Raw genomic sequence first — 434,352 nt, 5'->3', positions numbered from 1 at the left:
AATTTTTTTCACCAGACAAATATATAAACACACACACATGCATACACAGTATATGTTTTAAATGAACAATTTAATGCTGTACACAGCAATGATGATTGTGAAGCTTGGGTGAGGTGGTGGAGTCAGAGGGTGGGATATTTCCCAGGGAATGCTTTGCTGCTAAATGATGAACTAGCACTCCACTGAGACCTCAAGAGTTAACCCATTGTTGTTAATGTAGCCTCACGCTCTACAAGGCAGCACGAATGGAGAGAGACACACACACAGTGTGTGTGTGTGTGTGTGTGAGTGAGAGAGAGAGAGAGACAGATACACACCATGTATGTGAGAGAGAGACACATGCATTGCCCCTTTAAGTAAGTTGACCCCTCTCTAAGTACACTGCCTTTTTAGATAGATCAGCACATTGAAACAGCAGCTACTGCCAGCAAGCTCCCTCCATCCTGAACCCTATCCTGTTCCCTCCCCCAGCTCTGTGGAGATGAGATAAAGGAGTGGTGGGGAGGCATAAGAGGGGTATACCCTGACATTAACACCCTCCCCCCTGCACAGCAAGCAGGAGGCTTGTGGGAGCAGCTCCAAGGCAGAGGGCAGGAGCAGCACAGGACAGTGGGAGGAGGGACAGCTGAACTGCTGGGCAATTGATAGCCTGCTGGGTGGCTGCTGCACAGGGAACTCATGGGAGTGGGGAGCTGATGGGGGGCTGCCAGTTCACCCTGGTAGCAAGCCTCCTCCAGCTAGCTCCAATGGGCTGCTCTTCCTGCAAGCAGTGGACAAAGCAGGTAGCTGCCAGACAACATTGTGCAATGCCCCCTTATAACTTTAAATGAGCATTTTCTTTAATTGATCAGCAATGTAACAATGTTAACTGGGACAAGTGAGGAGTTACTGTATCATAAAATCCTCTGTGAGATCATAGAGTGCACTTGTACAATTGCTGTTATTTGGTTACAGGTGCAGCTGGGTTAAAGATTCACAATGCCTGAGACCCTGCAGAGGAATTAATGAGTGACTCGAGTACTGAGGGTTCAGACATTGGCTTGAATTCAAGGAAAAACCCCTACATTTCATCATAGCCATCAATCCCCCACACCACCTGGAAATCAGTCTCACCTGAGATCACTAGCTTGTGAGCTTCAGCCATTCCTTTTCAAGTGCTGTCTAACCTCCCCACCCCTGGCACACTGACAGGATTTGGTGAGGAGGGGTGAGCAGCCCAGCAGCATTGCCAACTCTTGCAATTTTATCTCACAACACTTGGTGTTTTCCTTAAAGCCCCAGCTCCTGGAGTTACAGGATTAGGTGAGAATCTCAGCTTGCACTGAAGTAAATAAGTAAGTTTTTAGCCCTTCTGGTTGTGGAGAGAAGCTTGACAAGGTAACCCCAGTGTGCCATAAGGGCTCAGACATCAGAAGGCAAAGAAACCCAACATTTATTATTATTCAATCTCCTGATTTGAGGGGCCTGACTTGTGATTTATGAATATGTGGGATTGGCATGACTGGGCCTGACTATACACCAGCAGCCACCCTTTTTCAAGAGCACTTTGAACAGGAAGGTCATTGCATTTGCTGAGGTTTCCAGAGAGCTCTACTCCCTGTTAGGTGCTAACAAGAGGCTAGATTTTCAAAAATACCCAGTGCCCTCCAGCTCCAAGTATGGCACTGAGGGGCAGATTTTCCAAACAGGTCAAAACCCCCAGGCTGGACTCATTTTCAATCTGACCCCAGTTGTGGGTCAAGAACCATTTAAATTCTGGCCTGGGCTGTTACATTCTGGCCAGCCTGCTTTTTGCTCTGTTTATCTTGGGCAATCCTGACACCTAGTGGCCAGACAGGTAAACTATGTATCACAACCCAGCTTTAACCCTTTATCTGTGCTGCTGGGTGAAGCCCCTCCCATTGAGTAGCCTTTCCTCCCTGATGCTGGGAGGCTCCAGGACTGGGGGATGGCTGTAGCATTAATAACATCCACTATAGCCCAAGTGGTCAAATTGTCTCCATTATACTCCCCTGCCTTTAATCACTCCTGACTTTTCAATATCCTCCACCAAGTGTATTAATGAAGCTCCAGCTCTGCCAGACTCCCTACATGACCAGGGCAGGACACTTCAGCTCAATTCCCCACAGGGGCAGAACTTTCAGCAGCAGCTAGCACAGAGTGTGAGTGGCTGGCCAAGCAAAGGGTGTGGGTCAGCAAGCACAGAACTCAGTGAGCCAACCCAATGGGAAGCCCTAGCTGCAGTGAGGGAGACAGTTGCCATCTTGGTCCCCCTCATGGAATCAGTGGCAGCTACATCAACACCTAAGCAATGGACTGTGACCCTCATTGCAGCATTCTCCTCCATGCTGAGCAAAAAGTAGAGCTGGAGATGTTGCCACTTCCAGCATCAGACTCTCCAGCCAACCTCCTGGCCTGATGCTAGTGCAGCCACCTGCCTTCAATCCTCAGTGTTCCCAAGGAGCTATACACATCTCAGCAGCTCCTGTCCTGAGCTGGCCTCTAGAGGTCAGTGCACACAGGTAAATGCACCCAGAGCAACTCCTGCATGCTGTGCTGGTTGCCATTTTCTCTGGATGCCACCAGGTGGCACCAGGACAGAAATCCTGACAAGGTCTGCCTTGCTCTGAATGGGTTAGCCCTTGAAGAAATCTTGTATAGTTAGTGGGGTGAGGTTCATTGTTACATCATAAATCAGCCCCCTGTAACCAAGATCATGAGTTATTTCTGAAATCATGATTTTTAAGCCATATACATTGGGGGCTCTGTTTATTTGCCTTCAGAATCATGTTTTCAAGCTTTCCTCTGCAACCACAAAGGCTAGAAACGTACTTTAAAAAGGAAAGTTGGGATGCTCAGACAATCAGTTCTTTTAGGGAAAACACCACCCTCAAGAGTTATCAGGGGCTGAAAATCTTATTCTATCCTTGAGCCTCTGGGCACAATCATTTCTTGAGTCAGGGTTGCTGCCAGCCAACTGCAGTGATAACATACAAACATGTATTTAAGCATTACACTGGATACAATCTGCACAAATGTCACTCTTTTAAAACAGGTTCTTTTAAGTTGAATTATTCAAGGGCTCTGGTTTTATTTTTAGACTAATAGGTCTGGGCTAGTAACTTCAGATCCAGATTACTGAAACATCTTCAATGCAAAGGACCTGTGATAAACAAGCATGGGTGCACCCCAGGAGTGTGGGGGGGGGAAGAGCTAGGGAGCAAGACTGCCCCAGCCTGCCAAAATTCCTTTTAATTAACCTTAAAGAATGGAGTTGTTTGTTGCCTAGAAAACATGTTTCACAATGTAGTTATTAAATGAGTGTGAAACACTCCACTAGAGAAGTAGATCATGTCATGGAATGGGCCACCCAACTACCCCAAGATAACCCGTTTCAACACTGAAATAAACCCCCCAATGACCACACATCCCTACTTCTCAGCTACCACTCCTCTCTGGAACCCATACCAGGTATCAAACAACTACAACCCATACTCGATGGGGACCCCATCCTGAAAGAAATCTTTCCTGAACCCCTTCTTCTGGTCACCAAACAGCCTCCCCCAACCTCGCCAAGATCATCATCAGAAGCAAGCTTCCTATAGGCCAGGACACACCAACTCACAGCAGCACCAGAACCTGCCAGAACAACAGATGCAAACCTGTAGCTGTATCTCCCTTGCTACAGTGTTCAATAACCCCCATGACATACCTTTTAAGATCCATGGGTCCTACACATGCCTATCGCAACATGTGGATACCTCATCCAGTGCACTAAATGCCCCAACAACAACTATGTGGGTGAAACCAGACAATCACAACACTCTTGAATGAACTCATAAGGAAAATGATAAAAGACACAAGCACCCCATCACCTGTGGGTGGACACTTCTCACAAAGTGATCACTCTAGGTCAGTGGTAGATCAACGGCAACACTCTTCCAAGATCTCAATTTTGTAGCTTGTATTGCTTTAAATAAGCCTCTTATACGACAAGGCTCCTATGTTTCATCAAGGAGTATCAGATGTGAAACAGCATGAAAGTAGTTAAGAAGCCAACTCAAAGAGTTCTTCCTACACAAGCATTCAGGTCTTCAGCAGTCCAGGCAAACAACGCACGTTACAACAAAGCTTAAACTTGTTCTTCATAATAATTTTTATAACAATGCTAGATGCCTATTTTAATTTTAAAAACAAGAAAAAATATCCACCTCCCTTTCCATTTATTGTAAGGATTCTTGAAGTTTAAATCTCCTCAGTGTGATAGATATCCTTGCTTTGATCTGCTTAGCTGGCAGTCCAGGGGCTCCAGGCTGCTGGCCCCATGCTGCCTGGGATCTCAAGCAACAGCTCTGTCCGCCGTTAGGGAATTTTTCCCCTGAGAACCCCCTGTAACATTTCGTGAACACCCAGGGGTTCACGAACCCCAGTTTGGGAACCACTGCTCTAGATCTGACCTCTCAGTCCTCATCCTCAAAGGAAACCTGCGCAACACTGTCAAAAGAAAAGCCTGGGAGCTTCAATTCATAATTCTGCTAGACTCTAAAACTCATGGACTGAACAGAGACATTAAATTTATGGCTTATTACAACAATCTGTAGCCTACTAACCCTCTTTTTGTCCTATGACTACGGGGCGTTAACAGGCCACTTCACCTTGAATGCTCCATTAGAATATATGACAATTACTTATGCTAAATTATCTGTTTGATCTTATATTTAGCTGTGACACTCTGGGTACCTTTCCCAGACTAGATGAAGAGTTCTATATAGCTCGAAAGCTTGTCTCTCTCACCAACAGAAGTTGGTCCAGTAAAAGATATCACCTCCCTCATCTTGTCTCTCTGATGTCCTGGGACCGACATGGCTACAACAACACTGCATATTGCTCTCTCTCTAAGGAAGACTGAAGGTTGTGGGATGCTGGTACATTTATCAGCATCCCTGAAAACCTTGTCCACTACCTGTAGAATAGATCATGGTGCCTACTCCTGAAAATCTAGAAGCCAGATGTTTCCAGATCTCTGTTCAGAGCTATTTGGCTTGCTGCAAAGACATGCTATCTGTGTTGTTGGGCACTGGTTCTGCCACAGGGTGAGGACTCGAACATTGTGGAATAAATTTACCTCCGTGTCCTTTCTATGAACTCTTCACAGCTGTCACCTTAATGCAATGGCTCTTCCAGACAGAGGATGAATTCAAAGACACCCTTACAAGTGCTCCAGACTGGTTACTGTGTATAGGTGCATTCTAGTAGGGTCTGCTAATGCAATCAGCAGCCAGCCAGTCACTGCATAGCACCAGGGGCACTTTCTAAAATGCCTCCAGTTACTGTTTGTAGAATAAGAAGCAGGAAAAATGGTTGCCAGGCAGATTTACACAACTCGCTCATGGCCTCATCCAGCCCTCAGTCCATATATACAATGCTCAATCTGCACACATCTTCCACTTGCAATAGCAGATGCTAACCTAAATCCCAGGGAGCACTCAGCTCCCAGCTCCCCTCTATGGCAGCCTGCAGCCAAAGCTGGCAAAAGTGGCCTCTGATTCTTGTGTGCATGGGTACTGGAGGCGCCCACCTCCAGCTAGTTTGAGGTGTGCTTTTCAGAAATTGACCTGGAACTAGGAGGCAAGGTCCCATGGAAAGAGCAACTAGAAAGAAAAGGAGTTGAGGGGGACTGGCAGTTCCTAGAGGCTCAACATCAAGCTATTCCAACACAGAGGAAGATAAGAAGAGGCCAAGTTTCTGCACAACAAGCTTTTTAGTGACCTAAAAACCAAAAGGGATACATATATAAAATGTAAGGAGGGGCATGTGACCAAGGAAGTATACATGGGAATAGCACAAATGTGTAGGAACAGAATCAGGAAAGCCAAGGCAAAGAATGAGTTACAGCTGGCAAGGAATGTTAGAGACACAAGAAGTGGTTCTTCAAATATGTCAGACAAAAAAGAAAGATCAAGGTTGGTGTGGGTGCGCCACTCACTGGAGAACGTGAGGTGGTAACAGAAGATGATAGGAAGGCAGAGCTGCTCAATGCCTACTTTGCTTCAGTTTTCTCACAAAAAATAACACACGACAGGATGACTAGCAAAGTTACCATAGACAATAAAGGGGAAGGGATGCAGATCAGGATAAGTAAAGAACACGTCAGAGATCTTCTGACCAATTTGAATGAATTCAGCTCAGTGGGGCTTGGTGCTATTCACCCCAGGGTGCTGAAAGAATTAGCTGAAGAAATCTCAGAGCCACTGGCAATAATATTTGCAAACTCATGGATGACAGGAGAGGTCCCAGAAGACTAGAGAAGAGCTCACATAGTGCCCATCTTTAAAAGTGCGGAAAGGAGGGGTTAGGGAGCTATGACCAATCAGTCTGACTTTGGTACCTGGGAAGCTACCAGAGAAGTGTATAAAACATTCAATTTGCGAATGCTTGAAGGATGAGGGGGTAAGCACTAGCAGCCAGCATGGATTTACCAAGAACAAATCATGCCAAACCACCTTGATCTCCTTCTTTGACGGGGTAACTGGTTTGGTAGGTAGGGGGACTGTGGTGGATATAATATATCTGGACTTCAGCAAGGCTTTTGAGACAGTCCCATATGATATTCTGATAAGTGAGCTGGAGAAATGCAGGCTCAGCAGGATTACCATTAAGTGGATACATAAATGGTTAAACAACTGCAAACAAAAAGTAGCTATTAATGGAATGATATCAGATTGGAGGGAGGTCTCAAGTAGGGTTCCACAGGGATCTGTTCTCGGTCCGGTGTTGTTTGACTTGGATGTAGGAATAGGGAGCATACTGATCAAGTTTGCAAATGATACAAAGCTAGGCAGGGTTGCCAATACTTTGGAGGATAGAGCTAAAATTCAGAGGGCTCTTGATAAACTGGAACACTGAACTATAGACATCTAAATTAAATTCCACAAAGACAAATGTAAGGTGCTACACTTAGGGATGAAAAACCAAATGCACAAACAGAATGGGGGCTAACTGGCATGGAAGCAGCACTGCTGAGAAGGGATTGGGAGTTGTGGTGGATCCCAACCTCAATATGACTCAGCAATGCGATGCTGTTGCAAAAAATAATAATGAAATTTTGTGTTACAGTAACAGAGGCATAACATGCAAGTTACAGGAGGTGATAGTACTGCTCTACTCAGCACTGCTTAGGCCTTAGCTGGAGTACTGTGTCCATTGTTGGTCACTGATGCATAGAAAGGAGGTAGAGAAACTAGAAAGGATCCAGAGGCAAGTGACAAACATAATCAAAGGGATGGAATGCAAACACGGGTGAAAATAACTACAGATACTTACTGGTACAGGGCTGAGGCCGGTTCCAGCCCCTGGAAGGGGCAGGGCCTCAGGTGGAAGGGGCAGGACAGGGGTCAGCATCCCCCCAGCCATACCTTCCAGGTCACCTTGCCCGCGCCACCCAGGGCTCCAGTGGCGATTTAAAGGGCCTGGGGCTCTGGGCATGGTAGCGCCGTCCAGAGCCCCGGGCCCTTTCAAATCGCCGGCCCCAGGGCAGCTGCTCCCTTTGCTCCCTTCATGCCCATCGGCAGTCAAGGTGGGGCAAAAGGGGCAGAGATGTTAAAGCACTGCCATGGCAAAGGACTAGTGCTTTAACATCCCTGCCTCTTCTGCTTCCCGTGTCGGTGGCCCTGCCAGTATGGACCCTACCAGCAGGGCCGCCAACGGGAGAGGCAAAAGGGGCAGAGACATTGAAGTGCTGCTGCAGCAGCACTTTAATGTGGGCTGCGTACGGGCCAGTGCGGGTTCTTACTGGTATGCTGTACCAGCCCGTACTCAGGGCCATCCTTAGGCATAGGCAACATAGGCAGCTGCGTAGGGCACCTGACAATTTGGGGCACCACTGGGTCTTAGTGTCCACCCTCTTGTTTTCCTATCCCTGTTCTGACCCTTCCTGCAGGCTCCCACAGATGGCTGCTCTAGCCTGGTGAGTCTTCCTTGGGAGGGAATCTAGTAGTTAAAAGTGAAAAAACCTCCAGCCTGCCAGACCTATTAGCACAACATTGAAACTGTTAAAGAGACATTCAGGGGGTAATAAAGCCATTTAACAGGCATTTGCCAACCCCAAGGTATATACTGACAGGTTTCAGAGTGGTAGTCCTGTTAGTCTGTATCAGCAAAAACAAGGACGAGTCCTTGTGTCACCTCAAAGACTAACAAATTATTTGGGCATAAGCTTTTGTGGACTAGAACCCATTTCATCAGATGTCCACGAAAGCTTATGCCCAAATAAATTTGTATACTGTCAGTTTCTGACTTTACTGACAAAAACAGTTGTGCATTAATGTAATATTTACACAGAACATGTCAGTCTACAGGACCTTAGTTTAAAATTTGCTTTAAAAATATTTCATTAGTGAGCTGGTGAAGATTATAAAATCACATTTCTAAAAAATGCTTGCATAGAGTTTTAGATGCACAATCATCTTTAGCCTTAAATGTGTGGATCTTCACACATAGTTTTTTAATAAATCCTTCAAAAGACCTCCCTTATCTAAAATACACATTTTAATTACTATAGTTAAAAAAAAAAGTGCTTCCAAGTCTTCCTGTCCTTTCTGTCCATCCCTTCACCATGTCTCCCCCCACTCCCCACTGAAGAGAGCCCTTAAAGGGACAACAGTCCTTCCCTTCCAGATAGCTGGACAAAGAGTTCCCTTTCTTTACTTCTGACTATCCGACAAACTAGTTTTAAAAGAACCCTCCAGCAAAATCAGTACCTTAGTAAGACAAAATCCTTGTTATACCTAAAATCTTTGGAAACATATTTTTTTAAAGTTGGTGAAATTTCATAACCATGTCTCTTGTTATGGAGATCACACAAAGTAAATTACTGTTCCCTTTTTCTAAAAGCAATGAACATTGTTATGAACACACTAAATCTCTCTGATTAATTTAAAAGAATGTCTTTGTTTCAGTGAGTTAAATATGTAGTAATCTGGAATGCTGGCTTAAGATTTGAGTACATTTAAAATATAAATTCAACTTAGAAATACTGATGAAGAAAATGTAAAACAGAAAAGAGCTGCATCATGTATTCCATTATATGTAATGTTGTATTCAGCAGGACAGCTGACTCACCCTTACTATGAAGTTTTTGCAAATAAATCTCTGACAAACTTCAGGGCATATCAAAAAACCTGTGACTGACATTTTTTATTCCCAAATTTTAGTGCTTTTAATTAGGTACTTTCTTCATGTCCATTCTGCATGAGGGAGAGTGCATGGAAGTCTCTGCGGGGAACTGTGACTCTCCGCCACCATGAGGCAGGCTGGGCATCTCATTATCCTTTGCTGTCAAGTCCCTCCTCCCCCTCCCCCACCAGGCTGTGAGCTTGGGCTGCCATCCGGCACAGGGGCACCAGTTTAATAATACTGCCTAGGGCCCCATAAATCCTAAGGACGGGCCTGCCCGTACCCGCTCACTTTCACCCCTGAATGCATGGCATATGAGCAGAGGCTGAAGGAACTGGGTATGTTTAGTCTGGAAAAGAGGAGATTAAGGTGAGATATGACAGGGGGCTTCAAACACTTGAAAGGCTGCCATAAAAAAAGATGGAGAAAAGTTATTCTCTTTTGCCACAGAGGGCAGGACAAGAGGCAGTGGGTTCAAACTACAGCATAGCAGATATGTATTAACTCTCAGGAAAAGCTTCCTAACTGTAAGAACAGTAGGACAATGGAATCGACTGCCTAGGGAGGCTGCGGAAGGTCCTTCACTGAAGGTTTTCTTGATGATGAGAGTCTGCTATAGGGAGGTTTGCCTGGCATTCTGGGATGAGGGTCTGAGATGGATGACGAGCTTCCTCTGCCACAGCCACATATGTAACCCATTGTTCTGTGCCTCAGCCACAACTCCAGCCCAGCCAACAGGAACTGCAGGGACATAGCATCTGGGTCTCTCCAACCGGATGCCCAATTCAGAAGCCACTTTTACCTCCGGAGCCATCACAACTCCCACTGCCCATGTGCAGCTCATGCAGATACCAATGGGTAGCTCAGGCATGGTCCTTTAAATACATCATGTGGGATTTTGGCAGTATCTCATGTTGTTTCCCAATCTGTAAATTCCACCTGCTGTAACATGGGCTCCCAGAGCTGCCCTCCCCAAGAGTTAGTGGCAGAGGTTTTTTTATGATGCAATAATTGCTATTTTTAGCATGTGACTCAGGAGTCACTAGGTTCTCGCCACAGGCAACCTGTAAACACAAGTGACCCCTACAAGAGGTTGCGTTTACAACGACAACCCTGTAAATACAGAGCTGTGTAACCCAGGCAGATCTGCTCCACAGACTAAGGATTGAGGGGGAAATCCTCAGTCCAATCCCTAGAACTGGGCACCTTTCAAGGAGCTGTCGCACTGAAGCTATTGATCACCAGAATTCCAAGACCATTTGTCCTACGTCTGATCAGAAATTTTCCAGACAAAGAGCGTGTTCATAAAAAAGGCCTCTCCCTCAAAATGAATTTTTTCTCCAAAAAGTTGACGTTATCCCCCCAGAATGGCAAAAATACCTTGTGACATAGTGAATTATGGTTTGGCTCAAACTTTCAATGACACGTTAACCAACTTTTGTGCATACTGAATGCCTACCCTGCTCTCATCTAGTGCTTTTCAGCAGTAGCTCTCAAAGCATTTTATGAAGGAGGTCAGTAGGTTTATCCCCATTTCACAGATGGGGAAACTGAGGCACAGGGTGGGTCAATGACTTGCAGCAGGCCAGTGGCCAGGCCAGGAACAGAACCGAAGTCTCCTGAGTCCCAGTCCAGTGCTGTAGGGATTTTGTTAAAGGAAAAATCTTGGTAATTTCACTGCTAAAAATGTTGATAAATCTTTTTTAAAAGAGTAAAAAATGGAACAGTTTGAAATGAAACCAGCTTTGCAATCATTGGCTCAATTTATTTGCCAGCCAGCTTTCATTTCCCACCCCCAGTTTCACTCTGAATCAGTCAGATCTGCCCAAATGACTGTATGTTTACTTGAGACAGCAGGATGGTAGCTGCTTCAGAGATCTCCAGCCCCGGCCCACGCTCTCTGAATTGTGCAGATGCTTTGGCTATTGCTGCTAGAAGAAAACAAATTCCATTCCAGGGATGCTGCTTTTCAGTTTTAAACCACACACTTTTGTGGCTGCTCTCTGAAATGAGTCCCATTTCATCCAGGCTCCTGGCTGACGCATCCAGGATAACTGACTGTCCAGATTAATGCTAGAACTGCTGCTTTCTGTGGTGGTAGATTCCTGAGACATTGCAGAGGCTGACTAAGGAATACATTGCTGTCATTATTCTCATCAAGTTGGCAGGGCAGTGAATGAATTAAAGTCACTGATCTATGTTTTCATGTCTCAGACTCTCCATCAGCTCGATTTCTGCTAGATGAGCTGCTCCCCTAGCCTGAGCTGGACTGAACTATCTCACTTGATTGCTGCTCTTTGGAGATTACTCATGTCCTCCTTCAAATCGGAGCTGCCCACTTGGGTTAACACAATGATACCTGTCTAGATGAGGAGTAATAGCAACTGCAGGAGGTCTGTCACACCCAGAGACTACCAAGCTTTGCAAAAATGCCAAACACTGTCCCCAATTCTTATGGGCAACCACCAAATTCTCCCTCATCCTCCCAGAATCTGGACTGATGAAATCCTAAGGTATCTTCCACTCAATGTAGCCTAGACCCTCCTCAACCTCGGTAAGGTCACTGCTACTGCTCTACAAACCAGTGCTGCCAGTGCTTACCCAAGGATGAGCTTCTACAAAGCATTTTGTAGCTTACAGTTCATCACAAGGAATCAGTTACATTACAGATTTGTCACAGGGTTATCCCTGGACTAGAACTTATTTGTACAGTGTATGTTTTGCAAAGAGAGGCTTGTGCAGAGGAACACTCTGGAGACTTACGACCTTTTAGTTATCTCCAAAACAGGTCTAGAGCAACCGTGCAGCTTTCTTCACCCTGCAACAGCAGCTGGTGTGACCCAGGGGACAATTGGCGAGGGGGAACGCTCACCACGGTCCATCTGTTCCTTGGTCCCTCTGCTGAGGTGACCAACAAGAGGACTGGCTAGAGTCAGTCATAAAGTGGCTTGAACCCAGCCAGCCCATTTCACGCAGACCGCCCGCCACCCTGCACTCTCACGAAGGCGATGGCTCCTCCAGGAAACAAGCCAATGATTACTTCACCCTAAACCACAAATCATGCAACACTTGTCCAAGAGGCCTTAACACAGAAGCAGCTTTTGGTTGTTAGTTACCTGATCTGAATGTGACTCTTTGACCTGGAGACTCAAATCCCAGAAACCCATTACAAGTCCCTCAAGCCTTTCATACCACAACATTGGTCCAGTCTTCTCCAGCAAGGAAAGACCTACAGTTCCCACGGCCATGGTTACGCTAGCCCTGTAGAGGCCCTTGTGAAAGATGGTGCTGTTGCCACTGCTCTGCTGGCTACCTCCAAGGGTCTTGCTGATTCTTTGGACCAGTAGGGGGTTCACCATGAAACCCAGCCCAGGAAGGCCTAACACCTCACCCATAGTATGTTCAGGCCCTTCAAGCTCTCTCGGTCTTATAGGAATTATCCAACCCCTTCCCAGCTGGGTCTGATAGTCAAACAGGACCTGGCCCCCTGGCTCCTAGAGGGACAGACTAGCTGGTTACAATCAAGAACAGCAGGTTCTGCTATAAAAATTGGATGAGCATTTCAATCCCCTCAGAGTGAGCAGATCCTGGGCTTTGGCCCAGCTCGGTCTCTGTTGCTGAGTAAGACTGTATAAATCACCTGTTTACAACATGTCCTTGGCCAGCACGTGGAAGCAGATGCTGAGGAGGAGGAAGACATCCTCTGCGGTTATTGGCTGGCAGCAGCATTTTGTGTGTGCAGCCTGGGGAAGGTTAGCTCCGCTCAGCCTTCGAAACAGGGATTCAGCAACAATGCTGGCCCACACACTCTCCTTTCCAAAGCGCCCGAGACGTTCTGTAGCCTAGAGCCACCAGAACTGGCGCCAGCTGCTGACTCATGTGTTTGGCGAGTGTTTCAGCTGCAAGATCCTGTAACAATCAACATCCTCTGCATTGCTATAGCATCCCCTGTCCCAGGCTCACAAAGCACTTTACCTAGGTGGCTGGGGAAGGGGAAAGGGCTGGCTAGTGAGCATGCCAAGTCAGTGGCCTCAGGATTAGAACCCTTGTCTTCCAACTTTACTCCTGTGCTGTAACCACTAGTCAACACAATCTTCCTTGGTTATGTCTGTTCTGCTAAGAGTTATGACTACCTGCTATAAATAGTACACTACCTAAGTGTCAAAGGCCATGACTTTCCTCTGCCATAAATTGGTGGTTAATAGACATGTAGGTTCAAATCCTCAGAGGTATATAGTCACCTTACAGCCATTGAAATCAATACCTTTGAAGATCAAGGCCTTAACATTTGCAGGGGAGGCAGTGAGGAGAGCATCCTCTCTAGCTGTTGTGTAGTTCATGAGGGGGCGGGGGGGAATCTTGTGGCTGTCCTTCCGTCCATCTGGGAGGGAGGCCACGCCCCCTCAGTACAGTAATAAGTACTAAATAAGCACACTGTGTGTGCCGTAGTGTCAGCTCCTGTCCTGCAGGACTGACTGAGTGGGTCTCCTCTGTCTGGACATTGCCACCACCAGGGTCACAGCATTGCTCAGGTTTGTCTCGTAACAAGGCAAAAAGCCAGATCAAGTTCGTGTAAGTGTGTCATAAACAGATAGCTAAGGGTTAATGTCTCTTTCACCTGAAGCACCTGACCAGAGGACCAATCAGGAAACCGGATTTTTTCAACTTTGGGTGGAGGGAACTGAGTGTTTTTGTCTTTGTTTTCTGGCTGCCTGCCTTCTCTGAGCTTTGGAGAAGTAGCTCTACTTTCTAGTCTTCTGTTTCTAAGTGTAAGGACAAAGAGATCAGATAGTAAGTTCTATGGTTTTCTTTTCTTTGGTATTTGCATGAATATAAGTGCTGGAGTGCTTTAATTTGTATTCTTTTTGAATAAGGCTGTTTATTCAATATTCTTTTAAGCAATTGCCCTGTATTGTGTCATCTTAATACAGAGAGACTATTTGTATTTTTTCTTTCTTTTTTTATATAAAGCTTTCTTTTAAGACCTGTTGGAGTTTTTCTTTACTGCAGGGAAATTGAGTCTGTACTCACCAGGGAATTGGTGGGAGGAAGAAATCAGGGGAGATCTGTGTGTGTTGAAGTGGCTAGCCTGATTTTGCATTCCCTCTGGGTGAAGAGGAAAGTACTTTTTGTTTCCAGGATTGGGAACAGAGAGGGAGATTCACTCTGTTTGGATTCACAGAGCTTGTGTCTGTGTATCTCTCCAGGAGCACCTGGAGGGGGGAAGGGAAAAAGGATTATTTCCCTTTGTTGTGAGACTCAAGGGATTTGGGTCTTGGGGTCCCCAGGGAAGGTTTTTCAGGGGGACCAGAGTGCCCCAAAACACTCTAATTTTTTGGGTGGTGGCAGCAGGTACCAGGTCCAAGCTGGTAACTAAGCTTGGAGGTTTTCATGCTAACCCCCATATTTTGGACGCTAAGGTCCAAATCTGGGACTAAGGTTATTACATGGTGGCAGCGGTGGGATATAGACAGAATCCAGAAGCCAGTAGAAATATTATATTTTTCGTTTCTCTGCTAAGGGCTTTTTAGCAGAGAGAAACAGTTTGGTTTTAAAAGGGAACCAGAGAGAAATTTTTTTTTCTGCTCTCTCTGGCAGTTTGTGGCTTGCATGTTAAGCAGAAGTCGTTAAGGACTATTAACAGTCTTTTGTCACACAATAGCCCTCCCATTAGGAGTCAAGTACCAGCACTTATAGGCATGCAAATAAAGTGGTTTTTCTGGTTTCCCTTCATTGAACATTAGCTAGAAAGAAAGAAAGGGAAAAAAGCACTGTTGCTAGGCAGACTTCAGGAGGCAACAGAGAACCTGCAGTTCAGAAGATAAACACCGGAGGGCACCCCAACACAAGAAAACAGGAACCATGACTTCTAAGGCAAAAATTGAGGCCGAAGAACAAATCAAAGAAGCTGAACACAGGCGAGAGATGGAAAAACACAAACAGCAACTGGAAATAAAACAAAAAGAGATGGAGATGAAAGAAAGAGAAGAACAGATCAAAGAGGCAGCCTACCAAAGAGAACAGGCAGCCTACCAAAGAGAACAGGCAGCCAAAGAGGCAGCCAAGGAGGCAGCACACAGAAGAAAACTAGAAGAAGAAGAGGTGGCCCACCGCCGAGAAATGGAAAACCACCACCGAGAAATGGAAAAACAACAAAAAGAGAATGAAGAGAAGGAAAAACAGAGAAAACATGAACTGGAGTTGGCAAAAGCTGGGCTGCCTGTGCCAGCCAACCCTAACAACCCGGCGCCAAATATTGCTCCACAGCACAGGAAATTTCCCACCTACAAGGCAGGTGATGACACCGAGGCCTTCTTGGAAAATTTTGAAAGAGCCTGTCTTGGGTACAGCATTCCCGAAGACCAGTACATGGTAGAATTGAGGTCACAGCTCAGTGGACCTTTAGCAGAGGTGGCAGCTGAAATGCCTAAGCACCAAATGAATGACTATAAACTTTTCCTAACCAAGGCCAGATACAGGATGGGGATAACCCCAGATCATGCCCGTCGGCGCTTCAGAACCCAAAAGTGGAAACCCGAGGTGTCATTTCCCAAACACGCCTACTGCATTGCAAAAAACTATGAGGCCTGGCTAACAGGAAACAACATTCAAACCTTGGAAGAACTGAACCTCCTCATACAAATGGAGCAGTTCTTGGATGGTGTTCCTGAAGACATCACACGGTACATACAAGATGGAAACCCCAAGAATATCGCTGAGGCGGGGAAGATTGGAGCCAAATGGATGGAACTGGCAGAAAGCAAGAAAGCTACTGTCAAGGGGAACGATTACCCCAGGGGGCACACAGACCATAAACCCTACAACCGAGGACAGCCAAAGACCCCACATACCACCCAAGTAAAGCCACAGATACCCTACCCTTCAACCTCACCAGTCTCCAGTAACTCACCTCGGCCCAGTGACCCATCAGATGGAAGATGCTTTAAGTGTAATGAACTGGGACATATCAAGGCCAAGTGTCCCAAGAACACCATGCGAGTGCAATTCATTACACCACCATCACACCAAAGATCCCCAGGCCCGGATGCCTCTCAAATACCCTTGGAGCGAAGGGAAAATTTGAGAGTGGGCGGAAAGAAGGTTACTGCGTGGAGAGACACGGGGGCACAAGTGTCAGCTATCCACCAATCCTTCGTTGACCCCAAATTCATCAACCCAAAGGCCAAAGTTACAATTTACCCCTTCATGTCACAAGCTGTAGACTTGCCTACAGCTCAACTGCCTGTCCAGTACAAAGGCTGGTCAGGAATGTGGACTTTTGCAGTCTATGACAATTATCCTATCCCCATGCTACTGGGGGAAGACTTGGCCAACCAGGTGAGGCGGGCCAAGAGAGTGGGAATGGTTACACGTAGCCAAACCAGGCAAGCTTCCAGACCCATTCCTGTTCCTGAACCGTCCACAGAGGCCCCGTCTGTGTTACCAGAGACCCAGACAGAGGTAGTGGACCCGGATTCCATGCCTACCACTGAAACAGCCACAGCATCTCCAGTCCCAGGCCCGGAACTGGAACAGCAACCAGCACCAGCAAGTGCAACTACATCTTCAAACTCAACGCCAGAGGGCGCCAGCGAGCCAAAACTGGCAGAAGCACAAGACAGCCATACCCAAAAGGCTCAGCCAGAGCCTGAAATACCCTCAGGTGCACCAGCGGAGAGCGGTACACCAGCAACGGAAACAACCCCATCACCTACATCGCTTCCAGAGGGACCAAGCCCAAGTCCACAGTCTGAGGAAGAACTGGTGACCCCAGCCTCAAGGGAACAGTTCCAGGCTGAGCAGGAAGCGGATGACAGCCTTCAGAAAGCTTGGGCGGCGGCACGGAGCACCCCACCGCCTCTCAGCTCTTCTAATCGATCCCGGTTTGTTATAGACCAAGGACTTTTATACAAGGAAATTCTTTCTGGTGGACACCGGGAAGAATGGCAGCCGCAAAAACAGTTGGTGGTTCCAACTAAGTACCGGGGGAAGCTCTTAAGCTTAGCCCATGATCATCCCAGTGGCCATGCTGGGGTGAACAGAACCAAGGACCGGTTGGGGAAGTCCTTCCACTGGGAGGGGATGGGCAAGGACGTTGCCAAGTATGTCCGGTCTTGTGAGGTATGCCAAAGAGTGGGAAAGCCTCAAGACCAGGTCAAGGCCCCTCTCCAGCCACTCCCCATAATTGAGGTCCCATTTCAGCAAGTAGCTGTGGATATTCTGGGCCCTTTCCCAAAAAAGACGCCCAGAGGAAAGCAGTACGTACTGACTTTAGTGGACTTTGCTACCCGATGGCCAGAAGCAGTAGCTCTAGGCAACACCAGGGCTAACACTGTGTGCCTGGCCCTAACAGACATCTTTGCCAGGGTAGGTTGGCCCTCTGACATCCTTACAGATTCAGGGTCTAACTTCCTGGCAGGGACCATGGAAAAACTGTGGGAAACTCATGGGGTAAATCACTTGGTTGCCACCCCATACCACCATCAAACCAATGGCCTGGTGGAAAGGTTCAATGGAACTTTGGGGGCCATGATACGAAAATTCATCAACGAATTCTCCAATAATTGGGACCTAGTGTTGCAGCAGTTGCTGTTTGCCTACAGGGCTGTACCACATCCCAGTTTAGGGTTTTCACCATTTGAACTTGTGTATGGTCACGAGGTTAAGGGGCCATTACAGTTGGTGAAGCAGCAATGGGAGGGGTTTACGCCTTCTCCAGGAACTAACATTCTGGACTTTGTAAGCAACCTACAAAGCACCCTCCGACACTCTTTAGCCCTTGCTAAAGAGAACCTAAAGGATGCTCAAGAAGAGCAAAAGGCCTGGTATGACAGACATGCCAGAGAACGTTCCTTCAAGGTAGGAGACCAGGTTATGGTCTTAAAGGCGCAACAGGCCCATAAGATGGAAGCATCATGGGAAGGGCCCTTCACGGTCCAAGAGCGCCTGGGAGCTGTAAACTACCTCATAGCATTTCCCAATTCCTCACTAAAGCCTAAAGTGTACCATGTTAATTCTCTCAAGCCTTTCTATTCCAGAGACTTACAGGTTTGTCAGTTTACAGTCCAGGGAGAGGATGCTGAGTGGCCTGACGGTGTCTACTACGACGGGAAAAAAGACGGTGGCGTGGAAGAGGTGAACCTCTCAACCACCCTGGAACGTCTGCAGCGGCAACAAATCAAGGAGCTGTGCACTAGCTTCGCCCCATTGTTCTCAGCCACCCCAGGACGGACTGAACGGGCATACCACTCCATTGATACAGGTAATGCTCACCCAATCAGAACCCCACCCTACCGAGTGTCTCCTCATGCCCAAGCTGCTATAGAACGGGAGATCCAAAACATGCTACAAATGGGTATAATCCGCCCATCTTCCAGTGCATGGGCATCTCCAGTGGTTCTGGTACCCAAACCAGATGGGGAAATACGCTTTTGCGTGGACTACCGTAAGCTAAATGCTGTAACTCGTCCGGACAACTATCCAATGCCACGTACCGATGAGCTATTGGAAAAGTTGGGACGTGCCCAGTTCATCTCTACAATAGACTTAACCAAGGGGTACTGGCAAGTACCGCTAGATGAACCTGCCAAGGAGAGGTCAGCATTCGTCACCCATGCGGGGGTGTATAAATTCAATGTCCTTCCTTTCGGCCTTCGAAATGCACCCGCCACCTTCCAGAGGCTGGTAGATGGTCTACTAGCTGGACTGGCAGAATTTGCAGTTGCCTACCTCGATGATGTGGCCATTTTTTCAGACTCCTGGCCCGAACACCTACTACACCTGGAAAAGGTCTTTGAGCGCATCAGGCAGGCAGGACTAACTGTTAAGGCCAAAAAGTGTCAAATAGGCCAAAACAGAGTGACTTACCTGGGGCACCAGGTGGGTCGAGGAACCATAAACCCCCTACAGGCCAAGGTGGATGCTATCCAAAAGTGGCCTGTCCCACGGTCCAAGAAGCAGGTCCAATCCTTCTTAGGCTTGGCCGGATACTACAGGCGATTTGTACCCCACTACAGCCAAATCGCTGCCCCATTAACCGACCTGACCAAAAAGACCCAGCCAAATGCCGTTAAGTGGACTGATGAGTGTCAAAAGGCCTTTACCCAACTTAAGGCAACGCTCATGTCTGACCCTGTGCTCAGGGCCCCGGACTTTGACAAGCCATTCCTAGTAACCACGGATGCATCTGAGCGTGGTATAGGAGCAGTGCTCATGCAGGAAGCAACAGATCACAACTTCCATCCTGTCGTGTTTCTCAGCAAGAAACTGTCTGAGAGGGAAAGTCACTGGTCAGTCAGTGAAAAGGAATGCTATGCCATTGTGTACGCCCTGGAAAAGCTACGCCCATATGTTTGGGGACGGCGGTTCCAACTACAAACTGACCATGCTGCACTAAAGTGGCTTCATACTGCCAAGGGGAACAACAAGAAACTTCTTCGTTGGAGTTTAGCTCTCCAAGATTTTGATTTTGAAATTCAACACATCACAGGAGCTTCTAACAAAGTAGCTGATGCACTCTCCCGTGAGAGTTTCCCAGAATTCAGTAGTTAAAAAGTGTTCTTAAAATGTAGAAGTCTGTTAGTTATATACTTAGGATATGTAAAGGTGTATGTGTTGTATTAATCTGTTTATTTTCAAGTTCTAGAAGGAAATCGCCGCCAGTGAGCTTCCCCACTGTCTGCAATTTGGGGGGCGTGTCATAAACAGATAGCTAAGGGTTAATGTCTCTTTCACCTGAAGCACCTGACCAGAGGACCAATCAGGAAACCGGATTTTTTCAACTTTGGGTGGAGGGAACTGAGTGTTTTTGTCTTTGTTTTCTGGCTGCCTGCCTTCTCTGAGCTTTGGAGAAGTAGCTCTACTTTCTAGTCTTCTGTTTCTAAGTGTAAGGACAAAGAGATCATATAGTAAGTTCTATGGTTTTCTTTTCTTTGGTATTTGCATGAATATAAGTGCTGAAGTGCTTTAATTTGTATTCTTTTTGAATAAGGCTGTTTATTCAATATTCTTTTAAGCAATTGCCCTGTATTGTGTCATCTTAATACAGAGAGACTATTTGTATTTTTTCTTTCTTTTTTTATATAAAGCTTTCTTTTAAGACCTGTTGGAGTTTTTCTTTACTGCAGGGAAATTGAGTCTGTACTCACCAGGGAATTGGTGGGAGGAAGAAATCAGGGGAGATCTGTGTGTGTTGAAGTGGCTAGCCTGATTTTGCATTCCCTCTGGGTGAAGAGGAAAGTACTTTTTGTTTCCAGGATTGGGAACAGAGAGGGAGATTCACTCTGTTTGGATTCACAGAGCTTGTGTCTGTGTATCTCTCCAGAAGCACCTGGAGGGGAGAAGGGAAAAAGGATTATTTCCCTTTGTTGTGAGACTCAAGGGATTTGGGTCTTGGGGTCCCCAGGGAAGGTTTTTCAGGGGGACCAGAGTGCCCCAAAACACTCTAATTTTTTGGGTGGTGGCAGCAGGTACCAGGTCCAAGCTGGTAACTAAGCTTGGAGGTTTTCATGCTAACCCCCATATTTTGGACGCTAAGGTCCAAATCTGGGACTAAGGTTATTACAAAGTGGCACTGCAATCTGATGCAAAATTGGCCCCACCAGGCCCCCCATCATCCAGACAGAGGGGCGGCTGGGCCAGACATGAGTGGCACTGTGATCCCATGCACCAGGACACAGCACCCGGAGCAGGGAGACAAGCCCAGCCAGTGTTCTAGGAACAGAACTGTCATTGTGGGGTGAATTGCAGGGTAGGATCGGCAACCCCGTGCCTTCCACAGAACCCTTTGATACATGCAGATGACCCAATTTTGGGTTGTGACCCACTGGTTGAGAAACCTGAAGCAAGAGGGCTCTGTAGGGAAGCCTGTGATCACAGTCAGTCAGCAGCCAACAGCCGGGGGGTGAGCTTTGTCTCGCAGTTTCAGGGAGCAGCCTCCTTTGTCTCTGTTTTCTGGAGTTGCCATTCTAAGGTCTCTGAAATAAAGCAGTGTTACTTTGCAATCCTCCAGCAAGAGTATTTATGTGTTTATCTAATTTCTCTTGTGTACACTGTAGTTCCCAAGAAGCTGGTGCAGGTGCTGGTACTGGCAGTTGAAGCTGTTATAACGGCTTCTTTACGCTCCTCTTGCTGAAACGGGTGCCCTTAAAAAAATAATTGCATCCGGGCCATAGCAAAGAGTGCCTGGATTGGACCCCAGCTCACTGTTACTACTTTCCTTCCCTTAAATTGTGCACACTCCAGCCTGGTCTCCTCTACGCTCTAGTGTGCACTCAGTGATATGATCACTTTGAACATGGAAGCCCAGCCAAATAAGAAGTGCTGCCAAGAAAGCAGGCTAAACACAAAGCATCTCATTCCCTAGAAGGACCTTTCTTAGCAACTGATTCCTTCAAACTCTCCTCATTGCAGGACTCCCTCTTTATAAGACCTTTTTTCCCAGCATGCCTTTCTGAGGGTTGGCCCTTTAAATTGGGCAGAGAAAAGCAGCTGTAATCCAAAAGTGGTCATTTTGTAGCTAGTAGATGTTGGCTGACAGCATCCCTCTTTCTCTTCCAGCTGGCAAGGGCTTGTTCCAGCCCTCACCTATGTTTCCCTTTCTAGTTGCAGAGGAGACGGTTGTGTTCTCACATTAAGTGGCCTGGAGGTGTCCCTTGTTGTGTTTTATTTCCCACGCCTCTGTACTTCCTGCTTTCAGGCAGAAGCTGATGGGCTTAAAAGACACCAGAAAGGCAGATCTCGCACTGTCCAGCCTGACTGGAAGAAATGCTAAGAAAGGAACAGACTTTCAAGAGATTTCCGGTGCTGCGGACTTTGGGCTGGTCTACACTGCGGGGGGGGGATCGATCTAAGATATGCAACTTCAACTATATGAATAGCACAGCTGAAGTCGAAGTATCTTAGATCGATTTACCTCGGGTCCTCACGGCACGGGATCGACGTCCGCAGCTCCCTGCATCGACTCCGCTACCACTGCTCGCTCTGGTGGAGTTCCAGAGTCAACGGGAGCACGTTCGGGGATTAATATTTCAAGTCTAGATGAGACGCGATATATTGATGCCCAAAAAATCTATTGCTACCCGCCAATACGGCAGGTAGTCTGGACGTACCACTAGTTGCTGTGTGAGTCAGGGCAGCAAAGCCAAGCTTGCCTGAACTGTGATCCTTCTGAAGACTGTCCATCCCTTGTAGTCCACTTAGGGTCAGAGCATTTGCTACAAGGGTTGGTCAATGAAAACACAAGTTTTGGTACTTTATACAGAGCCTAGTGCTGACTCATACTTGTACATGCAAAATTCTCAGGGACACCAAACAAGCGATTGTACTGAATTGCCCATTTGGCCTATCCACAGTAATCCCCAGACTTCCAATCCCGTTGGGTTAAATTCTGTCCTCAGTTACACCTGTGTAAGTCCAAGATAGCTCCCTTCCACTCAATATTGCAGATTTACACCAGGCCTCCAGCTTCTAGCCCTAAGTGCTTGCAGGTGGCCTGATCCAGCACAGTACCAGAGAGATACAGAGCAATGCCAACTCTCATTGCAGCCAGGGAGTTGAAGAGATGCTCAGCACCACTCAAGAGGGTTTCCTGTAGGATTGGGCCCAAGCTGAGTAAATCTGTGCACTTGGGGCCAAATTCGTAAAGGTACTTGGGCATTGCTCTACTGCACTCAGCATTGCAACACCTCACTCCCGGGGGAATTCTGAGTGCCAGATTAGGTGCCCAGCCTCCTCACACAATGCATGGGGAGAGTTAGTGCTGAAGAAAGGAATTCTCAAGAGCCAGTAAGCTGAATGGGGAGCTGCGCCTAAATCCCATTGACCTGGGCCTGAGGCACCTGGCCAACAGTCCCGTGACAGGCACTTCTCTCTGATGGGGATTCTCAGCCACAAACCCTTTCCTGGAGTTAGATGCCATGGCCAGCTAAGCCCTTGCCAGTGATAAACCAGGGAACAAGACCCTGCAGTAGACGACAGCCTAGTGAGTAGGGCTCTCCCCTGAGATATAGGAGACTCAGGCTCACATCACAGCTCTGTCTGATTTGTAGCAATGGCTGGAATCCTGGTCTGCCACATCCCAGGGGAGTGCCCTAAGTGCAGGATCATGCGGTATCCTGGGTTGGGTCTCTCTAGCTCCCTTGTTGGAGCTGATCCACTTTGTAGAAATAATTAAATCTCCAGCCCAGCAGGCAGGGTGTCCACCTGGCATGTGGCAAACCTGGGTTCAAGTCTTTACTCCAGAGCAGGGATTCAAGCCAGAGTCTCTTACATCCCAGATGAGTGCCTGAGCCATGCCTCTGACTGTCTTTTTGGACAGGTTCTTTGTTGCTCTGTCACTTCTCCATGGCCCACTGCTGGCCCTCCTGCTGGGGTGTCTGACAGGTATGAAGTCCGAGGTGTGTTCAGAGCACAACCTGGGCTCTGCTGAGGCTCCCCCATTTAGCTTGAAAATCTCACCTTGGGGCAGCTGGGTTTTGGCTTGTGCTAGGGCTCTGAAAAGCTCATTAGCTATGGGGAGGTGCCAAGAGGGCATGCACAGCATTCAGGATCCAAGATATTACTGTCGCCCAGAGAAAGAGGATGTTTCACACAGTGCTTTTAGCACATAAATTTACTCTTCATAAGTGCTACTTAGCAGTGCAGAGCACTACAGGGTGGATGTGCACCTTGCCAGCAAAATAGCTACATCCCTTTCCCTGCGGCAGAGAGACCTTCTACACTGGGGGCCTGCAGGGAGAGGGAAAGGGGGAGGCAGGACTATGCTAATAGCAGCAGCGTGAAGGATGCATCTCAGTTAGCAGGACAGATTAGATCCCCTCCAATTAACGGTTTTTCACTGTTACATCATCTCTTTGTCCTTCCCCTGTAATTGCTGATTCCCAGCTTTTCCCTTTTCAGCAGGAGGGGAGGTAGCTTTAAAAAATGACCGTGTGCCCCTGAGCTAAGAGGGAATGATGGCATTCCACAGCGTCCAACCTGCAAATCTACCAATGCAGGAAGAGGGATTTTTTTCTTCCCCTCAATAATTGCCTTGCTTCCAGCAAAGCCGGTTTGTGTCTCACTCTGAAATACAAACCCAGCTCTGATTCAGCCTGTGTGCTTTCTGAATGCATTACTCAGTAAGCAACCCAGCATGCCACTTCCCTGTGGACCAGTGCACTTATTATTTCTCCTAACGTGCAACCTTATCAGAGCTGCGAGCTATACACGGCCATGGTCTTTGTGCCCTTTTCTCTGTGACTCGAGCAGGTTCAACTCTTGATCTGATTCTTGTCAAATCAAAGCTTCTGTTCAGCGCAGCCAGAGAAAAATACAGCAAGGGACTCTGCTTGGACTCCCTAGTAGGGATGTATTAATAACACTGATGCATGGCCAATTAGGAGAAGGAGCCAGGTCCAGCCCTTGTGTCTCTGGCTCTAGTGATTTATCGACAGTAATTACTGAGGCACTTAATGGCTAGTTTGGATGGGAATTAATTCTGGGCTGGATAAATAATGCATTAAGGTTTATTTAGCCAAATGCAAAGCATCGCTCCTGAGCCCGTACTGGGAGTGCAGGGAAGTGGATCTTCAGCGCAGAGCAGGCTGGGGAGAGGCTGCTACCGGCAGGACAGGCTGTGCCGTGATGAGCTGCAACAGGGTGAGGAGGCTGGGAAGGAGGATGACAGCATGCTGAAGGCTGCGAGAAAGGTGACTCTGGAACCAGGAATATGTTGAGTCCCAAGATAAGGCAGGCCAGGAGAGGTGAGTACAGAATCTCTTCTATATCTTGGGATTTGCTCCCTGGAAAATACATCCAGGTGTGTGTGTGTGTGGGCGGGGCGGGGGGCAGTGTTCCTAATCAGCACAAGAAGGAAACTTTTCATTACTCTTCATGGTGACACATCAACTGACTCTTTGAATTTTGCCCTGTAAGATGGCTCATATTCTGAACGCTGTTGCACTTTAATTACTGTAGCATCCTCAATAAAGTGCATCATTTTTTCAAGATACTCTGCAAAGCAAGGCTGAAGCTAGACAAATTCAAACTGGAAACAAAATGTAAATTTTTAACAGTGAGAGTAATTAACCCTTGGAACAATTTACTAAGGGTGATGGTGGACTCTCCATCACTGGCAATTTCAAAATCAAGATTGGATGTTTTTCTAAAAACTCTGCTCTAGGAATTATTGTGGGGAAGTTCTCCGGCCTGTGTTATACAGGGGGCCAGACTAGATTATCACAAATGGTCCCTTCTGGCACTGGAATCCGTGAATCTTTGAAAGCAATGTCAGCTGAGTTGCTGAGTGTGCTATCCCACAATTATGCTCTATTGCCAAATTAAACTACATTAAACTAGCAGAATAAGTTAGTTATTCTTGCAGCTGCACTTAGTCAGATGAGTTATTTCTTTTCTGCCTGCGACTTATGAGCAGGGGAGTTAGTCTTTTAATCACTAGTGTTGTGTGCCGTTTCAGCTCAGAAGTAGAGCTGCATCACTTGTACATAACTTCTAATCTGTCCGGAGTCTAAGAAAGGGTACGTGTAGTTAGGTGTGCATATTTCATTACACTGTTTCTCTGGAACCTTTCTAGTGCAGAATATGCCACGGAATCTTTACACTTAATAAGATCAGATGGACAATTGTGGTACAGTAGTCTCGCCTAAAGCATCCTGAAGAAGTAGTTGTTAGCAAGTATCTTAGCACTTTATCCTTCCAGCTCAGCAGGCAGAAAGGGGAAAGTCACTCAGTGATTGCTGCTGAAGACGACAAAGGAGGGAAAACCTGTCCTGTTTCTGAAACAGTTCAGATTTGCAAACTACATGAGCACAGGCAGCATGTTACAGAACTATTGTCCTTTGGCCATAGCTTGTGTCTACACTCCTTCTCCTATGACGGATATCTTCTAGCAGAGGGGAGGCATTATGTGATCTTGTGCTGCAGTAGCAGCTCTGAGCTTGACATCACATTTGCAGACTGTGCTGAGCATCCTTGTCATTCACAGCCTCATGGCAATCTCAGAGGCATTGGAAACAGAGATTAGAGCAGTATCATTTGGACTTGAAGCAGTGTGCAGTCAGGAAGTGTGGAAGAAAGCCTAAGGTTTGGAGGCTCTGTCTGCACTTCAAATGCTACAGTGGCACAGCTGTAGTGCTTCAGTGTAAACATTCACTACAGTGATAGGCTGGGGGGAGTCTATCCCTTTGCTATAATTAATCCACCTCCCCAGGATGGAAGACTTCTTCCGTTAATCTAGCGCTGTCTACACTGGGGGACAGGTCTGCATAGCTACATCTCACAGGGATGCAGACATAAGTTTTCAGGGTAGACCAGGACAGAGCTTTCTTCAGGCACACCGGCTTTGTAAAATAGGAAATTGCCAGCTGTGTACAAAGAAAAGATAACATTGTAATGGTTTAATAGTTACCTGCAGTAATTCAGAGAGGAGTGCTTCTAGGTGAATGTTACTGTGGCTCATACAGTAAGATACATGTAGCACAGTACAGTATACATACAGTCCTTAAAACACCCAAAGTCCATTGACTAACACAGAGTTTCTTAAAATAAAGAGCCTGTTTGCAATCTGGAGCTTTGGGAATACACATGTACCATCCCTGGCACAGTAAATACATATGCATTTGATTTTTTTCTTAGACATTTTTTTTTGTATGCATTGGGAGACATTTGCATTCCAGTCAGTGCTGCCTATCTATCAGGGTACATGGTCCCCATTACTGTAGTATCTGAGCACCTCACATTTCTTATTGTATTTATCCTCTTACCACTCCTCTACTCTTGTGAGACAGGGCACTGCTATGATCCCTCCTTTACTGCTAGGGAGGCTAAGTGACATTCCCAAGGTCATACAGGAAGTCTGTGGCAAAGGAAGGAAGGGCGTGCCCCCACACCTATGCCCCAGTTCGAAGCTAGCACGTAACCTTTCTTTCAGCTCATCTTGAAGATAAGTTATATTAGCACTCAACTAACAGGGGTGTAGTTAGGGGTGAGTTTGCACATAATCCCCACATGTGATAGGTACACAGACTATACTGTAGTTCTATGGCTTGGGTGCCCTGGAATTGGTGAACTGTAAGCTACCTTGGCTCTGTTACTATGAAAAACAAATACTAAGAGCTATGCTCTGATAGAATTCTTTTAAGTCAACTGCAGACTTCTGAAAGGGGCTGGCTTGCTGGCCCTGGAAATGAAGGGTCCTCTGTCTATCCACAGAGCTGGGACAGTGCATGCAGGCAGGAGGGCATTCTTCCCAAACCCACAGTTCCTCCTCAGTGTACTGCTAGCCTGAGCCAAGTGGCCTGCTTGCAGAAGGGCCCAGTCTTGCAAGGTGCCAGAGTGCCCCTGTTCCTTCTGACCTACCCAGGAGTTGAAAAAGCTGAGCACCTCCCAAGAGGTGATGAACCCCTTGTAGCATTGAGCTGAGAGGGAAAAGGTAAGTCAGTCCCCTTGGCCTCTCTGGAGATTGCTAAAAAGGATCCACGCGGTACTGGTGGTGTAACAGGCATAGAATATCAGGGTTGGAAGGGACCTCAGGAGGTCATCTAGTCCAACCCCCTGCTCAAAGCAGGACCAATTCCCAACTAAATCATCTCAGCCAGGGATTTGTCAAGCCTGACCTTAAAACCTGTAAGGAAGGAGATTTCACCACATCCCTAGGTAACCCATTCCAGTGCTTCACCACCCTCCTAGTGAAAAAGTTTTTCCTAATATCCAACCTAAACCTCCCACACTGCAACTTGAGACCATTACTCCTTGTTCTGTCATCTGCTACCACTGAGAACAGTCTAGATCCATCCTCTTTGGAACCCCCTTTCACGTAGTTGAAAGCAGCTATCAAATCCTCCCTCATTCTTCTCTTCTTCAGACTTAAATAATCCCAGTTCCCTCAGCCTCTCCTCATAAGTCATGTGCTCCAGCCCCCAATCATTTTTGTTGCTCTCCTCTGGACTCATTCCAATTTTTCCACATCTTTCTTGTAGCGTGGTGCCCAAAACTGGACACAGTACTCCAGATGAGGCCTCACCAATGCCGAATAGAGGGGAATGATCACATCCCTCGATCTGCTGGCAATGCCCCTACTTTTACAGCCCAAAATGCCGTTAGCCTTCTTAGCAACAAGGGCACACTGTTGACTCATATCCAGCTTCTCTTCCACTGTAACCCCTAGGTCCTTTTCTGCAGAACTGCTTCCTAGCCATTTGGTCCCTAGTCTGTAACAGTGAATGGGATTCTTCAGTCTTAAATGCAGGACTCTGTATTTGTCCTTGTTGAAACTCATCAGGTTTCTTTTGGCCCAATCCTCTAATTTGTCTAGGTTCCTCTGTATCCTATCCCTACCCTCCAGCATATCTACCACTCCTCCCAGTTTAGTGTCACCTGCAAACTTGCTGAGAGTGCAGTCCATGCCATCCTCCAGATCATTAATGAAGATATTGAACAAAATCGGCCCCAGGACCGACCCTTGGGGCACTCTGCTTGAAACTGGCTGTCAACTAGACATGGAGCCGTTGATCCCGACAATCTAGCTAGCTTTCTATCCACCTTATAGTCCATTCATCCAGCCCATACTTCTTTAACTTGCTGACAAGAATACTGTGGGAGACTGTATCAAAAGCTTTGCTAAAGTCAAGGAATAGCACATCCACTGCTTTCCCCTCATCCACAGACCCAGTTATCTCCTCATAGAAGGCAATTAGGTTAGTCAGGCATGACTTGCCCTTGGTGAATCCATGCTGACTGTTCCTGATCACTTTCCGCTCCTCTACGTGCCTCAGAATTGATTTCTTGAGGACCTGCTCCATGATTTTTCCAGAGACTGAGGTGAGGCTGACTGGCCTGTAGTTCCCCGGATCCTCCTTCTTCCCTTTTTTAAAGATGGGCACTACATTAGCCTTTTTCCAGTCATCCAGGACCTCCCCCGATCGCCATGAGTTTTCAAAGATAATGGCCAATTGTCATAAACAGATAGCTAAGGGTTAATGTCTCTTACACCTGGAAAGAAGTACCTGAAACACCTGACCAGAGGACCAATCAGGAAACCAGACTTTTTCAGATCTGGGTGGAGGGAAGTTTGTGTGTGAGTCTTTTGTTCTGGGGTCTTCTGTCTGTCTCTCTCTCGGCTATGAGAGGATTTCTGTTTCCTGCTTTTTAATCTTCTGTTTCCAAGTTGTAAGTACAAATATAGTAAGGCAGTAAGGTTTCTATTGTTTTCTTTTGTATTTATCTGGGTATAGTTGCTGAAATGTTTTGAATTGTATTCTTTTTGAATAAGGCTGTTTATTCATATTTCTTTTAAGCAAATGACCCTGTATTTGTCACCTTGATACAGAGAGACCATTTTTATGTATTTTTCTTTCTTTTTATATAAAGCTTTCTTTTTAAAACCTGTTGGAGTTTTTCTTGACTGGGGAATTCCAGGGAATTGAGTCTGTGCTCACCAGGGAATTGGTGGGAGGAAGAAGTCGGGGGAAATCTGTGTGTGTTAGATTTACTAGCCTGACTTTGCATTCCCTCTGGGTGAGGGGGAAAGAGAGATTAGCTCTCGGTACTTCTGTTTTCCAAGGCTGGAAACGGGGAGGGTGGAATCCCTCTGTTTAGATTCACGGAGCTTGCTTCTGTGTCTCTCTCCAGGAACACCTGGAGGGGGAAAGGGAAAAGGTTTATTTCCCTTTGTTGTGAGACTCAAGGGATTTGGGTCTTGGGGTCCCCAGGGAAGGTTTGGGGGGACCAGAGTGCCCCAAAACACTCTAATTTTTTGGGTGGTGGCAGCTTTACCAGGTCCAAGCTGGTAACTAAGCTTGGAGGTTTTCATGCTAACCCCCATATTTTGGACACTAAGGTCCAAATCTGGGACTAGGTTATGATACCAATGGCTCTGCAATTACATCTGCCAACTCCTTTAGCACCCTCAGATGCAGTGCATCCGGCCCCATGGACTTGTGCTCATCCAGTTTTTCTAAATAGTCCTGAACCGCTTCTTTCTCCACAGAGGGCTGGTCACCTTCGCCCCATACTGTGCTGCCCAGTGCAGCAGTCTGACAGCTGACCTTGTTTGTGAAGACAGAATCAGCAAAAAAAAAAAAAAAAAATCATTGAGTACATTAGCTTTTTCCACATCCTTTGTCACTAGGCTGCCCCTCTCATTCAGTAAGGGGACCACACTTTCCTTGACTTTCTTCTTGTTGCTAACATACTTGAAGAAACCCTTCTTGTTACTCAAGGTCTATCATCCAGCAAAGGGCTGCCAGGATCTCCTACTAGCAAGATAAGACAACAGGAGTTAGAACCCTGCAGCCAGCTGCTGAGTAAGCTCTGCTGACTCTCAGTGGCAGGTGCACTGTTAGCTTCACCAGGACCTAGGAAGAATGATGGGTATAATGTCTGGCTAGAAAAAACTAGAAGAGACAGGGCAGGCTTGCAGGAAGCGCTGGGAACAGCCTAGCCTAAGGACAAAGCATAGATGGAGCTTATATTCCATTGCCACTGGAGTCAGTAATAAAGCCAAACCCTGGGAAGACGGTTACATTTGACTTTAATGCAGCAAGTGTAGGAGTTATTGGGAATGGCACCTGTTCACAGGTGGATTTTGTCTCATGGACCCCTGTTGACTAGACATGGGCTAGCCTGTACCTAACCTATTTCATAGCTCACCCAGGAACCAGCAGGCAGACCCTAAATCTAACATGGTTCAATGCTGTATAACACTTTCCCAAGAAGGCTGCCATTGATTTGCCCAGCAGATTTTTAACGTGCTTTGGGTATTATATGGCCACAGACTGTATCAATACACATTAAAGGGGAGGTCTGGATCTGCTTAAAACAAAAGGCCTATTGATGTTGGACCCAATCCTGACATATACTTAGCTGGGGAGACCGCCTGCTGAAATCTGCTTCCTTCTCTTGGCTTCCCCTCCTGACCTCTCGTATCAACACCAAGGGGACTGTGCAAGAGCCTTCTCTGTATCTCCTTGCTGTCCGAATCAGCCTTCTTGTACCTCTCAGCTTCAGCAGCTCTCCACATGTTTTCAAATCTCCTTTGAAAGCCGATTCCACACACACACACACGTCCCGCTTATGTCTGGGTCTCCCACTGCTAGGGTTGTTAAGATTTAACTTAACTCTATAATCTTATTACTTAGTCTAGAATATTTCGAGATACAGTTTGAGTTCAGGATGGTCCCAAACCAAGTTGGGGGTGGTGTGTGTGGCAGGGGGGAGAGAGGGGTTCCAAATTTGGACTTGGATCTGGCATCTTGAGCCAGTTCTTGTTTTCTGTGAAAGATGGTACAGGCAACAAAAGCTACATTGTATTGCTAGAATGTATTGTCAAAGTTATGTGGTCATTGTGAAGCTGTCTAGAGTGGCTCACCACTGTGAGTGCCAACTTCAGGGCAGACTGTCGCAAACCAAGGCACAAACCCCAAACTGGTTTATAACTAGATTTCAAGTGTTAACTCCTAAAGCACTATAACAGCCTTACCATGGAGTCTGACAGTCTCCATGGGCACTTCATCTATCTTGCCAGTCAGGCGAGCCTGCCTTTGTGGTGGATGGTCCCTTACACCGAAAAACAAAACAAAACCACACACTATTCAGATTATTCCCAGCCCCAAAGGACCAGTCACTTACCCCAGGTCAAGTGCACCCTATCTCTCTTACCAAAGACAACACTTGTAGCCAGTACTGTAATAAACTAACTAAAGATTTATTAACTAAGAAAAAGAAGGGAGTTATTTACAAGGTTAAAGCAGGTGAACATACACACACAAATGAGTTAGTCTTAAGTTCCAAAAGTTTATAGCAGCTGCACTATATGCAATTTCTATATGTCCCTTAGGGACAACCCAAGCCGAGCAGCTTGGGGATCTCTTGCTTATGCTTAGAAAATTTTACCCTTTCCAAATTCTAAGCAGCAATGTGATAAAGTATCTTCTCAGGCAATTTATTCTCTTCCCTCAGAGTTCAAGCAGATTGAACAAGCATGGCATCCATCTCCTCTTCAGGGGCATGTGTGTGGGGGATCAACAAAGTCTTTGTTCTTTGATTTTTCACAATGGCTCATTTGGTTTCAGTGGCCTTTCTTGTCTGCAGGACCAGTAGTTTACATGTAATTAATGCCTCTATCTTGTTTGGTGAGTTACTCAGTGACAGAGACTTACAATGCCATACCCTCAATATAACTTTATACCATGGGCTACAGATGTGATCAGTGAGATCAATGCAAGCAGCATCCTAGAAAACATTTAATCAAGTCTAAATACATTCTTATCAACTTAACATCTGTTTTAACAATGCTAGCACACAGGTTAGCCAGACTGGTTTCCAGTTCTCCTTTTGTCAGCATTCAGTGAGGCCTAGGGGCCTTGGCATGAGCTAGCACCTGGTCTGCCAGCATCACAGTCATTACCATTACACCCACTAAATCAAGTCCATACAGCACAGAAACATGCAGTTGGATGCAGGTTATCTTTTCATAAGACCCAGTATGGCCTTATGCGAGGAGTAAAACCTTATAGATTGAAAACCATAACAGGCATAAAGGAAAATCCTTCATATTGGCTAGGCTTGAGTGGGTTTTGCATTATTTTTCCCATCTGCTGTGTTTTACTACAGTAATTGGAGAGTCTTGGGTTCTAAAATAAGAGGCTTTGGGGGAAAAATGCCTCCTATGTCCACATTCTCTCTCTTTCCTTGCAGCGCTGGGGTATGGGAAGTACGGCCTTCCAGCTTGGAGACAGGGCTTTTTCAATACAGGAGATAATGATGGCAGATCTCAGGCAAAATCCTTCTGTGCTAAGAAAGATACCTGGCCCTGCTCATCACTGGGTCACTCTTTAAGATGTGAAAAAACCCAGCAGCATGTTTGCTCACTGGTCAGAACAGTTGTAAGCAGGTTACCTCTTTAAATGGGGGGAGAACAGACCTTCCTGGTGGAGAAAGGAGGCAGGTAGAAGACTCCCAGTGTGGACAATACTTCTCCCATCAAATGTGGGTGCTGGAGCCCTGTGAACTCCCTGTCAGAACCAGGCTGAGGGCACAGGAAACTGGAGCCAAGGGTCTGAGCCAGAGTCAGAAACCAGACCTGGGAGTCACAGCTGGAATCAGGACCAGGAGCAGGGCTGAGGCGGGACCAGCACAAGGTCATGCTAGAACAATCACAGCTGCAAGCAGAAGCACTGAGCAGCCAATGATCTGCTACAGCTGCCAAATTTGAAAGCAGGTCTGTGGCTTCCCTCAGCCATCAGGCAGACTGGCCAATCCTACTGCAACTCAGCTGAGCTCTTTGATCTACCTGGAGGGCTAGCCCTCAAGCCCAGATAAAGGGCCCAATCCTGACATTCCTCAGCCAGGCACTACCACCTCCTGCAGCTCCCTCTCAGTGCAGTGTCCTGCCTGAGGAGCTCTTGTTTATCCCACCAGCCAGCAAAGAGGAGAGCCAGGCTCCTGATACTGTTAGCAGGGGGGGCATTCTTCCTCTCATCACTGCTGGCCATCCATAACCAACCTGCTAGGCTGATGGCCAGTCACAGGTCTGTGTGAGCTCACAGTTGCATCTCCAGTTTGTGGGTTGTTGTCAGAGCTCAGGCCTGTGTGAAGTTGTTGACTCAGCTTACTGGGTGGATATAAAGGGCTAGTGGCTAGGGTGCTACTGGGCCACATTGCCCAGCCTGGGGAGACAGCACTGGAGTCCTCAGGCCCTTCCTACCAGGTCCCAAAGTAAGTGGGTCAGTCAGCGCTTCCTTCAGCCTCATTTGAGTGAGAAGGAAGCCACAAGACTGCTTCTCCAGCCTGGTCCACAGAGGAGCCCAGCAAGCACAGTTTTCTTCAGAATGGTTCAAACAGAACCCAGGGAGAGCCAGAGGCAGCTCAGGCACCAGTGCACCACGCGCATGCTTGAGGTGGCAAGCGGGGGCAGGGGGGAGTGGCGTGCCGGTCACGGCGAGGGCAGCAGTCAGGGAGCATTCCGCGGCATTTCTGCGGGAGGTTCGCCGGTCCCATGGCTTCGGCGGTAATTCAGTGGTGGGCACGATGAAGCCGCATGACCAACAGACCTCCCGCAGAAACGCCACCAAAAGCACCCTGACTGCTGTGCTTGAGGCAGCAAAAAACACAGAGCTGCCCCTGGGGAGAGTGCAGTGTCTAACACCCATCCTCTACCAACACAGCAGCCCTGGGGAACAGCAAGGTAAGTGCCATTGCTCCTCTTCAGCGTCTCCGCTCTGCTCCCTCTTCCAGGAAACCTCTAACTCTGCTCCCTCCGCACCCCCGAGGGAGGAGAGGTTGTTTATTCTCCAGTTGGGGCTTCTTCCTTCCCTTCTCCTCCAGGGCTTATGGCTTCTCTGTTCAGTAGCTCCCCCAACCATTGGCCAAATGAACCACAGCAGCTAGCGCTGCCCTTAGAGTGACCACCTTTGTTGGATGGAAATAAGGGAAAGCCACATGAAAAGTAAGGGACAAAGCTTTGGTTTAAGGGGCATTTTAGGGAAATGCCATTTCCTGTAGCACAGCAGGCATTTTTCTCATGTCTGTACATTTCTGCTGCTCTCAAGCATACAGTGCAGTCATCATAAGCTTCAATGTCACCTTAAGGAATGGGCCAGTAAAACATGGGACAGGTGGTCACCCTAATGACCCTCTGTGCCTGACACTTGCTCAGTCATTACAGGGGAAGGACCCCATGGGACAGGATGGACTAGGTCTGCAGGCCCCTTGCTGGAGACCTTGTTGCCCTGCCACACCCTGCCCCAGAAAAGGGCAGTAGCGAGGTCTAAGATCAGTTCTTCCCTAGAACTGGAGGAGAGTGTTTGAGGGCACAACAGAACCTTAGAGCAGTGCTGGCAAAGGCCAAGGGGAACTTGAAGGCACCCCAGGACAAGGCTCTGAGGTGAGGGCGAAGAATGTCCTGGAGCACTGGGAAGTGGCCTAGCGAATTGGAACCACAGTGTGGCTTATGTAAAGGGACACAGTACAGCTGCTGTCTATAGGGTCCCTGGGCTGGGTCCCCCCAGTAGAGACACCCCAGTAGGGGAACTGAACTGTAGTGGCCTCGCTGAATAGCTGGGGCAAGAAAGACCCTGAGAGGGCAAAGGCATTGCCTCCGGAGAGGGAGCTCTGGGGCACTGCTCTGTACTGAAACAGGGACAACTCAAGAGATGTGACAGAGGGCCCTGAGAGAGGCCCCTGTTGGGCTTTTGTCCCGGAAGGGGTTTGCCTTGTTTTTATTTCACATACAGACTGTGTGTGACTCAGCTGGAGGGCTGAGTCACCAAGGACCCACCACAGGGAGAGAGCAGGCACACACACAGAGACAGGGGGTGCTCATGAGAGGTGAGTGCATCTCATTACACCCCAGTAAGGGGATTTAACCTCTTCCTGGCTCAACCCAGGACAGAGGGCATTGGCTCAGCATCTCTGACTTACTGAGATGATGCCAAGGCACAGGCTGGATAGCTGGGGGGGTGAGTGAGCAGGGAATAAACACAGCAGCAGGCCCCAAGGTCTGGATAACAGGAGAAGCTCCCCGTACAAACTAAAATGGGGGCATAAGTAAAGGAGCCCAGCCCCACCCTGAAAGGTGGGCTAGGAACACTGTTTCCCCCAGGAACCCATCCCTTTCTGTGACTCCAGCCACCCTTCTCTATGTGCTCAGGGAAGGGAAGCTGGGTTTAATCCCATCTGTCCTGGGGCCCAGCTAGTGCTCCTATAGCCAAGCCTTCGTGAGGTGACTGACTCGGCATCTTTGGTTCGGGCAGGTCAGCGAGAAGTGGAACGCCTTGACTGTCTGGGGCCTGGCTGTTAATGGCATGGAGGAAGTCACATTGCAGCCCCTTGGTTGAGGGGAGATGGCACAGTGTGGTGAATGTGGGGAGAAGGGAAGGGCAGTATCCAAGAGGTGTCCCTGCCCCTTAGCTGGCCCAGTGAGGGCTTCCTAACCCTGCGAGGTGGGGGGCGTGAACTCCTTTTAGCAGGGAAATGGTAGCCAGACCCCGCAGGGATCTATGGGCTGCAGGAGGCAGTGATGTTTTATCCTTCTCCTACTCCACAGTATTGGCAGGCTGCCTTTCCTCAACCGTTCATGGGTCCTTCAGTGACTCTCAACCCACTTCCTAGTGGAAAGCCAAATTGGGCACTATCCAGTGGTCCCAACCTGTGTTCTTCATAGAGGAAGTGAGTCAAAAGGGACTGTGGGACCACAGACTGCCACTCCAAGGGGAGCTGGGCTTCTGGGCATAGAACAGAGAGCTGGGAAGGACTAAAAGAATAACTGATAGCTGGTAACGGTAGTAGGTCCTTAACTTCTAGGCCAAGCAGCCCCTAGAGGTGAATGTGATACACTTAGCCAAGGCATTATGAGTGCATTGCAGGCACTAATGCTGCTAACACCTGCCTAGAGGGGTTCAGCTGGAGCTTATCCCTCTCCGGGGCTGCAGGGAACCACACCACCTAGCTACGTCCGTCTGGTTTTTTCGGGGGACTAGTCAAAACAATGGTTACTCACGGTTGGCAGGTAGTAGAGAGTCCTACTCTTTGATCTTTGTACAGGGACAGAGCAAACCATCTAGCAATAAGCCCAGGCTCTGCGTTAAGGCAGGCAGCAAAGAGTCTGTGGCTCAGGCCCACAGGCAGGGCTGAGGAAACAAGTAAGTTCAGGGAAGCGCAGGCCCTGGATCAGGGCAGGGCAATACAAAGTTTGGGGCTCAGGCCCTTAGGCAGGGACTGAGCAAACAGAGAAACACTAGGCCAGGGCCTGATTCCAGAGGGCCTAGGAGATGGGGAAATTGCCACCCACACATTGGGTGGCAGGGGGGACGCAGGCCCACCCTTTCCACTGTGTTCCAGCCCGGGGCCCTAGCAGCAGCAGGCGGCCTGCTGTGGTGTCAGTGAGGATCCTGGCTGCAACACTGACATCGGCTCTGGGTGTGCTGCAGCCAGACTAGGGTCGGCTGCCCCCAGGCTACTTCCTACCTCCCCCTCTAGAGGTACCTGCATCTGGATGGTGTCTTCCAAGGAGTCAAGCAGCATGGGCTCCTCAGGGTACTCAGCGAGTGGTAGGCTTGGCAGCTCCTCAGGGTAACTTGCCACGGGCAGGCTTAATAGCTTCTCTGGGGCCTGGCTGGCATCAGGCCTTGGCTGGTCTGGCCAGTCTTCAGTCCACAAACTGCAGGAGTCTCCCAACCAGGAGCTAGGCCACAGACATCTGGCTTCTCCGGCAGCCAGGCCTCTAGTGAGCTCTGGGGTTGGGCTTTTGTACTTCCTGTCCTGCAACTTGACCTCTGGGGGGCAGGCACAAGCTCCGCTGGCTCCGTGCACTTTGGCATCCGGAGGGACTCGTCCCTCTCCAGGGCACCAGGGAATCACACCACCTTGCTACAAGCTGGTATTGCAAGGATCATGGAGAGGAGATTCTGGATGCCAGGATTCTTTTCCCCACAGATTTCTCCTCCCCTCAGTGGTCACTGGCTAGCAACCCTTGCCTGCTGTCACAGCAGTATAAGCACCATCATTTTCACTGCTGTTAAGAACATAAGAATGGTCATACTGGGTCAGACCAAAGGTCCATCCAGCCCTGTATCCTGTCTTCCAACAATGACCAATGCCAGATGCCCCAGAGGGAATGAACTAGGTAATCAAGTGATCCATTCCCTTCCACTCATTCCCAGCTTCTGGCAAACTGAGGCTAATCACACCATCCCTGCCCATCCTGGCTAATAACCATCGACGGACCTTCACAACATGCTCTAGCAAAGAGTTCCACAGGTTGATTGCATGTTGTGTGAAGAAATACTGCCTTTTGTTTGTTTTAAACCTGCTACTTATTAATTTCATTTGGTGACCCCCTAGTTCTTGCGTTATGAGAAGGAATAAATAACACTTTATTTACTTTCTCCACACCAGTCATGATTTTATAGACCTCAATCATATCCATTAGTCATCTCTCTTCCAAGCTGAAAAGTCCCAGTCTTTTTAAATCTCTCCTCATGTGGAAGCCATTCCATACCCCTAATCATTTTTGTTGTCCTTTTCTGAACTTTTTCCAATTCTAATATTTTGAGATGGAGCGACCAGATCTGCATGCAGTATTCAGGATGTGGGTGTACCATGGATTTATATAGAGGCAATATGATATTTTCTGTCTTCTTATCTATCCCTTTCTTAATTATTCCCAGGATTCTGTTAGCTTTTTTGACTGCCACTGCACATTGAGTGGATGTTTTCAGACAACTATCCACAATGACTCCAAGATCTTTCTTGAGCGGTAACAGCTGACTTACACCTCTCATGCCTCCCTGCCATGTGGGCTCAGAATTAACCTGCTGAGAGTATAAACAAAAGATGCAGTTGATGCCAGTTGTGCTGGTGGCTTTGGGCCATGAAGATGGACTCAGACCCTTTACGCATAGGCCACTGACCGGTTCAGTCTGTTGCAGGATGAAGATTTAGCTAGTTGCTATTTTGTGCTTCTGCAGAGCATCGAGCTAGTCAAATCTGCTGGACTTTAAATAACATGTGTTAGTCCTCTGCTTCCATATAAACATCTGCTTAATAATCCCTTTTAGGAAGAGATCTTTAGTGCTTTGTTGGTGGGTTCTGGGAAAGTAACTGATAACATCCTGCTTCCTAAATGCATGTGGTAAGAATTATTTATGCTTCAGTGAGACAAGGCTGCTTTTAAATTTGATTCCCAGAACGGTACCTACATTTGCACACTCTGCAAGGGGCTAAGTGAACAGAGGAGGAGTTTGCAAGGCAGAACCGATGTTAAATTAGAATCACTCACCCCTTAGGGGAGAGGTTTGTGTTATGATGTGTCACTGACTGGAGTCTTGAACAGAGCTGACTGACTGGTGTCATTTGATGAAAAATAATGATTTATCAGAACTGAAACTTTCATGGAAATAGGTAAATTCTGACAAAGTTCCTGACACAAAGAAAGGGTAACTTTTTTGGGGGAGGGGGGACTGTATTGGAACACCTCCCTCTGACATTTTTTAAGAAGTTTTGGGATTTTGGTTCAAAATGATTTTTTTTATCTCAAAATTCAACTTAATTTATTCTAACAGTTAAAAAAAGAAAAGATCAAAATCAAATGCAATGTTTCAAAATTATCTAAACAAAATATTTTGATTAACCCAAACCATTTTTCCCCTTCTTTCTCCCTAAACCCTTTCCCCCCCCCCCCCAGTTTGTTGGCCTACAAAAGTTTGAGATTTTGGCTTTGTCCCAGTTCGGGGTGGAAAAAGTGTTCCAAATCTCAAAATTTCTCACAGGATGTGAAAAGTGATTCCTGCTTGGTTCTAGTCTTGACTGTGGCCTGTCAGCATGGGGCACTGAAAATCTTGCATCAATGCTGAGCTCCTTACTTGGGCAAAACTCCCACTGAAGCCAATGTAGTCCTTTGGCTCCTGGGATTGGGAGTAAGGACTCCTGGATTTGTCTTCCTGGCTCTGCCATCCATTTGCTCTCTAGCTCTAGGCATCAGTACCACCACCCCACAACCTGCACACATGTACAATAAGGATGATAACACACTAAAAGTTGGTCTATAGACTCTCAGACTCCAGGACTGGAAGGGACCTCGAGAGGTCATCGAGTCCAGTCCCCTGCCCTCATGGCAGGACCAAATATTATCTAGACCATCCCTAATAGCCATCTATCTAACCTACTCTTAAATATCTCCAGAGATGGAGATTCCACAACTTCCCTAGGCAATCTATTCCAGTGTTTAACTACCATGACAGTTAGGAACTTTTTCCTAATGTCCAACCTAAATCTCCCTTGCTGCAGTTTAAGCCCATTGCTTCTTGTTCTATCATTGGAGGCTAAGGTGAACAAGTTTTTTTCCCTCCTCCTGATGACACTCTTTTAGATACCTGAAAACTGCTATCATGTCCCCTCTCAGTCTTCTCTTTTCCAAACTAAACAAACCCAGTTCCTTCAGCCTTCCTTCATAGGTCATGTTCTCAAGACCTTTAATCATTCTTGTTGCTCTTCTCTGGACCCTCTCCAATTTTTCCACATCTTTCTTGAAATGCGGTGCCCAGAACTGGACACAATTCTCCAGGTGAGGCCTGACCAGTGCAGAGTAAAGCGGAAGAATGACTTCTCGTGTCTTATTTACAACACACCTGTTAATGCATCCCAGAATCATGTTTGCTTTTTTTGCAACAGTATCACACTGTTGACTCATATTAAGCTTGTGGTCTACTATGACCCCTAGATCTCTTTCTGCCATACTCCTTCCTAGACAGTCTCTTCCCATTCTGTATGTGTGAAACTGATTGTTCCTTCCTAAGTGGAGCACTTTGCATTTATCTTTATTGAACTTCATCCTGTTTACCTCAGACCATTTCTCCAATTTGTCCAGATCATTTTGAATTTTGACCCTGTCCTCCAAAGCAGTTGCAATCCCTCCCAGTTTGGTATCGTCCGCAAACTTAATAAGCGTACTTTCTATGCCAACATCTAAATTGTTGATGAAGATATTGAACAGAACCGGTCCCAAAACAGACCTCTGCGGAACCCCACTTGTTATACCTTTCCAGCAGGATTGGGAGCCATTAACAACTACTCTCTGAGTACGGTTATCCAGCCAGTTATGCACCCACCTTATAGTAGCCCCATCTAAATTGTACTTTCCTAGTTTATCTATAAGAATATCATGCGAGACCGTATCAAATGCCTTAGTAAAGTCTAGGTATATCACATCCACCGCTTCTCCCTTATCCACAAGGCTCGTTATCCTATCAAAGAACGCTATCAGATTAGTTTGACACGATTTGTTCTTTACAAATCCATGCTGGCTATTCCCTATCACCTTACCACCTTCCAAGTGTTTGCAGATGATTTCTTTAATTACCTGCTCCATTATCTTCCCTGGCACAGAAGTTGAACTAACTGGTCTGTAGTTTCCTGGGTTGTTTTTATTTCCCTTTTTATAGATGGGCACTATATTTGCCCCCTTCCAGTCTTCTGGAATCTCCCCCGTCTCCCATGATTTCCCAAAGATAATAGCTAGAGGCTCAGATACCTCTTCTATTAACTCCTTGAGTATTCTAGGATGCATTTCATCAGGCCCTGGTGACTTGCAGGCATCTAACTTTTCTAAGTGATTTTTTACTTGCTCTTTTTTTATTTTATCTTCTAAACCTACCCTCTTCCCGTAAGCATTCACTATATTAGACATTCCTTCAGACTTCTCAGTGAAGACCGAAACAAAGAAGTCATTAAGCATCTCTGCCATTTCCAAGTCTCCCGTTACTGTTTCCCCTTCCTTACTGAGCAGTGGGCCTAACCTGTCCTTGGTCTTCCTCTTGCTTCTAATGTATTGATAAAAAGTCTTCTTATTTCCCTTTATTCCCATAGCTAGTTTGAGTTCATTTTGTGCCTTTGCCTTTCTAATCTTGCCTCTGCATTCCTGTGTTATTTGCCTATATTCATCCTTTGTAATCTGACCTAGTTTCCATTTTTTATACGATGCCTTTTTATTTTGTAGGTTATGCAAGATCTCAAGGGTAAGCCAAGGTGGTCTTTTGCCACATTTTCTATCTTTCCTACCCATCAGAATAGCTTGCTTTTGGGCCCTTAATAGCGTCTCTTTGAAAAACTGCCAACTCTCCTCAGTTGTTTTTCCCCTCAGTCTTGATTCCCATGGGACCTTACCTATCAGCTCTCTGAGCTTACCAAAATCCGCCTTTCTGAAATCCATTGTCTCTATTTTGCTGTACTCTCTTCTACCCTTCCTTAGAATTGCAAACTCTATGATTTCATGATCACTTTCACCCAAGCTTCCTTCTACTTTTAAATTCTCAACAAGTTCCTCCCTATTTGTTAAAATCAGGTCTAGAACAGCTTCCCCCCAGTAGCTTTTTCAACCTTCTGAAATAAAAAGTTGTCTGCAATGCAGTCCAGGAACTTATTGGATAGTCGGTGCCCTGCGGTGTTATTTTCCCAACATATATCTGGATAGTTGAAGTCCCCCATCACCACCAAATCTTGGGCTTTGGATGTCTACACTAGGGGGGTTATCGATCTAAGATACGCAACTTCAGCTACGTGAATAGTGTAGCTGAAGTCGAAGTATCTTGGATCAATTCGCCTCGGGTCCTCACGGTGCAGGATCAACGTCTGCGGCTCCCCATGTCAACTCCACTACCACCGCTCGTTCCGGTGGAGGTCTGGAGTCGACGGGAGCGCGTTTGGGGATCGATTTATCATCACTTCTAGATGAGACGCAATATATCGATCCCCGAAAAATCAATCGCTACCCGCCGATACGGCGGGTAGTCTGGACGTACCCTTAGTGTCACAGGCTGTGCTGAGAAGGAAAGAATGTTTGTAAAGTGCTTCGATGAAAGGAGCTAGAAAAGGGCAAAAGGTAAGTGATCCCAAGGCAGGGTGGCACTGTCTGCTGTGGCATCATTAGCACTGACCCCCCACTTGGTAAGGCAACTCCCATCTTTTCATGTGCTGTAATATATATACTGCTTACTGTATTTTCCACTCCATGCATCTGATGAAGTGGGTTTTAGCCCACAAAAGCTTATGCCCACATAAATCTGTTAGTTTCTAAGGTGCACAAGGACTCCTCATTGTTTTTTACTGTGTGCTATGACACACCAGTCCCTTTGTGATATCTATCTGGCATGCTGTCTGTATTGCAGGCAGGTGCTGTAGGCCTAGAAGATTATGGTTGGAAGAGACCTCAGGAGGTCATCCAGTCCAACCCCCTGCTCAAAGCAGGTCCAACTAAATCATCCCAGCCAGGGGTGTGTCAGGCTGGGCCTTAAAAACCTCTAAGGCTGGAGATTCCACCACCTCCCCAGGTAACCCATTTCAGTGTTTTACCACCCTCCTAGTGAAATAGTTTTTCCTAATATCCAACTTAGACATCCCCCACCGCTCCTTGTTCTGTCATCTGCCACCACTGAGAACATCCTAGCTTCATCCTCTTTGGAACCCTCCTTCAGGTAGTTGAAGGCAGCTATCAACTCCCCCCTCACTCTTCTCTTCTGCAGACTAAATAACCCCAGTTCCCTCAGCCTCTTCTCATAAATCATGTGCCCCAGCTCCCTAATTATTTTCGTTGCCCTCCATTGGACTCTCTCCAATTTGTCCACATCCTTTCTGTAGTTGTGGGGGAGAGGGGAAACTGGATGTAATACTCCAGATGTGGCCTCAGTGTCTAATAGAGGGGAATAATCACTTCCCTTGATCTCCTGGCAGTGCTCCTACTAATGCAGCCCAATATGCTGTTAGCCTTCTTGGCAACAAGGGCACACTGCTGACTCATATCCAGCTTCTCATCCACTGTAATCCTCAGGTCCCTTTCTGCGGAACTGCTGCTTATCCAGTCGGTCCCCAGCCTGTAGTGGTACATGGGATTCTTCCATCCTAAGTGCAGGACTCCGCACTTGTCCTCGCTGAACCTCATCAGATTTCTTTTGGCCCAAGCCTCCCATTTGTCTAGGTCACTCTGAATCCTAACCCTACCCTCCAGTGTATCTACCTCTTCTCCCAGTTTAGCATCATCCTCAAATTTGATAAGGGTGCAATCCATCATCCAGATCATAATGAAGATGTTGAACAAAACTGGTACCAGGACTGACCCCTGGGGCACTCCGCTTGATACTGGCTGCCAACTAGACAGAGCCACTGATCACTACCCGTTGTGCCTGACAATCTAGCCGACTTTCTATCCGCCTTATAGTCCATTCATCTAATCCATACTTTTTTCATGTGCTGTTAAGAATATGTGGGAGACCATATCAAAAGCATGCCAAGCAATGGGCTTTGGAGGCTCCAGTACTTGGAGTCCCACTAAAGACACTCATCTCCCCCAGAAATGTGTGCATATACACAAACAAACATCAGCCTTAGATATTACCCTAGAAAAGTGGTTCTCAGCCTGTTCACCATTGTGGGCCACATATGCAGCTCTGTGTTATGTGGCTCGTATCCACACAATATGTACTACCTGTATGGCCCTGAGGATGTCATATGGAATGCAGCTGTGTGCTGATTGGGCTGCAAGTGGTCCATGTGTTGAGAATCACTGCCCTAGAATTTCCAAAGTTTGTTGCTAATAGAGAGCCCAAAAGATGGAGACAGGGCTGCCGCTTCAGACTCCTTCGGCTAGTCGATCCTTTCTCCAGCATCTCAGCTGTGAGACAGTTGGATCCATCATCTGGGAATTCTTGATTCGTCTGTTCCCATCTCATGCCTGGATGTCTTCCCCATTGCTGAGATTCTTACATCTCCGGACTATTGCTGCTTGCTTCTCTCCCTTGTACTACTGCTTGGCTCTTCTGCCTCCAACATGTTGTTCTGGCAGTTCTGTCCCTCATTTTGTGGAGGGCCCCTTCGATGTAGATCGCATCTGAAGTGGTCAACTTTTGCCACACATTCATTGTCTTGCACTGATATCCCACCAGCCCCTGCAATATTTGCAGCCCCTGCAGAGTCTGTGCATTGCTTTGACCTTGACTTCTCTAGTGTAACACTGTAGTTTAAAAACAAAAAACACTACCAAAACAAGGCATTCCACTGCACAGGATTCACCCCTGAGGAGAGACTGAGAGGCCAAACAGCAGGTGAGTGAGGAAGGTGCTCAGATGAGTGATGATTGCGGGATAAGAACTTCTATAAAATACAGTAGGGTGATCATGTACTTAACCTCACAAGGGCATGCTGGGAATGAATGATTGTTTACAAAGTGCCTGTATAAAAAGATGTATAGGAGTGCTAGGTACTGATGTCAGTGCCCCTCTTCACTGAGAGCTGTAATGCACCAGATGTAGTCACCTTGCCTTCCACCATAGCCCACTCTATTATTTGTATTGCTGTATCGCCTCAAAGCTCTCATGAATGAAGACCCCAGTGCACTAGGCACTGTACAGAAATAGAACAGAAAGACAGTCTCTGCCCCCAAAAACTGAGGGTTTAACAGCAAAGACAGTATTTCTTTGGGCTATTTTTCTTCATCAGCTGTTGTGCAAGCATATTATTGCCTGTAAGTCATTGTTGTCTGGCTTAGGGAAGGTGGTTGACATTGCATGAGCTAGGTGTAACCTTGTTATGGGTTGAATTAAAATCCTATTGAGATTGATAGGTATGAACTCACATAACTGAAGTATCAGAGGGGTAGCCGTGTTAGTCTGGATCTGTAAAAGCAGCAAAGAGTCCTGTGGCACTTATAGACTAACAGATGTTTTGGAGCATGAGCTTTCGTGAGTGAATACCCACTTCGTCGGATGCATCCGACGAAGTGGGTATTCACCCATGAAAGCTCATGCTCCAAGATGTCTGTTAGTCTATAAGGTGCCACAGAACTCACATAACTGAAATCATAAGCCCCCACCTAAGACAAAAGATGTCAACAGGGCAAGGGCTTTGGGTGGAGTATTGTTTGGGGTAGGTGGGAGGGGAAGAGAGATCACAAAAGAAGACCAGCGGGAAAAGCAACAAATCCAAGCAGGGACCTGTAAGAATAGGGGGGAAGAGACAGCTTTTGGGTCTAGTGTTAGTGAAAGAGGCTTGGAAGCTGGAAGAAACTACTCCTTCCGTTCTTGATTCCTTCTGCATTTGGAGACACAGGACTTTGTACAATCCTTATAATGTAACAAGACTTCAAAGAAATACAAAACTCCATCTACTTCTCCTTCCAGCTGGAGTGTCCCCAGGGCTCCCAACTTTGACTAGCCACTCATAAAATATGGGCAACACTATTTTAAAATATGTGCACTTGATATTTCTAGAGCCTTCTTCCACAGGAACCTCCAAGCATTGCATAAACACTAGTGACATAAGCCTTGCAAAACTCTTCCCAGACAGGTAATTATAACTATCCTGCTATTACAAACAGAGAAACTCGGGCACCAAAAGTTCAGTGAGTTCCTGCAAAGGTCACACAATAGGCAAAAGGCTGAACTGTAAAGGGAACCTTGTGGCTGTCTCCTGCTGTAACCATTAGACAACACTCCTTTTCACTCTCAGGGTGTGTCTACATTGCAGTCCTGGGGTGTGATGTCAGCTCGTGAAGACATACCCCTCCTAGCTTTAATCTAGCTAGCTCAAGTCCAGAGCAGTGAAGCTGTGGCAGCATGGGCTTCAGCATGGGCTGTCCAAGGCTGCCCAGAACACTGGATAACTATTTGTTATCCATAAAGCTGCCACAGCTTCACTGTTCTGACACTCGCGATACCTATCTTAGGTGAGTGTACTTGAGCTGCAATACAGGGGCTTGTGGTGACACTTAATTCATAGTTTCTTTTGTAGTACTAAAGGCTGAATGTGGAGCCGGCTAGCTACTGAACAATCCGCAGTGGGCCCATTAGGGAATCCTTCTCCAAAGATGGTGCTGGCAGGAAAGGATCAGCTCCCCTCTTCCCTCCCCCACACCCTGCCAGTCTGACAGCTGGCTCTGAACATGAACTCCCTCGTCAGTATTGCAGAGGCCTTGGTATTCACGATCTTGCAATAACCAAGGACAAAGCTGATGGAAGCTGGGCCCTGACCCATGGTATGTTGAATTCACTCATGATCAGCACCAAAAAAAGAAAAGATGGAAAAATATTCTCAGTTATTGATTTTTTTTCTTGTTTAAAAAAACAATGTATCAAACCTCTGTCATCTGAAGGTGAACCCAATAGAACCTGCTGTCTATTGGAATAGATCATCATAAATAATCCATCGTGACATAACCCAGTAGCTAGTGTCCCCCTTCCTGTAGTTGCTTAACAAATAGTATTTCCTTGCTTTTAGTGTTTGATACCTGGCAGGAGCTTGCAGCGCTGCCACCGTGGCGGGAATAGGGGATTACTTCACCACACACAGCCAAGGGTATCTGCATGGGTTAAAGGTGGCTAGACTGAATGGCGTTTGTTCAAACTAGAGCTAGCAGCAGTAGCTTTTGCAAAACCAGATTAGTAGTTTCCCTGCGGGAGGGAGAAAAAGTCAGTTCCTGGTGAAAGAAGGAGGTCAGAATGGAGGGCAGACAGATCCTAAGGGCTGGATTATTATTATGGGGTACTGGGGTAGCTCCTGAGAGCCCCAGTTATGGAGCAGCATGCATGGTGTTAGGTGCTGTACAACCACTAACCAAAAAGATGCTCCCTGCCCCAAAGAGCTTGTTATCTAGAACAAGAGCCAACAGATGAATAGAGACAGAGGGGGGAGTGCAAGGGAACAGTGGACAAGGGATGGGACTGCTCTGATTCTGATCTGTCCCAGAGAAGCTGTCTGTTTCTGTTAAATGATCAGTGTCAAAATGGCTAATATTGCCTTAAATTGTCATAATTAGGTTTGAGTTAAACCCATTACCATGAATGGGGCAGTTCACACCTCTTCAAGCTATTGCCTGGCTGAGCTGAAACACACAACCTGTACATTTCTAGTAGCAGCATCAGTTGAGGAAGGATGGTCTAGTGGTTAGAGCACTAGCCTGGGACTCAGGGAAACCTGGGTTCAGTTCCTTGTGCTGTCCCAGACTGTGTGTAATCTTGAACAGTCACTTAGCCTCTCAGTGCCTCAGCTCCCCATCTGTACATAGTAATAGCCCCTCCCTACCGAAGGGTTGTCTTCACAGCAGAGTGGAACCCCTAACTCTCCTTCCTGTCCACACACAAAACCCTCTGATCTGAGTATAGGGGTGAGGGGGGGGGAGCTTTTGGCCTCACTGGGGCTATTGGTTAAAGCTCAGGTGCTGCTTCCACTCTGGCTGGTAACCCGCAAACTTTGCGGTGGTGATGCAGGCTATATCATTCAGTGCTAGTAGTCCTCCAATGCTTTTCCACAATTCTCGCTGGTGCCCACAGGGACAGACAAGTTCTCCCACACATCACTGGGAAAGAATCAGAGTGGCTCAGCTCACAGCAGGGCTAAGATCCTTGGGATGTGTCCCCAGATGTCCTAGCGCCACACAGGGCAGTGAGGATGCAGTCACTTGGACTTTGCAGAGTGGCTGCTTGCCCCCAGGTGCTGATCACCCCAAGTTAACTCTGCAAAATAAAAAAGTCTGGGGGATTTCAAAGGAACCTAAATGAGGTGCCAAAATCTCATTGAAATTCAAGGGGAATTGGGTACATTACTTGCTTAGGTGCCTTTGAAAATCTCATCCCAAACTCTTATTTATAAGACTTGACTGGAACCAGTGCAGCTTTAGCCTCCTGTAACTGAGAGATGAATCAGGCTCTGTAAATTTCTTTTACTGGGGAAGTAAGCAGTGGGGTCCCCAGAGCACATGTGAGATGGTAACAGAGAAACTAACATGCTGCTTCAGTAGTGACTCAGCAAATTCTTCCCTTGCTCTGGCATTCCAGGTGCCATGAATTCCTGAACTTGATTTAAGGAGCCTCCGGATAAATATTCATTCTGTCCTGACTGTTCCATCCTACTAGAGAGAGCAGAGCACATCACTTGAGCAGGTGGGTTTTAGTTTCCATCTCTATCACATTGGCTGTAGAGCGAAGGTCCTCCAGGAAAGAGCATCTGCTGGATGATTTTACTTCTTGTTGGGTCTGGATTCTCAGTGGCAATTAGGGTAATACATTTGAAGGCTTGTACCTAAATATGCAGCTAAGATGGAAGCCCCTCTCTGCATTCTGGTGTGTGCTAAAGGTGGAGTTTTGCCTCCCTGGGAACCAGTGTGCCTGACGTCCCCCACTGGCTTGTACCTTGTGCACTCTCACTTATATCTGTGCTAAATGACACACTGTCAAACCAGCATTTGCACATCTGTTTCCCGCTCTTTACCTGCCTTCAGTAGCATTTGTATAATGTCACTATCCAGGCATCTGTGTGTCTATTTCAGATCCTTTCTCTCTTTCATTAAACTAGAAGCATTCTCTGTTTTCATTAGTGGCTTTTCTCACATTCTTACAGGCTCCCTCTTGTGTTCCAATCCTCTGGGCAAAGAGCAAATAGGTCCTTTAGATCCTTTTGTTTTTGGTGAAGATACAAAACAACGTGGAAAGGGTAAAATTTCTAGGAGAGAGCACAGTGTGTGTCTTCTTGGATCTGCCATCTGTGCTGAGTGAAAAATTGCTACTAATCTCTACAAACTATACTCAGTTATATAACTAGTCTGACTAGTTGAATAACTTTTGTATACCTCAATGATCTTTGCTCACTACAGACTGGGTCCATATTTAAACATATGACCCTGATGTACCCTATTTCCATTCACTTCAGGCATCCAGGCCCCTTTTAGTAATTTCTTTGTGTTTGTGGTCTTCCGAAATGGTAAATTCTCTTAAATTTGGGGAAGTGTATCTGGGCTTCCACACTGAGTGGAGATGAAAACAGATGTTCGCAACATCTCAGCGATCAAATCCTAACACAAATACAGATGTGTAGATTGGAATTTCCAGCCTCCTGAAATCTAATCTGAAGGAAATGCAATAGTTTATATAAAGGTTTAAGAGTTTTCTATAATGTTCCTGGCTTATATTGTGTGAATTCTTTTCTTTAAGACTTTCAAACGTAGTGTGATAAACTCAGGACAGACAGCTGCAAGGGAGGAGTAGGAATCAGTCCCAGAGGGTTAAAAGGCCCTCCTCATCAACTGAGAGGCAACTACAGGTCAATCAGATTCAGCTGAGAAAGGGTTACCAAGGTAGCAATTAGAATCAGCTGAGGGGGAGCTACCTGAGGTTAATTAGGATCAACTGATTCCAACTTAGGGCTGCCTGAGACCTTTTTAAACCCTTCACTGGGAGGAAGGACTGGGGAGAGCAGAGAGAGAAGGAGTCCTGCTGCCAGGAGTGTAGGAGCAGCAAGACAGCGAGCCTCACCAGGAGGAGAGGCAGTACTCCCTCCCACAAGGGAGTAAAAATACTCTAAACAGGACTGGTGGAGCAGATTTCCCCTGTGTCCCAAGGGGGACCACATTACCCAAGCCTGTCTCACTAGGACTAAAAGCAGCAGAGGCTGGGGAAACTGAGAAGGTGCCTTGCCACAGTAGGCTACAACCAAACAGTTGAAAATATTGCTTGTTCATTGAATCATCTCCGCTTATGGCTGTCAGCTTAAACAAAGACCACCTTACAAATAATGCACTAAACCAAATACTCCAGTAATACTAGTCCAGAGTACCTGTATTGAAGGCCAGGAGAACTTAATGAAAATCAATTGTAATGAGTTTATTGATTCAAGCTAACTGCCTATGAAATTGCAGAAGATGACACTTTCAATTGACATTACATAGCATTGATTTGATTGATTCCAATGTCCCCAATTTAAATAGGTTTCCATCAATTGCATAGAACCTATATGGAGCAGGTGAGTGCTCTGTGATGAACAAAGCCAGGGAGATGGTGCCTTCTAGTGAAGGGGCTACATCGTGCCAGTTGTGGAGGGGGTGTGTGTGGGGTATGCACACCTGGCCACTGCAGTGGGTATTAGGCCCAATCAGGTGTGCTGGAATGGGGGCAGGGGTCCAGGGACTATGGCCCCCTCACTTTTTACTGGCTGTAAAGGCAAGCAATGTGGAGGAAGGCCAGAGAGGAGTGAACAGGGGCCAAGGTCTTGGGGGGAGGGGTGCCCCTCCACAGTTTTAGGGACTTTCCATCTCCCCTGGGTCCAACAACACACATGTGCCACAGGCCATCACACAGCTGACTGAGTGGCAGCCTTCAGTCACACCTCACTCTCAGCTAGGGTGACCAGACAGCAAGTGTGAAAAATCAGGACAGGAGTGGTGGGGGTAATAGGACCCTATATAAGAAAGAGGCCCAGGAATTGGAACTGTCCCTATAAAATTGGGACATCTGGTCACCCTACTCTGGGTCTTGCTGGCTCCACTGAAGGCCCAGATGCAAAAGCCTCCATATGCCAGTGCCACTTCCAGCCCAGGAGCCTTGTCAGGCTTTGTAGCTTTAAAGGTCCCTCCTTCAGTGCTGTCACTAAGCTAATATGCTGGATCAGCTCTGGTACAGTGTAAACTTGTGCTGTTGGGGTTCACCCCTCTCTGGGGTAGCTGGGAGCCCAGCCACCTCACTACCTGGGGCAACAAACAACTGTTCAGGGCTCAGACCCTCAGGCAGGGCTGAGCAAACAGTTCAGTAAGGTAAGTTCCTGGGCCAGAGCATCAGGGTAAGGGGGAGACTGCCACCTGTGAGTGGGGTGGCAGGGGGGACACAGGCCACCACACACTGACATTGGCTCTGGGTGTGCTGCAGCCAGACTAGGGTCAGCTGCCCTCAGGCTACTTCTGACCTCTCCCTCTACCAGTACCTCTGTCTCAGCCTCATCTTCCACAGCATCCCACACCATGGGCTCCTCAGGACACAGAGCAAGGAGTAAACTGGGCAGCTCCTCAGAGTCTCTTAGTACCGGCCAGCCTAGGGGCTCTTCCAGCACCTGGTCAGCATCCAGGCTCTGCAGGTACAGCCAGTCCTTGCATCAGTCACAGGCACTAAGGTTCCAGTAGCCAGGCAACTTGTGAGCCCTGGGGCTGGGCTTTTATACTTCCTGCCCTGCACCTTGACCTCTGGGGGGCGGGCACAGGCTCCTGTGGCTCCGCCCACTTTGGCATCTGTAAGGGCTCATCCCTCTCTGGGGCGGCTGGGAGCTAGGCTGCCTCACTGCATACGGCTATGGGGCACATCTGCTTGGGTCCATGGCCCATTGCAGGCTCTGCAGATCATGCAGTCACTGTGACTGCAGCTTGCTGCAGAGAGCATTGGATTTGCATTTCAGCAACCCCTGCATCTTGCAATTGAATTCTGATCTGTTTCCTGGAGAAGCTTAAATTCTCTCTCTCGCTTATTGCTCAGATTTTTTTTGCATGTGGCCAGTTTAATTACATCGTTAATGAAAACGTGAAGAGCACAACCTAATTAATTGGGACTACTTAAGGAACTTACTGTATTCAGAACTTCAGAGCATGTTAAAGTATTAGCTGAGTCAGCCTGAGGACACAGTCTCACTACTTCAGTTACCTTCTCTCTTATGCTCTGGTCATGACTCCTCTAGACAGGCAAACACAACACCATTAAGAACACTATTGGATTGATTGACGACATATTGGATTGATCATCCCGTCAGAGATTTTAAATACTGCTGCTCCAAAGAAAAGTGACAACTCCCCCTAATCAATTGTGCAGTGATGTCCACGCAGGAAAGTTTTCCTTGCTAACATATATGGCAATCACTTTATTCTCTAAAGCATGAGATGTTATTCCCACTACTTTAGATGTGGAGCCCCAGTACATTGTTAGTGCATTTTAAAATTCTCCCCCAAACAGATTTGCTAACTTACAGATGAGGCTGCTAACCACATGAACCATTGCACACATTGCTAGTACCCCCTCAAACATCAGACACCGAAGGCTGCATTTAAAATTCCCCTTGTGTAGACAGAACTAGATTGACAGAAGCATTCTTCTATCAACCTAGCTACTACTGTTCAGGAAGGTGGTGCTTCTATACTTCTACACCTCTTCTGTCCCTGGAGGTGCATCTACATTACGAGCTTATGCCAGCATAGGTACAGCACCATAGCTATGCCCGTAGCGTCCCTATAGTGTAGATAGGGTCTAAGGAAATTGAAAACAAAGGTAATATGAACAGTTGACACATCCAAGTCACATGCAAATGATGGTTAACAGATCAGTCCTCCCAAGTGCCCAAACACCCTTAACTCTGCTCTGCAGCAAGTCAGTTATTGAACTAATAACAAAAGAGGAGGGTAAAAAAGGGAAGATCAGAGCACTCAGCACAAAATTGAGATGCTGAGAACAAAATTAGTCAAGTAGCCAAAGGACATGAGGAGAAAAAATTCTTGAATTGCCTCTACATCAATGCTAGGAGCCTGCATAACGAACATGAGAAATTTGAATTGCTCATGTATGAGCTTAAATTTGATCCAGTTGGTATTAGTGAAACCTGGTAGGATGATTCCCATGACTGGAATGTTAAAGTTAATGGTTAAAAACCTATTTAGGAAGGATCAAGTGGGCAAAGGGGAAGTTCTAGAAGACTGGCCCAATACCAACTTTCTTCTAATATTTAAAAAGGGTTAAAGCCCTATTAGTCTGACATCAATCCTGGGCAAGATAATGGAGTGGCTGATATGGGACTCAATTAATAAAGAGTTCAAGGAAGATAATATAATTAATGCCAACTAATCAACATGGGTCTATGGATGAGATTACAGGGTTGGTTGATAAAGAGACTAGTGTTGATATAATAGACTTGTGTAAGGCATTTGATTTGGTACAGCATGATATTTTGATTAAAAAACTAGAACAATATAAAAGTAACATGGCATACTTTAAAAGCTGACCTATTGCTAGGTCTCAGCATGTGATTGTAAATGGGGAATCCTCATGGAATGAGTGTGTTTCTAGTGGGGTCCCACAGGGATCGGTTCTTGATGTTACATTATTTAAAGAATGTTAGCCATATTTACACAATGCGGGATTCTATCCTGGGAAACAGAGACGCATGAGTCATGGTGGATGATCAGCTGAACATGAGCTCCCAGTGTGATGATGTGGCCAAAGGAGCTAATGTGCTCCTGGGACATAAACAGTGGAATCTCAAGTAGGAGGAGAGCGGTTATTTTACCTCTGAATTTGGCAACGATGTGACTGCTGCGGGAATGCTGTGTGCAGTTTGGTGTCGATAAATTGGAGAGAGGTCAGAGAAAAGCCACGAGAATGATTAAAGGACTAGAAAACTTTGCCTAATAGTGATAGACTCAAAAAGCTCAATCTATTAACTTAACAAAGAGAAGGTGAAGGGGTGACTTGATCCCAGTCTATATGTATCTTCATGGGGAACAAATATTTAATAATGGGCTCTTCAGCCTACCAGAGAGGTGTAACATGACTCAATGACTGGAAGTTCAAGCTAGACAAATTCAGACTGAAAATAAGGTGTACATTTATAACAGTGTGAGTAACTAACCATTGGAACAACTTACCAAATGTTGTGGTTCTCCATCACTGATCATTTTAAAATCAAGATTGGAAGTTTTTGTAAAAGCTCTGCTCTAGGAATTTTGGGAGAAGTTCTCTGGCCTGTGTTAAACAGGAGATCAGACTAGATGATCACACTGGTTCCTTCTGGCCTTGGAATCTATGAAACACAATGAAGGCAACTCATGGTCCAGTGAAAGTCCCCTTGATGCTGTCATAGCTGGCACAAAGAGGACAAAAAGCAGCTGTCAGAAAAAGCTGCTGAGCATTTAGCGCTTCTGAAAACCAGGGCATTTATTTGGGTACCTAAATATGGATTTAGGAGATTTTTAGGCTAATTATCCTAGGCTTATTGTTTAGGCTAATTGTCCCAGGAAGTACAAAACCTTGGCCTCTTGCTGTTTTTGAAAGCAGCTTTTAATTCTGGGGTGGAAGTGGGGTCTAAGATCAAATAGTTCCCCTGGAGTTTTAAACTGCAAATGTCAGTTTTGTCCTTGACGAAATGTGTCTTCCTGGTAAAGCCAAAGGGTTTAGTTCAACCAGCCGAATTCTTCAGAGACCTTTTGCAAAGTCAACATAATTCAATGTGAACTAACTCTTGCCAATCGTACACATGTGTGGAGTGATCTGGTGCATCCATTTCAGAAACGTTAAAAAAAATGGGAAAAATTTAGTATTTCTTTTGTAACTTATCTTTTGTAAATATCCAGCAGAGGGAGGTAGAGGGCACTATGATGGCCAGCAGGGCATGGTAAGAGGATGGGGTAGTTAATGTATACAGAGGAACTAGTGGTGGTTAAGGATTCCTCGAAAGGTTACATTACATGTTCACCTCCCATCCTTTATGAAGCCCAGAAATGAATATAAATCTGGTGAGATGGACAGCCCATCCTCCTCCAGCTACGTCTGAGGCTGGGATTTTGTGGCTATTTGAAGTGGATTCTGTCTGAAAGGAGCTTTTATCCTTTCTGGATATATGAAAAGAATAAAAATCAGTGAGGATAGTGGAGCTCACCTTGCAAATCGTTCTGGAAACAATCTCCCATGGTGTTTTCCTGGAAGGCTTTTGCTATGTACTAGACACTTCAAGGGATAATGAGACCACAGGGTCTTCCTCTTGCAAAACTGGGGACTGAGCAGAATGCAAAATGGCCACCTGCTGGGCCACTGTACAAGAGATGGGCAGGTTCCTGAGCTAGTGGAAAAGCTCCCCATTGCTACATGAGTGGGGGATGCTGTCAATCACAGAGCTTTCCCGTAAATGATAATGAGGAAACCCCTCAGCTAATGACCCTGTAGGGCGGAGACCCAACAGCAGTTCTGCCATGAAAGCCTGCTAAAAGTGCTGTTGTTCTATACTTCTAATGATAAGCTACAGGCAGTGGGCCGGCTACTGGGTGGAGGCGGTGACAGGCTTTACCATGGAGAACATTTTCATTAACAGTGCATTACACGGAGGAACTGCAAGAAAAATATAGAGAAGTCCAGGACCTGCTGGGGTGAAGTTCAGAGCCCTTCCTGCCCAATCGCCCACTAGCCACACAGAAGAAGGTGCTGTGCAGCTTGCAGGGCCATGTACAAAGTGGCCAACAAAATTTTGGCCACTTCCATTTCCTCTTTTCTCTGGAGGTGGCATCCAGACAGTCCAACACCATGTGGCATCATGGTAGAGGCAGCAGCAAGCAGCCCAGAGAGCCACATGTGGTTACAGCAGAGGCAGATGCTCTATTATGAACAATTGAGACATGGCAAGAGTAGCCAGCATTGATTCTATATCACTGTATCACTTAAGCATTGATACAGTCTCAATGCTAAGTGCCTCCCCACTCCAGAGTGACCGTGATCTTCTGAGATCCAGTGCGGTACATCAGTCAAATAAGGCAGAGGGGACGTCAGAAGTCACCTCATGGCATCTTTGCTCTGTTCTCACAGCCCAGGACACAGTCTGTGGCTGATTAACTGCCACGTTCAGTAGCCAGTAAGATCACACACAGATTTCTCTGCTGAAATTGCCTCTAGTGGTTTCCTGTCAGAGCACCTATGCATCTGGGAACTTGAAGAACGCACAGCTGTCTAGCAGAATGCTTCCTCTCCCGACTGGCCGGCCACCATCTTGTGTGCAGCCAGGCCACCTCTGGAAATTTGTGTGACAGCATAGCTCACTCTCTAGAGGACAAAATTTGTTGGGTACATGGTAACTGAACAGGGAACACCTAAAACTGCATAGCCTCTGGTATTTGCAGTCTTGTAGCTGTGTCAGTCCCAGGATATCAGAGAGTCTAGGTGGGTGAGGTAGTATCTTTTATCGGACCAGCTTCTGTTGGTGAGACAAGCTTTTGAGCCACCATGAGCGGTGCATGACTTTTGCCTTTGAGGCTTCTGGGTGCGAGCACCAGAAGCTCCCTAGAATTGGGGGACCACACCTCCTGCTCCACTCTGAGGCCTGCCCTTGCTCGGCCTCTTTCCCTGGAGGCCCCACCCATGCTCCCCCCTTGGTGCCACCCCCGACACCTGCGCCCACTTAGTCTTCTCCTCTGAGGCTCCACCCCCTCCTGCAAGGCACCCTCCACTCACCACTTGTGTCTCTTCGATAGAGTCCTGAGCAGATACAAAATTTATATCCACAGAGCTGCAGGGCACTACTGGGAACCACAGCAGCAAAAGCAGCAGCATGTCGGGCCGACTGTCCCAGAAGCCAGCACCTTGTGCCAGCAGCTCCTTGGCCATGGCTATACTGCCACCAGCCCTGCCCACTGAGACAGGCACCAGCATCCCTGGAAGCTGTCTCTGGTCACGCTAGTGTGTGCAAGCTCCCAGGTAGGAGTCCCTTCCACAAGTGGTCTGCCTCTCCTGTCCAGAAGTGTGCGAGCCACTTGCACACAATAGTGTGGCCCGGATAGTTGCTGGTGAGCCTAGTGCATGCCTCAGTGGGCAGGGCTGGGGGTGGTACAGCACCACTAGAGGAGCTGCCAGCGTGGGGCACTGGCTCAGGGAGCAGCGGCCAAATATTTTGCTTTTGCCGCTGCAGTTCCTGGTAGAGCCTGGCAGCGCTGCAGATATCTGCATCCGCAGATAGAAATTTTGTATCTGCACAGGACTCTACTCTTCACCCCCTCCCCAGAGGCTCTTACCATGCCCACCGGGGTGGAGAGATGCAAGCGGCAGGTGTGGGAGGCCTGGGGGGTAGGGAAGGAGTGGGGACAGGAAGAGGGTCACAGCGCTCTTTCAGCAGCAGCATGTCAAAGGTGGCAGGACAGCCTGTGGAGGTGTGCTGCATCCTGTTTGGTATATCTGCCACCCCTGCAAGCCACACAGAGTTCTTCATGTAAGCTTGCCTCTCTCACCAACAGAAGTAGTGGGCCTGATAAAAGATATTACCTCACCCCCCCTGGCTGCTGGCAGACTGGAATAGGTTATATACACTGTACGCAGTCTCAATCCTCCATTCAGAAAAAGGCTGCTGCTGAGAAACACAACTGGCTTCTATAGCTGGAAGAGCACCTTGTGGAAATGGGAAGGAATGGACTCAGGTTAGTACTAAGACAGGAAAATGATCTGGGTAGTGAATAATAATTGCTATTGCTCTGCTCTTCATAAAAACCAGAGACAGCAGAAATGGAGAAGACCCCTGGGCACCAGATTGCGCTGTGCAGTATATTATGGTATCTGGCAGTCCAGTCTGGCTTTAAACGGCCTGAACTATGAGACTCCTACCAGTTCCTGTGGGGGACTGTTCCATTCTGATAGGTCTCCCTATCAGGAAGCTTTTCCTGAGATCCAGCCTAGATTTCTCTTAATTCCACCTTGTTCTAATTTTGTTACCCCTCTGCTTTAAACCCCTCAAAGCACTTTATACACCTTCAGTGACTGAGCCTCCCAACCCCACAGGAGGGGAGCCAGGGCCATCACTCCCCTTTCACTGAGAAGGAAAGTGACCTGCTTCAGTAAAAAATAAAATGAGCAGTGGCGCCGATGTAGGAGTGTTAGCTAGTGCCTGGATGGTTCCTAGCATGTGCAATAACACTAGGGTAGTAGGGATGTGTCTGAATAGTATCAACTCAGGGATAGCCTCCTGAAAAGCAGGTGTTCCCTCAAGGCAAAGAGAGCTGGTGGGGACAAGCAACCTTGCTAGGAGGGTGGAGCATGGAGGGGAACATAGAGGGGACAGGGCATCAAGGAGGCATCCCTGCCCAGGAAGCCAGGCCCAAGCAGTTGGACAAATGGGCTGAATTTAGAATGTTCTCTTCATACTCAAAATGGCGTCTCCTCCTGTGTTTGGCACTTCAGTTTCATGCAGCATGTGCTTGTGTTTCAGCCCGGTCGAAGAGCTTGGTGATGGGCGAGCAGACCGGGCTGCCTTCCAGGCCATCGTCCCCTAGCCTGCAGGATCGAGTGTTGAAGTCTGGCTGGTTGAAGAAGCAGAGGAGCATCATGAAGAACTGGCAGCAACGGTGGTTTGTGCTGCGTGGAGACCAGCTCTTCTACTATAAAGATGAGGAGGAAACCAAGCCACAGGTAAGGCCACTCTGTGATACGGTGCTTTGGCCCTGGCCTCAGAGCTATGAGTGTGACCAGTCTTCCATTTTGAGACCTCTCTATGAGCCATTTTTGGTTACTCCTAGTGCTGGAAAGACTCAACAGTAAGAGAGCTAGCATAGCTAGGAGGCACTACTGGGGTTTCCGGGGGTGGTGACCATGGATCCAGAGCTCCCAGGGAATTCTGGGCAATTCCTCACTAACATTGCCAGAGTGTCGCTGTCCGCATGGGGCAGAACGGGAGGGAAGGCTAGTAAGAAGTGGCTCTGAGGGAAAAACAGATTGGAGTTCCAGCTGGAGAGACTACCCCCACACACACACGCACACATGAAGAGATGAGGCCAGGAGGAAAGGAACTAAGCCACAGCAATAGGAGGTAGGAGGACGTACATCCACAGAGGGGGCTGCAGTTGTAAATGGGATGGATGCTGGGGTGGGAGCCAATGGAGGAAACAGGCATAATGGATCTGATCTGGAACATAGGAATGGCCAGAGACAATCAGACCTGAGGCCCTTCTAGTCCAGTAGATAATCTGCCCCCCCCCCCACCAAATGGATGAGGTTTAATATCTCTTCCAAAATTCTTACGTGTAATGATTATAATGATGGATATTCTGGGTATCCATATATATGTCCAATCGCTTTCTGAGTTTCGCTAAATTCTTGGCCTAAGAACTTCCTGTGGCAGTGATTCTCACAGGCTAATTCCCTGTTGCATGAAAAAGTATTTCCTTTTACTCCTCCAAACTTGGGGCTGTTAGAAATCCAGATCTAAACTGTGCCCCTTAAGCCCCCCTCATATGTAGAGGCAGTACCACCTTCAGGATGAAGCTCTGGGATGGGATTCCGGAAAACATAGCAGCACCCTCTGCGTGGCTCACCAGCACTGCAAAGAGATGTGGGGGTGAGAGGACTGCTGCAGGTCAGAACAGATCTAGTCTAGCACCCTTGGCTTTCTTGCCTTGCCCACTAACTGTTCCAAGATTTTTCAGTATTGCCTGGATATGGAGCAGCCCTCCTACTGTATCACTAAGGTTTTTAAATTTCCCAGGTGAATCTTTAGTTTTCTACCCTGCAGCTTTCCTGACGAGGAAGTCCAATTACATGGAATAGTGTGTTATTATTTATTATGGACTAATCTGAGCCATCTGGTTTCAATAAAAATATGCATTGATCACAGTTCAGAAACCACAGTAAATATCTGTCATCTGAATTGTCTTTAATGAAAGGACGCCCAGCACAAGCTGTAATTGTCAAGGGGTTCCTCTGTTAAACATCTGGATCTGATGGGGCTGTTAAACAGCTGCTGATGTCCCATGAAAGTCTTGATTTAGAGATAATTTACTTACTATTGTCCATATAGTCTGTATTTTTTTTTGCCCTTATTTTTCATTGTTATCAATCCCTACCTCTCTCTCTCTAGATTCTTATATGGTGCCTAGCCTCATAGTATCTGAGTAATCTTCCAAGATTAAAAAGTGAATACGAAGACAGACATTCTCTCTCTTCCCATAAGTCAGCCTGGGCTGCATTTGTCCACTTTGTTCACTTCTTGCAGGAACATAGGTCAAAGAAGCGGGGTTTGTGCTGTGCTCTGAAATGGCTAATGTTCATCTCTCTAGGTTGTGTAGGTACTTATCAGGCCCTGGTACTACATAATTGCAGTGTGTCATACGCAATAATATTTTTATCCTCACTCTGTGAGGCAGGGGTATTAGCCCCATTATACAGCTGGGGAACTGAGGCCCAGAGAAATTAAGTGACTTGACTACAGTCACACAGGGAGTCTGTAGCAGAGCAGGAAATTGAGCCTAGGTCTCCAAGTCCCAGACTAGTGCACACACCACTGCACCACCCTTCCTGTTGACACTCAGCTTCCTCTCTTCTGGGAGTGAGTTCCAGATTCCGGAGCTGGTCACTAAGAAAGCTTTGTGTCCTTTGCTCTTGGGGCTGACAGTTCTAAAGGATTGCAGCTTTCCTGGGCAGCTGCAATCATGCAGAGTGAGACTGTCTCCCCTTTAGGTAACCTAGCCCAGACCCATGGAGAACTTTGAAGGTGAGGCACGAAACCTGGACTATGTCCCAGCAGTAATATTTTGCGTGAGAACAGGCTCTCTAGCAGTTCACTGGTTCCTGTTGTTTATTCCATGCCTGGAATTCTAGAGCCATGGAAGTTGGGCTCTAAGGAACAATATCTATAGCAGGAAATCTCTCTCCTACTGGGGCAGGCCCCTTTGGGGTCACCATCCCTCCCACAGACACAAAACAGACTAGTGCCTTTCACCCCATGAGACTCTCACACTCAACACTCTAGTGTCTATCAGCTGTTGTCTGAAGACTGGCTGATGAAAAGCCATGATAGATGAAGGTCATGCTGTCAAAGGGCCTTAAGCCCACACAAATATGCCGTCGTGTAAAGAGCTATGAACAACCCATTTATGCTTCAGTTCTTTATGCCTCAATCATGCTGTTCCCTGCAAAACACAGGCCAGAATCATTTACTCTGTCACAGATTTGTGTGTGTGAATCCTTGTATTTGTTACTTGGAGGTCTCCATCCTAGTACTGACCAAGTATGACTAGGCTTAGTTTGTGGTCACAGTTCAAGATGGCTTTTGACTTCTCCCAGTCCAGCTCTTCATTGTTGAGAGCTCAGAGTTTCAGGTTCTTGCTAACAGTGATATGATCTTAACTAGTTGAGGCATGGCTCAGTTGGTGTCCATGGACAGAGAGCACACCACGGGCAGCAATAACCTTGCAATAATTGTTCTGGCTTGACTCCATGTATCTGGGATGGATTATACAGATTCCAGATACCTTAAGGGGACAAAATGTGCTGGGACTCTACACTGCGTTGTCTTAAAAAGTGCTTCTTGTTTCTGGTTTTGGGTGCCACTTGAGTTCTTCTGGAAGGCAATGTGTCTTGTGATTAAAGAAGGGTGCTTGTAGTCATGACTCCTGGGTTCCTGGCTCTGGTGCTGCATCACTGTATGATCACAGTCAAGTCACTTAGGCCCAGATTTGTAAAGATATTTAGGCATTGCTAGACTCAGTATTGCAACCCCTCACTAAGTTCGTTGTTTAAATACTTCTACAAACCTAGCCCTGGGGCTCCTATGTCATCTTAGGAGTTGCAAAAATACCTTTCAAATCTAGACCTTACCCTTTCTGTGCATCAGCTATCCCTATTTTACAGATGAGGGAATTAATAATTGTCCACCTCGGAGACAGCAATAACACACTTTAGAGTAAAAACAACGAGGAGTCCTTGTGGCATCTTAGAGATTAACAAATTTATTTGAGCATAAGCTTTCGTGGGATATGCCCAAATAAATTTGTTAGTCTCTAAGGTGCTACAGAGACTCTTCATTGTTTTTGCTGATACAGACTAACATGGCTACTCCATTGAAACATTTTACAGTATTTTGCAATCCTTGATGACTGAGGCCACGTCTACGCTAGTGAGCTTACAGTGCTGTAAAATCGCTCATGTAGCCTCTCTAAGCTGACGGGAGAGAGCTCTCCCATCGACATAATAAAATCATCTCCACAAGTGGCGGTAGCTATGTCAGCGGCAGAAGGACTCGCACCGACATTGTGCTTCTGTTGATATAACTTTTGTCGCTCGTGTGTTATGTCGCAGCTGGGGCCTGGAGTGGGAGCTGAGAGTACGGGCCAGAAGCCAAGACCAGGGGCTGAGGCCTGCAGCAGGGCTGTGACTGGGGGCAGTGTCAGAGCAGTACTGGGAGCAAAGCGGGAATGGGTGGCGCTCCCTTCCTGCCCCATTGTGGGGGCTGGCCTGGGCTCTGCCACACCGGCCCATGCCCTACTGTGCCCCCCTGGACATCCCTCTGTGCCCCCCTACGGGGGCGCACATTGCAGTTTGCAGACCACTGTCCTAGGGGATTGGGAGACTTCATTTGTTTAGAAAGCACTTTGAGATCATGGTGTGAAAGGTGCTAGAGAAGTTCCAAGTCCTGCTAAGGACAGTTCTGGCACCCAAGTAAGATTTAGGAGCATCAGCATCTCAGACTGATTTCTTTCTGTAGTGTCGGTGCTAGCCAAGTGGTGTGTCAGTAAATGATGTGTTTTTCCTTCTCTGCAAGCATCCATTGCTCCTACAAAGTAAAGGCATAAAGCAAGCTTGCAGTGCTAGTGATTAACAGAGAAGGGAGCCTTGCCAAACAATCCAAGTTAATTGGGGAGTTCTCCTAAAAGGAATGTTGGGGGAGTGAAAGGGAGTCCTGAGGTGGCTCATGGGAGTGTGCATGTGTGAGGGGAGATGGCCAGAGGCAAGGAAGAAAGAACATCAGGGGAGAGGATGATGAGAGAAGAATGTTAAGGAACTTAAGCAGAAGAGAACCAGCTGGTGGTTATTTGGGGGGAGTGAGGAAGAATGACTTAATAAAGCTAACTGAAGCTGATCTACTTAGTTAATCAGGAAAGTGAAGATCAGATAGTTGAGTTCCTTTGTTGGACAACAGATGTGTGCCAGAGACAGCTTTCCAAAATACTCTCGTACTACAAACTAGTGCTTAGGAAGTTCTAATTTGATATTTGCTGAACAGCTCTCGGGCTAGACTTGCCAGGGATACATAGTAGTAGATAATTAGTCACTGTGCAGATTTCCAAAAGACATATTGGGAACATGCTCAACTTCAAAATTGCATCCTGCTGGAAAACTGTGGTGACTATTTATGTGGTGGACAATATGTACTCAGAATAGTTTTCTTTTCAAATCTCTCTTGTTGTTACAATATCTGTGCTGCTATGTGTTGCTGGCTAAGCACCTTTTACTGATTGTGATAGTGTGTACCAGGCTCTTTCAGGCCCCCTGCTGGAGGCCTTCTGGTCCTGCCACACCCTGCCCTGGGAAAAGAACCAGTGAAGGTGGGTGCTCCAGGCCTGCCTACAAAGGGAAGCAGCCTATCAGAGCGCAGCAGGTTCCCTCTAAAGGCACTGTAGGGCCTGAGTAGGTCAATTGCTGGCTGGGACCAGATGAGTGAGGAAGGACTGAAGGGCTATGAGACTCTCCAGGCGAGGAGGCCTAGGAGAGACTCTGCTTAAGCAGGGAGCAGACACAGAACCCTGCAGGATGGGTGAAGAGGAAGGGGCTAGGTGGGAAGCAGCCCAGGGAATAACAGCAGCAATGGAGTTAAAGGAAGCAGCAGGGGCGTGCTATTTGTAGGATTTCTGGGTTGGGACCCAGAGCTGAAGGCAGGCCTGGGTCTCCCCACCAGCCACTAGGGAAGTGGCTTAAGCCCCAAGGAGGGGATAAGACACTACCTTAAAAACCCAAGAAGGGGCTTGGAGTTTAAACAATTGATTACCCTGGAGGGGATTTGTTCGTTCACATGTTGACTGTGTGTGACTTGGCCAGAGGGCTGAGCCACTGAAGAGCTGTCTGATAAGGGCAACAGCCAACAGGGGGCACCAGCAGAGCAAAGAGTTCAGGTTCATAGCTGGCCAACAGGAAGTGCTCACGTGAGGGGAGTGCACCCTGTCACACTGATGCTTCCTGGCAGGAAGTCTAGTCTGACATAATCTGAGACACAGGAAATGCAGCTCCACTCACATCTAGGTCAGAGGTCCCCAAACTGTGGGACATGCCCCCCTGGGGTGTGTGTGGAGGAACATGTAGGGGCTGGTCCAGGCCCTGCTCCCAAAAGGGATGGGGTGGGAGTGCCATCCAGCCCCGCTCTGCCATCAGATCCACTCTCGGCCCTAGCTGTGGTTCCATTCCTGGTCTCAGCCTCATGCCTCCCCCCTACCCCACTCCTGGGTGCCATGGCCCCGCTCCCGGCCCTGGTTCCCCAGGGTAGGGGGTATGGACAGGAGTAAAGTGGAGCACAGCCATGAAAAGTTTGGGGAACACTATTCTAGATCATTGGTGCAGGTCCACCCTTGATGACAAGCTTTGTAGAGAGCCATTTCACTATCAACATTATTTAGTGACCATTATTGAAAGATTTGAGTGGTTTTCAACCCAATTTCCAGGGAACAAGTATCCACATCAAAGTCAACAGTTGCTGCAGGCACTAAGGCCTGAATGCACAAAAGGAGTTAGGTGGTGTGACAGTGAGTGTCTAGTAAATCCTTGTGAATTGCTCTCGGGGTTAGGCAGGAGATAGGAATTGGGTTGCCTAGAGGGAGGCAGCAATGCGCAGGCCCAGAGGCAGAAATATAGACACCTGGAAAACTTTTACTGCAAAAACTTAGCTACTAAGTGAGTTTAGCTGCCTACAGGGTTTTATGCATTGCAGTGTTTAGGGGCTTAGGCACCAAAAACAGGGACTTTGGTGCCCAACTCCTTCTGTGCACTCAGGACTAACGGGCAGTCTGCAAAGTTGACATGGAGACCAAGCTATCTTCTCAGCCCTAGCTGGGATCCTTCCAGAAGAGTGTTGTGACATGTTGTTATGGGGCAGGGTGGAATAGCTTCTGGATGTGAATGAATGCAGACCTTCAGTCCCAGCAATTGTCAGGCTGGACTCTCCACTACATTTACCGATTTTGTTTAATGTACTACTGCTAATTGATCTCTTCCATTTGTTTGATTCTGAATGGATAGAGAAGGCTGTGTAGTTCTATTTTACAGGCTGGTGTGAAGCCTACAACTGTGACATAATTTCATGTTTAAATTCTCTGATAAATTATTGGACAAGTGTACCTATCTCGATAATGGCACTTGGGCTAAATGCTTCCTTGGCTGCTGTGATGTATCACGCAGCATATTTCACATTTTCTATACATTATCCAGATGCCATAAAACTAAAGTCACTGAATAGAAGGCAGAAGATAATTGAACAAGTCAGCCATTATGTTCCTGAACTGCTGGGTGGGGGGTATGGACAGGAGTAAAGGGGGGGGCACGACCATGATAAGTTTGTGATGTGCTTGCAAGTAGCCTGTATTGCTGAGGAGAGACACTGCAGTGTTCTGTACTAGAGTTCACAATGTCAAATGAGACTTGCATTCAGTTCAGAGAACAAGGTTCTTGATCATCATCATAGCTTGTTGCTCCAACACTGCAGCCAAGGCCTTGTGTTATCAGGTATCTCAAATAGTTCCTTGAGGGTACAGGATATTGACAGTGGGTACTGCATGAGGAGGTGTTTGCCTTGGCTGTCTACATTCACATTTGGGATTATTTCTCATCTTCCTCCTGATCATATTGTCCCCAGTCTTTGCCACTCCAGCTCTCACTCGTTTAGCGTATACCAGTAGTTTTGTTTAAGGTTCATGCCCGGGGACAGTTGTTCTGAAGGAGCCAAGTTCTCTAGAATCACTGGCATTTCTTGCCATTTTGTTACTCTTGCTTTTCACAGTTGTATGTTGGGGTAAGGGATTTTCAGAGGCAAAGCTCTTTCTGGACTTCAGCTGACTCGGTGGTGGAATGTGTCAATGCAGTGGGTGTCTTAGATCATACACCTGCATAATAATGACTGTACTGGGTCAGACCAATGGTCCAGCTAGCACAGTAACCTGTCTTCCGACAGTGGCCAATGCCAGGTGCTTCAGAGGGAATTAACAGATCAGGCAATCAGAGTTATCCATCCCATTATCCGCTCCCAGCTTCTGCCAGTCAGAGGCTAGCAGGACAGAGAGTACGGGGTTGCATCCATGACCACATTGGCTAACAGTTGTTAATGGACCTATCCTCCATGAACTAATCTAATTCTTTTTCGAACCTCATTATAGTTTTGGCCTTCATAACATCCCCTGGCAATGAGTTCCATAGGTTGACTATGCATTGTATGAAGAAGTAGTTCCTTTTGTTTTAAACCTGCTGCCTTTAATTTCACTGTTTCTTGTGTTATATGAAAGAGTAAATAATACTTCTTTCTTCACTTTCTCCATGCCATTCATGATTTTATAGGCATCTATCATAATCCCTCTCTTAGTCATTTCTTTTTCAGACTGAAAAGTGTCAGTCTTCTTAATCACTCCTCATATGGAAGTTGTTCCATACCCTTAGTCATTTTTTTGCCCTTCGCTGTACCTTTTCCAATTCAAATATCTTTTTTTGAGCTAGAGCGACCAGAACTGCATGCAGCATTCAAGGTGGGAGCATATCATGGATTTATATAGAGGCATCATGGTATTTTTCTCTCTTATTATCTAGCCCTTTCCTAATAGTTCCTAACATTCTGTTAGAGTTTTTTTGTTTTTTGACTGCTGCTGAACACTGAGCAGATGTTTTCAGGAACTATCCACAATGACTCCAAGATCTTTTCCTGAGTGGTAACAGCTGATTTAGACCCCACCATTTTGTATGTATAGTTGGCATTATGTTTTCCAATGTGCCTTACTTCGCATTTATCAACATTGAATTTCATCTACTATTTTGTTGCCCGGTCACCCTTTGTCTCTCATTTCTGCTGAAAGCATGTGGCCTTGCTGATAGTGATGCGATCCTTGCCAGGCAGTATAGCGACAGTGTGAAGGGCAGTTTCAAGGTCCCTGTGATGATCCTACGGGATTGAGTGAATTCAGAATCAATTTTGTGTGCATGGCTTGAGTGTGACCATACTGAGACACAGTACTCTGCAGTTGAGTAGCACAAGACAACACTGGTTGCTTGAAGTGCTTTGGGGTCAGCTTCTGGTTTTGTATTGCCCAGTTACTGGAGTACACAGTACCTGGAGTACACTTTTTTTTTTCCAGCCTCTTGATATGCTCTTTGTATGTCATTGTTCAGTCGTTGTACTCAAGGATTGTACCATCTCATGATGGCCTGATGTTTCAGGTGGAATGCACACACTTGTGTTTTGCTGGGATTGGCATTCAGGGATCATGTGCGATAGTATTCTCTAAGTACGTGCTAAGCTAGTTAGGATGAGCTCAAGGTCCTCAGAACTTTCCAGCTGGATGGCGATACAAAGATCATCTGCATAAATGAATCTTCACAGTAATTCTGGTTGGTCATTTGTGTAGACATTAAATAGCAAAGGTACTAGCATTGAGCTTTTAGGCAATCCATTCTGCTGAGTTCACCATCACTTATTCTGACCATTCACCTCAACCAAAAAAGTCAGTTCTTGAGCAGCGAGGAGATGACCTGGATTATTTTACTGTTACTCAAAATTCTTGCCAATTTCAGGAAAAGTGTATGATGGTTTCCAGTGTCATAAGCAGCCAACAGATCAACAAACACATCCCTTTTGTAGCATGGCGATGACTCACCGGCATGGTGCCTCCTGATGGTTGTCCTGGGAATTAGTTCTCCAGCTCTAGAGCACCCTCTGTTGGCTGATGTCCCACGTGTGTCCCTCTCAGACTCCGATGCCCCTTTACCTTGCATGCTGCCCCATGGCAGTACCCCCACTCTCTGGATCTTCCCACCCAGGGGAACCCCCTACCCTCTATCCCAACCAGGGCCGGCTCTAGCAATTTCGCCGCCCCAAGCACGGTGGCAAGCTGCTGGGGGCACTCTGCTGCTCACCGGTTCCGCAGCTCCGGTGGACCTCCAGCAGGCATTTCTGCGGACGGTCAGCTGGTCCCGCGGCTCCAGTGGAGCTGCCGCAGGCGTGTCTGTGGGAGGTCCACCAGAGCCGCGGGACCAGTGGACCGTCCGCTGCCACGCCTGCGGCAGGTCCACCGGAGCCACCTGCCGCCCTCCCAGCAACCGGCAGAGCGCCTCCCGCGGCGTGCCGCCCCAAGCACGCGCTTGGCGCGCTGTGGCCTGGAGACAGCCCTGATCCCAACCTTGCCTCAGTGGCTACTGCCAGTCACCATCTAGCCCCCGTTCACTGGGGCAGACTGCAGTCTATCAACCACTCATCATTGGCATGGGGGGTTTGGACCTGCTGCTTTTGCCTACACTGGGCTGCACCTCTGCAACCCCAGTACTCTTCCCGGCCTTTACCAAGGCCTACAGCCTGAGGTTTTTCCAGCCTGGAGCTCCCCAGCTTCTCTGGCCTTTCCCCAGCCCTGCTCCACTCTAGGTACCCTGCTGAGCTCTCAAGCAGCCAGGCCCATCTCTCTCCACAACTAGAGAGAGACTGCCTGAGCTGCTAGCTCACAGCCTGTTATAGGGCCAGCAGTGGCCTGATTGAGGCGTGGCCCCAGCTATGGCTGTTTCCCCAATCAGCCTCGTATTCTGGCTCTAGGGTGACCAGATGTCCCGATTTTGGGGTCTTTTTCTTATATAGGCTCCTATTGCTCTCCCTCCACCCCCATCCTGATTTTTCACACTTGCTGTCTGGTCACCCTATCTGGATCCCTGGGGCAGCCCTTTCCCAGAGCTGTTTTAACCCCTTCAGGGCTGGAGCGGATGACCACCTTGCTACACCTTGTAATTTTTACAGGTTTCAAAACCATCTTCAATGTATTGAATTAGGTTTGCAACTTGGCCACAGCCTGAACATCATGGGAGGGACCAGCTTGGTCATCTGTCAGGTGCCCTTCTCATACAGCTTGTGGATTGAGCCTCCTGCTATTGGCTGAGAGTTTCACAGAGAGCAGAGCAGCGCTATGATGTGTTCACAACAGCTTACATTGCTTGGTAGATGCTCTCTTGGATTTTGTACAGTGTAGAGCCCTCTGTCACTGCTGAACAAATACTCCTGTTTTCAGTAGGCTGTGATGTCCATTACCATTCACCCACTGACACACCGGCATTAATTAGACCATGTGTGGGCTTGCATGGAGGTAGCACGATCAGGTCCATGACTACTGCAGTATAAGTAATTATAATACAGCAGCGTGCACAGTTTGGCCTTTAGCTTGCTGCATTACGGTGGGTTGCAGCATGCAGGCAGCTCCCAGTGGCACAGATACTCTGCGGGCTGGGCTGGCTGAATTATCCATTATCCCAGGCTGGGCCCATCCTACTCTGGCCCTTATTAGCCAAAACAAATGTGTGGCAGGCTCCAGGGGACTGGGCAAGGGAGCATGCAGCTGTTCTCTCTTTTCTGGCAGTCTGCACACAGCACCCAGACTCATAATATCGCTGCTGTTGGCTGGCTGGGTGTGGGCAGAGCCAGAGTCTGCTGGGGAATGTTGCCATTAACCTGCTCTCCTCTCCCCTTAGCATGCTGCAGGCTTCATGCTGTGCTGCAGTCCCCATGGCAGGCTGAAGCTGTCTCTGGTGGCACCAACCTGTGGATCCACAGTGCTGTGCTCGGGGCCCAGTGCTGCAAAACCTGCCTTAATCTACCTCAGGTCTGCCAGGCAGGATCAGACCAATAATTCATTTCATCCAGACTCTAAAAATTGCCAATGCCAGCTGCTTGAGAGGCAAGTGTAAAAATCCCCAGATGGAAAGATTTCTGAGTAACCTGCCCTCAGGGGCAATTTCTTCCTAGCCCCCATCAGCAAGTGGCTGGCTAATGAAGCATGAGGCTTTATTGCCTCTGTACAATTTTATTTTCACTGGTGTCATATTCTTGTTGTTCCTATAAATGTATAATATGGGCTGCATCAGGAAAGAACTTGAACTTCACACTGCGAAAGCATTGTCAGTATTCGGGCATTTCCTCAAGCACCCTGATGCAGAGAGATGAAGCTGAGGATATATAATGCTTCAGTTGTCAATATCCTGACCTATGGGTCTTCAACATGGCCCTCAAAACTGACAAGAAGTTGGACATCATCCAGATGAAGCATCTGTGAATGATCAGAAACATCAAATGGGTTGAATTCAAATTGAATGAAGAGACCTCTCTTCTAACTAATAGGTCCTGCTCTCTCAAACGGTCGCCCAAAGCTTTCTAAGGTAGTATGGTCTTTCACTCTGAATGGCTACCAACTGCCCTGCAAGAATCCTCTTCAGCTTTCCTCTAGTGAAAGGTGGATGGAAATGACCTCCTTGGAAGACCTAATGCTTTGGCTGGATGGCATCAACAGACATCTGTCCTTCACAGACATCTTACCTTGTAACATGCCAGATATGGTGCAGGACAGAACATCAAACAGGTGCAGAACGCTTTTGGTGGCCTCTGAGAATTTGCTAGCTCTGAGAATTACCCAGCTAACTTTTTTTTTTAAATCTGGCTATGCTCATGGCTTATTCATGGATTCCAAGGCCAGAAGCGACCATTGTGATCATCTAGTCTGAACTGTATAGCACAGGCCGCAGAACGTGCCCCCCAAAAATTTCTTGAGCAGATCTTTTAGAAACGGATTCAGTCTTGATTTAAAAATTTGTCAGTGATGGAGAATCCACCATAATCCTTGGTAAATTGTTCCAGTGTTTAATTACCCTCATTATCAAACATGCATGCTTTATTTTCAGTCTGAATTTGTCTAGCTTCAAATTCCAGCCATTAAATCATGTTAGACCTTTCTCTGCTAGGTTGACAAGCCCTTCATTAAATGTGTTCCCCATATACTTAACTTGATTACATTTTATCTCTCTTCATATTCTCTTTGTTAAGCTAAATAGACTGAGGTTTTCAAGTCTATCACTATGAAGTGGGTTTTTTAATCCTTTAATCATGCTCATGGCTCTTTGCTGACCTCTCTCCAATTTATCAACATCCTTCTTGAATTGTGGGCACCAGAACTGGACACAGTGTTCCAACATGGTTGCACCATGTCAAATAGAGAGATAAAATTACCTTTCTACTCCTACTTGAGATTCATTCCCCTGTTGAGGCATCCCAGGATCACATTAGCCTTGCTAGCCACAGCATCACACTGGGAGCTCATCTTCAGCTGATTATCTACCGTGACCCCCAAATCTTTTTCTTCAGTTGTAACTTGTGGCAGTGAGCGCCACAGCTGTATTGACAAAATTAACTGAAAGTTAATTGTAAAGCTGTTTCCTTTCAATATTGAATGCATTGCCTAGTCATTGGAAGGACCCCATGTCCTATGAGAAAGTAAGTCAAGTCAGAGTGCCTGACTGGATATTTCTTTACCATTTTACATCATAGGAAAAGACGGTTACTCACCTTTGTAACTGTTGTTCTTCGAGATGTGTTGCTCACATCCATTCCAGTTAGGTGTGCGCGCCGCGCGTGCACGTTCGTCGGAAACTTTTTACCCTAGCAACTCCAGTGGGCCGGCAGGTCGCCCCCTGGAGTGGCGCCGCCATGGCGCCCAATATATATCCCTGCCGGCCCACCCGCTCCTCAGTTCCTTCTTGCCGGCGACTCCGACAGTGGGGAAGGAGGGCGGGTGTGGAATGGATGTGAGCAACACATCTCGAAGAACAACAGTTACAAAGGTGAGTAACCGTCTTTTCTTCTTCGAGTGATTGCTCACATCCATTCCAGTTAGGTGAATCCCAAGCCATACCTAGGCGGTGGGGTCGGAGCGAGAAGTCGCGGCATGGAGCACTGCAGATCCGAAGGCCGCATCCTCTCTAGACTGCTGGACCAGGGCGTAGTGGGAAGCAAAGGTGTGGACCGATGACCAGGTCGCTGCCCGACAGATTTCCTGGATGGGCACACGGGCGAGGAAAGCCAGCGACGACGCCTGCGCCCTGGTAGAATGCGCAGTCACACGGCCCGTAGGGACGTGGGCCAAGTCATAGCAGGTCCTGATGCAGGACGTTACCCAAGAGGATAACCTCTGGGAGGAGATAGGAAGCCCTTTCATGCGGTCCGCTACTGCCACGAAAAGCTGGGGGGATTTGCGGAAGGGCTTGGTCCTCTCCACGTAGAACGCGAGAGCCCTACGGACATCAAGCGAGTGGAGCTGCTGCTCCCTGCCTGAGGAGTGAGGTTTCGGGAAAAAAACCGGGAGGAATATCTCTTGGTTGACGTGGAAGGCTGAGACCACCTTGGGGAGAAAAGCAGGGTGTGGTCTCAGCTGCACCTTGTCCTTGTGGAAGACCGTGTATGGGGGGTCTACCACAAGAGCCCGGAGTTCCGACACCCGTCTAGCTGAGGTGATAGCTACTAGAAAGGCCGTCTTCCAAGAGAGGTAAAGCAGGGAGCAAGTAGCTAACGGCTCAAAGGGGGGCCCCATGAGTCGGGACAACACCAGGTTAAGATCCCAGGTTGGAGCAGGGGGACGGACGTTAGGGTATAAACGTTCCAGCCCCTTAAGGAATCTAGACACCGTCGGGTGGGAAAAAACAGAGTTACCATCCGCACCCGGGTGAAAGGTGGAGATAGCCGCTAGGTGGACTCGTAACGACGATATGGCCAGACCTTGCCCTTTGAGGGACCAAATGTAGTCTAAGATGTTGGCTACTGAAACTTCCATAGGGCGGAGATTTCTCTCCACGCACCAATAGGAGAATCGCTTCCATTTGGCCAAATATGTCGCTCTTGTGGACGGCTTTCTGCTGCCCAAGAGCACTTCCCTCACCGGCGTGGAACAGCGCAGCTCAGAGCCAGTCAGCCACGCAGGAGCCACGCCGCTAGGTGCAGCGACTGCAGGTCCGGGTGACAGAGGGTCCCGTGCTCCTGGGTAATCAGGTCCGGATGAAGGGGCAGGGGAACTGGGTCGGCTATGGCCAGGTCCAGCAGCATGGGGTACCAGTGCTGTCTGGGCCACGCCGGGGCTACCATGATCACATGAGCCCTGTCCCTGCGCACCTTCAGAAGGACCCTGTGGACCAACGGGAATGGGGGAAATGCATAGTACAGGTGGGTCGACCACTGGATGAGGAAGGCATCCGCTATCGACCCGGGTTCCCTGCCCTGAAAGGAGCAGAACGCTTGGCACTTCCTGTTCCCCTTGGCCGCGAAGAGGTCCACCCGGGGATAACCCCACCTCCGGAAGATGGAGAGGGCGACGTCCGGGCGAAGGGACCACTCGTGTGACAGGAAGGATCTGCTCAATCGATCCGCCAGCGTGTTCCGTACTCCGGGGAGGAAGGAAGCCATGAGGTGAATGGAGTGGGCTACACAAAAGTCCCAGAGTCGTATCGCCTCGTGGCACAGGGAGGAGGATCTGGTGCCGCCCTGCTTGTTGATATAATACATGGTCGTCGTGTTGTCGGTGAACACCGCGACACAACGACCCTGGAGCTGATGACAGAACGTTTGACAAGCAAGACGGACCGCTCTCAACTCCCGCATGTTGATGTGTAGCCGCACCTCCTCCTGGGACCACAGGCCCTGCGTCCTCAGGGTCCCTGCGTGGGCCCCCCAGCCGAGATCTGAGGCATCTGTTGTTAGGGACACCGAGGGCTGAGATGGGTGGAAGGGGAGACCCGCACACAACACTGACTGGTCCAGCCACCAGCCGAGAGAATCTAAGACCCTCTGGGGGATCGTGATTAACATATCTAGTGGCTGTCTTGTCGGCCTGTAATGACTGATGAGCCACAACTGGAGTGGCCTCATGCGGAGCCGAGCGTAATTGGTCACGAAAGTACAGGCCGCCATGTGGCCTAACAGGGTTAGACACGTCCTCACTGACGTCAGGGGGGCTGTCTGTAGTCGTTGCACGATTGCCGACAAGGCCTGGAACCGCTGCAATGGCAGCAAGGCCCTGCCCACAGTGGCGTCCAGGACGGCCCCGATGAATTCCACCCTTTGTGTGGGGGCCAGGGTGGACTTGTCTGTGTTCACCAAGAGGCCCAGAGTGGCGAACATGTCGGTGATCACACGGACATGGCTGCAGATTTGTTGTTCCGACGTGCCCCGAATCAACCAATCGTCCAGATACGGGAACACGTGGATACGACTGCGCCGAAGCTGCGCCACAACAACTGCCATGCATTTCGTAAACACTCTCGGGGCCGTGGACAAGCCAAATGGGAGGACTGCAAATTGGTAATGCAGAGACCCCACAACGAAGCGAAGGAAACGTCTGTGGGGTGGCCAGATAGCAATGTGGAAATACGCGTCCTGCATGTCGAGGGCGGCGTACCAGTCTCCCGGATCCAGGGATGGGATAATGGTCCCCAAGGAAACCATGCGGAACTTCAACTTCACCAGGTACTTGTTGAGCTCTCGCAGGTCGAGGATGGGCCTGAGGCCTCCCTTGGCCTTGGGGATCAGAAAGTAGCGGGAATAAAACCCCTTGCCTTTCTCGTTCTCCGGCACCGCCTCTATAGCTCCTTTGCGGAGGAGCGTCTGCACCTCCTGCCGAAGGAATTGCTCGTGAGAGGGGTCCCTGAAGAGGGACGAGGAAGGGGGGCGGGGAGGAGGAAATGAAACAAACTGCAGGCGGTATCCCGACTGCACCGTGCGTAAGACCCAGCGGTCTGATGTTATTAGGGACCACGCCGGGAGGAAAAAAGAAAGGCGGTTGGAAAACGGGGGGAAAGGATCCAATGGGGAAACTGTTACTGCGCCCTCGGGCGCACCTTCAAAATGAAGGCTTGGGACCAGGCGGGGGCTTAGAGGAGCCTTGGTTTTGGCCCCCTTGGTTCCCCGAGTGCCTGCGCCTTCCGTTCCTGCCGCGGCGCCTGTTAAGGTCCTGCCGCTGGCGGAACTGGAGATACGGCCTGCGCTGTTGTTGCTGTTGCTGCGGCCGGAAGGGTCTGCGCTGCGTCACTGGAGTGTGCATCCCCAGTGACCTCATGATGACGCGGTTGTCTTTTAGATTCTTTAGTCTAGGGTCTGTCTTATCCGAAAACAGCCCTTGGCCTTCAAAAGGAAGGTCCTGTATTGTGTGCTGGAGCTCCGGCGGAAGGCCGGAAACCTGCAGCCAGGAGAGGCGACGCATTGTTACACCCGACGCGAGGGTACGGGCAGCCGAATCCGCAGCGTCCAGAGAGGCTTGCAAGGACGTGCGTGCGACCTTCTTGCCTTCCTCTAAGATGGCCGCAAACTCCTGACGAGCGTCTTGTGGCAACAGCTCCTTGAATTTGTCTGCTGCCACCCAGGAGTTAAAGGCGTATCTACTTAACAGGGCCTGTTGGTTGGAGACCCTGAGTTGCAGCGCCCCCGCCGAGTACACCTTACGGCCGAGGAGGTCCATCCGCCTAGCCTCCCTGGATTTGGGGGCTGGAGCCTCCTGACCATGACGCTCCTTATCATTGACGGATTGGACCACCAGGGAACACGGAGTCGGGTGTACGTGGAGGTACTCGTAGCCCTTAGAAGGAGCCATGTACTTCCTCTCGACGCCCTTCGCAGTGGGAGGAATGGAGGCCGGGGACTGCCAGATGGTGGTGGCGTTGGCCTGGATGGTCCGTATGAACGGCAGGGCGACCCTGGTGGGAGCGTCTGCGGAGAGGATGGTGACAATAGGGTCCTCTACCTCCGAGACCTCCTCGGCTTGTAGACTCAGGTTTTGGGCTACTCGCCGGAGGAGGTCCTGGTGCGCCCTGAGGTCCAGCGGGGGGGGCTGTTGGAGGAGGTCCCAGCCACCGCTTCATCAGGGGAAGAAGATGAGGAGACCCCCGGCAAGAAGGTGTCTAAAGGGGGGTCTCCCTCGGCCCTCGCCTCTGCCTCAGGAGCCAAAGTGGAGTCCTGTCGCTTGGATCCTTCCTCCCCATCCGGGGAGGGAGGGGGGCGAGACAACGAGGCCTCAGGTGCCCTGCGCTCTGCAGTCGCCGGCCTAGCAGGGAGCTGTTGGGGGCCCTGGGCCTGATGATACGCCCAGGGTGTCCAGAAACCCCATTGCTGTGGGGCTGCGTCCTGCTGTGGAGGCTCGCTGAACAGCGCCGCCTGCCGGTCGGTGCCCAGCGCGTACCCACTGTCCGCCAGCGAAGACACGGACGGCTGCCTCGAGGGCCATTGCGGAGCGGACCCTGGATGGTAATGGTCCGCGCGGGCCGGCACGGGCGATCTTCTCGGTGCCGGGGACCGGTGCCGGGAGTCGTAACGGTGCCGGGAGCGGGACCGAGTTCTGCCACGGTGCCGGGATCTGGATCGGTACCGGGCGCCGCTTCGGTGCCGGGATCGGGACCTGCCACCGGTTCGGTACCGGGAGGTCGACCGGGACCGGGACCTGCCACCAGCTCGGCGCCGGGAGGTCGACCGGTGCGGCGAACGTCTGGATCGGCTCCTGGACTCGCGGTGCCGGTAACGACGGCTGGACTCTGACCGCGACCGTCTCGGTGTCGACCGGCGCCGCGAGTGCGACCGGTACCGCTGAGGGGAGCGGTGCCGGGACTGCGAGCGGCGGCGGGATCTGGAGCGACCTTGACGTCGGGACCTGGAGCGAGAACGAGAGTCCCGGGACGGTGCCGACATCATAGGCTTGCCTCTGGACACAACCCGCACCGGAGGTACCGGGGGTGGTAGCTGAGTGGGCTCGGTCATGGCTATGAGGTCCCGTGCCGAGGCGAAGGTCTCTGGTGTAGATGGCACCACTATCTCGACCCCAGATGTCATGGGGGAGCTTGGCGGCACCGGACTCGACGGACCCGCCGGGCCCGGAGTCGACGGTGCCGGCGGCGCCGCGGCCGATGCTGAGGCCGGGCGCTCCACTCGGGTGTGCCTGGCCGGAGTAGTGGACTTCGACGGCCTAGGCTCTGTCCCCGGTGCCGGAGAAGGTCGGTGCCGGGGAGTCTTCTCGGTGCCGGTGCGATCCGGTGCCGGCGCCGACATCACGGCCTGCGAAGCCGCCGGGTCAAGTGCCGCCTCCAGGAGGAGAGTCCGGAGCCTTTGATCCCTCTCCTTCTTAGTCCTTGGCTTAAAAGCCTTGCAGATGCGGCACTTGTCGGATCTATGCGATTCCCCCAGGCACTTCAGGCACGCGTCGTGGGGGTCGCTCGTGGGCATAGGCTTCTTGCAGGCCGCACACTGCTTGAAGCCCGGCGAACCAGGCATGAGCCCGGTGCCGGGTGCCGGGAAGGGCTAAGCCCCCGGCGAAAAACTATTTACAACTACTTAACACTTAACTACTACTATCTAACTAACAGTCTAATTAACAACTACAATAGAGATAACGATAGAAAAACAAGGAGAGCTAGGGACGTGGAGGACAGCTATGCCGCGCTCCACAGTTCCAACGACCGACACGGCGGTAAGAAGGAACTGAGGAGCGGGTGGGCCGGCAGGGATATATATTGGGCGCCATGGCGGCGCCACTCCAGGGGGCGACCTGCCGGCCCACTGGAGTTGCTAGGGTAAAAAGTTTCCGACGAACGTGCACGCGCGGCGCGCACACCTAACTGGAATGGATGTGAGCAATCACTCGAAGAAGAACTGCATCTGCTGAATTTTATCACTGGAAGTGTGTGAATTCTCAGAGCCCTGTGGACAATTGTGGATTGGGACTTTAAAGGGGCATGGGTGGGAAATGATCCATGAAAACTTAGTTCTCTGTTTGCAGGTCAGCTGTGTTCTTGGGAGACCTTCCTTGTTGAAGGCCTCATGGTGCTAGGTCAATTTTTTTTAATCCCTAATTATCTTCAGCTCTTAGGTTACGCTTGCTGTTTTTTAAAAATCTGCGTTTCTGCCAATGTCAGTATTCAGCATGATCTGCAAATACTGGGGGGAGGGAGGGGAAGCTTAGCTTAACAGAACTTTCCACCATCCCATTTGATCTTTCCTGCAGGTTATTTATCTGACCTCCCATGGAGGCTCAGGTGTTGATTGCTTATCTACCGAAGCCTACTAAGATTTGTCAGAGGCTGCCATAATACTACAAGGGATAATGAACCTTGAACGATGCCATTTATAACTTAGTTTATGGATTCTGCATTGTTTGCTTAAAGGAAATCTTATGACTCCAGCTCTCCACAGAGAATTCTGTAAATATGCTCCTCTTAGAGGAATGACAGTATGAGAAACACAGGGCTCTGGTGTTAGCAGTAGAGAAGGAATATATGTGTAGAGCAAGGGTCCAACAAAGGGACTCCGTGCTCCCCACCTCACACCAACACTTTGAGAGCCATTATTGAGCCTGTGGGAAGCTATACATGCTAGAACCAAGAGCCCAGAGTTAAATGTGAGGAGTCAGTTTCAGAAGGTTTAGTTCTTATACACACACACACACGCATACGTTTGCATGTTCTTCCAAACTACCCCGCTGTCCTGAGTCTGGTAAACCTTGGCAGGAAAAACTCAGGAGAACTGTGCTCCTCAAGAGAATACCTCCTGCAACCAGCTCCGAGACCATTTTAAATGTGCCTAGGGGATTTGGATACCTAATTCACATTAATGTTAACAGAGATTCTGCATCCAAATCCCTTAAGTGGTGGGTCTTGAAAATCTCAGCCATGAGATTTCATCATTTCTGATGCATGTGAAGGAAAAAACCAGTGGGTGGCAGGGAAGAGTAATTAGCCCAACATTTAGTTTGATTCTAGATATGTGCAGTTTCAGGGGAGAACAGAGTAGTTCTTACAGTTTCTGGGCCATCTCTAACTGATGCACTAATAATTAAGGTAAAGCATATGGTTGAAACTGTTATGGGTTTGTCTGTGTACAGAAATGTTGACATTTTCTAAGAGTTTTGTCTATTGGAGACAACAGCCTTCGTGTGTTCAGTTCAGAAACTGCAAGTCACAGAGCGCGCGCACACACACACACACACACACACAGAGCCGTGCTCTCTCATGGAGATTTAACTCTTGGTTGGTTGCCCTCTTGATCTACAGGAATTCATTCAGGCTGAAAGCATCTCTTTGCTTCTTGTGTAGGGAAACATAAAACAACAGATTTTAGTAAATCCAGCCAGCTTTGGCAACAGATTTCCTGGACATGACAGAACACTCCCCGGAACTAGCCTTTCCCAGCATGCATTGTTTCCTTAGAAGACATGTGCTAGAGTAGTTGGGCACTGTATTGAGGCTGATCCAAGGCCGTTGTAAGAATTATAGACAGGTCTTTCCAGAAGAATGGCAAAGTTTTGATTTTTAAATCGAACAAACAAAACTCCCCAGTCTAAGTCACAGAGTTAACTTTTACAGGTACTGCCCTTCTTGAACATTGCTATTCAGGTAGCAGGTGCTTTCTTGTGTTAAAAGGGATTTTCACCTGAAAGGTTTCTTGATGATCCAGAGAAAGGGGTGAGTGAGTGTGTATTTTAAAGAAGCTGTGCCTCTGGCAGCCAGTAGCACAACTCCGTTTGATTCAAGGGGAACAGGAGCAGGTGTCTAGCTAATTTGTTCTCTTTTTGTATTGAACATTTTATACTGAAAATGATTTAAGGATCTCGAGCACCCAAAATGTGCCAGGATTCTGGCTCTGTCTATTGTACATGGGCGGAGATGGCTTCAGTTTGATTTTTCTTGTGTGTTTCCATTCTCTTCCTTGGAATTGTTTTTGGCTCTGATTATCCTTTGCTTCCTCATTTTGTATCTTACAGATGCTTTCAGTGTGTCTTCTAGCTTAAGTGAATCTCATTCACAGTGTGCTTATGGCTTTGTGGGTGTGGGGTGTTTTTTATTCTGATCCCTTGGATTTTTTTTAACTGATTCTCATTCCTTTTTCAAAAAACAAACAACTTTCAGGTTGGATTTTGATGGAGTTCTGTCTTCTCCCTAGATTCCATCCCCAGGTGTGTGTGGTTTTTGGACAGATAACCTAGCTCTGCACTGTCATCACAATTATTTATATTGCAGTATTGCCTGAAAGCCCATTTGGGGATCAAGGCCCATTGTGGTAGGTGCTGTACGCACACGTAACAAAATGGTGCCTGCCCAAAAGGGTTTGCAATCTGAAATGAGACACAACATGTGGATATAGCAATGAGCAGACAGGAGCACAGAGGAACAGTAGGGCCATTATAATGAGTATAATAAGCAATGATCAAAGCACATTGTCAAGTATTTGCAAAATGTTTTTATTGACTTGTTTAGGATTGGAATTCTAGATTCCTCTGGAGCTATCTCACTGAGATAATGGGGATTAGTAAACTGCTGGATGACCCTGGTAATAATCGGACATTTCAGCCCAGCCCCTAAGGAGCTGACACACTTCTCTGCCTGGCTCCTTGTGCTCTGAGACCTGAAGAGTGTTTGCATACTTCCATTTTCCAGCCCCTGTGTTGGCAGGAGCATCTATACAAGGCAGTCCCACTGGCCCTAACAGACCGCATGGCACTTAGCAGCGGCGTGGCAGCAGTTTCAAAGTAGGCAAAATCATATATTATGTAGAGCATGGTGGAGATTTATCCTGCCACAAACCACTGTGGGGAGAGCCAGCCACTTCTGGGAATCTTCTCTTCTTGTCTCTGTTTCCGCAAACAGCAGGGAACCCTCTAAAAATAACCAGAACGCATCCATGCAATTTACTGATTGAGCAGATTGGACACTCTATCAATGGCATACTGCTCCTAGTGTTGAAGCTCTTGTAATCCACTGGGCAGCATGTCTTACGGGTTGCCTGCTGGGCTTCATTAGCAGAGGATGTGAATTTTGTACACCCGAGTTAAAGAGCCTTGGCTCTTTGAGCTGCTACAGCTTAAACGATATGTTTGGCTCTGGAGGTCCCTGGTTTGCTGCTGTCTCAGATTAAAATATGGCCACCCACAAATTTGTACTGTCATGCAAACATTGCCCCCTTCCAAAAAAAAAAAAGTTAGTGAGAAACATAGGACTCTGACCCACTTTCCTTACTTCTTCCCAAAAGACACTCCAGCTGATTGCCTGAGATTCACCACAAATGGCTGTCCATCTTTCCTGGGTCAGAGCAGAACAGGAGGTGTGGTGACCAGATTTGTCTCTGTAATGGTGTGTCTGCTTCCAAGCCACTGGAAGAAGTTTGGACTCTAGGAGTGAGTTGTTTCCTGGTTGGGAGAGAAATGAGTAGTTGCAGGTACAGGATATTTTCCCCTAGGCTGCATTGCTTTCACAATAAGTGTTCCTCTGAGCACAGAAATATATCAAACAGCCAAAGCAGCAGCAATGGAAGTCTCTGGCCTGTGTAATGCTGGAGGTCAGACTAGATAATCACAGTGGTCCCTTCTGGCCTTAGAATCTACACATGAAAGCTTCACGCTCATACAGCTACAGAAAGTGGCTGTGTTCCAGGCCTTCACCCAGCATGTCTCTTGCAGTTTGACTCTATGAGCATGAGGAGTATTGCAAAAAAATCCTACCAGCACTAAGAGGAGGCTAACAAAGTAAAATGTCTGGCCACAGGAGACTTGTCTATATTGGGGCCCATGCTGGTACAGCTGAACCAGCAGTTGCACTAGTGGGAAATGTTTTGTAACATTCCCTGATGTAGATAGGGTTGCCAGGTGTCCAGTTTTCAACCAGAATGCCTGGTCGAAAAGGGATCCTGGCAGCTCTGGTCGGCACTGCTGACTGGGCCATTAAAAGTCCGGTTGGCAGTACAGCCTGGGTAAGGCTGTACGTGGCTCCCAGAAGCATCTGGCATTTCCCTCTGCCTCCTAGGCCAAGGTGCGGCCACGGGTGCTCTGTGCACTTCTCCCTCCCTGAGTGCCAGCTCCACAGCTCCCATTGGCTAGGAACTGTGGCAAATGAGAGCTGCAAGGGTACTCTGACCTTCCTCCTACACCCCAACCACTACTCCAGCCCATAGCTGCCTCCTGCATCCAAACTCCCTCCCAGAGCCTGCACCCTGCATCCTGTCTTGCACTCTGAACTCCATTCCCCCAATATGCCAGATAAGAAAGCTTTTACTGTATTTGGCCTCTCTGACACAATCCAAATGGGGGTGTCATGGTATAATTCCCCACTCTGAACCTTAACGTCTGTCCAAAAGATGGGGTATCAGCATGAATTCCTCTAAGTTCAATTACCAGCTTAGTACTTGTAGTGCTGCCACCAACCAGGAATTCCAGTTCCTGGTACACTCTGGTCCCCCCAAAACCTTGCCCCAGGGACCCCCAAGACCCAGTCCCTCTGGATCTTAACACAAGGAAAGTAAACCCTTTCCCTCACCGTTGCCTCTCCCAGGCTTCCCCTCCCTGGGTTACCCTGGAAGATCACTGTGATTCAAACTCCATAAATCTCAAAACAGAGAGGAAAATTCACCTTCCCCCCTCCTTCTCTCTCCCCCTCCCAGATTCTCCCTGAGAGAGACAGTAATCCTAACACAGAGAGAAATTAGCCCTTCCCTCCACCAATTCCCTGGTGGATCCAGACCCAGTCCGCTGGGGTCTCACCATAATAAAAAAAACAATCAGGTTCTTAAACAAGAAACTTTTAATTAAAGAGAGAAAAACAGTAAAAATTATCTTTGCAAATTTAAAATGGAATAGGTACAGGGTCTTTCAGCTATAGACACTGGGAATATCCTCCCAGCCTAAGTATTCAAGTACAAATTAAAATCCTTTCAGCAAAATATAAATTTGAACTCCTTCCAGCCAAATACACATTTGAACTTCTTCCAACCAAATACACATTTTCAAATAAAGAAAACAACCATAAGCCTAACTCGCTTTATCTACCTAGTACTCACTATTCTGAACTTATAAGAGCCTATATCGGAGAGATTGGAGAGAAACCTGGTTGCACGTCTGGTTCCCCTGAGCCCCCAGAGTGAACAACAACCAAAAACTAACAGCACACACAAAAACTTCCCTCCTTCCAGATTTGAAAGTATCCTGCCCTCTGATTGGTCCTCTGGTCAGGTGACAGCCAGGCTCACTGGACTTGTTAACCCTTTACAGGCAAAAGAGACATGAAGTACTCCTGTTCTATTAACCCTTACTTATCTGTTTATGACAGGGGGCTTCTGTGATGTGTAGATTTGTCCTCAGAACTCATTTCATAGAGGCACACTAAACAGCTGTGAGACAGGGGTAACTTCAGCTAGTATTGACATAGGTTGGATTTGAACCCCTGACCCAGCAGGGTTCTATGGCTAACTGCCTACCCTCAGAGAATGCTCAGGAAGGTATGTTTAGTTAGGATTTGGTGTGTTTTTGTTTCTGGACCTGCTGGAGTTTAGTCTGCTTTGGTATACAGAAGTTGGACCCTGTGATATTGAACTGATTTAAACAATTGTTAATTTAGCTCCTGAGCAAGGTTGCTAATGCAGCCAGATTGACTGGTGGAGAAGTCACATCAATCTGTTTAAATTCAGTAATGTTTCACTACCAGTGAGAGCTGCTGATGGAATCAATATGCCCTGCCTGCTTATATAGATTCTTCATATCATTCCTACTTTCTATTAGTTTATTTACAGGGTGTTTTACGAAATGCCAGAAAGACTGGATGGTAGTGAGCTAGACTCTATTATCCACCAGAGAAGTCTCTTATCACCTGATGGGAGCAGTTGTGAGAGAGCAACTCCACCCAGTGCAGTCGGACAATATGCAGGTAGGGAAAACCATGCTGGAGGCTGCTGTGACAATCTATCCCTTCACCATGCACCCATGACCTAAAAAGTACTTTCCAGAGAGAGGCCTGAATGACAAACTGCAGCTCTTGATCCAACCTCTACCTACATTCAAGGGTGTCCAAAATCTGAATTTAGATTTCAAGCTTGTGTCTTGTATCTTTTATGGGCTGGGGGATGAACTGAAGACTTGTCACCCTTGATCCACTGCCGATCTCCCGCTGATATCAGTTGGAAGTTGGGACAAAGATCAAGGGTAAAATATGGTCTGTCATTAATACGTGGCCTTCTAGTTATTCATTACCTCATAGTCCTATTCAACATCACTCTGTTGCCATGTTTTCTCACTACCCTGTATTTCTTTTCCTTTTCCACCCTCCCTTTCTCTGTCTTTCCTTCTCCTCCTTGTCTTTGTTTCTCTCCACTGTTCTTCCCTCTGCAGTGGAGCTGGTTGAAAAATGGGCTTTTTGCCACAGAAAATGTTAAAGACCATGCGAGGAAACTCATTTTAATCAAAAAGTTTCACTGAAATGTTGGAATTTTCAGTGAAAAAATGAAAACAAAAACATCTTGATTTGGAGATGTGGTTCAGGTGCCTCAAGGCCCCATTGTCCCCTATAGGATAGGCTCCCTGGTCAGACTGCATCTCCCATGATGCACTAGTCTCTCTGGTTATGGTGCATTATGGGAGATTTAACCTGGCTGTTAAGCCCAACCCGTAGCTGAGAACGGGGAGGAGAAAACCACTCTACAACTCCCATGATGTGCCACAGCAAACTATATCCACATTTTGTCTGAAATATTCCAGTTTTCAGGCATTTGGGTTGTCGATGAAAAAATCTAAATTTTCTGCAGAAAGACACTTTTTATGAAAAACGTTGTTTAGACACACCCAATTTTCCCTCAAAAATCAATGCTGATGGAAAATGTTTGACCCACCCTGCTCTAGTTATCCAGTTCTTCCCTCTCCCCCATTCCATTCTCTAAAATGATCAGCAGTTAAACAGCTAATGCTGAAACGTCAGTGTCATATGGACTTTGCCTGGAATAGATCTGATTTGGCCGTATTGATTTCCAAACTGCCTGAAAAAAGCCAGGCTGGGCAAAAGAGACCCTCATTGATTCCCCACCAAAATGTCTCTGTAGACAACCCTCTCACCTTCAGAGTACGTTCAGGCGTGGGGTTGCGGACACTTTTCCAGTTTAGTGCCCCTTTTACCCATTCCGGTTCCACAGTGATCTGTCATTTTCTATGGCCTCGTCCTCCAGCCAGATCACTGCTCTTTGTTTATCCTGGAAGGGGAATGCACTAAGTCCCAAAATAGGAAACTCTAATGATCTTTATTCTGAACTTTAAGCATGTGCTGAAGTCCCATTGAAATCAGTGGGAGTTAAGCATTGTTTAAATGCTTTGCTGAGTCGGGAGAGGGTCTGGAAAGCAATTCTGAAACACCCATTGGCTAATACTTCCTTTCCCTTGCTTTTTTGCTTCCCTCTGTAATATCCTTATCCTTTTCCCCATCATTGCCAGCAGCTTTGGAAGTCCATGTGCCTTATGGCAGGCAAGAATTGGATGTAATGTGAGAGTCATAGATATTATGTTAGAACGAACAAAAAATAAAATAGAACGTCAGGCCAAAATCTGAGATTACCTGGACCAGAACACACCTGAGCTTTGGGAAAATGTGGAATCTCGGTCCAAACTTTGAGGCTTGTGCCCATCTCTAACTAAAAATAACTAAATGATGAACTCCTAACGGGTCTATATTATATTGTATCTGCCCACTCAATGGCTGATGAGCATGTGGCCTTCAACTGTATGAAAAAGTTTGTCGAGTCAGTTCTATGCTTTCTTGATAATTTTCCCCCCTTAAAGGCCCTTTCCTGCACACTCATCTCTGCAATAGAGAGTTGAATTGTGTTTTCCCAGCATGTTTACATTAATGACATTTTAGTGCTCATTGACATATTCCTGATCTGCGTCCTGCTGACAAATGCAGAGTTCAAGAGGAAGAAGCCAGTTGTTGTAGCTGTGGCATTTAGTCTCATTAATGATGTGGAGTGCTGGATCCAACAGTCCCCTGGCTAATGGAAGCTCAGCTAGTTAAATTGCCATGCTGTGCTTATGCAGTTTAGGTGAAGATCTTGGTAGCAGTATATTCATTATCTTAATTTCATCCAAATAATTTCCTCCTGGGCTAAACCTGTCATACTGTAAATAATGTGCAAATCCTAGAAGAGAATGGGTTCTCTGTCTAGGACAGCCAAAATACTGGGCCAAATTCAGTAGACCTGTCTGGGAAATTATTTCATTTACATGTGAAAAATTTCAAGTTTTTGATGATAAATCAAAAGCTCAGACAAATTTGAGTTTAAAACAAAAAATCTTTGGGTTTTCAGCAAAACCACAAATCTTAATCAAAAACCATTTTTTCCCTTTTTTCATGAAAAAACCTTTTGTGTAAGATATTTTTGGCTAGCTTAAAATCCAATCCTGGTGTAAGCAGGTGAAACTCAACTGAAATCAAGGGAGTTGTTGTAACCCATCTGTATTTGTCTTGTTTTATCTAACTAGCTCCCTTGATGCAAGTCAAAAACAAGAGGCCAAAGAAAGAATGGGCCATGGAAACTGAACTGTCTTCTCACCCTTAATCATGGTCCCTCTAGCTCAGCAATGAGGCTCTTTGACAGGGCAGCACTAGGAAGATTGGCATTTCCACTAGATGTGGATAAATAGAGGACCTCAGTCTTCAGGACCATCAGCCTGATATCATGTTCCACATTGGTGTGAGACTTCCTCATCAACCCCCTCCAGTCCAGGAGGAGGAAGCTTCACAGGAAGGCTCTCTGTGACTGAGGGGTCTTGCCTCATTTATTGGCTATATTGATTATTTTAAATCCCTAATTAGCAAACTGATTAGACCTCTGAGGTTTGATAAGTTCTAGCACCAGTAAAATTAGAATTACTGACTGATTGGGAACCCCAACATGCATGATGGCATCACTCACCCTTAAAGAAACGCTGAGTTTTCAATATTTTAACACAAAGGTTTAGCAAAAACACAAAGGTTCCAATTTAAACAAGAATATAGCAGTAGTGCAATATTTATTTGACATCCTTTTGTCATATCATACTCACCTAGAGATAGAAGACAGGTGGTGGCTTACAGGGGTTCTCTCCTGTCTCTGTCATGCCATGTGAGTCTAGTGGACAAGGTCTTGTTTCCCTAGATTGTGATCGGGCCTATTACCAGGTCTGAAGATTGCCATAATTTTTCATAAGCGTGTTCTGCATCCTTTGCCCATAACTAACGTTCTCACCCTACTAATGTTGGGCTGTTCTTGTCCTACAGCTTGGTATAGTAATTATCCCAGACTTATTAGCATATACGTTGGTTACTGTTGCAATCTTGCAATTATGCACCTGCTGATGTTCCTATCCCAAAATACCCCAAAACTAGTATCAACTGACTTCTTGCAGTTGCATATCAGCGTTTTATGCAAGATCTCAACAAAACTGCATATTGCAAAATGAACAAAATATCTTATGCCATCTTGTGACTTGTGTAAATTTCCCAGCAGTGACTATATGCTACGGCTTATAGTCTTTACTGCTTACACTAATAACTTAAAGGTTCAGGCCTATAGGTTCCTTGCATTCCAGCTAGATGTGACATCTTAGCTGAAGCTAACTTAAAAACCTGCAAGCTCCAGGGACCTATTTTCGTTTCCTAGTTGTCTGCTTTCAGGCAGAGTTCCTCTGGGTAGAGTCATCAGACACCTTTGTGAAGCAATGGGTGTTGCCTGGGGTTCTCTGCTCAGTATCCCCATTCGGTTCCCAGGTTTTAACCCTCACTCCTGCTCCTGTTTTCTTCTTGTTCCATGCAGTCAGTTGATTCCTATCCTGTGGCCCCCCACTTGCCTGCGGGGGTGGGGGTGGGCCTTTAGTTTCTGGTGAGCTCTGCCCACCTTTCCAGTGTTTCAGATGGGCTACTCCCATGTACTCCAAAGTCTTCATCAGCTGCCTCCTGACTGCTGTTCTGCCACAGGAGCCATGGGTGGGCCATCCAGCAGTAGATGGTCCAAGTCCCTCCTGTAGCTTGGCCAGCTCTCTTAGCACTCCGATTTCAAGCACTGTGTGCCAGCTGTTGACTTTGTGACTCAACTCCATCCTTCCTTTCTCTTTCAAATGCAAATTTTTCAGAGCCACATCAAATTTACCATAAAGAATTGAACAATTTTTAAAAAAAAACAGGCATACTCATCTGTTGTAATTATATTAAGTATGGGGGGAAATTCTTTGAAAATCCAGGGAAATTAAATTGAGAAGATGACATGAATGCATTAAGACTGCACAGTTTAAATAACAAAAAGGCAGGCGTTGCAAAAGTGAAAGTCCCAGCAGGAACCCTTACCAGGCTGGGTAATATTATTTCGCTTCCTCTTCTTCTGGTACAGTATTCCTCTTACTCTCTGCAAACAAACAGCAATACTGTGTTTCATTAAATATACAACACAGATGAGGCAGTGTTGCCTAGTGGATAGACGACTGGAACTCAGAAGACTTGGGTTCTTTGCTCTGCCACTGACCTTCTGGGTGACGTTGGGCAAGTCACTTTGTCTCAGTTTCCCCATTTGTAAAATGGGGATAATGATACTCTGCTGTAAAGTACTTTGAGATGTATGAATGAAAAAGTGCTACATAAGAGCTAGGTATTATGTGCAGTGTAACCAAGGTAATTTTGCTGTTGAAACTAACTTCTGCATTTCCCAACTTTTTGTGATTGTTAACCTTAATGATGCAGCAACATAGGGTTGGTGGGTTTTTTAGAATTTGTTATTGTCTCTTCCTTAGTTGAGGAGTCTCACAAACTCTGGAGTAGGTTATTAGTTCACTGGACTGTAGCCTTATAAACTCTAGAGTGATTGTAACATGTAATTCACTGGAATGGAGTATCAAACTCTGGAGTGGGTCTTTCCTGAGTGATCTGAGTGTCACCATTTTCAATTGACATTAATCCCCCTCATTAAGAGGAGCTGAATAAAGCTCCCTCCAGAGTCCATGGATGCCACTACAAGAGTTGGCCAGACAACTCCACTCTGATAAGGGGGCTGCCTCCCCCACAACTTTGTTAGGAGTGGACCCGACTCTCCATTACCTACCAGGTTTTAGTGAGATGCCTGTTTGCCCCCTCAGAGGGGTAGCTCTAGGCATTTTGCCATCCAAGCAGGCATGCCTGTGGGAGGTTCTCCGAAGCCACGGGACCAGTGGACCTTCCGCAGGCGAGCTGCCGAGGGCAGCCTGCCTACCGATCTCACGACGCCGGCACAGGCAGGGTTGTAATACACCCCTTCCTGGCCAAAGACCCAATGTGTCTACCAGAGGGCACAGAGAACTGGGAAAATGCAATAGACGCTAAACAAGTCAAATTGAGTGAACGAAGCCTGTCCACCATAGATTTGCTGTTAACCTTGTGTCTTTTGCTAATTCACCTATGGGATAAAACAAAAGAATTCATACTGGTGGTAAACCCCTTAAAGATGTGGGACATACCAGACTTGTGGAAGAAGCTGTTGTACATGCTAGAGATGCTGACGAGACAGCCCCACCAGCATGTTACTTTTCAGCCCATACCTGTAAAAAGAAGCAAAAGCATAACAGGCCCATGCTGCTGTGTAGAAGGGGGAACTGAGGCACACCACCTCATGGCATTGGTGGCTAAATGCCAAGACATCTCCACTTTAACAGATATTGCTGCCTGCATTCTGTTAGCAATACTATACCCCAACCTGTTTTCCAGCATCCGGGGACCAGGAACCCCAAAATAGGCTAGAACCCCTAGGAATGACATCACATGGTTTCAAGGTACTGGAAAGGAGTGTGACCAAAGACAAACAGGAATTTTACAGGTACTGCCTCCATCATGGACAGTGTCCAAGTCTCTGGCAGTAACTTCAGGGGGAAAGTGTGACAGTGTACCCCATAAGGCTTTATGGGGTGGGGGTGCTTATAAATGTATATATGATATAACTGGAATAGAGTTTTGCTACATATGCCATGTAACATATCTATGTAAAGGTTATGTTCATCCTAGCTGCATGCAGGCACCATTTGTGTGTTCAAAGTTATGAACATTGGCTGTATAATTGCTTGATTTTTAAGTAGCCTTACTTGGAACATTTGATCACTTCTTGGGAAAGGAATGTGCTCAGTCAATAAGCATGTAACAGACAAAAGAGCTTGGAAGACTCCAATCCACATAAGAAGTCTACCTGAGGACATTCAAGGTAGCATGTGGGTAATGACTGCTGCCAGCAAGTCCCGAGCCATGCATGGGCATGTGACTTGCCCATGTGATTCCAAATCTCCATTTTGTGACTGGATTCTACACAGGGTGAGGAGGGGGTCTCCACCCACAAGACTGAGTCTATTTAAACCCCTGGGAGACCCCTCCATTTTGTCTTCAGCTGGCTAAAGAAGGTTCCTGAGTAACCAGATCACACATCCCTTCAAAGCTTGTAATGCCTTTCCCCCGCACCCATTTATCTACCAAATCTCTCATTTCATTGGCATAAGCCACATTACTTAATCCAGATCCTCTCTTAAGACTTCTGAATTTAACCCTGTAGGTTTCAGGTGTAACCTGAAACTGTTTCAAAACCAGTTCCTTAAATTTACCATAGTTTGAAGCATCATCAATAGGCATCTTATTGAATATGTCCAGAGCTCTGCCAGTCAATTTTGCTATCAATGTGGTCATCTTCTGATCTTCAGGGATGGCATGGAGGGTGCACAGTCTCTCAAAGGTGATGAAATACTCGGCGATATCGCTGGACTCGTTATATTGTGGACATAGTCGCTCCCATTTATGGATTTTGGGGAAGTGGAGTCAGCAGGTGGAGGGTTTTGTGTCCTCAGCTCCATAACAGCCAGTTCACGTTTCTGGGCTTCCCTCTGGGCCTCCATCACCCTCTTGTGGACAGCTTCTTCCCTTGCATTTTCTGCCTCCAAAACACTAATATCTAATTGTCTTAGTCCTAGCCATCTCTTATGTTCGTTTTCTTTCTCTTTTGCTTCCAGTTTGGTCAGCTTTAGTTTATTAGCAATGTCACTAGTACTCATTTTCCTGCTTTCTTGTGCTGGGTCACACCCCTCTGGAGTTTACTGAAACTGAGATGCATTCAGCTCAGGGGATGCTTAGTTAACAGAGACTTTCACAGTGCCCAGTGTTCAGCCTTTCTGGATAATTTGCAACCAGTGCAGTTTTAGCTTCTTCTGACCTTCAATCTTATTTATTTTGCTTCCTTTTCTGTCCCCACTTCCCTTTCCCGAAATAAGCAAACAGAAAATAACAAACCAGCAACCACTTTGTCTGTTCTCCAGCCACCACACCTAAAACTCACCTAAAATCACTACTAGTCCCTCAAAGCAATCAGCCATGCACAGACCCTGCTCGACTATGCCACTGTGACGGGTTGGATCACAGAACCCCCCCGGAAGCTGCCAACAGATGTGCCAAGACTACTTCTATCCCTGTTTTCCCTGCCAGCTCAGGACTTCAGCACCCTGTCTTGCCGAGCCAGACACTCTTGTCTACTTCAACAAAGACCCAGAGGCTGAATTACCTGCCCCAAAGCTGCAGGTTTACCTGAAAACAGCTCACAGAAGTCTGCTTGTCTTTAGCACCCAGATGCCCAACTCCCAGTGGGGTCTAAACCCAAATAAATCGGTTTTACCCTGCATAAAGCTTATGCAAGATAAACTCATAAATTGTTTGCCCCCTATAACACTGATAGAGAGATATGCACAGTTGTTTTCTCTCCCAGGTATTAATACATACTCTGAGTTAATTAAACAGTGATTTTATTAAATACAGAAAGTAGGATTTAAATGGTTCCAAGTAGTAACAGACAGAACAAAGTAAGTTACCAAGCAAAATAAAATAAAATGCGCAAATCTATGTCTAATCAAACTAAATACAGAGAGGATCCTCACCAGTTCCAGAATGCTCCCTTTTACAGGCTAATCTCCTTTTAGCCTGGATCCAGCAATCGCTCACACTCTTTGTAGTTGCTGACCTTTGTTCCAGTTTCCCTTATGTATCCTGGGGGAATGGAGAGACTCCTTCTTTAGCCAGCTGAAGACAAAATGGAGGGGTCTCCCAGGGGTTTAAATAGACTCAGTCTTGTGGGTGGAGACCTCCTCCTCACCCTGTGTAGAATCCAGTCACAAAATGGAGATTTGGAATCACATGGGCAAGTCACATGCCCATGCATGACTCGGGACTTGCTGGCAGCAGTCATTACCCACATGCTACCTTGAATGTCCTCAGGTAGACTTCTTATGTGGATTGGAGTCTTCCAAGCTCTTTTGTCTGTTACATGCTTATTGACTGAGCACATTCCTTTCCCAAGAAGTGATCAAATGTTCCAAGTAAGGCTACTTAAAAATCAAGCAATTATACAGCCAATGTTCATAACTTTGAACACACAAATGGTGCCTGCATGCAGCTAGGATGAACATAACCTTTACATAGATATGATACGTGGCATATGTAGCAAAACTCTATTCCAGTTATATCATACATACATTTATAAGCACCCCCACCCCATAAAGCCTTATGGGGTATGCTGTCACAGCCCCCTCAGAGGGGTAGCTGTAGGCATTTTGCTGCCCCAAGCAGGCACGCCTGCGGGAGTTTCTCTGAAGCTGCGGGACCAGCGGACTCTTCGCAGGCACGCCTGCGGGAGGTCCGCCGAACCCGCGGGACCAGCGGACCCTCCGCAGGCAAGCCGCCGAGGGCAGCCTGCCTACCGTCCTTGCGGCGCCGGCAGAGTGCCCCCCGCGGCTTGCCACCCCAAGCATGCGGTTGGTGTGCTGGGGCCTGGAGCCGCCCCTGCCCCCTCTATAGCGACAGGCTGATCCATCCATTCAGAGCAGCAGGTAATTTTAATGACATGGGCTGTATCAAAGTGAGTCCCAATTCATTGCATCATGAGGCTTGATGAATTCGAGCTTATTTACCAGCCGACAATATTTTCCATCTCAAGAATTGCTGCTTCGGTAATTTATGTCGGTAATTTCAGCATTATACACTCGAAGAAAAGAGTAAAAGCTTAATTCATTTACATTTAATACCAGCTGGCTCCTTAGTTTATTACAGTAATTTCTCCAAAGAAAGCAACTGTACAAAAGACATTATTCCAAAAGGCAACGCTAGAGAAAAAATTATGCAATAACATAAATGAAAAAATTAATTTACTGTCTTCCCAGCTACCCAAGGAAGAATGCAAAGGTCACATAGCAGGTTTTATTCCCTTAATCAAAATTCTGGGTTCTCTCATCCCCATCAAATACCAGAATTGTGTTACTTGAATAACACAAACTTGGAAGCAGATGGAGAATCTAATTGGGATTGATTTTGATTACCAGCATTGTATATTATACATGCTCCATTGTCTCTCGGGTTTGTCTATTGTTGAAATGATTTGAAAGCCGATAATTGTGTGCATGAATATAAATTATGACTGCAGGTGGGCTCATTGGGGACAGGACATCCATATGGCCCATCTGCCCCTCACTCCATTTCTTGTCTGCCAGCCCCTCTGGCCCCTTATTCCCCTCTTCACTTCATATAGATTCCTAAGAACCTGAACTGGGAACTTTTTAGCCAGCTCCCTCTGGTGTCCCATAGCAGGACTTCAAAGGGAAGTACTGCTTCCTCTCCCGGCCCATAATAAGGGGAGAGACTTTCCTCTCCAGGGTAATGGGAGGCCAAGTTGTGCACCACTGGGAGATGGTGGATGACTGTGACATCACTCTAAGGGCCTTTCTGGCAAATCCAAATATAGCATTGGACCATCAGTGCCCCCAGCTGCAGACAGCCATAAACTCTGGGGGCATTTGGACATGGAAGCAAATGGAGTAGCTCAGCCCTTTCTCGAGACACAGCCTGGGATTTTTGAAACTAGAGAGAGGAGTTTGGACCAGGATTCAAATTCCTCAACAGTCCAAGGGAGTTTGGATCAGCTGATCTGCTTCAAATGCCTCCCTCTGCAGAGTGGAAGCCAGTGAGAGCTATTGGGTGTGCAGCACCTCTGAAAATCAAGCCACTTATTGGGTACCTAAATATGAATGTTGGTGCGTAACCTTAGCCACCTGTGAATGAGAAGTTTGGCTTTCAGACCGCAATCAGAGTGAGAGAAATTAAGGAGAACAGATGTTTTCAGACTAGACTAATAAGAGATGGCATCAGCAGACAGGGAGGCTGTTCCCAACGGCAGAGGTAGTGCTGATGTCAGAAATAGAGGTCCTTGGAGTGGCAAGTGTCTCCTTCTCTGATTGTAGAGCACTGAACATGCTGGGGCTCAGTAAGAAATATCAGTTGAGGGAGAGGAGAAGACTCTCTTGCATCAACAGTGGTCAGATTGTGGGAAAGGACAGAGGAGGCAAGTGTTAGACAGGCAGACCCAGAGAAAGAGGGAGAAACGAGAAAGAAAAGGGTGGGGTGGAAAAGAGAGGGGTCTAAATCTGCAAAAGCATGTTCTGTGTTCTCATCCCTTCCCTGCTTTCCTTAAGGCCTTTCCCTCTTCACTGGTATTTCTGTGTCCATTACAGGGTTTCATTCCACTGCAAGGCAATCAGGTGAGCGAGCTGACCCCTCAGCCTGAGGAACCAGGGAAACACCTCTTTGAAATTGCCCCAGGTAGGCCAGCATTTCCTTTTCCTTCATACCTGATGTGGTCCTGCTCACAACCACCATTTAACACAGTAACTGGCCAGCCAGGCACATTTCTGTTCTGAGAGGTCTGATGCTATGTGCACAGTATCCAACCATCTGGCTCTGTTGTAGAGCAGGTAAGACCTAGTCTTATCTATGACGTAATCACTTACCATAGAACTGATTTGATAGCTCTAGATATATTTAGGGACACCTTCTGCTCTGTCACAGATTTACCAGGCTGTTGGAAGGAAGATCTTGGCTTTTCAAAGTTTGCACTGATCCCATGAAAATAAATAATTTACCAAAGTTTTTATCTGATTCCAGTACACAGTATTTTTTAACTTGTAGGTGAATTTTGGAAGAAGGACCCATAAGTAGTTCATAGTCATTTAGACTGGGATGTTCAAAGGGACAATTTGAAAATCATAGACTTAAGACTCTGGGTTAAGGGTTATTGTCAGTCATTCTGTTATCCAGGTCGAGTCCTTGTAAAGTCCTCTCACAGGTGTCTCCAGGGGCAGTATGTGACTGAGATTTGTCCCCTGTTCCCTGTATGCTACCTGCAGCTGGAAATCCAGTGCATTTTTGTATCTTCTAGATGAAAGAATCTTCCCTTTTACAGATTTATTTTGTCTCACATCTATTATATGGCCTCTATCCCAAAAGGCTTTCCAGAGCTCAGCAATGCAGTTACAGAGATGGATGCAAGGAAGAAGGGAGAGCAATTTAGAGACACAGGCAAGGGAGAGCAAGGATGCCTTCTGCTGTAATTTGAAATTCATTTGAGAATAATCAGGGATGCTGTTGCTGATGGCAGGAGCTGCAGAGGAGCAAGCTCTTGCACCAATAGCAGTGAAACTGAGGTCACTGCAAGAGGAGAGAGAAGGGAGATAGATGAGCCCTTAAGGTTGGCTGGAGCTAGTACGTGGAAGGATTTATGAATGAGCTCCTGAAAGGAATGATATCTGAGGTTGTTGGTGCACTCTCTAGCAGTGGTTCACGTGTGCTGGTGGGTTGCTTGCTTTGCCATTCACATTGTCCATCTCCCCAGCATGGATTAGCTGTCTCTTTCCTTGGTGTTCTGTTTCCCCGCGGTGCTGCTGGTGCTATCATATCTCAACAAACTCCAGCCTAATACAATTACATCTAAATGGACTGTCTCTCCGAAGGCAGAGTACATTTATCCAAGCAGTTGTGCATTAGCACTGGAGGCAGATGTGCTTTTAATAGTGTGTCGGGGGCCTTGCTCCTGCTATCTAACCCAACAAGACTTTCATGGCCCATGTTCTATCTAAACTCCTCTTGTCACGGTATCAGGCAGAGTATGGGAGACAGATGATGCTGAAAAGCTTTCAGTTACTGTGGCAGCCAGGCCATCGGAATACGCCACTGTAACAGCATTCTAGTTGACTCTCACTGGAAGTTTCCTGGAAGAGTAGGACACTTTCTGCTCCCTCACCACTGTCTATCATAAATACTCATGTGAGTGACACATCAGGCAGCCTGTACTGCACTGCACCAGCTGTATTCCCATACCCCAAATGTGGTTGGGAGCTGGGTTGTTATTTGCATGGGAGCTGGGAGACCTCCAGGAAGTGAGATAGCGATTAGTACCTGGCATTCCTTCCTCTAAGCCAGTTCCCCAGCGTGGTGCTATCATAGACTCAGAGAACATAGGGCTGGAAAGACCCTCACAAGGTCATCTAACCCTGCCCTGCTGCACAAAGGCAGAACCAAGTAAACCTAGAGCAGGGTCTCCCTGACAGGGTTGTCTAATCTGTTCTTAACCTCCAGTGATTGAAATTTCACAACCTCCCTTGGAAGCCTATTCCAATGCTTACCTTTCCTCATAGTTAGAAAGTTTTTTTCTAATATCTACCCTAATTCTCCCTCACTGCAGATTATGCTTATTACTTCTTGTCCTATCTTCAGTGGGCATGGAGAACCATTGATCACTGTCCTCTTTACAACAGCCCTTAGCATATTTGAAGACTGTTCTCAGGTCCCCCTTCAGTCATCTTTTCTCAAGGCTAAACATGCCCAGTCTTTTTAACTTTTCTTCTCAGAACAGATTTTTCTAAACCTTTTATCCTTGTACTACCTGAGACGTGCCTTTCACATGAGCCATAAAAGCAAAGCTTCGTTATTAAAGATCTCATCGCATCTTTATCAGAGTAGCAATCAGTATTAACCCTGTTGTCTTGGCTGAATTTCAGCTTTTGGCAGTTCTCCATTTGTCCTGCAAATTCAACTGGAGTAAGAGGTTATTTTTTCACTTCCTGCCTTGAACTGTTAGATGGTGTTACTGGGCCCTATTAAAGAGCTGTCACGTTTCAGCCTAAAAGTGGCTGCATTTCATGTGGCAATCCGTGTGGCTAGCTTGCAAAGTGATTTGGGATCTTTTGGGAGAAAGACTGCTGTTGGGCGGGAAGCTTGTTACCCTGCGCACAGGCAAAGAGTGGCCTTGTGTTTAAGGCACTAGGCTGGGACCTGCTGTTACTAAAGACATGTTGGGTGGATCGCTTAACTTTTCTGTACCTCCGCTCAGCTTGTGGAAAATTTGTATAAAGCTTCCCTACCTAGTGGGGTGCTGTGAGACTATGGCCATTAATATTTGTGAGCTGCTCAGACAGCACGGTGATGAGGCTATTGAAAAGTCGATATTTAGCTAATGCACATCTGCAGAATGTCACTTGGCACTTACATCGTTGGTGGATGTGGCCTGGAGCTGTCCATATCGTACTTCCACCACACCTGCCCCAGGCTATGTTTGGCCCGAGATGTCATTGTTTTGTGTGTGCTATTTGAAATGGCTTCGGTTGTGGGCAGTTATCTGCCGACCATGCACTGCTCTTTAATGAATGCTGTATAGGAGAGGAAGGATGGATGATCGTATGGCTAAGGTCTAGGTGTTAGTGTCAGGGCACCTGGGTTCAATCCCCAGCTCTGACCCAGTTAAACTGTGTGACTGAGGGAACGTCACCCTGTGACTCAGTTTCCCTATTGTAAGATGGGGGTTATACACTTGCAAGGATAACAATACTCACTCTTCATAGTGGAGTTTGGAATCTTGGGATAACAAAGGCAATCTGTGTGTGTTAATGGTTTTTATTGTGCATGTGACTGGAGGGGAGAATTTTTTAAAGAAAGAAATCCAAGAGCAAAGTATGTTATCGTTAATGATAATATTGCTGTCACCAGGCATCTGCAGAAACCCAGTGTCTGGTACAGCGGAAGGGTGGAAGCTTTGTCTTACCTGACCCACAGGGAAACGCTAAGGCTTCATAAAGTCTTTCTGGCACAGGCCACCTGCAAAGAACTGTGTGATTAATAGCCAGGGCTGCGGTCGCCTGATTCCCAGAACTGCTGCTCAGCCTTTATCAGCTTTTCTATGTCACAGGCTGCTGTAGCGGTGTCCTTAAAACACAGGGCTGGTAGTAACAGCATGTCCCGTTTTGTAACAGAGCCTGGATTGATTTTCTGCTGAGTAACAAGAGCTAATGATGGGCACTTGGTATTATTCATGTTTCATCGAGTCCCTCTCCAAGCTGTATAATGTGGCTGGGAGGAGGGTTAACTAGGGACATGAGAGAGACTGTGAAGCTACTCTCCAGCCAAAGGAGAGTTAGAGAGCTGGGAGTGTGGCTTCGTGACCCACTCCCTGACAGGCAGAAGTCTGGCTGCATGAGGAGTCCCTAAACTAGAGCCTGATTAAGTTACTTGCAGTGGGTGAGTCATTCCTGTGCTAGGCTCAGTCAATCCACAAGCCAGGAGCTGGTCTGGTGACTGGAGGGCAGGCGTATAAGCCTCATAGGAGCCATAGTCTGCCCTTGGGACTCTCCCCTGTCTGATAGTGGTGACAGACTCCACCAGCCTCAGCCTGCTCCAGCCCAGCTCCCAGTCCTATGCTTGCCTTGTTTAGACTCTGCTCTTGACTCTTGATTCTGGATCTGACCGCTAGCTCCATTTCCTGGGCTGACTGCCACCACGCTGACTACTAGGCCCAACTGCCACTGCTCCAACCACTGGTGCACATAACAAAATTCATGTGGTGAGGGTGGGCCTGAGGGGCTCGGAGTGTGGGAGGGGGCTGAGGACTGGGGCAGAGGGTTGGGGGGGTGAGGGCTCCAGCTGGGGATGTGGACTCTGGGGTGGGGCCAGGGGTGAGGGGTTTGGGGTGAAGGCTGCCCCGGGGCTACAGTAGGGAGAGAGGACTCACCCCAGCTCTCTCTTCCCACAGCAGCACTTGGGTTGGGAGGGAAATGTGCCTCTCCCTGCCTCGGCAGCTCTGGGGCTGAGGCTGTGGGATAGGGGCTGTGGCCCCTCCCCCTGCCATGGCAGGTCTGGTCTGGGGCTGAGTTGGGACTAGGGGAGGGGCGCCTCTCCCCCGGCCCTGGCTGGTCCCAGCCAGGAGAGTTCCCTGAACACCTGTGCAACACTTAATAGGTTACTGCACGGCCATGCAGCTTACAGGGAACTTAGGACTGAACCCAGGATCTCTGGATCTAAAAGAGTAAACTACTACTGCTGGAGGTGAAGGACCAGCTCTGTTAGTATGGAGGCAGTAACAGACTTAAACCGTGGAGGCAGTAGCTGCCTTAAATCTAGGCAGTGATGGGAGATAAAGCCACAGTGTTAGCCTGGGTTACAAGAGCACACAAGGATGTAAGCAATGCTGAAAGCATCTAATAGAGGAGCGGTCGGCAACCTTTCGGATGTGGTGTGCTGAGTCTTCATTTATTCACTCTAATTTAAGGTTTTGCATGCCAGTAATACATTTTAACATTTTTAGAATGTCTCTTTCTATAAGTCTATAATATATAACTAAACTATTGTTGTATGTGAAGTAAATAAAGTTTTTAAAATGTTTAAAAAGCTTCACTTAAAATTAAATTAAAATGCAGAGTCTCCCCCAGACCGGTGATCAGGACCCAGGTAGTGTGAGTGCCACTGAAAATCAGCTCGTATGCCACCTTTGGCATGCGTGCCATAGGTTGTCTGCCCTGTAATAGAGTAATACACTTAGAAATGTAAGGCCTGGTCTCTCCAGAGATCAGGGGCAGCTTAGCTAGAATAATGACTGCTCCCAGCCTCTGATCTGGCAGGAAATGATACTTTAATGCCCTGTGGCAAGCTGGCTCTAAGCTCAGCTGCCAGGCCTCCTGGTTTCTGCAGCAGTCTGACACAGGCTGGAAGTTCCTCTGCAGAATCAGGCACAGTCAGCACTAACAATGGAATCTGAATGATAGTGTCTCCCCAGTGTCCCTTACGATATTGATTTCCCTGGTAAGTTCAACTGATTTTAAGCTGTCCCCAAATGTTCCATTTTCAGTGGGGCAGAGATCTCTGTGTTGGCAATGCTTACCTTAGAGTTTATCATAGGGTGGAGGGTAAGGAACTGTTGGGACCAAAGAAGGCATATAAGAATGGGGCTGAGGAAGCAGCTGAGGTGCTTGGCTGTGGGGAAGTGAGGCAAAAGTACCTCAGGCCTCTGAACAGCCCCTGATGGTAACCAACCGCTATGCTGCCTCCCATCCCAATATCCCCCGCTGCATCCAACCATGATGAATCAATACACTGGCCAGGCCTTTCTGTTAATGTGATAGTTAATAACATTGCTATTTACATTGAAACTCAATGGCAACAGAGTTAACAGCCCTTTGAGGTGAATGGAGCAGTTCATACCTGTCCTTTACAGCTGTTGTTTCAGGCTGCCTGCAGACTCAGACAGACATCAGTGCATCAGTTATACTTGCCACATGTTTGGAAGGTTATCTTCAAAACCACAAGGACTTTGGCAACCCCTTTAAAAAGAAAATGTAATCATGGAATTACTGTGATTTGCTCAAATTAAATTCCATGTTTTGTGGCATGATTTTCACAGCAGATATATAAGATTATTCTTATTAGAAGCCATTACTCAAGTGAGTAGCTCTACTGAAGTCACTTTATTTGAGGGCCAGGTTCTGGCCAAATCTTGTGCAGTGAGCAGGGTGGAACCCGATTTGGGTCCTATCCAGACCTTGCACAGAGCCACAAGAGACCCTGTTCCCGCATGCACTGTATGCCCACAAACGGAGGGAACAGGGTGTACAGGCCAGGCAGAGCAGCAAGGATGCTGCCCCCTCTCTATGCATGGTGTTGCAAATGCTGCCCAGGAGGGCTTCCATCTGTGTCTGCCGCATTGCCTCCAGGAGTTCAGCTTGCAGTGCAGCAGCATGGACAGACTTTTGTGCCTTCAGTGAGTGAGGGCTGGTGCGTATGACTAAAGGCGATCAGGCCATAGGTTGGAAGACATTCGCTCTTCTTTTGTCACGGCACGATGAACATTACCAACAAACCTGAAATCACAGAGCCATGCGTGGCCCAGCAGAACAAGACACACGAAGTCATCTCATCCTTTCTTCCCCAGTCCCTGCCTCATCAGGCTTTAATTAAAATAATTAGAGGGAAAAATTATTTCATGCCTCCATTCAAAAATAATTCAATGTTCTAATTATAGCAGGAAATCAGAATTGTGGCCTGCAGTTCAATTAACTCCAGAAGCCCAGTGTTGACAACTGTCTCTGCTTTTCTGGGCATGAGTTTGTGTGACACTGGGCTTTTTTTATGGTTCCAAACAGGAAGCAGTAAAACTAGGGGATGCATAATCAGCCTTACTCTAAATTGTCAGTCTGATCTCTCACACACTCATACAAGGTCTCTATGTATGTCACTGGCCACACTGGCTTCAATGGAGATATCCCAATAAGGATTACTTCTGAGCACTGGTGTTTGCAGGATCAGTCCCGCAATGCCCTCCCTGTGGTTGGCAGGTCAGAAGAATATTTTAGTGCTGAAAGCCCTGTGCTCTGCTCAGCCTGATTTATGGCAGTTCCAGTTATTATCAGTTCCTCTTGAGGGCCTGATACCCATTTCTGCTCACCCACCCTCCCCCATGGCTGGTTTGCACAGCCTATATACACGAAGTGTAGACGTGCCATGGCTTTAATGTGCTTCTCCAGGCAGGGTATTCTGTTCTGCACTCGGTGCTTGGGATTGATTCCTCCAGGCAGTGTAAGGGGCTCCCAGTGGAGCAGGGTGAAGCAGGGAAGTTCGAGGGGTTGTATGTATGTGGGGGGAGGGATAGCTCAGTGGTTTGAGCATTGGCCTGCTAAACCCAGGGTTGTGAGCTCAATCATTGAGGGGGCCATTTAAAGAGCTGGGGCAAAAATCTGCTTGGGGCTTGGTCCTGCTTTGAGCAGTAGGTTGGACTAGATGACCTCCTGAGGTCCCTTCCAACCCTGATATTCTGTGATTCTATGCATGGCCCTCTGGGAACATATTTATCACCCTGTGCTGGAAGGAACCCCCAGACTAAAGCTCAGCAATACTGGCCAGTGTTCTCACTTAGTATGTCATGATCTTGACCTTTTGATCTGCATGAAATGAGACTGGAGACAGCAGTGTGACCAGCAGAGTGAGTGCACCCCAGATCAGATCAAAGAGGAAGGAACACCCCCCTGGGGCACCAAGTCCAAATGTCTTCCCAAAAGCAGAGACACTTCCCCTGCTGCCCCCTGGCTGGAGCAGCTTTCATAAACCCCTGACAACAATTGATGTCATCAGACTCTGCCTTCTTCAGTTTGCAGGACATGTGCCATCTGCTAATTGGCTGTTTGCTCTGCCCTTCACACCCTACCTCTCTGTCACTCCATGGCCAGCCCCCATCCTCTGCCTCCCACCCTTCCCTCCATTCTCTTCATCTCTCCAAATGTCCCTCTTTTCCACTATCTTGGGTGATAGACTGGGGGGTGCTTGTGTTAAATTGCAAACTCCATTTTGATGGTAACCTTCTGTTTTACACTGTAACCTCCATGCTCAATTAAACCATCCAGAGTGTGTTGGAAAAAAACAGCTTCATTCTGACAAGTTCTGTGTCCACTGGACAGTGAGTGCTCTGAAGAATGGGGGACACCTCAAAGAAGATCTTCAGTGAAAGCCATAAAGGGGGTTCAACTCTGATTGTGTCTCAGCTACTGGCCCATCCCCAAGAACCATGAGCTTCCTACACAAAAAGCTCCAGTCCCCCTGCAACAGCACGTGGGCAGAAATGGGACAGACAGATCTACGCCAGGGGCTTTTCTACTGCCACATGTAAGCAGGAGTTGCTGGAGGGAGTGAAAGCAGAAGAGACTCTGACTGGCCTAAGGACGCTGACTTACAGAAAGACTGAGATCAGGCTGAGAGGTTGCCATCAGGACTTTATTTTCAAAAGATCTGTAATTCCCTAATGCTTTTACAGAAAAGTGGCTGTGGTTAAGAAATTCCTTTGTTGAGCCTGGATTCCTTGCTTGCCTGCCATATTGTTCCTGAAAAGGTTAAATGAGAAACCAGAGCTTCCACAGCCAGGTAGACTCTGAGGAACATGTGTAAGTGACTGGTGGTTCTAGACAGCTGTGGCATTGGTTCCTAAGGTGGCCAGACTGTAGGCTCCCATTGCATAAGAACAGGGGCAAACATGGAGTGAGCATGGGAGAAGACCTGAGAGAACCAGAACTAGGAGCAGTGACCACTGGACCCAAGGGGCTTGGAAATATGTGGGATCCACGATTTGGGCCCATTTACCACAGACTCGTATCCATCCAGAAAGGGGCCAAGGGCAGGTTAACACTCTTGTTCATGTTAACTCAGCCCTTCCTGTCTTCCTAACCAATCACAGTGTGGAAGCAAAAGGCTGCTTGCCACCCATTTCTCACTCTCACTCTTCCTGTACATTTCATCCCTTCCTTCCACCCTTTGTCATCTTCTATATTAAGACCATAAGCTCTTTAGGACAGAGACCAGCTTTCCTGTGTGTCTTTAGAGAGCCCAGCACTACAGGGGTCTGATCTCAGCATGGCTCTCTGTCCTATGGCAGTGCAGATAATAATTCTGAGGTTGTGACCCTTAGGGAATTTCTTAAAATCCACTTGTAGCTTGCACTCTTGTTTCAGCTGTATGGTGCCCAGAGGTAAGGTGCCCCCCCCCCCCAGCAATCTGTGTGTGACCAGGCAGAACTGCAGGGGATGCCAATAAGTAACAGCAAGAGTATGTCACAATGGGAATTGCTCCCTGGATTCTCAGCTATGTTGGGGCATAAGGAGTTTGGGGTGGGGCAGCCTCCTTCACCCTATGAACCAATAAACCAAGGTGGGAGGCTGATCCCATGCTCCAGCAGGAACTGAGAGCCAGCAGGTGCCTTCTTTCCTTGCTTCCATGTCCTGGTGCTGTGCATTCACATTTTGGGGATGGAGAGTGGGAGAGTTGCCAGTAGCTTCGAATGCTGCTGTGCCTGCAGTGGGGTCATGGCATGTTACAGGACCTTTTTTGAGCTTTGGTTTTGGCCCCTGCCCAAGCCTCCAATGGTTCAGAGCATGTGCTGATATATAGCAGCCCTTCTGTATCATTAGGAACAGCTTTGTCTTGGGGGAAGCTGGATAGACTTTTCTCCTCATAGCAAGCGAAAGTCTAATGTGTCTCCTGTGACCCATCGCCCTGATGTGTGTGCAGGAAAAGAGGATTGCAGTAGCTTTAAAGATGTTCTGCTAGGAGTCTCACACACACTGAGCCTGGGAACACATGCTTTAGAACAGCCTTACAGCTTGGACTGCTGTTCCTTTTAAGATAATGTCTTGGCCTGGGAATAATGTCTGAGATCTGCTTAGCTTTTGTCAATTGCAGGTCCTTTTATGTGCAAGCTAAACACAACTTGAGCCTGCCTGTGTTCCTGTGCTGAATTGCCACTTTCCAAGTTGTAGTCTGCAAGAAATCGTCTCCATTGGCCCACACTACAGTATCTATCAGCACCTTTACTCAAGCAGGTTCCAATCCCATCCTGAGCACTAGATGGTGCTGCTTCTTGCTGCCAGGCCTGTAGGTCTCACTTTCAGTTATATTTTATTAAGTGCCCATAAAATAATGAAAAATTATTAACCACAGTCATTGTCTGATGTCTGATCAAAAGCAAATCAATACACTACAGTTCTTCAGTAGCGCTGTCCCACACACACTGAGCTACCACACACTTAGGACTGTGAACAAAGTCTGGCATTTCATGTTTTCTTTCTTTGTATTTGCTTTTCACTGAAATGAATTTAAGTGATTTTGATCCAGCATCAATAATAAGAGTGACTCAGTACAGACAAGATGAGCTCCCTTCCCGGGGTATCTTTGTCTGTAAAAATCCATGGAATGTATTTATAGATCTGAGTACCTGTTGTTCCCTGGATTTTAGTAACAGAACCCAGGAGTCCTGAGCAATGTTCCCTCTAATTTTTTCTATCCATGTGCAGAATGAATTTTGTTGTGTAACACCAATATTAAGGTAATGTGTGGATGTGTGCCACGAGCAATAACAAAAAAACCCAGGGCTGGGGGAGAGGCATTCTCCCTGCCACAGCCCTAGGCCTGGGGACAGGCTCCATCAATTTCTTCTTCCAGTTGGAACATCCCCAGGGCCCTAAATGTTGACAAGCTGTTTTGAGGGGAACTAGGAGGCAGCCATAGTTTGTCAATCATGGGTTCCTTTCCTAGGGTATGGAGGGCCCATGGGCTGCATCTGCATTGGGCATCTAGGGGATAGTGACCCCAGGAACCCTTTTATTCCAGATTATAAATTGATTTTGCCTTTATTCAATTATATTGCAAGCTTGATCCATCCCAAGTTATGCTGGCTCCAGCTGGCATGACCCTGGGCTCAGGGGTAGTGTAAAATCCCCCAGGAAAGGGGGCTGAGACAGTGCAAGGCTCTTGCAAGCCTGGGACCCACAGCTCCAGTATGTGCTGACAGCAGGGCTTGTGAAACCCAGGCATCAAGTTAAAGCTTCCCTCTAGGGTTGCCAGCTTTCCGACTGCAGAAAACCAAATACCCTTGCCCCGCCCCTGCCCCTAGGGCCAGGCCATGTCCTGCCCCTAGGACCAGGCCATGTCCTGCCCCTTCTCTGAGGCCCCACTCTCTGTTCACTCCATACCCCCTCCCCCATCACTCGCTCTCCCCCACCCTCACTCACTTGCTCATTTTCACCGGACTGGGACAGGGGGTAGTGGTGCGGGAGGGGGTGCGGACTCCAGCTGGGGGGGTGCGGGCTCTGAGATGGAGCCATGGATGAGGGTTTGGCGTGTGGGAGGGGGTTATGGGCTGGGGCAGGGGGTTGAAGTGTGTGGGGGGGGCAGGTGAGAGCTCCGGCTGGGGATGAGGGTTCTGGTGTGGAGCCAGGGATGATGGGTTTGGGGTGCAGGAGGGAGCTCCGAGCTGGGGCCAAAGGATTTGGAGTGTGGGAGGGGCTGCGGCCTCTGAGAGGAAGCTTGGGTGCAGGAGAGGCTCAGGGCTGTAGGGGGTTGGAGGGAGTGAGGGATGCAGGCTCTAATTATCTCAGGTGGCTCCTGGAAGCAGCGGCATGTCCCCCTCTCTGGCTCCTAGGCGGTGGGGTGGCCAGAGGGCTATACACACTGCCCCTGCCTGCAGGCACCCCTCCCACAGTTCCCATTGGCCACAGTTCCCAGCCAATGGGAGCTACGGAGCCAGCATTTGAGGTGAGGGCAGCGCACGGAGCTCCCTGGCCACCCTTGTGTCTAGGAGCTGGAGGGAGGATATTCCACTGCTTCCAGTATCCAAAAGGAGCCAGAGCAAGCAGGGAGCCTACCTTAGCCCCACTGCGCTGCCGACTGGACTTGTAGCAGCTCGGTCAGTAGTGCTGACCAGAGCCAGTAGGGTCACTTTTCAACCGGGCGTTCTGGTCAAAAACCGGACGCCTGGCAACCCTACTGCCCTCCCTCTGGAAGCATCAGCAACCTGACTCCCATTGGGAGGAAATGCCATGTAGCTTCCGGTTGCATTCAGCCCCAGCTCCATGGCTAACAGTGTCTCGTGCCGGTAGGTTTACTCTTCAGATAGCTACACCCCTTTTCCTGGCTGACTTTCAGCGCATGCACCGGCTTTCAGGAGGAAGGGCTGTTTTAACAACTTCAAACAAATCAACACATGGCCCATTGGGAGAGGAGCATTAAGCCTAAATAGCTTCATAAATAATTTCCTGCTACTGGAGTGTTGTTAAACCGTATTCGCCAGCTGTTCCAGGGTGATTTTCCTTAACACTTTATATTCCTCAAGCCCAGAGTCTACCAACTGGAAATATGTACAGCCCATAGACAGTGTATTGTAACATGCACCCAGCTGCTTGGCTGATGCAGAACAATGAGCCAGGCTAGCTGTACATTGATGGTGTGAGTCTCACCTATAAGGATTAGATTAGGGAGAGCCACTTAAAACTGGAGCTAGCTTCACATTATCAACCCAATTTTCATAGATGGAGACCCCCCAGCTTCTTCCCACTGAGCCAGTGCTCCAGCCAGGTGTTAGGGCATGCTCTGCTGTTGAGGGCACTGCCTTCAAGATGAAATGAAAGGCCAAAGCCTCTTGTGACCACTGAAGACCCTCTAGCATTCTTTGCAAGGGCAACTGTACTGGGTACTGGTGCCCTGGCCAAATTACAGTTTGTAACAATTGTACAGATATTCTGCCTTTGTAAAGTTTCCTGCCAATTTCAGTCAGACGCAGTATTGTTCTTCACTTCCTGGCCTGCTACTGCATGTTGTGTGGTGGGATTACACTGTGTTTCACCCCAGAAGTAGCTGCATTTAATTGCTGGGTGAATGATCTGATCGATGCAGTTTGGTATGTCAGTTTTATACATTGCTTTGGGATTCTTCAGGATCATCAGTGTTATAGAAATGGGCTTAATGGACAGAGCTCTGAAGTGGATCCAGGGAGACTTGACTTCTGTATGCTCTGCCACTAACCAACTGGGTGACTTTGGGCAAGTCACTTTGCCTCTCTGTGAATCAGTTTCCCCACGTAGGGATAATAAAACAGTCTTTTGTAAAGTGTTTTGAGATCTAAAGAGGAAAAGAGCTAGGTATTCTTATACAAAATAGTGCAATCAAATGGACTACATGCAGCAGTTTAAACTAATAGCTCACACTATACTGTAGGTGATAGTAAAAGGGAATTTCAGGGTTGGCATTTACTAAGTGGGTAGAAAGAAAAGAAAATCCCTGAATGAGCTATGTGTGGGTTTATTGCTTAGGCCCTGATCCCATACATGCTCCGATGAGAAGTCTCACTGAAGACAGCCGGACTCCCCCTGTATGCAAGTGTTTGCAGAATCAGGGCCTGTTTGTGTAATTGATATGTGGCCTCGTAGCCCTACATGGGTTAAACACAAGGGTGATTTCTGGTTTGGCATAACTTGTATTACGGCTATAATGAAGTTTGGGCTCACTGGCCAGGGCCTACCAGCATTATTGAGGTGGGATGGCAGGTAGGTTCACTTGCAATATCTCCATCAGTGTTCTCAGTAACATCTTCCCTCTTGATCTCATGCATTTGAGTTGTCCTGGGGTCAGACTACCTGCTGAGGCTGCATGTTTTCTTTGACAATGGGAGAAGTAAATCAATGTGTCTCCAGGGGGCAGATGTTTCAGGTGCAGTATATTAATGCTTATGTTTGTCTTGCCATTTGTTCTTTTAATACTCAATTTATGAGATGCTGCAGCAGAAAGCTGCTCATGCAGTTCACTCACACAGCTTCTCTTATGCTGGATATTTTCTTAAAGCCACATCCAGCTGTCTTAGATTATGAGGCCAGAAAGGATCATTATGATAATCTAGTCTGACCTCCTACATAACATAGGCCAGAGGATTTCCGTCAGTGATTCCTGCACTGAGCCCCAAAGCACATGGAACAGTACTGCCTAAATAGGGATCTGAACTCCCACCAACTCCAGTGGTGCAGCAGGGAGCCTTACTGTCTGACAGGGAAGTTGTGAAGTAGATCAGGCCTGAAATTTTGGCTTTGGGGGGGTGGGGGTGGGGAATTAATGCTTTTACCAAACCTCTGATGGAAAGAAAGGTGGGCTCCACGTGCAGCCACAGGCTCTGTGTGCTGTTGCCATTAATTCTAAAGCAGCTGATGTTGGGGACGTGCCTGCAACATGTTTTTGACCCTCCTCCACTTCACATTTCGGGTGAGCACTGATTTCTTAGGAGTCTGTAGTCTGGTGTTGCTGTCCCGCCCTTGTGTGTGTCTTGTCCTCTCTGCTCTGGCCAGCGAGGTTCCCTCCTATTTCCTGACAGGATGGTCTCCACCCACTGTAGGCCAGATACCCTGCTCTGCATGGAAATCCCAGCTCCTCGCTCTAGGAGAGACAAATAGACTGGTTAAATGTATGCTCGGTTTGCATATCTTCAAGCAATTACAAGGGGCACTCGTGAAAGGATTCGTTTTTTGAAGCCAGCTGCCCCCCATGCTCTTAGGAGCTGGGTCCTGCCCTCTTGGTAAGTCAGTGAATGACAGTTGGCCCTGCCCTGTGATGCATCCTTCCGATTCCCACTTAGGAGTACTCCTCCACAGTGGTCTAACTGCTCCTACTGGTAAAGTTCTCACAGCTTTCAACTGGAGCAGCATTAGGCCAACTCTAAGTGCATTTGGACCTCCCACCCAGGAGGGGAGGATGGTCCAGTGGTTAGGGCACTAGCCAAGGAGTTGGGAAACGTAGGTACAAACTCCGACTTCACTGCAGACTTCCTGTAGGACCTTGGGTAAATCTCTTAAGCCCAGATTTTAATAGGTATTTAGGCCTTGCTGTTCTCAGTGTTGCAAAGCCTTACCAATTTAGGAGCCTGAATTATTTTCAGAAGGGATTTAGGCCTTGAAGAGCCTAAGTTCCTTTTGGAAATGAGAGGTAAGCTCCTAAATCAGGGAGTTGTTGCAATGCTGAGTGCAACAATGCCTGCATACTTTTAAAAGTCTAGATTTGGGCTTGTCTTCTGGCATCACTATACTGATGTAACTCCCCAGGCATACACTTATTCTGGAATTATACAGCTGTAGTCAGGTCGGTCAATTTCCCCATGCAGACAAGCCCATAGGCTCCGTGCCTCAGTTGCCTAGCTCTATAATGGGGATAATGCTCTACCTCACAGGCGTGCTGTGAGAGTAAACACATTAAAGATTGAGGCTCTCAGATATCATGGTAATGGGGGCCATAGACACACCATGAGTTTCTGTGGCATACTTTCCCTCCAGTATCTTGTTCAGTTTCAGCTGAGCTCAGATGAATTACTTTTAAACTCAGTAGTTTTCATAGGTGACCTCCAGACTGCTGTTACAGTAACTCTTCAGCCATTACTCTAGGTCCTGGAGGATGTTCAGAAGGGAGAACTGAGCTGCTTTCTCTGGGTGGAACAAACATTTGGTTTCTGCCAGAGACGTAGTCCACCCAATAGACTTCCTAGTGCATCAGTGGAAACAGTCTGTCTAGTGGCTAACAACAGGCATTAATTACCCACTGCCATTTGTTTTCAAAATAAAAACTATTTAACATAAGTTCAGTATTTTTAGTCATCAGACTGCAAGCCCTTTGGGGCACAGACCATCTGTTCGTACTGTCCATTACTAGAGATACTAATCCAAAATGATTCCCAAATGCTATTTGCTACAGTGTCTGCAAAACAATGATTAAGCTGTTTCCCATACTCCCCTGTTTTATACTGAAATTGTCAAATCTTTGGGCAGGGACTGTGTTTGTACAACACCTAGCACAATGGGGTCCTGGTCTGCGATTGATTCTTCTAGGCGGACTCGCAATACAAATAAGGTCCATGTCACCTGACCTAGAACCTTCTGCAGGAGCAAGTCTACGCCAGGGCTGAGTGAATCATTGATTATTTTAGATTGGGGACCTGCCCACAAAATCTGACAAAAATTGGTTTGGTTTGAACCAAAACTAATTTTTTTTGGGGTGGGGGGGTACCAAAATGGAAGAAAAAAACCTCAAATTTTATTTTGAGTCAAATGAAACATTTGTTTCAGGTCAAACAAAACATTCATTTGGGGTCAAAACAAGTTTTGAGAGGCATTTTCATTTCAGATTCTTTTGGAGTGTTCACTTTATTTTTAATAGCTAAATTTCAAAGTGAAACACATTTCAAAACAAAAAGTCCAAAGGTTCCCTTTTGAAATGGCCATTTCAACTTTTCTAATTTGTTTTTCCTTTTTTTTTTCTCATCTTAAAAATTATTGGCTGCATTTGGCCTGAATTCACTAGTTTCAATGACCCCTCCCCCCCGATGGTTTTTTTTTGGGGGTGGGGGGAGCAAATGTATTATTTACCATGAAAATACAGTTCTATTCTGTCCCACTACTGGCTGTCTGCTGAAAAAAGCATAGGAAATAGGGCCCAGATTTTAATGGGCATCTTTGTGGATGTGGACCTAGGTTCTTTTCCCCTGAGCCAGGGATTCCCGCAGGAGCCTTCTATTATCTACAGCTCTTATGCCCCGCTGAACTACTTACTGGCTTTTATGAGGACCTGGTGATCTTCAAGCTGTCACCTGATCCTTGGCCTCACCACCACAGCTTGTAGGCTGCTCATTAGTCAGATGGGGCTGGCCCAGTTTCCCTTAAAAGGACAACCTACCTGGGGTGGTTTAGGAAAATTAATCTGAATTAACTAAAGGTGTGGGTTAGTTGAACTGCATTAAACTCCTCTCATTCAGGGGACAGTCTCATTCAGATTTAAAGTGGCCTTAATTCAGTTTAGTTTAATTCACTTTGGAAGTTTTCAAAGGTAAGTAGCCTAATAGGGCATCCAAATGCTACATCTGGTCCACAGGTTGGTGCCATATAAAGGGTCACTTCCATGCTTACAGTGCTGGAGAGTCAGAATGTCTCATGGCCCATGGGTAATGAGTGCCTGGTTTGGGTTATGTTTTAACAGGAGCTCAGGGTATGTCTTCACTACCTGCCAGATCTGCAGGTTGCGATCCATCCAGCGGGGATTGATTTATTGTGTCTAGTCTAGACACAATAAATCGACCCCCGAGCGCTCTCCCATCAACTCCTATACTCAAGCGCCATGAGAAGCGTGAGTCGACGGGGGAGCGGCAGCAGCAGACTCACCGCAATGAAGACACCACGGTAAGTTGATCTAAGTAAGTCAATTTCAGCTACGTTATTCATGTAGCTGAAGTTGTGTAACTTAGATCAACCTCCCCCTCCCCCAGTGTAGACCAGGCCTAAGTGTAATTCAGTGAATATCACCTTGAAGGGCAGAAAACCACCAAGTACTGGTACAGGCACCCAAATGCTGGAGTTAGGTGTAGTAATCCTTGTTAGAGTACAGGCCACCTTAGAAACCTTGTTGACGTGCTGCTCTCAGCGCATGGATTAGTACAAGGGTGGTCCCATGCAGGCTAGCTCGCTGGTGCAACAGCCTGTTTGGTGTAGGACTTTTAAAGCATTTGTAGTGAGCCATGTGGAGAGCAGTCGAAGGACATCTCGGCCAACAAACAGCAGAGCCCAGCAAGAGACCCCTGGCACATGGGGGAAACCAAGAGTCAAGCAAGAAGCTGTTCTGTCCCAAGGCCACTCAGGGCTGCCCTTGCCCCCACCAGTGCCATCGACTCCAGTGGGAGTGGGAGTAGGCCCTCAGGCTTGTGAGCACTCATTGATCCTAGATCAGAGACAGCACAGACATTTACCTAAATCTCGGACCTGGTTTAATCCTGCCTCCGCCGGCTGCTCATGACAGTCCACTTGAGCTGTTTGCTTTATTCTCCTGTGTATTGTCTCCTTCCACTCCCCATCTGAGGCCTCCTTTGATGTCTCACCCTTTGTGCTTGGGACAGCCTCCCTCTCCTCCTTCAAATCTCTTCTGTCCCTTGGCCTGCTCTGCAGCCCTCCCCCTGCCCCTTTGTTATACCACTTCATGCCTTACAGCACAAGATCTTCAAGGGAGGGGATGGATGCAGAAGGTATCTTAGATGGCTGGTGTCCACCACCACGCTGCTCTGCATAACACAGAGCTGTTGTAACATTTGTGTTTACTTGCACAAGGGGCAATGGCTAGTGGAATCTACTGAGCCACAAATTCACAGAGCCTTGTGCATTGGGGCAGAGTGGGTCTCATAGATCTGGCATGCAGCAGATGTAGGATTGCTTCCTTTCTAATTGCTGGTAACTGGATCCCCAAGGCCCTACCCCTTCTGTGCCTCTATCCCAAAGCCCTGTCCCTGTTCCGCCTCTTCCCCCCAAGGTCCCGCCCCATTGCTCACATCTCTCCAGTCCCAGCCCCCTCACTCGCTGGATCCTCTACACCTCCAGACCCCTCGCTTGCTGGATCATGTCCACCTCCCTCTGGGCTCCCTCTACTCCAGGGCTGGGACAGGAGCTACTGCAGCCTGACAAAGAGCCTGCCAGTAGGTAGGAGGTGGCCCTGGCTGAGCAGAGGCTGGTGCAGGTTAATGATCTGACACTTGCCCCTGCCTAGTGCTAACTAGACTTTGTACTGACTGACCACTGCCAGGTCCCCTTTTCAACAGAACTTTCCGTTCAAAAACCAGTCACCTGGCAACCCTAAATGGCATCCGGACACAGAAGCCAAACCGGACTGTTCGGGTAAAACCTGGACAGGTGGCAACCCTACGTAGCTGCAGGTTGTGTGAATGGCTGTATCTACACATACAGCAGCGCGTAGACTACATACACTGCACACCCCTTTAGCACCCGTATAAATAGCAGTGTGGATGGTGAGGCACTGCTTAGGCTAGTAAAGACACGCTAGGGCCTTAGGGTATGTGCCCTGTATGGCTCGCAACACACCCACGCAGTGTCTCCCATGACTACATGGCTATTTACACTGACTCCTTGCTGCTGGAGCCCTTCCTCACTGCCTCCTCCATGGCAAAGCTACACACCACAGTGTGAATGCAGCCTGCTCTTCGCACTACTGTAAACAAGGCTTATGTGTGTCTCAGCCAAATCCTGCACCAGTCTGACCACAGCCTCAGTAATGGAGAGGTGGGAGCGGGAGGGAGGGAAGGTTGGTCTGTGCTTTACGGCATGCAGATCAAACACAGACCAAGTGGTTTGCTCCTCATAATGCCAGTGAAGGAAACGCTGTCCCAACAAGTTAAATGTTTCAAGGTACTTATTTAAGGGGGTCAGAGGGGAATCCAGAAAGCTACAGCGATGTTTCTGGTGCAGTTGGAGTGCCTGTTAGTGCTGGAAGCTTAACCGCTCAGTAAAATATAGTGACTTGAAAATATCAGCTGGGAGTTGTTCTTTGGCATGAAAGTAGGAGAAAGAAAGTACCTTTCCTTTGCACACGGCCCACAGAAAGGTTGAGGTGGGGAGAGAGGCAGAGCTGATAATGCGCCACTCTGACATCTAGAAGGAATTCTAATTGGTAAACTACTATCTGGCATATTTATGAACCCATTTCTTTCTGAACGATCTACTAAAGCCAGTTTGAAGTGGCAGCTGGCCCGCTGTCAAACAGCTGCAGGGATCTCCCACGCAAAGCCCTTCTTGTGTTTACATCTGAAATTCTCCAGAAATGCTACTGTGCTATCAGTGGGCACCAGCTTGCACCGGGCTTTCTAAACAAGACAGGGGAGAGATTGACAAGGACGTGGCATGCAGCCTTGGGCAGAACATTTCAGATTTGTATTTTTCTTTTAAGTGTTTACGCCATGAAATAGAACTGTTGTTTTGGAAACAGAATTTTAAAAGCTTTCATTAACTTCTGCCATGTGTTTCTAAAGTGCCTGTTAGCTAGGGCTGATGTTTTCAAAACTGCTGATAGGTCGTGGCTGCTCAATTTCCATTCATTTTAGTGGTAGTTAAGGGTCTCATCCAGCAGATGTGCTTAACTTTATCCTCCTGCATGGTCCCGGTGATGTAAGTGTAATTCATGTTTTATAACCTGCTAATTTAAGTGTTGAAATAGAGTATGCACTAGCTCAGCCACAAAATCTTGGCTTGAGGGAGGAATCACTGGGTGACATTCTCTGGCCTGTGTTCCACAGCAGATGATCATAACAGTCCCGTCTAGGCTTAAAAATCTATGAATAAAGTTAAGCACATCCATTCGTTTATGCAGGATCCAAGCCTCCGCTTGTTTACCTGCAGTATTTCAAAAGAGCTCAGCATGCAGCAGCTTCTGTGGAGAACGACAGGTGTAAACGTCAGTGGAGTTGCACAAGACTTGCTGAGGTAAGCTTTTGGCGGAAGGGCTTATGGGTTACAGCTGGTCTGTTCAGCTCTGAGCACAACAGGACCCCAACCTGCTTGCGATCACTCAGTGTGCTATTGTAATACAAATAAACAGTAATAAAATAACTGATCAGATTCAAGTCCTGTTTCTGTAGCGTGTTTGTAAGAAGTGCAGCCTTCTTTATTTCCTTTGAGAGCCTTTAGAGGTGACATGAACTAGTTTTTTCCGTAAAGAAACTAGAGTTCAGGTTGTGCTAATTGTAACTTACATTTTTAACCAGCTCTAAACATTTACTTTCCCCAAAGCTTCCTTCCTCCATCCTCATTTTCTTGGCAGGTGCAGAACCCGCCGGCACGCACATTCTTTCAACGGCTGACTTGAATGTCAGCCAACGTAGACAGATTGCTTTGTAAATGTAGGATTATACTGTGCTTGACATCCATAAACCAGAGCTGATCTAATTGCAATCCACTTAAGATGTTGATAACTGCACCCCCACCTAGTACCAGGGAGGCTCTATATCATGCTGAACTCAAGCCCTTTTCGTAAGCTCTGTTTTTGCTTTTAAAGCACCAGGTGTCTGATGCTAAATGAGTCTGGGGAAAAAATGTAAGTGGGGGCTAATGAAGATAAGAGCTTTGAAAGTGGGAGAGTCCCACATTACAGGGGAAGGTCTGGGAAGCTAGGCTAATAGGGTTGGTTAAAAGAGAGTCTGCCTTCCTTGCAGTGATGGACAATCTTGCAACCCTTGTTGGCCTCTCCAGGATCTGAGCCGTGCTTTTAACATGGCCAACCTGTGGCTGCTGCGAAACTGCTAGATTGTTAAGGGCCTGTCTGCAATAGGGACCCTGCACCAATGTAACTACACTGATGCAAAGTTCCTGTGAATATACAGGCCCCCTGTACTATTGCAGTGATGTATGTTTGACACCAAAGCAGGACATTTATATGAGGTTGCAACAGTCTAGTTACATTGGTGTAGTTATATCTACCAGTCAAGTTACATCAGTGCAAAAATTTCTCAAGTAGACAGGTGCTAATGGTGGAAAATTTTGGTTTGCATAACCGTGTCTGTGTCATTTGGACCTAGGGTGACCAGATGTCCAAATTTTATAGGGAAATCCCATATTCTGGGCTTTGTCTTATATAGACACCTATTCCCCTCCCCCCAATCCTCTGTCCTGATTTTTCACACTTGCTATCTGGTCACCCTGTTTGAACCTGTAAAGCCAAGCAGAAAATCTCATGAGAACTTTCTCATGAAAACTCTGTTGATTCTTATTTCTGGTGAACAAACCCAGAGTTTAATGGGTTTTGTACAGCTCTTGTTTCGGTCTCTGTGGTTTCAGAGGTCTTTATTGCTCATCAGTTTTTGCTGATGGCCACACCCAGTGCAGCAACAGAAACACCCACACCTTATTGACAGCACTGTGACCCAAACATGTAACAGCTGTAAAGATGGTGCCATGTTCAAGATATTTCTTTGGCATAAGCAATTCTCTCTCCTGAACATTATTAATATGAGCCTGTTTGAGAGCCAGGAAGGTATCGCAGGTGGAATGAGGGAGTAACTGGCAACACAGGAGTTGCAAGCTGAGTGGTGGTGGGGATTAGGAGGGGATCGAGGAGATCAAGGGATCAGGAGCTGACATGAATTAATTTTATTTTCCCTGTGTGCCTTGTAGGCGCAGGGGGCGGGTGAATTTTCTCAGGCCTGTACAGCACTTGAGAGACCCTCAGATAGGCAGTGCTCTAGGAGCAAAGGGCCTTTGGGATAGGGATAGCAGTCATGTGCCTGCCCCTCCCACCCCCGGTTGTTAGATCTGTTACCTCTGGACCCAGGAACCTGCCAGTTAAGACATAAGACTGGCTGTACTGGGTCAGACCAATGGTCCAACTAGCCCAGTATCCTGTCTTCCAACAGTGGCCAGTACCAGATGCTTCATAGGGAAGAACAGAACAGGACAATTATCCAGAGATCCATCCCCTGTCATCCAGTCCCAGCTTCTAGCAGTCGGAGCTTTGGGACACCCAGAGCATGATCATCTTGGCTAATAACCAAGACATGGACAGAGAGCTAAGTAACTTGCTTGTTTTATTCAGCTACTGCATTGCTTCTTGCTCTGACACTCTCTCTATTGCTCCATTACTAGGGCTCTTGATATCTACAGATGCCCTCTGGTGATCAGGCATAAAACACACACAATTACAGTCCGTCCTTATTGAGTTGCTACCCCCGCCCCCAACATGTCTAACCTAACATTATAAATTGCTAGTGTAACTAAGGAGGTCAGAATAGCGCATCTGAGTACTCCAGACAGAATGAGAGGATTATTCTGCCTCTGTATCACCCGTCAGCCTTAACTATCAACTATTTCAATTCCAAATTGAGTCACTCTGGTGGTTTCCTTTGCTGCACAGGGTAACATCTCTCAGATTCTGGAGTAGACCCTTGAGCAGATGCTTCAGATGACAATTCATGTTCTGGTTCCTCCATGCTAGGAATCATTGGAACTACAGTGTCCTGAAATTCAGAATTCAGATCAGCCAGAGTAGATACACACGGTGTCTTTGTTTTGGAGGTAAATCCCAAATCTGCTTGATGTTGTGATGCCATATCACATCAGGTGTACCTTCCCACATACTCCATTGACCACAGTCTGGGAACTGCCACTCTAGCCACTCTAGCCAAAAGCACCTTGTTACTGACCCTCCAAATTTTCCATCTCATTAGGTCCTGCTGGAAATTCATGCACAGGCCACTTTTGATAATTAAGCAAAGTTATCAGTGATTATTGTTTTAGAGGCACCAGTCTCCATTATTAATAAATAAATAAAAACCGCAAAACAAATGAACAAACCCCTTCCTCTCTCAAACAAAGCTGTAGGCCAGGATTCTCAGAAGTAGGAGCCTAAAGTTATGGCTCAAATAAAAGGTAGCTCATACCAATGCAACCACAACAGTGTAAACACACATAATCAGTGCATAAGATACATCCACATATGTTACACTGGTGGATCTTTCTAGTGTAGACAGACCCTTAGGCTCCTAAATATGTCAGCTGGTTTTTCAAAAATACTGTGCACCCAGCAGCACCAGCTGCCTTAATGGGAGCTGCTAAGTGCTTGGCTCTTTTGAAAACAAGATCACTTACTCAAGAGTTGGAATCAGCTTTTGAAAATCTTGGCCTAAAGTCCAAGTTGGTAAGTGCAGTTCAGGAGAAAGATATACAATTAATATACCTTTAAAAGGCCAAAACATTAAACACTATGGCAATCCAAAGCCAGTTTGAGTGATTCCCACTAATATTATGCAGAATAATGGTCATCTTTAATTGACCATTATGATAATATTACTTAGCTCTTCTATAGCACTTTCCATCCTTACATCTCCAAGTGCTTTATGATGGATGTCAGTACCATTATTCCCATTTCACTTATGGGAAAACTGATGCACATGGATGAAGAGTCTCATCAAACAACTTCATTACCACAGAGCATTTGATTTCTGTTGCTGGAAAGGTATACCTATCTCTAGATATCCCACAATACAAATTGACCTGTGCTTACCTGGAATTTTACTTTCTTTGAGTAAAAAATCCTTTCAGGAATTACATTATTGATATCCCTGCCTCAGGAACTGAATCTTGTCTTTCTTTTGCTGTACATCTTGTTTGCTGAGGCTTTGCAGCTGGCTAATAAAGTATTCATTAGCTCATCAGAGCAACTCTCCTGCTGTCTTTTCTTGGAAGTCACAGCTTCCATTTTTTCTGACTCCTGTTGCAAGATCAGACCTTGCAAGAGGAGATCCCTCCTGAGGGGAAGTAAAGTGAGAGACTGACTTCCTGATAGGTTAGATCCAACAACCATGGCCTCCTCCTTGGCCAGCAACAAGTAATGACTATCACTTCACGCTCGTCCTCCTGGATCTGTTGGATTGTCCCAGACATCAAGCCACTGACATGAAGGCACACAGTAGAGTTCTTGTCCATCTTTGGGAGAAAGAGTCTGTGATGAGAGCTTTGGAGTCTGTCTTGGAGTAGAATCTGGACACCTTTTTCTTAACTGCAGTGTGAATAGGTTAATGGATGTAAAGATGACTCTGAGAACATCATCCATGAACACATCTAGGTGGAAACTCCACTCTCCCTGCTGTATTCATTGGCTGCTGAGCCAATCCACTTTGACACTGCGTGTTTATGTGTAAGGCCCAAAGACATGTTAAATGAGCTTTTCATCCAATACAGAAGAACCTTGTGTCATAAACAGATAGTAGGAGTTAATAGAACAGAAGTACTTTGTATCTCTTTTGCTTATAAAGGGTTAACAAAATCAGTGAGCCTGGCTGTCACCTGACCAGAGGACCAATCAGGGGACAGGATACTTTCAAATCTGGAGGGAGGGAAGTTTTGTGTGTGCTGTTAGTTTTTGGTTGTTGTTCACTCTGGGGGCTCAGAGGGACCAGACGTGCAACCAGGTTTCTCTCCAATCTCTCCAATACAGGCTCTTATAAGTTCAGAATAGTGAGTACTAGGTAGATAAAGCGAGTTAGGCTTATGTTTGTTTTCTTTATTTGCAAATGTGTATTTGGTTGGAAGGAGTTCAAATGTGTATTTGGCTGGAAGGAGTTCAAATTTGTATTTTGCTGAAAGGATTTTAATTTGTACTTGTATACTTAGGCTGGAAGGGTATTCCCAGTGTCTATAGCTGAAAGACCCTGTAACATATTCCATTTTAAATTTACAAAGATAATTTTTACTGTTTTTCTCTCTTTAATTAAAAGCTTTTCTTGTTTAAGAACCTGATTGTTTTTTTATCCTGGTGAGACCCCAGGGGACTGGGTCTGGATCCACCAGGGAATTGGTGGGGAGAAAGGTTAATTTTCTCTCTGTGTTAGGATTACTTTCTCTCTCAGGGAGAATCTGGGAAGGGAAGAGAGAAGGAGGGAGGAAGGTGGATTTTCCTCTCTGTTTTAAGCTTCAAGGAGTTTGAATCACAGTGATCTTCCAGGGTAACCCAGGGAGGGGAAGCCTGGGAGAGGCAACGGTGAGGGAAAGGGTTTACTTTCATTGTGTTAAGATCCAGAGGGTCTGGGTCTTGGGGGTCCCCGGGCAAGCTTTTGGAGGGAGCAGAGTGTACCAGGCACTGGAATTCCTGGTTGGTGGCAGCGCTACAAGTACTAAGCTGGTAATTGAGCTTAGAGGAATTCATGCTGGTACCCCATCTTTTGGACGCTAAGGTTCAGAGTGGGGAATTATACCATGACACCTTGGCTTCCCTCTGGAGTGTTGGAGACCTGGCTTCTGCATTTATGGAGGTGTTGTCCATAAATGTTCTTGCTTCTCAGTGAAGTAGTCAGCTCTCTGCAGGTGTTTCTTACTGCCCTGAGCCCCACCCCATATTACATCGCTAGATAATATCTGGTTGTCAAATGGGTTTAACAAGAAATATACTTGTTAGCAAAAGTTTTAGGTGGCAAAATTGTGATCTCTAAAATATCAGATGACAATTGGTCAATGACGTACACAATGTATACAGAATACATGCAGAGTACACACTCTGCTGTATGTAGGATATACTAGTGTATATGGGGTTTTCAGGTTCTGTAGATAGTAGCAGGGCATATAGAGGGTCCTATGGGTACATAGTGCGTATTGGGTATACAGAGTCTTAGGTTATTAGGGAGAGACATGATTTGTCTGTAGTTTGCTATTTTCAACCTCCCTCTAACCTCTTCTCTCTCAAACCACAGATATTTTACTGAAATGTCACAGCTAAACTGGATGTAATTTCCCTCCCCCACCCCATCTATTTGGTAGGAATAAATAACTTTGCAGCTATAATTATGTGAAATGTTCCTAATCCTTTGCTCTTTGAGCATTTTCCTAACCATCACCACCACCTCTTCCTTCTCATCCTGTTTGCCGACCAATATCTGATAAACACACGCCCACACTTCAAAAATCGCTTACAGTAAAGAGCTTTATTTACAAAAAGACTTTTTTAGAGTGAGGAGTTTGCTTCTGTGATTTGGAGGATCTCGAGACTTGGTTTTGTGTGAATATGGGAGTCTGAATAAGCCATGGGCATATAAATTATGGGTGAGATTTCAAAAGCACTCTGCACTGGCTTAATTCTGCTCCCATTAGAAAAAAAAACCCTTCCTAACCATAATGATAGTTCAGCCCTGGAGCTGATTACCTAGGGAGGTTGTGGGATCTCTCTCATTGTGGATTTTTAAGATTAGGTTAGACAATCATGTATCTTGAGGTTCCTTCCAGCCCTGTGTTTCTATGATTCTATGATTGGTAAAATTTCCATTGTCTTCAGTGAGAACAGAGTGAGACCAGTGCTGAGCATGCTTGAAAATCCCTGCCTATGTGCATAGAATTGATACTCATTCTAAAACTCCTGCAATGTAAAATGCATTCAAATGCCACATGGTCAACACATCAGAAGCTTCCCCCTCGCCATTTCCTTTGTCATTGTGTTTATTTAGACTGTATTTTGAAAAGGTTTCTATTCTAAATGCATCACAGTGTCACTGTATGTGAAATCCAATTACGACAACTTTGTCTGCGTTCCCCATGGACCATTTAGTTTAATGCGCACAAAGAAACAGAGAAAAGCTTCTTGTTGGCTTCCCAAGGTTCCTTGGGACACTTTAGTGTTCTTAGAATTTAAATGTGAAGAAGTGACACCTGGTAAACGTAAAAATTCATAACATATTCTAAGTCATGTGCATTTCTCAATAAGCGACACTGATATTTGGATTGTTTAAAAGCAAAATGTGTTTAACTAAACAGCGGCCTCTATTGGTCAACATGAGATCACAGAATCATAGAAATGTCAGGCTGGAAGGGACCTTGAGAAGTGATCAAGTCCAGCCCCCTGCACTGAGGCAGGACCAGGGCCGGCTTTAGGGAGATTCCCCTGATTCCCGGAAATCGGGCCCTGCGCCTAAGAGGGCCCCCCAGCGTCTGGAAGAGGGGCCCGCACTTTCCGCTGAAGTGCTGCCGGAAACAGCGGCAAGCGATTGAGCTGCCGCCGAATTACCGCCGCTATCTTTGGCAGCAGCTCAATCGCTGCCGCTGTCTTCAGTGACATTTAGGCAGCAGCTCTTTCGAATCGGGCCCCGCAGGTCCTAAAACCGGCCTTGGGCAGGACCAAGGAAACCTAGACCAGCCCTGACAGGTGTTTGTCCAACGTGTTCTTAAAAACCTCCTGTGATGGGGAGTCCACAACCTCCCTTGGAGATTATGTGAGACTTTAAAATGCATAAAGACTGAGGGGGGAGGGATAGCTCAGTGTTTTGCACATTGGCCTCCTTGAGGGGGCCACCTAGGCATCTGGGGCAAAATCAGTACTTGGTCCTGCTAGTGAAGGCAGGGGGCTGGACTCAATGACCTTTCAGGATCCCTTCCAGTTCTATGAGATAGGTATATCTCAAATTATTATTATTATTATAACAGCTAGATAGAGGCTAGGAACTGCTTTAAGTTATACTCACTTGTAATTGCTTCCAAGGGCCCATCTGCTAGACAGGGTTTGCTGATGCACAGTGTGCTCTGCCCATAACACCTCCCCACTCCTCTCTGACCTGGCAGTCAGGGGGACCTAGTGAAAATGTGTTATACAGATAGCCCAGCAAGTGGAAAGCTTCCTCTTTCCTGTGGACTGTTTGGAGTTTTGTTTTGTGCTGAACTCAGAATTTTGCCAGCATAATACAAAGGCATTGTGGACAGGTGGTTTGTGTGTGCACCCTCCCACTCCTTGGCTGGAGTGCAAGATCAGAAAATGAATCTTACTTCAGAGAAGAGAGCTGGTTCTTGCTTTGTTAGTGTTCTTTGCACAGACTTTTGTTTTCTCCTTGTGAAAGGTTTCAGAGATGCTGATGGCTAAAAATCATTTCTGAACAGGATTTCCTTACCCGTCGTAGTTCATTTCAGAATAGCTTGCAGTTGTTTCTCCGAGTAAGAGGAGACAGACAGAATAACTGATTCTCTTACAGCAGTTGGTTTGGAAAAGCTGGACTTGCATCTCCTACCACCTGGTGCTCTGTCAGTACAGAATGCTGGCATTTCGGGATGGCTCTAACTAACAATAGCAAGTGCGTGCCCAGCAGGGACCTCTTCCCTCTGAATCACTTAGAAGAAGAACCTTGACTAGTTGGAGAGCAAGTAAACTTCCACCCTTTAATTCATTCTGGCTGCTTTGGGATAATCTCTTCTGCTTTGGGAACCCAATCTAGAGACCTGCTAGCCACCTGAGACTCTTATTGAAATCAATAGGAGATACAGGTCCTGTATGCCTCTCGGGATCAGGCCCATCCTGAATAGATTTAATTGTTTTTCAAGATGGGGTTCCTTGTTTTTAAAATCCTCCATAATCTTGCCCAGCTAGTCTCTCTCCGTCTCTTTGATCCCCTGCGTGTCTTCATTGCTGTTGTTGAAAGGCCCTCCAGTTCTGCAGCTTGGCCTCCTGCCCCTGGAACTGTTCTCCTGTATCTCTTTCTTGTCCAATCTTTTGCTTGTGCCTCCTAATTTCTCTCCCTCTGCTGTCCCTTATTATTGAGCTCTGCAACCCTAACTCTTTACAGGGGCCCAGGTGTATCAGAGGCGGGAAGCAAAACAAAGCTGGGTTATTGCACTGTCAAATGTACAGCAAGGATTCACTCCTATGAGGCAGCAGGTCTTCAAGAAACAGTGACACTGCCTGTTTTAAAACTGAGAACTGAACAGCCTGGAAAACAAACCTGCAATGATCAGAGTTAGTAAACCTCAGCATGATTAATAACCTTTTCCCTTTGACCTGAAACACACATCAGAATGTGACAGCCTCATCTGTGTGGCTGGTGCTTTGCTGGGTTAATTCAATTAAAAGTGAGTGTTTAAGTAACCCCATGGAATATTGCTACAGTGGCACTGACCTTTAAGAGAAAGCAAGGTCTCCACAGGCCTCAGTGCTTCCCAGTATCTACAGAGAGTCTCAGAGATATACTGTTAAGGCTTTAATCTGGGGAAAGGCAGGGGAATGAGACGTCTCTTTCTTCTGCTGACATCGTTTTGCATGAGGTTAAATGGCCTTTCTGGTGTCTTTTTCTGCACACTTAGGGTTTACATTCAGAGTCTGTCTGCTGCCCTCCGGCTATCAGAGAACAGGCATCTGCTGCTCACATAAAGCCCCCTCTCGTGGCCTTTCACTCCTTCAGAGAGGGGCACATATAATTAATAAGCGGTGGAAGTTTAATAGGCAAAGGAGCCAGTGAAATGCGCCAGGGCCAGCCAGAAATATAGGAGATAAAGGAGGGGAGACCCGAGGCAAATCTGCTAGTTCTCAAATTGATTAGCAGGGTCTGTTTGTGTTTGGGATGTTTGCAGGACTTGGCAGGGAATGAGCTTGGGCTGCACATCTTAGAGGGTTGGTGCAAGTTGGGAAACAAGCAGGGAAAACTGTCCAGCCAGCAGTGTTACAAATGTGCCGGGGGATCAGAGAGAACAGCATGTCTGAGCATTGGCCGACAGCCCGGGAGGACTCGATTTGAGGCCAGTGATGTAGCTCTGGCCCTTTGCATCCTCCTGTGGTACCTGCTGCCTAGGATGCTGCTGGGGGTACCTACGTGATGGGGAGCAGTCTCGTGGGAATAATGATGCCCTGTTGGCTGTGAGGCTTGGAGAGACGCAGCAGCTGAGATGGGGTTGTGCTGCTGCAAAGATTGGAAAGGCCGCTCTCGGGAGCCCAAAGGTAACTTTGCCTTTCGAAACCTCCCTGTAGGCTTCAGAGAAAAGTCTCCTTCCTCATCCCCCACCTTTGCCTCTCACATGGGTTGTTATTTTGCAGGATATAATTGCTTCTGGAATGGCACTACCTTGTGGCCTCATTAAGCCACATTGGCATTGAAAAGGATCCTATCTGTGAAGTTCAGTTTTAATGTCCTGATGTCTGATTCGGTCAGAATGAGAGTCATTCTTTTTGTTCCACCCTTTTACCATAGTGCTGAGCTATGTGAGTAATGCTATTCAGCGGCAGTGGTGCAAGGGCAGCCCCTTGCTACATGCCAGCCAAAAGCAAGCAGTTATATTAGGAGATGCTGGATGAAGGGACAGTGGGGGTAGGGGGCAGCAGCTGCTCTCAATTTATTTCACTTTGATTTCAGTCAATCGGTGATCAATGCACAATATGTACATTTCACGGACTCTGAGTGCTGCATGCGATCTGTGTTCAGTAAAATCATTAATGGGTCGAAACTGGGTCTTGCCCCCCCCCCCCCAATTTATTACTAGTCCAGTCCTACCTAGCCTAGCATAAGTTGGATATGACTTGGGTTTTAACAGCATAAAGTGGAATGGAGAATTGGGTCATTTCCCCCTATTTTCTGAAAACATGAAATCCTTTGAAAGGTGTGATCACTTCTAAAATGGTTAACAAACAGCCACAATGGTAAATCGCTGTGGGTGTGAATTATATTGAAAATACAGTTCAATCTTTTTTCTTTTTCCCAAATATGAAGTGAAACTTGACAAATAAACTACAAAGGTTGCCCTGGGGGAGTCACATCTGATGCACTGTGTTTCTCATCTGTTCCCATTTATTTCCTGTGAAACTTAGATCTTTTCTGAAGAACAAGACCTTTGGGGAATTAGGAATAGTTTCAGGGTGCAGGTAAGCCGGAGGAGTTTGGACTCTCTGTCTCTCTCTCTCCAAGCAGGAGTCCTGACTGGTCATATAGTTGTATTCAAATTAAACAACAACACATATTGGACAGAACAATGTGATTTGGCAACTAAACAGTTAGTACAGTTGGTCAAACATTTTTAATCTCAAAATTTTGGGGGATAAAAACTGCTTTTTTTTTTTTTTAAACAGAACAGAAACCTTTGTAAGAAAATTACACATTTCACTGAATTTTTTTGGTGGGTTCATTGAAAAAAATTAATAATTTGTGAAGGGGTTGTCACAAAACCAAAACTTTTCCATTTTAGACAACCAAAAAATAAAATGTCTTTTGACAATCAAAAACCAACCTTTTTCAAGTATTTGATAAAAACCCTAAACCTTCTAGGAAATCTTTGACATAATCAAATAATTTCCATTTTCTTTGAAACTTTTCCTGGAAAGTGAAAATACACGCTTTGACAAACTCTAGCCTTCAGGGTCACAGTTTTAGTTGTAAGGTGTTAAACAGATTATGTTTGATTTTGATCTTTAAAAAAAAAATACAAAATGTTTAGTGTAGCCTTAATGCAACTTGTAGCTTCTGTACGTCCATCACTCCATACAACTTTATTATTCCAGTGAGTCATAAGTCAGGATATATTAGCTACATTCAAACAAATAAAAGTTGATACCAAAAAGAAATCTAAATGAAGAACACATAATGAGGTGATAGCTATCCAATCAGCTATATTTGAAAGGGGTAGATGCTGAAAAGGAGTTAATCCAAACCAGATGAGGCGTAATTTGTCCCCCTGAGCCCTCTCTTGGATGGGAGCTCAGAAGTGGCGAGGGTCAAATCAAGATGATTAATTTAACTCAGAGACAATGGACACTTGGTTAACATGACTCCAAAGCTGATTATTCCTTGTGCTGAGGCTCACAAATGAGGACCCAGGATGAGATGCATCATGCTTCTTGTTATAGGTGGGCCAAACGAACCCCCCAGATTAAAGCAATGCTGAGGTTTGGCTCTGGGGTTCTACTAATTTCATTCTTGGATTGAATGAGGCTTGATCCCAGGGGCCAAACTCTTTGATCCCAGTTATATTGGTATCAATCCAGAGTCACTCCATTGACTTTGCCTAAATTATTCCAGTTTACGCTGGTATAAGTAAAATCAGAATCTGGCTCTATGTCTTCTAAAGGGGAAGATTAGTATACTAATCCATATTGCCCCCTCAACAGCATTCCTTGCCCAAGGGGAAACCCTTTCTAAAGAGAGAGCATTTTAGTCATAACACTTCATTTAGGCTCAGAAGTGTCAAGTGTTTGTGTGTCAGAGCTGTACCATCAACTAAGCCTGAAAAGCTTGGCAACATCACAGACTTTTATCCCAACTGAGATGAAAGTCCAGCATTAGTCAGGCTGTTCTTTATCTACAGAGCCACCTGGTCAGGCAGAGGGGCCAGAAAATACAGTGTACGAGTACCTCATACTAACAGACATCGCAGGGCTTTCTTTCCAGCTTAGCCCATTAAAGTGCCTGCCACGGGTTATTTTATGTGAAAGTATATGTGATGCCACTTTTAGTATGGCATAAATGTTTCCCACTGTAACAACTCTCTCTTTCAGGCTGTTTAGAAAGAAAAAGTCCCAATCAAATTTCTTCCCTAATATTGGTTGTGGACAAACAAGCTTTTATAAAACTGGAGACTGGTGCAAGCTTTGTAATGTATCAACCTGATCTATGGGCAGCTAGAGAGGCTGGGTATTTTCCACCTCAATCTATATTAGAGATGGGTCTCAGCTGCAGAACTGGGGCCTGGATTTGGGATCTCAGCTAAATGTGGTGCCACTGAAGTCAGATTGCCTTTGTGTGTGTGGTTCTGATCCCCATGCTGTTCCCACACCAGCTTCCGTGGAGGTTCTCTTTGGGTCTGTTGCTGGGGCAGCACAGGGCTGCCGGCAGACTTTGTGCTGTTGGCAGGTTGTCAGAGCATGGCTGCTTTTGCTCTGGCCTTTTGCCCATGCGCTTTAACTGGCACTGTTTGTTGGTGAGCTCTGGCAATCCTGGTGGTGGATGCAGGAGGGATGGCATGGCTTGTGACCAAGTATAACAGGTTGGACTCACCATCGCAATGCCTCCTCCTGTTTTTTCCAGGAACTAGCTCTGTCCAGCTCTGGAGCACCCTTTGCAGGTGGTGTTTCCCCTGTTGTTTGCTCTGCTGTTTCCTTTGTCTGTAGGGGCCAGCATTGCTCCTGGACTGCGGCGTCCTCTTCAGGGCACGGCCCTTCTGCTCTGCCCCACCTCTGTTGTCTTCCCCCGTTCCAGGGGAGCCAGGAGTCCTTCACCAGGCTTCTTGCCACAGTGGCAAACTAGAGCCCGTAGTCTAGCCCCTAACTCAGGGCAAGCTGCAGTCCTTTGGCTTGAGTCAGCACTCAGGTGAGGCTGCAGACGGTTAACGAGCCCAGAGCTGGGCAGTAAGCAAAGTTACTCAGTTCCAACCTGCACTCAGGTAGGGCTGCTTGCAATTAAAAAGCCCAAGGTTCAGAGCTGGGTGGGAAACAAAGTCTCCCAGTTTGGGCCTGTACCCAAAGTCAGTTACCTCAGGCTTTCCTTCAGCTAATCTGAGGTAGAGGGAGACTGCCAACCACCTCTTGGGTGGCAGGGGAGACGCAGACCCTCCCACTCCACTGCAGCCCAGCTCAGGGCCCGAAGGGTGGTGGAGGGGTCTGCCACCATGTCAGTGCGGATCCAGCCACAACACGCTGACAAACCCTCTGCAAGCATTGCAGCCTAACAGGGGTCTACTACCCCAGGGCCACGTCCACACCCCCACTCCACAGGTACCTGCTGGTCCGGTGAGGTAAGGTGTTCTGCGTGGGCCTTAATTGCCAGCAGAAGCTCTGCTGGGGTTGGGCCAGCCGGTGGTCTGGTCTGGGCTGGCCGTCTGTCTCCTGCGAGGTCGGGTCATCCTGGGGTTCAGGTGGTCTGGGCCAGTTGTCTGCTTCCCCTGGGGTCAGGTCAGTCCGGGCCAATCGTCTGTACTCTGTGGGCCTGCTACCATCTCCCAGCGTGAGAGCTCAGGGGAAGCATCTGTCCCCTCCAGTGGCTAGGCCCCCACTGAGCCTCCCGGTCCCGCCTCTATACTTCCAGCCTTGCCCCTGGCCTCTGGGGGCTGAGCCAGGAGGCAGGACTCCGCCCATGAGTGTCTGGGGAGGGCCAGTCCACCTCACCACACCAAGGCATTGACGGTTGCACACCTTGGGCTGTTGCACTGATCCTGCCAGCTTCAACCTTGTAAAAAGAACAGCTTAGTTTGTCCCTGGCACCTCAGAGCCACTGGCAGGCGAGTGGATTTTGATCTGGAGGGAGACCAAATCACAGATCTCCCTGTCTATGACTGATCACCTAGGGTGTGATGTGCCAGGTCAGGAACCCAGGCCAGTGAGTGCCCAGACAGCCACCACATCCTGGCCTCCACCCCACATCTGCCTAAACCTGCTGGGCGAAGAAGCTCATAGTACTAGAGCCTCAGCCAAGGCCCCACTCACAGGAGTGCTGATTGAAGGATCACCTGGCTTCACTGATTGGTCCTAACAGGCTTTTTAATCCAAAAGGAGTCACGGGAACTGTCTGAGCAGCAAGGTGGTTTTCTGTTGAGGCTGCACTGGTTCCTGCTTGTGCCTGCTTTCTGCACCCCTGTTCCTGATTCCTGACTCACCCATGCTTTTGCTTCTGCTCCCACCATACTCCTGCACCATCCCTGATCCTTGCCTTTGCTCCAGTTCCTGCTTTTACACCTTGCTTCCATCAGTTACCAGTTCTGGCTCTAATTTGAGCCTTGGCTCTGGCATTTTGTACCTGACCTTGGCTTTGACCCTCAGCTTTCATGCCTCGCTCTGACTTTGGCTTGATTCCTGGCTCTGATGATCAGCAGTTGACCCTGGTGCTAACCCTTGGCTTTGTTTCTCAACCTGGACACCTGCTCTGCCCCCTAGACCTGACTCTTGCTCTGACCACTAGGCCAGACCACCTACATCCCGGGCCATAACATAAGGCCCCACGTTATTGGCTTTAGGAGAGATTAGTGCAGAAAGAATTTTGAGCCCATGCAAACAGATGTGGTGGTGTGCTTGTCTTGTCCATCAGCAGGAGAGAGGCCTAAGTAACCAAGAAGTCCACTTAATCTGAAATGGTAATGCTTGAGTAGCAACATCTTCATCAGAACGGTTAAGAGGTAAAAATAAGTGACAAAGAAAGGCCAAAAGCATTTTCAGCAATGGTTACATGATTGGGTTTGCCATGCTGGTGAAAGGGGCTAGATTCACTGGCAGTGGCAGTGCATCTATGCAGTATGCTCACTGAGACCGTGTGCTTGACATGGAGTCATCAGTCCAGTGCTTAGGCATCTTGGCTGTGATTGTCAGTAAAGGTGATGAGACTTTTGGGAGATGAGGGACAGTGACTGCTAGGAATTTGGAACGAAACTATAGAGAAAGGCCACCCTCCAGCCGCTTGCAGTCGCTGCTAGCCTGTGCTAGCTTCTGACATGCAGCTTGTAGGTGAAAGTGACCATACCCCTTGCCAAGTCCCCTGAGCCAGGCTTATTCATTTTAATTTAATTATATTCCTTCCTTTTTTTCCTTGATTTTTTTTTTTGACATCAGTTGTTGGTCCCTTAGAACAGCTATAGAAAAACGCTTCTGTTACTCGTTTGCAGATATTTTCCTGTAAGTGACTTTCCAGTGGGGCACTATAACTGTGAAGATTAACAAATATTCCCTTTGCCACCATTAACTTGGCCATCAATTTGCTGTTTGAGTTAACTCTGCGAAGAAATCTATTGTGCAATCAGTGCCCTAAAAATCAAACCCCAGTGAACTGGTTACTATGAACTCCAAACTCAGACAAACATAAGCCCAGACCTTACAAGTTCGCAGCCAGCTGCCGTTTGCCTGTTAGATTTTATCTGGCGTCAGAGTGGCTGCTGATTGCCATTGAGTGTTTTGTGGTTGGATCCTGTGCTTGAAGGTCTGAAGTCCAGTGAGCACAGTGAGAGGTTTTATTAACAGTGAGGGGTTTTATTTGAAATATTACAGCTAGCTGGGGTTCCAGCTGTGATCTGATGTGGAGAGTTGAGCGGAGAAAGCCATTAAAAGAATTGATTGGCCCATCCAAAGAATAGGGGAGCTTCTGTTGTGACGGAGTAGACAAGAAAACCTGGGAAGATGGTATTTAGCAAATACATTTATTGATAATAAATATTTTAAGCTTAATTTAACCTAGCCTAGCCAAGAATCTCAAAGCACTTTACAAACATTGAGTTGGGTCTGATAATACTACCTCTGTGAGTTAAAGAATGGAGTGTTCCTAAGAATCACAAGCTGGGAGAAGTCTCTGTCTTGCTCACTCTTTTCTTTTCACTTTTTTCCCATTATTTTCCAGATTTTTTTTCCAGTTTGCATAGTTCTTATTTAAAAAAAAAAAAGTCTTGCCCCCAAAAAATATGTCTGGCAAACGGGACTGTGGCATGGTTACTGACGGTGATTTCACTCTTTGGCTCGCCCATGGACAGGTTGTGCAGAGCTGTAGGGTGAATGATAGCACACTTCTAGCCATTTGGGTTCAGGCAATGGGCTGTGTGTGGGTAGGTATGCGTCTCTATCACGCTGCAATCTCACTTCTTTCATAGGAGGCATTAGGTTTTCCTTTGATGTTTAATAGGACCGAAGCACTTTTGTACAGCCAAGTACCTTTCCTAAAGCAGGCATGCACGTCCTGTGCTGGTATGTAATGTGATTACCTTCATCTCAGCAGCTAATCAATATACAATGGCAGGCGTGGGGCTCTGGATGGCTTATGGGAACGGACCAATGTGTTTGTTTTACCTGTACAAGTTCTGAGGCAGCCATTATCTTCTCATCCGGCTGCTTCAGATCAAACTAGTACACAATTAATCATTTCCTGTTAAGACGCTCTCACTGAGAAGTAAAAGCTGTATCATAGCTAGGAAGCACCTCCTTCCTGCCAGGCCGGTGCTTAGCCAAAGAGCTGAATTGGCAATGGGGTTCGGAGCCATTCATCTCTAGGTTCCAGGTCAGCCACGAGCAGATTATTACCATTAGAGAGCCTGGGTTCAGTGGCTTAGGGCCAAATGAGCTGGTGGATGTTGGCCCAGTTCCTCATCCTCGTCATAATAACAGTTACCACAGTTTGGCGGTAGATTTTAAGGCTAGAAGGGATACTATGATCATCTATTATTATTATTTATTATTTGTATTGCCATCATATCTAGGGGTTCCAGTCATGGACCAGGTGCTGTACAAGCATAGAACCAGATGGTCCCTAGTTTGACCTCCTGTATAATATAGGACGTGGAATTTATTCCTAGATTGAGCCTGAATTGAGAAGGCCATTGATTAGAAAGAGGATCACTCTAAAGCAGCCGAGATGAGACTGTACAGTCCTTAACGTGGCTTGGTGGCTAGCCCTGCACCCTTTGATTATTTTTTGCCATGTAGTTAATAATAGAACTGGTCAAAAAGGGATGAAATTCCAGGATTTTTTTGTGAAAAATTCATTTCCACCCCCTTTTTTAATTGAAATAAAAAATTTAACTAAAAATTTGGAAACACTTGAGCAGCTCTGCTTAATAATGAATCCAGACTACAGTTGGTGCAGTTTTAACTGTAGTCTGGAAATCTCATCTGTGATTTTGTTTGTTTCCACAAAAGCAAACGCTGTCCTTTTGTCCTGAGGCAAGTGAAGCTGTTCCAGCACCAATAGGATACAGAAGAACCATTAACCTTCATGGGCTCTATCCCTTATGCACCAAAGAGGAAGGAAATTAACCAATATCATTTCAAAGGCAGTGCATGGTTGCTCATGTGTTCAGGCTTTTGCTCAGTCCCTGTGTGCATTCTAAGATTGAGTATCGGTGCTTGCTGAGGAAAGCTGGTCAGAGATTTTTCTTTGACACTTTTTTTTTTTTGAATGAAAAATGGGTTTCTGATTAAAAACATCTTTTTTTCAGTTTTTCATTGTTGAAAACAGAAAACTCATTTTTGTTTTTCTGAGAGAAACCACCTGCAAAATTTTTTCTTTTGTTCTTTTTAGGAGTTTGGATTTTTTTCACAGAAAATAAAACACATTTTTTAGAGGCTCGAGTGCTGGGTACTATCAACTATCACTGATATCGGTGGTAGTGAAGGTCACTGGTCATCTTGTAGGATTGCGCCCAAAATGTGCATCTCTGGGTATGCTTCATGGGTACAACTGAACTTAACACCTGAAGACTTCATAACTTCCACCAAATCCATGACCTCTGGCTTGTTTAAGTGGTTACAACTCATGGACTTTACTTAGTATCTGATCTGATTTCAGGCTCTCCCTAGAGAGTGGCTCATGTGTGCTCTTGGAGGCACCTGCAGTGGCATTTCTTCTTTATTCTACTACCATATCTTTTCTTTGCTGCAGGAAAGTTACCTAAATGGAGGTAAGATGAGAGGTGCATCCGTACTGATATCTTGGCCTTTCTGGATGTGTTATTTCTGATAAAAAGTTTTTTAAAAGAGTGAAGTTTCTGTTCTCTCATCTCTTTCTATCATTTTCTGTAGTTTTGATATAGTGTCTATTTACCCAAATCTTCTAAATTGTGTCCTGATTTTAAAGGCATCCTGGTATAAGCCAAACCTTGTATTCTCTACAGTCAGAACTCACACCTGGGTGCACACTAATATAAATGCATCAATCAGTTAAATGTGCCATGCAAAGACTTTCTGAAACAAAGATCTTTTCTCCCCTTTGAAAATAGGATTATTCTGTAGACCTGTTCACATCAAATGAAATCACTTTACAGGTCTGTATATGGCAAACCCCCCTGCTAGTCCTGAAAACCCCTTGTTCCCATAGCTGAATGAGGTGCTAGAGAATCTAGGGAGCCAGAAGATGTAAAATGACACTGTTACTCTAAACATAATAATACCTAGCTCTTATGTGTCCCTTTTCATCAGTAGATCGCCGAGTGCTTTACAAGGGCGGTCAGTATCATTATCCCCATTTTACAGATGGGAAACTGAGGCATAGAGAGGGGAAATGTAGAGCCCAGGTCTCTAGAGTCCTCTTGCACTGCTCTGTTCACTTGAGTGCACTGCTCTTAGAGACCATGTAGTTGCAAGGGTACTCATGTTAATCTTTGTTATTGGCCAAAAAACTATTTAATTTTCAGATTTAAACACAGTTCAATATTATGGGATTTGAAGTTCCAGAGTTAATGCATCTCTGCCTACTATTAATTTGTCTCTAGGCCACAGATATAAAAAGTTGTGCTACATGAAAGAAGGCTTGATAGAAATGAATCCCCCACCCCACCCCTAATTCCTGCTTTAGTTTGCACTCTAGCATCAACCTAGCCTAGATAACTCCCTTTTTATACTTTGGGGACAGTCAGTCCGATAAGGGCTTGACACAGCAATGGAAGGAAGGACTCTCAGAAGCTAAGCTATATTGCAATATTAGTCCCTTCACAGCCCCATTCATCCAGAAGACCCCTTTAATAAGATGTCTCTTTGAATCCAAGCATTTGCCTACAGGGATGGGCAAAACTCATAAGAGTCATGCTGAGTGTGGGGTGAAGGTTTGTTATGGCCAAATGTGTCTAGTGTGTCTTTAAATGTCATTGGCTTGACTGGACTTGCTGAGAAGGACTGAATAACTGCCCAGGGCAGGGACTGTCTGGATACAGGGCCGTCCTTAGGCATAGGCAGCCACGTAGGGCCTCACTCTGCCTGGGAGCACCACTCTGCAGGCAGCCCAGACAGTGTAGAAGCAGGGCTGCTGGGTCCTAGAGAGAGCCCAATGCAGCACAGTCTGAGGAATGGGATTGGCTGCTGGGGTCTCTGGGAAGGGGCGGGGGTAGGGGTTGGGGAAGGAGCTCACCTGTGAGTGTGACTCTTTCCCCCCGGCTGAGGTCAGGTGAGGCAGGCTCTGTGGCTCTGGAACCAGTATCCTTTGTTGTGCCCCATAACATCCATTCTTCTCCCCCCCGTCCCACGGAGCACCCCCTCCTTTCTCCCTCCTCCCCAGGAGCACCCCTCTCTCTCTCCTCCCTCCCCTCCGTCAGGGCTGGGTTGGGTGAGGTGCTGGGAGATAGGTGGGGGGAAGGGGAGGCTGGCTGGCTGAGGAATGAAAGTGAAAGTAACTCACTTCCTCTGCAGGCAGCCAGGATTGGAATGTCACACAGGGCTTGGCTGGGGTTAGCCAGATGTGTGAAAAATCAGGATAGGGGATTGGGGTACAGTGATCAGATATCCCTATTTTATAGGGACAGTCCCAATTTTGGGGTCTTTTTCTTATATAGGCTCCTTTTACCTCCCCCCCCCCATCCCTGTCCTGATTTTTCACACTTTCTGTCTGGTCACTCTAGGTGGGGGTAATTGGTGCCTATATAAGACAAAGCCCCAAATATCGGGACTGGCCCTATAAAATCAGGACATCTGGATCTGGCCACCATAGCTGGGGAGCACCTCTCCCCCAGGCTGGCAGCTGCCAGCGATCCATCTCATCCGGGAGGAGCTGCACAGGGCAGGATGAGCTGCTGTGGCTCCATGGGTGACCCGTCCCTGAGATCAGATGCTGTGCTAACTTCATCATGGTCCATAAGGCTGGTGGTGGTGCCCATTGGCGTGTGATTGGACCTGAGGGTTTGCTGCTGCTGTTGCCACTCTGCACCCCAAGAGGTGGATTTTGGGGTCCTGCAGTTTTCCACCTATCTCCTCCTCTACTGCAGCTGTTGGACCAGCAGGCTGGGGGGTGAGCCAAGCATGAAAGCAGTACTGTGTTGCCATTTAGATTGTCATTTAACAACTTTGTTTGCCAAAAATTCTTGCTAACAATCCTGAATCCAATTTCAATATTTTTTTTTAAAATAATCAATATCTTAGCCAAAAACAGAAAATTAAGTTGTTGACAGTTATTAGTGACAGGTTTGGTTTGAGGCAGGGAGTGGACCAGTTTTCATCAGAGAAACAAAAAATGTTGACTGACTTTCCTATAGCCTGTTACTCCTGATAAGAGCCCTCCAACAACTGTAATATGCTCATCTCCTTACTAGTGTATAAAGCAGGGGTCGGCAACCTATGGCACACGTGTCAAAGATGGCAGGTGAGCTGATTTTTGATGGTATGCAGCAGCAGGCTGAGCGGCTCAGCCCATCACTGCTCTGGGGTTCTGGCTGCTGCCCTATTGCCAGCTGGGATACCAGCCATCGGCCCCACTCAGCGCCTGCTGCTGGCCTGGGGACCCCAAAGGAAGCCCAAGCTGGCAGTGGGCTGAGCAGGCCAGCTGAACCACTCAACCTGCTGTCAGCCTGGGGTTCCATTCACTCAGCCTGCAGCGGGCTGAGTGGGCTGGTGGCAGGCTGAGCAGGGCCGGTGGGAGGTTGAGTGGCTCAGTCTGCTGCCAGTCGGGGGTGCCAGCAGCACTCAGCCTACTGCTACTCCGGGGATCCGGCTGCCAGCCCTTTGCCAGTCAGGAGCTCAGCTGCCAGCCCCACTCTGCCTCCTGCCAGCCTGGGTGAGCAGAATCCCAGGCTGGTAGCGGGCTGAGAGGGGGGTTGGTGGCCAGGATCCTGGCTGGCAGGAGTTGGTGGTCAGAACCCCAGACCAGCAGAGGGCTGAACAGAGCCTGGGATCCTTGTCTAGGGTTCCAGCCACCAGCCCGCTGCCGGTTTGGGGTTTCATTTACTCAGCTGGCAGTGGCCTGAGCAGGACCGGTGGCCAAGACCTCAGATAATAACGATAGTTTATTTATATAATATAGACATAGAGAGAAACCTTCTATAAACATTAAAATGTATTACTGGCACGAGAAACCTTAAATTACAGCGAACTTGGCACACCACTTCTGAAAGGTTGCTGACCCCTGGTATAGAGTGACCATATGTTGTACTAAGATTCTCCTGCTTTTTTTTTCCCTTTGAGTCAGTATAACTTTTGCCAGCCCAGAAGTTGGGCAGCCAATGTTTTACGTTTTCACAATGTTTTCTCCAACTTTCATAATGTAAATACATAGTTAATGAGTTTAAAAGGCCAGGGACACTTCTTTGTGAAGAAGCTGTACAGCAGATCATGCCCATAGACGATCCAAAAAAGAAATTTGAGGTTGAATTTTTTTAATGTTGTAATGGATAAAGCAGTATCTGCTGTTGATGAAAGGTTTAATACCTTGCAAGTACACCATGAACAGTTTGGATTTTTGTATGACATAACTAAATTCAACGAAATAGGAAAACAAGAGCAACTAATGACAAAGTGCAAGAACCTAGAGAGCCTCGTGAAGCACGGTGATAGTTTTGATTTAAATGGACTTGAACTGTACGAAGAATTGAGTACACTGTCATCAATGTTGCCACATGCAAAATCGGTGATGGACATTGTACAGTTTATTCATACCCGCAAACTTGTTGACATATATCCTAATGTGTATATTGCCACTCGTATTCTACTGACAATTCCTGTAACAGTAGCATCAGGAGAACGGAGTTTCTCAAAACTAAAGCTCATTAAAAACTATCTCTGCTCTACAATGAGTCAGGAACGCTTAACTGGTCTTGCTATTCTTGCAATCGAACAAGATACGACTTTGTCTTTGTCATACGATGACATTATTACTGATTTTGCAGCCAAAAAAGCCAGAAAGATTGCTTTTAATTAAAAACAAATCTTTGTTTCAATACCTCTTCATATAAATTTCCAATAAAATTTTGATAAATTAAAAAAAAATATTATTTGCATCATTCTGTCATATCAGAATTTTTTCTATAGTGCTGCTTCTTTAGTGCTAGTCCATCAGCATTACAGTGTGCTTAATTAAGTTAAACTGGTTTTAATAATGTGAATGTGGCAAGTTTTCCAATACTGTAAGCTTATGTTTGTGTTGCTAAGAGCAGATCAGGCACAGGGGCACCAGTTTAATAATCTCGCCTAGGGCACCATAAATCCTAAGGCTGGCCCTGTCTGGATAGCTGTATCTTGTGCTGTGTTGATTACATTATTGCTTATTATTTGTATTACAGTAGCTTCCTAGAGGCCCCAGCAGAAATCAGAGCCCCACTGTGCCAGGCACTGCATGGACACATAGTAAGAAACAGACCTGCCCTGAAGATTTTACTGTCTGAGTAGACAAGACAGACAAAGGATGAGAGAAAGGAAGTGCTATTGTCCCCATTTTATACTGGGAGTATGCAAGGCTCAGGAAACACTCAGGGCTTGTCTACAAGGGGAGTAAATCTAGACTAGCTGTTCTTGATTAACCCCATATATGGTGTCACAGTGAATGGCAACTGCCCCTGTATTCCCCCTCTGTGGTTTACCACGGTCACCCACTGTAGGCTGATGGCTTCTCAGCCATCGCTTCTCTCGAGTAGAGACCACATCCCTCTCCCTCCTGACTTGAGTTTTGTCCAGGCTGCACAGTTCCCTGCCTACACTGTGAATTCCCCCACAAGCCAGGCTGCCTACAAGGCCAGTGCCTGTGCTTTGCTTTCTCCAGAGGCTATGGCCAGGTTAACTGTCAGTACTTATAAGTTACCCCACAGCTCTTTCTAAGCAAGCACATTTATTCTTAAGGTGAAAGCAGGACAGAGAAAACATATCAGAAACAATAGAAGAACCTACAAGCATGCTAATAAGCTCACTGGTAATCACCCCTTTCCAACCTCAGGTGCTGTCAGCTGTCAGTCCTTCCAACCCTTCCCTAAGGCTCCTGGACAGAAGGTCCTGTCTGTGTGCTGAATCAGAAAGCGGAGCCTGAGTCAGTTTAAACTCACGCTGTTTATCCCAAAGTCCTTTCTTTGTCTGCTGGTCTCTGAAGAACCTAGTATATGCGAGCCTTTCCAGGTAGTGTGATACCTGTCTGATGGGTTACAATCTGGCTGATTTGCCTCAATTACCCTCCCCCACCTACCACCACCACCACACACACACACATACGCACGCACGCATGCTGCTTTCAGTTCCTGAAGGAGCGGTGGTAGCCCTGCCTCCTGGAGTAGGACACAGTCATACATAAATCATTCATTTAAAACAATATATCTCAAAGATACTTAAATTTAATTCAATGTCTCCCAAGGATTTGCAGCAAATTGCCATCTCTGTCACACATGGACAGCCTCATTCCAGAGTAAGAGTGTCTTTTTCTGCTTTAAGTTAATTTGAAATAAAGCACTCTGACTCTAGAATAAGAGCATCCACACGTGGAGTTAATCAGCAATAGTTAATCCACGTTAAATTCACACCCTGCTTTATGCTGGATTGACTTTCAGGTATAGGCAAACTTTAAGTGACTTGGTTAATGTGACCCTGGTAGTCTGTGGCAGAGCTAGGAATGAACCCAGGTCTCCAACTAATGCCTTAGCCACAAGGCAGGGGTTATTCCTCAAGTTTAAGGCCAAGATTATGCCACCTTTTCTGTCTGGAAGTCTCCTAGCCCTGGTGAGCCCTATCATAAATAAATACAGATTTGGTGACCAAGATGGATTTAAAGAACTAAATAGTCCTCAACCAAATCACAAACAAACTGAATTACACCCCTGGTACATTTATCTTGCCACAGTGATAATTAAAGTGGGGGAGACTAACTCTATATAGCTGTGTGAAGAGTGTGAAAGCTATGGAGCTAAAGGAGTTGCTTTAGGGTGATATGATGGACTAGAATGAGTCCTAATGGGATGTAATTGATAAAGGACTATGTTGGCTGAATATCGTAAAGAAATTCCTGGTGGTGAGATTTGTTAGACTGGAGAAGTCCTTTGGAAGCTCCATTGCTTGGCACACTTACAACAGGACTGGAGAAGCATTGCAGGGAAGGATCCTGTACTTACCCATTCAGAGGGGCTGGTGGGGGGATTGCACAAGATGGTTTATGAGGTAAGTTCCACCCCTATAGTCTCTGATTCAGTGGCTCTCTTCTTGGAACCTGTACTGGGACATGTTCTCTGACTTGGAGGGATTAACGCTCCTCTGTGGCATATGTTGACAACATCTGTATTGTTGTTATCAACTGGTTTCACCATAATTAATATTTTATCCTTGTTTCAGACTTTAACGTTGGATTGCTTGCATCTGCTGTAGGTGACCACATTGCTGTTAACAGCTGCCATAAGCAAAAGGGCTTTTCAGATCAGTTATGTTGACTGAGTTCAGTGGCAGGACTAATTCCTTTTTGTTTAAACTGCTTGTTGAACATTTTATTTATTGCTGGGATAATAAACTGTCTTACACCATTGTCTGACTGTAATTTTGTCTCACAAAGCATAAAGGTTAATCCGGCAAGAAAAGTCACATGTTTTAAAAACTATCTACAGTATCTGTGCCTCTCTCTTAGGTAGTTGTAAGGTGTGATCACGTGGTATCTAAGAACCTTAAAATAATGAATAGAAATGTTATGAAGAGAGATGAGTTTATGAGTCAGACGTTTTCCATAGTTTGGATGAGATGAGATTTGGGGTGTTGGTTTGGCCTGTTATTGAGAATTCAGTTAACCAAGAAGTTTGGACCAGATGCAAATCCAAATCTTCCCTAAATTCGCAGTTGCGGTTTATTTTTTGGTGTTCATGGTAATTTGTAGGAGCCACAGGTATGGACCAGTACCCCATTGTGCTAGGTGCTGTCCAAACGCAGGGTCCCTGCTGCCATGACCTGACAATCCAAATATAAGACAAGAGACAGCAGCTGGACACAGAGAGACTGATGCGGGAGTACAAGGAAACAATACTAGTCAATATGACAGGCAGTGGCTTCAGTGCGTCAGCGGGTTAACAATTAGCAAGTTTTTTTAATAGCCATCATGGCACATGAGAGTTTAGGAATGTTTAGGTTTTAGTCCTCTCCCTAGTAATCAAAGGTATTTTAGATGATTCAGTCTGAAAGGCTACTACAAATCCAGTGGACTTTTCACCACCTCTGTGGTCTGTTTAATTTCTGCCCCTCGCTCAGCCCAGGTAGTGAAACAGACACTGTAACAACCCAACAGCCAGAAAGTCAAACTTCATAACTCAGGTGGTTTCAGGATGTGTGATTTCACCTCTCTGCCATTCCTTTATAGTCAGAAAAATAGGAGTTTATTTGAGGGCAAGAAACAACTCAAACAGCATTTTAACCAAGAGGGTTGCAGTATGCAAATAAACTGAGTCAGCTCTCTACTGCTTGGCTGAACTGCCCCTGATGTCAAAATCCTGACACTGATCAGAAAGCTAGAAAACCCAAGGCTGGGGCATGGGCAGTCAGGCCTAGTGGGTATGGCCGGGCCCAAGGGTCAGAGCTGAGGTCAGCCACCATGTACCAAAGCTGAGGGTCAGAGCCCAAGTCAGAAGTCAGGAACCAGGGCCAGGCAGAGGAGCAGGGTCTATGACAGCAGCCAGATGAGGATCCACCTAGCTGCACAAACAACTTCCAGACTTCAGGAGAGTGCCTAGGCCACTCAGGGACCCTGGGAACATGCCAGTGAGTCATGCTGTCTGTGGGCAGCACATCTGGTGGTACTTGGTCCCAAAAAGCTCACAGCCCATGACTGCTGCTCTGCCAGGTGTGTTGGGTGGTGGTGTGAATGGGGCAACTGCTCAGGTTGCGGCAGACCCACATTCTAGGCCTGTGGATCCTCACAGCCAGATCCCTGAGGGGGAAAAGGACCAGAAAAGTTTGTCTTAACTCAGTTCCATAGACTAGGCAGCCGTGACATCTTGCTTCTAATTGAATCTCACGCATAAGGAGCTTATATGGGTGCGGGAGGGGTTCGACATCTTAACCAGCAATTAAGGCAGAGCTGAGCAAGAGGAGAGGGTTCTTGAGTGTCGGGGGATTTTGTCAGTAGTCATAGGCGATCCTGCCCATTGTGATCTCTTCCTCCATGCTGTGCAGATTCACTCATGGGCTCTGCTGTGGTGATCATGTGTGCCAACCGGGTCAGACTCACCAGCCTCTAGGAGTGGGAATGAATAGTCCAGTTGTGCTGTGTTTGAGGGGCAGATTGGCTGTGCAAGTGAAACTGGCCCAGAGCTTAGAAACAAATGAGACCAGCCATGTGTCTCCTTGTGAATTAATTCTGTTCTAACAAACCTATAGAAAGAGGGCTGTAGTTCTGTTGGGAGATTATTAATGCTTTGTGACACTGAGCTCACTGTTGAAGTCTATGGAAAGAGAATTTTTCCTTCTAGCTGTATAAGGGACAACCTTCACCTCCTTGTAATGGAGGAGGAGCTCATGCCTGGCCCAATGTTTGCTCAGAATGCCCTAGACTGACTGATACCATCTGATCTCCAACAGCTTTATAAACAATGTGAAAGAAACCCAAAGGGACAGCATCTTGGGTGCTGCTGCCTGAGTTAGGGGGCTGGGAGAGAACGTGCCTATGTTATAGAATCCACCCCTTAAACCTGTTTAGTGTTCTCTGTTTCCTGGAAGAACCCCTGGGTGGCAGAAGTCAAGTTTTTCCAGATCCACGCAATTGGCTAGCCTCATCATCAGCATATTCTCCCTGCCAAAGGGGCTCAGCAGAACATAAAAAATGCAGTCAGTGAGGGAAGGCATTTAACTACCCTCACAGTCACTGCTACCTTTTCAGTGGACAGGCCTATTTTAATAGGTTATTCGCATAGAGATAGTGGCCCCTTAGCAAAGTGCTGCCTCTTCAAGAAATGTCAGAGACAATACACTATCAGTTCCTGCATCCCCAAATTATTGCCACTCAGATACCGTGCAGGGTGGTCAGAGTGTTTCAGATGCCATGAAACATTTCAACAGAGGAAGAATAGTCCAGTGCTTAGGACGCTAGCTTAGGACTTAAGGGAGAAACAGCACCAATTCTTTGCTCTGCCACAGACTTCCTGTGTGACCTTGGGAAAGTCGCTCTGTTTCATTTTTCCCATTGGTAGAATGGGGATAATAGCACAACCCTACCTCCCAGGCATGTTGTAAATGGATGAATACATTAAAGACTATGAGGCACTCAGGTACTACGATAATGAGGACCATAGACATACGTAATATATATGGATGTCTGCCTGTGAGGTCCTGTGCAATATGGCTAGATAAGGTATAATATGTAGGATATAAGGCTATTTGGCATTACTATCAGATAGTGTTTTAGGAAATGTACAGCATATCAGAGAGATTTATCATATTTAGATACAATAGAGAATGGCATATCATGCAGTGTTTGTAAGTAATTTGCAATATAGCCTAAAGTAATGTAGTAAGCATATACAATGAAGTATTAGAGTGGCCATGACAGCTATAGCTAAGGCTGCATAACAGTTTCCATTCTAACTCCCTGTTTTCAGCTATTTCTAACTTTCTGAATTGCTCACCTTCTGAACAAATATTTTCTAGGCATGGTCTCTGCCCAGAGGCAAACTCGTGGGCTGGTTTCTGGAAGTCTGAGCAAAATCACTCTCTCCTTTTGAGAACATGAAGAGACTGACAATTAAAATACTTTTCCTGTTATTACAAACATTCTTATGACTGTGTTTTGAATGGCTCCGGCGCAGGAATGAGTGGGAGTGGAAAGCTGAGGTCTGGAAGGGAATCAGCCTTCGTTTGAGAGAAATTCATCTAATTTTCCTGGTGTAAACTGGATTCGATGTGAGAGTTGTGACCTGTTGAAAAAATCATGTAATGCACTGCATTTTACACAGGGGCTATTAATTAGCTCATAAAGTGACTGTCTGGGGCCTGGGGCCCATTTAAATCAATGAGAACCTTTCCACTGAATCCCATGAGTTGCACTGGGCCCCTAAGGAAGACATTGCTGCTCATGTGTGTGATTAGCTAATTTAGCTGTGTAGTGAAAAATGGTACAAAAAGGCATTGGGGCCAACTCGAAGGGTCCATAGCAGGAGTGGGCAACCTGAGCCTGAAAAGGAGCCAGAATTTACCAATGTACATTGTGAAAGAGCCACAGTAATACGTCAGCAGCCCCCAATCAGTTTCCCCCCTGCTCCCAGCACCTCCCAATCAGTGCCTCCCTTCCCCTCCCCCACCCCGCACCTCCCAATCAGCTGTTTAGTGGCATGCAGGAGGCTATGGGAGGGAGGGGGAAGGAGCGAGGGCATGGCAGGCTTAGGGGAGGGGACGGGAAGAGGTGGAGTGGGGTCAGTGCCTGTGGCAGAGCCAGGGGTTGAGCAGTGAGCACTCCCTGGCACATTAGAAAGTTGGTGCTTGTAGCTCCAGCCCTGGAGTCAGTGCCTATACAAGGAGCCGCATATTAACTTCTGAAGAGCTGCATGTGGCTCTGGAGCCACAGGTTGGCCACCCCTGGTCCACAGGAACTTAAAGATGTGAGGTTTTCTGTGCATTGGGTAAGGTAAGGAGCTGAATAGAGTGCTTGGTTGAGACTATGTGGAGCATTTAAGGTGCTTAGGGGTTAAATCATGCTGTGTGTTTAGTTCTTCCAACATGCCAGCATAACAAACATTTCAGTGGTGTATCTTTCTGCCTGTGGGAAAAAAATGCCCTCTTATCTGTACAGTACATGGGTGCGGAGGAAATCATTGCAACACAGATCCTAGAAAGCAGAGAACCAACCATATCAAATGTCTAAGGACCAAATTCTGAGAGGAGCTGAGCATCTGAAAATGCTACTAAAGCAAACAAGAGTGGCTTGTGGCCAGTAGCTCCAAGGGTCTGGCCCTAAGCCAGTAGCAATGTTCTTGGATCAATAGGACAATGAAATTAGTGTAAATGCAGAGGAATGGGGAAAAAATTATAAGAGCTACAAGTGTGCATCTGAGGCTGTAGAAAAAAGGGCATGATATTGTATTAGAGAAACAGTGTGTGATCACATCCTAGAAAGCTATTGTAAACTAGAGTTGCCTTTTGGCCCAAATAGCTAGCCAAAATTTGGGGCCTTGCACGGTTGTTTCTATTAGGGTGAAAAATTGATGAAAGGAGCTGGGTCTGTTCTTAGCGTAATGTGATTTGTTAAAAAAATATGCACAAAGTTCTGTTTCTTCTTCGAGTGATTGCTCATGTGTATTCCACAGTAGGGGTGCGCTCTCGCCATGTGCACCAGTGCCAGAAGTTTTTCCTCTAGCAGTACCCATAGGGGAGCGCCCCAGCGACCCCTGTGGTGGCACCTGCATGGAGCGGTACAAGGGGCGCTGTGTGCTTCCCCCACCCTCAGTTCCTTCTTGCTGCCAGTGAAGGTGCTTCGGAACGGCTCTGCTCCAGCTTTGCTGAAGCTTGTCCATGAAACTGCTTGTTCATTCAGTGTATAGTACCTGTAGCTAGTTAGTTGTTTAGTTAGTTTAGTTTAACTAGAGAGGCCAGGCCAGGGCATGCCCCGTGCCCTGGGTTTTAAGTCGTGTGATACTTGTAGATGATCTATGCCACTGGGAGATCTGCACGTGGACTGTCTACACTGTTTGGAGGAAACCCATCTCAGCGGTCACTGCAAGATTTACAATTCATATAAGCCTCTGACCAAAAGAGAAAGGGACATTAGGGTCTGGGGTATTCTGATGGAGTCGCCGCTGACCCTGGCTTCAGCGCATTGCTCTGAGTCGTCACTGGGCACCGTGGTGTTGGTGCACGGCAACGCTCCGGTGCCATCGACTAGTTGGCACCGCTCCCTGTCTACGGGGCAAGCCAAGAAAGCTAAGAAGAGGCCTTCTTCACTGCGGCACCGGAGTAAACCCAGAACAGAGGCTAGATCCATGTTGGGCAGTCCTTGATACCCACCGGCCTCTAGGCCTCCGACTCAAGTCGAGTGGAGTAGCCCGGCCCATACAGAGCAGGCCTCCCTGGATGTCCAGATGCCCTCCACACCAGAGGCCCTGCAGGCAGCCCGGGATGTTATGTCCATGCTGGTACCAGGAGCACTGCTGATGTCGGCCCCATGCTCCAGAGGCAAGCCACCACTGGGATCTCCACAGTCACCCCCAACTCGGTACCGGGCTTGGTCGAGGGAATGTTTGCCACCCAGTGACCATTCAGGGCAAAGGCCACGTGGATCACCCTCAATGCCCACCAGGCTGTCTGGTTGGGTTCCGTCTGACCGAGACTCTCAGCACTGCTCCACCTTGAGGAGCGAACACCAACAGGACCGAGGCAGACGGCACCAAAGGTCCTCGTCTAGGAGGAGCTATCACAGCCGGTCACAGCACGAACGTCAACATCGTTCCCGTTCATCATCCCGCTCCAGGACCCTGCCACGGCACCGCGTCCGCGGCCCTGGCCGTAGAACACCGGCATCTCACCATCACGGGTCCGCCTGCCAGAACCAATCGCAGAGCAACTGTTACTGACAGTACCAGTTCTCCACATCAGAATCGCAGTCCTGTGATTGGCATTGCTCCCGGCACAGCTGCTCCTCCCAGTCCAGGGACAGCAGCTGGTAATATCTCAGCCCGGCCTTCCTTCGTAGTCATCCATCAGTGGGTCAGGCCAGCCAGGCTGAACACCCAGCTCCACTGGTGCCACAGCAGGTGCAGTGGCACCAAGCCCTATGGCCAGCCCAATGGTACCAGTGGGCACTGTGCCCCTGACACAGCCCCCGGTGGGGGCTCGTTCGATGGACGGAGCCTCAGAAGGACTATTGGCCTCCCTCTCCAGACCTCCGAGGAAGGAGTCAGTGAGACTGGTACATCCTCAGCACCATTCCCAGAGACCGACCAGGTGGTGAACCCTCCAGTGCTGGTGGACACCCAAAGTACCGCACTGGCCTCCTCACCCTCCCTAGATGAGGTGGTTACAGCCCCTCCTCCCTCCGTCCCACAGGAGGACTTTAGGGCCCACAAAGAACTCTTAAAAAGGATGGCATCAAGCCTCCAAGCAGAGGAGATGGAGGAGCCCACAGACTCCCTGTTTAACATGCTTTTCTCCCTCGGCACCGAGCATGGTGGCCTTGCCTGTTCATGAAGAGGTGGTGAAAACTTCAAGTGCCCTGTGGCAAACCCTGGCCTCATTGGCCCCCCATCTCTAAGAGAGTGGAATGCAAGTATTTTGTACCCACCAAGAGGCATAAATACTTATACACCCACACTGCTCCTAACTCCCTAGTGGTCGAGTCGGTCAACCACAGGGAACGGCAGGGCCAGCCAGCCCCTACCCCAAAAAATAAAGATTCAAGGAGGCTGGATTCTTTTCGAAGGAAAATTTTATTCTTTCTTGAGCTTCCAGTTATGAGTGGCGAGCCACCAGGCCCTCCTGGGCCAGTATGAGTTCAGTCTGTGGGGCTCCCTGCCCAAGTTCCAGGACTCCCTCCAGGAGCGTGACAGGAAGGAGTTCAAAGCGCTGGTGGAGGAGGGTACAGCGGTTGTCAGGGCAACCCTCCAGGCAGCTTCAGATGCAGCAGACACAGCCACGCGGACCATGGCCTTAGCGGTGTCCATGAGAAGGGCGTTGTGGCTCTTGCTCTCTGGGCTGTCCAGTGAGACATAGACCTGCCTGCAGGACCTCCCGTTTGACGGCAAAGCTCTGTTTGCAGAACAAACAGATACAAAGCTGCATGGCCTGAAAGACTCCTGCACTACTCTTCAGACTCTGGGTCTCTATGTTCCGGCTCCAGCTAAACCTAAGTTCAAGCCGCAGCAGACTCCCGCTCAGGCCACCCTCCCAAAATACGAGACCACTTATAAGAAGTTGTGGGACTATAAGAGGTGCCCCCAGAGGCAGTCTCGGCCTGCCCCCCAGCCTGGATCCTCCAAGGGCAAGCAAGCGGGGAAAAGGCAGTTTTGATCGGATGCCCGGGGGCACCCTGCGTAGGAGTGGTGGAAGCAGTACCCGGGGATTCAAGGGCTATTTTCTTATTCCAAAGGCCAAAGGAAGACTCAGGCCCATCTTGGACCTGTGAGGTCTGAACCAATACATGGTGAAGCTCAAGTTCCACATGGTCTCCCTGGCCTCCATCATCCCCTCTCTGGATCCTGGGGACTAGTACACCGCCCTCGATCTGCAGGACACATACTTCCACCTTCATATATTCGAGGGGCACAGATGTTTCCTCCATTTCACGGTGGGGCAGGAACACGACCAATTTACGGTCCTCCCATTTGGCCTGTCCACTGCCTCCAGGGTATTCACGAAATGTATGTCAGTGGTAGCGACCTATCTCAGGTGTCGGGGGTCCAGATCTTCCCCTATCTGGATGACTGGTTGGTGAAGGGCAGCTCCCAGTTGCAGGTGCGGGATCACGTGGCACTCCTTCTGTCCACATGCGCCACTTTGGGCCTGTTGATAAATAACACCAAGTCCACGTTAGTCCAGGTACACCGCATAGATTTTATTGGGGTGGTCCTGGATGCCTCGTCGGCCAAAGCCTCCCTCCCACCGGACAGGTTCGAGACCCTGAAGGGGCTCATCGACGCGGTCACAAGATTTCCAGTGACAACAGCCAGAGTGTGCCTCCAGCTCTTGGGTCACATGTTGGCATGCATGTATGTGGTCTGTCACGCCAGACTCAAGATGAGGCCGCTCCAGCTCTGGTTGGCCTCGGAGTTCTCCCAGGCCAGGGACAGGATAGACAAAGTCCTCACAGTGCCTGAGCCAGTGATCACCTCCCTACAGTGGTGGTCCTCCCCACGAAACATGCTCCATGGGATCCTGTTCTGGGGCAGAGCTCTGTTGCTGGGAGCCGGTGTCCAACGTGTTGGACCTGGGATGGGGGGCCCATGTGGGGAACATTCAGACCCAAGGTCTGTGGTCTGCTCAGGATCTGACCCTCCACATAAACATCGAGGAGCTCAGGACAGTACGGCTGGCATGCATGGCCTTCCACTCGCACCTGGAGGGCTGGGTGGTCAGGGGCCTCATGGACAACACAGCCTTGATGTTCTACATCAACAGGCAAGGTGGGGCCCGATCCTCTGCTCTCTGCCATGAAGCCCTCAGGCTATGGGATTTTTCTACAGCCCACAACATCTGCCTACAGGCCTTCCATTTGCTGGGCCCCCGGAACGTGCAGGTGGATTGCTTGAGCAGGGACTTCTCCTCTCAGCAGGAGTGGCCTCTCCACCCAGAGGTGGTGCACAGACTTTTCGAAGTGTGGGGAACACCCCAGGTGGACCTGTTCATGACTCAGCAGAACTGTCACTGCCCGCGGTTCTGCTCCGGGGGGGCTGGAACAGGGTGCTATCTCCGATGCCTTCCTTCTGTCCAGGTCAGGCCAGTTTCTCTATGCCTTTCCCCCGTTCCCGCTGATTGGCAAGGTCCTGGAAAAAGTAAAGACGGAGAAGGCCCAGGTCCTTCTGATTGCCCCGGCATGGCCCAGGCAGCATTGGTACGGGACCCTCATGGGCCTGGTGGTCGCCCTGCCGTTGCTATTGCTGTCCCGCCCGGACCTGCTCTCCCAGGACCAGGGCCGCCTCCTTCACCCCAACCTAGCAGCACTCCACCTGACGGCGGGGCTGCTCAATGGTTAGATCGAGAGGAAAGGATGTGCTTGAAAGGGGTTCAGAGCATCCTCCTAGAAAGCAGATGGCCCTCCACGTGCCGAGCCTACTTGGCAAAGTGGTCTTGGTTTTCCTGATGGGTGGACAAGTGGGGTGCTTCCCTGGTGGCCACCCCGATCCAGCTTATTCTGGACTACCTCCTTTACCTTAGAGCCCGGGGCCTGGCACCCTCGTCAGTCAAGGTGTACGTGGCGGCCATATCGCTCTTCCATCGGCTGGTGCAGGGCCGCGTGGTATTCTCCCATGCTATGACTGGCCAATTCCTTAAGGGGTTAGATCGCCTCTTCCCGTATGTTAGGGCCCCTGTCCTGCAGTGGGACCTAAACCTGGTGTTGGCCTGGCTCATGGGGCCCCTGTTTGAGCTACTAGCCACGTGGAAGGTGGCCTTCCTGGTTGCAATCACCTGCCATAAGCTAGGCAGATCTCAGAGCTCAGGGCCCTGACCTCTGAGCCTCCATACACGGTGTTTCATAAAGATATGGTCCGGCTCTGCCCACACCCTTCATTCCTCCTAAAGGTGGTCAGGACATTTTTCTGCTGGTCCTCTGCCCCAAGCCCCATGCGTCCAGTGAGGAGCGCTGGATGTGAGACAGGCTCTGGCTTTCTACCTGGAGCGGACTAAGCCGTTTAGAAAGTCCTCGCAACTGTTCATCACCTCGGCTGAGCGCATGAAAGGTCGGCCAATTTCCACTGAATGGCTCTTCAACTGGGTCACCTCGTGCATCCGTACCTGTTATGACCTGGTGGGAATCCCTCCGCCACCAATTGTGAAGGCTCAGTCGACTCAGGTGTAGGCCTCGTTGGCTGCCTTTTTGGCCCATGTCCCCATTCAGGCCATTTGTAGGGCTGCCACGTGGTCTTCAGTTCACATGTTCACCTCGCACTATGCGATCGTCTCCCAGACCAGGGATGACGCCGGGTTCGGCAGAGCTGTGCTCTGTCCCGAGAATTTGTGAACTCCTGCCCACCTCCAACAGATATAGCTTGGAATCACCTATTGTGGAATGCACATGAGCAATCACTCGAAGAAGAAAAGAAGTTACTGTTTCCATAACTGGTGTTCTTTGAGATGTGTTGCTCATGTCTATTCCACATCCTGCCCTCTTTCCCCTGTGTCAGAGTTGTCTGGCAAGAAGGAACTGAGGGTGGAGGGAGCGTGCAGTGCCCCTTATACCGTGCCATGGAGGCATCACTCCAGGAGTCACTGGGGTGCTCCCCCACGGGTACTGCTAGGGGAAAAACTTCCATGCACACTTATTGTGGAATAGGCATGAGCAACACATCTTGAAGAACACCAGTTACGGAAAAGATAACTATCTTTTCTCTAAACACAGCGGGAGCAAACAGCAGGTAGTTTCCATGTTAAGAAATTTCCAACCCTGCCACTGCAGGCCCTGTGCGTCTTCTCAGGGTCGCACTCATAACTCCTCCAGCTGACTTTAACTGACACAAACCCACACAGGCTGCAACTGATACTAGCTACTGTGTTTGCACCCAGGGAAATCCCTCAGTCTGCACAGCATGGCTGGCCATGCAGCTTCATGCCTTTTTCCTGCAGCCCCCACCTGTTTTTACTACATAATTGCTCCTTCTCTTGAGCCTGAAAGTGTGCTTGGCACCCCTTGGCTTGAGTTAGGGCTAGGAGTGTCTTTGGTTCCAACATACCCCACTGCTTCCACCATGAGTATCTTGCAACATAACACTGCCGACACGGTGACAGGCAGGGTTCAGGTTGACTGTGCAGCTTACCTTTGGCATTGCCTGTGCAGCCTTCACATTCTCCCCATAGGGTTCCAGGGAAGACAGGGATCCCTTTAAAGCTACCACGTTGGGGGCTGGCCAGTGCACAAGCACCCCATGCAGCAGTGCTGAAAGCTGACATTGTGGCCAAACACATGGGGTGGATTTGTACTCTTGTATAGATTGTCATGGGATTGGTAATGCCGAACAAACAGACCTTTGGTGAGTCTGAAAGCCCCCAGCAGAGAGCCTAGAACACTGTGTCTATTCTGGGGGAGAAGGACCCACTTAACTCTGCTGGGATCTGAACCTGTGGTTCTGTCGATGCTTGGACCAAGCCAAAGAATAGACAACTACCATACCAGGGCAGAGTCCTGTCTCTGCAAGTGGCCAGCACCCAGAGGGTCAAAGGAGGGTGCAAGAAACCTGATAATACTAGATAGGAAAGAGTATGCCCAAAGTTCTGCCTGGCCCCCGTCATTCGACGGCCATCCCATTCCACCCTGTGACCCAAAGCGATTGGTTTCAGTGTAATGAGAGGGGTTCTGTGATGGATTAAGAAATTGGTGCCTCCCTGTTGACTAAACCTCATACGTGGGGAAGTCTTCTTGTGTCTCTGTGGCTTCCTGCTCTGGGTGCCCCTGTCCAGCTATTGTGGGCACATGCCTTGCTGATTAGCCCCCAAGGTCAAATGCTCCTGAGGAGAAAGAGTAACACAGGGAGAGTGAGCACTATTGGGCAGAGCTGCCCGGGGGCGGGGCAAGTGAGGCAATTTGCCCCAGGCCCTGAGCCCCGCAGGGGCCCCCAGGAGAATATAGTATTCTATAGTATTACAACTTTTTTTATGGAAGGGGCCCCCGAAATTGCTTTGCCCCGGGCCCCTGAATCCTCTGGGCAGACCTGCCTTTGGCCATTTTTGTCTGCCACTCGCAGGAATGCTGAGAAGCCATATGTGGCATTGTTCCCGGCAGCCTCGTCTCTTGCGCTTTGTCCAGCCTGGCCTTAAGTGATTCAAGTGATGGGGCTTCCAATGTTTCCCTTGGGAAGCTAAAAATGTAGCAACATATTCATTGTGAGGAAGAGAATGAGAGTCTAGGGGAATGCTGGGAATGCAGAAACAGATGATAGCAATGGGATATGGGAGGGGGCTCTTAGCTAACTGGTCGTAGCTGGTTTAGTCTGAGCCATAGACACACCAGGGCTAGATTTGCTCCTGGTATTAACAGTTTGTGCGCTTGTTGGATGGGTTGCTTTTTCTCATTTGGGATCTCTGACACTCCTGTGAATTAACCTGCATTCTACAGAGGAGGAGGCGTTTAGATGAGTGTGGGGAAAGAGGTAGGATGTGGGGGATGGAATGTGAAGTCTCCTTTACAAAGAGGCTTAATTGGCTGGGTATGCTGCCCCCAGAGTTGCTCTGGCTGTTGGATTGTGTCACGGAGCACAGAGCTGGAGAGCTGGTGTATAGATTACTGCTTTTTAGCACGTCTCATTGTGTGCAGCCTCTGAGATCCCCACTCAGTGCCATTTTATACTTTCTCTGCGCTGTGCAGCCCAGCCACCCATGTAAGTTCATGGCACTTTCTTCAGCAATTTGCATCTCACATCTCTGGGCTAGATCTAACCCTGTTGCAAGGGTGGTATACAACTGTGACAGTCCAGCAGCAGCGCTCTGTTAGTTGCACCAGCCTAGTACCAGGGGCTTTCAGTTCTTTCCCTGGCTCCTTCGTAGCTTCAGTGGGGGAATCATTTACTACAGCGCTTTCTATGTCCTCTTTGGCACAATCTCAGCTCTGCTAACAGCCAACTTCTCCTGCCCCCCTTTGTTCCCATCCCATCGGCTTGCTTGGAGTGGGGGAGTAAGGGCCTCGTGGAACCTGTTTGCCCCAAAACTCCTGAACTCCAGATGCAGGATGGCCACACTGGCAGATGTGGGGGACCTTTCAGTCCCTTGTGCCCCTGTGTGGCTATGTAGAGCTCAATAAGAATCGCTCCCTCTGTGTGGTGTCATCACCCACATTTTACAGTAGGGAGACTGAGGCACAGGGTGGGCAAGTGACTCACAGTTGCACAATGATTCAGGGCAGGAGTCCTGTCTCCCAGGTCCATACTTTAACCATATCCCCCTCTTGGAAGAAAAACCCATGTATGAATTCTCAAGAACCTCAGTTCTGTACACGGTGCCTGGCTGAAGTGGTGAGATGACCTGCCTGCAGTGTGATGTCTTTGTGAGAATCTGTGGCTCTAAGACAAGGCAATTCTATGCAGAGAAAAAACACAGCTTATAAATCCAGATACCATCCATTCTACCATACCCTAGGACAGAGGAGTGGAAACTCCCTGTGAGTGGGGGTGAAGGAATAGGAAGGGGAGTGAGGAGAGGTACTGAAACTGGGGGGACAACCAGTTGGGGGACAGTCAACTCCAGGCAGGGGAAGGAGAATCCCTACTCCTGGGCTCATTCTAGCCCCGCTTCCCCAACCCCCTCCCAGCCTGTGAGTTTATGTGGGGGCAGGGCCCCCACAATATTTCCATTGCAAGAGTGCTTGCTCCCTCTACCCGCTGGGTCTGCCACCCTTGGCCTAGTGCATATTTGCCAGCAAGTTTCCCAGAGAAAGGTTTAATAAGCTGGCAGCATGGTAGCTCAGCTCTTTAGAAGGGCACATTGTACATTCTGCTCCGGCTGTACGTGACCTAATAAAGTTCAGGTTCAGTTCCCAGCAGGACCTGTTGTACTGAGAATTCCAACCAGAGTAATTACTGGACAATTTACTAGTGAACTTCATGGCACATGCAACTAGAACAATAGCTGGTATTCCCAGAACTGCACTGCTGAGGAAACCTCACACAGCAACTGTAAACCTTCGACTATGGCCAAGGGTTTCATAGACTCAGAACAAGGCAGTGATGGGAAATAAATATATTGCTGCACCCATCTACCTTGCTTTTCACCTACTTCCAGCAGGCTTTAGATGGTGTGCAAGTCTCATTCATTCCCACTTTACAGATAGAGAAACTGAGGCACAGAGCAGTTAAGAGTCTGACTTTCAGAAGCCTTGAGCACCCTGCTCCTCCAGCTGAAGTTAGTGAGAGTGATGGGTGCTTGACATCTTTACAATCAAGGCATATGTGACGTGTCCAAAGTCGTGCAGCAAGTCAACAGCAGAGCTGGGAAGGGAACCCAGGAATCCTGCCTCCCAGTCCATCCATGTTCAGCAAAGCACATGCTTAACCTCGCTGCTGAATTGGAGCCCTGGTGCATAGTCCTCTTGGCCAGGTGATAGTGTAGCTTTGTTCTATACTGTGCAGCTAGAGAAGGGGTAAAGACCCATAGGAAGAAAGAAGATACAGTGGGGAATTAAGCAGTAACTCCCTTCTTGTGCCCTATAGATTCAGAAGTTGTGCAGAGAGATCATTCACATGGCAAATGTGTGGAGGGGGAACATGTTTTGATTAAAATGAACCACCAGGGGCAATTCCATATTATATCCCCAGGGGCCTTGGTTTCCTTTTACCTTGTAATGTTGTGAATGTTTTAAACTGCAGAGGAAATCTCCCCTCGAACAATCACTTCTGTGGCTTTTAATTTCCTTCATACTGTGCATCCAATCCTTTTAGGGTAAAGGTGTAACATGGCTCCAAATAGTAGTGATTTAATGTAACCGAGATAGATGGAATCCCCGAGAAGGAAAGGTCACTTGGGGTTCTGGATAATGTCTTTAAGGACAATTGAAAGAGCAGATCCAGGAGCTCAGAGCATGACAATCCCCCTCCTCCCCCCGACCCTTTTAGTTATTTTTGTACCAGCTGTAAAGTCACCATGTAGTATTAGAAGGGTGCAGATTTGGTCCGTAGGGCAGTAAAATGACCCGGGCATTGGTTAAACACCCATTCTTTGCTGCAGCTTGGCAAAACCTGTTGTGCTGTGCCTGTAAGCCTTCCACTTAAGCCACTGGAATGTGAGGATATTACATTCAACAGCAGAGGAGGTGCAATTTACCAGGCCGTACCTGGAACATTCAGTGATTTACCTGCACTCACAGTTGGAAACCATTGTTAAATCAACAGCTGCCAATGGTGGGAGGGGAGTGGAAGGAGACACAGTGCTAATTTCAGATCCCACCATGTCAGTCAAGGCTGACGTCTTAAGAAAGCCACGCATGACGGGAATATTCAACAGCACGACTGGTGAATTCTGCCAGGGCACACACATAGGGCTCTGTAATGACTCCATGGTTGCATGAGTATAGACTGCATGGCTGTCAGCTAAGCCACAGAGCTGTGTGCAGGGAGAATAAAAACCAAAATCACATGGAACCTCCCTTAGAGCAGCAGTATTAAGTCTTAGATTCTCCTTTGCAGGCCTCTCCTAGTGAAAGTTGCAATAGACTCCATTAGAATTCTCCATCTCCTTGCTTGCACTTTGATCAGTACCAGTAAGCTCGTCGCAGTTAGAGCAGTCTGGTAGACCTGTTGTTCTGTTCCAAAACCTAGATGCCAGTTGGAACCAGTGGGAACTAGCTGGAAACTTTCAGCTGGGGCTTCCATGAGAGACCTCAGCCATTGGGAGGTCTCATAACTAAAACCATTCACATGGGCTTGATATTCTGGACAAAGTACTCCAGATGAGGCCTCACCAATGTCAAATAGAGAGGAATGATCACGCCCCTCGATCTGCTGGCAGTGCCCCTACTTATACAGCCTAAAATGCCATTAGCCTTCTTGGCAACAAGGGCACACTGTTGTCTCATATCCAGCTTCTTGTCTGCTGTAACCCCAGGTCCTTTTCTGCAGAACAACTGCCTACCCACTCGGTCCCTAGTCTGTAGCAGTGCATGGGATTCTTCCATCCTAAGTGCAGGACTCTGCACCTGTCCTTGTTGAACCTCATCAGATTTCTTTTGGCCCAATCCTCTAACTTGTCTAGCTCCCTCTGTACTCTATCCCTACCCTCCAGAGTATCTACTACTCCTCCCAGTTTACTGTCATCTGCAAACTTGCTGAGGGTGAAGTCCACACCATCCTCCAGATCATTAATGAAGATACTGAACAAAACCAGCCCCAGGACCGACCCTTGGGAAACTCCACTTGATACCGGCTGCCAACTAGACATGGAGCCATTGATCACTATCCATTGAGCCTGATGATCTAGCCAGCTTTCTATCCACCTTCAAGTCCATTCATCCTGCCCATACTTCTTTAACTTGCTGGCAAGAATACTGTCGGAGCTATCAAAAGCTTTGCTAAAGTCAAGGAATAACATATCCACTGCTTTCCCCTCACCCATAGTTATCTCATCATAGAAGGCAGTTAGGTTCGTCAGGCATGACTTGCCCTTGGTGAATCCATGCTGACTGTTCCTGATCACTTTCCTCTCCTCTAAGTGCATCAGAATTGATTCCTTGAGGACCGGCTCCATGATTTTTCCAGGGACTAAGGTGAGGCTGACTGGCCTGTAGTTCCCCGGATCCTCCTCCTTCCCTTTTTTAAAGATGGGCAGTACATTAGCCTTTTTCCAGTCATCCGGGACCTCCCCGATCGCCATGAGTTTTCAAAGATAATGGCTAATGGCTCTGCAATCACATCAGCTAACTCCTTTAGCACCCTCGGATGCAACGTATCCGGCCCCATGGACTTCTGCTTGTCCAGGTTTTCTCAATAACCCTGAACCACTTCTTTCTCCACAGAGGGCTGGTCTCCTCCCCATGCTGTGCTGCCCAGTGCAGCAGTCTGGGAGCTGACCTTGTTTGTGAAGACAGAGGCAAAAAAATCACTGAGTACATTAGCTTTTTCCACATCCTCTGTCACTAGGTTGCCTCCCTCATTCAGTAAGGGGTCCACACTTTCCTTGACTTTCTTCTTGTTGCTAACATACCTGAAGAAACCCTTCTTGTTACTCTTCACATCCCTTGTTAGCTGCAACTCCAAGTGTGATTTGGCCTTCCTGATTTCACTCCTGCATGCCTGAGCAATATTTTTATACTTCTCCCTGGTCATTTGTCCAATCTTCCACTTCTTGTAAGCTTCTTTTTTGTGTTTTAAGATCAGCAAGGATTTCACTGTTAAGCCAAGCTGGTCGCCTGCCATATTTACTATTCTTTCTACACTTTGGGATGGTTTGTTCCTGCAACCTCAATAAGGATTCTTTAAAATACAGCCAGCTCTCCTGGACTCCGTTCCTCCTCATGTTATTCTCCCAGGGGATCCTGCCCATCAGTTCCCTGAGGGAGTCAAAGTTTGCTTTTCTGAAGTCCAGGGTCTGTGTTTTGCTGCTCTCCTTTCTTCCTTGTATCAGGATCCTGAACTCGACCATCTCATGGTCACTGCTTCACAGGTGCCCATCCACTTTTGTTTCCCCTACTAATTCTTCCCTGTTTGTGAGCAGCAGGTCAAGAAGAGCTCTGCCCCTAGTTGGTTCCTCCAGCACTTGCACCAGGAAATTGTCCCCTACACTTTCCAAAAGCTTCCTGGATTGTCTGTGCACTGCTCTATTGCTCTCCCAGCAGATATCAGGGTGACTGAAGTCATGAACTGATGTGGAGTTTGTGAAATCAGCCATGGTGGCAGCACATCTGAGCAAAACTAGAACAAGACAAGAGAGATACAACAATTTTGTGTCTGGATTGGTGCCTATGTCATAACCCCATTTTACACTGCTCATGTTAGGGGAAGGAAAGGCAGGTGTGAACGGTGTATGTCATCATTTCTCCTCCCCAACCCTAACCACGTCCCTCAGCTGTATGTGAGATACATATAAATATCTAGTGTAGAGAACGAATACAGATGCTACCTCACATCAGCAGCAGTTTCAGGTTATCCATAGGATATTCCCAATTGTTTAGTGAAGCGTGTTGAACTTTGCATGGACCAGGTTTATATCCTAAATGAACCATGCAAATGGATTTCCCTTTTGCCAGTACTAGTCTTCCTCCCCCTTCCTTAATGCAGTCATCGCAGGGCTTTGCTTTGCTGTCATTTGACACATGCTGACGTTTATGGCAGCTACAGTCTGTTTTTACAAGGTGCTAACATATTTATATGATTTATGTTGAAGGATTACAGTCTTCCTCTTTCTGATCCTACCCCAAGAAAAAAGGGAAAAGACTCTCCATGTAACACATTCAGTACAAGTCCCCAAAAAAATGGTAGCTGGAAATTTGTGTGAATTAATAGCTATGAACGTCCATGTGGATTTAAAAGGAAAAGGAAAAACTCTACTGAAATCAGATGGATAAATGACATTTTATAGAGATCCCACTTTATGCTACAGCATTTTGTATTTAAAGTGAAATGCTAGTGAATGACAAGCTATTATTATAATTATTATATTATATATATTATATATTATATATATTATATATATTATATTATATTATTATTATTATATTATTCCACTAGCATTTAGAAACCCAACTAAGATGAAGCCTCATTGTGCTAGGTGTTGTACAGACACATAGTAAGAGACAGTCCCTGCCCCAAAGACCTTACAATCCATTTAACAAGTCAGAGAAAGGGGATATTAATATCCCCATTTGACTGATTGGGAACTGAGGACCAGAGAGGGGAAGTGATGAGTGTAGAATCCCACAGGAAGTCTGCAGCAGAGTGAGGACCTGAACTCACATCTTCTAAGCACAGTTGGATGAAATTTTTGAGCTAATTTTTTTTTCAGTGAAAAATGCAGATTCGATGACATCAGAATGTTTCTATTTGAACCAACTTAGTATTTAGAAATTTCCTTAAAAATAAAGTACAAAACCAGCTCAAATCTGAAACAAAACATTTCATTTTGGGTTGAACAAAACGCTTTATTTGACCCATTGCCGTTTTATTTTTGATTGGCTGAACGTTTAAAAAAAAAAAGGGTTTGAGGTAAACCCACAATGATTTTTTTTTTTACTTTTTGGAATTCCCAGCAACCCCAAAAATTTCTTAGCTGAACTCCCAAGTCCCATTCCAATCCATGACCAGCAAGAAGCTCCTTCCTCAAGGAAGCAGAGATATGCAGTTCAGGGAGCTTTCAGATATTTGGATGTTTCTTTGAACCTGCTTCTGAAAAAAAAAATGGGTTGGCTGCTTGGGAATAGCCACTTGGAGGGAGAATCGTCATGCAAACATCCTGCTTCCCAGGACATTCAGGATCATGGCCAGAGTTAGCAAAGGAAAGATGCAGCTCTAAAAACACTCCAAGCCTGGCTTGTTGCTTCAGCCACATCACCCTCCTCTTTACATCCTTCCTCCAGATCCTCTTCTCCAGCACATCAAACAAAAACGGCTTGTCTTTGCTTCCAAGGCCCTTCGCAGCCTATCCCCACAACACTTATCTGATATGCTATTGAGTCCCTGACACCCACCTTTGCTTTGTTAATGCTGACAGTCTTGATTGTCCATGGATCAAATTTTCCAACATTTCTGCATTTCCTCCCGTGCATAGGAAGAGCATCCTGTAAAAATTCCACTTCGCCATCCTCCTTAAAGCTCTCCTCTTCTGTGATGCCTAGAAAACATTTGTCAGTGGCTAGCATACTGAGCCCCTCTCACTGTTCTCTTGCGCTCTTCTGCTGTGTGTTGTATCCATCTGTTGTTCTCATATCTAAGCTGTTTGGTGCAGGACCCCTCACTTTTTGCTGGGTTTGTACAGCACTTAGCACAACGGGGCTGGGAGGCACTATCTTAGTGCAAATAACTGAGGATAATGGAATTTTTTTCAACCCCCTACAAAGGGCTTTGGGAAGTGTTTGTGTAATGCCGACAGACCCCAGTTGTCATCAGGCAGGATCGAACCTGGGATCTTTGGCGCTTAGTACAGGAACCTCTACCGCATAAACTAAAAGCCAACTGTTTGTTAGCCAAGGCTGTAGAGCAGATTCATTTTATCTCTCTCTTTAAGTGGTCTCAATGCCACTAGCTGGGACAGAACACCACCCTCAGAAGTTGTGTGGATTACATTTGGAATAGTCCTCACTACTTCTGAATTGGCTTTTGCTGTCCTCAGGGCGAACTCCTCTGCCCTGGGACTCTGCTTATATTTAGAAGAGGTTTGCTCCAGTCATTTGCCAGCAAGGAGCCCAGTTGTTTTGCTTTGACTAAGGCCAGTTTGTTTGTTTTTCTCCTTCTCATGGCTCCTTGCCAGGGAAGCAAGCAAAGATTAGTACAGCAGGAAGCGTCTGGCTGGTGCACAGCACTTGATGCCTTCCTAACTGCTGCCCATCAGGATGATGGATTGCTTGGGAGCCCGGGAACCAATTCAGTTCATTCCAGTACACGATGCAATCTGCTGGGGCAGGACTAATTGAAAGAGAGTCTCAGTGCAGGACAGCAGCAGCCATCTCCAACTGCAAGCACGTAAAGCCAGATGGAGAGCTTCAGAAGGGGCTTTCCTGGCAGGGCAGTGTTGTGTTGCGTTATCCGAAGTCAGCTTGTTCTGTGCAATATAGGGGTGGTCATCACCACACAGTGATATAGGAGGATTCTGCTCTTCTCCCCTTTGGGAAGCAGTGGTTTCCACAGTCCTGCTGTTAAATGCTAATCCATTTTGCATTAGCAGCTGGGTTGTAAAAATAAAGGAAGACTGATTCGCAGCTCACAACATCAGGCCATTTAAAATGTACAGACCATGCTGACTTTACAGTCTCTCCAACATCCTAAACAGGTACAGCACCTTGGAAATATGAAGCATGTATAAGTGCTCAGTATTGGTACAGGGGTGTTATTGTAATGGCCTGGTGAGAGAGGGAGAGCATGCATTCATGGGCTGCCCATTTTAGTGGACGGAACCAGAATTGTGTCATAGATGCTAGGCTGCTAACACCTAGTGAAGATTTTCCTTTAGCTCACATGGTAGGGAACTGTGCTTTTGGAGCAGGAGGACTCAAGTTCTATCCTCGCTATATGAAATGGCTATGGTGCGCAATATTATAATATGGATAGATTCAGCAGCAGGCAAAGGTTTTTTTATTAAATTGCCTGCACTATGAGCAAGAGCTGTGGCCATCCCAGAAGGCTGATTTTCCTAGCAATACTGATTGGGGTTTGCCAGAGCCATTCTGATCATGGGCCAGATCCTGGTTCATGCAAAGGCATCTTGGGCATCTCTTGTCAGAGACAGGGATGTGTATGGCCATGCCTAGTGGTTGGAGCAGGAGTCGGTAGCCAGGAATGGGAACCCAAGCTCAGAGGTCAGAGCCAAGGATGATCAGAAGTCGGCAATCGGAGCCAAGGGTCAGAACCAGGTTACCTGGAGAAAGGCAAGGAGAAACCCAGCTGGGTCCAAGGCTGGAGCAGGAGCTATCACAGCCATGGGCAAATGCTATAAACTGCCACCAAACTGCTGCTGCTGGGCTTAGGAGCTGGTCTGATGTCTCTTCCTGCCGGGCAGGCAGCCTGCTACAGGCCAGATGCACTCCTTAGGTTGCCTGGAGACTGGCTCTGCTGCAGGTCCTGATTCCTGACACCTCTGCTGTCTCCCTGTTACTGAGTAATGCTGCTGCATGGCTGCTGATAGGATCTGAGATAGACAGGATCACAGCCATGTGCATTATTTGCAGCAGAACCCAGTGCAAGGCTCCTCACTTGTCTTTGGGGCTTGATGTGAACCAGGATCAGCTCTAGGCCCCAACAAACCAAGCATGTGCTTGGGGCGGCACAATTTCAGGGGCGGCATTCCAGGTGCTCTCTGAGGTTTTTTTTTTTTTTTTTTTTTTTTTGTGAACTCAGGACATCCGCACCTAAAAGTGCTGCTTGTCCCTTGCTTGCAGGTCTGGTTCATGGTTTCTTGTAATAATCAGATTTCTTGTCTCAATTAAGAACAGCTGCAAATTAAGCAGTTTTGGGAGAGCTTTATTCTAAAGCTCGGGGATTCATTCCAAACCAAAATTCAGAGTGATTGTGAGACTTGGATTAGAAACACAGGACTGGAAGGGACTTTCTAGGTCATTGAGTCCTGTGCACTGTTGTCACAGGCACCCCCTGTGGCAACGATCCCACTCATAAATTTATCAAGTTCCATCTTGAAACTGGACATGAAATTGGCTGGAAACCCTGCTAAGCCAGCTGGTTTAGAGTCCCTTATTTAGAACCTTGGTTTCATCTCCCATCTGAAGGACAGTGCCTATCACACACAGCACCCCTTACCATAACATAGGGGTATCGCCAGGGCCAGCGCTTCCATTGAGGCAAACTAGGCTATCGCCTAGGGCACCAGGATTTTCGGGGGGCGGCATTTTGCTGGGGGGGCGGCAGGCGGCTCCAGTGGACCTGCCGCAGTTGTGCCTGCGGACGGTCCGCTGGTCCCACGCGGCTCCGGTGGACCTCCCGCAGGCATGGCTGCGGCAGCTCCACCGGAGCCGCGGACCAACGGACCCTCGGCAGAAATGGCTGCGGCAGCTCCACTGGAGCCGTGGGAGCGGCGCGCGGGGCGGCGAAATGGCTGTGCACCTAGGGCACGAAAAACTCTAGCGCCGGTCCTGGGTATCGCCTACTTACTTGAGTGATCAACCTCACTTTCCAGGGAACCTAGGTCTCCCATGGAGGTTCCCCATCCTGGCATGGACCTGATATAGAACAGTGAAAGGGGCTGGGCCTGCAGATCTCGTAAGCAGCTTAGCTAATCCTATTGCTCTCATACAAAGTGCACGCGGGGCTTGCAGAGTGCATAAGCTCTGCCATCCTATTAGTATTCCACTCTGAAGGAAGAAGTCTAGATCAACTGCTTTATTAAATGTTTAGGCACTAAATAATGTAGCTGAGGAGAAATACGCAGGGTAGTTGTCTGTGCTATTTGTTACCTCTGTTCATTTGAGTATTAAACATCGACAGGCCAGGAAAGAATTAGAGTGAAAACCCCATATCAAGGTAATAGACCTCATACACATCCTATTATTGAGATTCATGTTGTCAGAAGCGCCTCTTAAGGAATCAGATGTTCTAATAAACCACGTTTTATAGAAAACGGGCTCCCCTGGCATGAAGCCTATAAATTGCTAGATAGTGGGCAGTAAAACCAATTGCTCTGCATAGACATAACAGTCTGTGACATTGTTCTCAAGCATCTCAGTGTGATGCACTCAGAATGCTATGGTAATCTGAAACTGAAGTGCAGTCGTTCCTTCCATATCAGTCTCTTGGCCCATCTGTAAAACGACAGCAGAGCCAGCTCCAGTGAAAAACCAACACAGCAGGGACAGCCTGGCCAATGTTTCCAGATTTGGGTAACTAGCATTAGGCATCTAAGTCCAGGTGGCACCTAAATAAGAGGCCTAATTTTCAGATCCACTGAAAATCGAGGCAGTTATTTGGTTGCTTAAATGTGAATTTAGATGCGTACTTCTAAGTGCCCAGGTTTGAAGATGTCAGCCATATTGTTTGGCCCATTACCCTCCCTTCTGGTGTCATCTTGTTGGGCTTTTTTTAGATCATAAAAGAAGCATGACAAGAAATTAGCTCTCTGGGTGCTGTGGACATTGCCAAGCATGTCTATGGAACTGCATAAATACTAATAACAATAATGATTGTGACATAATCACGGACGATCTCCTATCAGTGTTTAAATGGAATTCTCTCCCATATCCCTTAGGCATCAAAGAAGCGCATGGAATCATAAAGCAGCAAAGGTTTCCATATGCATGAGAGTTACTGTGCATACTCATATGCAAGTGAGCCATAGATGCTTTAGGATGGAGAATGAAACTCTCAGAAATAAGGTTAAGCTGGTTGCTGACCTCTGAGATTGCCCCCAGCCCCAGATGCAAGGAAACTGGGTTTAACCACTAGAGCAGAAGTCATTTGTCAGGATGGGTCTGGGGTATTCCGCAAGCAATTGATTTTTGTTCTGGTTTTTTGCCATCCAACTAATTGGCCTTATGGGGTACCTGTATCTCTCTCTTCCTACCCATCTCACACACCAAATGGTTTGTCAGATTTACTATAAAGGGAATTTCAGTACCACACAGGGCACTCCCAGAAATTTTTCATATGATATGCACCATCAATCCATGTGGTGTCATCTCCGTCACATCCATTGGTTCCAGCACCTTGCCAGCTTAATCCATACTCAGCCACTGCCTTCCAGCCCAGTCCACCCAGATGCATTGTCACTCCCCATTCTGGAGAGGGAACATGGGCTGCTGGAAGTGAGGCAAGGCTGGGTAAGCTCCTGTGGGGGAGCCCTGGTGCAGGAGCCAGCTCCACTGCAGTGCTGGCTTCCCACTGCTTACTTGTGTTGGGCCCTGACACCCCTCCATCACAATGGGGGGACGGTGGGGCCAAAATGGAACATGATGTGTACAGCTGCAGGTGCCACTGGTGCCAAGTTCTGCTGCTCCATTTGAAACATCCCCAGAGTGTCTGCTCAGACAACAAACATAATTCCAGTGCCCACTATCCAAACACTCCAGCTAGTCTAGTACCTGCCCCTTTGCTTGAATCCATTAGGAGACTGCCCTAAACATAGATGCCCCATACCACTTCAAAGGTCCAGGTTAAACCCGGAGAAATATTCCCTCTAACTTTGTACACATTTCCATGCCGAAATGCCACTGCTGCTGTCCCAGGGAATGAAAATCTCATAGAAATATAGATTGAGGTGTTAGAGATGGGAGGGACTAAATCAGTCAGATCTAAACCACCCATTGCTGGAGACCAGTGCACGATTGTCCCCAGTGGTATATTTTCCTGAGCTTTGTCCTGTTGTTGTTTAATCATCTTGAGCCATTTTCCTTGGGAGCTTATTCCCCAGCCTGTGAGAGCCCACTGTCCGAAGGCTTTCCTATTATTCAGCCTACACTTCCTTTTTGGAGTTTCATTTGATAGTTTCCTAGTTTCCATAGTACTTATCCTTAGTTCTACCCCAGTACTCCTAGTAGCATCCTCCCTTGTGCCATCCCCTTTCTCCTTGAGGTTTACATCCTTCAGAGAGAGTAGCTTTTAAGGCCAGAAGGGTCCATTTTGATCACCTAGTCTGGCCTCCGCACACTACAGGCCAGAGAACCTCACCAGTGATTCCTCCATCCATTCGTGGTGGACCTAGACCAGTTTTTAGAAAGGCATCCAATGTTGATGCCAAGACTCCAAGTGACACAGAACCCACCATGTCCCATGATAAGCTGCTGCAATGTTTAATCACCTGCTGTGCTACAGACCTGGGCCTTATTTTCAGCTCAAATTTCATGCGCCTCCTTCACTGCAGCTATACCTTGTAGTATTATGTATTTTCTGTATTGCAGTAGCAGCTAGGAGCCTTGCTCCTGGCCCTGGACTCCATTGTGTTAGGTGCTGTAGAGACATAGAACAAAGAGGCAGTCCTTGTCCCAAGGAGCTGACAGTCTAAATTTAGTTCTTTTGGACTTTCCCTATCAGGCAGGTCTGTGCAGTCCCTCAGCCATTTTTGTTGCTCTTTTCCAGATTCCTTCCAGTATTTTTCTATCTTGTTGGTATTGGTGATGCTTTGGGCTGAACCTATTGTTCTATGTATATAAATAGAATGTGCAGCTCCCTTGCAAACACTTATCTCGTTACTATTTACAGTAAGCAATTTGGGGGAGAGATTGTGTTAATCTAGCTCCTAGCCCAAGTTAGTGCTGCTAAGGTGCCACACCATTTTATGCATTTGTATCTAAAATAGAGACTACATTTGAATTCCATATGCTGCCTACTTAGCCCTTTAAACAATGGGACATTGCTGTTTCAAGGTGCCAGGTCGACAGCTCTGGAATACAGAAGTCCTCTATTTAGCTGCAGAGCAGGTACAGCACAGCCTGTATTAACCCAGCAATGTGCCTCAACTTGTGCCAGGAGACGTTTACCTGCAGAGAAGATAGCATCATTTAGAGTACAATAGTAGACCAATTTTTTTAGGAATGAAGCAAATAGATTTTCTTGCCACAAGGGGGAGCACCGCAGCAAGGCTTCACAGAGACTTCATGCTGGAGAGAACCTCATTGTTTGGATTTTTGAGAGGGTTCTCCATACCGGAGTGCCCAGCAAGGGGAATGGTGCACCTCCAGTTATTCTGCCCACACTTATTGTGAAGCATAGTCAATGAAGAAGAGAAAGCCCTGCAGGGTGACACCTAGCCTACCATCACCCCCTCCTGGGTTTTTCCTGATGTCTTAAAGGACGCAGTTGATGGGTTCTCCATCAGGGATAAGGATTTATGAAACCAATATCACAAGGCTGCTTATTCAGTGAGACAGCCCAGCCACTCGTGTGCTGGGGAAGCCCAGGGAAGACATAATTGTATTGATGAGATTTCAGTATTGTTTAGGCCTGCTCTACATTCTATCCGTTTAACTAAATCATTATAAAAACCTATTTTGTTAATTCTACACCAAATCAAGCCACACCTATATAAATGCTTTAATCTCGCTATAACTGCGGCCTCACTAAGGGGCCAGCACCATTTTAACTGGATTCCTTTTCAGGTTGATTTAGTTAAATCAATGCAAAAAACTGAGTGTCGACAAGGCCTCCATGCTAAGTGATGAGATTGTGCACTGAGAGCAGGATTGCCTCTAAATTTAACAGCTTTCCTGTTGCTTGACTCTTCAGTTTAGCATTAACAACGAGGAGTCCTTGTGGCACCTTAGAGACTAACAAATTTATTTGGGCATAAGCTTTTGTGGGCTATAATCCACTTCTTGAGATGCATAGAGTGAAAAATACAGTAAGCAGGTAAAAATCTACAGCACGTGAAAAGGTGGGAGTTGCCTTACCAAGTGGGGGGTCAGTGCTAACCAGGCCAATTCAGTTAGGGTGGATGTGGGCCATTCCTAAAGTTGACAAGAAGGTATGAGTATCAACAGAGGGAAAATTATTTTTGCAATGACCCAGCCACTGCTAGTCTTTATTCAGGCCTAAGCTGATGGTGTCAAGTTTGCAAATTAATTGCAGTTCTGCAGTTTCTCATTGAAGTCTGTTTTTGAAGTTTTTTTTCTTGAAGAATGGCCACTTTTAAGTCTGTTATTGAATGTCCAGGAAGATTGAAGTGCTCTCCTACTTGTTTTTGAATGTTACAACTCTTGATGTCTGATTTGTGTCCATGTATTCTTTTGCATAGAGACTGTCTGGTATGGCCAATGTACATGGCAGAGGGGAATTGCTGGCACATGATGGCATATAGCACGTTGGTAGATGTGCAGGTGAACAAGCCCTTGATGGTGTGGCTGATGTGGTTAGGTCCTATGATGGTGTCCCTTGAATAGATGTGTGGACAGAGATGCCAACAGGGTTTGTTGCAGGGATTGGTTCCTGGGTTAGTGTTTCTGCTGTGTGGTGTGTAGTTGCTGGTGAGTATTTGCTTCAGGTTGGGGGGCTGTCTGTAAGCGAGGATTGGCCTATCTGCCAAGGTCTGTGAGAGTGAAGGATCATCCTTCAGGAGATGTTGTAGATCCTTGATGATGCACTGGAGAGGTTTTACTTGGAGGCTGTAGGTGACAGCTAGTGGCATTTTGTTACTTTCTTTGTTGGGCCTGTCCTGTAGTAGTTGACTTCTGGGTACCCTTCTGGCTCTGCCACAAGGACTCCTCATTGTTTTTGCTGATACAGACTAACATGGCTACCCCTCTGAAACTTGTTACCATGCAGGCACTGAGTTTATCCATATGAAATGAAAATCCATCAACCTCATGAAAAAACTCGTGCAGGTACAGACAGACATCATCTTCTTTTCCAAGTGCAAACAGATAGACATCATACCAAAAGGACTAAAGGTAAAAAATCCATTACAATCGACATACCACATGGTGAGAGATTATGCCACACACTCTGAAAGAAACTGTGTAACTACCTGATCAACATCCTGTACAGCAAACAGAAGATCAAGAATGAGCTCTCAAAACTGGAGACTCATAAAAAACCAACCTTCCACACCAACTTCCTCGTGGCTGGACTTTACAAAAACTAGACAAGCCATTTACAAGACACACTTTTCTTCTCTACAGAGGAAAAAGGACACTAACCTATCTAAACTACTACATGCCACAAGAGGCCACAACATTGGTACCCTTAACTCACCCAACAATATTGTTAATCTATCCAGCTATACTCTTAGCCTGTCCTATCTTGGGGCCTCTCCTTCTGCCCCCTCATGAACATGATACAGTTCTGCAATGACCTGGAATCCTACTTTCACTGTCTCCAACTCAAGGAATATTTCCACCAGGCCACTGAACAGCACGCTAACCCACAGAAACCTTCCTATCAGTGCTACAAGGAGAAGGATTCTGCATGGACTCCTCCTAACGGTTGAAACAACAGACTGGACTTCTACACAGAATGCTTCCGCCGACGTGCACGGGCTGAAATTGTGGAAAAGCAGCATCACTTGCCCCATAACCTCAGCTGTGCAGAACACAGGGCCATCCACAGCCTCAGAAACAACTCTGACATTATAATAAGAAAGGCTGACAAAGGAGGTGCTGTAGTCATCATGAATAGGTCAGAGTATGAACGAGAGGCTGCCCGGCAACTCTCTGACACCATTTTCTACAGAACATCACCCTCTGATCCCACTGAGGGTTACCAAAAGAAACTGCTTCATCTTCTCAAGAAACTCCCCAAAGCAGCACAGGTACAAATCTACACAGACACACCCTTAGAGCCCCGACCATGGGTATTCTATCTGCTGCCCAAGATCTATAAACCTGGGAATCCTGGATGCCCTATCATTTCAGGCATTGGCACCGTTACAGCAGGATTGTCTGGCTACATGGACTCTCTCCTCAGGCCTTATGCTACCATCTCTCCCAGCTATCTTTGAGACACCACTGACTTCCTGAGGAAACCACAGTCCATTGATGATCTTCCGGAAAAGACCATCCTACCCACTATGGAATTAGAAGCTCTCTACACCAACATTTCACACAAAGATGGACTACAAGCTGTCAGGAACAGTATTCCTGATAATGTTACGGCAAACCTGGTGGCTGAGCTTTGTGACTTTGTCCTCACCCACGACTATTTCAGATTTAGGGACGATTTATACCTTCAAGTCAGCGGCACTGCTATGAGTACCCGCATGGCCCCACAGTATGCCAACATTTTTATGGCTGACTTAGAACAACGCTTCATCAGCTCTTGTCCCCTAGTGCCCCTCCTCTACTTGTGCTACATTGATGACATCTTCATCATCTGGACCCATGGAAAAGAAGCGCTTGAGGAATTCCACCAGGATTTCAACATTTTCCACCCCACCATCAATCTCAGCCTGGACCAGTCCACACAAGAGATCGACTTCCTGTACACTACAATGCAAATAAGCAATGGCCACATAAACTCCACCTTATACAGGAAACCTACTGACCGCTGTACTTATCTAAATGCCTCCAGCTTTCATCCAGACCACATCACATGATCCATTGTCTACAGCCAAGCCCTAAGATACAATCTTTTTTGCTCCGATCCCTCAGACAGAGACAAACACCTACAGGATCTCTATCGCGCGTTCTTAAAAGTACAGTACCCACCTGGTGAAGTGAAGAAACAAATTGACAGAGCCAGAAGAGTACCCAGAAGTCACCTACTACTGGACAGGTCCAACAAAGAAAGTAACAAAATTCCACTAGCCATCACCTACAGCCCCCAACTAAAACCTCTCCAGTGCATCATCAATGGTCTACAACCTATCCTGAAGGATGATGCCTCACTCTCAAAGACCTTGGGAGACAGGCCAGTCCTCACTTACAGACAGCCCCCCAACCTGAAGCAAATACTCACCAGCAACTACACACCACGCAGCAGAAACACTACCCAGGAACCAATCCCTGTTGCCAACTCTGTCCGCATATCTATTCAAGGGACACCATCATAGGACCTAACCACATCAGCAGCTTGTTCACCTGCATGTCTACAGATGTGATATATGCCATCATGTATAATATATAAAGATATACCTATCTCACAGAGCTGGAAGGGACTTTGAAAAGTAATTGAGTCCAGTCTCTGCCTTCACTAGCAGGACCAAGTACTGTCCCTGACAGTGTTGGTGTGTGTGTTTTTTTTTTTACACCCCAAATTCCCTAAATGGTCCCCTCAAGGATTGAACTTAGACCCCTGAGTTTAGTAGGCCAGTGCTCAAACCACAGAGCTATACCTTAACCAGGGACACCCCTCTGCCATGTGCATTGGCCAAACCGGACAGTCTCTATGCAAAAGAATACATGGACACAAATCAGACATCAAGAACTGTAACATTCAAAAACCAGAAAGAGAGCACTTCAATCTCCCTGGACATTCAATAACAGACTTAAATGTGGCAATTCTTCAACCAAAAAAACTTCAAAAACAGACTTCAATGAGAAACCGCAGAACTGCAATTAATTTGCAAACATGACACCATCAACTTAGGCCTGAATAAAGACTGAGAGTGGCTGGGTCATTGCAAAAAGAATTTTCCCTCTGTTGATACTCACACCTTCTTGTCAACTTTAGGAATGGCCCACATCCACCCTAACTGAATTGGCCTGGTTAGCACTGACCCCCCACTTGGTAAGGCAACTCCCACCTTTTCATGTGCTGTAGATTTTTACCTGCTTACTGTATTTTCCACTCCATGCATCTGATGAATGGACTGTAGCCCACAAAAGCTTATGCTCAAATAAATTTGTTAGTCTCTAAGGTGCCACAAGGACTCGTTGTTTTTGCTGATGCAGACTAACATGGCTACCCCTCTGAAACCTGTCACCAGTTTAACATTGCAGCTACCAGTTCTGTGTGTAATGAGGCAACAAGTAACCTCCTCTTTGTTCAATGATAGTTGAAACAATTGAAATCCATGGCCCAAGGACTAGACAGCATTGAAACCAAGGCAGTGTCTTGCCGTGCAGCCAGAGGGGTACCCCACAGGTCTGATAATAAACACGAGCATGGGATTGATCTGAGTGCAGCTGTGTGTGTGAGTGAGTGAGAGAGCAGAGACAGTATGGAACCACAGAGGGTGACCCTGAGAAAAAGGGAAGAGAGAGAAGATTTGGGCAGAGTGCCAGCTGAATGAGGCTTGGCGCGGTCAGCAAAGAAACTGTGTCCTGTTTGATTCCTACCGTATTCAGGAAAACAGGAGTTTGATGCAATCCTATTTACAAAGAAATAGTGGATTCATCTATTTCTCTTCTTCAGACAAACAGCTCTCAAGACCGTGAAATTGGCTAACTGCACAGGCCAAAAATGGTAACTCTATGAAGGTATCCAGTTTTGTTTTTTGACAACCTGTGTTGTAGTCCAAAAGCGTCATCACTTATTATTAGTGTATAACAGGCAAACTCACAGAAATGAGCAGCACACAGTACTTAAGACAATCTAATGCGTGTGAGGTGTAGAAGCATGGAGGAATTCCACTGACATATGTAGGGGGTCACAGTGGAACTGTACCCTTCACTAAAGAGGTAATAGGTCTGGTGGGTAGGGCACTGGACTGGGACTCAGATGATATTGGTTTTAGTCCCAGCTCTCCCACTGGCTGGGGTGAGTCACTCCCTCTTTCTGAGCTTGTTCCCCCTCACAAAGTTAGTCTGTGTAGATAAGTAGGGCTAGTCAGGATTTTTTTGACAAACCATTTTTTCAGCAAAAAATACTGATTGGTCAATATGATGGGATGTCTTCCCCACACTGGTGGAGAAAGGGTTAAAAGCAGCCCTGGGGAGGCTGCGCAGTGGACAGACCATCAGTCAGGGGCTGCAAGGAGCAGCCAATCAGGGTAGAACAGGCCCATATTTAAAGAGAGCTGCAGGGCAGAGGAGTCAGTTCCCTTTTGGGAGTCCAGGGAGAAAGGATTGGGTCTCTGAAGGGCTGAGGGAACTGCCAACACCTTGGATGGGGCAGTACTGGGCTGGATCAGGGGAGCGAAAGGGAACTTCAGCCTGACTGGCTGAAAAACTGAAGCCTGGATACCGGGGCAGAGAAGGCGCTAGGGCTATGGGGAATTGGCCCAGGAAAATGTACAGTGGGGATTGAAGGAGATGCAGCACGTGGCTGCTGCCTAAAGGGTCCCTGGGTTAGGACCTAGCGTGGTGGGCAGGCCTGTTTTCTCCCACTTGTCACCAAGGGGAGTTCAGTTTGCTGGAACCTTGGGCTGCAGTTGGCCACAGAGGCAAGTGGCTGGACAGTGGACTGCTGCTCCCCAGAAAGAAGCGGGAGAACAGAATGTGGCATGACCAAGGGGGCTGTGTACTGAAGAGAAAGCCACGATCCTTGAGGCAATGCGGGTCCGGAGCAGAAGTGACAGCAGGCAAAACACCACCAGAAGAGGGTGCCCTGTGAAAAGACTGAGCTAATTCCCAGAAAGACCAGCAGGAGTCACCATGGTGGTGAGGCAGAACCATTACAGTCAAACCAGAACTGTTCATGAAATAGGAGCCATTTTGATGTAACTCCCAACTTGAAAAATGTTTGGAATAAAAAGTTCTGAAGTTGTCAAAATGCCCTGTGTTGTTGTAGCTGTGTTGGTTCCAGGATATTAGAGAGACAAAGTGAGTTACCTTCAAAGCTCTGTGTAAGCTCAAAAGCTTGTCTGTCACCAACAGAAGCTGGTCCAGTAACAGGTATTACCTCCTGCACCTTGTCTCTCTAACATCTAAACAAAACGTTTCCAAATATATGAAGTATGTTGACCTGAATTGAAAACTTTTTTGGCGTGTGTAAATTTTTGAGATTTTCATTTGTTGTCTCGATTTGGGGGAAAAAATGATATCTTAAAAATGTTCACGGGAGGAGAAACAGATTCCTGCCCAGCTCTAACTGGAAGCTCGTCAGGGCAGGGGCTGGCTCTTATTCTGGGCTAAGAACTGTTCACACATATTTTTAACAGTGAGAGTAATTAAGCATTGGAACAATTTGCCAAGGATCATAGTGGATTCTCCATCACTGACCATTTTAAAATCCAGATTGGATGTTTTCTCACAATTCTGCTCTAGGAATTATTGAATGGAAGTTCCATGGCCTATGCTATACAGCAGGTCAGACTTGATCATCACACTGGCCTTGAAATCAATGAATCTGTGTTTTATGTGGGGGGGGAAGGGAACTCCATCCTGGCATGTTTGTTACACCTTGTCCTCTACTACCATGGCTGTGCGTTTGTCTCAACCGCTTGTTACATCTGTGGGCTCTGTGAGCCAGGGGCTGTCAGTTATATGCTTGTAGAGCACAGTGAGGTCCTATTTCCAACTGAGGTCTCTATGGTACCACTGTAAAATAAATATTAACTCTTTCCTTGGCTCTATTATGCTCAGCAGTGGCTTATTAATACATCTTCCTGGGAATTCACAGTGCTTCCATAACCCTTGGCACCTGGAAACACCCAGACATTTTTTGGGTCAGCTTATGGGAAAATTCACTTTTTCAATCATTTGTGCTTTGCCCAGTAAGAAACCTATGGGAAAGTTTCAAATCACTGCCCACATTTACAAGGCTGCAGAGCCGGGCAGTGAAAGGGTTGTAGCATGGGCTGCCCTGAGATCCCATCAGCAACTCCAGCTGTGTGTGTGTCTGGGTCTGTCTGAGACCCCTAAAGCCCCAGACACCAGCTTCTCTTGTCCATCATTGTTTTCCCAGCTGTGGGAATGCTTAAAAATATGGCAAACCAAGGAAAAAAATTTTTAAAAGGATCTCCAGCTTTTAAATCCTCCTTGGCTGGAGTCCCGAGCCTTTGCTGTGGGCAGTAACTCAGGGCTGTACACGGCACAGGAAATATATACATTGAAAAGAACAGAATTTATTTTTAAAGAGTGTTTAATTCTGGGAGTTTCTTTCTCACAGCTCCACACTCCCTTTGGCATACCAAAGCCAGCACTGCCCTTTCTCCCTAGCCTGTCCCAGGATGCGCCTGGCTCATTCATTCCCCTGGGCTGTTTGTTATTAATAGAGATCTTTCCCTTTGTTTATTGTCATTTTTTTTCCTCTCGGCCTTCACCAATCTGCTTTCAGTGTTCAGGGAGCTCCAGGCAGAGGAGAGGGAGTCTCGTGGCTGGAGCGCAGGCCTGGGAATAGACATCCCTCCTCTCCCAAGTGCTAATCCCACTGCTAACGCCATCTTGCTCAGGGGCTATTTGCTACATCCCAATGTTTGCAAAAGTAACTAATAATTTTGGGAGCCCAGGGTGAGCCCCATTGGTTCTGTTTTTCAAAGATGCTGAGCCCCCACAGCTGCCATTGACTTCAGTGGCTGCAGAGCACTAGGGCCCCCTGCCCACCCCACCTGTGCATGTGCCCCCTCAGAACAGGCATTCCCCAGAGAGATGCCTGCTGCATAGGCTGCCTTCCATGTGCCTCCATGGTCCCCCACGTCCTGCTGCCTGGCCACCCCTCCTTTTACCTCTTTCTCCCTTCTCTTTCTGTTCCTCAGCCAAGAGGAGGGTGGGTAGGGAAAGGAAGAGAAGGAGGGAACAGTGCAGAGTAAGTAGCAAGGTATGTGAAAGAGGGAATGAAAGAGGGAAGGGATAGAGTCAGAGGAGGCAGGAAGGGAAGGGGAAAACCCAAGAGAGTGCTTTATTCAGCTTCAGCTTCATCCCTCTGGAAAAGCAGGTCCAAAGCCACTGACCACATTTAGAAATTTTGGCTACCCCCTCCCTCTGCCCTGTTTTTCCCATCGGCGTGTGAAGCGCATCTAGTGCAGTGGGACCTGAGCCGTGACTGGGGCCCAGAGGTACTACTGCCATACACATGATATAATTCTGTAACAGGGGAGCTCACTACGTCTGAGGGCTGAAGCTCCTGATTGCAGAATTAGTCCCAGCTGGCAGAGATCAGGGTAATTCCCTAGAAAGGGCAGTGGGTGGCTGCAGCGAAGGGGAAAGTGCTGGGAACTGCAGGAAGTAAAAAAAGGCTCCTGTAGGGGAGACTCTGATACTGGAAGCTGGAAATCCAAGCCTTCATCCAGGTAGGTCCTGGCTGTGGTTGCTGAAGCAGGAAAGGGCCTGGTGGGGAGGCCTGGGAATAGGATGAATTGAAGACTGTTGGGGATGAGCAGGCTCCAGCAGAAATGCCTGGGATGTGGGTTTACTCTTCAGAGGCTATGGATGGACAGGAAAAGCATTTAGGGTAAAGCTAATGACCTGGGGCTTGGGACTTTTGAGTTTGATTTATGAGAATAAACCTGGACCCTGGAGAAGGGCTGGGGTTTGGGCAGGAAAATCAGTGTTGTGTTTGTTGAAGATGGCTTTGAGGAAGAAATGGTTAGCAGGGCAGTGTGGAGACTGCTCTGCTCATGAGGGGGCTTGCAGGAGGCAGCTGCCCACCTCCAGTGACAATAAGTGCCTGTTTCTCAAGGAAGGCCACCAGTTGCTGTGTGAGTGAGGTGCATGGGAGACAGTAGCAGTTCAGTATCAGAGGGGTAGCCGTGTTAGTCTGGATCTGTAAAAGCAGCAAAGAATCCTGTGGCACCTTATAGACTAACAGACGTTTTGGAGCATGAGCTTTCGTGGGTGAATACCTACTTCATCAGATGCATGACATGCATCTGACGAAGTGGGTATTCACCCACGAAAGCTCATGCTCCAAAACGTCTGTTAGTCTATAAGGTGCCACAGGATTCTTTGCTGCCTGCACTAGCAGTTCACGAACTCCAGTGCCTGCTCCTGTACCTAAATGTGGAGTGACATTGGCAGTATGTTCCCCTGTGGATCTGATGGAAATACCTTATGTTTTATCTGCAGGGGCCAGATCCTCAGTGGGTATAAATCGGCATAGTTCCCTTATGCCAGTGTTTCCCAAACTGGGGTTTGTGAACCCCTGGGGGTTCAGGAAATGTTACAGGGGGTTCTCGGGGGGGGTGGGGGGGATTCCCTAATGGCGGACAGAGCTGTCCTTAGGGACTCCAGGCAGCATGGGACCAGCAGCCTGGAGTCCCTAGACTTCCAAGAGCTAAGCAGATCAAAGCAAGCAGATCTATCACACTGAGGAGACTTAACCTTCAAGATTTCTTGTAAGAAATGGAAAAGGAGGTGGATATTTTTTGTTGTTTTTAAAATTAAATAGGCAGCTAGTATTGTTCTAAAAATTATTATGAAGAACAAGTTTTAAGCTTTGTTGTAATGTGTGTGGTTTGCCTGGACTGCTCAAGACCTGAATGTTTGTATAGGAGGAATTCTTTGAGTTGGCTTCTTAAATACCTTCATGCTATTTCACATCTGATACTCTTTGAAACATAGGAGCCTTGTCTTGTAACAGGTTTATGCAAAGTGATACAAGCTATTAAAGTGAGATCTTTGAAAAGTGTTGCTGTTTTCATAATGCAATAAAAATACTGTAATGATAATACATAGTGTGTAATAAGCATGTCACAAAAACAAATTTTATATTTCCAAGATGACTGCTTTTATAACTTATACTCAGGTAAAGGAGAAAATCCCTGGAAATATTCATTTTTAAGAGGGGGTTCAGAAGACTTGACATTTTAGTGAAAGGGGTTGACAGGTTGTTAAAGTTTGGAACCACTGCCTTATGCTGATGGATGCCAGCTGTGGTGCTGTCTTTCTGGATCATTCAAATAGCTTGGCATTAACCCTTAGTCTAGGCTGGGCCATTCCTGTGTGTTCTGCCTGCCAGATCAGGTTCTTCCTGTGTGTCTTCAGTAAATAAATGGTTAACCAGCAGCTCATCTCTGGGTTGCAGGTGGCTGTAGCTGTGATGCTCAGAGCTGAAAATGAAGTCCAGGCTTAATATAGCACTGTGGTGCCATGCTACCTCTGGGCACGGGCTGCCCTGCTAGCCCCTGTCTGTCTACCTTGGTTGCACTAGGCACTGGTGCCAGTGCAGCTCTACTCCATGGAGGCAGTCCCAGAGCAGCCCTGGCAGCTGCAGTTCTCCCTGTCCTGAGGTCTAGATGTGCCCTAAGTGTGCTGTGATGACAGAAGCCCACTGGCAGGGCTGTACTGGGACTCCTGTTGTCACTGGCAGTGAGGCAGCTGCACTAGAAGTGCAGCTGTGAGATTGCCCAGGCAGGGGGGAAACACAGCCTAATGGATAGGGCATGGAGCTGGGACTTAGGAAACCTGGGTTTAAACCCTAGCTCGGCCCCAGACTGCCTTTGGGTATGTCTAGCTTGGCCACAGCTGGACCCAAGCTAGTTTTACTGTAGCTTAGCACAGCGGAAAACAGCAGAGAAGATGCAGTAGTATGGGCTTGGGGTGGGGGGACTATTTCAGTGCCCAGGGTTCTGGGCAGGCTTGATCAGGCTCCTAACCCCTACCAGGGTCCCATGTCACTGCATTTGTGTGGCTATTTTAGCCATACTAGTTAGAATAAAGGCAGTGCAGGTTTGCTGACCCAAGCTGCAATCACCCCTCCGATTGCAGTGTAGACGTCATTTAATCTAACCTTTGCCTCAGGTCCCCATCTGCATTGTCCAACCTCACAGGGATGTTGTGGGGAGAGAGGGAATGTAGGTGTTAAAATCCACTACTGTATACGCTACATCATCCAGAAGGGCCACATAAATATCTAAACTGAAAACAAGACTCGTGCAGACACAGCCCAAGGCCTGAATTAGAAGACCAAGAGCTTGAGCTGAATGGTGTCTCAGTGGAGAAGCTCTCTGGTATTGGGAAAGTTAGTTTTGTTCATTGAGCCGTGTTGATTTGTTCAAAGTGCTGGAGCGTTGCTATAATGAGATGGTGGGTGGCTATCATAGAGGTGTGAGTGGGGAATGTGCATTGTGATGGACTAGTTTAATGAAGTTAGTCAAAAGGCGCGCTCGCCCTGGCACTAATCACCCCTAATCCAGCCAGAGAAGCCATGGAGATGAAGAACTGTCATTGCAGCGTCCAGTCCAGGTTACCTACAGGTGGGGAGTGAATAAGAGAGATGGGGGAGGGGTGAGAGCCAGCCCGACAGGGAAAGGGCTGGGTGCCAATGGGGGGCACAGGGGAGGTGTAGGGGAAATGGAGTGAGAGACACACCCTGGCTCTGCATCTGCCTCCATACCATTTTAGTGACTCCCTGGGTTATATGGGCTGTTCACCCAAAGTGTAACCCCTCCGGCTGCTGGTTGGACTGAGGCTACTGGAGTAAAAGATCCACCAGCTGTTCAGTAAAACTAGGGAGCTTCCTCCAGAAGGTGTTAGTGGCCCCACTGAACTGGCCATCTGACCCTGCCTGTAGCCGGTCTCGTGACAGTAAGCACAGTCATCAAAACGTAGCTTAATTACAACTTAGGCTACACTTGAAGAAACTTATGTGTAAGATGTTGATTTTTAACTATATGGAAAGTTTTTGAAGCATCTGTGTTGTGCTGTTAGCAAAAGCTTTCAGAGCAACGAGAAGACTGGCACAGATGGTGTTTCTTTAAGGGTCCAATTTTTAATTAATTTAAATGTATAAACTAGTAAACAAATTTGCTTGTAAATTCTCAGAGAATTAATTCTGTGCCCAATGAGTCAGTGCTGTACAGCGTGTCCTCCCCAGATGTGTCTTCCATGCGTAACAAAGAAGTTGACTCCCTGCTTTTAGTGCAACACAGCACTTGCCTTTAATTATGGCCTCACAACCGCACCTCGATAGTAATCTGTGTTCCTCCTTCTGAAATCAAGCACTCCATCACTCAGCTCGATGGTGTTTCTCTGTTGGTCTGTAATGTGATCATTCTTGAAAACTGCTTCAGATCCATTACAGAACTCTAGGGAGTGTTCTAGGGACCAGTGGGCAGAGCTCTACCTCACGGTTCAGATGCGAGGCAGTGATCTCACAGGGATCCATGGCAGTGGAGCAGAGTGACTTTGGAAACAGGGGAGAGGCACTGACCTCAGAGTTAGGATTAGTAGCCTCTCATCTAACTCTGGCCAGACCTTTCCTCTATTCTGGTCAATTAGATACCAGACCTTCCAGTTTTCACCAAAATTGCTGAGGTTCTGATCAGGCAAAGGCCCGGCTGGGTGTACAGCTCAGCCACGGAAGCTATGAAGTATGTGCCTCTCTACTTGCAAGATGGTGTCCAAGACTCAATGTAACATTCCAGTGACATTTAGAACAGGAATGTTGTCTCCATGATTTGATGCCTTAGCCACTGCCATTTGGGCTGCTTATGCATTGCTGCTCTATCCGATCACATCGCACATTCATACCCAAATTGTTGTCTGCCATCATCTCTCAGTGCTGACAGGATTTCCATTGCAGACAAGTGGGTGACACAGGTTCCAAGGCTGGTCACTACTGTGTTAGCAACTCTTTTTAGGCCTGATGCATTTGCTACACCTAACACACTATTGTCATGATATCTACTCAAAAGGTGGCATGTACTATATCACTGGACAACTAATAACTCACTGATCATTAATATTCTTGTGTGGTATATGTAGAGGGTGTGTACCGAGAGTTATGGACAAGTGTTTGAACTATGTTTTTGAAATGTGTTTGGCAAGCAGTAAATAACCCAGTCTAGCCTAGATGAAGGAATGTTTATTTGCTTCTCTGCCTGATGAGCAGGTTGGTCAGAGACAGTGAAGGTAAACTAAGCCATCAACACAGCGAGTGGGGTGATAGGGGGTCTGAACCTCAAATGATAAGCGATTGAATCAACCGATTGTATACAGTATTGCTGTATTAAGTAGGGTCTCTTATGAAAGCCTGTGAGACACTGCTGGTGATATCATTGTGTGTGCATAATAGTGTGCATTATCCATAATTCCGCATATGGTGCTACTCACTGACGTGCTTTAAAGTCTTCAGCTAAAAGGTATTTAAACAAGGCATGTCAGGAGGAGTTGACGTGCTGGAAAGGGGCCAGAAGAGATCATTCTCATTGTAAAAATCCCTTGCGGGGGGAAGACAGCATGGTGTCCACATCCCACAGAGATAAAGAACTTTTTATGCAGGCTTACTCTTCAAAGAATCCATTTCAAAGGTTTACTGACTATAAAAGAAAGGGGATCTCTCCCCTTTAGGTATCCAGCTCTCAGGGCCCATGGGGCCCTAGCTCTTGAAATCACAGAATGTTGGGTCCTGCCGCCAAGGCAGTTCTCACCTCTGAGAACTGAATATAGGTGAGAAACCTGCTTTTAGGCAAAGACTGTAACTTGCTGAAATGAAGTGTTAGTCTTGGAAGTGTATTTTTCCTTTTGTTTGTTTGTAACCCTTTCTATCGTTACTACTTAAACGTATGACTCTTTGGCTATGTCTGTGCTACACAGCTTTTAGCGACACAGCCATGCTGCTAAAAGCACGCAGTGTAGCAGCTGCTTTGTCGGCAGGAAAGAGCTAGCTCTCCTGCCGACAAACTTCCACCTCGAACGAGCAGCGGTAGCGTTGTCAGCAGGAGTGTCTAAAAACCCCAGCCAGGAGCTAGGTCCCGTGGTGCTAGGTGCTGTACATATATGAGACAGTCCCTGGCCTGAAGAATTTGCAACCTCAACAGATAAGTCAGATGGTGGAGGAGGTGGTGGTAGTAGTGATAGTACCCCTATTTTTACCTGTGGGAAACTGAGGCAGGGAGCGACAGTAAATCCAGTTCAATGTGTTAGTCAGAAGACCATCCTTCCTCTCTAGCCCTTGTGCATTAGCTCATTGGAGGTGGATATCATTAGCTCTTTTTTTAACAGTCGTTCTGATAGTTTTGAATCCCTGCGACCGTGTTAATATCCCAGGTGATTTGAGTTAATTTCGTGGAGTTCAGGAGACACTGAATCTGGTGCTTTACTGAACTCCAAGCACAGTGCCTCTGCGGCATTTCCTTCCTTTGCTCAGTCCATAATCTCATTTTAAATAAAACAACAATCCTGTTTGTCTGGGATGATTAGTTCTTTACAAACCTGTGGTGTCTCTGTTGTTCATCATGGTTTGTCATCTTGTTGCTTAGTGAGTGCCCTGGCCTGCCTAATATTTCTTATTTGGCTGGGGAGGAGTCAGACTTGGGGCAGTAGCTCCAGGGTCATTCTTCTTTCCTTTTGTACTACACCTACCTATAAAGTAAGGATAATACTAACCTACAGCTTCATTTTTATCACTGTGCATGATGAAACATGGCAGTGATTGGGGGAAGGGGAGATGCTATATGGACCCTACTGGTGAAAGGCAGGCCTCTACAACATAAGATAAAGGAGAATCTTTATTTTGGAATTGGCCATGTAGGGTCTATGGCACACAGGTGAACTTTGTTGATTCCATCCTTTGGGGTGGGGGGTGTACACAGACAGAAGCCAGTTCATTACAGTGTAATTTGGCAGTCTAACTAGCAGCATTATTCATATTGAGGTAGCTCCTATAGTCCCAATCAGCCATCAGCAACTCCATTGTGCCAAGTGCAGTACATGCAAGTAACAAAAGGACAGTCCCTGCCCTAACGTGCTGACGTGCAAGTATAAGAAGAGACAAGCGGTGGGGAGACAGATGGCAGGAGCACTAGGTAACAGTGAGACAATTATGAGTACCACAATAAGAGAATAATGGGGAATCCCCAAGGAGAGGATCCTGACGCTAACATTTTATTTCTGTACAAAACCATGCCCTAACCTGCTGGTCTAGTTCAAGGTCAGGTGCCGTTCTGATGTCACTATGCCAGTGATGTCCATGTTGGGGATGTCCACAGTTTTCTCTCTCAGCTTTTCTAGCTAGCACAGCAACCCCTACTGTCCTGCTAGAGCAGGGCTTCCGAGAGAAGAGCTGCCTACTGGACGGCCAGGCACCAGAGTAATGTCAAGGCTGTTCAGCACACTGTGCGGCCACTGGGTATAGTGACAGTAACTGGAGGCTAGTCACCTCCCATGAATGACTGTTGTAGAAGCAGGTTCTCATTATTCCCACCTGATCAGCTCTGAACCAAACAGCTTCACAGCCAGTCCTGAGTCACCCTTGCAAGTTGCAGAGAAGGTCCATTTCAACACCACTAGCATCCTGTTCCATCAGCAGATTGTTACCCATTGGTGTTTAGGGCTCCAACATTTCTGCTGGTCTTCACTGTGTCTGTGACCCATGCAGGATGCGGAGGGACAGAGTAATAGTTCAGCCATGAATGTGGCGTAGATATCAGTGCTCTGGATTCTAAACAATCTCCATACTGCAGGTCTTGCTCAAGGAATTTCACTGACTGTTAGCCTTCACACTCCAGTGTCCTGGGAGAGGGAAATCTGCCCATCCCTCCTTTTCACTCGTCTCTGCTCCCTGCCCCTTGTCTCCCTCATCCTCATTTGTTCTTGGGAAAGTGAGATGAAATTTAGTGGTATCGCTTTAAATAGGTTGTGAGCCCTCTAGTGGCATTCACCCTGTTCTCTATTTAGAAACTTGCTGGCAAGTGAGCTATATATTTAGCCTACCCTTGCCGGTTTATAGTTAGTAAACACCATTATTTAGACCCCACTGTGTCCATGTGGTTCCTCATGTTGTGTCTTTTGTGTAAAGAGCAATGGAAAGTGACCTCTAAGCCCCTGGGGTGATAGTACCTATTTTAGATCTGTTGTGAATAGTATAGTATAATCTATACTGCCCACTTCCACGCAGAGAGTGATGGGAGATTGAATAATGATTCAAGGTCACTAGCTGTGAGCCCTCTCTCGCAGACGCTGTGGAGTCTTTACTGTCATGCTGACACTCCAGGAATGGGTACCTTTGGCAGCTATCTGGACTCTTCATGTTTGTGTCATTGACAAACAGGGGATGTGCTCATTGAAATGAAAACATCTGGTGACAAGTGACCACTCGGAATCCTTAGTGTGTACCCCTGTATTACAGGCTAGTGCCTAGAGCACCAGCTGCAATCAGGGCACCAGTGTGCTGGCAGGAGGCAATCCCTGCCCCAAAGAGCTTACAATCTATATAGAGAAGGGGAGAGAGGAAGGATTACTATTCCTCTTTTACAGATTTGGAAACTGAGGTGCAGTGTGGCTTTCCTAAGGATCCACAGGAAGTCTGTGGCAGAGCCAAAAATCAAACCCAGGTCTCCTGAGTCCAAATCCAGTGCCTCAGCCCCAAGAACAACCTTTCCTTGGGCTGACCATGACAAATGATGCCCAAAGGAGATGGTTTGGGAATTCTGCATTGCCTAGTACTAATTGTTGTCAAATGGTCTCTTTAGGGATCCAGCCTGTATTAATATCAGCATAAGTGCCAACTCTGTGGCCCTGGAGTACCCATGGGGAAAAATATGGTGGGTGCCCAGCACCCACTGGCAGCCTCCTTGATCAGTGTCTCCCCCTTTCCCTCAGTGCCTCCTGTGTGCCGGTGATCAGCTGTTCAGTGGCATGGAGGAGGTAGCTTGGCAGTAAGGGGGAGGAGTGAGGGTGGGGTGTGCTCAGGGGAGGGAAGGGATGGAGCTTTGTGGAAATGGTGAAGTGGGGGTAAGGATGGGGCCTGGGGCAGAGCCAGAGGGGAGCACAGCACATTAGAAAGTCAGCACCTCTGAATGTCGGTTGCCGAAATGAGCATTTAACCATATCACCCTTGTGTTATGAAATGCATCCTTGATTTTAGGTAGTTTTTAATATAAATGTAGAGTACTTGCTGTAATATGACCCCCCGGGCCACAGGATCCCAGAGGCATTACGAACAGGGTGCTTTATGATCTGTTATATGCACACACACCGTATTAAAAGAACACTAAGGTTGCCAAATGAAGTACTCAGAAGTTAGGAAATGCCAGAATTAATTCAGCCCCCTGCAACATTAATTCAGCCCCCTCGTATGCATACATTACGATGTAATCTTTAATGACATGATCAAATGCTATTTTTCCCCCCACAGGATCCCTGTCTCATTCAGTGCACAGAAAAGATGATGAACCAGTGTTGTGCAGTGAAGGAGACTGTTGTCTGTAGGACCCCTGCCTCATTCATTGCAGAAGTTGAAGTGTGCAGTGACTAAAGCTGAGGATTGCAGAGAGAGAAAGGAGGATCTCAAACTTAAGGCAGTTGAGTGCTTGGGAACAGAAGTCTATCCCTGCCTCTGCCACAGAGTTCCTGTATAATGCTGGGAAAGTGACTTAAACCAAACTGTTCACATGTGGTCACAAACAGTGTGTTCCTCATTTCTGGGTGCCCAGATGAGACCCTGCAATCTGATTTGGAGAAGTGCTGAGCATTCTCAGCTGCAGATGATGTCATTCAGCGCACAGCTCCCATTGACAAGTGCTATATAACAAGTATTTGGAAAGTCAGATTCTAGGTGTGTCTCCCTTAGGGGCTCTCTGTCCAAATCTCCATCTCTCTCCTCCCACTTCCAGTCCCAGTCTTCTTGCCCAGCCAGTCTGAGTTCCTCTCCCCCTAGCTCCTCATCCAATCTGTCTCTTCCTCCGACAATGGTTCTTCAACTACTCTTCCACTCACACACCCTCCAGTTCCTCACAGCTCCCAGTCTCCTTGCCCAGTGCCTGTGTCTCTCTCCCACCACTCAGTTCTAGTGCCCAGCCTAAGCTTGGCCCAGAGCTGGGCTGGAGTAGCTGTGTGTCAGTAGCTGTGCGGGGATGGCTCATGCACAGTCTGGTGAGCGCTAGGAGCTATGGGGGGAATGGCACATGCTCAGCAACGATGGAATATCTTCTTTTTTTTTTTTTTTTTTTTTTTTCTTTACTGAGCATATGTAAGCTTTGATTTTTCTCACTCTTCTCCCCCCCCCCCCATACACACACTCAAGCTTATAATTTGGCCAGATTTAGGCAGACTTTCACAGGGATACCACATCCCTGATGCAAAGGCCCACCCTCCTGCCATCTTTCAAGCCCATGCTCCAAAGCATGGAGGCCACTAGAGCTTTTCAGAGAAAAGATCACCAGAATTATTTTAATATGGCAAAACGTGTTTTTTCACTTATTCTCAGAAATGGCTGAACAGTTTGGGCTGAAACTTTTCAGAACAGTTCAGCCTGAGGCAGACACCTAACATGGAAAATTCCAGTCTGAAGGGTTAAAGAAGACATAATATATGGAGATATACCTATCTCAAAGAACTGGAAGGGACCCCGAAAGGTCATCTAGTCCAGCCCCCTGCCTTCACTAGCAGGACCAAGTACTGATTTTTACCCCAGATCCCTAAGTGGCCCCCGCCCCCACAAGGACTGAACTCACAACCCTGGGTTTAGCAGGCCAGTGCTCACTCCACTGAGCTATCCCTGCCATATTATTTTAATATGGCAAAGTTATGAGCGTCTAAAAACAAGGCCTTATAATAGGAGTGTGATGTTGCAGTCTATATATGATTTTATAAAAATATGCTAATAAGTGAATATCATGTAACGAATATACTTCATGCAAAAGGTCTCTTGTAAGGTATCATTACAAAGCTTATTATCTACTGAGTGTCATCATCCTATTTGTTTATATTTTAAATTTCCACTACATGCATCCAACGAAGTGGGTATTCACCCACGAAAGCTCATGCTCCAATACGTCCCTTAGTCTATAAGGTGCCACAGGACTCTTTGCTGCTATTTGTATAAATGTACCACTCTTGTATCTGAAATTAGAAATATTAAATATAACTCTGAGGGCCCATTGTAATTATGCAAAGTGTGGGCCATTAATGGTGGTTTGGAATCTTGATGACTCCCATTAACCAGGACAATTGACTGCAGATGGGTGTTTTACCTGTAAGTCTTCCTGTATACGTGTGTACTGGCAAGAGGGCAATGAAGTCTTGCAGTGACATGTGATCATGTCACCTGAACTGGAATCCATCTTTAACCTGGTGTCTTTCCATTGAGAAGGAGGGGGTGGGAACCCAGAGAGGGACAAAGAATTCACACCTTGTGCAAAAGATATATAAAGGGGTGGAAGAGAACAAAGCAAGAGGAGCCATCATGAAGAATCCTCTAGTGCCCACCTAAGCTGGAACAAGAGCTGTACCAGGGGAAAGAATTGTGCCCAGGCCTGGAAGGGGTCTAGTCTGAGGAAAAACCTTACTGAAGCATCTCTGAGGGTGAGATTATCTGTAGTCAGTTTGACTAGACATAGAGCTGTGCATTTTATTTTGCTTGGTGACTTACTTTGTTCTGTCTGTTACTACTTGGAACCACTTAAATCCTACTTTCTGTATTTAATAAAATCACTTTTTACTTATTCATTAACTCAGTATGTATTAATACCTGGGGAGGCAAACAGCTGTGCAATCTCTCTATCAGTGTTATAGAGGGCAAACAATTTTTGAGTTTACCCTGCATTAAGCTTTATACAGAGTAAAACAGATCTATTTGGGGTTTAGACCCCATTGGGAGTTGGGCATCTGAGAGTTAAAGACAAGCACGCTTCTGTTAGCTGCTTTCAGGTAAGCCTGAAGCTTTGGGGCAAGTAATTCAGATCCTGGGTCTTTGTTGGAGCAGACGGGTGTGTCTGGCTCAGCAAGACACAGTGCTGGGGCCCTGAGCTAGCAGGGGTAGAATTAGTCTTGGCACATCAGGTGGCAGCTCCCAAGAGGGGGTTTTGTGATCCAACCTGTCACAGAAGTGTCAGGCAACTTTAAGAACAGGTTGTGCTACCATCTGCACCTATTAATACAAAACATTTAAGACTACACAGTTCAGCACTGAAAACTCTGGCAATGCCAGTCTTATTTCAGCCCCTTGGTTCTCTTTTATAGTGAAAATAGAGGTCCCACTCTTGAGCCGGATGCTGGCTGCTTAGCCTTGCTGCACCAAAGGCCCTGTTCCTGACATGCCCTACCCAGCAGGGATCCTTACATAGCCTAAAACTGCTGTAGGCTGGCACAATAAGTGGAACTGGGTGGAAAGTGTTGTGACAAGTCCTCTCTGGCAATCCACAGCTTCTGCAATAGCCCCTTTGAGTCAATTGGCAGCAGGGGCCAGTAGGAACAGCCCAGCAGCTGCAGATCTGGTCTACACAGTTACATCGCCAATAATATTGTATGTGGATCACCAGTTCAGCAGCCAAGGGCTGAAGCAACCTGGGTTAAGTTCCTCCTTCCCATAACTGTAGTTAGCATCTCCAGGAGGACCTAAGGAAGTGGCTTCAGGAAGCATTCTTGCATTGCCTGCCTGCATAGGCAAGTTCAGCGATACCCTAAAATAGCCAACCGTGGCTCCCAGTCGTGAATTGCACAACAAAATACAGACTTCTCTGAAACTGTGCACAGCTTCCAAATGGAAAGCCTCTACTGGAGCGGGGCTAGGAAACAGCAAAACAAGGAATTTAGACAATGAGGAAACATCTTGGCCTGATCAGTACCAAAAGATGCTGATCTATTGGAGAAGGCCATCAGATATCATTAGGGAGGTAGTGGGTCTGAAATATTGGAGTAGGCTATTAATATTTTGGCCCCCTCTCTCTGTTCCCCCTGTGGTCTGCCCAGGATGTAGATGGCGATTATCCCTGAAATAGTGATATTGAGACACCATAGGTTTATTTTCTATCGTTGGTATATGAGTGACTCTTTCAATTCCTTCCTGACCCACCTACTGGCTAGTCCTATAGGCAATGATGGAAAACCAGAGGGGAAACTATGGCATCCTACTACTAGGGACAACGTTAAAGAAATAAGAATAACGCATCAGAAACTGAGATGCTGCCCTCTGTATTCTTAAAGGGCTTGGTACTCAGCTGGGTAAATTGGTGTAGCTCCATTGACTTCAATGGAGCTACATTCTCCTGGTGGCAATCTGACCCTAAATCAAGGGTGGGCAGCCTTTTTGGCCAGAGGGCCACATCTGGGTATGGAAATTGTATGGTGGGCCATGAATGCTCAGAAAATTGGGGGTTGTGATGCAGGAGGAGGTGAAGGCTCTGGGATTGTGCCAGAAATGAGGAGTTCAAGGTGTGGGAAGGGGCTCTTAGCTGGGGCAGGAGGTATGTAGGTGGGGTGAGGGCTCCAGCTGGGGGTGCAGGCTCCGGGGTGGGGTTGGGGGTGCAAGAGGGTACTTCAGGCTGGAACCTAGGGATTCAGAGGGCAGGAGGGGGATCAGGGCTGGGGAAAGAGGTTGGGGCATGGGAGAGGGAGCTCACACCCTGCAAGTGGCACTTTCCTCAAACAGCTCTTGGAAGCACTGACATGTACCCCCTCTGGCTCTTATGCAGAGGCACGGCCAGGTGGCTGTATGTGCTGTTCCATCTTCAGTTGCTGCCCTGCAGCTCCCATTGGCTGTAGTTCCTGGCCAATAGGAGCTGCAGGGATGGTGCTTGGCGGCAGCATGTGGAACCTCCCCTCCCCCGCCCCCCCCCCCGGTTGCCTCTACACATAGGAGCCAGAGGGGAGACATGCTACTGCTTCCAGGAGCTGTGTGAAGCCATGGCATGAACAGAGCGGGGCAAGCCCCAGACCCCACTTCCTGATGGGAGCTTGAGGGCCTGATTAAAACATCTGAAGGGCCGGATGTGGCCCACGCGCTGTACTTTGCCCATCCCTGCCCTAAATCTAGCCACAGTTGCCATCTTTTGGGTTACAGGTAAGACTAGATGATTGTAATAGTCCCTTCTGGCTTTAAGATCTAGGACTGTGGTGGCAGAACTTAGCTACAAGTAAGACCCTGTGTACCGTGTTGCAGGCCTAACCTAAATTGCACAGCAGTGGGCCTAGTGTCTGACACAGCTGTGCAACTAGTGGGAGACTGGGGCAGCTTCACCCATAGTATTCTTGCCAGCAAGTTAAAGTAAGGGCTGGATGAATGAACTATAAGGTGGATAGAAAACTGGCTAGATCGTTGGGCTCAACAGGTAGTGGTCAGTGGCTTCATGTCTAGCTGGCAGCTGGTATCAAGTGGAGTGCCCCAAGGGTCGGTCCTGTGGTCGGTTTTTTCAATATCTTCATTAATGATCTGGAGGAGGGCGTGGACTGCACCCTCAGCAAGTTTGCCAATGATGCTAAACTGGGAGGAGTTGTAGATAAGCTTGAGGGTAGGGATAGCATACAGAGGGACCTAGACAAATTAGAGGATTGGGCCAAAAGAAAGCTGATGAGGGTCAACAAGGACAAGTGTAGAGTTCTGCACTTAGGATGGAAGAATCCCATGGACTGCTACAGATTAGGGACCAAACTGCTAGGCAGTAGTTCTGCAGAAAAGGACCTAGAGGTTACAGTGGAGAAGAAGCTGGATATGAGTCGACAGTGTGCCCTTGTTGCCAAGAAGGCTAACAGCATATTAAGCTGTGTAAATAGGGGCATTGCCAGCAGATTGAGAGATGTGATCGTTCCCCTCTTTTGACATTGAGGCCTCATCTGGAGTACTGTGTCCAGTTTTGGGCCCTACAGCACAAGAAGGATATGGAAAAATTGGAAAGAGTCCAGCAGAGGGCAACAAAAATGATTTATGAGGAGAGGCTGAGGGAACTGGGATTGTTTAGTCTGCAGAAGAGAAGAATGAAGGAGGATTTGATAGCTGCTTTCGACTACCTGAAAGGGGGTTCCAAAGAGGATGGATCTAGACTGTTCTCAGTGGTAGCAGATGACAGAACAAGGAGTAATAGTCTCAAGTTGCAGTAGGGGAGGTTTAAGTTGGATATTAAGGAAAAACTTCTTCACAAGAAGGGTGATGAAGCACTGGATTGGGTAACCTAGGAAGGTGGTGGAATCTTCTTCCTTAAAGGTTTTTAAGGTCAGGCTTGACAAAACCCTGGTTGAGATGACTTAGTTGGGGACTGGTCCTGCTTTGAGCAGGGGGTTGGACTAGATGACCTCCTGAGGTCCCTTCCAACCCTAATCTTCTATGATACAGCTTAAAAGCAGAGGATTTTGAGTTCCCTGTAAAAGTAAATATGTCCTGGGTTCTGAGGCTGTGTTCTGTGTCTAGTTCTGTTTGTACGGCACCTCGTACAATGGGGTCAATCTCTTGACTCAGGCTTCTGAGTGCTAAGGTAATATCCGTAATAAATATTAAATTCTCAATGTGCCCTAGCTAGAACTACCAGCTCCTAAATGCAATGTAGAGAGGCTACAGTCCACTTCCCCACAATGGCATGAGCATGTCACTGTATTCTACATCTTGGTAGCCCCGCAGTCTAAACCCAGACTAGCAGTAGCCACACCTGGTGGCCTGTCTACGTTAGGTAAATGACCATGATGTAGACAACTGCCATCAGCAATGAGTCTCCCTTGCTAGTGTAGATAAGGCAAAACAGCTTCCAACACCAGCACAGGGAGCGTGACAGACTTCCAGCTCTCCGTCACTGCCACTGCAATGCTGCTGGGGAAGGCTTTGTCCCATCCCATCCACCCTAGCATTGTAAGCAATGGGACCTTTCATAGCACAGCTGTCCTGTATGGCCCGATCCAAAGCCCACTGAAAACAATAGAAGTCTTATCCATCAGACCCTTAAGGTTTGTCTATACAGCAGATTTAGTTCTACTGGTATAGTTATACCACTATAACTTCCCATGTTAGGCTAGAATAAGTGTCTGCACAAGGAGTTGTACTGATACAGCTATAGTGCTTTCATTTCACATCCTACTTCATACCAGTATAACTTCACCATGTAGACAGGCCCTTAGATGCTAATCTAGTAACAGATACTACTGAATTCAGTTAGCATGCATGAAACTTTCCATAGTAATTATGCTGAGTATCTTTTTTTTTTTTAACAGACCCTGATCCTCAGTTTGAGTGAATAGATGTATCTGCACTGATTTTGACAGAGATACATCAATTTACACCAGCTGAGAACGTGGCTCAGTAACACTATTTTCTGCATTCTGGTTCCTTTGCAGCACCTTAAAATAAAGACAGCTTTTGTTTGATGGAATCTGGTTTGCAACTGCCTGTTTCTAGCCAGGACAGTCCTGACTGTTATTGTCCCTGAGGAGAGCACTGTTTACCTGCTGTCAGTTCTGGAAGAAGGGGGTGGAGGGAGGATCAGCCACAAAGAAGGGGTCCCACCTCAGACTAAACTGAGGACTGACTAGGTCAGAAACAGATCAAGAGCAGAATAGCAATTTAACCCTTGACAAACATCAAGAAAGCTGCTTGGTTTGGAAGTCTCCCAAGAACATGCTTTGTCAGCCTCCTGGTTTTTCATGAGACTCAAATACTGCACAATCTCTTTGTCTCCACCCCAGCTGGAACCAGTGGAGGGATGTGAAAATGTAAATGCATTAACAAAATGATCCAGCAGGGCTCTGATATTTTAGTGCAATCCCATCTGCTAATTCAGCAACCATTGGAGACAAAGGAACTGCCCCTGAAGAAGTTAGATAGGTGTGTGACAGTGAGCCTAACAATGTGATCTGAACTCTGTTCATCAGTATGGCTTGGAGCATTGCCTGTGGCATCTACAGAAACCAGAAGAGACCAGAATTAAGAGGAGCTTTGAAATTCAGTGTGTGGCTGATTTGCATCTTGCTATTCTTCGTGTTGGTGGTTTTTTTTTTCTTTTTTAAGCACTTTCCCTTTATTATTCCCATGAAGGCCTCTGGGGCTTTGCATGGCAAGGCAGCCAAGAAACAGGCAGGTATTGCTGGATTGCACTATGTATGCACAAGGGATGGGGGTAGCATGCAAGAGAGAGATTCAGCACTTGTGCTGCCCAACGTAAAAATGTTCTGTGCTTAAGCAGAGGACTTCAGAGCCCACTGTGCAGTCCCTTTCCCCAGGATTTAAAAAACAAGCAAGCAAGTGCCTGTGCAGTGCTAGGTCAGCCTAATGTCATAGCAGCAGCATGGGGGGAGCATATGTATTGCCAGACAGAGTCCTAAAGAGCTCCTGTCCCGTGTTTGAAACCACCTTCATTTGGAGGGTAACTCTAAGGCTGTGACTTCACTGCAGCGTTAGCCTAGGATCTTAGTTGGATGTTGTCCTGAAGTCCCTTCAGATCCACACACACACTCTCTGAGGGGAGTATGATGATGGTTTTTAACTCTGGCTAGATGGCCTGGCTGGGGGTATAGTCTAATGCCTGGACTAGTAACCTGCCCACTTTGCAGTGAGGATGCAGGCTAAACCACTCAGTGCTGATAGCCCTCCAGTGCCTGCCCATATTCTTCCCCCTCTCCCCCAGCTGCCCAGAAGGACAGACAAGTTCTCCCACAATTCACTGGGAAAGTATCATAGAGCAGCTTGGTTCAGTGCAGCACAAAGAACCCTGGCATATGCCCCCAAATGTCCTAGGGGGACCAGGGCCGGTGCAACCATTTATGTGGACTAGGTGGTTGCCTAGGGTGCTGAGATTTGAGGGCACCAAAAAGCGCCCCCCAATTTTTTTAAATGGTTGAGCAGCCGCTGCTGCTGGGAGAGAGAGGGAGTCTGAGCTGCCGGCGGCAGCCGGCAGCCCAGGGGTGGGTGTCCCCCGGGTCAGGGCGCCGCCCCGGCAGCCGGCAGCCCAGGGGTGGGTGTCCCCCGGGTCAGGGCGCCGCCCCGGCAGCCGGCAGCCCAGGGGCGGGTGTCCCCCGGGTCAGGGAAACCCCGGGCTGCCGGCTGCCGCTGCGGCAGCCAGCAGTCCAAGGTGTCCAGAGGGGGCGGCAGGCAGCTCCCGTGGAGCTGCCGCAGTCATGCCTGTGGACGGTTGGCTGCTCGCGCGGCTCCGGTGGACTTCCCGCAGACACGACTGCGGCAGCTCCACCGGAGCCACGGGACCAGCGCGCGGGGCGGCAAAATTGCCGTCCGCCTAGGGCGCTCAAAACTCTAGTGCCGGTCATAAGGGGGACAGAAGTGCAGCACTAGTGAGAACACAATACACGAATGGGAAGGTGGTCGGGGCAGCCAGCTTCCTTAGTATGTCATTCTGGTATGAGTGGGTCTGAGCCAAACCTCCTGATATGAACCACTCAAACAGAATCCAGATTTATGCTTTCTGGTGGGGCCTCTCTTGATGAATGGGCAGCTGCCTAGGTAGCACCCTGTCCAGACCTAGGAAAAGTGCAGATCTGGATTGAGACCTAAAAGTTGCAGCTTAGGCAGAACTCTGCTTTTAATACATATTCCGCAAGAGCTGAATCCACAGAAATTGCAAGGGGGTGGTCAGAAGACAGCAAGAAGGCAACTTAGAAACAACATGGCCAATTCTTTTTTCTTTCTTAAATCCCTAGCTCCTGGAGTCATGTTATTAAACTACAAATACCTTTTTTTGGAGAGTGGGGTTTTTAGTTTTCCTGGTTCCAGAGAAAAGCTTGAAAACATGACCCCAAAATGGCCCAGAAACTATCAGGGAAATAAAAACACACTCATGATTTTTGGGGCCTGACTCAAGATTTTGGAATGTCTGGGGTTAGCCATAGTGCAGAAGCCAGATTCTGCAGGAGGAGAACAGACTCTAGCTTGTCACTGTTCATTTAGAAACACACCATTTAAATATAGATCAAGATAAAAATTCTGGCTGAAAATTTTAAATGCACTTCACACTCTGTCTTAATCTTCGGTATCAAAGGGGTTTTCAACACACCGTCGTCTTCATCTTAGGGAGCCTTAGGCAGTGAAAGAAAGTAAAGGGGGGCGGGGGAGGCTGTCCTGGGGAGTGTCTTACATTGCTTTTCTTCTTTAAATCTTTAAGAAAATATGGGCCAAATTCTTCTGTTCTTATCCAGGGAAAACTTCCAGGAATGTCAGTGAGATGCTAATAAGGAGGACAGGAGTTAGTCCAAAATTTTAATTCCAGTTTTCAGATGGATAGCTTTGCAAAGATGGTTAAGGGAGTTAGGAATCCCCATGGAATTCATTGGGATTTGGCCACCTAACTCCCATAAATCTCAGCCCCAGTGTCCTGCAAATGTCCTCTAGATCATCACCCAGGACTTTGCAACAGCCAGCAAAAATTGTCTATAGCTTTGGTTTTACTCTGTGCCCATGAGGATGCAGCTTTGGGAGTTTGGTCATGAATCCACATGCATTCAGATAGGAACAGTGCAGACCTTAGATCCCAGGCTTGCTACTGGAGCCACACAGGTGCCAGGGTTCCAACTGTGTGGATCTGTTTGCAGGATCAAAGACACAATTATGTCACTCACTGTTGAGTCGCAGTGCATTGCTGTAAGGAAGCCCTAGTAAATTATAACTGTTACACACCAATAAGGCAGCCTTTCTAAATTGCTATGAATTTTTGTAAGTCCAGACATCTCAACCACAGTGGCTGGAATCAATGATGCTAAAAACATATATTATTTTTACTTGCCTTTCATAAACTGTTACTTGCCCTAGGCAAATAATTGAGCAGGAGTTTGCAAGGCAATGGTAAGGACATATAGATCCAGGCTTCCCAGAAGTATATTGTAGTCACAGTAGTTGAACTGAGTCTGAGATTCTTTTGTTCTATCAATACTATTTATACATAACTACAGAGTAAAACTATCCTGATTTTGAAATGTAATGTGTACACACATTATTGCACAGGTTATAAAAACACCTCTAAGTACAATCAGAAGACACTTGTAAATTATTAGAATGAGTGAGGTAATATATTTTATTGGACCAACTTCTGTTGGTAAAAGAGACAAGCTTTCCAGCTACGCAGAGCTCTTCTTTGGGTCTCTAATATCCTGGGACCAATGCAGCTACAACAACCCTGCAGATTGCTAATTATTTGGCAGTTTCGGACAATGAGAAATCTTTGCAAATGATTCTCCTCCCTCATTTCCCCCCCATCACCCCCACCCAGTGCATACATTTATTCCATTCAATAACATATGCCTCTAGGGGAGGGCTGCTGAATGACAGGCCAGGGAGAGCCTTGCTGCAATCATCTTCCTCTATGGCTGTCTCAGAGCTCACTTAGCTCTTTCACACAGCATGTACCCTCTCAATCAGGCTGCTCCTTTACCAGGCATCCTGCTTCAAAGACTCTGTACCTCCCTCTACAGTCATCCTATAAGCTAGAGTGACCAGGTGTCTGGTTTTCAACCGGAACGCTGGTCGAAAAGGGACCTTGGTGGCTCCACTCAGCATTGCTGACCAGGCCATTAAACGTCCTGTCAGCAGTGCTGCGGGGCTAAGGCAAACTAGTCCCTACCTGACCTGGCACTGCACTGCACCGCACCCCGGAAGCGGCCAGCAAGTCCAACTCCTAGACAGGGGGGCCACTCCTGCCCCGAGCACCATCTCTGCACTCCCAATGGCCAGGAACCCCAAACCTCTCATCCCCAGCACCACCCCAGAGCCAGCACCCAGAACCCTCACCCCAACCCACAGCCCCCTCCCACACTCTGAATCCTTGGCCCCACCCCCAGTCTGGCGCCCCTTCTGCAACCCAAACCCCTTGCCCTTAGCCCCACCACAGAGCCCACACCTCCGAGCCCGTACCCCCCTCCCTCACCCCAATCCCCTGTCTCATCCTGAAGCCCCCTCCCGCATTCCGAATCCCTCAGCCTCACCCCCCAGCCTGGAGCCCCTTCCTGCACCCTGACCCCCTCAGACCCACCCCAGAGCCCACACCCCCAGCCGGAGCCCTCATGCACTGCAACCCCCTACCCCAGCCCAGTGAAAGTGAGTGAGGGTGGGGGACAGCGAGCCATCAAGGGAGGGGGAATGTAGTGAGTAGGGTCAGGGCCTCAGGGAAGGGCTGGGGCTAGGATGTTCACTTTTGTGTGATTTAGAAAGTTGGGAACCTTACTACAAGCCCTTGTTGCTGAGGGACAGAGGGCACTTGTCCCGTCCCCCCCCCCCCACCCACACACACTCATCTTCACTCTTCTCCCTTCCTCTTCAGTTGATTTGCATCCTGCTGTGGTAATGGTTGGAAGATGAGTCAGCGAGAAGCACATGGACACGTTGCCTAGCTATGGAGCTTCTCAGATGTAAAAAATCCCAGGCCTTATTCTCCAGTGCCTGGTACCTAGATGTTCACACTCACTTTGCACAGTGGGAAATAACAACAGAAAGTCCCCCACTGCTGGGTTTCAGTGAAAAATTCCCATGTCTGGGTGCAACCATGTGGCTATAATGGATGGGGATAATTCTCATGCCTGTACCACTATCTCAATCAGCCACTTCTCTCTTCCTCTCAAGCAGTGAAGTAGTCTTGTGTAGTGGTTACAGCGTGGAGTCTGGGAATCGAGACCACCACCCCCAGTTATGTTCCTTGCTCACTAGTAACTCACCACATAACCGTAGGCAAATAATGTCAGCTCTGTGTGCAGCAGGATCTCCCTCTGTGAAATGGGGGGTAATTGTGCTTAACCCCCTCAGCAGAGCTAGCGGAGCTGGATTCATCACAAATGGTGCTTTGAAATCTCTGGAGTGATGGGGCCACGTGATCCCATTACGTAGCACAGGGATATTCAGATCCCAAGGGACTTCTGTTACATGGAGCCCTTTCTAAAAACACCTGTGGCATCTGTTAAGTGAATCAGTGATCAGCAAGGGGAGCCCATACAGGGTGGGGTAAACTTCAGAGTTCAAATCTTTCCCTGAAACCTGCAGATTTCAGCAGAATAGTGTTTCTGACGTGATTGCTGGCATGTCAGATGGCTGGAAGTACACAGCTGCGCCAGCGCAAACAAAATAGACACAAAGTGTAACTCCCACTCCCCAGGGCATAGGCCCCCATGGCCCTTAAAGTGGTATATACGGACAGTGTATGTATATTACTGTCCTGATTTAAATGTATGTGATGGCTGACTGTTCTTGTTTGATGGAGACTGTCATGGTATAATTCCCCACTCTGAACCTTGGTGTCCAAAAGATGGGGTACCAGCATGAATTCCTCAAGGTCAATTACCAGCTTAGTTCTTGTAGCACTGCCACCAACCAGGAATTCCAGTGCCTGGTACACTCTGGTCCCCCCAAAACCTTTCCCGGGGACCCCCAAGACTCAGTCCCTCTGGATCTTAACACAAGGAAAGTAACCCTTTCCCTCACTGTTGCCTCTCCCAGGCTTCGCCTCCCTGGGTTACCCTGGAAGATTACTGTGATTCAAACTCCTTGAAGCTTAAAACAGAGAGGGAAAATTCACCTTCTCCTCTCCTTTTCCCTCGCCCTCCCAGACTCTCCCTGAGAGAGAAAGTAATCCTAACACAGAGAGAAATTAACCTCTCTCTCCCCATTCCCTCCTTTCTCCCCACCAATTCCCTGGTGGATCCAGACCCAGTCTCCTGGGGTCTCACCAGAATGAAAAAAACAATCAGGTTCTTAAACAAGAAAAGCTTTTAATTTTTACTGTTTTCTTTCTTTAATTATCTTTGTAAATTTTAGATGGAATATGTTACAGGGTCTTTCAGCTATAGACACTGGAATACCCTCCCAGCCTAAGTATACAAGTACAAATTAAAATCCTTTCAGCAAAATACAAATTTGAACTCCTTCCAGCCAAATACACGTTTGCAAATAAAGAAAACAAACATAAGCCTAACTCGCCTGATCTACCTAGTACTTACTATTCTGGACATATAAGAGACTGTATCAGAGAGATTGGAGAGAAACCTGGTTGCACGTCTGGTCCCTCTGAGAACCCAGAGAGAACACCAATCAAAATCTAACAGCACACACACAAACTTCCCTCCCTCAAGATTTGAAAGTATCCTGTCCCCTGATTGGTACTCTGGTCAGGTGACAGCCAGGCTCCCTGATCTTGTTAATCCTTTACAGGCAAAAGAGATATGAAGTACTTCTGTTCTATTAACTCTTACTTATCTGTTTATGACAGAGACAAACCAAGTTCTCTCTGGAAATCTCAGGGTGGTGCCCCATTCTGGGAAGCAAGCAGTGCAGCAGTAATGGGGGGTATGGAGGTAACTCCAGGAATTCAGCTTCTGCCCGCTAGATCCAGCGTCAGCTGCAGGTGGGGATATGGGGTAGGCCCTCTGGCTGGCAAGTGTAGGGGGCATGTGGTAATAGATCCTTGGAAAGGCAGGTCCCTAGAACCTAAAATAGGTCTAAATTTGGCCCTGACCAAAGTGCAGAGTGAGAAATTCCCTTCTGGTTGCTGTGGTTTCAGCTGAACTTTTTTTGCCAGGAGTAAAATGTAGATGGCTTTCTCCAGCAAAAGTCCCATTTGCTGCATCGCTGTGTGGGAGGATAATAGGTAGCGATGGGATGACGAAGAAGCCAAAGGATAAAGGGGAAGTTATAGTTGTACTTTTGTTCTCTGAATCTCCCCGTCTGCTGTGCTGTGCTGTGACAGCTGGGAGGAGGAGGAGGAGATGTGGGGATCGGGAGTGAAGTTTGCAGAGAAATGGTCTAATTAGTTCTTTAAAATAGCCTGATTCTGAGATAAACACATTGGTTGTTTGGGGTGGGGGGAGGTGTTGCAAATCCCAAAAATGTTTCCAGCCATCTGTAGGAAGAGGCATCTGCACTGGATGGTGTCTGCCATGGGGGAGGTTTGGATTTAATTCTCATTTTAGAGGAAAGAAATCTCTCTCCATTAAACCTAAAAAAGGAGGATGGCGGGGGGAAAGTAAAGGGAGAGCTACTAATCATGGCCTGGCAGGGCTGTAGGCAGGGAGGAGTGAGAGAAAAGGCAGCACCTGTCTGGAGGAAGGAGGGTGCAGTGGTTAGATGCTAACCTGGGACTCAGGAGACCTCAGCTGAGTTCCCTGCTCTGTAGACACTTCCTGGGTGACCTTGGATAAGTCACTTAGGTCAGGTCTACTCCAAACAGTTAGGGTGATACAACTATGTTGTCACTCAGGAGTGTGAAAAATCCACACCCATGAGTGATACAATTAAGGCAACCTAGTCTCTGGTTTAGACATTGTTAGGTATATGGAATTCTTCCGTCCATCTAGCTACCACCTTTTGAAAGTGGATTAACTACAGCAACAGGAGGGGTTTTATGCTGAATAGTGAGTGTCTACACTGCAGTGTTTCTAGGGGAAACATAGCCTTAATCTCTGTTTGCTGCAATTCCCATTGTGTAAAATGGGGAGAGTAGTACCCCATAGAGAGGTGTTGTGAGGATAAATACATGTGAAAAGATTGTGAGGGGCTCAAGTACTACAGTAATAAGTACCATACATAGACTGTGTGTATTGGGCTTTATGAAACTGGTGCTCTTTGGTGCGTGCTGTACCTTTACATTTTCTAGGTATTCTGTGTGCACAGTTCAGCAGGCTTCCTATTCTCAGAGCCCAGTGCAGAGTGCCAGAGGAAACCACACACTGTGCTCTCTTGTGCAAGGAGACCACTTTTGTTCTTTCTTGTTTTGTTGTTCTCGTAATTTAAAATAGAGATCATTGTGTCTGAAAGCACCATTTTGCCCTTTGTATGTGAGGGAACATAATGGACCAGGGCATAGCTCCTGGTTTGAAATGAGGACAGACAGAGACTCATGGAATAATGGACAACACTTCATGCCTCCCCATCCCAATATCCCCATCATCACCTGTCATAAGGTGGCTTGCCCAGTAAGGGGAGTTGGATCCAGATTCGCTGGTGATGGATCAGCTGCCTCCAGGCTGAGACTGATCAGCTAGAGATTAGGTGATTAAAAGAGCCAGCAAGGGGCTCAGTTAAGGAGAGAGCTGTCAGCAGCAAGGAGGCTCTGGCAGGAAGCTCCTGGGCCAGGGGAGAAAGGAAGCAGGTTGGCTCCCATGGCAGACCCTGAAGCAGGGTATGACTCTTAGGCATGTGGCCTATAGAGTGGAAACCTGCAGGGAATAGATAGTCCCCTGCAAAAGATCCTTGTTAGAGGAAAGGGATGATTGATGTGCTGTGCTAGCTTTTATGTGGAAGAAATAAAGCTGGAGCCCTGGGAAAAGAGCCTGGCCAGATTCTGGGCATGGTCCTTCCTGGCCTGGGGATAGATGGCTACCACTGCACATGGTCTGACTTTGAGTGCAACAGGTGCAGTTAGAGGTGGTTACTGATTAAAAAACTAGATTTTCCAGCTTGAGAAGCCCGAAGTATCAGCAGCTCCCAGGAGCAGCAGCTAGCAAGGCTGATGCTCTGTTCTGGTACAGTGAATCCAACAGATCCCTATTCACCATATCATTGAACTACCTGGGTTCCTCCTAGATGCGGAAGCTGCTAAACAGCGGGAAGATCTTCTAATAAAGGGCAGAGCACCTCTAATTATCTGGGTTTTCTTAGGACCTTGGAGCTTGAATTTATGAAGCTCTAGGGTACACAGTGACCCCGCCAGGAACAGAATCCAAATCTCCCAACCCAATCCTGTGTTCTGTTCACGGGGTAACATTGCTGCTCCTTGCATCTGAACTGCGTTCTGTGATGTAAGTAGGCAGCTGAACTCCAAAGAGAGGCAGTGAAGTCCAATGAATGAAAAGCACATGGGTGGAGTACTTTCCTTGCCACAGTGTGTGCTGTCTCTCTTGACTGGAAATGGAAGACTTTAGGTTCTGGGGTGCCAAACTAGGTCTGGACTCCATGAAGTTCTCTAGGGAAGTAGAGGAGACGGTGATGATAATCTCTTAGGGCTTGCCTACCTGGCCATTTCATGCTCAGCAAGCCAGGGTGCGAATATGTCATGGTATAATTCCCTACTCTGAACCTTAGGCCATGGCTACACTGGCGCTTTACAGCGCTGCAACTTTCTCGCTCAGGGGTGTGAAAAAACACCCCCCTGAGCGCTGCAAGATACAGCGCTGTAAAGCCTCAGTGTAATCAGTGCCGCAGCGCTGGGAGCACGGCTCCCAGCGCTGCAAGCTACACCCGTAAGGGATGTGGTTTACGTGCAGCGCTGGGAGAGCTCTCTCCCAGCGCTGGCGCTCCGACCACACTCACACTTCAAAGCGCTGTCGCGGCAGCGCTTTGAAATGTCAAGTGTAATCATACCCTTAGCATCCAAAAAATGGGGTACCAGCATGAATTCCTCTAAGATCAATTACCAGCTTAGTTCTTGTAGCGCTGCCACCAACCAGGAATTCCAGTGCCTGGTACACTCTGGTCTCCCCAAAACCTTGCCCGAGGACCCCCAAGACCCAGTCCCTCTGGATCTTAACACAAGGAAAGTAAACCCTTTCCCTCACCGTTGCCTCTCCCAGGCTTCCCCTCCCTGGGTTACCCTGGAAGATTACTGTGATTCAAACTCCTTGAAGCTTAAAACACAGAGGAAAATCCACCTTCCCCTCCTCCTTCTCTCTCCCCCTCCCAGACTCTCCCTGAGAGAGAAAGTAACCCTAACACAGAGAGAAATTAACCTTTCTCTCCCCCTTCCCTCCTTTCTCCCTACCAATTCCCTGGTGGATCCAGACCCAGTCCCCTGGGGTCTCACCAGAATAAAAAAAAATCAGGTTCTTAAACAAGAAAAGCTTTTAATTAAAGAAAGAAAAAAACAGTAAAAAATTATCTTTGTAAACTTAAGATAGAATATGTTACAGGGTCTTTCAGCTATAGACACTGGGAATACCCTCCCAGCCTAAGTATACAAGTAGAAATTAAAATCCTTTCAGCAAAATACAAATTTGAACTCCTTCCAGCCAAATACATATTTGCAAATAAAGAAAACAAACATAAGCCTAACTCGCCTTATCTATCTAGTACTCACTATTCTGAACTTATAAGAGCCTGTATCGGAGAGATTGGAGAGAAACCCGGTTGCACATCTGGTCCCTCTGAGCCCCCAGAGTGAACAACCACCAAACACTAACAGCACACACAAAAACTTCCCTCCCTCAAGTTTTCAAAGTATCCTGTCCCCTGATTGGTCCTCTGGTCAGGTAACAGCCAGGCTCACAGATCTTGTTAACCATTTACAGGCAAAAGAGACATGAAGTACTTCTGTTCTATTAACTCTTAACTATCCGTTTATGACAGAATGTATTGTGCACTAACCTGTCACTCACGCACTCGCCCAGTGGACACTGCTACCGCATGCTAAAAAGTCATATTGTGTGCTTTGAAACAGGAATACGTCAAAGCTCTAGGGAACTCTAATGCGTAGTAACAGAGACCACATGGCCAGTGAACACATGGCAGGCTAGTGTGTGGTCCATTCACACCCCGGCTTGCCGCATACTAACTGATCACATAGATGAGTCCTAGACAAAGTTAGGGGATGTAGGTGAGTAAGAAAAAAGATACACTACATGGCATTTTATTCTAAATGTTAGCAGTAAAAACAGACATGCTGATGGAGCGCAAACACCATGGATCTATTATTGATCACGATTTGTACCTTTATATTGTGTTCCACCCAAGATTCTCAAAGCCCTTTATGAACTTTAATGAACTAAGCAGTACAGTATTCACATGAGTCAGGGTGGTGGTATTACTGTGAATTTAAAGGAGTGAGAAACTGAGGCAGAAAGAGGTGAATTGACTTGTCCCAGATCACAGAGCAAATCTGTAGCAGAGCCAGGAATCAATTGGCTGACTCTCAGCTCTTGACAATGCTTCCTTTTTCGAGAGGTTTCTAAGAACAAACAAGACGATATTCCAGTATGCTAGTATGAAGGTGTGTGGCAGCACATTTTCCACTGGGGACAAGACCTGGTTAATAGGCTCAGTTTTTACTCTTCCCAGACTTGATGGATTTTTTTCCTCCTCCTTTCTTTCCTTCTCAACATACTGCTGGTTGCTGTGGCAGCTGAGTAATGCAGAAGTTCTGCCTGAAAAAATGCTTCCTCCTTATATGATACTGTACATATTGTCATGGAAATTGTCCTCATTTCCCCTGAGCGCACTTTAAATAACTCGAACAGCAGTGCTAATGAGCAGAAAGATATCTGCAATCCCCACTGTGCAACTTGACATACTTTACCCCACTCTGAATTCCCTATGCTCATCATTGAGCATTTTAAAGATCTGGTATAATAATTGGCTCTCTCTCTTTGGTCCAGTCATTTTGGTCTTAGCACTTGGTAATAAAAGGTCAGCTTTGGCTGAAACCTTGCTACTGCAGCTATGCCATTTTTCACTGCCAAATATCTTAAGAAAAGCAAGTGTCTCCGAAAGGGTAAGTCATGATATTTTTGGTGTGTTCAGTGTTGTGCGTTTTACTTTAAATCACAGGAAAGGATTTATCTTGTATTAACATGCAGAGGGAATGGAGCTATGCATGCAGCAGTTCGGTTAGCAAAGGGGGCTTTATTCTGCTCTGTGCATTTTTGATCTGAGATATGGTATGTGTTGTTGTTTATGCTTTCTATATTCAGTAAAGCAGACTAATCAGAAGAATGTTTAACCCTGTAAACACTGCATGCATTTTCTGCCACATGGACTGATTTTCTATTTCAGAACAAAAAACCTATATGGTGTGTGTTCTGTTTTTGTCTTTTTCGTGTAAGTTAGCTATGCATCTGGACAGGGATAACACTCTCTAGCATTTTCATTTGTGTTAACAAAAAGGAGTTGCATGTTTCTCTGGATTGAGATGATAACCTCCAACACCACAAAACGGAAAAATCGCATTTCCTCTAAGCACCTTCACTATATTTGGGAGACATGAGTGCATGGTTGTACGTAGATTTTTGGGTGGCTGTGTTGATGTTTGCATTCAGAATGGCTGTCTGTGTCTTCCCCAGCAATGTAATTGTTCTGCATTCAGGTAGATGTATAACTGTTTGAGAGCCACTTGCTTCTAGCATTGTAAAAATTAATAAGGCTATAGCCTTCACCATGAGAAATCACATTAAAAATGGATTTGACTCATTCTGCTGCTTGTCTCTGTATTGTGACAGTGGTTATCTAGCTGTCAGTCTGGATGTGAGTTCTGCAATAAGGAGAACAGCAATGATTTCTCATAGTAGGGAATCAACCATCAGTTCCCAGATATTTGTCTTAGGTACCTAACTAAGCGTTTATACCACACTCATCCCCATGCGATCCCGTGGGATCCTCTCTTGAATGGACATTGGCTCTAGGGCGAAACTCAGAGGCAGAATTGTGGATTTTAAACGGTGATTTTAAAGTTGGGCAAAGGATTTTGAACATGAATATTGTCTTGTCCTCAAGCTGCCTTTCCTCTCAGGCTGGTGTGGAATAGGTGACCATGCAGTCAGAACTAGTGGAGTCAAGGAATGAGAATTAACCAGTCTGTACCAAGCAAACTTACTGCCACTGGCTGACTTTTTAGGGATGACGTTAAATTTTTTAGGGATCCAATTTTGTTCAATGTATATTTCTTGGAATTCAGGAAGCTTTTAAGGTGTTCTGTTCAGAGAAGGGGAGAGCGCGTGTGTTTTGTTAAGGCTTTCTATCTGCACTGTTATCTGGAGCTATCACTTGACTTTTATCTATAATGACCAGGCAGCAAGTGTGAAAAATCGAGACTGGGATGGAGGAGGGGGGGTAATAGGAGCCTATATAAGAAAAAGACCCCAAATTGGGACTGTCCATATAAAATCAGAACATCTGGTCACTCTACTCTTATCTGTATCTTAACTCCCGTTCTCTCACACACGTTTCTAGCTTGAGTTAAGTATTGGTTTAAATCCGAGCTATCTGGCCCATCAAGGGGGTAGGATGAAATCTGAGTGCTGCTGACACTGGAGCTAGTGATGCAGTGAGGATGCATCAGCTGGAATTACAGTCTGAGAGTGGGTGGGGTGGGAAGGGGCAGTGTGGCTGCTCTCCCTGGAGCTAGGTTAGCTGGAGTGGAGTGACTGCAGTGTAGTCACTCAAGTTGACTGTTGCAGTGAGCACAAGCCACGGGGGGTGGGGAGGGGGGAATTACTTCAGTCACATTCTGACCTGAATTGTAATAAGTGTTTTGACCCAGGTTCTTGCTGTATCAGTGTGTGAGTGTGAATGCCCAGAAGAGGGTCCTGGGAACAACCCGCACCCCTCTGCTGTAGGATAGTTTATCCCAGCCTGCTTCACCAAAATAGGAGCCAAGGTTCAGGGAGGTTACAATGAGCATTCCCAGACATGGAGGTAGGATTGCCAGGCATCCAGTTTTCAACCGGAACACTCAGTCAAAAAGGGACCCTGGCAGCTCCGGTCAGTACTGCTGACCAGGCCGCTGAAAGTCCAGTCATTGGCGCAGCAGGGCTAAGGCAGGCTCCCTGCCTGCCCTGGTTCCACATGGCTCCTGGTTCCTTCCCAAGAATCTAGGGAGCAGTGGACATGATTTTATTGGCCCCATAACCCAGCCCTGGGAGGCTGTAAGATGCTGTGACTAACCTGGCATCGTTGGGAAGAGCCAGTGGCAGGCAATGGGCTTGCAGCATTGAATACCTTGCTGAGGCTCATTGCAAGGAAACACTCAGTGTTGAACTGGAAGGTGAGATTAGCTGTTACATTCCTGGTCCCTTGCGTGTGGCAGGGCTGGCTGTGACCTCAGGCTTTCTGGGACTGCCATGGCTGGCTCAGCCAACAATGCAGGACTCTTGTACCCAGTGAGTCAGTAATGCTGTGCAAATCCTCAGGAAGCAGCACCCCAAACGCCTTTTCCTGGGCATGCAAGCGCTCTGATTCTTCCTGGGCCAACCACTGATTCCTCTCTCTGCATTGAGTGCACAAACTCATCAGTCTCTGTCTCAGAATAGCCCCTGCTTACAGATGTGGCTCAGGAAGAATCAGAACCGCCCATCCTTCACCCATCGCTGGGCCTAAACCCAAATTAGCTCCATTTGCTCATTCATCCCCTTCTCATCCTGCTCTGCCTCCGTCTGCTCCAGTTCCTGGAGAGGAGCCACCAAAACACCATGTGAGAGTCCATTGCTTCCCTACTCACAGCTAGTTAGGTGTCCCTCTGCCCCATCACGAGGGGTATCAGAGGGAAACTGGATTCCTGCCAGTGTTGAGGAGCTCCATCCAGTTCCTGTGTGCTTCCCAGCTGTGCTCCCTCCAGAACTCATTTTGATAGCAAAGGGCTTTTACTGCCGTCTGAGGCAGGAGGTTGTCAGTCGTTGCAGTACGTAAATGTAGCTGTTAAAAGGCATTAAACTATTCTAAAGTGTCCTGGGCTTTGTGTCAAAAGTGTGGTTGCATTAAAGCTAGTGTCACCACAGGCTCCATTGGGTCTGTCCTCGCTCACTGCTCTCAAACCTCTGGGCAGAAACATCTGTAGTGAGAAGTGGCAGCTACCATCCCACACGCCTAGGAATGGCCAGAGAGCAAGGAATGGTTTTTGGGCAAGAAGCCAACCTAGTCAGTACCCGGTGGGGGAGGGGAGATGCCTTGTGCGTTGGAAAGGTCAGTCCTCTCTGGAGCCAGAGGGAGGACCCCTGGATCCTGATCCTGCTGTGATGGGATCTTGCCCAGGGTCACACAGGGATTAAATCCAGCTCTCCTGTGTCCTGTTCCAGTGCCTCAGCCAGAAGGCCAGCCAACCTCATCTGGCCCATTCCTGGGGAGCAGGGCAGAGTTGAGATCCCAAGGCCAAAAGAGACCATTGTGATGATTTAGTCTGACTTTCAGTATAACACAGCCCAGAGAACCGCCCCCAAATAATTCCTACAGAAGCTCTTGTAGAAACACATCCAATCCTGATTTATCAAATGTCAGAAATGGAGAATCCACCATGACCCTTGGTAAATTGTTCCAATGGTTAAGTACCCTCACTGTTTAAAAATGTACTCCTTGTTTCCAGTTTGAATTTGTCTAGCTTCAATTTACAGCAATTGGATGGTGTTAGACCTTCCTCTGCTAGACGGAAGAGCCCATTATTAAATATTTGCTCCCCATGTAGGTACTTCCAGACTTAACCTTCTCTTTGTTAGTCTAACGAGATAGAACTCTTTGAGTCTATCACTATAAGGCAAGTTTTCTAATCCTTTAATCATTGTCGTGGCTATTCTGTGAACCCTCTCCAATTTATCATCATCCTTTTTGAATTGTGGGCACCAGAACTGGACACAGGATCCTAGCAGCAGTTGCACCAATGCCAAATTCAGAAGTAAAATAATCTTTCTATTCTTACTTGAGATTCCCCTATTTATGCATCCCAGGATTGTATTGGCTCTTCTGGCCACAGCATCCCACTGTAAGATCACATTCAGCTGATTATCCACTATGACACCCAAATCTTTTTCAGAATCCCTGCTTCCCAGGATAGAGTCCCCCCGTCCTATAAATATGGCTTACTCTCTTTGTTCCTAGATAGCTACATTGACATTTAGCCATATTGTTTGCTTGCACCCAATTTACCAAGCGATCCCAATCACTCTATCTGTGACCTGTTCTCTTCATTATTTACCACTCCCCCAATTTTTGTGTCGTCTGCAAACTTCATCAGTGACTATTTTATCTTTTCTTGCAGGTCATTGCTAAAAATGTGGAATAGCATAGGCTGAGAACCAGTCCCTGTGGGACCCTACTGGAAACACATCAACTCGACAATTTGTTACATTTACATCGTTTTCAGACCTATCAGATAGCCAGTTGTCCCCTGTAGCATGTATTTCCAGGGCTTTGTGAGTGAAGTTCTAAACTGTACTTAAGTGTGTACATGTCCCATGGTGAACTTTGCTCTCATCTCATCCTACATCACCCTTGCTCCCTTAGGCAATTCCACATCCCCCCTCTCCTTGGGACTGATCCCAGCTGTGACAGGAGCCAGGGCTGCTATGTACCTCTTGCGATCAGGCCCTTTGTCTTTGTCCTGCTCTCGGCTTTGTGCCTCTGCTGCCACTTGGACTCAGCTGCCATTTCTCATGGGTAGAGCATCCATCCTTCCCTCCTTAAAGGGGAACCGCAACCCAAAAGCACAGGGCCCTTTCTTGCTGCCTTCTCTCCCACAAACAGTCATGGGTGGTGAATAAAGAAAGGGGTCATTGCTTCCCACAGATTCCACCCAAAAGTGTGTTTTTAGGCCTCTGTAGCATGCACCTATAAACCCGCCAGCATTAGAGAGTCTGGAAACACACAGTTCAGGGGTCCAGTTACTTCACCCTGGCTTGGTGGAAAGTGACACTTCACTGGCATCTCAACCAGTCTCAACTCCTGTCAGCCTCTGCCAGCTACACACAAACACCCCACTATAGGTGCTGTCAAGGCCAAGAGCAACAACGTTTTCCTCTTTGCAATTTGCCATTAAAACCCACTTCTTTTTCCAACCTTTCAGAGCTCCAGCCTCAGCAATAATATCTCTGCCTTCTCTTGCCTGAGCAGTTTAATGAATTGTACAGTATTTGCTGGCTTTTGGGGGCAAGATCCCTCTGTCTCTATGTATCTTGTGCAGCCCTGTGTACACTTGCAATGCTGTAACATGGGCCACATCCTGAGCGATGCTGGGCACCTGCAATCCCCACTGGAGTTGGTAGGAGTGGTGAAATTTCAGGGTGGGGTCCTGCAACAGTCAAATCATGAAAATCTTCATTGATTTTCTCCTGTCTGTTGATTCCAAAGGGAGCAGTCATTTCATCTTCTCCAAAGATATTGTTTCCTTGTCCTCCTCAATTCAGAAAATTAATAATGCATCTTCTGTTGCCAAGTGATTCCAACTCTGCTGCAGCTGTAGATTTGTAGGACTTAAAAGTCGGATGATTAAGACACAGCTTCAGTTCCTAGCCAGACAAGCAAAACAATCACTTCTCTAAAAGGAGGGGACGCATTCACTTGTGCTCTTTCATGTTGTGGGCACACTCATTGTGTTCAGCAAATGGGTCTGACAGAGAGATGCTGTGTGTGTTAGACAAGTGATGGGACTGCTGATGATGATAGAAGCTCTGGCTGCTAGTTGGGAGGAGTGGTGGGCCAGGGCCTCAGAAGTTCTAGTGATTCCCACTGCAAATCAGTGCTGATGCTGGATGCTCCCAGTGTCCCCACCATGTGGACAAGAGATTGGAGGCACTGAGTGTTCATCTCTAAGGACACAGGGGCATCCTGGCTCCTAGGTCTGTGCTCCACCCTCTCAACTGCACCTTTCTCTCTCCCTCACTGATATGGCCTGGTTGTTCCCTTCCCCTTGTGTTTGCAGAGGCGTGTTTATGTGCAAGGAAGTGGGTGTGGGGGGATTTCACTAAGGCAAGCGTTGGTTCTGCTGCTCAGCCAGCAGAAGCCCAGTACTTTGGGAGCTCTGGTGTGTGAAAGGGTGGGTGGCCAGGACTGGAGCTCAAGAGAATCGAGAAGCAACTGCTGTTCTCATCATGATCTCTTGGGAAGGGGGCCTAAAGACTACGGCTATTGCGATTCAACATGAGTACCAGTCTAGCCAACAGCACAAGAGCAATCCATTGTCATGGGTAGCTGGGCTGGGGGTTGAATGGCAACCGAATGCCAACGCGAGCTCTGCTGCTACGAAGGCCCAGGTGGCACTCATGGGGTTGGGGCATTATTTTCCAGGCTGGATCGCTCGGGTCCCTTCTACCTCACTGTTTTCCCCATGCACCTGGGGGATGAAGCAGAGCAGGACCCTTACTGTTAATGGTGAGTGGGGGATGATTGTACCTCCGTTATGTAAATGTGCCTTCAGGCCCAGACTAAGATCAGAAGGTTTGGGTAAAGCTTGCCTTGCTGCTGCTCCCTGAGTCATCCCTGTTCTGTGGATGCAGGGAATAACTTTCTAGGATTCTTAGGCTGGCCCTTCTCACTCAAAACAAATGTAAAAACTCCAGCCTGACAGGAACCCTTAGGTGAAACGTAATACTGGGAGACCCTTGACTCCTTCCAAATCCTGACTGCTGGATTCTGCATGATTGGCCGCTGCAATGCTGAGGGAGGCCAGGAGGCAGGGCTCAGCGCTCCTGGCCCCCAGGGATTCTGAAAGGAGTTGGCGGGGCGCCTTTGAGCAGCTCAGGCAGTCAGGTGGCTCCAGCATGAGTCCCCACCGTGAGGGCTGTTAAAATGTTAGCAGTTTCTTTCTCCAGGCAGCAGTGAGCAGCCGACCATGTGGGATTCAGGCCACTCTCTCAGCGGGGCCCTGCGACTCAGCTGCTAGCGAGCCCAGCACTGCCAAGAAGCACAGCACTGGGGAAGTGGTGTTGGTAATACATTCCTATGCCACTCAGTGAACCGTGCATGTGCTGCTGAGAGAACAGTGACTCTGGCTCATGAGTTAAAGCTCTCCAAGCAGGGGAGGAGCCAGCTTTTAAGAAAGTGATGGGCTCCCTTGACTATTTATTTATTTATTTATTTATTTATTTATTTAAAGGACTTCACCATTGTCCAGAGCACTCCTTTGGTTAGCAAGCTGCCTGCTTCCCATCCCGTGCTGTGGGTGCTTCCCTGATATCCCCAGGCCTTGCTTGTCTTGCCTGTTGCTCTGCCCCATGTCATGCCCTCCCACACTGGCATTGTGCATTTACAGCATGTGTCACTGGGCATGGCCCAGGGCAAGATCAAAGCTCCCGCAGCATTATTCCTATCCTGCCAGGAAGTGGCATTTGGTTAAAGGAAGGCAGTAGGACTTGGCAGAGCTGGGGTCCATTCCTGGTCCTGCCACCGATTGCTAGGTGACCTTGGGCAAGTCACTTAAGGCCAGATTTTTAAAGATGTGTAAGTGCCCAAAGAGGCAGATGGGCTCCTAGGTGCGCCTCATATTTTAAAACCACCAATCAGCCATGTTTAATCCTTCTGTGCCTCAGTTCCCTTTCTGTAAAATTAGGATGATGATAATTAGAACTAAGTGAATAATCCATAGCACATAATAGACTCCCTCAGTGTAGCCTTGTTTTCCAACTTTCATTGTGCATGACCAGTCTTGGATTCCTCAGAGGTATTTGTTGTTCTAAACTATTACCCAGCTCATTTCTGTTAATGGAGCTTGGTCTTTAGGTTGTCTGTGATCAGTGTGGTGTTGCTATTCACTCTCCGAAGTGTGCCATTTGAGCTGTGTTTGTTATCTACCCATCCAATCAAAAATATCCAAGTATTGTTCATATTTTCTGATTGGATAAGTCTGACTCTTAGGGTGGGCCTATGCTTAAGTTAGGTTGACAGAGCTATGTCAGGCAGGGGCAAGAAAAAACCACAGCCCTGAGCGATACAGCTATGCAGGCTAACCCCCAGTGTGGACTCAGCTGTGTCGACAGAAGAATGCTTTCATTGATGTAGCTACTGTTGTCAGGGGAGGGGGTGTTTCTACATTGATGGGAAAAATCCCTTCCCTCAGTGTGCTCTGCGTCTACCCTACGCAGGCATAGCTATAGTGCCCTAGTAATGCCAGTACAGTCTCCAGAGTGTAAACTAGAGCCCTGCAGAGGGACTGGGATCCCGCAGGCCCTGCTGCCATAATAGTGGGAGTGGGTAAAATGTACTTTGTTGCGGGTGGGATTGGGTGGGCAAAAAAACAGACTTCAGTAATTCGTGGGAAAACACTAAATCTCTCGTCAGTTTGTCATAAATAGAATTTCAGTGATGTAAAGCATAAATAACGGTTTTATTACTTACATTTAAATGAGGGATAGAAAGAGATTTGACGTCTATTATAACAGGAATTAAAGGGTTTTCTTACATGATTTAAGCAAGATTTGTTTTTTTCTTTCAGTGGTAAAAATTGTGTCTGAATTCCATTTATATATAATCAACTTTTTTTTTAATCATGAAGGAATTTTTTTTTTAATTGAAGATATACGTATCTCCTAGAACTGGAAGGGACTTTGAAAGGTCATTGAGTCCAGCCCCCTGCCTTCACTAGCAGGACCAAGTACTGATTTTTGCCCCAGATCCCTAAGTGGTCCCTTCAAGGATTGAACTCTCAACCCTGGGTTTAGCAGGCCAATGCTCAAACCACTGAGCAATCCCTCCCCCCCTTCTTGAGGGATCTAAGGTTTTTGCAGGTGGGAGTGGGATAAAAATGCAAGAAACAATACAGGATGGGTGGGAGTGGGTATTTGTGGGGTGGGTTGGGATGGGAGCGGGATTTAACAAATAGTCCCGCGCAGGGCTCTAATGTAGACCAGCCCTTAGAATCGAGCTGGCGTGAAGAGCTGTTTTTACTGTGTGCCTGCTTCTGAGTAGGGTTTTATTCAGTCCCAAGCTTTAACACAGACTTTTCAGCATCTGGGGAGCTATTGAACGGAATGGTCTGTAGACAAAGCCTGCTGACAATGTATTATGAATATTTATTCTTAAATAATAATCATTATTGGTAACTACTGTTTTAATGCATAGCTATCCAAAGCCAAAACCCTCTGAGTATAAGAAACAAAGGCAGGATGACTGTGAAATCCACTGAGCCTGGCTGGAGTGTGGAGTCAGGGGCCCTGCTGTGTAACAACGTGGGGTGTAGCTTCAGTCTGGGGCTGAAGGCCATTCTTCACTTTGGGCGGCTGGGCTGGGGATTTGCAGGGAAGAGCAGATTGTGGCTGGCTGCAGCTGACAGCCTGCTCTCGCTGCTGTGAATCTTTAAATAAAAATACTCGTTAAATAGAAGCTCTCAGTTTCTTTAACGAGAGCCCAACGCAAGTGACTGTCTGTGGCCCTGTCATTTTTACTTTAAAGTCACATGCTTCCTTAGCAACTCACACCAGCCTGATTTCCATCTATAGATACAAGATTGGGAGGGCACAATTAAAAGGCTTCTTATGGCCCCCCACCTTTGCGGGTCAGACAAATCACAAAGCTGGCAGTAGTTCTCTCTCCAGCAGCACCAGCAGTTATTGCATCTCCTTGCTCCCTGTGTCCCAGTGCTTGGACTGCAGATGTATAATTCATTTTTCGGAAAGCCACTTTTTTAATGTATTATTAAAGAGGCAGTGCCCAGCAGGTATCCTCGAGGTAGAGAAGGCAGCGCACGGAAAGCAGAGGCTGCTGTCTTAAGATTGCTCAAGAGCTCTTTGTTTTGAAACAGAACTCGGAAGGTTTTTTGATATACCATGTCATTGGCTGTGCAGATCTGGTCTCCCTGTTGTCATCCTGCCGTTAAATGTGGAGACACAAATCCTATAAAAAGCGCCATCCCTTGGGCAAAATATTATTAAATTCTCTCTGCTCAGCCTGAGCCTTTTCAAGGCAGAGAAAGCCCTCTCCAAAGATTTTCTTTGTTTCTTGCTCGCAATGTATTCAGTGCACCAACTAGGCCAGATTCCTCTCTGGTGCAACTCCAGTGAGTTTGCTCCAGGCACCGGTGCTCCAGGCGGGAGGAGGCCTGCTGGTCCCTGCGAGGGCGGCAGTCTGGCAGCCTTTGGCGGCTTGCCTGTGGGAGGTCCGCTGGTCCCGAAGATTCAGCGGCAATTCGGTGGCAGGTACGCCGAAGCCATGGGACCGGCGGACCTCCCGCAGGCAAGCCGCCAAAGGCTGCCTGACTGCTGTGCTTGGGGCTGCAAAAAAGCTAGAACCGTCCCTGCACCAGAAGTTGATCGTTCAGCTGTGTATAGAAAGACATGAGTCTCTCATATGTACAGTGGCTTTCTCGGTTGGCAATCTGGAGGATGCTTTCCCAATTTCTCTCAAGTGCTGGATCTGTCTGATCTAATCGGTGTAGCTAATCTTTTATACATTTTGTCATGCGGATGAAAGGTGCCCGACTGTCAGCCGTGGAGTTTTCTTCTGTAGAACTAGCGCAGCACAGGCTGCAAAGATCCAGCTGATGACAATGACCTGTTCCAGTTGTTGGCCTTAATGCAACTTTCGTTTTGGCAACAGGAGCCCAATACTGGGTGCAAGATGCTGTGGAGGTCACTTCAGCAGCAACTTGTCACCATAAGAAGGTGGTTGCATGCCCTGCTGGGGAGATCGCACAGGCTGCATGCACTGGAGACAGCTGATGCAGTTTTTAATAGCTGACTGGAGGTTCTGGAATAGGGCCGCAAGCACAGAGTGGGGGAATCACAGTGTTGCACAGCCTTGAGCAGCAGTGGCTCCAAAACATCTGTATAAGGAAGGCCACTTTCCTGGAGCTGTATAAGGAGCTTGCCCGAGTGTTGGAGTGCCAGGACATGCAAATGAGGGTGGCTGCACCAGTCCAGAAGCAGGTTGCTATAACCCACTGGAAGCTGGCTATTCTAAACTGCTGGGAGTTTGTGGCTAATCAGCTTGGTGTTGGTGAGTCACTTGCCGGTGCTGTGGTGATGGAGGTTTGGGCCACCCACAGGCAATGAAGATTCCTAATGTCCCTGAAATAATAGTGGGCTTTGAACGAATGGGGTACCCAAATTGTGCTGGGGCCATTGATGACACCTGTGTCCATTGTCTGCCCTCTACCCTCACCCAAGGTACATGTGAACCTGTCAACCAAAAAGGATCATCACGCAGGCCTTAGAGGTCGGCCATAGAGGGAGATTCATGAACATCAATGTGGGATGCATTGCTGGTGTCCAACCCGATGGTGGCGGTAAAATGCTGTGGCCGTTTCTCTAGGGAAGCCGGGCTGCTTGTGGCAGCATTAAATCCCAGTGTGACTTCCAGTGGGAAATCTGAGGTGCAAGGAGAACATGCTGTGGAGAAAAGCTACTCTACAGCTGTGTCTCTTCCTGAATTTCTGTGGGATTCAGGCCACAAGGGGAATCCAGCTGAAGAGCTGTTGCAGGGCATGAGGGAGCAGGGAGCATACAACATAACTGGCACCCTCCCCTCACCCAGTCTGGACTCCTCACACCCTGTGGGCTCCCATCTGTTCCTGGATGGGCATAGGAGAATATTTTTCTACATAGGGACTGCAGGATTTTCATCATGCAGATTGGGGATGGGGCAGCCCTGGAAGTGTGTGAAGTTCCTCAAACCACTTGGATGCCTGTCTTTGCTTGGTGGGGAGGGGGTGGTTTGCAAAAATTCTCTTGAGTTTAATGAGCCATTTTTCCTTTTATTCTACCCTGTGGATTTTCATTGGAAGTTTAATGTAAAAAACAGATTCTTGTATCAAGTCTCCTGATCATGGATGCCTTGACCACACAAAATTCCCACTGGTTCAGCTGGGAGTTTTGAGTATGCAAGTCTTTTTTGGACAGAAACCATATAAAACATGGCCCAGCAAAGGCCTGGAGCAACCCAGAAAATACTGCAGCAGAGACAACCAGAACCCAAATCTCAGTAGTTTGGAGAGCTCATCTAAATATAAACCCACGATTTGAATGGGCTTTACATTTGGCAGAATGAGACTCCCAATGGCTAGCAGAGATATAAGGGTATTACCGGCAGGCATTGTTATGTTTAGGAAAGGTAGCATCGGTTTCAGAGAGAACAGAGGACTATGGAGGAGATGAGTGTGATGCAACCTACCCGTGGGAATGGAAGGGCTTCCCAGGAGGCACCTTGACAAGTTAAATAGTTAAGTACACCAGTCCTTCAGGCTATTCTGGCCTATGCCATCAGACAGAACTGAATCCTTCTAGTGATGACCTCAGGAGTGGCTAGAGAGGGGGCTGATGTGTTTGAGGCTGTATTGACATGTCTTTGGGTGGGTGTTGATACATGCACATCTGGACGGGTCTTTGTGTATGGATGAGTGTAGGTTTCTTAGTTCCATGGTAAAGCAGGAAGGGAACATTAGATCATCCAGACTGACCTGCACAGCACAGGCCATTAAATTTTGAAACCTTTTTTTTTTCCTTTCAAATATTTTCAGAATGGAAAATTCATCAAAGCAGACCCTTTCCTGTAAATAATTTTGGGTTTTGACCAGTCAGATTTTTCCAACACCTTTTGTTGTCGATTTTCTGATGGCTTTATTTTATACTGCAAGTATATGGTTGCTTTCTGCTTATAGGTGATAAAACGCACAACCAACAGGCCAAATTCTCAGCTGGTTAAAGTGGTGTAGTGCCATAGACTTCAATAGAACTATGCCAATATTAATTCAACAGTCTAAACCTACCAAACCTCAGAATTGGCAATATTTAGCAGACTTGCTTATTAGATCTGGAGTACCGGTAAGTCCTTGCTAAAAATTCTAGGCACACTCTGTTTCTGGTCATGCTGGAAACCAAAATTCTGCAGGAAGAGACTTTCTTATTTAAACCCCTTTTGTTCCTCTTCTGGTCATAATGAGGAAGCCCAGAAGTGTGCAGGAATAATCTCAGTGCAGAAAAAGGAATTCAAAGCTGTGCTTACTTCATTATCAAGACATCATCATCAGGTCTGCGGCTTTGGTGCAGGCCCATCTTTGATATGCAGTCCCTTCTGTGGTGGAGAGGAGTGGCCTTCTGTAGCATTGTCTCTTTCAGCACAGTTTGTAGGAAGGCCTTTTCCGCCTAGAATTGTGAGGGGATTTACCCGAGTTTGGAATTTGGCCAAGGTACCAAAGCTAATACTTTTTACCTGTGGTGTGTATGTCAGCCATAAAAAGGTTAATCATCTCTCAGTAGTTGCTAGCCAGCAGTGGTCTCAGTTCAGGATTCACCAATGAGAGACAATGTTCTGATGTAATGTTTACTTATGTGCTGTGATGCTGAATCATTGATGGATACTACAGTTAATGTCACTCATTCCTTTGTTGGGGAGGGGTGGCTTTCATGAATCTGGGAGGAGACTCCATATTGGGTGCATGTTGTGTCACTTATATTTAATAGAAGTTAGTCTCTTTTAATAAACCCAGTTGTTGTTGTTTTTAGTTCATTGTTTCATAGAGTTTAAGGCCAGAAGGGACCATTATGATCGAGTCTGACCTCCTGTATATCACAGGCCAGCAGATCTCACTCAATAACTTCTGCATCAAGCCTATAACTTCTGTTTGAACTAGAGAAGGACATCCAGTCTTGATTTAAGACTTCATGTGATAGAGAGTTCATCATATCCCTTTGTAAGTTGTTCTTGTGGTGAATTATGCTCACTGTTAAAAATCTGTGCCTTATTTCTAGTCTGAATTGTCTAGCTTCAGCTTCCAGCCACTTGATCTTGTTATGCCATTTTCTGAAAGATTAAAGAGTTGTCTGCTGTCAGAAGTCTTCCCCTTGTAGATCATGAACGAGTCACCACTTAACCTTCCCGTTGGTAAACTAAGTAGCTTGAGCTTCTTTGGTCCCTCATTATAAGGCATATTTTTCCAGACCTCAAATCATTCTTGTAGCTAGTTTCTGACCTCTTTCCAATTTTTCAACATCCTTTTTGAAATACAGACACCAGAACTGGACAAAGTATCCAGTGATGGTCTCTCTAATCCCATATATAGCGGTAACACCACTAGGGTGACCAGACAGCAAATATGAAAAATCGGGACAGGGGATGGGAAGTAATAGGAGCTTATATAAGAAAAAGATCCAAAAATCGGGACTGTCTGTATAAAATTGAGACATCTGGTCACCCTAAACACCACTTGCCTCCACTTACATGATAGTCCCCTGCTTATATGTCCAAGGATCACATTTGCCCTCTTAGCTACAGCAGCATACTGGGAGCTCATGTTCAGCTGGTTATCTACCATGATCCCTAGTTGACCTCTGGACTGTTAAATATGTTTTCTCTCTCACTCTTGCAAAGAGTGCCATAAGGTCTGTAATGATCACAAACAGTAAGGAGGAACCTCAGGAAAGCCCAGCACTATGGGGTAGCACTGATTTAGAATTGACTTCCAACTACTGCACCCTGCCCATCTCTCTACACAAGGACTGACTAGGTCCAGCCCTGCTTAAGATTAAATCTCAAGGGGCACTTTGCTTCCTCTGTGATGCCTGGATAATAGAGTGTGCGATGCTTTAATTGATTCTGCTGGTTTGGGATTTATATCCAGGATCCATTAGTCTTCTTTAAATATTTTGCTCCAGGGGCACTGTACTTCTGTTTTGAGAGGTATATGCATATTCCTTTGTTATGCCTTGTCTCTCTCTGGTCTGTGGCTGGTTGGTTCTTGTTCACGTGCTCAGAGTTTAGCTGATCACCATATGTGAGGTCGGGAAGGAATTTCCCTCCAGGTCAGATTGACAGCGAGCTTGGGGAGTTTTCGCCTTTCTCTCCAGTGTGGGGGTGTGGGTCATTTGCCTAGATTACCTGCATATCTCTCACTTAATCATTTCCCTGCCATTCTGGGGTCCTCGGGCATTGGTGCACCTCAGTCTCTCCTATTCTCTGCCTGGGATTCGCAATTTCTTTCTTTCTGAGCCCTCCCCACCTGTGCCACAACAATTAGTTTTCTTCATATAAAAGCCAGGGTCAGCAAACAGGGAAATTGCCTGGGGCCTCATGCTGGGGGCGGAGGCACTAAGGTACATTGTTCAGGATTCAGCTGCAGCCCCAGGGGTTTCAGCCCATGTGGTGGGGCTTTGGCTTTCTGCTCTGGGCCCCAGCAGGTCTAACGCTGGCCATGCTTGGCAGCCCCCCTGAAACCTACTTGTGGCCCACTAGGGGGTCCCGGACCGTTGGTTGAGAGCCACCACTCTGGGCTGTAATACTTAGGTCTCACTTTGGTTGCTGGGTTTAGTATGCCAGTGCTGTGTGGTGTTGGTGGCCTCTGATCTACAGATGAACTGGTGGCTGCTTCTGGCCTTAAACACTCTGACTCTATAAGAACTTCACAATGTCACCAGCACTCATGATTTTTTATTTATATATTTATTTGCGAGTCATATGAGATCTGATATCCATCTTAAAGTGCCAGTTCCTGGAGTCATGTGATCATGAGACTCCCTTTTTTTGAAGAATTAAAACTGAGAGTTTCTGTTCCTCGTGATTGCTGAGAAAATCTGGAAAATGTAATAATCTCTAAAGGTCAAAAAAATCCCTAAACTTCTGAGTTTTTTAATTTGCCTTCTCTTTTGTCATTAAAAATCATGATTTTTTTTTTAGCTGTTCTCATGATTGCAGAGAGGCAGAGGGCTGACTCATGATATTTGAATGCTTAGTAATGGGAATTTTGTGCACAGCACAACAGGGTGTTATGGACCCAATCTACAATTGTTACTGTATTGGGGCACCATATTAAAACACAATAGATTGTGTCATAACACAGTTTGGTCTTGTCTCTGTGGCCTGGTTCTCCTTTCATTTGCGATGGCTTTAACATTAGCGACCTCAGTGGAGTTATTCCTGATTTATATTGGCACAAGTAGGGTTGCCAGGTGTCCGGTTTTCGACTGAAATGCCTGGTCAAAAAGGGACCCTGGCGGCTTCGGTCAGCACTGCTGACCGGGCTGTGAAAAATCCGGTCAGAGACGCAGTGGGGCTAAGGAAGGCTCCCTGTCTGCTGTGGTTCCACATGGCTCACAGAAGCAGGGGCATGTCCCCCCTCTGGGGGGCTCCATGTGCTGCCCCTGCCCCAAGTGCAAGCCCTGCAGCTTCCATTGGCTAGGAACCACAGCCAATGAGAGCTGCGGGGGTGGTGCCTGCGGATAGGGCAACATGCAGAGCTGCCTGGCCATCCCTCCCCTTAGGAGTTGGAGAGGGACATGCCGCTGCTTCCAGGAGCTGCATGAGGTAAGCACTGCCCAGAGCCTGCACCCCTGACCCCCTCCTGAGCTCCGACCCCCTGCCCCAGCCCTCATCCCCTTCTGAACCCCTCAATCCCAGCCCAGAGTACCCTTCTGCTCTGCAAATCTCTTATCCCCGGCCCCATCCCAGAGCCCACACCCCCAGACAGAGCCCTCACTACCACCCCTGTGCCCCACCACCCTGCCCCAGCCCTGATCCCACGCCTGCCTTCCAAGCCCCTCAGCCCCAGATTGGAACTCCCTCCTGCACCCCAAATCCCCACACCAGAGCCTGCACCCCCAGCTGGAGTCCTCAGCCCCCCCTGCATCCCAACCCCTCATTTCTGGCCCCACCCTGGAACCCACACCCCCAGCCAGACCCCAGACCCTCTCCCACACCCATCCCTCAGCCCAGAACCCTCTCCCATACTCCGAATCCCTCTACTTCATGTCCCCCATCCAGAGCCCTCACCCCCTCCTGCAACCTAACCCCCTGAGCCAGCCCAGTGAAAATGAGCGAATGAGTGAGGGTGGGGAGAGTAAGTGACAGATATGGGGGGGATGAAGTAAGCGGGAGCGGGGCCTCTGAGGAGGGGTGGGGCAAGGGTGCTCAGTTTTGTGTGAGTAGAAAGTTGGCAACCCTAGGCACAAGTGAGAACAGGATCTGGCCCCAAGGTCTTCGTATGCTTCCAGAATAGGGCTATAACAGATTAGCACTGCCCACAAAGGCAAGTCCGAACTGTGGTACAAGATGATCAGGGCACCGCTGTGTTAAACTAGCCTGCGCCAACACAGTAACATTTATATTGCAGACAGGGCCTTAATTTGGTACATGGAGACTATTAACATAAGAACAGCCATGCTGGATCAGACCAAAGGTCCATCTAGCCCAATGCCCTGTCTTCCCACAGTGGCCAGTGCCAGCTGCCCCAGAGGGAATGAACAGAACAGGTAATCATCAAGTGATCCATCTCCTATTTCCCATTTCCAGCTCCTGGCAAACAAAGGCTAGGGCAGGGGTTGGCAAACTATGGCATGGGAGCTGCATCCAGCCCTTCAGATGTCCTCAGGCTCCCACTAGGGAGGGGAGTCCATGGCTTGCCCCACTCCATGCATGCCATGGCTCCGCGCAGCTCCTGGAAGCAGCAGCATGTCCCCCTTCTGGCTCCTACATGTAAGGGCAGCCAGGGGGCTCTGCACGCTGCATCCTCCCAAAGCGCCGCCCCTGCGGCTCCTATTGGCCAGGAACCACTACCAATGGGAGCTGCGTGGGTGGCCCCTGTGGACAGGGCAGCAAGTAAAGCCCCCTGGTCATGCTTCTGCATAGGAGTTAGAGGGGGAACATGCTGCTGCTTCCAGGAGCTGCTTGAGATAAGCGCCACCCGGAGCCCGCACCCCATACTGTACCCCAACCCCCAATTTTGTTAGTGTTCATGGCCTGCCATATAATTTCCATGCCCAGATGTGTCCCATGGGCCAAAACATTTGCCCACCCCTGGGCTAGGGACACCATCCCTGCCCATCCTGGCTATAGTCTTGGCCTTCACAACATCCTTTGGCAAAGAGTTCCAGAGACTGACTGTGTGTTGTGTGAAAAAATACTTCCTTTTGTTTGTTTTAAACCTGCTGCCTATTAATTTCATTTGGTGACCCCTAGTTCTTGTGTTATGAGGAGTAAATAACACTTCCTTATTTACTTTCTCCACCCCAGTCATGATTTTATAGACCTCTATCATATCCCCCCTTAGTCGACTTTTCCAAGCTGAAAAGTCCCAATCTTATTAATCTCTCCTGATACAGAAGTTGTTCTATCCTCTAATAGTTTTTGTTGCCCTTTCCTGAACCTTTTCGAATCCCAATATATATATTTTTGAGATGGGATAACCACATCTGCATGCAGTATTCAAGATGTGGGTATACCATGGATTTATATATAGGCAATATGATATTTTCTATCTAAGGCTTCGTCTACACTACATACCTTTTAGAAAAAACATGGCCATGTTGACAGGAGAGTTTTCTCTCTGCCTTTATTGCTCCAACTAGAGGTAAATCTTGAGACTGGTTGTTCCCTGGGAGCTGTTCATAGGTGTTGGGCTGAGAAGATTCTTGAGAGAGAGGATTGCCTGCATGTTGTTTATGACTGCCTCTGTTCCAGGGCTGGTGTATGTTTAAATAAAACAAGTTACATTAAGAATATACCAAGATTCAATGTCATTGATCTCTCCTCCAATGGGAAGCCAACTTATCATACAATATCAGGGTTGGAAGGGACCTCAGGAGGTCATCTAGTCCAGCCCCTGCTCAAAGCAGGACCAATCCTCAGACAGATTTCTGCCCCAGATCCCTATATGGCCCCCTCAAGGATTGAACTCAAAACCCTGGGTTTAGCAGGCCAATGCTGAAACCACTGAGCTATCCTCCTCTTGGAAGGCTGTGGATATGTGTTGGCGTTCAGCAGGGAGACAACACTGGTGTTAGCAGTGACCTACTAATGCTGGAAGAGGGGCAACAATATCTTCTAGTCTATTCCTTATGCAGATGCCTCTTTAAAAGGTTGCCACAGTGCCCAGTTTATAGTGAAATCTGTAGCTAAGAAGCTAGCACATCATGCTGCCAATTCCATTAATGAACACATTTGCACTGTGTTAGCAGTTCCCTATCAGGAAACCTATTATTCCAGTTTTCAGCCACAAGAGTTTAATTGACTTGAGTGAGCCATCACTTATTTGATGATCCAAGCCCTGAAGCATCCTCATTGGAGATAATTGGAATGTAAGCGCTAGTGTTCATGCTCAGGATGAAGCACTCAAGTCAAGGCAGGGAAAGAATAGTGTCATGCAGTTACCAGTAAATGCTGCATTAATCAATTTAGCACTTGCTCCTAGTGCTAATTAGCATTGTTTAGTTTATATTTGGAGTAGGTCAGGGTTTCTCAAACAGAGGTCGTCGCTGCAGCTCCCATTGGCCTGGAGCAGCGATCTGCAGCCAGTGGGAGCCACGATCGGCTGGACCTGCGGACAGGGCAGGTAAACGAACCGGCCCAGCCCTCCAGTGGCTTTCCCTACAGAAGCGGTGACCCCCAGTTTGAGAAACCCTGGAATAGGTGCTGTCTGGCTTCCTGAGTTAGCTATCACTGTGTTTGTGGGGCTTTCATCTCTTGCAGCTAGTTAACTGTACTTGATACGGTCAAAGCCCAGAGCAGTACAAATGAAGGTCTTTGTTTAACTGGGAACTACTGACAGCACTGGCAGTAGATATTTTCCTGCCGTGGGCACCCTAGTTCCTGAAACCTCTCTGGGGAAGGGGCCAACTGGGTCTGTGCTGATGCTGGTGAAAGGGCAATGCCCTTTAAGTAGAGTTGCCAGGTGTCCAGTTTTTGACCCGAACACATGGTCACTGACTGGGCCATTAAAAGTCCAGTTGGCAGCACAGCGAGGCTGAGACCCTAGTCCTGCTTATCAGCGAATTCAGCTCTAGTATTCACTGACCAGAAACAAGGATCTCCATGAAGTCCCATCACCACTGTCTTTATATACTGGAGAGGGCCAAGTGGCATCTACAAGTGACATCTAGGACTCTTTAGAAACACCTTCCCCCCCACACCCTTTTCATCTTCAGGAGAATTTGGCATCTCTACTCCCTGCTTAGCAAGTGAGGTTCAGTTTAAGGTGACTCCCTCAATCAGGACAGACTAAGCACAGTCCTGCTTCCCTTTATTCGTACGCTAAGGGTAACAATATTTCATTACCCCTGCCTAAAGTGAACTGTAACCCCAGAACAGCCAAAATAGATCACTTTGGCAAAGCAGCTCCATCTGCTGAGCAGGTAGGCAGTGTAAGTTTCTATATGCAAATATAGTCTGTTCCTGAAGTCTTTTCCCTCGGTGCATCACTAGATGTCAGGGGAGAGCTCATTCAAACCCTGCTTGTATTTGGTTAACTGGATATATCAATTTATCTTAATTCAGTGTAAAAAAAAAAAAAGAGATTAAGCTAAAGCAATATTAGCCACTCTTACACTCAAAGAAAGAGTGTCTGTCTAAACAGGGTTTTGTACCAGATTAACAGTTTAAAAAAGGATTTAAATTGAACTGGTACAACTTTCATGGTAAGTCAAGGCCTAAGCATAGGCTGCAAGTTATATGGGCTCATGATGCCCGGGCTTCAGCAATATTCAGATCCTGGAAGCCCAGCCTGCCCTTCCCCCTCAGACCCTTTCATTTTCCAATGGGACACTCCCACCCCAGCAGTCACCAGTCCTGCCCCATGCTGGACAAGGGGCAGCCACACCCCCAGTGAGGCTACAGTGAGGGGCAACAGCAGGGGAGGAGGCGCACATGTGATAGCAGCCCCTCGGAACCCACCGCAGGGGAGACATGGGTTTCATGTTCCACTTGTAATCACTTCCTGTATCTTATGTGCTAGTACAATTCTAGTGAGGCTGAGTTTCTGTTCGTGTTAGGTTTTGTCCAACTCTTTGTCAATCAGACCACAGTTCTGTGGCCTAAGCATGTTGTTGATGCTTCTCTAAAGCAGTTCTAGGGAATTTGAAATTCCCAGAAATATTGCTCTGAAAGCACCAGACAGAAAAGTTAGCTCCTGCAGACTGGTGAGTTTATGGAGAGAGCACTACGGAGTGTGTGTGTTTTGCACTCTGTCCTCTGGCACTTGGGGCTGGGACTTGTGCTCCTAAATCACTTGGGTGTTTTTGGAAATACCACCCAAAGGGCTTCCAGTGGGAACCTGGCCATCACCCATTTGTGGAGATCAGCGTTAAGGCTGTGGTTGCCAAAAGAGCCCACGAGAGCTAGGGCCCACATTCCATGGAAAGTTAGTGGGAGTTGAGTATCCAGGCTTTTTTTGAATACCCCAGCGGATGTAAATGTGAACCATGTCAGTTTGTGACCAGGCAGACTCTCAGCTGGAGTTAGTGAACGCTCCCACACAACAACAGGGGTTTGATTTTGCAACATATTTTTCCCCAGTTTTGACACACAACAGAAAAGGTCTCATGGAGAAACCCGTTAAACCCATCCCAAGCCCCAGGCATAGAGAGTCCCTGATTATGTGACATGTCCTGAGGTAGCTTTTCAGCAAATCCCCCTAAGTGGCTATATAAATAACTTGCGTATTTCTTTAGAAAAGGCTGCTGCTATGTTACCCACCAGAACTGAGACAGATAATACCATTAGGCTCCTGTAGCTCATCTGTTTCACTCGACCCTTTCGGTGTATTTGAAAAATCCCAAAGCTCGTATCTTGGTTTCATAAGTTTTGCGAAGTGTGATCGAGAGCAAAACAGCAAGCCAACCAACTTCCAGAAACCCACTCCAGCAGCTCCCAGATCAGCTCTGCCTCCAAATGGATTGAGTCAAAACAAGTGTAGGATGGGACATTTACTGCAACAGCAAGTCACCTCCTACTGTCTATTCTTTGGTCAGGTCTCCACTGCAAAGTTCTGCCAGCATAGCAATCAGCCACAGGTGTGAAAAATTCTCACTCCTCAGTGACATAGTTCTGCCAGCAGAACCCCGGGATAGATGTGGCTCTGCTGACAGAAACTGGGGAGATGGTGTTACTGTGTCTGCAGACAAGCTGCTTCTGTCAAAACAGACAGCATCTACAGGATGGGGCTGTGCGGCCATAGCTATGGCGACATGTGCTCTGTACTGTAGACATAGCCTTAGCTCTTCACAGAGCTCTTCCAATCCACATACCCGCTGCTTGTTCCCCTGTCCCTGCCGCTCCCTTAGGGCCTTCCTGCTCCTCGTACTTTTTTCAGATGATTTCAGCCTGCCCTAATGGAACTTTCCAAGATCAGCTTCCTATTGACCTCTCACCCCACGGATGCTTCTGTTTCCAGCTTCCTTCTGTCAAAGGGCTAACATACAGAATAAGCAGCAGTGGAGAGGAAAAGTCACCCACTCCATGATCATCCCATTATGGTTAGAGATGGGCCAAAATCCCACATCCCACTCCTCTAGCTGTGGGTTATCTGGATCTGGGAACTGCAGCCTGAGTCCATCTTTAGCCATAATGGTGTTTGGTGGGGGATCAATGCCAGCCATAATCCAAGGCAGTGAATGGCAGGATTGAAATAGTTGCTCATGTGACCATTCCAAACGCTGTGACTGACCCGCTCCATTGCAACCATGCATCTCTTGCTCGCACTGGAGACACCTAATAGTTCATCTGTCCTTTTCTGAAATCCAAGATCAAGGCTGGTTTTGTGCCACTGCAGAAACAGATTCCCCAATCTAGTCAGCTAACCTTGGAGAATTTGTTCACCTCATTATTCATCCTCTCTTCTTAGCAATGCGATCTTCAAGCCCTGAATGTGTTAGTCGCCTTGCTGGCACAAAGAGCAGGCCCGGGATGAGGAAACCGTGCAACCCATCTTTCTAGCTATGGACACTAGTTTTGCCCATTTGTCAAGATCATCACTGCTGCTTGCCTGCAATCAAAGGCAGCCTGTGCAGCTTCCCCAGCCTACACAGCAAACAAGTCATCAAGATGTGACCATTTTCTTCCTTCCTTCCCCCCCCCCCCCCAAGCCAACACTTTGATATGCAGCCTGTGGCTTCCATTCACTTCCTACCAGGTTGCAATAGTACGTGTGTTTGCAGGTACGCGAATGCGCGCGCGCGCACACACACACACACACACACACACACACACACACAAAACTAGCCCCCTGCAATCCACCTACGAACCAGTGCGCACAGCCATCCATGTGTAATGCAGAAATACACACACACGCACACATATACATGCATATACAAATGCTCAAAACCTCTGATACACAAACATACATGTAAACATAGCAGAGCTTTGTGAGTAATGGGGGTGTGGCGAAATCAGTTGGAAAATTTATTCTGAAAATATAGTGGAACCCTTTAAATACATTCAAATATTACTCTGTTTGCTCAAATATCGGCATTAAAGTGCATGCAGTCTCAGGCATGCACACACACGCAGACCTAGGTGTGCACACACACAGGTGTGCAAATACACACAGACACATTCTAGGTTGGGACAGGCAAAGCTTAGTGGATATAAAAGGAATGTAGCTGCCTTTTCATCTCAACCTTGAACTCTACCTGACCCTGAAGCTGTACTGAGCAGTAGAAGTGTTCTACTAACTCCCCTTTATTTTCCATTTCCACGTACAATGGGCCCAATCCTGTTCCCACTGCTGGCTCGCAAGAGAACTTCTTGGAAGAGCCAAGTTCGTCGTGGGTGCATGGCAGGTGAAGTCATGCTGTGGTGGTTGGAAAGTGGATGAGGAATGACTCCAGCTGTGTGAATCTATTCTTATGATTATCCCTTGTGGGAAATAGCTCTGTGAAGAGAGACACCCAGTGGAGTTCCTGCTGTAGCTAGCTTGGAACAGGAGCACAGAGCAGGGCAGTTCTGATAGGGGGTGATGGCAGACTTGTGCTTTGTTCTGTAGTTCCTAGTGAATTTACAGCTGGTTTCACAGCTCTGGAGATATAAAGAGGAACAATGGTCCAGTGAGAAGAAAGAAGGATGGTCCAGTGGTTAGCTTGCTGGCCTGTGGCTCAGGGTTCATGACCCTGGTTCTGCCACTTACTCTCTGTGTGACCTTGGGTAACTCACTTTGTCTTTCTGTGCCTCGGTTCCCATCTGTGTAATGGGATGATAGCCCTGCCCCACCACACAGGGGAATGTGATGATACATACAGTAAAGACTGAGATGCCTAGCTACTGTGGTAATGAGGGCTGTATATATACCATAGATAGATCTACTGAACAGTGCAGCACTGGCAATGTTAGAGAAAGCTTCCCCTCCATGCAGACCATGAAGGGACCATCTCTAGGAATCTGATCTCCTTGCTGTTCTGGCAAGGGCTTCTGTACTGAAATGGCAATAAGGGCGCCAGTTGACTCCAGCTGCTGGCGTGGCTTTGTGATGTGTTGTGGCTATCCACTTGCTGACAAAAGCTTTGAGGTCACCAGCCAGCAGCTGAGAACACTGCTAACTAGGATGACTCTGTTACCTAGAGATGAAAGGCTCCATATCCCATTACTAGTGCTCCTAGGGCATCCAGTCCCTTAAGGTAATGTCAATCTAACTAAGGGAGTGGGTGTTGTGCATGAATTGTGCATTTATGGCTGTTTACACAGTGACTGCTGATGTTTACCAGAGTACACAGAAGCAATGAGTCTGTAGACTCCCCAGGCAGGGCTGGGAACGCGTTCATGTCTGGTGACATCTGCAGATCAAGCCAATGTATCCTGTTGTGGACTCAAGCATGCTGGTGGAAAGCTTCTATCTAAGGTACATCTGTAGCCCCCATTAGTGCAGTACCTAGAGCACCTCATGCTTGATAATGGATTTGTCTTCACAAAACCCCTGCGAGATAAGGCAGGGCTATCATCCCCATTGTAGGCACAGAGCAACCAAGGATGGTGTCCAAGGTCACACAGGAAATTGAACCCAGGTCTTCCAAATCCTAGGCTAGTGCCCTAACTACTGGACAGTGCTTCCTTTCCTTCCCCTCTGTAAGTGCAGGCAAGACTGCCCTGTCACCCACCCCCATTGAGCTGCCCATGCTCCCAGACTGTGTTTGTAACAAGGTTCTTTATAAATCTAGCAGTGAAAATGACTCTTAGCCAAAGCGCTGGGAATGTCTGCTGTGGTGAACCCTGGCCCAGCTAAGGAGAGATGGCTGTGTGTGCACAAGGACCGGTCGTATTTGGACAGGAAATTGATTAAGGATGCTGTGACAAGTTCTGTTCAGGTGGGGATGGGAGTTGGTGTCTGCATTTACCTGTGTCTAACAGGGTATTTCTTCCCTCTACATGAGGCAATGCAGTCAGCACCCTGTTCATTCCACACAGTAAGAAGTAATGGCTGTACACAGTTACCTTAAAGCAGGGATTTTGAATCTGAGGGTTGGGACCCCTCAGGGGGTCAAGAGGTTATTACATGTCAGCCTCCACTCCAAACCCTGCTTTGCCTCCAGCATTTATAATGGTGTTAAATATATAAAAAATGTGTTTTTAATTTATAAGGGAGGTTGCACTCAGAAGCTTGCTATGTGAAAGGAGTCACCGGTATAAAAATTTGAGATCCACTGCCTTAAAGTCTCCACTGAGGGGAGTGGACAGCTCAGGGCAAGACTATTCTAACTTCTATGGGCTTGAATGTGTGCCCTGAGCATTGCAGCTGAACATTAGTTTATATTAGCAATGGACCTTTTCCACAAAGTGCAGGTTCCAGTCTAGAGCTGAATGAGGACTTTTTGATAAGTGTTTTCAGTTCAGCCTGTTACAGAGAGAGATGAGGCTTGAGCTCAATATCTGGATCCAAACTTCATATATCTATAATGAGCAGAACTGAAACAACTAACTCCGAACATCGCCAGACAAAGAAGTTTGAATGCCAGATCCTAATCAGAGTTTTCCCAAAGACCCCGGAGTGTTTGGATTTGTACCATTATAAATATAGCTTGGAGCTACAAACTGTGATCTGAAACCCCAGAACCAGATCCATTTTTGGCTTGGGGCCAGGAAAAGGAGCAGTTGTGAATTTCCGGCTAGGATGTGGACTCCAAAAGTTTGTGGGGTTCTAGCTCTGTGGGTTTGAAACTTGCTACCATCTCTAGTTCTTGTGAATCCCAAGCCTCCCAAAAGCTGATGCATATTACAACAAAATAAAAACACATGTCTGACTCCTGCCCTTGTCTGGACAAGTAGTGAGGTATAATTGTCAGAGACTCTGGGGAACCGTCTAACCCAGGGTAGGCAACCTATGGCACGCATGCCAAAGGTGACACGCGAGTTGATTTTTCAGTGGCACTCACAGTGCCCAGGTCCTGGCGGCTCTGTATTTTAATTTAATTTTATATGAAGCTTCTTAAACATTTTAAAAACCTTATTAACTAAACTATTGTTGTATGTAAAGTAATATATTATAGATTTACAGAAAGAGACCTCCTAAAAGCGTTAAAATGTATTACTGGCACGTGAAACTTTAAATTAGAGTGAATAAATGAAGACTTGGCACAACACTTCTGAAAGGTTGCCGACCCCCGCTCTAACCTGTCCTGCTTGCTGCACGTAGGCTGCAGTGAGAAGAGCCAGCAGTGAGTGGGAAGAAAAGGAACATGTCCAAAATGTCATGACAGAAAAGTCCCCTGTAGATAGGGAAGCAGGCACTCCACTGCCGTGCATGAGCCTTAAACTAACATGTCCTCTTCTAACAACCGTTTCTGAAGCACAGTCTATTTTTTTTCTGCCTTGTGTGCAGCTATAATTACTCTGCCCAACCCCAAGTGACTAGTGATGATGGGTTTTCCCACAAACAGCCGTAGGTTCACAACCGTGCTCCTATTTAAATACCCCTAGGAATTTTCACTCACTTTTCACAATTGAGCTCCCAATTAGAGTAAATTTGTAGGCCTAGTTATCACAACAGGAGATTGTAGCCTGATCCTCCTAGCTCCAAGGACAGGCTCTATGACAGTTGCCCAAGCAAGCCAAGACCCTTGAAAATGAAGCTCCCTTTCTAAAAATGTCTACTCTGTTGGGGGAAGCTGGGTTACACTGCCAGCAAATAGCCCTTGCTGGAAGCCCAGGCCATTTAAAAGCCACCTCCTTTCTGATGGCTGGGGTGAGAAGTCCAGCCCTGAACCTCTGCTTTTATGTGCACTGTGGGCTATAAGAGGCCACCTAATAGTAATCTGCACTCCAGCAGGGAATCTGGCCAACGTAACCCATTGATCCCCCAGCAGAGGGCCTAGAAATGTAGCCCTGGTGCTAATGGAGGAGTCGGGCTACATAAGGAATTCCTCATCCTTCGTTTTTCTGCTCTGGCGGGTGTGTGTATATGGGAGAGGGTATCCTTGAGGCCCCCCTGCATCCAAGCACAGTGATGTAGAGCCTCCTCTTTGAGAGCCAATTCCCACTAATGCAGGGGTGGGCAAACTTTTTGGCTCAAGGGCCACATTGGGGTTGCAAAACTATATCGAGGGCTGGGTAGGGAAGACTGTGCCTCCCCAAACAGCCTGGCCCCTGCCCCTTATCCGACCCCTGACTGCCCCCCTCAGCAGGGGCGGCTCTAGCTTTTTTGCCGCCCTAAGCATGGCAGGCAGGCTGCCTTCTGCAGCTTGCCTGCGGGAGGTCCCTGGTCCCGCAGATTCAGCGGCATGCCTGCGGGAGGTCCGCTGGTCTCACGGCTTCGGTGTACCCACCGCCGAATTACCACCAAATCCGCAGAACTGGTGCCTGGAGCCGCCGCTGCCCCTCAGAATCTCCGACCCATACAACCCCCTCCAACCCATAACTTCCCCCTCCCAGGACCCCATGCCCTAAACACCCCCTGGGACCTCACCCCCTATCCAACCCCCTGCTCCCAGTCCCCTGACTGCCCCAACCCCTATTCACACCCCTGCCCCCGACAGACCCGGGACTCCATGCCTATCCAACCCCCACTGTTCCCCGTCCCCTGACCCCTATCCACTCCCCTGCCCCCTGAGACTCTCTCACTTATCCAACTCCACACACACATTCCCTGTCCCAACTGCCCCTCAGAACCTCTGCCACATCCAACCGCCCCCTGCTCCCTGTCCCCTGTCTGCCCCCTGAGATCGCCTGCCCCTTATCTAACCCCCCGGCCCCACCCCTAGCCCCCTTACCATGCTGCTCAGAGCAGCATGTCTGGCAGCCGTGCCGTGCCGCCCAGCTGGAGCCAGACATGCTGCCGCACCACTCGGCAGGAACGCGTAACCCTGTCACCCAGAGCGCTACCTGCGTGGTGGTGTGGCTGCAGGGGAGAGGGCACAGCGGGGGAGCTCAAGGGCCGGGCAGGATGGTCCCGCGGGCCGGATGTGACTTGTGAGCCATAGTTTGCCCAACTCTGCGTTAATGCCTACCTCCTGCGCTCTATCCCAACCGCCAAAGCTGCAGGCAGCAGCAACTTTGGCTTCTGTTCCTGAACTCTTGCCTGCCTTTGTAACCTGCGAGACTCCCAGTTACCACGGTGATGGGTATGAGGGTCAGTGCTTCAAGTAACAGTCAGGCATGAACACTAAGGAAGGGACCTGGGCTCCCCGAAGATCAGCAGGAAAAGGACAGGTAGGTTGTCTAGTCCAGCGGTCGGCAGCCTTTCAGAAGTGTTGTGCCGAGTCTTCATTTATTCACTTTAGAAGGTCCCTTTCTATAAATCTAATATATAATTAAACTATTCTTGTATGTAAAGTAAATAAGGTTACTCAAAAGTTTAAGAAGCTTCAATTAAAATTAAATTAAAATGCAGAACCCCCCCAAACCAGTGGCCAGGACCCAGGCAGTGTGAGTGCCACTGAAAATCAGCTCGTGTGCCGCCTTTGGCACACATGCCATAGGTTGCCTGCCCCTGGTCTAGCCTGTTGTCCGTGGCGGGAGGGGGCAGGGCAGGTTACTCAGAAAGGAAGCGACTGAAGGGAAATAAGAAGTGGCTTGTGGCAGGGCGAGCTGGCTTTTTACGAGGGTTGGGGCTCAGCTGCACCTTTGCTATGGCTAACTTGTCTCCCCAGGTGGAGGGGGTGAGTGTTCAGGTCATCTGACTATACCAGGCCAGGTTGGGGGTTGGGATTGAGAGGAGAACAGAGTGGGAATCCCTGTCCTGACCTTTATAAAGAGTGGGAGGACAGGTGGGGGGTTGGGAAGAAGCAAAGCAGGTAGAGACTGTGGCATCAGATAGAGCAGTTCTGACCATCGGAAGACGACAAGAAGGGGGCATAAAAACCAGAGCTGTATCTGGGCTTGGTGCCTGATTCTCCCCTCTAAGAGGAATCCTAGTTCATAGATTGCACAGGACATAAATCATCTGAAAAATCCGCACTGTGAAGCTTGCTAAAATGCTGGTGTGAGAAGGGTCAGAACTAGGTTGCATGTGGGGAGGGGAACCCAGGCTTTAATTTCGCTTGCAGTATCTACGCTGCCATGCTGCCTTATTCTATTCACTAAGATTCCATTGGCTTCTTGGTTCAAATTAATTCCTTTTTAGAAAACAACGAAACCCTAGGAGTTTGGATTCATGCAGCCCCTTTCGTTTTGCAAATCAGTGCCTGGCCTGTGAGTTTGTTTAAGCTAAGCAACAATTAATAGCAAGAACAAGCATTTCCTTGGCTTACAGGCAGCTTGTAGCCCTTCCAACACACTCCCTTCCCCAGATTAACTAGGATTTAGTAGGGTTAAATTCTGTTTATATTAAGGTAGTTCCATAGAAACCAGCGCATACCATTGTCCCTATTCTTATCTGTGAATTCCATGAACAAGCCATCTCGGCAGCTCAGCTCAGGGCAACAGTTCCTGCTTTTCCAATAGACCTAATATTCCAGAGACAAGTGAGTATGGAGGTGGCAGTGACGAAACAATGAAGACACTGTCCATAGAACAAAGTCAAAGGCAGTCTCTGTGGAAGGGGGAAACTCCAAGCCATTAATGACAGCTGATGGGTTGGCCAGTCTCTTCAGCCTCTAGATAGAAGTTGCTCCAATACACCTATTATGTGTCCTCACGTGGGCCCTCACTGAAGTGTATCCAAGTCTAGGGCACAAGGTGGGCGGAGGGGAAGATTCTCACTGACTGCAGTGGGCATTGCGTTGGGCCTTGTGTACTGCAGCAGAGATGAAAATTGGAATAGGAGAATGGGCATAGATGGTGGTAGTTTGAGCATCCCTGGGTGAACAGCATACAGGGAAGGCTGTGTGTATTTGACGTCCTGGCCAATAACTTTTCTGGGGTGTCACCCATCAATCGTGTATGAAATAGAAGTAGGCTTGGATCTGAATTCCAAATTGGACCCCATCCGCTGAATTTCTGACAGGAGAGTCAGGTTCAAATAATAAGCTCCCTAAAATGCTGGTTCTGGGGTGGATCCAAAATCAGAAGGAGTGGGAATGTGGGGGCACACTCTTCCAGCTCCAGATTCAGAAGTGGCTCCAGATGTTGGAAATCTCATGAGAACAGCTGGTCGTGTGAGATTTCTGCTGCTCAAGTTGTTAAAATCTCATAATCTCTCAGTCTCCAGGCTCCTTGATGACAGCTCCAGAGGTTCCAATGGCCATCCAGCCTTAAACTGAGCTGTAGATCTGGTTCAGATCAAAGCTGGAGTCTAGATTTGATCTGGATCCTCCTGGACATGGCAGATTTCAAATTCTGCCGGTACTCTCATCATGCATAATGTCTAGCTTTCTGATTTGCTCCAGTGATGATCTTGATTGTTAAATCTATCACTGGGGTAATCATAGCCAGATGCTCACACCTTGATTCCTCTCTCATGCAGCATGTGAAGCCTACAACTAGATTGTCCAGCACTGTCTTCCCTCTGGCACCTCAAGGGCACTGAATCACCCTAAAGAGGGTGGAGCCAACCCTCTCCGTATGTCAGCACAGACATGAATAGCTGGCCTCTGGCAGGAAGGCTGGGCTGCACTGTCCTTAGGATAATGCAGTTTACACCTATCCCCATGTATGTTGGTGAGCCTAGTGGAACGTTCTGCCAGCAGCACCCACTGGGACAGTGGCTTCACGTCAGGCCACGGACCTGCACCCTACATGATCCTGTACATCAGTGCAAAGTGGGCATCAAGCGAACCCAGCGAGGCTGGATTGAGTGATGCCAGTCATGGTCTTAGAGACAAGGGTTCACTGCTGGGCTAGATGTTAACCGAGATGTGTGTTTTGTCTTTTCAGGTAGTGCGGGAGACCGAGAAAAGATGCCTGTCAATCATGAAGCCTTCTTGCTCATGGCTAATTCCCAGAATGAGATGGAAGATTGGGTGAAAGCCATCCGGCGGGTCATATGGGCTCCCTTTGGTGGAGGTATTGCACATAGCTCACATGCACGTAAATTAAAACTGTTGCCTCAAGGTAAAACATATTCTTGTGATACTAGGATACACGGAAAGCACAATTTGGGGGTGGGGGTGAACCCACATTTCTCCCCCTCTGCAGTATGTAAAACTGCCCCCACCAAAGAAGCTGATTGGTGAAAGAAATAACATTGTATTATTTATTATTATTTTTATTATTTTAACTCTCGTGGTTTACAGCTATTTTATTCCCTTGTCTCTGACTCCGTCTCCTTTTTCCTTTTTTGCTGAGCAGGAGAGTGTCCAGTCACCTCCATTCTCCACCACTGGGCCAGATGCCCATTTCCAAACTCTCAGAACATCTGAAAGGCAGCGTCACCTTCCACTTGACAAAGATAGGGCCCAACTCTGCAGCCTGTGTGCAAGTGAAGCTCCCATTGACTTCAGTGGGTATCTTTGTCTGTGTAAGGACTGCACGGTCAGACCCAGGACGCACCTGAGAGGGTAATAAGTGTTGCCAACTTGTGTGATTTTTTTTTTTTTATCTTCAGTCTCATGATTTTGAGTACTGTGATTACACAAGACTTTTTAATGCTGAGATTAAGTTTCTGTCCCTTCTGGCTGTGGGGAAAAGCTTGAGAATGTGACCCTTGTCTATCCAGAAGCCTCTGCCATCACAAGGCCAACAAAAAACCCAACTTTTTTCTAATCTCATGATTTTATGCCAATCTGCTGATTTTTGGTGGGAACTGACTCATGTTTTGGAATGCCCAGGTTCGGCTGTATTAGGAATGTCGGGAGCCAGTGGTTGTCTCACTGGTAATGTCTCCCTTTCTCTGAGGCCCTGCCTACCCTAGGCAGAAGCATCCAGATTCTCAAGGGTATTTTGGTGCCTAACTTACATCAACATCAATGGGACTTGGGCAGCTAAATCCCTCTGACAAGCTAGGTCAGAGGCCTTGCTGCCTATCTGACTGTAGTCTATGCTTGCTGTATCTGTATAGTGCCCTGGAACAGATGATGTACCACGGGCACAAGTGTCCATTGCAACATCTAGGACAAGGCCTCTGCCCCAGTTCAGTTGGATGTAATCTTATGTGGTGCGGGGTCCCCACAAGCAGCAGGATGCACTGATTCAGCTGCTCCTCCTAAGCCCAGCCCACAGTGCCATGCCCACATTTTCAGTTTACCTCAAAGACGCCTCCTCCAAGGGTGTCAGGAATCCCAGAATGCACCAGTGCAACCACAGCTAGAGACTGTGCTTTTAGTAGAGCCTGTGTAGGTCTGTTAGAGGCAACTTTAGCTGGGCCACACAGCAAACACTGCAAGAAAAACTGAGACAAGCAGCAATTCAATGAAGGAGATGTGTCTGTGACAGTCTCCTCCTCCAGGGCAGATGGCATCAGTGCTCCTGCTGTCGTGTGTTTGGGTATTTTTATTGTCAAAGTGACCAAGGACTTACCAGTCTCTTGAAATAATACCAGGCTGACATCTACACTTAGGCCATGGCTACACTGGCGCTTTACAGCGCTGCAACTTTCGCACTCAGGGGCCCCCCTGAGCGCTGCAAGATACAGCACTGTAAAGCCTCAGTGTAAACAGCGCTGCAAGCTACACCTATAGAGGATGTGGAGTACGTGCAGCGCTGGGAGAGCTCTCTCCCAGTGCTGGCGCTTGCGACCACACTTGAAACTTCAAAGCGCTGCCGTGGCAGCGCTTTGAAGTGCAAGTGTAGCCATACCCTTAGGGGTAAATCCACTGGCTCTGGACTCAGCATTGCCAACCCTAAAGGAATCCAAAGATCTGCATTTAGGCCTCAAAAGCTCAAGATTGATTTCAAAATCAAGAAGTTTTTTTAATACATTTTGGAGTTTTTTTGCTTGGCCTTCTGGTTTTGAGCCTCTGAGGTGCACACAAGCTTCCAGGTTTTCCTCTACAACCACGAGGGCTAGAAACTTATGGGGATTTTTAAAGAATGGAAATCTGATGTTCTCCCATAATCCCATGACTCCAGGAGTTGGAGCTTTAAGAAAAAACACCAACTATCATCAGACTGAGAATAAATCATGAGAGGTGGCGACACTGTAGACTAGGAGCTGGATAATAAAGAAGGAAAGGCAGCTTCCCAGCTACTAGGGATGTCAATGAGAGCTGGATCAGGCCCTGTAATAATATTAATATCTAGCTCTCATCATCAGTAGATCTCAAAGCACTTTACAAAGGAGGTCAGTATCACCATCTCCATTGTATAGATGAGGAAACTGAGGCACAGAGCAGGGAAATGACTTGCCCAAGGTTACCCAATAGGCCAACGGCAGAGCCAAGACTAGAACCAGGACTCCTGAGCCCCATTGCACTACCCTATTTGCTAGGTCAGAGAGCCATAACAATTTAATTGCAAGTAGTTGAATTTTTTTTTTTTTTTTTTTTTTTGAAATTCTGGTCATTTCACTTCAGCTCATTGACCAGTATTAATTTTAAATAATGCCTAACCCCATTCTGGCTATCATGCCTGCCTGTTTTATCTCTGTCTCTCTTCCTTTCTCTCAAATTTATATCATGCCAGTCTCCAGGAGATCTAGTCGCTACATTCGTTTCTGAAGTATTTCATCAGGCTTTGAGGAAATGACCAAATTCACCCATACCCCTTCCCTGGAATCAGAGCAGGGCTCTTTGCACGTGGTATTTCAGCCTAGCTCACTATATGGGAAGGCTGTAAACAAAGCTGTCTCTTTGTGTTTTAAGTTAACCAAATAATTTTAACTCCGCTTCACTGCCACCGCTCCTAATTTAAGAGACAAGTCTTATCAGTCGACACGTTTTAATATTTGAAACTGGGGAGGAAAAAAATCAGGCTTTATTATTAATATGTAAATATCCAGCCCTGGAGAAGGTTGATAGGATGTGAAAATGAATTATGCCAAGATAAAAGGGGTGGCTTAGCCACACACTTTCATCTTTGCTGATGTATTGAAGAAAGTCCTAAATCAAAGAGGATGGGGGACATGTTGGTGCGGGCACACGAACCGGCACAGCCTTTCAAAAAAGAATCCGAAAACTCCCCAAAGCTGCTGAGGATCCCAAGTCATTAACTGGAGACAGGTGCAGACTTAAAAGCCACACAGAGTTATGCTTTGAAACAACTTTTAAATTTGGCCTTAAAATAAAATCCATGGGTTCCTGAGCCTGTTGGAGAAGGCTGGCTTGCTTAGTGCCAATGTGGTTTCTAAGATTCCCCTGGCTTTCAGGGCCTGGGATCAGTGCGTCTAGTCAGTTGCAGCCAGAAGAGAGGTTTTGTGGAGCTCAGCTTTGGAAAGGAGTTGTGTGCATTGAGTTTGTTTGTGGCTGGTTTTTATTTTAAAGAGCAGACATTTAAAATGAATGGATACAGCTGCGCTGTGAAGTGTTAGCCAGGCTTGATTAAAACTCCAGCTGACCCTGCCTCACTCTCTCAGAAACAAATCTCTTGTTTGCACCACTGCTGTTCATGGAGTTACTTTGCATTTACTCCCCATAGCCAAGAGCAGAATCTGCCTGCTGTCGGGCACCTGTGTGTCACTCCATGACAGACATGCAAGTCAGACCCACAAATGCTGCTGCATGCCTCCTCTCCTTGCCACTAGGGGTGCCCTTCTCTTTCAATGGAGAGTTGCCTCCAGTCCCCAAAGTCCTGGTGTTTTCTTCCTACTGTCCCTTACAGTGTGTTTGCTGCAGCACTGCAGAATGGTGCAGTGTGGTCTAATGGTTGCAGCACAGGCCTGCAGGGTACCACGGACTTGCTGTGCAATGCTGGGTTTAGCTGCACCTCCCAGCATCCACCAAAGCCAGCTGTGTGATGCTGCTTTGGCAGAGGGGAAGAGTGAGGTTATCACTTCAGTGGGCATGGCAATACTTGCTCATTTCAGCAAAAGCCAGCGAGTATTGGCTGCTTTAAGCAGGGCTTGGCTGGTTGTTCACTTCCCCTGGGGTTCTTGTTCCTTCATTGTCTCACCTAATGAAGTCCCACTCAGGTTGGCTGAGGGATTGAAGCTAGGGCCTGTGCTTCTGAAAGCATGAGCCTCTATTGCCTGAGCTGAAAACTCGGGCATGGGAGCTGTGAGGCTACAGCTAATGTGTAGACCTCTCTGCTGGATCAGTGCTAGCTTGGCAGAGAGCCAGACTTTGCTAGGCTGGGCTGCATGGCTATTTATTTCCTTTTCTCACTGGACATGAGTGGCTCCCTGCTCCCCTTGCTCTCTCCCCTCAGCTCAGCCGACAGGGGCTCCAGATCCTCTAATATGGAATCTGTCCAGGGAAATGCAGGAATTCCCAGAAACGGTGGAGCAGCTGAGTGACCTCCCTGGACCAACTGGGTCTCTGTGTCTGTGCCCTCACTGCTGACATGGGGATTGCCCCACCCAGGCTGAATCAATGACTCTGTCTTGCATGGAAGTTGTTGTATGAAGGCAAAACACAGTTATTCTGGAGTGCGAAATATTCCCATCAGATTCACATGCCCACTGGGAAGCTGGGCAGTTTAGTGGCTCGGACACTGTGATGGGATTTGTTGGAGGGTTCAGCTCCTGGATTAGCCCTAGACTCAGTGTGATCTGGGGTAAATTATTTAAACTGTCTTGTGCCTCTTCTTTTCCTTGTGTACAATGGGGATTTTCCGGTGGGACCGTTCTGAGCACAGAGTCCATTCATGATTGTGGGTGCACACGGTACTGCAGCGATACTGGCCAGGTAGATGACTCCTCTTATCTTCACAATGCCAAGTGGCATTACACAGCTGAGATGCTGCCCCGGAAGTGGAGGTCAGCCTCCTCTAGCCTTGTTCCGTCCATGTCTCTGTCGTGCAGGCACCGCCTATGCCAGGTTTTCCTTCCTTCACACAGGGCAGGGAAGGGCACGCTGGGAGGCGGGCTAAAACCTGGTTTGCTCCCTGAACAGCTGCTGGGTGTTTGCCTTGCCTCCCGTGTGTGCTGTTATCTCTGCACAGAGATACAAGTGGCGCCCGGCTAGTTTTATCAGTGTTTGTTCTTCCAACCCAGAGTCAGTGTTGTCTGGTGGTGGGAGACAGACTCAGGCAATGGAAGAGGAACAGAGGAGGGGTCTATCTTAAGGGAATGGATGAATTCAGAAAGATCCACCTGGGACAAGAAGGACAAAATATCTGTGAGGAGGTTATGATCAGCTTAACCCCAGTCAGTATTTGTAGCAGCAGAAGTCAGGATCTCCTCTTTTCAGATAGGGAAACTGAGGCACGGGACTAAGAGAAGACTGAGTCAGGTATGGGGCCTAGCTATCTGCACCTTGCCCCCCAAACACAGCAGTCTGCTCAGCATCATCTTTGTCTCTCACATCTGCCCCTGGGATATGACGAGACCTGACTTACCTAATGTCTAAGGTACCCCTATGGGCTCATTGTCATAGTGTCTGGGCACCTCACCATGTATTTATCCTCACAACACTCCTGTGAGGCAGGGAGGGCTGTTATCCTCATTGTACAGATGGGGAAACTGAGGCACAGAGCGGCCAAGTGACTTGCCTGACATCACACAGGCCGTCTGTGATGGAGCAGGCCTAGATCTCTGGCTAGCACCCTCACCATGGGGCTGTCCTTCCCTTTGGCTACTCTCTCTGATCTGTACTAGAGAAGAGACAAAGATGGACCCATTAATCAGACCCTGCATAGACTTCAAACGTGCAGAAAACATGAGCCCTGGATCTGATCATGCTCTGGTACACTGCAGAGGTGGTTACAGCTACTGGAACAGGGCATATAGACTCTTACAAGGCTAAGACCATGCTTGGGGTGAACATCAATGGGACTTGTGTTCCTAAGTGACCCTAGGGGGCTTTGACAGCCATGATCCCTAGAGCAGGGGTTCTCAAACTGGGGGTTGTGACCCCTCAGGGGGTTGCAAGGTGGTTACATGGGGGTCGTGGGCTTTCAGCTCTGTGGGGCTGACAACCCTGAGCCCCCATTAAATTAAATTACCCCCAGTTTTAATTTATATAGGGGGAGGGATAACAGTCAGAGGCTTGCTTTGTGAAAAGGGTCATCAACACAAAACGTTTGAAAACCACTGCCCTAGAGCTTACTGTCTGGAGATGAACCAGAGCCGTTACATTTCTCAGGGCTTCGTGAGACACTCCTAGGTTTCTGCCCTGTGAGGTTCACTCCCTCCACACGTATGACTTGTAAGATACTAGAAAACAATTAACCAAGAGCCAGGGTGGATCTCCATCACTGGCCATTTTAAAATCAAGATGGGATGTTTTTCTGAAACATCTGCGCTAGGAATTAATTCAGGGAAGTTCTCTGACTTGTGCTACCCAGGAGCTCAGACTTGGTGGTCACAGTGGACCCTTCTGGCTTTAGAGCTATGACTTTGCAACTCAGCTCAAACATCCAAGCTTTGCCTGGCTCCAGACTGAGATGAGTGACATCTCAGGACTATGGAAGGTCCAGAGCAGCGCCCAGCAGTGTGTGGCACCATGTGAAGTGTGTTAGCACCACTCTATCCAGGGAAGGACATGCACCCCCAGAACCTTGGAGCTGAAGGCTGCCGGTGAGGCTAGTGTTAGTGCTGCTGCAAAGGGTGGAAACAATGAGCCAGATCCCTCAGGTGCTGTAAATTGGACTCGCTCTATGGCTTCCACCAGCTGGCGTTTTGGCTCGTTGTCTCTTAGCTCATGAGGTCATGGGCACCAGGGGCCAAGAATGGTATCTGCTGGGCAATATAGTAGCTTCTTTATATATAGTGGCAAGTATCGCCACAGTGCTGCATGTAAGCCCTTAGGGCCCATGAAAGGACAAGGGCTTGTACTGTTAGAGGGCGTGCTGGACTCGCCCACAAACCAGAAGCTCCCTCTATTGGCTAGAAGTAGAAGTACATTGTTTCTGTGCCACGTGGCCTCTTCTGCACTACTACAGTGCTAATAAATTATTAATATGACAGTAGCTCCTGATATAGGAGTGTTCAAACAAGATGTCTGAATGCATATATGTAAATAAGGTGCCAACAGATGGCACTCAAGAATGTGTAGCATAGTGCCTGGATTTTGTGGGACCAATAACATTTCTTGTGCCCTGCAAAGAGGCTCCTCTTTACATGGAGCTTTTAGCAGCAGCCAAAGGCCTCAGGCCCTATTGTGCTGGGTGAACACAGAAATTACAATCCCTTCCCTGAAGATAGTGTGACTATAAGCATATTTGTTCCCAAAAGAGCCCCTATTGCGTTACAAACTCTCATCAACAGGCTTGTATGTATATTTGCACCTCAACCCTCTACTGGAGACAATTAGAACTGCTCATCTCTGTTTCATATGCCCTTTACTGCTGATGGTGATTCTCCTCTAGATCAAGTATGAAGGAGCCAGTGTTCATCAGCAGACTGATCTGAATTCCATTCCTGTTGGCCATAGTGTGCCACCGCCAAGTGATAACGGTGAAATCTTAGATGGCCACAGATTTGTTACATTGGACTGTTTAATGTCTCCCTCCAGCCCTGATGGGGGCAGTGCCTGGGGGGGCTGACTTAGAAGAGGAAGTGCCCCCCGACTGAGTCACCCACATCACTTCCTGCCACACTCTTGGTTTCCCGCACAGGCCTCCTCTGTGAGCTATGGCCATGTTTGTGCTAGGTTTATGAAAGCTGACAGACTCAAAGCCCCCCTGGCTTTCAGAGCAGGCCATGGCAGTGGGTGATTAATAGGTCAAATATGTACCTGTGGTGTTTCTCAGCTTGCAGGCAAGTTTTTTAATATCTCTGTGTTGTTTCTTTGATGAATATTGCGAGAATCTGTGTTAAAGGAGAAAGGCAGCTAGCTGCCTGCAGGCGGCAGATTTAACCCTTTGAGAGACCCTCCAATCTCTTCAGCTCCTCTAGGACGCTCATTAAGTGCTGGAAGTTCCTCCTTCCCTCCCCCCCGTAGTAGACCTTCAGCTTTACAGTCCTCACCCACCTGCTATCTTTTGGGCTGCAGGTTTGTCTGCCGTGGCCGACTCCGTCCTGGGTCGCTGCTGAGATGGCTCAGAAAAGTTTTGTTAACTTATTTAAACAGAATTCCTCATGTTCTGGTTCAGGAATGCCTGAATGCCACAAGAAAGGGCAGCTTCCCCACTCTTTCCATCCCCACGATGTTTGACTAAACCTCTGAACCTTCCAGTGCTTTTCCAGCTCCTCTGAGGGGCTTCCTTGCTTGCTGCTAAGGGCTCTGGCCGGAATCCAGCTGTTGCCCTCGGGGTGAAAGCCACTGTGTATCTCTGTGCTGTAACATTCCTGACCCATCCAGGCTCAGTGGCCACTTGAGTTTAAGCTCCAGGAAGTTGTCCTCCTTTTTCCTGATTCCCAGGTTAATTCTGGATCACCTGGCCTAGTGGAGGAGGTACAGGAACTGCAGCAAGCAGCTCACCTGTGTACAGGAGTTTCGGGGGGAGCAGCAATGGGCCTGTTACTGATCTGATTCTGATCTAACTTTACAGATTCTAGATGAATTGAGCATGTCAGTCCTGAGACATATTTGTTCCTGCCTCAGTAGTAAATGCCACCTGAATAAGAACGTGTGCCGCTTTGTTGTTGTTAAAATAGCAAGCAGAGGCCCTGTTGGGCTGTGTATACCCCAAGTGAGAGCTCACACTCAAAATAGACCAGACAGATAATAGGTAGGAAGAAGACCTAAGCCACAGAGAGTGACTTCCCTAAAGTCATATAGGGTGACCCGATGTCCTGATTTTATAGGGACAGTCCCGATATTTGGGGCTTTTTTTTTAATATGGGCTCCTATTACTCCCCATTCCCATCCCAATTTTTCACACTTGCTATCTGGTCACCCTAAAGTCATACAGCAGGTCTGTGATTAGAACCCAGGTCTGACTCCCAGGCCAGTACTTTAGCCAGTAGACCAGCCTTTCTCCTGATTCCCAGACTCCTCCGCTGGCCGTTTATGCCCCAGACTGCAGCACGGGGCAGGGGGCACAGTGCTAACTCTGTGTGTTCTCTTCTCCACTACCACATCCACCCTGTGGGGGATTCGACAAGGACACTATCTGAGCCAAGGGTCAGTCCTCATTTTCAGCATCAAGCTGGACACTGCTGCTCAGTCAGGACATGTGGTTTCTCAGTGCAGGTTGGTAGCTTCACCATGAGCAGTGAGTGACTCGACTTCGCTTGTCCCAGTCTCAGAGAATAGGATTTTTCCTAGCTGGACAGACAGAGATGCAGTGGAGTTAGTTGCCCACAAATATCTTTAGCAGAAGGCAAGCTATGAACACCTTTCATCAGAGGATCTTAGTTTGGATGGAGAGCACCACTGGTAAATCAGCTTCCCTACCCTCCGGTGAGCTAGAGAAGTATTAGTAGGCACAGAGCAGTCACACAGGGGAAGTCACTGGAAGAATTGGAAATGAGTCTCCACTGATACCCAGTTTTGTGCTTCCTTCTAAAGGGAAGGGAAGGCCAGCAGTTCAGAATCAGTTCACACATGGGAGGAGTTCGGGACTCCTTTGTAAATGCAGATCTCAGAGGAATCATCAATATCTATTGCAATCTTTTTGCAATTCAAAGTGCCAAATGGCAGCCATTCCAGGCTCCCAAGCACAAACCGCTCCATAGCTGGGAAGAGTAGGTTACTGCATTGCATGTCATGGTTATACTAGATTTTGTTTGTTTGTTTGTTTGTTTTTTACCCTATACTCACCCTTCACATGTAAGGATGGAGGTTTTGGTTGTTCAGTTATGCTTTGTGTTCGTTGCAACTTAAATTTAGATGTAAAAGATAAGACCATGCATGAGAATTAGCAAATGGATTGGATTCTCTTGCTGAGCCTGAATTATGTAGCAAAGTGAAACGATGAATGTGAAATTGACTCAGCAATGAGAGGTTTATGGAGGCGTGCTACCAGCAGAGCTGGACACTCCTGAGGTTTGGTTTGGAGAAGCACTCCAATGATCACTCCATTCATTTCCCAGGTACCTAAGCTGCTGAGGTCTGGGGTTCTGGCAAGGCTTGGGGGCACTGGTTTTGACTGGTACTTTATGTGAACTGATCTACATATCACTGGTCTGAATAAATATTCCCTAGCTCTTACCTATTGCCTTTCATCCCCAGATCACAAAGCAAGTTACAAAGGAAGTCAGTATGATTATCCCCAGTTTGAATATGTCCAACTTCAACTTCCAGCCATTGGGTCGTGTTAAACCTTTGCCTGCTAGACTGAAGAGCCATTTACCAAATGTATGTTTCCCCATGTTGTTATAGCATTGTGTGGAGAATCAAGTTTTCCAAGGGATATTTGCTCAGATCAGATCAGATCACTGCCTGTTAATGTGAAAGGTATTTTTATGTTGCTCTCGACATTTCATTCTCCAAATATTTCTTCTTGTCGTTGTTTAGAGAGAAGCAGACTAATAAGTGGCTAGTTTTGGCGCGGCACTCTGGATGTTGTGGCTAAGCAATGCTCAGGGCTGTTTATCATCTTTTTGTTTTCTCCGTGCAAACAGTTATAAGCTCAGTTCAGAGAATAAGCCGTGCAGAGTCCGCTGCAGTGTCATTTACTGCGCTGTTTAATGAGGCTCCTTCCCGTCATACTTCAGAGAGATGGAAAAACTGTTTAGACAGGATTAGTTGAGTCCCCCCTACTGCTAAGGGAAGATGAGCAGTGATGTTTAATAATCTTTCAATGCTTGCGCCATGTCTCATGTTGTCCTAAATTCAGGTCCGGTTGACACAGCTGAAAATCAGTGTGATCTGGTTATTTCAGTCAGCATGCAGAGGACTCTTTACTTTGAGGCTTTGATTTTCATTCAGACTACAGTAAATGGCTCCCTGGTCCAGAATACTAGACCAAGGCGGGGTGGAGTTTTGTTAAGAGGATCTGTCCCAAACATCTGGGAGAGCAGGGAATAGAAGGGAATTGTTCTGTGCCCAGGGAAGGAGGATTGCTAGATGATTTTCTGCTGAGTTTAGCAGTATGACTGATTGTCCTTAATTATTTGAGTGCCAGCTTTCTTTCGGCATAAGGAAGTGACCCATCCACTTGAGTTTGGCTGGATAAGAAATGGGCCTGAAGTGAAAATTCTGGATCTGAATGTGCCCAAACTTTGAGTGAGGTCAGATCTGGATTAAAACTTTAAGACTAGGCCCTACCTCTAAAACAGGGGCAAGCAAACTTTTTGGCCTGAGGCCGCATCGGGTTTCGTAAATTGTATGGAGGGCTGGTTAGAGGAGAGGGTCATGGCCCAGCCCCCACCTCCTATCTGCTCCCCCCCCCCAGGACTCCTGCCCCCATCCAACCCGGCCCCCTCTGGTTCCCTGATGGGCCCTTTAGGATCTTGCCCCATCCACGCACCCCTACTCCCTGACCCCTCCTCGGACGTCCACCGCCCCATCCACGCACCCCTACTCCCTGACCCCTCCTCGGACGTCCACCGCCCCATCCAAACCCTCCTATCATTCCTGACAGCGCCCCCCCACCCCTGGGGACCCTTGTCCCATCCAACCACCCCTTCTCCCTGTCCCCTGAGTGCCCCCCGAACCCCTGCCCCTGGCTGCTCCCTGCCGCCTCATCCAACCCCCTCTTCTTTCTGACTGTCCCCCTCGGGACCTCTGCCCCCTTTGGACCCCTGTTCCCCCTCGCCCCCGGACCACCACCCTGCACTCCCCTGCCTTCTATTCAACGCCCTGGGTGTGGCCCACGGGCCGTAGTTTGCCCACCTCTGCTCTAAAAAGAAGCAAACCAAACCCCAGGATCTTACATCCCTGAATATAGCTGCTTGGGCCCAGAATCAGTTTACTTGCTTCCCCCTGGGGAGCTGTGTGAAGGCAGGCAGGTTCCATTCCCACAGTGGGTTGGACTGGTACCTTACAGCAGTTCCTGGGGGCTCACCGTCCCTGAGTTCTGCTGTCGGTTTCAGGGTTGAATTTGGCCTGTGACAGATGCCAAGCTAGAAACCTACCCAGGTTTTCAGGGGGGGTTATGAGCCTGAGTGAGCTTCCCAGCAAGCCTGGGTTGAGTCTGAAGGCTTGTAAAGACATGTGCAGCCAGGTCTCTTTCCCACAGCTCTAGCCCCTACGGTCTAACTGCTCATGAGCGCATACCGGGAGACTCCACCCCCAGCCACACATAGCCCTGGAGATCAAGACTCTAGCAACAGAACAAAAGCAGCCCGGTAGCGGCAGCATACACATCCCCCCTCCCCCCCCAGCAACCCCATTCCCTTGAGGAGAGAGGTGGTCAGTCTCCATTGGAGCCCCCCCACCCAGCAACCCCATTCCCTTGGGGAGAGAGGTGGTCAGTCTCCATTGGAGCACCTAGTGACAGTTGTGATGGTAATTTGTATGCAGTGATGCCAGCAGAGAGATGCTGCTGTTAGCAGCTAGAAATGAGCCCTTTGGAAGACAGTACCCAGGTCAGTGAAAACACAAAGGGCTCTGGCTGTAGTTAGAGCAGGAGGGACTTGGTTAGTTTGAGCTTGGAAGGGAACACTTGCACCAGTAGGGAGCCTGATGAGCTAATGAGGTAACTGGATAGCTCTGAGAAGAAAGCAAGCAGTATGAAAGGCTGAGCCAGGGGTCAGGAAGGGGACTCCATACAGCTGCTGCTATGTTATGATGTACCTGGAGCATAAGCAGTAATAAAGAGTTGGTATCCTGGTGGACTGCGTGTGTCTGCTCAATTCCCAAAGAAGTCCTGCCAGCCAAGAATTCCAGGAGCTGAACGGAGAACCCATTCATACCAACTCTCAAATCCTTCTTATGAGTCTAGCAATATTGGGTGTCCTTCATCAATCCACAGCTCCTGGGACTGGGACTGGAGCTTTCATTTTGATTTAAAAGTGTTTCTTGCCCTTGTGGTGGCCCAGAAAAGCTTGGAAGTGTGATCCACATCCAGCCTAGTGTCTCAAAACCCAGAAGGCAAATTAAAAGAAAAATCTCATGATTTTGAAGCCAATCTCATGGCAGTTTGGCCTTTGATTCACGATTTCTGAGTGCTTTGGATTAGGAATGCTGTATTCAACATGCGCCCCATCCTTATGATTTAGACTGAGACCTACTTCTCGTGGGCCACCCAATGGAGATCAGATGGTAACTGTGGCAGAGGTAACTGCAATATGACATTGTCCTGCTGTTCCCATGCCCCTGTACTGTACCTTGAAGTGTAGGGTGGTCTCCTGCAGGCAACAGCTGGAACTATTAGACTCCTCAGTTCAGGTAACATAAGCTGTATGAATGACTGTATATGCGGTATTTTGACCTCAGATATCCAGAAGCAAATAGGCAGCTGCATCCATGGGAGTTCTTGGGGTGGGAGGATAGCTAGCCAAACTTCGGCACGTCTCACAAGTTTGGGGTGATGGTGCCGGTGCGTTATGGGTCACTGATCTGCAGTCCTATGATCCATTTTTTAAATGGAGTGAAGTAAAGCTATTGTATTGTGCCCAAGATCTGTGGGACCCACTGGTCAGTGTGTTACACATTCTCCTGCTGTGCTTGATCTAGAAGGTGGGTGGATCTCTGGGCTCAAGCTGCAGTGACTTCTGCCTCTAGCCCTGGAGGCTGCTGGTTCAATACCTGGTGTTTGCCTTCATATTTGCAAACCCCTCCCTTCCCCATGTGGCTGGGCCCCTTAGTTGGTTCTGTCCTGTTGACTATCCTGCTCAGTTCTTCGCAGTAACATTGGGTAGCTTCTGTGGGGATGGCTAAAGCAAATAAGGCTATGGCTGGGCCTGCTGCTCAGACTCTACCATGTGAGAAGCTACAAATTAACCTGGAGCTGAGCGGATGTCCCGTGACTGATTCAGGTGGGGAGGGATGCATGTCTGAGGTCTAGCACTTGGGATTCAATCAAAATGTCAGGTGGGGGCAACGGACTGTCTGTGCGGCAGCTAATAGCATGAAGGGACCAAGAGCATGGCATGCAGACAGCAACTGTTGCTGAGTTCCCCTGACTATCAGGCATAGATCTGACAAGCAATTAGAGCATGAATATATTACACAGCCTATAGGGGATGCCTTTGTTAAAACTTGCGACCCATACTTAGCTGTTTACACAGGCTGCAGCATGGAGGGTGAGCAAGATCCTACCTGCCTGTCTGTCTCTCTTTCCACTTGCTGAGGTTGCTGGCTAGCTCAGCATCTCATTGGATATTTCAAATGCTTTCTGCACAAGTCATAATTAATGCCGAGTCGTGGAGCTGAGACCAGATGTGCTGCTGAGATTATCTCCCAGGGCAGACCGGCTGCTCTGTGCTCTCCAGCGTTGGGTGCATGGAAGACTGCCAGTGCTGGGACTCAGAATGTGTCTGATGCCTGAAGTCAGGACTTTCTTTCTCTGCCGCTCCTGCTGTCTGACGCTGCCTGGCTTCTGCTTGAAGCTGAGTGCCTGCCATGTAGCTGAGTGCTGCACAAGAACCAGAGGTACGCAACAGTTTTCCAGAGCTTCCTGTTGTTATGGTTTCCTTTTGCTAGAGGAAATGCAGATCTTTGCATTAATACTTGGGTAAGCTCAGACACAGGCTAAATATACCTTCAGTCTTTACAGCAGTAAAACAGTGAGGAGGGTATGGTCTAGGGCCAGAAATGCTGTCTTCAACCCCCAGACACAAAGCTAACTGCTAAGTAGGTTTTCAGGGGAGTTTTTTGCAGCTGAATTTGTGTGTGTACGTATGTACATATGTACGTACGTATGTATATGCATGAGTGAACATGTCTTAACATGTCTGAAGGATGGTCTTTTGTTGAAGGGACTAGAACTAAGGAGATCAGAGTTCAGTTCCCAGCTCCACCAGGGATTCCCAGTTTGACCTTGGGCATGTCTGATAATCTCTCTGTTCCTTCAGTCCTGATAGTCGTGTCCCTTTCTCCCACTCTGTCTGCCTTGTCTAGTTAGAGCATAAGCTCTTAGGAGCAGGAACTTCCTCTGTTTGTGCATGTGCATCCTTGCACAATTGGGCCTGTAGCTGCTACTGAAATACTAATGATGTGCACTGGAGGGTGTGTGTTGATGTACACAAGTGAGGAAAACTAGTCTGTGCATGATGGTGAATATGTGTTCATGTGTCCACATGCGTGGAGGTGAGCATGCATGATGGTGTGTGGAAATGAGAGGTGTGTGTGTGGCTGACCCTGTGCCCATCCATGATTTTGTGTATGTGAGAGTGACAGATCGGGTGGGGGAGGAGTGTATGAGATAGATAGAGCAGATGTCCATATGTTGGTTAGCATATATGTAACCCTGTGCAAGCTCTTGGGTCTCCATGGGTTTGTGGTAATGTATGTCTGAGGCTGACAGCTGTGTGAGAGTATGCATGTCCGTGGTGAGAATGTACGTGCATGCAAGGGTGAGCGTGTGTGCCTGAATCTGTCTCCCTGTGTGTGTAACAACACATACGTGTGTTAGTTACACATATCTGCTTTGATCTTTCCACTCTTAAGCGTTGTGTTCTCCTGGAGCAGCGATCTGAGCTAAAGGGAACCAAGATCTGCCTTTCTTGTTTCTCTCTGTAGTTTAGTTGGGATGGAGAAGAATGAAACCAGGAGAAGGATGTATTTCCTGCCCACTGCATGTCTGAACAGCATGTTTGAATGCATAGGCACTGTGTGCCTGGAGCTGGTGGGGGAGCTCTTTAGACAGGGACAGAAAGCCAGTCTGTGAGTCAGTGAATCCTTGCTGGCTTGGTTTTCTGCAGAGATCCACCTAACTCTTTAAAGAACAGAGGCAGCGTGTTGGAACTCCCCACCCCCCCAATTGTTCTAACCCATTTGTCTGGTATCTATTGGATCTTCCAGAGAGTAAAGATGTGGTCCCAGGCATGTTCTTTTACTGCTTTGAAACCAAACAAAACGCCTGACACTAGATAAGGATAGGACAAGAGGAGTTAACTGTTTGGGTGCCAATAGCTTTGGGCCTGATTTCTAGTCTAACCTTGGCCGGTGGGTCTTTAGGCTGAGTGGCATTGGCTCCCACATCTGCTGGGATGGGAAGAGAGAGCAGCGCAGGGCAGTAATGTCTTCCAACCGGATGATCAAAGACTGAGAGCAAAGCTCTGCCAAATTCAGTGGGAGCTGCAGGCACCGGTGATTAAAAACAGGCCTGAGCCTCCAGGAGCCAACAGATTGAGCTGTGTGGAATTGGCTCCTAGTTTGCTTTTTGTTTCAAAGTTAGGACAAAGCCAATCCAGCCTTGGGGTGGGGGAGGCAACGGGACCATGTGGCTGCCTCCTTTTCACAAGCCCTTGTTGGGCAGGGCTGGATGAGTTAGGAGATGCAGAAGGGAGACCAATTCAAAGACAGTGCGGTAGCACCTCGCTCTGTACCCTCCGCGTCTGTACCCATGCTCAGGCGCTGGATCTGAAAGCTCCAGCCAACACTGCCTGGGGGTGTTAACTGGAGGTCAGTAGCAGACCCCTGAACTGCTGTATGGTCTAGCCATTAGGGGCAGCGCATAGTGCAACATCGTGTATATGTGTGTGGGGTGGGGGAGAGGCCTCGAGTCTGTTCTGGAGCAGCAATAAAGTAGCTTTAATCCCATCCGCTCTGCCCAAGAGGTGGCCGAATCCTCACCTCCTACCCAGCAGTGTCCATATTGCCTCTTTTCTTCCTCCCAACCCCATGCATGTAACCAGAAAGAGAAAAGGCCCTGAAAATCACTGGCAAGTTATGTGGGGGGAAGGGGATGTGTAGGCATGGGGGTGGGAAGGGGAGAGATTTGGGAAGACAGGGCTGGTGGTAGAAGACAATCTGATTTCTGATAGAGGCTGGAGCTCCCTGGCAGGAACACTGCCGTCCTGTGACACTGCCTCCGAAGTCTCCCATAGCTTGAGCATCCTGTGAACATGGGTCCTTTCCCGGAAGAAAGCAATTGTCACACAAGATCCTCAGTTCCAAGAGGAAGAGGTGTGCTTGTGGGAGATAATGGGAGATGGAGCCTTTCATCTCTCAGCTGCTGCCTGGAACCTGGCAAAAGCCAGAAATGATTAAGGAAGAGGGGGAATGGTCTGGGGTGATTTTGCACCCACTCAGCTGGGATCAAAAGTTCAACTCAAAACCAGGTCGTACTAGGAAAGGAAGCCTGGAAACTGGCTCAGAGAGGAGGCAGAGTGGAAAATAAACAGAGGCTGTGAAGGGAGCTGCAATGACCTACTGGGAACAGAGTCTAGCAGAGTAAATGTCTCTGCTCCTCTGTTCATAGCTAATGAGCAGCCTTATTATTGGGGAGCTCCAGTAACTGGAGATTCCCCTTCTGTGTCCATTTGTGTGTAGACAAAACCTACCTTCCTGAGAGAGGCCAAATGCATCCTGCTTGTTGGCAGCCTCAGCAGGGAAGTCAAGACTGTATGGGGCTATGCAGACATGCCCTTTCACCTGGAGAGTGGGAGTTGAGCTGTGGCTATAGGATAGTGTAGGGAAGCATGTTTTGCTGCTGCCCATGCTAAAAGTGTCAGGTGCTGTGGGGACTCTGGACACCAGAGCTGTCAGTCCGTCACAAAATTCACTTAAAAACATTGTTTTTGGTTTTCGAAAGAAGACCTCTTCTAGAACCACATACAGTGCTGCGTGTCATAGAATAGGCACTTCTGTTTACCCTGAGCTATAACACAAGAACAAGGGGACAGGCTGCTCAATTAGTTTAAAAAGCAACAGCTAAAAAAAAAAAGAGAGAGAGAGAGATTAGTTTTTACAGAATGTATTGTTAACCTTTGGAACTCCCTGCCCTGGGATATTATTGAGACATATAGCTCAGCTAAGCTTCACAAGTTGATTAGACACTGATACAAATAAGAATTTAAATTAGCATGGACACTGGCTAGGATTAGATTGACAAAGGTGATCGATCCCCATTCTTCAGTAAACTGATCACTAGTTGGTGTCAGCAGGGGAGTTCCTTCCTGCACACCAACCATGATACAGTAATGCACAATTAGGTATATTACTGAGGGAGGTTAACCCTTATTCTGAAACCTCAACTACTGATCATGAGCCGAGACAGCATCCTGGACTAGAGGGCCCAATCATGCACACTATTCAGGCATATCTTCCTTGAAGTCAGTGGGAAGAATCTCAGCAAGGAATGTACAGGATTGGGCCAAATATGGCTCATATATCTGATCTAGTATGGCTGCTCCATTGAAAGACAGTGAATGGTGGTTGGGAAAACTTCCTGCTAGGAGTTCTGTACCTACCATGAAAGCATTAGTAAAATAAACAAAGAACATGAAGTCCTGTGGTTAATATTGGGATAGTAAGTGAGATGTTAAAAACAACAAAACATCTCATAATCTAACAATGCTGACTATCTGGCATAGTATGCTCTTATGCACAGAACATACCTGACATTATTCCTAGGAAATTGGCTCTGAGTACAGTATGAACCCGGTTCTGTATGCTTTTGTATCTTCAGAGCCATAAGATTAATTATGGGTACAATGGAAAGTCTATTGACATTAGTGGGCTTGGGATCAGGCTGCATATGTGCCATGGTCTGGCTGCATCTGAAATTGAATAGATTTGGGGATTATACCTTTATCTGAAATCGCTGTTCTGAGCAGGGTCAATTGCTTGAATGCTGCTTCTCCTACGCTCCCACGGCCACATCTTGAGCAGCAGAACTAAGGGTTCACAATCCATATGTTAGGCCACGCAGCTGGATGGGGCCCTAGCAGTGGGGATTGATCCTGGGATCTTTGAATCTAAAAGCATGAGGCTGTAGTATCTGAGCTAAGGAATCATGCTTTGCTAGCTCAGGCTATAGCAGGCCCAGCCACCACTAGAGGGAGACAGAGTTCCACATGGTGTGAGTTACATACATGGTGCAGGTGTGGCTTACATTTACACATGACCATACAGGAGCATACTGTATGTACGGCGCATTAGGGTGCATTCAATGTGTGGTAAGTAAAGGTGCTCATGATTGAATAGCGTGGGTAGCTGTTTCTTCTAGAAAGGCAGCTTAATTGGGTTTCTGATGGAGTGTTTCTGTTAATTTTCAGTGTGTGTGCAGTGGAACAGGTCCATGGAGAGGCAGCATTTCTCCATGGCATTCAGTGCTTTCATGGCCTGCACCCCCAGAGCCCCCTTCCATATTCTTTGGGTTGGAGGATTTGATCTGCACAGATATTACACTAGGGATTTTCTCTTGAGAAAACATGACTCCATTTATAGAGCACGTGCATTAATTACTGTACAGCACAGTGCAGGACTGTCACTTGCTATATGTTTGTACAGTACTTAGCACCCTGGGGCCCAAGTGGGTGGTAGCCTGAGGTGCTACTGCAAATACATGGTAAATAATCCCCGTGAAGGCCGCAAAGGAGACTGATTAGTTAGCTGAAATGGTTGAAAATGAAATGTAAAAGTAAAGGCCTTGGTCAGGAAGGATCTTTCACAGCAGCGTTACCACTAATTCCTGGGTCTGTGGCTAGGTCCAGCGTGGGTTATTACATCCTGCCTGCTTACCGCTCCCCTGGCAGTGTCAGTGGGGGACATTAGTCTTCGCTTCCTGTCCCAAGCTTCATTTCTTTTCCTAGCCATTAGGCTGAGTTGCTGTGAGCTGTTAAATAGCAGCTGTGTCCCTTTCCAGAGGTGGGTGTGCTCCAGTGGTAGATTCTGATGTGCCAAGTCAGTGCATCCATTTTAAAATGGGGCTTTATTATCCTTTGGATCAAAGGCACTGTGTCAACACAATCACCCGGTCTACCATAAAGATGGAGAACAGCTGCAAGTCATCAAAACCAATGTTGAATTCTTTTATACCTTTCTTGGGAGGAAAATTTTTGCCCTTAGTTGGGCACCTGCCAGTGACCTCAGTGGAAGCTCTGGTTGAATATGTCAGGGCAGAATTTGGCCTATAGTATTTTTCATTCTAAGTAGAAGAAAATTATGAGTTTGTAATTTTTCCTGGTTGATTTTTTGCTGATTCTGGTAATAAGTGGATTCATGTTCCAGTTTTGCTCCCTTCATGTTAAATATAACTCCCACCCTGACCCCATCCCATCCACTGGCTTGTGGCGAATAAAAACTAATGCCAGGGTGCGTCTCTCATTGGCAGGGATCTTTGGGCAGCGATTGGAAGACACGGTGCAGTACGAGCGGAAGTATGGCCTGCGTCTGGCCCCACTGCTGGTGGAGCAATGTGTGGATTTTATCCGGGAGCGAGGCCTCACCGAAGAAGGGCTTTTTCGCATGCCTGGTCAAGCCAACCTTGTCAAGGACCTGCAGGATTCATTTGATTGTGGAGAGAAGCCCCTCTTTGACAGGTGAGTTGGTATCTTAGTTGCTCAAGGCGAGCGCCAAACTCTTGATCGTTAACACATGTTTCTGTAACATCCCTGGCTTCTGATAACGTCCCAGATGTGGCAGTCTTGGGAGATGCTCATTTCCGACTGTGGTTCCGTTTATTTAACATGCTGTCTATAGGCTAGTCCTGCAAGGTCCACTGGGCTCTGGTCCAAGGTGCTTAAGCATGACCTGAAATTTGAGCATGTGCCTAGTTGATGAGACTGCTCATGTGTTTAAAGTTAGGCACACACTGAAGTGCTTTTCTGGGCCAGAGTGCTCAGCAGCTTACGGGAGGATCAAGACATGGAACAGATATCACATGTATGACACTCTGTCTGGGCAGGGTGTCTGACCACCTGTTCCCATAGGGTCCTCTCAACATGCGCTAGATCTCCAGCAAGACCTAGGCTGGTTTTTTCTTCCCCTTTGACTGGTCTGAAGTCTCGGTCAGAAGCACCAAAGGGATGTCCCCTGGCCATTACACTTGAAGTATGGAGAGCTGGTTAACAATTTTCCACCAAAACAATTTTTTTTTCAACAAAAATGGCTTCTCGATAAAAATGGAAATGTTTGCCTTGAAATTCCAGCAACTAGAACAGTTTTGGGTTGAAAACTGAAAAATGGTTGCTTTTGGTTGAGAGAAAATTGAAACATTTCTCCATGTACAATCGTCCCCCACACCCCCAAAAATAAAAAGTCGGAGAATTTTGACAAAAATATTGATGATTTCCAGTTTTCTTGAAAATTGTCACAGGGGGAAAACTAATTTCCTGTCCAGGAACAAGGAGTACACGCTGTGCTGGGGGTGGGTGAGGGTGGGGGAAGCAGGCCCACCCAGACATGCCAAGTAACTTTTATAGTATCATCAAATTTAAGACCAGATCCTCTAGCCTGACCTCCTTTATATCACAGGCCACCAGCCCCTGCACACTAAACCCAGGACCAAAATGAGACCAAATATTACAACCTGCAGGAGACTAGATTATTATGTGTCACAGGCAGAGACTAGGAGGGACCGAGGTGCAGCAGGCCTGAGGCCCCGTAATGGCTGGGAAATAATTGACATAATCCTGACAAGTGACCCGCACCCCACACTGCAAGGGAAGGTGAACCCCTCCTCCCCACCCCCCTCCAAGCTCGTTGCCAATCTGACCTGGGGGGAAATTCCATCCAATCCCACCTATGGCGATGGGTTAGACGCTGCCCATGTGAGCAGGAACTAGTCAGCCATGCACCTGAGAGAGAATGCTCAGTGCCCCCTCAGAGCCCTGTCCCATCCTGTCCAATTTCCCATCCCCAGCCGTGGCCACCCCTGATGCTTCAGAGGAAAGAGATTTTAAAGACCCTCCCAGAATACGGGCGAGGGGGGAAACATCTAGCCAAATATGCCCAACATTGCAGCCCTGAGCCTCTCCTGAAGATATGTGCAGTTTGCCAAACTGCACAGTGCTTTTAGAAATGGGCCCCCCAGCAGTAACTCTGCGCAGCTGAACTCCAGGAAGATTTGATCCAAGTCCAGATGCTGTGGGAGTTTGGATCCTAATATCAGGACCGTGACCTGTTGCCAGTGATTTTGCTGGGTGAGATAATTTTCACTGGTGATCTAAGCAGCACTTGAACCCAGGTCTTGTGGCCAGACCTCTAAGCAATGATGCCACCATCTCCTTGCCCCTGCAAGCCAGCTTACACTTTGTCTGTCTGTGCCCCTCATGCTCACTGCTGCAGGAAGAGGTAGCATGGGCCTGAGTGGGAGACGCAGGGTTGCTCATTTCCAGCCTGGGAGGAATGTCTTTAAGAATTTACTGAAGACATTCTTCCAATTCTTCCCTCCCCATCTCCACTTCCGGGCCACCCATCCTTCTTCTTTGATTCTTAACTACAGTCAATATTTGCTCGCTCAATGGCACTATCCAAGTGGAGTCCACCCCCTCCTCCACATGGCTGGATGACTCCTTACATTGTGGTTCAGCTTCCTGCTGCGAAGGGGGAATGGGGTGGGGGAAAGGCACGTGGCTCCCATCCTCCAGCTCAGCAGATGGGAAAAATCAACTTGCCACTGTTCTGGGTGCCCACGATAGTGCTGCTGGGAATGAAACCCCATGAAATCATCTCTGCACTTTGCTTTGGGGAAGCTTCGATTGAGTGCATGCCATCCTCTTGCGTCTCCTAGGGCTTGTCTGTACGGGGATACTCATGAACGTGAAGATGAATTAGCTAAAGGCGTAAAGTTAATTTAATTTGCTTTAGCTTCAGCCTCCTTCAAAGGGAATTCAGCTGCAATGAACTGAGGTCATTTTACTTCTGAATGAGAGTGTCCACACAGGACATTAATGCATTTTAACTTCACACCTTTAGTTAATTCAGCTTGTCCCCTGGTACACGAGCCCTAAGATAGCTGTAGCTCCAGGAAGGTGCAGCCCTGGCAGTGTTAGGGCAAGCTTCCCCAGCACCCTGATACTGCTCCCACTGAATTCAATCCTACTTGCAGGTGCCTATCAGAGGGCAGAAGTTGGCTCTTCATGTAGGGAGAAGTGACTCTGTTTGCTTGTGCAGAAGAGACTTGGGTCTTGTACTTTCCAAGGGGAAGGGAGAAGGGGTGGGGGAGGCAGAGGCTGTGATAACACAGCTTGTGAGCTCAGTTGGTTCTAGGAGTTTTTTCTGCCTTCTTGGGCCTGGTGAGAATTTGCTGCCGGCATATCTGAACCTAAAGCCAGATTTGGAATTGAGCCCAAACTGTGAACCCCAATTTCAGCCTACTTTGACTCTGACCACCCATTTGCTGGCCCACCTGTGCTGCATAGATACTGTTGTCCTGAGTCAGACCTTTCTTTACATGTGCTCAAGAAGCAGAGGCCTAGCTATGGTGGAGACTGTCATTGTCCAAACCAGTGCAAGCTTGGGAGTAAACTGGTGTAAACTCCTGTTTTGATGCCCTTATCTTAGGGCTTGTCTTCACTGTGGGGGTAAGTGGACCCAAGTTTTGCTACTCCAGCTAGCGGTGTCTTCACTGCGCTGCGTTGATGGGAGACACTCTCTGGTCGAATTCCCTTACTCTTCTCAGAGAGCTGGAGTACCGGGGTCGATCAGAGAGTGCTTGCCGTCGATTTAGCGGATCCCTGCTGCATCGATTGCAGCAACGTCGATCTCTGAGTGAAGACCAGCCCTTAGTTTTGAATAGCTTACTTCAGTTTAGCATGAACCTCTTCCTAGTCAACTCAAGTTACACTAAAAAAAAAAAAAAAAAAGAAGGCGGCCACAGTTAACCAAAATAAGTGTCTAGACAGGGGTTTGCACGGGTTTAGCTAAACTGGTTTAAAATCACACCTTTAGCTAAATTGACGTAACTCTCCATATCAGTCCTCTTAATACTGAACATCCTGCCTTTGGCCAATTAAAGTCTGAAACACATCCATTAGCATTGTTTTTTCATAGAATTAGATCAGCTAACATGCCCAGTGTAGCTAAGGCTCAGGTAGCGCACCGGTAATGAGAGTGTACAGTATAGCTAAGGCTGGTGGGAGCAGACAGGCAATGAAAGACCACATTGTATAGCTAAAGCTGAAGGAAGAGGATGGGGAACAGGCTGACCAGCTCCTTACACATCTAACTATAATATGTAGGCAAAAAAGGTGCATGATCCTCAAGGACTTCAGTTTGTGTGATATATGCTGGCAGTCTCATGCCGCGAGTACTAAAACATCCCTGGAATTTCTAAATATTGTAGGAAATTGTCCTCTAACTCAAAAAGTGTTAATCCGGGGGAACTCTATATTAGACCTTGTTGTAACAGATAAAAAGGAACTGATCACAGAACTAAAAATTAATGGTAGCGTAGGTACAAGTAATCATGACTTGATCACATTTATAATGTGTAAACAGAATAAAGTCCAGTCCAATGATTATATATACACACACACACACACACACACACACAGTGCTTTACAAAGGCCAATTTTACAAAGCAGGAAACAATTTTGAGTCAGATCTGCTGACAGGAATAATTTAATCATAAATTGTTTTAAGAACATTGTACTTAGACGCCCAAAAAGCCAGCGTTGAGGAATATAATTATAGCTGCTTTCACTGCCCCTTTAAACCATGTCATTTTTTAAACTAATATAGCCTTCTTCCTCACCGTTGGCTTTTTGGACATCTAAGTAAAATGTTCTTATAACAATTCCCAACTACCACTCCCATTTTTCTGATTAAATTATTCCTGTCAGCAGATCTGACTCAAAATTGTTTCCTGCTTTGTAAAATTGGCCTTTTTAAAGCACCACGTGTGTGTGTGTGTGTGTATATAATATAAAATCACTGGACTGGACTTTATTCTGTTTGCACATTATAAATGTGATCAAGTCATGATTACTTATGTACATTGTGTGTATGTATGTATGTATAAAACAAATAGAAGAAAGGGGAAAGTTGATAGTAAGGAATATAAATCAGAAGCTAAGAATTGTAGAAAATTGATAAGGGAAGCAAAGCTATGGCCAGCAGAGTAAAGGACTCCAAGGCATTATACACGTATATTAGGAACAAAAAAATTCCTGACAATAGTACTGGCCTATAACTAGATGGAAATGGTAGAATTATCAATAATAAAACAGAAAAGGCGGAAGTGTTGAATAAATATTTTTGTTCTGTATGTGGATAAAAACCAGATGATGTAGTCTCATCATGTGATGATAACACCTTTACCATTAGTATCTCAGGAAAATGTTACACGGCAGCTACTAAAGTTACCAATTTTAAAAATTTTAAATTGGTAGATCCAGATAACTTTCTTCCAGGAGTTTTAAAAGAATTGCCTGAGGGGCTTGCTTAACATTTGTTGTTGATTAGAATACTGGGGAAGTTCCAGAAGATTAGAAGAGAGCCCATTTTGTGCCAGTATTTAAAACATGTAAATAAGATGACCCAGGTATTTATACTCATGTCAGTCTAACACTGATCCAGGGCAAGATAATGGAGGGGCTGCAATGGGATACAATGAATAAAGAATTAAAGGGAGTTAATATAATTAATGCCCATTAACAGGGGCTAATGGAAAATAGATCCTTTCAAACAAATCTGATTTTTTTATTACAAGTTTGGTTGATAATGGTAATAGTGTACTGTTGTATGCTTAGACTTCTGTAAGGCATTTGACCTGGTACTGCACAGCATTTTGATTAAAAAAAATTAGGATGATATAAAATTAACATGGCACGCATTAAAAGGATTAAAACTGGCTAACTGATTGGTCTCAAAATGTAATTGTAAATGGGAAATCATCATTGAGCAGTTGTGTTGGTTGTGGGGCCCAGCAGGGATTGTTTTTTGGCCCTATGTTGTTTAACATTTTTATTACTAACCTGGAAGAAAACATAAACCCATCTCTGCAGGAAAGCTGTAGAGAGTGGGAATCCTCAGGGATCTTAGACTGTTAGGAGTGAGCAGGGTGTAGCAGAGTCTTGGGAGTCAGGACTGGGACTCCAGCCAGGGAGGGGCTAGAAGAGGCCTGCCAATGCAGGGAGAGAGAGAAATGTTTGTTTTGTGGGCTTTGTTCTAGGATTTTGGTTTGGAGTTTATTTTATATTTGTAAGTGGAGTCAGAATGAGCTCTACCCTGACATCTGGTGGTGAGCTGTGGAAAAGGACTTCAGGGGCTGATCTTGTTTGCATGGACACCCACCCTGCCTAGCATGATAGGACTGCTTGCCCAAATGGTCACTTTGGCTGCTGAGGGATCCCCAGTCTCTTTGTTGTTGGGACAGGAGTAAATAAAGTGTAGTTATCCTGGTTATGTGAATTGCATTTTATGATGGAGGGACAAGCCCTCAACTTTGTAGCACTTGCTAGGCAAGAGACATGGGTTCCAAAGCCCAGAGAACTGAGAGAGGGCGGGGACAGGGGTGGATGCTTGATAGGATGGCTTCTTTCTGGGGGCACTTTGACCTCTCCAGTGTGATAGCAGAGCTAATTTTGACTCCATAAGGAGTCTTGTTACATGCTGCAGAGCTGAAATCACTGATACCTACTTTAGAATAGTAGTTCTGAGTGCACCAGCACTAAGGCTCCCCTACTAACAGCTAAAGAACAAGAGTATTGTGGCACCTTAGAGACTAACAGCTGAAATCGCTTAAGAGCTAGAATACTGTGTGCCATTCTAGTTTCCCATGTTTAAGAAGGATGAATTCAAACTGGAACAGGTGCAGAGAAGGGTCTCTGCCAATCTTCCCTGGAGGAAAATTCCTTCCCGACCCCAAATATGGCGATCAGCTAAACTCTGAGCATGTGGGCAAGACTCATCAGCCAGCACCCAGGAAAGAATTCCCTGTAGTAACTCAGATCCCATCCCATCTAACATCCCATCATAGACCACTGGGCATACTTACCTGATAATAATCAAAGATCAATTAAATGCCAAAATTAGCTATCCCATCATACCATCCCCCCCATAATCTTATCAAGCTTAGTCTTGAAGCCAGATATGTCTTTTGCCCCCACTACTCCCCTTGGAAGGCTGTTCAGAACTTCACTCCTCTAATAGTTAGAAACCTTCGTCTAATTTCAAGTCTAAACTTTCTAGTGTCCAGTTTATATCCATTTGTTCTTGTGTCCACATTGGCAGAGACCCTGGCGGGGAGTTGCCTTCCTCTGCAGCATGGGACACTGGTTACTTGCAGATTTAAACTAGTGTAAATGACGGATTCTCTGCAACTTGAAGTCTTCAAACCATGCATGATTTGCGGCCTTCCATAACTCAGCCAGAGGTTAGGGCTCAATTGCAGGCGTGAGTGGGCAAGGTTCTGTGCAATGCGCAGGCTGTCAGACTGGATCATCATGATGGTCCCTTCTGGTCTTAAAATCTATGAGCCTGAGCTTTGGTGGAGGTGTGCATATGGGCCAGGGGAGTGCCCAGCATTGCTAAGGGGGAGGGGAGCGGACAGTGTGACGAAGACGGGGGTAGTGCACAGTAAAGCTAAGGCAGAGAGGAGCACATGGGCAAGAGGAGGGCACCATGTATAGCGAAGGCTGTGGGCCGTGCACGGGCAAGAGCATCGCACAGTAGAGCTAAGGCTGGGCTTCAGCTTCCATTCCTCCCGGCCTTTTCTGTCCTTGTCTGAGAGCGTCCTGGCATGATCTCGCCCAGAGGTGAATGTTTTTCTGCAGCTGTGAGTGAGATTCAGTCACTTGCTTTTGGGGTTGCATAGAGGTGAAAGAAATCCCCTTTATGTCACTCCCAAACCTTGCTAAGAGGCCTTGTTTGCACACAGCACCCTCAAACTGTTACATGTGGCGTGGGGAGGAGCAGAGGAGCTGTGCCTCCTCACAGAAGGGGACGGGAGGAGAGAGAGCAGAAGGAGCCTGACAACTCATGATGGCTCTGGGCCCTCTTCTGCCCTCCCCTCCTAGGAGCAAGGATGCCCCCCTGCTCCTGCCCCAATCTCCCTGTAACTCCTGGCCTGGGAAGGAGAAGGGGTATGAAGAACACCTGGAGCTCCCCTCTGTCTGGAAGGAGGAGGGGGCCCTGCTGCAGCCTGGAGGGATTTGAAGAACCCCTATGCGAGCAGAAGAGGAATTATGAGGGGGGCACAGCTGATGGTGGGTTGGGCAGATAGCGGGGTGGGAGATAGAGGCAGAACTGATGGAAACTGGGGGATGAATTGATTGGGACTGGGCAGATGCACTTCTATTTGTTTTCCCTCTGTTTACCCTCATCCCATGTCTTTAATTTAGAAACATGACATTTACATTTAAACGCATTGGTGCTAGATTGGGTTGGTGCATTTTGACTTCCAGTGGTGCACTTTTAATCAGGCACTTGTGTATATACTCGTTCATTAGCCTGTTCGTTTATAAGCCAACCCCCAAGGTGGTTACATAAAAATAGCAAAAACTGTATGTCCCTTTCATAAGCTGACCCTATATTTCAGGGGCTGGCAAACTTTGGCTCCTGGCCCGTTAGGGTAAGCCGCTAGTGGGACTGGACATTTTGTTTACCTGGAGCGTTCACAGGCATGGAGCCCCTCAGCTCCCATTGGCTGGGAATGGCGAACCGCAGCCACGAGGAGCTGAGGGGCTCCATGCCTGCAGATGCTCCAGGTAAACAAAACAACAATGTATTAGATGTTCAATTCAGTGATTCCATAGAGTTTAAAATCATCAAATGTTGGTTTATCAGCTGACCCCGCTCTTTGATGCGTCACTTTTTTACCAAAAATATCCGGCTTATGAACAAGTATATACAGATATACTTGTGCAACACAAAGTGATCCGTAACTGACATGCTTTCTTTAGATAACTTGATTGTATGCTGCTCAGTACTTTTGCAAAAAAGGGACTATATGAATGAGTGTCAACATTTCGCTCAATAAGAAAGGGAAATTAGATGTCAGTTTATTTCTTGTGAGTTTAACTTCTAATTTTAATTAGTTTTAATAGAATTAATAGCATGTTGTTTGAATCTTATTGCAGTGTATTTGTATATTTGTTTGCAAGATTTCACTGGAATATTGTATGCTGGCACAATTAACCTTTTATTTTGAGATTAATAAATACCATCCGGGACACAACTCTTGAAACGTTAACGATCCCTGGCTGATGGCAGGCTCATTAGAGAGCAAACACCTGAAGAGCCATTTGGCCTGCTAAGATTTGGACCTTGCTTTATCCAGCCCACCAGAAAATGTTTTTGAATACCACTGCTGTAGGTAATTAGTTAATTAATGCTATGGCATTACTATATTTATTACTACCAGTTATGTGTTGAAATTAAAATGGTTTTGTTTGCTTTGGCTTTCGTGCAGTTTTACAATTGGTCTATCACATTTTAAACCTGGAACTGAAATGCCAAGGTACTTTAACAATAGAGTGTTTGGCATCAGGCAGGGTGGGGGTAAAACAGTAAAGGGAAGGAACTGAATATGCACCAAGGGGAACCCAAAAGGATAACATCTGCAGACTCGCATCTAATTTAATCCAGCCCTGCATATGATAAGCTATGGTACCTCCCAGGATAGTTATTAGAAGGGCTGGAAATGCAACCAAACAAAAGAGAACGGGGCGTTATCGCAGAGACAAGGATTTGAGGTGCTCGGCACCACCCCTCTAGTTCTCCATTGTCACCAGATGTACCTTTCTTAGAAGTCTTTGAACATGTCAGAGTAGGGGAGCCAGAAAAGGAGAGCCACTTGCTGTAATGTATTTAGACTTCCAAAAGGCCTCATGCAAGGGGCCTCTGTAGTACCACTAGAGTAGTCGGGGTGAGAGGCAACGTGTTGCCATGGATCAAACCCTGGCTTGGAGTCAGAAGGAAAAGATAGGCGTAGTGGCCAATTTTCAAAATGGTAAAAGGTTAACTCCTGAGGGCACTATGGTTCCAGACTAGGGTCTGTGTTCTTTACTTGATTTATTTCAGCTAATTGATTACTTACAAATGATCTGGAAAGGGGAGTGAGCAGCAGGGTAGGAAAATTTGCAGAGGAAACAGTTATTTAGTAGGCAGGACCAGAGAGCATTGGTAAGAAACAGTCAGAGCAACCTCAACAAGCTAGGGGAATGGGCAACACAATGGCAAATAAAATTCAATGTTGATATAGGCAAAGTAAGGCACATGGGGGGGAATAATAGAAATTGCTCAAACCTTACAGGGTTTTAATTAGCTCTCTTCACTCAAGAAAGGGACCTGGGTGTCATTGTTGATAGCTCAATGAAGACCTCTGCTTAATGTGCAGCTACAGCCAAAAAAGGAAACAGGATATTAGGATGCACAAGGAAGGGGATCAAGAGTAATACAAAAACATTATAAAACCATAGAAATGTAGATCTGGGAGGTCCCTCAAGAGGTCATCAAATCCAGTCCCTTACAGTGAGGTGAGACCAAATCTAGACCATCCCTGACAGGTGTCTCCAGTGATGGGGGGTGAGATTCCACAATCTCCCTTGGAAGCCTATTCCAGCGCTTAACTATCCTTTATAGTTAGAAAGTTTTTCCCAATATCCAGCCTAAATCTCCCTTGTGCAGATTTAGCCCATTACTACTACTAGTGCTGTCAGTGGACATGGAGAACAATTGAGCATGGCTAAGGCTGCGAGTTTGTCATGGAAATAACAGTTTTTGTGACTTTCTGTGATCTCTGTGACTTCTGCAGTGACCAGTGCGCCTGGTTCAGGGGCAGCTCGAGCAGCTCCTGCGCCAGTCACACTGGCCGCTGCTTGGGCAGTCTCAGGCCACTGCCAGCAGAGTTGGGTGTAGGAGGTGGCAGGGGATTGGGGCACAGGCTGGGGTGAGGTGGGCTCTGGGCAGCACTTACCTGGGGGGGCTCTCTGGAAGCAGTGAAATCCCCCTCGCTCAGCTCCTAGGCAGAGGCTGTGGCCAGGCACCTCTATGCACTGCCTCAGCCTGCAGGCACCACTCCTGCAGCTCCCATTGGCGGTGGCTCCCAGCCAATGGGAGCTGCAAAGCCAGTGCTCTGGTTGGAGGCAGCTCGCAGAACAGCCTGGCCATGCCTCCTCCTAGGAGCTGAGCAAAAGGTGGGAGTATTAAACACTTCCACCTTGTTGATGATCTCAGTTATTAGCTCTCTTTCCCTGCTAAATAGAGGGCCTACGTTTTTCATCTTCCTCTTACTCCTAATGTATTTAAAAACCTCTTCTCGTTGCCTTTCAAGTCACTTGCTAGGTATAACTCATTTCTTGCCTTAGCCTTTCTGATTTTGTCCCTACATGCTTGTGCTATTCTTTTATTCTCCTTTAGCAATTTGTCCCCAGCATGGTCAGCTTGTCTGGATGACCCAGAAAGCAGAAACCTGAGCAGAGCAGTACGAGCTGTGTGAGTGGAGCAGAGACACACTGGGCTAGTGCTCTGGTATAGAGTATGAAACAGCAAGTGCCAAATGACATGGCTTGGGAGGCAGAGGGCCTCAAAGCCAAAGGGGCAAACCCAGGCAGGAGTGTCACCGGCTGTACAGCACGCAGGGCAGACGCAGCTCAGAATGGCTGTATTCTGCTCCGACAGTCACAGCGTTGGGCACTGGCTGGGGAGAGTGACAACTATCAGAAGCAGCAAAGGTTACACTGTTGTGCCAAACGCTGGATCAGTTTGGTTTTTAGAAGGTACAAAGCTTTATTTTCAGCACAGCAGTCACAACAGCACGCTTATCTGGAGAGCACCCTTTTCTGCTCTCCTCACTTCACAAGAGTGTCCACCCACCATCATCCTGCTTCCCCTGCTCACCTGGCTCCACCCTCTCTCCTTGACAGATCTGGAGATTTTCCCCATCACCAATAGGTCATGCCTGTAAGCAGCTGAGCAATGAAGGCACTTTCCTCTCTGATCTAGTGCTTTGTCTCTGTCACACTGTGTGGTGAGGAGTGAGGGCATGAATTCTGGGGCAGGCCATAGTGAAAGTATGTGTGGGCTCCCTACCTGAGGGTTTTGTGACTCCCTCAGGTAGACTAGCCCATGTTAGTTGGACATGTGGCTGGAGTGCCCTCCTCCTTCGCTCCTCGGGGCCTGCCCTTTCATACATCATAAGAAGGGCCTGTTAGAAGCCTCCCTGCGCCCTTCCCAGAAAAGGTGCATAGGGCTTATGGGGCAGTCAGCATTCATGTTTCTAAAATTCACCCCTCTTTCCTCCTGTTGCAGCAACACGGATGTTCACACCGTGGCGTCCCTCCTGAAGCTTTATCTCCGAGAGCTGCCAGAGCCCGTCATCCCCTTTGCCAAATATGAAGACTTCCTGTCATGTGGACAGCTGCTCTCCAAGGACAAGGGAGAGGTTAGTGCTCCTTCTGTCCTTCCTCGTTTTACCCGCAGTGCCATTCCTGGAGCCTCGCGACTCAATGAACAACAGCCTTTCCATTTTCTCCTTCAGGGCCTGAGCCAAAGCCCATTAACGACCATGGGAACCTTCCCAGTGACTCTGACGGGCTTTGAATCAGGCCTTAACATTGTAAGCTCCAGCTTGGAGCCGACGTCTTTCGCAGGTTAGTCTTGAAATCCTGTGGTTCTGTGTCCATCGTACACGTTTTTACGTACTCTTGGGCTATGGCTGTTTCTTCCTTAGCAGGCCTGTCCTCTAGGCATTGCAGTAACAACTGTGAGTCAGGAGAGCTGGGTTTTATTTCTGGCTCTGCTCCTGTGATTTAGGACAAGTCCCTTTGCCTCAGTGTCTCATCTCTTCCTTGGGGATAATAATTCCTACCTCACAGGGGTATGGGGAGGTTTTTCGAACGGATGTTTGTAAATGGCTTTGAGTTTTTCAGAGGAAAGGAGCCAGAAAAGGGCAAATTATATTCTCCCATGTGGGTATGATGGGACATTACACTTAGCACCTCTACAGCACCTTTCATTTTAGGGTCTTTTTTTCAGCTTCTCCCTATCTTATTCCAAGCAGTGGAAGGGACTGAAGGAGCCCTCCAGCTCTCTGGCTGTGGTAGAGATTCGGGAGGGTCGTTTCTCTCATGGACTTGTTAGGAGGGGCAGGATGTTTGACAAAGGGATAGATCTGATCCAAGAGTCCTGCTCCTGTCACTGTGATATCTGAGCTCTCTAATGGATGGCATGTCAGAGCTGCTGTCAACTGTGTGACTATCACTTTCTAAGTGCGGATTTTATAAGCCTGATTCTAGTGTCAGCCAAAGAACAGATGCCTGTGGAGTCAACAGTCTTGGGTTCGATCACCACTGCCGTGTATGTGTTTCAGAGTAGCAGCCGTGTTAGTCTGTATCAGCAAAAAGAACAGGTGCCACAAGTACTCCTGTTCTTTTCATGTATGTGTGGTCCCTAGTACAGGCCCGTATCTCCCTCTGTTGGCTGCTCCTAGTGGCCTATAATACAAACCTGCTACTTACAGCAAGTTACACAGTTAGTTACGCTCTAGCTCAAGTGGCAAAGGTCTGTGTAGAGATGCTGATGGTCCCGGATTCAATCCCTGCTGAGGATGTACAAGTGTGGCCACCATTTGCAAAGCATGTGGTGCGGCCTCCAGGCCTGGATTCTGTATTCAGCACACAGATTTCTTACGTTATGACACAAGCACAGCCGCTCTGCTGCCTATAAAAAGCAGCAGCACTTTAGCTGATTTAGTTTGGTGGTAATGTGGACTGGGTTTAACCTGCACAGACTGGGGAGAGAGATTTGGATTTCTGAAGCCTGTTACACAAGAGCAGACTCAATACCAAGTTTGGCAAACATCATTTTATGTCCTCATTTAGTTTATAACTGACACAGTTGGCCTGTATTTGTCTGTCCTGGCTGCAATTGTCTGGGAAGCAGCATCTGAGTTGCTTTTGTGTGAATGATGCTAGACAGAATTGTACGTATTATTCTGTCTAGCATAGAGCATTGCCCATGCCTTGGTGGTGTCTCTTTAAGCCACTACTGAAAATGCACTTGCCACAGCTTCTGAGTTGTCAAGAAGATTTGGAGTCTCAGCGTGGGTCGTTTCCTTGAAGGAACGGGAACACATGCAGCACAGACAGGGATTTTCCCCAGTCTTTCTGTGCCCAGTGGAGCGGGAAGCACAGTTAACATGGAACACTGCACTGGCTCATCGAGCTGGCTGAACTTTGTGTGGAAGATTCTCTTGCTGAAAAATGCAGTTTCGTTGAAACTGAAGTGTTTCCTGGGGAAAATGTTGGTTCTGATGAAAAATGTCAGGTTTCCCCTGAGGAATTTTGAAACCAAAGTTAGTTTTGAATCAACACTCTCAAAAACAAATGTTCAATTTGACTTTAGCCATCAGTTTTTCAATTTTTCTGAATGAAATGAAAATCTTTGTTTTGAATTGGATGTTTTGACTTAAAAAGTCAAAATGTATTTTCATTTAATTTGTTTGAAACTGAAAAAAAAGACATTTTAAGTCAAAAGGTCAATTCAAAACAGAACTAACAAATTTTTGCTTGAAAAACCTATTATATTGAAATGAAAACTTTTTGTTTTGTTTCAAAAAGTCGGGTTTGAAGCAGTTTGAAATTTCCCGTGGGAACTGAAATTTTTTGGCCTAAAACTTTTGATTGAAGTTTTCTTCATTTAAAATTTACCCCACTAAAAATGTCTCTATTGACTCTTTGGGCTGTTCTGTTTTGAACAGAGTTGGGTATTGTTGTATAAAACATTTAGTACTGCTCAATGCATCTGCCCTCGCCAACTGCAGCAAACCAGCCTCAGGAGCTGTCCTAAACTTTGTGTTTGTTATCCAAATGCCCAGAGCTCCCCAGGTCAGTCTCTTTCGCCACAGGCTTTCTGTGTAACAGCTTCTCTTCCAACAGTGATCCAGGCCCCTCAGCTCTGGTACAACCCAATGTGGCTGCTATAATGCAGACAGGTTTTTAATAGTGTCCTTGAAAATGGTAAAACCTCCAAGTGCCTGGCGTGGCTGTAGCGCTGTAAATGGGATGATTTACAGCCTTTCTGATTTACAGGGTATTTTGGCACTTTGGTTTTGGTCTCAGCCAGTGCAGGGCAGTGCCCAGGTGCATGAGAATGAAAAATTGGAGGAACACTTTGAAACCTTTTAAAAAATTATGTGATTCAGGCTGAGCTCTCCTGGTAGTATTTTTGGCCTCTCCACTTCCACATGGAACCCAGCACTCATGGAATTAATAAGCTAGTTCTAAACATATAAAAAGGGGATTCAGTTTAGTGCTTGGGGCAAAGATTTGAGTGACTTTGCTGAACTCTGGTTCTCCTAGCCCAAGCTGGAGGCTCCCGTGTTAGCCTTAGTCTGTTTTGCACCATGGAGATTCCTGAAACCAGTCCTTGTGAAGCAGTCGCTTGTCGGATCGGTGCAAAACACTGTAGTTTACGTTAGTGTCACTCCAGAGGGTTGAGCCATTAATAAAACACACTGCACTGGTAATTGAAAGAGTACCAGAGCTAGCTGGCCCTCATGGGCGATCCCAGCCATCACTCATGCCCAGTGCTATTGGACTATTTCTGCCTAGCGCTCCTAGCATTCAGGAAAGTGCTTTCACACTTTCTTGTGGTGGTGGCGTTTTCAGCAGCAGTTGGTCTCTGTGTCAGTGGATGCCAGCTTGTGACAGAATGACGAGTGCTTCTGCAAAGTCTGCAGCAATAAAGAGAGAAGTTTTATCTGGCAAATATCTGCACCGTGATCAGTCCGTGGACTCTATCTTTCTAACCCCATTTTCTCTGTCTACCGGCTTTGGGTCCTGTATCAAACTAACCCTCTAACTGATGAGAGAAGGATCAGGTGCAGCTCCCATGGCAAAGCCCTCTGCTCAGTCCTGTGGGGCCGTGGCATGGAGCAATTTATCAACACACACAGCCAGATTCTGCCCTGACTGATACCCTTGAAGTGAATAGGGTTACACAGAGTGAAAGCCAGGGAAGAATTTGCCCTGTTAGTTCAATTTCTTGTAGATCAGGCCCGTCTCTAAAAATATGGTAAAATAACTTGTTTAGAGTCCCTTAAAAACTGAGCTGAACTTTCATCCCAAACTGTAACTGTACCTGAATCGAACCTTTTCGGAGGTTCAAACATCTATGGCTGGCGTTTTCACAGCTGGCTAGTGATTTGGGCTGCCACCTTTCTTGACACCATTAAACAGGCCTGGTTTTCAGGAAGTGCTAAGCACCCGCTTTCTCTGACCCTTTTAAGATGTCTCAAGTTGGATTTCCAGATATTAAAGCATCCAACTAGTCACTTTTGGAATTCTTGACCTTTAAATTTTCCTTTTTAATAACTAGATTTCCCCTCACTCCACATCTTGGAACTTACTGGATTGGGCTGAGAATGGAAGCAGAAATAGTGAAATATTATAAGAAGGGTGTTTTTCTCTTTCTTTGGATGATTCTCTGAAGCTTTTCTGAATTTATCTAATGTTTTTCTCTAATCTGTGAAAAGTAGCCTTTTCTTGAAGTTTTCCCAACATTACTTAATAATCCATAACTTAGTGTCCTCAAATGAGGAATGTGAGTTTCTAAAACCTGCGTTACTGCCCAGCCATCAGTTGCACTGTTCATATCAAACTGGTAGCTAAGCAGGCAAATAAGCTGGTCAAATTGCATTTTTATCTAAGGGCAGATTGAAAAGAGCGGTAATCATAACTAGCTAAGGCATTGTCCACCACCCATCAAAGTCCATGGGACAGTTTCCATTTACTTTAATGAGCGCTGACTCAAGCAGTAAAGGTTTAGTGACTTGATCGGTATCCACTGGTGGTTGATGTACTGAATTTTTCAACCTCTTCATTTTGGACAGTGTGTGCTTTTTATGCTGGAGGAATCAGTCTGCTCACGTGGTGAACTGCAGAGTGCATAGCTTGTTTCACTTCATAAAACACAAGTGTGTGTCATTGTCGTCCTTCCCCCAGCCCGTTTCTCTTTCCCCAACTGAGTGGGGTGTTTTTTTTCCAGAAAATTCCAAGCAGGGTTTTTCAGACTGGGGAATAGCGCAGGCACTCCGCTCAAGGGTAATTCCTGCTGCTTACTATGCAGATGCAGTGGTCATTTTCCAGCAGAACCAGTGAGGTTCTGCTGCACAAACTGAGGCAAGATTGGGTGGGGGGTGTACAAGGTGTGTATATTCCTAGAGGTGTGGATCCCAGCTTCATGGGGGTGCAGTGCACATTGGCTCATGGGGACCCGGGGGTAGGCTAGGGCAAGCTACAGGAGTTGGGGGGGGCCCAACCACTCAGCTTATTTTTTCCCAGTCCCCTACTTTATTAGTAAAGTGACAACATTTGGTCCAGTCCATAGAGAGGCACTAAACAAGAAGCCCCACAAAGCCATTTTTGCAGTCACTGCTCAGAGTAGGACTGCCTGTTAGGCATGAAACTCGATGTCAGGACTCCTGGGTTCTTTTCCTGATTCTGCCACAGTGTTGCCATGGAGGAGTCCCATTGCCTCTTCGCGCCTCAGTTTCCTTGCTTGTAAAATGGGAATAATACTTCCCTACCTCTCCAGGGGCTGTTGAGGCTAAATCCATTGTACAATGCCTTGAGATTCTTGCATGGAAGTGCAAAGGGTCATTATTCTGTTCCTCTGCAAGACAGGGGTAGTGTAAGTGCTGTGTTACAGGTGGGGAAACTGAGGCACTGAGGTGCAGTGCCTTGCCGAAGGGCAGTGGCAGAATTTGTGCTCGTGAAATCGGGAGATGTAGAGAGTAGGGTTTGATAGTGTCTAGGGAGCTTGGGGAAAGGGGGAGGGGGAGGAGGGTCAGGTGCCAGTGGGTCGCAGAGCTGGGGATCTCGCTCTCAGATCAGTGCCTCTGTAAAATGATGGCAGGAATTGTGTTTGCACATGAAGAGCTATTGGAATTGGAAAAGGTACAGAAAAGGGCAACAAAAATGATTAGGGGTCTGGAAGAACTTCCATATGAGGAGAAATGAATAAGATTGGGACTTTTCAGTTTGGAAAAGAGATGGCTAAGGGGGGACCTGATAGAGGTCTATAAAATCATGACTGGTGTGGAGAAAGTGAATAAGAAAGTGCTATTTACTCCTTATAACATGAGAACTAGGGGTCACCAAATGAAATTAATAGGCAACAGGTTTAAAACAAACAAAACGCAGTATTTCTTCCACAACGTACAGTCAACCTGTGGAACTCCTTGCCAGAGGATGCTGTGAAGACCAAGGCTATAACAGGGTTCAAAAAAAGAACTAGATAAGTTCATGGAGGATAGGTCTAGCCAGGATGGGCAGGGATGCAAAACCATGCTGTGAAGTGTCTCTAGCCTCTGTTTGCCAGAAGCTGGGAATGGGTGACAGGGGGTGGATCACTTGATGATTACCTGTTCTGTTCATTCCCTGTGGGGCATCTGGCATTGGCCACTGTTGGAAGACAGGATACTGAGCTAGATGGACCATTGGTCTGACCCAGTCTGGCTGTTATATTCTTACAAGTTTTGAAGGCAGTATTGTGCAGGAAACATCCTGGGGGTTAGGAGCCACATCGCCTGCAGCAAAACAGGTGCAGATCCTTGGAGTCTAACACACGGGGCTTGCACACATCCAGCTTCTCGGGATGGGTGCATTTGGAGGCAAGGTGGAACTGGCAGATCTGCAATGTCATTATCTTTTTTCCTCTCCCCCCGAGGTAGAGTGCACCATCCTAGGGGGTACCAATTTGCTGGGAGTGACAGGGCATGCCTACCCAGGGGTTCTATGAAGCACCCCGTTTTCAGTGTCTTATGGCATGGGCCTGGCTGAGGGAAGAGGATTTGCCCTTGACTGCAGAGGAACAGGCTACACCTTGCTCTACATCACTGTTCTCATTGTTTGTCTCTTCCCATAGGGCACCCGAGAGCTGGCTAAACAGGTGAAGACCCTGCCCCAGGCAAATTACAACCTCCTCAAATACATATGCAAGTAAGTGGCATTAATTAGCACCCAGGAATGCCAGAGCTGCCGAGTTTTGTTTGGCTTTGTGTGACATTATATGCAAATTATTTGATGAGCTGATTTGCACCATATAACTAAACTCCTGCTTTAAAAATGTGTGTGGTTTCAATGCTTATGCAGCTCTGATAAATGAAGCACTTGGTTTATCACCCACTGCCCTGCCAGCAGAACTCAGTATTAATCATGTTGTTACGGTAGTGCCTAGGGACAAACCAAGACTGGGCCCACACTGCTCTAGACGCTGTGCTAATGCAGAGGAGTAGACAGATCTTGTACTAAAGTTCTTACAGGGCTTGTCTACATCAGAAAGTTGCAGCGCTGGTGAGGGAGTTACAGCGCTGCAACTTAGGAGGTGTACACATCTGCAGGGCACCACCAGCGCTGCAACTCCCTGTTTGCAGCGCTGGCCGTACTCCCATTTTGTCTCGGGTGTAGAGGATCCAGCGCTGGTGATCCAGCGCTGGTAATCAAGTATAGTCACTTACCAGCGCTTTTCTTGACCTCCGTGGAATAAGCAGGTATCCCAGCATACCTGAGGAAGCCTCTGGTAATCAAGCTGGTCTCCTTCCCCGGCTTGCTCTCGCGTTCCCGGAACCCCGAGCAAGCAGGTCTCCTTCCCTGAGGTTTGCTGGGTGGTTCCGGGAAGGCGAGAGCAAACCGGGGAAGGAGACCAGCTTCGCCGCGGTTTGCTCTTGCGTTCCGCGAACCCCGAGCAAGCAGGTCTCCTTCCCTGAGGTTTGCTGGGTGGTTCCGGGAAGGCGAGAGCAAACCGGGAAAGGAGACCAGCTTCGCCGCGGTTTGCTCTCGCGTTCCGCGAACCACCCTGCAAACCGCAGGGAAGGAGACCTGCTTGTTCGGGGAACGCGAGAGCAAACCGCGGCGAAGCTGGTCTCCTTCCCCGGTTTGCTCTCGCGTTCGCCGAACCCCCGAGCAAGCAGGTCTCCTTCCCTGCGGTTTGCAGGGTGGTTCGCGGAACGCGAGAGCAAACCGCGGCGAAGCTGGTCTCCTTCCCCGGTTTGCTCTCGCGTTCGCCGAACCCCCGAGCAAGCAGGTCTCCTTCCCTGCGGTTTGCAGGGTGGTTCGCGGAACGCGAGAGCAAACCGCGGCGAAGCTGGTCTCCTTCCCCGGTTTGCTCTCGCCTTCCCCAAAACCCCTTGAAGCCGCCCAACAGCGCTGCAGTGTGGCCACATCTAACACCACTTGCAGCGCTGGTTGCTGTAAGTGTGGCCACTCTGCAGCGCTGGCCCTATACAGCTGTACTAATACAGCTGTAACAACCAGCGCTGCAAAATTTTAGATGTAGACATGGCCTCAGTCTCATTAACTACTTATGCTAAACAATCTGTTCCACCTTCTGTGTGGCTATGACACTCTGAGTACAGTTCTCAGACCTGAGCAAGAGCTCTGTGCGCGCTCGGAAGCTTGTCTCTCTCATCAACAGAAAGTGGTCCAATAAAGGATATCACCTCATTCACCTTGTCTCTCTAAAGTTTAAATAGAGCATCAATAAGTCCTGCCTCCCCCGTGCTGTAACATAGCAAGACTTTTGGGGGTCCATTTCACCTCAATTTTTTCACCCTTTTCCACAAAAATGGATGGTATATTTTTCTCAAATGATTTTTAAAAATATGGGGGGCGGCAGTGAGAATGGCAGTTCTTCTGGGAATGGTGGTTTGCTCCTTTCTGCCATGTTCCTGGATAAGAAACAGCAGGAATTTGCTCAAATTGCCATTGTGAATTCCTGGAGAGACAAGGTGGGTGAGATAATGTCTTTTATTGGACCAACTTCTGTTGGTGAGAGAGACAAGTTTTTCAGGCTACACAGGGCTCCTCCTCAGATCAGTGAAAGGTACTCAGACCATGCCTACAGTACAAAATTAAGTTGACCTAACTTGGGTTGGCATATCACCACCACAGTAATCACATCGCTTGTGTGTGGTCTACACTTTTCTCCTTGTGTTGGCAGTGCGCATCCTCACCAGGAGTGCTTGTATCGTGTCAGTGCTGTCAGGGTGGGGCATTGTGGGAACGCTCCTGAAGGCCAGTAACAGTTGACATAAGTAATGCAGCATAGATAACACTGTGTTGACCTAGCTACATTGACGCTACACTGCTCATGGAGATGGAGTTAAGTCGGCGTAGCTGAACAGTTACATCAGCAGGAGCGAAATTTAGGTATAGACACTTTCATAGGTAGGTCAATGTAAGCTGCTTTGTGTCAACCTAAGGCCAGGTCTACATTATAAATTACTTTGGTATAACTATCGCTCAAGGTTGTGAAAAATCTACGCCCCTGAGCGACATAGTTATTGACCTTAACCCCTGTGTAGAGCTTCTCCTGCCAACATAACTTCTGGAGTTATTAAGCCAATGGCTTAGAGTGTCTTCACCAGAAGCACTACATGCAAGTTTGTAGTGTAGACTTGCCCTAACTCTGTAGTGCAGAGCAGCCGAAGTGTGTCACAGCTAGACAGATATGGAGTTAGCACACATTGCAACAGCCCATTCAAAGTGAAGTGGTCAGTTAACGCTGCTACAGCCATAGGACAAAGGAAGGTGAGGGGATTACAGATCATTGTAATGAGCCATAAATCCCGTGTCTTTATAAAATGTCTGACTTTTGATGTGTAGCAGAGTTATGAACTGATGTTCCCAAACTTGTCTTTTGAAGGTGTTGTTTCGGTTTCCTTTGAGGACCGAGAGGTCAGATACAGACTGGTTGTTTTGTGAAAAGTATTTGCCTACAAGTGATGTGGTTGGCGTATCGTGGATCCTTGTTAAAAGAGGAAAGAACCTCAGTTTTCACACATGTTAAATGGTCCCATGTCTGCAGCACTAGTGACACTGGCCCTTTCCTCTTTCCGCGTTCCGGTGGAATTGGAGTTACTATTATTATAGATTTGTTCTGTGGCAGCACTGAGGAGCCTCAGTTATGGCCCGAGACCCCACTGCGCTAAGTGCTGTAAGAACATATCCAGACAGCTCCTGCCCACAGAGTTTACAGTCTAAGACGAGAGACAACTGGTGGCTATAGGAGCACAAGGAACTAGTGAGATGGAAGGTTTCATGTGCCATTTACTCTTTTTTCTCTCTCTCTCGCTGTTTTTTTTTTCTGGGGGGCTCCTGAAGATTCCTTGATGAAGTTCAGTCTCACTCCAGCGTGAACAAGATGAGCGTCCAGAACCTCGCCACGGTGTTCGGCCCAAATATACTGCGGCCCAAAATGGAAGATCCAGTCACCATTATGGAAGGTAGGTTCTCTCATTATGGAGAGGGGGCCATGTTCTGGACCCACGGGAAAGTCGCTTGTAAAGCACCGCTGCCAGAAATTAGATGCCATTTGTCATGTGGCATCTAAGGGGGGAGGGATAGCTCAGGGGTTTGAGCATTGGCCTCCTAAACCCAGGGTTGTGAGTTCAATCCCTGAGGGGGCCATTAAGGGAACTGGGGTAAAAATCTGGGGATTGGTCCTGCTTGGAGCAGGGGGTTGGACTAGATGACCTCCTGAGGTCCCTTCCAACCCTAATAGTCTATGATTCTATGTACACTGAAGATAATGTCATGGGGGAGCCATCACTGGCAGCAAGCTGGGCATCCTCTCAGTCAATGCCTGTGTATGGGGCATACCATTTCCGTTAGCTCTTGGAACAGCCTCCCATATCACCTCTGCAATGAGGTGATATGGGAGTGTGTACCTGGGGGTTGGACTCAGCCAGCCTGTGCCACTGCTATTTTTAGGCACTAGCTTGAGCAGAGATAATGTGTGTACATCTATCTTAGCTGGAAATACACCTCCCAGCTGCAGTGTAGATGTACCCTTCCAAGTATAGGCTTCTAAAACGCTTGCTGTGCCGAGGACATGTGGGACAAAGGTAAGACCCAGCGCATCAGTTTAAAATCACTGTTAGTTTTGGATCAACTTTCCTTCAAAAGTCTTTAATCTTAAACTTTACAAAATCCCTAGAAAAATTCTATTCCTGACGTGTCACAAACAAATTGGTTGCTTCAATTCAAAATGAGGAGGGCAGAAAACAGGGCTTAGAACAGAAGCCTGGATGCAGCCATAACTGTGGAGTCATTACTGACGTTGGCGTTATAAAGTCGGTACCATCGAGAGGACGTCCCTTTTTCTGTGTTTGTGGCTCAGCTAGAAATAGAAAAACACCCACAGAGATCTGACTGCACTGCAGCTGCCTTTTCACTGCATGCTGGGCATCCTTCCTGCAATATACTGCAGGGATTGCTGAGGTAGGGAGAATGTGGTGGGGGAGTCAGACTTCTCGTCCACATGCTCTGGGCATAGGCTTCCGAGGCATGGGCTCTTCCCAGGGGGGCAGTGTGGCTGGTATCATCTCAACACAGATGGGAAAATACTGACTGTGTGAGATCCGTGGTAACTGATGTCAGTCCAGCCAGTGCAACAATGGCTTGTGCAGACAGGTCTATATTGTGCGTGTGTGGGTTCCTGCCCTGCTAGCTGATGTATTCAGAACTACTCGACTGTGTAGCTCCAGTGGTAGAGGCCTGTGTTTTCAGAGCAGGAAAATCTGAGTTTTCTCCCTGTTTCCATGAAACTCTGAGAGCAGCACAGTGACTGCTATAAAGTGGTTGCTCATTTGTTATAAGTTTTAGCCTAACTGTTCACACCAGCCGAATCACACCCCTAATGCAGACTTTCTGTACAAATGCATAATTGCAAGAATAACATTTTCATTGCCATTTGAGCTGAGTGCAGATTTGTCCATTCAAGACCATGTAAGTGCAGATCTCCTGGGGTGCAGAACACTTTCCCTTTCCAGTGACTGGGATCTGCACCAACGGGGACCCAGTCCTGTTGGGGAGTTATAAAAATCTGTTGTTTGATGAAGGATGATCCAAGGATTTGTCTGAGAAACCCAGGCACAAAGCACTGGGCAATGATCATCACTTAAAAAGCAATTCCCCACTTGAATTCTTTCTTGTTCTGTGATGATCTGGTCATTTCTCTTCTGAAGCTGAGCCCCTTCAATTGGGGATGCTGGACATTGGTAGCCAAGAAATGGGGACTTGGGTCAAAGCATTTATACCAAGCATCATTTCTGGAATGTCGGGCAGTCATAGTGTTCCAAACATATTCTGTGGGCCTTTCAGCCTAGTTCAGAGGCAATGTGATATGGTGGTAAATGGCAGTGTTTGTTACTCAGCAGTAAATCAGTGTATGTCAGGCCATCTCGGCTGTACCATGCATCTTCTTACACCTTCCCGTTGGTTGTTTTTGCCACTCCACCCCCATGCCTTTCTCAGTGTGTAAATTACACCCCCCTCTTACAGAAACCTGTAATGTATACTGTCAGCTACATCATCTCCTCACCCAGCCCTCTGCTTTTATTAGACACCGAGAGAAATCAGAGAGACTATTCTTCAAAAAAGTATGAGGCTGCATAAAACTAATCAGAAAACAATGAGCTGTATGGCATTGGACGCTCCCTGCTCTGTGCAAGTCTCTGTCACAAACATATAACATCCCCCATCTCTGAAGCACGTCCCAGCATCCAAAGCTTGAAATATCCACCTCCTCAAGTGCGCTCTCTCTGGCTGCAGTTCTGCTTCAGAGCCGAGGAACAGCCTCCTGCTCCGTGGAACTGCAGTACAATCATAATGGTGCACATATCAACAAGACATGTGCAACCAATACAGGGGCTGAGGAACAGGGGGCAGTTCTGCTGGTGCCACCCGACGTCTGGCCCCAAGATGCTAATTGCAAAGTGGCTGAAATCTGCCTCTTGCTCTGTTTGGTAACTGACTGGGCTCCAAGAGTGTCAGTGGAAGCATGCTACATGCGATGGAATTACTTCGGATAAAACAGCCTGTGGCGGGTTGGATCACAGAAACCCCCTGGGAGATGCCACCTGATGTGCCAAGACTACCTCTGCTCCTGCTTTCCCTGACAGCTTGAGGCCCCAGCACCCTGTTTTGCTGAGCCAGACATTCCTGTCTGCTCCAACACAGACCCAGAGTCTGAATTACTTGCCCCATAGTTGCAGGCTTACCTGAAAGCAGCTAACAGAAGTGTGCTTGTCTTTAACATTCAGATGCCCAACTCCCAATGGGGTCTAAACTCAAATAAATCTGTTTTACCCTGTATAAAGCTTCTGCAGGGTAAACTCATATATTGTTCGCCCTCTATAATGCTGATAGAGAGAGATGCACAGCTGTTTGTCTCCCCAGGTATTAATACATACTTTGAGTTAATTAATAAGTAAAAAAGTGATTTTATTAAATACAGAAAGTAGGATTTAAGTGGTTCCAAGTAGTAACAGACAGAACAAAGTAAGTCACCAAGCAAAATAAATAAAATGTGCAAATCTATGTCTAATCAAACTGAACACAGATAATCTCACTCAGAAATGCTTCAGTAAGTTTTTTCCTCAGACTGGACCCCTTCCAGGCCTGGGCACAATTCTTTCCCCCCGTACAGCTCTTGTTCCAGCTCAGGTGATTGCTAGGGGATTCTTCATAATGGCTCCTCTCTTCCACCCTTTTATATATCTTTTGCATAAGGCGGGAATTCTTTGTCCCTCTCTGGGTTCCCACTCCTCCTCCTCAATGGAAAGACACCAGGTTAAAGATGGATTCCAGTTCAGGCTACACGATCACATGTCACTGCAAGACTTCATTGCCCACTTGCCAGCACACGTGTATACAGGAAGACTTACAGGTAAAACACACCCATCTGCAGACAATTGTCCTGGTTAATTGGAGTCATCAAGTTTCCAAAGCACCATTAATGCCCCACACTTTGCATAATTACAATAGGCCCTCAGAGTGATATTTCATATTTCTAGTTTCAGATACAAGAGTGGTACATTTGTACAAATAGGATGATCACACTCAGTAGATTATAAGCTTTGTAATGATACCTTACAAGAGACCTTTTGCATGAAGCATATTCCAATTACATTATATTCACTTATTAGCATACTTTTTATAAAACCATATAGACTGCAACATCACGCAGCCATTCTCATCCTCTGAAATGGAGCTGCCTTTAGTCTAAGGTCCAAATGAGCTTCCTAAAGACACAGAGTGGGCACCTTGCTTAATTAGCAGGGGACAGTTCTCGGGCCTGTGTTACACACGGGAGTAGACTAGATGGCCACAATGGTTCCTTCAGGTCTTAAATCTATGAATGGAGGCCTAAGAGGTTAAGGCTCAACCTGCTATGGGCCCAACTTCAGCTGGTGTGTGTGACAAATACCGCTGCCCGCTAGTGGCTGGAGGCCAAGCAATATGATATAGGCCATGTTACTAGCAGTAACTTTGACACGTAACTTAAAGGGGAATGTCTCTGAGACCTCATGCTTTGTTTTGAGCCGCACATGTTGGGATTATTCCCCAAGCTCTCATGGGTGTATAGCTGTACCTACCCCCACTCACTGAGGTGCTCTGCCACGCTCTAGTGGTGGCTGGACCACACACACAGAATGATGAGCTCTTGCTACAGAATCACCTGCCTCAGCTGACAGACCTAGGTCAATGAGCTGAGTCCCGGGTTCTTAGAGCCAGAGGGCCCAGGTGATCACGGCCCAGGGCATGTTATGTAGTTCAGCTGCTGATCAAAGTGTTGATACTGTTTGTACATTTCCACAGATTCCTTACTCAGGTGTGCTCTTCTCAGAAACGGTCAAATGAAGTAGAGACTGACTTGAACCAGAATCCTGGGTTCAAATATCTCCAACCTGAAGAAAAGCTGGGATCCCACTCTAAACTTTGCAGCCTGTGACCATATTTGAAAAGAATACATGTGGAGTCCTAAGCAGACAGCATGAGGGATGCTTTGTGTTACTGTCCATTGAGGGCAAAAGATCAGTTGGATATAAATGGTGGAAGGGGGAGGGGGATTCTGTCTAATATAGCTGCTCTTCAGCTCAAGGAGTGAAGTGGGATCTGGCATTGGCTGCCATCAGACAAGATACTGGGCTAGATGGACCAATTGCTCTGACCCAGTATAGCTGTTTTTAGGTTCTGTGTGTGTAAAGAGATACAGAGAAATACTCTGAGCCATTAACAATATACGTTTAAACAGTTTGTTTTCTGTGTTCGAGAAAAGCCCCATTTTAAAGTTGGGGCCCTGAATCCGTATTTAGGTACCAAAGAAGCAGTCCAGTTTTTATAAGTGTTTAGTTCTCCCATCTCCTGTGGACTTCAGTAGAAGATGTAGGATCTCAACATCTCAAAATGTCAGACCTCTTATTGAGATCCTGTAAATATAGTTGTAAGTATGTATTTTAAGTGTCCATATTTGAAAATTTTGGCTTTATTCTTTATTGATCTTCAACAAAAAAGAGAAACTGTAATTAATGAAATTGCTGTTGATCGCGATTTTCTAATATATATGGTAGAAAATACTTTGTCATGGGCTTGATGAGTGGTGTTTTCTACTAGTTTCTGTTTCACTGCTGAAAAAACAATTAGAACTCACTTATGGATTGGCCTTTTATTAATTCTCTGACAGTCTGCACAGAGTATTTTGCTCAACATTGATGAGTTAAAGTAGGGTAACTCAACTTGAGTCAATAGAGTTATGCCAAAAATGAATCTACCACAGTAATTTAAAAATCTTATTTCTATGGCACTTTCCAAACTGTTATGTAAACTAGGGGTGACTTTTTTGTCTATCTTGAAAGCCACTTCCGAGGTTGGGACATCACAGGTGTTTAACACTTCAGGACAGGATTGAAGATCATAACAATTCCATTTGAAACAGAAGTATAAAAACAGGTAGTTGGATTGAATGGTGCAGAAAGCCATTTGTTCTGCTTGCATATGGTAATCCACCCATCCACCTAACGAATGTACGAGAAAATTACACTGGTGTCAAGCTTTCTCCAGGATTCTTTGCTTAACAGGCAAGGAAGCATGGTGTAGTGGTTAGGGCAGGGGAGAGTGGGAGTTAATGATCTGTATTGTGGTAACTGGTCTGGATCAGGCTCTTCTGTGCCCCATTTCCCCCCTCTCTAATAATGGGAACAATGATACTCACTCCCCCTCTGCAGTCCTTGAAGGAAAGGTGGCCAGAGTCCTTGTTATGTTTTGCTTATACAGACCCATTGTTGTTGGCGCTCAAGGACATGCCCCTGTCCTGGAGAGCCCAGGGGTTTCTTACAGACAGGAAACGAATATCCAAGGCCTTCTCGTTTCTCACATTAAGAACTTGCCTCCATTCTCTCCCCGCAGGTACCTCACTGATCCAGCACTTGATGACGGTGTTGATAAGTGAACATGGACAGATCTTTGCCATTTCGCAGGCCGATGCGGCCGGGGCTCAGCCTGAAGCCCGCTCCGTGCTGCAGCGCAGCATGGTGGAGTGGATCTCTGAGGAAGATGGGGAGGAGAGCAGGTCAGAGAAGAGTGCCCCCAGCCCTGCTGACTTGCCTTCTAGCAGTGCCATGGCGCCGGACGCTATGCCCAGCTCGCTGGTGAAAAACGCCCCTCAGGAGCACGGCAGCAAAGCCACACAGCCTGCCACTAGCCCCAGCAAGAGGGTGCAGACATTACCCACCTGGAAGTACTCCTTCCGGCAACAGGGGGCAAGGTCTGTCAGCCCCAAGCTGGGTAGTTCATCCTTGGACATTCCTAATCTACCCTCCAGTGGGAACTGGCTGATGAATGGACTGTACTCTCTCCGAGGCCACCGCCGGACATCCTCTGGGGAGCGGGTGAAAGACTCAGGTTCATCCCAAAGACTCTCCACCTACGACAACGTCCCCTCCTCCAGCCTCTCCCTGAGTGCACACAGCGTCGCCAGCACCGCCTGGTCCACCTCGTCCTGTGAGATCTCTGTCGTTGATTCTGTCAGCAGCTGCCCAGCCTGCCGGGCCAGTGACTCCTCTGCTTTAAGCTCCCTCAAAACGGAATGGGCCACTCAGGGCTCACTGTCGCAGAGCGAGGTCAAGACTGTGGACCTGGAGAACAGCATGGAGAGGTTCGAAATGTGCATCAGCAGCTGTAGCGAGCAGAGTGACCTGGCAGCTGCTTCCAAAGACTCAGCCAAATGTTCCAGGGCGCTGCAGAGCCTGGTTTCAGAGCTAAAGACAGGACTGAGCAAACAGAGGACTGAGTATGAGTCTAGTATCAAAAGGTAACACAACTGTTAGCTGTGCCGGGGGTCTCTCACTGCAGCACTGTCCTTGTCTGAGCAACACAATCCTGCTCCAAACAGGGAATAGACCCAGCTCTGTCGCAGTGGGCCTGAGCTGCAGTGTGGGGATTGAGGTTGGCTTAGGAGAAGGGGCTGTGCAGGTTAGATACAGATCTGGATTTGATGTCCCCCAAAGCTCAGTGGTGGCTGGTTCCAGCTTTGCTCTCATCTCTAATCTCCTACAACTAGCCACGGCTGAAAAGTGAGATTTCCATCCTGTGGGAAAGTCCAGTGTTTTGTCATTTTCAGTGGACATTGGAGGGGTCTTAGTTCAGTCTGTTGACCTCATGGGGGATGTAGTCCAGCTGGAGAGACTAGCCCACAGCAGAGGAAAGAGGGCATGCGGCACCTGAACTACTACTCCCATGAGGCACTGTGGCAGCTCACCCTGACGCAAAGACTCTCAGCCCAGCCTGAAAGAAAAGGTTTGGTTAAGATATTACCAGTGGAAAATTCCACCAAAATCCATCTTTTCTTGGCGGGCGGGGGATGTGATTTTTGACAGAACCCCATTTGCCGACGAGAATGGGTTTCAGTTGCAATTTTTAGACCAGCCCCTACTTACCACTTAGTTCTTGTACTTTCAAAGCTTAGACATTCTGGGCTGGGTCTCCTCTTTGAGCAAACACACCCATGAGTGACCCGTCCCTGTGCACATGAACTGGTCTTTGAGAGCTCAAACAAGGTACCCAGGTGCTTGGTCACCTGGTCTTTGCAGGCAGATGTGGGAGTGGGCACAACCTGAGCAAATTCACATGCTGGTTTGAAAACGTAGCCCTTGTATACAGTTCAGTCCTGCAGGCATTGCACATACACACCTTCTGCAGCCTCAAGGAGAGAGTCTCTCAGGACGCACAAATGTAGGAGCTGCAGGATCAGAATGGTGTCTGTGTCTGTGTCTGTGTCTGTGTCTGTGTCTGTGTCTGTGTCTGTGTCTGTGTCTGTGTCTGTGTCTGTGTCTGTGTCTGTGTCTGTGTGAGTGAGTGATAGGGATATTTGCTGGTAAACACATAGGTAAGCATGCATGTGAAATACATAAGGGAGTTTACAAGACTTGAATGTGCTGTTGCATACAAGAGACACAGGCTGATGGAGGGTGCGGTATTGTTCTATACATGTAGCTCTTATGTAGCATGTTCGTCAGTAGAGCTCAAAGCGCTTTGCAAAGGAGGTAAGCATCATTATCTTGGTTTTACAGCTGATGAAACTGAGGCACAGAGCAGTGTGGTGACTTACCTAAGGTCACCCAGCAGGCCCTGCAGAACCACAGCTATATGTTCAGGTGTCTGGTGCTAGACACTAGTAGGTCCAGAAATAGTTGGTGTTGCGTTTTTGTAAGTGGTAGGACCCTGGGTGTTTGAGAAGTATCAAGTAACACTGTTCTGGATTTTATTCACTGTGCTATTATGTATATGGTGGGTAGGAGCCCTAGTCATGGGCCAGGACCCCCTCTCATGCTTGGGGCTGTTCACACACACAACACACAGATTGAAATTGGTCTAGATATGGTGCAGCGTTAAGTCAAGGTGTTTGTTGTGTGTTACAAGTAGCTCACTGGCTCCACCAGTCTGTCTTAGGGCTGTCTTGTCTGTATTGGGATCTTCGCATAGTGCCCCTTTCTCGTATCTGTTTAGCCCACTGACCGCGTTGGGATTTCTCTATAAGATGGGATGGCAGTCATTTACTTCGCTGCTGTTTTAATGTTCAGAATAAATATCTGTCTTCCTCGTTAATAAGTTAGGGGGAGGGTTTTGCAGAACATAACAAGGTGGGTGTTTTCTGCAAGTGAATGGCAAAGGCCTTCCACTGGCTTTCGTAGACACAGGGTCAAAATGGCTGAATCTGTGCCCCAGAATGTGCTGCCTGGCAACCACTTGCCCCCAGCAGCTCAGAGCAAGTCTGAGACTGACTGAAGTTGTTTTGTGGGAGAGGTTTGGGGTATGGAAGTGGGTTGGGAGTTCTTCCCAGTGGGATTCCCTCGGTGGTGATGAGGTGGGCTGTGTGTACACACACATTGGGAGGTGTTTGCTCAGATGTTCCCTTTGCTGGAAATCTGGCTTTGCTCTTTTCTTTTATGATTGTGACTTAGCCATTCAAAGATGCACAGAGAAATGGTCATTTCTGCTTTCCTCAGCCATCAGGTCCCTTTCAGACTGAGACCCAGGTTGCTGGGCCTCTGCACACGCTGGTTTCCAAGCTGGAGTGGTTTATAATCATCTCATCTCTGAAGAGAGTTTTTTCCTTTCAAAACCAAGCAGGCTGCATACAGCTCCCATCCCAATCCAAGGGACTTGTGCACATGTGAGCTGAAGTTGGCCCCAGGCATGTGGGAGGAACAAAATCTAACTCTTTTATGTATCCCCTCAGCAAAACATCTGGGTGGATAACAGGTGAGGTGGAACATAAGAACGGCCGTACCGGGTCAGACCAAAGGACCATCTAGCCCAGTATCTGTCTACCCACAATGGCCAATGCCGGTTGCCCCAGAGGGAGTGAAGCTAACAGGCAATGATCAAGTGATCTCTCTCCTGCCATCCATCTCCATCCTCTGATGAACAGAGGCTAGGGACACCATTCTTTACCCTTCCTGGCTAATAGCCATTTATGGACTTAGCCACCATGAATTTATCCAGTTCCCTTTTAAACATTGTTATAGTCCCAGCCTTCACAACCTCCTCAGGTAAGGAGTTCCACAAGTTGACTGTGCGTTGTGTGAAGAAGAACTTCCTTTTATTTGTTTTAAACCTGCTACCTATTAATTTCATTTGGTGACCTCTAGTTCTTGTATTATGGGAATAAGTAAATAACTTTTCCTTATTCACTTTCTCCACATCACTCATGATTTTATATGCCTCTATCATATCTCCCCTTAGTCTCCTCTTTTCCAAGCTGAGGAGTCCTAGCCTCTTTAATCTTTCCTCGTATGGGACCCTCTCCAAACCCCTAATCATTTTAGTTGCCCTTTTCTGAACCTTTTCTAGTGCCAGTATATCTTTTTTGAGGTGAGGAGACCACATCTGTTCACAGTATTGGAGATGTGGGTGTACCATGGATTTATATAAGGGCAATAATATATTCTCAGTCTTATTCTCTATCCCCTTTTTAATGATTCCTAACATCCTGTTTGCTTTTTTGACTGCCTCTGTGCACTGCTTGGACATTTTAAGAGAACTATCCACGATGACGCCAAGATCTTTTTCCTGACTCGTTGTAGCTAAATTAGCCCCCATCATATTGTACGTATAGTTGGGGTTATTTTTTCCAATGTGCATTACTTTACATTTATCCACATTAAATTTCATTTGCCATTTTGTTGCCCAATCACTTAGTTTTGTGCGATCTTTTTGAAGTTCTTCACAATCTGCTTTTGGTCTTAACTATCTTGAGTAGTTTAGTATCATCTGCAAACTTTGCCACCTCACTGTTTACCCCTTTCTCCAGATCATTTATGAATAAATTGAATAGGATTGATCCTAGGACTGACCCTTGGGGAACACCACTAGTTACCCCTCTCCATTCTGAGAATTTACCATTAATTCCTACCCTTTGTTCCCTGTCTTTTAACCAGTTCTCAATCCATGAAAGGACCTTCCCTTTTATCCCATGACAGCTTAATTTACGTAACAGCCTTTGGTGAGGAAGGCTTTCTGGAAATCTAAGTACACTATGTTCACTGGATCCCCCTTGTCCACATGTTTGTTGACCCCTTCAAAGAACTCTAATAGATTAGAAAGACACGATTTCCCTTTACAGAAATGGGAGGGTGCCTAGGAATGGGGGAAAGCAGCCACCCAGAGCAGCACATTCCCCCACTAGACAGACCAAAGTTGAGGTAAAGGTAGAGGAGTGAATGCTATCTCAGGCAGTGCTAACTCACCTTGCACAACTCCCCTGGGAAAGGGCTGAGCTGACTTCACTCTTGAGTGCTGCGTGTGGAGTCAAAGCACTGGCTGCCAGTCTACACTGAGTGCTGGCCTTGCTGCCTGGGCCTTGGGGGTGACTGAGTGCCCCCTCCTCCCCCCATTCTGAGTGCATCTGCAACCATTTGCATAGCTGGGTGCCCACTGCTGCAAGAGGCAGTGGCTCATGCTTGCAGAAGTGGGCATGCAGCCTGGCCGAATTAGATTAATTTTGGCTATGGCTTCTTGCTTTGTTTATTTAGGAAAAAGTGGTGGATTAAAGCCATTTGTCTAAAAACCTCTTTCCTGGCTGGTGGTTGTGCTTGTGTGGTTCTCAGAGCTCCATCTCAGTAGCAAGATATGTTTTAATGAAGGATTCTGCGTTTTTACTTTGTGGCACAAAGAGAAGCTGAGAGTGTGTGTGAACTCACTGCCTGGAGCAGGGGCAGGGACAGGAGTCCCTGTTGATGGAAGGGCTGCTATTTACCTGTTTTTTTTCTCTCTCTCTCACTCTTAGTCAGAAGGAGGCAGGTTTTATAGCTGCCCTGTGAGCAATCTTTTCCAGAACAATTTGCGGGTATTATAATGATCAGGCTCCCGCTATTAGAATTAGCCAGGTGGTAAAAGGACAGCTACAGGCAGGACTGCATAGCAGTGGCTCCAGGAAAGATTCTTTCCTAATGGAAACATCCTGCAGAATATAATAGGGATGAAAGCTATAGGGCTGCATAGAAACGTAATAGAGTAATTTCTGTAAACCCCTCAGAAGCTATAGAATTTCAGCTGAGAATGAGACTCTTAGCCCTCGCTGTTCAGCTGTCTTATAGAATCGCACGGGGCTGTGTGTGTGTTAATTGGCAATGTACTAATGTTTTAGTTTTCTTCTAAATTCTCCAGGGCTTTTCCAAAGCAGAAGCTGGATTTTCTTCCTAGCCAATCTGCTGGGTGGTAGGAGAACTGCCTTGGTTTGGACCATTATTTCTTTCAAGACATAGGTGCACATTTCCAGTTATAACTGTAGGACCCTCCAGCGGGCCAGCACTCAATCAGTTCATCAAGTGAGGCAGTGGCCTGCAAGATTTCCTTGGCATTGGGGCCATCTGGGTAGGAAACAGAAAGGGTGCCAGTGGTTGGCCATCATCTGGCTGTGGAGGAAGACTAGTGTCCTCGCCAACTCTTAGGTCTGTCTGTTATTTTTGATGGGAGGTGCTGGCAGCAAGACTGTGATCCTTAGCTGGAGGTGATGGAACTGCTTTGAAATAGCTTTGTTTCTTTGCATAGAAGAGCTTTCAAAATACACCTGTGAGCAACTGTCAATCCAACCCGAGGAGACTTGGCTGGAGTTTAACTCACACACATGAAGCTACAAAGGTGGCCCATAAGGAGCCCTGGGTTGCAGTCTACTAGGTAGATGACTGATAGGCCACTGTGTTCCCAGACACAAATGTAGTGGCGATAGAGTTAAGGCTCAGAGAATGTGTTGATAACTTAGGGGTCAAAACCATCATAGGGCTGTTATTGTACCAGACTGCCAGTATCTTATATATCCTGGACAAACTGTGTGGAGTTCAGGTAAGCTTGATTGGATTGGATTGGATGTCTTGGTGTTGAAAATGCCTTTGTTCATGGTAGTGGTGGAGTGAATGTAATTTTTCTAGGGACTTGACTAATGTAAATTTTTAAGACTGTTAAAGGACTTTCTGGCACAATGTGTGTAAAGTGGTTTCTTAGGAAAAAGCTGGGGGTGAGGGCTATGCAAATAGCCTACTTGGACTCTACCCTTTTGAAGCTGGGCCGGAAAGGAAAACCCATTTGATACTAATCACCTGCTCCTGGAAATGCCACATCAGAGTCCCTGAACTCTGTGAAGGGTGGACTAAACTTGTTCTGAGCAGAAGCTGTGATGAACTTGTGACCACAAAGGAAACCCTGAGGGTGAAAGTTGAAGGACTGCTCTTGCCAGAACCCCCGATAGAGTAGTGGTGAGTTCTCGGGTAACCTCATTTGCATGCGTGTAGGTTATTCTATTGCTTTTAATATGCTTTGTCTGTAGTGCTTTTGTCTTCAGAATAAAATAGGCTTGCACAGGAAGAACTATGTGGTACCCTCGAAGTATTAACAATCCCTGTTATCAGTCTCTGAAGAGAAAGCAAACAGATGTGCTTGGGCAGCCTGTCTCTGCAGCCTGGAAGCACCTCAGTCAGCAGGGAGCGAGATGCAGGTCTCCTCCTCACAGAGGTGACAGCTGGGGAGCCGGAAGCATGAGAGTGGGTGCCCATATTGCAGCACTGAGGGGAAATACAGGTGCAGGTACCCTGAATGGTGACAGTTATAATGATCCCAAAGCCAAGCATTGTGCTTGCCTGACTCTGAGGCACAGGGTTTAGATTCACAAGGGTCTGAGTTCCAGTCCTGTCTGGGATGTTGGTTCATGGTGTTGCTTTAGATAAGTCCCTATGGTTTGTCTCTGTTTTCCCTTCTGTAACAGAAGAGTTTTATTCCCCTCCCTGAGCCACAGGTGCTGTGAAGAGAAGTTCATTGATGTTGGCGAAGCACTCTCTACTCTAGTGCCAGATACCCTAGAAACACCACTGAGGAAATAATTTAGTTTGTGGTCTGAGCAAGATGTGGCTGGTGCAGTGTGATTGACAGATGGGGCCATGTTAAATAAGGATAAAAAAAGTATTAAACATCTGCTTCATTTGCAGAGCCAGGTCCATCCTGTGCACTGACTGAGGCAGGTATGCTGTAGGAAAAACCAATCAGTGATCATGTAATTAAAGATTGGATCATTAGGCATAAGCTGTATAGGCTATCTAGCCCTTTTGAGTTCTTGATTTTGCGATTGCAATGTTCTTCTGATGTAGGTTTTTTTTAATGTAACTTCCTAGAGTTATTTTTGCCTTTAAAAAAGTAAATTTCTTTGTACAACTTCAACTCCTCTCCCCCTCACTAAGATTTAAACTCCAGCATTAAAGCGTATGTTTCACCTACTGGAGCAACACTCAGACCTACTTTGGTCAGAAGCACCAGGATTCTCTGTCACATGAACCTGTCACCAGAGGGAGATGTATAATGCCCTATGCCAGGGGTAGGCAACCTATGGCACGTGTGCTGAAGGCGGCACACAAGCTGATTTTCAGTGGCACTCACACTGCCCGGGTCCTGGCCACCGATCCAGGGGGCTCTGCATTTTAATTTAATTTTAAATGAAGCTTCTTAAATATTTTGAAACCTTATTTACAATAATAGTTTAGTTTATATTATAGACTTATAGAAAGAGACCTTCTAAAAAGGTTAAAATGTATTACTGGCACACGAAACCTTAAATTAGAGTGAATAAATAAAGACTTGGCACACCACTTCTGAAAGGTTGCCGACCCCTACCCTATGCTATACCCAAGTCAGCAGTGGGTGACCTGTACGTGAGCTGGCCTGTGTTAGAGATAGAGCATATTTCTGCAGGAGAGGCAGCATGACTAAATGAATGGTATTGGGGCTCTATTCCCATCAGTGGGTAGAGAGCTATGAGTCTTTGCTTAATAAGGGTTCTGAAGAACATAGACTTAATAATGCCAGTTAGTAGAAGTGTCTAGAACTCCTGGTTTCCAATGCAGGTTACATTCCTGTAAGTTAAAGGGTATCTTGACAAGGAAAAGCAATGGTATGAAGGAAGAGGAGAGTTGCTGAAATTAATTTTAATTCTAACTAGTGAATGGATTGATTTGGAAATTCTCAGGTTGATTGTCTGCCCACAAAGCCAGTGCTGTAAGTGTGGGGAGGACACTGTCTTTTTTTATACCTAAAAGAGAGGTTGAACCATTGATCAACATACAAAACTCAACTTAATGTAACCTCCTGAGTTAATAGTTGGTACCTCCATAACAAACCCCACTTTTGATGGTATCACGTAAGATGTTTGTTCTGGCTGTCATATGGCAAACTTGTATATTTCATGGCAATCAGTGGAGCAGTTGTCAAGAGACTAAAATGCTCTTTGTTTTCTCTTGGCTTTAAGAATTGAAGAAACAAGCGCTGAACTGAGAAAACGAGTGACACGGTTAGAAGAGGAGTTGGACCAGGAGCGAAAGAAATACACAATGCTGGAGATCAAACTGAGGAATTCGGAGCGTGCACGTGAAGATGCTGAAAAGAGAAACCAGCTCCTGCAGACAGAAATGGAAGAGTTTTTTTCGACATTAGGAAACTTGACTGTTACAAGCCGGGGAGCTAACGTGCCGAAGTAAAGGAAGCAGGAGGACACCATTTTTTAATTCCAGCACAGGTCATTTTGTTCTGGGTTACTCATGCATCATGAGTAATTTGGCAGAGAGTCCCTGCTCTTAAGGATTTTTGCCGTGTTGGTTTGTTTACAGATGCTCTAGTATTTGGGCTATCAGGGAAACTGAGTGCTAAAGGCAATGCTTGAAACTGTAGACCCTAGATTGCAAATGGCTGGGCCTCTCTTTCCTAATGTCAAAGGGACAACTCTGTCACTGCCTTTGGCTTGACTGTGTCACAGACAACAGCACTGCTCCCACCACTGCTGCCATGCCCTAAGCGAGCTGCAGGCAGGCTGGAGCCGAAGGAGCATGCCAGTTCCTGGGGAAGAGATGACACTACTAGCATGGCCGCGGTTTTAGCTCATGTGATGAATCAAGTTGAACTTGGCGGGTTTTCCATCCTTCATGAAATTTATTTAAAAATCTGCTTGGTGAAAGTTCTTATTCTTGTACTGGGTATTATTTTATGAAGGTGTTTTGCAAAACTAGCCGACAAGCACTTGAAGGCATTTGAAAGGCTGACACTTCGTCACCCAATTTCTAATCCCCCCCAACTCTGCCGTGCCAAAACTATGACTCTAAATATTATTGTTTGCACCAAATGTGACTTGATAAAATATGTGATAAATAAATACCTTGGAGGGGCAACCCCCCTGGAGCCTGAACTAAACACATCTGGCCACAAGCGTCCTCTGCAGCCAGGCTTTTCTCTCTTCTTTGTTCTGAAATAATGACTTTACCAATAATTGCAGTAATGGAGCGCAGCGTGGGGAGATGAGAGACAGAGAGAGATTTCTAACCTCCTTGCTGCTCTGTTTTAAATGAATAAGCCGCTGGTAGTTAAAGACCACAGCTTGGAAACTACCAGCGCAGTTACAGTGGTAGAACAGTTTTGAATATAGGCCTAAAGGTACCTGAAGGCTTCTATTCTCTCAACAACTCTAATACGAGAGAAAGATTCTGTTCCTCACCGATTTATCCCAATTCTCATCTGGGGAATCCCACTCTTGAGCTAGAGGTGACGAATCTGTTCAGGCCTGGGGGTGTCCGTGGCTCTTAACAAGGAGGTTTTTATCACACACACACACACACACACACACACACACACACACACACACACACACACACCCCCCTCTGCTAAGACATGGAGAAAGGTCACTAGCATCAGCTTTCAACCAATACTGAGGGGGGCTCAACTGCCCCTGCAGTGCAACACTGTGTGGCCTGACACCAGAACCATGTGCAGCCTGCATGCTAGTGCTGGCACTGACATCACCTGCTGTGTCATGAGCTCCCCTGGGCTGGGTGCAACCGGCACCATTCCTCACTCTGTTCTGCCTCCCAGTTTAAGTAGCCCGCAGGGGAGAAATTGGCAGCGTAGGAGGCTAAAAGGAGGGGGTCAGGATCCCTAGCCCCCACTGGCTGGGTGAGCTAGCCCTAGGGATGCTTTGGGCTAGAGTTCCAGTGCTGGGGCTGCTGTAGGATTTTCAGAGCTGCCCAGGGTATATCACGCTCTTGAGTTTCCTCTCCCTACCAGGCTGTTCCAAGTCTTGATGGATTACACTTAGCTGCCCCTGTGCCATCCCAGCCTTCCCCCTGGAACCAGCAGAGGCCTGCTTTTCTCCATGAGCTAAGCCATGGTGCTTTGTTTCCTTTGGGCTCATGTGCACCTACTGCACATCCATCGCATCATTCCCCTTTCTTCCCACAGTGACAAACATGGCAAATGAGCTAAGCAAAGTGAAACCCATTTCTCTGCAAAACACTCAAACCTTGCTAGGCTCTGGCAGGAAGGCAGGTTCTGTTACTGCGGTGGATACTTTAAAACAGTGACTCTCAATCTTTCCAGACTACTGTGCCCCTTTCAGGAGTCTGATTTGTCTTGTGTACACCCAAGTTTCACCTCATTTAAAAACTACCTGGTTGCTTACAAAGTCAGACATACAAATACAAAAGTGTTACTGAAAAAATGCTGACTCCCATTCAGCATAGAATTTAAAATAAACCAATTGGAATATACTTATTGTACTTACATTTCAATAGAGCAGTATAAACAAGTCAGTACCTGTCTGAAATATTAGTTTCTACTGACTTCGCTAGTGCTTTTTATGCACAGAGCCCTGCAAATTGCAGCTATCTGCTTTATATCTGCAGACCAGATGCAGATATAAATTTTGTACCCACGCAGGGCTCTATTTATGTAGCCTGTTGTAAAACTACGCAAATATCTAGATGAGTTTATGTACCCCCTGGAAGGCCTCTGTGTGCCCCTGGTTGAGAACTGCTGCTTTAAAACATAGCTCCGTGTGAAGTGGCTGACGTAAACAGTCACACACACCCCTCCCCTGCCAGCACTGGCCTTTTCACACCCAGCCACTGCCCCAGCGCAGTGCCATAAAGCACTGTCAGCCAGTTGCTTGTTCCTGGGAGTAGCCTGCCATCTGCAGGGCATTGGCAATTGTTTCATCTGACTCCATTCAAGCCAACTGACACACACCCAGGGGAATTAGGATCCACTTTTTAAAAAAAATTCAATGTATATGTAACATTTGAAGTGGCTCCTTGATCATTTCAGGCCACTTTTCCTACACTATCATAAAACAAATCCCTACTGTGACTAGACAGCAAGGGCAGGAAGACTACAGATACCAGCATCTCCAGCAACAATCAAGGAGACCTCTCCACTGCATCTGCCCAGCTCACCTGATCAGTAATGTGAGCTGGAGATTTTTCCTCTCGATGGCACTTGATCCACAGACATAGCAACCAAATTGTCTAAGTTACATCTATGATCCCTATCACTGCAGTAACTTGGCACTGCCCCATCCTTCATGCATTTATCCTCACACTGCCCTGATGAACAGAGAGGCTAAGTGACTTGTCAAGGGTCGCATAGGAAGGCTACGGCAGAGCAGGGAACTGACGCTGTCTCTCGCAAATCCCGCACAAACCACCCAGCCATCCAGAGTTCCTCCATTGGCACCTGCATAGCAGCCTGTTACATGAAGTGGTGGTTTTACTTACACATGTCAGCCTGGGCTGACAAGGCATTCAGGAAGCCAATACTGTCCCCTGCTGGCTACCATGTGCATAAACTTCTGTTTACTGCCTACTATCCAGGCCCTATACAGCACTTTAGATTGGTAAAGATGCTGCTAACCCTTACGGTTGCACAGAACACGTTCAGTTCAGTCAGGCAGTTAACCACTGCAGCAGCATCTGTCAGAGGCTGCAGGCCCTTTGGAACCCTAGCAGGACAAGCTGTTCAGTGGGTGTTAACACTGAAGCGTAACAATGACAATTTCAATGTTAGCATTCACGTCTGAACAAAGCATGCATGAAAGAGGAGCAGCATTTTTTCTGTGCATTTCTATGCCATCTAACAGCTGTGGTGTTGCACCTAGGGAGGTACTACCATTTCCTTCCTCTTTCCCCCATGCATTCCTCTGTGCCTACTGGAGCCAAGACCCTACCACAAAAAAACATCTACAGACTGGCGGAGCGTGGGGAAGATTAGCTCCTGCTGAGGTTTGCATGAGGCTGCTGTTCTAGGCTTTCATGCTCCAGGGACATTAAGGAGGCAGCCTGATCTATTCAATTTTTTGGGGTATCCATACATGGCAGAAGAGCCAACAGCTCTATTTATTTCATGCTGACAGCTGCAGCAGCTTCATGAAGCGTTTTGCCCCTTCGTCATCAAGACTCTCATGCAGGTGATGACCCTGTGTTAGGACAACCCCCAAAGAATTATCTGGCTTTGGCCCAGCGGTGAGTGGAGCCAATTCCATAAGGGACAAACTCATTGTTACAATACTCCAAAAGATGCAGGCCTGCCCTTGCAATGGAGTGCGCCCTCCCCCAGCTTTCCTTGACCACCATCCCATGCACAAAACTCCCTTCCACCCACACCTAAAACAGGAGGCAACTGCACAAAGGCAAGAATGGGGCAGGAGGGGAAGAGAGGCAGGAAATGAAATTAACAATGAAGCAAATACAGGAATCTGCAGGAGGCAACAAAGCCAAGCGGCTGCAACTCAGGAAGGAGGAATGTTCCTTGGGTCTCAGGGCTGAATGGAGACAGCCAGTGGCAGAACGACTTTATTCAGTTCTTTGCTTGTGATGTTTCTAGTGTGTGAAGCAGGGTCATTAGAACACTAATAGCCACTCCTGGAATTAGGACATTTTAAACACATTTAATACTTTGAAGAATTATGACCCTCCCCAAAAAAGCAAGACTTATTGTTCATGCAAGAATCTATCCCCTCTCTTTATAGCAGAACCTGTTATATTCAAGGGGAAAAAAATCTCTAAACCAAAGAACCCACACACAAAGTGGCAAGATAAACATGCGCTTCTTGTTGAAGATTTCTTTAGATTTATTGAGAAGCCCAGCCTGTTAATGAACTGAGATCAGAGCAGAAATTTACACGGGATCTTTGTCAGATGCCAGTAGGCCCCCCTTCACCCTCCCCATCCCCAGCTACATTTTAGCCGGAGCTGAAGGGAGAGCACACATGATAAAATCAACAGCAGATGCTACAATCTCCAAGGATTCAAAGCACAGCTGGATTGCAAAACCAAAGTTTCAGCTAGAGCACAGCCACATACATTCCCTGACTGGAACTATTTGACTAGATATAACGAAAACCAAAGTCACCTATACCCAAAGCCTCCGGCTGAGCTTAGATTGTCACACTGGCTATCAACATTAGTCAAGTACATAGCACCTGCTAAAAATGTATTCTAATGCTATTGCAATTAAACAGCAGTCATCATTAAGTTACCAGAGTTTCCTCAGGGGACATGCCGCTAATACAGCTGTCCCCATACACTTTACTCAGGTAACACAGCCTAGATTAATGGTAATTTACATTTACAAGGCACCTTTCCCTCTGGAAATACTCTCCCCATTATAGACATACAGCAGTGGCTGTAAGAAATCTCTCAGTTTAAATAACTCTCCCAGGGTGTGCGAGAGAAGCAGAGAGTTGCATTAAGATAGGGGACCGATTTCATATGCTGACTTTCCCATGGCACCATCACAGGGATCTCTCACAGCACTGCAGGGAGCGCCAGGCACCCAGAATATTTAAGATGCTCTCAAAGAGGCAGGCCTTGCTGTCCCCTCTCCTGTTTGGGCTTCCCAAAGAGTGGGCTGGAGTGTGAGAATGGGCCTTGCACAAACCTGAAGCTCTGGGCCTACTTTGCCTAGAACGGGAGCCTGAATGCCTGGAGCCGCTGCCTGGGAGAACAGTAGGGAAGCCCCAGGAAGCCTGCTAGAGGGGGTGGCAGGTGGAGGGAGCAGGGACCCAAAGACCCTTACTGCACTGTCCAGCATCAGGGTCTGTGTTGTGTCCAGTGTCCACTCCAGTCAGAAGCATGCCTGCAAGTGCCACCTTCCATCTGCTGCATGACCATCTTGTGTCACTCCTCTGGAGGAGGAACCATTTGCCCCCAGAGCCAGCCTTTCAGATCCAATGTCTCCAACCCAGCCCTGACCAGGACACACTGCCTTCTCCCCACTCAACAGGAGACGCTGTTCCCTTACAAGACACTTGACAGAAGAGGGTGAAGGAGTTGCAGAAATGCCTTTGGTTCTCTCCCCAGCCAAGTGCAGGGACAGTGCGGTGGAGGGGTAGATGCAGTCTGAGGCCACAGCAGAGCATCAGAGCCTGAATCACACCAGCAGGCAGATCTCTGACCTCCAATACTGGAACTCGGGAGAGGAAGGAGTGCTGAGAAAGCCAAAATGGGTGGGAGAGGGACGAGATGGTGCATTCCCCTGTTGCCAGTGACGGACAGGTCTGACTGTGCACTCAAGCAGGCTGACATACCCACCATGAAGAACAGAGACTTCCCCCAAACAACTGAGGTAAATAAATGGCAACTGTCCTATGAAGTCCACCATGTAGTGCTTTAGAGCCCCAGAGCTGCAATGAAGAAACACTAACTAAAGAGTGGTCATCAAACAACTTTTATCCTTTTTTATTTAAAATATCATTATAACCAACTGACATACTAGATAACAATGTATACATTCCAGTGGTGCACGTGTAAAGACCAATGGCATGGATGATAAAAACCACAATGATCTCAGTATTTCCCTACAATGGCTTATTGGGAAGGGGTAGAAAGGAATAGGGGAGGGGAGGGTGGCAAGTGGGAAAGAAAACTAACTGTAATTTTTCCATATTTAAAAGGTGCGTCCTTCCCCTCCACACTTCCCAGGACAGAATGCACTTCAGGGGGGCAGGAGGAGTGATCACGAGAATTCAGCCAGTTTTGCTCAACTTTAGTAGTAAGTTAAAAGTTTAAGAACTCTCAAAAATAGACTAGATATTGGGCCTACAAAAGTAATTCATCTGTATGCAAAGCTTACCAAGAATTATTCCTTTTGTAAAATGTAAAGGATGGACTGATATTACTAGTAAGTTATTTTTACCTACAAAAAACAGACTACAGTAATAAATTCACCAATTTACATCTAACACAATTTTCTGGATGTACATTATTGTACGTGAGCTATATATTACACATGAACATTGTACGGGAAGTATACATGATACATACTTACTGATATTGTCTCAACATTGGCCGATAGGTTGGGCTTTTGAAAAAGGGAAATGTACTTTCTATTTCACATTCAGGGTAGCTCCAATAGAGAAGGGTAGCTCTATTTACTCGAGGAAGCAGAGAAAATTTGTGCGAGGTAGTTCAATAATAAACTCGTTTCACTTTTTAGCAGTGGGAGTGGAAATATGTGAAGTTAACTTTTGTCAAAGAAAATTTCTGTAATGCAGAGAAATATAAGATGGGAAGAAGCCAAGAAAATGTCTTACTGAGACTCATTTAAGAGCACTTAAATCAGAGCAATTAAGTGAGCTGGAAAGTTTGAAGAGTTACAAATACAGCATATTCCTCCATTCAGAACCTCTCAAGCCTTATTGAAGAATGCAGATGACCTCTAATTCATCTCCATTCTCCAGTCTTCCAACTTACTATAACTACGCAGGGAAAAGTAGGTCAACTGAAACATTAACGGGAACATACAAAATGCTAACACAATAAAAGAAACCGCTATAAAGCAGGTTAGAAAAATACTCAGATATTGGCAGCCCATCCTGGACTACTACTTCAGTGACTCAAGTCATGAAAACCAGACACAAACTGGAATGTTCTCTTCCTCCCAAATGTTCTGAGTTGACAGTGTCTGAAATATGGTGTGTAAGGAACTGCTCATGTGTATTGCTAGTATTTTTGATGGTTTACAGCAGTGTATCTAAGTTTGTCATGTGTGCATTGTATGTTTAGTGTGGGACCAGCAGAGTCATGTGTAGACTAGAGCCTGACCCGTCAGGTGCTTAGATCTTGCAGTCTAACTTGGAATGTGTTCATCTGGGGGCCAATGCTGCTATTACAAATCTATTACACATCTAACTTCATTGTTCTACTTACTTATGTAGTATACCAGTAGAGGGCACTGTCACCATAACCTGTAAAATCAAGGTTTGCTCTATCCTAAACAAATTCCTTGGCATTTCATAGATAATCTGTACAGCTATTCTTTTGTTTTGTGGGGATTTATACCATGAAAGCTGCTATCCCATATACAGCAACTCTCTTCTAATTTAGATCCCCAAGCTGAAAAAGTTACCCTGGGTCAAAAAATTGGGCCATTTACCTGAATTAGTTAATTGGTGGAGACTGAGCCTAACCAAGCATATAGGGTTATTGAACCAATCAGTATTGCTGTGTGATTTAAATGGACTTCAGCTGACTTAAACACACAGAAGTTTATATAAGATGAGAAAGATAAAGACAGTCTGGCTCCTTGTGTTGCATTGAGTGAAGTCCTCAACACACAAAACGGGTAGGAGCAAAGGCAAAGGCAGTACAAACTTCTCCCACCAGTGTTTAATACTGACCTGGAAGGACCCACTTCTAGTTGTCTGTTCAGTCCTAGGACTTGTTGCAACTAGTCAGAAAGTGAGAGAATTCTACAGTTCTTAGTGGGCGGCGTCCACCTCAGTTTACATAGGACATTAGATGTGGGTCACTTTCATTCACTGCGGTACGTCCATACTACCCGCCGGATCAGTGGGTGGCAACTGATCCATCAGGGGTCGATTTATCGCGTCTTGTCTAGACGCGATAAATCAATCCCCGAACGCTCTGCCGTCGACTCCGGAACTCTACCAGGGAAAGAGGCAGAAGAGGAGTCAATGGGGGAGCCGTGGCAGTCGATCCCGCGCTGTGAGGATGGAAGGTAAGTTGATCTAAGATATGTCGACTTCAGCTACGCTGTTCTCATAGCTGAAATTGCGTATCTTAGATAGATCTCCCGCTCCCCCCCCACTGTAGACCAGGCCTACTAGTCTGGGCTAGACTGCAGCTGGAATCCTAGAGGTGGAAAAGCTGTGTATCTTTTAGCAAGGACTGTTGCAATGGAAACATTATGGAACTATTTATCAAAATAATAAACCAAGTTCAATGATACTTAGCACATCAGAAAGTATAACATGTATTGGATATTAGACATCTACCTACATAATGTGAGAACAGCAACGGACAGGACAATTCTAGCTAGCCACCTGCTTACTGTTTGCATCCGTACGCAATTGTCCCTGAAATATAAAATGAATTTCGCTGACTAAAAAGAGAATTCAGACTAGCAAACTGTTGCAATGGTTTAAAACTGCAGAGCTCTAACTTTTCCTGGCTGAGCAGGCTTCACTGGAAATTTGCCAGGAGCCTGCAATGGGCACCTAATTTGCATAAAATACAGACCACAATAATCTGAATACTTATTAGAAAGGTGGGACCCAGGAGGACTATGGGTGCTGGTATGCTCCATTCTGACTGAAGTGGTCTCTTGCTCTCTGAATGGTCTCTTCACTTTCAGTACCTACTGTGGGTGGCACTAGAGAAATCGAAGACAAGAGGGGAGGAGGAGCCAATAAAATGTCTTACTAAAACTCATTTAAGAGCACTTAAATAAGAGCAATTAAGTGAACTGGACTCTAAGATGGGTGCACGCATACCAGAGACGACGACCATTCCCGAATTTAGCTAAAACAAGAATGACTGGGGCCAAATTCTGCTCTGTTACACTAACGTAAACCAGGAGTAATTTCATTGCTTGTAACTGAGTTACTCTGGATGTATACACCAGTGTACCAGCACATAATCTAGGTCTATATAATGATGTTCTCCTGTAATATAGGACTAAATACGGTTGGCTTTATGTCACCTTTAAAATTCAATAGACAAAATAAACTGCCCTGTTGGTCCAAATACAACAAGAAGAAGTATGCTATGCTCCAATCCCCATCGTGTGGCCTATCAGCTTTTAGGTAACATACAGTACAAATAATTGCCTTAAGTGTGTGTTTTAAAGCTCACTACTGAAATATCTGATATAAGTGAGAACAGCAAAACTACATACCATCACTTCCCTGTGGTCTAGCCAGGCAACAAAAATAAAACTTTGCACTTTAACAACTGACTGTCAGCTTTCTTGGAGACATTACCATTTCTTGCAACCCCGTCTTTTTTTTTTTTAAAGTCTAATTTCTGTTAGATATTGAAAACAGTAAAACAATTGGGGAAGAAAGTGGGTAAAGGCAATTTTTCCTCTTCCAATTATAAATTTAAAAAGAATATTTATTCTATTTATCCAACAAATTCTAAAGGAACAGACATTGAGCAGCATGTTTCATTCTTGGATGATCTCAATAGCTATTTCTATTCATTCTCTCAGGCTTTGTGCCTGGCAAGACTCCTGTGCTTTTCTTTTAAAAGTTCATTTTTGTAGGTGTCACTAATTTAAATCCCTTTTCACATTTTAATTTACTACACAAAATATTTATCTACACAAGGCAATCAATATAGTTTAGGTTCTTGAGAAATCTGCACTTTTCAAAGGAATAAACTCTGGATGATTGTTTTACTCATTCATAAACAAAGTCAGTCAGTTACACACAAATCATTCTGTAAATATAAAATGTAAACAGTTAACATAGTTCTGTAAGGATCAGCACCATTTTACATGACTACTTAGCAACTGACCTACATGTTTGGTTTTTTTAAAAAGAGCATTGACAGCTGGGGCTTCAATGCTTAAAGATACTGAATATTCATGGCTTTAAAAGAACCATTATTAAGATTTCTGCTATGCTGGTCTGACAGTGAAGTAAAAGAGAAAAACTATTTATCCAGCACTGCTATTTCCCCCCATTATCATGGCATATATTGCTCTCAATGCATTAGCTATAGAAATCTTACAACCTGAGGTTCTCCCACCAGTGATTGGTTTACAGGAATCAGTTACTTTGGGTGAAGAAAGAGTGGTCAAAAAGCTGGAGTTTTCCATACATACACCCAACATAGAACTGCTCTATCCTAACACGGAAAATAAGAAGGAAATTAAATGCCAAAGAACCACCTGCTATGTGTATGCAGAACTACAGCTATAGATTTCCCTGTTGGCAATCTAGATATCCTGGGTATACCTTGTTTTGTGTGTACAAAAACAGCCTAATAGCTAGTAGAAGTAAACAATTTATTTGCATTGCAATGTATTATTCATGAAGTATCCTCCTTGAGATCATAAGCTTCAGCATGCCACAGTTCTGCCACCATCTCCTTTTGGCAGGCTGGATACTTCTGCAGCTATAAAGATATGCTTTGCTTTATATTTATATTGCCTCTCAGATGAGGTAACTTTGCCAAGGGTCATAAACAGTTTTCCTAATGAAACTCACTAACTGCTGCTTTTATTCAATTGTTATAGGCAAGAAGACAGAATTAAAGGATTCTGTGTTCACTGCTACCACTCCAGTAGCTACACTCAAAGCTATAACAGGCTACAATGTATTATTTTCTCTTGCACATGGGTAAGACAAGTGACCAAGCATATAACTTTGAAGGATAATCATGAACAAAACAGTTGGAAAAAATTCTAATAAAAAAAATTGAAAAACCTATAAAATCTTAAATAATACATGATACGGTAGAGACAACATTAATATGTGCTTTGATCAAACAAATCTTACAAATTCAGTAAAAAAAGATCAGCAGCATAATAGTAAAGCAAATATGCAGATTTTTTAAAACCATGATACAATTATCAGGTTTAATATTTTACAGAGTTAATTACAGCAAAAAAAATGCATTTTTTGTGGCTGCTTTTAACACAACTTACAGTTTAAAATTACAGCACTTTAAAATGAATCCTACAATTATTTTTGAAAAAACACTCAAAAATAATACCACTGATTTTCTTAAAGGTGCCCTATCAATGACTAGAGGACTCCCCTTCCCTCCCCCCTAAAAGACCAAGTAGTCATCTACAGCAACCCAGAGGTCCAGCAGATGTTTCCAGACTGCTGTCAGTATCAGAGGCCAATGTTGGATCTGTTGACATTGAAGATACATCATTGACAGATGATGATGAAGATGGATGTTGAGAACCATTGATCATTGCTGCACCTGTGCTATGAGAAACAAAACAGCAAATCAGTTGCAGATACAGTTGCATGGTTTAATACTTGCATTAGTGTTTTTCTCTCTAGGGATCATTAGTTTTTCTTGCCACTCAAGAAGCTGCTAAGAGATTTCTTGGAGTCCATTACCAAATAAGATTTGAGGATTTTTTATTTAAGTGAAGGGTTATATTTCTGAACCATTAATCTATGCCAAAAACCATGGGACTTCCATAAAAGGATGCTTGTAAATCTGAGATAAAAACACTTCCAGCTGAGTGCCAAATTCACAAGTGTGGCTGAGAGAGAAAGGAGGTAATGGCAAGCAGTTCTACACAAGCCTGAGAATATCTTCAAAAACCCTAAAAGCAGGCTCCTAACTATACACTTAGGCCTAAAAGTGGCTGAATTTTCAGAAGTTCTGAGCACTCCTCAGCTCCATGACCTCAGTGGGAACTGCTTCATGCTCAATACTTCTGAACTTCGGCCACCTGAGAAAATCGTTGTGTTGGAGTCAGGACTCCTGGTGCTTTACTCACTTTGAGGTGCTCAAGATTACACAGGGAGACAATGGCAGTTATTATCCCACTCTGTGCCACAGATCCTCCAACCATGGAAAGGGGGTACTCTAATGACCCAGCTGTATTTTATACAAAAATACAAGAGTGGCTTCTGAAGGCCTTTCTACACTTTCGTGTTTAGAAACTAGTTATTCAGGCAAACAATACGAATGAGAAATTTGATCTCAATATTTAGTAGACATTAAATGCAAGTGTTAAAGTATACTTTTATAGTAGCTATGCAGCAATGTAACTTAGTTACAATGAACATTTTAAAGCAAATTAAAGAGGAAAGCAACTTGGTATTACAACAGTTACAAGTCCCAGTCTAATCATGAGCTATTGAACTGTGGCAGTAAAATTACTAAAAAAAATAATAGGCTTCCTAAGAGCAGGATACAAGAAATTAATGTCAGGTAGTGAGGAGCTACTGATGGGAGAGAATACCACAGACAATAAAAAGGGGTATTTCATGGAGCAGTGTCAGGAGCCCCAAAATTAAAAGTCAAGAGAAGAGCTGAGGATGGGAACAAGCACTTTGAGCAGCATGCTCATCAGGATCAGCCAAGATTTCAGGAGGGCTTGGTAAAGGCTGACCTCTGCAGTTTTCTACATTGGCCAAGTAGGCTCAGGCACTGTTGCTATAAGAGTTTGCAGGCGGAAGAGGGATCTAACTGAAATACAAACAGTGGGCACTAAATACTTTTGAAACTGAGACCAAGCTTATTTAGGAGGCTAATTTTTGGCATCCACCGTGGTGTGAGCTTGTTGGTTAAATGTCTGTCTCTGATGATGCTCTCTGGAGCTTCATTAGCTAATCACCCTTTTGAGAGACTCTGATCTAATGGACTGAGCAGAGAGGATTAGCAACTCTAATTTCTAATCTCAATTCTGCTACTGACGCATTGTGTTATCTTGGCCCAGATGCACTGTATTCCAGCTGTAAAATGGGAGTATTATTTATTTGTATTGTGGTGGCTCCTAAGAGCCTTTGGGTATTCTACACGGCAAGCAGAAACCTGCAACAGCCAGTCTCTGAGCCCGGGTCTACAGACTCGGGCTCATGTTACAGTGCTAAAGACAGCTGTTGCAGCTTGGGCTGGAGCTCAGGCTGTGAAGCCTAGGTGGGGGTGGGTCCAAGCCCATATGTCTAAACAGCTATTCTAAGCATCACAGCATGAACCTGAGTTTGTAGACCTGGGCTCTGCGTCTTGCTTCTGAGGGTTTCTGCTTCCCTTGTAGCTGTACCTTCAGTCATAGGAAAGAATCCCATTGTGCAAGTTGCTGGACAAATAGAGGAAAAAAAAAAAGACAGTCCCTGCCCCAAAGCCTTGCTCGATGGGGGTGTTGGGAGGATTAATTAACTAATCTCTATATAGTGCTTTATGTTTCCAAAGAAGAGCACCGGCATCAAACATTATCACCCATGAAGTGAATTAGCTGAAAGCAACTTCTGCCCAAGTGTTCTTGAAATTCTAGACTCATACTTTAAGCTATATTAACTATTACTCTTGGATCAGCGTTGCGCCTTTCTAGCTTACCACACAGGGCAGGCTTGTATAGTGCTTTTATTGTAACCAACCTAAAGGGGCTGGCTGTCCACGTATAACCCCGTTCTTGGTCCTTTCCTCCAGGTCCATGACCTCCTTGTATATCAACTCTGTAAACATGACAAAAATAGTAGTTATACCAATCCATTACTTTAAACTGATAACAATGAATGCACATCTTCAAATTAATATTCCAGTTTTGTAGGCTTATTGCTCTTCAGAATTATTTTTAGACAATATTAGACTACAAAGAAGAAAGGAACATATTTAGAACTGAAAGTGATGCACCACCTTCCAGCACCATTCTGCTGAAACTTCAAAGGTTTGGAGCTCACGGAATGCACTGAAATTGCTCACTGCTTGGTAGCTGATTTTGTCCAGGTTGGTTTGAGATGGAAGACTTCAAAGTAGAGCCACAAGGCTGAGGCAATCAATTCACTCAACGTTATGGAGGCCTACTGCACAGATGAACAGGTCTGATGGAAAAACAAGGAGCGCAGAAGGCCTTATCTAGCTGGAATTAGGATGGCTCAAGGCAACATTTTTTAGAAGAGCTAGTACCCAGCAACACCATGATTCTTCGCTAGACAGGCAGACAGTGTTTATATAAGTCCATTACTATCCTGTGCAAAGTTACAAGACAGCTTTGCATCAGAAAGCATAACATTTTTTGAAGAACAAATATTCCCCTGCCCCAACCCCATCCCTGATTTTCCTCACTAGTGCAGAATCATGCCATGGCCACGCCTCACGTGCTGAATGGTGTTCAAACAACCTAACTGTTAAATGTTACTGGTGCTGGCCTGCCTCTCCCTTCCCAGATATCTTTGCCTGAAGGATTCTGGATGATAGCTAACCAAGGTATTCTCATCCAATCCATTTTTCTTAGCAGAGGCCTAGCCATAACTTGTTTGAGAGATGCTGGCAGACAACCCTATTTGAGATGTGTGGACAACTCTTTCCAACAGGAGGCTCAGATATACCCCACTAGCTTTGATCAGCTACACTATCCACAGGCCCAGGTCAGATGAGGGTGGGCACAAGCACACTGGCTGAGACTCACTAAGGGATAGTGGTATGGCTGTACCATCCCGATCTGAATGTCACTATAAATATCCAGAAGCCGCTCTGGATCAGATCATCCTTTTCCGTGGCGATTAAAAGCCACACATAGCATGAAAAAGATGCCTCAACAGTCAGGAAGGGGTGCTCTAGGTTCATAAGATGGCCAACCACCCAGAGGAGGTTTTGGTTAGGTAGAAGCACTGGCAGAAGAAAAGGACCAATGCCTTAGATGCAAATTGTCAGTGACAGATTGAAAGTGGCCAACTGAAGTGATTTCTGGTGCAATATGGAGGAAAGGATTGTTTAGGAGCCACTATCAATGGTCAGAGACAACAGACTGGGGTAGCATAGCAATCCAGGTGGCTACCCATACCTGGCACTAGGGCAGGACTGAAGTATTGTACTGTGTTCCAAAGAACCCTTGGAGGTTACTTCAGTCTCTTTGGGAAGCTCAAAACTGTACATCTCCCACCTCAAGAGGGAAATGGAAGAGCCATGGCCTCACTTTCGAGGTGATGGTGATCAAACAACATTAGTGGAACATTTGCCTTCCTTTCTAGCTCGACCCCCATATTGAAGACTATGACCAGAGTCTAATGGCAAAGGGCTCCAGACTATCTGCGGTAAGTCTGTGGTGGGCATAAGGGTCAGACATTCTTATGCTAGCAGGTCAGAGCTGGCATCTGCATGCACAGTGAAATCCTCCAGAAGTTTACCATGAAGCACCCCTCCTACTTCCTTCTCTTTCTGGCAGCAAAGGCTGAACTTTCTCCCAGGTATTTTAAGCACCTAAAAGGGTACCAGTCCATTCAATGCGTTATAGTCACACATTAAATGCAGCACTTTACACTTTAATGCTTTTCTAGATCCATCTAAATGGATCCTATCACTAATCCTATTAAAACCCCCAAATAACTGAAAATTAACTAGAAATTTGAGGTAAACAAGCAAACTCTACAAGTAGAAAAACATGGTTCCAAGCCGGCCTGCCATGGCAGAGGAACAGGAAATGGTTATGGTGTGGGACCTTCTACATCTTTACTTTGACAGCTGGATCTGCAATATGAGGCACAGGGTCAAAGGGCTCAAGAGACGCAGCATGTGACCCTTGTACGGAAGAATGTGCTGGCTGCTCTGAGCTCCTCTGCAAGATGTAAGTGATAGCGAAGGGACTTTGTGCCTGTTATTCCTCAATGCAAGATAGGACTACTTTCGCCAAGTCTGTAACCTGAAGCCGTTCAAATCCTGTCACATGCTAGATCACAAGGTCCAACTGGGGAGGGGGCATGGTTTGGGGGCAGGGTATTCTGGTTATCTGTAAAGAGACTTTTCTAAACAAACAAACAAAAACATTTACCTTTGCCTGCTCACCAGCGCAGTGAATGACACAAAACCTAAGAGCAAGAAATCTAGGAGGCAGCAATGAAAGTCCTTTCTTTGTTCTTTCAAGCTTTTAAAACCACAGAGATTCAGTAACACATTGAAGTCAATTGTCAACGATAGAGGCTTGGATTGAGGACTTCTTTCTACCAAGTTTGCATTCAGATCTCATCACAAAAGAGTGAGTGGTGTATTTACTATTATATAACACATAAATATATATACATACATATGTACATACACACACACTCAACAGGATAAAAGTGTGACATTTGCTATCACTTGTCTTCTGATTTAGCAATGAATTTTGATAACTTTTGGAGGAGATATAGAAAAGTGCAGATCTATAAGAGGTAGCTGCCACTTGCTGCGACCATATTCTTTAAAATCCAAGCGATACAAGGTCATTGAGAACAATATCTCAAAACCTACCATAATGTTATCAGTTGTATGATTGAAGTCATAAGGTTAGTATCAACTAGGTAGTATACAGAAATAGCAGATGAAAGTATCTCTGAACGTACAATGGGTATTGTCCAAAAAAAATTCAAGAGTAGAGGCTTTACAGAAGGCTTCATGATCATGCATGCAGGCAACCAAGAAAGAATGTATAGGCTTTACTTACTGCTGTGGTGCTAGGCCTCGGTATTGCCATAGGTACAGCTAACAAGCTTTGATGCCTGTGTGGGTGCAGATGTTTAACTGAAAGGAAACACTGGCCTACATTTACCTTCTGCAAGTAAGGTTATATGTGTGAGAACATGATCTTTGTGACAAATACTGGGAATTTGGGGTAAGGGGTGTGGTGGTATATCAAGAGTCCTGGGCTTTGCAAGTCACAGCAGTGCGTCTCCGTATTTTTTGTACATTTGGCTCTATATTTGTCTTGTAGTAGACAGTGGTTTTCAGATATTATTGAAAGGTTTTAAAACAATTTGTTGTAAACCAGATTTGACCTCTTAATTTCCCATGACAAACAACTCAAAAATAATTAACACACTGTTTTTTTCCTTCAATTAAAACTGTGACATCTCTATTTTGTGCCATAAAGAGTCATGACTTTCCCCATTTTTCCCCAGTGATAATTGATTAGTCTTATCTACATGGAACCAAAAATCCACCTTTAACAGTAGAAATGTATATCAAATAGGAGCATTTACTTTTACTGAAGAAAAATTTTATTTGAAGAAACAGCTGAGGAAGATCTGTAAAACTAAAGGCGGCTAAGCCTCTTTCAGACAATGCAAGTGATGATAAGAAGCGACTGAAGCAAGGAGAGATTAAAAACCAAATATGGCCTGATAGGAGAATATATATATGAACTTGGTATTAAGAAGCAAGACACATATCAGAAGATTAGTCTGGACATAGGCCAATGCTTGCTTCCTTAAAGAGGAAAATTGCAAATGAGCACACTAATTTTCCCCTCAGGAGAAATGTAAATGAAGGCATAAACACCCTATAGAGGGAGTAGGATTGATATTATGGCTATGGGGAAAGCCTATCTGTATGCTAAGTTTCCTGCCACCTCTCTTGTGGATCACCAGCATTACAGAAAAACTTCTCTTAGCAGGGAGGCTTAGCTGACTCCGCGCAGTCCCCAACCTTAGAGACTACTCTTTGCGCAGTCTGCAAAACTTATTGCAGACACATCACAAGCTGGGCCTGCTCCCCCAGAATCTCAGCATGCTGCCTCTACAGGAAGTAGGGGAGAGAAGCAAGAAAGAGTTCAGGTTTCTTGGTGGTAGGGAGGCCTTAGAATTGGAAAGCGAATACTTGGCCACTCTTTTTCCAAAGCATTTTAGAACTGAGAAGTTTTACCACCGTAACAGAAGATCATGAAGCACCATACAGATGTGCACCCATGCTTAGGAAAGTTACTCCTCTCTGACAACAAGTGTTATCAATGGCTGCAGCTGACTTACAAGGCTTTGTCTACATTATGGAATTTTAGAGGGAAAAAGCATTCTCACCAGTTTTCCAACTTTGTTTCATTAGCACTGGTGTTAGTCCTAATGTACACGAGTACAAGTCCAGCAATACTCTAGGCAGCGAGAACGGTCGCTTTCTTTTAAATAAAAAGCTACCATGTTAACTAAAACTTGCTCCTTAGAAAGGTTAAGTAAAATGTCAGTAAACACACTGGAAGCTGTTGGAGTCTTGTCTACCAGAAAAACAACAAGGAGTCCGGTGGCACCTTAAAGACTAACAGATTTATTGGGGCATAAGTTTTTGTGGGTAAAAAACCTCACTTCTTCTGATGCATCTGAGGAAGTGAGGTTTTTTTATCCATGAAAGCTTATGCCCAAATAAATCTGTTAGTCTTTAAGGTGCCACCAGACTCCTCGTTGTTTTTGGGGATATAGACTAACACAGCTACCCCCTGATACTGTCTACTAGAATATTCCCGAGTGCAACTGAATGAAACATTTACTTACATTAACTGTGGTTCTTTGAGAAGTGAGACGTGATACCACTTAGATGTGTGTGCACGTAGGAGTACTGGTAGAGGGGTGGAGTTCACACCTCGGTGCAATAGTCCCCTACGCTGGCTACATGAGGTGGTGCTGCCCTGACCATCCCTCAGTTCCTTCACTCTGAACACCTGGAAATGAGACTCCAGTGCAGAGGGGACAGAGGGTGGGTCATGGAATACACGTCTGCATCACATCTTGAAGAATCACAATTACAGTAAGTAACCATTTCTTCTTCTTTGAGTAGGTGCAGCTGTGTATTCCTCTTAAATGACTCAAGCAGTACCGTGCTCCAGGAGGCAGGGCTCAAAGTCTACCTAAACAAGGACTGCAGGACCGCTCTACCAAAGCTTGCATCCACCCTGGGCTGGAAGATGTGGTTATGGCATAAATGGTTTATGCACATATATATCAATGACCACGCAGCAGCCTTGCAAATGTCCAATATGGAAACGTCACTGAGGAATGCTATGGACATTGCTTGCACGCTCGTAGAATGAGCTTGCTCTCACTCAGGGGGCGAGCCAAAGCTATTTTGTATGCAGGATGTTATCTATTGTCTGTGAAGAAACTGCTCGACCCGTCATGTGGCCTGCATATAACACAAACAGACAAGGGAAAGCATGAAATAGTTAATCCTGTCCAGATTAAAAGCTAACGTATGGAGACACTTCGCCTCCGGAGATGAATGCAGCTTGGGAAAGAAAACAGGTAACTATACCACCTGCTTCAAATGAAACTGAAAAACCATTGTACACTAGAACTTAGGATGTAGGATGTAGTCATACAGTCACTTCATCTTTGGAGAACTGAATATAAGACGACTCCGCCATTGGAGCCTGCAAGCCTCAACACTGTCCTTACGGATGTTATCGCTACCAGGAATGAAGTTTTCTGACACAAAAGTGGAACAGGAGGTTTGAACGGAGGTCCCATTAAGGCCGCTAGGATGGAGTTAAGGTCCCACAGAGGGGGACCCTTTACCCAACCCCCCCTGGCCCCGGACCCATTACCACGAGGCTCTTTGCTCATCTGGAGCTTTGCCGCCGCGCGCGCAGCCCTGCCCCACCCCTCAGAGCGCTGCGCGCGAAGTGCCAGGGCTCTGGATGAGCGAGGAGTGTCTTTCCTCTCCCACGGACCCAAACACTGCCCCACGGGAGCGCACAGCCCCGGCCCCCAGAGCGCTGCATGCGCGGTGGCAAGGCTCCAGGGGAAGGCGGAGGAGGGGCCGGTGGCTTGCTGCCCTCTGCTGGATGCTCTGGCCCGGGCGCGCGGACCTTGCAGCTTGCCGTGTTGGCAGGATTTTTAATGGCATGCAGAGTCCCAGCAGGCAGCCACGTGCCATTAAAAATCGGCTCGCGTGCCATCTTTGGCATGCATGCCATAGGTTGCCGACCCCTGTGCTAGTCATTCCAACTTCTTAACAGAACTCCAGTAGCACAATAATCCTTGACTGGATGGCAAGCCCCAAAGACAAATTTAAAATGTTGTTCTTACCTTTCCATTCTTCTATTGTGTGCTCTCTTTCATCCAACTGCTTGTCTGGTATCTTTGGTGGAGGCTGCAAACAGAATTGACGCATGATAAACAACTACAGTGAAATGAAAGGGAAAATGCACATCACCTAAAAGGAAAGTTGTTGTACAAAGAATAGTTTTCAGAATCCCAACCCAATCTTTTAAAAATACAGCGTCATGCTTCACCAGAACTGTTAGAAACATAGTCATCTCATGTCTGGCCACTTTTCTATACTTCATGTGATGTTTCAGACTCCTAGTGATTAATAGTTTTCCTTGCATTATTACAGTTATGTTTGACAAAGATGGCTAAATGGAGACATTGTATCTAGGTACAGCATTATCCATGCCTGACTCCCCATTGGGGGCATTTACTGTCAATAGTTCATTTTCTTCTCTGCCAGCTGTAAATATTCTGTAGAATTCTAGTTGCACCATTTACATTAAATACTGTTTAGGATACTGAAGTGTCTTCTTCAATTCCTACTAGGTCACAGCCAACCATCTCCTCCTGTTCAGACACTTATTTTTCATCTTATTTCAATAAGCCGGAAGTTAATTGTTTAAAAAGCGATATACTTTTATGTTTCAACTAAATCACATTCACCAGTGGTGATATTTGACAGCACATGCTCCTGCACTGGAGTTTTGCCTCTGGCTCCAATTTTGTTAGTTTTGAGATACTACCAAATTGCCCTAACTAGTGAAAATACTTTCTTCCTCTTTTCTTGCCCAGGAGTCAATGTCTCAAACTCCTGTTAAATGTAACAGGTATGCATACGTGAGTCTGAGGCAAATATCTGGTTTAATAAATCCAAGGCCTGATTTTCAGGAGATTTTTAAGTACGATATTTGCATGTCTTATTTGTAGGTACAATCATCATGATTATGCATTGAAATACAGGTGAATCACAACTGCCTGAAATTTTGGTTTCTAGAGAGAAAATTGTAACAAACATCTACCAATTTCAGCTGTAACTCCGACAGCTGCATATCAGAAATGTAGTGTATTATTAGGGCAAGCAATGATACCAATCACCACATTCCAAGTTTGCTTCCCTCAGTAGAGTATCCCACTAACAAAAGACCAAAGCCAAGAACTTACTGCTTCTGCTTCAGATGGATCATACCAGACATTGATGTATGGGTGCTGCAGAGCCTCATCCACAGAGATTCTTTTAGAAGCATCTATCACCAGCATTTTTGATAACAAGTCCCTTGCTTGACTGGCTGCAAGAGTGTGAAATTTTCTATTTAGGTTTATGCTGAATGCACTTTAGACAATGTTTTAAATTTTATGAACTTAAAAGGCTTAGCAGAGAGCAAATTACAGTTTTAAGGTCTGCACAGAATTCAGGATTTAGCAAAGCTGGTACTACATTAAAAAGAGAAGTCAAAATAATGAGTAAAACTGGTGACAGATTTGCATCACATGCAACAAGAACAAAACCTCACTTGGAAGAGTAATCAGTACCTGGGTCATTGTACTCCTTCATGCAAAGAAGGCAACATGACAACTGGACACATTTTCATGTCTGATAAGTTTTATTGATACATGTATCACCAGTGACTAGATTGATTTATTAAAATGGCAATTTCTGGGAAAAATATCAGAAGCTGGACAGCTACCAGAGGACTAAAAAAACATCCAGGTGATAGAGATCACCAAACAAAGGAAAAAAGAGAAACCTGGTAACTAGTATCTGATAAGAAACTATTCCTTAATATGAAGGATTGCCTCCTGTCCCTCTCCCCAAATAAATCTGTCATCGGATACAGGATGCGTGAATTCAGAGCAACCAAACTGTAGACTGGATTCAAATTGGCTTGCGTATGAGCATTGTGACACAGAGTGAAAATTGGACTAAGTATGAAAAAAGGTTGAAAGATTCATAGACTTTAAGGTCAGAAGGGACCATCATGATCATCTAATTTGACCTTGTCAAGGCTGAATCTCCACTCTGGCACTTTGAGTGCAGAAGGTGGGGGCCTGCAAGGATTCTAAAAACTAATACTTGGCACTCCAGGCTTGTATTAAACTCCGAAGATTACAGCTTCTCTTTGACCTTGGCTTGGTAAATGCTGACACCACTCAAATGCAAAAGAAAAAAAAACCCTTGGACCCAGGAAGGAACACTTGGGAATTCCTCCCTGTGGGGTACCCTCAAGCCCTTTCATACATACACCATCTTGCCAGCCCAGGGAAGAGCTGAGAAAGAAACAAAGGAAATTAGCTGTGCTACCGGCTAATCAAACAACATGCACAAATCTCTTAGGACACCAAAAATCCAATCCTGTTCTTAAAAAAAGGTACATTTTATTAAAAACCAAAAGGAAGAAAAAACATCTGGAACTTAGGCTTTTGCTAGATTTTAAAAGAGCAATTCCAAAATGAAGCACCCAAAACAGCTTTCTTAGGGGTTCAGCTTAAAGGTTACAAGCAAACAAAAGCATCTGGGGTTAGCACAGAGAAGTCCACAAACCTTAAAAAAATAAACAGAAATAAACTGAATCGCATCTTTCTAAATATTCCTAATTTACTTATGTATTTGGGGGAGGGGGGGTTCAAATCAGTAATTTTAGGTAGAATCTGATGATTTCTCATGCCTGGCTTAAAGCTGCTTATAGCATAGTCATAGCCATGACCTTGCTATGTTCCCCCTCTCCGGAGAACCACCACATATACAAAGGGAAAGCTTCCTTCCCAATTGAAAATAAGTTCTAGCCTTCTCATTGGCTCTTTTGGTCAGGTGCCAAATTTTCTTTACCTGAGGGGACTTTTTTTTAACCCTTTATAGGTAAAACTAGCAGAGAACTGCTATCAAGAGGGATTTTACAGCTAACTGGCTGGCTGGGTGTCCATTAAAGGGAGCTCCCCCCCACCCTTTATCACAGATCTCCTACACATTGCAGCTGCATAACTTCTCCTACCCACTCCTGCAACAGGCCCATAACCTCTGGCTGTGTTACTGAAGTCCTCACATCATGATTTAAAGGCTTCTAGTTCATACCAGCAAATGACCCATGTCTCATGCTGCAGAGAAATGCGAACATCCCTCCCTCTGCCCCAGCGTCTCTGCCAATCTGACCCAGGGGAAAATTCCTTCCTGACCCCAAATATGACGATCAGTTAGACCCTAAGCAAGTAGGTGAGACCGACCAGTGTACTGAGGGAGAAGTCCCTCATCACACAGTAAAATTATCAGTGTTGGATCTAAATTTTATTTAACATCTTTATTGATCATCTGGAGGGGGTGGTGAAAAAAGCAGACTAATTGGGTAGTAAGGCAGAGCTAATTCCAACCAGGTCAGAGGAACAAACCTCAAGCTAAACAAATGGACAGGAAATAAAATGTGATTAAACAAGAGGAAGTGTACAGGGCTAGTACAGCTAGGAAAAAAATATTCCTATCATTTTAACAAGCTGGATATACTAGGAAAGCAATTGGATAGGAATTTGCAGTGTAAAATTGTGGCAAACTCACCTAAAAAGGCCAATGAAATTTTGGATGCAACACACAGAGCCATCATGAAATAAACCTGGGATGCAAGTCACCCCCTATACTGTATTCCACCTGCAAAACTACAACTATAGGTGAATGCTATATTTAGGCATCTCAGTGTTGGAAAGAATCAGAATTGGTGAGAATTCACAGAGAAGCTAAAAAAATGTGATTAAGGGGGTGATTAGTTGTACTGGTTCATGACATTAAAAGGAAGGGAATCTGAAAACCTGTTTACAAGAGTTTGAAGTGTGTAAATACTAAAGAGGGAAAGAATCATTTAGGGTTGTCCTGAGAGGTAGAACTAGGAGTAAAAGAGTGAAAAATGTCTAGACAACAGGGGGAAATATTTCTGACTGACTCTGCAACTGAACTATGGAACAGTCTCTCAAAATAATGGTTGGTATCCATATCACTGGAGTTACTCAGAACTCAACAGGATAAAGTAATGTAAGAGAAAGTCTCATAGTAGCTAGGAAGTGTTGGGGTTAGGAGATGGACACACTAGATTATATCTTTTTAATATATAGTCCGTAGGATTCATAGATTTTAAGGCAAGAAGAGACCATTATGATCTTCTAGCCTGACCGTCTGTATAACACAAGTCAGAGAACTTCCCCCAAATAATTCCTAGAGCAGATCTTTCAGAAAAAACATCCAATCTTGATTTAAGAATGGTCAGTGAGGGAGAATCCACCACTGCCCTTGGTAAATTGTTCAATGGTTAACTACTCTCATAATTAAAAATTTACTCTTTATTTAGGCAAGGATATTTAGAGAATGTAAATACAAGTAAAATTGCGTAGATAGCAAAGCTGGCCATATTAGGGAAGCCATACTAAAATTCAGTTAATTCAGTGTAACAACCTCTATCACTGCAAGTGTTTTTACAATGTGGAGCTTCCAGCGTTTCAAAATTACCTCACTGCATAAATAAATGGTACAAGAAACCATTCTCCATGTGTAAACTCAGAGGCAAAGAGGGGAGTTCTGAGCATATCAATGTCTCCTTTCTTCTTTCCAAGAATCTTCTTACCCCTAAATGGGCTATGGTCATAGTGCTGGTCAGTCCCTTCCTTGGCTCATAGTGGAAATGAAAAATCCCCATTTGAGATACAACCTAGGCTGTCCGGTGGACAAGCAGGGGCTATAAGAGTGAGAACCTTCCATTCTCCCTTAAGCCTCAAGTGACTTTTTCCAAAGCTGAATTCAAACTGGAACAGGTTCAGAGATGGGCTACTAGGATGATCCGAGGAATGGAAAATCTGTCTTATGAAGGGAGACTCAAAGAGCTTGGCTTGTTTAGCCTAACCAAAAGAAGGCTGAGGGGGGATATGATGGCTCTTTATAAATATATCAGAAGGATTAACATTAGGGAGGGAGAGGAATTATTTAAGCTTAGTACCAATGTGGACACAAGAACAAATGGATATAAACTGGACACTAGGAAGTATTTAGACTTGAAATTAGATGAAGGGTTCTAACCATCAGAGGAGTGAAGTTCTGGAACAGTCTTCCAAGGGGAGTAGTGGGGACAAAAGACATATCTGGCTTTAAGACTAAGCTTGATAAGTTTATGGAGGGGATGGTGTGATGGGATAGCCTAATTTTGGCAATTAATCAAAGATCATTTGCCAAATTATCAGCAGGCAAGTATGCCCAGTGGTCTGGGATGGGATCTGAGTTACTACAGAGAATTCTTTCCTGGGTGCTGGCTGGTGAGTCTCGCCCACATGCTCAGGGTTTAACTGAACGCCATATTTGGAGTCTGGAAGGAATTCTCCTCCAGAGCAGATTGGCAGAGGCCCTGGAGGTTTTTTGCCTTCCTCTGCAGCATGGGGCACGGTTCACTTGCTGAAGGATTCTCTGCAGCTTGAGGTCTTCAAACCACAATTTGAGGACTTCAGTAACTCAGACATAGGTTAGGGATGCATGTGGATGGGTGAGATTGTATGGCCTGCATTGTGCAGGTGGTCAGACTAGATGATCATAATGGTCCCTTCTGACCTTAAAGTCTATGAGTCTATATCACTTCAAAGCACTACCAGGTTAATCATCTTTTGCTAGACTACAAAATGTGATGAGCTCATGCCAGTCTACTGTGTTAAGTAGCAGCTGACTTCTAGCACCAAGAAATTCTTATTTTTAGAATGAAGGGATCCCAGAGCCAAAGGCATGGGTAGACAGGATACAAAAAGAGGGATGTAAAATTACTTTATCTCTAAAGAGGAAAGAATTGTGGCTATATAGCTTACAACAATAGCTTTCTTTTTTGCCTTTTCCCTCCACCCCACATTTCCTCCAACCTCTACACCCCTCTCTCAGGGGTTTTAGTGTCAGCTGTAAAGGAAAATCTCTGTTTCTGGGTAACAAAGAAGCTACTACAAGAATATGCAGCAGTAGCTCAGGAGAAAACAGGAAAAAGGAGATAGAAGTAATCCCAGCACATACATCCCATCCCTTGGCAACAACATTTTAAAGTTTAACTCTTTAAAAGATTCATCTGACAATGGACAAAATTTAAACTTTCATTCACGAGGCTACTACAATATGAAAAATAATACAACATACATGTACAAAGATCTTACCTTTAAGTTTGTTGTGCTCAGAATCAGCTGGGAAAAGTACATCTGGGAAGAGTTTCTCAAAACTATATCCAGCATATTTAGGTCTGTTCTCCACATAAGTCCGCACTGTTGGCTGCAATTTCTTCATGAATTCAGGGCATGGTGTTCCTAGCTGCTCAATAACTTTATTCCATTGATCAATATCTAAGGTCAAGCAGTTAAGAAAAACATGGCATGTCTAACATTAAGCATAAAAGCTATGTTAAGACAATACGAAATATCTAACAGAGATGAAGGTAGCAGGCCATAATAAATAAAAAGACACTATTAGCTTGTTCAAGAGAACAGGTGATGATGAATAATTGTAAGCTTGGCTGAAGAGTAGTGATGCTAATATTGATTTTACCCATAAAATATCCAGACTTGCCAAAGGATACACTTGTAGAAAGTATAGTGAGTTAAAAACCCACTGAGCTAAAGCAAATCTCAAATATAAGTTTAACAGAAACCTACCACACTTACTATTTGTATAATTGTCCAGAGAGCAGTCAGTCAAGTTCTGTTAGATTCAACTCCCAAATTTGCTAGGCATCAATAAAGAATTCGAGGGAAAAGCCACTCATTGGTGTTTTATCTATATATTTTATAGCCTGAATAAAGCTCTGGCTGTGCAATACATGAAGTGTGTACTAATTAGGAGAGAGGTCACATTTGGGCAACGGAGATGTGCACAACAGGGTTGAAATCATGGCCTCACTTAAGTCAATGGGAACTTTGCCTGTGCTCCTGCTCACTTAAGCACTAGATACTACAGTCATGAAGATATTATAAAATGCCTATGGAATATAGATGTATCTAACAAAGCCCCATAAATATATTGCAGTTCTCATTTAAAATGTCGTAAGTACAAGAAAGTTCTAATTACCACAATAAGTCATAAAATGAAAGCCAAGTGTTCAAACTTGAATGAACAAAGATAACTGCATAAATAAGAGGGGCCTAATTTAGCTCCCTCTAAAGTCAAACAAAAACTGAGGTTGCTTAGCAGATGTGAAAAGAAAAAAAAAAAAGCTATTTTTATTAAGATACCTTAACCTTAGGCATACATATTTGAAAATTTGGGCCCTTGAGTCTTAACATAACAGAAAGTGTCTCCAATTCAATAAAGTACTTGTTGTGTTGTGTTGAAGTATGCAACAAGTCCCACTGAAGACAAAAAGATTACTCATGTTCATGAAGTTAGATACATCTAAGACGTATTTAGGAAATTAAGCTGAATCAGGAACAGTGTCTCAAATAAATAACTGCAGCCCCGACAGTTGGATGATGCAGAGCAAGACCAATAATTCTGTTCCTATCTGGAAATATTGGAAATAAGAATTAAAGGGTTTTGGCTTTTTCGAGTAGTTTTACCTTTAAAACCAACAAATCTGGAATTTAATGCTCGGTTTAACCAATGAAATTAGTTACAGGGTTTGGGGAGGAAGTGAACAGAACTCTGCACAAACAAAACTTCTGATTCTTAGTAATGTCTACTGGTGATTAACAAGTCTTCTGCTGGAAGTATCTTTAATATGGCAATGCCCAGAGAGAGACACAACAACTCATTCACTGAATGGAAACAACAGGCCTGGTAGGTATTTCTAAAAGATGAAGATTCACTTTTTACTATATTTTATATTACATATATAGATGTATCTATCAATATATTCAGCTATCTAAGATCATCATCTCTGGAGCTTTCCTTTAAAGCAGCACACAAAGCGTAACCTGACACAACGTGACACAAGCCGGACTGGTTAGGAATTTTTTAAATGTCCACTTACAAACACAAAAAGCAACATTGCGGAAATATTTAGACAATAGCTGAGATTAGTAGAATAGTAGATCACTCCACAAAATGTTCAGTTAAAAAGGAAAATCAGAACATATAACAAGTAAAGCACTCTATAACAAAAGAAGTCCAACTTAATTATGGCAACACCCAGAAGCAATGGATAGGCACTATATAAAAATCTGAAGTGAAAATAAAAAAGTAAAAACCTCAGTGTGTCCAAGTAGATAGCTACTCGTCTCTCTAAAGTTAGTCTGCATGAATTGCTAAATGTAGCACTGCAAGCTACAGTTATTTGCTTTGCTTTTTAAAAAATGATATTCCCATAACAACTTTGTGACAATCAGAACTAAAAATCATGAACTCACAAACGGTATTTTGAAACAGTAATTTAAACAGTGTTGTAGCAGGCAGCAGTGGAGCAGACAAAGACTACTCTGACATGGACCTGAAACGCTGCTGTATGTTTGGACCTTTCAAAACTACATCCTAGGCCAAAGGTAAGGATACGATCTGTACCAGGAAATAAAACACCACCTTTGATCATTTCTCCCATGATGCACCCAACTGACCAAATGTCAACTGAAAACAAAATGCAATGACATTAACATAAAAAGGTAGTTATCAAAATAAAATTAAATTAAAAAATAATCCACACACACATGAAGTAATTATAAAAAAAGCAGTGTACAAATGGCAATGAGTGAGGGTGAATGTGTGCTAACTACGGTACCAGCAGAGACTATGTCCTACTGCTAGATGCAGCCTGAATATAACTGAAGTTCTTACCTCAACAATTTTTGAAATGTATCACAAAAAAATTCATGTCCATTTAAGAAAAAAATTGACCCATATGCATTTTCACGAGAGAACATTAGAAAGTTAATCACCTAACTAATTCAACCTGCTGCAGAAGCACAAGGATACAGTCCCTTCCTGGAAAGAGGATTTTGTGGCAAACCATTTCGCCCATAATGCACCCCACAGACCATAAATCCACTATGTTTGTAGCACAAAAAGAAGGAAAAGCAAAGCAAACGGTCATTTAAAATTAAAGAAGCATAACATGACTGCATCCTATCAACTGCAGACAGCACAGGAAGGAAAGAAATCATTGTGGTATTAAGCAGTGAAACTATTTTAAACACACAGTATCTCTAAGGATTATCTTTTCATCTGGCTCATAAAGAAGTCAGAAGATAGCTTTTTGCTTAAAACACTGTCTAAAGTGAGAGAGATGCACACATATCAGACAGTTTAAAGCCCAACTTGAAGTTCTGGGGCTTGGAATAACAATATGTAATTATTTCCACAAATAGATTTGCTTGGAATAGCAAAAATAAGTATATTTGTTTAAATGTTTCATTGCGCTTGCAAAAGTCAGTCATTTTAAACTGAGCAAACCAAATTGTCATTTGAAAGAAGGAAGCGTGTTTCAGTAGTCAATTCTTTTAGAGCAGAATTTATGGGTTACTGGCTAAATTTGATTAAGTAGGAACAGAAGAAACTTTTGGCAGGTATTTCCTGAAAAGTGCTTTACTGTGCAGTCCTCTCTCCCTTTAAATAAAAAGAGAATACAAGCAATAAAAGATTATTTAGCATTTTAGAGGATCAGTTAACAAGATTAGTACGTTCCTGGAAGTAGTCAGACTAGAAATAATTGATTTAAAAATACTTCTCCAGCAACATCAGAACTTAATGTTGTCTGATACAAAAGAAACAAACACTCATAATAATAAGAGTTTGTACATAAAAAGTACTTAGACTTTCTGCCCTACCTCTCTCTCACTTTCTCTCAAAAAAACTCAACAACCACGGAAGACATCCCCACTGAAGTACATGTTTACTTTTTACAGGTATGCCAATTTTCTTTGCTACTGCTGCTGATTTTTATGCAAGAGTTTTCTTGAAATCAGAGTGAAGATTTTTTATTACTATTAGCTCCTTGTCAGACACTACCTTAGAATTTCATTGAAGCAGAAAAGAATGGGTTTTAAGTGAGAACACTTGCATAATAAAAGCATGTGTAATAGTACTGAGTTAAACACACTACAGAGTAGCTTTTTACCCAAAATATTCCTTTTCCTCATGTTTAAGAGTTCCTCTAAAATATTACCTAAATCAATCTCCTGATTACAATCTCAACTCTACAGATTAGGTGTTAAAATTAAGGGCCTGGTTCATTTTAAAAAAAGTTTGTTGCTTTTAAATCCCAGATCGTAATTACATAATTGTAGCACATAAGTCTCCACTACATTTGAAGATTGGTATTAATATCTTTATAAACTCTTTTCAGGTATTTAAGAAAAATGCATTTTTGCCACAAAACTAAAAAGGGTAAAATTTTGTTCTTGACAAATTAATGAAGATTCTAAATGTTGGTTGTTTCACCTGCAAAGCAACCCTCTGCTCTCATGAAGAGAAATGCACCCGAAACCTACTGGAGATAGTCTGGCTCAAAATGATAAACATGAATTGTGTGGAGAGTAAGGGAAGAGCAGCAGTATATGAGCATCAAGTATTTCTCTTCTTGCATCAAAGGGCAGGGATTTTAACAGGCTCAAATGAGTGAATGTTACAAACAACTTTGCTCAACCTTCAAAATTTCCAGAAGTTTGCTCTGAAGAACCTTGTCAATTACAAAGGTTTCTTTACAAAGATTTTGTGAAGCTAAAATGTAACCAAACCTTAAGAGATGGTCTCAGGAAGTTTGGAATAAAAGATATCAGGTCAAAAATGATCTTGATGAGACATTTTCATATCACTTTTCCTAGTCTTCTAATTGTGATAAAGTGCCTGTTGTCTAAAATCCCTATATGGGAAGTACTTACTCCTAATTAAAATTCCAAGGAAAAAAAACTGTTAAAGTGGAAGTAAAGTTGATATTACATATTGGTAATAAAGGGTAAAAATATTACAGGAATGTTTGAATTTCTTGGGTTTATAATACTTGGGTTTCAGATAATCCCTGCAATGTTTTTTATCCTTAAGTTACTGACACACGTTTAACTGTAACTCCAATTTAACTGTTTTTTGTCTGGAACTTTTTTAATTTTTTTTTTTTAAATTGAAGATTTCATACAAAAACACTAAACAAGAAACCCAAAGAGAATGCTACCACAGGATATTTCTATTAAAGATACATACTATCAACCTTAAATCTTTTACAGCTCTTTTTGATCAGCCAACGTGCAATGGTAAATCTGGTCCTTAATTTGCCCAATCTGTATTTCCACTTTTTAATTGGCCAGTGTGTTCTGACTGCTTTAGTGCACCAGGGAATCTGCCATTTAAATTTTAAAGTGCACTAATTCTTGTATGAGACATCTGTACAAACCAACACATTCGCTCCATTCCAGAGTATGTTAGAAGGTAATTCCTGTCAATAGCTGGTAATACTATTAGCCCCCCAATAGACAAGCTTTAATTATTTTTTAAAAAGAAAATCTGTTGCCAGATTGGGACTTACATAATTGTACAATTATATATGAGACAACAGGCCATAATAACGCAAAGGGTGCGATGCTGCTTTTAAAGAAAACTTCTCTCTCAGGGAAAAGTTCAGTTTGTTTTTAAAAAAAGGTTTGCTTGTCCTTTTTTTTCCTCTAATTAGCCACTTCAAAGCCCCAGAAAAAAGAAAATAAGTGCCTGAGCTAGCCTGATCAGCTAGGTAAATTCAGAACCCAGGGTTGTGAGTTCAATCCTTGAGGGTGGCATTTAGGGATTTGCGGATTGGTCCTGCAGGGGGTTGGACTAGATGATCTCTTGAGGTCCCTTCCAACCCTAATAATCTATGATTCCTAGAGCGAAAAAAACCTTCATCCCTTGCTTGCCTCACTCTGTGTTGGGTTTCTAAATAATAATGCATAGTTTTTACCTAGCCCTTTATACAGCATTTTGGAGGAACACACACACTAATACAAGCTAACAGTCTTTGGAGGAAAACATAGTCCTAGCCTCACAAAAAAAACTATTCACTCATCCACCTGGAGTAACTTTTTCATCATTGTCTTAGGCTATGTCTACACTACAACTTATGTTGGCATAACTTCTGCCACTCAGGGGTTTGAATAAACCATCCCCCCTGAACAACATAAGTTACACAAATGTAAGTGCCAATGTGGACAGCGCTATGTCGCCAACATAGCTACTGCCACTTGCAAGGAGTGAAGTAGTTAAGCCAACAGGAGAGCTCTCTCCCATTGGCTTAGAGCAGCTACAAGAGAGCGCTTCCAGTGACACAGCTGCATCGGTGCTGTAAGCTCTTTAGCATAGCAGAAGCCTTCATAACATCAGGTGACTAGTTCTTGTTTCTGGGCTTGTAAATACTAAACCAACTAAAGAGGAAGCTAATTTATCAGAACTGGCACATTTTAACATAAAAACAAATTAATGCCAGTAGTGACTGGGCTCAGCTTGCATATCCCTCTTTGGGATGTGTCTTTCAAAAAGTAGCAAATATATTCCAATGTAGCCTTTTCCTCTCTCATGTCACTTTAGAAGTATTTGTTTTCACATTAATTACCAATAGGCTCAGTGATAAACTCTCAACCCAAGATATTCTATAGATCAAAGGCAGATAGTACAGATGGGGAAAGTGCATTTCCACTTTTTGCAGGTGAAACAAACCACTGTCCCAAGTAGATTATTTATCTTTTTAAACAAACAAGACCCCCAATTTCTTTTTTAAATCAAATGTAAACATTTCTAATAGGTTTTATTAAATATGAACTATTGGGTGTAACTATATTATACATTTTGGTCACAGTGTTATTTTAAAAGTTTCTACAGCTTGAAAAACATTAACATGTAAAATGTGGTGTGCCAAACAAAAAATAAAAGCTATGTCAAAGAAAGACTATATTTGCTGACCGTTTTCTTTGTATCCCATCCCTAGGATGACCTCTGGTGCTCTGTAGTAACGAGTCACTACATAAGGCGTCATCATAAAACTAGTTCCTGCAGTTCTGGCCAGTCCAAAGTCAAGAATCTTCAAAGTGCAGTCTGATTTTACTACTATATTACTGGGCTTTAAATCCTTAAAAAGAAACATCATACATGACTGCTACGACAAGAACAAAACACTCTGCAGTTCAAATCTTAAAGAAAATAACCACTGGCATAAAAATTAAAAACTGCATTTTTATAACTTCATTCTTCCAATATTTTTTTCCTCATATGAATTAATTTTCATATCTTCAGCCAACCAAAGAATTACACCTCTGGTATTACTCTTCAGCAGTTTATGTAACAAGCAGGGGGAGAAAAACACAACTAAGATGACTAGATATATTAGCAATGTTTGAAATAATTTGGGGTTAGTGTGAAATGTTAGCACTGAGTCAAGTATTACAAATTGCTTAAGGGAATTACCGTTCCAAAGGGAAACAAAGATGGTTGAATTATTAGAGATAATGTCACAGCAGGACTTTTAATCATAAATGGTATTCAAGACATGAAGATTCTTACGATTTAATCAAGCAAAACTTTTTTTTGTTAAAATGCATCTGTTAAAAAAGTGAATTATCCTGCATCAACTTTATCAATCAAGGTTGCATTACCTCTTTTGATTTGTTGTAGATATTTCTCTGAATGATCAGAAGGAAATTCATGCTTGTAAAGATTTAGTTTGCAATAATGATTTGGTTGGTCATTGGTTAACCAATTTTAAGCTTAATAACGACAGAACCCCAAACTGCCATTGGAAAAACTTCCAGAAGATAACCTTGCACCTTTAAAAACTGGAATCAAAATACCTTCACAAAGTTTCAAGGCACTTTAGCTGGAAGATTTGCAACTGAACTCTTCAGTTGAGCTGTACAACCAGATTTTTATTTTCCATTGCTCCTTTTAAACTCACTCAATCTTCCAAGATGCTTTACAAAGCTACAAGCTTCAAACTGCCCACACAGCGTCTACAGAAGCATACAAGACAACCATTTTGTTTTAAGCCATATCTTCCACATCTTTAGATGTCACAGAGCAAACGCTGGCAATATCAGAAGGTTTATCCTAAAAAACATCATGAGATCTCTCATTTCCACCTAACTGATCACTAGAGGCAGGGCCACCCAGAGGATTCAGGGGGCATGGGGTCTTCGGCGGCAGGGATGCCCCGCTTCAGCGGTAATTCAGCGGCCGGGGGTCCTTCCACTCCGAGACCTGGCGCCAAAGTGCCATAAAAACCCACGGTGGGAGCCCCCCGCCCCGGGGCAGAAGGACCCCCGGCCGCCGAAGACCTGGAACGGAAGAAGCTCCGAGGGCCTGGACCCTGCGAGAGTTTTCCGGGGCCCCTGGAGAGAGTGAAGGACCTCCCTATTCCAGGGGCCCCAAAAAACTCTCGTAGGGGCCCCTGCAGGACCCGGGGCAAATTGCCCCACTTGCCCCCGCCTCTGGGCGGTCCTGACTAGAGGAGTGATTCCCCAAAAGACAGAATTACCATGGGATATAAGACCAAGATCTGGCACCTCTTTCAGATAGAAGATATTGATGTAGGTAGTTTTTATATGGTAATTTTCAGGCTTCCAGTGAGTCTCTATAATATACAAGAATACTGCAACACTTACTACAAAATATAAAATAAATCAAACCAGTGTACAGGAACATTTGAAGTCAGTCACCTTCCCACCTCTCCCCAAATCACATGCTAGGAGAACGTTTTTGAAAATATGATGCATAATAAGGGATTCTATTGACTCTAGAGATTAGTCTTCTGCTTACAAGATCCTCAACATTTATTTCTCTTATTCAAGTATGATGAGACATTTCAACTACTTAGGACAACACTTATTTCAGATTGTGCTGGAGTTGTGTTTATATCCTGTTTGAATAGTTACTGTTGTCTGTTTGAATAGTTACTGTTGTATATATGCAGGTTTCTATTGTGGGGATGAAATTATTATAGGACCTCTGGAGCAGTCCTGTTTCCCCATCAATAAATTATGTGGCATCTCAGCCTGCCACAATATTACTGTATCTCTTCAAAATTGTGAGGCTAGAATTGAGGAAAGATTTTACCATCATCATCAACAGGAAATAATTCCAGGCACCCACATCATTTGCATGCAGAAAGTAAATGCCTACATAAGCATATCCATTCTTCAATTTCCTTCCTGTATTTGACCTCCAGAAAGTATAGAAAATTTGAACACGAATACAAGTCAACAAGACATATCCTAACATGCTTCAGAATTCCCATGGCTAGTACTGCCACAAGGTACATTTTAAACTCATTCAGGTGTACAAACATACACAGTTTCATTATAGCAGGGGCTCAAAAGTCTGACGTGGGAGTGATGCAGTGGCTAGAGCAGGAAATTGATATCACAAATCCTGGATTGTATACCCAACTCCCTTACTGACATTCTGCGTGCCCTTCAGCAAGTCATTCCAGACATCGCTGGGACTCAGCTCAATCACCACCTTCCACTGCAAAATGGAGACTAAACCATAGTTCTTGAGCTGTTGCAGGTTCAACCTTTGTAAAATGCTTTGAGTATTCTGGGAACAGGTGCTCATGTACAAAATATTAGTAAGGTTAAGTTATCTATAGTCAAATCTATACTGAGAAGTACTGATGTGAAAGCTATGCATTTTAATTACATGTGTGAGCACTCTATACAATTTGCTTGGCCAGTAAAAATTGTGGGAGGTTTCCTTCATTTTTAGCCTTTACACTGTACATGTATTGTGTTTCCGGCATGTTCGTGCATCTCAAGCATGCTACGGTTTGAAGCAAGTATTTCCACTAGCAATGCAATATGTCCTGCATAAAAGCACTTATACAGCACTTTACACCTTCAAAGCATTGTGCAAATATTAACTCTCAACCTACGTTACTATTTCATGGAGAAGCTAAGTAACCCAATTAGGCTTCATTAATAGCAGAGCAAGATTTAGAACTCAGGAGTTCCTGACTCTCCGTTGCCATGACATACCAAGATCCCAAATGCACCACATATAACCACAGAAAGAGATAGTATGGGATGAACAGTGTCAACAGGGAAATTGGCATTAGACTTTAATGATAATGTTGCTGAAGACCTAGCTCAGTGAGGTACAAATAAAATCACTGCTGAAGCTATGTGTGTTCCACATAAAGCTAAAGTCCTTTGCAAATATCCCTTTTCTTTAGAAGGTTTGTTGTAACTTGCTTGACAGACACAAGGAAAACTAAAGCTTTACACCTTTAAATACAAATGATTAATTGATGCAAAATTAAGCAATACAACATTTTTTATGAACAGCAGGCTGATCTTTCTATGAAGGCTGAGAATGATCTGTCATAATATGAGGAGCTGAAGGTGAAATTGATCCACCTGTGTCATTCAGAGCCATTAACGCATTCAGAGATCATTATTTACAAAGCAAATGTGTCAAAAGTTAGCCTTGCCAGAACAAGTCATCTTGTGAATTTATACTGCACTACAATATGAAGCAATTCAAACACTTCAGGAATGTCCGTACAAATTCTACACTACAACTACCAGGAAGCACTGAAACTAGATTTCCTGAATTTCAAACTAATCACCCACCACCAGTAATATCTGGAACTGAACTGAACTGATCACTGTGGTGGTGAAGTAGCTCCTTTTGTAACTGTGATTGCATAAATGTTTCCATTCACCTGCAGGTTCTCTGAGAGCAGGAGCTCTGTATTATGGTGTGCTTAGAAGGTCTGAAAGGAGACTGCCCTGCAACTCCTCGCCCTGGCTAAAAGGGCCATCTACACAACCAGGGAGAGGAGGTTGGCTGATGGAGACTCCGGTGACTGTGGGGCTTGTTTCTGATCCTTGGTCCGTTCACGTATCCGGGCGGAGTTCCTCTGGGCGGCGTCCACTAGCTCCCTGGATGCCTTCGAGGAGCAGAGGGCGCTGTCCAGGATTCTCTGCTCGGTGTCCCCGTCAGGCTCCTTTCTTATGACCCTTTGACTGCACTCCTGTCCTTGTTCTTTTATTAGTTGTCCCCCAAAATCGATGGGGTTCTGAGGTCCTGTGGGTCCTCCCCTTAGGCTGGGGGGGGGGATCCTTTAGCAGTGCCCGCCCACTTCCCAGAAACCCAATAGAAACTCCTAAAACTGACAGAATAGGGTCTCCCTTCCTATGTATTTCAACATGGGTTAGGGGAGGGCATTCTCGCCAAGTATGTCCATAGTATTGGGATTTCTTTTCCTCAGCAAAAAAACCCTAGGAAAATATCAAGATTGTACAGCTAAGCACTCAGACAGGAAACGCCAAGGTTGCATGTGTGGCCTTTCTTTGAAACCCATGGGTCTATGCATTTTGATGAAGACTTTGATGACACACAAAAGTGTCACAAAAATCACACTGAATTTCTCATACAACGTAGTATCAATCAATTTTTTGGCACCATCCTAAATAAACAAATGCAATATTCTGTAGTTTTTTTTAATCTGGCATACAAAGGATAATACAAACATTGAAATGAAAGAGTACATGGAAAAACAGTAATAGCACACAAAACTACAGGTCAAGTACAACAGGATAAGTATTTCATAATAATAAAAAAAATTTCCTGGCATATACATATCCAAGTAAATTACTTTGGATAGTTAACTGTCTCATCCCCTGAACTGCACCTAAGGAAGGCTGCACTGCTGACTGAAGAGAATGTATAGTATATGGGTGCTGAAAAATAATTAAATGCATACCGAGATGAGAACTTATTTAAGAAGTCAATACACACATATAATTAAATATCGTAACAATGAAAACAGAGTAAGAAAATGAAGTATTATAAGTTGCTACGTATTCCTAAAGATTGTGTATATATTAAAAATATATATATTTGTGTATATATAAGATTGTGATCTTATATATACACAACAATATAAATGTTTTTTGAGAAATCATATACAATTATGTAACTGTAGACAGTATTGTAAAGAATGGAGAACTTAACTTCACAATTTTCTGACCTGAGTGCCTAATTAAGCAACCTTGACTTAATGTAAACAACACAATGAGGCGGGGGGGGGGGCGCCAACCTGAACCTGAGAAGGAGCCAGACTTTACCAATATACATTGACAAAGAGCCACCGTAACACATTTGCAGACCCCCAGCAGCTCCTACAATCCGCTCCCAGCATCTCCCACCCACCAGCAGCCCTGCCAATCAGCGCCTCTCCCCTCCCTCCCCATACCTTCTGATCAGCTGTTTTGTGGTGCGCAGGAGGTTCTGGGGAAGTGGGGGGTAGGAGGAGTAAGGGCATAGCAGACTCAGGGGAGGGGGCAGGGCCTATGGCAGAGCCAGGGGGTTGAGCAGTGAGCACCCCCCAGCACACTGGAATGCTGGCGCCTGTAGCTCCAGCCCCGGAGTTGCTACCTATACAGGAGTCCCATATTAACTTCTGAAGAGCCGCATGTGGCTCTGGAGCCACAGGTTGGCCACCCCTGCAATGAGGAAATAGTTAGGCGGCTTACAGGATAGAATTTTCCAAGCTACATGGTTGTATAAAGTTTCACTCACAGGACTAGACAATATTTGATTATGCAAATAATTTTAAAGGTGTATAATGTGCTTGTTATTTTAAAAAATGCAAAAATAAAGATTACATGATGGCAGTTTAAAAATATATGGAATTTCACATTTGGTTACCAAAAAACAAAACAGGGGCTTAGTTGGTTTAACCAATTAGTATAAAAAGTCACTCTTTTCCAGGTATTCTTTCCTTCTGATATCCACTGGGATAAGAATTCTACTGCAAAATTAGAGGAGGTGATGCAACCTATTATACAGATTTTGGACAATTTAGTCTAGCCAAATTGAGATCCAGTTCAAGATGGACTCATACTTTTGTTTCAGATTTACACACACACAAACAACAATGCAGGCTTTGAAAGTAGATACATGGTTTCGATATTAACAGAATTTTTCCCAGCTCCTTAATACTGAAGGCAAGAACATTAGGCGGATTTTAAAAAGTATAGTATATCACTAACCCTATGTATAATTCCAGCAGAGTGAAGATGCTTGATACCACACAGCATCTGATAAAGAAGGTACGACATTCGTTCATGGTCTAGCTCCATCTGAATCACTTGGCAGAGATTTGCATCCATGAGCTCCATCACTATGTAACTTATGAAACAACAACAAATGAGTAATTAGAAGATAAGGTGTATGTCTGAAGTCCATTCCACTGCACACGCTCATGACAAGTAACTAAATAGTTACAAACTTGGGTAAAAATTAGACTTACACATCTTGAAATTCTTCCAGGGATTTCTGTGGTGTGAACACATTCAGTAGGCCAATTATCTGTGAAGAGAAATAAAGAAAACTTACAAAAGGTCAAAAAATAGATTTTGCTTACCTCTGCAAAACACAAAATTGGTGGCTGGAAAGAAGTAAAATTTGGTCTAAGAAGTCTCCTGATCATACAAGTGCATTTTGCTCTCTACTACATATACCCCAACAGTCATTGTTAAGAATTGCATTTACTAACTTTCCAACTAATGCTGCCAACCCTCCAGGATTGCCCTGGAGTGTCCAGGAAGTAAAGACTAGTCTTTAATTAAAAAGTTTATATCGTGATGAAACCTCCAGGAATATGTCCAACCTAAACTGGCAATCCTGTTTCCAACCTAACCTCTGATGTCAGAGCTACAGCACTTTTGCACAGTAATATGCATTATCACTGGCAAAGTGCATGTCCAAATGAACTGCCCATGTAGTAACAGGATAAAGCGACACAGAAAGGTTGAGAAACTTCTTTTGCACTCTGGACAACCAGAAGAGCTGAAGACGATTCTGTGCTGTACCAGAAGTTCTGCGGTGTTCAAACTCAAGGTGAAATATAACTTGTAAAAGAAGAAATTATAACATTTACACACACAGAGTGATGGAAGTAAGAGTTACATTGCCAGGCAACCAGAACGGCAGATTAAAATGCTTCAGCTGAAGAGAACGGGTTGCATAGAGGTTCTCTAAGGACAGCTACTGCAATGTCATAACCCTTCAAGAGATGTGGCGTGTTTACCTTACGATAATATTTCATTAGAAATTAATCCAGAGGTAGATTAGGAAGCAGAGTAAGTGCTTATTAAATGAAGTGCACCATTGATTCATCACAAAGAAAAGCACAAGAATAAGTGAGCAAAAGAGGAAACCAGAGCTTCCAAGGAAGGATGACTGGAAGAGGAAGTAGCTTGAGTGTTTGCATACAAGAAGAGAATGAGCTACTACTAGTCACCATGATTACTGATGCTGTGTGTGAAGAGGGAACATAGTTATACTGAGCCCAAGCCTGTTATCTTCCAGCTGAGGGACAAGAAAATGAAATAAGCACTACCATACAAATATCAAATCTTTACAGGCGTCAGTGGGACACTGGCTTTACCATTTCATTGCAGGAGCGACTAACTGTTTTACAGTTGAGATAATTTATAGCAGAGCCATTCAAGTAACCAATTTACTGCTTTTATAAATGCCATGCTATAATTCCCACCAAACTCAGCATAAAAAGAAGACTCTGATGCATGCAAGATCAGAATATTTTGGCCAGCAGTGCTGGGGCTGTGCTTGTGCCCTGAATGTCCTCATCCTCTCCCCCACTTGATGGGATTAAGGGCAAAGTAGGCCCCAAATGTGCCTTAGTTCCTTCGCCAATAGAGAATCCAGATGGCACAGGACTCCATAGTAGCAGGGAAGGAGAACAGGTCATGAAATACAAATAGATACAACATCTCAAAGAACCACAGATACTGTCGGATAAGTCATCTCTCTCTCTTCTTTGAGTGATTGTCCACATGGATTTCACTTCTGGTGGCTAGCTAGCAGTGCCTTCAAATCAGGAGGTAGGTGCTAGGAGTCCTAGTTAAATGAGGATTGCAGGACAGCTCTACCAAAGTGGGAGTGAGATCTTGAGGCCACAACTAAGGAGTAGTGCTGGGTGAAAGTGTGGATTGATCCTCATGTAGCTACCCTGTGAATTTCTGAGATGGGGATGCCTTTTAGAAAAGCAGCCAAAGCTATCTGAGTCCTGGTAGAATGGCTTCTAACCTGCATGGGTGGATATCACAGCACAATTTAATAGAATTAAATATCAATTTAGACAATCTTTGGGTGGATATTGTTGGACCTTTAATCATGTCTGTAACTGTTACAGACAGCCTGGGAGAGTTCCTGAAGGAGCTGTCAAGGTCATTCAAAAAAGCCCTGATCACATCCAGGGTGTGCAGTTTGGTTTCCTTCTTGATTACAGCAGGGAAGAAAACTAGCCAAAAAAAGGCTCCTCAGGTGCCCATCATTAAGTGAAACAGCCACATGACAAGAGGGGCAAGTTTTGAATGCTAGGAACCTTGTTTCTGCCGTAGCTGGTAAATCCCAGTAACAGGAAGTCCCTAATATTAAGTTTTGTTTTGTAGTTTTTTCTTTTAATTTTGCCAAAGGCCATAAAAAAGAGAAACGCGCTATGCCAACTATGCTATTTATTTATTTACACACACGGGTATCAAAGTTGCACAGTGAACAGATAAGTAGATCCTGCAAGGATTTCCATCTTGCAACCATGGGTGGCGAGAAGGAACTGAAAGATGGTTGGGCCCATGCACTCCATATTGCCCTCAAGTGGGGGAACACTAGGGCACCCAGGTTACAGGCACAGCCCCAACAGACATTGCTGCCAAAAGAATTAGATCTCTTGTGCATCAGATGCCTGCACACCAGAAGTGGAATCCATGTGGACAACCACTCTAAATTATAACCCTACAGCAATCACTGTTTCAGAATTAACATATGATGTTCCAATGCAAACCACTTTGTGAAGTTCAGTGCAGTTTAAAGAGTTTAACATCTTAACCATGTTTATTGCTTTGTGTCAGAGTGGTTGTTATACATTTACCACCTCCTCTCCAAACCATGCACACACAAGTATGAAGGGCTTTTAGAGTAAGACTGGCTGCACTGTGCTTTGGAACTAGTTTGTTTCTCTCCAGCCTCTGCCTATGCTTCCAGACTGAAGGGGCTGGGTTGCTGCTTCAGTGATATCAGAGGAAGAACAGGCAGGCAACTAATAAACCCTGCCCAAGCAGAAGCTTCCCTATTCCAGGTAAGTACAATAAGGCAGTTTGAGGATAGAAGCGAACTTCCATAGCTGATGAGAGATATCTGCCAGCTGCAGTGAGTGGATGGGGAATGCAGTGCAAGGTCAAGCAGCTGCTAATTATCAAGAGTCACTGAGCAGAAAGGGCCTATTGTCATCATTATATAGTTTGCGGTAACATCCAAAATGAGCTTGGAAGTTTCCAAACACAGAGGGCAACAGTGTCTGGCTCAGAGATCATACAGGCAGTATTCTCAGTGTGGCACTGCAATGGTATCTGCAGTAGAAGGCAGCTTCTTCTCCTGTGGGTGGTGGCCCTACTCGCCTATCACCCTGAGGAAGCTCGAACTTCACACATGGGGACCATGAGAGGAGGTAGTGAGGTCTGTGAGGACAGCATGCTAGAGGTCTGCTCTGGGCTAATTTTAGTGCCTGACCCACAGCTAAACACCAACCTGAGCACAGACAACCAAACTCGACCCAAGAGCACTGAATCATTTTCAAGCCAGATCTGAACCCGATACTTCCCCCTGAACCTGTCAGCTTCATCTTGTCCCTGGGGCTTGGCTTTGTGGGGGCTTCCTGCTCCACAGACTCCCTGTGCCCACAATCCATCTCCAGCTGTGAGGCTGGGGCAGCGGTGACTGTGTACCCCGTTCCTGGCAGCCACCCTTGCCACACTTCACATGCTTTGGAACAAGAGGCACTGAGACTTGTTGGCACACTAACACCACAGCATACAGTGGAGCAAGTTGGTGATGGTTAGCAGGAACATGGCATGCAGCCACTGCCAAGCCAGCCCCAGGGGCAAGAGCAGGTGATCAGAGACTTTTTTTTAAGGTTTTTTAGACCCAACTTGACCTGAAACCAACACTTGTAGTTGGGTCTCACTGGGTTCAGGTGGTGTATTAAGACTCTATAGCATGCAGCCCCTAGCGAAGGAAGGAGCTGGCTCCTACCAGCTATCTTCAGGGCAGTTCTGATAAGCAACCACTTGGCCTATCAGCACCTCTGCTGCTCTGCTCTGATTTCACGGCCATCTCCAGAACCTGAAATGCTCTGCTCTCGTCCTGCAAGACCACCTGACCCACTTGTGCACCAAAATCTGCTGTCCCTTCTATCCCTCCCAAGCAGACTCTTTAGCAGATGCAGCACAGAAGGGAGAATGGTTACCTGTAGTACATCAGCAAAGTCTGCCTGTACCACACCTAGCAGAGCAGCACCATGGCTCCAGCCTTCAGCCTGGAAGCCAGGGTGGGGCCAGAGTTAAGGAAAAGCATAGTGGTGGCACTCTGAAGCATCCTCCTGTACTTTAGATGTGAACAGGCCACCCTTTAAAACACATCTCTAGCCTATTTAAGGTGTTACCCTCTAGAGCTACCTATACAGTACCTAACGGCCTTTTTCTTAACACAAACATTTAAGGCAGGATGTTTCACTTACATTTTTGTGATTTACACACTTCATGAGAACAAGCTCTCTGTAGGCTCGTTTAGCATGGGTTTGATTCTGAAATGGCCGGCTTAGCTTCTTGATCGCAACATTTCGTTCCAGGATGGCATCATAGGCTGCACTGCAATGAAAAGTAAACCACTGTTACATCATTCAGATGGCACTTGATGGGTTCAAAGCACTTTATCAATTGGTTATTTCTTAGAACATGCTCTTTCATCTCAGAAAGGAGGAGGAGTATTGTTTCCATTTCACAGATGGGAAACTGACACTGATTAAGGTACTATCCCCAAAGTCACACAGCAACTCAGCAGGTGATCCAGAATTCCCATGAATATTGAACTCCAATACAACAAGTGTACAAGCGAGTGTCTCCATCATAATGAGCAAAAGAGAGTTACCTTTTCCACAACTGGCATTCTTCGAGATGTGTTGCTCATGTCTATTCCACAATAGTGGTATGTGCTTGCCACATGCACTGGTGCTGGAAGTTATGACCCTAGCAGTACCTGGAGGGGAGTACCCCAGCGACCCCTGGAGTGGTTCCTCCATGGCACGGTATAAGGGGCACTGCCTACTCCCCCTACCCTCAGTTCCTTCTTGTCAGACAACTCCGACAGAGGGGAAGGAGGGCAGGATGTAGAATAGACATGAGCAACACATCTCAAAGAACACCAGTTATGGAAAAGGTAACTAACTGTCTTTTCTTCTTCGAGTGATTGCTCATGTGTATTCCACAATAGGTGATTCCAAGCTATATCTGTTGGAGGTGGGTAGGAATTCACAAATTCTCGGGACAGAGCACAGCTCTGCTGAACCCAGTGTCATCCCTGGTCTGGGAGACCATCACATAGTGCGAGGTGAACGTGTGAACTGAAAACCACGTGGCAGCCCTACAAATGTCCTGAATGGAGACATGGGCCAAAAAGACAGCCGAGGAGGCCTGCGCCCGAGCCGAGTGAGCCTTCACAATTGGTGGCAGAGGGATTCCCGCTAGGTCATAACAGGTACGGATGCACGAGGTGATCCAGTTGGAGAGTCGCTGAATGGAGACTGGCCGACCTTTCATGCGCTCGGCTGGGGCGATGAACAGTTGTGAGGACTTTCCAAACGGCTTAGTCTGCTCCAGGTAAAAAGCCAGAGCCCATCTCACATCCAGTGTGTGGAGGCGGTGCTCCTCACTGGACGCATGGGGCTTGGGGCAGAGAACCGGCAGAAAAATGTCCTGAGCCATGTAATAGGAGGAGACCACCTTCAGGAGAAACAAAGGATGTGGGCCGAGCTGGACCATATCTTTATGAAACATCGTGTACGGGAGCTCGGAGGTCAGGGCCCTGAGCTCTGAGACCCACCTAGCCGACATGATCGCAACCAGGAAGGCCACCTTCCACGAGGTGTGACCAGGAGCACGTGGCTGGCGGCTCAAATGGGGGCGCCGTGAGATGGGCCAATACCAGGTTTAGGTCCCACTGCGGGACAGGGGGCCTAACATACGGGAATAGGTGATCTAACCCCTTAAGGAATTGGCCAGTCATAGCATGGGAGAATACCGTGTGGTCCTGCACCGGAGGATGGAAGGCCGAAATGGCTGCCAGGTGCACCTTGACAGACAAAGTCGCCAGGTCCTGGGCTCTAAGGTGAAGGAGGTAGTCAAGAATAAACTGGATTGGGGCGGCCACCACAGAAACACCCCGCTCGTCTGCCCATCTGGAAAACCGAGACCACTTTGCCAAGTAGGCTCGGCACGTGGAGGGCCGTCTGCTTTCCAAGAGAATGAGCTGAACCCCTTCCGAGCACGTTCTTTCCTCCCAACCTAACCATTGAGCAGCCATGCCATGGGGTGGAGAAGGCGGCCTTGGTCCTGGGAGAGCAGGTCCGGGCAGGATGGCAACAGCTATGGCAGGGCAACTGTCAGGCCTGTGACAGTCCTGTGCCAATGCTGCCTGGGCCATATCGGGACAATCAGAAGGACCCAGGCCTTGTCCGTCTATCTTTTCCAGGACCTTGCCAATCAGCAGGAATGGGAGAAACGCATAGAGAAACTGGCCTGACCAGGACAGGAGGAAGGCATCGGAGACAGCGCCCCATCCCAGCCCCCCCGAAGCAGAACCAGGAGCAGCGACAGTTCTTCAGAGTCACTAACAGGTCCACTTGGGGAGTTCCCCACACTTGGAAAAGTCTGTGCACCATCTCTGGGTGGAGAGACCACTAGTGCTGAGAGGAGAAGTCCCTGCTTAAGCGATCCGCCCTCACATTCCAGGCGCCCGACAGATGGAAGGCCTGTAGGCAGATGATGTGGGCTATAAAAAAATCCCACAGCCTGAGGGCTTTGCAGCAGAGGATCGGGCCCCGGCTTGCCTGTTGATGTAGAACATCAAGGCCACATTGTCTGTGAGGACTCAGACCACCTGGCCTTTCAGGTGCGAGTGGAAGGCTATGCACACCAGCCGTACTGCCCTGAGCTTCTTGACGTTCATGTGTAGGGTCAGATCCTGAGCTGATCACATGGGCCCCCCATCCCAGGTCTGACGTGTCGGACACCAGCTCCAGTGACAGGGCTCTGCTTTTGAACGGGACCCCTTGGAGCATGTTTCCTGGGGAGGACCACCATTGCAGGGAGGTGACCACCAGCTCGGGTACTGTGAGGACTTTGTCCATCCTGTCCCTGGCCTGGGAGACAAGGCCAACCAAGGCTGGCGAGGCTTCATACTGAGTCTGGCATGATGGACCACATATGTGCATGTTGACACGTGATCCAAGAGCTGGAGGCATGCTCTGGCTGTTGTCATTGGAAATCTTCTGACTGTGTCGATGAGGCGTCCAGGACCGCCCCGATAAAACCTATGCATTGTACTGGGACTAACGTGGACTTGATGCTGTTTTCCAACAGGCCCAAAGTGGTGTCAAGGAGTGCCACGTGATCCCGCATCTGTGACCAGGAGCTGGCCATGACCAACCAGTCGTCCAGATAGGGGAAGATCTGGACCCCCGACTCCTGAGTTAGGCCGCCATCACCAACATAGATTTCATGAATACCCTGGGGGCAGAGGACAAGTCAAACGAGAAGACCGTAGATTGGTAGTGTTCCTGCCTCACCATGAAACGGACGAAGCATCTGTGCCCCTCGAATATATGAATGTGGATGCACGTGTCCTGAAGATCGAGGGCGGCGTATCAGTCCCTGGGATCCAGGGAGGGGGTGATGGAGGCCACGTAGACCATGCAGAACTTGAGCTTCACTATGTAATGGTTCAGGCCTCACAGGTCCAAGATGGGCCTGAGCCTCCTTTTGGCCTTTGGGATAAGAAAATAGCCCTTGAATTCCCCGGGTACCGCTTCCACCACTCTTAGGCCTAGGAGCCACCCCACCTCCTGCTCGAGCAGGGCCTCCTGCGAGGGGTTCTCCAGGAGGCACAGGGTTGTTGGGCGGGGAGGAAGTAAACTGGAGGGTGTAGCCCCAGGAGACGGTGTTGAGGACCCATCAGTCCGAGGTCAGCTGTGACCACTCCGGGAGGAAAGCACACAACCGATGGAGAAGAGAAGCTTTATTGAGGGTGGATCAATAATGAGAACTGGCAGGGCATCCAGTCAAAACCGCCTTCTCCCTGCTTGCTTACTCTTGGAGGAGGCAGGCCGAGACTGCCTCTGTGGACACCTCTTATAGTCCCATGACTTCTTATAAGTGGTCTTGTATTTTGAGAGGGTGGCCTGAGCGGGAGTTTGCTGCAGCTTGAACTTACGTTTAGCTGGAGCCAGAACATAGAGACCTAGAGTCTGGAGAGTCGTGCGGGAGTCTTTCAGGCCATGCAGCTTTGTATCCATTTGTTCTGCAAATGGAGTTTTGCTGTCAAACGGGAAGTCCTGCACGAAGGTCTGTGCCATGCTGGACAGCCCAGAGAGCGAGAACCATGACGCCCTTTTCATGGACACCGTGGAGACTGCATCCGAAGCTGCCTGCAGGGTTGCCCTTGCAGCAGCTGTGCCCTCCTCCACCAGTGCTTTGAACTCCTTTCTGTCACGCTCCTGGAGGAAGTCCTGGAACTTGGGTAGGGAGCCCCACAGATTGAACTCATACTGGCCCAGGAGAGCCTGGTGGTTCACCACCTATAACTGGAAGCTCAAGGACGAATACATTTTCCTTCTAAACGAGTCCAGCCTTCATGCCCCTTGGTGGGTACAAAATACTTGCGTTCCATGCTCTTAGAGATGGGGGCCAACGAGGCTGGGATTTGCCACAAGGCATTTTAAATTTTCTCCACCCCTTCACGGAGAGGCAATGCCACCCTGCTCGGTGCCGAGGGAGAACAGCCTGTTAAACAAGGAGTCCAAGGGCTCCTCCATCTCCTCTGCTTGGAGGTGTAGTCTTCATGCTACTCTTTTTAAGAGTTTTTGGTGGGCCCTAAAGTCCTCCTGAGGGATGGAGAGAGGAAGGGCCGCAATCACCTCATCCGAGGAGGGTGAGGAGGCCAATGTGGTACTTTGGGTGTCCACCAATACCGGAGGGTCCACCACCTGGTCGGTCTCCAGGCATGGTGCTGAAGATGTAAGTCCCACCAACTCCTTCCTCGGAGGTCTGGAGAGGGAGGCCGAAGGTCCTTCTGAGGCTCCTGCCACCGAGCAAACGCACACCGGGGGCTGCGTTGGGTGCCACGGTGCCCATCGCATCATTGGCCCAGCCATAGGGCCCAGTTCCACTACATCTGCTGTGGCACCAGTGGAGCTGGCTGTTCGGCCTGGCCCATCGATGGATAACTACAAAAGGAGGCCAGGCTGACATACAACCTGCCGTTGTCCCTGGACCGGGAGGAGTGGTGGTGCCGGAAGCGATGCTGACCACTGGACTGTGATCCTGACATAGAGAACCAGTACCATCGGTAATAGCTGCTCCGTGATCAGCTCCGGCAGGCAGACCCGTGACGGCGAGAAGAGGGTGATCGATGCCCAGGGCTGCAGTAGTGGTGCTGTTGCGGGGTCCTGGAGCAGGATGACGAATGGGAATAATGTCGACGTTCGTGCTGTGACCAGCTGCAATAGCCCCTCCGAGATGAGGGGCTTTGTGTCGTCTGCCTCGGTCCCGTCAGCGTTTTCTCCTCAAAGCGGAGCAGTGCCGAGAGTCTCAGTCAGACGGAACCCAACCAGACAGCCTAGTGGGCATCGAGGGCAATCCACGTGGATTTTGCCCTGAACAGTCGCTGGGCGGCAAACGGCATCGGGAACGTTCCCTCAACCGAGATTGATACTGTGACAGAGGTGACTGTGGAGATCTCAGCAGCGGCTTGCCTCTGGAGTGCGGGGCCAACATTGGCGGTGCTCCTGATACCGGTATGGGCATAACATCTCAGGCTGCCTGCAGGGTCTCCAGCTTGGAGGGCATCCAGACATCCAGGAAGGACTGCTCTGAATGGGCCAGACTACTCCGCTTGACTTGAGTTGGAGGCCTAGAGGCTGGTGAGGACCGAGGACTGCCCAAGATGGGTCTAGCTCTGTCCTGGGTTTACTCCGGTGCTGCGGCGAAGAAGACCTCTTCCTAGCCTTCTTGGCGTGCCCCGTGGACAAGGAGCGGTGCTGACTAGTCGATGGTACCGAAGGGTCACTACGCACTGACACTGCGGTGCCCAGTGCCAACTCAGAGTGGCACGTCAGTGCCATGGTCAGCGCTGACTTCATCAGAATAGCCTGGAGCTTAATATCCCTTTCTCTCTTGATCCGAGGCTTAAACGACTTGTAAATCTTGCAGCTATCGCTGAGATGAGTTTCCCCCAAACAGCGTAAAGAGTCCGCGTGCAGATCACTCACTGGCACAGATCACCTACAAGCGTCACACGACTTAAAACCCAGGGCACGGGGCATGCCCCGGCCCGAGCACTCTAGCTAAACTAAACTAAATTAATTAACTACAGGTATCATACACTGAACGAACAAGCAGTTTTGAGGACGAGCTACAGGAAAGCTGGAACAGAACAGTTCCAAAGCACCTACACTGGCAGCAAGAAGGAACTGAGGGTTGGGGGAGCACGCAGCACCCCTTATACTGTGCCATGGAGGCACCACTCCAGGGGTCGCTGGGCGCTCCCCTACGGGTACTGCTAGGGGGAAAACTTCTCACACAGGTGCACGTGGTATCCTAAACAATTCCTCTTCCTCACTGTGTGTCTACTGCCTTCAGGTATTCGACAAGTGTGTCTACATTCCCTATCCCCACTTCAGCCATGTTATTGTACATTAAATTTTTAATCTCTCCATCTATTTAAGTATCCTTAAGGAGCCCTTCTGGTATTAAAGGTGCCCCAAACTGAATGTAACTACCAAGAAAATTGTGGCTATCCATGACAACACAGACCCATCCAGAATTCACATTAGCTCTTCTGCTATCATATCACAGTGCAAGCTTCTATTTTACTTTGTTGGCAACTATCAACTCTAATAATAACTTGTTCAACACTGTTACTCTTCAAGTGTCTCACCTGTACTACCTGCATTTTTTCAAATGCATTAGCTTTCCTTTGTCCATATTACTGTCAGAAATTTACACATAAATACAGATTAACAGGTTCCATTCTAGAGGTTCAGGCAATTTTATTTCATGCCCATACTCCTACCTTCAAGTAGTTTCTTTTGTCATTACTATGGCCTCTTGGTATTATCTCCTGATTTAGTATCAGCTGAAAGTTAATGCTCTATTTACATCTTCTCCCTGATCATTCACAAAAATGTAAAATAAGCCTAGACCTAACATTTATCCCTGGAGTAGACCTATCCCAGGAGCAATTCCAATTCTCTGCCTGAAATTACTACTTGCTATCTTTAATCTGCAGCTCTCACCTAATTCTCAGTTCATATGGCATTGTTTATAACCCAATCAGTTTTAAGTTAGCTTTAGGGACAAACAACGCAGGAATGCAGGGGCAAGATTAAAAATGCAAAGGCACAAAATGAGCTCAAACTAGCTACAGGAATAAAGGGAAACAAGAAGACTTTTTATCAATACATTAGAAGCAAGAGGAAGACCCAGGACAGGGTAGGCCCACTGCTCAGTGAGGAGGGAGAAACAGTAACAGGAAACTTGGAAATGGCAGAGACGCTTAATGACTTATTTGTTTCGGTTTTCACAGAGAAGTCTGAAGGAATGCCTAACATAGTGAATGCTAATGGGAAGGGGGTAGGTTCAGAAGATAAAATAAAAAAAGAACAAGTTAAAAATCACTTAGAAAAGTTAGATACCTGCAAGTCACCAGGGCCTGATGAAATGCACCCTAGAATATTCAAGGAGCTAACAGAGGAGGTATCTGAGCCTCTAGCTATTATCTTTGGAAAATCATGGGAGACAGAGATTCCAGAAGACTAGAAAGGGGCAAATATGGTGCCCGTCTATAAAAAGGGAAATAAAAACAAGCCAGGAAACTACAGACCAGTTAGTTTAACTTCTGTGCCAGGGAAGATAATGGAGCAAATAATTAAGGAAATCATCTGCAAATACTTGGAAGGTGGTAAGGTGATAGGGAATGGCCAGCACAGATTTGTAAAGAACAAATCATGTCAAACAAATCTGATAGCTTTCTTTGATAGGATAACGAGTCTTGTGGATAAGGGAGAACTGGTGGATGTGGTATACCTAGACTTTAGTAAGGCATTTGATACTGTCTCACATGATATTCTTATCAATAAACTAGGCAAATACAACTTAGATGGGGCTACTATAAGGTGGGTGCATAACTGGCTGGATAACTGTACTCAGAGTAGTTATTAATGATTCCCAATCCTGCTGGAAAGGCATAACAAGTGGGGTTCCGCAGGGGTCTATTTTGGGACCGGCTCTGTTCAATATCTTCATCAACAACTTAGATATTGGCATAGAAAGTATGCTTATTAAGTTTGCAGATACCATCAAACTGGGAGGGATGGCAACTGCTTTGGAGGATAGGGTCATAATTCAAAATGATCTGGACAAATTGGAGAAATGGTCTGAAGTAAACAGGATTAAGTTTAACAAAGACAAATGCAAAGTGCTCCACTTAGGAAGGAACAATCAGTTTCACACATACAGAATGGGAAGAGACTGTCTAGGAAGGAGTACAGCAGAAAGGGATCTAGGGGTCATAGTGGACCACAAGCTAAATATGAGTCAACAGTGTGATGCTGTTGCAAAAGCAGCAAACGTGATTCTGGGATGCATTAACAAGTGTGTTGTGAGCAAGACATGAGAAGTCATTCTTCCGCTCTACTCTGCCTCAACTGGAGTACTGTGTCCAGGACTGGGCACTGCATTTCAAAAAAGATGTGGAGAAATTGAAGAGGATCCAGAGAAGAGCAACAAGAATGATTAAAGGTCTTGAGAACATGATGTGGTCTTGAGAATATTAAGCGGTCCGCCAAGACAGTTACAGGTTAGAGGCAAGATGCACTGATTGAGTTGGAGCGGGAAGGGGCATTACATGTCATTACAATTAGTTCCTCACTTTGGGCTTGGCTGCACTTGCAGCTGTAGAGTGCTTTGAGTTAAACCGGCCTTCGGAGAGCGCACTGGGGAAAGCATACCAGTCTGTCCACACTGACAGCTGCAAGCGCACTGGCGTGGTCACACTTGCGGCATTTGCAGAGGCATTGGGAGTGGTGGATTATGGGCAGCTATCCCAGCGTTCAAGTGGCTGCAACGTGCTTTTCAAATGGGGGGGGTGGTGTGTTGTTTGTATGTCGGGGGAGAGAGAGAGGGAGGGTTTTTGGAGTGCTGAAGTGTGTCAGCACTCTATCTTGTAAGTTCAGATCCCCCTAACCCGCTGCCTCTCACTCACTTAGTAAATGTTTGCTCTGCCCCATTACAGATAAGCAGCCATTGTCTGATATGGAGCTCTGAAAAGGCACTTCTGCATTCCTCAGCCGATTTCACAACAAAGAGAAGAGGCGCCACTTGACTTAAGGGGATTATGAGACGTTTCTGGAAGTCAGTCAGAACGCGATAATGTAACTCCTCATTCACACTGGCCCTGGGGCGTCTCAGCCAATACTAACAGCCATTATCCCTCTCGTGGAGGTGGAGTATCAAAAGCGCTCTAGCCAGGGAGTTAGAGCGCTCTACTTGCCTTGCCAATGTAGACAGGGAGTAAGGAAGAGCGCTCTGGGAGGCTTTATTGCAGTATAAAGTGCCAGTGTAGCCAAGCCCTTTGAGAATCAAATTCTCTCACACACACATCCAAAGAAGGTGAGCTGTAGTCCACAAAACCTTATGCTGAAATAAATTTGTTAGTCTCTAGGGTGCCACAAGTACCCCTGTTCTTTTTACGGATATAGACTAACACGGTTGCTACTCTGAAACACATCCTACTGACTCTATCCTACTTTCAGTAAGATACAGTAGTCATCACACTCAATTTTCTCTTCTAAATTAAGCTACGATTATTTATGTTCAAATTTAAAGAAAAAACTTACCATACTATTCCTTGTGCCCCTGATCCTATAGGTTTTAAATTCTGGTATCGTTTCAGTACAGTGAAAGTAGAATCTCCAATCTCTACACTGTAGAAATTGCTGTCACGCTTGCTTCTGCTCATGACGACAATCTAGTCAGATAGCTTCATCCAAAATTCTCTCAACCTGTAAAAACAAAAAGAAACGATTGTAATTGTCAAACTTTGGTTTTCTAAGTATCAAATACAAAAAGTTGCCTTATCAGAGGATTTCTTCTCCTAGATCCACTTTTGCCAACTGTATAGGGAACATCTCCAGTGAGACGACAGTAGATCTGTCACACAGAGGTTTTAGACTGTAAGGCAGGGGTTCTCTAACTGTGGTCTGTGGACAGTTCCCTCTAAGGTGCAAGCCTGGGCGGCTGCACACAAGAAAACTAAGGGCCACTCACCTAATTAGTGGAGCCAGCAGGCATGGCTCCACTAATTAGGTGCCTGGACCCTGGAGAAAACGCACATGTAAGGTGAGGTGGTGGCAGTGGTGGGGGGGGGGGGAATAGGGAGTAGGTGGGAGGGGGCAGTGGGGTGAGAAGAGGGGGTGGAGGGAATTTGGGATATGCAGGGCTGTGGTGGCTGGAGAAAGAGGCAACTTTCCCCAGCTCCAGGGCTGCGGCTGCCGGGGAGAACCTCCCCGCCCTCAAACCAGCCCCAGCTCAGGGGCTGCCATGGTGGGGAAAAGAGGGCACATCCATTGCATTAGAAAGGTAAGACTATGGATATTAAAATATGAGTTGTGTGCTTTTAGTTGTAGGACAAAAAAGGTTAATTTTTTTATATAGCATTTTTATCCAACCGCCAACATGAAGTGGTGCACCAAGACCCTCAATTTTTGAAGTGGTCCATGGGAAAAAACAAGTTTGAGAATCACTGCTGTAAGGTGTTCAGGCCAGAGACAGTGTCTTTGCACATATCTGTACAGCACTTGGAATAAAGGCCCCGATCAGGATCAGGGTCACATGAAGAACTATTGCAATAGAAACAAACTATTAATATACTACCTGAGGCTAAAAACTAAATCCTGCCTAACAGAGGCCTACCAGAGCATGGCACTCCCAAACCTGAAACAATCTGAGCTAGACTGCAAATCAAAGAGTTCCAGGAAGAAAAACTGAGTTGCACAGGAGGAGTACAATGTATCTTTTAACCTAACAAGAATAACTTTCAAATGCCCTGGAATTTAATAGTTTACCAAAAGTGTGTGTGTGTGCGTGTGCATGCGTTCTGACGGACAGATATGAATGACAAAAAAAATGATCAGAGAAAGGAAGGGAAAAAAATTCCCTTCCTTTACAGGAAAAAAGGAAGTCTTACCATAGGCTACAGATTCCTTAAATTTCCCTAGGTTAAAGTTGCATCACAAACTGTCCAAAAAAAAAAAATAAAATAAAAAAACCACACAACCCGATATTAAGCTTACATTATGTAAGTTTAACTCTGCTCCTTTCTGTATATGCACTACCAGTCTGAGATTAAATACTGTTTCTCTCCGGTCTCCTGTGCATGGCTGTGAATTAATTCTGGGTGAATGCTAACTGTGCAGTCTCAATGTTCTCTTAATACAGGTTTTGCGTGAAATTAATAGAGTAAATGGTCCTTAGTAAGGTATCTAATATTAAAACCTCACACATTTGACTAGAACAAGAAGAGTTTGACCTCTAATGGTTAAGAAAGAGCATGTTGTTTTAATACATTACTTTAGTCATTTACTCAGTGCTTAACAGAAACAATGACAGATTCTTAGCTCCCATGCAGCACTATATTGTTATTGATTTGTATTTTATATACTTGCTTTATTTTAAAAGACATTTGAAAATAGGGACAATATTTTCTTCAGGGAGAGAATCAGAAATTGGTGTTTGTGGCTAGTCTAATTTATATAGAAGTCATACATTTGGTGTGATCCATTAAAATAAGTGTTCTAAAATTAGAATTCTTCAAGAATCTAAAAATTCAGCAAATTCAGTTCTCAGTTAGCTGATCTGCATTCAATTCAGTTACCAGCTGCAATAAAATAAAGGGAACTAGAAAGGACTAAAATGATGTATTTTTAAATTATTTAATAAATTATATAATCTAAAATAAACTGCATCAGAGGGATCATCTGTCTGAGAAGAAAGCCTTACCAAACTAGTTCTCTTTGCAACTGTTAAATTGTACCTTTGTCACACAAACCTCAAAGGCTCACTTCACTAACTATAGGAGCTGATAGCTCACTGAAGAGGATGTAGAGGTTCCCCTTACTATGGAATGCCTCACTGGAGCAGACACGACTGTCACGACAACAAGAAAGGAAAGCTGTATAAGTTCTGAGCCCTTACTGTAAACCAGGCATAGGCAACCTATGGCATGCATGCCAAAGGCGGCACGCAAGCTGATTTTCAGCGGCACTCACACTGCCCGGGTCCTGGCCACCGGTCCAGGGGACTCTGCATTTTAATTTAATTTAAAATAAATAATCTTAAACATTTTTAAAACCTTATTTACTTTACATACAACAATAGTTTAATTATATGTTATAGACTTATAGAAAAAGACCTTCTAAAGACATTAAAATCAACTGCAGGTCTGGATAGCCTACACTTGGATACCATATGTTTGGGGAGGGGAAGTGACTCCAGAGCACTGGCTATAAGCAGCAGCATGAGGCACAACCCGTTAGTCGCTCCCTGCAGCAGAGGGGGAGAACATTTGTTTTTCAGTCAGGCCAATGCAGTGCACCCAGAGAAGAGACTAAGCCCCAGTACTATACTGTGCCCACAATGGTGCCTGCCAGCTGAACCCAGTAGGCCTCCTCTGCACCAGGAGCTGGCCAGAGACCCACTCCAGCCAAAAGGGACAGCTACCAACTTTCCAACAAGGAATGCACTACTTCTTCATCTCCAACTCCACTAACCTGTGGGGATACTTGGGGGGCATTTTCATGGTTTTTGTAGAGGGTTCAGAAATTAAGGGAGTGTTTAATTATTGCTGTGTGACTAGTTAGTAGCTATCCCTGATTCCCTTGCCTTTCCCATTTGTCCTTGGTTCCTGACCTTTCCTGTTTTTGGGTTTTGTTTTTTTTTTAATTTGCCCATTCTTTCCCTGTAATAAAGCATTTGTATATTCTTGAAATTGGTTCCCTCTAATTATCTGCAACTTCTTAGAGGTCATAGAGTCTACTACGGTATGTACCTAGCAACTAAGTGGCATCACAAACTCAAACAACCCAGGGTCAACTGATGCTAAAATGGGTGAGGAGGGAGGATTAAAGGGATTACATAGGGGACCGGGAATACTTCAGGAGAGAGACACAAATATAGATGTAGATCACCTTTTAAAAAATGTGCATGCCCTGTGCTTTTGGGTAATGTGCTACCTCACTTATGTAATCAGAAGGTGTGATAAATGAAGGGGGCGGGTGTAGCTCCCTTTTATGGACACTCAGCCAGCCAGTTAGCTATGAAGTTCCTCTTGGTGGATGTTCTCTGCTTGCTTTACCTATAAAGGGTTAAAGTCCCCCAGGTAAAAAGAAGGAGTGGGCACATGACCAAAAGAGCCAATAGGAAGGCTAGAACTTTTTAAAATAGAGGAGAAAAAGCTTCCCCTTTGTCTGTTGTTGTTCTCCAGGGAAGATTCAGCAAATCTGAACAGGGGAACAGGGCAGGAGTTATGCTGTGAGAAGCTGAAGGCCAGGTATGAAAATCAATAGAATTATACCTAGAAATTGCTTATTTGGAAACCCAGATATGCAAGTAGATCAGAAATGTCTAGAAAGACACAATTAGGTTTATTTCTTTTTTTTTTGTAAGGCTTGTGGACTCCTCTGTGCTAACCCCAAATGCTTTTGTTTTGCTTGTACCCTTTAAGCTGGACCTCAAGGTTATTCTTGACATTTAATTTTTGTCAGTGGGATTTTCAAATCTAGTAAAAGCCTAAAATCTAGATGTATTTTCCTTCTTTTCGTTTAATAAAATTTACCTTTTTTAAGAACAGGAGTGGATATTTTGTTTCTTAAGAAGTTTGTGCATTTTTTTTAGTTAGCTGGTAGAACAGCTAATTTCCTTTTTCTTCTTTCTCAGCTCTTCCCCGGAGGGGGTGGGGGTGAAAGGGCTTGAGGGTACCCCACAGGAAGGAATTCCCAAGTGCGTTCTCCTGGGTTCCAAAAAAGGGGTTTTTGCACTTGGGTGCTGGCAGCATCTACCCATCCAAGGTCAGAGAAAAAGCTGTAACCTTGCAAGTTTAATATTAGCCTAGAGTGACCAGGATTAATTTTTTAAATCCTTACAGGTCTCCACCTTCTGAACTTGAAGTGCTAGAGTGGGGAGTCAGCCTTGACATGGTGGCAGAGCGGTGGGATCATTTTGAACCACAAGCACAGACCCCAGGATTTTAAAAGGTTGCATTTTTCCTTTTGACTGCTTGAAAGCCAGGGGGAAAAAAAAACTCTCTCTCTTTTCTTTGCTGCCTGAGGGGGAACAGGCACACAAAAGGGTCAGCCTGCGAAGCCAGGGAGTCCAAGAAGCAGTTTATTTAATTTTATTTTTTTCTAGCTTTGTGGCAACGAAATAGCTAGACTAGAGTAGGGCAGCCCTGTGCATGAGGTTGAGGTTGGGTACGGAAACCCTAGAGCAGGGGTTGGCAACCTTTGAGAAGTGGCATGCCAAGTCTTCATTAATTCAAGGTTTCACGTGCCAGACTGGCAGCGTGGGCAGCAGACGGAACCCCAGACAGGCAGTGGGCTGAGCGGCTCAGCCCGCTGCCCGTCTGGGGTTCCGTCCGCTGGCCCCTGCCAGCCAGGGTCTCTGACGCCTGCCCTGCTCAGCCTGCTGCCAGCCAGGTTCCGTCCATCCAAGCCAGCAGCAGGCTGGCAAGGGATGGCGGCTGGGACCCCAGCCGACAGCGGGCTGAGGAGGGACGGCGGCCGGGACCCTGGCTGGCAGCAGCGTGCTACCCAAAATCTGCACACATGCCACAGGTTTCTGACCCCTTACCCTAGAGCAACCAGTCTTCCCAAAGTGACACACCATGGAGGAGACAGACCCAGATCAAGCCCAGACATCCAGCTCCACAACAGAAACGCAGGGAGGGGATGAGGGGAGCAGGAACTTCCCAGGAGGGAAGGGTTAGCCCTCCCCAACCCAAGATCCAGGTGCCAAGATGGAGGGATGCCCTTAACTCAGACTGAGTTCTGACTGCAGAAGACAGGAATTTCGTCCTACAGCTGATACACCTGGAAGCAGAGGAGAGGAGACAGGCGAAGCGCTTGGAAGTGGAATTAGAAGTGAAGCACTTAGAGCTGGAAAGGACTAAGCTGGGTAAACCAGGAAATCCTAACAGTCCTCCTCCATGCACCGCTCCCCAATCCAAGAAATTCCCCACACACAAGGCAGGTGATGATACAGAGGCCGCCTTAGAATTTTTTGAAGGGGTCTGCCTTGGGTACAATACTGCTACAGACAAGTATATGGTGGCGCAGAGGCCGCAACTCAGTGGACCCTTAGCAGAGGTGGCAGCTGAAATGCCTAAAGAACACATGAACAAATACAAATGTTTTAAACAAAAGACCAGAATTAGAACGAGCCTAACACCCGTCGGCAGTTGAGAGCCCTAAGGTGGAAACCAGACATGGCATTTTCCCGACACGCCTATCACATTGTAAAAAATTGGGATGCCTGGATATCAGAAGCAAATGTTAAATCTCTGAAAGATCTGTCTCCTTATACAAATGGAGCAATTCTTAGAGAGTGTTCCTGAGGAAATAGAAAGGTACAGCCTAGATGGGAAGCCCAAAACTGTAATCAAGGCAGGGGAGACCAGAACCAAATTGGTGGAGGTGGCGGATGTGACGGGGTGAGTCACAGAGACCCCCTTGGGACTACCACCTGATGTGCTGAGACTCTCTCTGAGCCCGTTTTTCCTGCCAGCTTGGGACTTCAGTATTCTGTCTTGTTGAGCCAGACACGCTAGCCTGCTGCAAACACAGACCCAGGCCTGAACCAAGTCCCCCAAAAGCTACAGACTTAATTGAAAACAGCTTAAGAAGTGCTCCTGTCTCTAGCACACAGACCCCAATTGGGATCCAAACCCCAAACAAATCTGTTTTACTCTGTATAAAGCTTATACAGGATAAGCTCATAAATTGTCCTCCTGCTTTAATCATAATGACCTGAAGCATGTGAAGGCCAACTACCCCAAAAGCACCAGCTGACTGCAACTCATCACCCTGGAGTCCCACTCAGAGCCTTCAGGCCCAGATACCTTGCAAATACCTCCAGAGCGAAGGGAAACTGAGTGTGGGCAGGAGGAAGATTACTGCGTGGAGAGACACTGGAGCACAGGTGTCAGGTATCCACCAATCCCTGGTGGACCTCAAATTCATTGACGCAGAGGCCCAATTGACGGTGCAACCTTTTAAGGCCAACTCTTAACCCGTCTATAGCCAAGCTGCCTGTCCAGTACAAGGGCTGGTCAGGAATATGGACTTTTGCAGTCAATCACATTTATCCCATTCCCATGCTGCTGGAAGAAGACTTAGCCAACTATGTGAGGCTAACAAAAAGGGTGGGGATGGTCATCCGCAGCGAGGCTAAACAGGCCTCCAAACGTAACTCCATTCCTGAGCCTCCTATAGGAATCCAGCCAGAGGTGGTGGAATCAGACCCCAGCCCAGAGTCTATGGCAGCAGTTGTAGACCCAGCTCCTGGGACCCAGCCAGAATCAGCCCAAGAATTGGAACTGGTAGAGCAGTCAGCACCAGAGTCCGTACTTGCAACCCCACCAGAGTCAGGGAAGCCAGCATCAAAGGGTGCCACAGAGCCTGCACCTGCAGCAGCTAAACTGGCGTAAGAAGCTCAACTGAAGCCAGAAATACAACCTAGAGCACCAGTGGAGTGCAGTTCACAGTCAACAGAGACACCCCCCCATCACTTGCACGGTTTCCAGTGGGACCAAGCCGAAGTCCACAACTCATCAAGGAACTAATGTCTCCAGCATCAAGGGAGCAGTTCCAGGCAGAGCAGGAAGCGGATGAAAGCCTCAAGGGAGTTTGGACGACAGCACAGAGCAACCTACCACCTCTCAGCTCTTCCAATAGGTCCAAGTTTGTTGTAGGACGACAACTCTTATACAAGAAAACCCTTTCTGGTGGGCACGAGGACTGGCATTCTCAGAGATAGTTGGTAGTTCCAACTAAGAGAGAAAAGCTCTTGAGCTTAGCCAACAATCAACTAGTGGCCATGCTGGGGTGAACAGGACCAAAGACCGTTTGGGGAAGTCATTTCACTGGGAGGGAATGGGCAAGGACGTTTCTACCTACGTCTGGTCTTGTGAGGTGTGCCAGAGGGTGGAAAGCCCCAAGACCAGGTCAAGGCCCCTCTCAAGCCACTCCCCATCATTAAGGTTCCATTTCAGCATGTAGATATGGGTATTTTGGGTCCTTTCCCTAAGAAGACAACCAGAGGGAAGCTTTACATACTGACTTTCATGGATTTTGCCACCCAAAGGCTGGAAGCAGTAGCTGTAGGCAACACCAGGGCTAAAAGCGTAAGCCAGGCACTGGCAGATATTTTTGCCAGGGTAGGTTGGCTCTCCGACATCTTTACAGATTTGGGAACTAACTTTCTGGCAGGGACCATGAAACGTCTTTGGGAATCTCATGGGGTGAACCATTTGGTTGCCACCCCTTACCACCATCAAACAAATGGCCTAGTAGAGAAGTTTAATGGAACTTTGGGGGCCAAGATACATAAATTTGTGAATGAATACTCCAGTGATTGGGACCTATTGTTGAGCAGTTGCTGTTTGCCTACAGAGCTGTACCACATCCCAGTTTGGGACTTTCACCTTTTGAACTCATTTATGGCCACGAAGTTAAGGGCCATTACAGTTGGTGAAGCAGCAATGGGAAGGGGTCACATCTTCTCTAAGAACTAACATTTTAGACTTTGTAACCAACCTGCAAAACACCCTCAAAGACTCTCTAAGCCCTTGCTCGAGAAAACCTACAGGATGCTCAACAAAAGCAAAAGGCCAGAGAGCGTTCCTTCAAAGCAGGTGACCAAGTCATGGTCCTGAAAGCGCTCCAGGCCAATAAAATGGAAGTGTCATAGAAGGGGCCATTTATGGTCCAAGATCACCTAAGATCAGTTAATTACTTCATAGCGTTCCCAGACCCTATCTAAAAATCTAAAGTATACCATGTTAATTCTCTAAAGGCCCTTTATTCCCGAGAAATCAAGGTCCTCCAGTTTACAGCCCACGAGAGAGACAGCGCTGAGTGGCCTGAAGGAGTCTGTTATGATGGAAATAGCAACAATGGCGTAAAAGAGGTGAGCCTTTCCATAACCCTTGGGCACAAGCAGCGACAGCAAATTCAGGAGCTGTGCACCAGCTTCAAGCCAATGCTTTCAGCCACCCCAGACAGACAGAACAGTCATATCACTGCATTAACACAGATAATGCTCACCCAATTAGAGCCCAGACCTGCTGGATGGCTCCTCAAGTCAAAACTGCAATAGAAAGGAAAATCAAGGACATGTTACAAATGGGTGTAATCCGCCCTTCAAAGTGTATGGGCCTCTCCAGTGGTTCTTATTCCCAAACCAGATGGGGAAATCCACTTTTGTGTGGACTACCGTAAGCGAAATGCAGTAACTCAACCAGAAAACTATCCAATGACACGCAAAGATGAGCTATTGCAGAAACTGGGACATGCCCAGTTCATCTCCATCTTAGACTTAACTAAGAGGTACTGGCAAGTGCTGCTAGATGACTCCACCAAGGAAAGGTCAGCCTTCATCACCCAAGTAGGGCTGTATGAATTTAACGTGCTCCCTTTTGGGCTGCGAAATGCACCCTCCACCTTCTAGAGACTGGTAGATAACCTTCTGGCTGAATTTGGGGAATTTGCAGTTGCCTACCTTGATGATGTGGCCATATTCTCAGATTCATGGGCAGAACACCTGGAACACCTCTAACCTGTCTTCCGGCGCATAAGGGAAGCAGGATTAACCGTTAAGGCCAAAAAATGTCAAATAGGCCTAAACAGGGTTACGTACCTTGGACGCCTGGTGCGTCAAGGAACTATCAACCCCCTACAGGCTAAAGTAAATGCTATCCAAAATTGGCCTGTCCCTAAGTCAAAGAATCAGGTCCAATCCTTCTTGGGCTTGGCTGGGTATTACCGACAATTTGTACCACACTACAACCAAATTGCCACCCCACTGACAGACCTAACCAGGAAAAAAACAGCCAATTCAGTTCAGTGGTCTGAGAAGCGTCAAAAAGCCTGTAACCAGCTTAAGGCAGCCCCTACATCTGACCGTGTACTAAGGGCCCCGGACTTCGACCAACCGTTCGTTATAACCACAGATGGTCCGAGCGTGGTGCAGAAGCAGTTTTAATGCAGACAGGACAAGATCAACAATTCCATCCTGTCGTGTTTCTCAGAAAAAAACTTTCTGAGGGGGAAAGCCACTGGTCAGTCTTAGAAAAAGAATGTAATGCCATTGTGTATGCTCTGGAGAAGCTACACCCATACATTTGGGGATGGCATTCCCACCTGCAGACAGACCACGCTGCCCTAAAGTGGCTTCACTCAGTCAAAGATACTAACAAAAAACTTCTTCGGTCGAGTTTAGCTCTTCAAGACATCGATTTTGAAATACAACACATTTCAGGAGCCTCTAACGAAGTGGTTGATGCACTCTCCTGGGAAGGTTTCCCAGAATCAGCCAGGTAAAAATGTCCCTGTATTCCAAGTCACTGTAGTCCTTGAAATTTAAAAAGTACTGTTTAGTTCTCCATGTAATTATTAGTAAATTAGAGGTACACTATCTTATTAACTCTGTTTCCTAAACCTCCAGGAAGAAATTCCAGCCAGTGTGGACCAGACCTGAACCAGGCTGGCCAGCACTGTCTGATTTGCGGGGCGTGTGATAAATGAAGGGGGGTAGCTCCCTTTTATGGACACCCAGCAGCCAGTTAGCTATAACCTCCCTCTTGGTGGATGTTATCTGCTTGCTTTTTATAAAAAGGGTTAAAAAGTCCCCCAGGTAAAAGAAAGGGAGTGGGCACATGACCAAAAGAGCCAATGGGAAGGCTAGAACTTTTTAAAATGGGGAAAAAACTTCCTCTGTGTCTGTTGTTGTTCTCCAGGGAAGAGGGGAACAGGGCAGGAGTTACACTGTGAGAAGCTGAAGGCCAGGTATGAAAATCATTAAAATTATACCTAGAAATTGCTTATTTGGAAACCCAGATATGCAAGTAGATCAGAAATGTCTAGAAAGACAGGATTAGGTTTATTTCTTTTATTTTGTAAGGCTTGTGGATTCCTCTGTGCTAATCCCAAATGCTTTTGTTTTGCTTGTACCCTTTAAGCTGGACCTCAAGGTTATTCTTGATGTTTAATTTTCGTCAGTGGGATTTTCAAATCTAGTAAAAGCCTAAAATCCAGATGTATTTTCTTTCTTTTTGTTTTTAAATAAAATTTACCTTTTTTAAGAACGGGATTGAATTTTTTTGTGTTTTAATTAGCAGGTGGCAACAGCTAATTTCCTTTGTATTCTTTCTCAGCTCTTTGCCTTGGTGGGGGTGTGGGGGGGTGAAAGGGCCTGAGGGTACCCCACAGGAAGGAATTCCCAAGTGTGCCTTCCTGGGTTTCAAAAAGAGGGGGATGCATTTGGGTAGTGGCAGCATCTACTCATCCAAAGTCAGAGAGAAGCTGTAATCTGGGGAGTTTAATACAAGCCTGGAGTGGCTGGTATTAATTTTTAAAATCTTTGCGAGCCCCCACCTTCTGCACTCGAAGTGCCAGAGTGGGGAATCAGCCTTGACAGAAGGTCATGTCAGTTAACCATTAATAGTGGGCATGTTGCATTTTTTGGTGTGTGCTAATACTGCCAGTGAATTACAAAACTGCAGAAGACATACTATTGAAAAACAGAGACAGTAGGGAATGCAAGTATTTGGAGAACTAATAATTACCCCAAGCATATGTTGTCTCCTTTTATGCTTGGAATGGCAAATGTGTTTCCAACTGCTGTAGGAGATGGCACACAGTTATAAGTAACAGGTTTGGAATACTGCTTTTATTCTTAAATTACATCAAATTTATTCAACTAGAAGTGATTGTATTAGAACTTGCTATGGACACTATGGTTACGTGCTGATTCTTCTAGGTAGGGGAATTATTTTAAAGCCAATAATATTTTTAACAATGAAGCCACAAAAATGCATTGTGTATATAGTGGTTCCAGAAGACAGTAGCTCTTGTGTATGCCAAAAAGTTTGTGCACTCATTTTCCACGCAAAGTTAATTCATAGACTTCCAGTGACTTTGCCTGCTTCAGGTTTTTGAGTGCCTACAGATTTTATTCTTCAGTTTTAAGTATTACTCAGATGTTACCCAGAGCCATTTCTTTGATATTATTTAAATAAGGATCTTGGATTGTGACATTTGTAGAAATCCTTGTTTTAGTAGTGAGGTTGTGATGATAGATGGTTAAAAGGTTCAAGTAAATCAACTCATGCAGAAGTGGTAGGTGAATGCAAAACAAATTCCTGGTAATAAAAGTTTTTCATTCAAGCTGAGTTCCCCCTGATGATACATCAACATAATTCCTTTCAAAATTAATGGCAGTTAAAAGCTAGTTTTGTATCTGGGACTCAAGTTTGACTGTCAGTCTCAGATTACCAGAGGTTCTGCCCTATATTCACAGATTCCTGAGGCCAAAAGGGCCCACTGTGATAATCTACTCTGACCTCCTGCATAACACAGACCATATTTAGCATCTCTTTGGTAACAATTGCTAACTGAGTAGGATTTTTCAGTGGTTTTCCTGTACTACAGATATAGCAGATGGAGTACCCAGTAAAATGTGGTCATTAAGTGCCACTGTGCAAGACAGAATCCCAGCCCCCAGGATTTTACAATTTAACAAGAACAAATGCATGAAAACCACACCTCACTGAGAGCTGACTACAGGTTGCTGGACTGGTAACATCACACCTGCCAGTCAGTGAGAACAATGGAGGTGGCTTTTAGCACAGTTCCTACTGACATATAAGCAGTTGGTTGCCAAAACATCTGACCTACAAACTGCTTTAGTTAATACTCAGAGCATGGTAATCCTAAGAATTGCCCATCAGTGTAGCATGAGGCTAATTAGTGTTCTCCTCCTTCCCCCACCATTACTCCCCCAAACCAAATAAATGATATGCTTTAATATTAGGGTCCTTACCAAGTTACTTTATTGTTCTTTCTGCTGCTGCCCTCCTGGGCATACAGAAGGTCCACCTGTTCTTACTGGGCCTTCCGCCCCTTGCTCCCCCCTCCCCCCATACACCTAGTCTGGTCCGCTCTGTGCCCTGCCTTCCCATTCCCCTCATTCACAGTTGTCCCTCACTCACTCAAAAAATTTTAAGCTTGCTCAGAGCAAGCAGGTTTATCTAGCCTCAATTCAAGTGCAAGATATTTCTGCGTCAGAGGGTTAAGTCAGCGAGCGGACAAAATTTCTACTACACTTGGATTGTTAACTGGAGGAAGGGAACATCAAATTTAATACATAAAGCTTAAACAATTAGTTTTCAAATCTGAAATCTTTTAATCCTATCCAAAGAGGTTTTGTTTAAAGTTTTACCAGAGCTATTCCAATGTTCCCCAAAGCAATCGTTGATACGTTGCCTCACAATCTGGAGTAATAGTTAAGCAATTCAGAAATGCCACTAATGCTTCCAAATCTCAAGGATTATATGACTATCTGTTAATTCCACACGAACTATAACAAATTCCTGGTACCAGCAGTGTAATTATGATTCTGGTTTAAAAAAAGAATTGGGTACATGTCTGAGAGAAATGATTCCGTGACAACCAGCCAGATGTAATTAAATGTGCCTGCATCCTGTTAAAAAAATATTACCAGTTTAATTTCACAATCAATCATGACAGTTAGCATTGGGGGAAAAAAATTGAGAAAAACAAATAGGTAAAGAACAAATTAGCATTTCAAATAACAGACTGCAAAATCCATATAATATTGTAAAGCACTGAAAGTTAAAATCCTATATCCTCTCTCTGCCTTTAGATTCTTTTAAAATTATATTAAGAGGCTTGCCTTCTACCTGAATGAAATAGAACATAACCCAAAACTGTTCTACACCTTTCCTTTATTCAGACTACCCTGTAATTCAGTCAGTTCCTTTAGATGTAGGTATACCTATTTGGTTATTTTGTCAATTAAAGAACCTCAGTGCTCTATGGTTTTCAATCCATGCTGATTATTATGGTATGTTCACATTGTGAGCCAACTAACTGTACTGCTGGTGAAAAATCTCCGTATTATAAAGGTATACTTCATCTATTTTGCAAATCAGAATGCTAATCTCACTCTGATTTTGCTGCTTCCCAAGCACCAAGTATACCCTGCTCCAAACATAATTGGCCTTCATAGACTTGGACTCTCAAATGGTCCTTGAGTGGCTGTCTTCTAATCATTCAATTTTTAAGCCCTGGGAGTTGAGTAGGAAAATGAGATGGTGAGCCTTTTTCCAACACTGAGGTTGCACATACATAAAAATTGTTTAGTGGGAGAAATACAAGAAATAAGCCACTAAAAATAAACAGCCCTGCTCTCCTGCTTTCATTAAAGCTGAACATATCCTGCATGCCCAATAAGCCATTACTTGAGGGAAGGGGATTATTTTCAAATTCTGTACAGAAGATAAGGGGTTGAAAGAATTCATGAGAAACTTCATGTTAACAGGCACTTTGGAAATCAAACTAAGCATACCACAACACAACACTATGCTAGATCCTGTTGGAAATGTTTCCATCTAACAAACCAATGTGTACTGACAAACTTTAGCTCTACTTTCTACACAATGTTTCATCTTAGTCTTATAATTATATATAGTGCCTTTCATTCCAAAGTGAAGCCACCACTTAAATACACAGACTTATCTGCAGTGCAAGAACACTACTGTCTAACACCCACCAACATGCTACACCGTTCAGGGCATGAGGAGGATGAGTGTACGAGGGTTGCCAATTTTGCTTGGACATATTCCTCGAGATTTCGTCACATGACAATCTTTAATTCTTGGAGACTCCAGGGCAATCTTGAAGGGCTGGCAACCCTAGCATACACCCAACTTACTGTAAGGTAATATCTGGTATGTATGCAGGAAGCAGTTATCCAATCTAACAACAGAATAATAAGTAATTTAGTAACAGGTCCTGGGATCCCACATGTAGCCAAACTGATACAATTCAACTATATGTAGCCATAACCATTGTGGTTAGGTTTCCTATTGGTTCCTTAATTGAATACATAATTTTCCTGTGATGCGCATCTAAGTCCATAGTCACTGAAGCACAGGAAGAAATAAACCACGTCTCCCAATGCCACCAAGGAATGAAATCTGAGGAAGGGCAGACCATGTCATTAGCAAGTTGGGGAGACAACAGGGAAGGGATAGCAGTGAATGAGCTTTTAGTTTTACAGCTGGGGGCTACGTAAAAATGGCTCCATGAGCACATTCCACCTTGTTATCCTGACCAGCACCATACCAATTCTTGGGATTATGCCTACAAATTGCCTGGAGAAGGGGAACTGGTGCTTGTATTGCACCTTCTCTTCCCACTATGATGACAGCTGAGAGAATAATTGATTTTTTTTTTTTTTTTTGGTTTGGTGGGTGTTGATTAGTATCAACAAAATTGCTCATCTGTAAAATGTCCAAACAAACATTTGATTTTGCACCCTTACCTCCAATTTGTTCAAAACTATTTGCCAAATTCAACCCAAATTTGCAAAATAAGTTTTGGTTTTCCTTAAATTTGCTAAAAAATGCAGTTTATTATTCATTAAAAAAACATTTCCGAGCCCTAACCATGACAGACTTCCTGCCAACAGGAATCTGTGCATGAGTTTATGCTGGCAGAAGCCTGTGTACACTCCAGGATGCAGAGCTTTAATTCTGTATTATACCTTAGAGCACACCACAGTTTTGGTTGCACAATTTTAAACTTCATATACTGCTTATCTGGTGAAAAAAGATGAGCAGTGAATGAAATTCAGGTTGAGAGTTCTCTCAGTAAGTAGCTACCTACAGTAGTGAGGAAATTAATGCAATATAGGTTTAGGAATGTACAACTGCCTCTCCTGGACTAAGCAGTGGTCTATGAGCCAGTATGCAAGTCCCTCAAACAGTAACTGAGCAAAAATTAAATGAAAAGGGGGTGGGTGAAGGAAAATACCTGTGCATCTACCCAGCTGTGCAATGCTGTACATGGCAGGGTTAAAAATAATTTTCTTCTTGACCTCCAGAAGCAATAAAATTAAAATTATCTCAGTTTGCAAAACTTCATTGTTATTAGTGGTCAAACATAGGAATTGCTAGACTGGATCAGACCACAGTTCATGTAGTCCTGTATCCTCTCACCAACAGTAGGCAGCACCAGATGCTTCTGGGGAAGATGTAGAAACTTCTCAGTAAGCAGATGTGGAATAATTCCCCTTATCACCACCCACATTAGATCTTGAGACATCCTCTAACTATTAGAGATCAGGATTAAGGACATTAAGTTTGAGCTTAATAGCCTTTCCACAAAATTGGTCAGTAACTCATAGTAACTCTAGATATTCTTGATATTTATATGAAAGTCAAATCATTTTTTGGTTCTTGTTAAGTTCTTGGCCTCAACATCATGCGGCAGTGAGTTCCAAAGTTTACACTGCACACTGCAAAAATGCATTCCCTTTTATCTATTTTTTAATTTTGCTCTTTTTAATTTAATTGAGTCACCCTGTTTGTGTGTTATGAGACAAGAATGAAAACTCTCCATCACCCTTCTCTATCCATCATGATTTTATATTCTTTAATCATCTCCCCAGTTATGTGTCCCCCTTTCTAAGGTAAATAATCCGAGTCTTTTCTATCTCTCTTCATGTGAAAGTTTTTCTTGGCCCCTGATTGTTCTTGTTACTGCTCTTCGGTCATCTCATTAGTTCAGCAATATCCTTTTTGAGATGGGCTGAAAGAATACTACACTACTTCAGATGAGGCTGCACCATTAATTAATATAAAGGAATTATAATATTATTTGTATTATTCAACATTCCACTCCTTATGCGTCCCAACATCCCAGAGCTGCATACTGTGCCGATGTCTTCATTGTGCTATCTTGAATGATGCTTTGGTCCCTTTCTTGAGCTGATATGGCAAATTTAAAACACTAAGGTGAACAAATAGTTCAGTTTTCTTCCTCCAGTGCAATACTTTGCATTTACTGATGCTGCATTTCATTTCCCATCGTGTTGCTCATTCACCTATGGCTACACTACAACTTATGTTGACATAATTTATGTCACTTGTGGGGGGGGGGGTGATTGTGCACTCCAATTCTTTTTCCTTGACCCAGAGGCAGGTAGTATAGCCCTACTGACATATTTATATTTTTACAACTTGAAATTTGTATCTATATAGATTCAACGGTATGGTCATCTCCACTCAGAATTTTTATCCAATTAGATTCTATGTAATCCTTTAGATACAGTACTGCTTCACATCCTCTTCAGTCTAGTTTGTCTTTCCTGGGTTGCAGCATATTACTGGTTTTTGCAATTTACCAACTGTCTATATGCCTATTGTATTGGGGTTCTTGTCCATCACATGACATCCTTTTTTTGCTTTTAAAACTTCTTGTATTTGCATGCAAAATACCTCTACTTCTTATTCTTGACTGGGTACCTGTTATTATTTAACTCCTTAATTTGAAATTCTGCTGATTTTACAGAATTTACTACTGTGTTCTTATCTCATCCCTGTTCTACTGCCAGCTTTCCCCCAACTCTAAGTTTAAACACTCACATCCTTAAAACACGCACCAAGAGTCTGATTCTGTATAAGGCTCTTCTTCCCCAAATAAAACCAAGCCCCACTTCTTTACATCATCTTTTCAACCACGCCCTGGGGCCCTGACACCCTCTGTCTACCTGAACCAGCAGCATGTCAGAGAAAGCTACCATAGAGACCAAGACAAAAGCCTTCTTCCTAGCAGTATAAACTTAGCTTCCAGGCCCTCTATAATGTATCGCTGCATCATTAGTACCAACATGACTGGGACCACAGGTTCTTCCCCAGAAGTTCATTTCATGAGGGCTGCCACAAGTGAAGTGGCAATTATCATGGTCACCACATACCCAACACTCCTACGTTTCTCATGATCGAATCACCTATCACCACAGCCTGCCTAAAGTTGGGCATTTGACCAGTCCATGTCAAAAATGGTCAAATATTTTAAAGCACTATTTACTAGAACAGGAACAAAAAAGAGCAAGACTTTATGGTCTCCAACAAGCTAAGCCTTAGATACTTGGGCCTAATTACAACAAAGTTACTTTAGTTATTTTAACTTGGGTAAATGTAACAATGAAATCAAGATCTAAAAAATGAAAGCATTATTATTTTTTTTGGAAAGGTTAGATTAGCATCTAAATATGAACATTACCCAAGATTGAACACTTACAAAAGAAAAAAAATGAAATTCAACACAAATAAAAACAAATCAATTATAAAAGAAAAGTAATTTTAAAAGCACTTTTACTAGGCAGGCAGCAGGCTAACTCTTCAAGCAGCTTAACTGGCTTTTACTTTGTGTTGGGGGACAAAGTTTAATGACAGTGAATCTCCACTCCCTCCTTTCGGAGTTAATTTATGCATATTTGTCTAGTCTGCCAAGATTGTAAACTCTTTGGGGCAGGGAGCATGTCTTTTAATGTGTTTAACCTACCATGTAAACCACAATGTACTACTGGTGGTCTGGCACACAAAGCTATACATACAAAGAGCTACAGGAATGTTGAAAGCAGGGGTTCTCAAACTGGGGGTTGGGACCCCTCAGAGGGTTGCAAGGTTATTACATGGGGGGTCGCGAGCTGCTAGCCTCCACCCCAAACCCTGCTTCGCCTCCAGCATTTATAATGGTGTTATAAATTAAAAACATTTTTTTATATATGGGGGGGGGGGTCACACACAGTCTTGCTATGTAAAAAGGGTCACCAGTACAGAAGTTTGAGACCCTTGAGTCTATTTAGTTACAGAGGTTAAGGGATGCCTTGATTACAAGAGCAACAGATTCTTCCTAAAAGTGGGGGGGGCCACAAGGTCTGCTCCTTCTGTGACCATGCCACACACCCCCTGTGGCCCCACCCCTGCCCCTCCTCTTCCCCCCAAGATCCCACCCCCAGCAAAGCCAGAGCTAGGCTGGAAAGCCCAGCCCCCTTCACCTGCCCCTGTTGCTCTTACCCCAACTCAGCTCTGGCTTCTGGCCTGGCCTGGCCTGGGAGCAAGGTCTCACTGCTGAAGAGCCACAGCCAGGTCATGATAAGAGCCATGAGGGCAGCTGTGGGGAGCCATGTACCCTCCCTCTGCCATGGGCATGGGGCTTGGAGATTGGGGACACAGGCTGGGTGCTGCTCTTGGGTGGCCCCCCACCCCAGGCAGGTGGAAGGGCTGCAGCTCCCCAGGCCGCTCTTACCCAAGTCAGGCTCCAGCTTCCTGCCTGGCAGGACCTCAGGAGCGGGGAGGAGAAGGAGGGGAGGAAGGGGAGGCAGGGGGCTAAGCCCATGGCAAAAAGTAGATAGGTCAGACCCATCCACTTTCTCAAGTGGGAGAGCCATGGACCCTTGCTTATGCCCCCACCCACCTATTCCGGCCCCCCTGCAATCCAATGGCTGGAAAGCTAGATAAATTTTTAACAGTGAGGGTAATTAACCATTGGAACTATTTATTAAGGGTCAGGGTCGATTTTCCACCACTGACAATTATTAAATCAAGAGTGGATGTTTTTCTAAAAGATCTGGTCTGGGAATTATTTCGAGAAGTTCTATGGCCTGTGTCAGTGGTTCTCAACCAGGAACATGCATACACATGGAGTACGCAGAGGTCTTCCAGAGGGTACAACAACTCATTCAGATATTTGTCTAATTTTACAGCAGACTACATAAAAAGCACATGCGAAACAGTACAAACTAAAATTTCATACAGACAGTAACTTGTTTATACTGCTCTATATATTATACACTGAAATGTAAGTATAATGTTTATGTTCCAGTTGATTTATTTCATAATTATATGGTAAAAATGAGAAAGCAAGCACTTTGTCAGCAATAGTGTGCTGTGACACTTTTGTATTTTTTTGTCTGATTTTGTAAGCAAGTAGTTTTTAAGTGAGGTGAAACTTGGGGGAGTACGCAAGACAAATCAGACTCCTGAAGAGATACAGTAGTCTGGAAAGGTTGAGCGTCACTTGCCTATGTTATACATGAGCAGGGTGGATAAAAATCAATAATTTAAAAAAAAATTAAAAATTGGATTTTTATTTAAATAGGATTTTTTTTGATAAAATGATTTTTGGAGGAAAAAACCTATTTAAAGATAGTTTTAATTAAGATGCATTATAGCTCAAAGATATCTCATCATGGAAAATAAGGATTAGAATTTCTAATTCTATAGTATGAGACAATATATTCATGTAATGTTTAAAAATAGTCTTGTAAATGGAGTTCCAATAGTTCATGGATTAGGGACCTAATCTTATGGGGTTCTAGGGGCTTCTGTATAGATTATTTAGGTTAATTTTTCTAACTACTCAATGGGAGTCGGTGCTCAGTCTAGAAGATACCATCAGAGATGCTTAGTTTTGCAGTTCTCAAACTGTGGATTTGTGTCTGCAGAGATAACATACTTGTTAACAGCAAAAACGTTTTTAAATAAATAAATATATAGAGGAGAGAAATAACAGACCTCAACCCTATTGTCCCTCTGCAAATTTGTGTACACACAGAGTCAAATCCTTACATCTCTCTAGAAGTGCAAAGTTTCAAAAAGTTCAATGACTGCTTGGGGCAGAACAGATCTGGACAAGGAGAAAATGTCTGGAGATAAATGTGAGAAGGGAGGGACTGGCAGTAGAAACAAAAGTGAAACTGTTTGAGCAGCATATTCCAGAAGTCTTGAGGTCTTTCTGAGTGTAACCTTCATTGATTTGAGATCTACCATACCATTCTCTCACTAGAAGAGAAAACCTATTATGGCAGCAGGCCGTAAAAGAGACCCAGATTGGGAATATTTTAATGAAGTTCCTCTACCTATGGGTAAGACAGGCGTGCGTGCAAAATGCAAACAGTGCAACAAAGAAATGCAAGGCCTGGTCGCCTGAATGAAACAAGATCATGAGAAGTATTCCTTCTCAGGAGGAAGCGCAACTGAAGATGATGAAAGGAACATGTCTGAACATGCAGGATCTTCGGGCTGGTAAACTTTTTTATTCCATAATTCTTTCTTAAGGACTGCCTGTCTTCCTTCTGGATGATTCTTGAATTCTCGTGTTTGAGTAAATAATATAATTGTTGCTCTACGGTACTATCATTTTAGATGCAGTTGTGATAAAAAATAAATAGCTGAAATAAGCAGATCTTCCTTGCACAATTTCACCTTTAAAAGAGTACTGAGTGTCAGTGAATGCAATGAATAATACTAAATGAGCAGTATGGTAATAATTAAATAACTACATTGACTTATTTTGTTTAGGAGATTCCATCCTCAACATACAGGATTCTGGAGACAATCCACCTTCAAGATCACCATCATTTTCTGTAGTTTCAGAGTTATCTGCCAATGATAGTGTTTTAGTCACATCATGTATGTCACATAGCCACAGTATATCACCAGTAGCAAAAAGGAGGGGAAACTCCATCATCCAGAAAAAAACAGATAAATGTGTGATAAGAACCAGCAGATTATAAAAAGAGGTAATTGATGAAAAAATTGCCTGGTTTGTTTATGCAACAAACTCTCCTTTCTGTATGATTAACAACCAACACTTCATTAACATGGTTAAATTATTAAGACCAGGATACAGTCCATCCAACAGAGCAGATGCTGCAGGCAAACTGCTGGATAAAGTGCATGAAAGAGAAATTGAGCACTGTGCAAAAGGTCTAGAGGGTACAATTGTTGACCTGAGTCTTAATGGGTGGAGCAATGTCCACAAGGATCCTGTTGTATGTGCTTGTGTGACAACAGAAGAAGGGAATGTCTTCCTTACAGAAACAATTGATACATCAGGAAATGCACACACAGCAGAATACTTACAAGAAGCAGCAGTAAAAGCTATAACAAACTGAAAAGAATTCAAATGTCTAGTATGCCGCTTGGTCACAGATAATGCTGCAAATATCCAAGATGAGAAGAAATTATTTAGAAGACAGTCCCAAGCTAACAACATACAGTTGCAGTGCTCACTAGATGCACCTCCTAGCCAAAGACTTCAGTGTTCCAGAAATAAAGACTAATTGTTGTTGAAATTGCAAAATACTTCCATAACAACCACTTCGCAGCAGCAGCTGCTCTGAAAAAAGTGGGAGGAACACCCCACAAGATGTGCGATGGAACTAAGCAGTGGACTGTTTTGAGCACCGTCTCAAAAACTCATCTGATGACAGTTTATGAACAAAACTGCAGAGAATTCTTTCCTGAGTGCTGGCTGGTGAGTCTTGCCCACATGCTCAGGGTTTAGCTGATCGCCATATTTGAGGTCGGAAAGGAATTTTCCTCCGGGGCAGATTGGCAGAGGCCCTGGAGGTTTTTCGCCTTCCTCTGCAGCATGGGGCATGGGTCACTTGCTGGTGGATTCTCTGCAGCTTGAGGTCTTCAAACCACAATTTGAAGACTTCAATAACTCAGACATAGGTTAGGGGTTTGTTATAGAAGTGGATGGGTAGGGTTCTGTGGCCTGCATTGTGCAGGAGGTCAGACTAGATGATCATATTGATCCCTTCTGACCCTAAAGTCTATGAAAACCGTGAAAAAAATAGATGGCGCTATCACAGCCAAAATTCTCAACACTGGGCTTAAGAGAAATGTTGAACACATGCTAAGTACCCTGAAGCCTATTTCTGTAACCTTGAACAAAAATGAAGGTGTCACGGTATAATTCCCCAATCTGAACCTTAGAGTACAAAAGATGGGGTACCAGCATGAATTCTTCTAAGCTTAATTACCATCTTAGATCTGATAGGCTGCCACCACCCAAAAATAGTGTTTTGGGGCACTCTGGTCCCCCCAAAAACCTTCCCTGGGGATCCCAAGACCCAAATTCCTTGAGTCTCACAACAAAGGGGAATAAACCATTTCCTTTCCCCCTCCTTTCTTCCTCCCAGATCTTTCCCACCCTGGGTACACTAGGAGATCACCGTGATTCAAACTCCTTGAATCACAACACAGAGAAATCAGGTTTTTTCTCCCCCTTCTCTCCCCCTCCCAGGCTTTCCCTTCCTGGGCTATCCTGGAGAGATAGACAGATTCAAGCTCTGTGAATCTAAAACAGAGGAAATTCACCTTTCCTCCCCCTCCTCCTCCTTCCCTTCTCCCACCAATTCCCTGGTGAGTACAGACTCAGTTCCTTTGAGCCTTAACAAGGGAAAAAAATTACTCAGGTCTTTTAAAAAGAAAAGCTTTTAATAAAAGAAAGAAAAAAGTAAGAAATCTCTGTAAAATCAAGATGGAATATTACAGAGTCTTTCAGCTTATAAACACTAGAAAGAAGTCTCCCCCCAGCACAAATACCAATCAAAATCCGTCCAGCAAAATACACATTTGCAAATACAGAAAACAATCAAAAGACTATAACCGCCTTTTCTACTTAATACTCTCTATTCTGAATATATGAGAGACTGTAGCAGGGAGATTGGCAAGAAACCTGGTTGCACGTCTGGTCCCTTTCAGGACCCAGAGAGAACAAAGCAAAACCCAAAAAACACAAACGAAGGCTTCCCTCCACCAAGATTTGAAAGTATCTTGTCTCCTGATTGGTCCTCTGGTCAGGTGTTTCAGGTTCACTGTTTGTTAACTCTTTCCAGGTAAAAGAGACATTAACCCTTCACTATCTGTTTATGACAGCAGGAAATACCTGTTTTATTGCTGATGCTGTTGAAATCTGGAAGGATCTGAGTGAGATCTTAAAAAGAGAAATATGCAATGACAGAGTTAAATTATAAGCATTAAAAAAACAAATGGGACAAGCACTATCTCCAGCTCATTTTCATGCAAATGTTCTCAATACTTGGTACCAGGGTCAAATCTTAACTGCTGAAGAGGAGGAGTTGGCTATGACATGGACATCCAGCAATCATCCCTCCACAGTGCCACCTATAATAAACTTCAGAGCTAAGGGTGAACCATTCAAGAAATATATGTTTGCTGACGATGTTTTAAAGAAAGTCACACCAGTAAATGGGTGAAGTTACTTAAGCACTTGGATTCAAAAACTGTTGAAGTGATAATCTGACTTTTAACAGCAGATATTTTCTTCTTTGGACTAATTCATTCCAAATTAAGAAATCATTTGGGACTTGAAAAAGCAGGAAAGCTTGTTTTTCTTTTCCAGATTATGAACAAACAGGAAAATGAAGGTGAAGACGACTGAGTTAGCTGCAGAAGCCAATATTTTAAGTTTCTCATGTTGACCTTGGCTGACAGTCGATTTAATTTTGGGTTTGTTTTTTTTTTAAATATTTCATTTAACTACTTTAGCTAAAAACAATTTTAACGAAAACAAACCTGATTTAAAAAAGCTTGAATGTTTAACTAAATTAAAAAATTCATATCCTTGTTTTGTTAAAATATTATATGCGTGCTGTTTGAAAAAAAAATCCAGAATACATAACGTTGTTGTTTTAGTTAAATAAAACAATTTAAATGTCTGTCTGGTGATGTTCTCCTAATACAGCATGGCAAGAAAATCCTCCAAATATTAATGATTAACCTGTTGAATATGAAATAGTTCACCTCCCAATGACTTCATAAATATCCGCTTCAGTTACCTTTGGTAAATTAAATAATTAATCATTCATTTTCTGATATAGCTGTAAAATTAATCTGAAAAATTTTCAAAATAAATCACTTTAAAAATGTATAGTCTGTACCTTCTAAAAATGAAACCTACATCTATCACTGAGTTGTGAAGAATATGTATTAAGGTTATAACAACCAACAAGAACGCACTTTTATACAGAAATCCATGATTAAATTGGAGTCTTCCGGACTAGTGATTTAAATCAAATCCATCCTGTCAGGAGGTCAGATTATAGGATCACAATAGTTTTTTCTGGCCTTGGAATCCATGAAACAGCTAGAACACACATTGTGTGCAACAGTCCAGACAAGGACTATGCTCAACTTTTAATTAGGTCACCTTTTCCCTAAGAGGTGGCATTAGCATGTTGTATAGTGAGCGATCAAGACATTTAAGTAGCCACCATGATGCTATCAACTAGGTAGGCCACAACCTACAGAGTATTCTTGCTGGGATATTTGACAATATTTGACCACAGTCAAACAACAGGCAGTCAATTGACTAGCTTGCCAAAACTGTGCCTGCCTTTGTCTTGGTGCATGAGGAATTGCCAGCCTCCACTATCTCAGTTGGAAGGAGGTGGAAAGGAGGAACAATGCCCTAGGTCCCTTCTGTTATGAGACTAGCTTTCTCAACTGGAGGATTGGGGAGTCAGCTCTGATGCGGGCCCACTCCACAACATCCCTATATGCCACATCTACATATAGTTCCACCTCTCTGTTTCTCCAGGTCACCAACTCTAGCGTTTTAGCCTCAAGATGCTGTACCTGGAGCCTGAGAGCTGCTTGTTCCAGTGCATGCATACACTACATGGTCAGAAGGCAAGTGGTTGCATATTCTGTACTCTGTGCAATAAAATGAATAGCGCCCACCTGGGCTCATCTTCTGCCTAGATAGTTAAACTGGGTTTTGACTGACTAAAGATGGATTCAATTTTCTGCTGTCTGATGATTCTAGAAGTTTTACAAAAACAAGGAGTCCGATGACACCTTAAATCTAACAGATTTATTTGGACAGAAGCTTTCGTGGGTAAAAAAACCTCACTTCTTCAGATGCATGGAGTGAAAATTACAGATGCAGGCATTTTATAATGATACATGAAGAGGAGTGAGTTACCTCACAAGTGGAGAACCAGTGTTGACAGGGCCAATTCAATCAGGGTGGATGCAGTCCACTCCCAACAATAGATGAGGGGGTGTCAATTCCAGGAGAGGCAAAGGTGCTTTTGTAATGAGCCAGCCACTCCCAATCCCTATTCAAGCCCAAATTAATGGTGTTAAATTTGCAAATTAATTTTAGTTCTGCTGTTTCTCTTTGAAGTCTGTTTCTGAAGTTTTTTTGTTCAAGTATAGCCACTTTTAAATCCGTTATAGAATGTCCAGGGAGATTGAAGTGTTCTCCTACTGGCTTGTGTATGTTACCATTCCTGAAGAATGATAACATACATAACATTCTTCAGATCTGAAGAAGTGAGATTTTTTTACCCACAAAAGCTTATGCCCAAATAAATCCGTTAAATCTTTAAGGTGCCACTGGACTCCTCCTTGTTGTTTTTGTGGATATGGACTAACACGGCTACCCCCTGATACTTGACACTATCTAGAAGTTTTAGTTTTTCAGTCTACCAGCCTACTAACAGTTAAGCATTAAAGGGGAAATAGGCTCTAAATTTAAACTCCCATGCAGTCAAAACTGCTCTGTGCTCACTCTGTCTGCTGAGCTCTCACTTGGCATGGAATCTCTTCACTTGAGAAAGACTGACTGCTACCTAGCTCTGCAAACAGAGCTACCTAGAACAAAGCCTAAAGACCTTAGCTCTTTCACCTGCTTATTTATTAGTGCCTAGTCTCCTGAAGTCCGACTTCAAAACAGCCCAGCACAATGGCAAGCTGAAAAAGCCTAGGGATTGGTTTACACACAAAAATGTGATAGTCGTAATTAGATCGCTTGGGGCTGGGAAAACTTTGTGCTTTGAGAATCGAAGCTAGGTCAGCCTAACTCCTGGTGTACATGTGGCTAGGTTGAAAGAAGGATTCTTTCGTGGACTAGCTACACTGCCTCACAGAGAGGTAGATTAAACACTTCCGTCAATGTAGGAAATGTCTACGCTATGACACTACAGTGACACACTGTAACCTTGAATTTTAAATCTTCCCAGTTAATATTACATTGTTAAAGTTCAGAATGCAATAAACCAAACTTAATTTTCAGGTTTGAGCCTTGAGGTCAGTTGCAGACAATTTAAGTTAGTATAGGATTTTGGATGACACTTCGAATGATAGAACTAAACTTTATTTAAGAGAAAAAATGATTAGCTAAGCAAAGAGGCATGCAATTGCCATTTACACAAGTACTACAATTACACTCACATTCAAAGACAGAATGGTGTATCAATGGGTGATCAGGTCACTGACAACAGAATGAAGTATAACCCATAACCTAATGGTAACCCTTTTGGTATTAATTGGACCTCTCTGGCAATTTATCAAGGCTTCTCTTTTTTATAACCCGTTATAACAGTAATTAACATTAAGCCTACCAATTACCATATCTACATTTCTGCCAGCTCTTTACATTACACATTATTTAAATTAACATCTGCCGTCCCAATGCTCAATACAGATAGCATTTTAATATTACAATACAAATTCTCAAACATTCATTAGAAATCCAGCTAAAACCAGTTATAACCAAACATAGCCATGATATAACCCTGGGTCAAATCCCTGCTAACTTCGATTTTCCCATCTCATGTCTCCAACTGATCTCTAGCTTTTGCTCACACTAATACATTCAATTTCCCATACTCCTCTATACTGAGCCTACCTTAGGCCAAAGACTAATTTCTACTAATTTCTTAACCTAACACATTTTATATGCGACAACAGCGGCAGTACTGCAGCTGTGTCACTATAGGATAGACGTACCCTAGCACTAAAGGTGTGTCTACATATCAGCTGGGAGATGTAACCAGAGCTTGGGTAGACACATCTGCGCTAGTTCTGAACAAGCTAGTACACTAAAAATAGCAGCGTGGCCATGGCAGCACCTTACGATAGCCATTGAGTATAACCCCATCTGTGATGCTAGGCTGAGCCGCCATGCCCACACTACTATTTTTAGTGCACTAACTCAATCTACACCTCCTAGCTGCAATGCCAACATACCCTAAGGGTTCAAGAATACTTAAGAGAAATCTGAACCTAGTTTAGAAAAAGGCAGAGTTAAAATTCTTCTACAGCTAGTCTCCATATGTAAGGCAAACGTAGTTAAAACTAGGATCAGATGAACTTGCCTCTTTAAAGTTTTAAGATTTTGTTCCAGTTTCAAGTGATATTTATAGAAGCACATATGAGAAGAAAGAAGAAATGTGGAATTAAAATGTTTCCTGTTAATGAGAAAGCTAACATATTTGCCATCAGCAGCAGGGAGTCTGCTAGAATGTTGTCACCGGTGGTGATGGGGGAGGGATCCCCCAAAACCATCTTGCTCTTCCTCCCATGGCAACTGCCGAGCTTTTCTTGAAAAAAATCAAACAAGTAGGGTTTCAATATATGTGTCAAAAAGGTGCCATACAAAAAGCATCCAGAAAGCAAAAACTGATTAATTTCTGAAATATTTTTCCCCTTCTGTTTCTTCAACATATGTTCAAATTCCATCAGAAATGTTTCACTTTAATGCAGTTCTCAGATTGGTTTGTCTTAATCTATTACTGCAGGTCTGTCATAAACAGATAGCTAAGGGTTAATGTTCTTTTACCTGTAAAGGGGTAACACCAATACCCTGAAACACCTGACCAGAGGACCAATCAGGAAACAAGACTTTTTCAAATCTGGGTGGAGGGAAGTTTGGGTGTGAGTTCTTTGTTCTTTTTTTTGTGTCTGACCCTCTCGGCTCTGAGAGTGATCTTTCTGTCTCCTGGCTTTCTAATCTTCTGTTTCCAAGTTGTAAGTACAAAGATAGTAAGACAATAAGTTTTATATTGTTTTCTTTTGTATTTACATGTGTGTAGTTGCTGGAATGTTTAAATTGTATTCTTTTTTGGATAAGGCTGTTTATTCATTTTTTTTCTTTTAAGCAAATGACCCTATATTTGTCACCTTAATACAGAGAGACCATTTTTATGTCCTTTTCTTTCTTTTTTATATAAAGCCTTCTTTTTAAGACTTGTTGGAGTGTTTCTTTAGTGGGGACTCCAGGGAATTGAGTCTGCAGCTCACCAGGGAATTGGTGGGAGGAAGAAGTCAAGGGGAAAATCTCTTTGCGTTAGATTTACTAACCTGACTTTGCATATCCTCTGGGTGAGGGGGGAAGTACTTGTGTTTTCCAGGACTGGAAACAGGGAGGGTGGAGTCCCTTTGTTTAGATTCACAGAGCTTGCTTCTGTATATCTCTCCAGGAACCCAGGGAGGGAACACCCGGAGGGGGGAAGGGAAATGGTTTATTCCCCTTTGTTGTGAGACTCAAGGAATCTGAGTCTGGGGGTCCCCCCAGGGAAGGTTTTGGGGAGACCACAGTGCGCCAGGCACTGTATAGATTCCTGGCTGGTGGCAGCTTTACCAGGTCCAAGCTGGTAACTAAGCTTGGAGGTTTTCATGCTAACACCCATATTTTGGACGCTAAGGTCCAGATCTGGGAAAAATGTTATGACAAGGCCAACATCCTACACAGACTGTTTGACAGACAAAGATTTGAACATATTCCTAGTGCAAGTGAGACTGAATACTGTTAACTGAAGCCATTTTTAAAATATTAGAAAATAATGTAAATAAAAATTCCTTTAACAGAGTGTCTCAAGTAAATTTAATAATGGATAATTAAAGTTTTTCTATTGTTAAATCCCCCATCAATTCTAGGAAACATTGTTATGAAGATTGGAAATAAGAAATGCATGCTGCCATCTCAGGGTGAAAAACCACTAGTGCTCATGGTAACTTTAATGATCTTATGGCCCAAGAATAAGGTCACTAGGCACTTTGTTTTCCCTGAATGAGTCACAGCTTTTAATTGACTCTGTGCCTCCAAAGAAGATTGTCAAAGCAATGAAATGTGTCCTTTGCTGCTGCCTGCAGCAATGCCACATTTTGCTCTGATTGCAGTGGATCTCAAAAGCTAAGTGGAGACCGACTAGGTCAGTATTTGGATGAAATACCTCCCAGATCCATCTTCAGGCACCTCTATTCTACAGATACTGCAGTAGCACAGCTGCAGCTATGCTGCTATAGCATAGACAATTCCTACATCCACATAAAAACCCCTTCTCCGCAAGAAATGGTAGCTAGTAGCAGTAGAAAGAATTTCTACATCAATGTAGCCATGCCTACATTGCGAAACAGGTCAGCTAAACCAGGGGTTCTCAACCTTTTTCTTTCTGAGGCCCCTCAAACATGCTATAAAAACTCCACAGCCCACCTATGCCGCAACAACTGTTTTTCTGCATATAAAAGCCAGGACTGGCATTAGGGGGTAGCAAGCAGGGCAACTGCCTAGGGCCCCACACCACAGCAGGCTCCATGAAGCTAAGTTGCTCAGACTTTGGCTTCAGCCTTGGGTGGTGGGGCTCGGCCCCAGGCTACGGCCCCATGCAGTAGGGCTTTGGCTTTCTGCCCTGGGCTCCAGCAAGTCAAATGCTGGCCCTGCTTGGCAGCCCCCCTAGGGGGCCCCAAACCCCTGGTTGAGAATCACTGAGCTAAACAACGGTGCTCAGGATGCATCCGATGAAGTGGGTATTCACCCACGAAAGCTCATGCTCCAATACGTCTGTTAGTCTATAAGGTGCCACAGGACTCTTTGCTGTTTTTACAGCGGTGTCAGTTTTTCACACCCCCTAAGTTGATCTAAAATTTTAAACATAGACCAGGGCTGAATGTCACAAAACGTGGTTTTGGCAATATAGTAGGTGGGACTCTGGTTCACTATTAACTCAGACACAAATGAGATGTAAAACAGAAAGTCTTGTCCACACGTGATCATGGAAAATCCTATGGACCTTTTCACAGGTAGGAGTTTTAACCTCTAACCTGACCAAATCCCAACTCTGGTAACTGCATATCTTCCTAAATTCCCCCACAGTTGCAAATTGGTATAGGATTCTTCCACACTTCCCGTCATCAATTTCTATGGGCAGCCAGCATTGGGGTACTCTAAACCTCAGCTTTCACGATCTAAAAGTTTCTAGCTCTTTTATTTGTGCAAAAGTTCTTGAACATATAAAGTGACAAAGGTTCAAACGTTCACTTATTTAGGGTTCAATGTTTGTCACTGGTTTCCGCTGACAATTAGTTATCTGCCATTCATCTCCCCCACCCTGCTGATCTCTTCCATGTTTTCTAACAGGGCAGAGGAAGAGAGAGCAGACCTTAAAAAGAATTCATAGCTGTGCGGGCAGTGACAGCTGGACTTCTGTTGATAATGCCAATGTTGCTGCAAGCTTGCTCCTAACACCACAGCTGGCTTCTTTGCTGAGCAGCGGTGGTCTCCAGCCACAAGGAGGTGCACTTCAACAGCACGAGAAACAGCATAGTCTAGCAGTGTACTAACAGCAGGGCATTTCTATATCTTGCCTCTGGCGCTGACAGTAACTCACTCAGCAGCCTTAGGTTACTATAAAGAAATAATTGACTGATATGGCCTTCCATCAGTGGAAAATGCCCTGTTTTTTTTTTTGCTGGCCATCCACTGGTATGAGTTCCCTCAAGTCCGTGCAGGGATGAGCTTCAATCAGTGTTAGCTCAATTGATCTGTGTGCCAGTGTGGCCACATCCCATTAACATAACATATTCAAAGCCAACAGCCCATCCACTGCTGTCTTACAGAGCAACAGTTACTGCAGAAGTGTCTTGTCTGGTCACCTTTCAGCACTCCACTGACCAAGGGTCAGTTTGGCTGGAAGGTGCTACCCTCCCCCCAGTTAAACTGTTCTAAACAATGTACAGAGTTCACTTGGAAGTTATTTTAAGAGCCAGGTACTTCTATATGAAGACCACTACTCCTCCATACTGACATAGCAAGTGTCACTTATCCTTTCTGCCTTAGTTTCCCCATAACTGAACTTGAGATAAGTACAGTGGTTGCCTTTAACAACTCTTGAATTGCCATAGATAAGTATAGTGAGACAATATTAGTTATCAGAAAGAATCACAGAAATACACAATGAACACTGCAAACACTGACATAATTTGATCGAAAGCAATGAAAACAATGATTGACTACTGTAGTCCCTTTTAAAAATTAAGTTAACATTTGTAAAGCTTCCAGTGGCCAGGAACACCTCATTTTATTTGAGAAGTTGCCTTTGAAAACCTTTAAGAAATGCTGCCAACTATGCATGTATTCCAATAGGAGCGGTGGTTATTCACTTTTGCTGCAGGAGGCTACAGATGGTTGAAGGATTCCCCATCCGATTTTTTATATTCCCAGTTGGAATTAAAGTTGAGTGTATGTTTCAATAACTTAAGAGTAAAATAACATTACATGGTCACAGAATTTCCTACATTTATAACGCTTGTTTTCAGTACAAATTATGGAAGTTAAAGCTAACCTTAAAAGAAACTCAAACATGTTAAGATATGGAAATGCACAGTAAGGACACCCCAACAACCTTTCCCCTGCCCTGCAGTGATATCATTTCGCAATTCATACAGTTATAATTAATGCCTATTCATGCTAGTGGGCCCACATTAGAATTATTTCCTCCTGATGTCAATATAGGATGCCTGGGTGCCTTATGTTAGGAAATTCAGCATTAAAGCTAACCTTAAAGGAAATCCAAAGTTTATAATACTTCTTTTGGGGATAATTACAACAGCCACGTAATGTTTTATACCTTAAATTACTGATGCATAGTCTCAACTTTAACTCTATCTTAACATAATTTGTATCTGGGATAAATAATCAACAGTCACTCCTGATCTCTAAGCCTTTCACTTCCATCTCTACTAGATACCAAAAAGCAATACATACCACCACTTTACCCAACTTGCTCTCTAATGCAAAACCTAATGTGATGTTTGCCACTATGGCATTGTGATGTCTGCTTGTACCTTATACCTATTGCCCTTACCCCTACCCTCTTTACATTGTAAGCTCTTAGGGGCCAGGACTGTGATGAAGTGGGAATGTTCTTAATGTTTTCTTTAAATACCATGTGGGAGCCTCAGTTTCCCCTATGCATTTCTTAAGTATCTAGGTGGTGGGATAAGGATGTGCAATTGTTGCAGAGCCCTAGAGGGCAGGGGTGTGGAAGGGTCTGTACAGAGATTGGCTGACATCCTATCTCCTGGCAACTGACAGTGTGGGCCCCTCCCCTTCAAACGGTGCCAACTGAAGGTGCTGGAGAACAAAGATCAGGTGACCTCCTGGCCTGGGAGAGAGACAAAGGGAGAGGAGGGGCTGGAGAGTTTCAGTTTGGAGATGGCTGGGAAAATGGAGGGGAGGCCAGACAGACCTCCTGGCCTCCCCTGGTTCCCCAAGATGGACCTGACTGAGGGGGTCCTGTTGTCTGTACCTGCAAGTTCCTATCGTCTAAATAAACCTTCTGTTTTACTGGCTGGCCGAGAGTCATGGTGTATCGCAGGAAGCCGGGGGTGCAGGGCCTTGTCTCCCCCAACTCGGTGACAAGGACCACTACTAGTCTATGTTTGTACAGTGCCTACCATAATAAGGCCCCATTCTTGGATGATCCTTGGGCAGTGGGCACTAATGTAATACACGTGACTAACAACTTAGCTTAATTACAACCCAATATTTTCAAAATGCCTCCTATGTATGAATTTTCAGTGAGCTTTAATTATATGGAAAGAATTTATCGCATATTTGGTCCCAATTTGTCACCATAAAAGAAATGCTAACTTAAAGGATCCATTTTAAGTTAAAATTAACTCAAACTAATCAACAGAGTAACTTGGAAGTTCTCAACAAATCCTTCTGCACACATAAAACGAGGTCTATAATTTTGGCAAGAATATGCTGTATTTTCATCAATAAAACAGAGATTCAGGCTCAAGTACAAGACTCAACTCACCTTAAGCTATAGAGACCAGTGCCTCCAGGAAAAAAAAAATACACACTCAACTAATGGCTTGTCTACATGAACAATTAGACAATGGTCTATGCGACTCAAAGTGCATTAACAAATTGTTAATGCACAGCAGCAGGGTGCACACAAACAGTTAGAACACAGTAGGGTAGATTTATACAGTCCAATTGTTTGTATAGACAAGCCCTAAGGTAGGGTTACAAAAATAATTCATAGTAATCCTGCCCCAAGCTGCAAGGATGAAGGTTTGTTACATTTTGAGTGAATACCCAAAAAAATCCTTTCCCCACCCACCTAAAAATAGCCACTTCTGGGATCGAACATAGCCAGAGGTGGTTGTATTTAATTTGTGGATGAAGTAATCCCTATACTATAAATGCCTGTCCTAACTCGTAGAGTTAAAGCTAAACTAGTTGTTGATGAAATGATTTGAAACCCATGTATAATGGGTACTACAGAAGTCAGGACTTCTGAACACAGAAAAGTCCTATAAACAACTTGGAAGTCAAGATGGCACTATTCCATTATTATTATTATTATTATTATTTAATAGAAACAGTAATTTGGCTCTTAGAAAGCGAGTTGACTGGTCACATGGTGCCAGCTCTTATTCCTACCTTCTATGCTCCACCAGGCAGACAGACAATACTTTCCTAATATTACTTATCTGTGAGAGTGATTACTGTAACAGTCACAAGAATGTTATGCAATCCATGCAGGAAGAGAGGTGGGTCCATGAACTGACAAATGGGAGGGGTTGTGTCCACAAGCCACTCTCTCTGCTATGAAAGAGTTTGAGGACTCTTTCTTTGGAAACATTAGGCTCATCCAAATCCAACACTGTAGGCAGGAAGTAAATTTTCCATTCAAGCCAGTATGCTTTCCAGGAGATAGAGCTAGGAAGACCTTGTCTGCATTGCAGCAAGGCATGTGAATATGCACTACAAATCCCCGCCCCCATAATAATGGACTCTTCCCACAGTTAAAAATAGTACAGAAATCTTGCTGTTACCTAGGTTAGATCTCGATAAAAAACAAAATTTGCATTTCTCTTCTATCAATTCAAACTTATACGCTGTGACACCTAGAAGCATTCAATAATTTGTTTTCCTCTAGTTATCCTGCACTTCTTGACTATGAGTCATTATCCCTGACCTCACTGTATTAGACACATTATTCAGACTCTGCTCCAAGATTACAGATATAATGTTTTACTATTTGCAACTGTTAACCAGAAAATCAAAAGATTCATAGAAAAATGCTTATTAATTTCTATCATTCAATTTCCTGCCCCTCCCCCTTTAGCTGAAACTTACCTATCTAGCCTACAGAGTACTAAGATCTTAATTTTTTTCACTGTAACAAAAACTTCAGTATAGAAAATACATTTGTTTCATGCATGTATATACAAGAAGAATCTGTAGTTATTGGTATTATTTAAAGAAAAAGCTATGCCTTAAACATTTTAACTATTATATCAGTAGGGCTGCACATAAAGGTATTCAAGATCCAACAAGTTTTACATTATATTTTAATACTGATCTATGAAGAAAAATGTTGAATTTTTGTAGTGTCATGCCATGAAGCAGCATCCTGGTTTTAATCTGCACCTGAATTTATGACTGAACAGCTCTCTAGGGTAAAAAAAGTGAGGCGATCAAGCAATGTGAGGATTTCCCTGGTGAGGGTTGTAAAACATGCTTTCTATGGGAATATAGTACTTTTACAAAAACAAACAAAAGCAAACTATGGGTTGAAGCAGAGCTGGGGGAGGAAGGGAAAAGAGGTTATATGCCCCTGAAAAACAGGGATTTAGAGTGCAAGTACCCCCATCATCAGAATATCTTTTGTGCTACACTGTACATTTTACATTTTAAAATGAAAGACTTCAGGCTCAAAGAAAGTGGAAATCTGTTTCCTTTAAACTGCAGCAGATAGCCACATCCAGGGATTTGTTATAAACGAGATGTAGTCCACCTTGCCAATTTTATCTTCTATATTTCACAAACACTTTTTGAGCATCCCAAATTTTTACAAACCTATAAGACATGATCCATAAGGAAGAAAACCTGCAGTTTACTAGTCAACATATGGACTAACAGTTCAAATAAGGTCTACTCTGCACTAAAAGTTTTGCTGGCATAACTATGCTATGTCAGCTATGAATATGGGGGGCAGGAGGAAAAGAATCGCACCCCTGATACAACTCATAGCTGTGCTGGCAAAAGCCCCAGTATACATGTAGTCACAGCAGCAAAATAGTGCTTTTGCCAGTACAACTTATTTAATTTGTGAAAATGAAATAACCTGCATCTCCACTAGAAGGGTTTGATACCAGTAAACCCTTTTTAGTGCAGACAAGGCCTAAGGGAGATTATGGAAACCTCACTCCTGAGATCATGGAAGGAAGGATTTAATGGAGCTGTGCTTTAAGGAAAGATTTGGCTATTTTGGAAAGTGGGAGGGGAGGAGAGGATACAAGGAGGTGGGAAATTTGCAAAGTGAGGGCAGCATGATAAAAGTCTTGTAAGAGGGAATTAGATTAAGAGAACACTCAGATTCATAAACTTTTAAGGCCCAAAGGGACTATTATGGTCACCCAGTCTAACCTGTATCAAGATCATAATTTCTTGTTGAGCTACTGCATAATCTTTTAAATGAAGAGTGGCTGTCTTTCCAAAGATTTCAAATGACTGAGAATTCACCACATCCTAGGTAAGTTGTTCCAATAGTGAATTGCCCTCACTGTTAAAAATGTTCACATTATTTCAACTCTGCATTGGTTTGACTTCAAATTCAAGCTGCTGTATCTTGTTATGCCTTTGGTAGATCTACAATCAGAAATCTCTCCATTTAGGTACTTACAGAGTGGTTAAGTCTCTTCTTAGCCCTCCCTCTCTTGCATAAGAAAATCAACTGAATTTCTTCTCTCTCTCACTCTAGGAGGCTTGCCCTATCTCAAATCACTCTTACAGCTCTTTTCTGAAGCCCCTTTCAATTTGGCAAGATCCTCTGAAATGTGAACACCAGAACTGGACACACTGAAGAGTAGTATACTTGTTCACTACACCAATACTGACTTGGACTCTAGATACATTCTATGGGTGGAGTACCCGAGACCACTTATCCACTGACGTTTTAAAAACTCCTAAACCCCAACCTGGGTCTATGCTGGTTATGTACTATGTGTGTATGCTGTGAACCTTGTAACTGACACTTGTAATCCCTCATAACTCAAGCCTGATCTCAGATGTACAGTATCTTCCCTCTTAACTTGTGTAAATTTGATTTTAAACATTAGCTTTAATAAATATACATTCAAGCATTGCATTGGGCAGCTCATGTCTAATGGTTGTTACCATGACCCTTTAAGTCCTTTTCACAGTTACTGCTTTCTAGTATACAGTCCCCTATTCTGTACATGTAAAATATATTCTGTGATTCTAGATGTACAACCTTGTATTTGGCTGTATTCAAGTGTACACTGTCTAAATGAGCCCAGACTACCAAGCAGTCCAGATTGGTCTGCACAACCAGTGAAGTGGTAAATATGACAGGTCAATTTGTGAGTCATCTATAAACTTTACTGGTGATAATTATATAAATTTCTTCCAGATATTGATCAAGATATTTAACAGCATTGGTGCAAGAAAAGATGTCTGTAGGACCCAACCAGAAACTGTCATTGGTTGAAGCAGCAAAGAATCCTGTGGCACCTTATAGACTAACAGACGTTTTGGAGCATGAGCTTTCGTGGGTGAATACCCACTTCCTCAGATGCATGTAATGGAAATATCCAGGGGCAGGTATATATATGTGTGCTAGCAAGCAAGCTAGAGATAACGAGGTCAGTTCAATCAGGGAGGATGAGGCCCTCTTCTAGCAGTTGAGGTGTGAAAACCAAGAGAAGAGAAACTGGTTCTGTAATTGGCAAGCCATTCACAGTCTTTGTTCAATCCTGAGCTGATGGTGTCAAATTTGCAGATGAACTGAAGCTCAGCAGATTCTCTTTGAAGTCTGGTCCTGAAGTTTTTTTGCTGCAGGATGGCCACCTTAAGGTCTGCTATAGTGTGGCCAGGGAGGTTGAAGTGCTCTCCTACAGGTTTTTGTATATTGCCATTCCTAATGTCTGTCATTGGTTGATTATTCCTCATTTACAGTTACTTTGATATTTACCGGTTAGCCAGTTTTTAATCCATTCAGAACATACAAAATTAATGTAGTATAGTGCTAGTGTCTTTTTTTTTTTAATCAGAACTTCACTTGTTTAGATTTAAAATAAAGAGATGCCTATCCAAGGCTTTAGGCACCTTAACATCACTGACCCAATAAAATCCCAGCAGAATTAGTTATTGAAACAGGAACTCAACACCTACAGAAACTCCTTTCCACCCCTTCATTGTTATGGGAAACATGCCTTCACCCTCTCCAAATCCCTAACTAGCTTTTGCAGCATGCCCAAAAGTCACCAAATCTAGGCTCTTCAGACCAGGGGAGCAAGCAAGTGTGCCAAAGTCTCAAGGAATGTCCTGCAATCCTTCCCATCTCTTTTACAATGAGGGGGAATTCAGCTCAGCCACCCTGATGACTATAGCTGTGGCAGTATGGCACAGGGAGAGTGGCAATTCCTCATGCAGGCCAGCCTCAGGCTATTTAGGACTATGTGACATAAAACACTTTAAATTCTATCAAGAGAGTGATGGGCAGCCAGTACAGATCCCGGCACACTGAGCCACGTGCGCCTAGAAAGAAGCTCTGCTCAATAAGCGAGCTGCTGCATTCTGTACCATTTGCAGTCTCTGAATAATTTTTAGGTGCACCCCATATTGCAATAGTCTAATACTGAGGTATCAGACATGGATAACAGTGGCACGGTCTGCATCCAAAAGGAACGGTTATGATCTCCCAGCCAGATGCAAATAGTAAAAAAAGATGATTGGGCCAGTGCTGTAATATGATCAGTTTGAGGTTTAGAAACACCGCTAAATTGTGAATCCTGTTAATTAATGTCTGATATTAGTCATCCCTTCAGCTGCTTCCCAACCCACCATCATTATCTCAGTCTTGCCCGGGGTTGAACTTCTTGTATGATACGAAGTCAAACATCTTACATAAGTTTAAGAATTATGTCAACCAAATTTGTAATTTCATGAAAAAGTATCAAGTTTGACAAGACCTAACTGTCATAAAACCACTGACAGGCAACAGTTACATTGCCATCCTTTAATTCTTTACTGACTGTACCATGTCAGCCTTTTCATTATTTACATCAATCTGACTGGCCTACACAATTACCAGAGTCTTAATATTTTTAAAGGGCAAATGTGAAAAAAATAATTTTTTTCAACTCCTCTGGAAATTTCTCAGTGTTCCAAGAGCTCTTAAAAACCAACATCCATGGCTCCGAGAGCTCCTCGGCCAATTATTTTAAGAGTCTTAGTAGCAAGTCATCACCGCCTGCAGATTTGAGAGTGTTTTACTTAAATAATTGCCATTTAACAGTGTCCACACTTCCTGTCAAAATGATAAGCATTTAGTTATCACTGTAAAATATGAATACATCATCCTGCTTATTTCCAAATACTGAACAGAAATATTCACTGAACACTTCTCCATCGTTACTGACAATTTTACCATCTTCATCTAATAACTGAACTATACCATTGCACTTAGGGGCATAGGGGGGAGTAGGAGAAGAGACAGAGTAGTAGGCTGGAGTGAGATTAAAAAGGGCCTTTCAGTGAAAACAAAGGAATTTGATGTGGTGGGGAACAGGCACAAGAAGGCAGCAAGAGGGTCAGCACTGCAAGACAAAACTACTAAAAGAACATCTACTGGTTAGGGGAGGAGCTGGAAAAGAAGTCATCAAGACATGGTTTTAGCAGCAAACTTACAAAAGCCTGGATGTAAGGAGAGAAGAGGGGAGCATAAAGATGGCAACACACAGATTGAAAATCTGAGAAGACGGGAAAGCTGCCAACAAGGACAGGGACTAAGGGACACAGAAGCACTCAATGTTAGACTAAGCTGACGGTTGCCTTTAGAGAGAAAGGGTTAATGCAATAAATTAGGACTTGGGAGACCTGGATTCTATCCCCTCCTCTGCTCCAGATTTCCTGCATGATGTGACCTTGGGCAAGTTATTTAGCTTTTCTGTACAATATAGATCGTTATACTCCTCGTCTCCTACCTCACGGGGGTACTGAGAACACAAACATTAAATGATTGTGAGGCACTATGGTGATGGGGGGCAGAGCATATAAGTATTTAAGATAGATAGTGACAAGTGCAGAAAGACAGCTGGAGACATGAAATTGGTGAGAGCAACAGTTCTGGGAGCAATCCACATGAGTGGTAGTTGAAACTGCAAAAGCAAGTGACGTAGCCTACAAGGAAGAAGAGGAGGAGACCAAAAGCAGGACCGAGGGTCATCAACAGATGTAATTATACATGTGGTGAGGCTCGAAGATGAGAAGCCCCCACAAAAGATGCTTATAGAACAATCAAGCAAGTTAGGAGGAGAACCAGCAGATGTCTTTACCACCCTCACCCATTAAAAGGATAAACAGCCATCACCTATTCTCACCACTTTCTACAGCCCCAAATTAAAACAAGTATAAATGGACAAAATGTGCCACGTACTGTGTGCTCTTTAAAGAAATAAAGCAACAAATTCAAGCTCTGACAGAATTCAGGAAAGACTGAACTTCTGAGCCGAGACTGATCCAATGAGGACACCCTGCAGCTGCTGAAGAAGATCAAATGCTGAAGGTGGGCAGCAAAAACATTGTTATTAGTTAAGTGTCCATGTGTCACAAGACATGGGTACTGCCCAGAAGAGTTTATATTGCGAGTGCATGTCTATATGGCAGGTCAGAGAGCAGCAAGCCTATAGCGCTCTAGCATGCCGCATGCTAATTGCCCATGTGGACCCTGCTGCTGCATGGTGAAAGTCCCCTAGTATGTTTAGGCCTACTGCTGTAAGTTTAACTCGGAATGACTTTTCCAGCCAATAACGTGGAGGAAGCAACAGACACCACCATGGAGCACGTACCAGCTCTTTTGCTCCAACAATAACAGCTTTCCCTTTGTCTTTCTCCCACTCCCATTTTTGGGCCTTTGTCATACTAGTATTCCTCTCCATGCCCAAATATAGAAGAGCCAAGATTATACAGCTTAACTTGATCAGATTTTCAGAAGTGCTATGAACCCACAGCTCCCACTGATCAGTCATACAGGCACATCGGGAAAGCATTCAGATAGCTAATTACTATATCTTCAAGGAGACCAGTTATAAACAGAACACTTTACTATTACAAATACCACCATGCAAATACAACCAAAGTTACTAGACCAGGCTTCATATCTTTCCCCACATTCATCTCTAATGTTACATTTAGATTTCAGAAATTAACAAAAATATTCCCCCTACTGCCACTAAACTGTATCAACACCAGAGGCTTTATCTGTCCTAGGGACTCCCTCCAGCAGCCAGACCCATTCTAACAACAATATCATTAGACTTACTTTCAGGAGATTTGACAAACTCAGCAGTAAAAATACTTCCAGCCACAAGAAGCCTGTCTTCACCAGGGCTCCCACTGGTTTAGCTGAAATGGCAGAAGTGCTAGTGGGAATATTTTGGATAAATTTCCTCACCACAGGCAATGCTTGGAGTTGCATTTCTGATGAAATTGCAGTAGGTTCATCTATTCCACAGATGGAATCCGGTTTGAGAAACACATGCTGTCACTAAAACATTGCTGCACTTAAGTTCAGTTCCACACTACCATTCAATGGTATTTTTTGTGGCCATTACATAAGTTAGGCGCTCCATCAACTAGAAACACTTCTGTACCTGCACACTTAAGTCTCTTTTACAGTGAATTTTATTTATATTGAACATTAAACTTCCTCTCATAATATGCTGTAGTCCCTTTCTGCACCCATTCCACACATGTAACGAAAAATAAATGGTGTAAGCCCTGTGTGAGAAGAGAGCTCACAATTTACAACAGTACAAAAGATTTTATAAGCTCTTCTGTTCTCTTTCAACACTACAGACAGTGGCATAGAAGCTTCAAAGGCTTGAAACTGCAAGCTGGCTAAAAGCATATATTTTAGAGCAATTTAAAAATGAGGCAAGAGAATGCTCCCACTACGGATAAGAAAACATATTCACCTATCGAAGTGGCAATTTCAAGGGTGGAGAAACGTATGCTACATATGAAATAGTCTTAGAAGCTTCTCCTTGGTCTAGCATTCATATCTTTACTAGACACCATCGAATAGACAACTGTGATTCCCCTGATGCTGTGCTTGATCATAGTGCTCTAGCCTGTGGGGCCTCATTCTCAATATCCTTAATTGCAATTAATTTTAGTTATATGGTTGGGCACTCCTAAGGTTAGTTGTAGGAAAATAAACTTTCACACTCTCAAGTAGCCTGAGCCGAGATACAAGATAAGCAATTGGAAGGACAGGAGGGCATCCTGAAGAGGAAGTGAGGTTTAGTAAACATTCAGTTCTCAGATTTCATGTCCTCTAATCAAGTCTCATCCCAGGGATGAGCATGGAGAGGTGTAGTCAGAGAACAAGAACTAGGTAGGTGGCAGAGCACTTGCTCTTTGGGGCAAGGAAGGATCCTCGCTTTATAGTGTGTTTGTACAGAGTCCACCACAGTGGGACTCCTAGTCTATAACTGGAGCCCCTAGGAGCTACCACAATACCACCGAATGACAGCACCAAGAATATTTGTGCTGGAAAAGTCACTTCCAGGGAAGTTAGGAAACTTAGAAGGTCAGAAAACAATCATCCTTTTAAAATAGAACTTTAGGGGAGGGGGGAGAGGGAAGAGAAGAGATGATCAGGACAGATGAAGAGGCATAACTGAAAAGGTCATTTTAAAAACTGTGCATACAGTTTTTAATAAGGTACTGAGATATCAATGCATCATTTTTCCAACTAATTCTGACTGGCCAGCAGCAACTACTGGAAAAAAAAATCATAGATTATCTGATATTATAATTTAGAAAACAAAAAGCAACTCTGACTTTCCATCAGCCTCTCACATTGCAGAATTTCCCTGCATCATGTTATGAAGACACACTGCATAGCATTATGGTAATTTAGCACCTAATTAATGGGGATTCCATATTAATACTGTTACAGTGTTAATGAGTACTAAACATGCAGCTCCGACAATACTTTTTGTCATCCAGTACATACCGCAAAAGATCTAAAAAGAAGATAGCGCCCTTCCCTAGTAGTAACTCTTGGAGCCAGTTTTCCAGCAAACCAAGTAGCTGCAATAGAAACCCTGGTTAAAATATGCCAGTTTAAAAAACTGTGAGCTAATACCACCTTATTTTTTTCAGATAGGGTCAAGGAGAAGTAAGCTCTGCTTTGAAAATTATTGTAAACTGAGAAATTTAAGTGAACGTAAGTAACTGTATAGAAAATTGATCTTTGAAGATATGACAAATTGATCTAAAAAGTAGCACAATACTGATGGGATCATGAATATATGATAGCAGACCATTGACAGTTGAGCAAGTGCCACTCAGTGATGTTTAAAATCTCTAGTATTCATGATTTTGCCATTTTAGCTCTTTGTGAAATAGAAATTCAGTTTATACATAGTTGATTGGCATGGATGGTGAGGTTGCCTTGAATGCTTGCCTAATTTTCAGCTGTCACTTTTAAAGGCTTCTGGACATCTGCTAAATGGCGTATTGTAAATGCAGCCCATTTCTCAGATGTTTAGTCAAATGAATGCTTCAAATGATCAAAGGGAAAAAGCTGGAAATGAACTATTCCACTTCTTAAAAACAATCTTGTAATTTGCATAGGTATATGAACGCAATATTGGTTTTATTAACATTTTCACCTTCCACACTGCCCTTGGAACCGAACAGTTGTATTCCACAATGATCCAAGTTCTATTAAATCTCACTTATAAAACACAGATCAGGGATTTGAGATAAGGAGTAAATCTTAATTGGGAGAACACTGCAGTAAGGTTGCACTATACTGTGTCTTTATGATTGTAAGGATCTCTGAGAAGTTTGAAGTTCATTTCTAAATGGAAAGGCCTGTTGGTTTGTTGTAGGGTTCCCTCCCCACCTTTTTCTTTGCATAGCATTTAAATTAGGTCTTCAAAGATCAGATGGTTATGAGTTGAACAACTTCTGGATGACTGCCTTAGCTTCTGTTAGGGCTGACATAAGTTTGATGAGGTCTCTTGATTGTGCATTAATTGACACTGAAAGTGCCTCTCATCTTCATTATATGATTTCTCTATTTACCTTATGTCACTAATAGAAGCATGTCACAAAACTTCACAGCCACAGACTGACCTCTGAGCCCATTTCATGCAACAGACAATGCCACCATCAAATTCAGTTATTGAGCAATCTTCCATCATATGTTGGAGTTGACTCTCCTGTACCACAAAGAATCGATAGCTACGCTACAGAAGATTCTGATGTACACAATGTATTTGCAAAGTTAAAACTTTTTAAAACTAGAACTTCAGCCAATTTGGTAAAATAAGACTTCTTTATAGCACTATCAGGACTCATGACTACAGTAAGAGAAGGCTTTTAAAGTGCAGCTGAGGTGCTTTTCTGGAAAGAGGGAAAACAACATATTTCTCAACATACCTGCTGGCTGGCAGTCAACATTAGTCAATGGTTGTGTTGGCCCTTCAAGAACTATGCTAATGTTGCATGCTACGTTGATACTAGATGTTGTAATGTTGTCCCCCAGTGAAAGGAGCAGAGAAGGCAGGGGCATGCATAGTGAGGACCACATATGGACTTTACTGAGACTTGTATATGCCCTTGATTAGCTGGACAAATAAGGTAGGGAGCCTGCGCTCAGAAATGGGAGGAAAGGACAGAAGTACACATCCTTAAGCAAAAATGAAAATGACTTAAGATATATTTTTCTTCTTTTAAATTTGAGGCCATTATATAGTTTTTCCCTATGCATACACGGTATTCGTTTCCTATAGAAAATTTAAAGACAAGTCTTTGACTTAACAGGCTTATTGAACAACCAGGAAGCTTTCTGCACTAAAAAACAATTCTATTACACATGACAGGCTTTGCACAGAAAACAAATATACAGCTTTAGTTAAAAAACATCTGGAAAATTTAGTGGCAAAATAAAATCAAATATAAGAACACAGTGTGAGCTGTTTCATACCTGTGAATTGCCTCGTTGTTCAGGAAATGTCATTGCTGATGAAGCTTTAAAGCACGACATAGTTTAACAAAGCTGCCTCAGTATGTTGTACACAGATGACTTTCTTGGATGGAAGAGATCATGAAGCCCATTAATACTGATCTACTGATCTCCCTAATGATTGTACCATTTAAGTGTCAGATTTATAAACTCATACAGTTAATAACTCCGTTTCTCAGTTTGTGGTCTTGTGGTCAGGCATGAAGGAAATAAGCATCTGTTTACCTCTGGGACAGCTTTGGTCTGATCTGAATGATGAAACACCACAAAGTACATGAAGCCTGCAAGACCTTTTGAGAGTCAGCAAAGAGAAATAAATGATCTTTTCTTGTCTAACACATACTTGCTGTGATTTTCAATACCATTACCTCCTAAATGACTCAATACTGTAATATGCTCTACTTCAGGGGTTCTCAAACTGGGGGTTGGGACCCCTCAGGGGGCCGCAAGGTTATTACATGGAGCGTCATGAGCTGTCAGCCTCCACCTCAAATCGTGCTTTGCCTCCAGTATTTATAATGGTGTTAAATATATTTTTAAAAAGTGTTTTTAATGTAGGGGGGGGGGTCGAACTGCTCTACTTAAGGACTACCTTCTGATGACCACTTGGAGCCTCCAATATAGAATGCAGCTTTTCACCTCTTAAGTGCTACAGGCTGATGCAAACAACACCTGTGCTGTGTACTGGATTTCAATCTGATCGTTGGCAACAGCTCCTCACCCACCTGTAGACCAGCTAGAGAGCAAAAAGGGTTTAAAATGGTTGATTAGCTTCTACCATTAGATATAAGGTCATATTCATTTTGGCCAAGTACATGGCATGACTAGGACTGAAAAAATGAGAAGCTGATATTTGTCTTGTCAACAAGGTTTTAAAACATTCAACCAATTCTTTTAAAGCTAAACTGGGACATTATTTCATAAGTTAGCATAGTCAAAGTGCATAATAAAAAACTTTTATTTACTTCATTTTTGGTGATAACTAGTTTTTTACCTCTCTCTTCATTTTATACCCTTAAATGGCTAAAGTGGATATTTTCACTTGTTTAGTTTCCTAAACTGTAAGTAGGAAAAAAAAACACTATGTAGAATATAAAGTTGTTCTAAGAAGCCTGATATTTAAAATTTTCTATCAACCCCCAAAGAGCCAAGTTCCAAGGATGTAATTAACATCCTGTGTTGCAAGAACCATACAAACTCAAAATGCAAGGTAAGCAAATAGCTCTATTATATTTGCAGTCCATGTCACTCATCCACAAGGCTATACTATATTAGGTTTTGCGAGGACATACTCTGGATGAAGCGATTAAAAAAAGATTAAGTTTTCAGAGACTGTCTGGTAAACATGTATGTATGAGCCACAACCCTAACTCCACAGTGCTCCACTAGCATCAGCAGGGTTCCACCACTGAAGCTTACGCCTATGTGGACACAGTTGCAGGATGAGGTCCTACAAAACAAATTCTTTCAAAATACAAATGGAAAAGTGGCCGTACGTTCATAGCCAATGGAACTACATACATGAATAAGTTTATTAACATGCTCAGGTGTTTGCAAAAAAATCAAAGCCTTAATTTTCCATGCTTTTTTATTTGGCTATCGCACTTGTGATAGCCAAATTCAGATTCAAGAAAGATACTCTGCCATAACAACATAAACAATGCTGGGGGTGTGGGGAAGAAGAGATCTAAAATTACAACAACAAAATTTCAAACTGATATGAAAAAAAAGGAGAGAGAAGCTGATTTAAATCATTCCAGGCTGATTTAAAACAAAACCAAAAAACCCCTACCACTAGAAGGTGCCATAGCTAACATGCTAGTTAACTACATGGGACGAGAACAGCAGCAAATTAGACTTGTGTGAAGAGAGTCAGATTGGCCAAGAGGTAGTGAAATACATTAAAAGCAGTGGTAGTGGACAAAGACTCCAGGGAAAAGGAGTAGAGGAAGTCCAGTGGTACTCTAGAGGAAAGGAAAACTTGGAGGATCCACCAAAGTAGATAAAAGAAGTGGCCAAGATGACAGGATAACTTGACACTGCTCTGGTGGGTATCCAGGAGAGGGAGGGATCAACAGTATCAAAAGCAACTGAAAGATCAAGGCAGAGGAGAAGGCTCCACCAGGAAGAGATCATTGGAAACTCAGAAATATCTTTGGAGAGATTATACAGGATTCAGAGGCTGTTAGAAAGGAGGAAGTAGAAACCCCATTTGTAAATCGCTCATTTGGGAGTTCAGATGTAGCAACCTGGGCAGTATGCAAGCCATAAACTTTTTCTGAGCCCCTCTGAATAGGTAAACAATCTGCACTACACCCATACCTAGAGATATTAGGGAATTAAAAGCTCTGCCAGAATTACATTTGGTATATCCATAGTATACTGGATCTCTTTATGCCTAGTCAATCTGACCACCAAACACACTGATTATGAATGAGAAACTTTCAGATTTAGTTTAACAATCAGAGATGAAGCAGTAAATCATACCCAGCCCTCGAACTGAAGTATAAGTACTACTCAAATTTGCTGGGGCTAATGCATTGGGTATCTGTTTCTCAAGGCAAAAACTATAGGGAAAAAGACTTCTTGTATTAACAGAAGCAGCCTATCAGGTCTCTTCTCCAAGGAGCTCAGAGTAGTGCTTTGACAGGAGAGGGGTCAGCCTGATATTTTCAGCCACTCTGGAAGTTGAATCAAGTTTTGTTTTTAAATCACTTGAACAGGTAGATTCAAAAATAGGAAAGGAGAGGACTTCCTTCCAGAAACACAAATGTACCTGAAAGTAAGTTATTTTAATTTTTGGACCTACTTTTAGTTATATTAGTATTTCCTTAATTTAAATCTTTCCCACCTTAATATCTATGTTCTCCAGAGCCATTAAATGAATTATAAATTCAAGGTTAAACATGTTTAAATTGGCATTCTGCTTGTAAAATGTGCACTGTTATTTAAGGAGGGAGGAGAAAATGTTTCCATGGAAATTAAAAGAAATACAAACATCTGAAAGCCAGGATATAAAGCAATAGGGTGTCCCTTAAACTATTAAAAATTACAGAAACATAGAGCAAGCACACCCTACATTGCATTGTGCTGCCCATCCTCCATCTTGAGCCATTCCACCTGTTCTTCCCTCCGGCAGCTGCAGCCACTCACTGGCTCCTATGGAAGAGACTGTGAAGACAGCTGCAGCCACCAGAGGAGAGAGCAGGTGAACAGGCATGACTTATAGGAACCACCAATTGCGGGGGGAGGGGGAGATTGCTCTTGGCAGTTAGTGAAGAGTCTCTTTAGTGGAGAGGAACATATTTGCTTCCTAAGCAACTTTTTAGTAGCAACTGCTGGTAACCTGCAGTCTCTCTCGGCTCCTTGAGTTCTGCCTCCCTCTACACTCCTCTGTCCCCCTCCCTGCACATGTGGAGACAGACTCCAGGGAGAGGATGTCCCGTTATTTTTAATGGGAACATTTCTGGATGCAAGCAGGCGTCTTAAACTGGGATGCTGACTGTCTGTAGTACTGCTCTTATAAAGAGCTATCACAGATATCAGAGCAACACCAGTATCCTTTAGCTCAGTGGTTCTACACTAAGAGTATGTGTACCCCTGGGAGTATGCAGAGGTCTTCCAAGGGGTACACCAACTCATCCAGATATTTGCCTAGTTTTACAACAGGCTACATAAAAAGCGCTAGCAAAGTCAGTACAAACAAGTGTGATATAAACAATGACTAGTTTATACTGCTCTATATACTATACACTGATATGTAAGTAACAGTATTTACATTCCAAATGATTTATTTTATAATTCTATGGTAAAATGAGAACCAGCATTTTCAGTAATATAGTGTGCTGTGACACTTCTGTATTTTTAAGTGAGGTGTAACTTGCCGGTATACAAGCGAAATCAGACTCCTGAAAGGGGTAAAGTAGTCTGGGAAGGTTGAGAGCCACTGAACTCAAGCCAGAAGAAGTGGAGGCAAAGGCCAGGAAACAAATTTTAACCCCCTTTGAATATTTCAGAAGCCCTGGTAGAGTAAAAAAGTGACACTTCAATAGGACCCCTGATATCCATTCCAACAGGGAATTTACACTGGGTTTTGGGCAAGGTTAGGCAAATTTAATGCTGAACATGCAAAGTCTTATACACACAAGTTTCTGCTACCTGGATTCCCCACATCAAATCTATATTCAGAAACTAATTGCCTGAGAAAACATAGTCCATTCTAAACGTAGTGACACCTTGGCAATAGTATGGACCACGTTCTGCAGATTCAATGCAACTTGCAACATCTGAATCTGATGTTGAAACACTGACCCCAGGAAAAAGGGGGTTTAATAATGGAAAGTAGGAGATACTAATTTATAACAATTAGGGCTGTTGAGTAATCGCAGTTAACTCACACGATTAACTCAAAAAATTAATTGCAATTAATTGCACTGTTAAACAATAGAATACCAATTGAAATTTATTAATTTTGGATGTTTTTCTACATTTTCAAATATATTGATTTCTATTGCAACACAGAATACAAAATGTACAGTGCTCACTTTATTATTTTTATTACAAATATTTGCACTGTGAAAATGATAAAAAATATTATTTTTCAATTTCACTTCATACAAGTACTGTAATGCAATCTCTTTATCATGAAAGTGTAACTTACAAATGTAGATTTTTTTTTATTATATAACTGCCCTCAAAAATAAAACAATTTAAAACTTTAGAGCCTACAAGTCCACTCAGTCCTACGTCCTGTTCAAGTCTGTTTACATTTATGGGAGATACTGTTTCTTATTTGCAATGTCACCTGAAATGAGAACAGGTGTTCTCATGGAACTTTTGTAGCCAGTGTTGCAAGGTATTTATGTGCCAGATATGCTAAACATTAGTATGCTTCGGCCACCATTCCAAAGGACATGCTTCAATGCTGATGATGCTCGCTAAAAAAATAATTAAATTTCTGAGAGAACTCCTTGGGGGAGAATTGTATGTCTCCTGTTCTGTTTTACCCACATTCTGTGATATATTTATAATTTTATATATGTTATAGCAGTCTTGGATGATGACCCAGCACATATTCATTTTAAGAACACTTTCACAGCAGATTTGACAAAACGTAAAGAAAGTACCAATGTGAGATCTCTAAAAGTAGCTACAGCACACAACCCAAGGTTTAAGAAGCTGAAGTGCTGTTCAAAATTTGAGAGGGATGAAGTGTGGAGCATGCTTTCAGAAGTCTTAAAAGAGCAACATTCCGTTGCGGTAACTACAGAACCTGAACCACTCTAAAAAAAAATTAACCTTCTTCTGGTGGCATCTGACTCAGATGATGAAAATGAACATGCGTCGGTCCACTCTGCTTTGGACCGTTATCAAGCAGAACCCGTTATCAGCATGGACACATGTCCTCTGGAATGGTGGTTGAAGCATGAAGGGACCTACAAATGTTTAGCGCATCTAGCACGTAAATATCTTGCATGCCGGCTACAACAGTGCCATGCAAATGCCTGTTCTCACTTTCAGGTGACGTAAATGAGAAGCAGGCAGCATTATCTCCTGCAAATTGTAACCAAACCTGTTTGTCTGAGAGACTGGCTGAACAAGAAGTAGGACTGAGTGGACCTGTAGGCTCTGAAGTTTTATACTGTTTTATTTTTGAATGTAATTTTTTTTGTACACACTTCTACACTTTTAAGTTCAACTTTCATGATAGAGATTTCACTACAGTACTTGTAATAGGCGAATTAAAAATACAATTTCTTTTGTTTTTTACAGTGCAAATATTTGTAAAACAATAAAATGAGCACCCTACTTTGTATTCGGTATTGTAATTAAAATATATATATTTGAAAATGTAGAAAACATCCAAATATATTTAAATAAATGGTATTCTATTATTGTTTAAGAGAACGATTAATCATGATTAATTTTTTTAACCATTTGACAGCCCTAATAAGAATGGATTTTATTGCTGCATTAGGCAAGACCGTGAATCAGCTTTTTACTTCCGTACCTTGCATTACTACAGATGCTATTTTGGGCTAAATTAAATTTTCAGATGCTGTTCACCCATAAGGAAAGGCCTTTGAATCATGGTAATAAAATGAAGACAGTTATTATCCTAATATTAAATTGTTGTCAGACCTACTTCAAGGTAAGAGCATAAGGCCCCAACCAAACATTCCACAAGCAATATAAATACTGATGTCATTAAAATGGTTCAGTGGATTCATTATTTAACACTGTTTGGCCAGCTGGCATGGATAGGGCCACCCCACATCAAGCAGTGATTTCAAACACAGCTCCCTTTAGAGTGTGAATTGGGCAGCTGTGGCAACTTCAGATCATATTTTCTTCAGAAGCCCAAAGTATATGCATACATGAATTCAAAATACAAATTAGTCTGTTGCCAAGCAGGTATGACACCGCACCCAGGATTTACTAGTAATACATGTAAGTCAGCAATGCAAGCTTTTAAAATAACAAATTGCATCTGAATTTTGTGCTAATGAGTATAAAGTCAATCATGAAAAGTTGATGTCTCCCAACCTTGTGGATACCAGGCTACAGCAGATGACCACCAGTGGGGGCAGATAAAGATGCCTGACCCTACAGCTTTCTAGCCTTCTCACCGCTAATGTGATCCCACAGGTCCCATGCTTATTTACCTGGTCTCTTTGAATGTTATGCGCCTCTCTCCTCTCACAGCAATCCCGAGAGTAGCTACTCACAGGTGAGTTCATACACACAGATACACAAGTGGAAGCAGTAATCTTATCAGCCCAAGTCTCCCATATACTCTGCTTCAACAGCACTAAACTACAATGCATTATGGACCCCATAGAGCCACTAACCCCTCCCCAAGAAGAATGTAGCAACAGCAGAATTAAAAGCAAAAAAAGATAGTTAGAAAGGGAGTCAAATTCATTATATTGTCCAAAAATAAGACTACTTGTGGGGTACAATAAATGCAAAGATCTGCAAGACAAACAAACATTCCTCTTGGTTGGAGGCCAGTATGCTGGTACATCCGGAGGCAGCCTGCTTGTTCACGTAGACTAGCTTTCAAAGATCTGCCTGGTTCATAGTGAACTAAAACTCTTATCCTGGAGGTAGCAGGAGAGGAGCAACTTTTTTTTTTTTTTTTAAATTAGCACTCGTGGACTAAACCATTTGTTTCTCTCTCTGCCACATACTTCCCCACTTTTTGAATAAAGGCAGCAAGAAGTACACACATGTATATGCTATCACCCACAAGAAAATTTAAAATTCATGTTTGCTAGAGGAAGAGGGATACGGACAAGCAGATAAGTAAGCTGAGATCGGGGAGAACAACAGGTGAAACCTAGAACATTGTGTGTATCTTGTCCAAGTAAAGCACTAATGTGTATATAAAGCCTTGTGCCTTCTGGAGTTCCCACTGCCTATGCAGCCAGCACATGAATTCCAGGGCAAAACCACTGTCACATGTGTTTAAAATGCCATGAGGTAGGTTTTGTATAATTTGCTAGTATTAAAAATCCAAGGCTTGTAGCTGTTCTATTGACATTTCATTCAACCTTTAAATATCCTATTAATCTACAATGAGTAAGGTTTATTTTGATAGGTGAGTAATTTTTTTCCAACATCATTCACCACAGTCAATAGTTGAAGTGTACTGTCCAGATCTGGACTGGTGAGTTTACATGGCCATTCTGTGACTCTAGTTTAACTGAAGAGAATACACTTTTTGAAAGAGGCACAGAGGAGCACAAGAACAACAATGAACTCTGATGGTACTGTATATTAGATATTGAAAAAAAAAAACAGTAGCAAGTCATGATTAAGGCTGCGTGTCTTCACGGATTCTGTGACTTTCCATGACTTCTGCAGCGGCTGGTGCTGGCTCAGGGACTACCCGGCTGTGGCGCTTACCTCATGCAGGGGCAGGGCAGGCGCCCCAGCTCCCACCAGCATGTCCCTGCAGCTTCTAGGCAGAGAGGCCAGGGGGCTCCACACACTGCCCATGCCTGCAGCTTCCATTGGTTGCGTTCCCGGTCAATGAGGGCTGCGGAGCCCCCCTGGTCACCCCTCCCCTAGGAGCTGCAGGGACACGCCAGCACACGTGGCACCCTCAGACCACCCCTCTTCCCCCCTCCCATATTCGTAGACTCCCAACCCAAGTTTTAGTTAGGGATATACAGTAAAAGTCATGGACAGGTCACAGGCCATGAATTTTTGTTTAATGCCCCTGACCTGTCCATGATTTTACTAAAAATATCCATGACTAAAACATAGCCTTAGTCATAATTCACTTTAGAATTAGGTCTATTACAGCTGTACTATGGGGACCATGTGTTGGTGTTCACAATAAATTCTCTAGTATAAACAGAAGTCTGCAAGTAGGTTCTCATTCCGTAGAGCCTACCATTAAAAAGTACGGAAACCGACTGCAGTGGGGTTTTATGTTGGAATTATCTACTCTTAAAATATTCTGTATTCTTACGAAACTTAATTAAGAACAGATTAGAAAACAGCACAGATGATTTTCAAACAAACTACTGAAACAATTAAGATGGAAAAGAAAGCTATTTAGTTAGTTTAAAGACTATTTAAAATCCTTGCGTCAACAGGAGGATATTGAAAAGGTATATAGTTTACAAAACACAATACAATCAACAGTTTACCAGCTGTCTGTTAAATGTTACCGAAAATGTCTTTTTTTTCCCCTAAATGTAAGTATTTTTGCAACTTTCAAACTGTGTCCTGAATTAAAAAATTAAACCCATTTTACAAATGTCACTTTTCTGGGACAAGCATCATTGAAGAGAAAAGTCCTACAACTATAGAGTCAGAAAAATATATGCTTTATTGCACCACACTTTATAGGACTACAGTACATTGTCCAGCGAGACTTCACCACAGATGGTTCTCTGACGAATCCTGTTATCACAAGGTACAAAATGAAATCTTGCCAACTATTTTTTGCAGGTCAGTTTTATCACACAAGCTGTGATCAAAATGGTTCCATCAAAAGACAACAACAAGTGTAATTCTACAGTTTGGCAAAAGAGCTGTTTGAACAGCAGATTAAAAAACTATTCCTAACAAAATTCTCTTATAGAAATAACAGGATAACAAGAGAGGGAAAAAGACATTTTCCAAAGCCTTAATCCTTTCACAAATAAAGGGCCAAAAGGTAGAGGAGAGGGAAAAATATAAGTTAGATGGGTGTTTCAAGGCGGCTTTAATGTTAAATGTGGTTGTTGACTACTCAAAAGTACTAAATTGCAAAGCAGGTTCTCAATTTTATGTCACAGCAATATTTCACCCTATCCCCAAAATTCAGAAGACGTACAAGCAGAAAGTTTGTGAAAATCTAGTGGATTTGCTCAATTTTCAGAATAAAGAAAGACAGACAGACAAGACATGTTCAAGCCAGCTGCCTAAGAAGTACTAACAGCAAAGATGAAAAATTGCACCTATAAAATAGCCATGCTAAGCATTTGAAACCACAGAATATACAAGATTATGACACAAAGCTGAGTGGAACTTCTTACTCGTGCAGAATTCATATCCAATCATTTATAAAACGCACCCAAGCATATGCAGATGCTGAAGATGCAGCCCTAACTTGTAATTCCTTTGATTTTATAGTTTTAAAATGAAAATACCAAAAACAGTTTTTAAAGTCACTTTCCTCATTTCTGTTCTTTCATAATAGAAGTTAAAAACCTGGTCATTCCTCTGTTTCAATACTCTTTAGGTGCAGGATCGTTATTTGTAGTCGTATAATACGAGACAAGTTTACCCTGGAGATATTGCTGGTAATAGCTCACCTTAACTGATCACTTTTGTTAGAGAGTGTGTACGGTAACGCCCACTTTTTCATGTTCTCTGTGTGTGTGTGTGGATATATATATACACACACACACACACACACACACACACAGAGAACATGAAAAAGTGGGTGTTACCGTACACACTCTCTAACAAAAGATATACATATACATATACACACATATATATATATACATATATATATATATATACACACATATACACACATATATATATATACATATATATATATATATACACACATATACACACATATATATATATACATATATATATATATATACACACATATACACACATATATACATATATATATATATATATATATATATATATATATATATATATATATATATATATATATATATATATATATATATATATATATATATATATATCTTCCTACTGTATTTTCCACAGCAAGCATCCGATGAAGAAGACTGTAGCCCACGAAAGCTTATGCTTAAATAAATTTGTTAGTCTCTAAGGTGCCACAAGTACTCCTGTTCTTTTTGTGGATACAGACTAACACAGTTGCTACTCTGAAACCTGGCAATACTGGTTCTCTGATAACCCCCATACTGTTGACATAGTAGTAATAGACTTTAAAATAGGCAAACTGACAGTCAATCAAACAAGTATGCACTTGACTAAGCCTGACTGCCAAAATACACAAAAAACACTATCAGAGTAGTTTCTCCTATAGCACCAAATTCAAGTGGTTTACTAGGTTTAGTTTTTTGCACAAATATGGAAAGCAAATAGGCTGGGAATCAGTCTTAGCCCATTTCAAGAAATCTGCTTATACAGAGCACAGACTTAAATTTCGCCTGCAATTTCAGGCTTCACTGACTTGGAAGTGAGCAGGCTGAAGAAAGGAGCAGTAAAATGGAAGGCCAGTGGCGCTGGTCAAAATATATTTAATGTTAGTGATGTCACAATTTTTATACTGGCGTGTAGCGCAGCTCGGCTTCCGTTTGTCCCTCAGCAGGGCTGTGGGGTATCCCACCGCCTTGCTACCAATAGTCTTAAACCCGGCCCTAGGTCAGGGCGGGGCAACAAATATTGAGTCAATATGCTCAGGTCCTTAGGCAGGGAGGGCGGCAGTAGTCCCAAGCCCAGCCCTAGGTCAGGGCGGGGCAACAAACACTGAGTCAATATGCTCAGGGCCTCAGGCAGGGCTGAGCAGCAATAGTAGGTTTCTGCCTCCTCAGGCCAAGGCAAGGGGGAGTCTGCCACCCCTGGAGGGGTGGCAGGGGAGACGCAGGCCCTCCCACTCCACTGCATCCCAGCCCGGGGCCCTAGCAGCAGCAGAAGCTCGCTGCTGTCAGTGAGGGTCCTGGCTGCAGCCAGACTGGGGTCGGCTGCCCCCGGGCTACTTCCACTCTCCCCCTCGTCGGGTACCTGAGCCGTTGTAGCGTCACCAGCAGTCTCAACCACCACTGGCTCCTCTGGGTAAGTGTTCGAGGGTGAGCTCAGCGGCTCCTCGCGGTAGCTGGCAAGAAGCGGGCTCAGCAGCTCCTCATGATAGCTAGAGAGAGGCAAGCTAGGCTCTTCCTAGGGGTAGCGGGCGCGGGGCAGGCTGAGCCAGTCCTCCTCGGGGTAGTGGGCGCGAGGCAGGCTCGGCCAGTCCTCCTTGGGGTAGCGGGCGCGAGGCAGGCTCAGCTGGCCAGGTGTGAGCTCTGGCTGGCAGCGGCCGCAGGCATCTGGTCCCAGCGGTGGCTGGGCTCCTACTGAGGGGCGGGCGCAGGACCCAGGGGCTCCGCCCACAGCAGGGTTGGGGGAGGTTTGTCCCTCAGCAGGGCTGTGGGGTATCCCACCGCCTCGCTATATGGCGTTAGTTTTAGGGGTGGGGAGAATCATACTTTAATATCCTCTGATAGGAGATGCACAACACTGAAAACGAAGCCTTCACTCTACCAGGTATTTTTACCCCTATCTCAAAGAGGAAGAAGTTGGCTTAGTCACTTAACTGCTATGTGCCTCAAAGTGTTAAGAAAAGTAGCAGAACAAAAAAACAGAATCCCAGGTTCTCATCTCTTTGCTTTTTTGTCTGCTTCCTCATCTAGTGATCTGGAAAAGGCATTAACCTCTCAGTAATGAAAGAAAGCAGAGAGACAGAAGAGCACTGCAAGAAATATGGAGATATAAAATAGCTGAGAAAGGACTTTAGGTTTAAAAAGTTAAATATTGGTATGACAGTTCATTTTAAATATAAAGGAAATGCCTAAAAATCTTAATTTTAAATCAAAGTTGCTGCAGAAACCAATATGAAAGCTTAGAACGCAAGTTTGGAACTTGTCAGCTAAGTCTGTTTGTGAATATTACTTCTCATTAAGTTAATTTGTACTTTAGTAATATAAGCCTCAGATATTTTAGTGTTCCATGAATTTTTTTGTCTAAGGTATTTACCACTAGGACCTTATAAACTAACAACAAAGTCCACTACTAATATAATGATCTTCTCATTGTCTAATCCGTCATGGCTTCCCACAGTGTGGTACAAACAGGCACAACATTGCGTCAGACAGAAAACTTCAAGATAAGGGTCTTGATTTTTCAGATGTTTTATAGAAGTTCATTGCTCAAGTATAATGGTCTAAAAATAAGAACGACTACTAAAGGATGATATTGTGGGTTAGCAGAGCAAGATTGCTCTGTTCCTCCCTAAGGCCCTCTGTCCTAGCAGGGAAGACCTAGTAACTAGCTACACATGTTAGAAGAACCATCAGTATTTGATAAATCACATGCTACAGTGACAAGTGTGAAAAAAAATGCAAGGCAGTACTGCTTCCAGAAAAGCCAGAACAAGATCAGAACTCTGTATCATCAATGGAGAAGGACAAGGGCCTAATCATGACATTTTGTACAGCAGGAAACAAAAATTAAAGCTTTTTTTTTTTTTTTTTTTTTTTAAAGAAAGCAAAAAGAAGCCAGTGTGTGAATGCACCATGGGGGTGTGTGTGTCAGAGTGAAAGGTTGGTTACAAAGAGTTTATTTTACCTGATGAAGCAATTTGTACATGTGTATATGTACCATCTTCAAACTTCTGTAACTATGCTATGTCTAAGTAATATTTCTATAACCATACTATCTCAAGGATCAGGGTTCCGCCACCCCCATTTCTGATCACCAGCTCTGGATGAGGCTTAGAAGGGAGGAGGAGGAGGAGGGAATCACTGGTTCTGCAGCCATTTGTATTTCTGCTTCAAACCATGTTTACATCTGATAGGTAGTGGGGCAGTGTCCTTTGCAGATCAAATCACCACCATTCCTTTTCAACAGCTTTCTCATGGATTTCAGCAGCAGATTTCAAACTGCTGGAATTAGATGATATTCAATTGTATAACTTTTGAAAGATGGGTTCCAGGCTTGTGGGTAACATACAGTCACAATATTGGTTTTTACTTCTAGGAGTTGACACAGTTACGACTGAAATAATGCTGGAATTGAAGTAGGAGGTTGGGGCTAGGAAGAAGAAAAAGCAAGTTAATAATTATAAATGATGTGATTTTATGACCTGCCAGTCGGAGGGGGAGGAGGAGGGAGGAGTGTCTACACACACTCCACTGGAAGAGATTCAGCTTTCCCTTACAATATACATTAGGAATCAGGACCCTAATCTGTACAAAAAGTCATGCACATGACTCATTTTACTCAGATGTGTACCTGAGTGCTGGACTGGACAAGTTATATTACCAAGCATCAGGGCTAATAATTAGGCTTAAAAACCTGTCGCTGATGGCTCTGTCTAGCAGTGCTTTTTTAAAATGAGTCCTACTATATAGTCAAACTAATGAACTTTCCAGGCACCTGACCAAATCAGACCCACCTGCACACAAAGTCTGAAGTTTTACAAGGAAGGTGTTAAGAGTTTACAGCAAAGACAAAAACAAAAAAACCCAATGCATTTCTTTATGAGCACTTTGATTTGCTATCACAAAAAGTTGTCAAAAATTATTATTAAACTGAACTAGACAACACCATTGCCTTTGTGTAGAAAGATAAACATGAGAAATTTCAAAATAAACACATACACCCCCCCTCCGACCCCAGAGAACAGGACGTAGAATGGAAGCACCTCAGCCATCACAACTTGCTATCCTAATATATATATTTCCATATTCACATTACATATACACATTACGGCCTTACTGCAAAGCTATTCAGTCATTTTAAAAGCTAAATCTTGGTTTTACAGAGAGGTTATTATTAGTCACTATTGTACTGTATGCTGTAAACCTTTCTATAATATGTTTAATTAAATAAAAAGAGTTGCCAGAGGTATGTATATGGCCTTAAAAAAAAAACAACAAACCACACACACAAATCCATAATTACAATGATTAGGCCATCCAGCTGTGCTGTAGAATGTTTTTCTCCTTGTTCATCTGAAATGTACACACTCAGGAGTTAGTATGTAGTATCACAACCATTAAGTAATTTAAAGTTGCGTTTTCTGCCAATATCCATTATGGTATTAGTTTATGATACCCAAGAGGAGGAGATGAATAAGAATCTAGTGTGGTCACACATCAAGCTAGATCTATGCAACTGCAAAAGTACAACAGAAAAGGCAACAAAAACGTGAGGATTATCATTTTACTGCTAAGCCTATATGCAATGAAGGTTGATTGAAATACACTGTGGAACATTAGCAGTATCTTTGTTCAATAACCACTGGGGAAGATAAAAGCTTAGAAACACTATTTTCTATTTTAAAACCGTTAGAAAGATGACTATATTGTGACGTACATAGTTTAGATAGAAGAGGTAGGCCTCACTATAACAAAACTTGTACACAGAAATAATAAACATCTTTCCCAAGCTTACAAAAAAAGTTTTAAAAGGTAATGGTAACACCTGATAGACATTATTTTGTGATATCTTATACACATCAGCCACAGTCCAATATTAACGCTGAATACATTAGGGTAGAGTGGTGGACTTAAGATAAAGGATGCCAATGTTTGAAGAATTTCTGGGTTTCATTCTACAGACAGTAAGATATATTATTGTTTGGATATCAGTGAGTTAAGTTTATAGAGCATTTTGGGATGAGTGTTATGTCATTGTAAAAGTGTATAAGAAATATTTATACAAGTTCCACGTAGAAAGAACACTTAAGGAATGGCTACATTTGCAGATGTAGAGCATTTTCAGTTAAACCAGCCTTTGTAGAGCGCAGTAGGGAAAGTGCTGTAGTCTGTCCACACCGACAGCTGACAGTGCACTGGCACGGCCACATTAGCAGCTCTTACAACAGCCAGAAAGAGCAGTGCATTGTGGTAGCTATCCCAGCATGCAAGTGTCTGCAACATGCTTTTCAAATGGGGGGTGGGTGGGATGGAGGGTGACATAAGAACGGCCGTACCGGGTCAGACCAAAGGTCCATCTAGCCCAGTATCTGTCTACCGACAGCGGCCAATGCCAGGTGCCCCAGACGGAGTGAAGCTAACAGGCAATGATCAAGTAATCTCTCTCCTGCCATCCATCTCCATCCTCTGACAAACAGAGGCTAGGGACACTATTCTTTACCCATCCGGGCTAACAGCCATTTATGGACTTCACCACTATGAATTTATCCAGTTCTCTTTTAAACACTGTTATAGTCCTAGCCTTCACAACCTCCTCAGGTAAGGAGTTCCACAAGTTGACTGTGTGAAGAAGAATTTCCTTTTATTTATTTTAAGCCTGCTGCCTATTAATTTCATTTGGTGACCCCTAGTTCTTGTATTATGGGAATAAGTAAATAACTTTTCCTTATCCACTTTCTCAACATCACTCATGATTTTATATACCTCTATCATATCCCCCCTTAGTCTCCTCTTTTCCAAGCTGAAGAGACATAGCCTCTTTAATCTTTCCTCATATGGGACCCTCTCCAAACCCCTAATCATTTTAGTTGCCCTTTTCTGAACCTTTTCTAGTGCTAGAATATCTTTTTTGAGGTGAGGAGACCACATCTGTACACAGTATTTAAGATGTGGGCGTACCATGGATTTATATAAGGGCAATAATATACTCGCAGTCTTAGGGAGTGTGTTGTGTGTATGTGTGTGGGGGGAGAGAGAGTGGGATTTTGGGGGTCTGAGAGCATGTCAGCATGCTGTCTTGTATGTTCAGACAGCAGCAGAACTCCCCCTTCGCCTCTCTCTCTCTCTCTCTCTCTGTCACACACACACACACACAGCATTCCACAGTAATGGTTGCTTTGTCTCGGAGCAGATAAGCATGCTGGCTGTCAAATGGAGCTTTCAAAGGGCATATCCAAAACAATGACAAGAGTGGCCACTTGACTTAAGGGAATTATGGGACATTTCCAGAGGCTGATCAGAGCGCAGTAATGCAACACCTCGTTAACATTGACACTGGGGTGCTCCAGCAGGGGCACATCAAACATTATTTTACTCGCAGAGCTAGAGTATCAGGAGTGCTCTAGCTGTGGAATCAGAGTCCTCTATGTGCCCTGCCAGTGTGGACAGGTAGTGAGCTAGTGCGCCCAGGGCTCCTTTAATGTGCTGTAACTTGCAAGTGCAGCCAAGCCCTTACTGTACAAGAGGGATTTCAAATCAGGCTCCCATCTTTCAGGTGTCTGACAACTCAGTCACTCACTTTATAGGTACTTCAGTAGTAGTCATGGATCTGTTCCATCTCTCAGACTCCATCAGTCCCAGAGTCCCTCCTTTTGTAGCGGAGTCCTTCCCAATATGTTCCTCCTTCAAAAGGCTTCTTAAATTCTAGGGCAGTATCTGGGTCCTGCTCTAGAGTAGCCATTTTGGAAATAAATAGTCAACTGGAGCACTGTTCAGCTCCTTCCTCTATGATTTGAGCAATGGGTTTCTAACTCCTGCCTGGAGATTGGGTATGCCTTAATATACTCATCCAGTCACTACAACAATTTTGCATGTAGCAGATCTTATGCTTCAATTTTAAAAAAGCATCCAGCCCATCTGGTTGCGAAAATAACCTTGCTTATATGACCAGACAGTGCTGTTTTGCAGAGTCTGCAGATACCGTCCGAAGCAACAGCACTAAAAGGTGTAAACTGCCCCATTTTTCTAAGTAAAAGTGTTAATTCTGAAGCATAATGACGCTGGTTCAAAAGTCAAAATTAATATTTGCTGATCATTTCTGCAGAAACATTCAGATGATGTTGGCTGTGCAAAGAACATGAGAAATTTCTGTATTATTTTTGTGAAAATTATGTTTGACTCAGTTTACTCACTAACTTTTGTACTGCTACCTACTTGAGAGGTATTAACTTCTTTCCAGAGACTGGGAAATAATCAATGAATTGACTGGGTGCAGGTCAGGTAGATATGTTTGGGTTGGGCGAATGGTTGAACAAGAATTATGAACATGTGAATGCAGATACCTTGGCGATACAATGGACAACCAGACTACTAACTTTTCACAAGTACCAGAAATGGATCTATTGGATGTAGATGGGAAATTATTCATCTGACCACAACCGCTTTCCCTCAGCTGAACCAGGGGTGAGGGCAATATAGGTGAGAACAGCAAGACTGTGACATGACACAAAGGACTAAAAGTGTTAGGAGACAGGGATAAGTAACCTGCTCTCCCAGCAGATAGGGTAATCCAATCCAGGACTGTTAGGTAAGGCTAGGGAGGTTTGCACCAAGCAAAATGGGAAATGACAGCCTAGGAAGGAATATTGCGGCAAGGGATCTGGCGGTCATAGTGGATTACAAGCTAAATATGAGTCAACAGCGTAACACTGTTGCAAAAAAAGCACAGGAATTTCTTCACAGCCATATTCTACCTGCAATCTTTGATTGCAGAATATTATCGGTAGCAATGAGAGGTCTGCTACAGATGGTGGAGAGTGGAATACTGCTGCCCCAGCCCAGGGGCCTTAAGTGTTCATTTGTTTTTTTCCACAGCATGACACCTCTTGCTAAGTCTATACTTTCTCTTTTCCAGTTTGCTTGCAGCCTATACTTTTCAGGGTGCCTTTTAAACTTAACCTACATGGATTTAGGGATTGTGCCTTTTTATGATGTAAACAGGCATTCTGAAAGTTTTCAATGTATTCTTTTTTCTGCTTTTATTATTATTTAATTTCAAAAATATCAGCAATGCTAACTCTGGTTTTACTGGAGAACTTTGTGGACGTTTCAGGGATGCCTATACTGCAGCATGAGGCGTGACTGCAGCCCGGGCAGATACATACGCACTAGCAGAGTTAAAAATAGCCATGTAAATGTGGCAGCACAGGCTTTCAGCCTGAGCTGTACATGCATGCTGGGGACCCTGGACACCTACTTTGTCTGAAGCATGTGCTCTCACATCTACACGACTATTTTTAACTGTGCTAGTGTGTATATGTCTGCCTGAGCGGCTATCACACCTCACACTGCACTACAGACATACCTTCAGAGTATTTGCATTGTGTGCCCTCACATCTTAACAGACTTCCTTTCTACTCAATGTTAATTGCTAAAGTTAAACAAGTTTTAACAGAAAAACCACTGAAACAAACCCGAAAGGCAAACAGTTTAACAGTCTAAAAATTCTGTTTTCAACTACTCAACCTTCACTCTCTTGTGATCTCATAGTTAAACTAGTTCTCAAGTCATCATAGAATCTTCAAGGATAAATGAGACCTGAATTTCCAGTGAAGAGTAGATAGAACTACCTGGATTGTTTTTTTGTTTATTTTAGTGAACAAACCCTCAAGGCCTTTTTTATAGATCATAAATAACATAATTTCAATTGTTTTTCCTTTGAAGATGACCTTCATGCTACCTTTTTATCAGCCTCAAACAAGGTGATATACAGTTTTTGGGTTTTCTATAGTACCCAAGTCAAATATCGGGAGCTCTAAGAGCCATGCAGTGCCCATTTGTGTAATGGCACTCTACATCTGCAAACTGACTAGCCAGCAACAGCTCTCACCCACATTCAACTCAAAAGTAGATAGAAATAGATTTGTGTCCTGGAGAAAGGGAAAAATATAAGCAGCTCTCAATATACTTGCATTTTACATAGATAGGAAGTTCTCATAGGAACATGCAAAGTCACACAAACACCTCATTTTTAAGAGAGATAATACGGACTGAACATACAAACAGAGGACATTGGGCATACCCTTCAATTTCATATTATAGTTCCATTTAATTAAAAGGCATATCATCATCCAGAGCTGCAGTCATCAACATTTACCTCCAATAAACTGCAAGAACTGAACTCTTCAAATCATCTTACTGTCAACATGCCCCCATGAACCACAGAATCAGATTCCAGTAGATAAACAGTCCCATATTTCATGCCAGGGGTGGGGCAAAGAGAGAGAAAGATAGTGTCTCTAAGATTATCTCCTATGCATAGATATTAGAGGAAGAGATTAAATAAATAAAGATGACTTGCCACTGGAAATCCAGTGGAAATCTTTCCCTGGAGAGAGGCCTTAACTATCAGTTTCTAAATATTGTAAGATACCATTAAAATATGCTATTAGTAGTACAGTACTCCCTAGGAAGAATTTAAAAAACTGTAATTCTATTTATAGACAAGTTTCCTCCTGATCCAGAACATTTCACACACACAATCTGGATCAATTTTAAATTACTTTCTTCCATAGAGATAAATGAGGATGATGTAAACAGACACACCAGCGCAAACATCACATCCTAAAGATAACTATTATAAAAGCATAGTAGCTTTACAAGGAGAAATTATCTGCCTTTTCAAGGATAATTTCCCCAAGATTTTCCTCTGATTGTACCCCAACTTTGTTTCAAATATTTCCAAATGTATTCTACTTCAGGGGCACATACTAACAACATGCTGCCCTGACGCCATTGCTCAAGTCTGGGAGCAAAAGAATTCTGCCAAAGCTTCTTGTGATTGTTACTTATTCTTAAATTCTAAGATTAACATACTTGCAGTGAAGTTTTTCAAGACAACACAAATTAAAATGGCTCAGGGTATTGGTAATGAGATAAGGAGCTCTGAACCTCAAAGGCTGATCTACTCACAAAATTGCACTAATTTAACTAAAAGAGTGATTTTATACCAAGTTAGTTACATCGGTGCAGCTTTGTAGACAGGCAGCCATATCCATTATAATCTATTTTCTATCAGTTTAGCTTCACACACAGCCAGTTTTTGACTGGTGCACACCTATTAGTTGAACCAGTGCAAACTTAATCAGTAAAAATCCTCTGTACAGACAAGCCGTAAGTCACAAGCTCACATCTGCTCTAGGTCAATATTCAGTTCCCTACATGACATGAACAGGTGTTTCTCCTAGTCCAAGTCACCACACTTTCAGTTTGACCTCTATGGTGCGATTAGAAAGCGAACACTTCTTAGCATTAAAGAGGGTTCTTCCATAACCTCACTGAGGTATACCAGCAGAATAGAGTAGTGCAGGGGGAAGTACTGAGGCTGCCTATGGTACATCTGTACTGATGAATTCCAGAGGCCACCAACCTCACGTTATCTTTCACTAACACTAAATTCACTGCTAAAAAGAGAAGATGTGAAAGAGAGAACAACTGAGATTTCTGGCTTGCCAGACAATGCATTTAAAGAGGTAGTGTCAATTTAACTTTAGCTTACACTTTTGCGAAGACAACCAGCAGAAGCATTCCCAAATCTTAAAAAGACACATAAATGGAAACAGTTGCTTTTAACAAATAATTTCTTGCAGTGTTTGAAAGCCTAATGTCCCAGTATTAAGAACACTGAGTGTAAACAATGGCATTGATTTTTCATTGCCCAAGCTGAGATAAATGCAGAACAAGCAGCATTCACATTTTCAATAGGATTTTTAAAATCTCAGTTTAATAACCGAAAGATATTATTAGTAATAGTAGATATTATTTTGAAGATTAAATATATCACAACCCTTCTTAAAAGGGCACCTAGGCCCAAAAAGAGAGTCAGCACCATAATTTGTCAAAGAATATACAGTACATTTCTACTCAACACGAGACCCCCTCCATCACAACCTAGGAGAGACCAAATCTAAGGGTACGTCTACACCACGGGATAATTCCGATTTTACATAAACCAGTTTTATAAAACAGATTGTATAAAGTCGAGTACACGCGGCCACACTAAGCACATTAATTCGGCAGTGTGCGTCCATGGTCCGAGGCTAGCGTCGATTTCCAGAGCGTTGCACTGTGAGTAGCTATTCCGTAGCTATCCCATAGTTCCCGCAGTCTCCCCCTCCCCTTAGAATTCTGGGTTGAGAGCCCAGTGGCTGATGGGGCAAAAATCATTGTCGCAGGTGATTCTGGGTAAATGTTGTCAGTCATTCCTTCCTCCGGGAAAGCAATGGCAGACAATCATTTCGCACCCTTTTTCCCTGGATTGTGACGCCATAGCACGGCAACCATGGAGCCCGTTCAGCTTTTTTTTTTTTCTTTACAGTCATCGTATGTGTACTGGACGCTGCGGACAGAGGCGATACTCCAGCGCTACACAGCAGCATTCATTTGCTTTTGCATGATAGAAGAGCAGTTACCAGTCGTTCTGTACCGTCTGCTGCCAGTGTAATTTGTCAATGAGATGACGGTTATCTGTCCTTCTGTGCTGTTTGCTGCTATCATGGATGCCCCGGCTGAGATCGGCCAGGGGCACAAAAGCAAAACTGGGAATGACTCCCCGAGTCAATCCCTCCTTTATGGTTTCTAAAAATAGAGTCAGTCCTGCCTAGAATATGGGGCAAGTGTACTAGAGAACCAGTGTATCAGAGAGCACAGCTGCTCCGTGTCAGATCCCGCAGAAATGATGAGCTACATGCCATTCACGGGGAGTGCCCCTGCAACAACCCCACCCGTTGCTTCCCTCCTCCCCCAACCTTCCTGGGCTACCGTGGCAGTGTCCCCCCCATTTGTGTCATGAAGTTATAAAGAATGCAGGAATAAGAAACAGTGACTTGTTAGTGAGATAAAATGAGGGGGAGGCAGCCTCTCCATGCTATGACATTCTAGGCAGGACATTAAGCGGTGCGGGGGAGAAGAGCCCAGCACGCTGCTGCTATGATAGTCCAGGCAGGACAGAATCTTTTCTTTACACAGGAAAGGGAGGGGGCTGATGGAGCTCAGCCCCCAGTGGCTATGATGAAGATGGTTACCAGCCGTTCTGTACCATCTACTGGGAATGACCAGGAATCATTCCTATTTATACCCAGGCGCCCCTGAGGCCAGCCAGGGGTATTCAGCAGTTATCAAGCATGTACCGTCTGCCACCAGGGAGGGGAGAAGAGCGGATACTGCTCTTCACTGCTGCAGCATCGCGTCTACCTGCAGCATTCAGTAGACATAGGGCGACACTGAAAGAAGTCAAGAAACTATTTCTTTCACGTGGCGGTGGGGGAGGGGGAGTAAATTGACGATCTATTCCCTGAACCACGCCGGACAATGTGTTTGAACCTACAGGCATTGGGAGCTCAGCCAAGAATGCAAATACTTTTCAGAGACTGCTGGGGACTGTGGGATAGCTGGAGTTCTCAGTACCCCCTCCCTCCCTCCCTGAGCATCCATTTGAGTCTCTGGCTTCCCATTACGCTTGTCACGCAGCACTGTGTAGCCGGGAGATTTTTTTTTCAAACGCTTTGGCATTTCGTCTTCTGTAATGGAGCTCTGATAGAATAGATCCAGTATCTCCCGTACGGTCCATGCTGGAGCTCTTTTTGGATTTGGGATTGCATTGCCACCCGTGCTGATCAGAGCTCCACACTGGGCAAACAGGAAATGAAAATCAAAATTTCGTGGGGTTTTTCCTGTTTACCTGGCCACTGCATCTGAGTTGAGACTGCTGTCCAGAGTGGTCACATTGGTGCACTGTGGGATACCGCCCAGAGGCCAATACCGTCGATTTGCGGCCACACTAACTCTAATCCGATATGGTAATACCGATTTTAGCGCTACTCCTCTCATTGGGGAGGAGTACAGAAACCGATTTAAAGAGCCCTTTATATTGATATAAAGGGCCTCGTAGTGTGGACAGGTACAGCGTTAAATCTGTTTAACGCTGCTAAAATCGGTTTAAATGCGTAGTGTAGACCAAGCCTGAGAGACAGTTTAGTATATTTCTCAACATACTACCAATAGGATGTTAAAAGAAAAAAAAACATACAATTACAGTGACATATGGAGCACAACGCTATCTGATTATTCACAATCGGATAGTTCAATGTGCACTCTACACATCTTGTGGAACAGTCTGTAAGAACTGAAATAGTACTTATAGTTGAGAATAAAAGGTAGCAAACTGACGTTGAATAAATGGAAAGAACTACAATCCCAAATGCTTCTATAACATTAACACGTTGCTTAAAACAGCCACATCAAAATCTAATCTCTGTAGCTGAAGAACCACTGCAGAACACATGCCACCCATAAGACATGAAAGTAACTTAAACTTGTTATATGTATTCCAGATGGAGAACCAAAACATTGCATAATTATGTTGGGAGAATGGGGTGTTCGGTTAGTCAAAAATTCCCGTTAACTAAGAGTTATACTTACCAACGGAGGGAAGGAGTTTGGATGCGGGAGAGGGCTCAGGGCAGGGGGTTGTGGCAATGGAGGAGTTTCAGGGTGCCGTATCCAAGCAGCGCTCACCTCGGGCATCTCCCCACAAGTGCCAACACGTCCCTTGGCTCCCAGGCAGAGGTTCAGCCAGGTGGCTCTGCGTGCTGCCTCGCCTGCAGGTACCACCACCACATCTCCCACTGGCTGTGGTTCCCGGACAATGGAAGCTGCAGAGCCTGCGCTCGGGGCAGGGGCAGCACACAGAGCCCCCATGGCCATTCCACTGCCTAAGAGAAGAAGGGACATGTCACCACTTCAGGGGAGGCATGTGGAGTCAGGTAGGGAGCCTGCCGGCCCCACACCAACCAGACTTTTAATGGCAACCCTACTGAAGATTTGTATTGGGAGATATCAGAAATGCCAGTTTCTGGAGCTTTCTGGCTGGTAAAGTGCCAGATAACACAGCTTTTACTGTATAATGATTAAATTTGTTAAAATAAGATACCTGACCTTATAAGCAAGTCCACCTAATAGATTTGCCAAATAAATTGTACCTGCATTTCTACAAAGCTTCAAAAACACTGCTCCCTAAAATTAGCATGTTTGAAAAACTGTACTTTTTCCTAGAAAACCTTTTTGTGCCTTTTTTAGAATCATTTTCCTACTTTGGAAAGTGAATCTAAAAAATGGCATTGTGAGGTTTAACATTTGATCTCTCTCAGCAATTCCAGTTTAAATCTGCTCATTATACAAAAACAGTTGTTTCTCCTCCCACCCCCTACGTCTTAACCGTCAACCCTGAAAACTGACCTGGAATCTGAAAGCCAAGCTGGGTTCCTTCTGGCTCCTGAATCATCAGCAATGAAGATTCTACAATCAGAAATCCGGTTAGCAATTCTGTCAGAAGTGAAAACCAGAAGTGAATCCTGCTCATCCTATCATTGCTGAATTGGCTCTGCAGGGCCAACAGGAGTAAAACCTTATTAGTCAGTAAAAAGCAAGACTGTATGCTTTTGAGTATGCACAGGATGCAGATTTACCACATAAGATGCTGCCCTTTTTTTCCTACAGTCCTTCTTAAAAGACTTGTGTATTTCCAAAATTTCAGATCGCCATTGTCCATTCCTCCAACCCACTCCCCACACTTAAAAGATAAATCGATACTTATTTCAAACATTTCAAAGTTAAACAACTCGCTCAGAACATGGAGACAATCATTCTATGATACCTGATGACAAAGACAGAAAAATTCTCACTCCAACACATTCAGTGGGAGAAACAGGACGCTCAGAAAGATGTGTTTCGATGAGATGGAATCAGTTATTAAGTTTTTGTGTATGTAAGTCTGTCTCAAATACGATCTACATCCATCAGACCTCATGTTTTTTCAGGAAAATGTCACTTATCTGAAATATCTCAGAGTCCATCTCCAGAAGCCAAACTCCATGCTTGGACATTTCATCCATCACCACAAACAGGTCCCCTAATCACCCTCTCCCTACATATGTAAATCTCACTGCTTAGCATATGAAACACTAGACTGGACACCAAACTAGTAACTGTATAATAAAAATCCTACGCTAGCAGAGAGCTGCACTAAGTTCACCACTCTGCCAGTACGGGGCCTCACCTGTGAAGAAAACAAAGCGCTTAAAACACACATACTTATGAAGGAAAATGTATTGCTCTACGCATTAGAATTTACTTGATAGAAACACTGAAGAGCACCACTAGAGATTCAGATATAAAATAATTTCAGATGGTTCCTGCATTGACTGAGGTCAAAATAGAGGCATAGGCATATTTGAATTTCACCAGCTATGTTTTTGTTATTATATGTTCCTCGTCATAGAATGTACAATTTGAGGGGTCTAAAAAATCACTGAATTCACTTTTAGTTAGAACCCTTAGCTAGGAATTTGACCCAATATCCCTTCGGGCTACAATCTGAATTAATTCTAAATGAATTCAATACTTGAGAGTGTACCAGTTTATGCAAACAAAATAAAACAGGCTACAGAACTATGTTTTAAACACCCGATTCACCCAAAGAGGAGTGCATTTGCCTATAACTCTGAAAATTAAACTAGTTTTTCAATGAATTAATCGCAGACTGTTACCAAAAGTAATCTCTAAACCTCTAAATAAACCCAAGTTGTAATACAAGCTTGCAAAAAACTCTGCCTCACACACTTACCCTAGAGCAATTAATTTCTCTAGATGGGTAAGTAAAACATCATTTGTGTTTACATAATTATGGTCAGACTAGGTAAGCAGATATTCTGCCTGGGCTGAAAAAATATTCATAATACTTTTGCAAGGCTGCTCTATATAATACTGAAATTCAGCAAGACTGTATAAACCCAGCTATGCCACCATAACTGGGAAGAAACAAGGCTTGTGGGAGTCACATTTGCAGCTTATTAACAGAGACTAGTTAACAGACTCTTACACTTTGCATTGATGGAAGCACTACACAGAGAAATCTGAAGAAATCAGAAGCTTTCAGAGTCAATTCTGACACTACTAGAGACAAAGAGAAACTAGAGGAGGGCAACAGAAAAGCTGCAAAAAAACACTTCACTCACTTTTGACAAAAAGTATCAGGATTAAAATGCAGAAGAGAGAAAAAATATTGCCAAACTCTCTAAGCAGCTGTCTTTAGAAGTCAAATATCCCAGAGGAACAAAAAGATATTTTTTCAAAAGCAGTGATTTGGAATGCTGTTACAGATCTCATTCATTTCAAATTGTTACACTCCACAGCAACTCAAACCTCTTTCCCCCAAAAAAAACTTACAATAAAATACAAGTCGGTTTGGATAAAAATTAATTTTTATCTGTAAATGTTGATAAATGCTGACAAAGTAGGTATTCACCCACGAAAGCTTATGCTCCAATACGTCTGTTAGTGTATAAGCTCCCACAGGACTCTTTGTTGCTGATTTTACTGTAGACCCAGAAGCCAACCAACGATATTTCCAAAATTTACAGATATACGCCAAGTAAGAAAAATGCTGCTTGAAAAAACTTATTAGAGTTTGATTTAAGGATGTTTACTTTACATATTCTGCTGTGATGTTGACAATTTGTGTTTTAATGGCTATAAAACTGTAACTTTTTGAATCTCAATGTTCAGAGTCATGAAATTATTGTCTGACCAGCCTCCACCATTTCCCACAACTGCGAACATTTAAATAGATTGAAGTACTTCAAAATAAAATTGATATTATGTGTCAAAAGTATATTTAAAAAAATCAAATTCTGCCAAGCCTATATACAGGGCAGGTATGCAAGATGAAAGATCCTTCCACAGCTTAAGCTTGGGTTACCTTGCTCCCAAGGAGAAAAGTCCCACTGTCATGCATTATGCTTGTACTTCCAGACCAACAAAGAGATATTCCTCCACTCTCTCCCACCCTCAAACATATCCCCATGTTTTGCAGTGCTCTCCTGGTCCCCAGTATGCCACCCAGCCCACATGCAACAACAGTTCAGCACAGCTGTGGAAAACCATCCACCTGCTACAGGTTATGTATAAAATGCAGGAGGGGTGTAAGGTGCTAAACAGACGATGACAGTCCCTAAATCAAGGGCTGACAACAAGAACTCCATGTGTACAGGCCCCAGCCTCTGGCACCCCTTCTTCCCACCACTGTCCCCCATACCTCCTCTTTCACCCCACTATGATCACTTCTCCCTCCAGCTGTCCCCACTATTGTTACTGCACCCCCATAAGAACTAAACATTGCACCCTTTGCATGCATCCCACTAGCTGCCCCTCCCCCTCAAAATATTGCAGCTATCCCTTTTCAGCCGCCCCTCCCCCCACAACAACCAAATATTATTCCACCTAATTACAATGCACGCCCAATAACTGCCCCTCCCCTTAGGACCATTACACCTACCGCTTCCAGCTGCCCCCCATAAAACAAATATCATTGCATCCCTCCCCACTGCCCGCACCTCCACTAGCTGCCCCTCCCCCATGGCGCACACACCCCCAGCTGCCCCCATCAGCACATTATTGCACCCCGTCCCGCTGCCCCTCCCCCAAAGACCCACATACTGCCCCCTCGCCCCCGCCCCCACAGAGCCCTGTGCTGGTGCCGCACCCTCCCCCAGCCCGGTATCGCCTCGCCCACCCCCAGCCCAACATCTGCGGAACGGCCGAGTCAGATCCACCCCAGCGCCGAATCGGGACGGGCTCCCCCTGCGGCGCCGGGACAGGCCGCGGCCCCCCACTCACCACCGCCGCCTCCGCCTCCTGCTTCACCCGCGGCCGCTGAGTAACGAGCCGGGGCCGGGCCGAGCCGAGCCGCGCGCAGAGACGCAGCGCCCCGCCCCCTGCGCCGCCGGCCCGAGAGGGAGGGGGGAGCGGGAGCTTCTCCTCCCCCGGGCCCGAGACAGAGCCCACCACAGGCTCCCTGTGCCCTTCCGGGGGTACCCCAGCTCCGTGCCCCCCTCCGGGCAGCCCCCCAGCTCCGTGTGCCCCCCCAGGACACCCCCGTTCCGTGTGTCCCCCACACGGCCCCCTGAAACAGACCCCCCCTTGTCTGTGTGCCCCCAGCCCGCTCCCTGGGACAGCACCCCCCACTTCATGTGTCCTCGTCATGGCCCTCCCCAGACAGACCCTCCTGGCTTCCTGTGCCCCCTGACTGATCCCCCTGCTCCATGTTCTCCCCCCCTCCACACACACACCGGGACAGCCCCCCACTCCGTGTGTCTCCCGTACGGTCCCCCAAGACGCACCCCTGCGACTCCGTCTGCCCCCCCGCCTCAGACATGCCCCTGCTCTGTGTGCCCCCAGGACAGCTCCCACTCTGTGTGCGCCATTGCATGGCCCCCCAGACGGATCCCCCCACTCTGTGGGCCCCCCTTAGGCCTCTCAGGACAGCTCCCCAGCTCTGTGTACACCTCCATGGCCCTCCAAGACTCCATATGTCCCCCGTTCCCGGGACAGATGCCCCCCCCCCAATACGCATGCTTCCCCCCACCGCATGTCCCCGGCCTGGGACAGCCTTTCTGCTCTGTGTGCCCCCCTCACTCCTCCTGGGACAACCCCCCCTCTCTGTGTGCCTCCCTCCATAGTCCCCCAGGACATCGCCCCTGTCTCCATGTGCCCCCTGCACATTCTCCAGGACAGCCCTCCCACTCCATGTGCTCCCCCCCGCAAGACCCTCCCCCAGACATCCTTCCTGCCTCCATATGCCTTCCCGCACAACCCTTTAGAACAGCTCCCCCCCAGCTGTGTGTGTCCCCCTGCTTGGGACAGACCCCATCACCTCCTACTCCCCTCCCACCGCTGCACAGCCCCCCAAGACATACCCCTTCGACTTCATATTCCCGCCCTGGGACAGACCCTTGCTTTGTGTGCTCCCCCAGCCCTGCCCCACCAGGATAGCCCCCCTGTGCTCCATGTGCCCCCACTGGACAGCCCCCCCACGGCACCTGGACACCTGCTCCATGTGCCCCCAAACAGGGATCAGGCCGCCCCAGCCTATGTGCCCATCAACAGGGATCAATCCCCCCTGCTAAGTGTTTCTCCCCCAACAGGCCAGCCCCTAGGGTGACCACCTTTGTTGGACGGAAATAAGGGAAAACCATATGAAAGGTAAGGACAAAGCTTTGTTTTAAGGGATGTTTTAGGGAAATACCATTTCCCATAGCGTAGCAGGTATTTTTCGGGCATGTATATTTCTACTGCCCTCAAACATACAGTGCTGTCATCATAAGCTTATTTAAAATGGTACTTAACTGTTTTAAAACATTTCAACACATCTTTGTTTTTTTTAAATCAGTTCATAAAACTCTTTACATGTCCAATCAAAATTAACATTAATTTGAAGCTCAGCTGCACAAGTTTCTGCAGTCTCTCCATATCTGTGTAACGAGGAAAATATTTTTTCCAGTACTGCATTGAGGATGGAATGAACATAATAAATTCCAAAAATTTTAAGAAATTAGGAGAAGAATGAGCAGGCTACCATGTTTCAAAGCCCCGTCCTTTCCCCTGCATATAGTACTCACTGAATCTTTTTTTTGCAATAAAACGTAGTGCTCCATGTGGTTAGCATTTGCAGTTTACTTAGCCAATAAAGAACCTTTCCCTTTCCAGAAGTGTTCTAAATTTGTCCTAGCATTTCCTTACCTGTGTTACAAGTCCAAAACCAAAGGGGTGGGGTGGGAAAACTTCTGACATGAAGCAACATCCATGATTTTTATGAGACCCAACAGAGAACCAGTCTAAAGGAACGTCCCCCTACCCGCATCTATCATCGCGGTTTGTTGTCAAACCCTTAACAAAAAAAAAAAACCAATTAGAATGTGGGGGTGTAAACAACCAAGGTATTTGTTAAACTATCAACAGTTCTAAACAAGATAAACCAGAGGTGAACTAAATGAATAGGAACACAAGTAAAGCAAGGACCCCCACAACAGGTATTGTAAAGGTAAGTACGGGGCCAGTAGTATGCTGACTGTGACTGAGGGTAAGTTCACTCCCCTAGGATGGGACCCAGGTAAGAGGATGGAGGATCAATGGACCACTACCATGTCCTGCAGCTCTGAGGACTCTCACGATGACAGGACAGCCCTGGACTGCATCCAGGTAGGTGGAACCCAAATGTAAGGACAGACCTCAGGATCAGGGAGGCGATGAGAGCTCTGCCCCAGCGATGTCATGCAATGACTTGGCTAGTAATAGCGATGTACTAGCAATGACTTGGCTAGTACTCCCCCTGCCATGTCATGGGTGTGTGTTTGTCCTCAGTGAAAGAGTGGCAGCTGGTGACACACTCCCTGTATGCAAGTGAGAATTACCCTTCCGCAACCAGATGAATGAGCACGGTGTTCAGTGTTCTCCTCTGAGGCAACCTAGAGAGCTGAGATGTCTGCTGTGCTTTCCAACAATTGCTGCAGCAGCACCTCCAAACTCTGCCACTCAGAAGGGCAGCCCCTTCCTTCTGACATGCTAGCTCTTATATGCCCTGCTGTTATGTCTACACTGCAATAAAACAGCTGCAGTTGGCCCATGTTAGCTGACTCGGGCTTGGGCTGCAAGGCTGATAAAATTGCGGTGTAGATGTTTGGGCTCAGGCTGGAGCCCAGGCTCTGGAACCCTGCAAGGGGGGAAGGGTCCTAGACCTGGGCTCCAACCCAAGGCTAGACTTCTGCACTGCAGCTTTATAGCTCCGCAGCCCAAGTCCAATGAGCCTGTACCAACTAACATGGGCGAGCTGCAGGTGTTTTACTTCAGTGTAGGCATATTCTGACATGCCACTCTCGAGGACTTTGATTCCTGGCAGCATAGCTATGAAGCCTCTAGATTGCTCACTGTGGCAGGAAGTGTTCGTGTGTCTCCTTGCTGTCTGTGGGGGATAAATACAGCCTTTAAAAACTGACCCAAATCAACAGAGGATCCAGCAAGACAAAGAGATGCCCCACGATTGAACAATCAACACCTAATAGCAGGAAACCCCTGCAGGTGGGACTTGGGAATGAAGCTGGAAAACAAGGTGTCAGGTGGCTTAGGAGCCAGAACTGGGGAGACAAAGGGAGGAACAGAGAGAACAAGCGAGCAAGAGGTGGAGTCCATCACAGCTTGATTGGCTCATCATGGCGCTGGTCTGACAAGAGTGGACTATGGTTTAACTTCTGCCTCCCTGTACTAACCTAAGGACTTGCAAGTGACTAATAAATGGTTACCTTTTCTTTGGAAAGGCTGATTGACACTATAAATACTCACTGAAAGCATTTGCCCAGAAGGGCTACAGTACAAGCCTCCCACAGGAGTCTGGCTTGGCTGGATTCGCTGCAGGGAGCCACAGAGAGAGACAGGGATCACTGGTGCCAAAGGCCCAGACTTGGAGGTCATCGGCCTTTCCTATGGAATGATGTGGGTCATTGGGGGCCAGCCCATTTCCAGGAGACTAGTTGAGGGCTGGGGCATAGACCAGACCCTGTGATAGAGACCTATCCAGATAACCACTTGGTTCTCTGTCACAAAGCCTTCTGTATGGGGCTTTTCAGCAGAAGCAGGCTCTTTTGATTTGCTTCACCACAGAAAGCAAAGAAGCACGAGAGACAGAGCATACCTCTTAGCCTATGGGAAGTAGGAACCAGCATATCATCAGTTCGTATTTTATCTCTTCCACTGGTGACTGTTTATATTTCTGTGCACTTCACAGCCCTTGTTATAGAGCAAGGCTTCACTCATACCCTTAATTTCAGAGGCAGGCAAGTAGCATTACCCACTTTTTACAAATAACTGACAGGTTGCAGAAGGACAACCTCTAGCAAAGCTGTGGCTAGAATCCAGGTCTCAAACACGGTAGATGCAAGTCACCTCCATTCATCTATGTTGCCTTTCGGACTAAATGCATTTGCCAGATCTATTTGCTTAGCTTATGTTGTCTGTAACCACTGCTCTAGCCATGAGACCACAAACTCCTCCCAGAGCCAGGACTAGAGCCTAAATAATCCTGGTTCCCAGCATTCTATTGCTGCTTTATAAATAGTTGCATAATCCACTGGCAAAATGTACTTCATGTGTCCTTCTAGTAGGTGGTCCTCCCAGAGGCTAGCAGTTACTCTTTTAGCTGAAGTGGCAGAGATTTGTGCTGGGGATCTAAAGGTCCAGGCTTCAACCCCACAAGGTGGTCATGATGAAAATTCTGCTTTTCCCCTTTTTCTTTATTTAAAACTTGTTTAATTTACACAGTGAGAAAATACCCTTACAAACAGATTTTATTGTAAATATATATAATCTGTCAGCTATGGCATGAGCCACAATTGAAAAAACTACTGTTCCATGTTATGGTCATTTGTCACGTTTCAATGGTTTGTATCATACAACGACTGGCTTCAAGAGTGAGATGTATGATACTAACTTCAAGGTGATGTCCCCCAGCGGTGAGAGCACTTTTTCTGCTGAGATCCAAGTTTGTGCCCTGGGAGTCAGTGGTCATAGGCAGAAAGTTCTGGCCTCATTAGTGGCTGCCTCTCGTGATGGGGGAAACATCTCAGCCAGTCTCAATGCCTCCTGAATCACTCAATACTCCAGGGATTTTACTGGGATTCAGTGGAACCAGAGGATCACTCAGATACCAAGTACATCATCTTCCCTGCAGAGGAAACCAAGATGGCAACTCTGCGTTGAGGAGATCGGACTCTTCCCCAGCTTTTACAAAAGAAATCCAAGACAGCTACCTTTGACCTGAATTAAAACCAGTCCAGGAATCTAGAAAGGCCGCTACTGAGGGATACCTGATTCAAGACCCCACCCCTGTCCTGTTTTAACCAGCTAACTAAAAATGTGTGGAAGACACCTTGCTGCACAGCATCTCTACATCTCAAAAGTTGCTAAGAAAAAAGAATTGCCTTTATGAAGTGACTCTGGTTATGTCTCTCGCCCTGAAACATGACAGCTTGGTGATGGAGGCTGCAGTAGCAACCCACCCAGCACCCTGGTACTTGGGACTGGGATTTTTGGGGTGTTGGGTTTACTGTTTCATGGCTACAGCACTCGGAATCATGGATTATCAGGCCCCCGTGACCAAAGATCAGATGGAGCGAAGAAAGAGAAAAAGTGTTCACTGTGGTTGAATCTTTCCCCAAGCAGGACATTAAAAAAACAAACCAGGAGCTGAAGAAGCATGTGCAAAAGTATGCAAACCTGACCCAGGCAGTTTTTGATGAAGGTGATGCAATGGCAAGAGTTGTTGCCTCAGGGGTGGATCTGCTTGGCTATAGGTCTCCGATTTCTGTCAAGAGCTTCAAAAAAAACTTGAAGACCTGCTTTATACCAGAGAAGACTTCCTTGGGGAGTAGGTGGCAAAGGAGACTTGTCCCTTGGGTGCACCCTCAGAGGGGAGGGAAGGGAATGGATCCATTTGTATGCTGGTGTTCACAGATGCCTGGCTTCCTGGGAGCCTGGTACCCATCCTTCAGAGGATGCTGAGCCCCAACAGTGCCAACAAAAGGTAAAAGGTCCTAAAACCCTTTTCACCTAGCAACAAAATCCTGAATATTTCTGAATGGGTCCCAAGCTTATAGTCAGCTTGTCACTACAAACAACTTGTCAATCTTGTATCCCACGTGTGCCCTGGTCAGCTCAGACAAAGGGGTGTTGAGCACTATTTGGTGGGTTACAGAATCAGGTTTTCAGGAAACCTTTTATATTGGCATCTCTCTCCTCTTGCTGTCATCGATCCACATATTACCATATTTTAGAGAGAACTAGGTGGTGCTGCTTATGCAGAATTCTTCTCCAATGAAGTGTCAATTCTGACCCCTTAATGAGTCTGTCATTGTGCTAATATTTTTTTCATGCTCACACACCCATCTCAGTGAGGCCTTTCTCTAAACACTCCACATTAAAAAGTCTTTGAAGTTCTGTTTGGAGCAGAGTAAAGTCCATAGAAAGCCCATCCCACTTTTTATTTTATTTGACACCAGTTTGCTGGGCAGTGCTATTACAAAGAAGACCATGTCTAAATGCCTGGCTGTTTTCAGTTCACATTGTTGTAACCTGTTTGGTCTGTAATTAGAAGGCCATGTCAAGGCTCACTTGATTCAAGTCAAGGCAGCCTTCCCTTCATGAGATGTTTCTATTACAAACAGCTGCAGGCCAGTCACACGGTCCTCTCTTTACACAATCAGAAATTGTTATTGCTTGGACTTGACCTCTAGGACAGATTCCTGTTTTGATTTCTCCATACTCTTGATTTTGTTTCCAAGATAGAGGAGTCCAATTTCTCTGCCTTCCGAAGTTTTGGTAGGGACTGCCCCTCATTTGAATTGGCCAGTTTTTTTTCTCCCTGGGTTTTTTTCTTGTTGAGGCATTTTACGTGTTGTTAGTCATGTTACCCCTAACAATATCAAGAATATCTCATTTCTTCCTTATTGTAGCGGCACCTTAGCAGCTGCCCAGTAGTGAAAGTTGCACTGAGATTTGCAGTTAAAAACTACAGTCCTGTTAAAGTAGAACATGAAGTTGGAGTGAGGGTCCCGGTTTCACACAGTCCTTCATGGGCCAGTTGACTTCTCTGTATTAGTTAAAAAAGTAATATCTTTAGTTGAAAAACATTTTTAAATGACCTCTGTAAAAAATTTCGTCCTCTGCCACTACACATTGAGAGCATGCATACTCACCTGATAAACACTAGACCTGTGGCGTTCAACCTTTCCAGACTACTGTACCCCTTTCAGGAGTCCGATTTGTCTTGCAACTCCACCCCAAGTTACACCTCACTTAAAAACTACTTGCATACAAAATCAGACATAAAAATACAAAAGTGTCACAGCACGCTATTGCTGAAATAATTGATTGGAATATAAATATTGACTTACATGTCAGTGTATAGTATATAGAGCAGTATAAAGTCATTGTATGAAATTGTAGTTTGTACTGACGTCACTGGTGCTTTTTCTGTAGTCTGCTGTAAAACTAGGCAAATATCGAGATGAGATCAGGCTTGACAAAGCCCTGGCTGGTATGATTTTAATTGGGAATTGGTCCTGCTTTAAGCAGGGGGTTGGACTAGATGACCTACTGAGGTCCCTTCCAACCCTGATATTCTATGAGTTGATGTACCCCCCGGAAAACCTCTGCATTCCCCCAGGGATGTGCATACCCCTGGTTGAGAACCACTGCACTAGAGAATGATGAGACAAATTGCACAAAGAGAGCTACGGTTAGTGGGGCAAATAGAGGTGTTAATACTTTAATGTTAATTTCCATAGACTACAGAATATTGAAAGGATTTACGAAGGGAAGATGGGAGCATGATAGAAGTAGATTCACTACATATCAATATATTGGTTTTAAAAAACTTAAAAGATAACCTCAGCCAGAACTGTGAACTTTTTATGCCCCTCAGAAAAATTACTAGATCCAGAAGTACCACACTTCTAAAAGTAAGGCTATGGACATCCTTAATTGTGTGAACAGGGGGTGGGTTGGTTAGTTAAAAAAAAACCTCAAAGAAAGGAACAAAGAACTGACAACTGTAGGCAAGCATCTCTATATGGGGCATTTTTCAAGCTTTGATGAGATGCGGCTTTTGCTTTTGAGTATGATGGATATTACATGTGTATTGAATGGGGCCAGGTGAAGATTGTGTTTTCTGTGAGGTGCTGGCTGATGCTTAAAAACATATAAAATCCTGGTCCCATTGAAGTCAATGTGAGTTTTGCCACTGATGTAGGTGGAGCCAGGATTTCACCCAGAATGTGTCAGAAAATTAGGGGGCTCAGTAGGGAGCAATGAAGTAGAGTGAACATAAGGTGGGTTGGATTAGAGACTGGCTGGGATGTGCCAGGGATATGCGAGCAATCCAGGCTATACGTGGAGAGGTGTCATGAAGGAGAACAGACTCTCCAGAGTGCTATGTGGGGAGGAGTACAACTCTGTGGGGTAGGAGAGTTATGTGCATGGGAGCAACGTCTCTAGATATTTATTCACAGGCTTGAATTTTCTTTGTTAAATACAAATATACGAAATTCACACATAGCAACCTTATGTTATATTTAACAATCTCACAAGTCAAGGTAATGGATACTTAAGGGAATGCAAAGAGTTCTCCACTTCCATGTAATCATACCCCATTTTGTCACACCCCACACCCTGCCTTTGCTGCCCATGTAACCTTAATTTTGTTCCTTCATTTGTTCAATGATTGAAATATACCAGGTATCAGACAGGTAGCCGTGTTAGTCTGGATCTGTAAAAAGCGACAAAGTGTCCTGTGGCACCTTATAGACTAACAGATGTATTGGAGCATAAGCTCTTGTGGGTGAATACCCACTTCGTCAGATGAATGTAGTAGAAATTTCCAGGGGCAGGTATAAATATGCAGGCAAGAATCAGTCTAGAGATAAGTTAGTTCAATCAGGGAAAATGAGGCCCTCTTCTAGCAGTTGAGGTGTGAACACCAAGGGTGGAGGAACTGCTTTTGTTCACAGTCTTTGTTTAATCCTGAGCTGATGGTGTCAGATTTGCAAATGAACTGAAGCTCAGCAGTTTCTCTTTGAAGTCTGGTCCTGAAGTTTTTTTTGCTGCAGGATGGCTACCTTTAAATCTGCTACTGTGTGTCCAGGGAGGTTGAAGTGCTCTCCTACAGGTTTTTGTATATTGCCATTCCGAATATCTGACTTGTGTCCATTTATCCTTTTACATAGGGACTGACCAATTTGGCCGATGTACATAGCACAGGGGCATTGCTGGCACACGATGGTGTATATTACATTGGTGAACATGCAGGTGAATGAACCAGTGATGATGTGGCTGATCTGGGTAGATCCTGTGATGGTGTCATTGGTGTAGACATGTGGGCAGAATTGGCATCAAGGTTTGTTGCATAGATTGGTTCCTGAGTTAGAGTTACTACGGTGCAGTGTGTGGTTGCTGGTGAGAATATAGTTAAGTTTGGTGGGTTGTCTGTGGGTGGGTTGTCTGTCTGGACAATGATCCCTCACTTTCACAGGCCTTGGGAGGCAGGCCAGTCCGGGTTCTGCGTGGTGGTGTAATATATGTTAACTTTTCCAAAAGTTCTGAGCAACCACAATGCAAACTGGAGTCACCGGGATCTGATCAATGCCTCTGAAAATCACATCCCCACGGTGCTTAAAGGTGGGCATTAAAAAGTCCAGGTATCCAAAATTGAAAATTATAAAATAACTCGCCCAAGATCACATAGTCAGTCTGCGATAAAGCTAGAAGTAGATCCCAGGTCTGTAGATGCCTAGGCCTGTGCCAAACTATGAGACCATCCTTCCTCCATTCTGACAGCAACATTCAGATATGCTGCTCTAGAGAGTGCATATTTTGTTTGCTGCATATATGAAAAAGTTTGTATTTGTGGTAGTTAAATAATCTATTTCAAATGGATCACAATATTTATACATATATTTTCGCAAGGGCGAAAATAGCAATGGCTTCTAACATTTCTTCTTTTAACCAGTCCTACCCCCAAGGGAAAAAAAATCACATCTCCTTCAATTTTCTAGGCTGATGTATCTGTACAAACAGGTAGCTTTCCTGGCTCTATCATTTATTTATTTTAGACATATATGTTGGCTCCTATCACAAAGGCACCCAGGTGTCTTACATCAGTGAAAGCAGTCATGTAGAAATTTACAAAACATAAGCCTTTGGTTTGGTAATCACATACATTCCTCACTAATGGCCTAACTGAGAGGAAATCAACAGGAATTGTGGGTGCTCAGCAACTCTTGGGGGCCCAGCTGTGCAACTCTCACGCATATTGAATAGCACTTTCATAAGGGTTGTAGACTCAGCCCAGAATCAACACCCCCATCCATGTTCCATTATAAGAACAGATCAATCAATATCTTGAGTAAGAAATTAAATTTTGTACAAAACGTTGGTTTATTTTTAAAACAAATTCTACAAAAACCTAGGACTAATACAAGTGTTTCCATGAAGACAACCTCCCCCCTCACCTCCAAATATCTGGTGGGAATCATTTGATTTAAATTAATAAGGGTTTTTTTAAAACTAAATATTACAACATTTTGCATGAGGAGAAATTGAAATTCACTAGAAACTGACTATAAAGAAAAGTAAAACTGGATGGTCTATTATCATTGGCCAAACTGAAAAAAATGCAAAAAAGAAACACAGATCTTAACTAGTGGCAAGTAAGGCCTGGTCTACGCTACACGTTTATACTGATTTTAGCAGCGTTAAACTGATTTAACGCTGCATCCGTCCACACAACGAGGCCCTTTATATCGATATAAAGGGCTCTTTAAACTGGTTTCTGTACTCCTCCCCGACAAGAGGAGTAGCGCTTTCATGTCTAAAGAAAAGATTCTGTACTGCCTGGACTATCATAGCAGCGGGATGCTGGGCTCCTCTCTCCACCACCGTTTAATGTCCTGCCTGGACTATCATAGCAGTAGGAGGCTGCCTCCCCCTCATTTTATCTCACTAAAAAGTCAGTGTTTCTTATTCCTGCATTCTTTATTACTTCATCACACAAATGGGGGGACCCTGCAATGGTAGCCCAGAAGGGTTGGGGGAGGAAGGAAGCAACAGGTGGGGTTGTTGCAGGGGCACCCCCTAGAATGGCATGCAGCTCATCATTTCTGTGGGATCTGACATGGAGCGGCTGTGCTCTCTGGTTCTCTGATACACTGGTTCTCTAGTACACTTGTCCCCTATTCTAGGCAGGACTGACTCTATTTTTAGATACAACATAAAGGAGGGAATGACCCCGGGGGTCATTCCCATTTTTGTCTTCGCACCCCCGGCCGACCTCAGCGAAGGTCAGCCAGGAGCACCCATGACAGCAGCAGTCGGTACAGAACGACTGATAACTGTCATCTCATTGCCAATTTACAATGGCACAGCAGACGGTACAGAACGACTGGTAGCCATCTCTGCTACCTTGCAAAGGCAAATGAATGCTGCTGTGTAGCGCTGCAGTACCGCCTCTGTCAGCGGCGTCCAGTACACATACGGTGACAGTGACAAAAGGCAAAACGGTCTCCATGGTTGCCATGCTATGGCGTCTGCCAGTGCAATCCAGGGGAAAAAGGGCGCGAAATGATTGTCTGCCGTTGCTTTCACGGAGGAAGGAAAGAGTGACGACATTTACCCAGAATCACCCGTGACACAGTTTTTGCACCATCATGCATTGGGATCTCAACCCAGAATTCTAATGGGCGGAGGTGACTACGGGAACTATGGGATAGCTACGGGATAGCTACCCACAGTGCAACACTCCAGAAATCAACGCTAGCCTCAGTACATGGACACACACCACCAAATTATTGTGCTTTGTGTGGCCGCGTGCACTCGACTTTATACAATCTGTTTTACAAAACTGGTTTATGTAAAATCGGAATAATCCTGTAGTGTAGATGTATCCTAAGTTAAATGTTGAGAATTCTTTCAGGTGTAATCATCTAATGGATCAGTAGTGACCATGGTAAAGACATTTATTTTTAAAAATAGATTATTTTAACCTGTCTCTTTAATGACTGTATAACATCAAAAACCAGGTAACTGGAGGGAAGAAATCATCATTCCTTCTTTAACGACTGTTGTTAATAAACAGTTCTTTATTTTAAAATGTTGCTGTATTCTGCTATAATGGATATTAGCAAAGAAGCATGACTTAGGAGCTTTCTTAAGTGTCAAAATAAATGGAGTAAGTGCTATGTTTGCCAAGTGTAGTAGATGGAAAGCAGCCACCATGGGGCACCCTGGGACAGACTATGAACGTGAGTACGGGGCCTTGTTCATGGAGATCACTGAAGTTATACTACAGCCCAGCAAAAATGACTTTGATATGTGTCCAGCCAGGAACTCCATACATTTCTTGAAATGCCATACATGTTAACCTCTTCTCTGACCCTGTGTGGTTCTTCCTGAGCTGTTACAATTCCATTTTGAACAGTCCATTTAAATTAGTGAATGTACTTAGTGTGTTTGGCAGCAATGTAAATATGCCTGAAATATCTGTAAACTATTAAGGGGCAAGAGGTCTGTCTTAAACCAAAGAAGAAAGGGATTTCAGGATTTAAGAAATCACTCTAAACTCTTCTTACTTCCATATATGCATTATAATACAACAACACTGTGGGTTCATTTTTCATACTCTCACTATTAGTCCTTACTCAGTGGAAGTTTGAGTAATTTTTGGGTAAAGATTATGTAAAAACCAAGGCCATGTCTGCTCAATAGCTGCTGCAGTAGCATAGCAACGGCACAGCAGCTGTGCTGCCATAGTGTAGATGCTTTCTACATCAATGGAAGGGGGTTTTCTGTTGGTGCAATTAATACACCTCTCCAAGAGGCAGTAGCTACGATGATGGAAGAAATCTTCTGCTGACCTAGCCACATCTACACTGGGATTAGGTTGCCTTAATTATGGTACTCAGGGCACGAAATTTTCCCCATCCCAGAGCGACATAGCTAAGTTGATCTAATTTTTGAGTGTGAACCAGGCTTTAGGAAGGAACTCAGGATTTGGCTTTATATGCCCAGAACATTGGATGACTGGGCTTGCTGTTGCTTTGGGTAGATATTTAGGGCTGGATCCTGGCAATACATCCAAATGTCTGTGTGCCACAAACAATTGCTCGTATGCTTTTTTTATTGCCTGGGAAAGATGAGTAGTAAATATGTGGATCTGTGGATCTCTTAGATTTGCACAGTTGAGTTCACAAATCTCCTACCTCTCCCCCCTCCCCCCAACACTTCTAATTTATACTAGGGCTGGGGATTAATCACAGTTAACTCACGTGATTAATTACAATTTTTTAACTGCGATTAAAAAAATTAATCGCAATTAATCGCACTGTTAAACAATAGAATACCAATTAACATTTATTAAATATTTTGGATATTTTTCTACATTTTCAAATATATTGATTTTCTGTTACAACATAATACAAAGTGTACAGTTCATCTCATACAAGTACTGTAGTGCAACCTCTTTATTGTAAAAGTGTAAATTACAAATGTAGATTTTTTGTTACATAATTGCACTCAAAAACAAAGCAATATAAAACTTGAGCCTACAAGTCCACTCAGTCCTACTTCTTGTTCAGCCATCGCTAAGACAAACAAGTTTGTTTACATTTATGGGAGATACTGCTGACTTCTTATTTACAATGTCACCTGAAAGTGAGAACAGGCTTTTGTATGGCACTTTTATAGCCAGCGTTACAAGGAATTTACATGCCAGATATGCTAAACATTCATATGCTCCTTCATGCTTCGGCCACCATTCCAGAGGACATGCTTCCATGCTAATGATGCTTGTTAAAAAAATAATGCATCAATTAAATTTGTGACTGTACTCCTTAGGGGGAGAATTATACGTCTCCTGCTCTGTTTTACCCACATTCTGCATATATTTCATGTTATAGCAGTCTCAGATGATGAGCCAGCACACGTTCGTTTTAAGAACACTTTCACAGCAGATTTGATAAAATGCAAAGAAGGTACTGATGTGAGATTTTTAAAAATAGCTGCAGCACTTGACCCAAGGTTTAAGAATCTGAAATGCCATCCAAAAATCTGAGAGGTGACATTGTAAACAAGAAGCAGGCAGCATTATCTCCTGCAAATTGTAACCAACCTTGTTTGTCTGAGTGATTGGCTGACCAAGAAGTAGAATTGAGTGGACTTGTAGGCTCTAAAGTTTTACATTGTTTTATTTTTGAATACAGTTTTTTTTGTACATAATTCTACATTTGTAAGTTCAACTTTCATGATAAAGAGCTTGCACAACAGTATTTGTATGAGGTAAATTGAAAAATACATTTTTTTGGTTTACTACACGGTAGTAAAAAATAAATATAAAGTGAGCACTGTGCACCTTGTATTCTGTGTTGTAATTGACATCAATATATTTGAAAATGTAGAAAACATCCAAAAATATTTAAATAAATGGTATGCTATTGTTTAATAGTGTGATTAATTGCGATTAATTTTTTTAATTGCTTGACAGCCCTAATTTATACCCATGTCTCCCTCTTATCCTCACGAAGGGTGATAAAGTTAAAGAAAACTAACTGCCCAGATCTTCCTATGCAATGTGGCTGCCATACGCTACACCTCTGGTGGAATCTAGCTATAGAGGCAATGTATCTGGCTTTGGAAGAATGACCCAAGTGCAAGGAGGCTGGCCGCTGCTTCCTGCACCTCCCGTTGGCCAGGAACGGTAAACCAAGGCCACTGGGAGCTGCAAGGGGCTGTGCCTGCAGATGGTCAATGTCAGCAAAATGTCTTGCGGCCCGCAATCAGATTACCCTGATGGACTGCATGCAGCCTGCAGGCCACAGGTTGCCAACCACTGGGGTATAGGTAATGGCTTCCTGCTATAACTAAGTGAAGTCATGCATGGACATGTGACTTGCCCATGTGACTCCAAACACCATGTTGCTACCTGTAATTTTCCACAGAGAGCTTTGTTTGAAACAATAGTTTTCCCTTCACATGGCAGAAGCTATAAAAGGCCCTGGAAATTTCTCCATTTTGCCTCTTTTCTGCTCCAGCCTCTTTCCTGCTCAAACCTCTGGACTATGAACTTATACTAATGGGAATATTCTAACCAAGGGACTGAGGTCCTTCCAATGATTTGGAAGCATCCAGAGATTTGACTTAAGCCAGCAGTTTATTCCATCACTGCTACAAGCCTGAACCAAGAACTTTGCATTTATAGTATGTATTTCATTCCTTTAACCAATTTTGATTCTCACCTTTCTTTCTTTTTATAAATAAACCTTTAGATTTTAGATACTAAAGGATTGGCAACAGCGTGATTTTTGGGTAAGATCTGAATTATATGTTGACCCGGGTATGTGGCTGGTCCTGTGAGAATCAGAAGAACCTTTTGTTTGATGAGCCTGGTTTTAAAGAACCACTCATCTTTAAATCCAGTGGTTTTGGTGGTGATACAAGGACTGAAATAGCTAAGGAAACTGCTCTCCTGACTTCTTGTTAGCCAGTAGGGTGAGAGAGAAATTTACTTTTATTGTTGGTTTGATATATCTTATGGAAGAATAACCACCAGTTTTGGGTTGTGTTTGCCCTATTTCTCAGCAGTTTGTCCTGAATTTGGCATTCTGAGTTGTGACTCACAAAGGCACGGCGACACCTTGTACATGCAACCCTAGACCAAAAGCAATAAATCCTACATTAGCAGTGTGAGTCCCCCCAGACCTGAGCGGTTCTGTGGCTGCCGTTTTAGCAGCTTGTCGGAACCAGCCTTTGCTGAGGTGTAAATAATAATCCTTACCTTTAAGTAAATGTTAAGTGCTTCCCACTCTTCGGCCTTGCTGCTGGGATGAAAAGGCATTAATGTCACAGAATAATTGGATTCTGACCCCAGCCAATTCTCAGAAAGCTGGATGGAACATAAGGGAGTTTTAAGCCTTCATCCAGCAATTCCTCCTCCAGGATAAACAACCTTTCAATCTAGTTAACCTTCTTACACAGTGGTCTAGTTATGTAAACTTTGCCATAAGCATCTATCATTGTCATCCAGTAAAGGGTACTATGGATGCATAATAAACCAGTTGCAGGTTTCACATGGAAATATTCTGTTTCTGAGAGAGGTGTGTCTATGACTCTGAAATACCATTTAGATTCAAACCAGTGCAGTGCATGAATGAATTTTTCTGCAGTTGCTTTGTTTTCAAAGGAAAGTTCTCTTCGGACACAAGAAGACAAACCATAAGCCCGATTCTGATCTCATTACCAAGGTGTAAACCCAGAATAATTGTTGAAGTCAGTGGAGCTAGTCTTGATTTACCAGGGAGGTGAGATCAGAATCTGGTCCCAGGGGTTCATAACTGGGATGATTAGGTCTATTATAGCAATGGGGTGACAATACTTAGATACGTTTATTAGTTAATAAAATCTGTGTTTGGACCTGACACAGTAGGTATTATTATTAACTTTATTATAATAGGGCAAACTCACATAGCAGATTATTTCTAGAAAAGTGATTCAGCAAACCTCACTATTAACTGTACAAACAGCCTTATAGAGTTATCACCATAAACTTCATTTGGGACCTACCAAATAAACCACTGTAAGTAGTGCTATCTATCCCCCACAGTCCTTATCCACAGAAAAAGCAGGCACAACCCTTGTATGCTGTGTTTACACGTAAGAGTGGCCTTAGGACCTATTGGAAAGACTTTGTGGCCTGCAAGATGATAGAGGGATGTTCAGGGTCCCAACCATCGCCCAAGCATGCACACCACCCATGGTCACTTGTGTTCAGTTCTTAAGGAATGTTGTACAGAGATGAAGCAGCAGTTGGTTAGAAACCTTCAGCGTGGGTATTTGGTCGTGGTTAGAAGGGTTTTTTTGATGCATGTGGGGGGATTGGAGCCATACAGGGCACTAGCTGAGTCTCTTGGTGGGCTGGCTGTGTAGTCCTATAGCAGGAATGGATTGATGGGGGGCACCTTTTCCCTAGATCGAGGTACTGTGAGGATATGTGGGTCCTGACCTGGACCCACAGGCTCTTGGGCCACTGCCCCATCCACAATACTACCTAATGACTCTACTAATCACTGGAGAAGTGGGAGTCCTAAGGCCTTATGCTCCACTAAAGGTACCGCCCACCAGGACCTGATTGAAGGAGCTCCGGAGTCCCTGGTTGGGCTGAGTACACTACTTAAACTAGAACAAGACACAGAAAATTGTCTGTGCAACAAGATAGATCCTGGCTTGCTGCTGCTATAAACCCTGCTGTCTGCCACCTAGCTCCTAGCCTTGTCCCGGATTCCTGACTTCCATCCTACCCTGTTTCTGGCTCCTGCTCTCAGTCTTGTACCAGCCCTGAACCCTGTCACCCTGGTTTCCAACTGCTCCACCTCTGACCCACGGCTTTGGCTTTTTGGCTTCTGACTCAGCACTGCCCCTTGGCTTCGGCTCCTCTGTCCTGTCTGACCACAGCTCTGACACTTGGCTCCTGACACTGGTACTGCCCATTGGCTTCCAGTTCCTGAACACTGTGCTGACCATTAGGCCACACTGCCCATGTCCTGGTGGCTGACACTGGCCTTCCACAGACCCTGACAGGTACTTCCTTGAGAAAGGCAATCTGATTGACTCTACTAGGGGGCTATGTTTGAATCCTAATCTTCAGACGCTACTTTATGATTTGTATTATGGAAGCCTCTAGGAGCCCCAGTCATCGACAGGACCCCCATTGTGCTAGGTGCTGTACAACCTCAAAGCAGACTGTTGTTGCTCCCAAAGAGCTTGCAATCTAAGCACAAGACAAGAGACCAGAGATGGATTCAGAGAGACAAAGAGGAGAGTACAAAGAAACAATGAGACAGTAATGGTCAGCAGGATGGCCTCAGAACACCAGCTGCCTACCCATTTTTGAGGGGGTTTTGTATAGGAGCAAGCACGGAAGAAGTGGGTGATGGAGGCTGGCCTCATGGGGAGATCGGAGATGGGAGCTGACATTTCAATAGTGAATGAGACGTGCTAGGTATGCTGGGGATAGGCTATGAAGGGCCTTGTAAGAGAAGACAAGCAATGGAGAAAAGGAAGCTAGTGGTGGGATGCAAAGAGAGCCGTGATACAGGCAAAATGGTAAGCTACAAAAATGATCTTTGCAGCAGCATTCTGAATGGATATGAACAGGTCAGGATTGCATTTGTCAAGGCTAGAGAAGAGGAGGCTGGAGTAATTGAGACATGAGATGATGACAGCCTGAAAAAAAGTTTTAGCTGTGGGATGGATAGGGAGGGCTGTATCTCAGAGGTGTTATTCAGAATGACTCAGAAAGTTTTAGACACCTTCTGGACGTGAGGGTCTAGAGCAGGGATAGGCAACCTATGGCACACATGCTGAAGGCAGCGCGCGAGCTGATTTTCAGTGGCACTCACACTGCCCGGGTTCTGGCCACCGGTCCAGGGGGCTCTGCATTTTAATTTAATTTTAAATGAAGCTTTTAAAATATGTTATAAACCTTATTTACTTTACATACAACAATAGTTTAGTTAGATGTTATAGACTTATAGAAAGAGACCTTCTTAAAACATTACTGGCACGTGAAACCTCACATTAGAGTGAATAAATGAAGACTCAGCACACCGCTTCTGAAAGGTTGCCGACCCCTGGTCTAGAGAGAGGGCTGAGTCAAAGATGACTCAGAGATTTTAGTTTGGATGGAAGGAGAGAGGTCTGGAGTAGAGAAGTAGATCTGTGAATTGTCGGCATAGAGATGAAAGTTGAATTTGTGTTTGCGGATTAGACTCCTCAGACGTGAGGTGCAGAGGAAGAAGAGAAAGGGCCCAAGGACAGAACCCTGTGGAAGGTGCAATTAGAGAGGTGAGTGGAGAGAGTCTTAGAAGCCAAGGGAGGACAAGATATCATGATCAACAGTTCACAAGGCAGCTGACAAGTTGAGGAGGAGGATGAGAACGGACTAGGGTTTGCTTCAGCTTCTGATACTCGAATGAAGGTGGAAGTATGTCTTGACTCATGTCTGCCTTATAACTGGACTGCAAGGGCTAGCTAACAGTTACTTTTGGGTAGTTTGTTACTATAAATTTTGGCCTTTTGTCCATATGCTCTGTGTTGTATTGTGTCTTCATTCTGGTGTGTCATGAAATTGAAATCCATGCGATGTACTCTCTGTGGGTATCCTTTAAAAAGAAGGCCCTAGCCACACTGCAAGAACTTTAAAGATGCCATGGTTCTTTTTACAAGAGCCATGTTTGCCTCAGTACGCTTCACTCCTTCCCACAATGCTGCGTAGGAAGCTGAGCACCAGTTGTCTATCTGGTTGTTCTACCCCAGAGGTGGCTGTGTTTTGGTGGTGGTGTAGGTATTTTGGGATAAAAGATATCTATTGATGTAACTTTTATTTTAATTCTCCAAAATAAATCACGTGTTTTACACCATTCAACTCAAACCAGTAGGAAACTACTCAAAGACTGAAGGAATGAAATAAAATGCTAAAGGAAATATATTTTGGAAGAGTTTTTTAAAAAACAATGAATGGGAGGGTTTGATCAAATCAGTCCAAGAAATCCTTCTCCTATGTTGCTATTTCCTCTCTACACTCTGATGCTCACCTCAGACCTGCCTTGCAGGGAGCTTCCCTGCTTTCACATCCCTTCCTCTCCATGTGCTCCAGTCCCAAGTCAGACCTGTCCTGTGGTATTACAGGATTTTCTTTGATTTTTCTCTTCCTATTTTGAGCGTTGCATTGCAATCCAATCAGTTGTTTTCCCTTGTAACTATCCCTTGTTTTTTCTCCTAGGATCTGTCTCCAAAGCCCTCATCGGTGTTCTTCAGGACTGACAATTTTCCTGATCATAAAACAAAGGCTCTCCACCTCAGGCTGTCAGTTGGCTCTTTGGTGCGCATTCTCCTTCTTTGGACTGGCTGTGGTCTGAAAGTGACATCA

At 45.6% G+C, this 434,352-nt stretch overlaps 2 protein-coding genes across 9 annotated transcripts; one reads left to right on the top strand and one right to left on the bottom strand.

The window, feature by feature from the left end:
* The first annotated feature begins 24,814 nt into the window (after positions 1-24,814).
* On the top strand, positions 24,815-290,642 carry ARHGAP22 (Rho GTPase activating protein 22). 5 transcript variants are annotated; one of them, XM_050960123.1, is made up of 10 exons: positions 24,815-24,917; positions 58,408-58,607; positions 94,310-94,397; positions 232,868-233,044; positions 253,022-253,229; positions 264,886-265,018; positions 271,504-271,577; positions 274,740-274,861; positions 280,827-281,730; positions 289,708-290,642. In XM_050960123.1, exons 1-10 carry the CDS (start codon positions 24,884-24,886, stop codon positions 289,934-289,936), a joined length of 2,169 nt encoding a protein of 722 aa, XP_050816080.1. In that variant the 5' UTR covers positions 24,815-24,883; the 3' UTR covers positions 289,937-290,642. The 5 variants fall into 5 exon arrangements, with proteins under 5 accessions (XP_050816080.1, XP_050816081.1, XP_050816082.1 ...); XM_050960124.1 differs by having other exon boundaries at positions 24,816-24,917; positions 232,868-232,996; XM_050960125.1 differs by lacking the exons at positions 24,815-24,917; positions 58,408-58,607; positions 94,310-94,397 and adding an exon at positions 201,733-201,956.
* A 5,299-nt stretch (positions 290,643-295,941) lies between these two features.
* MAPK8 (mitogen-activated protein kinase 8) lies at positions 295,942-414,741 on the bottom strand. Of its 4 annotated transcripts, none has more exons than XM_050960231.1 (12): positions 414,672-414,741; positions 342,846-343,012; positions 333,414-333,543; positions 329,127-329,185; positions 328,867-329,005; positions 322,778-322,943; positions 318,833-318,904; positions 316,093-316,275; positions 311,107-311,231; positions 309,982-310,045; positions 303,598-303,675; positions 295,942-301,462 (listed from the first exon to the last, which is right to left on the bottom strand). In XM_050960231.1, exons 2-12 carry the CDS (start codon positions 342,965-342,967, stop codon positions 301,317-301,319), a joined length of 1,284 nt encoding a protein of 427 aa, XP_050816188.1. In that variant the 5' UTR covers positions 342,968-343,012; positions 414,672-414,741; the 3' UTR covers positions 295,942-301,316. The 4 variants fall into 4 exon arrangements, with proteins under 4 accessions (XP_050816188.1, XP_050816187.1, XP_050816189.1 ...); XM_050960230.1 differs by lacking the exon at positions 318,833-318,904 and adding an exon at positions 318,416-318,487; XM_050960232.1 differs by lacking the exons at positions 318,833-318,904; positions 414,672-414,741 and adding exons at positions 318,416-318,487; positions 414,608-414,671.
* Positions 414,742-434,352: the final 19,611 nt, after the last annotated feature.

Source organism: Gopherus flavomarginatus, chromosome 6 (assembly GCF_025201925.1).
Source record: "Gopherus flavomarginatus isolate rGopFla2 chromosome 6, rGopFla2.mat.asm, whole genome shotgun sequence".
Lineage (NCBI taxonomy): Eukaryota > Metazoa > Chordata > Testudines > Testudinidae > Gopherus > Gopherus flavomarginatus.
Note: the sequence above shows the minus strand (reverse complement) of the source record. Positions and strands in the feature narration are given on the sequence as shown.

Excerpts from the sequence above, each read along its gene's own strand:
- MAPK8 (XM_050960231.1), bottom strand. The coding sequence starts at position 342,967 with ATGAGCAGAAGCAAGCGTGACAGCAATTTCTACAGTGTAGAGATTGGA. Across the intron at positions 333,544-342,845 it reads GGGGCACAAGGAATAGTATG|TGCAGCCTATGATGCCATCC; the intron begins GTAAGTTTTTTC and ends TTTTCATTGCAG. Across the intron at positions 311,232-316,092 it reads TGAGCACAACAAACTTAAAG|CCAGTCAAGCAAGGGACTTG; the intron begins GTAAGATCTTTG and ends ACACTCTTGCAG.
- ARHGAP22 (XM_050960123.1), top strand. The coding sequence starts at position 24,884 with ATGTTGAGTCCCAAGATAAGGCAGGCCAGGAGAG. Across the intron at positions 94,398-232,867 it reads CCTCTTTGAAATTGCCCCAG|GTAGTGCGGGAGACCGAGAA; the intron begins GTAGGCCAGCAT and ends TTGTCTTTTCAG. Across the intron at positions 253,230-264,885 it reads GAGAAGCCCCTCTTTGACAG|CAACACGGATGTTCACACCG; the intron begins GTGAGTTGGTAT and ends CTCCTGTTGCAG.